The sequence below is a fragment of the Patagioenas fasciata genome, chromosome 18, assembly GCF_037038585.1.
Source record: "Patagioenas fasciata isolate bPatFas1 chromosome 18, bPatFas1.hap1, whole genome shotgun sequence".
Classification (NCBI taxonomy): Eukaryota; Metazoa; Chordata; class Aves; order Columbiformes; family Columbidae; genus Patagioenas; species Patagioenas fasciata.
In genome coordinates this window covers 4,647,085-5,166,667 of record NC_092537.1, presented here as the reverse complement: position 1 = coordinate 5,166,667, position 519,583 = coordinate 4,647,085, and the positions used below count along the sequence as shown (strand labels likewise).

At 49.8% G+C, this 519,583-nt stretch overlaps 29 protein-coding genes, 3 long non-coding RNA genes and 6 other non-coding genes across 70 annotated transcripts; 17 read left to right on the top strand and 21 right to left on the bottom strand.

Moving 5' to 3' along the window:
* The first annotated feature begins 1,636 nt into the window (after positions 1 to 1,636).
* On the top strand, positions 1,637 to 10,184 carry NHERF1 (NHERF family PDZ scaffold protein 1). Its single transcript, XM_065852640.2, has 6 exons — positions 1,637 to 2,082; positions 6,913 to 7,074; positions 7,830 to 7,983; positions 8,324 to 8,364; positions 8,895 to 8,993; positions 9,114 to 10,184. The coding sequence occupies exons 1-6, from the start codon at positions 1,696 to 1,698 to the stop codon at positions 9,276 to 9,278; spliced, it is 1,008 nt and encodes a 335-aa protein (XP_065708712.1). The 5' UTR covers positions 1,637 to 1,695; the 3' UTR covers positions 9,279 to 10,184.
* A 2,674-nt stretch (positions 10,185 to 12,858) lies between these two features.
* NAT9 (N-acetyltransferase 9) lies at positions 12,859 to 16,530 on the bottom strand. 5 transcript variants are annotated; one of them, XM_071816258.1, is made up of 7 exons: positions 16,471 to 16,530; positions 15,979 to 16,154; positions 15,120 to 15,310; positions 14,067 to 14,222; positions 13,784 to 13,843; positions 13,521 to 13,615; positions 12,859 to 13,439 (listed from the first exon to the last, which is right to left on the bottom strand). In XM_071816258.1, exons 2-7 carry the CDS (start codon positions 16,053 to 16,055, stop codon positions 13,293 to 13,295), a joined length of 726 nt encoding a protein of 241 aa, XP_071672359.1. In that variant the 5' UTR covers positions 16,056 to 16,154; positions 16,471 to 16,530; the 3' UTR covers positions 12,859 to 13,292. The 5 variants fall into 5 exon arrangements, with proteins under 5 accessions (XP_071672359.1, XP_071672360.1, XP_071672361.1 ...); XM_071816259.1 differs by lacking the exon at positions 16,471 to 16,530 and having other exon boundaries at positions 14,067 to 14,207; positions 15,979 to 16,463; XM_071816260.1 differs by lacking the exon at positions 16,471 to 16,530 and having other exon boundaries at positions 15,120 to 15,229; positions 15,979 to 16,463.
* An 81-nt stretch (positions 16,531 to 16,611) lies between these two features.
* Positions 16,612 to 60,553, top strand: TMEM104 (transmembrane protein 104). Of its 4 annotated transcripts, XM_065852590.2 has the most exons (11): positions 16,696 to 16,712; positions 17,293 to 17,427; positions 18,195 to 18,320; positions 20,273 to 20,394; positions 22,354 to 22,435; positions 23,363 to 23,465; positions 23,874 to 23,954; positions 28,019 to 28,118; positions 28,891 to 28,999; positions 44,873 to 44,966; positions 56,973 to 60,553. In XM_065852590.2, exons 3-11 carry the CDS (start codon positions 18,276 to 18,278, stop codon positions 57,731 to 57,733), a joined length of 1,497 nt encoding a protein of 498 aa, XP_065708662.1. In that variant the 5' UTR covers positions 16,696 to 16,712; positions 17,293 to 17,427; positions 18,195 to 18,275; the 3' UTR covers positions 57,734 to 60,553. The 4 variants fall into 4 exon arrangements, with proteins under 4 accessions (XP_065708664.1, XP_065708661.1, XP_065708662.1 ...); XM_065852592.2 differs by lacking the exon at positions 17,293 to 17,427 and having other exon boundaries at positions 16,612 to 16,712; positions 28,894 to 28,999; XM_065852589.2 differs by lacking the exon at positions 17,293 to 17,427 and having other exon boundaries at positions 16,612 to 16,712.
* A 2,718-nt stretch (positions 60,554 to 63,271) lies between these two features.
* On the bottom strand, positions 63,272 to 78,009 carry GRIN2C (glutamate ionotropic receptor NMDA type subunit 2C). Its single transcript, XM_065852436.2, has 13 exons — positions 77,887 to 78,009; positions 73,484 to 73,907; positions 71,395 to 71,990; positions 70,653 to 70,767; positions 69,857 to 70,068; positions 69,567 to 69,732; positions 68,840 to 68,993; positions 67,467 to 67,592; positions 67,159 to 67,388; positions 66,811 to 66,971; positions 66,085 to 66,272; positions 65,312 to 65,544; positions 63,272 to 64,956 (listed from the first exon to the last, which is right to left on the bottom strand). The coding sequence occupies exons 2-13, from the start codon at positions 73,889 to 73,891 to the stop codon at positions 63,571 to 63,573; spliced, it is 3,975 nt and encodes a 1,324-aa protein (XP_065708508.2). The 5' UTR covers positions 73,892 to 73,907; positions 77,887 to 78,009; the 3' UTR covers positions 63,272 to 63,570.
* A 6,595-nt stretch (positions 78,010 to 84,604) lies between these two features.
* FDXR (ferredoxin reductase) lies at positions 84,605 to 93,965 on the bottom strand. 3 transcript variants are annotated; one of them, XM_065852635.2, is made up of 12 exons: positions 93,889 to 93,965; positions 93,276 to 93,373; positions 91,609 to 91,704; positions 90,944 to 91,066; positions 90,278 to 90,391; positions 89,669 to 89,770; positions 89,144 to 89,251; positions 88,874 to 88,958; positions 87,744 to 87,943; positions 86,947 to 87,118; positions 85,912 to 86,085; positions 84,605 to 85,213 (listed from the first exon to the last, which is right to left on the bottom strand). In XM_065852635.2, the coding sequence occupies exons 1-12, from the start codon at positions 93,932 to 93,934 to the stop codon at positions 85,083 to 85,085; spliced, it is 1,449 nt and encodes a 482-aa protein (XP_065708707.1). In that variant the 5' UTR covers positions 93,935 to 93,965; the 3' UTR covers positions 84,605 to 85,082. The 3 variants fall into 3 exon arrangements, with proteins under 3 accessions (XP_065708707.1, XP_065708708.1, XP_071672564.1); XM_065852636.2 differs by lacking the exon at positions 93,889 to 93,965 and adding an exon at positions 93,463 to 93,493; XM_071816463.1 differs by lacking the exon at positions 90,944 to 91,066.
* Positions 93,966 to 94,522: 557 nt separating this feature from the next.
* On the bottom strand, positions 94,523 to 101,108 carry FADS6 (fatty acid desaturase 6). The gene is made up of 7 exons (XM_065852637.2): positions 101,029 to 101,108; positions 100,488 to 100,816; positions 99,536 to 99,702; positions 98,907 to 99,087; positions 97,916 to 98,103; positions 97,127 to 97,306; positions 94,523 to 96,140 (listed from the first exon to the last, which is right to left on the bottom strand). Exons 2-7 carry the CDS (start codon positions 100,810 to 100,812, stop codon positions 95,991 to 95,993), a joined length of 1,191 nt encoding a protein of 396 aa, XP_065708709.1. The 5' UTR covers positions 100,813 to 100,816; positions 101,029 to 101,108; the 3' UTR covers positions 94,523 to 95,990.
* A 16,159-nt stretch (positions 101,109 to 117,267) lies between these two features.
* On the bottom strand, positions 117,268 to 127,160 carry USH1G (USH1 protein network component sans). 2 transcript variants are annotated; one of them, XM_071816464.1, is made up of 3 exons: positions 126,852 to 127,160; positions 118,408 to 119,649; positions 117,268 to 117,691 (listed from the first exon to the last, which is right to left on the bottom strand). In XM_071816464.1, exons 1-3 carry the CDS (start codon positions 127,013 to 127,015, stop codon positions 117,688 to 117,690), a joined length of 1,410 nt encoding a protein of 469 aa, XP_071672565.1. In that variant the 5' UTR covers positions 127,016 to 127,160; the 3' UTR covers positions 117,268 to 117,687. The 2 variants fall into 2 exon arrangements, with proteins under 2 accessions (XP_071672565.1, XP_065708703.1); XM_065852631.2 differs by having other exon boundaries at positions 117,268 to 119,649.
* Positions 127,161 to 130,707: 3,547 nt separating this feature from the next.
* Positions 130,708 to 135,433, top strand: OTOP2 (otopetrin 2). 2 transcript variants are annotated; one of them, XM_065852607.1, is made up of 6 exons: positions 130,708 to 131,113; positions 131,652 to 131,788; positions 132,424 to 132,482; positions 133,148 to 133,281; positions 133,727 to 134,613; positions 135,263 to 135,433. In XM_065852607.1, exons 1-6 carry the CDS (start codon positions 130,708 to 130,710, stop codon positions 135,431 to 135,433), a joined length of 1,794 nt encoding a protein of 597 aa, XP_065708679.1. The 2 variants fall into 2 exon arrangements, with proteins under 2 accessions (XP_065708679.1, XP_071672670.1); XM_071816569.1 differs by having other exon boundaries at positions 130,753 to 131,113; positions 133,148 to 133,321; positions 133,740 to 134,613.
* Positions 135,434 to 143,014: 7,581 nt separating this feature from the next.
* Positions 143,015 to 148,773, top strand: OTOP3 (otopetrin 3). Its single transcript, XM_065852565.1, has 6 exons — positions 143,015 to 143,405; positions 144,519 to 144,655; positions 145,402 to 145,460; positions 146,145 to 146,263; positions 146,914 to 147,845; positions 148,603 to 148,773. Exons 1-6 carry the CDS (start codon positions 143,015 to 143,017, stop codon positions 148,771 to 148,773), a joined length of 1,809 nt encoding a protein of 602 aa, XP_065708637.1.
* Positions 148,774 to 151,071: 2,298 nt separating this feature from the next.
* HID1 (HID1 domain containing) lies at positions 151,072 to 178,040 on the bottom strand. Its single transcript, XM_065852562.2, has 19 exons — positions 177,855 to 178,040; positions 170,133 to 170,282; positions 167,641 to 167,811; positions 166,218 to 166,331; positions 163,953 to 164,059; positions 163,374 to 163,490; positions 162,419 to 162,641; positions 161,967 to 162,023; positions 161,730 to 161,870; positions 161,244 to 161,334; positions 160,425 to 160,576; positions 159,762 to 159,840; positions 158,945 to 159,109; positions 157,567 to 157,794; positions 156,936 to 157,069; positions 154,527 to 154,607; positions 154,021 to 154,112; positions 153,536 to 153,694; positions 151,072 to 153,072 (listed from the first exon to the last, which is right to left on the bottom strand). The coding sequence occupies exons 1-19, from the start codon at positions 177,918 to 177,920 to the stop codon at positions 153,009 to 153,011; spliced, it is 2,391 nt and encodes a 796-aa protein (XP_065708634.1). The 5' UTR covers positions 177,921 to 178,040; the 3' UTR covers positions 151,072 to 153,008.
* A 2,940-nt stretch (positions 178,041 to 180,980) lies between these two features.
* CDR2L (cerebellar degeneration related protein 2 like) lies at positions 180,981 to 199,617 on the top strand. Its single transcript, XM_065852654.2, has 5 exons — positions 180,981 to 181,444; positions 192,653 to 192,765; positions 194,029 to 194,177; positions 195,103 to 195,267; positions 196,865 to 199,617. The coding sequence occupies exons 1-5, from the start codon at positions 181,366 to 181,368 to the stop codon at positions 197,748 to 197,750; spliced, it is 1,392 nt and encodes a 463-aa protein (XP_065708726.1). The 5' UTR covers positions 180,981 to 181,365; the 3' UTR covers positions 197,751 to 199,617.
* A 3,147-nt stretch (positions 199,618 to 202,764) lies between these two features.
* On the top strand, positions 202,765 to 204,946 carry MRPL58 (mitochondrial ribosomal protein L58). The gene is made up of 6 exons (XM_065852490.2): positions 202,765 to 202,946; positions 203,283 to 203,319; positions 203,413 to 203,472; positions 204,017 to 204,099; positions 204,207 to 204,376; positions 204,711 to 204,946. Exons 1-6 carry the CDS (start codon positions 202,791 to 202,793, stop codon positions 204,793 to 204,795), a joined length of 591 nt encoding a protein of 196 aa, XP_065708562.1. The 5' UTR covers positions 202,765 to 202,790; the 3' UTR covers positions 204,796 to 204,946.
* Positions 204,947 to 205,474: 528 nt separating this feature from the next.
* Positions 205,475 to 205,547, top strand: TRNAR-UCU (transfer RNA arginine (anticodon UCU)). Its single transcript has one exon. It is a non-coding gene; the product is annotated as a tRNA-Arg (tRNA).
* Positions 205,548 to 206,088: 541 nt separating this feature from the next.
* TRNAR-CCU (transfer RNA arginine (anticodon CCU)) lies at positions 206,089 to 206,161 on the bottom strand. The gene has a single exon. It is a non-coding gene; the product is annotated as a tRNA-Arg (tRNA).
* Positions 206,162 to 206,544: 383 nt separating this feature from the next.
* Positions 206,545 to 206,617, top strand: TRNAR-CCU (transfer RNA arginine (anticodon CCU)). Its single transcript has one exon. It is a non-coding gene; the product is annotated as a tRNA-Arg (tRNA).
* A 502-nt stretch (positions 206,618 to 207,119) lies between these two features.
* Positions 207,120 to 207,192, bottom strand: TRNAR-UCG (transfer RNA arginine (anticodon UCG)). Its single transcript has one exon. It is a non-coding gene; the product is annotated as a tRNA-Arg (tRNA).
* Positions 207,193 to 210,542: 3,350 nt separating this feature from the next.
* Positions 210,543 to 210,615, bottom strand: TRNAR-CCU (transfer RNA arginine (anticodon CCU)). Its single transcript has one exon. It is a non-coding gene; the product is annotated as a tRNA-Arg (tRNA).
* Positions 210,616 to 210,890: 275 nt separating this feature from the next.
* TRNAR-UCG (transfer RNA arginine (anticodon UCG)) lies at positions 210,891 to 210,963 on the bottom strand. The gene has a single exon. It is a non-coding gene; the product is annotated as a tRNA-Arg (tRNA).
* Positions 210,964 to 212,498: 1,535 nt separating this feature from the next.
* LOC139829357 (uncharacterized) lies at positions 212,499 to 213,376 on the top strand. The gene is made up of 3 exons (XR_011741810.1): positions 212,499 to 212,632; positions 213,127 to 213,171; positions 213,267 to 213,376. It is a non-coding gene; the product is annotated as an uncharacterized lncRNA (long non-coding RNA).
* Positions 213,377 to 213,986: 610 nt separating this feature from the next.
* Positions 213,987 to 215,971, top strand: LOC139829385 (5-hydroxytryptamine receptor 3A-like). The gene is made up of 5 exons (XM_071816708.1): positions 213,987 to 214,113; positions 214,773 to 214,933; positions 215,061 to 215,271; positions 215,499 to 215,618; positions 215,736 to 215,971. Exons 1-5 carry the CDS (start codon positions 213,987 to 213,989, stop codon positions 215,969 to 215,971), a joined length of 855 nt encoding a protein of 284 aa, XP_071672809.1.
* A 921-nt stretch (positions 215,972 to 216,892) lies between these two features.
* ATP5PD (ATP synthase peripheral stalk subunit d) lies at positions 216,893 to 309,519 on the bottom strand. 2 transcript variants are annotated; one of them, XM_071816276.1, is made up of 6 exons: positions 309,510 to 309,519; positions 219,574 to 219,698; positions 218,507 to 218,603; positions 217,582 to 217,653; positions 217,219 to 217,281; positions 216,893 to 217,096 (listed from the first exon to the last, which is right to left on the bottom strand). In XM_071816276.1, exons 2-6 carry the CDS (start codon positions 219,693 to 219,695, stop codon positions 216,965 to 216,967), a joined length of 486 nt encoding a protein of 161 aa, XP_071672377.1. In that variant the 5' UTR covers positions 219,696 to 219,698; positions 309,510 to 309,519; the 3' UTR covers positions 216,893 to 216,964. The 2 variants fall into 2 exon arrangements, with proteins under 2 accessions (XP_071672377.1, XP_065708507.1); XM_065852435.2 differs by lacking the exon at positions 309,510 to 309,519 and adding an exon at positions 219,940 to 220,040 and having other exon boundaries at positions 219,574 to 219,696.
* On the top strand, positions 220,098 to 230,134 carry KCTD2 (potassium channel tetramerization domain containing 2). The gene is made up of 6 exons (XM_065852322.2): positions 220,098 to 220,424; positions 221,895 to 222,003; positions 223,193 to 223,284; positions 223,978 to 224,073; positions 226,092 to 226,217; positions 226,793 to 230,134. The coding sequence occupies exons 1-6, from the start codon at positions 220,137 to 220,139 to the stop codon at positions 226,820 to 226,822; spliced, it is 741 nt and encodes a 246-aa protein (XP_065708394.1). The 5' UTR covers positions 220,098 to 220,136; the 3' UTR covers positions 226,823 to 230,134.
* SLC16A5 (solute carrier family 16 member 5) lies at positions 237,794 to 250,733 on the top strand. Of its 3 annotated transcripts, none has more exons than XM_071816647.1 (4): positions 237,794 to 238,293; positions 242,875 to 243,018; positions 244,010 to 244,876; positions 246,407 to 250,733. In XM_071816647.1, exons 2-4 carry the CDS (start codon positions 242,925 to 242,927, stop codon positions 246,646 to 246,648), a joined length of 1,203 nt encoding a protein of 400 aa, XP_071672748.1. In that variant the 5' UTR covers positions 237,794 to 238,293; positions 242,875 to 242,924; the 3' UTR covers positions 246,649 to 250,733. The 3 variants fall into 3 exon arrangements, with proteins under 3 accessions (XP_071672748.1, XP_065708777.1, XP_065708776.1); XM_065852705.2 differs by lacking the exons at positions 237,794 to 238,293; positions 246,407 to 250,733 and adding exons at positions 238,302 to 239,016; positions 246,173 to 246,394; XM_065852704.2 differs by lacking the exon at positions 237,794 to 238,293 and adding an exon at positions 238,303 to 239,016.
* On the bottom strand, positions 241,461 to 244,621 carry LOC139829375 (uncharacterized). Its single transcript, XR_011741835.1, has 2 exons — positions 244,004 to 244,621; positions 241,461 to 243,616 (listed from the first exon to the last, which is right to left on the bottom strand). It is a non-coding gene; the product is annotated as an uncharacterized lncRNA (long non-coding RNA).
* On the top strand, positions 252,161 to 254,468 carry ARMC7 (armadillo repeat containing 7). The gene is made up of 3 exons (XM_065852698.2): positions 252,161 to 252,292; positions 252,373 to 252,516; positions 253,436 to 254,468. The coding sequence occupies exons 1-3, from the start codon at positions 252,226 to 252,228 to the stop codon at positions 253,771 to 253,773; spliced, it is 549 nt and encodes a 182-aa protein (XP_065708770.1). The 5' UTR covers positions 252,161 to 252,225; the 3' UTR covers positions 253,774 to 254,468.
* NT5C (5', 3'-nucleotidase, cytosolic) lies at positions 252,736 to 260,142 on the bottom strand. The gene is made up of 6 exons (XM_065852697.2): positions 259,326 to 260,142; positions 256,022 to 256,122; positions 255,879 to 255,939; positions 255,295 to 255,409; positions 255,058 to 255,211; positions 252,736 to 253,336 (listed from the first exon to the last, which is right to left on the bottom strand). The coding sequence occupies exons 1-5, from the start codon at positions 259,590 to 259,592 to the stop codon at positions 255,069 to 255,071; spliced, it is 687 nt and encodes a 228-aa protein (XP_065708769.1). The 5' UTR covers positions 259,593 to 260,142; the 3' UTR covers positions 252,736 to 253,336; positions 255,058 to 255,068.
* JPT1 (Jupiter microtubule associated homolog 1) lies at positions 260,457 to 271,020 on the bottom strand. Of its 2 annotated transcripts, XM_071816648.1 has the most exons (6): positions 270,821 to 271,020; positions 267,591 to 267,733; positions 266,906 to 267,006; positions 265,015 to 265,042; positions 264,588 to 264,626; positions 260,457 to 261,430 (listed from the first exon to the last, which is right to left on the bottom strand). In XM_071816648.1, exons 1-6 carry the CDS (start codon positions 270,874 to 270,876, stop codon positions 261,282 to 261,284), a joined length of 516 nt encoding a protein of 171 aa, XP_071672749.1. In that variant the 5' UTR covers positions 270,877 to 271,020; the 3' UTR covers positions 260,457 to 261,281. The 2 variants fall into 2 exon arrangements, with proteins under 2 accessions (XP_071672749.1, XP_065708337.1); XM_065852265.2 differs by lacking the exon at positions 264,588 to 264,626.
* Positions 277,993 to 285,183, bottom strand: SUMO2 (small ubiquitin like modifier 2). The gene is made up of 4 exons (XM_065852463.2): positions 285,022 to 285,183; positions 283,355 to 283,486; positions 280,205 to 280,276; positions 277,993 to 278,662 (listed from the first exon to the last, which is right to left on the bottom strand). The coding sequence occupies exons 1-4, from the start codon at positions 285,040 to 285,042 to the stop codon at positions 278,600 to 278,602; spliced, it is 288 nt and encodes a 95-aa protein (XP_065708535.1). The 5' UTR covers positions 285,043 to 285,183; the 3' UTR covers positions 277,993 to 278,599.
* Positions 290,819 to 302,695, top strand: NUP85 (nucleoporin 85). Its single transcript, XM_065852584.2, has 18 exons — positions 290,819 to 291,006; positions 291,078 to 291,240; positions 291,805 to 291,875; positions 292,375 to 292,418; positions 293,205 to 293,274; positions 293,862 to 293,983; positions 294,339 to 294,473; positions 295,015 to 295,137; positions 295,502 to 295,633; positions 296,034 to 296,140; positions 296,422 to 296,505; positions 297,115 to 297,180; positions 297,640 to 297,791; positions 297,870 to 297,987; positions 299,291 to 299,391; positions 301,092 to 301,243; positions 301,832 to 301,918; positions 302,504 to 302,695. Exons 1-18 carry the CDS (start codon positions 290,880 to 290,882, stop codon positions 302,603 to 302,605), a joined length of 1,956 nt encoding a protein of 651 aa, XP_065708656.1. The 5' UTR covers positions 290,819 to 290,879; the 3' UTR covers positions 302,606 to 302,695.
* On the bottom strand, positions 301,091 to 322,761 carry GGA3 (golgi associated, gamma adaptin ear containing, ARF binding protein 3). Of its 4 annotated transcripts, XM_071816272.1 has the most exons (18): positions 322,622 to 322,639; positions 322,012 to 322,237; positions 317,229 to 317,313; positions 316,427 to 316,502; positions 315,888 to 315,986; positions 315,089 to 315,212; positions 314,038 to 314,141; positions 313,404 to 313,484; positions 312,300 to 312,437; positions 311,518 to 311,599; positions 310,915 to 311,031; positions 309,697 to 309,948; positions 309,001 to 309,068; positions 308,269 to 308,591; positions 307,470 to 307,735; positions 307,118 to 307,287; positions 306,442 to 306,552; positions 301,091 to 305,292 (listed from the first exon to the last, which is right to left on the bottom strand). In XM_071816272.1, exons 5-18 carry the CDS (start codon positions 315,969 to 315,971, stop codon positions 305,182 to 305,184), a joined length of 2,031 nt encoding a protein of 676 aa, XP_071672373.1. In that variant the 5' UTR covers positions 315,972 to 315,986; positions 316,427 to 316,502; positions 317,229 to 317,313; positions 322,012 to 322,237; positions 322,622 to 322,639; the 3' UTR covers positions 301,091 to 305,181. The 4 variants fall into 4 exon arrangements, with proteins under 4 accessions (XP_071672373.1, XP_065708192.1, XP_071672375.1 ...); XM_065852120.2 differs by lacking the exon at positions 322,012 to 322,237 and having other exon boundaries at positions 322,622 to 322,761; XM_071816274.1 differs by lacking the exons at positions 322,012 to 322,237; positions 322,622 to 322,639 and adding an exon at positions 320,339 to 320,503.
* Positions 322,757 to 326,417, top strand: MRPS7 (mitochondrial ribosomal protein S7). Its single transcript, XM_065852121.2, has 5 exons — positions 322,757 to 322,858; positions 323,624 to 323,815; positions 324,115 to 324,178; positions 324,704 to 324,871; positions 325,666 to 326,417. The coding sequence occupies exons 1-5, from the start codon at positions 322,803 to 322,805 to the stop codon at positions 325,885 to 325,887; spliced, it is 702 nt and encodes a 233-aa protein (XP_065708193.1). The 5' UTR covers positions 322,757 to 322,802; the 3' UTR covers positions 325,888 to 326,417.
* Positions 326,418 to 326,608: 191 nt separating this feature from the next.
* On the bottom strand, positions 326,609 to 332,415 carry MIF4GD (MIF4G domain containing). 3 transcript variants are annotated; one of them, XM_065852123.2, is made up of 6 exons: positions 332,223 to 332,415; positions 330,036 to 330,172; positions 329,161 to 329,270; positions 328,834 to 328,989; positions 328,085 to 328,177; positions 326,609 to 327,535 (listed from the first exon to the last, which is right to left on the bottom strand). In XM_065852123.2, exons 2-6 carry the CDS (start codon positions 330,115 to 330,117, stop codon positions 327,308 to 327,310), a joined length of 669 nt encoding a protein of 222 aa, XP_065708195.1. In that variant the 5' UTR covers positions 330,118 to 330,172; positions 332,223 to 332,415; the 3' UTR covers positions 326,609 to 327,307. The 3 variants fall into 3 exon arrangements, with proteins under 3 accessions (XP_065708195.1, XP_065708196.1, XP_071672376.1); XM_065852124.2 differs by lacking the exon at positions 332,223 to 332,415 and adding an exon at positions 331,694 to 331,975; XM_071816275.1 differs by lacking the exon at positions 332,223 to 332,415 and adding an exon at positions 331,030 to 331,633.
* A 1,054-nt stretch (positions 332,416 to 333,469) lies between these two features.
* On the bottom strand, positions 333,470 to 341,358 carry SLC25A19 (solute carrier family 25 member 19). The gene is made up of 7 exons (XM_065852669.2): positions 341,253 to 341,358; positions 340,925 to 341,072; positions 340,278 to 340,433; positions 339,365 to 339,535; positions 338,237 to 338,420; positions 336,963 to 337,093; positions 333,470 to 335,712 (listed from the first exon to the last, which is right to left on the bottom strand). Exons 2-7 carry the CDS (start codon positions 341,048 to 341,050, stop codon positions 335,512 to 335,514), a joined length of 969 nt encoding a protein of 322 aa, XP_065708741.1. The 5' UTR covers positions 341,051 to 341,072; positions 341,253 to 341,358; the 3' UTR covers positions 333,470 to 335,511.
* A 1,812-nt stretch (positions 341,359 to 343,170) lies between these two features.
* GRB2 (growth factor receptor bound protein 2) lies at positions 343,171 to 389,485 on the bottom strand. Its single transcript, XM_065852309.2, has 6 exons — positions 389,329 to 389,485; positions 384,209 to 384,424; positions 352,770 to 352,867; positions 348,177 to 348,299; positions 346,839 to 347,007; positions 343,171 to 345,464 (listed from the first exon to the last, which is right to left on the bottom strand). Exons 2-6 carry the CDS (start codon positions 384,284 to 384,286, stop codon positions 345,279 to 345,281), a joined length of 654 nt encoding a protein of 217 aa, XP_065708381.1. The 5' UTR covers positions 384,287 to 384,424; positions 389,329 to 389,485; the 3' UTR covers positions 343,171 to 345,278.
* An 8,061-nt stretch (positions 389,486 to 397,546) lies between these two features.
* TMEM94 (transmembrane protein 94) lies at positions 397,547 to 442,958 on the top strand. 4 transcript variants are annotated; one of them, XM_065852509.2, is made up of 32 exons: positions 397,549 to 397,700; positions 402,982 to 403,108; positions 412,693 to 412,812; positions 413,440 to 413,567; positions 414,169 to 414,305; positions 414,973 to 415,169; positions 415,871 to 416,022; positions 416,629 to 416,731; positions 417,044 to 417,130; positions 417,617 to 417,733; positions 421,419 to 421,475; positions 423,324 to 423,428; positions 424,029 to 424,193; positions 424,442 to 424,651; positions 424,820 to 425,135; positions 425,865 to 426,038; positions 428,902 to 429,004; positions 430,209 to 430,426; positions 431,378 to 431,559; positions 431,756 to 431,894; positions 432,513 to 432,628; positions 433,505 to 433,604; positions 435,033 to 435,141; positions 435,667 to 435,856; positions 436,411 to 436,488; positions 436,722 to 436,807; positions 437,353 to 437,434; positions 437,754 to 437,908; positions 438,233 to 438,327; positions 439,471 to 439,564; positions 439,817 to 439,987; positions 440,785 to 442,958. In XM_065852509.2, exons 2-32 carry the CDS (start codon positions 403,085 to 403,087, stop codon positions 440,855 to 440,857), a joined length of 4,083 nt encoding a protein of 1,360 aa, XP_065708581.1. In that variant the 5' UTR covers positions 397,549 to 397,700; positions 402,982 to 403,084; the 3' UTR covers positions 440,858 to 442,958. The 4 variants fall into 4 exon arrangements, with proteins under 4 accessions (XP_071672553.1, XP_065708581.1, XP_065708582.1 ...); XM_065852510.2 differs by lacking the exon at positions 421,419 to 421,475; XM_071816453.1 differs by lacking the exons at positions 397,549 to 397,700; positions 402,982 to 403,108 and adding an exon at positions 407,761 to 407,878.
* On the bottom strand, positions 397,784 to 399,490 carry LOC139829345 (uncharacterized). Its single transcript, XR_011741791.1, has 3 exons — positions 399,252 to 399,490; positions 398,263 to 398,389; positions 397,784 to 397,956 (listed from the first exon to the last, which is right to left on the bottom strand). It is a non-coding gene; the product is annotated as an uncharacterized lncRNA (long non-coding RNA).
* Positions 442,959 to 443,758: 800 nt separating the features above from the next.
* Positions 443,759 to 481,304, bottom strand: CASKIN2 (CASK interacting protein 2). 9 transcript variants are annotated; one of them, XM_071816447.1, is made up of 21 exons: positions 477,311 to 477,586; positions 474,414 to 475,098; positions 456,429 to 456,480; positions 454,411 to 454,508; positions 454,185 to 454,330; positions 453,973 to 454,068; positions 452,998 to 453,128; positions 452,667 to 452,775; positions 452,417 to 452,525; positions 452,013 to 452,098; positions 451,814 to 451,931; positions 451,407 to 451,568; positions 450,872 to 450,996; positions 450,341 to 450,422; positions 450,140 to 450,234; positions 449,814 to 449,924; positions 449,599 to 449,700; positions 449,223 to 449,361; positions 446,775 to 448,925; positions 446,327 to 446,645; positions 443,759 to 446,125 (listed from the first exon to the last, which is right to left on the bottom strand). In XM_071816447.1, exons 2-21 carry the CDS (start codon positions 474,505 to 474,507, stop codon positions 446,029 to 446,031), a joined length of 4,422 nt encoding a protein of 1,473 aa, XP_071672548.1. In that variant the 5' UTR covers positions 474,508 to 475,098; positions 477,311 to 477,586; the 3' UTR covers positions 443,759 to 446,028. The 9 variants fall into 9 exon arrangements, with proteins under 9 accessions (XP_071672548.1, XP_071672547.1, XP_071672546.1 ...); XM_071816446.1 differs by having other exon boundaries at positions 452,013 to 452,107; positions 477,311 to 477,585; XM_071816445.1 differs by lacking the exon at positions 477,311 to 477,586 and adding an exon at positions 481,282 to 481,304 and having other exon boundaries at positions 446,327 to 448,925; positions 452,013 to 452,107.
* An 8,486-nt stretch (positions 481,305 to 489,790) lies between these two features.
* MCHR1 (melanin concentrating hormone receptor 1) lies at positions 489,791 to 494,746 on the top strand. Of its 2 annotated transcripts, none has more exons than XM_071816517.1 (2): positions 489,791 to 490,010; positions 493,520 to 494,746. In XM_071816517.1, exons 1-2 carry the CDS (start codon positions 489,953 to 489,955, stop codon positions 494,563 to 494,565), a joined length of 1,104 nt encoding a protein of 367 aa, XP_071672618.1. In that variant the 5' UTR covers positions 489,791 to 489,952; the 3' UTR covers positions 494,566 to 494,746. The 2 variants fall into 2 exon arrangements, with proteins under 2 accessions (XP_071672618.1, XP_065708704.1); XM_065852632.2 differs by having other exon boundaries at positions 493,517 to 494,746.
* The last annotated feature ends 24,837 nt before the right edge of the window (positions 494,747 to 519,583 follow it).

The window sequence follows — 519,583 nt, the reverse complement described above, 5'->3', positions numbered from 1 at the left end:
AGCTCTGGCTGTTTCCTTTGTTGCTGCTTTTCTTCCTTATCGCGGTCCCATGCTCAAACCAGCTCTCTTGAAGCTGGGTTTTGTTTCCTGACTTAGGGCAGCGTTCTCAAAAAGTGTCCCCCCCCAAACATGCAGGCTCGCGGGGCTGTGTGGCTCGCAACCCCCTTGCCAAGAGAAGGGCTGTGTTGCATTGATGCCTCAGACGATGGACCCCCCAGTCCTGGGGCCATACACCGACACACTTGCCCTGGTTTTCTTCTCTGCAGGCATTTGCTGCTGGCCGCTGTGGGATTCTTCTCCAACGCCTTTCTCAGGGCTGAGCGGCCGTGGGCGAATGCTCAGCCAAGTGGAGGAAACAAATGAGCCCACCCTCTGCTCCCAGCTCGGCCCCGCAGAGCTGGAGCGTGGCCACCCCCAGCACATGGGGTTTCTCAGCCACAGATGTCCCTGCAGCAGGGTGGAGAACTGCCCTGGAGGGATGTGTCCTGCAGTGTCCTGCTGCTGTCACCTTGCTCGCCTGGCTGAGGCACAGTTAGACGTGATCCTGGCTGTCCCAGGACCTTTGATCAGCCTGAACTTCAGCCCTGAAGCCTGGCAGCGAGAAACACTGATGGTACTTCCATGCCACTCTCCCTAGAACAATCCCAGGGGCCAACTCTGCCCAGCAGTGTCAGGTCTGCCAAGGTACTGGAGCAGCCCACGCTTGCTGCTGCCTTTCTTTGCCCTGGTTGACCCAAAACCTCAGAATCTCACACTCTCTTAACCCCCTGCAGCCACTTCTGCTTCCCAGGCAGTGAGCAAGCCGGGACCGGGTCAGAGCAAATCCCCGCGGGGTTTCCCCCATCTCCCTACTCTCAGCTCCTCAGGCCCCAGGGTGCTGAGTAGGGCTGAGGGGTTATTCAGAGGAACGGAGCTGCCCCCTCATTTCCCGTCGCACAGCGGGGTACCACGGAGCGTGGCCTCCCGTGCCGCTTTCCCACACAGTTTCAGTTTAAGGTTTTTATTTTACTTTTGAAGCTCCGAGCATCCCTCCAGTGCCGGGGCCGGCAGAGAGAGCGGCGTTCGGGGACCGGGCGAGAGGACAGGGAGATCGGCCCCCGAGAGGCTGATGTGTGCCGGTCTCAGACGTGCTCCCGGCAGAGGAGGGAGCGCCTCGCTGGTCCCCAGCCACCGCCGGGGCAGCGTGCGGTGACCCCAGGGGCGGGCAGATCCGATCCTCGGGTGGGGGCTCAGCGGGGGGCGGGTGTGGGGCCGGCGGGGAGAGGCGAAGGTGGTCCTGGGAGAGCGATTCAGCCCCACAAAGGAGCGACCCGGACCCGGGGAGCGCAGAGACCCGCTGCCGGCGGTCAGCCCCGGCGCACTATGTCCAGAACGGGGCGAAGAAAGATTTGCATAAACCCCGCCCGTATAATATTTGCATAACCACGCCTCATATGCGCGCATGACCCCGCCCATTATCGCCTTATTAGGCCTGCCTCGCCACGCCCCAGTATATTTGCATAACCACGCCTCCTCTGTTTGCATGGCCCCACCCCATCGATATCCTTATTTGGTCAGTTTCACCCCGCCCCGCTCTCCGATTGGCGGTCGGCCGTCCCGTGCCCCGCCCCTGTATATAAAATGTCGGGCGGGAGGGTGGCCGCGCAGAGGCGCTCGACGCGAACGGCGGGACCGGGTGGCGGAGGCTTTCCCGCCATGAGCAGCAGCGGGGGCCCCGCGCCGCGGCTGTGCCGCCTGGAGCGGGGGCCGGACGGCTACGGCTTCCACCTGCACGGCGAGAAGGGCAAACCGGGCCAGTTCATCCGGCTGGTGGAGGCGGGCTCACCGGCCGAGCGCTCGGGGCTGCGGGCCGGGGACCGGCTGCTGGAGGTGGATGGCGAGAACGTGGAGCGGGAGAGCCATCAGCAGGTGGTGGAGCGCATCCGCGCCGCCGCCGGGGCCGTCAGCCTCCTCGTCGTGGAGTCGGTGACCGACGAGCAGCTGCAGAAGCGGGGCGGGTCGGTTACCGAGCCCCCCGTGAGCGGCGGACAGGCAGCCCCGGAGCCGACGGAGCCGCGGGAGCCCAGTGGCGGCGGACAGCGGGTAAATGGGCGGCCTGGGGGTGGTGGTGCCAAGGAGGGGTTTCGGGCGATGAGAAGTTTTCTGGGAGAAGAGGTGGTGTCTGGGGAGCAGAGGGGTGTCGGGACCTCCCGGCGCTGGCCCCGGTCATCGCCTTCCAGCCGAGCGGGCGAGAGCAGTCGCCGCCGCGTCTGCCCCGGTCTCCCCGGGGCGCCTTGTGTGGTTTCGCTCTCGGTTCTGTTTCAATCGTGTCTCCGCAGTGACACCGGGCCCCGCCTCCTTTTTTATTTTAATGTGGTTTTTTTGCTTAACGTTTTTCTCTAGCAGTCGTGTTGGGTGGTGAGCGGGGGCAGGCGGGTGGATGGGGCTGTTTGGACCTGTAACCGAGCAGCTCGTCGTGTCCCGGAGCCCTTTGGCCCCTCCTTATGCTGCGAGGCCGGTAAAACGGGGTGAGAAAAGCAACAGGGAGGGAGGGCGGTGGTGAGCTAAGACATGCAGGTGAGCCCCTGCCCGAAATACCTGCTTCAAAATACACCAAAATAACTGTGGCAGGGGGTATTTGGCGGGGGAGGGGGCTGTGACTGAGCGTTGGTGGCAGTCACTTGTGCCTTGAGTGTGTCTGGTCTCTGCCATCGAGCAGAGATGATGGAGCCCTTTCCAGGCTGGGGGAGACTGATCCCATCCGTGGGTCCCCGTGCACAGACACTTACTAATTCAGGAATGTCGGCCTTACGCAGCATGTGGGAGTTAGCAGTTGCACAAACAAAGTGATGTAGAAAGGTGAGGAATTGAGAAATAGTTGACCTTTCCTGCCTGGAGCTGTTCCTAAGAGACGCTCTGGGCTGCTGAAGATAATACTGCTTTTTATTTACTCAGCAAAAACATATGTTTGTTGTGACCACAGAGATGCGGATGGTCTTCCTGGGAAGCAGGTTCCTGGTGTCCTCAACGTGGGGGACCTTCTGGGGAGCTATTGTGACCAGCTCCCAAAGACCAGCTGTGCCGGGTTGGTGCTATGGGGCTTTCCCGGTGCTGGTGCTGAGCCACAGGCAGACTTTGCCTCACTGAGCTGTTGTCACGCAGGGTTTTGCTGAGGATCAGGTGTTTTTTTATTGTGTGTCCTGTTGGACTTTACCCCGGTGCCGGGTGCTCGTTGCCCTCGGTTGGGCTGATACACTGCAGGGCAGAGGTCTCATCCCTCCCTGGCTAAAGCACCTCCTGGATGTGCTTGTTCACGTGGGAACAACCAGGCTCTGCCCCTGTCACTGTCCCCCATAGCATCCCTTGTCCCCTGGGTCTGGTCCTGTGCCAGGCTGTGATGCTGCCCTGTGCAGGGGGTTGTGCCTGCCCTCCCGTATGTCACAGTGACAGTGGTCCCTCAGGGCCAGCGAGACTGTCTGTGCTGTGCTTTCCTCTCCAAGATCTCTCCATGAGCTGGGAAAAATAAAAGGGACATGGCTAATGTAGCTTGAGTGAGTCCCCTGCCAAGCTGGGGGGGCTGAGGATATGCAGTCCCCAGTGGAATCAGGGCCCTGACACGCTGCAGGGTGGCTGCCTGCTCACAGGAGCTTGTCGGTCACGATGCAGAGGGCCTGGGAAGCTGGAGATGCCATGGGGTTTTGGAGGGGCAGCCCAAGCTGGAGATGTCCTGCAGTCTCAGGGGGCAGGTACAGGGCACAGCCCGTGCAGAGCTACCGCAGGCGGTTTCTCTCTGTGCGGGAGCAGGAAGTGGGTGGCACTGTGGGTGAGATGGGGTGACATTGCCACAGATGGTTTCTCAACAGGTAGCAGGAAATCTTGCAGCTGGGGCAGGGCCTGGTGCTCAGGGCAGGAGAGCCAAGGCGAGCGGGTTTGGAGACATTGCCCTGGCCAGACACCTGCTGCCCAGGATGGGCAGATGCCGGGCAGGATGCTGGGCCAAGCTGGAGCAGGCAGACTGGGATTTCTCTCTGGTGAACAGGGAACACACTGGCGTGCCTGTTCTCTGGCTGCTGGCAGGCAGCCGGTGCCTGCAATCCTGTCCCTCCACAGCCCCCAGCAGCCCCGTCCCAGCCCCATGGTTGGTGGGATTCCCCTGAGATCGCTGCAGAGGAGAGTGGCAGGTTTGCATGTGTCAGAGTTCTGTTTGCTTTATTGGGCTGGACTTGCCTTTATTTGCTTAACGAGCCTGGAGACGCTGCTGGGAGAGTTGGCTGGCAGCACCTGCACCCTTTTTGGATCTGAACAAGGGCTTGATGTCTCCTACCTTTCAGTCAACCTCTCTGCAAACCCTGCTGGGTCCTGCATGGTTGGGACCCCCCTGTGCCAGTGGGCTCAGACACCCCCATGGCTCCTAGTGCTGGGCATGGGCTGAGCAGGTTTTTAGGGGGTCATCATGGGCTCCCTTCTCATTCCTGTAAAACCCTCAGAGTACAAACAGCCCTGATGCTGGAGCGGAGGTTTTGAGCCTCCCTGGAGGCACCTGGGGAGCTGATCCCCGCACCCCTCTACTGCAGCACTGAGCCAGCAAGGTGACAGTTTCACACCCCAAGGCCAGCCCCGTTTCCGGGGGCCCTGTGCCGCGGGCACTGTCCCCAGTGTGACAGCTCGTCCTCCCCCCGCCTGAGTTTCCGGAGGCTTCAGCTGCTGGGGAGTGTCTTGAGAAAGTTCGGTGCAAACCGCAAGGCAGCACTGGCAGCTGCCAGCCCAGCACCCTGGCACGGACTGGGGCTGCTTTCACCAGGACAAGGCTTTTGCTGCCAGCCCCAGGCTTTCCTCTTGCAAATTTAGTGCTAAATAAGAACCGTTCCTGGCAGTAATGCTCATTTCTCCTTGTAAAACCTGGGTGAGCCTCCCAGGGTTGCGTTTTGGGGTGTAACAGGCAGTAGATTTCCCCCATTTTGGAGCACTGCAGTGGGGGTAGCTGGTGTCTAATTAGGAAATGAATTAAATTTCCTCTCAAGGCAGCTGCATGAAAAGCAACTCCAGTCAAAAGGGACGTGACGGGGATGCTGCAAGGAGGCTGCTTTGCATCCCCTTTGTATGAAGCCCAAATGTGTGCGCCAGATTTCGGGACCCGTGTGAATTTGCTGGCCTGGGCGTCCCCAGAGCCGTTGTGTTTCTCTTTGAGTAAGCAGGCATGCTGACGCCCATGGGCTTGTTGCTGCTTGTAGGGCTGCAGGGAGTTTCCTGGTGCTTGGGGCTTCAAAAGCTGCCCTGAAGTTGCTGTTGTGGGGCTGGGAGTAGGGGAGCAGGTCCTGGCATGCTGTGCATTTGGGGTCCCCATATCCCTGGGGCTGCTAGTCCTGCTGGGTGGCTGAAGGTGCTGGGGAGGGGTGGTCCAGCATGTTCTTGGAAGGAGAAGGGTCTGGAGATGCCCCAAGCTCTCTTCCAGAGCAGAAACAGGGACATGATGCTGCTGAGCTCCTCATCCCAGGTGGGCATCTCTGCCAGCACACTTGGGTGCAGTGGAGAGGGATGCCCATGCTGGGGGATGAGTCCAGCTTCCCCCACCACCCTCCCCGCCGGAGATTGTAATTGCTCGTTAGGAGGCTCTCCCAGCTAATCCGTGCCCCAGCGTGGCAGCAGGGCTGCTGGTATTGCAGGAGAGGATGCAAAAGCTTATAGAAATTAGGGGCATTTCTGTTCTCCTGCAGTGTGGGGCTTCTCCACAACCCAGGTGTTGACTTCGAGCCCTTTCACCTCAGGTCCTTCTGGCGGGGGGACTTTGGGGATGGCGGGATGCTCTGCTATGGGGTACTCACCCCAGAGACGGGCAGGATACAGTTGCTGGGGGTTTGGATGCATTCAGATTTTTCCCTCCGGGAGGCAGGACAGTGGCTGCCTGCTGGCAGGAGGGCTTTGGGGAGGGCGAAGGTGGGCTGGGACACTGGGCGGGGGGAGCTGCCAGCCGCTGGCGGGGGGATGATGGGGGGCCAGGTCACGGCTTGGCCAGGCTGCCCTGGCAGCGAGTGCTCCTGCCTTCACCAGCTGCCTTTGAGGGCTTGGTGCCATGACCTGTCCCCCTGTGCTGATGTGTCTGTCTGTCCTGCAAGGCTATCCCCTTTCCCCCCACCCAAATTGATGGCCCCAGTTTCTCAGGGAGCCCGGGCTGCTGGGGCTTTGTTGGTACGGGTAGGGGCAAAGTCCTCCCTCCTCCTCCTCGCCTGGGAGCGCTGCCAGCACTGCCAGCCGGGTGCTCCCTGCGGCTTTGTCCCGAGCTATCGGTGTGGAGCAACCCCGCGGCGCTGCCAAGGGCAGCGGGAGCGCAGGGCAGGGACCCAGGGAGGTGCTGCCTTCCTCCCGGCTCCACCAGAGCCTGCTTTTTGGGCTTGTCGTGGGTCTTCCCTGTCCCCACCCTCGCTAGGGACTGCTGCTGGGGCCAGGCACTGTGCTGGCAACTGGTGTGGGTGCTTTGGTGTACGGGTTCCATGGTTCCATGTCGGGGTTTGCCATGGAGGGGGGGTGCACCTTGCAAGGGGGTGACGGGGGGGATCTGCACTGGCGGCTGAGATTTCTCCAGTAGCAAAGGCTTCCTGGGTGGGATGGGCTGGGGGGGCTTCCCAGGAGCCTGTGCTCTATTTCCTCCTCAGCTTTCACATTGCAGTTGCAATTGTGATCCCAAAAGGAAGAGCATGGTCTGGGGACATACATAGTAACATGTTTTGCTGCAATTAGCATGCCCTGCACCTTATTAATTACCTAGAGCATGGGTTCATTGGGCATTTTGTGTGCCAGCTTGAGGTGTCTGTGGGTGCAAGTGGCCACCCAAGGATCATGTCCCAGCCACCCATGCAGGCATCTGGTGGTCCTGGTGCTGTCCCTGGTTGGTGGGGGGGTCTGGGAGCAGCTTTCCCATGGCTGTCCCCATTGCAGGAGGAGCTGCGGCCCCGGCTGTGCCACATGAAGAAGGGTCCCAATGGCTTCGGCTTCAACCTGCACAGTGACAAGAACCGTCCGGGACAGTACGTGCGCGCTGTCGACCCCGACTCACCGGCCGAGGCAGCGGGGCTGGCCCCCCAGGACCGCATCATCGAGGTATGCAGGGGCAGGGGGTTTCTCTCTGGAAAGCTCGGTGCTCCCTTGCATCCCGGTGCCCAGGAGGGAGGTGCTGTTTGCATGGTGTCCCCAGTGCCAGCGGTGACTCACGGTGCAGCTGCCCGACCCCAGCGATCCCCACCCAGGGGTGCGAGTGGGTGTTGGGGAGCAGCACTCACAGGTCTGGTGCTGAGCGCTGTGGATTTACGTGGGTTAGGTGGCAATAGTGCTGTCCCCTGCCCAGAGCAGGAGTGTCCCCAGGGTGGGGCAGGCTGAGGACAAGGTGCATGGTGGCCCCAAGCCTTGTTGCCGGCTGTGACTGGGGTGGGGACAGAGCTTGTGCCAGGTGGGGTGGTGACCCATGAGGGCAATGACCGGCTGAACACCAACCCCGCTGCTCTCCAGGGCGTGCAGCTGCTGCCTCTTGTGGGGTGAAGCTTTTGGATCTCTGGGGACTGTGCCTTGTCCATCCTGCCCATGTCCTGCACCAGCCCCAAGTCCATGCCCTGCCGGGTGCTCCCTGGCAGCTTTGCCCGTACAATCCCGTGCTAATCACTCAGAGGAAAATCTGCTTTTAATGAGGTTTTGCTGACTTCACCACTAATCTCTGCGAGGCTCCAGATACATGCGGGGGGCTGTGGGGTGGCCGTGCTGAGGCTGTGGCTGGTACCAAGGCTGGTAGCCGGCCCCTCCGTGGAGCTCCTGAGGCATGGGTGTCCCCTGGCCCCAGCAGTGACACGGTGCCATGCCTGCAGGTGAATGGCGTGTGCATGGAGGGCAAGCAGCATGCTGACGTGGTGGCCGCCATCAAGGCGGGCGGTGACGAGACCAGGCTGCTGGTGGTGGATGTCCTCACGGATGAGTTCTTCAAGAAGTGCAAGGTGGTGCCCTCAGAGAAGCACCTGACAGGTGGGCTGGGGCAGTGCTGTGGAGAGAGGTCTTTGTGTCACCTCTGCTGGCTCCATGTCACTTTGTCCCCAAACCAGGGGGTGCTGGGGAGTCCCTGAGAGGAGGTGGAGGTCTTGTCACCCCGGGGATGAGCAGAGTCACCTGGCTTTGGAGTGTGGTGCCCAGCATTATCCCCCCGTGCTGCAGGGCTGGCTGTGAGGGATGGGTTACAAAATTCGGGACCTGGGCAGTGCTGGGTGAGCACTGGCTACATGCAGCCCTTGCTGGGCACTGCTGTCCCCAGTGGTGAGGGGACAGAGCAAACACATCCTCACTCAGCACCCGTGTCCTCGCCCTGCAGGTCCTTTGCCAGAACCAGTTGCCAATGGTGATATAGGGAAGGTAAGAGAAGCCTCATCTTGCTTTTAATCCCAACTATGCCAGTCTTGGGTGGGGGGACACCCTGCCCATTTAAGTGTCCCCTCTGCCCATGGGTGGCTGATGCCACCAAGGACCCCGATGCTTCCAGGCTGCCACACAAGAACAGGTGCCACTGAGATGGGGACCAGGAGCTGGTGCCTCCCAGGATGGGGATTGCCTGTGGGGCTGAGGGTCATGGGAGTGGCTGCGATGCCTCCCTTCCTCCTCCTCCATCCTCATGACGCTGCAGGGCGGGAGTCTTTGTGCTGCGGGGAGGCAGCATCCAGCCCTGCAGCCACCCTCCTCCTCCTCCTCCTGCTAAAGCCAGGGCCGTCAGGTGGGGGTTTAATCCTGCCACACTGAGGTATTTATAAGCCTGGAGCCCACAGGGGATTATGTGTGGGGAGGGCGGATTTCTTGGCCCCCCCCGGGTGGGACTCGCAGCTCCGTGGTCTGTTCCCAAACCCCAGGGCTGGAGCTGCCCTGCTCACACCTGCTCCGTGTTACCCCAGGAAAACGGTGGAGAGCCGCGGTCCAACTCGGTGTCCGAGAGCCCGTCCAGCCCCGGACCACTGGCTGTGTCCCCCAACTCCAGTGAGACGCACAGCGAGGTAGGACTGGGGGTACCGGGGAGGTGGTGGCTGGGAAGCGGGATCTGGCGCTGAGCGCCCCCACTGTGGGGCTGTGCTGGGGGTGGCACGGTGGCGCTGACGCAGCCTCTCACCCCCCAGCCTGACGCGCAGGAGGGTGACAAACGTCATTCAGCACCTGGCTCCCTCCTGGACCTGGACATCCCGCTGGCGGTGGCCAAGGAGCGAGCGCACCAGAAGCGCACCAGCAAGCGGGCACCCCAGATGGACTGGAGCAAGAAAAACGAACTGTTCAGCAACCTGTGAAGGGCCCAGGGTGGGGGGTGAGGGTCTGATGTGGCCCCCCCAACTTCACATCCACCTCTCCCCCATCCTCCTCTTCCCCACCACGGGCTCCTGGCAGGGATGTGGGGCTGCTCCCCTGACCCAAGGGACAGGGCTTGGTGGGCAGTGAGCATCCCCACAGTGGGGTCCTGGGCACTGATTTTAGGTTAGAGAGAGTGGGGGGTGGTGCTGGGGAGCTGCCCTCTCCTGTGGGCCCATCCCTGGGATGCTCCTCTCCTCCTGCCCACCCCTATAGGCACAAGCAGGGGTTTAAGGGGGACCAGGGATTTGGGGTGGTCTGATGCCCAACACTTCTGATCCTTCCTGCTCCTTGATTATTCTTCAGCCCCAAACCTCATCTCCATTTGAGCCCCCCCAAATTGCCCTTTAACAGCAAAACCTGAGGCTTTTAGTGACTTTTAGCAAACCCCACCTACCTACCCACCACAATTCCTCTCTGGGGTGTTCGATCTCCACAAGCTCCGTCCACGATGGCCCTGTCCCCTCACCCCTGGGTGCAAGGAGGGGGACATGGGTGCCCAGCATGGCAGGGAGCCCCCAGCACCCTGTCCCCAGGGCTGTTTTGGGAGAGGTGAAGGTGTCCGGAGCCAGTGCAGCAAGCAATAATTATCTCCTTTGCATCTGCTCCTGGAGACAGAGCTGATCAGGGTTTGAATCCAACACTGTTTAATTTAAAGGCTTCTCAATAGACTCTGGGTTTTATTTTCCAAAATAAGTTTTCCAATCACACTGTTTATTTTTTTTTTAAATGTATTTCGTGGAAATTCTTCCTGTGGATGTTTTGTTTCTGTGTTTTGCGATCGGGTGTTGTTGTACTGTCCAGCTCAAGAGAAATTCTGTTTACTGGAATAAACCTTCCTGACTTCAGGTCTCCGGTTTAAGGCTAAATCCTTCCAAATCCTGAGGATGTATGGGGGCTTGTTGGGGGCTCATTGTGCAGCCAGGGCTGGAGGAAGAGGTAGGTCATGTTACCAGAGACAAGGCACAGTGGGGCTGGTTTGAGTGCCCCTGAGCAGCCAGTGGAGCCAGGCTGGGGTGGTCGGGAAGGGACCAGCTGGTCCCAGTGCAGGTTAATGCCTCGGTGTGATTAAATGGCTCTAATCCCCTGGGGAGCGCGAGGGGTGATGTGAAGCTCTAATCTGGGTCTGCTGGTCTGGTTGGGGGGCAGCAGTTCTGCTCGGGGAGCCCAAATCTGCCCCCGGGCCCTCTGGAGGGTTTGGGGTGAGCCTGAGCCCCAGGGCTGCATCCTGGACTGGGGGAGGCAGGGGGGGCAATGGGGCAAGGGTTTACTGTCCCTCTAAAATGATGGGTCTCAGCCCTGTCTGGGGAGCAAAGCAGGGCAGAGAGGAGTTTTGGTGTGGGGTTGGGGATGGTGCTGTGCTGGAAGGGGCTGGGACCACAGCATGGGGGCTGGGATGTCCCCAGGTCTCTGTCACACTGCCCAGGGCTATTTTTAAGCCCAAGTGGGGCAGTTTTTACATGGCCAAGCTCAGCCCCACTGCCGCAGTGGTGAGTGTGGGACATGCTGTGCCAGGGGGGCTCAGTGGGGCTGGGCTGGTGGCACCACACTGCAGCAGGGACAGTCGGATGGTGGCTTCCTGGGGACAAAGCGGGGCTGTGCTCTCTGGCACTTCGCTTCCTCTCCTGCCGCACACCTGTGTTTCACACTCTGAGCCTCCAGACAAGCTCCTCCACCTGAGCAGACGAGTGGCTGCAGCTCAAAGGATGCCCAGGTAACAAAGTGCCACCAGATCTGCGGGGGGTGTGCTGGCTGTCACTCCCCCCTGCAAGCTGGGGGAGCCCATTTCAACCTGCCTTGTCCTCCTGAGTTGTGTCCTCTGCGGTGGTGCTGCTGAGCACAGGTGAGCCCGTCTCCTCCTGTCCCACCCTCTCCCCTTGGGACAAGCAGCGTGTCCCCGCCCAGGACAAGGAGCAATGCTGTGGGCTGGGGCTGCCCACAAAGGGCAGGAGTGGGGGCACCCAGCAGCATTTTTGCCTCTTTGCCTGAACAAGCAGACTGGGGACTGGCTCCCCCGCCAGGACCCCCCCAACCTGGGGAGGCCCATAGCTCCAGGACAGACCCAACTTTGTTTTGGGTTGCCAGGGCAAAGGCTTTTCCCAGCTGCCCAAGGAGGCGGGGGAGCGCGCTGGCGTTGCCTGGAGAGCAGGGATGCCAAGCGGGGTGCTCGTCAGCTCCGCAGCAACCGCCCGGGCATGGGGAGCTGCAGCAGCAGCGTTTTACTGTGCCCCCCGCTCCAGCCCAGCAGCAAAAGCTGAAGGAAAAGACTTTTCCCACCTTGGTCACTTTTTATGGGTGCAAATCCCACCCCAGCGATGTCCTGCTGGCAGAGGGATGAAACGCTCCGCGGCAGGAGCACAGAGCCAGCAGTTCACCCCCAAGTTCAGCAAATCCCATTTTGGGGGGCAGAATCCATTCCTGCCTGCAGCAGGTGACAAGGAACATGAGTAATCCCAGCTGGAAGCAGAGCCACTCTTCACTTCATTACTACACAAAGCTCTTGCTACAACTATTTCCACACTAAACACTTGTTTAAAATACCGCGATACACTCTTCCCACGCTTGGTTTTAATATTAGCCGCAGGAACGATGTAATTAAATTAACTAAAATTGGAAAACTAAAACCCCCAGGCCCTAAAAATACAGACATAGCAACACTAAAAATTCCACAGTCTCCAATAAAAACATCCCTGGGCAAGTCTAAAAGCTATTACCTGATACTTTGTAATTGGAACAAATAATTTCTGGTCCAGAATTAGCCGCTATGGCTGCTATTACAGTGGCAAAACACACAGGAGCATCAGTTATCCTCTTTACCTTCTGTCCCCTCCCCTCAGCGAGCTTCCCTGCTGTGCAGAGCAGGAAAGGTCCGTCTCAATAACTGCGCTGAGAGGTCTGTCCACCGGGAGTCAGGCAAGTGCCTCTTCTCCAGTAACAGATCTCAAATACATCACCGCAGAGGCTGGCTGGCCAACTCCTGCCCTACATATATCCACCCCCAATAAGAGAGGTTTTTTCCCACATTTATCTTACTGGAGGGCAGTGAACAGAGCCACTGGGCTCGTCAGAGCAAGTCCTGAGCTCCCTGAAGAAGGGGGATGGCTATTGTTTTTCTTTCAGCTATGTTCTCCTGACTCTCATCCTGGGAAAATGAAGTGCAACATCCCTCCACTGATGGCCTCAGGTTTCCAGGTCCAAAGCTTTCCCCAAAACTCAGCAAGGTTTTGTCTCTGCAGCTGCTAGTGCTCCCCGTTACGCCATCAAGGTGACAAGGCTCTGCTCTAGCCTTGGTCAGCTGATATCAGTAATTTTCCTTCTGTTAATTTGCCCTTTGGTTGTGCTTGCCCACCTCTGGGTCTCTCGCTTTCAGGACCCAGTAGTGTCCCCCTGCAATCCACCACACCCCAAAAAATAGGGTTTGAAGAGTCTCTGCTGTCCTTCACAACTTCCAACCACCCTTTCACCAGCCAAAACAAGTAGCCAAGCCCTGCTGCTCCCAGACAGCTCTAGGGAAACCTCAGATTTTTGTAATTATCTTTTTTTATTCAGGAGAAAACAGACTGAGCTACTGCTGCACTGAGACTCTCTCTGTCAAACAGATGAATCCTGCTCAACGGGCAGTGGAAGAAAAAACAGTGGGTGCTGCCTGTCCAGAAACTGGTGGCACCAGGAATCAATTAACTGCTGGCAATTTCAGGCTCTGCTGGAGCAGCACGTGAAGGTTCTAGTCATTCCTCGTCAAGCCTGTGTATTTGTGGCTCTTCTCCAGGTCCAAATTTCAGGCAGTAATTCCTGGCTGGTGCAACAAGGTGCAAAGTTGACGAGATGACAAAGTAACTGAAGGAGAAGGACCAAACAGTCAAGTGCAGCCTTGGCTCACTGGTGTCCCCCACAGCCAGACCTCGTGGCGGTGTTCATCTCCTCCCTGGATGCCAGACCTATGTCTGGCTGTGCTGTCAGGTCTCCAATGTCCCAGCTGGCAGCTTTGGTTCCACGTAGCTCTTCTCTTCCACATGGTTTGTCTGCTCCAGAAGCCACTGTCTCTCCTGGTCACCGACATCCAGTCTCAGCGTCACCTCTTGGAAAACACTGTTCACAGCAACCTGTATTGTACAGAGGAAAAACAGCTCAGTCCTGGTCACAGGGTAAATGCTGCTCCTGTTCTCTGGGGGCTGTTATCGTACCTCCTTAAAATGAAGCTTTTTGAACATGCAGATACTGGTTTCATTTTCCTGACCAATCTTAGCTTCAAATTTGGTGATCCCCAGGTTTCTCACTCCTGCAAAAGAAACCAGAAAGATAAACATTTCTAAACCTGCTTGGCTGCCACATCTATGGAAACACAGGACTCCAGTCTCTGGAGCAGATGGATCCCCTACTACCCTTGTGTCATCACTGGGAATACTTGCTTCGAGATCACATCCCCCTTGCACGGAGCCACCCTTACCGTAGGACATCATCATCAGTGTTGCCTCCTTGCCAAACCCTCTGCCGCGGTAGCTGGGCTCTGAAAGAGAGAGACACACAAGTCAGCATCCAGTTCCGAGAGACAAATCAGCCACACTGGGTACTTTTCAGAAAGGACAGTGACCCAGACCAGCAAACGATGCCAATCAGGACTGAACAGCCATAGTACAGCAAGGAGAATAAAAAGCTGCTGTACGTAACATCTGTCTGCAGCTGGTTTTAGCCACAGTGACAGATGCCCAAGCTCGGAAGCAGAACGCGACCTGCAATCATAATTTCGATCTCGCCCAAGGTGGGATCCTCAGCATCGGTGAGGAAGAGGTTGACGTCCCCCACCATGCAGTCCTCATCCGCACGCTCCTGCCCAGCCCACCGCGCAGTGTCCAGCACGATGAAGGTGCACTCTGGGGAAAACAAAACTGTAGCAGCATTTTCAGGGCACATGGAGAATTATTCACAAGTTACAGAAGGATGAAATTAAAAGCATGCAGTGGATAGAGGAACAGGAGTTTCCACATGTTAACAGCGAGGAATAGTTAATAACTTGGGCTCCCACACCAAGTGTTCCTGTTCCCAGCCCTACAAATAAGAAATATTCAGAAAAAAAAAAACATTGTGAGCGTGACATAGACACCCAGACTACGAACAGCTCATTTAGAGAGCAGGAAAACATCTACCCTACAACTGAGGTCTCCCTGTCTTGTCTCACCCTTCAGCAAGTTTGGGCAAATAATTGTTTGGTGCAAAAGAGACTGAGACCTAGTGATTCACCTAGTCCACATTATTTTTGTTTTTAGTAAGGCTTTTAACGCCAGCTATGACAAATGTTCCAGGCCAAGGTCTTCGCCAGCCTCAGTATTTTGCAGCTCGCTATATTCCTACCAGGCTTTTATGGGCAGTGATTCATGACCTGTAGGAGAGCCAGGGAACCAATTCAGTCAACACACCTCAGCCAGGTAATTATAAAGTAATTTGATTTCTCAAGGAAAAATACAACCCCCTTCCAACTTCTTAGGATGATCAGGCCTGGGGAGTGTTGACTGTGCTGCAACAGCTCAGCAGATAACATTGCAGGAAGTAAACCATTGTGATCTTTGATAAACAGCATAAAAAGGGCACCAACAGCCCTGGACATTTTCTGCTTCCCTGAGCATATTGCAGCTATAAAGAGAAAGCCAGTTTGAAGCTCTCACATCTCTGTTTCAGCAAGAACCACTAACCAGGCACTCTCAGCCCATTGTGGGTCCTTTACAGGACAGAAGGAACCTGTTCACCCCTCCCACCCACCCTTGGAAAATATTTAGGATCCTCCTCACTGTCCGCGTCGTCCCGCCAGCTGCGCTGCATCTCGTACTCCTGCTCCAGGCTGAGTGGTTCCGAGGCCGTCAGGCGCTGCAGCTCCTCTGACTGCATCCACTCGTGGTACCTGACAATGGCACCCGCAACCAGGTCACTGCCTGAGCTGCAGCATCGCGGGCTGATTTCTGCAAGCGCTCCAGGGATCAGGCTGTCAGAAAACAGTCCGGGAAACACTAGCCTGGAATTCATAGCAACTTAAAGAGTATCCACAAGTTTCTTTCCCTTATCTAACACAGGAATTCATGTCCTTCATGGAAATTCAGGAAGTTTGTCCATCCTGTGGCTTTATCTGAAGAGCACCCGAGGCAAACTTGATGCTTTTAAAACTACTCAGCATTGAGTTCCAGTGCATTTCATCCCGACTGAGATGGATACAGCATCTCCTGGATGTTGACAAGAAGACTAATACTGGTATCTTTATGCTGAGGCTACAAATGTCCAGGCTAGCACTTTACAAACTGCCTGCACGCCTGCCTCTAATTTATCAAACATTCATCTGGCTTTACACCTTGAAGTTTTGCTCTTCCACTGTCATTAGGGAAAGACATCAGCGAACAAGAGCACTGCTGGTGGTTCACTCACAGCCAGGTGTTTCCCTGGGTACACAGATGTTCTCTCTGTCACCAGACCTGGCCAGGAGCCAGGCAAAGAGAGGGCAAAATCAGCGGCTTTTCTGCAAGTGCTCTTTCTGCTGTGCAGCTCCCAGGGGAAGAGAAGCCCTGCAGTGCTCCGGCCAGTGCTGTTTCTCAATACCACACTCCCTTTGAAAAGTGAAATCAGACTGCCCAGGAGTTTCAAAGGACAGAAGCCACGTACCGGGGCACATGTGCAGATGTGTACGGCACCAGGGTCACCCTCTGTCCTTGCAGCACCGTGTTCTGATTAATCTTCATGGTCTCTGCGCTCAGAGAGACCCAACACCCAACTCCGTGTGTCCAGCGACGCCGACGGATGGGCCGGAGCCCTTCTGGAGCCAGTGATGGCCACTCTCACTGTGAGGATAGACCACAGCTGACACCAGGCCCCCACACAGAACCTTCTCGCACTCCCCTGTTCCCCTCTTAACCCAGGGCAGGGCTGCATCGGTGCCCCAGAGCCCTGGGGATCTGCCCTCACAGGAGCCGCTTCACGACCCACGTGGCGGTGGAGACGCCCTGCGCCGACGCACCGCGGGGCGATCCGGGTACTGAGGGGAGATCGGGCCGCGGGGAACCCCAAGGACTGAGGGGAGCCCCAAGACCTGAGGGAAGGGGCCCAAGGGAGCCCCGGGGCCTGAGGGGAGATCCGGGAGCGAAAGGACCCGCCTACCTGCCGCGTCGCCCTCAGCGCATGCGCTAAACCACACCCACCGCCCCGCCCATCTCCCCGCCCCTAACACCTCCGGCAACCAATCGCGCTCGGCGTCTTCACTCCCACCCCCGCACCGCCCCCTTAGAGGAACCGGTCACGTGCGCGGAAGAGGCTCCACCCCCCCACCCTCGGCGAGCGGCGCATGCGCCATGAGCGGCCCAGCGATGAGGGAGAGGGCGGGGCCGCGGCGCGAGCCGCCGGTGAGGGAACGGGTCCGGGAGGGAGAGAGTCCGGGAGGCCGTGGGGGGGGGGGTGTAGACCGGGGTGAGGCCGGGGGGGGCGGCCCCGGTGCGGAGCGGCGGGGAGCTGGAGCGGGGGGAGAGGCCGCGGGCGGCTCTTGGCGGTTTCTGTGGGGCGGGACGTGGCAGGGCCGTGGGGCTCTGGGGCTCTGGAGGCCTCGGGGGGTCCGGGCCGCGTCCCGCGCTCTGTCAGTGTCGCTGCCTCCCCTTGGTCTGGTGAGCCTGGCTGCTGAGGCGAGGGCTGTTAGAAAATACGATGTTTGGCCTCTTTTTGAAAGACTGAGGGAGCTGGGGGTCTTTAGTTTAGAGAAGAGGAGACCGAGGGGTGACCTCATTGATGTTTATAAATATGTAAAGGGTGAGTGTCACAGGATAGAGCCAGGCTCTTCTCGGTGACAACCAGTGATAAGACAAGGGATAATGGGTACAAACTGGAACACAGGAGGTTCCACTTAAATTTGAGAAGAAACTTCTTCCTGGTGAGGGTGGCAGAGCCTGGCCCAGGCTGCCCAGGGACGTTGTGGAGTCTCCTTCTGTGCAGACATTCAAACCCGCCTGGACACCTTCCTGTGGAACCTCAGCTGGGTGTTCCTGCTCCATGGGGGGATTACACTGGATGAGCTTTCCAGGTCCCTTCCAATCCCTGACATTCTGCGATTCTTCTGAGGCTGCTCTGGTGAGCACAGTGAGTGGTGCTGCCCGACTGGTTTGTGTCACCCTTAGTGTGTCAGAGCTTACAAACCCTTTGGGTTTTTAGTAGTGAGGTTTGTGCTGATGGTTTGTCCCAGTTGATGTGGCTCAGGCGGAGCATCTCTTGGGCTGTGAGGGATTTGTTAAAGCTCTTAAACAATTCAGCTACACCCAATTATTTATTGACTCTGAAACCCCACAGAAAAAGTTCAGTCTCCCTCTCCCCTGTAGTTTCCTAAGACAATGTGAACTTCCCCAATTACTTCTGCTTTGGAAACCGCAGTATGTGTAGCGATACTTATTCATAGGGCCCATATTTTCATTTGTCTGCTTATTTCTTTGAGCTTTTGAGGGGAAACTGCAGGCTGGTTTATTCCTGCTTTGGTTTGTGGGAGGCACGTGCTGTCTTAAGAGCAGTGGCTGTGTATGTGAGATCACCCTTAAGGGAGCGTTTCTTCATCTTGAGGTTTTAGTCTCCGAAACGGCCCCTTCTGGCTGTTTGGGGAAGGTGAAGGTTGGCCTTCACGTGCTGTGAAAGGGCTGGGCCTTTTGGTTACTTTTAATGGGTGCAAGAACTTTTTTGTGCGAATATTGGACCAAGTGTTGCTGCTGAGTGGGGTAAATCTGTCCAAAGGGCAAGATCTTGCTGAAATCCTCTTTTGTTCAGATGTCAGAAGACTGATGTATAAAAGCTGACTCGTGAGTTCCTCCTCTTTCCGACAAAGCTAACACAACTTTATGATGTTTCCCTAGGTTAAAGACAACAGAATTTGAAAACACCCTCCCAAAAACACGCTCCTTGCTTTGCTCTGAGCCCCCCCCACCATTGTCAGTATGGCTGGTGGCATTACGGATACCGGAGAGCTCTACTCTCCCTACGTAAGTACCGCTGTTTGTGGGTTTGATCAGGAGTCTTTTCAAAATCATCTTCTCTCAACATTGTGTTTTAATTTCCTGCTACCCCGCAGACATAGCTTCAGTGTTTCAAGATGTGATGGAGGTCAAAGGAAACTTAAAAATGTTTAGTACTTGTAGGGCTTTTTTTGTACATCACAGATCCCTTTATGCACTGCACAGGGATGATGTTTGGTTAAGGTGTAGTTCTAAAAGCGTTAAAAATAGTTCCATGCCCCATGCCAGCTCTTGTGTCCTTCTGCCCACTTTCCTTATATTTTATTAATGTTTTCATCAACCCAAATTGTCACATGAAGCTAGCATAAACGGAGCATCTGTGACATGGAAACTATCCTGCTTTGCTTCTCTTTTTTTCACTTTATGTAATGTTTTTCTCTGAATTTCTTAGTTTACTTATTTGTAATTGTTGTACTAATTTGTTTGAAACCACTTCACTTAAAACCGGTAATCAAGGTGTTTCTTCCTTGTAATGTGGTGTCCTGTGAAACTGCAGAGCCAATTACGGTTTTACCATGTTACTGGAAATACTGGTTTTCATAGCCACAAGTGTTCATTTAGCATCAGCTTTTATAAACAGTGCTTTGCATACACATTTTTGTCTGAAGTGAGCTCAGCAGTAAATATAGAACCGGTCCTGAAATCTGGTGTTGGCTTTCAAGTGCTTTAAAACTTTCATCCCTGTGTTAATGAACTGGATCTTAGGCTGCAGAAATAGGTCACAACTAGAAAATAGAGAACAAGGCAGTAACTAGGATGTCTGGACCCTAAAGGACTATTGTTACCTGCCCTTATGTTGTTGTGTAAGTGTTGCATGAATTTCCTAGAGTCTAATCTCCAAGGCTAGAGCTCTCTTCTCATTCCCTGAAGATGTCTAGCCACACAGAATACACCCACACTGTTCTCATCTCACTCCACTTGACCAAAGTCAAAGAAAACCACCTGAGGTGTTTTTTCAAGAGTCCTTCACTGAGAGTGAGTCACAGCCCTGGGCACTTGAGCTGTGCTTGGGGAATGACAGCTCTGCATGAAAAGAACTTTCCTGCATACTGCAATGGTTGATTTATTTTTTTTTTTCCATCCTTCTGGGAGACCCATCAAAAGATGAATTTGCTGCGCCCGTGTCAGTGAATGTAGAGCAGGAGCGTTTGCAGCGCCTCTGGGGAATAGTTCTCCTGATATCAGTTGCTCCACACTCAGAAAAGTGTACTCAAACACAGTTCTTTACTGGCTGTCCTCTGGAGAGAGACTGACATATATTAAAAAACATACTTTGGGGCAATTTTTGATCTTGAATTCAGCTAAATTTATAGTCTGGAGGGGTCCTGTCCAGGTGCACAGTTACCTTTTTGGGCAGAAAAATGCTCATTGGAGAGAGAATAATCCTTTCCCTTCTAGAAGTAAAAACCCTTCTTCAGAATGTGTTTAGCTGCTTGCTGATAAAATGCCAAGGAGGCTTTGAATTAGAGTTCTCTTTGGATATTTCTGGCTTGACTAAGAATAAGGGAGAACAAGGGATTCTGAAGTTATGTACGTAGTCATAACTCCTTAGGTTCAGGTCAGAAAATGAGGAGAGACCCCAACCCACAGTGCAGACCCTTCTGGTGGAAGACAGTGGATTTGCAAACAAACAAACAAGCAAAAAGCTCACATGCTTCTAGAAGTTAGAAAGACAAAAAAAAAAAAAAACACATTAGAAACATGGAGGGGAATATCAGTTTCTCCAGAAATGTGCTGACACTCACTTTTTTCTCTTTGGTTATCAATCCCCTCCTATATTTATTTCTAGCATGGGCTTGCTCCCACCCTACTTGCGCGAAGGTTGCTTTCTCCAGTTAAATCAGTGTGTGTGTGAGGTGTCTTGGGCGATCTCTGGCCCAGCTGCAAACTCTCACGCTGGATTTTGTGTCCGATTGCAGGTTGGTCTGGTTTACATGTTCAACCTCATCGTGGGGACAGGAGCCCTCACCATGCCGAAGGCCTTTGCGACGGCCGGGTGGCTCGTCAGCCTCGTCCTCCTCATGTTCCTGGGGTTTATGAGGTAGGATGTGAGAATGAGCCTGAGGGGAACAGGGGGTTCAGTTGAGGGCAGCTGGAAGGACAGTGTGAACGCTTTTGCTGCTTTTCTGTGTGATCCTTCCCCTCTGCTGCTCAAGCGTTGGTCTCTGTGCCTGTATTGTCTGTGGGCCTCGTTTGGAGGGCTGCATTTTCTGACCAGCAGTGGTACAATCCTACATCCCATCTGACTGATGGGGAAAACTTTTTCTGCAGTACACAGTCTCCTGGGACCTTTCTCCCAGCTTCCTTTTTGGACACCATCCTCCCTGTGGGTGTATCTCACGCTTGCCTCTGCCATGGATCCATTTCCCAACCACAAACCGGGTCCCAGGTGACAGAGGGTCATTTCTCTGTGCTCTGATCTGCAGATGTGATGCCGACCTGTTGTGTTAGTTTTCTTTTGGCTTCTGGCAATTCTCTGGGCAGCTTCAAGAGTGTCAGGAAAACAAATTACTGTATGGCTGCGCCCATCTAATTCCCCCACATACCTTTGCTGCTCAAGACCTTGGAGCTGGTTGCATGATTTTCCTGCTGGCTCACCATGAGCTGCTGCCCAGCCGTCTGCCTGCTGGAGCAGCAGGTGGAGCTGAAGGCTGTTGATACAGCACTGATGTCTCAGGAGTTATTAATAGATTTACTGTTTTCTGATGGGCTGCGAATGCCTGCTTGCTTCTCGTTTGGTTTTGAAAGAAAATAAAACAAGATCCCCTTCTGCCATTAGTAAGAATGGAATTTAGACGTTCCTGTCTTGTCGGTAACCAGCTCTGTCTGGGATTTGGAGTCGGTGCTTTTTGGATGTGTTAGGGGCTGCTCTATAGAGGTGCTGTACAGTCAGTACTGGCTATAGTAATGTTTATGAGTTCCCCACCTCAAAGCTGTGTGCTGCAAAGGCTTTATAAAATATAAACTGTGGGAGCTGCAGTAACTGGGAGCTTTGGAAGCAATTCCTTTTAGATCCATTAGTCTAAAAGTGTAAATTCAGTGTATGAAACCAAACACCAGCAAACAATCCTTCAAGGTCAGCAATAGAGCACAGACCTCCAAACCTGCGTACCAAAACTGCACCAGATTAAACTGAGAAAAGGCAGCTCAGAGGTCTGTGTGTCTCTGGAAGTGTGTGTCCCTGTTGCTTTTGTTCCAGTGTTTATCCTCGTGCCTGCTGGGGACCCTGCGGTGCAAGAAGGGTCCAGGTGGAAGTTGCCACATGGGCCTCAGGACAGGGCTGCTTTGTTTTGTTCTTGCAAAACTAATACCTCGTTTGAGCTTGATAAGTGAGTCCAGTTCCTGAAGCAGTGAGAAACCACTTTAAAGACCTAAATAGAATTGATTTGAGGTGGTGGGGTTTTTAAATTATTTTTTATTATAGTTCTGTTTGTAGCTGGAATAATGCTATTCCTTCCATCAGTGGCTCTTGCCGTCTTCCTGGACAGCTTTTCCCTGGCCTCCAGCTGAGTGTATTTGCATGCATGTGTGATCTGCACCTGGGTCTTGTATCGCTGCTTTGCTTCTGATGCCATTTGTAAGTTTTATTTTTTTTTTAAGGGACCACAATACCTTTGCTACAGCTCCTAATAGATAAACTTCACAATAGACCTGCATTAGTCCTAGGCCATAAAAAGAGGAAGAAAGCTTTGTAACAAGGTTGTCTTCCCTTCTTCAGCTGGCATTAGGAAGGTGCCTTCCAGATACCTAAAGTTTCTTCTTATATCTGAAGGCATGTTATGTTTTACTGCATTGTGTGGTCTGCTTGAACACCTTAGTCTCAACGACAAAAGGGAGCAGCAAACTGACATGAAACTTAACCAAAAAGACAGCGTGTGTGGGGAGCTGGTGAGAGGGTTGTTTTGGTTTGTTTGCTACTGCAAACAGATGGGAATAATTCTCCATATCTGTCCAGTGACAGTTCTTGACTGTTATTGATATCTATTGAATTTGTTTCTAGCTATATGACTACAACCTTTGTGGTGGAAGCCATGGCTGCTGCAAATGCCCAGCTGCGATGGAAGAGGATGGAAAAACGCAAGGTTTGTGTGTGGTTTAATTTTCCATTTTCTTTTTTATCCCGTAGGACTTGCCTGAGATTCCTCTGCATCATTGCCTTGCCTCGTTAGTAACTCTAAAGGAATAAATTCCTACTGTACTTACCTTTGCCATATAAAATATGGCTATTAGTTCCCTGCAGGGTTGCTCATTAAAGACAGGATTTTCTGCTCCTGCTTTGAAAAATCTCTTGTGCTGTTCACATTTCTTACTGATTGCGCTCTCCTTGCCCAGAAGCACTGCTCAATGAATGTGGAGAGGTGGCAGCCAATATACTGGTGCTGTTTGGAGTGTGCTGAGGTCTATAAATCCTTGCTGATCTCAGGTCATTTAACTGGGACAGGCTGGAATGTCCTTGCTGCCACTCAGGCTGTATCCCAGGGAGTGGACAGCTCTGAAGTATGTCCTTGCTGTAAAATTTACTTGTGGCTTTTTGGATCCTGGCTTTAGTGGCTTTTCTGGATCACTGCAAGGCATAATTGTTTGCACTGATTTAGATCCCTGCCTGTAAGTGGGTTGGAGCTGGGAGCTAGACCTGTCTGCTCTGACTAGCTAAGACTATATATGTTTGGATTTTTTTTTTTTTCCTACCAGTTCTGCAACTCTGCAGATCTGCTGGAAGTTTCTAACCTCCTTGTGCCACGTATTACTACACAAATTGGACACTGTAGCTGTGTGCGTGACTTACTAAGACAACAGAACCTGTCGCTTGGTTCAGCCTGTTCTGGTCGTGCCCTTTTCTGCTCTCCACAGCATCCCAATCCTGGCCCACAGGTTCCCTGCAAATGCATCTGTTTGTACATCCTGCCCATCCCTGTTTGGGACCTTCCTTTGAGAATGTGAGACGATGACACTAGTGGTGCTACAGCCTGTAGCAGACATCTCAGCAGTGCTCTGGTCTGTTCTTCCAGGAGGATGATGAGGATGAGGATTCTTCCTCTGGCGTATCTGACAGTGACGTTCTCCTCCAAGATGGCTACGAGCGAGCAGAGACACGACCCATCCTGTCAGTTCGTAAGTACCCAGTTCATGCTTTTGCTGTATCCGAGACCTCTTCTGTGCAGTGTCCCAGTGGGCTCCTGCAAGTGGAGCAGGACTCTTCTGTCCATTTTACCCTCAAATCCACATGCTCACATCCCAAAGTCCTCAGCACTTGTGAGATAAGACTCATTGAGAATTCAATTCACCACCAGAGTTTGATAAAGATCTTTTCCTTCTAGGTCACTAAGATGAGAACATCTTACTTTGAAAACACTTTTAAACTTAATTCAGCTGAGTAATTGGACCAGTGACTCTGCAGCTGTGGAGTTGTACATACTGTCCTTCAAGCTGTCGATAGAGCTTCTTGAATCTTTTCAGATAGTCTGGCCTCTGGGTTTACTGGAATGACTGATTGTAATGCTGCTTGTTCTCAACTTGCAGAGAGACGTGGCTCACCCAATATCTTTGAAATCACTGAGAGGGTGGAAATGGGCCAGATGGCTTCCATGTTCTTCAATAAAGGTGAGTCACATTTTCAAAAGACCCTTCAGGTCCTCCTGTGTGTTGTGTGTTTGGCATTTCTTTAAGTTTGTGTGCTTCTTATTGTGTATTTGATCCTGAGTTTGTGATTCCAGCCAAAGTAGAGTATTTATGGACCCAGTTTCTTGAGGCAGGGAAGTATAAGTTGGTACCTTTTCTGACTGTCCTTTATGTAACTCTAAACTGCATCTGTCCTGTGTGATCTCCACTGTCTAAAGCAGCAGGGCCCACCTGTAGTGTTCACTAGTTCCGTCTTGCTTGTAGCATTTGATGTTTGGGCTTCCCTGAACCCCGTAAGTATGAGTCTGAAGGAGACAGACTTCTGGGGAGAGCTTTTCAAGATTGTGTATGTTTGGGGAGTCACCAAGAGAGCTGCTGGGACATGAACTGCTGAACTGTTGTGCGTATGATAGACAGATGTCTTTTTGCTTTTAAATGTCACTTGTATGCCAGGAAACAAACTTGTAACCACACTGCAATAAAGCCATATCCATTGCTGCATGCAATAGAAGTGCAAACTACTATGTTAGGTATTCTGGAACTTGTAAAACAGCACATTTGAAATGCTATGCAGAGCCAGAAAATCATCAGATACCATGGCTGTGCAGTTTTGAGCCTGTCAGGCCCCATTTCTTGTGTAAAGTGACATTTTCTCTTGTTCGCTGGCCACCTTACAGAGATGCAATGGGCTGGTTTTTTCCACTACATTACATCAGCTTTATGCCAGCGTAAGACTGTTGCTTCTGAAGGACAGCTGGGCTTAAGGAGTGAAAATTCTTTGAACTATATTATTGCTAATTTTAAAGTCCAATTGAAAAAAACTTTTTCATTTCCCTGCGTGCCTCTTCTGGACCTTTGTAGATTTAAATCACTTAGGACTATCAAAACAACCCACCTTGGAGCAGACTGGCACTTTCCTAGTTGGAGAAGAGGTGGGTGACTTGAGGATGGGTTGGAGACCCATAGACATCTTGTTCCTAGCAGTAGGTTGCTCTGACTCTGGGCAAGTTTTCTTGCTTGTAAAGAAACACTGAACACCTCCCTGTCTCTCAGTCATCTTCTGGAGGGTAATATTTGGGGAGTGCTTAGAGACCAAGCACCATCTAGCAGGGCTTAGCAGTGTTGCTGAAGATTTGGCTGTAGAGGGGGATCACAGGAAGCAGAGTGCTCCCACAAACAAACTCCAGAAGGCCCATTATTTGCATGTGCTTCATAGGGGGAGACTGTAATGACCCCCCAAAGCCAGCCTGGCGCTGGGCAGTTGCCTTCCAGACCTCTCTGCCTTGCTGTGGGCTGCTGCTTGGGCAGTAGAGGGTGCTGGAAATACACGTCCTCTCTCCTGTTGGGCACTGATGGACACTTGGAGGCGAAGTGATATAAACGGCTTAACGTTGTAAATCTTAATCCCTCTTCTTAATGTTGCTTTAGCCAGTGTTATCTGATTTCTGTGTTAGGGATCCCCCCTGGGACCTACTCAACCCAATGCAAAGGACTGAATCTTTGCTGGAAATGCTGCAGATCGTAGCTTGAAACAACTTGTGACTTCCAGATGAGATGAGGTACAGACAGTGAAGGCTCTGGAGCAGCTGGAACGCTTTTGCTGCTTTCCCTTCCTCTGTGCTCAGCACTGAGGCTCCATCCCTGTGCTGTTGAATTGTGGCTCAGAGACACCCTCTGGTCTGCTGAGCAGTTGGGGAGAAGAGATAAGTACCTCCCTCTGCAGATCCTGGCTGAGGTGTTTCCTTCTCAAGGCCTTTCGTAAGGGCAGTGACCAGTTGCTACTGCCTGATGCCGAGAAACTGGGCCACGCTTGGGGAGTCTGGGCTCCAAGCACCAAACTCTGCAGTGTCACATCTGGCAAATGTCTGGGTGGGTTTTTGCTCACGGTGTACAAAGCCCAGATCCAAACGCAAAGTGTCTGAGGACTCTACAGCCTCCAGAGGGAAGGCTGGTGAAAGCTTTGCAAGAGAGCTCGAAGCCTCTGATTTCTAGCGAGTTCTCTGCTCCTTTCTCTTGACTGATTTTTATTTTCAACAATCTGACAGGAGTTGAATCTGCAGTCCTGGGAGGTAAGCTGGGGATAAATCTCAATTTCAGACTGCCTGCTTTCTTAAAGCGAGCTGGCTTAGGTTTGGGCTGTGAAGGGCCTGTGTGCTCTTTCAAAAGAGCTGGCTCTGAAGAACTACTTTTTTTTTCTTTTTTAATTTGCAGTGTTGGGTGCTTTCTTCTGGGACCAAGCAGTCGTTTATTGCAATAATGGATTCTAGGCACATCTATCATGCTGTTTCCCCACGGGAAGACATTGATTTTTTATTTTTTTTTCCCCGTTTTGAGTCCAGTAATGGAAGTATTGATCAGGGAGGGTCAGCAGCAGTTTATAAGAGCTGATGCTGAAGTCTTCCTTTAGCATCAGTTGATGCTAAAGGTGAGGAGGAGTTTGGGAGAGGAGTGACACCTGGACTGCCCACCCACAGATGGAGAAGTTGGGACTGGAACTGGGTTATAGCATGTGCTGGTGGGTACCTGGTGTGCTGCTGGGGTTCAGCTGCTTGTGTCAGCCTTATTTTGGGGGGGGGGTGCGCAGCGCAGCTGGGGCCTGAGATCACCAAAACAGAATCTGTCTAGTCCTCTGCTTAGTGTGCCTTGCAGCTTCTGTCCTCTGTCAGATATTTGTTGCAGTCCTCAGAGCTTTTTAATGGGGAATTGAAGAAAGCTGGTAGATAGCTTGTTGCCATCTTCAGAACAATGCAGAGACTCATTAACTGTGAAGCCATCTTAAATCTTTGGCAGAGGAAGAAAACAAGGGGGGGAACTATACGAAATGATCTGACAGTTTCTGTAAGATCACCCATTTGTCTGTTTAGACAGAGCAGGAACAACTCTACTGTACGAGCTCAGTTTGCCGCGTCACAGAAGCAGGAAGTTTTCTTGCTGCTTTCCCAATACAGCTCTTTTTTAGCAATGTTTTACGCTAAGTAGGCTCAGCACATTCAATAATTTATTTAAACAAAGGCAAATACCTATTAATGTTTCCTGACATCTGGAGATCCAGGGCTAGTATGGTGTGCAAACACTGTAGAAATATTAGTCCTCATTCCTGCAGTAATGCTGTCCTTGTTTGATAGTTGGCTGGGAGAGGTTAATTGATTTGCCCAAACCGCATTAGGATTAAGCATCAGGTGGCATCGCAACTTGAAAGTGTGGACAGGTTCCTTGTGCTGTTTTCCTTCAGTGTTAGCTTCCTAAATGAAACAAATCTGAGGCTTTTTTTGTAGCTCACTTGTCTCTGAACTAAAACATGTTCCAGTTTGTTTTTCCGTAGTGAGATTTATACTGACTTATCTGGAAGAAAAGAATCATGGGGTCTCATCAAGATTTCTTTAACCCTGCTGATTTTAGCCCTTCACAGCGGTGTCTTATTGTACCCCAGTAAAGCTGTTCTTCTGTGCACCCAATTAAATTGTGTAAAACTTTTGTGGTCTTTTTTTTTAATCTCATGGCTGAAGGCAAGGGAAGCTTTAAAAAAAAAAAAAAACAAAAAAACAAAACAAAACAAAAAACCCAGGAACCCAAGAAAACAGTATGGGGCAGGAACAGCATAGACTGTGGCAGTGAGGTGTTAAGAGGGCTGTGGAAATGGTTTTAAAGCTTTGCAGGTTGGAACTTTGGCTCAGCTTGCTAATGGTGAGGAATCTCCCAAAACGGCTCTGGTCAGCCCTGTGGACCCTGAGCTCTGCGAGGCCAAATCCCCCACGAGAAGGTCCCGCAGGTTTGCAAGCAGAGGGTTTGTGATTGGCAGAGGACTAAAGGCATCTTTTCGTTTCACTGTTTGTCAAGCTGTGCTCACAGCAAGTCTGTCAGCACCAGGTACCTGTTTGCCTGTGGCTGCTGCTGTGACCTTTGCGTGGAGTTTGCTGCAGAAAGAAGTAAACTACGGAGGCAAATGATGATTTAAGACTTTGAAAAAGCTTTGTGTGTTTGAAGTGCAGAGTTCAAGAGTCCCTGTGTGCTCTGCTATCCCTGTACAATATTTCCTTTTCCTGCAGTGGGTGTCAACCTCTTCTATTTCTGCATAATAATCTACCTCTACGGAGACCTGGCCATCTATGCTGCAGCTGTACCCGTCTCTCTCATGCAAGTGACCTGGTGAGTGTGTGTCCCGCTGCGGGGTTGCGTGCTAACAGAGGAGAGAGCAGGCTTGGGGATTTGATGGGGTGATAAGTCTGACTGGGATCAGCTGCACTTTGTGAAGAACAGAGCTGAGAAATGACTCAAGGACAGCGCATTGCTTGTGGGTGGGAAGGTGAAGTTGTTTTGTATTCATGACCTGAGTGCCTGCCTGAAAAGCAACTGACCTGATTTCAGAGGAGTCCTCAGGTGTCAAGTACTTCCAGCTTCAGCACTTGCACACCTGGGACTTGTTGCTCAATAGTTTGATTGCAATATTCTGTACAATATTTCAGCCTTTCTGTCTCTGTGGATAAGAGCTGAGAGGAGTGATGCTTACCCAGCCTGTGACCAGCGAGTGGTGACCTTACATGGACTTAACTCTGAACTGAGACCAATTCCTTTCTCAAAGAAAGAGATAATGGGAGAGATTGGTTTGATCATCTCTGGGCTGGACTGGATTTGGACTCATGTCTTGGAAACGGAAAACCTATATGGCCTAAACTTGTGAACTTAATGACCAAACTTGTAAATTACTGCAGGCAATTAAAGAATTTGCCTTTAAATGTATGGTGCTCAGTGACTTGCTCTGTTACACCATCCAGAAGATAAAAGGGGGAAAGGTTTTCAGGGAGGGAGAGGAGGAATGGAGACTTCGAGTCTCTGATCATTCTCCTTTCTTCAGTGCAGGAGAGGGGGAAACATCCACTAGGAGTTAATTACAATCTTTTGTTTCTCCCTCCTTTCCCAGCAGTGCCATTGGCAACCATTCGTGCAATGTTGGAGATGGCACAAAGTACAACGATACGGACAAGTGCTGGGGGCCAATTCGACGTATCGATGCTTACAGACTGTACCTGGTGAGTTTCTGAGACTGGGACGACCGTTATTTCCATTCAGACTTTGCTTCTCGTGGATAGGGATTTTTTTTCCTATAGAGATAATGTGGTTCAAGTGAACAACAGAGATGGGAAACTTTTGGTTCAGTCTGACATATTTGGCCAAATACCCCCTGTCTATTCTTAGTGACGTGGCTATGTTTTAATTTGGTTGCCATCAGAAAGATCCTTATGATTTTGAGTTTAAGTAAAGTTCTGTTCGGTTTTTTTATTGCTTAAGCAGGTGATATGTCTGTGCCAAAGGGTGGGGTTTTTTTTCCAGTGGCTGGCTAAGTAATTCTTGGTTTAAGGTAATTGTTGTCAATATACCTGAGTATATTAAGCTCTCGTGAGTGCATTCTTCATGTGAATAGAACTATTTATGCTGCAGGAGAATCTGCTTTTTGAGAGATGATGGAAACAGCCCACTTAAACAACATCCAGTGCTGTATGCTGCTTCAGTAATAGCTTTCTGTCTGGTTTAGGATTGTCTATTGCATCTATTACTGTGCTGTGGTTCTGCTCTGAAACCAAGGTTTTTCCCAAAGGATGATAAACGCTGCTTCTCTTGAGCTTGGGGAGAGCTGAGCGCTTGTACCTGGAGACAGCTGTCAGTAGGGCAAAATGAGAAGAGTTATGCAAGTGCTGCATGGTGTGGCTTCTGTTAAGGGTCTCAGTGAGGATTTTAAGAAAAAGAGAGTGAAGGTGGCTGTGTGTGTGCAAAGAAATCCAGGGTAAAGACTATTTGAAGCAATTTTGCCGTAGTACATTTTGGACCTGCAGTGTATCCCATCCCTGAGTGCGCTTGTTCCAGCGTTATTGCAAAAGTAAGAGCTGGGCCTCAGCAATATTAGTGAATGTCAAAGCCTAGTTAATTATTTAAGAGAAATATTATTGCTTTATTAAATTGTGTTTTGGTACGTTTCTTTAAAACTTCCAGAAGATTGAAGATTTCCTTCCTGAATTTCAATAACTCTCCCTGACCCAGCAGAAGGAGCTAGTCAGAAAGGCAGACGTGCATTAATTACTGCCTGCATCTCTCAGATATTATGTCTATAATTCATGAAGATAATTGTAGTTAGGACTTGAAAAATTAAAAAAATTAAGACTGTGTAAGCATTAGACTTGCCGTCTGTGTACATAACTCTCAGAGGAGCTTTTCCCTCTGCTTTTCTCCTCTTGTGGATTTGGAGAATAAATATCTGCAAAGTCTTTGGTGGTGGTTAATCCCAGCTCAGTAATTGAGATGATGGTTTCAGAGCTTTTCTCTGCTCCCCCATAAAAGTAGAGAAGGATTGTTTGTGGGAGAATGTACCAGTCCGTAGTGGGTTACTGGAGAGGGACGGTTCCCACAGTCACTAATTTCAGGAGGCTGCTGTGTGTCCAAGTTGTAGATTTCTGTTAAGGTCTCTCTAATGTTTCTTACTGGATGAACACGGGAGTAAACTGGGACTGGTTCTACCTCCAGCTCTGCTGGTCCCACTCCCTGCTTGACCCGTGTGGTTTTATTCTCCAGAGAACAAAGGTGATGATGACTTCCCTAGAGAAGAATAAGAAATGTAGTAATTTATAAAACATTCAGACCACAGTACTGACACTGTCTTCAAGTTTGGAAGTGACTGTGCTGGTTAATATTTTATGTGGACAGCTAGTGACCAGTGGTTAGAGCTCTTAAACTTTCTGAGCGAAAGATGCAGATGGGAGGGCCAGGGGAGTAAGTTGCTTGACTTCAAGCAAAAAAATTTAATAGCAAAACACTGTAATTATCTCTACAAATTTTGTTCAAGCTTCTTGAGTCTTGAACGTGCAAGAAAAGCTTAAAAGCTGAAGGGAAAAAGGCAACATGAAAGTGAGGGGGGATGAGATGCATCCAGAGCATAGCGATTCTCTTGATCCCGGGGGATCATACCCATAGTGAACGTGCTTTGTTTTCATGACTTATTCTTCTTTTGGATTCTTGCTTGTTGGAATAATTCAGGTTCCACGTTTCAGTGGACAAACAAGGTCTCTTTTCGCAGGCTAGGTTCCCCTGTGGCAAGGGGACAGATGGACACCGCGATCCCAGAAGAAAGCAGCTGAGTTTTTGGATCAGCCTTTTTGTCCTAGATGCCTGCCTCTAGTTTTCTCTTCTCATCTTAGTACTGTATTTAGGTTTAAGTGACTTTTAGGAGCAAGATGGGTGGTTTTCACTGGAACGTCTTGCCTGTTCCAGTGAAGCAGGTCTCTGGATGTAGTGTTGCATTTCTTACTCTGTGCATGACCCCACAGAAAGCCTTTTTTTGGACTACCAGGAGAAATAATCTATTTGAGATTTTCTGGGAAGATGGTGCCAATGGGAGCTCTCTTGTGCCAAGTACAGCCAGTCTGCCAAAGATCTGTGCTGCCTTCCTCCTGTCGACTCTTTTCTCTCCCAATGCTGTGTCGTCTTTTCAACAAAAAACATTTCAGACATTGACTTTTTGAGCTGGAGGTGGAGAAGGGAATAATGACTGATGTAAAAATCCTGTTTCACGGTTTATTGTCCAAAAAGGCCTCTGGAAGCTGTTTCTGCTCTGATCACTGTGAATGGAAGCTGAAAACTAAGTACATAATGAGAATATTTAGACAGATTAAATTCTTCTCTTGAGACTTGCTTGTCTGTGCAGCATCTTTATTGCTACTCCAGAATTTCACACCTAAGTGTGACTGCAGAGTCTTCAGAGACCACTAGGCCCCCATTAACCTTTGTCTGAACAAATGGTTATCTCACTTCTTGTTTGTAAATAGCCTTGGAAAATACAGACTTGCAAAACAAATGAGTGAAGGCAAATACAGGAAATACTGAAATAGACTTTTGCTCCTGTCCCATCACTTGCTGCTGATATTTGCCTCCTCTTTGGGACCGTAGGAGTCCAGGGAGGTTTAAAAGACGAGCTTTACTGTTCATTGCTCTGAGGGCAAGGCCACGCAGGACACATCGGCTGGAGGAAAGGCAAGCGTCAGATGGCCCAGCGACCTTGTTGAAAGCAAGCACTGATTACAGTTAAAGCAGATCGATGGCTTTCTATCTTTGCTTCAGATCCGTCACCAGGCTGTCATGAAGTGACTCCCAAGTCCCTGGGCTATCTTGATGGCAAGGCTAAGGACAGGGTCGACTTCTTTCCGTGCTGAATTCTCACGTCAATGCAGTTATTTTATCATGTTTTCTCTAAGGTCAGCTGGACGTCTGCTGTGCAGGCTGCAGGCAAGGGGCAGTGGATTTAAGTTTTGATCTTTCATAACACTTTCATGTCTTTCCGTTCCAGTGATGCAGGAATGGGACATGATAGTCCCTGTTTCTAGAAAGCAGATACTGAGGTAAATAAGAGATTAAATCCTGGGGATCAGCAGCCATGCGGAGTGTCTGATCCAAAATGCATTCGCGACCTGGCAAACAGCACTTGTCTTCTGCACCAGGGCAGCGTTGTAGCTAAAACCTCTCGTCTCTTCCCAACCCTCCTCTTCTGGCAGTTTGGGGCACAGTGTGTTCCCATGGTGGAGAGGAAATGGCTTAAATTCTCAGGAGGAGCCGAACACCTTTCAGAAGAGGCACTGGCACAGGTACTCCTGGTAGCCTGGCTCGGTAGCGCGTCAAAGCTACCAGGTGCATCTGTTCTGTCTGCGTCTCTGTTGGTTTTTTAGCTGATTGGGAAAGGGACGCGGCATCCGCTTGTGCCGGTTCACAGATGCTGCAGTATCGCAGGCAGCCCAGCGGGTGCGGGCCGGGCGAAGAGGGGAGCGCAGATGGTTTAATGGAGATTATCCCAGTTGGAAACGTGCTTGTGCAGTGAATAAAATGAGCGGACTTGCAAGCGCTTGCCGTCCCTCTTCAGGAGGGGACAATGTCACCCCAGCCCGACGCTCTGATCAGAATACCCAGCGACTGGAAGGACTGCGGCCACGGGAGGCTGCGCAGGGGGGTGAGTGGGTGGTATGAGGACACGTACGATTGCTTGGTGCCAGCAGAACTTAATCGGCAAAATGCGAAGGCTGAACTGATAAGCGTTGATGTAGATCCTGTCTGCCTAGGCGCGGTGCTGCCTTCCTGGCCCTTCCCAGCTCCGAGCTGGAGCACCAGGTTTGTGCCGCTGGTAGTACATGCTCTGCTTCCCTCTGCGACATTCCTCCTTCCCAGTCTGCTCGGGGTACAGGTACCTCTGATTTTGGTTGTCAATAAGGATCTTTCCAGATAAATTTCCCTGCACTGGGGCAGTTTTATCAGCCTGTTCAGCGCATGAGGCTCTTGTAGCCTCTCTCTCTGTGGCTCCAGCTCAGGGTTGCCTTCTGGCCTCCCTAGGCTTTCTTTGTGGTTTTTGTTTTGTTTTGTTTTATTCTTTACCTCCCGACAGTGATAATCAGGGGAGCTCTCTTGGTGGTACTTGAACATCCATCCATGCTCAATTTAAGCTGTCTCTTGCCAACTACGTGCTGGAGAATCAGAGCTGTAGTGGTGCTGCAAGCAGAGCGCATCTTCCGAGGACACCTGGGTTTGCTTTTCCTCTGCCGTGCAGCAGCCTCCGGTAATAAATGGGTCACAGCTGCTGTCCACTGGATATTTTTTCTTACAGGCCTCAGTGTCTAGAGACTTAGAGAGCCAATGGTGGGGAAGGTGGCTGCTCCAGTGGCAGGTGTCTGGAGCAGGGAGGGCTGATTTCCCAGCACATCAATCAAGAAGGTTTGGGGTGCTTGCTCTGGGCTCCCAGGATGAGCTGGGGAGAGGAAGGAAAGCTGGTGGAAGTTTAACGTGCTGGTGTGAAGCCGTTGTCTTATTTAAATACATTGCTTAAAATGAAGTGTTGTTGTGTTGCAGGTTACCCCAGCTTACACTAAAGATGCAGCAGGACTGGGGCACTATTAGCATGTACCTTGTGTATCTTGTAAGAAGTTATTCATGGTAAGACCTTCTTGCCAAAGGTACTGCATTATATTCCCTACCACAAATGCTCCAATGCATTTTATGGTGATATTGATAAGGAAGTAGAAACAAATGTACAAAAACCGCAGCTGCTACTGCTGTGTATAGATCCAGTTCTGAAAGTCTTCAAAACAGGGAGAAGCCTCTTGAGGATCCAGAGTATTGTGCCATTTCTGTATGTACAGAAACCTGAGGGTTTGAGCTATTGTTATGGCAGGAGAGGAATTAGCGCTGCGTTAAGCATAAATATCAGTAGCTTTAACTGTTTGTTACAGGTGCCTCTGAAATACAGCTTTGCTTGGCTAAGAGCCCAGTCTCAGGGGCTGATTGGAGTCTTCTCATGCTTCTCATCAGCTTCCAAAAAGTAAGGTCAGTTAAGTTGCCGCTTTACTCTGAAGTGGTTGAAGGAGGACAGGAGCCAAGTCTGTTTAAAATAAATGGTGCCTGCATGTGGGATGGGAAGGCAATTCTCAGCTTTGCTATTGTGAAACTAATAAGGTTGAAATTGGCACAAGGCCTTGTTAATATGTCATAAATCCTGCTTCCTTCATCCTGGTCCATTCATCTTCTGTGGGCTTGTCAATAAATTCTTTCAATTGCTCACTCGTCATAAGCCTGTGACAGAGTAACTGGCTCTTTTAGCGTTTTCCACACCCCTTGTGTTTCCTAATGCAAGGGGAACTTCAGATAATAATGGGCCTTGGGAATAAGAGGTTTTTCCTGACCTGGCAGGAGGAGAGGCAGAAGTAGCGTGGTATTGTGAAAGTGGAATATAAACTTGTTGTAGTGGTGACCTAAGAGCTGGAGTTCACCTTCTGATGTGTGATTTTTTTTTTCTTGCTTTCCTTGTAACTGGTTTCATTTTGAATAAAAGAAACATCAACCAGAAGACAAGGCTCCCTGCAGCCAGGGCTGGGTGGGAGAGCGAGCTTTTGGTACAATAGTGAAGCAACTGCAAGACCACGGATTGCAGCAACTAAGTTTAAAGGATTAGCTTGTCTCTTTTCACAGGAAAATCAATAGTGCAGGGGACTGGAATGTGTTTTCTGCACAGATCTGTCTGTTCACTTCACAACGAGAAGTGGTTTTTTTCCTTAAGAGGAGCTTGGCTTGTGCTGTCACTTGGACACTGAGCTTTTCCAGAGGGCCAGTCCTTCTCCCCTGCCACCTCCAGTGGGCTGGCAAGGGCTGTGCGGAAGAGCTGCTGTTCTGCTGGTTGTACATCTGGCCAGATGTGTTCCAGCTGCTAACAGCCATTAAGAGAAGCAAAAGGAGGCTGGTGTGATGGGCAGAGGCCGTCGGTCTGCTCAGATGCACTTGGCTTCCCCATAGAAGAGTGTCCTGCATATTTTAGAGCTTGGTTTGGCTTATGTGATGATGGATGGTGGGCACGAACCGCGGAAGCAAGCCAGCTCAACAAATTGGGCAGAGGAGTTGTTCTAGATATATCCCTCTTTGGTTTTGTGCACTTCCTGCAGTTCTGAATGCACCAACGCTGTTTATTTGGCTCAAACTACAGCCCCTGCTGCCCAGCAGAGCCACCCCAGTATGGCAGAGAGGCTGCTCCTTTTCCTAAATAAAACCGTGCTTTGGAGTGAACTCACCTGGGCAGCCAAGCACTGAAGCTGACACTGTTCTCTCTTGATATTGGGGCCTGATCTCTGCCGAACAGGACAGGTGTCAGAACCGACATCTCTGGTCACCCATACACTATACAAGTTGCAAAGGTTTAAAAAGGGCCTTTTAAAATCCATTTCTCAGACTAGACTGTTCCAGCAGACTCACAGATCTTTCATTTTTGGAACACTTTTGTAGGGATAGAAGTAATAAATGCATTTCCCCTGCGCAGTGTTATTTTGTGACAGCATCCCAGAAACCAGAATTGGAGAAGACTTGTTAAGTCAGCTAAGCACTCCCCTGGGAGATGCAATACCAACCTATTTCTCAACTGCATATTTTCCAGTAATTTGTCCGGTGCTTTAACACCAGTTTTGTTTTTAAACAGAGGTCTGACCTTGCTACCTGCCTGATTCGCATCAGCGTTTTCATTGGGTAAGACAGCAGCCTTGATCTCTCCTCCCTTGAAATTATCATTAATTCCTTAATATACAGGTAGAAAGCACCAGGGCTGCAGAACCGTGCAGTTATGCCACACTGAACACTACCTGAGGCTGTGGAAGGAAGAGGTCTGGACACACTGGTATCTCTTTAAACTCCTAAATAAGTCTGCAACTTCTTAACGCCCTCCTAAATTGCACTTTATGTCTGGGTGAGATCACTCATGCTCTTGTCCAAAAATGTGGATTTTTTTGGACTACATCAGCAAATCCCACACGTGGCTCATGCTTCTGTAAGCAGGGCTATAAATACAAATAATGCAGCTGGGATTTATCTTGTAAGTTGGAGTCAGTGTAATGCTCTCAGGCAGAGCTGATCTCCCTGTTGCACCAGTTTGGTGTCCAGGAGGAGGCTGGGAACAAGCAGATTCCCCACTAGACCCAAGCAACGGGGCTTTATCCCTTACTTTTGTGCTGCTGCATTACAAAGTGCGGGACATTTCCTTTCCCTCTGGGCAACTCCTGCCTGACACAGTGGAGGGAATGATGCTGGAATCGCATCCTTCAGGCAGCTGAAAAATCATGTGAAACTCAACTGAGAAGTTTGTAGGGGAAAAATAAAGACTTGGTGGTAGTGGCAGACAAGGGGTTAGTGGCTGCCAGGAACACTTATCCTTGCTGGACCCAAGTACCTCCTGCCCCTGGCAGTTTGCAGCTTGACATGTTTGCAGGGCCCTTGATGCATCCACGTCTCCCTCGTTTTATGCCGTCTCACCCCAGGGCTTTTATAGTCAATAGAAATATTGTTGGAGTTGCCAATATCCTGCCAGGAGAGGCTATGAATATGCAGGAATTTGAGGCAGTGTCTGTGTATAACCATTATGCCTTCACACTTTCTTGGAAGGAACTCATTAATCTCTCGTACCATGCTAATAAATTAGGGAGGTAGGGGATGACTCCTCAAGGTTACCCGGTGTCAGGAGGGAGGTCAGAGCAAGCTGGTAGGGAAGGTACAGCCAGACCTGGCTCTGCAGCTCCTCTGCTGTCCTTCCAAATCTCTCAAACCAACCGTTCAGCTCTCCTGCATCCATCCACTTTGCTGCTTCCCTCCTGCTTGTTCAGATGCAATTAGGAGATGCAGAATAAGGGGGAGCCAAGGGTCAAGGAGGCGGTAAAGTGATTACAAGATGCTGCAAATGGCTGTGCCATAAATACTCCAATGATGAAAAATTAGATGCCAGTCACCTCAGGGTTATTGCTGGCCTCCATCTTTCTCTTGTTGTGAAAAATGATAATGGAAATGTATTTACCCCGGAGAGTGCAAGCTTTCCACTGGCTGCAATCCTGCACACCCCAGGCGTGCCAGGGACTGCAATCCTTGCACCGAATGACTTTCTGAAAACATTTTGTACATGGATTTCTTCACTTTAAGAGGAGGAAGAGCTGGTTTTCCAAGGTGTTCTTTCCAAAGTGGAAAGTTCCTGGTGCTCAGAGGTGGATTGGCTCCAGAAACAACTGTGGCCCTGCGTCAGGGTGGGAAGAGGAGAGCAGCACGCACAGTGCTGCCTTGGCATCCGTGTGCTGCTTCTACCTTGGCCTCCCAGCACGTGGTGGCTGCTCAGTTGGTGGCTGGTCCTTGATGCGCTGGGTGACCAACAAGATCAGAGCTTGCAAGGACATCATCTGGGACAAGTACACTGGTTTGCTGGGTGGGCAGTCAAAAGCAAGCTGCCATAAGCTAGTGATGGACTAGAACCTTTGAAAATCCCTAGATCATACTCAGATTCACTAAACAAAGTAGCTTTGGGGGCGCAGGCGCTTCTTTCCATCTCTTGCAGATTTTCCATTTGGAAGAAGCGCTGAGAGCGCTGTGGCACAGGAGCTGTGAGTGGCAGCGGCTCCATGGGTGCGGGTGGGGGAAACGCCACTTGCTTTGCTGGTGAAAACCATCCTGGCAGCAGCTGAGGTGCAGGTTCTGGGGAGATGGCTTCTCCCTGCCTCAGGGTACTGGGAGAGAGGTGGGTGAGGGCTCCATGGTGCCAGCGACATGCTGCATGTGAGTTATGACTCTAACCCTCTGCCAGGTGTCCCGAGAGCGGCAGGTTAATCACCAGAGCTGCTGTGGCAGCAGATGCCTCTGTGCTCCAAGTGTAACTGCCCTTGTTTCTTTATCTATAAATATTCCTTATGAGATGTCTGGTAGTTGCATCCTTCGTCCGTTGTGACTTCCTGACTCTACAGGGGATCTGGAGGTTAAAATCCCTCTTGCCTCACAACTTCTTTGAGCAATTCTTGTTCTGTTGCTGGTTTATCTCTTTTTAACCAACTTTAAGAGCTTCGTTATCGCTTGTCTGCTGATAACTTGCTGCCTATCAGCACATCCCCTGCTGCAGCCCTGCCTCCAGCCTTGAGAAGCTGTGGATCTTCAGCTTTATTTATTTCTTTTTCCAGCTCTCTAAACAGCTCCTTTCTGAACAATCAGACTCCTTTCATGTATTTATATTTGTACTGTCCACTGCAAGGGGTAAAGCTTTACCAACAAATGCTTGGATTGCCGCCCTCACTCATGTGCCATCTGGCTCTCTCTAGCTTGAGATATGAGCTCATGCTGGAGAGAAATGTGGCCTCATCACCCTAGTGAAGGGGAGGAGAGGTGGCAGAGAGGACACCGTGTTGCGCTCAAGACCCCATCCCCTTGATGGACTTTTAGCTGAAAAACACTGAGGCCCTGGCATGAGCAACTGGAGCCCATTGCAGGATCATGTAGCAGTTGCCATGACTCAAAGTGGGTGCAGAGGAGCTACCAGAGGCTGCAGGTGAGTGTTGGTGAAGCTGCAGGTAGCTCTGAAATGTTATAAAGCTCTGCCTGCTTTATCCAGGAGTCCCAGACAGGAGTAGGGAAAGCAGCTTGCATTTAATATTTCTCTTTTAAGTCAGCCCTAAAAATTCTCTGAGGATGCAAATAGGAGCACCAGTTTGTAAGACACTGCTCTTCTGAAGATGATAGGTCTGGTTCAAGCTTCCAGCCAGGGATAAAACCTCTGACCCGTGTCAGTGCTGGTAAATCAAGTTCTGGTTATCTCCTAGATGTCTCTTTAGACATGCTCTAGAGGAGAGTACCTGCGGTGGGAACAGGTCAGCCAGTCCCTGCCTTGCTTAACATCTTGTTTGTTTGCCGTACTTGCACAGTCTGGTTTTGTTGTATTGTTTTGTCTGTCCCTTCTAGCGCTCATCTGGGTTGTGAAATAGCTCTGAGCTCAGGGACGTCTTGCAGAAGCAGAGCGGGTGTCAGAATTGCCACTCCTGACAGCGTGTATGAAATGTCTGCTTTTTCCTGCCGTCCTCAAGGAGACTTTCCTTGTGACTGAGCACTGAATCAAGCAAAGCTTCCTCTGGGAGGTGCTTGTGCAGAGCTTGTGTTGTCCTGCCGGTATCATGTTTTGCTGTGGGAATGCTCCGTACCCCTGTATAAAACACTCAACTCTCAGCTTTCCAGCCAAGGTGGCAAAGTCTGCGAAGAAGAGCGATCCATGTTGTTAAACCAGTAACTTTCTTTTAAAATGTCAAGCTTATTCCCCATTAGAGCAGGGTTATTTGCTGTCCTGTCTTGCGGGGGAGAGGTACTGTTGCTCAACAGTTGTGAAATCAAATGATCATCAATATTGCAGAGGTGGAGTTGATATTGTCCTGAAATGAACTTTGTGTGGGATGTTGGCATTTCTATCCAGGGGAAGCAAGAGCCGCTAAGGAAGGATTTGGTTTGGGGTGAGTTCTGATTCTGAATGAGGGTGAGTAAAGCTGGGAGGAGGAGAAAAGGAAAGGGAAGGGTAGATGTGGCTTAAGCCCAAAGGGAGATAGTTAAGTAGAGAGCACTACAACATCTCTTTACCATCTTCATATTAAAACTGAGGGATGCTTTGCCCCACATCTGAGACTTATTGATTTTGCATTGGTATGATAGCCCTGTGCCACACAAATGCATTTATCCAAAAACTCTCCAATTCTTTTTGCTGTGCTCCTGGTGTATTTGCTGCATTTAACAAGGTTAATCCTCACTTTGATCAGGTAAATACCCTGCTTCTGCTCAACCTGTCTGAAAGTTTCCAGTCTCTGAATCAGCAAGAAACAGTAGCTACTGTTTTTAATTCACTACTCAGCAAGCACCGAAGACTGATGCAATTCTTACAGATGAGTTTGTGGAGCATGAAAACAAGCGAGTTGTGATGACAGTTAGGGATGAAGCTGGTTTTCGGATGGTCCTCTTGCAAATGTATGCAGGCACTGGCTGTAATGCTGTAACAACTGCATCTAATACATGAATCAGCTGCATTTGGGATGCTAATTGCGCTTCCTGAGCTGTATTGGCTTTTTCTGTGAACACCGCATGCTGGGAAGCAGATGAAAGCTATTGAACTGTACTGGTTGAGAGTGATATATGGACCCTTCAGGTCAGTAAAGAACCTGTACAGTCAATAGAGTCCTCAAACCGGCTTAAAGCATTTTTATATGGTCTGAGAGACTCTTGGCATCAGCTGGCCACCACTGAGCGGGTGAGAGCTCTCCTGGGGGTCCTCTTGGCTGAAACTAAGCTGATAAAACCAGCCAGATGTCCTATTAACGCTTCGTCATACTTTTTCTTTTGTCAGATAAGCCAATAAACAAGGTTATGTAACCGAGTTTTAACATAAGAGCTTTAATAAAATATACTTTTAGAAATATATAAATATATATAGAAATACATCACAGGCAACGGTAAGCCCCAGCTAGCTTCCCCTGTGGCGAGAAGACTCAAGTTGACCAGCCTACTTTTCACTTTGAAATACTAAAAGCTGACAGGTACTGAGGCTGGGGAAGTGGCGTTTGCTGAGTAGCTGGCTAAGGGGAGCTCCCAGACCTTGGTGCTTGTGCTGTTGTGGGTTGGCTGGGTGGGAGGGATGGGTCTGAAGACCCTCCCAGGGGCAGAGCAAACTGGTGTGCTGCTGGTAACCCCTGCTGGGCAGGGTGGGATTTGGGGTAACAACTGCTGTTCTTTCCTCTACACTCACTGGCTTCAAATTTTCTGGCCGGAAACATCAGTAAAAGCAAGAAAAATTTTGGTTTTATTGGGCCATTCTCGTGATGGGTCTTTGTGCTTTTTTTCAGCATGAGAAAGGAAGGAAAAGTAAAGAATTTTGCATTTCTTCCATTTATTTGCTGTGTGGGGGCTCTGCAGCAAGCCTGGAGACTTGTCTGGCCTTTCCCATTTAATGGAGGAGCTTGGAGAGAAATTAGGGAACCGCTCTTAACAGCCGGTGTGTGCAAAAACACGGTAAAGGTTTCTCTCTGCCATCCCGTGAATATAAACAGCATTTGATAGATCTGATGCTCCTTCTTAGCCAAAGGGAGGATTTCTTTACCTTGCTTAAGTTTAACAATAAATCAGCCATGTACCCCTGCTTGTTTCTAATGGAAAACCACTTCATTAGTAGAAAAATCTTTAATCAAAGTAGACTACGCTCGTTCTGCCTTGAGTTAATTTGCTGAAGCTTAGGAAGAGAATGATAAACTCCTTGAAGTCATCTCAGCTAGCTCAAGAGGTGAACTGGAAAACCTGGGAGAGCTTTTTGATGTGCCAGAACTCTGCATATTTGATTTCTCGCAGGGCTGACTTGTGCAGTTCTCAGTGTGGGTTTTGGATTGTTTGAATAGCACGTGTAATGAAGCACTTTGTAAATTATATCCCTCTGGGGGAGACTTGAGCTTGCAGAACATCAGGTGGAAAGTTTGGGTATATGTCTGAGGTGCTTATTTGGGCTTACTTTTTCCTTAGGGAGAAGTTATGAAACTAATTAACTTAATGGGTCGGAAGAGCATTTAGGTGTCTGGCACAGTGAGGTAGAGAAAGTAGAGATCCTCCTTCTAAGCATCATGGCCTCTTCCCATCCTTTTGAGGATGTGTTTTTAAATAGGCTTCCTGGTCTTGGGATTCTTCTGAGGGTCAATGATGAGTTTAGCTCTAATCCAGGGACTTGCCCATTGTGTCTTGATTATTGGGAAGGAACAGATCCCTCTTTCCCGGCCTGTGCTCCATCCCAGAGCTGTACACAATTTCACTTTGAAGTGATGTTAATCTGACTGTTTCATGTCCTTTTCTGCCCTACCTTTCTCCTCTCAAGCAGTCCGGTGTGTGATGTGTCTTCCCTTCCTAAAAGTGGTTGGCACAAATCTCTTCATAACAGGGCAGCCTCATCTCATCGCAGGCCTTAGTATCGTTTGTATTGATCTGTGGATATCCATCGTGGTTTGCTAATAGGCGTCAAGTGGAAAAGGTAATACATTTCTATTGCATTTGAATTCATCTCTCACTTTATTCTTTTGGACCAGCTCCAGGATCTTGTTAAGAACAGAAGACACTGATCATTTTAAAGGACGGGAGGGGAATCCAACTCTTCAGGCACGATGACTTGTGTCTCTTCCCCATGAGTAGTCAGGCTCACAGAGGGCAGAGTTGAAGGAGTTGCTCAATGGATTGTTTAAGATGCTGGAGAACAACTGCAGACAGTGGAGTGTTAACATCCAGCAGAATTCCAGAAGTTCGGGAGCATGTGGGACACCAAGACACCCAGCACCTAATGACACTTTTGATGCTTTTCAGCAGCAGAGCCCCAAATCCACCTTAACATGGTCCTTTCCTCAGTGCTTAAGACAAATCCAGGTTTTGGACCCAGCTGCTTCGGTGCTCAGCGATCTTGCGTCAGTCCTTGCCACGGTTTGAGGTGCTGTTTTGCCAATTGGTTCCGGTGCATTCTAATTTGCAGAAGACACCTGTTCCTTAATTACCACCATCCTTCGTCCGTCTCTCTTTGTTTCCGCTCTTTCTGACGCATGAGCTGTTAACGCGATTTGAAGGGATGTTGTGTTGTGCAGTGTTTGTGTTGGGAGGGGAGGATCAAAGATATTAGTCACAAACTTGTGAATAATTTCCTGTAAGAGACTTGGTGTCTACTTGATTCGCTGTGGGTCCTTAACCTACGTCTCTTTAGACTAAAGTTTATTTAGTCCTTGGGGGTTTGTGCACTATCCTAGGACAGAGTGGCGATCTGCAGAGGGCAGAGAGTAGAGTTAAACTCTTGATTAGAAGAAAGGAACAAGAGGGAGAAGAGTAAAAAGTACTTGTAACCGGCTGGTTTGCTTCTGTGCTAAAGCTGAAAGTGTCTCAACTATTAAGGCTGGTTTAGTTCTTAATTTTGCTGGTTATGCCTGTGTTGTATTCTGTGTGGTTTCAGTGTTTCCTCCAAGGATCCTCAATTGCTTCACACATCTGAATTCTGTGCACGCTGTATTTTTTTTTTTCAAGCAGAAAAACAAGCCTTGGTGTAAATGATGGCCGTAGGTCAGAACATGTCTTGACCGAGCGACGTGTGAAACCAAGGGTTCTCTCCTCCGGTCCCCTTCTGGGTTTACTTTGGTCGTTCGAGAATACTTGTGATGCAAGGCATTTCCAATTTGCCTTGCAGATATTCTGAAGCTGTCTCAAAAAGGGTTTCTTGGGGTTGTACTAGTCTTAAAATAGCTTGGGTTCTGTTCTGTCACTGACTCTGTAGGGGTCGACAGGGACCTTGAGGCTCCGCAGCCTGCCCTTTTGAGTCCCAGTTCTTCCCTTCTGGTGACACCTTTCTTCGGAACTGCTTTAAGAAGTCAAGGAAAAGAGCAATGTGTAAATATTAATGTTGAGTATTTGTCTTTAAAATCCCTTTGGGTTACTCAACAAATCTGCACAGTGTGTACTGTGGCTCTATAGATTCTGCTTCCTTACAGCTTTTGGAGCTGCTGATACATCGCTAGCCCGTGCCACCCCATGGATGACAGGCAGGACTCTCTCCTGGAACACCCATTTTTGTCTCCTTGTTGCAAGTAGCTTCTCTCAGTTCATGTTCAGACCTCAGTCAAGGTCTGTCGTCTTCCTGCAGTGAAGCCTTTTCGGTCTGGACCAGGTAGATCTCAGAGGAGATGGTGCTACCCGGGACACAGCTGCTCTGGCCATGGGCTGGCAGCACGGTTGCCCTGTGTGCTGTAGGAGGGTGCTAGAAGAAACCGGTATGGGAAGCTGTGTAGTCCTAATTTCCAGCTTTATTTGTTACATTTTGCAGCCCAGCTGAAAAAGATGCAACAGATTGGTACTGCAGCATACCCAGTTTAGTTCACCAAGAAACCCTGGTCTCAGTACACATCTAAGAGGGCAGTGAAGAAAGATCTCACTTACAGTGTCTTTAATTTCCACACTGAAATAAGTTTGTTCTTGTGAGTGTCTTTTTTATTTTCCTCACTTTGCACAGGTTTTCAGCTTCCAAGGCAACAGTTAACACTATAAGCTCCCTGCTGTGAAACAAGCAACTGAAATCATTGGAAAAACCGTTCCGGGCAGACCTGGCTTTATCGCCGTGCAGCCTGGGACGCCCCAAGCTGCTCTGTCAACAGTAATGCAAGCAGACTGGTCATGGCTATTGCTATCCACACCTAAACTGAGCGTGTACCCGGACAAAGAGGCCACAATTTAATATTTAATGTTCCATAAGGCTGCACTGAGAGCTTTTACTGAAATGTGTCGGGAAAGGCGTGCTGTACTGGTGATAGCGAGCGGCTGAGAGCCAGGAGGATCCTGTGCTCTCCTGCTGCCCGAGGCATGTTCTCTGATACCGAGCAGCTTGCTTGACCCTCCGTGTCTCAGCCAACCTAGATGCAAAATTAAGCAACAGAGAAAGCTCTGTGACAAACAGACGTGTCTGGAGGTGAACTTTCAAGGCGAGCTTTGCTTTACTGATAAATTCATCTTACTAGCGGGATTTCTGCGTTTTAACCTAATGTGTATTTTCGTTGTCCTTCCAGGCAGCGTTCACTCTCCTCCTGGGTCCTTTCACCTTCTTCAATGTGCAGAAAACCAAGTATCTTCAAATCATGACGTCCCTCATGAGGTGGATAGGTGAGTCTTGGCCACCTTTTTACCACAGATGGAAGCTGAGTCACACTACCAATGCGTCTTTTTGGCGAGTTATTCCTGTTTGGAAGCAAGTGCTTGTCAAAACAACCTCTTTGAGGAAGATTATCTAAGCCTGATAAATATTTGAGGAAAAGGATTTTTGTTCTAGGCTGAAACTTCTGATTAAAACAAAACAAATTGTCCTTGATCAGACATGAGCTGGTAGATGAATTTTTAATCTGGTTTGTGTGCGAGGCAGAAGTAATTTGGAAAAGTCTCCTGTGTGGGGGGTAAGCGTGATACCCACCAGTCACTGTTCAGCAATAAGTTGCTCATTCTCTCAGCATGTGTTCAACAGACATTGAACTATCTTTGTTTTGATCTGAGAACAAAAGGCACTTCTGTCACACTTTCCACCCTTAGTTTTATCATCTGTTTGCATTTTTTCCCCCAAGTCTTCCTTTAGCGTAGGATGTGCTGCACTGGAAACCCCCAAACCAACGTGTGGTGGTGTTGGGAAGCTCCGCTCTCATGAGTGCTCTCCAGAATCTTACTGCCAAGCACTTCTGGGAGGACAGATGATTCCCTTAAGGGAAATAAGAGATCGTGACTTTTTTTTTTGCGGTGCCTTTCTCATCCAAAGCTTTAGCTGCCTCACATCTGAGTTGCATGTGTACATGCCCTTAAGGGCTGAGAGCATTGTGTGTGTTACAGAGGCTTATGTCGAGGTTTGTCTCGTTTTGTGTGACCTGGACAGAGTAACGGATATTCAGGGCTAAAAGGGAGGGTGTTACAGCACCAGCAGCATTTCTGCAGGTTAACCATCTCCCAGTTCATGGGTCTAGACCATTTAAGCACAGAATTAGCTCTGTTTGTATCTATCACTGACCTGGAACAGGAAGAAAAGCTGATTTTCAGACTATTTCCCATGACACACACACACTTGACCTGACTTTGGTTGGGTATTGACCCTGTTGTGTGAGTTCAGAGGCCTGTGATCCTGTTGGGAAGTGGCTGGCAGTCACTGCAGAGGAGCAGAGATCCTCTCTTCTGGAGAACATCTGAGATGGGGTTAAGCAGTTGTCACCCAGCAAAATGAGGTTGGATTTTAAACCCTCAAGTCTCAGATGCTGAACAGCTGGAGTTAATGAATTCTGACCTTGGATGGTGTGAAAATCCCAAGTGTCTGTTTTTCCCTTTTGTTGTCTGAGCACATAAAAGGTTTGAAAGCCCCCATGTTCTTCAGAGAAAGAGGCTATCTCATTAAGGGATATTAAATAAAGTTTTAGTGTGGGTTTTTTCTTTTTTTAAAAGAGTAATCTCTGCTCAGCTCACTGGCCTGTTTCCAATCACCCTGCCTCCTCTTTCCTGGTAAAGACATCAGTCAGATCTCATCTTATCTGTGTGACAACCTGACGCCTGCTTGATCTGCCGTTGGTTTCCCTATAGCCGGCTCCTTCCAGTTTGAGGATTGCTAAACCTTGGCATAAAGGCAAAACTGTTTCTCTTTTTCATCACTTGATGGAGAGGGACAAAGGCAGTGTTTGGAGAAGTGTAGAGGAAATTCATGCTTTAGCCTGATTGATTCCTGCGTCAGCACGCCAGGGAACAGCCGCCCCAGATAATGATATTTAATGACCCTGACAGCACCTCAGTGGCTACTCAGAGCAACGGATTCCGTATGTGTACAATGAGGGATAGATTTATTAGGAAAGACGATTTATCACCTAGGCATGTGATGCAGGGAGCAGAGAAAAGCTCTTGCTGCAGATTCCAAGATGAGGATGGATCCCATACTGCTGAGATTTATCAAGCTGGCTTCTCCCATGTCCTCACATCACCACTGTCCCCTCCTCCAAAAGCAGGGCTGCGAGTTAGACACGGATTGATCTTTTGTTGGTGCTTAGAGAGCTTAGATCCTACAGAATGGTCTTGGCGAGTGTTTTGTGGTCTCCTGAACTCGTCCTGCCTGAATGCCAATGGCCAGATGTGGGCTCTCTGTCCTGCTATAATCTGTGCCTTTTCTTCATCTTCCTTGAGTTGTTTTTAGCCATGTCAAGGTGGTTCTCCTTCTGCCGAGCACTCAGAGCTGAACACTGGAGCTGCCAGCCTGTTCGTGCTGGGTAAAAGCCTCCCACATGGACAGTGGCTTATTCAGCTTACCTGTGCCTGCTATGGGTGGGAAGTTGACCCATCCTTTGCATCACGATTTGAAAAAAACGAGCCTACTTGATAAGCGGGGAGGTCAGTACAGGCTTTGCAACGTGCCTACTGCAGGACTCACCATAACAGCCTTTTCCCCAGCCAGGTGAAAAGCCCCCGGATTTCGGAGCTGGTGTAAAGCTGCACTGCCCCAGGTGTACTGGCAATTCAGATGACAGTGGCTGAGAGGATGGTTCTTGGCAGCGGGGAGAGCTCACTGTGTGTGAAGGTCATTTCTGCCCGTGTTTTTAACAGTGTCAACCTTGCCTTTGAAAGTTGCTTTCCCTCTTTCTCCTGATCTAAGTGATAATCAAATGTCACTCGCCTCTTTCCAGAGCCTCGTGCTCATCGCAAGAAGCACATCAGCTAACAAAGCCTACGGCCATCTCTTTCCACACCTCATGGACAAGAAAAATTTCATTCTGTCTCTGAAAAATTCAGCTTTAAACTCTGAGATGTGAACTAGAAATTAAAAACGGGCGAGTTCGAAGAACATGATGGTACAGCAGGGATCAGCCCTTCATCTGGTTGTTTTTTACCTCCCAGGGTAAAGGTGCCAGGACTGGCACCTCTGAAGTCTCTAAAATGAGCAAGTTGAAGAAGGAGCTTGCAAGCCCAACTGCTGCACGGCTGGAGAGCCCAGACAGATGGGCTCTGCTTATCTGGGCCTGCGGAGCATGGAGAGCTCATCTGGAAACACAGCCGACATGGCGAGGTGTCTTCCTGTCAGGACTGGTAGGAGCACAGAGGGTGGATCTGTGTCTCCAGGTGCAGTGGATGGCACCGAGAGGTCTTCCAGAGCCACCAAGCCTTCTGCAGAGTCACAGCATACACACTCAGCTGCAGAACTGCTTGCTGTCTCGCTTGGGCGAGTGCCAGCGGTTAAATTCAGTGCAGCAGTTGGCGCTCAGTCTGCCAGGTTATCTGTGCTTAGAGATCTCTGCTCTCTGGTGGGTGTGTAAGGGTTTGCCCACACAAGCTCTCACCCCTTTCCCAACTGTAAGAGCTCTTCAGCCTGCTTTGTCAGCCCTCTCCTTCATTTGTCCAAACTGCCTTGGGAGACAGAGCAGAGGCGCCCTGATGGGTGCTACAGGGTGCCTGTCGTCTGTGCCCTTTCACCAGAGAAAGGGAAAATCACTTATTTCAAATCCTGGTAATGGTCCTTAAGGTGAAGCTTTGATTGGAGTTAGGGCTAAAAACCTTGTTGACTCGCCCAGCTCTTGAGTGAGGATACTGGGAGCAGAGACAGGGCCCAGATGGGGTGCCCAGGTAAGGACCTCAGCAGGGTGAATCGTGCCCTCAGGATGGGGAGGGTACCTTCCCCAAACTGGAACTCCTTCCTGACTTCCATGTAAGCCTCGCAAGTGTGGGGCTGTTGTTAGCCCAAGTCCTTTACCGATTTTGGAGCTTGCCTCCAGGTCTCTTATAAGGTTCTTGGAACAGTGCATCTCCAACTAAGCCATCAAGAAATTAGAGCTGTTGGTATTTTCAATTCTGCTGTTTGGACTTCAGGCTCTTTTTTTCCTGGAGGGTTTAAATCTGTGGTGGTGATGGATTACTCCCTAAAGAAACTTGAATATATAGCTGTTTGTTTGTTTGTTTTTTCCATCCTTTCTCCAATCCTGATCAAGTGGGTGGTGTTGGGGGTGAGCTGAGCTGCTGGAGGGCTCAGCACAGCAAAAGAGACTGAGCCGGGCAAGTCTGGTGCACTTCTCAAAGCAGAGGGGACACAGCTCACTTGGGCACAGCCCTACCTCTTTATTACTGGATAATATTGGATAATAACTGTCTAGCAGCATCATGGGAAAGGATATGGATTAGGAAGGATAACAAAAGGACAGGGCTTGGTGCAGCTCAGCTGCAAACATTGGGCTATTGTGTATTAAGCAGCTAACCCAATTAACTGCAGCCTGTTGCAGCCCAAGATACCCGGCTCTGTAGGTGAGGACTGTTGGCTTTAAAGACATGGGTAGCATGATTATCACTGCTCTTATTGAATAGTCTCTGGCAAATGCTCCCAGACAGCTCCCACGTGGGACATTTTCTCTATGTGCTGCTCCTGATGCTGTATTGTAGTTATTAGAAAGTATTGTATTTTAATAAAGAGACATTTTATAGAGGAATAAACTTCTCAGTTTGGTTGCCGCAGGCTCAGTTTTCTCGCCCTGTAGTACAGGCAGATCATACCATGTCGATTCAAGTTACTGCAGCCCTCGAGATGGATCACTCCCAGCCCTGCCCAAACTGCGATCTCACAATTATATACCCAGAAATAAAATCTTGCCCCTGGTCACTAAGAAGGAGGGAAAAAAATGACAAAAATAGCCAAGAAGTATGTGTTTGAGCTCTTTTTTTTCTCTCCCCCTTTCCCTTCTGTCCCATCCTCTTCCAAGGTATATGGTAGAAGGCTTCTAGGAAAGGGCTCTCCAGAGCACACGGCTGGGGCTGACTTCCCTTAGCTCTTCATTTCTCTGATACTTCTGCTCCCTCTACCAGAATCCTGCTCTTTACAGGACCCCTCAGCACTTCTCTGCAGAGAACTGGTCTCAGACCATCTCACTACTAGTAATAATTGTGTATATATATATAAAATAAGTGATACTCAGTTGAACTGCTCTCACCAACCGGTGACCGATACCCAACCCATCTCACAGTGAACAAGCTGCTGCTTGCACCTGTAGCTGGAAAGTTGAAAAAGTCCTTGGTCTCCGTGGCAACAGCCAAAATATCAGTGAAGTTCTTGCGTTCTTTTCAGATCAGCTCAAGAACACAGTCCAGCTGCTGGAAAGAAAACGTTAACTCTATCCCAGGGAAAAAGCAGTGTTATCAGATTATTCTCACTGTAAATCCAAAATAAGAGACCTTGCTAGCTACTGAAAAGAAAAGTCGAACTACTATGAAGAAAAATTAACTTGGTTTCAGCAGAACCGGCACATCCTGTGTTTCCAGTCTCCTGCAGAGAGGTTTGTCTGCCTGTGTTGACAGTCCTCAAGGTGGCCTCTTTTCTGCATGAAAAATGGAGCTTTCTGCAAACAGCTTAAGGAGGGACCAGTTCAATCTCTGCCCCTTTCCTTTCACGGTGTACAGGAATGACAAGGAATAGGGACTGGGCTGTAAATCAGGACGCTGTTGCATGTTCCTTCTGACAAGCTTCTTCGCCGAAGTTACTTCATATTCTTGCATCCGTTTTGGAGCAGAGAAAACTGCGCCAGAGCCCAGGGTAAATAATTCACTACGAGAAGTGAATATATTTATGAAGAGTTAGTTAAAAGGCTGTGCTTCTGTCGTGCCTGCTTTCAGAGCTGTCGGCTGAGGAGCTCATTTCGGTAGAGTTTGTGGGGCGCAGTGGGGTGAAGCGGTGCCTGCGTGAGTGAAAGAGCCTTGTTAGCTTCAGATGCAGATGGAGAGTGACGTGCGGCGCTGGACGAGACCACTGAGATCCTGCCTGAGGAGCTGACGTTCCTGAAAAGAACACTTCATCCAGGCAGCAGGAGACGAACTGATGGGTCTGAGCGCTGGAGAAAGGGACATGAAAATGTAAGGACACGTTCAGCCCTGCAAAATGGTCTGGGTGATGGTGCCCACACAGGTTTTTAGAGCGAGTGTGTGGCGTGGAAAGCTGCTGTCTGTTCAGTGTGCGTTGTTGGAGGAAGATGATAAAAACTGCCCAAAGCAGGATGGGGAAGGTGTAGCTGAGGCTATAGAGCACCTGGATTTCATGGGACCGGGTGCTGTGCACACAGTGCTTTCCAAAGCATGCACAGGCTCACAGTGACACCAAAGTGTGAGTTATTCCCTTCTCACAGAAGAGTAAATTCTTATATGGAGAGAGAAGTGACTGTCAAAGCCAATAGACCAAGTAAACAGCAGAGCTCAGAGCTGAGCCCCGGCTGCAGAGGCTTCATGGTGCTCCTGCCAAAGGTGGCTGGAGGAGAGAGGACAATAAACTGCGCGGGTAATTTTCCACCACAAGCAAACAAGCCTCGCTGGCTGCTCTTTCCTTCCCATATGTCGAGATAAAGCATCCGTTATAAGCACCAGAGCACAGAGCCGTTTATCTCTCTGTGAACTGTTACTGGTGTGCAGATGCCTGGAGCCCAGCTGACGGGGATGAGATGGGGCAACCACCGCAGGGGAGGCTACTTGTAAATCTTGGTTATCACACAACAAACCCTGCCCCAGGTGGTGAAGGAGCGGGCTCTACCTGGCCCGGGGCAGCAGGAACTCATCAAACCTGGGAAAGAGTGTGGCTAAGAGGCTTTTTCTCACCTTCCTGATAAGCTGTATCACACTTACATGATCTTAATGTGCCCAACATGTGGCCGCAATTCCCCAGCTGTATGAGCAACAGTCTCCTGCCGTGTAGACCCAGCCTTAGGCTTTGGGACAGGGACATAACACTGTCCCTACGTTCCATTAGAGGAGCCACACTGATGTCCCACAACTTTAGCTCATACCTTTCTTCTGGGAAGTAATTTCCCTCCTCCTTCTGACATCTCTCTCCAGAGAATTGCTGTCTTCTATGAACATATCCATCTTGCTTCCTCACAGTCTCTGCAGTCATAAATCCTTCATCTTCCTATAGACGATGTTTTAGGCTCTGTCATTGCCATGTCTGATCCTTAACTACCCCACCTCCCACATCTGATGGAGCAAATTTGGTTTTCATGTTACCTCTTTACAGTCATTTCATATAGAAACCTCCTCCGAAGGCTGGAGAAATTTATTCACTTGCTGCTCTGGAATTTACAGAGAGCTGGAGGTCTTGAACAAGTGACAAGATTATAGCTTGTGCAGGAGAAACTGGGTAAATGAGTTTTAAATTTAAGAATCAATATCTTAATTTCAGATACTTTGTTCTGCCAGCAATGGTGAACTCCAGCCGTGCTTTAATACTTCAAATGCCACAGCATCCGTAATGCCTGGCAGTTCCAGAGTTGCAGTGGACCCTTAAACTTGCCCAAAACACGGACAGAAGGCACTTGGCTCTGGGCAGGGGCACCAGCATCCTAGAAGGACATGAGTAGTGAAGTAACCAATGCAAGTGGTGAGTAGGGATGCAGAAAGTAGGACTGTCCTGAGATGATGCTGTTCTGCTCCGGGTATACAGAGCAGATGCTCTTGTTTTTATGCCCCCTCTCCTGAAAGAGATCTGCTCTTCTGTTCAGGAGTTGTCTGCTGTGTGTCGACGTGATGGAGGATCAGGATCAAGGTTAAGGTGGGGAGAGATCTTCCTCCTTCCAAAGAGAGTGGGCTCAGGATGCTCATGAAAACATCCTCCTCTTGGAATCCATCATGCCACCTAATGTATGAAATGGGAAGCAAGTGGCATTGCCTTGTGAAAGGGTGATTCATTATCATTATTTCCTGGCATATTGATTCTCCACTTCGACAAGAAAGCTCTGTCACGCCGTCAGCCGGCGGTGACGGATGGCCCTGCCGCAAATGTGACAGCAGCACGACGCTGCTTCGACAAATGGATGGGATAGGGGGGCAACCAGGCGTGGGCTGCTAAGGGGACAGTGGGGTGTCACTGTTCCCCAGGATCCCTGGGAGGGAGAGCAGGTGGGTATGGTGATCATCTCATCGGGCTCTCCTGGAGGGAGGAGAATGAGAGCAGGGCAGAGGTGGAAAAGATGTGACTCGAGCTGTGGTGAACAGGTGTGCGAGATCGTTCTTCTTCTGATTTTACCTTTCTGAGTCTTCACATGCAGGTGGTTGTCGTGTAACTTTGTTTTGTTTTTTCCCCAATAAGTTTTTTGCTCATCGCTGGTCTGTGGCTGTCTGCCCCCATGCTTTCTAGGGCTGTTAAAACCATCCTGGTTTTAACTGGAACAAATGGTTTGAAGGTCAACCACCTGTCTCCCAGCATGGCTCAGTTCAGGGTCTCCATTATTATCCATGTGCCGATAGAGACAGACGTGGGGCACCAGGTAGAACCCACTAAAACCAGAGTGTCTTGCCAGGGGTGCAAGGGAGGGTTAAACCAGAAACTCATTCTGAGCATCAGTTCTTCCAGGAGCCTACCATGATGGGAGGAGGACATATTTCAGTCTTGCACTTCTTTTTTTCTGCAGTAGCTTTTCTACAGAGAGATGAAGCTCCTGTACAAAACAGCATTTTTCATTTACAAAGGTGTTTACTCTGACTCTGCAAAACAATCCTTAAACTTAGAATGGCTAAATTATCTTCTCTGCAGCTCTGTTATGCTTCTATCAAAGCTCACAAAAACATATTTTTTAATATCCCCAGACTCCCATATTTTCCCAGAGTGCTCTTATTTGGATGCGTGCTCATCCATATTCATCCTTCCTCCTGCAAGAGCCACGGCAGAGCTGCCCTGTCTCTGAACCAACATCTGAGTCGAGCAGGACAGACTGGAGGGGTCTGGAGGGGAGGCAATTGGGCAGTGGTGGTGAGGTTCATCTCAGCTTTTCCTTTACAGCATACCCCTTTTGTTGCCCCCACAGCTTCACTTACATCCTTCAGTAAAAAGGATGCTCAGACCTCCAGAGGACAGAAAATGAGAAGTGTCCTCTGTGCCTTGCTGGCTGCAAAGCATCTGTGGTGTGTTTGGAGAGGGTCTGACACTGGTCGAAGTTCAGGACAAGCAAAACCCTCCGTTGCTTTTTAGGCACTTGTATGAAACAAAGGTTTAAAATAAAGTTTTCATGTCACCTACTAACAATCCACGGTGGCATCGCTGTCCACACCGCATTGTGGCTCCGGGAGCTGTTGGTGATGGTGTGTGAAGGTGTTTCATCCCAGGAGCATGTTGCTTGTGTCCTGTGTCCTGCATATAAAGAAAAAGATTAAGGCTTTATTTATGGACCCGTGTTTGACTTTGTGGGGGTCATTGTGGTGAATGAATGTTGTTGAGCAGTTCATGTGGCAGCTGTAGGTGACTTGGCAGTAGTGCGGTGGGACTGTGACTTCAGCCTCCCGAGGTGGAGGAGGGTGAGAGCAGGAGCTCTGTGTGTGCCGGGGGATCCTGTGCTGCCTCTTGTCTGCCTGTCAGTCACAGGCTGTCATCTCCTTCTCATCTCAATTTATCACCCAGTGTAACTAGGTTTCAGAGTTTCATTCGGGGCTTGCCTTCTCCCAGGGACAGGCAGATCAATCTGGTTTGCGAAGGTTTTAGCTCTCCGCTTCCAGGAGTGAGAGAAAACACAACCCTTGAGGCAGGGCTGCTGTTGGCTTCTCTGGGGCTGGGGATGTTTCCAGTTTGCTCAGCACCTCCTCTCCCAAGGATCGAGCATCTGCAGAGCTCCAGTGCTGGGGCAGGAGGAGCACAGCTTGCTTTGGTGGGAGCAGAACCAGTTCAGATCTTGGTGTTGGATCGTCACTCCTTGTCACTTTAATACATTTAATTTCTGAAAGTATTATTGAAGGAAGAAGAAAGGTTTTGAGTTCTAGCTGCTTAAACCAAAGAGTTCTACATCCATCATTTAGGGCATCCACAGGAATTCTGTTCCTTCAGTGCTCCCCACCAGAAAGGCACATGCCAGAGCAGAGAAGGCTCATGTGTGTGTAACTGGAGAGATGCTCTGAGGTTGGGGTACCAGCCTGGGGGTTCCCCTGAACAGGAGCACCTGTTAGCACTGGTTATGACAGCAGAGTTTTGAGCCAGTGGTGAGGGTGGGTTGAGGGATGGAAATAGTTCAATCTGAGCAGAGCAGGTAGAGATTTACTTTTGTGTGCTGGGGAAGAGGTGTGAGAATTCTGCAGCTATGCCTCACCCAGGACCAGCTCAGGATTTGGCTTCAGAGTCAGCTCACCTCTCCTGAGCGAAAGGGAAAGACAGATCTCAGCGTGTTTCTAGTGCTGCCTCACCTGGTTTGGCTTGTTGCTTTGGTCACCTTCTCTTCCTTGTAGCCTGTGCAGCTGATGTCACATCACCTGGAACACAGCTCTCTTGGGACATCTTGCTCCAGCACATACAGCTGGCAAACATCTCCTCTCCGGGAAGCAACCGGGAGGCACAACAACTGTTCCCGTGTTCACAGAGCCCCTCGCTTGCTGGCGTGAGTGGTGGCGAGGGGAATCGCCCACCCCCAGAGCAATGAGCTGTTGCTTTCCGTAGCCCTCTGTGACTGCTCTTGGGGAAGTAAACACAGCCCAAAGTGGCCTGGCCCTGATGCTGTGGAGGAACAGATCTGCTGTCACCAGTGTGGTGTTGGTGGAAAGCTGTTAGACCTGCCCTGGTGCTGGGAAGCACTGGGAAGTGAGACATTTCCTGCGGCAGCATGAGATGAAACGCGGCATGAGGCTCGGTCAGGACTCAGCACAGAACTGGTGTTGCCACAGGAAGAAAAGGAGAATTGCTGTGAGAGGAGAAACTGCGTTTCATAGAATCACAGAACCATTTTGCTTGGAAGAGACCCTCAAGATCATTGAGTCCAACCATTAACTCGAGGTTTCAGAGCGTGCTGGGGGTGCGCAAGGGGCAATTCAGGTTAATCTGGTCTCGCTGGGGACAGCAGAGACACTGTTCCTAACTGGTCTGTAACTGTCTCTCCCAGTCCCTGGCAGGGTTTCCCATCTCCAGCCGCCTGTGCCAGCACTGGGCACAGAGCAGCCAGTGTCCTTGTCACCCCACCGCGAGCCTGTCCTTGTCACCCCACCACCAGCTGCCCGGCTCACAGCACCGGTGGCTTGGCCGCCGAACTGCGCGCTGCTCCGTTTAATTCTTCTGTATATACATATATATATTTATGGCATTCAAAGTTGTCCATAGTAGTAGCATCAGCATTTTGTTCCTTTTCTTCATTGCCTGATAATTCACAGCTCTGCTCCGATGCCTCACACCGGTACAGGAGACAGCTCTGTGCGAGCCACAGTGGCTCATCCATTGCCAGCACCAGACTGTAAATCTTGCCGCTTGCTGCCCTGCCAGGCAGGTTTTTTTCCCCTGCTCCTTGTTAACTACAGCAGCTGATGATCGTCTTTCCCAGGTTGATGTGATTTCTGTGACACCAGAATTAGTTTTCTGCCCGTTTTATGTGCCATGCTAGGAATAACAGTCTAGCAGTAACTGCTTCTGGCTTGGATTTCCACCAGCAGAGTAAATACGGGCATTAGCCCAATCTCCTCGATTCATTTTTGTCCGTAGCACATTGCTTTTTGTGATAAGCTTTGTAAAATGGTGTTAGGCTTTTCCCTGACATAAGTGAAGGGTAGAGAGCCGACTTTGTGCCTAGAAGTGATGAATTTTAATAGCAATCTTTCAGTGCTGCCTTAGTCCCTTCCAGACTGGCTTCTCCACCCTGGGATTAGATGCAGACAGCCTGTTCCTCCTGCCCAGGAAATGGCTGGCTGGTTCTTGCTCCATCGTGCTTGACAGATCACAGGGACAGGAAAGCTCGGCAGTAGCTGCTGCTCCCCTGCATCTGCCTGTGCACATCGGTGAGGTCTTGGAGATATTAGTCCAGTTGCAAATGTGTAGGAATATTCCTAGGGTTGAGTCTGCAGCCAGGTTTAATCTTTTGTTTCTGTAGAGGTCAAAGCTCAAACATCTCTAAGACATTTTTAAATGATATTTAGCCCAGGTGTGTAGCAGCAGCATGCCTGGACTGAGGGATGAAGGACCCAGAGCAGCAGGAAGGAGGCTGGAGGGAGCCTGTTCCCTTATCTTCTGACTGAAAGCAAGTCGTGATTAATTCCTGTGCACCTTGCCTTTGATGTACGGCTTTCTCTGGTGATAACGAGATGCTGCTGTAGGGCAGGAGAGAGCTGGTGCCGATGGGAGGAGGGTCAAGGGGGACACAGACCTGGGCTAGACCTGAAACCTTCTCTCTCTCTCTCCAGCTTTCATCCTCATGATTATTCTGGCCCTCATCCGCATCAGCCGAGGCCAAGCTGAAGGTCACCCATCCATGGCCCAGCTGTCGGGCATCCGCAATCTCTTCGGGGTGTGTGTCTACTCCTTCATGTGCCAGCACTCCCTGCCGTCCCTCATCACACCCATCTCCAAGAAGAAGCATGTCAACAAGCTCGTGCTGCTCGATTACATCCTGATCCTGGCCTTCTACAGCCTCCTGTCCTTCACCGCCATTTACTGCTTCCGCAACGACACCCTCATGGACATGTACACGCTCAACTTCACCAACTGTGAGATCATCAACGTTGCCTTCATTCGTTATTTTCTGGGCCTCTTCCCCGTCTTCACCATCAGCACCAACTTCCCCATCATCGCAGTGACCCTGCGCAACAACTGGAAGACCCTTTTCCACAGGGAAGGGGGCACATACCCGTGGGTGGTGGACAGGATTGTCTTCCCAGCCATCACACTGGTTCCCCCAGTGCTGGTGGCTTTCTGCACCCATGATCTGGAGTCCTTGGTGGGGATCACGGGCGCTTACGCTGGGAACGGGATCCAGTATCTCATTCCGGCGTTCCTGGCATACTGCAGTCGCAAGGACACCCAGCTGGTCTTCGGCAGCGGGACAGTCAACAAGCACCTCTCCCCGTTCCGACACACCTTCTGGATTGTGTTTGTGCTCATATGGGGCTTTTCTTGCTTTGTGTTTGTGACTGCGAACATTGTGCTGAGCGAGTCGAAACTCTGATGCAGGGGTGGCAGCACGTTCCCCCCCCGTGCTCCAGAGACTCCAGCATTTCAGCTCCCCCTCTGCAACTGTGGAGGGGGAGAGGCAAGTGAAGGGAAGGTTCCAGGCCATTGGCTTGGTGGCACAGGTCAGACCTGGACACGGACTTTCTTCACTCCAATTTGGGTGTGGATGGAGTGGATTCAGCCTTGTCACAATCTCTCAGACCTGCTACACGAAGCCACAGGGCTGAGCCCGTGGCAGCCTGCACGGTTCATCAGTGTCCAGGCATTTCTGCCTTCAGCTCTGTTGGAGCATCACTCCCTCCATCGCTGCCCGGCTCTCTGTGTGCTGCAGGTCTCGGCACGCAGGAGAGCAGACAGCCTTGGCCGCTCACTGCGCTCATCTGCTAGATGTCCCTTTTCCCAAAGGCTGGGAAGTGCTGTGTAGAATCCAGCAGGAGTTTGGGAGAACCGAGTCTCTTCTTTCTGCTGAGACCTCTTCAAACCAACCTCCTGTGCCAGCTGAGGGAAGAAATTAGGGTGGCAGTAGATCTAATTCAGAAGGAAATAATTCTGTGCTCTGTTACATTTTATTTTTCTAGAGGCATTAACCTGTTTGTGCACCATGGATTGCCTGGGATCTGGGATCTTTTGCTTAGAGCTGGATTTCTCCAGCCCAGCAGTGTACAGTCACACTTCTCACCCTGTTCTCCTGTGCTGTGGCAGCTCAGACGGACAGAGCGATGCAGGGATGCAGCTCTTTGCCTCTGGAAGTGAAACCGCAGCCTTTGCATCCCTTTTCTCCTGCCTGCGGCTGGCAGAGCCCTTCTCCCTTCTCCCCTTTGCATGGGGCTGGGACAACTCACCAGACCCTGGCTCCAGGATTTGAGGTGCTAATTACCAGTCCTGCCACGCGTGAGGCCTGCGGGAGCTCTGGCCGTGCACACTGATGCATTTCCAGCCTCCTGCGCTGGGTAATTAGCCTTGAAACGAGGTGGGTGTTAACGCCGGGCACTGGGCTGGTGCCAGGAGGCAGCGGCAGCACCTGGGCTCAGCCCTGCCCGCGGGAGAGCAAAAACTGGAACCAGGCTTGGATCCCCCCTCTCCTCTTTCTGCACAGGGTTAAGGTGGGCTTTGGGCTGACCCTGCCCAGCTTATCTGAGAATTGGGCTGCCCATTACCTGAGGCAGCCTGTGCTCGAGGTGGGTCTCTGTTTTTGAGGCTCTTGGTGGTCACCATAATCCCACATGGTGACAAACAGTTCTGGGTCCTGAGCTCTGAGGCCTTTGGGCAAAGATCAGGCGAGTTTTCCTAACAAAAGGAAGAACTTTTTAAAGTTTTCACCTGAACTATTTAAAACCCCTTATTAAAGCAGGTTCAAAGGCAGGTGCATGTCACTTGTGTTAGATCCTCTTGCCCTCTGCACTTGCTGCAGTATTAAGTGTCACCGCTCGCTAACGCAAGCTTTGAACTGCAGCTCTCTTTAATCAAGCTCTGTTTTCAAGTAGGACTTTCTAGTTTCCATATGACCTGAAGTGCTGCTCCTGGGGGAATATGCAAGTACCTGGAGCTGTATAAAAACACTTCATGGCTTTTGAAGCAAAACGCTGCACCTCTCAAGCCTGAACACCACCGTGTCCTTGCCAAGCTGCTTGAGAGGATCCGGGGGGGCTGTTTGTCTCCTTTGCAGCTTGATCCTAAGCAGGCATTGGCAGCCCTGAGTTTAAACATCCCCAAGTGCTCCGGGAAGCTGAGGTGACATCTTCATTGCCAAATTAACAAGGTATTTTACAGGTAGCGGGCACTGGTGTCTCATTTAGGAAGAGACAGGTTGGAGGGCAAGTTGCTGGGGCAGCTGGGCTGGGATGTTTTGCAAGGCAGTGGGGAGCTGGGCAGAGCCAAAGGGAGGCATTTAATGCTGATGAAATGAGCTGTGGGGAAGCTGGAGAGGCTGCAGGGGCTGCTCACTGCACAGGTGAATGGGGGGGGTTTGTGGAGGCGCCCGAGGCCTTTCGACTGCTGCCTGCCCTGCAGCCTCGGTCCCTTCAAGTGCCCATTTCAACCTCTCGCCTTTGCATTTCATTGCCAGCTGGAGAAACGGGGCTGTTCCCTGCTGTTTCATCCTCAATCCTCCCTTCCCCTCTCAGGGCCTGGTCTCCCTCCCCTCCTGCCCCCATTTCATACCTGCCTTCCCTGGGGTGGGAGCCAGCCTGGCACCCGCTTTCCTGCCGTCTCTGACATTTCAAGATGTGCCTTCTCCTCCCTGCCCCAGGCGCCCAGCTCTCCTCCTCGGCATGGGCCTTGCCTGGAAGAACTGCATGGATGCAGGTTTTGGATGCAGGTTTTGGATGCGGTGGCACGTTGGTGGCTCATATCCTGACCGCAGCCTTTGCCGTGGTACCTTACAGAGAAGAACTCTGGTCCCCAAGGAGCCACAAGCACTTTCTTAAATAAATAACCACAAATTCCCAGACACCCGCTGTCCTTGCACAGCAGCCAAACAAATCAATCCGAGGGATCGGGGTGATTAACGGAAAGAAGCTCGACAGCAGAGAGATCATTTTTCATATAAAACATGAATAGCAATGCCTTAAAAATTACTGGAGAACTCGGGGAGGGGACAGCTCGGTGGAGCTGGGGGATACTGGGTGACCCTGGCAACGGGGCAGGAGCTCCCTCTGCTCACCCATCTCAAATGAGTCTATTTTTATTCGGCTGTTATCAACACTAACAATTCATTATTACAGATTCTCACGTGCTGCTTGTCCTGACTGTAATTAGTTTTCAAAAAATGGGATTAAAAAAAAAAATGAAACACAACAATAAAATGCACATTATACATCTGCTTTAGTCTGGCTGCTTTTTCCACCCCTTTCCTCCTCTCGTGCCTGCCCCAAGCAGCTATTCCTGGAGGGGATGGGGTGAGTGATGGGGCTGCGGGCCAAGGAGAAATGACAAGCGGAGAGGCTAATGGAGACCCTCACCTCTCCTCTGCTCCCCTCCTGCAACTCAGTGGTGGCTGCAAACTCAATTAAAACATCTGTACTTTCCCCTTCTCAATTACGGCTTCTTACACTTAAACCCAAACAAATTGAATCGCTCCAACTGCCTCGGGCTGCGAAGGCAGTTTCTGCCAGCAAATTTATTATCACCATAAAGCGCAGCTTGATTTATGTTAAAATATTAAAACAGATCTTTATGATGGAAATAAACACTTTCTGCTGTGATTCTCTCAACGGACCTCACAAGCAGCGGAGGATTTCGGGGCTAGGGCTGTAAATCTGAGACCAAACTGATGTCGGGGATGAGTTCGCTCTTTCGCAGCACTTCAAAGAGCAACGGCCAGGGAAGGAAAAGCGGGTTTTGGCAAGGCTTGGACATCACCGAGGAGCGGTGTGTCACTTAGGCGGGGTTTAGCTGTTTGGGCAGCTGGGCCCTGACCCTGGGGAGCTGTCAGCAGCTTGGCCCCAATGCCAAGAGATCGGGGCAGTGACAACGTGTGCCATGGTGATGCTGGAGCTGGGGGTGGGTGCCGGGGATGCCGTTGTCTGGGTGTCCCCCCAGCAGGGCTGAGCTCGGGAGGTGTGTGTCCAGCCCTGAGCCAGCCGTATTTCGCTTTGCACATAACCGGCAGACTGCAGTGTCCCAGAGCGGCACGGGTGCCAGAGCCGGCTGAATTAAAAAGTGATTGATTAGACTGTTTCACCAAAAAGAAATAACATCTCTTAGCGGCTGTTAAGCACTAAACTACCCAACCCCGGCTTTGCAAAGCCTGGTCAGAGGATGCTTCCCGGCTGCTGTTTCCCTGCAGGTTTGTCCAGGTGCACCCCGGGGTGAGGGGATGCTGCAGGAGCTGCTCAGCCCTTGGTCCTGGGGTCACGCAGCTGCCACCTGCTCTGTGCTGCTCCTTCCCCTGTGCCCCATTTTGTCTCCCATCCCACCACCCTCCAGGTTAGCGCCCGGCAGAAAACTGGTGCTCTTCCATCCCAATTAGCATATAAAGATGATTATGCAAATGCCATCACCATGGCAGGGACCTGGGTGCCCTGGCTGACACCTGTTGCCGGGGCCACCTCCCCTGTGAGCCTCCCACACCACGTCCCCATCCCTCGCTGCCCTCAGCCTCCTGCAGCAACGTCCTTCAATAAAACATGAAGCAGATCCAGTCGGGCTCTGCTGAGTCACTGGGGACATCACTAATTAATTTTAAATGTGGCTTGGGGATTTTTTTTATTTCTTTTTTTTTCCCCCTTTTCTGCTCCTTTCTGTGCCCCAATTCCAGCTCAGGCTCAGCCCCAACCCCAAAGGTGACACCTGTGTGTTCTGGCTGCCTTGGGCCAGAAAGCCGCAATTTGGGACAAAGCTCCTGAGGGCACTTTGGAGCCACCTGGGAACCAGCCTGTCACCCCTGGGAGCATCGGGGACAGCTGGCTGGGTAAATGGGTGCCACCACCTGGGGCAGCCCAGCAAGTACCCGCTTGCCTTTAACCAGGCTTATTTATTTATGGCCTTTATTTATACACCAGCACCTCCCTCCTTCGCCAGGAGGCTCCGAAGGGGCTGCCAAAGCAATTAAGAGACAATTGCGATGACAAGTAAGTAAAGGGAATTAAAGCGCTGGTACTGTGTGTGAGGGTGGATCGGCTGGAGAATGGACTGCGACTGGATGGATTTAACCCCACACAGACCGGTGAATGGATTGATGGACAGACAGACACTGTCAATGCTTTTGACCCTGGGCCACACATGTCCAGGCCCTTTTTGACTCACCTGGGGCTTTGCAGCCATCCCCGGGGCAGGGCTGGGTGTCCCAGAGCAGCCGCTGCCGTTGTCCCCTCACTGTCACCGGCCCTGACTGCTCCGTGGCTGCCAGTAACCCCAGCGGCTGCTTTTAAATAGGAAAATTAAAATGGAGCTTTGGAGCTGCTTCCTGGGGGACATTCATCCAAGCGGGTGATGCTGAAGTACCCGGTAAAGCCATGGCTGCTGCCCTGGGACCCCCTGGCCTCGGCTCCTGCTCCCCAAATTCCCTCTCCCCTGCCCGGTGCTGCCTGTGACCCGCACCCCTGCCCGCCTGGCAGGGAGGGCTGTGTTGGACCTGTACATCAAGAGAAGAATGAAACCCAGCTCATCTGTCGCACCTGATTTATGGCTCCGTCATCCCTGGGAAGGCAGGAGGAATTTTTTCCCCATGTCACCCCCTGCAGTTTCACCTTCCTGTTGCTTCGCAGCCACAGGAGCATCACTCTCTGACCCAAGCTCATGGCCACCTGTGCCCAGCACCTCAAATCCCAAACACGAGTGCAGTACCTCCAGCTTCAGTGCTCAGCTCCAGCCTCAGCACAGGCTGATGGCTCTTAACTAATTATCCCTCAGCGCAGCTTAATGAGTCACCATTTTCCTTTCCTCAGCTGCTGCGGGTGGGACAAGCCAGTGCCAGGGCTAAGCAGTGAAAGGACATGATCAGGGAGGGGGTGACAGGACCACGCGCATCCCTGTGACAGGGGGCAAAGCCATCGCCAGCGGATGGAAGACGGATCCCCCAAAGCCAGTTGAAAATGTCTCTTTAATGACCTGGACATGGCATTTTAAGTCCCTCAAATGAAGCCAAAATGCAACGGCAACACAGCAGCAATGAGTTCAGTGTCCTTGAGGTCCAGGCCAGCCCTGCCTGTGGAGACAGCCCATGCTCGCCCCGGCCCCCGCCATGCTCCTCCGGCCCCCCCAAAGCGCACGGGACCCGCCGAGCCGCTTGGAGCATCCCGCTGCTGGCAGGACGGGACCCCGGGAGGCTGGAGCCCGGCCGGGAGCCGCTGGCAGGCAGAGGGGTGCAGACACCCCCTCCGCACCCCCCCATCACACCTCCGACTCCAGGCTGGACACCCGCCGCCAGGACCCGCCGGCGCAGGGACTCGTCACCCCGCGGGCCACCAGCGGGTCCCTCCTCTCCGTCCCCGCCGCCCGCAGCAAGGCTGGTTCCCCCCGCCTCCCACAGTCTCTGCAGCCGCTGTCCCAGTGCCCAGTCACCCGGCCACAGCCCGCTGGCACCCCAGGGTGCAGCCTTGGTGGCGGGGACCCCCGTGAGAGGTGCCCCAGGTAGAGGGGCAGGTTGGGGTACGAGTCCATGCAAGCATATGGTGGCATGGTGCTGGTGCCACGGGGGTTTTGCCGACAAGCCTCCCGGTATGACGGTAGCCTGGCCACGGGCGAGCGTGGTGCCAGCCGGCCAGCAGCCTGGGGACAGCGGGGACCGCAGCCGTGACCGGCCTCGGCTTCGGGGAAGAGGTCGGGCACATCGGCACGAGCCGGGGGGTGGGCAGCACCACAGCGTCGCAGCCACCCAGGACGCTGCTTGTCACCCTGCTCCCCCGGTGCCCTCGCCCGCCGGTTCGGCTTCTCCCGCTCCATCACTGCAGCCTCTGGCCGGGCTGGCTCATCCCCGGCTCTGCAAGTCCTGGTGGTTTTGGGGAAGGCGCCACGCGGGCAGGATGGCGGCAGGAAGAGGCTGCCCACCTCCCGCCTCTTCTCTGCTGCCGAGAGCAGCCGGGGCAGCATTCCCGAGCCACCATGTCCCCCATCCCCCTGGAGGAGGGGGGAGTTTTGCAGCTGGTCCCCTCGCCCCATCGGCCACTTGTGCTCCCTGTAGATGTCCGGTGGCGGGAGGTCTCTGGGGGACGTGGGGGGCGGGAGAGGAGCCCCAATATGGTTCCCCATCAGTACTTGCTCCTCAAAATCCCCTCCCGGAGAGGTCTTCACCAGGAGGTGGGGAAAACGCGGGACAGCTTCATCCCCTGCACAGCCACCCCGAAACTTCAGAGGGTGCAGGAGGCGCGGGACGTGCTGGTTCGCCCCTCTCCACTTCTCCTCCCCAGGCAGCCGGGAGTCCACGGGGATGGGCTGGGGCAGCGGCAGCCCCAGGGAACCCTTGGCTCTCCCCAGCCTCTCGGGGGGGTCCCGGCTGGAGGAGGGGGCCCGGTGGGCACCAGTGCTGTTCTGTACCACCAGCTGGGGTGTCCTGAGGGAGAAGGTGGTCTGGAGGCGCTCGCTGCGGTTGCTCCAGTCCTCGATGGTGCGGGTGGCTTGCTCCAGCGACCCCCCCACGCTGGCTGTTGTCACCATCTCCTTGGCCGTCTGCAGCATCTTCAGCACGTTGGCTTGGGCCGAGCTGGCGGTGACGTCGGGAGTGGGCGCTCGCCTGGGGCTGGCCAGGGTCTGCACCCCGCTGAAGCAGCTGTAGATGCCCTGTGGAGAGAAGCGGGGGGCCCACCATCAGCAGGGGCACTGGGGCCCTGCACCCATGAACCTGCCCTGCCGAGCCAAGATGTTGCTGCTGAGATGTCTTGATAGTACCGATCCCCTTCCCAGCACTGCCAGGGTAGGTGACAGCACCCTACATCACTCCTTTCCCCAGGGATGCTCATTCCCAGGGCCGAGCCCTTTCCCCAAAACCTGCCTTTTCCCCCCATCCACATCAGCAGGAACATCTCCTGTCCCCTCCCATGCATGTCAAAGGGATGATGACCCACCAAGCCGTGCCCATCCCCATGATGCCATGGGAAGACATTTGGGTCCCTTGAGAGCCCGCAGCATCACTCACCCTGCTGATGGCCAGGAGAAAGTCAAGCTTGTGGGACTTGGGGACAGAGTGACGCAGCTTCCAGTAGACGAGGTGCTCCCAGGCGAAGACCAGCAGGCTCAGCCCCATGGCCACCAGCAGCATGTAGAAAACCCCGGCCATGTTGTCAATGTCCAGCTTGCTGCTCATCACCTCGTTCTTCTCGTTCTGGCAGATCCCTGACAGCCAAACCGTCTCCAGCTTCTGGGTCTCACCTGGGGTCAGACATGCACAGTGGTGAATGGGGGTGAAAATGTCCCCTCCAGGCTTCATGTCCCCAAGCACAGTCCCTGTCCATCCCCACATCACTGTGGCTGGAGAAGGAGAAAGCCACCCCCAAGTCTCTGGGGCTGTTATCATCTAGTCCTTGCTTCTGCCCTTGGCTAAGTGTCCCACCTGTCACTTGTTCTTCTCCAGGGACCTCTCCTGGCTCTGTCCCCCACCCATGTTCCAGCCAGCCGTGCTCACTATCCCCTCCCCAGGCTTCTCCTCCTGACCCTCACATTTTGTGCACGGCCAGCTCCAGGATTTTACAGCCTGCAGGAAGAGGAGGGACCCCAGAAGGAATGAGCCCCTCAACACCAGATGCTGCTGGATTTAATGTCCCCTGAAAGGAGCTGGTGCAGAAGCCCCTTGGTGACATCTTGCAAGGAGCTGTGGAGACAGCACAGGCTCTGGGGACCAGAGCCCCGCTCCCCAGGTTAATTTTCAGGAGATGGGGACAGTGTTGACGAGAAGCTCACTCAGGCACCCACCGTCCCCCAGGAACTGGAGCAGGGCCAGGTCGATGGCCCGTTTCCAACGCGAGTCCTTCTGCAGGGCGATGCCGTAGCCCGTGGTGGCAAACACCTTCCCACTGCCAATGGTCACCAGCTTGCAGCCCTCGTCCTTGCCCGCCATGTAGTTGAGCACGGCAGCGTCGTAGATAAAGGCGTCCAGTTTCCTGCCCCACCGATAAGAAGGGTAAGGAGGGGGCTGGTAGCCCACTTTTCTGGGGGGGTTTACCCTTTCTGGGGGAGCCGTACCCTTTTCAGATTGCTGTAGCTCATCTAGAGGGGGTTGTGTCCTCTTTGGGGGTCTCTGTCCCATCTTGGAGAGCCATAACCCCATTTGGAAGGGTAGTACCCAATGTGGGGGGCTGTATCCCCTGTGGCAGGAGCTATATGAAGCTGTACCCCATCTACCGGGGGTTGTACTCTGTTTGGGGGGACCTGTACCCCAGGTGGGGAAGCTGCACAGAGCCGTATCCCATCTGTGAGAGCCATACCCAGCCTGGGAGCCCACATCTCATTTGAGGGGGGCTGTACCCCACTTGAGGAAGCCCTACCCCACCTGGGAGGCACCATACCCCACCCTGGGGAGCCACAGCTCATCTGGGGACCCTCTATCCCAGATCTGTACCCCAGATCTGGCAGCCATACCCCACTGGGGGAGACATAGCCCATTTGGGGGGAACTGTACTCCATTTGGGGGAGCCGTACCCCATTTTGAGGCTGGTGAGAGCATCCTCCACGGAGCGCTGGTTGTACTTCACCATGTGGGTGTGCATGTCGGGGTAGTTGCTGCGGATGTTCCTCTCAGTGCTGCCGTTGGGGACAGTGCCAAAGCGGAACGGGGGGTACTGCTCCTGCGGCTTCTGAAACTGCAAGGGGGACCCCCAGGGAGCAGCGTCACTCCGCATCCATGTCCCTGCCATGTCCCCCCTGCCCACAGCCGGCCCTCCATCCACCCACCCATGCCCACCCAGCTGGCAGTGACACCTGGGGACTTTTCCCCATCCAAAAATCCTCATCATTTTCCAGGGATCCCAGCCCAATTGCCAGCCCTACCTTCCTGTCGCTCAGCCCCGACACGGTGTCGATGTACTGCTCCTGGATCATGAAGGCGGCCAGGTTGGCAGTGTAGCTGGCGAGGAAGATGACAGCGAAGAAGGCCCAGATGAGCACCATGATCTTGCTGGTGGTGCCCTTGGGGTTCTCGATGGGCACCGAGTTGTTGAAGACCAGAGCCCACAGCAGCCACACCGACTTGCCGATGGTAAAGGTGGGACCTCCCGGCCCTGCAGGGACAGAGGGGACAGTTGTCAGCCTGGTTGGAGACGTGTGTCTCCCTCCCAGCTCCTGCCTCCCCCACTCACTCTTGCCGCTGGTGAGGTTCTGGTTGTAGCCGACGGGGCTGAAATACTCAAACACGAAGACGGTGACAGCCACCACGGTGAGGCACATCACGAACATCATGACCCACACGGCTGGGCTGTAGGGCTCTGCAAGGTGAGAGGGATCTCGTCAGCACCCCAGGACACCCCACAGCCCCCCCAGGGACTCCCAGGACCCCTCCCCAATGGACGGGGCTCATCCTCCTCCTGGAGAGGAGACAGGGGCTGGCAGCAGATCCACAGGGAATTGGGATGGAAGTGGGATGCTGAGGGACAGGGGAACACAGCGCACTTCCCCGCCTCAACAACATGAGGTTTTCATCAGCATCAGATGCTAATGATGTGCTGCCCATAAGCAGGAGGGTTTCCCATGGGGTCACGGCTTGTTCCCCGTGATGGCTCTGGCCAGAGGATCATGGATCATGCCTGCACCAGGCACAGGACCAGCCCCCCGCCCCGCTCAGCCCCTGGAGAGACCCCAGGAGCTGGGGGTGCGCGCAATCCCCGCCTGCCTGGGATGCACTGGGACGGGGCGGTGGGAGCGTGGGGACACAGTCAAGCCCTCACCACATGGCTGACAAGGTCCATTTGTCAGCGCATCCTTGTGTGCCAGGGAGGAGCGGCCTCCCCTGATGAGGTTGCGGCTCATTAGCACAGGAGGCTGCGACGGGGAGGGGGGGCCATGGACCCCAGCCCTGCCCAAGCAGGGCGAGATGCTCCGTGTGTCCCCGGGGCTGGTCAAGGTGACCCTGGCTGCAGGGGGGATCGAGCCCCACGGTGTGGGGGCACAGGAGTGGGGACACATGGCCAGACTGGTGATGTCCTGTGCCCCATGGAATCCCTGGCACCCCCCACCCTCTCCCTCCCTGAGTGGGACATCACTGTGTCCTTGCCGAGAGCCTCCAGCCCTGCCTGCATTTCCTAACGACCTTGGCCAATCTCTTCCCAGGCTTCAGCTTGGCTTTTTAAAAAACTCATTAAAACTTTTAGCACAGGCCATTTCCTACACCCGGCTTAACCACAGGTGTTGGTGATGGCAGCAGAGAGAAGGGGTCCCCAGAGCAGAGCTCAGAGCTTGCAAACCCCCACCTTGTTGCCCCACACCCCCACCCTCCCTCCTCCCCATGAGGAATGAAGAGAAGGAAACTATGGATCCCCATCTCCAGCTCTGTAATAAAAGGATTATTCAGGCAAGAAGGAGGAAGCCCCAAAGCTGGCAGCTTAATCTCCTTCTCTTATGACTTAGGCTTTTTTTTCCTTAAAAGTTATTAAAACCGTACAATATTTCTAATTTGCATTTGCCAGAAGTGTGGGATGAGTCTGCAGACAGACAGACAGAGGGACGGACAGCTCACCCAGGAAGGCGGAGGGGGAGACGGTGCCGTTGCTCCTGGCCACCATGACGCTGATGCCCGTCTCCACGAAGGGCACGGAGAAGTCCACGATCTCGGAGCGCTCCTCGTTGATGGTGAGGGAGCCGATGGCCATGTCCGCACGCTTGTAGTACACCTGGGGAAGGGGCAGATGGTCCTGGATGGGCAGAGGGACCCAGACACCACCTTCCCCAGGCATTTCCTCATCTCCAGCAATTTACAGAATCATAGAATCACAAAATGGTTTGGGTTGAAGGGACCTGCAAAGCTCATCCAGTGCCACCCCTGCCATGAGCAGGGACATCTTCACCAGCTCAGGTTGCTCAGAGCCCCGTCCAGCCTGGCCTGGGATGTCTCCAGGGATGGGACATCCACCACCTCTCTGGGCAACCTGGGCCAGGCTCTCACCACCTTCAGTGTAAAAAAATTCCTCCCTATGTCTAGTCTGAATCTCCCCTCCAACCCTAACTTTTGTCTTTCTTAAAAAAATATTAGCTTCTTAAATGATCAGTGACACAAACACCACCAGCTGCAGTGTCATCAGTGTTGAGCTGACTCCCTCGCTCATTTCTCCTCCACCAAGCACCGTGATTTACAGTGACACTGCTCCTCATGCTGAGCTGTCCCCTGCCTGGGGACAAGTCCCACTGCAGACACCTCGATCACATTTCATCAGGGAAGCCCCAGGCCATGCCGTGCTCACCCCTACCTCACCAATCATGCCGTTCCAGACCCCACGGACAATCTTGCCATGTTTGCCGTTGGTCACCAGGTAAAGGTCATAAGAGAACTTCACTGTCTTGGCCAGCTTCTTCAGGATGTCGATGCAGAAGCCCTTGCAGCACAGCTTGGTGTAGGGATCCACAAGACCATCACTACTGAAACCACAGCAGGAAAAAATGAGTTGGACCAACCAAAGATGCTCTGAGCTACCCCAACACTTCTGGGACACTACGTGCCCAGGGACTGGTGGCCAAAATTGCCGAGCTCCATCCTCACCTCTGCGAGGAGTTGGTCTGCTTGCGGCAGGGCACGGTGTTGCGCACGCAGACCCCGGTGCTGGGGTCCGTGTTCTCCACGATGACGAAGGGTCTCTCCTCCAGCGTGGCCACCGTCAGGTGGCGGTTATCGGCCACGGGCTGCAGGAAGGAGCCGTAGCGGGGCCATACCGGGTACTTCATGTGGATGATGCCTTTCTCCCACTTGCCCACCTGTCCCCAAGGGAAAGCGCATTGTCACCCTGGTGACGGGCGTTGGGGGTCACATGGGGTGCTGTGTCCATCCTCCCCACACCTTCTTTTCTGCCAGAGCATCATGGAGCTTAGCCATGGTGAGACTCATCTCAGCATCCCTTTCCCCACGCACCCACTGACTGTGGGGTGAGGTGTTTCCTCCTGGTGCCAAGCACAGGACTTGGGTGAGCACAAACGTGGCCAAACTTCACCCAAAATACTTTTAAACTAGACAAAAACCCTCCATGCAGCTTGTTTCAGGTCCAGGTGTTTGGCTGCTGTTCTCCAGAGGTGGGCAGCTATGTTTTTTCTCTTTTGGAACTTTTCAGCCAAATTGCAGGGAAGAAACAACAACAACAAAAAAAAGAGTTCTTGCAGAGCTTTGGTGCCCAACATTGCTGCAAAGCCCCACTATGCCACCATGGTTACTTATGGTACCAGTCATGGGTTTGGCAAGGGACAAGCTGCCCCAGGGTGGGACCCCAGCCTGTGCATGACCCCAGGCCCACCCCTCCCAGCCACCCCCCAGAGCGTGCCCATCCCAGGGGGTCTGGGGGTCCTACCATCTCCCAGAGCCGGTGCTGGTTGAGCGAGATCACCACCATGGTGGGCCTGACCAGGTAGCCACCTTCATTGAAGGAGAAGTCCCTGTGCTCCCACGTCACGTTGAGGAGGTGCCTGGTGGGACACAGTGTCTGTGAGACCCTGGCTGTGCAGCCCAGTCCTCTACAGCCCTCCTCCTCCTCCTCCAGCTCCAGCCGAGCTGCCACAGGTCCCATGGAGAGACGTGGAGCTGAGAGCTGGGGACCAGGTTTAGCCCCTACGCAAGGGGCAGTGGGAGCTGGAGAAAGCCCCACCAGCAAGGAGCGCTGCAAGGCTGAGGGTGCACGTTCTGCCCCAGCAGCCCTGAGGTGTCACGTCTGCACCACCAAGCAGAGCTGTGAACCCCTCCAACACCCCTGTGGGTCCTGGCTCGCAGAGAAGCCCAGGGAAAGGCAAGGGCTGCTCTGGGGCGATGTTCCAGGAGAAACCCAGCCAAGAGGCATAGAATCATAGAATAAAGTCATAGAAGGGTTGGGGTTGGAAGGGACCTTCCCAGATCATCCAGTCCAAGCCCTGCCACAAGCAGGGACATGCTCGCCCAGATTAGGTTGCTCAGAGCCTCGTCCAGCCTGGCCTGGGATGTCTCCTCCATGGACCACCAGCTGTAGCCCACATCATCCTCCCTACCCACCAGCTCCACCCTCCTCCTTCCCTACCCCTTCTCTCTCCATTTCCCCATCCCAGTGGGTCCCCAGGTCTCGCCTGTAGAAGCTGGTGTTGGTGGCGGTGGTCCCAGCAGGGGTCCAGCAGTCCCGTCCCACCTCTGGGAGGTAGCCGTGGGCCCGGAAGAAGCTGGCCGCCCCCATGGCAATGATGGCCACCCCATCCCGCACCTTCTGCCGCAGGCTCAGCTTCCAGCTCTCTGTCACGACGCTGATGAGGCCAACAGGGAAGGAGGTGGGTGGTACCTCCATGTTGCCCACCGTCAGGCTGGGCACGATCCAGACGTAGCCTGGCCCCACGAGTCCAGCTTGCTCCGCCATGGCGAAGAGGTACTCGGCCTCCTCTCGTGAGCAGTAGACGATGAGGACCTGGGCATCGATCTGCCGCAGGAGCCGCTGTGTCCTGGAGCTGCTCCGCTCCTGGCTCATCTCAAAGGTGAGCACCTCCTGCAGCTCCCAGCCAAAGTAGCTGGCGTCCGTGAAGGACCTGATGACGTCCAGGAAGATGTTGTAGCCCGGGTAGAGGCTGGTGATGACAGCAAACGAGCCCCAGTCGTATTCCTCCAACACCTTGAAGATCACCTGGATTTGCTGCTCGATGGAGACGCCCAGCTGCAGGAAAGCCGAGCCAGGCTCCTGTGGGAGGAGAAAAGGTCAGGGGCTGCTCCGGCATCTGTGCAAGCCACCTTGAATTTGCCATCATGAAGGGTTGGAGGGAGCCATGAACTGGTGAGGTCCATGGGCTGGAGACACCCAAAATGGGACTGATCCACTGATGGTCTCCAAGAAACCTCCTTCCATGCAAAGGATCAAGCCCTGTGGCCTCTCCTCCATTTCTCTGCTTGTTGACCAAGAATTCATCTATCCTCCAAAGTGAACCAACAAGTTCTCCTTAAAAATATAGGAGAAGGAGGGAACAAGGGCTCTGCCAGGAGGGTAAATCCCATCCCAGCTCCAACTCACTACCTGCTGCCGGAGCCTGTGCAGCTCCTTCCCTCCCGCCCCACCTCCCCGGCCATCTGGCCTCTCATTAACAAACCTTAATTGATCTGATTCTGTCTTAAATGATTCAGCGAATGGCATTTGCAGAAGGTCGTGTGCAGGCAGCAGGGTTTTTTACCACCCACGCCCCCTCCACCCCCAGAGAAGTGTCTTTTTTTCAACGAGGTAGGTGATCCGCATGGGGAGCTGAGCCCCGGGAGTCCTGGCCAGGGAGTGGGAGCTGCCGGGGACCTCAGACCCATGGGAGGAGGAGGAGGATAAGGAGGTTGAGCCTTCAGACAGGTCCCACTCACCACCCCTTACCCACATCGCGCAGCAGCTCAGGGTGGTCCAGAAGCACTGGTGGGTGCAGGCAGAGCTGCCGAGGTGCCATCCAGGGGCATAAACCCCAAAACCTCTGGGCAAACAGAGCATGAAGCCAGTGCCCAAGGAGCATCAGGGTCTCCACCCTGGGGGTTGCTGCCATGGGAAGTAGCCAGTGCCAGGACTCCCCCGGTGTCCAGGCTGGGCAGTGTGAGAGGAGCAGCCAGGAGATACTTCAAATCTCCTCCCCGGGGAATACAGGACCCTCACCGCAGCCCGTTTTGCCACCTGCCCAGCACCCTCCAGCCCGGCTCCATCTCCCTCCGCTGCCAGTGCCTCCCAGCAAGCAGGTGACAGCGACAGCATCTGATGCCAGCAAAGAGCAGAGAAGCCAAAACCCCTATTTCGGCCCATGTTGTACATGAGGTTGCTGTCACAGCTGAGTGAGGCTTCTCTGTGTTGGCTGCCCAGCCATTTCAGGGCTCAATTGGACCCCAGGGGTGGGCAGGGAGGAGGATGGGGACATGCCAGCCCTGACACTGCCCTGGCAGCCCATGGTGGGCACAGCCAGGAGGGGATGGGAAACAGGACACCAGGGAAGGTCCCTTCACAGGGCTCTGAAGTCCTCTCCCATGTCCCATCAACAGCATCCCCTCCTCAAAGTCTCACGTCCCACCACCCTGGTCAGCCACGCTGCCACAGCCACTGCCTGTTCACAGCAGCTCCTCTGCCCTCCAGCATTTCTCATCCCGTATCTACACCTCTCTGGCAATCCCACATTCCCCTCACCCCCTACAAGAAAAAAACCCCAGCAAATGACTCACCTTGGGGGTCAGGACCACAGCAGACCCCCCACTGATGCTGATGACGGGGACCTGGGTCTGGGAGGAGATGAAGTCCAGGATCTGTGCCACGGCCTCCGTGCCGACGTTATCCTCGAAGACGATGCCGTGGATCTTGTGGCTGGCGAGGATGTCGCAGATCTGGGTGAGGAGGGTGCTGGGGTTGGTGTTGTTGACGATGACGGTGATGGGGTGGATCTCCAGGGGCATGTCCAAGAAGCTCTGGGGGCTCAGGCGGGTGCGGATGTGCAGGGGGTAGGATGTGCCCCCAAACACCACGGCCACGTTGACCACCGGCTCCTCGGGGCCCGGCAGCAGGAGGTCCGTGAAGGCAGCCGAGCAGCCCAGCACCATCGACAGTAGCAGAGCGTGCGCCGGCGCTCTGCCCATGTCCACCGCCGCGTCCCTGCCAGACGGGACACAGCCCCTCGCATCCAGCCGCCTGCCAGGACTGCCGGCCCCACTCGCCCCAGCCCTCCCCACCACCCTGGGCCACTAGTAGGGGCAGTTGACCCCAGGGAGAGAGGGGGACACTTGTCCTTTGGAGGTTCGATGTGGTGGAGGGGTCACCACCCACCCCAGCGCCATGTCCTTTGTCCCCACTCCCACCAACCACTAACTTCTTCCAACCAGTGCCTCCTTCCCACCATCGCCCATCCCAGTACCCCCAGCCCCATCCCAGTATCACTGTCCCCCTCCCGTCCCTCTCCCTCCTCCAAAAGCCATCGCTACTCTGATGCTCCGCATCACCCCTTCAGACAGGGACGGAGACAGCAGTGAGAGGTGACAGGAGGAGCTGACAACTCCCCGGTGCCTCTTTCCACAGCTGACAGCCACCCGCAACATTTAGAGGCTTTGTCCTTCAGGGAGTTCAGCTCTGCAACCCCCATGTTGGGATTCTGCAAGCCACACAGTCACCGGAGCAGCCAGCCCCCTGCCTGTGTCCCTGCCCCAGCCCCCTCACTGTCGCTTCCCATATCCCAACCAAAGCACCTGCCTGGCCCCTTAATCCCAAATTTCTCACCCTGGCACCGCCCTTAAGCTTTCCCCCTTCCTTATCCCCTGCACTGGATGTCCTCCCCGCTGGTATCACCCACCCAGCTGGGACACCCACCACGCCGCATCTCTGCCAGCTGCATCTCTAAACCAGGCTCTAGCAGGGCGGGGTTTGGGCACCTCCCCACTGCCAGGTTCCCAATTCCCCACTGACTGTGGGTCCCCAGCCCACAGCAGGCAAGTGACCGTCCCTGGCGGGATACATGTCCCTGCCCATGGTGATGCAAACCTGTGCTGGAGCTCAACCCCTCCTCAGAAGCCCCCAGAAAAACCAACCCTTGGCAAGATCTGTGGCCAGGGGCATCCAAGCTCTTCTGCACCCTGTTGTCCCCAGGTCCCCTGGTGCCACGCCAGGCAGCAGGGAGGGAGACAAGCTGCCCTCTGCAGTGGCACCGGCCACACGCTGGTGTCACTCCATGCAGCAAGATGCCAGCTGGTGCTTGGAAACATCACTTGCAATTAAAAGCTGCTGGTGCTTAACGCATCCTCGGCACGGCCGGAGGAGCCTCTTGCTGAGGCCTGGGTGATTTTGGGGTCTGGGCTGCCCTGGGGCCCCAACACCCTCCATGCCGCAGTGATGGAGAACCCCTCGGCATGCTGCAAAAGCACTGTGTGAACTCAAATGCAGGAAATAAACCCAGCGACTGCCTGGCCAGGCACCCTGCAAGAGCTGCAGTGTGCAGATTTGGGCTGTCCCCTCCAGAGAGATGGGTGACACGAGCCACACCTCCCCCTCCATCACCCACAGCTGGTGGATGGCTCAGGCAGGCACCGACACTCACTGGGCAGCATCTCACTCAGCCAGATGGGTTTCCGCAGGGGATCATCCACCCCCAGCACCCGCCATCACCCAGGGGGTTCACCCTTCCCGGTTGTATCCCCCCCACTATCCCGCATCGCAGCCGGCCAGGCTGCAGGAGCCACGAGGCCACGTTGATGGCCACAGCCTTGGCTGGAGAGGGCGGCGGGTGAGTCACACCGCGCTGGCACGGTCCCACGCTCCGGCACGGCCAGCCCAGCGACGGGGCGGCCCGCACCACCGCTCCTCGCTGCGAATTCCCAAGTATTTTTAGTCCCGTGATAAATAATTCATCGGGAATCCGGCATCAGCTACCCGAGCAGAGAGGAAGGGGAGCAACACGCCACCCAAAACAAACAGAGCCGCTTCTCCCAGCAGCTCTGCCTGTCTGAGCCCTCCTCAAGGACGTTTAAATATACTCCAGGCCCTCATGGTGACTGATCGGGTTTGCTCACAACAGCCCTGGCACCTCACCCATCCCAGGCCCTCATCCTCCTCTTCCTCAACCCTGTGCTCAGGAGCCCCTTCTACCACTGAGCAACCCAAGCATGGACCAGCAAAGCCCTCCAGAAACACCAAGTGCTGCATCCAAAGGGGCTGCTCTGCTCCCAGCTGCAACTGGGACAAGGTTTGCACAAATGGTTTCTCACTGGACCGAGCCGCAGGTGAAAAGCATCCCTGTCAGAGCGCAATGGCGATGGCAGAGCGAGGAGGTGGCCGTGGGCACGTCACAGCTGAAACCACCATGAAACAACCGTTCCATCCTTCTTGGGAATGGGGTGACACTGGTTCGAGCCCTTGGTGGCCGCAGAGGAGGATGGAGGGGTCTGAGTCAGCAAGCCCGCGGCTGGCAGGGGTTTCAGACACGGATGGGAGCCAGGGCTGCTCCAAAATGGCCGGATTTGGGATACCAAGAGTATCTAGCTCCTCCATCCCCACCGGCTCTGTGTACTTCCAGTCTGTTTTTTCCTAGGGGTGAGCTAGAGGGCTGAGGGAAAACGTGGGATTTTGGGGGGGAAGACAAATTGCAGCAGACTGATGGAGGTAGAGGAGAATCAAGCCTGTCCCTGCGCTACTGCCGGAGCTGGGGCTGCTCTGGCACTCGGCACAGCGCAGAAAACCTCGCATGGACTTTGGAAAGGACTTTTCGGCCCCTCGTAGCAAGCACTGCAGAACCGTTCCCTTGGGAAAAGGCCTTCCCAAAAGGGAGGTTTTCTGGCTGGGTAAAGGGCTGGTGCCCGGGCTGGAGGAGAAGGTGGCCCTGGCCAGGAGTCCCGGCAGGGCAGTGCCACCTCCCAGCAGCCTCCCCGGGGACCAGAGGACACCCATGAATCTGCTCAGTGGTTTTGGCACTTATTTTCTGTTGCTTCAGGGCAGTTCTGAGCCAGTTAACTCTTTTCCTAGGTGCAGCTTCACCTGATAAACCAAACACTTGCAGAACCCTTCTGCTAAATGCACCGATCAAACCCTTATCTCCCTCCATCTCCTAAAACATCATTTTAATGCAACAGGGAAAGTTTTCTCCTAATTTTAAACCTCCTTTTTGTCCTCCCTCCTCTGCTCCAGGAGGAAGAGAGCTCATGCAGATATTTTGACCTCGGGAAAGGGAGAAATAAAATCTCAAAATGAAAAATATCTCTTGAGAAAGAGAAACCTTATCCTCCCCAAAAAGTCTCTGTGCCTGAAACCACAGGGAAGGCACAACCTGTGCCAGGGGAGGGGGAACCGCAACTGATGGATGGAAAGGACAGAGCAAACCCGAACCTGGTGGGAGTCATGCACAGAGGACGGGGGGCACCGGGGAGGGCACCAGGTTGTGCCAGAGCTTGTCATTACCAGGATGGGGGACACCCCTATGGAGCAAGGAGACAGACCCCCCTAAAAAGGAGAGAAAGCAGCAAAACCTCCCCAAAGTCAGCTCGCTATCATCCCTGTCTGCATGCGAGGGGGATGACTCGGGAGGGAGAAGTGCTGGCAGCCCCTGGCAAGCATCGTCTCCTTTCAACCTTCATCTGCCATCACCTAGTATCACCCTCCTCTTCCTCATCGCCCTCCTCTTCCTCACCCATGCCTCCGACAGCAACAGTTGCGGGCTGGGGGTTGCGGACCAGGTCTACGGTGAGGGCCCCACGCACACAAGCACCAAAACGCAGCTTAAAAAGGTCGAACGTGGATTAACCAAAAATAAACGCCAAGTGTCCTGCCTGCAGCTGGGTTACGCAAGGTGGTGGTGGGGACACAGGGATGGTGGCACCCAGGGAGGTCTCCTCTCTTTTTTCCTGCCTCCCACTCCCTCAGAAAACCCCCCAGCAAAACGCCCCGAATTAAGGCTCTTTCCCATCACCTACCTGGGACAGGGAGCAGGAGCTCTCGGAGATGGGGATGCTGGGGCAGAGGGAAACGGCCAGGGCAACCCCGCTATCGCAAAAACCCCCCACACACCCCATCCCTAAAAGTTCCTGGCGCCGATGCCAGGGAGGCGGCAGAGCCCGTCGGGATCCCGGTTGCCCCCAGCCCGCCCGGTACTTACGGGACCGCCGCTGCTCGGTGCCTACATGCCCGGCGGGGCTGCGCGTCCCACCGGGGGCTCGTCTCTTCCCAGCCCGCTCCTCCTCCTCCGGGGCAGCCCCCGGGGGGAGCAGGATCGGTCCCCGCCGCCGCGGCTGGCGGAGGGGTCCAGCGGCCGCTGTCGGTCCCGGCTCGTCCTTGGAGGCGGCGGCGGCTCCTCTGCAGCGGCGGCTGGAGGCAGGGACGGGAGCGGAGGAAGGAGGGAGCGGAGCGGGTGTGCACGGGGGGGGCCCGGTGGCAGCAGGTGTCTCGGTGACCGCCGGGCCCCAGCAGCCATCTCCAACCCCCCCGGGACCGGGACCGGAGGGGCTGCCCGAGCGGGACGGCCGGGAGGAGCCAGCGGTGTGGGGGAGGCTGCGGGGATGGATGCCCGGGGCGGGGGGGACACGGGAGCGGTGGAAGGACAGGACGTGTGTCCTCCCGCCTCGCCGCAACTTCGGGGCTGGCCGCCAGCCCCGGGGAAGGGGGGGCGGAGGCGGGCAGCCCTCCCCCGCCGAAACCTGCCCGCCTCCCCTTGCACCCGGGGCCGGCCCCAGCGCTGGGGAGGGCGGGGGGCAAGACCCCCTCCCCCCCTTCCTTCCTTCTCCTTCCCGAGGTGGGAAAACTCACCGCAAAATGGCACAGACACCCACAACTCCCCGGGCTCTACCCACCCCACAGCCCTGGGAAGAGCTGGAGGGGTGCAAAGGGCTGCGGTTGGACTCATCGTCTCTCCCCTTGCCCCCCCATTTCCAAATACCTTCCAGCCCTTTGCTAACTGAACTGCCGGGGACAGGCCAGCAGCCCACCCCTGGTGCCACCCAGCTGATGCAAGGCAGTGCCAGGGTCCCCATAAATCACGGGGAGCGGGGGGGTGACACAGAGAGCAAAGCCCCCGCAGGCAGCAGCATCCTCCAGCTGTCACCAGGACCAGTATTAAAACATCAGCTGATCCCGCAGCACTGGTTTAGAGCAAGCCGAGGGGGCAGGGGAAGGAGGGGGATACAGCAAATGAAGCGGGGAGACGGTGAGGGACCCTGCCAGGGTCCCCTTGTCCCCAGCTGAGTGCCCAGTCTGCCCCAAAACCATCCTGTGCTCTGCAGCAGTCAGACTGCAGGACCACAGCTCCCAGCGGAGCCTGGAGCCCAATTCAGGCTCTGCCATGGGGGGCAGCTGCTCCAAAACCTCCCTGCGCTTTGGCTCAGAGCCACCGAAATGCCAGCATCACCCCCCCAGAGCATCTGCCTGCCTCTGCCGGTGCAGGGTGCCAGCAGCACCTGTCCCCAGGCACTGCCCTCCTGCCTTCCCCAGGTGCAGATGCCTGACTTGGGGACACGACCACCCAAAAGCAAGTCATTTTGGGCTGGCGGGTGGCTGCCACCCAACCTGGCACCGCAGGCACCTGCAACGGCATCAGCGGCACTTCCCTGTGGCTGCTGGGGCCTGGAAAGGGTTCCAGAGAGGTTTCAACCTGCCCCAAACGCTGCTGCCCACGGTTAACCATGAGCTGCCTGGTGCAGGACCTCCCTACACTGTCCATATCCCCAAGGCAGCCTGGCCACCAGCTGTGGATGCCCTTAGGGTACCTCGGGGTTGCAAGAGATGACAAAAATGAAAGGGAAAATGCGTTTTGAGCTTTATTTTAATCCCTGTAAAAGCAGCACCCGCTCTCTGTGGGAGAGTTTGGCCAAAACTCTGAGGCTGCTGCAATGCAGGGACTTGGGGTGATGGGAGACATGAGACCTTGCATCCCTCTCTCACTTACCCGCTGGCCACATCCTGCTCCCCCAGTCTCAGGCAACCCCTCCTGCCAGATTCTGGCAGCACTGCCTCTCTTTTGCCCAAGGAGAGGAGATTTAAGGGTTAGCAACAGGTCCTGGATGCCTTAAAACCCTTTCCCAGGACAACAAACTGGTGGCTTTGGGGCTTAACATTGCAAGCAGCAGCTGCGTTTAACCCTTTCTGTTGCTTTCATGGTGAGGTGTGATGGGTCTGGGGGACCAGCTTTCTGGGGACCTGGTCCCTCAGAGGTGGCACAGAATCCCTGAGCTGCTCACAGGCCCTTTGTGCCCCCCTCAGCAGCTCAAGGGTCTCATTTACCTGCCCTGGGACCAGCTGCTCACCAGGCTGATCCCTCAGAGGGTCTCAGCTCACATCTATTTCAGCCCCAGTGATGTTTCACAGGGAAAATGTTTCCCAGAAGAGCTGCCTAGCCCAGGTGGGATGACGAGGGTAGCAGCAATCCCCCCATCCGGGGCAATACCCAGCACCCCAAACTCACCTGTGACCCTCCACCATCTCCATCCCATGGGACATTTTACCCCCATCACAGCCCAAACCCTCACGTGGGACAGACAGACAGATCAGAGCTTGGCACAGAGCTGAGCACAACTGGAGGGTGTCTGCGGTGAGGACAAGGATCGGTGCCACCATGCCACTAAAAGCAGTTTATGGGAGCTGTTCTGCAATCCTCAAAATACCTTATTTGTGCATTTAAATAACAAAAATCCTTTTAACATTCCAAAAAAGGGCCCTGATGGCTGTAAACGTTCTGGTGGGAACAAAAGCTCCAGGACAAAGACCACAACCCTGGAAGGTGCAGCTGGACTTTTCCTCCTGGTTGGAAACCACTGACTTCCCCAGCCCCTCTGTGTCACCCTCACAGGGATGCTGTGCCCTCAGTGCCACCTTCATGGGGACACTGTGTCCTCTTTACCGTATTTTCTGTGCTGGATGGGGGTAACATGGGCACAAAGCTGCACCTCCACCCATCCCAGTCCTGCCTGTCACCTGCCAGCCCAGAAGTTTGGCCAAAAATTAAGGCCTGAGCCCAGATGCTCCTACTCCTGGGCACCCACCTCGCCCCATTCTTCTGGGTCTTATTTAAGAAGGTTTGGCTCCCAGGGCCACCACCCCAAGGCACTGTCCCCACACCCCCTGTCTGCTCCCTCCCAAAAGGCATTCAGGGCTTCAGTGCTTAAATAACCACACAGAGCTGGCTGCTGCCTTGGATCCCAGCAGCCCCAAAGGCAATCGAGGCAGAAAGCAAAGCAAGGAGAAAGGTGGGAGAGAGGCCATGGGGACAGTGCCGTGCCTGGCGCGACATGGATCCAGCACAGCTCTGCTCCACTACCACCGCATCCTACCCTCACAGTATTCAAAGGAGCTAAAATAAACAGGGACAGTTTCATCCCCACAGGGATAATTCCTCCCCTCCCAGGTGGCGTGTGCCTGCGGGGCTGCCCCAGAGGTTGGGGATGAGGCAGCCCAAGTCAGCAGGTTGGAAATGGAAATTTCTCAGGAAGGGAGAAAATCGCTTCTTTTTGGGGCGTAACCAGCCCTTGCCTTCTGACAACTTCATTTGCTGCTGTCGTGTCCCTAAATAACTCCTCCAAGCAGCTGCTGGGAGTTTATACATCTCCTTCACCTCTGCTCCCCTCCCGGCTTTGAGAAATGGGCTCGTGCAGCACTGATTTCCTAAAGGAACTCGCCCCAAACGGACGGAAAAACTCTGGCCCTGTGTAGCTGCTGCAGGACCCCGACACCACTGCCAGCCCTGGCACAGCTCCCCAACCATGGGCAAAGCTTTGGGGGTGCAGAGCCCTGGGAAGGTTGGGTGTCTTAATGCTGGGAGTGGAAACCATGAGCCTCCGGTGGGTCTGGAGCCAAGGATGCACCTGGGGTCCTTTTGGAGAAGGGGTGATGTACCAGGAGGGAAGCAGTTTCCTGGGTGCAGCGGGGGTGGAAACCCACTCCAGTGACCCCTCAGCTTGGTACCCCAACCTGGTCACCATCCCTGCCTGGGGCTGGAGAGAAGAACACATGAGGTAGGAGAAGATGTGCCCAGGAGAGCAAGCAGCGAGGGGAGGGTACACACAGGGACCGGTGCTTGTGCTCAGCCAAAGTGCTGAGGTCAGCAGTTTCCAGAGCCATCTGTTCCCCCCGGCACAGTCCGACTCACCCCGGCTCCCGGTGCCGCAATTCATGCGGCAAGGGGCTGGAGATGGGGTAACGCTGGACACCGCCTCTGCGGCCACGCAAACACGAGGGATGGGGCTGGAAAATTATTTATTAGCCACGCTGCTGAAATGCTTTTTCAACTGTTTTATTTTCCGGTCGCGTGAGGCGGCGGTTGAGCGGCAGCGCAGCCCCTCGCTGCTGGGCCAGAGACCTGACTCAAGCTGGTTCTTCCTTTATTCCACAGCACAGGCAACCTCCTGCTTCACGGGCTCTAAGTGTCGGTTTGAAAAGGCCAAGTTCAGCAAGCAGCCTCTTAGCAAGCCAGTAAGAACCTCCGCACTTATCTCCTGGGTGTAATTGTTAAATGCAGCTTTGACAGACGTTTTTGGGGTGTCTCGGACCTGCTTCTTCCCCGTGTCACTCCAAGCTGCCCATGCAAGGCAGCAGCCCCAGGGCAGAGAACAGCTCTGCAGAGCAGAGAAACTGAGGCAAGCAGCACAAAGCAGCGGAAGGTTGCAAATACACAGCTGAAGAGCGTTTACCACACACACTGATGGTCTCGCTCTCTGCTCCATATCCACCCTGGCTGCCTTGGAGACCAGCACCCGAAACATCAAGAACGTGGGGTGCAGGAGGATCCACGCAGTCCTGAGGCGAAACCTCACCAGCTGCTGATCTCCACCAGCTTTGTGCAGCCTCATTAGTGCTGAGCTGAGCCAGAACTCATCAGAGCCGAGAGGTCCATGTTAAGAGCTGCCAGCCACGACTTTCAGCTTTTCAGGCCGGCAGACGGGTGTCATTCACACCATCGCGCGCCTGGCTCCTCACCAGCTGCAGAAAATGGCTTTGGAGAGCAGAGGGCAAGGGGGGTGCTGCCCAGAGACGCTGCCCCCTCGTCCCACCAGGACGGGGACACACCGGGAACAAACATCCACACGGCTAATGGTGCCTAAAAGCAGCACCTGAATGTAAACGGTGAGCCTGCGCAGGCCCCCCAGCCTGCTTGGTCACCCCCCCAGCCCCACTCGGCCCCTTTGCTCCCCGTTACCGGCCTCCCAGCGCCACCTAACGACACAGCGACCGGGGACAAGGACCTTCCCGGGGAAGCTGGATGCATCCTGGTCCCAGGAGAGAAGGATGGAGAACAGGGACAGGGAGGCAGCCGGACACCCGCTGGGGCTCGGGGATGCAGGTGGCAAAGGGGAGCTGGAGGTCTTGAATAAGGATTTACAGAATCGTAACGATCCTTCTTCTGCTCATGAGGCTCGGTTCTCCATCCCTGCCCTTTGCTAACCTTGATCATCCCACAGCTTCCCCGCAGCCCAGAATTAACCCCATGGCCTTGGCCAAAGTCAGGGTTGGGCAAGGACACAGCTCAGCAAAGCAAGACGTTCCCGTTAAAGTGTTATTTCAGCCCCAAAACTACCCTGAAGCATCACCAGTTCAGGAACAGCCGTTTGCCGTGCTCAGTGCAAGCACCGTGGCCTTATCGCAGCTACAAAAGCTCCCTGACATCAACATTCACGGCGACGTGGAAGAAAACCCTGGGGACAAGCCAGCTTGTCTCTTTCCAATACTTGCAGATTCGATGCAACCACAACCACCCCTTCACCATCACATTTCTGGCTGGGTGATCTACCAACACGGCTGCTCCCCACCCTCAGTGCAACCCCCTCGCCTCCACACCCCCCTTCCCAATGCACTTTATTCGCCTTCGAACCCGGAGCTGATGTAATCTCCTGCTCAAGAGTTCAGCAGTAAAACCGCATCAGCCGCCAGACGTAACGAGAGCCCCATCACACAAGCAGCTGTTCAACAAAAGCTTTATTGCTCGTTTGCGTACGAGCTCCCAGTATTGCATTTCCTGAGTTCCTTAATGAGCTTGCAAATGAGATTTAAATAGAAAAGAGAAAAAAAAATATTTAAAAAGGAAAAAAAGGGAGAGAAGCCACAGATCTCCCTTGCCTGAGGTCAGAGCAACGATGGGGTGGGAGCACAGTGCACAGCGGGCATGTCCTCTGCAATGGGAGAGGGCTCGGCGGTTGAGAGTGGACCTAAAATAAGCCCTGGCTGGATTTATCCTCTGCTTCCATCACGGTGCCTGATCTGTTTCTGACACACAGTCACCAGCAACTGCCACTGTCACCACTTACACAGGTCAGAGAGGGGCAGTTGTGACCCTGCGGGGAGCACAGCAGGTTGGGGACAGCATGGGTGGCAGGACGGCCAGGGGAGGGCACCGCGCTGACGTGGCCCCTGAGCTATGGATAAAGAGGAGATTACGGCTCACAGCTTGTAATCTGGCTTAAAACCTGTCACCACAGTCAATTTGGACTAAGAGAAGCATTTAATAAGCTTCAAAACACACACGCCAAAAAAAACCCAACAAACCCAAATCAACAAATAACCCACCAGTGAATGAAGAGAAAGGGCTCGAGGCATCGCTTGCACCAGCCAGCACTGGTAGGTACCAACCAACACAGGATCCCTCCTGATCCGGAACAAGGCAATTACACACTCATTATCCCAATCCACCCCATGAGCCAGGGCCCCGGCTCTGCCGGGGCTGAACTGCGGGAGGTGGAAAAGCAAATTAATGCCCTTGACTGTTTGTTTAGAGCTCACAACCAATGGGGAGCGAACGGTCCCTCCCGAGGAGCTGCCCTGCCACAGGACACGGCGCAGGAGCCGCAGGGGCTCCCAGCTTAAGGCAGTCACAGACAAAGAATCCAGGTCCAATCTGGCTTTCCTGTAAGGATTTATTAAAAAAAATAAAAATTAAAAGAGGCCTGCTCAGGCACGATGACAAGGTAACAAAGCCATTCAACGTGAGGTTTAAAGGGGAGGCAGCCAGACACGAGGAAGCTTCTCTCCGTGACTTGCCATAGGGAAGGTGCCCAGCCAGGTCTCCTGCCAGGGACACATCGCACCTCATCTGTGCCACCAACTCATTAAATGCTCGGCCAATTCATTAATGCTCAAAGGACCCGAATGACAGAACTGCCCCAGGGGCAGCAGCCAGCTGCAGAGACACAGGACCAGCCGGCAGCCTCAGGTATTTTGAAACACGCACTTCAGGAACGCAGAGTTCATGCTTACAAGTGCCACACGCCTCCCGGAGTGACCACCAGCCCCGGGAACAAGCCTTGTGCTCCCAGGCCATCTGTAACCCGCTGGTGTGACCAGCCGGACCAGCGCCACGTTCCCATTGCTGCTGCTTTAGTGACCGATCAGCCGCAGCATCTCCTGAGGATCCACGATCTTCTCCCGGGGTTTGCCAGCAGCTTTGCCTCTCGCCACTTCGGCAGCATCAATTTTCTCCCAGTCGGAGAAGGAAACGGGACGGACCCCTGGGGTGACAGCGAGAGACAGGAGGGAGAAGTTAACCGAGTAAAAAGGAGTTCTGCCTCACCCCCCCATTAGCAGGGACCCGCCAAGCGAGCAAAGCCTGCCCTTTCCTCACATGGCGTGAGACTTCACCCTGGCAAAGGAATAATAATGATTTTTAGCACCACGAGGAGAGGGATGGCAGGATCAATCAGACCTTCGCAAGCTGTAACAACAGTGAGCACGGTCTCACCTTAGGGGACAAAACGTTTCCAGTTTCCTCTTAAACCTCAGACAGTTAACGAGGCAAAACACACACACTTTAATTGAATGCCTTTAAACACAGCAACGGCAAATTACTCTCTTGGGCGTTTTAATCTTTCTCCCAACTCGCCTGGACGGATTGCTAGGAAATGCACTCCAGAGCAATAGCTGGCTGTCAGGGCAGCTGACAGTGACATTTTACCCAAGGTCTGTGCTGCTTTTCGCAGCCCTTCCCAGAAAGGGGTCATCAACCTCAGCAATGGCACAAGTTCAAGGGAAGTCAAGTCCTGCTCTCCCTGGACTTTGGAGCAAATAAACAGCAGCACAACACATTTCTGTGGCTCAGCCTCTGCTGCCAAAAGTGGCTCACAGGACTTGCTGCCCCAGGACACCCCGATCCAGGAGGAATTCGGCTCCATCACACCCTGATGCCAGCTGTTCAGCCCCCCGCACTCACCTCGGCTGTGCAGGATGCTCTCCACAGCCCCAAAGCCTTCTCTGGAGGTGGCCACGTCCAGCACACCCGCCTGGAGATCCTCTAACACGGACTGGGCAGTGTCGAAGCTGTCATTCATGGTGGTGATGATGACGCCGGTGGGTCCCCTCTTCACCCACCCGCTGCAGTACAGACCTGCGCGGAGCAGCCAGGCTGGGTCCGGCACGGGGACACAGACCCTCCCAGCTGCCCGTCCTCACCCTGTCCCCAGGTGTCACATCAATGGTTGGACTCCGTGATCCTGAGGGTCTCTTCCAAACAAAATGATTCTGTGATCAAGCTGCGGGCATGGCCCTTCAACGCTGCTGTCGCAGGAATGTGGGTACCTGCAGCCCAGCACTAAGCAGCCGTATGGGTTGTGTTGCTTCAGGAACAGATTCCAAGGCCCAGTAAAACCAGACTGGGCAAAACCAGACACCCCTGATGTGAGCTGGGGACAGGCCAGGTCCTAACACCCAGCAGAGGCAGCTTCTTTCCTCAGTTTCCATTCTCTGAGGTGCACAACCACCTTAGAATCATAGAATCGTTTTGGTTGGAAGAGACCCTCAAGTCCAACCGTTACCCCACCCCTGACACCACCCCATGTCCCTGAGAACCTCATCTCCACATCTGTTCAATCCCTCCAGGGATGGTGACTCCACCACTGCCCTGGGCAGCCTGTTCCAATGCCCAACAACTCTTTCCGGGAAGAAATTGTTCCCAAGATCCAATCTAAACCTCCCCTGGCACAACTTGAGGCCGTTTCTTCTGCTCCTGGCGCTTGTTCCTTGGGAGCAGAGCCCAACCCCCCCTGGTTCCAAGCTCCTTTCAGGCAGTTCAGAGATCAGAAGGTCTCCCCTCAGCTCCTGTTCTCCAGCTGAACCCCCCAGGTCCCTCAGCCACTCCCATCACACTTGTGCTCCAGATCCTTCACCAGCTTGTACCCGTGCCCTTGGTGAACAGAATTTCCCACCCCAAAACACCCAGCCCACCACGTGTTTCCCTGTGGACACAGACCTGGGACACCCTCTACTCTGCCCGAGCTGTTGGGGATAACACCGCGCTGGGTGTCAAAGGGCACGGTCGGGTCCAGGGGCAGGCTCCGGTAGCCAATGCTGCTGAGCACCAGCCCACACTCCAGCTCCTCCACGTCTCCTGTGGGGACGGCTTTGGCAGAGTCACCTGAGCCCTGGGAGAGGGAGGAAGAGGCTGGTGACCACCAGACAGTCACTAGATCATAGAATCACAGAATGTCCTGTGTTGGAAGGGACCCACAAGGATCATCGAGTCCAACTCCTGTCTCTGCACAGGACAACCCCACAGTTCACACCGTGTGTTTGAGGATGTTATCCTGTCTTTTCTTGATCACTGTCAGGCTTGGGGCCGTGACACCTCCCTGGGAAGCCTGTTCCAGTGTCCAGCACCCTCTGGGTGAAAACTTTTCCAACTGTTTAACCTAAACCTCCACAGCACATCTTCCTGTCATTCCCTCAGGTCCCATCACTGGTTGGCAGATACAAGAGCTCAGCGCCTGCCCCTTCTCCCCTTGTGAGGAAGCCATAGACTATGATGAGATGAAAAGCAGCAGCCTCCTTCTGTCCCCTTTGGCAAATCCCTGACTCCTGGGTATCTGCTGAAAGCCTTTCTGCAGCAGCAGCAGCACTCCCTTTAGATAGGGAAATGCTCTTGTTGGTGGGACCAGATTCTCCAAGAGCCTGCCCGCAGCCACCCCAACCAGCTACGGAACGGCCAGGTGTCTATGAAGAGATCCCCAAGGGCTGCTCCATCCCAGCCCCCCAGGAGCCCGTCCGTACCTCCAGGCGGGTCAGGGCCAGGCGGACGCCCCTCGCCCGCCTCCCATCAGCAGCGGGCAGCACTGCCTGGGGGCTGCGCTGGAACTTCAGCCCCCACTCCCGGGGGGCTCCTGCCTGCACCTCCACTGCCTTCTCCTCACGCTTCTCCAGGGCTGTTTTGATCATCAGCTCAGTCAGTCGCTTCCTGGGCCTGGGGGCATCTAGGAAGAAAGTGAGAGCTTCAGGACAGGAACTGCAACAAAAGCCCCTTGGGACATGGAGCTGAGGCCACGTCAAGGTGGTTTCAGTGGTCCATGAGCATCTGTTTGGAGTCTGTCATGCAGACCAGACTCCAAAGACTTTGAGATGACAAACTGCAAGTCAAAGTGACCAGGAAAGCTCTTGAGGCTTGAGGCCAGTGGGACACACAAATCAAAGCCTGTGGTTTTGCTGTCTTGCTGGTGCTCGGAGGCAGCAGCCTGTGGAGAAGAGCAAGTCTCTGGACACCCTTGAACTCAGTGTTTTCTTTTTAGCTCTGCAGGAAGCTCTTTAATCAACAGCCTTGGGATCTCTCCTGCAAGGTTCTCCCAGCCCTCCCAAACCTCCTGCCTTCATCACTCTGTGCGTAAGCATCACTCCCCAGCAGCAAAGTGAGACAAACAGAGAAATAGGCTGTTCCCTTGCCTTGGTGGCCTCCTAGGATGAGCCACATCATGGTCACCTGGGTTTCAAACATTGTGCATTAAGCACAGGGCAAGAGCACGTCTCTCATGTACATTCTGAGCATCTCCAGATCATTCTTGGATGCTCGTCTGTCAAGGTGAGTCCCTGTCCAGAGGAGCATAGAATCATAGAATCATTTTGTTTGGAAGAGACCCTCAAAATCATTGAGTCCAACTGTTAGTCCAATGCTGGCACTACCCCATGTCCCTGAGAACCTCATCTCTGTGTCTGTTCAACCCCTCCAGGGATGGTGACTCCACCACTGCCCTGGACAGCCTGTTCCAATGCCCGACAACCCTTTCTGAGAAGAAATTTCTCCTAATATCCAATCTGAACCTCCCCGGTACAATTTGAGGCTGTTTCATCCTTTCACTTGTACATGAGAGAAGAGATGAACCCACTCCCCATGCTTGGCACAGTCCCATCACCTTTCACAGCATTTTCCAGGCCTGTGAAGTCTGCAGGGTTCAGAACAGGTCTGGTACCGGGCAGGTTTATCATCTCCCGCAGCTCCTGGGAATTGCAGGCAGGAAGATGTTACCTCCAGCACAGAGAGGTCACCAACAGCCCCAGGACTGAAACCAGCACATGGGTGCAGGACAGGGGACGACTGGGTTCCCCACCCACCCCCAAACCACCTCTCCCCACCAGGGACTGGGGCTCAGCGCTGAGAAACACAGATGCACCCCCAGCCTTACCTTGATGGTGAAAGCAACTTGGAGAGGTCCCCTCCTGCCCACCAGCCAGACGCGCTTCACCTTGCTGCAGGCCAGAGCTGCCAAGGAACCCTCAGTGATGTCTGTTTGCTGCAAGACAGACGAGACAGTGGGTCAAAGGCACATTTGGGGGACCTGGGGGGAAGGCACAGCCTCTGAAGGTGACAAATGTGCAGAAAAGCAGGCTGGGTACACGGAGACCCTGGGTGAGGATGGAAAACACGTCACCTCCCTTTGCACAGAGCTGTTTGCACAGCTGGTCCCTCAGCACTGAATGAACAGGGTGTTTCAAAAAGATGGATCCAATTCCAGAGATATTGTGACTTTTGGACCCCTCCTATGGGCTGTGAATCCACAGGGTGCACCCAAGAGGCAACAGCCTCCCCTGGGGAAAGATCCCAATGACAGGAGAACCTGAGGTTTTGCCGAGATGGGGGGAAACCAGCACCCACCCAGCAGGGAGGGGGTTTGGGTCCCTTCGCGGTGCGGAATATCGCTGTGCCTCACCCTGAGGAGATGCAGCGGGGACAGGAGGATCCGGGCAATGTCCAGCGCCACGTTGCCATGACCCAGGATCAGTGCTGTCTCACAGCTCAGGTCAGGCTTCAGCTGTGGGGAAAGACCCATCCAGGAGCAAATCCACCTGGACTCCGTGATGTCCACCCCCTTGGACCTGCTCCCACCACCCAAATTCCCTTCTAACCCTCTTTTCCTCAAAAAGAGGTGGTGTGGACAGGAAAACTCCACATCAGCAAGACATGGCAACACAGCCACTCTGGGTATCCCAGCTGATCCCTCTCACCCTCTTCCCATGACGGCATCTCTGGGACCAGGGTCTAGTTCAGCCAAAAAAACCTCCTCAGGCCAAAGCAGACCATCATCAGCCTCCAAGTTCCCATCTGGCCTGGCCAAAACGTGCTGCCAACCCACGGAGCCAGCTAATCCGCTCTCACTGATGTGCAAATTGTTCACATTTCTACTGTCTAAGAAGGATTTAATGTGGTGTCTGCTAATCTTTTCCAATTGCTGGGCCTTTCAGGACTTAATCTGGAGCTGAATGCTTGTGTTGGGATGCAGGATGGGGAGGAAGAGCAGGGAAAGCATCGCTGTACTCACGTCCCGGTTCTCGGGCAGCCCGTTGTACCAGCCCACGAAGGCTCTGGCTGAATAAACACCGGAGAGGTTCTCCCCTGGGATCCCCAGAACCCGGTTATCTTCAGCGCCGTAACTCTGAGGAGGGAGCAGACACAGTCAGAGATGTCACTGTGCGCAGGGTGTGATACCAAAGCACAAATCTCCCCTTCCAGCTGCTGCCAAGGACCCTGCATGGCTGACAACCCTTCCCAAGGGATGGGATACCCAACACAGGGGCTAAACACAGCCTGAGCACCAGGATTTCACCCAGCCCATTCACCTGGGCTCCAGAGCCAAACGGGACCTCTTTGGGCCAAGGCAGAGCAGTAGCTGAGGGCTGAACAGGAGGGACACATCCCTGTCAGGCTGAAATTGGGATTTACCATCACAAGGAAGAGGCTCTTCAACCATCACCCCTTCCAGCAGGGTTTCGGAGACCTGAATTTGAAGCACATGCTCCCTGCAAGGCTTTGGACAAGACTCATAGCATCTGAGCTGTCCCGAGACTGGGGAGAGTTTACCACAGCAATAAAGCACCCAGAAACACCAAATCCAAACCCTCATCCCGAAATCCCAGAGGGAAATAACCCCAAAGACTTCCCCTGTGATTTCTGGGGGGCTGGGGCAGCCCCAAGGCGCGGTACCCACCAGCACCACGGCGTGGTAAGCCTGCCGCAGCTCGGCCACCGTCACGTCCCTCCCCACCGTGACGTTCCCGTAGTAGGCGCAGCGCTCCGAGCGCGCCGTCTGCGTGAAGGAGTTGATCACGTTCTGCCGAGATCAAAGACACGCCGGGGAGTTACGTCCCAGCCCCAGCCGGGGACAAGGCTGCTGATGGCAGGAGGTCCCCGTCCCTGTCCACCCCTCAGCCTTGAAATGCCTCTCCCCCTCTCTGGGTCAGTTATTCTGAGATTCTTATCTAACAGACACAAATAATTCACCAGGAGATAAGTGCAGCTGCCACTTGGCACTCTTTCCACCACCCTTTGCGGAAAGGAAGATCCCTCTTTTGCACCCACCCAGTGACAACGGGACCCTCCCAACACCTTCAGATCCTCTGAGTAAACCCCCTTGTAGGAGAAAATTCCTTCCCAAAGGTGAGGCTGGACAGGGAGCCCCATCAAACCATCAGATGTCTCATATCACTCAGCTGTGGCCTTGCTGGATGTCAGCAGGGACAAGAAGGAGACTTGGACTTCTCCAGTGTCACAGCCCCGCACCTCAGCAAGCCTTGAGGCACCACAAAGAACACCGACTCCCTGCCCTGCACCCGCCACCATCATGTTCACCCACAGAGCTGAGCCAGCACTGACCTTCACTTCGGGGTGGTCTGGGGCCACCCCAAACCGGACAAGCCCAAAGGGAACAGGCAGCTTCTCGTAGATGTCGACGTGGGCTCCGCCATGGTGCTGTGAGAGAAGGATGTCACATGTAGGGGACGAGGACAGAGGGGCCATATGAGCCCAGCAGCTCTGGAGGGACATGCAAGCTCGTGGGCTGCTGGGGAAGGACGAGGCGGGAGGGGGTGCACCAAGAGAGGACAAGAGGAAATGGCCTCAAGTTGCACCAGAGGAGGTTGAGGTTGGATCTTGGGAACAATTTTTTCCTGGAAAGAGTTGTCGGGCATTGGAACAGGCTGCCCAGGGCAACGGTGGCAGACTTTATGATCTTGAGGGTCTCTTCCAACCAAAATTATCCTGAGTTTTTATAAGATCCTGAAGTCAGAAACGTCCTGTTCCAGACTCTTCCACATTCAAGGTGATGCTGGACCTGCTACTGCCAGCTCAGAATGCAAAGTTGAGCAGAGAACATGACCCCAGCCACCACCAAGTACATCTCATGGGTGGCTCCATCCTCCTACCCACCTGCAGCCCCTCTTCCACACTAACCCAGTGGCTCTCAGGTACACGGGGGGCTGACAAAAGAGCCCCCACTCTGGGTGCTGCTGGCACCACCAGGCCGTCTACCAGCCCCCAGCAGAGATGTCCACGTCCTGAGATCCCCCTGAGCTGAGTCACCTCAGGGTCACAGCTTTAGCCAGATGTTTCACTACAAGGCTTTTATCATCGTGTATTTTGAGTCAGCCTCTTCCCGAAGATTAAGCAGCCCTAAAATTTGTCCCTGAGGCTTAGTAACAGCTATTTTCCAACACGTATCGGAGACAACACAGCATGATTTAATGACGAGGTTAAGCCGCTGCATCTCTGGTGGGTGTCAGCAGCCCGGTTCTGCGCCTGGGGCTCACTTCCCAACAGAAGTGTGACCACCAAAGCATTAATGTTCACAGACGCCGGGCAAAGGGCCACCCGCCTGCTTTAGAATCGCAGAATGTCCTGAGTGGGAAAGGACCCACAAGGATCATCAAGTCCAGCCCCCTCCCTGCACAGGACAACCCCAAAATTCACACCGTGTGTCTGAGGACATTGTTCAGTCTCTCTTGAACGCTGTTGGGCTTGGGGTCGTGACACCTCCCTGGGGAGCCTGTTCCGTGTCCAGCACCTCTGGGTGAAGCACCTTTTCCTCATGTCCAACCTGAACCTTCCATGGCACATCTTCCTGCCCTTCCCTCAGGTCTCATCATCGGTCAGAGAAGAGAAGGGATTAGCACCTTTAATTCCCCTTGGGGAGGAGGGAACAGGGGACCAGGTGCTGCACATTCCCTTTAGCGCACAGTTACTGTCACTCTTATGAGGTGACACCAGCGAGGCAGATTCTGCTGCTTAATTCTAGAAAAATCACTTGGGCTGAACTTGTTGGTTCAGCTTGGGTGGCCCCGGGGAGGGCAGGGACAGGAGCAGCTGTGCCCACCCCTGGAGAAGGGATCAGGAGTACTTTGGAGGAGTCTTCGCTTCCCCAAGTAGCCCCTGACACCACACACCTGGTTGGAGTGGGGCCAGGAGCCCCCAAAACCACTTCCCACCCCAGTCGGAGCCAGCCGGGGCGGTCCCTGCCCTCACCCGCGCTCAAATCCCCCCGGTACCTTGAGGATGTGCTGAGCCGTGTAGAAGCCGGCGGGGCCGCTGCCCACCACACAGAGCCGGGGCAGCGGGGCGGCCGAGGACAGCCAGCGCCGGACACCTGCGGGGGACAAGGACACGGGGGACGCGATGCCACACGGGTCGCTGACCCCACTCCCGGCCACGGCCCGTCCCGCCCGCCTCACCCACCGCGCGGGGCGCGTCCCCCCGCACCGGCCATGGCGCACGGCGCTCGGCGGGCACGGCCGGGGTTATGTACCCACCGGCGGCGCGGCCCCCGGGGCGGGTCGGGGCGGAAACGCCGAGCCCGTGGCCTTGAGCTTGCGGCTGGGCCGGTGGGTGGCTGACGGCACCGGAACCGAGACACCGGGGGGTGCGGAGACCCCGCACTCCCGCTCCAGAGCACCGGGAACGGCTCCGGAGCTGAAGAACGAACCTGCCGGGCACGGATCCCGCAGCCGCTCGGACGCACGACCCCGATTCTTCCCGCCCCGGCTCCCCCCGCAGCCCCGGTACTCGGGGACACGTGTTCCGCCCCCCAGCGCCGGTTGACCCCGTGACGCCTCCAGACCCCGCCCCTCACGGCCCGTGACGCCGCCAGGCCCCGCCCCTTACCGCCCGTGACGCCGGCGCCCCTCCAGCACGTGCCGCCCGGTCCCATCCCGGTCGCCGCCGCCGCTGCCCCGCCCCTTCTCCCCGCCGACCAATGGCGAGGCGGGAGAGCGTCGCCCCGCCCCCACGCCGGTAACCAATGGCAGCATGCCGTTGCTCCCACACATGTCCGGAAACGAGCGGTACCATAGAGAGGTAGGAAAGGCAAGGCCGTCTCGCGGCCACCCGCGCCGCCGCTCTCTATGGCGAGGCCTCCGCGGTACACTACCTGCCCCCCGCATCGGCTCCATCCCTGCGGCTGCTAATTGCGTGCGCCCCTTTATTGCTAACACTAATTAACTGCGAGGGTCTTCCGGTGGAAGCCGAAGCTCAGACTGATTTTAACCAGCCCCTTGCACAGCTGTCCGCTTGTCACCGGGAGAAACCCACAGCATCCCCTCAGTAAAGGATGAACCAGATAAACACTACTGCCAGGCGCTCAACCCTTTCCCTGCTTTATTTCCCCTTTAATCATTCGACTGATTTCAAATGCAACTACTCACATCCCCCATGTAGGAGCACCCCCTCTTGCTTCAGCCCCCATGCAATGCACCAGGCAGGGAAATCATCTCAGTTTAATGGCTGTACAAATGCCAAAGCATGCAGACGAGAGCTAAAGGGGCTTTTTAAAAGCAATTAAGACCGAGAGGAGTTTACAGCTAGAAGCTGATTTTAATCAGGGTCATAAAACCCACATGCTTTCTCACACAGCCTTGAAAATTGGTTCATGGCTTTCTGCGAAGGCACGCTGAGAACAGCAGCTGGCCCTGTGCCTCCATCTACACCTGCTCCTCCAGGCTGTTCGTGGCGAGGACCAGGATTCCCAACGGCTTTAAATCCTGTACTTGTGCTCTGAGTCCTCAGCCTCAGCACAACACAGCCATTGCCATCCCCTTGCCTGCAGAGACGAGGCTGGAGGTGCAGTTCCAAAAATCAGCATTGACATCTACCCCAAAAAAAGAGCTGATTTAAAATCTGGGGCATCACTCCAGGCAGGGATCTTGGGGGTACTGAGCACAGGGCAAAAGAAATCTCCCTTTTCCCCATTAACATGTATCTGCCACTTCTGACGGGGAATAATCCACATATTTCCCAAATCACAAGTTGTGTGGTGCTGGCTGATTACCTATGAACACTTGCCTTTAGATGGCACTGTGTTAAACAACATCCGTGAACTCCAGCTGTGGAAAGGGCTGATGTTACCACCATCATTCAAACATTTTGGGACTGATCTCTTTGCAGCAGAGGAGGAGAACGAGCATTTTGTGCTCACCCTGCTCCCTCTGTGTGGAGACACGCGAGGCTGAGATAACTCTGAACCGAAAGCACCATCACTGCACGCTCACCCCTCGCTCACTGGAGCCAGGAGCATCATTAGTTTGGCACATTTAACATAATTTAGCTCCGATGCTCAATTAAGAAACTAGTTATGGGGGTGGAAGGGCAGCTCTGGGGAGGGTCTGTCACCCCCAAGCCCTGGGTGAAATAGGGTCTTTCCCTCAGCCCCACCTCAGGCATCACAAGATACCAGTAACAAAACCCAGCAATAAAGACAATGCACTTCACCATTTTAAGGCTGAATTTGCCAAATCATTGTTCCTAGAAGGGACCGATTTATCCCAAAGTCAGGCAAAGTGCAGGCAGCAGTGACACAGCCCGTTCCCCACCATCCACCCCTTCCCTGAGCCCCCAGCCACACATTTACAGACCTATCCCGGTGGCTCTCAGCTGGGAACTGGCTCAGGATGCGCTGGACACGGTGCCACATCCCCAGCCGCATCCCCCCGGTCCTGCTGCACCAATCAGGGGAATTCCTCTCCCCAGGTGTGAAAGCAGAGTGGATAAAACTAAGCCCTGGCTGTGAACAACAGGGGGAAATCCCCCTTTTTTTCTGTCCCCAGTATTGTACCACCCAGCTCTCCTCCCACAGTGGCTCTGTGCATCATTATGCATCCAAATGCAAGACATCAGGGAGAGACGTTTCCTGCGTGGTGGCTTTATAGAGGTGTGTGTCCGTGAAGTCCCCATCCTGTTAAAACCATCCCGCAAGTCCTGGGGCCCCCTCCTCACTGAATGCCCACCAGCTCCGTGATGGGGGGAGCGTGGACCATCAGCTCCTCGTATCTGCGGAGGAAGAGCCGGAGCCGGGAGGTGTAGGTGTCCTCGTTGTACGGCAACTTCTTCTGCTTCAGGTACTGGGAGACGACAGGTTTGATCTGCAAAGGCAACAGCAGAGTCATCTCCTTGTGGGACACCCAGGTATTTGTACAAGGTTTCCAGCCTGAGATCACAGCAAGGTGCTCAGAAAACCCATCCCATGTGCTCAAAATGGGGCTGGAGACAGCAGCACCAGCTGTAGCATCTTTACCATGAAAATTAAGAGGAAGATGGTTTCCAGTTGCAGCAACACAGGGAGTTCACCCTAGTAGAACTGCAGATTAGGAGAGACGCCCTAATGAGGTTTAATGAGGGCCAGCTATGCCTGCTCATCACTTGCACCCATAGTTATCCCCACGTGTCCCCACAGCCGGCTTGGTGACAGGGCTGGGATGCTGCCACCAGCTTAATTACCCCCTTCATTCCCCGCAAAACACCTTTGCAGTTGCTGGTCCTGCTGGCCCTGTGAGCTCAGGCAAAGGGCACGACTTGAAACCCTCTCTGGTGCTCCCGCTCCCCCTTTGCTATTTCTTAATTATTCCCCTGACTTGAGACTGAAAATAAGTGTACAGCATTAAAGAAGTAGAGATCCATCACTGAAGGGCAGCACATGGATCTGCTTTGGGATCCCCTTGAGCCACAGCAGTGCTTGGAATCCACGTTTGGAACACACCCCACACCTCAGAGCAACAAGTACAGGCATGACCAAAATTACAGGAGGTTTGCCTGGACGCCGGCTGAAATTTGTACCAGACTGGGCGGCGCTGGAGATGCTTTCCCAAGGAAAGCATCAGGAGGATCCCAGACCGCCAAGTGGCTTCTATGGGCTGGAATTGGGGCTGGGAAAGGAGCAGGGAGTGGAAATGGAGGAAAAAGAGGAATGAGGGTGGAGGGAGGTGGGCTGCGAAGCAGCCAGAGCGCTCTAGCACAGGGAAAACAGCACAGAGAGGCTCAGCCCAAGGAAGGGGCTTGCAGTGCGATGATGGATGGTCTTGTCCCTATGTCACCTTCCAACGCGCTTCTCTGCCCTGTGGGGCGGTCTCACCTTGAGGCACATGTTGTCAGAGAGGCTGGGGAAGAGGTGATGCTCCACATGGCAGCTGATGAGTGAGTGGCCGAAGGACCAGTCGAGCAGGGCGTTGCGGGGCAGGTTGAGGACACCCAGGCTCATCAGGTGGATCCGCTTGGGTTTCCGATCGGCCGCGAACATGGGGAGGCCGATGTGCTGCGGGAGAGGCAGGTGGGGACCCTGCGGCACCCACCACCTCCCCAGGTCCTTCCCAGCAGAGCAAACCACGGCTCTGGCCACCCAAGGGCATGAAGGTGACAGCCAGGCTGAGCCACGTTTGGGGATCTGGCTGCCAACCTGATGTAGCTGAAGATGTCCCTGCTTATGGCAGGGTGTTGGAATAGAGGAGCTTTGAAGGTCCCTTCCAACCCAAACTGTTCTATGATTCTATGATCCCTGAAGTCTCTCCATCCCTGGTTTGTCTGTCGATGGAGCCACAGAGCAGCACTCAGGCCCTGTCCCCCCAACCCACCCACACTTGGTGCCACCGGCCTGTCACCGTCTCAGGACCTGCAAGCCACCACAGAGGACATCACCTCTCCAACCCTTCATACCCATCTGCCCTGACGTTCTCCCAGGGCCACCACTGTCCACCTCAGCACAACCCTCCCTGTGACATTGGCACAAGGGAGATGAAAACTGAGGCTGCTCGTCTTGAGCTGACACCAGCTCCAACCAGCAGCCTCAGGGCTGTGTCATCTGTGCTGGGTGGTGGTTGGCCTGTTCCCAGTACTACTGTGACATCTCAGAGCTTCAAGTCTCTACCTGGAATATGTTGACATGGATGTAAGGATGGGCCAGGAGGGAGCGGGTGAGCAGCATGCAGAGCAGGGCGGACCACGGCGACTGGAAGCCTGAGACGTGGAGCAGCAGCCAGTAATGGCAGTATAGACCCAGAAACATGCAGCAGAGGGTCCGGAGAGCTGCTTTCCACTCCACGTTCCTCAACAAATCTATGTGAGGAAGAAGAGATAGCACTTGGGAGAGGTGCCGGTGCTTCCCCACCACTGCTGCTTCTACAGCCCACCCCATGTGATTCCATCCCATCCTTCACCTCCCTTTCTCCATCTTCCAGGTTGGCCCAAGTCTCCCAGCCCTGCTGACCTGCTGGGTTTTGGCTTTGGGGCCCAGAGCCCCCCAGTGGCAGCAGCCTGTGGGCTGCAGTCCTGTCAGCAGGTCCAGCTGAGCATTGTCACACAGGGATTTGGCTGCATCTTCATTTCTTAAGACTCACCAAGGCATTGTCTGCACCTTTGGCGTTGCGCAGAGCTGTTGTTCAGGCTGGGCTTCCTCAGCATCTTACCGTTTTCTCAGCTCTTGTCCCTGATCTTTTCCTCGCACCATTATTTCCCCTGAGCCACCGCTTTGCCAGCCCGAGCTCATTGTGTCCCAGTCCCCACACCGCCACCCCATACACAGTCAAACACTCCCTGTGTGATGCTCTGACCACCTACATGTGATGGTGAATGCTGCTACACCCAAGGGTCTGAATTAAAGGAGAGCAAATTTGGGGCACTCCAGGCTCATGATGGCTTTTGTCAGAACTTTCAACACCCAACACAGGAAAATATGAAAAATGTGAAGTGTTTTCCAAGCACCACCAGGAAGGAGAGATGCAGCAGATGCATGTACATCATTGCCTGCCTTTGCTGCAGCCCTGGTGTAGCTGATTGGGATGCCTCCAAACAAAGCAGGACCCTTTGGTGGGGTGAGACCTGGACAGGAACCAGCTCACCATACCCAGCACCACACCTACCCAGTGCAACCAGAGGGGTTAGGATGGGCACTGCAAGAGGCGCAATGAACATATAGACGTAGCGGTTCAGGAAAGGAATCTTCCAGGTGCTGGAGTCCCCCAGGCCGATGACATTGGTGTAGCCATGGTGGATCTTCACGTGGTTGTAGGTGGCTTGCTCGACCGTGAAAGCTGAGCAGAGCTGGGAGGGAAGAGAAAGGAGAGGCAATGGCATAAGCAGCAGCACCGGAGTTGGGCTCTGCCTGGCTTGGACTCACAGGAAAGGCACCCACAGGAGGTGTTCTGCACCCAGAAAGCAGCACCCAGGGGAGATGTTGGATCCATCTTGTTGTCAGGTGGTTATTTCTGAATCACAGAATGGTTTGGGTTGAAGGGACCTTCCCAGCTCATCCCATGCCACCCCTGCCATGAGCAGGGACATCTTCACCAGCTCAGGTTGCTCAGAGCCCCATCCAGCCTGGCCTGGGATGTCTCCAGGGATGGGGCATCCACCACTTCTCTGGGCAACCTGGGGCAGCGTTTCACCACCCTCATTGTAAATAATTTCTTCTTCAAGGGCTTGGGGTGCTGGCAAGGTACTGATGAGGCTTTTAGGGGAGCTGCAACCCAAACCCCACTGTCCTGCTCACCTCAATGAAGAAGACAGCCCACACTTTGCCCCAGGACTTGGACTCGGTCAAGGCGTTGTGGCTGGCCAGGTGGCTGCCCTTCACAGTCAGGGTGTGATGCACCACACCAAGAGTGAGGACACCCGCCAGGAAAGGGATGGCCTGGGCTGACCGCAGGCACAGGAACCCTGTGGACAAACCAGACGGGCAGGAGCTCGGCCACCCACACATGCTGCAGCCCTCTGAGCCAGACTTGACATGTTGCTACACCCAAACATGCCAGACGCTGCCCTAAACCTGTTTTTTCAGACACAATTGCAGGTATTTAAACTGTCGGAGCCAGAGAGCTTCCCTCCTGCACAGCTGAATGAGACATGGTCCCCATGGAGCTGAAGGTTTGGCCACATTCAGCTGCGATGGCGCTGGGCACTGCTGGTACCAGGTTCCCACCTGCAGCTCCAGCTGCGATCCCACTGTGGACAAATACGACCCTGCCAGGATTTCAGCATCCCCAGGAGTTCAAAAGCGAGAGGAGGTACTAGCTGCAGCTTTCCAAACACATTGCCAGAGCCTCGTGCTCAACCGTGTCCCCCCTCCACCTGCCGCGAACAGGGGCATTGTCACCAAAACCACCAGGATTTCCCTGCCCCATGGCAGGACACGGATGGGGCACATCAGTCCCTGTCCTGCTCTGTGTTCGTCTGCCCAGGCACTGTCCCCTCACCCCATGTGCCATCATTGCCTCATCCCAGGCTGTACCCTGGGTGTCACTGTCACCCACTACAGGTTTCCAGAGGGGTCAGGGTGCCCCATGGCATGGGATGAAGGGGTTATTGCAGCTTTGTTACGGGCTTAATAAGCTGCTAATAGGCTTCCAGCACAAAGCTCCAGCACTGCAAAAGCCACGAGGAGACAGTGGGACCCCCCAAAACCCCCTTGGCTGCGGTTTGTGGGGGGAGCTGTGCCGAGTTACCTGCCGGGAGCAGGAGGAAGCTGCCGGCGAGGATGCTGATGTCCACGCCGTGTCGCTCCCACCAGCTGCTGCTCCTCACCACCTTCTGCACCAGCTCTGAGAGCTCGGCCATCAGGGCTTCCTCCTGCTGCCGTGGGGCTCCCCCGGGGGTCACGTCCCCATCACCCAGCGCTGGCCCCGGCTCCCAGCCCTTTGCTGTCACCTCCATCCTGCTGCAATCAGGCGCTGGGACGTCCCCTGTCCCCTCAGGCTGTGGGGTACCGCTGACCTTGCCATCGACCTGCTGTCCCCTCTGCCTCACCGGGTCTCTATCCTCCAGCGGCATCTCCCTGCAGAGCAAAGGCCACGCAAGTGACATCCCCAGCACAGGGAAGCACCCCCAGCCCCAGGTGAAGGACACGGGAAGGGCAGCGTTGGAAAGGCAAAAAAAAAAAAAACAACCAATAAAAAACCCGAGAAGAACGCAGCCAGCGGGGACACCAGCAAAGCCACCCAGCCTCCCACTCTGGGGTCACCCCGGCCACCGCAGCCCCCTACTCACGCCGGCGCGGCAGCTCTCCCGGCGGTGGCCGTGCCGGGGCGGCCGGGCAGACCGTGCGGCACCGCACACCGGGGCCGAGCAGCCGGGATTTGGAGAAGGGAGGAGCAGGGGAGGACAGGGAGGAGGGCGAATGCAGATTAAGCGATGGCAATAATCCGCCTCTGCGACCCATGGCGGGGCGGTGGGGTAGGCGCTCGGGGGCAGAGAAGGAGGGAAGGAGCAGAAAAACGATGGAGAAAGGCGGTGGAAACGCTGGAAGAGAAGGAGCTGAGCGCCAGAAATAGCCCTGAGAAACCCAAGCGGAGCATCGAGGACGGGGATAAGGTTTCGCTTCTGCCGGGGAGCGGGAGCAAACGCTGCCCAGTCTCCGGGAAAGCGGTTTTGGGGAGGAAAACAGCGTGTTTCGCAGCAAGGAGTGGGGCTGCGGGAAGGAGGGGGCAGTGCATGGATGCGCAGTGACCTGAGCCTGAATACACTGCTGCTGCTCAGCACCCTCTTCTGTGCTGGCGGGGGACACCCGCCGGGAACCAGGTCACCCCAAAGATGTGCCCAGCAGCCATGGCACCCAGCACTAGCGCTTACAGGGTCCCTCTTCTCTTCTGGGCTGTTTTCAAGAGTTTTGTAACAACACCCTCCCTTTTCCATCACTGCTTTCTGAACTAATCACCCGCAGGACAGGCACCCCAAAAGCTTTGGGGATGCCTGTGCACAGACCGAGATCCATTTCTTTATGGAAGGCGGCTAAAAACATGCCACTTCTCACTGGGATGCTAGATTTCTTCTTGTTTTGTTATTTCTCCTAAAAAAATACCCCTGAATCAGCTCAGTTGAAAGGTACTGATCCACCAAAGCTTCGATGGACACTGACATTTAGCAAAGCCATGGATAAGGCAGGTTTGCTACACCCATCTCGGGGATACCCGAGCCCCAAACTGGGACAGGCTCGATGCCTCCAGTAACAGCACAGCCCTGCGGTGACCTGCAGGGAGCAAACCTCGCACCCAAGTTGCACCAAGTCCCGGGAGAAAAAATTAATAACAATAATAAAATATAATAAGGGAATAATAGAATAAATAATGAAATAAAAATAAAGATACTAAAAATAATAAAAATAAACAAATCACACCTACTGCAAAACGGGCAGAGCTGAGGGTGTGTGAGAGACCTGCTGAAGTTTCAGTCGTGCTGTAAGAGCTTGCATTACAAAAGATCATTTCCAGAGCGAGGGACACCAAGGAATTAAAGCAACGTATGAAGCCCAGTGAGCTGCAGGGCTGGCAGGTGGGTGATTCAGCCCGATATGCAGCACAGATCTCATCACCCGCTCATTAGCAAGGGAAACCTGCGGCCAGGAGAGCACCCATGGGTGCTGCTGGGCCAGGGGGAGGAGGGTGTCAGACCCGAAGGGTGCATGTGGTGGGACTGCTGGGTTCCGCTCCTGGATGACGCCTTCCTCACCTTCCTCACACCCAGGACAACACAGCAAGGGAAGGTGACAAAGCCCTGCTCCGAGGGTGCCGTTTGGTAGGTCCAAAGGTGACCGGTGGTGGATCTGCCATTACACAAGAGCAGAACAGGGCAGGACTGGTCACGTGGCAGCGGAGAAGGTGGGGATCAGTCCCACGTCCAGGACCAACACAAGCCATCAGGATCCCACCGCAGTCACTGTGTGGCATTGTTCGGTCCCACTCTCAGGGATCACCTGGGAGAAGAGAAGGAATAGCAGAAAGAAAACCACATGGGAGAGGCCGAGTTCTGGCTTCTGAAAAAAGTGTCAAACCCAAAAGAGCCTCTTACTTCAAGTTGAGGGTCACGATGCCCACGAATGAGGAGCAGCTGTGAGGAGTCTGTAGCCCTAAATCTTCTTCCTTGCTGCCTTGGAGAGCTCCATTTTAAAAATAAACTTTAAAACCCCAATTTACATCTGATTTTCCACCACGTGCAGGCCAAGCCATGCAATCCTACTGACCCCACAGAGATTTTAGGGATGAAAGCAAATGCTGACTTGGCCCTTGCACCGTAGACGCAAACACCTCCAATTTAGCAGGAAAAACACATTAAAGACTCACAAATCCTTTGGCACAGCATGGCAGCTGGAGGGGATCAGCATAATCCCCACAACAGCGAGCTCTTGCTGGCAGCTGCCGACCCCAGAGCAGCAACAAGGTCCGGCAGACAGACCCCACTGGTTCCACCAGCTCCCAGGATCAGGCACCCACCACAGCCCCAAATCCAGGAGCTGTTTGCAAAAGTTGCAGTATTTGCACCCCAGGGCTGTGGTGGGGGGCAGAGCCCACTTAGCAGCCCCTCCATCCCTATGGTTGCCCTGCAGACCCTCCTCTTCCTCCAGGGAGGAAGGAGCAGGCTGCAGGAACTGACAAGAAGGCACCATCAACACCCCCAGCCGCTCTTCCCCTAGCATCAATGGGACTGCAGAGATTCGCTTTTTTTAAGCCTTGGGTTTGGGTGGGCTTTCCCCTCCTCTCTTTCACACCAAGCACATTTGAGTAATTAACGAGGGACTAATTACTGCCATCCCCTCCCCAGCAGAGAAAGCTTAAGCCGCATCCTCTTTTCCTCTTGGGGTCTGGCAGAGCCACAGGGCCCTCAAGAAGAAGAAAATTATAATTTGTGGGGTTTGACACCCCAACCCTCTCCCTGAGGCTGAGGGCTGAGCGAGGAGCTCCATCTGCAGGCAAAGCCCTGTCTCTGTCACCCCCAAAGCAGCTCCGTCCCCCCTCATTCAGGTCCTGGCACAAGCGGGTTTGGCACATCCCGGGCTCTGCAGCCAAGCAGCTCCTACAGCTGCTGCCAAGGAGGAGCTCAGCACCCACACCCACCCATCCCGGGGTGCCACATGGTGCACCCCAAACCTTCCATCCCTGGGGCTGTGAGTGCAGGACAAGCTTGGGAGCCTCGGGGCTGGCACCAGAGGGAGTTGGAGCTCTGTGCCATGGCTGCTCTCACTGTCATTTTGCAAAAACCCCGGGGTGCTCAATCCCTGGGGGCTGGTGGGCTCCCAAAAGGTAAGGCCCAGGTTGATCAGTGCACCAGGGCAAAGAGCTCTTGGTGGGTGCTGTGGGTGGCACAGCCACCGAACCCCATCCCACCGAGTGCAAAGTTCCTTCCCAGGGACCCAGACCCTGGACACAGTCACAGCACCTCCTCAGGGTTCCCGTCACTGCGGTGCCAGGCTGGGATGGGGCTGGCAGGGACGGCAAGATGCCAGATCAGTCTGGGGCTGCTCGGTAGCCGGGACGTGGCAAGGCCATGCTTTTAACCTTGAATAAATACCACCCTGGGACGCCTTGCTGTTTGCAGGGCACAAACGACCACTTTGGGTGATGGAAAACTTCCCGCTCATGTTCAGCAACTCCGGGAAGAAACAGGATCCCAGGGCCGGCTAATCTGGCTGATCTGTTTGCACCAGCTGGCATGGTACACACCGGATGGCGGCGAGACAGGGCAGGCAAAGCCACGCTGCCCTGTCCTGGGTCATGCACGGGCTACTGGGGGGCACCACAGATGGAAACTGGTGGTCTCATCCAGGCTCTGTGTTGGCCTGATGCTGCCCAGGTACCTCAGGAGGAAAGCAGCTGAAAGGCATAGCCCCACAAAGGGCATTGCCCAGCCAGAAAGGGGGTGCAAGCCCAATGCCCCAATGTCACCTTTGCATTGCTGCCATATCTTCTTTGTCCCTGTTTGACCCACGGATGAGCTCTGGGGAGGTCACACGTGGGGAATTGCTCTGCAAAACCTCAACGATGTTCAACCCGGGGTGAGAAGAGGTGGGATTTACCTGCCGGCAGCAGCTGGGTATGGAGATGTCACCTGAGCTCCTCAGTGCTGCGGCCACATGGCATAGCAGGACCTGAGCCCTCCCAGCTCTGAGGTTGGGACAGTGGCCCTGCAGGTCCTTTCCAGGCCGGTGCAGTGCAGGGACAGGACCACGAGCATCCCCGCTTGCAGAGTAGGGCTGGACCCTGGCACAGCATCTGCACCACGGGACTGCCTGTGCAGAACAGGAGGATCTTCCTCACACGGGATCAGACACGTGCCTGATATCGGCTGTGCCGTGGAGGGGAATGCAACTGCTTTCCTTCTCCTCAGCAGCCATCTGCAGACATGAGAACCCCAAATCTCAGGAACAAACCCCGGGTGTAAGTCCAGGCTGCAGGGTTGGGTGAGACCCACAGCAGTAAGTGCAGGAGGTTTATTCAAAACCAATTGCATATGAGAATCAAATGTAGCACAAAACTCATCCCTGAGTCCTCAGATATCCCTTCCCAGGGCTTGAAATAACAGCACCAAAACGCATTCCTGCCCACGAGCACCCCATCTGCCCCCAGGGACTCACTGAGTATCCACCACAAGCCATTTTGGCCACCCCCACCAGAAAATCCTGATACCTACCCAGCCTGCGTTTTCAGTTTTATATATCAGCAGTGAATAAAACAGTTGTCATCTTCCCCCTGCTCCAGCCCAGCTTAATTTCCAAAGCCTGGCTGGAGGTGTCAACTAATCACAGACTTCCTCCACTTAGCAGCTCTGGCAGAAGGTAATCACTGGTTTGGGTGCATCTGCTCTTGCCCCGACCGAAACTGCTTGCCCCCACCCCTTGGTCCCTGGCGTCACCGCCTGGCCAGGTGTTACCTAATGCGGGCACACAGCAGGGATGCTGCAGGCTCTGTTTCACTTTGCTTCCAAAATGCCAAGCCTGCCACTGGCAGTGATATTAAATGATGGCTGAGCCCTCTTGCCCGTTGACCTGGGAGCTCTTTTGTGACCTTGGAGGCCTGCAGGGTCCCGGACTGATGACAGTGGGCCCTAAGAGGGAACGGGCATTGGTCCAGCACCGGTCATCAGGCAGCAATCAGAACGATGCTCCTGGGTACAACACTGCACCTCCACTTCTCAAAAAAGAAATACGATTCTCCTTGTAACCACAGCACTGACCAACCCCAGATCCCGCTCCTGCTCTCTGGTGCCCTTCCAGTCCCCAGGCCACCGGTAGCAGCCACACACGTGTCCCCACAGGCAGGCACCCAGCCTGGCAGCTCCTGGCAGCCGCCTACACGAAACTTTTACCGCTCGGCACAAGCTGGGTAACTCCAAGATCTACTACTTGCCCTCTCTAGTAAAGATGGATGTTTCCAGCCTCCTCAGCACATGGAGGGAGGACGAGGACCCCAGTGAGGTTGTGCCGGGGATGTCACTACCCAGCACTTCCTAAACAAGGACCATTTGCTGGGGCAGCTCAGCACCGCTGGCCACAGCTGCTTTTCGGGACCAGGTGTCCCTGCCAGTTCCCCCCACCAGCTTCATGGGCCAAGAAGGGAAAGGGGTTGGGAAGGAAGGTAGCTCTTGGGGCCAAGACCTTCCTGACTTCTCCCCCAGGAGTATTTGGGCACACTCTGTTGAGGTCATTGCTTTTACCCAGTATGAGAAACCAGAGCTAAACTGGATGCAGACCAGTAACTGCGTCTTGGCTCCATTGGTGCTCTTTGTGGGATCAGGCGATGTTGAATTCACAGAAACCAGGGATTTCTGCAACACAGAAAGCTCCCTACTCAATAGGAAGCCTATGCACAGCTTTAATCAGCAAAAGGAGGGGGCTGCATGATGCTACCCCTACACATGAGATGGGCATTGCCCTCCGCCGGGCACAGGACCTGGCACAGTGAGTCGGTGCCACCCTGGGTGCAAACAGGAATGGGTGCTGCAGTCCTGGGCAGGTGCCTGATCACGCTCCGCTCCAGCCAGGGGCAAAGCGAGGGCAGCCGGGGCTGTGACGCATCTGCCGTGCCCGGGAGGCAGCGCCTGGACAGGAGCGAGCTGCCTGGCCAGGCTGGGAAGCCAAAGCGCTGTGTCATTCCTTCGGGCTGGAAATTTGGTCCGGAGCCAAAAGGCTGTCTGATTCCAGCCAGAGTCCAAGAATTCACCCCCACCTCCCCAGGTTTCGCACACCCGTAACCTATTCCCTGTTTTCAGCCGCTGCGGGGATGCAATGGCCAAGCCAAGGGGCTGGGGAGGGGGTTTGCCCTCCTGGTTCCATCTGACAAAGACAGGCTCCATCTCCCTGTCAGGCCTGGGTACACATCCAGCCAATACCCCACGTGTCCCCTCTGTCCCCGTGCTGCCAGGCCTGAGCAAGGGTGACTGAGTTTTGGAGGCCGAACTGCCCCGAGCCCACCTCCCTAGGGAAATGCGCACCCTTCCCGGTGGGCACGGGCAGCCCACCAGAGCCCTGCCGAACCTGCCGCTGCACTGAGGGCAGTTTTTGTTTCTTCTTCAAGGTGAGAGCCCAGATGCTCCCTGCCAGCCAGAGGGATAACTCACACACTGCCTGGCAGCGATTTCATCAGCACGGCCGGACCCATAAAACCAGTTAGCTTGGAAAAACAGGGACTCTTCTAATGATACCTTTGGAGCTCTGGATCCCAGTCCACCAAGGGAATATCTGCAGGAGTCCGGAGGAGGTTGCGGGTCAGCTCTGGCTGGCACACGGCTGCATCCCCAGCCCTGCCAGCAGCACCAGATGAAGGAGCCGTCCTCCATCCCCAGTGGCCAAAAAATGGCATGCTGCAACCTCCTAGGAAAACACAAACACCAGGAAAGCTGCTAATCCTGCAACCAGTTTTGCCACAAAAGCAAGATCTCCCCAGCCCTTTTCCTCCAGCTTTCTCCCTCCCACCATGAGCCATTGCAGGCAAATCCAAGGTGCTGCTCCTTAATCCTAGCCCAGGGAAGTAGGAGCCACCCTGACTCATGAAACCTCACCAGTGCACTTTATTACTGATTTCGGCAAGGCTCCACTGGCTTCGGGATCAGTGGCAGCCAGAGTTCACCGGTGGGAGGACAAAGCGGGGCAAACCAAAAGAGGGAAGAGACCCATGAAAAAAAATTAAGGTTTAGAATAGAAACCAGATTAGGGCTAAACTGTGGGAGGTAGGATCTGTCACAGCATCAGAGTGGGTTGCCGCTGCCAGCCCAGGGGACATAAGGGTCTCTGAGCCATCCTCAGCACCCTCACCAAGTCCACAGGGTTGCCAGTCCTCCAGTTTTGGGAGTCACTCCAATTTTGGGAATCTCCCAGGGGGAGAGGGGCTGCAGGGATGAGCCTGGGTGCAAAATGAAGAAGAGCTCAGCCCTAAAAATGTCCCTTCATCCTGCAAGGGCTCTTTTGGTCCATCACGTGGCCAGTGCTTGGGACTGCTCCTCCGGAGGGTCATTGCTGCCCCAGGAGAGCCGTGTCAGGGGCAGCCGGACAGAGACTCAGCAGGAACATGGACTCAGCAGTTCTACATAAAAAGTAGGGTTTCTTTCCTTTCTTCCTGAATGGGAAAAGAACAATCAACAATGAGCCAAGCTTGGCGCAAGGCGAGATAAGACTGATCTCTTGCGGAGGCAGGACGAGCGTCATTGGGCACTTGGCACAGCCCAGAGAGTTATCCCAAAACGCGCAGAGGGTTCACGAGGTGCCACCAGCACCACCCCAGCACCCACCAGCACAGGGAGCCCATGGGTGGCCAGATCTCTGGCAAAAGCAGGAGCCGTCCCATGGCCACGTCCCCGGCTGGGACACAGCCAGCCAGTGCCAGGCAGGGTTACGGCAGGGAGCTGATAGCGGGATTTACGGAGCGAGGCCGGAGGCGGTTCTGGGAATAGTTCCGCTGCCCGGTGTGAGCCTGTTTACCCAGCAAGATGTCGCCTTCCGGCGCATGGCACAGGTGATGCCCCCGGAAAACCAGGTGATTTTCTGGGAGAAGGGGTGACTAAGAGTCGTGTTTTGTTGGAAAAAGGGGTGAAACCAACCTCCTTGGAGCTGATAGGAAGTCTCCTTGGAGCACCCATGATTCAGACTGTACATGGACTGATGGCTTTGCTCAGCCCACGGACCACTTGTCACTCAGGATTTCACTCCACCTGCTCCAGACAGGAGAAAACCCGGACAAAACCATGTCAGCTGTGTCAAGAAACACCCTCACAACCTCCGCTTTCCCCAAACTGCAGGTCTTCCTTTCTCATAGTGAAAAGTTCTGTGGCCAACAAAATTACTCCTACTGAAGACAAGTCCACAACGATATCATGAGTGGGTTCCCATGCCCATCCCCTGCCCCACTGAAGCACTGGGCACATTGTTCTCAGCCCCTTGGGAAGGCTCTGCTGGTGGGGAGGACATCTGAGGAGAGATGGCAAGCGCTGCCAGATCCTGCTCTTTTACTTGCCTGAAAATCTGTGGGGAAAAACAGTGGAAAAAGTTGCTTTTGTTTAGCTTTCAGTCCCAACACGGCCTTATCCTGCTGTCAGGGCTGGAACAGCTCTTGGGTGGTGAGAGCGGGAGCTTACGGTTCCCTTCAGAGAGGAATGTGCCCATCCCATGTCACCCTCGTGTCTGCAGGATGCCCGAGGACCTGCTCATCCCCACCGCCATGGAAAGCCATCACCTTGTGCAGGGTCAAACCAGCCCCAGCTCGGGGACAGCGTCCCTGGCCACGGGGTTGGTGCTTCCTGGGGAAAGGTGGCCGGAGCACGTGGCGTTGCTGCCTGTGGAGCTGAGCGCAGCCCCGGGCGGGTGAGTAACACCTTCGTCCAGCTGCCTCGAATGCCGGGGGTTGATCCATCACCCGGTGCCGGCAGGCAAGGAGGTGTGCTGCTCCGCTGGAACACAGGGGCCCCACTCAGCACCTCCAAAATGCCTCCCGGGGAAGGTCAGGGAGCTCCTCCCTGCTCCTGTGAATGGGACTGACCCTGCTCAGCATCACAACCCTTTGCTCTTCTGTGCCCTCTCCTACCCACTCCATACAAGTGCTCCCCCTGCCCTCCTCCTGCCATGGCCCCCGACCCACCAGCCGGGAACCTGCTGCCCTCCACCCTAACCACAGCTCTTGGACACATGGGTACCTCCAGACCATCTTCACCCCTTCTCCAGGTTGGCTTTTATCCCTCTATGGGTGCTGCCCAGCCCTGCCATGTTCCTCCAGGAAGGCCAAGTGCCCCTCGTGGGTACCACTGCCAGCCGGGGCTTTTGTGAGGGACGTCCATCGCGGGGCGGGGGACTGGGCCATCCTCATTCCTGCAGGCGTTATCCCGTTGTCACAGACACGGCACCCTGCCCGCACAGGATTGTATAACCTCTTACATCAGGCAGCACTGGGCTGAGGCCAAACGGCTCCTGCTTCTCTCCCTGCCTGTGCTGGCCCAGCTCCACAGCCGGTCCTGGGCCCCCAAGCTCTGGGGTCCCACTCCTCAGGGATTCCCATACTCACTGGGTGCCCCATGGGCCCATCCGCCCAGCAGCCTTCCCATGGGGACACCAGCAGGTGCTGTCACCTGGTCCCTGTCATGCTGTGACCCAAGGACACTCATCCTCCGCCTCAAGACCCTTTGGGACGCAGTCCTGCTTCACACAGGGCAGCCTTTGCTGTTGTCTGTGAAAGCAACAAACATTGAAAAACAGATGGGTTTATGCTTCTTCCAGGGAAGAAGGGGCTAAATACAGCTAAGGCTGCTTGCTGGCTGGCAGCAGGGACAAGCCCAGCACAGCCCGACTGGTGCCCCAAAAGCCTCCACCTCCCCAGCCGCCCCTGGCCTGCTTTCCAAACCCAGCCGACCGGGTTTCGAGGTGCTGGAGGGGTGCCAAAGCACCAGGGCAGCAGGGTGAAGGCATTCCCGGGCAGGACACTGTGCCAAGAAGAGCACGCGCCGCTCATCTCCCCTTCTCAGCCCCCAAAACACGAGGAAAACCCCTGGGGAGATGTTGTCTGTGGGTAAAACCAACGGCCAGCTCATGGCTGCCTGTCAGTGCCCTCAAGGGCTGTGCAGCACCTGCAAAACCCACAGCCAGGGTCTGCACAGCCCTGGGCGCGGATGGCCAAGCCCACGCGCCGCTGTCGAGCACCCACTGTGGCCCCTCAGGCATAACCCGCGGGTTGCAAAGTGCTGCAGGGCTCGCTTTGGTGCTGGGTGCTCTTATGTAAGGAAGCGGGAGAGCGGCTGAGGATGAGCCCAGCTTTATAGGTCAGAAAATGGAGGTGCGGGGCAGTCAAGGGATTGGGCTGGGGCAGCCGTGAGTCAGTGGCAAAGGAGGGACCGGCTCGGCGGAGGCTTTATTAGCTGATGAGGGGTGGAGCAAAGCTCCACAGACAGGCGAGGAGCCACAGCATCAACCCAGCAGGGTCCCGCTGTCCCACACGACGTGTCCCCCAGCACCCCGACCCACCGGCGATGCAGCTCCAGCCCCACTCCTCCTCCTCCTCGCTGTGCCCCTGAGGGGAGGCTGAGCCACTTGTCCCCCTCCGCAGCCCCAAACTCGCCCGCAGCGCAGCCAGGACGGCGGTGATGGAGCAAGGTCAGTGAAACTGGTTTCTCCTCCTTGGTCCCTGGAGCAGGCGGGCTGGGGAGCTCAGACGTGTTGACAGCGGCTCTCGTTAGCTCGGTTAATGAGCGAGGCCAAGGGCTGGACCCTCTGCTCTGGAGGTAGCGGCTGGGATGGGGCTATGGTCACCCTGTGCATCTCCCCATCCCTCCCTGGGCAGACAGCCCCGTTGCTCAGCTCAGTCTTCCCTGGCCCCACGGGAGTCCCATGCCCCAGGAGGTGAGCTCCCAAATGCCAAGGGGGCTGGGGCAGCTGAAATAATGTGTGTTTGCACGGCAATTCTGCTGTGTTGGCGACCCAGAGGTGTTTGGGGGCAGCAGCCCAGGGTGCTAGCCTGATGGCCAAGCAGTTGATCAAAGCTCAAGGGTTGTTTGTGGCTGTGGAGAAGCACCAAGCTGGGGGGTTGTCAAAGCCAGGGGAAGAGGCAGCATCCAGGCCAGGTGCCAGGATCCTTCCTCTGCCCTGTTCAGGCCTTTCACCACCTCGTTGGAGCTCCTTGCACTGCCCACAGTCGATAGCACCACACAGCCAGGATGGGGAAATGCAGAGGGCGGCCACCCATCCCGTACGTGGGTGCATTTCCAAAATGCAGCCAGAGAACACGAGGCAACCTCCCGAGGGGTGAGCATGGGCAAAGGTCCCCACTTTCAGTGCTGAATTTTGCTGTGACGTGGCCATGCCAAGCCAAGCTCTGCCGCTTCCCATTGGTGGGACAATGGGTCAGGAACAGTGTGATGTTGTAGCAGCCAGATCTGTGCCCAGCACCTTCCCAGAGAAATCCATCCCCACCAGGGCTTAAATGCTTGTGTAGGACTTACTGCCTGGGTTTAGGTAGTTTCTGAGCAGATGACCCCTTGCAGCCCTGTGCTTGCTGCTCCCGATGTGGTCCTGTGGTGGGTCGGGTGGTCCAGCCTTCACACGAGTGTCTCCTCCAGTGACAGATGCTCCTGGTCCCACCAGGACCTTTGGGGTTGTGTGGTTCTGCTGGCTTTGGAGAGTGCTGTTGAGTTGGAACTCAATGTCCTGCAGCAGGAAAACAGAGTCATTGCCAAAGCAGGTCCTCAAAAGTTAAAGCTCAGAAAAACATCAGGGGACAGGAGCCGCAGGAAGGCTGTCCCTGTCACTGGGGCCGCACAGGGCTGCTTGGTGCCCTCACCCCAGCACAGGGCCAGCTCCATCGCTGGCATCGGAGTCAAGGTCTCCTGAAACACAGTTCCTGGTAGCTTTGGCATCCCCAGCAGCAGATCCTGTCCCCACCGCTGGCTTCAGGGTCACACCAGGGTGAGCCAGGAGCCTGGTGTCACAACGCACAGGGGTGTTTGGCAGCTGGGGACAAAGATCAGGCAGAGCCTGTGCTTGATGCGCAGTTATCCCCAGCCACACTGTCAGTGCTCAGTGGGATGAATCCAGACCAACACCTTGAACCTGACCACAGCCACATCTTTACCCCAACCAAAGGACCCCCAGCCTGAAGTCCCCAGCTATTTGCCTTTAAATCCCTCCCTCTCTCTATGCTGTTGGTACAGGAGCTTGGGAGAAGACATCTGGCTTTTCCAGCTCCAGGTGACTCCATAGTTCCCCCATTGGCCCCCAGCTCACCCAGTCCGAGTTCTGAGAGACCCTGGAGTTTCTCATAGTGGGAGCATTTCCTTACATGCTTCTGCAGAACCAGCTCCATACCCCTGCAGAGGCTGGAAAAGGTTATTGCAGCCACAACCCCACAATTACAGAGTAAACCTGCACTCTGACCCTGCACGGAGCCCCATGGGAGGTGCTGCCCTGCTCCTGACCCTCGTTCAGCAACAGTCAGGGAGTTTAGCTCAACACCCAGGAGGGAGCATCTCCCTACCCTGCACCTAGAGCAAAGAGCCTGCCTGCTCTAGGCCAGAGGCAGATGGGTCCAGGGCACCAGCGATGTCCCAGACTTTGTTCCTCGCCAGGGATGCTCAGTGTCATCTGTGGGTGCATCCCTGTGCTCCTCCAGCCACTCTGGCTGAGAGCAAGCCAAGGTGATGGGTACCAGGATGACGGGTACCAGGGACCTCACTCTGACCCCAGACATTTGGTGGCAGCATCCAGAGCATTGCATGATATTTTGCTAACATTTATGAATTGCACAGGGCAGACTTAGAAAATAATTCACCCTAAAGCCAGTATTAAAAGAAAACACTCCACTTCTTGCACTTCCTCAGCCCACTCTTGCTCAGGGAGGACATTCTGAGCCATGTCCATGTTGCTGCCTTTTGGGGCACTTTGACTTTGGGAACTGCCGCGGAGGGTCCTGAAAGCTGTTGCAAAGCCCCAGCAAGGTGCAGCACCCAACCCTGGCTGTATCAGCACCACATCCAGCCCTGCACTCGGCTGCCGGGGGCAAAGCCGGGGCGTGCCGCGGGTGTTCTGCATGGAACTCCTTCCCCTCGCCTCCATCTTCCTGCAGCCACGTGTTACTCAGCCGCTCTGCCAGGAAGTGAATCCCTGGTGGGATGGGCAGGAAATAGTTAAGCAAGTGACGTGCAATGGCCCATGCTGGCCTGGCAGGTCCCAGACCCCAGCATCACCCTCCAGTGTGGGCACCATGACTGTCAGCAGCTGTCTCCAGCTGTGAGGCTGGAGGAGCATCAGGTAGAGCTGAGGACCAGGTGCTCCAGCCCATGGAACATGCCTTCCCATGGTCCTCTCTGCCCGTAGGACCTACCTGGTGCCCTGAGCCATGCCCTTTCTTGGTTCCCATGCCAGCCCTACATGGCATGGATGAGAACACGTGCTGTGCAAGGGGAACAGCTGATAACCCCGGTGCTGCAGCAGCCTGGGGGAAGGAGCCATGTCCCCTAGGCTGGCCACGGTCCCCAGCAGCCAAGCAGGGATGCTGCAACACTCACTTGGTGCCTGCAAGCCCTCATCTCTAACACCACTGCTGCACACCCTCGGTGATCCCCCAAAAACCTCCCTTGCCTTCTCCCTCCTCCAGAGCATGGTCTGGGGGCCCAGCCAGCTCCTAAGGACAGGGAGATGAGAGCATCTGAGTGACAGTGAGTGCCAACACATCCCTTTTGCAGCTGCCACACAAGGATAAGGGCAGGGCCTGTGAATTGGCATCACTGTCGCAAGCGATGCTTGTCCACTTGAGGAGCCAGGGCTGTCCAGCTCAAGGATGGGGTATCCATGCTGTCACCAGACCACTGGCATGGCCCCTTGGCCCCACTCTACCCCCTATCTGTCACCTCCTCCACCACTCGGGACAGGGAAATACATGTGCAAGGTGAACCCAGGGGACTGGTCTTGCAGGGAAGCCCAATTTAACACAGGTACAGGGCAGTCTGGTGTTGATGACGTGGGGCACTAAGGGACAGCTGTCCCCAGTGTCACAAGATTCCTGCCAGGGTGATGCTCCATGCGCCGGCACGGTGCTGGTGGGACCCACACCAAGTCCCATTGCCAGCAGAGGTGAAGGTCAGTGTTTTCTTGCTGGCAGCACTGGGTCAGGGAAACCTGCTGCCTGGCTGGGTTTCTGTTTGGGAGGGTATTTAAGAGTGTTCTCCAGGGTGTGCCAGCCCCAGCCTCCACCCTGCTTTCACAAGCGCCTCTCCGAAAGGAGCTTGTTGTTCTCAGCCACTGAGCAGATGCAATTAGCACCAGCAAGGTTCCCCCACAGAGGCTGAGGACCCAGGGACACCCACATCCCCTCCACATGCCCAGGACAGGCAGACTCTGGCTCCATCATGAGCCTGGTAGGATGCAGCAGCCCAGACAGCCAAGGGGAACTGGAAACCAGGAGGCATCTCATGAGCCAAGGGGTTTGAACACCCTGTCCTGCAAGGGCTGCATCCCCACACTTTGTGGGAGACAACCTGGTTGGAATCAAGGGCCAAACCCAAAGCCAAGCAACACATAGGAGCCAAAGAGGGTGCTGGCATCTCTGACAGCCACCTCTGTGCCCACAGACTGTGCTCCTCACCCCACGTGGGGCAGCCATGGGCATGAGTCCACCTCCTGGGCTCTGCAACACTGCATTGGTGCTACAGCTCAGCTTTGGTCTCTTGTTGTGGTCATGGAAGTGACCATGTTGGTCTTAGGGCTTGGCAATCCAAGAGGGGTTTCTGGGCTTGGTCTTATGTGTGTGGGGCCATGTCTCATGGTGTTTGGGTACTGTCATGTCACCAAAACTTTTCACCGGCTTTTTAGAGGAAAGACAAGTTGGGAGAAGGGTTCTCTGTCAGCATCAGCCCAACATCAGCAACTGCTTGGGTGCTTCTAAACAAAAAAGCAAAGTGTTGGTTCATGGTGGGCAGCTGGTGCTCTGCCAGTTATCCAGAGGAAGGGCAGAGGGCTTGGCTGAAATCACACGTGTGCACAGGGAAGGGGATGAATTCAGCCACTGTAACCTCACCTGAAAACTGGCCTTGAGTTATGGGTCCTGCTCACAGCCAGGACTTGGCGTCCATCCCTGCGTCCCTGCATCCTCGCAGCCCCCTGGGCAGCAGATCCCATCCTTCTCTCCCAGGCCCGGTCCCAGCAGAGGGAGCTGTGACATTAGCACGCTGTGACATTAGTGAGCCCAGCCACCGCTGTCCCGGCTGGGACGGCAGCCCCGGCCTTTGGAGAGGGACCAAAGACAACAGTTCTGGGGCCCCGGAGTCGCGCAGCCTTCTCAGAGAGCTCGCTGATTCAGCACATCTGATTGCTCACCCTTTTCCCTGGAAATCAAGCCAAGAGTTATGCGGAACTTGTACATTCAAATATAAATGCAATTTTAGCGAGGGAAAAAAAAAATACCAACATCATACACACACTTTAAAAAGTCCTTCTCAGTCTGCATCCATGCAGAGAGATCCTGGCCCTGTGGTGCAGCGGGGCTGTTCAGCTGATGCTGGAGAATCTGTTTGAAGGGAATGGAGACCCAAACCACTCCTGTTGAGGCTTCAGCCCCTTGGGGAGCAGCAGGACAGAGCCACCTCGCAAAGACTTAATTCTTGCTTGCAGAGAGTTTTTATCCTCCCCTACGCACACACACAAAGAGGGCACAAACAGGCAGGCAGGAGCGCAGTTTCACACCAAACAAATCCTCAACCTCCAAACAGGAAAAACACCCCCCCAAGTCTGTGCTCCAGACCCCAGCCAGAGCATGTGCAGACTGCCAGGACCCACCGTGCTCAGGTCATTCCTTATCATTTGCATCCCTGAGATAAGGCTGGGTAAGCAATACCAGTAACACCACATGGCGTTTCTCTGATCTGGCGGTTTGCATCACAGCCTGGATGGGCACATTGCCAGCACCCCATGGCAAGGGGCTGGTGGCTCTCCCCTGTTAGGGTACATCACTGCAAAATCAGGGGAGGGTGCAAGCCCCAGAAACACCCCACAAACACCCAGGAGCTGCCTGTAGATCGTGTATATGAAATATTGCAGTGGAGCTGAGGGCTCAGAATGCGTGTGAGAAGGTCAGCGGGAGATGTGATGAGTCTGTGGAAAACAACTAATGCTCTGGTTTGGAGCTGGGCTGTGTTTGACGCATCAGGGGTGCTCGAAGCCAACTCTGTGCTGCAGCCTGGTGCTGTGCTCGGTCCAGGGAAGCTCCTGGAGATGAGGATCCAGGCCCTTCACACACAAACGGCTTCATTTTGGATCATCACGCTCAAGACAGTGCAGGCTGGATTCACAGACGTGTCTGGAGCCTGCTGGCAAAAGTCAGGGCTGGCACATTTCAAACTAAACAGCCTCAAACCACAGCAATCAAAACTCTCTTCCAAAAACACAGCACCAAACACCACACCAAAGCAGCCTAGAACCAGGAGAGAGGCCAGGACTCCCCATTCCCCTGCTCCTCCAGCCCAAATCCCAAATCAACCACTTGGCTCAAGAAAGAATGGGTGTAATTATTTATTTTGGGTCCCTTTGAAAATCCCATCACAAGTATCCTTCTGTTCATGGCTTTGTGTGGTCCCTCAGCCCGCGACAGCAGTGTGTCCTCTCCCGCTGGGCAGCACTCTTGTTCCTCCAGCGAGCAGGTGGCTGTTGTCCCTTCAAGGCTGGCATGCTGGAGCTGCCCGTCCCATCTCAGCAGCCGTCCCTGCGCACGAGTTACCACCCGGAGCATCGCACAGAGACGGAGCGGAGCGAGGGGGCAGGAGGACAGTCTGGAGGGACCAGGGGGGATGGCTGGAGCTTTCAGCTGCCCCAGGAAGAGTCTCTGGCTTGTGTTTTCTGGCAACTTAGAACTGTGTTTTTTTTCTCTCAATCATTACAAAAAAAAAAAGTATAAATAAAATAAAATGCTGCTGCTGCTATCTGCAAAGGGAGAGAAAAATCTATCAGCACCCTGAGAACCCAAGACTGAGCTGTACCGAAATCCTGTAAAACCAGCAAGAACATAGATATACCTGAAGGCTGAGAAGCCCGAACAATACATTAGATCAGGGTGTCAGCGGATGTGACAGCAGGGACACCCACAGCGGGGCCTTCCCTTCACCTCTATGGCAGACACGTGGTCTTTCAGACCAACCCACCCCTGGAAACACCGTGAAACAGCAATGACTCCAACCCAGATACGCAATCTCCAAAGGTCTGAGTAAGATCCCAAGCACCTGGGGAAGGATTCCCAGTCCCACAGGGCACTGCCCTCAGCCTTCTCCCGCTGGGAATTGCGGTTCGTTTCCTAACACCTTGAAAAGGTGAAGAGTCAAGACAAGCCCAAGTGTGGTTGAGAATCCCAGCTACAGAGACTCAGAAGAACCAGCCCGCAGCGCGGTGTGCACCCGTACAGGTTATGAAACAAAGCAAAGGCTCCACATCCTGCCCAGCCACACTGGGGCTGCTGAGTAATGAACTAACGTTATTGCCACCTCTCCAAACTCTCATTGTTTCCACACGAGCAGGAATTTGCTCACACAGAAGCACCGAGGTTACCTGGACTCCTACTCTTCCAAGTGGGTTGAAACCTTACGTTATCCACATCTCCACCTGCTGAAGAGTTTAGTTGCTCAGAGGCCACATCTCTTACTTACAGTTCAGTGTCTACAATGACATCTGGCTTCTCCAGTGTTTGCCGCCGCCTCTGGATGGCATCCACGATCTTCTTCCTGGGGCCCAACGGGATATTGATGCTCTTCAGGTCATTATCTGAACACAGCATGAGGGCCTCCAAGTCAATCTTTTCCTTCTTCAAGATGGAGATGAACTCAAACATGTGCAGCGAAGCCAGAAAAGTCTCCAAGGGACTGGTGTCTGGTTCATCATCATCATCCAAGCCCAGCTCCACCTCGTCCCAGGGCAGCTCCTCCGCGTTCCTCTCCTGCAGGCTGTTGGCACTGCCAATGCTGTCGTTGAGACTTGGCGAGCGCTGCAGGCGGCTCCGCAGTTTGACACCTACCCCGTCCGTGTTGTCTTCACCCAGCGCGCCAGCGTCCTCCCGGCCGATCCCAAAAAGCCCACTGCTGACATAGTTGCGGCGGAACACCATAGTGCCCAGCCCAGGGCGGTTGAACAAGGAGTCATGGCCAGAGTCAGTGCTGACTTCTGAGTGGGCCGAGTCCATGTGCAAGCCTGGGTCGCTTATGGCACGGGAGACAGTGTCTTCATCTGTGAGGAACATGTCTCTGATGTTACGCCGAGTCCACTCCTTGGGGCTGGCGTATGTGCCCTGCTTCACAAACATGACGTCGTTCCCCAGCTGGAGACCAGATAGGGACCGCACACTTTTCCTCCCATCCTCGTAGATCTTGAATGTCCCATCCACCTGCTTCTTCTTCTCTAGCTTCTTCTGTATTTTTGTCTTTCCCTTGGCTGTGCCATGGATGGTGGCTTGTGAGTATGGCAGGGAAGTCACCATAGACATGTGTTGGAACTTCTTGCTTAAGGTGCTACTCGAATAGCTAGAGAAGCTCATGGTGTCTGAATTATCCGACATCTCCTTTCTGTACCGTTTCTCCATCCTTTCATGGTGTTTCTTCTGCAGCTTCACACAGTCCTTAATCCTCCGCTCCGCATCCCGAAAGGCCTTGTCCTTCAGTTTGCTCACCAGCTTGGGGTTGAGGCTGCTCTGCTTGGCAGCGATGGAGTCCAGGTAACGCACACACTCCATGTGTCCCTTCATGGCTGCCATGTCCAGCGGCGTGTGGTAGTCGTTGTCCAGGCACCAGATGTTGGCCCCAAAAGAGATAAGGAAGGAAAGGCAGTTCAGGTGGCCGTTGGCTGCTGCCAGGTGGAGCGGGGTGTTCCCCCAAATGTCACATTTGTCCGGATCGCCCCTAAACAGCAAGAAAAGTGGTTAGCATGCAGGTATGGCTAGCATACTGAGACACTCCCAGTTGTGAATGGTGCAAATGAGCACCATGAACTGTTGCCTCCTCAAAATATGAAGCCCCCACAGCTTAATTTTAAGAGGGTCTTCTGGAGGGGTGTGCCAATGACACAGAGCCAAGCGCCTGACATGCAAGTCTGTGGTAATTTCCATTACTTTAATTTAGCTTTGAGGAGAGTTTTTGGAGAGGGGTAAGCCAGATTCTGAATAGCCCAGGAGTGAGACATGGGGCTGATTCCAGCTCAGACCTTTAACTTGTTATAAAATTCCAAATCTAAAACATCCAAAGAAAATTCTAGTTATATTCTATATTCAAATCTTGCCTCCATCCAGATTCTGTGGAGAGACATTCCAAAATATCTCTCTATACACCACATCCTGTGTAGGACACCATGGGGTCCCACCATGAGGGTACCTACCAAGTGACCATCCTCAGCACTGGTTCTGAAACCCACCACCTGCCAAAACCTCCACACCGTTCTGAAACCTTCCCACCCTTACTGGCGCCTGGGGAAATTCAGGGCACAAGAGGGCACGTTGCCAGTAGAGAATAAGAGCAAAGTTGTTAGCATTGGCCTCAGGATTGGGGTTTTGTGGGGTTTTTTTGCTGTACTGCACTTGGTTTCGATTGCACGGCTTGAAGCGCGTTGGTATTAGCACATCCTGAGACTCCAGTTTCAGAGAAAGTGGAGATTAGGTTTCTGTGCTCCTCAAGAGCTGGACACTCTACTAATGCCACCAGCATCTCTTCCCACACTGTGCCGGACCCTGCCCCAGCAAGCTGCTGATGGGACACAAACACGTCCCCACATCTCCTGCGTCTCGTGGCAGGAGGGACACAAACCTGGGACTGAAGGGGATGCTTATCTTGATATTCCTCTGTATTTGTGGTCTGCTGAAACAAGAGATAGTTCACACCCCAGCTGGCAGCAGCCTTCGCCTGAGCGCCAGCGCTAATGATATGCAGCCAGCAGCAATATCTGTCAGCAATGCCTCTCTCTGCATACACAAAAGTCAAAGCCTTTTATTAAGGCTGGGCAGCTCCCCCACCCTCCAGAGCAGTTCCCCACGGGCAGCAGGGTTCTGGCTCAGCAAAGCTCCTGCCTTTTTCCACATCACCCTTTCAACGAGTGCCAGAGGAACCCAGCACTGTCCTCTGCCATGGAGATCCAGCTCCAAGCCCAGGTGTCCAGGGATGTGTTGGGAAGAGGGCTCAACAAACACAATCATTGGGTCGATTCCTCTAGGCTTCCAAGAGAATGAGCCTTGGTGATACCAGGAGTCTGGAGAGCAAGTGCACACTGGAGACCTTCAATTCTTTACTCTTCACTGCTGTAGGGCCTGTGCTGACAAGAGCTGGGAGCAGCAGAACCCAGAACTGTCTCCCAAACCCCACATGCTTTGTGTTTGCCTCACTTGAAAGAGTCTGAAAACTTCTTCAGAGAAAGACCTTGCAGATCACAGGAGCTGAGGGACTTCTTTCCCCTGCCAGCATCCCATCTTCATCGCTTCTGCCCATGCATGAGACCCAGTTACAGCCCCACCCAGCACATTCACCCTCCCATATGGAGGGCCACCTGCACGCTGTGACAACTAGTTTGCAATCCTCAGGCTTTGCTGATATCTCAGCTATGTAATACCGAAGGGAAATTATTCTGCAACAGGCAGAAGTGGTAAAGACAGTGTCCAGAGCCTGAGCATCCTGGTTGTATTCCCTGAGAGCTGCTATGAGCTGCGCTCAGCTTTCCCCATGTGGGAGCACCAGCAGCTGCCCTCCACAACATATTTATTTTCACAAAACTTATAGGAATTTGGTAACTACAACTTTCAGCCTGCTGGCAAAATCACCAAGAGTCAAGACATTCAAACTGTGTAAGACCCACAACCCCTGCAGGACTTTGTATCCAGACTCTTGACATCCCCCATAGCAGCAGAGAAAGGGTTCAGAGATGGGTGCTGGGAGGAGAAGGGCAGGAGATGACAGGGCTGAGGAGCCACGAAGCCAGCAGAAGGACAGGGGGAGCACCCAGTTCTTTGGCAATGCTACATTTCCAGGAGTGGTAACTCCCCAGCCCTCGCCTCTACCCTCATAGTGACATGTCCAGTCAGGGAAATTCATGGGGAGGATAAATATTTGATGAATAGCAAGAAAAGAGTAAATTATTGATGGAGCTGGATTAAAGAGCCAGTGAAACTGGAACCGCTGGGGCTGGCGGTGGGACTCCAGCGCGTGAAGGTTTGTTGGTTTGTTTACGTGTGCTCTGAACGGACACATGTGTGCCCGACCTGTGCAGATGAGCCCAGGGATCATGAGGGCCCCCCCATGCATGTGGGCTCACAATGTGAACAGTGACTTAGCAGTCAACTCGCTAGAAAGAATCTTGCTCCCCAAGCCAAGTGTACGGATGCTCGATCCACAAAGTCCATCCCAGAGCCCATTCTCATCTCTGTCTGGTTCAGGTCATGAAGGGCAAAGCCATGGAGGTCTTGAGAATGTTCTTGAGAAGACCTTGAGAAGGTCTACTTTCCTCAGAGAGTGAGGGGAGAGAGCATCAAAACCAGCTTTCCCTGGACATTTCCACAGTCTAAAAACAAGAGTATTAGGGCAAAATTAAACCTCTAGGTCTCTTTGCCCTATAAATGTCTGCCACAGGCACTAAAAATGCACCAGAAGAAATGAAGAAGGGCAACTTGCAAAGCAGAGGTGTTTGATCCAGCACAGATAATAAACATGAGGCCCTGCCTCTGGCCAGTGTCTGTCCCAGCAAAACTTCACCTGCAGGGCACTGCACACCAGGACATGCTGACTGCAGGGTCCACTAAGTGGGAACGTATTTTAATAACAGGTGTGAAATGCAGCACTTCTTACCTTCAAAGCGTTTTGAAGTGCTGAGTCAACTCCTGTAATAATCATTATTAAAAACGCTGAGCCCCTTAGGTGGACGTGTGCATCTCCTGAGTCATTGCGTTTGCGCCGCGATGTGCACACTCACTCCCTTCCTGCCGGTTTTTCCCCCTCCACTTCTCCCATGGGATCCCAATTAGCCCGGGAATCCGGCAGCACTTACGTATGTCCTTTCCCGGCTGCACGTGGGAAGTTCCTCTGACGGCAACCGGCTGGCTCAGCCCCGGCTCATGGGTGTGCAGGAAGGATCTGACCCTCAGACCAGGAGCCAGCTGGGTGCAGAGTATCTCTGGCTCCCATAAAATGGTTTTGGATACAGAAAGAAGGGAAAAATAACTTATGGCTTGAGGAAGAAACCCACCAGCTTCAGCAGAGCCAGTCAGGGCAACGTGCCTGCTCATTGCAGGGGGGGTGGACTAGATGACCTTTGAAGGTCCTTTCCAACCTAAACTATTCTATGATGATGACTCAAGCAAAGCCTAGAAATAAGCAGAAAAGATGAGGTTTTGGGAGCCAGAGCAGAGCCATGGCTCCTGCCTCCAGGTGGTGGTAGGTCAAGGATTCGGCTTTTCTCCAACAAGTTCAGATCCCCCAAAGTCCAGCCCAGGTGCTGACGGTGAGGTTCATCTTAGGGCTCTCTGCCTCTTGTACCAGCAGAAAGCTGGGACACCACTTATCGTTACTGGTGACCATCACTGCGGCTCCTCACTCCACCATGCCCAGACCTCACATTGACTCCCGGCAGCCGGCTCAGGTGCCTGAAGCTGTGACACCAGCTCCACCCTGCTCCTTCCCCTTCCCGGCAGGTCACCACCCAGGACAAGGTCCTCCCCACTCCTGGCACCCATGTGGCCACCAGCCCACGGTGTGCAGAGGATGCACATCACCTTCACGTGCTTTGCTGTGACCTTCAGTGCAGCCCTGCTGCGGCCAGGGCAACGCGACCCCCTCGAGCAGCCTGGCTGATGTCAGGAGCCACCTCGTGCCCTCCAGCCCACTACTGAGCCACTCGCATCCCTCTGCCATCAACATCCGAAGCATCCGTGAGCCCCATTTTTGTAATAAGGGAAACTGAGGCACATCTCTGCCAAAAACCACCGTGTGACAAAGCTAACCGTGGACCTGCCTAGCAGAAGGACACATCCTCAGCTCTCCTGGGGTCCATTCCAAGGCAAGACAGTCCTGGCTGTCCCCAGCTGAGGCCCCCAGACCCACGGTTGACTGGAGCTGGCCTGATGACTGCCACAGTTCATAAAAAGCCATGCTGAAGAATTACCGCCTCTGAAAAGCTGCAATGCTAAATGCCAGTCAGTCTGCCTTTTCCCAGCCATCACGTTAATTGAGTTTGCTTCCCCCGCTGGAGCCCAGCCAGAAGGAAGAAAAAGGCTTTTTGTGTTGCAAAGAAGACGGATGAGCCACCACTCGTCCCTCCATCCCAAACCCTCTGTCCATCTCCATGCATAGGTGGCATGGAGCCACAGACACATGGACAGAGCCATAAACCTGCTTCGTTACCCCTTCAGTGTGGGGTGAGACAACAAACTTTCCTCAAGGATCCACCAATGGATTTATTAGACTTTCTTTTCCTCTCTACGTTTCAGCCCTATACCACCATCTGCGGAACGTGCTGGCATGTGAATGAGGCTCCTTCAGCAACAACAAAGCCCAGATAATCCTAAATATCCACCAGCCCGGCCTGCAGAAGGGCACGGCAATCAGAGCTGTGATTTTTGCCCCCAGCAGCCCTCTCCCACAGCCCTGCTCTCTCAGGGTCCCTCTAGCATCACTGGGACATTTATTTTCCAGCACTCAACCTCCCGGCTTGCCCGGGCACAGGTACCACTGCTCAGCGCTGATGAGGAGGATTTGGTGTTTCTTGCTCCCCCATCACCCCTGTGCCTCAGCACCCCCTGCAGCCCCATTGGAGGCTGACCAACCCCCTCAGACCCCAAATCTTGCTCCCACCCCATCCTTGCAGCCTTGGCATCCCCCAGGGAACAGGGCTCTCTGTGCCAAAGGAGGAAATTTTTTTACAGCAGAGACCAGAGAGAAACGCCCTGATATTTTGGGACACTCAGGAGTCCTCCCCTCTTACCTCCCAATTGTTATAGTGCAGGTGCAATAGTAACACATCCAACACAGAATTAAGTTTCATATCTGACCAATACCGCTGCACATCATCCTAAGCACTCGCAGAAAATGACAGTCTGCCCACAGGTTCTCCTGCAGGATGTCCCCTCTCTGCCACCTGTGTCCCCAGGCCAGAGCTTTCCTGCCTCTCGCAGGCCCAACACCATCCCAGGGAGCAGAGGTGTGTTTGCCCCTGCACCAAGTTGAGCTGTGAGGCAAAGGGGCTTCACTCATCTCTATGTGGTCCTGAGCAAGGATCTGACACACAGAGATGAATGCAGGGATGTAAACGCATCCTCCAGCCCCGCAGACACACGCTTTGCTCCACCATCCATCATGTAAAGGGCACTGGGCTTTTAACCAGGCTATTTTCCCCGGCAGGAATAAATGTATACCAGGCTGTTAATTAAACAGCAGTCAAGCTGTGCTTGGACATGATTGGGACCACAAGAACCTTTTAATTCAATGCGAATTTACAAAAGGGGCCACTCCGGAAAAGCAGCCCTTGGGCGTTGTGGAGAGGCAGAAACTGCTGGCATGGGTGTCCTGTGATGGAGGCGGGCAATATAGGGAGATATAATGATAGAAAGAGATATAGAGTCAGTCTGAAAGGCACATGCCCTGGAAGAACACCCCTCCAGAAAGGCTTCGCCCTGTTCCTCCAGGGCAAGGGCCTTTCAGATTGAATTTGTGGCTGTTAAAGGGTCTTTGGAACCATTTCTAACTCACGCATCTTAAGGTGCACTGCTCAGAGCGGTTTCTTGCTCTCTCCCCTCCAGACTCTGAAATCATCTTTTCCTGCGCACACCCCTATTGCATCAGGACTTAAAGTGTCTCTGTCCACAGTGTTTCTGAGCCCAGGATCTGAATAGAAAATGCTTTACAAGGGAAGGGCAGCGATGTGTGTGGGAGCTCTGCCTGCAAACCAGGGCCAGGGGAGCTGACTGAAGGTTTTGTACAAGCAAACCAGAGCATCCAAAAAAGCTGAGAGCCCAGGAACAGGCTCAGCAGAGGCAACCGATGGGCTGTGAGAGCTGTAAATGCAACCCAGGGTAGATGCAGAAAATCTCTTTTGGGGAGCTGGTGGTCCCATCAAGCCCTGACCCAATGTGCAGCAGCAAAGCCCTTCCAAGGAGGCACGATGTACATCCAGGCTGCCAACCCCAGCACTATTCCTCAGTATTAGAAATAAATCAAAATCAGTGGCAATACCCCTATCTCAGCACAAGGCAGAGGCCACCCCACCTTGGATGAGGTGCTCAGGGAAGTAACCAGAGTGGGAAGGAAGCACTGGGCTGTGCTCCCTTGGGAGGCTGGTAAGAACAGGAGCAGATTTGCCTTAGCACAGACCTTGTTGTGCGGTTCCCCCAACACCACGATGTAGATCACTCCAGCCTGACCAGTCCCTTCAATCCCACTGTCCTCTCTTCACCACATCCCCACTTACAGAGCCAGAGACCCTCCAGTTCGGCATCCCAGGGTGAGGGACCAGGAGAGACACATCAGCATTGAGCAGCCCCCACTGGGGAGACTGAGCTTAAAGAAATCTGTTCTTGGAGAACCTGCAGCTGAATTTCCTGGGCTCCAGGTGCACAACAGGCTGTCCAGGGGTCACATATTCAAATCTCGCTTTGGGTAAAACATGTAAGTGTCACTTGCTGCCGGCTGGCATTGCACACACCCCTGCGTGAGCACTCCTTGGGACAGAAGGAGCAGTTATTCTCTCTTTTAAAGGGGCTATTTTTCATGGCAGTGATGTGGTGTGGCAGCTTCTCAGCTCTGCCTGTCTTTCCAGGACCTGACTCAGAACTACAAAGCTCTTCCAGGGGGTCCTAGCCCCACGTGGGGGCTGCATGCAGGATTTGGGGCAGAAGGGGTTGCAGGCTCAGAGAAACTGGGAATACACAGAGCTGCGATCAGGAGCATTGAATCAGACTCAAAGCACCACAGGGAGAGAAAAATACCAGCAGGGAGGACATAGGGGGTGGTGTTCTGGACAGAAGCCATCGTTTTGTGGGGCACCTGCACTCACACTGACCTGCGAGCAGAGAAGGGGGAAGAGGGAGTCCCAGCCGCTTCCCCGAGCCCAGCACCATGCGTTCCCCAACACTCACCCTCTGCTGACGATGAGGCGCAGGGCGTCCAGGTTGCCGTGGTAGGCAGCCCATAGCGTGGGGGTCATGCCATCCTCGTCCGGCGAGTTCAGATCCTTCTTAGTGGCTTCCTTCAGGAGGTCCAGGTACCCATCCCGGGCTGCTCGGTGGTACTGGTCGTTCATGGTGCGGAACGGTCCCCGGGCGAGTGCATGGGTGCCCAGGGGGGCTCAGAGGACTGACATGGGGAAGGGGGAGCTGCCAGGAGGACCCCTGCACGGCGCCGCCGTACCCAGACACCTGAGAAGTCGTGGCCGGGAGGCAGGAGCTCCTGCGAGCCCAGCCAGGCTCTTCAGCGCTTCCCCTGGGTCCTAAGCATCCTCGCAACAAACGCTTCGCGCACCAGCTCCACGGCACATCAAAAGCTCCAATTAAGCAGCATCGCTGCGCCGGGCTCAGCCAAGCGCTGAGGGCACAGGGTCACGCAGTGACAGCTCGCTGGGTCTACATGTCCCCCAAGGGGAGGCAAGAAGGCTGAACTTTCAAAGCAAGCCCAGGGGTGTTCACAACTCAGCTTTTCCTAGTTAAATATATATAGATATCTATGTATATATAGATATCGATCTCCCTAGTGTCACTAGGAAGACAACAGCAGACCCAGTCACCATCTCCGTTCCCTCCACTACCCTGCTTCTGCCCCCAGGATTCTGCTTTCTAGGGAAACACACAACAAACTGTGCAACAGGCATCTGTGATAACCCAAAGTAAGTCATACAGGCTAGAAAAATTACCTTCCTCACCCCTTCTCCCTCTTTGGAGACCAAAAAAACCCCAAACTAAATACATTCCAGTCTGTGGCTCAGTACTTCTACTACAATATAAATAAGAAATGATGTGGTTTGAGGCAGATACAGGTAACATACAACATACTGCTGGATCCATCTTCACATGCTTTGCTGTGCAAGAATAGGGAGGGAAGAATCAAAGGGAATTGGCCACTAACATCTTCAAAACAGACCCAAAAGAGGTGATCGTACACATAATAAGCATTTAATCTTCAGGACTCCTCGCCTAAGAGTATTAAGGATGTCAAATTTTTTAAAGGTTTCAAAAAGTTATTGGAAAAGTTTCTGTTTTCCAGCAAGCATTGGAAACAGCTGTCAGAATTCCAGGGGATCTAGATGATACGCATATGTTTTAAGTTTAAATAGTTCTGTGAAGAGCAGGGAGTTGGACTTGGTGGTCCTTATGAGTCCCTTCTGACTTGAGATATTCTGTTCTATGATGTGCACAAAGAACAGTGCCTGACCTCCAGTGTTTTTTCTGCTGACACAGAATTTCTGGCTGTGTGAGCCCTTGGGGAGCTGGATGGCCCCAGGCGACGCCTCCAGCGCGGGATTCCTGGGCCCTGGGCACCCTCTGCCGTCGGGAGGGATGGAGCCGAGCCTGGACATGAGCCAAAGCTCACGGCTGTTGCTTATTTTTGTAAGCAAAACAACGTCCCAAGGCAGCAGGGTGGCCCCAGCGCTCTCCCAGGTGCACCCATGCAAGCTGCGGTGATTAACCCCTGGGTGACCGACACTGAGTCACCATCCCAGCTGCCTGGGGACACCTGTAAGTGCCCCAGAAGGAGGGTCTGGTCCCTCTGCTCCTCCCCCAGTTTGCTGACATCGGCAGATTCATACTCACCTGCTCAGGCCCCCTGGGCAAGTCTTGACAGGATGTATAATACTAAACATCGAGGTATTTGGCACTGGGATCCTTCAAGGTGAAAAGCAGCATCATAACATCTGCAATACACTACCAAGGTTATTTGATGATTCTTGTTTTATTACTAATTAAGCTTGTTATGCTGTATGGTGGCTCCCAGGAGCATTGCCCAAGGCAGTAAAGGCTTTTTCCTCTGTTGCTGGCTGTTAAGGACAAAAGAGAGAAGATAAACCCATGCATTTAACCCAGGGCGATCCTGAATCTCTGACCTCTGCAAAACACCACAATTACCAGCTCAGAGGGGTCTGGGCCTCCCTTGGGAAATGCGACAGACTGAGCAGAGATCAACCCCTCAGCCCAAAGCGGATCCCCACGGCTCAGCAGAGCCAGCACTGCTGGTGGCAGCCAGCTGGTGGCAGCAGGGGACAGACCCTGGGCTGCAGAGTCCATCCTGAGCTCTGCATCATCATCCCACGTACTTCAGGCTGATGCTGTCCTGTGGGACAGTGCTGTAAGAGTGAGCACAGGTGTGAGCAGGCAGGAATGGGATGGAGAAACACGCAGCAAACTGCCCCAGCGCTGTGCTTGTCCTGGAGAAGGCGAGCGGCAGGGACTTCTCCAAAAGAGGCATCCTCGTGAACGAGTAAAACTTGTCCCCATCCACCCAGAACTGCCCTGGATCCCGCTGTCTCCCCTCACCGAAGTATAACAGCTGGGGTAAAATGGATCTTGAGCAAAAGCTCTTCTCTTGCCTTGGCAAATGCTTAAATCCCACCACGGTTTGTAACACGACTTCCTTCTCTTTGGAAGGAGAGAAGTTAAGCTCCTGAGGGCCAGAGAAAGGTGATCCCACCCTGAAAAGTTAAAGGCAGTGCATCAGCAAAGGGGAACACAGACTCCAGGCCCCAAATCCTGCCCTGCCCTAGTGCTAAACCTCCCTCATTGTTGCCACCATTGCTAGGAAAATATTGAGCTGCCCAGGGCACTGAATAGATACAAGTACAAATTTCTTCCTTTTCCTCGAAAACATTCCAGCTTATTGGTACAGGGTGAGGCACAATATTTATTGTGTTCAGTTAAGCAGAAAGCCAAGCCTAACATAATCAGCAAGGATAAGTTCATCACCTAAACCATCTTCTTTCAAGGGAAAAGATCTCATGTGTGTAGGGAGAGGGGTTTGATGGGGTGACTTTGCTCTGTGGTGACTGTGACCCTACGACCGAGTAGTTCGTGCCACACTTAGCAGTGTTGTCAATGCATGCCCTCACCGGGTAAATAACCCTTATCTCCTCATCTCTCTCCTGCTTCCCCAAAATCAGCTATTACACAAAATGGATCACACGAGTTTCTCTGAGAAGTCCATAAAGCGCTGCTGTCAGCTCCAGGCATGGTGTAAATCACAGAGGCATCCCAACGGGTATAAATTCTCCAGCTGATCAGCTGCAGCAAGAGAGAAATTTCTCTGACAGCCTGGCAAGAGCGGATATTTGGATCCCAGGCAGCAAACAGGTTGGTGAAATAGCTTTGTTTGAGCAGTTACTGTACTTTGTTTCAGGCTTTTCATTAAGAATCAATGCAGTCCCAAGCTTGGCACAGGGCAGGGGCTTTAGAAGGAATGACAGCGGAAACAGCTCACATCCTTCTTGCCAAGACTCATGTAAGTGATGATGTGATGATGTTCCAGAGTCTCCCAGGGCTTTCTTACCTTTCAGTGGCCTGTTTCTTAGCCAGGACGCATGACGTTTTCTCAGAATGTTTAGTGGCTGACATTTAGAAATCAAACCACACTGGCCGTTTGCCCCAGGATATTTGATCCTGTGAGTGTTTTGCTGGTGCTTTTCCCATATCTTTCATCAATAAACACCTAAACGTTGTGTGGCAAATTAGGCACGCTTTGTTAAACTGACGTGGGATCTCCCCAAGCAAAAGCATCTTAAGCAAGAACACAGCCTTCAGGGAACCGGGAAGAGAAGGGCTGAGAGGGAGTTCATCCCTCTTTCTGCGCTCCTTGTCTCAGCCTTCCCCGTTCCTCTGATCTGTCCTCTCCTCCCCATCACACGTCCTGCTTTGGTCCAGCCCTGGACTCTTCCAAATGAAGCACTGCCCTCTCATTCATGAGGCTCTTCTCCCAACAGCATCAACCCTCAGCTAAGGCGTTAGCTGAACCATGACCGACGAGCCTGTGCGGAAGGACAGCGAGATCAGACGCCTCAGCTCCAGCATGGGCTGTGGACACAAGGATGACAAAGCCAGCCTGGCCTCCAGTCAGATTGCGTCTTTCAGCCCCCAGCCTCATCGCCCCCCCTCCGCTCCTGCCTCCAAGGAGGTGTGGAAGAAAGGTGGCCGCATGTTCTCCATCCTGCTGGCCGTGCACTTAGCCCTGCTGGCCTGCACGCTGGTGAGCAGCGGGGCTTTCGAGAAGATCGCCGTGCACGATTATGATGTCTTCTTCCTACTGACCGTCCTGATGCTGATAGTCATCACGTGGATCATCTTCTACCTCGCCAACACCTCCCGCTACCCAGACGCCATCCCCTGCAGAGACTCCCACGCTGGGCCCATCTGGCTGAGAGGTAGGAGATCTCGGGGGACAGGGCTGGAGGTGAGATGTGGGGTAGACAGTTCACGTGGGCACCAGTTATTGCAAAAACGGAGACAGCAACCACCTGGGGCAGAGTCTCCTCCTATGCTGGGCACAGCACCATGCCCTGCTTGACACGGTTTGATTGAAAATCCCTCCCTGACAAAATTATTCATGGAATAGTTTTGGGTTGGAAGGGACCTGCAAAGTTCATCCAGTCCCATCCCTGCCATGAACAGGGACCAGAGCCCCATCCAGCCTGGCCTGGGATGTCTCCAGGGATGGGGCATCCACCACCTCTCTGGGCAAGCTGGGCCAGTATCTTACCACCCTCAGTGTAAAAAATTTCTTCCTCATGTTTAAGTCTATTGTATGATTCTGTTGGTACCAAGATAATTTGGAATTTTAGGAGAGGAAAAATGGAGGTAGAAGCAAAGCCTCTCTACAGCAATAGTTCCTCTTCTTCCCCTCATCTATCTGCACTATGTGCACACACCTGTCCAACCACAGGTATTTTGGTTTCTCAACAGGAGGCCTGATCCTATTTGCCATTTTCAGCCTTGTCATGGACGTGTTCAAAATAGGATATTACTCGAGCTTCTACAGCTGCCTGTCGGCAATCAAAATAATCTACCCCATTGTGCAAGCAATATTCGTGGTCGTCCAGGTGAGATGGTTGTGCTCTGTTTTGGGGAGGGGTAGAGAGACAGAGCCAGCAGGTGAAGGAGCTCTGATCTCATGGACACAGTTCAACTCAGCAACAGGGTTACCTTGCCCCCACCCAGCCCCACAAATATCTTCTCCCTGAAACTACAACTTCCAGCTGTAGCAACTCATTTTAAGGCATCGATTTAAACTTGTTCCCACCCTGTGACATTTTGGCCTATGCTAGGGTGGCTTGTTACAAATTCTAAGCAGCTCTCACCCAGCCAGGTCTCCTTTCCCATGAAGACCAGAAAGGGAGAAGGACAGACAAGGCAGGGACTGACTTGCAGTTTGAGGTCCCTACACAGAGGATCACTTGCTCTGGGACAATACCAAAGAGGGAAGAGGCTAAAAAGGGAGAACTTGGATGGGAACAGGGGCTGGGCACGGGTAGAGGAATTGCAGTGGGACAGGGCAGGAGGAGCAAAGAACCAACAGAACCACATCCAGCAAATGGCCAGGATTATGGGCAGGCTGGGCCCAGATAGACTCAAGCGAAAGATGCTCCAGCTTGCTCTCTGCTGAGCAGGGAGATCCCTACTTCAGAATTATGTGATTTACTTTCTTGGAAATAATTTATCTTCTTGCCACTGCCAGACATACTTCCTGTGGATGTCTGCCAAAGACTGCGTCCATGTCCACCTGAACGTCACCAGGTGAGCGCTGCTGCTCTTCCAGTCTCACTGGTCCAGCAGAGCTGGACCACTGCAAAACTGCTGCCTTCCCTCACACAGCGAGGGTGCAGGGGGATAACCACATCTCCCTTAGTGCTGGCCCAAACTGAACCTGCTGAGCCTCCAGACAGCTTTAGATCCCAGCTCAAGCCGTTGAAGTTTATGATCTATGTATCTAGCAGGTTTGGCATTCAATTCAAGAATACAAGCATTACTCAAAGCCAATTAGTGTTAAACAAATAATTAGCATTAAATAAAATTATTCATAGCTGACTTTGACTTCCCTGGGGAAGATAATGATGCAGGGGACAAGCTTCAGGCTAAAATAACATCTTGTCCACTTTTGCAAGGCTGGATCTATGGGAGACCAACCCAGACCTATTCATTTATTCACTATTGAGAAGCTCTTCCAAAACCACAAGAGGAATCAGGCCTTGCTCATTCTCGTGAGCATGGACAAAAACCAGTAAGATAGTGAAGGCAGCAAAGCAGGGGTCAGGATTTCTAGGCTCAACCACCAGAGTCCTTGCACCACTTCAGGCAGCTCCCACAGTCCCTGTGAGCACACGCACACCCCTAACATGGATCAGAGCAACACAGCCCAGAGCCATTGCTTTAATCTCATGAATCTTCTCCTCTTTCTGCAGGTGCGGCCTGATGCTGACACTGACTACAAACTTAGCAGTGTGGATGTCGGCTGTGACAGATGAGTCCGTTCACAAAGCGCATTCAAAGTTCAGGAAAAACGTGACAGAAGAACTTTTCAGATGGCTCCTGAAAGGTAATCTGCCCTCTTGTGAAGCCATCTGGTCCGGGGGGGAGCCCGAGAGGTAGAAATTATTCTGCAAGTCAGGATTTAACCCTTTTCAGAAGGGCTATCTAGAGCTGCAGGTTCCTTTAGCAGAGCTGGTATGATAAAAGCTAGGTTTTAATGTTCATTTTGTAACCTGTCAAAAGGAGTCAAAAAGGTGGAAGGGCCTGTACAAATAGGATGGAAATGAAGAAGAAAAGGAAAAAAGAGATATTTAACTTGTCACTTCTTCAGAAAGAACACAAGCACCAGAAAGCTGAGGTTGAAGTGTCCTTGTTTTCGAAGTGGTCACATATTCTTCTGTCCTTGGTCTTGTTTTTCACTGACCTTAAGTACCCACTTCTTCAGGGCTGCTAAGAATTGCTGGCTCCTTGTTTTGATGCCACTGCATTTACATGTTTCTGTCTTGTTTTAGTGGGAATGAGAAGTAGCTCAGCCGATGAGTGCAACTGCAACAGCCAAATCTGCCAGGTCTTCAATAATGGCTACTTTTGGCTGTACCCCTTTAACATTGAGTACAGTCTCTTTGCCTCTGCCATGGTCTATGTCATGTGGAAGAACGTCGGACGCTTCATAGACCACCATTCCCACCACATTCACCGCCTGAAGTTCAGGCTCTTCCAAAGGACCTTTTTTGTAGGCATCGTGTTGGGCCTCATCATTTTGGTGAGTGGTTTGGGAGTCCTTATTCTTTATGAGGTGCAGATAAATTCCAGCACTGAATCCAGCAAGAAGAGCCAAGCACTCTCCATGTACTACATCTTCAACATTGTTTGCCTGGGCCTGATGTCTCTTGTCTGCATTGGTGGCTCTGTCATCTACCGGTTTGACAAGAGAGACATGGATCGGCACAAGAACCCAACCAGAACCTTGGATGTAGCCCTGCTGATGGGTTCAGCCTTGGGGCAATACGCTATTTCTTACTACTCCATTGTGGCTATCGTAGCCAGCACACCAAGGGACGCTGTCAGTGCGCTCAACCTCACCTATGCCCTCCTAATGATTGCCCAGCACACCTTCCAAAACATCTTCATTATCGAAGGCCTTCATCGGCAACCCCCCAAGGAAGACCACAGGCGTGATTCTCACCAGAAGGATCTCTATGGACTCACCTTTGCCAACATCAACGCAGTGTCCCTCCGCGTGCCCGACAGCGGCAGCACCCTGGGCTCCACCACTGCCTCTGGAGCTGAAGGCATCCATCCTTCTGACTTCATAAGGTCCCTCACTGCCCCCAAGATGAACTGGAGGAGGAAGCTCTTACGGGAGATCTCCATGTTCCTCCTGCTGAGCAATATCATAGTGAGTACATGCAAAAAGAAGAGTTTGCCAGGGTGGGGGAGAGGGAAGCAAGAAAAATTTGGCAGTGTTGGGTTAACAGTTGGACTTGATGATCTTAAAGGTCTTTTCCAACCTAAATGATTCTATGATAAGAAACACAGGATTACATCTGCACCTCCAAAGAAGCCAAGCACATTATGTCTCTAGAGAACCCCCAAATCCCCAACTAGTCAGTCACATCATGTCCTCAAACTGATTTGACACATAAGCTCACCAAGAAGAGCTGAGAACCCCCCTGCAGATACACAAGCTGGTTGGGCTTCTGAGCTCAGCGTGCACAACCGAGCCTGGGGAGACCAGACTGCTGCCAGCTCAGCCCTACTCACGTGTCCTCCACCCAAAGAACCCAAACAGGCCAGGTTCACACTAACACACAACGTGATCGAGCTCTAGTGCTTCAGCACTTGCTCCAAGCCCGTTTCTGAGAATGAATCAGGGCTGAGGGTACAACACCAGATCATACTTGATCTCAGCGTAAACACAAGCTCCTGGCAGAGGTCCCATGCTCAGAAGGTCGCCCTTTTCCCATCTCTCAGCAGCTGTGATTGCAGGCGCTGGCTGTACCCGCACCTTTCTCACTGCAGCGTTACTCTCCCTTTTCCTCAAACAGCTCTGGATCATGCCAGCATTTGGTGCCCGGCCCCAGTTTGACAACGACACGGAACTGAACTTCTACGGCGATTCCATGTGGCCGGCCATCGTGGACATCTGCCTGCCCTTTGGTATCTTCTACCGAATGCACGCAGTGGCCAGTTTGCTGGAGGTCTACATCATGTCCTAAAGAACTCTCTCTCAATAGGAAGATAAGATCCTCCTCAACCCATCCATCTTTTTCCTACCCCAGGGCTGAGAGACTGCCCAGATGTCCTGAGGGGTCCCTGGCACTGCCTGAATCACGTCCCCTTGCAGTGCTCGGGTATTTATGAACTGCTGGTGATGATCGTCCAAACATAGTCCAGATTTTATTTTTGCTACTCGTGTGTGGATGTGCATGTGTGTGTCTGAAGTTCTTAAAGCTTAAAAGAAAGAAGATAAAAAAAAAGAAGAAGGTGTCCAGAGTAGGATCATGGTAATTACCCTTGATTCAGGTGAGACTCACCTTTCCTTCCCAAAAGCCTGTTCACCCCGTGCCATGACATCCTGTCCAGTGGGTGCCCAGCATGCTTGGACGGTCTGTGCCCATCTGTGTGCAGAGATATGGTGGGCGCGAGGGGCTAACGCAGGCGTGGAAGGCAATGAAAGGGAAACCACTTCATCTTCTGGTATGGCCAGTCGGAAATCACTCCCCTGCAGAGATGTGAAAAACAAAACCAGCAGCCACCAAAGGCTTTGGGAAACGTTTTAGTCTTTCCTCTCTGTATTGCTCAGTTCTACTGGCCACACTGACCCTGGCCTGCACCAGACCCCGCTGTTTCCCTTGCTCGCCAGGGAGGTGTCACTGCAGCCTCCTCCTCCAGAGGAACAGGTTGTCCCCATGGGGAGCTGTGCACATGCTCCTCGCAGCCCTGGCACAGGATGCCTCCAAGCACTTTTTTTCCCCACAGTTTTCCTGAATCAGTGCTAAAGAGCCATAAAGATTGCACGGGCAATACAGTCTGGGGAATGATGAAGAGATTTATTTTAATCTTTTTTTCTTTTTTTAAGAATGATTTTTTTAAAAAAAATATGAAAATTTTTGTATGCAAAATTATTTATTGATTTCTCTAACCCTGAACTGCTGAAGGGACTTTCTGTGCCCTGCGACACAGAAATCAACCCAATGCCACAGCCCATTTGACGTCCCACGCCCTGAAGGGATGTTTGTGCTGCACCCCACAGCCGGTGTGGGCTCTGAGGCTGTGAGCACAGCCCCGGCACCCAGCACCCCATACATGGGGGTCCCAAAACAGGCTCCTGGGTGCCTGAAGCTCTCCATGAACCACAGTATGGTTGAGGGGGCTTTCAGAGCAGGACTCCTGGGCTGCAGAAGGTAGAAATGGGCCCTTCTTCTGCATCCTGAGTCCAAGGGGAGCCTCAGAAATCTCACCCCATCTGGGGGGGTGTGCATGCCAAAATTGCACAGCTGAGCTTCGTCTGTACCCTGAGACAAATAACTGTTCCAATAAAGGGTTTGTTGTTTCATTGGGTTTATCGTTCCAATAAAAAACACTGTCGAGGTGACAGAAGTCATCAAGCCTTCTCCTACAGACATACATCAAAGAAAAAAAATTTAAAAAAAAATAAAAATGAAAATCACAATACTCGAAACGGAGTGATGCGATTTCCAGCCAATGGCCCAGACTGCCAGCCCAGAATCACAGGCTGGTTGGGGTTGAAGGGACCTCTGCAGATCACCGACTCCAATGCACCTGCCAGAGCAGGTTCAGCAGCACAGGACGCACAGGAAAGAGCCCAGGCTCACGCATGTTGGTCCATCTTCCTCCCCCAAAACCAGAAGGACCAGCGCCTCTGGCTGGTCTACACCAGCCTGTTTGCCAGTGCCTTTCTCTGGGCCAAGTAGAAAGTGGGGTAAACCCTTGTTTCCCCTGTCCCCAAGGACCACGCTGATCCAGCCCCTCCAAGACGGGTCGAATCTTCCCAGGAGCCTCTCCCAGCCCCACCGACCCAGCCAAGGCCTGCCTCGATTATCCCCATTGATCTGGTAAAGATGCAATCTCTCCCTAGAAACCTTGCCTTTCACAAAACAAAAGCCTTATTAATTTGAACTGCAGGAACCACAGATTAAGTCAGAAAAAGCGACGTAAACGGTGCACAGACGTCAGCCTTACGTACACTTCTAGACATTGTTTCAGCCCAAGCTGCTGAGCTTGGACAGGGGCAGAAAGTGATTTTAATCACCTGGTCTGTTCCTGGGGGGTACGCTGGGTTTTCCTCCCACGCACTCCTGCGCGGTCCCAGGTCCCCAGGGCTGGCTGCATCCAGTCAAGGCAGAGCTCAAACAGCTCTTCTGTTCTGGACAGAGACCATTTCTGGGGCTAAATAAACTCACCATGGGTTCAAGGAGAAGCCCACGATAGCACAAGCAGCACCAATACAGGCAATAATCCCAAATCAACCTCTCTGGGGTGGTGGGGCAGCAAGAACCACAATGTCCAACCATGAGACATCACATCAGCACCAAAACATTCTGGAGACAGCACGAGCTCTTCAAGGGCCCCTTGTGAATCGGTGGTACCTGCCACACATCCCACAGCCCAGATTAACTGGGGAACATCTCTCCCTGATGGAGAGTTTTATGGGAGTTCACATTACCCAAACACAGAATACCTGAGGAACGTGAAGGGGTCCTGCAAGTCAAGAGACACTTGGTCCTTTGTACACACGTCTGCATGCTGGATCCTGCAGAAAATCACTGCTGCTAGCTCCATCTTCCACACCGAGAAGAAGGGAAACGGAGGCACGGGGGCTGTGTGAACAGAAAGCCTGTATCAAAGCAGAGAATGAGGCTGAGCCCTGAGGCCACCGGCAGAGTCCTGCTGACTGATCCTGCCATTGCATCAGTTATGGAGCAGAGATCAGATCTGCATCAGGGGACAGGAGAACAACGTGCCTCAGGGTGACTGTTTAAATGGCAGCTGTTGCAAATGAACAGCTACAGGAAAGCAAAGGGCCGCCCCGAGGCACTCATGTCTTGCCAGGGGCATCGAGTTTTGCTGGCTTTGGTCTAAAAGCCGCCTTGGCCTGCCGGGGTGCTGAGGACTCTGCAGGGGTTTGGTGGGAGCACTGAAACCCACCGATAAAAACCACTCATCGGGAGATGCCGAGGTGAAGAGCCCAGCTCTGGGCAAGCTCAGGGAGCACCAGCCCTGCAAATCAAGGCTTGAGCCACTGCACAAGTGCCAAAAAGGTCCCAATCCAGACCCCAGCCCAAGGCACGTGATGCCAGAGCCAGTGAGCGAGAGCAGCAGGAAGGGGAAGAGTCAAAGAGCAGGAGATGAGATAACACTGCTCAGAAAAACACAGTGAAGTCCACAGCCAAGGCCAGACCCGAGTCACCATCGCACCGCTACCAGGGTTCCGCATCCCTTCCTGTGCTTCTTAATCATCTGTTATTTGAGGGCGAGTTTTGTTTTATTAGAGAAAAAACAATAAAAGTAGCACCTTTTATCTGCCTGATTTGCTCTGAGGTGTGTCAGGGACAGGGAAAGAAGCCAAGTTAATTATTACCTGTCACTGCAGCAGCTGGAAAGTGGATGCATTGAGGAGGTCACAAGGCTGGAGATGAGGGATGGGTTTGCAGCACAAGGCGCAGCCTGTGAGCAGGACCAGCTCCGGACTGCGCTGGGGCCAGGGCAGGAGCTGCTGGTGGAGGAGGCGCTTCCCAGGGACCCAGGCAGTGGTCCCATCCCTGGAGACATCCCAGGCCAGGCTGGACGGCGCTCTGAGCAACCTGAGCTGGTGAAGATGTCCCTGCTCATGGCAGGGGTGGCACTGGATGAGCTTTGAAGGTCCCTTCAACCCAAACCGTTCTGTGATTCTAAGGAGCAACTCAACGCTGGCAGGAGGTCAGAGGAACCTGTGCCAAGGGCCAGCATGGAAAATTATAACAATACTTCACGAGTGGAGCCAACACGTACCCATGGAGCCCACCCGCTCCCTGCAGCAAGGGGAAGGATCGGGGTGCCGGGGCACAGCTGACCCTTGCTCACGTTGGACGAGGCTGCTCTCTGAAGTCACCTCAAAATCTGCTCAGTCACCGGCCCACGGGAGACGTCACCGATGCAGTTATCGGTGGCGAAGAAGGGTGTGGGCCAGCCGAGGAGTCGCAGGGCATTCCTCCGGCAGCCTTTGCGCAAATACAGCAGCCAGGCACAAACCTCTTTCCTCCCTGGGTCCTGTTTACAGATCCGCTTGGCCCAGCCTGGGTGTTATTACTGCTAAGTGCACAGATAACACCATCAATATGCACACTGCTGATAGCAGAGGGGCAAACAGCGCTCCCAACGCTCAGCAGCTTTTGCTCAGGTCCTAAGTAAAGGCAGCTCCTCAGGGCAGAGCAGGACAGTGATTTGTGTGATTGATCCAATTAGTTCAACTCATCCGTCTCTGCCCCTTCTCCTGCATGTTTGCTTATTTAATGACTTGAATCTATTGACACAAGTTTAACCACGTTAAACAGCTGCTCTTCTTCAGCATTAAGGCAAAATTATGGGGATTAACCAGTCTCCCAGGGCTTTACAACTCCTCTGGGTTCAATCCCAGCTCCAAAGCCAGGAGAGGGCAAGTCAGGCCAGGAAGGATGCCTCATCTTTGCAGCCCAGATGCACAGTCCCATCGGCAAAACCACTGGGGCACGGCAGGCCGCAGATATTTATTTCAGACCCATCTTTAAAGGGAAAACCTCTAGTTTCACTCAAACTTATTTACCTCAAGATACATTCAGACTCCAGGCTTCCATCTCTCAGTTTTGCGGTCATTGAATTTAGAACCACATGCACCAAAAAATAGCCAGCTTTGTTAACATCTCATATGTAAACCACTGGCTTTGTCCAATGAAGACACTGTCAAACAGCTTTGGGAGATGCCTGTTGCCCCTAAACTCTAGAATGAGGTCCAGAGAAGAGCCAGGAACCCCAAGGAGATCCTGATTGCACCCAGGGGATCCCAGAGCACCACAGTGAGGTGCAGGGACACGATCCTCCAAGCAGGCTGGAGACGTTGATGCTTTGGGAGAAGGCAGAACGAATCTAGCCATGGGAACTGATGGAAACCTGCCCAGATCAAAGCATCCGGGCTCCCCGACAGCAGCACAAGGGTTTGGTCAGACATTAAACATGACCGTTTTGCTGGCAGACGGTAAGTTCGGTGGCTGCACTGACACACACCGGGCATTCTCGCCTGGGAGCAATGGGCCCCTTTCACTCTTGTTTTCCGTCCTTTTCGTCACATCCCCACGCATGATAACCTGTGCTCCCCCACCCACTGCTACCCCATATCAGCTTCTTGGGAAGTGTTTCATAGGTCTGAGCTCCCAGCTCACCTGTTTGCCAGCGGCAAGAAGCGCAGGGCTTGGGGGTTCATCCCGGGACACGCAGGCAGCTCCGCTCCTTCCATGGACAGGTCCAGCCCCTCCTCATGGACCCTCTGTGCTCACCAGCTCAGCCAGGAATGCCAAATCCCCATTGCCACCCACGAAACCAAGGAGATCAGCCCAGCAGAGAGTCCTAAGACAGAAAGCAGTTTGCCCTGAAATGGGAAATGGAACAGGGAAGGCGCAGCTTGGAGCGAGAGCATCCCTGACCCCGCACTGCTGCGCCTGCGGGGTTTGCACATGAGGGTCCGGCTCTAAAATCGGCATTAACAGGTCACAGCTATCACCGCCGACAGAAACAACCTTTCTGCCACAAGTGCATCAAATTAGCATCATCCCTGCACTTGGGCTGAACTGTGACTTTTGCCTTTAGGGTCAGTTTGGGTATCTGCACCCTGGATAAAGGCACAAAGTAATGGCCCACTCGAGGAAAATAAAAGTCTTAGCGTGTGCCTGAAAACAAGGGAGTGGGGAACTCAAGTGGATTTTAGTCAAAACAGTGTGGCTAAGCACTCCCAGCACAAGCCTGTGCCAGGAGATTAGCTCTAGACTCACCTGGGCCATGGCACAAATTAGTCACCGCAGCTTGTGGTTTTACCAGTTGGCACATCCTGTGCCGAGGCCATTGACATGGGGCAACCCAGCAGGTGTATAAAGGAGCTGATCCCCATTGGCTGCCCTTGGCAGAGCCGAGAGCTTCTCACCGAGTAATTAATGCAATGACAATAATAGACCCAAAGTAAACAAGGTGGAAGGGAAGGAAAAAAAAAAAGAAATCAATGGGCCGAGAGCAGAGGCCACATTCACATTCAGTGGGGAGCAGTCCTGGCGGCTCGTGCTGTTGGGAAGACTCACATGCATCCTGGTGACGCTCTGGCGAGGGGTTTGAACATCGGCTGTGACCGGAGCTGTGTCGGCAGCTGCTCCCACGCGCCGGGCAGCAGGAGACCAGGGAGGTAAGAGCCGGGGCTCGGGGTCCGGGGTTTGGGGTCCAGGGGTGTGAGCAGCCTGGGCTGGGCACTCAGGTACCCCTGGTGCAGCCTGGACGCGTTTACATCTGATCCTGCTGATTTTACGGCCGCTCCCCTCCCTGCCCCGAGCCCAAAGCGGAGGAGTTACGGTCCTGGGAGATGGGAGGGTATTTGCTCCTGCACTATCAAGTTAGGAGAGTTTTGGAGCCAAATAGGGAAGATTTTAGGATCAATCTCTATTAAGAGAAGTGCACTGAATCGCCAGAGACCAAAGGGAGACTGAGCACCTCAGTGCACGTGCAAAGGAAGAGGGAAGCACTAAAATTTCAACCCTTTCTCAGACAATTTCTCCCCTGAAACAACTACAAATAACTCCCCCAACCTCAAAGATATCTCAGGGCTCTTCTTTCACTCCAGCCACCCCCCATCACAGCCACAGCCACTCTCTGAAGTGAAAACACTTTTCCAGGTACTGAATCTACAGAGCGGCTGATATCTCCTGATTGCTGCACACGAGCAAGATTTCTCTCTCATGGGCAACATGGTTCTACCAAGATTTTTCCAAAAGCTGGACAGAAAAGCCCCCAGGCTCTCTCTGTCTATTGGGTCAATCCTTCAAACTCCTCTGCATCACTATGCTCCTGGCTCTGTGCTTTTTCCTCTTTGCTACAAGTAGAAAAAGAAAGAAAAACAGGTTTTACCTTAGTCCCAATCTCAGCCCGCCTGGGTGGGAGGTTGGATCTTCTCCCAGCAGCTTGGATCAAAACCTACAGACCCTCTTTTAATTCTCTCTATCTCTGCTACCATTTGTACGACCACACAAGGAACGTGGTGCAACTCTCACAGCTCCAAAACACACAGAAGCGGTTGGACCCATCAACCAAAATCAAGCAGCTTTGAATTCCAGAGCAGATCTGAGCTTGCTCTGTATTTCCACCTAACCCTTGCAGCAAAGGGACCGGAGGGAGCCCGAATCCAGGGCTGTGCGCAGAGGACGCGTGAAAGGTGAGGGTGGGAATGGTTTGGACCCAACAGCTCCCAGTTCTGGTGGGGTCAGGCAGAGACTTCAGATCCCCATTTGAACACAGGTGTCGCTGGACAGGTTTTGGCAGAAGGGCCTTTTCCCAGTGCCCCACAACGACTCTGCCCAACGGGAGTTTTTTTAATGCCTCATCTGGGCTAAACAGTAATCTCTTTTCCTCCACATCCAGCTGTCAGAGCGGGAAGAGGAAGCCACAGAGGGAGGTCACCCCACAAGCGGCTTTTACAGCAGAGAACATTTCAGCGCATCCTCAAAGACCTTTTTACTTTTAACCTCCCTTTTGTTCAATGCACCAGGTGACCCCTGGCTTGACAAGCCATGTCAGGCAACAGAGCCCCGAGACAGAAGCCCTGCCACCACTGCAGGCGCAGGTCGGCCTCGGCCCCACCGGGCATCTCCATGATCCACTACGAGAAGTCCTGGCTCTACCGTCACTGCTCCTCGGTGCAGCAGGGGGACAGGCAGGCTCAGAAAGCCGGGCAGCTCTTCTCTGGGCTGCTGGCCATGAACGTGGTGTTTCTGGGCAGCGCCTTCATCAGCAGCATGATCTTCAACCACGAGGCCATCACGCTGGCGGACGTCTGGGTCTTGCTCTCCATCCTCAAGGTGTTATGTGTGTGCTGGATCATCTACTACCTGCTGGGCACCCGCCGGCGGCTGCACGCCGTGGTGTACCGGGACTCCCACGCTGGGCCCATCTGGATTCGGGGTAAGTTCTTCTTTTATTTATCATCTTGTGCTTTTCCCAGTGCTTGATAGAGAAGATTAAAATAAAAAATCTTTCCTCAATAGTGGAAGAGCAGATGTAGGTAAACTGTAGTTAGGCTGTAGGAGATGTGTAGGTTGCAGTTAGATTATAATTAGATGTACAGGAGATTCCCAGTGCCCTCCCAGTTTGCAGGGTGAGGCTGAGGGAAATCAGAGGCACAGTGGAGGCCACAAAGGAGAACCACAGCAAGCTGGAAAATCTTGAACGTGGCTTCCCTTGAGCCCTCAGTGCAACCTCCCCCTGCGGTCCCTTCACAAAGCACAACCCAGGCATCTCCCAGCATGGTTGGAGAGACGTCAGGAAGGTTCTAGGCATGGCCACTTTGCAAAGTGAGAGGACAACGACTGTGTTTACCCTCCAAGGGCGTCAGTGGCCCCAGGCCACCCTCATCCCTGTTTAACGTCACAACTGTCCTGTTCCCAGGGGAAGATACCCGGCCAGTGAGTCACATCCCAGTGACACGAAAGTTTTCCTGGGAGACTTCCCATCCGCAGTTGCCCCACTTGGTGAAACGGCGCTTCCCCGAGTGGCCCTGCCACTGGTCTCTTATGGAGTTCCTAATTAGCATGTGGTCTCATTAACTGAGCACAAAGAATTAAACGGAAGAAAGCTGCAAAGTGCCCGAGCACCTAGAGCTGCAGAAAGGTGTCAAAGGTGAAATGAAAAACAATTTGAGGGTCTCAGCTGCTGCAGGTTGGTGCTGCCAAAAGCCCCAGCAGATCTGCATTCAACTCAGGTTTTCTCCACAAGGCAGAAACCATCACCTGCCATTAGCTTACCTCTGTCATTCCACATTGCACAGAAAACGCCCAAAATCCTCTTCCCACAAGAAAACACCTGCTATTGTGTCAATACCTTAAACCAGCCAAAGCACCCAGGTTGAGGAATCAGGCTCCCCTTTGTCCCCTTCTCTCAAAATTGTGACACTTCCAAACGGAAAGGGCTCCAACTCCACTCAAATCCAACAGCGCCAGGTCCACAGTCCCCAGCCAGACCCAGATGCTCCACAAACGCGCCTTTGTTTATTTACTGGTGCTTTTGCTGTTTGCCCAGGGTCAGTGCTGCTGTTCGGCAGTTTGAGCATCCTCCTGAACGTGTTTCAGATCAGCTACAGCGCGATTCTCATCGAGTGCAAATCCGGAGTGGATATTGTGTTTCCCAGTATTGAAATTGTTTTTATCTGTGCCCAGGTACTATATTTTATCCCTCTGGAAATTTGCTCGTTCTCTCCATCCCATTCCTGGGACCCCAAGGGTGGTAGGGTGGGAATTTGGGAGACTTGGGAAAGTGGGTGCACGTGAGGCATTCTCACGAGCACTAATGGCATTAAAGCATCACACGTCATTTCAAATACCACCCACACTCCTCATGTGCCAGATTGAGAAACAAAGTAGTAAGATTTAGAAAGAAATCATTCTAGCAATAACTGACATAGTGTAGGATCCAGATGGTTTTGTTTTGAAGCACTGAAGTAGGGAGAGAGAGAATTTCAGATTTTACCAGAGAGGTGCTTGTGCACCAGTCTGAGTCCCAGCATCTCTATTTGCTAAGGCATATCCCCACCAAAATCCCACAAGAACATTTCACACGATTTCCAACTTGTTACTCTGACAGCAACTCTCTCCTTTCCAGACCCAGAGCCATATTCAAAATGTAAATAGCCCCCCTCACTACAGCAAGTACCCCCATAAATACACATATAAGGCAGAGAAAAGCAGATGTAGAGCTCCCACGGCGTCAGGCACAGGTGCACACATGCCGTGGCCTCGCGGGGATGCCGGCACACGCCTCGGCCCGAGATGCAGGCGCACGCACGCCCCTGCACGCCGGCGGCTTTGCTCCCACTCACACCCGTGCTGCTCACCCGCCTGTCCCTCCGCACGGCGCAGGCTGCCAGCGCCACCGGGCTCACGTCCTTATCGCTATCCATTCGCAGGCTTTTTTTCTGTGGCATCACTCGAAGGACTGCATTCAAGTCCAGCACAACTTGACCAGGTATGAAGAGGGGGTAAAAGCTGCCCTCTGCTCTAAAGAAACTCTTCCTTGCTGTCTGCTTGTGATCTCCCTTATTCCCGCTAGGATAGTCTTCACCTGATCTCACACAGACTCTATGTTGTGCATCACAAGAACCAAGCTATGACTTGACCAGACCCATCCTCCTCCTTGGTCTCACCAGCTCCTTCCTCTTTCCACTACAAAGCTCGTTGCTCCCTCCTAACCCAAATACCTTCCCCCCGCACGGCTCAGGGAACGATCCTGTGCCTGGAGGATGAGGTGGGTTCACCTCTCTGTTTCTATCACTGTGAGATGTCTCAGCCTTCCCTCCCTCAATTGCACACAGACCTGGGCTGGTCTGAGCTCTTCGTCATAGGATTTAGTTTTTACGTGGTCTTGCAAGGAGCAGGGAGTTGGACTTGATGATGCTTATGTGTCCCTTCCAACTTGAGATATTCCATGATTCTGCAACCAATAAGCCTGCCCTGCTCCTTTGCAAACAGCCAAATGGGAACACGTTCAGTCATATCTGTGTGTGCAAAGTCACACACTGATGCCCCTGCGCACATACGCACTGTGTTTGCACACACCGTGTGTGGGTCAGCAAAGAGGGCAGGTGGACGCATAGGTTGTAAACGATCTCCACAATCAACGTACTGGAGAAGTGTCCTTCTCTTCTCCCAGGTGTGGGCTGATGCTCACCATAGCCACCAACCTCCTGCTCTGGCTCTCGGCCGTCACCAACGACACCATCCACATGGAGATCGAGTCTCAGCTGCGCGAGGTGGAGCAGCGATTCACAGGCAAGGCTCCTGTTTCACATCTCTTTGGGTGAGGCTAACATAGATGATCTCTGGGGAGAAAACAATTCTTGATCTCCACAATTCAGATATCACAACCAATTCTCCCAAATACTGTGATTTCCCTGTTATTGGAGGTTGTCTTGAGAAAATGGGCTGCAAGGGGAGAACACCTTCACATGCAAGGGGAGGACTTGACATGAAACCTTGGAACTGAGGGCTAGAAAAGGAAAAGCCCACCATAAATTAGTGTTCTTGCTCACATTTACCTGTCAACTGCAAGCAAAAGATTGTCAGACTAGAAGAGACTTGCAGAATTGCTGTGCTTTACTTTCTGAGGATACAGAAAAACAAAATACAGGTGAACTGATATTCCAAGGGTAGAGATAGAGGAGGCTTCACTGTGAAGGAAGGGGTGCCCCCTCATCCAGCACCTATGGTGTTGATCAGGAGTCTAAGTATTTGGGAAAAGACATTTGCTAAACCCTGTTGCTCAGAATCCTTGAGGACTGAGTGGCAATCACTTCCTACTGATCATAGTTTTTGCGATACACAGACAGATGTTGTGCCTGCACACAAGAAACTCCCAAAGATACCCACGAAATCCAGGCCATCTCCCTCGTAATTGTTGCTTTCCTCTTCTCATGTTCCAGGCAACCAGACTAGTTCGTGCACATGCCCAAACAAAACCATCTGCAAAGTCTTCCAGAAGGGCTACATCCTGCTCTACCCCTTCAACACCGAGTACTGCCTCATCTGCTGCTCCATGCTCTATGTTATATGGAAGAACGTGGGGAGACGCCTCAGCCACCCCCACATCCCTCACGTCAAGCCCAATTTCAGGCTCCAGGGGGTGGTCTTTGGGCCACTGCTGGGCGCCACTTCTGTCGTCATCGGGATCTGTGTCTTCATGATCTACCAGATCCAGGCCACCGGCTCAGTCCCCAACATCCAGGCCTTCGTGATGTATTATTCCTACTATATTGTGCTCCTGCCTGTAATGAGCGTGAGCGCAGTGATTGGGACGGTCATCCACGCATTGGAAAAAAAGGAGCTGGACACACTGAAGAACCCAACCCGCAGCCTGGATGTGATCCTGCTGATGGGAGCGGCCCTCGGCCAAATTGGCATGTGCTACTTCTCCATCGTTGCCATTGTGGCCACTAACGCCAGGGACCTGTTGAACAGTCTCATCCTGTCCTATTCTGTCCTTCTCATCCTTCAGAACATCACCCAAAACGTCTTCATCATTGATGGGCTTCACCGGCAGCCTGTCACAGCAGCAGCCGAGGCCAGACACAACGGACGCACCGGGCAGCGTGGGTCGGCTTCGGAGCTACCTGAAGAAGCAGAAACCACGGCAAGCAGCAGACAGGAACACACACAGACCTCTCCCGACAAAGCGGAGGAGGTTAAAGAAGAGCGGCCTCAGGAAGGCCACAGCCAGAGACGCGTGAGCGTGCTGGAGCTGGGGCAGGAGATCCGGAAAGTTTCGCTGTCCTATATACATAACTACTCTCACCTGAGTTGGAAAAGAAGAGTTTTAAGAGAGATCTCATTCTTCTTGGTTTTGTGCAACATCATAGTAAGTATTGTTCTCTCTGCCACATGGCAGTTTGGTTGAGTCATTGAGACCTGTGATACACACGTGCTTTTTCCTTTCTCTTGGGTCACTATGCCAGACAAGACATCTTTGCCCACCAAGGTTCAACCTACTGGCAGGGCAAGTCAAGACTGTTTCTTCTGTTAATATCCAAAAAAAAAAAAAAAAAAATCGCATAATTATAAGGTCACCCTTTTAACCTAAGAGTCAAATACAGCTACATTTCCTGAGCACAGGAAGGAGACAGCTAATAAATCCTCATGCGCCAAAATTTTAGCCTCTGAAAAAGTTATCAAATTCATTAAGGGTGTTTCATAAGAAAGGTGGAGAAGCAGGAGGCACCAGCACTGAGTCTTTGTAAACATGAGTCTCCAGGATTGAAACTCACCCAATAAAGCACACTGTGCTCTGGGATCTTGAATTGACATTGATTTGCAGCACAGCCTTAATCCAGTAAAGACAAACTGGCCAAGGAACCAGTGAAATTCTGTAGAAAGATGAAAGTGGCTGGGGCACAACGGGGCCATCATTAGGTTTCCAGGAATTTCATGGGGTTTGACTTAAAACAAGGAGTCACCAGTCTAAATGGAGGATTTTCCTTCTCTTCCCTGGCAGTGAGACTCCTGTGATATTCTTGCAATATTCCTACAACCACTTGAGCCAGTGCAGAGATTGAAGCACAGGTAGGAGACAGCTTGTCATCCTCTGACTTTCCTCTGTTTTCCTTACCCCTCTTCAGCTCTGGGTCATGCCCACCTTTGGGGCTCACCCCGTCTTCGAGAACGGACTAGAAAAGTCGTTTTACGGCTACTCCACCTGGTTTGCCATCGTGAACTTCGGCCTCCCGCTGAGCGTGTTCTACCGAATGCACTCCGTCGGGGGACTCGTGGAGATCTACGTCACAGCCTGAACCAAACCGACTCCCCACCCCACAGCCTGGGGTGAAATGATGCTGAACAAAGACGCAGTAAGCAGCAGACATGCACATGGAAGCTTTTAAGCTTTTTCCCTCTGGCTTCTGCTTTGACTTCTCCTTGCACAACATCTCTGTGAGTTTCAGAAGAAAAGGAGGTTGCTTTATATTATCATTTTTTTCTCCATAGAGAGTAGACTTAAAGCCCTTTAACAGGCGCACTGCTCCAAGGAAACATGCACACTGGTACTTCTCTACCAGCGATCTACCAGTGGATGCTGTGTGGTAGCCAGTGGGACTTTACTATCTCCTATTGAAATCTTCCAGATAAAAGAATACAAGAGCAGCCTTCAACAAAAGCAATTAAAAAAATAGAGGACCTACACTCCACAGAAGTTTAAACACTCACAGTCCAGGACCACCAGCCCCAGCACCGCTCACCATCCCACCATCCTGCAGCACGGAAGAGACCGATCGGCACCAGCTGCTCCAGAAGCTCCCACACCCATTCAGAAACAAACCAAATGTAGACTTTTTTATGTGTAATTTTCAATAATATATTGGTAGTTGCTCTAATGGTCAGAAGAAGGACTACTTCTGTTTGTTCCTGGTGCTGACATCTGGCACGTGAACTTGTGTGAGTGCTGTAAAACCCCAGAGCGCCAGGCTCCTGCAGCTCTCAGGACTGAGGAGCAGGACAGGCCTTCAGCCCTGCACCCGGCTCAGTGCATCTTTTCTCACTATTGAAAAACAGAAGCTATAACGTTACTTTGCCTTGCTAAGAATAAACACTATTTCTCCTCACAGAGCCTCAGGTGAGCAGCACTCAAGAAGTACTCTGGCTGATCTCTACTTGACCTGACTCACGTGGGATGTTCTCACCAGCGTGTAACAGCAAAGGTCCCAACGTTGCAGACAGAGCTGGTTCAAAAAAAGAGCTCCTGCCCCATCTGCTGTGAACCCCTCCCCACCCCAGCACTGGGATCCTCACCACTGCTCTGTACACACACAAACATTTTGCAAGGCGCACCGAGCACCAGGGAACAGGTGCAGAGCGTGGTGCCTGCCCAGAAACCATCAGTACCTGTTCCGTAGGAGACGCTTTGTGAGCACATGGGGAGAAAGGGGGCTTGTGACTGTGGGTCCCAAATAGAGAGCCTGATGAATGGAAATAAAGAGATTTAATTTTCATGTGTTATCTTGTGAAATCTCCAGGCTCGCTCTGCTCTCAAAGTCAACTGACACTGACTTACACCACTCTTGTGTCCAGAGGTTAGGAGATTTAAGGGCAGGACTTGTTTTCTAATCAATCAATTTTTTGCTATCAAAATCTTTCATAACTCTTAACCGAGGCCAAAGTAGCATAGTACAAAAGGCATCTAATTATTGCTTCTGTTCCTCTATTATTCCAATCCCAGAAATGGCGTGGGCTTGGGATCAGAGCCTATTTATGGTGTTTCTTTCTGATCCCCTAAAAAAATAAATTTAAAAATAATAATTAAAAAAAAAAAATCAAACTCCCCCAGGCCAGTAACAGTGACGAGAGGTAGAAACTCCTGACCACACACATCCCACTGCCTTCATGATTCAGCTTTCAGGCAATGACAGCACATTTATGTGAAACTAAAAGTGAGAATGATTGCACGAGCATGAACTTTGCCCAGTAAGTGTTTTTACTTAGGCCTGTGTCAACAAAAATATGTCATGAGAAATAACAGCTGGATAAATTAGGCTCCAATAAAGTTAATAATTATTCTCATTTCACAGTTTGTACCAAGGGATCTACGGGAGATCCATGCCAAGGTCCAGCCCTTTCAAATGATGAACAGGATCTCAAACCTTCTTCCTAATTATTGCCAGCCTGGGGAGAAGCAATGATGTACTTCACGGGTGAACCCATGGCCTGGATTTTATCTGTGGTGTAACAGATAAAACACTGTTCAAGTTACTGAGCTGCCACTGAGCAGGTGACTTTCGAAGTCTCCCATTAAGCTATAAATACCAAGTCCCGTACATACTGCACACGTGTGGACTGAAGAAGTAGTCATCTTGTGATTCTTGCTGGTGAGCAGGATGGATGTCTCATGTCCTAAGCACAGAAACAGTCAAAACCACACAATTCAAGCTCATTTTCCAGAGTCCAATCTTCATTTTTGATTACAAAAAATAACCACACACTGCAGAGGAAGCCAGCACTCAGTCTCCTAGTAGCACAAATCAACCCAGCATAATACAAACAAGATTATAAACCTCTCGGGGCGGGAGGGGGGGGGGGGGGCAAAAATGAGCAACGAATTGCATGTTTCAGATAATCTTTATCTTTCTCTCTGTAAGTAAGCAAATAGTTTACAGTGCAAGTTGATTTCCACAGAACAAGGATCAGACTCCAAACACCAAGAAACAAACAAAAAGGTTTCCAGAGGAACTCACAAAGAAACAAAGCAGAAAAGAGAGGACAGAAGAGATCATGAGAACCAGCAGATCTGTGGGAGGGAAGAGGCAAGTGCATGGGACATGGGATGCCCCACTCCAGCTGAGGTGCAAGTGCCATACAATCAGAGGCTGGCCCCACCAAATCACATTCTTATAGATGAGAGAGACTGCAGGTAGAACAGAGACCTCACCCTGTTCACATCTGAACAGAGACGGGGTCAGGATGGGAGTCATGCCAGGGGGCAAAGTGGGTTGGAGACGGGGAGGGAGGTTGGGAGGGGATGATTGCAGCAGGTGGGGGACTAACCTCTCTCTACTTCATACATTTCTTATCCTTCAGAAAACCATTCAGGCTATATTTCAGCTTTCTACTGGCCTGGGACTCCAGTCCAGTTTCAGTGTCCAAAGGAGGACAACCCCGACTACAACCCAGCAGTACCCTCGAGCAGCGCTCTTGCTAGGAGAGCATGGTCCTGTTGCCATCACTCCAGCCTCAAAACTTCAGGGACTCTAACATTTCACTGTCTAAAAGACCACACAGGTCTAAGCTGCCTCTCCCAGCAGAAAAAAACATTTGACTCAAACCCCAGGATGTCTCCACCTACCCATGTGCAAGCCCACGCTGCTGAACCGAGCCAGCAGCAGTTGGTCTCCCACCAGTTCTGGTTCTGGCTTCCCAGACTCCGCACACTTGGGACCCAATACATTCAAGATCTGTTAACATGATCACTAGTAAAATGCCCTGAAGAAGTGAAACTTGTCTCAGTGCTCTCCACTCCCTAGTGACATGGAGATGCTTTTCCTCCTACAGCTTCCAAATTCCTCCTACAACTTCCCTGAGTGCCTCCCTCAACCCTCTGCCTCAGACAGTAGTGTGCAAAAGACCCTTCCACTCCCTGCATTGCATCAGCTTGCCAGGCAAAGATGGAAGGATGTGGTCCCCCCTCAAACCCAGGTGACATTGTCCTTTCAGTCAACGGGAGAAGACTAAAAGCATTTAACAATCACGTCTCTTGTCCTCACCCTCGCTGAGCCAGTCCCTTCCTCCCTGCATGCTCACACGGATTAAGTGGGGCTTTCCAAAGTGACACACACCCCATTGCAACAGCCCAGCACAAAGGCTGCTGGACCTGGAAGCCAAGGAAACACTTCTCAGGCCACACCAGGGCACTGGCTACTACAGAACTTCTTCAGCAGCTTTAGGAAAGGAGTAGAGATTCAGAACAAAGTCTTCCTTCAGCAACTTCTCCTTTCATTTGGTGGGGAAAGGCTTCCCTACCAATAGGCAACTGAGACGCCAGGGAGATGCCTGCAGCCAGAAGGGATGCCTGGAAACTTATGGAGCCACAAAAATGTAACAGCAGTTTCCAAAGCCCATCTCCTGCAGGAATAGCAGCTTCTCCCTTGCACCCAATTTACAGCTATAGTCTTTTTTCAATTAAATACTGACTCTGATCAGAGCAAGGACAGGGTCGTATTGGTTTCCACATCACATCCAGGAGCAAAAGAGTAACAGAAGAGCTAAGAAAGGTCTGATTTCTAGTGCAACCACAACAACGGGCAATCCCTTAGATATCTTTCACTCAAGGTTCGTGGTGAAGGGTGAGGGAAGAGAAGTGAGCTGGGGGGCGGGATGTCCAAGCAGGTCCCAATTAAAGCTTTAAATGACAGGGAGGTAAATGAAGTGATTGTCCTTTTGGTCTCCCAGCTGGATGTGAAATGCAGGAATAGCTGTGATGAAGGAGCACACAGCAGTCCTTGGATCCAGTGTATTTCTCATAGTAGAGGCAAGTGCTCTCTTAGACCCGTTGAATTTCAAACAGCTTCACGTCTGTGTCATACCAGATCGGGGGATCCACATTCCTGAGAGAGAAAGACAAGAGCCACTTAACTCTGTGGCCAGGCATGTGGATCAAATCTCACAGCCCACATTACAGGAGCTGACTGCACAGAATGCCTTCAACTTTGCAAAAGAGAAAATCACTGGTTGAGAGACAATGCACCTTGAAGGGATGACAGTATCTACCACAACGCACAAAGCCAAAGCTTTGCATGAAATCTCTGCACAATCCCCCTCTAGGCAGCTCTTCCATTCCCTGCTGCTGTCAGTTCCCAAAAAGCAGTACTCCCAGGACAACTTTCTTCACCTCCCCTGCTCAAAGAAAGTTTGGAGCAACTGACTCACTCTAGTGTCTCCCAGGGCAACGTCATCTTTCTCTCCTGTAAATATGACACAATCCAGAGCTGGCCAAGTACATGCAATTCTTTCTACAGGTGCCCCAAAAGTTTGGAAAAGACCAAGTTAGACTTCACCCGGCTGGTTTACCTCAAATAAATAACTCCCCACATGTAGGTCCGGAACCACATGGCAGTGCCCGAGTTCGCCTGGTACTTGCGGATGAGGATGGGGTGAGGGACAGGGAGCAGCCCCACCAGCGTGCCATGCTGCAAGAACTTGAGGATCTCCGATTCATCAGTGAGACCCCTGCAAAGAGACAGATCAGGAACACCCTTAGCATGTCCCACAGACACCCCCAAAACTGCTGCAGCACAAATTATCAGTCCAAACACACACAGAGCTGGCAACTGCGGCCACCAAGAGCACACTCTTCTCCACTGATAAGGAGAGTTGAGAAGGGATCAGACAAAACAAGAAGCTCAACAAGCAAAATAATGTCTGGTCTGCTGAGACCGTGAAGCTTTCAATTACACTTTACAAGGTTTCACCCAGAGACCCTCCAAACTCAAATTGCCAACCTCACAGGGCTCGGTACACACCGCACAGCCCTTTCTCTCCAAAAATATACTTACTTGTCAATGCAGATCTTCTCCACCTGAGGAACCAGCACCTGTAAGAGCCGCATGATTGTCTGCAGGGGAAGCTTTGACTTCCAAGACATCACCTGTAAGGAGGAAAGCCCACCGGGAAATCAGTGCACTGCGTTGGTAGTTTTTCTGCAATTACGTCCATTATCTCTACAACAAATGAGGTTTACAAAAATCACAAAGGACGTGGATGAACTGACTGCACAACAGGAATACAATAAACCCTGGAATTAGCACTAGAATTATGAGCCACTCAGTGAAACTAGCAGGACACTGGTTTAAAATAGGTAAAATAAAACATTTCACAGATGGCAGTAAACTTCTGGAGCTTTGGCCACAACTCAAAGACATTCCCCATGAAGAAATGCTCCTCTGGGGGAGTCTGCTGGCATGGGAAGGCAGGGGGGCAGTGGTGTGTGTGTGTGTCCGTATGTGGCATTTCTGACATAAATTTTCCTCATTATTTATTCCCTCTGTCCAGATTCTCTCACCCAGTCAGGAGTTGGAGTCCACTGTCCACTGGAGGATGCACTAGAGAGACGCCTTCGATCCCGACGGGGATGTGATGCCTCCTATCAGTAAATATTATTTTAAAACAAAACAAACAAAAATCACACTGAGGAGCAGCTCAAGCCAGCTGGTGGATGCAGAGAGGTAATGACCCATGATTATGTTTCCTGGACTGCTGGAAGAAGAAAAGCTTTCTTCTCCATGTTCTCAGCCAAGATCTCATTTAATGACAACATTAATGTTGTCATTAAGGTTGTCATTAAGACACCTTGCAGAACATGGGCCTTCATCTGGTACCATGGAAGGCCAGAAAGGGTAATATTGGAGCTGGGATATACGAGAATTCTGTTTATTCCAGTTTATTCAAAGCCTAAACAACATTATTTTGCAATGTTTGCAGCTACAACCTTATTGTTTAGCCTGTTCAGCTTCAGTGCCATGTCCTCATCAAGCTTCTAAAAATAAAATCCATAAAAACATAAAAATGTCCAATTTCCTTCACATGACCCCACCCTCTTCCTCTTTCCTCCGCGCTCTCCCACAGCCCTCGCCCCCTCACAGCTGCCACCCGAATGCTGGCAGCCAGCTGACAGGTTTAAGAGAGGTAAGATGGAATTACACCGAAATGCGAAGGCTGTTGAACATTTCATGAGACACTTTTGAAATGGTTATGACCGATAAGGGGAAAACATTACAATAGATAAAGGAAGGAAGTTAAATCAGTCATAAGGGTGGGTAGCCTAAAATCTATCCAGTATCTCTTAGTAATTTATGTTAACTCAGTAGGCTGGAACCAGGTTGGAGCACAGAAAAAAGAATGTTCAGATAGTCTGAAACCTCACAATCCCTGGAGACTGGACAGTGTGGGCCCCAGATTGCGCTGGCAGTGAGGATTCTCCTGTAGCATATCCCACACCCACTGCTTTACTGCCCGCCACCTGCCGTCTGCTGTCTGGCCCCCACCCCACAAACATTCAGACGTGCTGGAGCCAGGTAGGAAAGCTAATGGGCAACTCTCTGAGACCAAAGGCCCACATGTGCACACAGACAAGCAGAGAGGATCAGGACATAAGAGTAAAAGATAGGAGTCTTCAGCCTGCTTCACCAGATTGCGATGCTTTTGCAAACATCCCCCACTTGGACCCCAATTCTGCAGCCCTGTCTCAGCTGAAAGCATGTTGAGAGCAAAACAGGCTGAAAAACTCTCGTAGCACCACCACAGCCCACAGCAACCCATGATACACCTCCTGCCCAGTTTGCTGCACACCTGGTGAGAGCTGGTCTGTCAGTTTGGCCATTCCAGAAAAAAACTAAGAGAAGAAAAGCTGGGAAAGTTACGTGTTTCACCATGGGGCAGCCATGCCTCCCTGTGCAACCGGATGCGATGTTCTCACTGCAGTGAAACGGTTCAGTGGACAGTGAACGTGCAGGCAGAGCGAGAAGCAGCATTTGGTGTATAAATGTGGCCTTGCTGAAGGAGGAGAAGACGTGCAGGACAGCCCTAGTAATACAGGGTGTTTCAAAAAGAGGGACCCAATTTGAAATTACTATATCTCTGCAACTGCGAACCACCTACAGTGAAACTCTTAGCACTTGAAAGGGCAGGTAACTCCTTACATTTTATGGTAAACCGTTTGTAAGTCTTTTGTGCAATTGTAACATATTGTGATCCTGAAGTATACTCCTTTGAAATTTGGTCCATCTTTGTGAAACACCCTGTACATTTCCTATAAGACAGCCTAGAGGTTTTCGACACTGGACAGGCAAGGAGACAGAGTGAGTAGTTAACAGAGAGCACTAAAAGACTGCTCCACTGAAACTGGAAGATTGCCTGTTATAGCTCTTGATGGAGACAACCAGCAACAGTCAGAATGCTTGTGCTGCCACCAGGACCTGGGAGGCCAGCACAGCCTCGATTCACAGATGGTAAAGCCTTTGTCTTGTCCCCATGACCAACAGCCACCACTTTGGGGGCAGCACCTCAGGCAAGCCCTCACGGGAACACGTTGTTCACTACACCAGCCGGCCAGAACGCTCTGGTAGAGCTCTCCATCCCAGAAAGGAGAGGAAAAAGCAGCCGTCAGCACCTGAGTCAAAAGCCTCTGAATCAGGAACACATCCCTTTGCAATTACGCACTTGCTGGTCTATCAGTGGCTTTCAAGGTGGAGAAAGCTCACTCCTCTGGTGTTCCAGCTCTTGTGTCACTACCACAAACATGAAACACCCAAGATGACGCAACAGTCCTCCTGAACCACGGTGTTTTCCAACACAGTGTGTATGCATATTTCCTCTACTATGATGCCTTTCAGAGGGCAAATTAAAATCTCCAATTTTAGTTCATTTCAAACCAAGACCTAGACCTTCCCCACACAGCAGTGCCTGGTCTTACCCTGCTCCAGGGCTCCCCGTCACCCACAGCTGAGAGGGGGTTACCCTCTGGTGAAGGCTGTGAAGACTCGGGCTCCAGTGAACGCATGGTCCCATCCTCCGACACCTGTGACTTCTCCGTGAGCTTGTCAATGCCTGTGTTCAAAAGAGAAAAAGCTCAGAAACATAAGTGAATTAAATACGTTTAAAAGTGGGGGATTCTTCTCTGTCCTACCACACACAGACACCCTACATTTCTGCTGACATCTGAAAAGCTCTCCTTTCAACGGAAGCAAGATCTATCCTTAATTTCACTGCCCCAAAGGAGTTCATTTGTTGCTACAAAAATGCTCCCTGATGTATGAGGAACAGAGGTTCACACTGATATAGTTAAACTCAGACAAAAGGTCAAGATTAGGACAAACTGGCCACGTGGACACTAAGTCTGAGAGGAAAGAAACTCAAAGCAGTTTACTTTGACTTGTTTGTGATCAGCCTGGGCAAACTGATGTGAAACTCAGGCTGAAAGGCAGCAAGTCATTCACAGATGTAAACTCTTAATCTCTCCCACACCCAGTGAAAGGGTGAGTCCACACCATATCTCACAGAGAAAACAAACTTCTCGCCTGTTACAAAGGTAAACTAAAGCTCACCTGGAGTAGCCACCAGACTCGTCTTCAGCGTCCCTGGTTCAGCAGGGGCAGCAGGACGTGACCCTTCCATGGAGACCCCGTCCTGGGAATTGGTGCGAGAAATAGGCTCAGGAGTTTTCTTCTTGCGCTGCAGACCCTTCTGGATGGACTGCGAGTCTGTGGGTAAGTTGGCCAGCTGGTGAAACACATTCCGCTTGCGGATAACAGCATAGACCAAATTGGAGTTCCCTGGGAATCGCACCAATGAAATGAGCAGAGAAGTAAGACTCAAAGAGCTCTGTCAATACAGCCCAGTTCACTGCCTACATGAAGCGTGATTGTGGAGACCCTGCAAGCTCAGAGAACCATCCTTCCACCTACAAAGGCAACGGCACAAGGAAGAAAGAGCAGAGCTAGAGATCCTCTTATCCATTACAAAACAGTACAGGAAATACAGTGAAATCCTTCCTAGGCTGGAAGGCTGACAAGAAATGGCTTAGAGACTGACATTCAAACAACTGAAATGAAAAAGGGTAGTTTAAAGCACATATTAACACCTATTTTTGAAGAAAAGGTTGTTAGCCAATATTTGAAATTTCTCCATCTTCAAAAGAGCTCACAAAACAGAACAGGGACATTTCATTTGAGGAGAAACAGGCTTGAAATAGCAAAGCCCAAAGTCCAGAACTCTTCCTGTTTGCAAGATGGCAGAGAACAGAATTAAACCATCTCCTAAAATAAAACACAAATCACAGCCACAAAAGGCTGGTTTAGGATCTAGTAGCCATCACTTGCAAGATTTCCATTCAGGAAGCAGAACAGCCACTCCTCATTTGCAGTTTCAAAGCAAAACATTACATTTTTGAGCAGGTTAAGGGATCTCGCTCTATTATTTCCTTAAAGTAAAAGGCATAAGGGAATTCCTGGAAAGGCGGCAAGTGCCAGAATTTTGTTCAGATGGGGCTGTTTGGTCTTCGGCTCCAGTGACCTGCCAGAGCAGAACTGAGAGGCACTTTTGAATGTTTAAGGGGATGGAAGTTGTTTTAGCCCCTCATCTACATCGCTGAGCAACACGAGCAGTTTCACAGCAGCATCCAGCCACTCACAACTTACACTCACCCTCCCTTCTTCTTCCTCTCTACCCATCTCATCTTCTGGTCTGCAGGATGCTGAGGTTATGCTGATAATTAATTGCCATCTCGTTTTGCTCTAACCCAATCTGTCTGGGCCAGAACCCCACACTGATTATCAACTAACCCAACTTCTCAATTTTAGCCCAGTCTCCATATAGCTGGTTTCTACACTTGTCCCATTCTCTCATTTGTTTGGACTTTCTCTGAGCTTCCATCTCACATTCTCTCACACTAAACTAGTGCAAACCCAGCAGTCAGTCTCTTACCATCAAACTGGTACTGAATGATGTTGTTGAAAACTTCCAGCAAGAAGAAAACAAGATGGTGGTTCTGGACAGCAGAGAACAGGAACCAGGTGGTGGAAAAAGCCTCCAGGAGATGCAGTAACTTGTTAGCAGCCACCATGGAGAGAGACTTCAGGTATGGAGATACTGTGGAAGGCGAGAAAATGAAAAATGGAGAAAGAACCAAGGTGTATTTATTCACAAAAATACACCGTTAAAAAAATGTGGCTCTTACTACCCTCCCACCCCGCATTCGGGGAAAGTCTCAGGGAATAGCTGAGTCAAACAGGGTTCCACAGAACATTTAAAAGTACAAAATAAGTTAAACACAGCTATTGCACAGTAAAAGCAGGCATTTCTGCTTCTAGAGGGTCTGGTGTAGTTTTATACTAGTAACACCATCTCTGGCGTGCCTCTTGAAAAACTTACCCGACTGGAGCCACCTGGACACTCACTAAACCCAAGGGAAGCCACTGCCACAGTGAGGAGGTGGCACTCCCTGCTGGGGAGGGACAGCACTGCCACCATGCTCTCCACACCTCCCGTCAAACACCCTTCAGCCACCCCAGAGGGGCTCCAGGGGCTGCTGCCCCAGGCTGTGCCCCATCCCAGTGAGCCCAGGCAATGACCCTGCAGCAGGTCTGATCTGCAGCTGCCACTTCCAGCACGGACCAGAACAGGTCCCAGTTTCCAGCAGCCGTTGGTGACACTGGTCAGTGTTACGGGGCACAGGGAAAGGGGTAGAGCAGCCAGAGCTGTCCCCTCTGCGGGCTGTGGTTTCACACCAGACAGTGCTTACCATTCACAACGATGGTGAGCAGGCAGTCAAAGAGAGGCTGCAGCCGCTGATGCCCGCTGGTTATGATCTTGTGAAAGACCTATAGTAGGGAAGGAGGTCTTGAGCAAGGTAGTACCGTACTGAAAGCACCTTCTCAACCAAAACCAGCACCACCCCCACACTAATCGCTTTCTGACACCATTCCTTCCTAGGCAGGGCCCTGCACGCTCCACAATTACACAGGCGTGGAAGGCTGCTCTCGCTGAAGACTTGTGCTCCAGGACTACAAGCTTTCATTTACAAGGAATCCTCTGGGGACGTGATTAGGGCTCTAGAACACCACAAACAGAAACTGACTGTCAGCTGTTCCAAAACGCACCAGCAGCCTGAGACAAAAATAAACCACCAGGAAGTAAGAAACATCTTCACCTCCAGTGGATTTTGATTCTGAACCCTAACGAGAGCTGAAATGCCACAGAACTAATCATTTCATATTTGATTTTTAGTGCAAACTTCTAACTCAGCTGTTTGTCCTATTTTCTTAACTATACCCTCAGACATGGAAAGATGCAACTGCCTCACAACCAGTTCAGGGATGGAAATCTAGAAAGGATGAGTACATTGCAAGAGGAAGGACAGTTATTTGTGTCAGGAGACACAGAAAACTGCTGGAGCTGTACTCACTATGATGAGCAGATCTGCATGTGTCCCTGTGAACACAGGGATGTCCATAGGCACTCGTACAGAATACGGCTTGTTCAGTCGAACCCCAAAGTTACGCTCCCCACTGAGAAGCAGGAGGATAAAGACCCCAATGTGCATCAAACCCACTCGTGCTGCAGAAAAACAACAACACACCAACAAACAAAAAAAAACCCACATCAGAGTTAGGACAGTAGACTCCTGAATAGAGAAGGGCAGTGAGGAGAGAGGAAAAACACTGTGGGGTTGAAAGAAATACTGTCCAGACCAGACTACTCTGGTAAGGGACATCCCACACAGAGCTCCCTCCGTTACCAGTACCACCATCCTTCCCAAGCCCATCTGTGAGGTCAGTACAACATTAAGTCTTGGACAGATCATTATTTTCTTCGTTATGTTCTTGATGTAAACCCATCATCATATGAGGAAAGGTCTGATTTCCTCTTTCTGCTACCCAGTGATGGACTTATGCCTGATTTACACCCAAAGCAAGAGCAGATTGCTCATCTTTTCTTCTTCATAGGACCAGGGACATAGTTTTTGACAAAAGGACTCAAAACAAATCAACACATGGTAAGGATTTCCCTTTTGTATGTTGTGGTATAGACTGTGTCCTGTTTCTAGTCTGTTACTACCATGAACACCCCGCCAGCTGAACCACTCTACTCCACACCAGCAGAAGATTAAGAACAAGCACTTGAGATGCTAAATCATATCAGTGGTAGGAAGGAAGCACCTAAAAACATTCTAGCTCAACTGTCAAGCACAGATGATCCCAAATATTGGAAATAACTGACTTACACTGGTCTGCTCTGGCATCATTGAGAAAATACAAAATCGGGACAAGGATGTCCAGAACATCACTGCTCTTCAGCACAAAGAAGAGGAATTTCTGGAAGAAAGGGGAGGATTTCAGAAAATCAAAAGTGTGTTTCGTTTTCTGCATCATCCACAGCCAGGTAGCCTCAAACTAATTAGTCTCTCAAGAACATTGGAAAGGCTGGTGTATGCACTAGTTCTTCAACTCCAGTGATATTTGTAGATACGCTCCTGCATTTACCTCATGTGTTGACCTTCAGGAGCTGCAGCCTCTCTCACAAGCTCTCTCTGGAGCCAGACCCCCCCAAACCCACCCAGCAGGGAGTAGTGCTGGTGACCAGAGCACTGCAGGGTCACTGCCAACCACCCATCCACAGTTCTTCACCAAGGCTCAGTCCAGCCAGAGCCACAATAGGCTCTGGGCAACAGGTAAGTTGTGGCAAAGCTCAATAAGAAGTAGATCCACACCTTGTTGAAGTCACAGAGTTTCCAGAAGAGGACGAGGAGTTCCTGATGGAATTGGATCTTCTTGGCAGAGTTTGGCAGGTAGGTCTGGACCAGCGGGTTGGATAACAAGCGGGCCACTCCTTTCAGGATGAACTGGAAATCCTGCCAACAGACCAAGAAAGAGATTGCGGTGGGCCCAGGGATAATGCAATCAGCATGAAATCAGACAGGAAATAACTCAGGATAGGAGCACGTTACCTCCTCTCGGTGTATTCTTGACAGGTAATTCACAAACAGATTGTCTGGTCCAGGAGGCTACATCAAAGACAAGGAGTGAAACATTTACTGGCAGCAAGGTTTACTCAGGAAGTCAAAGTGTAACCACTGGCTCTAGGGGCTAATGTCTCTCATTTCGGGTTTCCTCCCTGAATGACACAGCTCTAAATTCTAGGAGACAGGGCACCTCAGGGAACAGTAAAGTCAGGGCGTTTAAGTTATATGCTGCTGATTCAAGTCAGTGATCAAAACCTGGTGGTTTGGTCATCTACAGCTGTTTAGGGACCTACGGGAGAGAAGCAGAACTGGGCCAGAGACCCCAGACTGCAAGGAGAGGGGCGGTGCTGGGCCCTACAGGTCAACATCCAGTGCAAGCTGGTGTAAGAGGACCGCAGAGCTCAGGAGAGCAGACAACAGATCCCAGGGTCACTCACATCCACATCATCCATGGCTGTGCCAGTGGTTGTGCCATCCACAGTGGGACTGGAACTGGTGGAGCTGTCATAGTCCAAAGTGACAATCAGCACCTGGGCAGCCTCCTCCACCAAGGGCTCACGGTAATCGGAGAAAAGCAGGTGGTTGTAAGGAATTCCATAACCCACTGGGTCGTAGGCACAGACGACGTTCAGGAGTGAGGTGAAGAGTGGGAGCGCATGTCTGGGGAGGAAAAAACATTCTTAGAGCACAGAAGCTGGAAGCAAAAAGCGCTGCTTTGGGAAGGGACAGGCATCTCGCTCCCCAGTTTGTGCTGATGACAAAACAGTCATCTCCTCTAAGCTATGACAGTGGCTCATGGCTGAGCAACTCAGGGACAAGAGCTGACACTCCAGCTCCCAGCTGGTCTCCTGGACCACAGCTGAGAGGGAAGGGGAGGTGACAAAAGTCATGTGGCCTCCAAGAGGAATTCTGTGCAGCAATGTCAAAAGAGGACGAAACCTCAAAGCTCTCTAGACTCTGAAAAGACACAAACACCTGCCTTCAGCCCAGATTGTGCTCCCCCAGGTGAGCAACTGTCACCTGGGGAGTTGCAAGACCCAGAGGAGACAATGTCACTAGAGGGCAGCATTCACCTGCCACCACGAACTGCCCACTGCAGCACCACATCACCATCCCCACGGGGGAACAGGATCTGCCATTTCCCACAGGACAGGGATGAGGCCCGTATCAAACTCCAGGGAGCACCACACTCAGTCCCTCCTTTACCTGCTGAGGAACAATTCTCACTAAGCAGAGGCGCTAATAGGGTGTACGTAAGACAAGGACAAAGAAAAACGACAACAGCCCCTAGATGTTGGAGATGTGAAGTCCTGTGTTTGCTCATTACCAACCCACTCCATGAAAGCGATCTGAAGGTGTTTCTCCCTGTGGCACCCCATCCTTCACTCTCACCTGTTCTCTGTAGAGCAGAAGAACTGCACCCAGGGGTTGGCGTTGCTGCTGTCCGAAGAGGGAGGCAGATACATGGCCTCAGAGAAACAGGTCAGTAGCAGCTTAAGCAGCTCTGTCCTGAAAGAAGAGAAGAAGCCAAGGCCTGGAGCTACTCAGGAGCAGAGAAAGCACAATCACTTACCACAACACCACATAAGAAAGGCTCAGTCCCATCTAGAAGTCCTCCCCACAGAGAGCTAAGCCCATTTCATTTTATAAACAATTCCACTGTCACAAAACTCAACAGAATTGCTGCCTTATGAAAATTAAATATAGTACAGAGCTCTGTGGCACTTTCAAAGCAGTAATGTTTTGCCGGTTCCTATTGCAGGCACTCTGACTCCCATATCATACTACAAAAAGCTATTCAAGGGGTCAGCTGTTTTGTCTGTGTTGCCAGTCTTGTTGGCTCAGAAAGGAGCAGGTAGAAAGCCCCTTGGGAATTACAGATACCCAAGGAGGCAAAGAGATCCCAACTCCTCCAAATCCTCCTCTCCTGAGCCCAGTTTCCTTCCATTCTGCCTTTGCAGAGCCTCTTACCTATTCAAGTCATGGATGTAGTTTGGCTGCGGAGAGTGAGCAAAGCCCACTCCTGCCTCCCAGATGTACTCACAGCTGTCGATGGAGTGGATATCTTCTGCTGTGTCCTGTGGGGAGAAATAATGAGGCTGGACCACAGAGGGCAAAGGCAAGACTTGACAGCACTAGTTGGTATCCAAGGCAGTTCAGCCACCCTGTTCAGCAACAGCAAAAAAATTAATGACCAGGAGCAAGGGCCCAGATGAATACGTTTGCATCAAGTGCACTTGACACGCTTAAGCTGTCTCTTTTCTGCAGTTTAATTAAGTGAATTCTACCACATGCTTTCCTTCCCTCTCTGCATTTGGGGAAAGCAGATCAGAGGACTGCTTCTAATTGCTCTGCATTCCCCTTGCACAACCTCCCTCCCACAAAGGCGCTGATCTCAGGACAGCAGGGCTTGAGGGCAACCAAGATGCACTTACCACCCCAACCATGACTCCCACAAAACCAGCACGTTGGCAGCAGCTCCGGCTGACACAGAAGCAACTGCAGCTTCCTCCACAGTCTGGGCTTCTGCCGCCTTGCTATTCATTTCCTACAGATAGGCCAGAGCTCACCTGCTCTCACGTTTCTCACCAAGCTGCTCAGAACAGCTCTTGCTGAGAAGTGGAGTGCCCAAGACCTCCCTCCACAAGCAAATCTTGAATATCTCCTGTCAGGCACAGGCTTCATGGGAAGAAATGCAATTACATCTGCAAAACTGCTCCTACTGCGTGCGACTAAACAGGAACGTGAGGGGGAGACAGCATTTTACCAGCCATCATTACAGCAGCTGCTCAGGTCTAAAAAAGAAGGGGTTGATGTCTTCAAAGAGCTCAGCCTTTGCAAGGAAGTGACAAAACATAGATATGCAGGCACCGTGCCTGACAGAGGGATCCCCAGTTTCTAGCCATAATTTCAGGGCTGACTTCAACAGGAGGGCAAACAGCAAAGGAGTATGGGTCACTCATGGGAATCCTCTGCCCATTCCCTCGCTTACTCTTTCTCTTAATTCTGCTTCAGCAACTTATCCACCATCACCTGCATCTCTATGGCCACGTGTTTTACTGCCATGAGCATGAAGTGGTTGCACCCATCTCTGCTTTTAACCCGCAGTCAGAGCAGATCCAGAGAGGGAAGACAGCTGGGCAAAGACCGCAGAGGCTGCAGGCAGCAGACAGGCAGCTAACAGCGAGGAACATAAAGCATCCATGATCCCATTATCTAATTCAACTTGTCCAGAGCCCTGGAAAGCCAAGCTGGCTGCTGCCAAGGAACGAAACACAGGTCAGAGGGGTTCTCCCAAGAAAGAAAAATGTTGTCATTTGGATTTGTGCAATCCACCCCAAGTGACAGCACAAGTCCATCTCTTTCAGCCACACTGCCACTTACTCTTGGCACATATGCACATGACTCTGATCCAGCCTCACCCCTCCATCCCCAAGCGACAGATTTTAACCCTGTTTCTACCACTCAGAAACTCCAAGCAAGAAATTTAGTACTCAGATTTATCAGGGAATTTTGCAGCTATCAAATACACAGTGGTTTAGCATGTTCATTTTTAATTTACTTCATAGTTATACCAAAAAGGAAGGTTGCCCAATATTGTTTATAGACTGGACCTGCAAGAAACACAGAGTCATTGGTGGGGTGAGAAAAAGAAAGAGGGAGGGAGATACACCAGAATTTGTCCTTAGCACACCTGGTAAGGAGACCCCTGCTTCAGGGAACTCCTCTGAAGTAAAGACAGTCACCATAAGGATCAGAACACATTTGTCTTTGCTGCAATGATCCAACGAGGTACAGGAGGTAGAAAGACACAACAGATGCCATTTACTCATTCAGACCACAGCACCTGCGATCAGGCAAACAGCTGCTTCCTGCCCCACACTGCACCAAATTTCCAGTTGAAGAACAAGGTGCTAAAGGTCTCTGCTCCACTAGCAACAACAGAAGAGCAGATGTTTTCCAGCACAACCACCTTTTCCTGAGGGGGAAGCTGTAGTGCAGGGCTAAGTGCCAGCCACTCCAGCCAATACTCACCCAGCTGCCTCAAAGCATCTATTTTAGAAGGCACATACACCACATGGTGAACCCAAAATGTCGATCAACAGTAGTCACTGTGGGTTCAAGCTCAGCCACTCTGTATTTTCCTGTCTGCAGGGAGCTGCTGGGGTTTTCCAGGGTACCCCCCACCATGCAGCTGATCTACCTCTATGCAGATAACCTCATGATTCAACTTACCACTGTGCTCCTCCGGTGGCTCTGCACAGTGAAATCAGGACAGAAGAGCAGATCAGCGACAGCCAGGAGCAACGACTCAGCCAGTGGCCTGGCATTTTCATCATCTTCATCTGCCTAAAAGCGAGACACATGAAAGAGTATTGTCAGCACAGGGTTAGCAAAGAGCACACAGTAACACTAGTATAACACTGCAAGAGAAGACACACTCGCCAAGAACACACAGGGAGGTAAGAAGTCACCAAAGAACAAGAGGGAGAAACACATGAAACTCAGCCAGGAATGAAAATCCCCGCTGGAATGCGATGACTAAACAGGAACAAGCTCTTTAACGACATCAAATGGAGCAGACAAAGGCCTAGAGTTGTTGGGGAAATGAAGAGTAGCACAGGACCTTGCCACATGGAGATGTTTGACCTACTGAAGACAAAAGGAAAGGGAACCATTGACAGAGATGAAGGGTTTACAGTCATGAAGGAGGGGGATTTGGATGGTACACAGAGAGTGCAATAGGAAGAAGCCAGCCAGCAGAAACAAGGTGTAAAACCTCTCAAAGTCCTGCACGGGCTGCCCAGAACTGGAGGTGACAGAACCAGCTGCATGCAGCAGAGTAAGCATGACAGCAGAGGGGATTATGCAGCGTTCAAAGCAATCACCCGAATCACACATGGCTACTCCTCTGCAGCCGTTGCCACGGGAAACCCTGCCAGATCCTGCCTGTCAAGGAGTATCCTGGATGGGAGGCCTGCCCCACCACACACTGTTGCTGGAGGGAAAGGCAGGGAGCAGGAATGGCAGCAGCTTATCTACCTCAGCCAGGCCTCTATCAGCCTGCGCACAACACACGGCTCTTCAATCACAGCAGGCAGCTAACAGAGATAATGGCCTGTGTGGCTGACGCCTGCCTCGGTGACAGCAGGAACGCTACCATCAAACAGATCCCGAATGTGAGGAGAGACCCAGAGAGGATGGATGGAGCAAGCACAGCAAAGACGCTTTTACTTGAGCTCACAGCCAGAGATGAAATGACGAGCATTAGGGTACAAGGGGATTTCGTTTCCAAGAATGATCTTTGCTAGCATCACCTCGGCAGCCAGAGACAGTCCCTGCAGGCTCTGGATACCACCACATCCAAAGCAGGTGACACAAAAAACAATAGATCTGTACACAACAGAGACTCCCTTATGGGAGGAATGCACCCATGGTCCATGAGCTCTGTCATCCATCGTTGCATCACGAAGCAGGTGAAAGATAATCGCTCGGACATTTACTAATGGCCCAGGAATACCATCACCTTCCCCTTGAGTTCCCAGGGAGAAATCAGCCTTCAGACAGCAAAGCTGTTGCCCCTAGATTAGATGTGGCTCCAGCTTCCCTAACATCCCCTTCACCTTCTAGAAAGAAGAATAAATGCCAAGAGACAGACCCCTCCTCGGCCAGCCCCAGGGACAGTTGACCAGAAGAAACCTCTCCAGTCCGGATCCTCGAAGATGTAAGGCAGGATACGGGTGAGGAGCCGGCAGCAGTTCAAGACTATTTGCCTCTCCTTCTCTGTGTGGCAGCCGCTCTCTGCTCCCTGCACCAGCTTCTCCACAGCCTGAAGGAAACAAAACCAAGGCAGGTAGTGTTAACCTGGACACAAATTTGCAAGAGCTGGTCAGCTCTGTCCTGCTAGTGACACACACACATACAGTTATAAGCAGCTCTGGGAGCCCCTCTTCTCTGAGCTAAACGGTACCTGCACTGTTGCTGTTTGAAACACTGCAGAAATAGGGTTAACAATCCCAAACAGACCTTCTTGCATTTCTACTGTCCCATTGCAAGAGACCTCACGTGTCAGGGGCTAATCCACACAGCGCACATGTCGTGCCACGTGAGAGAGCCAGCCACAGCAGCCGCAGTAGGCTCCTTCCAGCGCTGCTCCATCACACCACACGCTGCAAAGAGCGGATTAGATTAATCAGCCGCATCAAGCACGCGAGATCCAGGCAGAACCACGGCAGCAGTGCTGTGCTGCACGGTGAGAGGCGCTGGCAGGGGAAGATTGCACAGAAACAAAGTCTGACAGGTCTGTATGTGCTGTTGCCATTACAGCAGGGAACTCTCCTGACTCAGGAGGTGGGAGCTGAGCAGCTGTCTGTGACTATGAAGTGTCTGGATTCAGCCTCTGGCAGAGTCTGTCGAGGTCCTGCTGCAGAGGATGGTGGTAGCCCAGGTTTCCCCCACTCACCCTGTGAACAGGGCTACTGCTTGCAAAATTGCTGCTGGGTTGAATCTCTGCAGCTCATTCGATCACTACTGAAACTGCCAATGAAGACAGACACTGGATTTTTCAGAATAGCATGTGGGTCTTGCCAGGCAGCAACCACAGCCTCAGGAGGCAGTGGCAGGAGGTTTTACCCACAGATAGAAAAAGGCAGCTCCTCCCGCCAGCAGCTGTACCCACTTGCCCTATTCCCTGATCCCAAGGGGAAACAGAGGGGGAATGAAAGGCAAAACATTTACCAAGGATTCACCTTGCTCTTGCTGCTTGAGGTCATGTGTCCCTGTTCATTTTCATAGTAGACTGGGTCACTGACTCTGCCAGCCTGCGTCATTGCCTTAATGGGTATTTAAATGATGTTTGTGTAGTCTCAGTCTGTCCACATACGATGACTGAGCTTCACTATTTTTTCAGGCACATTCATGGCCCTGTAGAGTCTGAGTCTCCAGTCACGACTGCAGATGACATTCCAGTCATGCTGTCATGCTCTCCATGAACACACAGCATTGTTAAGCCCAGTGGTACGTGGCACCTGGCGCAGGTCAAGGCCATCAGCCTGGGGAAAGCACTGCAGGAGTCTGCAGGCTCCTCTGACCCTGATATTCCAAGACTTAAAGCCTCTGGATAAACAGTCCTGCGGTCACCAGGTCTCCCTATCTTGTTTCCAGCAGAGAGAACAGCCCGTATTTCAGTCTCGGTTTAGGGGGAACAAGGACACAGAGAGGTTACGTGGTCAGTACAGGTTTGCCTAACTGCTTATTGCCAGAAGCCAGGACACAGCACTAGGCAAGAACCATTCCACTCTTCCTCATTTTTGTATTCTTTCTAAAGCATCCACTACAGGCATCTGTGTGAGGCACAATTCCCAGTCAGAGGTACCTTCAATATGATTCAGTGGGTCTCATTCATATTTTGTAGAGCAGGAAAGAAAAACAGGATGGCAACAACCATGTAAGACCGGGAAAAATGCCATTCCAAATGTTTCCAGCACTGCAAATTCAAGGCTACTCTTTGCATGGCTCCAATCAGGAGCATTATTAACACCTGCACTTTCCCAGGCAGAATAAGTCTCAGGCTGTTGCTCACCAGTCTGACAATTTGCTGAACCTGGCAGGGTAGGAAATACGAGTCAACGCCCCTTGTGTTTCACACAAATACTTGGCAACACCAGAAGCAGCATCAGGGAGGTCCTGATGTCACAGTAGAAGGAAGAAAAGTCTTAAAATCTCTCTTAAACTTGGTCCAACCACTTTTACAGTGACAAACTCCACAACTCTCTGGGATATATGACCTTGAAGCCAGGCTGATGCACAGTGAGGAGCAATTAGATGCAGACAGAATTGGATGCTTCAGCCTTGCCACAAACATGCAGCCTTGGTACAAAGTCTCCTAAGCAGGAAGCACTTTTTACAGCAGATAAGACCCAAGAGGACTGAGGGGGACAAGAAGAAAAAGGCTCCAAAGTGAGCAAATGCTAAAACCAAGAGAGGAAAGGCTGTGAGTTACCATCACGAGGAGACAGGGACAAGCATGAACATCATGTCGTACAAAGAAATAACATGGTACCTGTCTCCTGTTGGGAGCCACAGTGGTATTGACCCAGAGACACCCCCCTACTAGCACAGCACCAAGGAGTAGGACAGCACCAACCTTACCTTATAACACAAAGTTGCCAAGTTTGAAGGCGATTCTTCTCTCACTGCTCGGATCTCTGCAGCTGGTACAAGGGCAAAGACATCCTGCACTGAGGTGGCTGTGTCTGCCCAGAACTGGTCCCAAAAAGCATCATCTGTTGCCTCCACAGGCTGCAGAGAGACAAACATGGTTACAGATGCAGAACCACCATTCTATGAGGTCCAAACATGAGCAATTATGCCTGGTTTGGGGAGGAGACCAGACACAGAAGAGGTTCAACAAAACGTAGTGGCATTGGGTTTGTACCTCCTTCTCCTCTTTGTCGCTAGAGCTCGGGTCGATTTGATGTCAGCAAGAGCATGAGCAGCAAGACACTTAAGTAACCAACTGCATCAGGCTGGGACTCCCCAAGTCCTTCATGGAGTCACAACATACATGAGACCTCCTGCCTGTCTGCAACCCAGGGCCTGCATTACAAGATCTTCACTAACGCGCGTGGGCCAGGCTGCTCTCACATGCTGTCACCTTCAGAGCAAGCTAAGGATGCCCTGAGAATGCACTGGAATTGCTTCTATTGCAACCAAAGTCTTGAGGAAGCAATGATGGACACCTCACATCAGGGCACAAACACACCCACAGAACTGACAGACCCACTTCAAAGCACTTACGGATGCAACAGAATTGATTTTTCTAAATCAAATATTTATAGGGAACTGGACTCAGTGCAGCTGGTCACTGCCAAGGCTTTGTTCTTAAAAAGCACTAAGTGTGCAGTTCACAGAGGAAGATGGAAGGAGGAAACTGATATACCAAAAAAAGCAATCCATTTCAGACCTGTAGTCCGAGAAACCTGCTTCCACTAGCCTGGGAACTCACCTCTTCCCATTACATTTTCTGGCTCTGCAGGTGCAGACAACCTCCCCTATTGCCAGAACTGTTGTTCCCTTTTCACAACAAGAGAACAAGTATTCTCAAGCCCACCCAGAAATCCCACTGCAAGGAACACTGCCCACGGGCAGGGTGTGTTTGCCAGGCTGCAGCTGGGCAGACAGCTCTGGACAGCTGTAGAGTCCCACTGTTATCTCCCCCAGCTTCTTCCTGATAGCGGAGCATCTAGTTAGAAATCAAAACAACGATGACAATGTGGGTGTCAGGTTATATGTGGCTGAACAAAGCAGACTGGACCTTGCTTTGCCCTTATGGTTTTGTAAAGCCCGAGAGCAGCACTGGCCATTCAAGGTGAAGCAGATGCCTGGACACACAGGGCCAGTGGTGTTTCACAGAAGCACAACCATGACCTGCCGCTCCCTAAAAGGTGGAAATGCCAGCGCTGTTTGCTGAACATGAAGGCATCTCCATTACACAACTTCTTAGATATTCACAGCCTGGGAGCTCTGAATAATCAGGAAAGACTTAACTTTTCTGCCAGTCTAAAACTGAGCACAGCTCTTCCCATGTAAATACTAATAATCGCCAAGAGATAGGCATCGCCCAAACAGGGCCAGGAGCGCTCATGCAGCCCAAGAATCCAGCTACGTAAATATATGCCTCTTTATGCCAAGCAGTGTGAAAGAGATGGATCCAGGATTTCAGTCGGGACAGGAAAAGGGAAGCATTTTCCACGAGTTTCCCCAGCCATGCCAAGGCACGGTAACACACTCAGCAGGTCAGAGGAGCCATCTGCTCAGGGTGAGAGGAACCTGCTGCCTGCAACAGCTCCACAGCAAAGAGCAGCTCCCGCTCACCACGATAACCAGCGCCGTGGGTGCGTCTGCTGTGTCAGACGGGAAAGGGGTACAAATATAAATGTGCGTTTAAATTTAAAAATTCCCACCCACTCCCAGCTCTGCTGTAGGAGGCAGAAACTTGCCCAGCTCTGTGCCATTTCTAAACACAGCCAAGATGCAACCCAGGGGAGAACAGCTCATTCATGGGTCTGAGACGAAGAAGCGCTGCATTTCCCCCTTTGCTGTCATCTCCAGAACTAACAGCCACAGTCTCTGGGCAGGTGATGTGTCAGCACCACCCAAAGGCGGAAAAGTGAGAGTCCCCAAACTGGTACAGCAGGTTCCTGCCCTGTGGCTCTCTTCCTTATCGCTCCCGTGCCACTTGCCGCGGAGGCTGCTTCATGTTTGCCTGGGTCCTTCCAGCCACACAATGAATCAGCTCGTGACTCTCCGGTCTTTAAAAACAAAACCCACACGTGTTAAGGCACCTTCTTAAACTCTTGCTCTAGTGCTGAAAGATTCTTCGTTTTATCACCTGGCCACCAAAGCAAGTTCCCACCAAACCCCTTTCCAAGGAAAGGGTAACATTTTCCAAACAGTTGAAGACCATAGCTCCTCAGAGGGGATCCATAGGAACAGCCAAGTGCTCACAGCTTGACTTTCAGCCTTCTGAGTGTGCAAAGGAGCTGGGCTCTTTGTAACGCTTAAATGGAAGCAAAGCTGTTTCGCAAATCTGATCTGTAATTACACTTTTCAAAAAGAGCCAAGTACTTGGAAATCAGATCTATGTAATGCATGAACCATCCCACACTTCCTACACCCCCTTTCAAACCATGTACCACAGCCGCGTGTGTAATTGCCACACGTAACTCCTGGCTGGCTGCCACAGCCGCTCCCCCCAACAACAGGGAGCAGCAATTGCTGCTAATTGGAGATCATGCATAAATAATGGGCTTCACTCTCATCTATAAGGAGCAGAAAACCATTTCCCACCAGTAGACATAGATCCCTTCACCTCCTGCTAGCCTGAGGCCTCCTCAGAGGTGGAACGCAGCCACTGTTTTGCAGATGGTAACACAACCGCCAAGATAGATTGAAGAACATGGTGTTTGACTAGAATTACATGGCGGCAAGAAGCACAGCAGCGATTGCCTAGGCTGCAACGTTGGATGCTGCAGCCACACAAATGTCACGGCTGCCATCTTGGCAAGCAGATTACGCTAAAACAGCATTTCTTTTCATTTTTAATAGCTGCAGCCTGTCAGCTCCTCATCCAACAGATGGTATCCCATGTACAACCCTGGGACACGGATTCTCTACCGAGTCACTCACATCCCCGCAGCAACCCCTCTTTTAATTAACAGTCTGGCATCACAAAGCCACTCGATTCACAGAATATTCATCTCCTTGATGGAATATTACTGGATGTTTTTAAGCTGATTGTACTCTGCACGCAGCATCTCTGGGGATCTCAATATCCATCTCCTCATGCTGAGCTCACCCAACAGCCTGTATCTAACACACAGAGAAGGGAAATACAGAGACCTAAAACAGTCTTGTTCACTGGCGATGGACCTCTTCATTTGGAAACATCAAAATTTAGTTACACGTGCTGGCAATGCACAATGTCCAGTAACAAATCCCCCAGCACTGCAGCAAGCCTCAACAGGGTTTTAACCAGGAGGGCTCACGAGGAGCCGAATCCTGACGAGGAGCTGAATACTCACCAGGAGCTGGGGCCACTTCAGAGCCTCCAGATCAGCACAGACGTGTTGGAGAGCAACAGAAGCTCCTAACCCCCCCCATACTCCACCACAGAGGCTGCTGAAGCGGCAGAGAGATGCCGCTGCCTGAACCAAGCTCTCCACATCAAAGGGAAGAGATGGCTGTAGCACAGAGTGGTTGCTGAGAACACAGCAGGCAGAGATGAGGCGATGTGACATCTCAGAGAGGGCAAGGAGAGGGACTTTTTGCCTTCAGTTCACCTGGGCAAGGTGTGAAGACCTCCCACCTGCACACCGGTCACACAAAGGCAGAACCAGTTGTACTGGACACCTCTAGTCTTTATTTCCCAACAGTTATAAATGTTGGATTTCAGGTTCTGTAAAGCACCCCACACACAGAAAAGGAAGACACTTGGTTTGCAAGCACCTTGCCAGTTACTGCACAGAGAATCACAGCCCTGACCAGGCAATTCCCAGGCAAATGGGACACGTCACAGGAAACAAGAACACACAGCGGAGGTGACCGTGTCCTATAAACAGGAAAAGGTCCCGAGGCACAGCCTCCCCCAGCCGCTACTGTCCTCAGCCTGACACCAGAACCACCTCCACTTCTCTTTTGGATACGACCCTCCACAAACTCGGGCAGGGTGAGTGTTTGTACCCTCCTCCCAGCCAGGACCTCTCTGATGACGTCTTCACATTGAATGCCCATTCCCATCAATTCCTTCAACAGGTCCCTACCAGGAGACGGTCCTTAAACCAATCCTGAGGTTGCTGCAAACCACCACCAGAGAATCAAGGGAGCGAGCAGCCACCAGGCCTGCTGCATTCTCCTTTTGTTCTTTGCCAACGAGCATTCATCCCTCCAGCCAAGGCAGTGAGGCATTTAGGGCAGGGACTCTCCTTTTTCTGTGACTCAACAGCAGTGCAGGTTCCTTGTCCCTCGCCAGGGTTTCTAGGCAGTGCTACACAAGCTCAGGTAACACACAACAGCAGCGTGCTCCTTCCCACCCCAAACAAGGCAAAACTGTGCAGTGTAATGACCACAGGGCCATTCATGCAGCACTTGATTGAGCTCCAGAAGACCAGGCAACCCTGCAGAGCCAGCAGATTAGTTGGAGGCAATTCATGCACCTTTGTACCACCTGTTTGTGAGCCCTCGTGCAAAAGGAAAATCTGAAGACAGATTTTTCAAGACATTAATAATGAGCAAGATTTTATCTCTGGACAGGAGCTCCACATGGATTTCAGAGCAGAAGTCAATTTTTCTACAGGATCTTTGTGGTCAGCAGCACAGAATCAAGGAAAGGCTCCACCACCAGTTCTCTGCTCCCACAGCAAAGAAAACTAGAAAACGGAATTTGTGGAAGTCTGGCAGGTAAAGCCTAGGACAAAAGTCAGCTGGGTGAAGTGTTAGTTACAGCTTCACTTTTAAGACAACTTCGCTTTTCATCAACCTAAGAGAGCTCAATACTTAGATACCATCACAAACAAGCTACCAGAAACCAATCATTCTTTAAGCACAAGATGCACTTTTAAGAGCCTCAAATTAACAGCCTGTTGTACTATTGCATTTCCACATCAGGGATAGAGAAAGGACTGGAGTTTGTTTCTAGTGTTTGATCCTCCCCATCCCATTAAAAGCAGACGCGTAGCTGGCACCAAAATCTAACAAGCTGGTTCACAAGATCAAAATTTCTTATCTTCCAGGTGCTTGCAGGAGCCATTTAATCACCAACTGGCTGAGAAAGGAACACGTTTCTCCAGCAATGATGACTCCCAGCTCCAGTTCCCTGTTCTGCCACGGACCAGTTGCCACACTCACATTCTATGTTTCCCTTCACCTGTTCAGTAGGCAGTATTTTTATGGGCAATTCGGGAGGGCTCACATGTTTTCTACAAAAAAAGCACACCTGGTTTATTATTAAAAGGATTGGCCCCATCAGTTTAGAGGCATGCAGTGTAATGTAATACACATGTACCATATAAAGATCCTAAAGCCCATTTCTCCATGTGTGCTTATAAATATACATCTGTAGCATAAGCTAATTCTTTCTTTCTGGTACATGCCCTTTTTGAATCACTCAGAAACAATTTTTCTTTTTTAATGCTCTTATACCTTCAGAGTTTCTCTTTGGCAATTCAAAAATCAATTAAATCAATTTCATTTGTGTCCCAGTCTTGGTTTGACTTTCAAGTTCTGGGTTTCACGTGTGCAAAAATGCACAAGCATTTGAGTGTTAAGTTGCTTACTGTTTTTTTTTCCACTGTTCACACTCATTTTTCAATTAATGAAAACCTGGAGACTATAAGGACTAATTTTTAAGAAAAATCTAACTTCAGTGCCAACTCTGAGCCTTCACCAGTGAGTGAACAGCCCTTTCTGCTCAACCACTTCCTTCCATCAGAGCCTTGGGAAACACCGCATGGTGCATTATTAACCTCACGGTTTCATGTTACTGGTGATTTGACGAAACATCTATTTGTCCAGCTACCTAATGTCAAAAGAGACGCGTGTAGAAAAGGAGACACGGTGCTGAGAAAGCGAAGCGTATTTTGAGCTAATAGCTTTGAAGTGGGGATTTGACTCCATTATTGCAGGTGGGTTTTGAACGCAGGGTCTCACAGAGCAGGAGGCTGCAGGGAGGTCGCTGCTGGTCCGAGGTGCCAGGAGATCCCAGTCACGCACCGTGCACAAGCAAACATCGGTGCCCTTCTGCGGTATGTAAATATGGGAGCGCCAACACCCCACCCTTTTTCCACATGGCAGTTAGTCTCACCTACACCACGTAGATGCGAAATGAATCCAGCCAAGAATGAAGCTTTTTCGTTTATTCAGGGCCCCGGTGAACCTTCTTTCACTGCACACGTCGATGAACCAGGGGAGGGGAGCGCTCTCTTCTTGGCTGGGGATACGAAGGATTGCCTCATACAGGATTTTCTTTGTGAAGAGCAGACTGAGGAGATCCCTATAGCTAACAAAGGCACTGAGAAACTTTGCTTAATTTTATTTTTTCCCCAATCTCGCTTTATAAGCACGTTTCCCAGTAGAGGAAGAACTGTCCAAACGTGAAGATGCTCTAAACTATTTGGCATCCAGAAGAGACTTTGGAAGAATCCCTTCAAAACATTAATTCATCCACTTCTGGTTCTGTCCAGGGATGTTGTGGAACATCTGCACCTGGAAGCTTTTAAAAGCATGTTCACAAAGGCCATTCCTGAACAATGCAGACAGAACCAATACTGAAAGCACAAACAGGATTTCTCAAACGCTCTTCCAGCCTTACTTTCTATGATTCATTTCCCACTGCTCATCTTCATCTCTTGAGTCTTCACAGATTTTTTCCCATTAATTTTTAGCCCTTTGCATCCATGCCTTTTTCTCCTGAATACATTCCCCATCACTAAAGATCTTCCTGCCATCATCCCCAGGTTTTCTTAGCAGCTGTTATTACCTCACCACTGAAGGCGGTTCAGAACAGCAGTTCTGCATCGTAGCTCAGAAGAACCCAAGACGCAATTTCTCAATAGAGCTAAATCCCTCTGCTCCTTCGACAGAAGGGCAGTCTCCTAATTTCCTGATGGGCTCCCAATTTAAGACAAGAACTAAACCAGCTCCCAGGACATGAGCAACATCTGCCAGACCTCCAGCAACCACCCTCCCTATACACTTCACTCCTTTTCTTTAGCCCACAGAAATAAAGTGGGCTGAATATATAAATGTACATATATAGAGAGAAAAGGGGGCATTGCCAAACCTCGTGGTGATGTAAACCCGCAGCTGAACACGCAAGGAGCTGTGGACATCCCTTACAGCAGCAACAGCTCTGTCTGGCAACGCTGTTTAGCAAAGCTCAAGATGTCAGAGGCAGCAAACGCCAAGGCCGTGACACAGACCGGGAACTGCCCCGGGAACCGGCCGGAGCCCCGAGGCTGAGCTCGGCCCCGCCGCCTTTCCCTCCGGAACGCGTCAGGCCCCGGAGACCAGCGACATGGCAGACGGGATCACATCCCCCTCGGTTCCCCCGCCTCAGGGCAAGGCCGCACCGCGGGAGCCTGGAGCGGAGACAGAGCCCCGGGCCGAGCTGTCACCTGCACCCCGAGCCTGGCCGCCCCCTTTCCTCAGCACCGGGGGTGTCTCGGAGAGGGAGAAGGACCTGTCAGCCCTCCCCAGCAACCTCCGAGCATCCCCGGCCACCTCACGGCCGGGGGAGGCCGCGCCTCAGGGCGGGCGGTTCCCGACATGGCGCCCCCCCGCACCTCACCCACCGCCCGACATGGCGGCCCTCACCTGGGTCTTGGTGGTGAGCTGGATCACCGCCTTCCTGAAGTTGAGCTTCGAGTCGGCGCTGCCCATGGTGCGGTCCGGCTCGGCGGTGCTGCCAGGGCAGGGCCGGTCTGTCCCTCACGCCGCCGATCCCGCCGCCCCTCCTCGGGCCACGGCTGCCGCCATCCCCCTTCCCCACGCCGGCAGCTCCCCCTGCCTCCCTCCCCGCTGTCAAACCCGGCCTCGCAGGTCCCGGCCCTCCCTCCCGTCCTCCCGCAGCCCTTCCTCCGCCCACGGTGGCGGCTGCTCCTCCTCCGGCCCCGCCGCCCGCCCTCCAGCAGGCAGCTTTCTCCTCCTCCCTTCCCATCTCCGGCTGCCATCCCTTCCCCACCTCATCCACTCCCTCCCACGCTTAGCTCCCCGTGGACCCTGCACCCTCCCTCGCCTCCCTTCTCCGCGGGGGCCCATGGCAGAGCCCCGTTCCACCCTCCTCCTCCAGCCCTTCATCACTCTCCCTTCTGGCCCAGACTCCCTTCACCTTCTGCGCCTTCCCCAACAGCTCCCTTCTCCTCTTCTTCCCTGGTCTCTGCCTTCTCCTCCCCATCCGCTTCCTCTGCCCCCATCTCACCCCCTTCTCATCCCATTCTTGCCCCATCTTTCTCACCGCCCATCTCGCCCCCATCTCCCCCTTTCCTGCCCCATTTCTCCCACAGCCCTTGTCCCCCAAAGCCCCTTTGCTCAGCTGCTCTCAGGCACAAGCCCCACAACAGCTCCATGAAGCCACCACTGGAGACCCCAGCCCACATAGTGGGATGTGCAGGGGGGCCCTGGGAGAACAGGCGACTCCGGCTCCTCCATAGTCCTGAGTCAAAAGGGGCTGGGAGCAAGCAGGCTCCTAACAAATACCCTGTGCAAGCACCTTATAACAAGCTCGTTGCATGTGGTGGCCCATTAACCCTAATGAAATTATATCCACCTGCAAGGAGAAGATGTTCTACAACCCCAGGGACTGGGAATTCAGGATTTGTCCCTCACTGAACACCTCAAAGCAGCTGTTTGAGGCGATTCAGCGCTGCCTTTGAAGCGATTGTCTCAGTTTTCTGCACTGAGCAGCTCTATGAACTGCAAGCAGGTCTCTTTGGTGTCACTGAGTTACATTTCACAGGCTCAGCTCCACAAACCTCCTTTCTTCAGAGGAAGTGAGGTAATTCTAGTCGTTTTAGGGAAAGAAAGCGATGTGCTAACTCCCCAGCTGGGGCAGACTGTGGGAATTCTCATTTGTTGCCATATAACCTGTACAGAAATCAGCGATGTTTGACTGTATCGAGTGACAGGTCAGATCTGAGACATTCTCGTAAAAACCTATAGGAAAAAAAAATATGTTCACAAAATCACGTCACTTGGCTTTTGCTGCCAAGCAGCCTAGAGCTTTGCATCCAGGCACTCAGAATCACTACACTATACAGATAAATGTTAATTTGCTGTTACAAACAGAATACTTTTCACAGTTAGTAGAATAGTTCAGTTACAAGAAACATGCAATAACCACCTAGTCCAACTGCCTGATGATTTTAGGGCTGACCAAAAGCTAAAGCATTTTACTAAAGGCATTGTCCAAATGCTTCTTCAACACTGACAGGCATGAGAAAATTAAGATTCTCCCATTTTTATCTAGGGGCCATTCAGAGATCACTTTCTCCCAGGCACACCAAAAGTGCTTGATTATCTCTGCTGAGTTAAAATGCCAGGTTAAAAGAGACTCCTCAATCCTCATCTGCAACTGTATTAAGGCAGAAGACTTTCCAGGCGGTCACTGAATTTTGGGATCATGTAGCTGTGTATAGAGAGGTCTGTGAGGAGAGAAGGGGAGAGGAATCATCTACAATTTCTCTCTTATTTTCTGCTTTATCTCCCTGCTCTGCTGCTGTACAGAGAGCTGAGTACATCACCCTCTCTTTAATCATCCGGGGGCTCTCAGCTGCCTGTCACTGCTGGACTGGGCAGAGTTTTCTGACACAGATCCCATCTTTTCTGGATGCACAGTCTGCTGCTCTTGCGTAAACATCTCATATTGCCTTTTCTGTAGGTGTCAGTGCAAGGTAATGCAATAAAATATAAACCCAGGGAGTTCCATCACACAGAAGGCAAAAAAAAAAAAATCATCTAAACGCACTGTCACATGAATTAATTTGGATCTTAGAGTCTCTGATGGATTCCAGGGCTGACAAGGACAAATAAACCCCCTTGGACCGAACTCCACACTAGCAAGTAGGAGAAAGACCACCTTCGCTGACCCTTATTCCCTTAAACTGAAAAGCAAGTACCAAAATCCCAAGTCTTTTCTGAACTTACTTGTATGTAACAGACACATCTCCCCCTCCGAGCTCTACAAATTCTCATTTCCCTCAATTTTAAGCTCCTTTCACCCTTCAGAAAAACACAGGAGTTTGTCCTTAAAAATAAGAGAGAAATGTGCATCAGAAGCACTGTTTTCTCATTGGGGTGCAAACCAGGGAGAACATAGAGCACAGGTGTCTAACTCATTTCCACCAGGAGCCACATCAGCCTCGCGGTTGCCTTCAAAGGGCCAAATGCAATTTGAAGACTGTATAAATGTAGGAGTAGCTACACTTACACAGTCCTAAAAGAGCATTTGGCCCTTTGAAAGCAACTGTGAGGCTGATGTGGCCCCTGGTGAAAATGAATTTGACACCCCTGACGTAGAGGAAGAACTAGCGAAGACACAACGCTAAGGTGATGTTCTGGGGGTGTCTGTATGGGTGTCCTCTTTCACAGCCCCAGCTAGGCAGCTTGGAAACACCCCCGCCTTGAAGACCAACCCATCCAAACCCACCCAGGCAAAAAAGGCACCAACATCCCCACCGAAGGGTCCTGAGACTCGCTCAAAGTCACGGTGAACCTCCTGGCAAGGCCAGGTCACCCTTCTCATCCTGAGCAATGCTGGAGGGAGCCCTGTTTCTGCCTCACCTCCCCGGGGGTGTAGGGACACGGTTGTGGGGACTGCGGGGCAGTACCCCCCACCCTGCTGACCCCACACCCCGCTCTCGGCAGCCCCGCTCTGCGCTGGGCGGAGAGGAGAGGAGGAGGAGATGAAGGAGGAGGCCGGTCTCGCCTCGCCCTTCCCTCTCGCCGGGTTTCCTTGCAGCATTTCCATGCTAGAGGTCTCCACCGAGCTGCGGAGCGAGGCTGTGCCTGCGCCGGGCCCTTCTTCCTTCCTTTGTGCATCCCCCAGCCCGGCTGCAGCCGTGTCCCCCCGCGCCGGCCGCCACGTCCCCGCTTCACCGCCCCTTCCCGGAGTCTCCCCAGGGCCTGAAGGCAGGAGAAAGCCGCCCCCCCGGGTTGGCAGAGCTAGGGCAGCGGCGAAGCGCTGGGTGCCACGTCGTGACATCCCCCCCGCCCCGTTCCCGGGGCACCGAGGCCGCATCCCCGCCCGCATCCCCGCATCCATCCCCGCTCCGCGTTCCCGGGTCCCCTTTGGCGGATGCTGCGCGTCTCCCCGGGCCGCTGGTGCTAAATGCTGAACGCCGACAGGATGGAGGAGTTTCAGAGCGAGGAAGAGGAGCCCTGGTACGACCAGCAGGACCTGGAGCAGGGTAAGGATGGGGACACCCGGGGATGGCGGGCCAGGGGGATGTGGGGGCAGAAAAGGCGCAAATTCTGGGTAGAGGAGAGCAAGATACCTTCTCTGAAGGTTCAAATTTGCTTGGCAAAGCCGGTGCCTCGTCCTGCAGTGGCATCTCCGTGGAAATCTCTGCTTTGCTGCTTCAAGCCACTGTCCTGGCCATGAAAGTTTAAACCCGATGGATAGAGACAGGGAGCCCAGATCTGTCCTGAGCACCAGGAGCTAAAACATTTCCAGTGTTACATCCACAAGGAAGCCGGTTCCCCAAAAAACTTGCTGTGGGCAGAATGAAAGATGGGTGGTTATGACATTGCTTTCATCTCAGAGCAGTTGCAGGCAGAGTTAGCAGACACACTAGTTAGTAATTAATACATTGGAAATAATGTGTGGCTAAGCCGAGGACATTGAAAGTGTCTCTCAAAAGCTTTTGCTGTCCAAGCCCAAATCCAAAGGGACCTTCAGCTTCTAAGTCACCTAGTTACTTCTTGAGATTTCTCCCATCAGCCATAAAAGCAGGAGAAATTGAGAAGGAGAAAAAAAAATCAAGGCCAAGTTTCAAACAGCAAAAACAGCCTTGCTAGAGGATAAACATTCACTTGTGTAGTTTGTTTTGAAGTAACTGTACCTACTTTTGTACTAGTTCTATGTAATGTCTATCCTAAGGCTGGACAGTTGATAGCTGTGGGAATTTGGGGCTTCTTTTAAAAATAAAAAAATAAGATTTACTTATCTTAGTATTTTGAATCCACACACAACAATAAATAAATGGAAGAAGTCCTGATTCGGGCCAGTGGCCCAGGAATGAACTGAACTGATTTGTCAATGCATAGTGAAAAAAATCATTCCTAACTAAACACAGTACCCGTCTGACACGTTGCACTATAGGTAAGGCAGTTATATATTTGCTTTCACCAGCTGACTGTCAGCAGGGACGTGTGGTCCAGCTGCAGTGCCTCTGCCCACCAAAGCTCCAGTACGTTATGTCATGATTTAAAGTTTACACAACTTCAGCTGCAGGGCAGAGGCCCAGCAAGGAATGACAACCAGCTCCCCAGGGATTGTTGCAGCTGGTTTTTAACCCCAATTTTTCAGTTAATAGGAAGTATCAACAGCGGGATAGTGGGCACTGTTCTCCGGAACAACGCTCAGATTAAGCCAGAGCAGAGTACGGAGATGGAGCTGAATAAACAGTGCAGCCTTTGACTACTCAGAAATTCACATTTCTGGGTGACGTCTTCCCATGGCTCACAAGGCACTTGGGCACTGCTCCAGGGGCAGGATGCAGGCTGAGGAACAGCAGAACTACAGATGAATATAGGGAGCGTTGAACAACGTGGGACCGATTGGTTTTTAGCCCATCGCTGTCCCTGATGTCAGGTTCATGAGTCAGCACTGGCACCGTACAACTGGCTCACAACAATAAAAACACCTTCCCACTGCAGGCCAGGTTCCCAGCTCTGTCCTGACTGTGTAAATGCAGAATAACCACCTGGAAATGATGGATTGATGCCGGGGATAGACTCCACCTTTGAGCACATACAGGACTGGAGGGAAACACAGACCCAAAACAAAGCCCAGCTGCGGGGCTTGCAGTCTCCTGTACAAACAGGGGGCTGCACAGGCTTGCACAATCTCAGAAGGAGAAATGGGGAAGGCTTTAACTAAAATCACCCAACTGGAAAGGTCCTACGGGGTAATTACAACCATAATTAATTTGGATGGTTCACAAAGCATCACGAAGGACAGTGCGAGACCTTGTCCACGTACTCTGTGCCTGTGCATTACAGCCAGAGCAGTATCTAAAGGTCTTTGGAGATGGAACAGCCGTGAAGCTGTTGGTTTGGAAATGGGGGGGGTGGAAGATGTCCAGCATAGCATGATTACGAGGCGGTCGTGGGCCAGAATTACTAAGAGGATTGGCATGCCAACAGCCCGGGGTCCGCAGAAGCCCACGCCTGGCAGCAGCGCCAGGGAGGCAGAGGACAAAAGCACGGGCTTAAAGCCTGTTCCTGAGGAGCGAGGGGAAGCATCCTAAGCTAGGAGAGTGAAGAAGGTTCTTCTGTGAACCAGTTGGTTCCTGGGCCTTTATTGTCATTTCACAGCGTCAAATATTTATTACATTTACATCCAAAACTGTTTGCTAAGCAACGGATGGCTTAACCGGGAGCTCTGTGATGATTATGTTAATTAACCATTTTAGCACCACAGCGCAAATCATACCTCTGAGCACCTGTTACGTTCTTCCCCATCCTCTACAGAGCTTTGCCTTACTGAAGTAACTAATTTTTCAATAAAATAAACCCCAATTGCTCTTTTTTCCCCCTGAAGTGGCCACTGCATTGACCACCTGCCTTGGAGGTAGCAAGATCTGGTCCCCAGCCTCAAGGCCCCTCCGGCCTCGTGCAAATGAAGCTGGTGCCTTTCAGATTCCTCTCCCTGCTCCCCGGCGTGCCATAAGCCTGCGTGGTTCAAGGCATTGTACCAAAACGCCTTAGCACATTGCAGCAGAGTCTCAATTCCCAGCCAGGAGACTTAATGGCAAGGAAACAGTAGTGGCGTCCTCTGAGGTGTTTTCATTCTTATGATGTTTCCTCCGGGAAGGCTTCCCGATTTGAAGAAAGTGATAAAAATGGAGCTTAGATTACTTGGTAGCGTGGCTTTGCTTATTGCCAGGATTTCTAAGCGTGAATAGCTGTCAGCACTGCTTTGCTCAGCCACAGGCTTCCATGGGCTGGGGAGTCTGTGCCTCTGAGCGTTAAAACTAGAATATGGTGATGGTGAACCTTCCTCCAGCCATTGGGAACTGATGATGTGCCTAGAGTTGCATCATACCCTGTGCACAGGGTGTACGTGCAGCCAGATCCCAAGAGAATGAATGAGCTAAAATTAGAGATTCTGAGCTGAGGATAAGTGGGGACACCTCTTCTGTTCATCAGAAGCATTTGTGTTCAGGACGGCTGCGTGCCAACTCAGTCGCATCTGGATCGCAACAGAGGGGAGACCAGACCCAGCAGCTCCCTCTGCCAGCCACTTCCAGCCTTCATCTCCCCAGCAGCAATCTCCCGAGTCCTCCTCGTAGTCACCCCACTGCGTCCCCTGATCTCCCTGGCCCCCTGCCAGCACTCAGGTCCAAGCCAAAGAGCAGAGCTCAGCCCAAGAGGAGGGCTCCCAAAGCCACCTTTGCGGTCCCTGGAGCCTCAATACAGCCGAAGTGCTGGGGCGATTCCTCCCACGTAAATAAAATGGTTTCATACTGCTCCAAGTTAGCCAGCAAGACCAGAAATAATACCAAAAACAATACATCAACTCATTGCCACAGCGAGACTGATGGCCCTCTCCACCTGGGCAACCACAGCAACTTTTGGGCCAAACCATCTGCAATGCAGGCTTAGGACTTGACAGCTATAACCTCTAAAGGTCTCCAGATTTAAGGATCTTATTTTAATTCCTCTTCCTCATGCCAAGCACCTGATTGCTTGCATGCTAAGAAGGAAAATGACACAAGGTGCTGAGCTTGCACCACTCCCAACTCATCCGCGTAAAGACACGGGGTCACCAGCGCTCCGGCGATCGGCTCCTGACATTGGGATGAGCCCAGGGGATCAGTGCCAGCACCTGAACCTGCCCATTTTCTGCATCACCCAGCCTGTGTGGGGTGGTCCATAGCGCTGCAGTTCACCCTCAGCTTGCCCAAAGGACTCGTAGTGGGGAGCAGGTGGCACCCCAAATTCTATCCCTCGTGATGCTGTTAACCCAGCGGTCCAGCTCAGGGGACAAGCCAGGCAGCTTTCCTGTCCTCCAGGAGCACAGCAGTTAATTCAGCATCCTTCCTTCCCAGCAGCAAGCCAGAAGGACGGACGGGGTTTTGCCTGCAGTAGCTGAGCCAGTTACTTATTTAGTGGTGCGGTACAGCAGGTACCTTGTGGAAGTGGAAAGTTTTCAGTGATTAATTGCTGAGCTGCTTGGGAATGACAAGGGGGACTAGAAAAGTCACAAGAGACAAGGAAATGAGATGACAGTCAGGTTAGTCTGAGGAAGGGATGAGAGCCTCCAATCTGGGGAGGGAAAAAGGAGAATACATATAGATGTATTTTCCTAGAATAAAAATTCCCCTGTTACGTGAAGACAGGAAGAAAATGGAGTATGAAAGAGCCCCACACAGCAACTTCCAGGATCTCTGTCCTGTTCTCTCATAGGAATTCCTTCCTACATCTGAACCCCAGGCACATCCTTCCAGCTGTGTGAGGGACCAGAATTAGAGGAACTGCTGGAAAGAAAATAAGAGGCAAAGGGGAGGGGGGAAAAAAAAGAAAATAAAAGAAAGAAATCAGATTTCCAAATCTCCCCTCCTGAAACAATCAGCTAACAGTAGCATTTCTCCTTGGTAAGGCCACGTGTGAAGGATTTACGGTCCGAGCCCTGAAGGACGTTCCTCCCACAGCAGCCTAGGGACCGGCAGCCGAGGCAGCGGCTACAAACACCCCATACGCAGTGGTTGTCCCCCACCATTTTCCAGTCCTCGTTCTTTCCTCCTGTACCAGGCAGCTCTGGCGGGTGACAGGGTGGATGCACTGACTCAGTGTGACAGTCAGGAGACACTTGGAGCTGTGACAGCACCCAGGTCCGATCCTGCTCCTGCTAACAGCGGTGCCAGTGCTAATGCACGACTCACTCGCTCCCACACATCTCTGCTAAAAGGCCTTTCCCAGAGCAAAACAGTGGTATATTGCATCATTATGGCTTCCAAAGCTTCTGCTTAACCTGCTCAAAAACACATACGTGGGCCAAGCATTTAGGAAAATATCTCAGATACAAAATACCCCGGAGGAATGAGACCAGATGTTACACAACTGCCGGTCTTCGCACAGCTGGGAATTTTAATGTAACAAACAGTTGTAAACTGTCTCTCCAAACCCTTAGAGTTCTTTTAATGGTTTAAACAGCCTGTTCCTCTGCGGCCTTCTGGGAAGTCACTCTGGTTTATCCCATGCGCAGCTGCCCTGGCACTGCTCATTTACCTTCTCTCCTCCCTACAGATCTCAGTCCTTCGAGCTGGCAATGTCCAGCTCCATGCTGACCTCTTCCAGTTACACAGCTGCAGCCATGGCAGGACATTATCGTGCTGCCTTCCAAGTTATCTTGGCCTGCAAGAAGGTTTGCAGGTTTTGGTGTTGCTGGAGAGGGTGCTCGTCATCCTTGCCTGTCCTGGGTCAGTTACAGCCTCCTATCCCCAAAACACACCGAGGAGATGAGATTGCCACATGGCATCAATCCACGTATCTGTGTCTTTGGCTTTAAAGGAGTAAAAGCCTCTGTTCATGGTTCTCTGCATCTGAACGTAATTAATTAGTTGGAGCTTTGCTGCCTGGAGGAGGGGTGCATGCAGGAAAACACTGGCTGCCTTTCTCCCTGATCTTCCCTCACTTCTTCTCCCCAACAGCTCTGCTTTTCGGTATTTATTTAGGACACTTTGAGATGCAGGTGCACTATCAGAGCCTCTGAGCCACCAATCACCGGGCTCTTTGAAACCATTTTAGCCTACAAGGCAAACATGGGCACCAAGGTTCTTTAGATAAGAGAACAGCAGGGAAAGATGCAGATGGGGCCCAGCCACGGTCTAATAACATACTCTGCGTTATCATGCTCTAACAACTTGGCAAAATGCACATCGATTGCTGTGGGCATGGCGATGGGACTGCTCTGTGTGTGTTCGTACAGACACGGCGTATAAGCAGAGGTAACCATCCTTGGTTTTGAATGTTAATAGAAAGGGGAGGCTTTGGGGCACAGAATGACAGAGGGCAGAAAGAAAAAGATGAGCATCAATTAAATAAATAATAACAAAAAAGCCTGATGAGCATCTGAGAAGCATAAAAAAAAGAATTGCTGAAAGAAAGGAAATACCAATTAGGACTGAAAAATGTAGAAAGCAAGGAAGGGAGCAGCAGGGGCCGAAGGAGGTCCCAGCAGCACAGCCTGGGAGAGACAGCGCATCCCTGAGCCCCTCGTCCTGCCTGGGGTGGGGGATCCATCCAGAGGGAGCAGGACGGGTCGCTGCCCTAATTCCCTCTCGGGGTTTTCCACTCATTGGTGCTGCCACTGTTGCTCAGGGGACTAGAGACAGGAGGGAGGGAGCTGCTCTCATTGTGCTGTGCTTGCCTCTCCCCTCTGCAAACCGCATCTCTGCCACCAGCCGAGCTCCCCCCAGCAGGGAAGCTTGCGAAGCCGAAGGCAGCCCAGGGGTACGTAACAGATTACGCAAGAGAATGAAAAGGAAAAAAAAAGCAGGAAATCCAGCAAATCTCATTAAGCTAACAGAAATACCCGTGTGCCCAGCATCAGCCCAGCCTGGCTAAAGCCACAGTTTGAAGCGAGGAGGGGAAGAAGGTGGATGCTGCTGCACTGCCTTTGTGTTACACCAAAACCTACAAAACAGCAGGCGCAAAGTTGAATTGGGTAGGAAAGTCTGAGTTATACCAGCATAAAAGGGATGGAGCATCCAGCTCTCAGCAGTAGCTCTGACTGGACAAGAGTCACCTGTGGAATGGGCATGTTGAAAGGGCTTTTCCAGGTGATGCTGTGAGATGGCACTTGCTTCTCTGCACCCCAGCACGTTCCATTGCAAAGGCTTATAAGGGCTAAGGACACCAATTGCCTCCATCACCTGTCATGGAGCAGCAGTAAGTGATACACAAAAGCTGATCTTCATTGTAATACACCCAGACAGCACAATCCCTTGCAACTAAGAAGAAAAATAAATGAGCAGCAAGTACACTCTACCCTGGGGTAAACCAGCACAACATCATTTATTTAGATTCTGAAAGGAATAATTGCACCTACCCTTGACTCTAAGTACCCGTGTGTAATGGAGCAGACAGCAAATGCAATTAAATTAAACGTCAACAGCATTAAACATCAGTTCTTAACTCTCAACCTACCCTATCCATCAGCTAACAAGCACCCTGAACTCCTCTGGAGCCCCCACACCAGAGCTCTGCTGGCTGCTCCTGCTCTTCAGCAGGTGAATTCAGCGTTTGCAGTGGTAGGAGGGGACCAGAGCAGCCCTTTCTGCAACCCCAGACATGTAGGAAGGGCCAAGTAATTCCTTAATAGATGCTTAGCTGAAAAGCACCTGCAAAAACATGCACCATAAACCCCTGCTTTTTAGTTCTATGAGCCAAAAGACTTCTAACATCCCCCTCCAAGCCTGCCTGCTTTGTGGGGTGGGAACAGGGTTGGGTTATTTAAAGGCGAGGAGCACAGCAAAGCATCCCCCAAACTGTGCTCAGGGCAGCGGGCACGTTCTCTCACAGCCCAGACACGTGAATCCCTTGATGCAAGAGAGACGATGGGAAAAGGCCCAAAGCAGCTGCTCCAGATGGTGGCTTCCTCCAGAAAGCCGTGTTTTCATGGACCATCTGAATAGCTACGGGATCAGCCAAAACCTCACCATCTCACCAGGCTTATGCTCCCCTAAAGCCACAACCGAGAGATGTTGGGGGAGAAAACCCTACAGGGAACAGGCTGTGGCAAAGATGCAAACAGCTGCAGACCAGCACTGGGAAGGCAGAAATGGCTCCGAACTCTCTTCATGCTGCTGCAAAGGCTGGGGAAGCCCTCAGCTCCACAGCAGCCCCATGCAGCGCACATCTGCCTGTGCCAGCATCGCCACGGGCTGCTGCAGCGCGGGGACATCCTGCGGTTTGGTCCTCAGCCTCTTTTAGTCAAAGACAACGTGCTACAGCTTCTGGATCAGGATTTTGGGGTTTTTTTCCAAAACATCCTCAGTGACACAGAGCTAGTAGAATTATCGCTGGGCTGCTGATGATGATCTTCGCAGCTCCAGCACAGCTGCCTCCTGGATGTGCTGCCCTGCCGTGCTCCTCGGTACTGAGCACTGCTACGATTCAACTCCTGCTCCCTTCCTACCAAATGATCTTTTTCTCCTTCCCCTCCCTCCTTGCTCAGGCACCTTTCCCACAGAAGCTTGCAGGGAAACGCAGCCTCCATCCCTCCCTCCGCTTCACTCTGGAGGCACAGCTCTTTGTTTGGGGACGCGGGGTGTCCCCATGGTTTGTGTTAATTAGAAGGGTCACATCAACACTTAACGATACTGAGAGCCAGGAGGCACAGAGCTGGTGCTGCCCAGGACAATTTGCATCCATAGTCCTCTCCCACATCGGATTTGGGCAACACCAATCCCTCATTTTTGAGGTTGAATGCTGGCCGTTTCACAGCGGTGCCTTCAGCACAGGCACTGGAGGGATGGGGCACATTGAGCCGGCACACAGCACGGTCCGCTCCCCACCACTTCAATTCTCTGCGTCAAGAGGGGAGGGGCAAGGGAGGCATCAGCATATCTGCTAAATTAGGGCAAGTCGTACAGCACTGGCTGGCTGATCTGGCAGTGCAGAAGCAAAGAGGAATATAAAAAAAATTGTGGGGAAACCAGTGCTATGCAGGGAGAATCACCCAATTCCTAAACAGTTCTTTTTTTGCCCCCAACTTGCTGAAATTTCACATTCAGCCCCAGGTTTCCAAGGTCTCAAAGGAGAGGAGTTCTGTGCTCCCCCAGCCTATGCAGAGCCACAATTAGTGCAAAAAAGATAAAGAGAATCTGGTCTAAAGACAACATTAAAGCACATAGCATCCCTTCCCTCCCCACAGTCCCACAGCCTGGGGGCAACCAACAGGTGGGGATGAGGAGGGATGAGACAGGATTAAGAGGATGCTTTGGCTGGCAGGCGAAGAGTGAGTGTGTGCGTGTGACGATGGCTGAGGCTGTTAGAAGACACTAAAAGAACCAGCTCCCCCGTGTCCTTCAAGCCCGGAGTCTCCCAGGCCCTTACGCTCAAAATGGAACCAAAGAATCAATTTCCTCCTCAGAGCTCAGCCCCGTTCTTTCCTTTCTCCCACCGTCCCCAAACGCCGCCCATTTCCCCCATTAAATTATTGCTGACAGAGCCCTTTAAATTACAATGCAGGATCTTGCGCTGCCTAATCCACTTAACTCAACCCCAGCTGATTAAATTGAATGCCATATGGTGGGGGAGCACTGGTGTAATCCCCAGGGACGGGGACACACTTGACTCATTACCTGGAGCACAGCACAGAGCCTTCTCGCTACTCATCTCTGGGCTGAGACCCCGCTTGCTACAAGGGATGCCGGTCTCCAGCAACACCATTGGCTTCGGCAAGGTGACGGTGCCATTAAATACAGCCCCAAGCAGCTTAAAGGCACAAATTGTCCTCCATTTCTGCTGGCGTCTGGCTGTCCCCAGATCCCCAGCTGGTGCAGCAAACACTCAGTCTCCCAAGGGAACTTTGGAAATTGGATAAATTTGGTGATTTAAATTTAAAAAAAAATATAAAACATACATATATATATACGCATATATATATAGGTGGGGGAGTGTTGTCCATGGGGAAATGTGCCAATATCTTAATTGCACCGATAGCTGGGATTGCAGCCCTCAGACCAGGTCACTGTGCAACGATTAGGATTATAGTTAAAACGGTCACAGCCTAGAATAACATCCTGCAATGCAAACCACAGCTGGAGAGCACATTCCCATGGCAAAAGGGAGGTTTGAGGACACACTGAGCAGCTGTTGGCTGGACCACATCTGGGGAACCAGCACCACTGGAGCTGCATGGAAAGAAATACAGCCATCACCCAAACTAATAACACATCAGCACCTCACACAGCGCAGTGTTTTCCATCAGCAAAGCCCCATCCCACGCATTAACAGCACTCAGCCCCGTGAGCACTCGTGTCCCAGAGGTCAGTGTGAGCTCGTTTTGTGATGTGGCATTTGAAGTGTGAGAGGTGAGTGATTTTCCCAGGCTCAGAATACATCCTAGATGTCCTGACTCCCCTTCTTCTTGTCCTAGTGACCGAGTACCTCTTTGTCCCAATCAACTGCATGGCCAAATAAACCACTGGCAGAAATGACAGCTGCTCCCAGTCCTGGCAGAGCCTTTGCAAAGCACATCATTAGCTGCAGACTAGAGAGGAGCGTTATGATGGGCTGAGAAAATGCCAGGGCAGGAGACCCAGGTCCCCTCACATGCTGCAGGATCCTCAGTCCTTAATTATCTCAAACTGCATGATAACCATACCAGAGAGACAAAGAGCAATAACACACACCAGGATCTCTTTCCTTACCTTTTAAAAGGTTTAAGGTCAGATTTTTCAGTCTGCCACCATAAGAAACTCACCTCTAAAAGCACCAGGAAAAATAGAAACGCACATGCTCACAAGAGGCCAGGCTTTAAGCAGATAAGCAATTCCTGTGAAAACAAAGGGATGTTATCAGAGCCAGCTGTGCCCCCCCCAAGGCCCACAAACAGCATCACCTGAGGCACTAAAACTTTGGCCAATATAGGATTCCCAGGGTCATGGGGCTTTTTCTTTACCCAGAAGCAGCAAACCCAGTGTTTGAAGCCAACCACGCTGTCAACACCTATAGTTCACTCCTCCTGAAGTCCAACTATTTTGGTAGCTTCCTTAGAGGCAGCAAAGAGTGAACACAAAGCGGTTCATCCTCACCATGGAGCTGCCCCAAGGAAAGCACCACAGCCCTGGCCAAGGCAGCGCTGCCAGGGGGGTGGGTTGAATTCGGGAGATGTTTCCAGCCCCCTCGGGCCACGTGTGGGTTTATTACTGCTGTCAGTCTGTTAGTGGGTGATGGATGGAGGCTGACAGGGAAGGCAAGGCACTCCCTTCGTTAGAGATAATAATATAATTTACAGAGCCCCGCAGGGCTTTGCCAACCCTCGCTCTCATTCTGAGGGATGCTGAGCCGCTCAGCCCTGCAGGTCTCAGTGGTGGGGGATGGAGGTGCTGAGCACCTACCATGGCCACACCTGGGGTCTGATCCTGCCTATACAGTGTGTAAATGCGGTGCAGGAGGGTTACACACCAGCCAGGCACCAAATCCTTGCACAGAAGAGCTGCAGATGTCCCAGGCTCGGCCTCCCCTTGCTCCTGCAGCCCAGCAGGACAAAAGAGGCCAAATCCTGTACGTCCCATAAGCACACATCCATCCCCAAACCTGCCAATAAAGCCAGCGCCGTGCAAAATGTGCCACCGTGTTTGGTGCGGTGGCATTCGGGGACCCCACCGCACCCACCGAGCCGCGGGAACTGCAGCAGCTTTGTCCCGTCTGCTTTTCAGACTTGCACTTGGCCGCGGAGCTGGGGAAGACGCTGCTGGAGCGCAACAAAGAGCTGGAGGACTCCCTGCAGCAGATGTACGCCACCAACGAGGAGCAAGTGCAGGAAATCGAGGTAGGGACACAATGGGGATGGGAGCTGTTCAGCCACCGCTGTCACCTAAGGGTGATGGTGAGGAAGGGATGGTTCCACCAATGCCAACAGCTCAGATCCCGGGGAAAGGAAGGGATGCGCCTTGGGGATGGGAGTTAAAACCCACCCCAGCCCTGGAGAGAATCCTCTTTCCCCACTAAGTGGGATTTTCCCCCTTCTTGCATCCCCACTCCCTGCCCAGATGTGCACACCAGATTTTGGCACCAGGTTGCATCTGGAGCACGTTTGGCCTTTCCCTGCCCATCCGCCAGCCTTCACACTCGCTCCTCTCTGCTCTGCTGCTGCTTTCCTTGATTCCAGTTATTCATAATCACGTTTGTTCCCAGCTGGCCCCTCGGCACCCCCGTAACACAGCCCCCTTTGTTACAGGCATAAAATAGCTCTTTCTCCACGAGCTGCAACCTAAATCACTGTTTCAAACATCCTGTGGGGTCAGGGCAGTATTTCTAAGAGCCCAAAGAACTGAGCTTAGAGGCCATAAACCCACTGTGCCGGGAGGGTTTTCATCCACTAAAAAACTTCTAGGGATCTGTGAATTAAGAAAAGAATATTGGAAACGGCTTGATTTAAAAGGATGTGGGGCAGAGCAGCATGTGATGGCAGCAGGGATCTGGCAGCTGATGTCCAAGGATGCTGGTGGGTGTATTTATCTGTCCTTCAGGAGCACGTCCACCGTGGATTTGGGATCTGGTCCCAGGTGAGGGTGAGCACCTGAGCAGGTGCCCTTCTCGCAGTCTTTGCAGGATAAAATCCTGCAATGACAGATTCGCAGAAAGGGATCAGCAAGCACTCAGAAACCATGAGTCTCCTCACATTTCACAGGCTCAGAGTTTTAGCCTGAATTCCCAAGGAAAAACAGCTTCTGCAATCGATCTGTCAGACAATCCAGTAACCAACTGGCCAATTTCAGTGAGCTTTGGTGGAGGGTCACGGTCCCAGGGATATCAGCTTTCTTTGGGTACTGGGAATAAAAAAAGCAGCTGAATAGAGAGAGATTGAGGTTTGTGCCTTTCACAGAGGGCACGGGAAGTTCAATCGTATTTTAGACACAAAAGTATTTACAGTGGGCAGGGCTCTGGATATTTCAGCTGTTGGAAGAGGCTTCAATCAGGTCAAGGATAAATCAGCCAGAAAACACAATATCAGAGGAAGCAAAGGCTGTAGGAATTCCTGCCTGTGAAACAGCCTGGATTTTGGATTTATGTTTTGTCTTTTTTTCTGCAGTACCTGACCAAGCAACTAGAGATGTTGCGGCAGATGAACGAACAGCATGCGAAAGTCTACGAGCAGCTGGACCTAACAGCACGGGACCTGGAGCTTGCGAACCAGAAGCTGGTGCTGGAAAGCAAGACATCCCAGCAGAAAATACAGTGGTACGGCCTCCCCTCCTCCCACCGCAGCCATGCTGGACCCAGCAGACCTTCATTTCGTCTCTCCCCGGCCCCAAAGCGCAGCCTGTCTTTGCTATTTAAGCCATTCTCTTATCACTCGAGGTTTTGCAGCTATTTACAACACAAGCTGGTTAGCAGAGGTCAGCCACGGCACAGACACCCCTGGGACCAGGGCTGGATAAAGAAGGGTCTGGAGCTGCCATAAGAGGCACGGCAGCCTCTTCTCCTCCTCCCCAGTTGTGTTTCCTTGAATAAGAGGCACATAATCAGATCAGGGAGGTCCCCAGCACACAGCAGAAACACCAGGCACAGATCCAGCATTCAGCAAAACCCTGGCCAGTCCATGCTGAAACAACAATTTGTCAATAACTATTTCTTTCCTAAAACAGGCTCACGATCAAGGTCGTCCCTGGCAAGAACAGGCTCAGCCACGTCCTTGCAATGCAGCATCTTCTGCAAACAACTGTGCAGAGAAGGAGCTGTGGAGCAGAGGGTTTTACAAACTGTATTCACAGCCAGAACAAAACTAAATCTGTGCCCAGTGTCCCTGTGTTTATCTCTACAAGTAAAACAAGAGGAAGGGAGTAAATCGTTCACCTGCTTGTTTTGAGTGCAGAGATATGTCCCAGAGGTGAACGTTTTAGCCATCTGATTTGAGGACAAGGGGTCTGAAATTAGTATAATCCCTTGCCACAGCTCAAATCCCCCACCCTTTTCTACATTTTAAGAGTGATCGTGTGGAGAAAGTCCAACCACTGCCATGAAAAGCAAGTGCTGTCACACTCCCAGGGCACACGCTGGAAACTGGAAGCACCTTACATAGACTGGATTTCTTTATAGGGAAAGCACACTTTTCTAGGACCGGTGGTGCCTGACTCCTCACCCGTGCCCCCTCCTCTCTCTGCAGCTTGACGGAAACGATCGAGGGGCTGCAGAACCAAGTGGAGGAGCTGCAGAAGCAGGTGGAGGAAATGCGGAGCTTGGAGCAGCTCCGCATCCGGCGGGAGAAGAGGGAGCGACGCCGAACCATCCACACCTTCCCCTGCCTTAAGGAGCTGTGCTCCAGCCCCAGGTACCGAGCTTTGCCTTTAGCAACCCCTCCAAGCTTCTTCCCACCTCCTCTGCCCGGGGGTCAGCTGCTCTGGGGGTGCACAAAACCCCACATACACCTCTATAGAGATCGAGGCTCTACCTCAGAGCCTGAAACTCAGTGCTGGCGGTGAAGGGAGGACTTAGAATCGTCAAATAGTTTGGGCTGAAGGGACCTTCACAGCTCATCCAGTGCCCACCCCTGCCATCAGCAGGGACATCTTCACCAGCTCAGGTTGCTCAGAGCCCCGTCCAGCCTGGCCTGGGATGTCTCCAGGGATGGGGCATCCACCACTGCTCTGGCCACCCTGGGCCAGTGTTTTGCCACTCTCACTGTAAAAAATATCTTCCTCATGTCCAGCCTGGATCTCATCTCCCAGCACAAGACCAGCATCTCTGGCCCACTGAAACTAGTTGAGATGCAGCATTTTTCCCTGTATCCCCCAGAGCACCAGTCACACACCAAGATGCTCCATTTGCTGCCAAGTGCTGTACAAACACCTCCAGCACTATTGCACACTTGATCCTCCTTAAAACCCAGCCACTGTGTTAATTCACTGACCTCAGGAGGACATTTCTTGCTCAGCTCTGTCCATAATAGAGGCTTCTTTAAATAGATAAGCAATCGATAAACTTTTTTACTGAAAGTATACCCTGCCAGAGGATATGAACAAAAGACACTTTTACTGCAGCAGCAAGGGGGATGTTATGAGGGCATAATCCAACCCCTAGCAAAATCCATTTAACGTCTCGGTGACTTTTCCCCCCAGTCCCCACAGTCCCACTCCCCAGTGCCTGGGGTCCTCGGTTGGGTTTGCAGCTCTGCAGTTGGCTCCGAAGGTCAGGCTGCCCTTCCGTAACTGGGAAGTCTGTTCAATACCCCCGCCCAGCCATGCCTCCCAGGGGAGGCCACGGTGGTGGCTCTTTTCCAATCTGCTCTAACCAGATAGGATGCCACGGGCACTTCAGACTGATTTCCCAACAGCAGCGTGAGGGAAGGGGGAAGTGCCTGTTGTGGCGTCCCAGGCAGTGAAGAAGGGGCAATGCTGTCAAAACTCTCTGCCTGCCTCCCTTGCTGCAGAAATCTCCCACTCAGGAGCACCTCCCAGCCACAAGGACATGGGATAGCAGAGCCTCTACTGCTGGTTTTTGGCTGGATGGGGTTTGGGGTTGTTGGCAGATGCAGTGAGGAGTTGGTGAACTCCTAAGCCTTCTACTGTCAGCTCAGACTGGTAGGCCTTGAACATCCACCCTTGCCTCCCGACAACATTGGTGGCTTGTCCATTGACCAGATGAGCCTTTTACATCTTAGGGTTTAATTTGCCTTCTGTCTTTCATCACTGCTATCAAATGACACAGCAGGTTCTCTGGGACAGAAACCAGCCTCTGTGTCCAGAAGAGCCACAGCCACATGTTCTGGTCTCCTGACACATGGGAGGAGACACGTCTCACTCCATGAGCTGAGGTTACCTCCTTTCTGGGCATCACTGGAATTAGTTACATGACAATAAGACACAATCGGAGTGCTGCATGGCCTGTCACTTGGTCAGACTCTCTCAAGAGTCTTCCTTCCCTTTCAGGTATGAGGATGCATTCCAGGTCCACAGCTCTTCCACGGAGTTCAACCAGAAGCCACTGGAGAGGGAGAATGAGCGTCTCCAAGCCATGGTGAACTCCCTGAGGTCCCAAGTCAACCAGGAGAAGCAGCGGAAGGAGCGGGTTGAGCGAGAGTACACCTCTGTCATCCAGGAGTACTCGGACCTCGAGCAGCGGGTGTGCGAGATGGAGAATTGCAAACTGCGCATCAAGGAGCTGGAAGCCGAGCTCCTGGAGCTGCAACAGATGAAGCAAGTCAAGAAGTATTTGCTCAGCAGAGAAGACAACTTGTCCGAGGCCCTCCTTGAGCCATTGAATAACGCCCCAGAAGCCGACTACATTGACCTTTCTGAGGAGGAGGGAGGAAAAAGTCACGGGCCATCAATGACACCTTCCCCAAACCACCCTGTCCGTAAGAGCTGCAGTGACACGGCCCTCAACGCCATCGTGACCAAGGATGCCGTGAGCCGCCACGAGGGCAATTACACGCTGCACGCAAACAACGTGCGCAAACGGGGCATGTCCATCCTGAGGGAGGTGGACGAGCAGTATCACGCCTTGCTGGAGAAGTATGAAGAGCTCCTGAGCAAATGCCGGCAGCACAAGGACAGCGTGCGTCACACGGGCGTCCAAACGTCCCGGCCCATCTCCCGCGACAGCTCCTTCAGAGACTTCCGAGGAGAGGGGCATGAGCTGGAAGAGCGGAAAACCATGGAGAAGACCATCAGCAAACACGTGGAGGCGGTGGACAAGCGGCTGGAGCAGAGCCAGCCTGAGTACAAGGCTCTTTTTAAGGAGATCTTTTCCCGCATCCAGAAAACAAAAGCGGACATCAATGCCACAAAGGTGAAAAACAAGAGCAGCAAATGAGCCTTGCCTCTCTGCAAACTCCCACGTGCAATCGCAACCACCAAGTCTGCTCCTCAGCCCCAGGAAACGCCACATGGCCCCACTGCTTTGAAGGTTCAAGAGGTCTACAAGCAAGAAAACGTCATGGAGACTCAACTCTTTTTAAGCTTGAGCTCCGGACAACTCGTTGGGACAATTGTACATTGTAGTTAGAGGATTTCACAAACTGTCTGACGGATCTCCGCATGAGTTGCTGCCGCTGCCAGACATCACAACAGCAACGTAAACCGCACCACGGAAGAAGAAAACTGAACACCTCCTCCACCCTTTTCAGCTTGTCTTACAGCCCGATTATCTGCAAGCAAAAGCCTGGATGTCCTCAGGCATCCCGCCACAGCTGGAGCTCGGCGTTTCAAAGTAAAACAATAAGCCATCAGAACTGCAGCGGCTGCTCCAGTACACCAGCCCAAACTTCCACTTTGGTTTTATGGCTAAGAACCTATGCTTGCACCTAAGAGACACCTTCTCCTCCCCCACAGGGCAGTATGTTCTTGCTATTTAAGCCATTCTCTTACCAGTCAGGTTTTTCAGCTATTTACAATGCAAACTCATTGCAACTGGAAAAACTTGAAGAGAAACGTAAAACTGATTGTTCCATCTTCATCAGTGTCGCTTAGTATTTCAGTCCATCCTCTCCAGACTTTGTAGGCATACGGGATTTCCTCACTTTAAATCTGCCCCAGTATTTCAGCCCAGGTGAAGCGCTGTGCCTGGCAGGAACTCGATCACCAGGGCTTTCCCATAAGCCAGATGAGAAGTGCTATTATAGTATCAGAGAGAGATTTTTCATCTCATGGTCTGGGTACCAGCCTTCTGTGCTGTGCTCTTCAAGAGCTTCTCATTGCCTCATCGTAGCAAACTCCTCAAATACAGCTTGTCTGGGCTTGCAGAACTACGAAGGACTTGCGCACAAGTAGAAGGATAAAGCATCACACTCATACGGTAGCGTTCATCACACGTTGCCCTCCACTTTTTGCTCTGAACATCCCCCCAGCTGAGAGGACAGATTTCAGCCTTCTACTGAAAATCATCTTTCTTGACTGAGAAACCATCTCCAAAGGTTGTCTCCTCTCAGTTCACTCCCCAGCACTGAAGTCTCCTCGCTTTTGCTTCCACAGACATGCAAACACCCAGCCAAAAGGCCACTGCAGTCTCAGGAATCACCGGTTTCCATTTTTCATGAACTAGATGTTGACTGTGTATGGTCAGACACGTTTTAGGCAGAGAAGCAGCATTTCATTACAGCTTAGGCAACACCCTGAGCGCTGAGCCACAAGAAACAAGCAGTTCAGTGTAAGCTACCTATTCTGTACCCGCCTGGAGACCAACTTCAGGCCAGATTTGGATTCTAATTTCACCAGCTTACATCCCAAAATCTTGGGGAAATGGTTGGGATTTTTGCCGCATTGAGATAAATAAATGAGAATGTGGCTTTGGAGGGGAAAGACTGTTAAAATGTAATTATCCTCCAAGCCTTGACATTACAAGGAGCTACCTTTCTTTCACTTGCCGTGGAATTAATGCAAAGATACCCCCCAAAATAGCCTCTTTTGTTAAGCTGAGCACCACGCAGGTAAGTTGGCAGGAGTGCAATGCCCAAGCCATCCCCGCTCCAGGGGTCTCCTCAAACCACCCACCACCGGCTGCTCTGCTCCCCCACGCTCCGCATCTCCAGGTGCCCCACAGCCCCAGACCCACGGAACGTGAGGAGGAGCCACCCGCACGACTGTGGCTACCAGCTCTGTAACACTATGGAGAACCTTCATGCCTTATTTATTTATAACGGAAAGCAGTTGTCTAATAAAATAAAATAAATAAAAATGAACAACAGCAACAAAAGCATCGTGGTTGATTTTCTCGGAGCATTCACCACTCGTTATTTCCACAATTGTAGTAGGGGACAGCCGGAGCAATGTGGGTTTAATTCAGATGATATTTACTCACCTGGTTCCTGCGGAGGTGTGGGAAGGGATCACCTTCACCTTCCCTGTGTGAAACAGCATCGCAGTTATGTGTACAGCAGATTAAATATACTTTCAAATGCTTTATTCGCTTCTCGAATAAAAAGGAACACCGGTATTCTCAAAACTGAGACTTTCTTTACAGCTCTTTTTACTTTTAAGAAGAGCAGAATAGTTATTTCTTTGATTTTCATGTACGATTTGGGTCAAGGAAATGCTTCAGGCTCCTCTGCAGAAAGCAGAATTTGCCGAACTATATTGCTGCATTATTTATATAACATACATTTTATGCACTTGGACTACTAACATTTGCCACACGATAAAAAGCCTTCTTTTGTCAGCTCTGAAGTCTGTAAAGACGCACAGTTTCTAAGTTTGTGATTCAAATGCTAATTTTGTTTTGGTCTTTCTTGAAAACCACACATCCAAAAATGATTGATGTTAAGTAACACGATATTAGTATTTGGCTGAACAAAGGAACAGCTGCTGTACATCAGCAGTTTGTTCAGCAAAGTGCCGAGGGCATTTTTTCGGCATCCAAAAATATTAATGGCCACATATATATGTATATATATATATACATCCTGATGACTGTGTGAGTCAGAGTCACTTGATTTTTTCTGAAGTGAGGCTTTAAGTGATCAAAGGAGGAAAAAGTAAGCATCTTTTGGCCTTTTATCCCACCTTCTATTGAAACTTTTCAAATTGCTTTGAAATTCGAAGGAAAACTCCACAACTCCATTAAGGGGTAAGAAGGGAGTATTAGGCAACCACACTGCTCATCACACAAAGTGGTCTGATGGGGAGCAGCAGCTATTTGATAGCACACCCCATGTGTGCAGAAAGCTGCATGCAATTAGAACAGATGAGAAAAGGTACAATATAATATGAAATAATTATTTCAGAATTTGGCAAAACCAGAGACCCCGTTCAGCTCACACTATTAAGATCAATGAGGGCACAGCTTGTCAAGAATTCCGTTTTATGCTGAATTTGACAAGTGCATTTCCATCAGATCTAGTCTGGCTTCTTAGTTTACCACCAGTTCGAATAACCCTTCAGAAAAGGCCCCATCACCACAAATAAGGATGGACCACTCGAAGCACAAATTCAAGGGGTTTACAGAGCTCAGACTCTCGTCGGGAAGGAGATTTCCTAATTCAGCCATCTTCCCTCCCCTGCGGGAGCTGAGACCTTCTGGAAGGTCCTGCAAAGTCCTGACTCACTCCTACCTCAGTGGCTCGTGCCCTCAGTGTCACCAGGAGTGACCATCTCCTTGGCCACATCAGCTTTTCCATCGTATTTCAGGGACAGCTGCTGACAGCTCCTGCTCACCACTGACCACCATCACCAACCAGGCTCAGCTTGGTTTCTAAGCCAGCACCAGAACCGAGGTTGTTCACATCTCCAGCTTAAATGTCAAAAGCTCAGCTCTCCCTGTGTCACGCCAAAGTCAGACCTTGTCATTTTAAGCCTTGCCTGCCAGGGAGAGCTGTTTCCAACCACCCAAGCAGAGATCATCCTGCTCTTTGAACACCTGCACCTATCGACGCAGTGTGGGAATGAAGCAAAAGCCAGAGAAAAGTCCTTTTAGATGGGCCTGGCTTCAATGGTGTGACCTTCAGGCTCCATTCCCAGCCCCTCTGTGCCCTGTTCAACGACACCGACCTTGGCGTGTGTTACCAGCACAGGAACAACGTGAACACATTTGAAAACTGTTGGTAGAATGAGTCATCCCACTTTGGATATTCTACCCATCCCTCTGGCCACAAATCACAAACATTTACCTGCTCCCTATTAGAAATTAAGGTCACCAGATGGCACGGTTTGATTCTGACAGTTCTGGGTTTTTTCCCTGATTTCAGCCGAGTTTGGATGGGGGAAGCAGAGCAGAAGAACCCCAGGACACAGAGGGTTTTTAAAAACAAAGCGTGGAGCCCTCCTTGGTCCCCAAGCACTGCTCAGCACAGTCAGGACCAACCAACCATCAATATTGAGGACCTGCACCTTTCCTAAGGACTGAATTTCCCCAATTTTGCATCCAGAAGGGACCCAGCTCAGGTCCTCAATTACACGGTGTCTTTTATATCACCTTTGAAATGCTCGTTTTGACTTCACCCACAGTTTTAAACAAAAGATCATCAGCTCCTGTCAAAACACCCAAGCAAATGACAGCCCCATCCCTGCCTGTGCATTTTCCTGCTGCCAGAAATAGCAATCCCTGCCCCTCTCGAGCACGCACCCTCTTGTCAAGCTGACCTGACAGCTCCAACAGAGTAAGAGCTGGAGGATTTCTGTAAGTGCTTTACTCCCCTGCATCCTCCATCCACCTCAGCATCTCTCCTACAGACCTGCAAACACGTGTGTGCTGCTGTATCAGCATTAAAAATACGAATTATATGTATATATAACTTTTTAGCACTCCTGAGCAGATTAAAATCTGAAAGCTGAAGCATGCCAGGCACAGAAACTAGACAGTACATTAAAAACGCTGGATTTATTTTCACTTTTGCCACTCAGCTCCAAAGGTGCAGGTGTGAGCACGCTGCCCCGCACCACTGCCTGCACTGTGAACAGCTGGAAATGACCCATCAACCCACCCCACAGAGCTCCCCACGGAGCCCATTTACCCCCCAGACCCCCCATACCTCCATATGCCCCCCAGACCCCCTAATATCCCAATATACCCCCCAGATCCCCTATATCCCCATATACCCTCCAGGCCCCCTATATCCCCATACACCCCCAGACCCCCTATACCCCCATATACCCCCCAGACCCCTTATATCCCCATATACTCCCCAGACCCTCCATACCCCCATTTACCCCTCAGACGCCCTATACGGCGCCCACAGACACACACGCCCCCCCCCCAGACCTCGCAGACACCACGCACCCCATAGATCCCATGCATCACCACACAGCCTATATACCCCCATAACAGCGCTCCCCGGCCCCACAGCCCCCCCGCCCCGGAACGCCCCGCTCGGTCGCCGTTTCCGTGGGGACTGGGCGGCGCAAGCGCACGGCGGGAGCCAAGATGGCGGCGCACACGCTGCGGGGGTTGTGCCGGTCGCGGCCAGGACTTCTCGCCGCCCGGTTCTCGCAGCGCGCCGCCGCCGGGACCGAGTACCGGAGCGCCTACAGCCTGGACAAGCTGTACCCGCCGCAGCAGGACGGCGCCGCCAGCGCTCCGGTGAGTGGGGCGGGGGGCAAGAAGACCAGCGAGGGGCGTGGCTTAGTCGCTGAGTGACAGCGGGTGGGCGGGGTTTATATAAAAGGGCAGTGCCAGCGGGCGCGGGCGGGGCTTAACACGAGGGGCTGTCAATGCGGGTGGGCGGGGCTGATTGAAAAGGGCAGGGGCATATTTGATGGGCGGGGCTTAGCATGATTGGTGCCGTCGTCGGTGGGCGGGGCCCGGCAGAAGGGGCGGGGCCAGGCAGCCACAGGCCCCCGGGACGGGTCCGACCCCCCGGGAGCGATCGTGCCGGTGGCCCGGCCCCTGACACCGTCATCCCACCGTGTGTTCCAGGAGGAGACGCAGCCAAACACCCTCGACATCCCCCTGGGTGAGTCTCCCCCAAAACCAGACCTGGGTTAGACCCAGGACTAGGGAGCCTGCGCTTAATGCACAGAGCTAAACCCGGAGCCTTCTCTTGCAGCTCATCTGAGCGTGTCCTACAGCCGCAGCAGCGGCCCCGGGGGCCAGCACGTCAATAAAGGTGAGGAACAGACTTGGAAGGAAGAAATCCCGACCTTTAAGCTGTTTCTTTATACAGGGTGTTTCAAAAAGATGGGCCCAATTTCAGGGTTACAGTGATTTCAAATTGGGTCCATCTTTCTGAAATAGTGGGAGACTGAAGTTAAAGAGCACCTCTGGGTGCCCCAGTGCTAATTTTTCATTGTCATTACCTTGTGTTTTAATAAAACTAAGCCTTCACAGCGCTCAAGACCAGTGGTGCTATATTGGATTCTCCTAGAAACCCCTTCCTGGGATCGTTGCTGCCACACATCAACGCGCCACTTCTGTCTAATCAGTTCTGAAATCAAACACACAACCAGCCAACTGGATTCTGAAACTTCACAGTGCAATAAGTTCTCAGCTTAATTCAAATAAACTAAGAATACTTCCTGTCCTGCCACTGCCATTAAAAATAAGGCAGTTAGTGACTGGTAATAGCAATAAATCTTGTAATGTCTAGAAAGGCAAATACTATGATTGAGTCTCCATAAAAATTTATAATTTGTCCTTGTTTTCCCTCCCAGTGAACACCAAGGCAGAAGTTCGGTTCCACCTGGCGTCAGCAGACTGGATTCCAGAGGCTACCAGAGAAAAAATGGCATTGATGGTAACTGCCCTCCCTCTTCCAGCCACAGCTTGAATTCCACATTTTCAGGCAGAACATGACACGTGTAACAAGGTTTCAGTGACCACATCATGGTTTCCCCTCCTTAGCACAGGAATAAGATAAACCGAGCTGGGGAGCTGATCGTGAACTCTGAAGAGAGTCGCTACCAAATGAGGAATCTGGCGATTTGTCTAGAAAAAATCCGAACCATGGTCACGGAGGCCACTGAGAAACCCAAGGTGGTGTCTAAGGAGACTACACAGAAACTCATAGAGAGGTATCTGCATTGAAAAAGCCTTTAATTGATATGAATTCAGATTATCATGTTCCATTATTTAGTTTTCAGCCTCCTTAAACAATCTTCTCCATGCTCATTTGGATTTTCTTTTAAATATATATATATATATATATATATATATATATATATATATATCTGTCTCACTGGTCCATTAGATCTTAACTGCTCTCCTGTGTAACATCCCAAGAACAAGGACTGTTTGTTCTGTCTGCAGATATTTGTCATCTCATTGAATCTACATTATTACTGTGCTCAAAGTTGAATATTTAAATGTTTTCTTGGTACACTAAAGGACCGTTTCATTTTGGTTTAGGGTGGAAAAAATGAACCGTGAACGACTACGACAGAAGAAGATACACTCAACTATAAAACAGAGCAGGAAGGCAGATTTTGACTGAACAGCAGAGATTGAAGCCCATGACATACCGTTTCTTTACAGGAATGGTGTCGGCAGCTGGAGATGACGCTCAACTCAAACTATATTGAATAAAAATGGTCTAAAAATGTAAATAAAAGTATTTATCATCTCCTTTTGAACCTCATGATAAACTGTGACAGCCTGTCAATCATTGTGCAGGAAAATTATTGTTCAAGTTTGAAACTAAAAATTCAGATTTGTCAGCTACTTTTAAAATTCTTCATCCTCTTCACCCAGTCATCTGCTCCGTGAGAGCACCCTCTGCTGCTGAACACACAAACAGCAGCAGATTTGGGGGGAAATAGTGGGAAAAGGCAGTCTAACTGCATAGCTAAGCAGTAAATGGTGTGTTTACTACTTCAATTAAATTATTTTCTCAAATTTTAGTTTCCTAACCGAAAAAAGCGCATGTCATTTTGTTAAATTAACCTCAGACTGTGGCAGGAATTTGGCAGGAGGCCGTTGCTCCCTGTTCGGAAGCCGCTCTGTGAGTACGGGAGGAACACCGAAAATCTTCAGGCTGAGTCTTCGAGGCTTCGGGAGTCGCCGATCAGGAGACCCTGTTCAAACAGGTGTGATGTCGATTTCATCAATGCCAGTTCGGTTCGCTCAGGGATCTCAAAAATACCAAAATGACACTTTTTTCATCTATTCATATGGCCCCAGTGGCCTAATGGATAAGGCACTGGCCTTCTAAGTCAGGGATTGTGGGTTCGAGTCCCACCTGGGGTGAGGAGAGGGGGTTCTGTTTTAGGCAGAAATTCAAAATAAGACTTGAAAGTGCCCTCGACTGGGGCTTATCTGTGGCACAGCAGGGTGTGTGGGGCACTCACAGCCTGCTCCCCTTGGGAAGGGCTCACAAGTAGGGTGTTGTCACTGCTTCGAATGTTATTTCTGACCCTCATAATCATCACATGAACATCAGCTGGGGCAGTGACAGCCTCAGCTGAGACCTCTGCCTAGGAGACACCCCCCCTCCCACCCCTCCACATTAATCACCTACTGCTCAGTCCTCCCTCCTCAGATTTTACAATAAAATTTGCAACGTTTTGCTTAAATCTTCGGAACCAGCACTGGACACCAGGATTTGGAGGAACTGCTCATTTAAGAGACAATAAAAACGTGTTCCGAAACTCTATGCCAACCTTGTGCACCTCAGGATGCCCAAGAAGGGGACAGGACGGGTGTGCGCTGAGGGTACCCCACAGAGGGGTGAATCAAGCTCCCTCAAGCCGGGGAACCCCAGGACCTGACACTGGGGGTGGAAAAGAGTCACCCCAGATGGGACTCGAACCCACAATCCCTGGCTTAGGAGGCCAGTGCCTTATCCATTAGGCCACTGGGGCTTCATACGTACGCATTCTTAGTGCCGTCACTTAACTCTCTGATGGCCGGAGGGGAGCGCAGCTGCCACACGTGGGAACGAGGGCGTCCCACACAGCTCACGGGGAACTGATTGTCCCCAGAACAGGCGGCACCGACCCGGCCACCGCCCAGCGCAGCCCCGGTTCTGTGCGCAGCCCTGAAGCGCCGGCGCGGGGGGCAAACAGATATGGGGGGGCTGAGGACCCCTCACCCCTCTGTCCCGCCGCGGCGAGCGGGAGGTGCCGGTGCCCGCCGCCGGTTCTCGGTGCCATCAACCGCCGCCCCAAGCAGCGGCGCCGTTTGCCCCGGAACCCGTGGCGGGGGGGGGCGCGGGGCAGAGGTGGGGGGACACAGATTTTGCGCCGCCCCAGTGGCCTAATGGACAAGGCACTGGCCTCCTAAGCCAGGGATGGTGGGTTCGAGTCCCACCTGGGGTAGCAGCCGCCTTTTCCCCCACTCCGGTTCTCTGCAACAGTGCCCTGCAGGGAGAGTGACGCGGGATCCCTCAACCTTACACACACAAACCCCTGTGCCCCACCTCAGCCCAAGAGTAGCTCACCAGGCGCTCTCTGCAGCAGCAAAAGGCCCCAGCCTTGGCCACTCCTGCCCTTTTATCTCCCCCCGGTGATGAGACCCAGCTCGGGATCAGCCCCACACCAGCTCCAGGGCTGGGCTCCAGTTGGCCTCTACCCCAGGACAGGGCTCCCTGGGCGGCTGCCCCACCGTGGGGACATAAATCCTCCCAGGAGATCCCTGGGGATTTTCAGGGCAGATCCCACCCTAAAGCTGCCTGCCACATTCCCTCAAGCTTTGCCCCCTGCAGCCATGAGGGGCTGATGGCCCCAAGGATGCTCTCACCCCATGGGTTATCGACTGCCGTTCCCCCACGCTGGTGGTGATGGAAATTAAATGAATCAAGTATCTCCCGTAGCTCTAAAACAACCACGAAGGGACTCGAACCCTCAATCTTCTGATCCGAAGTCAGACGCCTTATCCATTAGGCCACGTGGTCCCCCATAACTTTGTTTTGGGGACAGTGACACACACCGGGGAGGGTCCCATGGGTGGCCCTGACACCCCCTGTGCATCACCCACGTTCCCATCTCTCAAGGCCGGGGATGGAGGGAAGAAGGATGGGGACAGCCAGGGCCCTGGAGACACCTCATCCTGTCCCGTGACAGCGTTTGGTGTGATGGTCACAGTGCCAATGAGCCAGTGACAAGCACCTGCTGTAACATAGCACCACTATAGCATAATGGTGTGACACAAAGAGAAACACCACAAGCCTCGTTAAGCCCCTGTCCATCATCAATAACACCCGCTGCGTTCTCTGCCCAATGCAGCTCGGCTTCTCCCCAAAATATGCAGTTCTCACCTAATCCTAAGAAAAGACTTCAGCCTTCTATTGGCTGAGACTTAACGCTGCAGAGGCAGGAGAGGAGAGAAACAGCAGGAACAAAACCTGATGCTGTGCAAGCAAGGCCATTGCTGATGGACGTCCCTCAGACCAAGCAATTAACCCACCCAGGCCCCTCGCGATGCTGCCACCAGGACACCCCAGCAGGAGTGCATGTACAGCATCTCCGCGAGATGTGAAGAAAATATTGCCCGAAAGATGCCAAGTGATGAATCTCCCCCTCCACCCCCCAAAAAAACCCCCACCTGATGCCATCCAGAGTTGTAAGAAGGATGCAAAAGTGCTCTGGCCATGCTTTCAACCACAGCACTGAAGCTGGTCACACAAAGAGGTGGAAGTCGACTGGTCCCAGGTGACACCAGGTGACACAACCCCTTTAGCTGGATGGGGCAGGGTTTGCTGCGCAGTGCAGGGACCTGCAGCTCGGCTGCCTGGGGCTGCCAGCGGCCCGGCAACCGGGGCTTCGATGGGTTTGCTCCTTTCCAGACAGCAGAGTCATTTCTTCCCACACCTAACAGAGAAAAAGTACTTAGAAAGAAACTTCACTTTAGGTTTTACCGGTGTGATATCACTCTGACCGCAGCTTCCTTTTAAAATCCATTAATTCGATAGCAAAAGACCCTCCGAGCAGCTTGTTAATGCAACAAACCTGAGAGGGCATCACACCAAATTCATTTACATGGAGGGCTCTGGTCCCAGGGCAGCACAGCCAAACTGCATAACCCCCAGCCACCAGTCGAGATGTGGTTTCTGGCAGAGGAGTAAAGCTTTCTTCCCATTAGAGCTTGTCCTGTTCCGGGAAGAGGTTTGCATGACACCTGCAGGGTCGTCACCCCCCCAGCACCAGTTGGCTTTTTATTGGGGGTCAGATGAAGCTGATGATACAGGGAGCAGCCAAAGGGGCTGAAAATGCAGCTGGAATTCCCTGTTCAGCCCTGACCCGATACAGACCCATCTCTGCACAGAGAAGGCTAAAACACCAATTTTAACTGCTCTGCTTTTGCACCTTCTGGGACACTTTGAAAGGTCCCCATGCTCCAGGTGGATGGGGCAGAGCCTGTGGTGTGTGCACGCTCTCCTCCAAAAACGGTCCTTTCATTAACACCCCTCCAAAAATCATCATTTCATTAACAGGTTGCAAGGCAAAAGCTGGCGGCTGTTCCCTCAGTGACAGCCTCACCTGAGCACTCGGCATGCAGGACCATGCAACCAGCTGGATAAACCATCTGCCTTTGCACCTAAGCCTGGGGTGGTTTGTATCACAGTATGTTTGGGATTGGAAGGGACCTCAAAAGATCATCCAGTCCAATCCCCCTGCTGGAGCAGGAACGCCTAGGTGAGGTCGCACAGGAATGTGTCCAGGCGGGCTTTGAATGTCTCCAGGGAAGGAGACTCCACAACCTCCCTGGGCAGCCTGGGCCAGGCTCTGTTACCCTCACTGAGAAGAAGTTCTTTCTCAAATTTAAGTGGAACCTCTTGTGTTCCAGCTTGATCCCATTGCCCCTTGTCCTATCATTGTTTGCCACTGAGAAGAGCCTGACTCCATCCTCGTGGCACTCACCCTTTATATATTTATAAACATTAATAAGATCACCCCTCAGTCTCCTCTTCTCCAAACTAAAGAGCCCCAGCTCCCTCAGCCTTTCTTCATAAGGGAGATGCTCCACTCCCTTAATCATCTTTGTTGCCCTACGCTGGACCCTCTCCAGCAGTTCCCTGTCCTTCTGGAACTGAGGGGCCCAGAACTGGACACAATATTCCAGATGGGGTCTCACCAGGGCGGAGTAGAGGGGAAGGAGGACCTCTCTCGATCTACTGACCACCCCCCTTGTAATACACCCAAGGATGCCATTGGCCTTCCTGGCCACAAGGGCACAGTGTTGGCTCATGGTCATCCTGTTGTCCACCAGGACCCCCAGGTCCCTTTCCCCTACACTGCTCTCTAATAGGTCATTCCCCAACCTATACTGCAACTTGGGATTGTTCCTGCCCAGATGCAGGACTCTACACTTTCCCTTGTTAAATTCCATCAGGTTATCCCCCGCCCAACTCTCCAGCCTGTCCAGGTCTCTGAATGGCAGCACAGCCTTCTGGCGTGTCAGCCACTCCTCCCAGCTTGGTGTCATCAGCAAACTTGCCGATAGTACACTCAATTCCCTCGTCTAAATCATTAATGAATATATTGAATAATATTGGCCCCAATACTGACCCCTGAGGCACTCCACTAGATACTGGCCTCCAACTGGACTCCGCACCATTGACCACCACTCTCTGGCTTCTCTCTTTAAGCCAGTTTGCAACCCACCTCACTACTCTATTGTCTAGACCACACCTCCTCAATTTAGCTGTGAGGATGCTGTGAGGGACTGTGTCAAAGGCTTTACTGAAGTCAAGGTAGACCACATCCACCGCTCTGCCATCATCCATCCACCTTGTTACATTCTCATAAAAGGCTGTGAGGTTGGTCAAGCATGACTTACCCTTGGTAAAGCCATGCTGACTGCCCCTAATGACCCTCTTATCCCTGATGTGCCTTGAGATGACACCAAGGATAAGCTGTTCCATTACTTTCCCAGGGACAGAGGTGAGGCTGACCGGTCTATAATTACCCGGGTCCTCCTTCTTGCCCTTTTTAAAGACTGGAGTGACATTTGCTTTCCTCCAATCCTCGGGCACCTCTCCCGTTCCCCAAGACTTGGCAAAAATGATGGATAGCGGTCTAGCAATGACCTCAGCCAGCTCCTTGTTTCTTCCTTTTCTCATCGGGGCTACACTGGGACTGCTGGCCAGGAGCAGAGAACCACATCATCCCAACAGCATCATGCACAGACCATGCACAGCCCGTGTACAGTAGGAGAAGGTCCAGCAGCGCTGCGCGGGGCTGCTGGCACTAAAACGGGGAGAAAGAGCAAAGAAACAGGGCGGGCAAGTGGTAAAAGTGTACCCACCCCAGATGGGACTCGAACCCACAATCCCTGGCTTAGGAGGCCAGTGCCTTATCCATTAGGCCACTGGGGCTGCGCGAATCGCGCGTCCCGGCCCGCGAGAACGGCCCGCGCCACGCGACCTCGCTCTGCGGGGGCGCGAACGTGACCCCGCGCGTGACCCTGTGGGACACCCTCCCCGGGGCTCCAGGGGAAGCGGCGGCGGCGGGGGCGGCGGTACCGGGAACGGCGGGAACGGGACCGACTCGCGGGTCGGTTTCTTCATCCGTCCACCCGCCCGTAAGGGGAAGAGGCGCGACGCGGGAACAGCTGGAGCGGGCTTAAAAATGGGGGTGAAAAAAACAGACCCGACCACGAAGGGACTCGAACCCTCAATCTTCTGATCCGAAGTCAGACGCCTTATCCATTAGGCCACGCGGTCGCGCATGCTGCAGCCCCCCAGCGATGATGCCAACCCCCAGCGTCACCCCCGGTCCCGCCGGTCCCCCCGGAGCCCCCGCAGGTGGCACGGCCCGGGATGGCCCAGCTGCTCCCCGGTTCGCGGGGGCTCGGCCGTGGGACGTGCCGGCTGCCACCGCCGCGCTGGGGCCGCGGGACTGTCCTGCAGCCAGGGTCTTGCTGGGGGGCGGCAGCAGCAGGTGCTGCAGTGTGGGCGCTTGCTGGGTATCCCAGTCATCCCATCATAGAGTCGTTGTGGCTGGAAGAGACCCTCAAGACCAAGGAGTCCAACCATTAACCCAACGCTGCACGTCCCCCTCTAACCCATGTCCCCAAGAACCTCATCTCTGCATCTGTTCAACCCTCCAGGGATGGTGACTCCACCACTGCCCTGGGCAGCCTGTTCCAATGCCTGACAGCCCTTTACGGGAATAAACTGTTCCTAACATCCAATCTAAGCCTCCCCTGGTGCAACTTGAGGCAGTTACCTCTCGTCCTGTTGCTTGTTAGGTGGGAGCAGAGACCAACCCCCTCCATGGAACAACCTCTTTTCAAGTAGTTGTAGAGAGTGAGGAGATGAGTGAGAGGAAAGTGGCTGCAGGAAAGACAGATGGAGATGTAAAAGGAAAAAAAAAGTCTCTGAGCGTTCCATCTTAACCATGAGGACTTGCAGAAGAACCTCGAGAGCATGGGAGACCAGCAAGGAGGGAGAAACAGAAGATCAGTGGGGGTGTGAAAGGCTGGGTGCTTTGGGGAATGAGGACGTACCCCAGCACCCGCAGCCTGGCCGCGGTGGAGCAGGACGGGCTGCAGGGAGAGCGGCTTCTCCTCCGCCTCCCCCGCCTCACTCTAATTCCCACTCCATTTCAGTGGGGTTGCCGCAGACTCTCAGGCCTGTAAATGAGGCAAGATTTGCTTCTGAGTGGCTCTGGCTCCTCAGCTTTTCTTTATGGAGATGGAGCCTTTCTTTTCCTCTCCCTCAAATTGCTGGATTTTTTTTTTAATGATCTTATTTTTCCTTTACCACAACTAAAGGCTGCTCCCAAGAGCCAGCTGAGTGCATCAAACCATTAGCAAGTTCTTCCTTCCAAGGCAAATAAATACATAAAAAATCTAGCTTCTGCTTACAAAATATCCATCCCTCATTAATATCAAATGGACTGCCACATAACAAATGACGCGTCCTGGAACTGTTCATAAGACACACAGGACCGTTTGCCTCCTTATTTGGAAGGAGAAGACAATGCAGGGAGCTTTTATAGCCATCCTCACCTTTTCTCTTGGGACAGGTAAGCTCAAGAGGGATATAAAAGCCATGAGGAGTTCTGTTCTCATGTGTGTGGGAAGAGATTTGCCTGTTAATAATGTTTTCCATATCCACAGCTCCATATTCTTTCTCTTTAGGTACAACTCTCTCTCACAGGTTGAGATCTTACCTCGTCCCGTCCTGATTCAAGTGGATATATATATACACATATATATCTTTTTCTCTAGCAGGGGCTGCTCCAAGGTATGTCTGCACCTACTACGATGTGGTTGAGCACCTGAACATCTCTCACAGCAAGCTGCACACACACATCCTGCCCAAGGCAAACCTGGAGGAGCCCATGGAAGTGACGATGGATTTTCTCCTGGTGGCTATTCTCTCTGTGGTAAGGACCCAAACCTCCTTTATATAGAAAACTGGGCGATTGCTACATCAGGGTCTGAGCCTTCTGCCAGGCAGGGCTGGGCCAGCGAGGCCACGGGGATGAGAACCCACTTCTTCAGGTTTCTGCTGGTTTAAAGCATTTTGGGACGATATGGAGCCTTTTCTCCCACCTACTTCCAGGGAAAAGCTCCAAGGCAGGTTCAGACAAACAACCACTTTATCGCAGGCTCTGAAAACAACCCTGTGGGGCACCTGAACTCAGCTGTGCGTTTGCAAGCCACTGGTATGCAAATGTCAGCAATAATCTATCTTTTTTCACATTACTGGGACCATATGCTCCCACCTTTCAGCTGCAGGACCAAGATCCTTGAGCTCTCCTGAGCTGAGCTTCTGCCGTCCGTGCTGTCCATGGCAAGAGCAACAGGGGAAAGCTGGGCTCTGCATTGAATATACCTTTAAAAAATACGCTAAATATCTTCCATTTTGTCTCTCCAGGTGGAAAAGCTCCAGACGGTCAGTTTTTACTTCGTGTTGGACCTGGTAGGTCCCTCGAGAGCGTTTCTCTCCTGTTGTGCCCAGCACGACGGATGGTGCTGAGCCCAGCACTCATTTCTCTCTGCACCTTCTTTCCCCAGAGGTGGAAAAACCCTTTTGCGACCTGGGACCCGCAGGATTTCTGCAACATTTCCAAAGTCATTCTGCCCATGGATATGTATTGGTCTCCCCCCATCTTCATTTTAGAGCGGTAGGTTCCCTGTTTGTTTTTATCCACTGGCTTAAGAGAAATATAACGGATGCCAACTGTTGGTATTATTATAGGAAATGGGATCAACTTCTATGGTTAAAAGTGGTTGGCATGAGCTCTCTGCAACCAAGAACCTTGTAATATAGATTAACAACAACCGCAGTTTAAACAAAACGCTCTGTAATGCTGTGACATCTCCAGAAACATCCCATATGGGCTGTAGTTAGAGATTAGGAAGCAGCAGAGATCAGCAATGATGTGGAATGAAATAACCATGAGCAATTTGTTGTGGGACACAGGACGGTGGGTCTGGCAGAGGGATGGGCACGGGGGGAAAGGCAGCTCGGCAGAGCCAGACGAGCCCCTGCCCCAGGGAAGGAGGATGGAGTTATGTTAGGGGGTGCAGAGCTACTCCAGCCTCAGCCCAGCTGTGAGGTTTCCCCTCCTTGCTGCTGCATCCTGGGGCTGGGTGATGGCACAAACCCCCGAAAGGGATGCTGACAGCCCTGGCTTTTGGGGGACTGAGGGACATCCTGGCGCTCGGTCACTCTCCCCTTCTGTTTCCTCCAGAGTGAACGGACAAAACTCCCATTTGGATTATGTGACCGTCATGCACAACGGCGCATTTATCTCCTCCCAGACCTTCCAGGTCACCTTAACCTGCAGCTTGATGATCCTCAAGTTTCCCTTCGACACCCAGATGTGCAACGTGAGCATAGCTTCGTATCTCCACCCAGGTACAGGAAGATCACCACAATTTCCAAAAGGAGGAATAGATCAGACAGATCTGACTCCTGGGTTCCTTTGGCAGCACCACGTGCTCACACTGGGTTGGGGTCACATAAAATGAGGGAAAGCAAGCTCAAACACTGTCATTCTGGTTTGGCTTGTTTCCCAGCAAAATCTCCAGACATTCTGTGGCACTCAGGACTGGTGTCTACACACCAAAAGACTGGGAGGCTTCCTGCAACAAGGCTGCTTGTCTGCATAAAATTTTGCAGGACTGCTTTTCTTTAAAAAGCCTGAAAGCCATGGAGATGCAAGGGAATTAAAGACAGTTTCAGGGATCCAAAGTGCAGTCAGGGTTCATCCCAACGGGAAGGGTGGAAAAACAAGCAGAGGCGACATGAAACCTCCAGCTCCCACCCACAAAGCACAACTGCCCCAGTTCACCAGAGATTTCCCTTGTGATTCCTGTTCCCAGAGGTCCAGCCAAGTCTCTTCACCAAAGTCCTTTTTAAATTATCTCAGATGGGCTAGGAAAGCCCAGCAGTGACAGCAATGTTGCCTCTCCCCATCTGCACACACCCTTGGCAGGGAGGGAACGGGAGAGGAAATAACTGACCTCTAGTAAATACCTACATTCTGCAACTTCTCCCCTCTCCTGCCCAAGCAGTAACAGACCTTGTCATGAGGACGAGGCGGACAGCAGAGGAAATCACGAAATACAGCCAGAGTTTCTTCCTGACTGATGGAGAATGGAAGTTCACCAACATGAGCATCCTTGAACACACAGAGGTGCTGGATGATGGAGAATTTTCTGTGGTCACCTACATGGTACGGCAGTACTTTTACGTTATATTACGCTGATTTGCCACGTACACACAAAAAGATAATTTCAAGTATTTTCCCAGTACAGTAAGTCCTCTCCTGCTGACGTAAATTTTGTCATCTTCTTCACCAGATCTCCATGGACAGACGCCCCATTCTGTATGTTTTGAACCTGATCCTCCCGACGTGCGCCCTGTACCTGCTGGACATGGCTGTGCTGTTCGGCCCCAGCTCTCTTGAGGAGAAAATCAGTTTCCAGATTACCATCATCCTCGGCAGCTCCATGTTAGCCGTGATCCTCAACAACATCCTCCCGACCTCCTCCAACAAACCACCCGTAATAGGTACCCATTTCATTGAATAAAAATTGATTTTTACACAGGTACCAACCTAAGGAAGGTCTTTGGGTGCCTATGGACACATTTCTGAGCACCGATGTAATGAATGGATAAGATTTATCAGCTCACTGAAGTCAGAAATATCCCCCCTCCAGACAGCTGAACACTGACAGGATTACCTTCAAGAAAATAATGCAAATTATCAGGGCTTTCTTTGTTTTCTTGTTCCACAGTTGTGTTCTTCTTGGGCACCTTCCTGCTCATGATCATGGCCGTGTTGGACACCTTCTTCCTCTTGCACCAGCAGCACAAATCCCTGCGCTTCAACAAGACTCTCGGGAGCTTCCAGCAAGGTAAAGCCACCCACAACCTCTGGAACGAGGGTTTGGTGCGTTCTACTGCAGGTTCCTTCCAGGGAGGGTGGGTTTGCTCAGGTCACACACCAGCCCCACTGTGACATGTTTTTGCAGAGGTGCTGGTGACAAGATCCATCAACAAGCTGCCCATGGAACGTCCCACCAAAGAAGGCGCCCAACGGCTGAACCTTCCCAAGAAGGACAAGGAAAAAGGGCGACCAGGCAACCCTCAGAGGCACCCGCCGGAGCACGACCCGTTCCTGCTGGTTCTGGAGAAGGTGCTTCTCTACACTCACTTCTTCCTGTCCCTGGTGTTTTTTGCTATTATTTGTATTAAATGGAGCAGCTAGAGGCCAGCTCTGCTCGTTCAGTCGCTCTCTACTCTATTGCTTCTCACCCTTCCACTGTCATTTTTCTCCTGCTTGATACATAGAGCTGTGGTGAAGTTGCCTACGTAAAATTTAAAAAAGAAACCCACAAGGCACAAGATCTGCATGCTTAGTGCTTTGTACTCTAGTTCAGTAGAACTATGTATGTTCTCAAAGTATTCTCTGGGTTAGCGAGGTATTTTAATAAAATAATTGTGAAATCTGGGGATGACGCCTTCACTCTGTCTCTAATTCTTACCCCAAACATGAGCAACAGAAAAGGCAGTTAATGCCCTCCTCTTACGGAGATGTTTCCATTCTGAGGAAAGATGGTGTAAGAATTCCAGCTCAGATAATTAAACAATGCAAGTCTGAAGTGTTTGTACTATTGTTTCTGTGAGTTTCAGTGAGATCCATATTGTTCAGAAACCCAGGACAGAAAGAATAACAAGATCATCAGGATTAACACAGTGATACTTGTGATGTTTAAAATATATATATATATCTATCTATTATGCATCTCAACACATCTACACTCCAAATCTTTTTGCAATTGGCTGCACCTAAACCATTGCAACCAGCCTAGAAACCAGCCCCAGATCTCTGCCCGTAGAACTGCTGAGACTTGTCTCCCATGGGATCGCAGATCACGACTAAACACACTTCAGTATCTCCAAAGGCTTCAGCTTCTGCAGTGGCAAAAGAACCACATTTCCTGCTCCGGGTGGTTGCAAAGATGAACAGACAGACTGTTTGCATTACAGAAGACACAACAGGACCTGGTTTGCTACAAAAACAAGGTGGAAAAGACAAAATGCAGAAAACTGGACTGTTTGCACATTACTGTATTGTTCCATATGTCCCAAAACCATGCAACCTCACGTCTAAGATCTAAGCCAGGGACAGGAGGGAAAACACTTTATTTAAAAGACCATTGAGTCTGACAGTCGTTAGACAAACTGCCTCCAGACAAGTTTACAGATCAGCAATCGGTTTGTGGGGCCAGAACGGGTATTTCTCCTTGTCCAGTTTGGTTTCGGGGAAGGCTTCGTTCAAGTCTTCAAACGTCATCTGTTCAAAGGGAATCATGCTTTTGAGCTTCTGGAGCTGGAAGTGGGAGCAGAAACAAACACGTTACATGGCACTTGTCAGCAAGAAGGAGCTGGTGCTTCCTGGCACAGGCCAGGCTGGCTTAAAGAGAATATTCAACAGGCTAAGTCTGGACTTACATGTTGCTCGTACTGGGCAATCCGAGCCTTGGACGCCTGCACGTACTCAGCGGTGCTCTTGGACTGTGGGAAAACAGAGCACATGGTGAAGACTTTTAAGACAATGACATAGAGTGAACCTGTAACCCCACGCTTTAAGTTGGCATTAAAATTCATCGTCATTACAGTAGATAAGTGGACACAATCTTGCTCAAATCCCAGCCAGCCAAACCCTTCAAAGTGCAGAGATCCTATCGCTTAGCCAAAAACAGAGACACATACGAGGGCCAGAGCCTGTGCAGAATATCCCTTCCCTCTCACCCCATCCCATCCTCGCACAAGTCAGAGACAACCTCGGTGTGAGGGAACAGTTTAAACACTTACAGCTTCCTGCTCTTGGGCATCGATTTTGGCAGTTTGTGTATCCACTGGCTCAGGAACCTTTAGTGCACTGAACTGTAAATCACAAGAGAAAAATTTGACATGGTTTGCTTGGCTGAAATAATCCTTCACACCAAGGTCACCCTCCCTGGCAGCAGGAGAACGTTCCCTCCTTCCCTCCTGGGATACACTCATAACCGTCTAAGTTAACGAGCTTTCTAAAACTGGTCGCTGCAGCTTGACTGTGTCCTTCACAAGAAGGCCTGCTCACCTGTGAGCTGAAAGCACCCTGTTCCGCACTGCTTAACACCCACGACACGTAACACTACACACGTTCATCACAGTGCTGCAGAGAGCAAAGCACAGCGCTCTGAGGAAGCAATGACATCTAATACCAAAGATTTAGCATATCACAGACTTATTCCCCCAAGGCAAAGCTCCCAGATACATCTGAGGTCAGTGGCTCCTCCCAGCCCTGGGAGGCCAGTTTTCCTGGTGCCAGTGACAACACGTGCCCTGCAGCAAAAGCCTCGCTTGTCAGCTCCTGCTTGCAAAGAGGACGACAACCCCTGCAGGGATGCGTGAGCTGGACACGGTTCACAGGGCACAGAGCCACACACCACCCCCTTCTGTGAGTCAGAGAAACGCTTTGAACGTTTGCTTCAGGAGAGGCGCTGCCCAAATACGCTCCCACAACCAATATAATTTATTAAGTTCTCTTTCACCAGCTTTCTCACTGTACAGTGCCACATGTTTCCACCTGAAAGACGGAAAGTGCTGAAGTGACCTCGGGGTTGGTGACACTGCAGGGTGTAAATCTGGGGCACCTGCCAGCCAAAACCAGCCTCCTCTGCCAGTTCTGGTGTGTTCCTCTCACATCAGAGACATTCTCCTTTTAAACCTCCAGAGAGCTAACACAGACACTGACCTTCTTCTCAAACTCATCCACCATGCCGGATTTAGCAACAGCACTCTTGTAGTAAGCCCAGTCGATGGTCGGGGGTTTCTCTGGCAGAGCAGCCAACCTGGAGAGGCAGAGGACACCAGTAACAACCATCGCCAGGAGCAACCCTGCGCTGTCACTTGCTCTCTGCCATGGTTACTTTCCAGAGTGTCAACAGAACCATGTAAATTTAGTCTAAATATCTTCAGGTCCACCATTAACAAGCAGCAATGAACCATTTCTGCAAACCCCTCTGCCCTTGGAACAGTTGTCTATATGGACAAGCAGAGCTCAGCCCGCAGCCCCGCTCCACGTTAAACTGCTGCAGAGCAGACCTGTGAAGAAGGGTCGTGCAGTTTGCACAATGCTGAGCTAGAGGTAATCCGCAATATTGACTGCAAACTGGAACTCAGGAGGTTCCACTTAAATATGAGAAGAAACTTCTTCATGGTGAGGGTGGCAGAGCCTGGCCCAGGCTGCCCAGGGAGGTTGTGGAGTCTCCTTCTGTGCAGACATTCAAACCCGCCTGGACGCCTTCCTGTGGAACCTCAGCTGGGTGTTCCTGCTCTGGCGGGGGGGACTGGACTGGATGAGCTTTTGAGGGCCCTTCCAATCTGTGATTCTGTGGCTGCAACAGCCAACGTTTGTATCAAGCAGCAGGTGCTGAAGGATTTGAGAAGACTCATGAGTTTGTGCAGCATTTAAGTCCTTCCTGTGCCGGTTCTGCTGCCAGGACCCGTGTGAGCTCAGCTCCGACAAGGTGAGGCCGGGGGGACTGGGACAGGCAGGACCTGGGGTGGTGACCGCCCCTCCTCGGGCCACATTCCAAAGTGAACTGCTTTCACAGAGCTGCTTTTTTACATAGCAGTTATTGTTTTACTCTGGGGAGGATTAAATAAAGAAGATTTGCGAAGGAAAAGCCACCAGCTGTCTCGAAGGTGACCTGCTTCAGTGCCCGTCAGGACACTCCTGTGCGACCAGTGCTACCGACACCTGCCCAGGGCAGCACCGCAAAGCCGAATGGTTCAGCTGCGGGTTGGACGGACACTCACCGGGCGGACAGCGCGTCGCTGCGGGTCTTCAGGGCGTTGAACATGGCCCGCTGGTTGGGGGGCACCCTCTCGGCGAAGGCCGCCCAGTCGATGGCCTTGAGGGCAGCTCTGCGGCCCGCCATGCTGCCGGGAGAGACACAGCGGGGTGAGGCTGGGGGAGGCGGGGTACACAGGGCCCGGGACCGCGGGGCTGGGGAGACTCGGGGTGGGGGGGCGGTTCGGGGCTGGGGACACGGGGATCGCCGGCACCGAGCGGGGCACAGGGCCCGGCCCCGCCGCGGCCTCACACCCCCTCCCCCAGCCCGTTCTCTCCCTCAACCCCACAGTCCCGGGTCCCCCTCCCCGGTTCTCCGGCCCCGCTCTCACCTTCACTGACCGACACCGCCACAGCCCCGGAAGTCCCGCCCCCGACACCACCGCCCAATCAGAGCGCAGCCACACCGGAAGGTGTCACTCTCCACCTTCCCCGTGACCTCCGCCGCTGTCCTGGAAGCGCTTTCTGCGCCGGAAGCGGCGGCGTTGCGGGCGGCGATGGCGGCGCGGGGGCGCTGAGTGGCTCCGCCATGGCCGAGCTGGCGGCAGCGGACGGGCCGCCGCGGGGCCGCACACCCAGCCCGGGCCCCGGGGGAGCGCCGGGGCCGCCCAGCCCCCGCGCGGCCGGAGCGGCGGCGGGAGCCGGTGGGGCTCAGTCCTCGCCGGGCGCGGCCCGGCCGCCCGCGGCCTCCAAGTGGGTTCGTCTGAACGTGGGCGGCACGTACTTCGTGAGCACCCGGCAGACTCTGTGCCGGGAGCCCAAGTCCTTCCTGTGCCGGCTCTGCTGCCAGGACGGGCCCGAGCTCGGCTCCGACAAGGTGAGGCCCGGGGGGACCGGGACCGGCGGGACCCGGGCGGTGACCGCCCCTCCTCGGGCCGCCTGAGCCCCCGCGGCAGCCGCTGTCACCGGGGGGCAGCGCCCCGACTTGCTGCACGGGTGCCACCGCAGCTCACGATGTCCCCGGGGCCAGCAGCCCCTGTCCTCGTGGTGTGGATGGGCCGAGCTCCACGGCAGCCCCACTCCCACCAGCCCCAGGGACACACGTGGCTCTGACCCACACCAGCTCCATGTCCCTCGTGTCACACGGCTCCCGTTACATCCCCGGGAGCGGGGCTGAGAGGCTGTAACCTCCCGGGTCCTTTCCACCTCCTGCCGTGATGCGGCTCCTCAGGGAGCAAACCGGCCCCTTCCCCAGCCCCTTCCTGCAGCAGGGAGGGAACAGGGAGAAAACTTTGTGAGAAATGGGAAGTTTAATGATTTCTCACCCTAAGCATGTGTATATATATATATATATATAGTATAAAATATTCATAGGAAAAAAATATATATAATATCTATATAGAATAGAAATTATATATATAATATTTCACCTTGCCCTCAGAAAAGACCACAGAGCACATTCCATACATGGGTGGATAGTTTTGCAGTATATATTAAGGATTTTGCAAACAGTTATTCTTGCAATCATGGGTTTTCTTTAGGTACCACTGCACAGTGTTCTAAATATTTTGTGGGTAGGTCAGACTCAGATTATTCAGGTCTCTTGCCGCTTTGTTCAGAGTTTAATCAAAAGATAAAACCTGGTTGTGATCAGAACAGCATGCACCAGCATCAGCAGGTAGAGGAGATGACATTTCAAAGGGCTTTTATCACAGTTTTTATTACTTTGGAGCAGATTGATTGGAAGGACAGGTGTGGCTTTAAAGTAATTTAAGGGAGTGATATGACAGACTAAAGCACAAGCTTCGTCAGCACTTCAAAGCTGCCTCAAGAGATGCTTTGGTTGTGAATCGTTGGTTATTTAATGACAATAGTTATTTGATTGCTAGACATGGCTGGTGCGCTGCAATGTGCATTTTCAGCAGTAGGAAGAAACAAAGAGCTACTGTAGTTATTATGTGCTGTCAGCTAGAACTGGAGGCCCAATTTGCCTCCAGAGTCTCCCAGTTAAAGTAGGCTGGAAAACAAATTTAGACAGAACACAACTGCCTGCTTTTGGTTTTTATTGCAGAGGAAAAAACACTAATCCCTGCTTTCCTCTCTAGGTATATGAACTCTCTTCCTAGAAGGGTTTAACTGGCGGCATCTGCAGCATTTGTAGCTGAGTTCAGATACTGAAAAGAAAAAATAAGTTGTTGGTTTAGATGTGGAGTCGTTATACCTTTCATAGCCAAATTAATCCAGGTTCTCAAGGAGAAACTGCTCAATATATTGTTTTCAACTGGAATGATGTTTTTTCCTGCTACTGCTTAACCATCCCTGCTTCATTCCCATGCACACTCATCAGGATGAGACCGGGGCGTATCTGATCGATAGAGACCCCACGTATTTTGGTCCAATACTGAACTACCTCCGACACGGGAAGCTCATCATAAACAAGGAGCTGGCAGAAGAAGGTAAGGAGGATCTGCAAATGCTGTTAGAGAGCTGTATCTGAGAGAATCACAGAATCATTTTGGTTGGAAGAGACCCTCAAGATCAATGAGTCGACAGTTAACCCAACATCAGCACTACCCCTTGTCCCTGAGAACCTCATCTCTGTGTCTGTTCACCCCTCCAAGGATGGTGACTCCACCACTGCCCAACAGCCCTTTACGGGAAGAAATTGCCCAACATCCAATCTAAACCTCCCCTGGCACAACTTGAGGCTGTTTCCTCTCATCGTGTTGCTTGTTCTTTGGGAGCAGAGCCCGACCCCCCTGGCTCCCAGCTCCTTTCAGGCAGTTCAGAAATCAGGTCTCCCTTCAGCTCCTGTTCTCCAGCTGAACCCCCCAGGTCCCTCAGCTGCTCCCATCACACTTGTGCTCCAGCCCCTCACCAGCTCCGTTCCCTTCTCTCAACTCGCTCCAGCACCTCAAAGGCTTTCTTGTCATGAGGAGCCCAAAACTGACCCCAAGATCTGAGGTTTGGCCTCCCCAGAGCCCAGCACAAGGGGACAATCACTTCGTCCTGCTGGCCACAGCAGTGCTGGTACAAGCCAGGGTGCTGGTAGACAAAAACCTGCCTGAGCACACAGGGCTCCTGGCATTGCGATGTGTAAGGGGGTGAGCAAGCTGCATTTCCCAGCAGAGTTGTTAGTACCATTAGTTTCTCAGAAGGCTGCTCATTAACAGGGATTAAATCATTAGATTCTGTATCTTCCAGGAAGCAGCGGCCTGGGGCTCACACAGAACCTGGCACAGATCTGATCAGCTCAAAGGTTTCTGGCATAGGAAAAGATCTATTAGCACATTTCCACAGAGAGCAGTTCTCTACAAGCAGGCAGCTTTGGTGACTTTCCCCTAATAGAGCTGTGCAAATAAAATAGAGATTATGCCACAAGGTTTCTGATTAATCCCAGGGAAAATAGAATAATATTCCTTAGAGAACATCTAAGTCCCAGAAGGGAAGGACAGCTCATTGGTCATTTTCTTCCAGCCTGAGAACATGAGATCAGTGGCACAGTCTATTCAGAATTCATGGATTTTCTCACATCTGGGCTAGATTTGGAGTCAGGAGCAGCTGTTGCATCCCTGTAGCAGAATCATCTTCATTCTACCCTGTACAAAGTGATGGAATTTCTCTCTGCTTTGGTTCCTTTCCTAGGAGTACTGGAAGAAGCCGAGTTTTACAACATTGCATCTCTTGTGCGGCTGGTGAAGGAGCGGATACGGGATAATGAGAACAGAACCTCCCAGGTAATGCCCAGGAACTTTTGCGTTATGAAGTCAGTTGTTTTCTGTAGTGTAGCAGAAGGACATGTGGCTGTAAATGCTTCAAGTAGCAGGTTTTTTGTTTAGTGGTCTTTAACAGATGCAATCAGTGCTTTTAGGTAGATCCAAGGCACTGCTAGGAACCAGTATCCATTGTGGTTCTGTAAGTACGAACCACTGAGTCATCTTGTTAGCACTGCAGGGAAACAACAAACAGTTAAACAAGAGGGGCCAGGAGAAAACTGGGTCGTTATAAAGCAAAACATACTGCTTTGGTGTGTAAAGAATAGTTCAAATTCTAAACCATTTTCTTCCCTTTAGATCTGTCTCTGTGGTGTTTTTTCCCATTGCTGCTCAGATGATTTTAACACACTCAGCAGATTCAATTTCAGAAGAAAAATGTTTTCAAAAAGCATTGAATAGGTTTGAAAGCCAAAGTAGTTTTGCTTTCACTGGCCCTCAGACACCTGGAAGGCTGTGAAGAGACGCGTGCCAGGTGTGTGTACCCGCTTTGGAATCATTTGGCTGATCAGAAGGATGAAACCTCAGAAAGACGGTGGGGCCCAGACATTCTCAAATAACAAAATGACCGAGCAGGAGAGGCTTATTAATTAATTTCCTAGCTTGATACTAGTATAACAATTACTAAACTCACACATATTTTTCTTCACACATTAGGGACCTGTGAAGCACGTGTACAGAGTCCTGCAGTGCCAAGAGGAGGAGCTCACACAGATGGTGTCAACGATGTCCGACGGGTGGAAATTTGAGCAGGTACCATTACCAAAAACCAGCAGAGTCTGTTTGAAAGCTGCGCATGGAATCAGCAGTTTGCTGTTTAATTGCACTTCACGCTGCTCTTCTGAATAACCACTCTGAGCTGAGCAGCAGTCAGCTGATATAGAATAACTGACAGGGAAAGGCAAAATCCACTCAAACTGCCAAGAGAGATTTAATTTTCTCTCAGGACTTCTTGTACTCTTGTCAAATCCCAGAACAATTCTTCCTTTCTCCTGCATTTCATCACATATTCCAGGCTCCACTACAACAGTTTTATCCAGGAAAATTTTCAGAGCCATGAAAAAAAACGCACAGCACAATTTTTCTGCAAGCTCAAAGCCACAACTCCTGCATTTGCTAAAGAGGCGCTGAGTGACATGAGAAATCCACTTCCTGCAGATGCCTTTGTAACGCAGCCAGTTTCAGGGCTCGGTGTCACTGAAGCTGCATGTGGCATCAGTTCCAGATTTGGTTTCTGGAACCAAACGCAGTCCTCTTATTTAGGAGGATAGAGACCTGGAAACCAGCTGCCCTGCCTGTTAATGCTATATTAAGAAAGTGCAGAGTAGGCTCAGGATTACAGCTCTGCCATCCTCCCAGTTAGTCCAGCTCCAGTGCAAGGGGATGTTGTGGGAGATGTGCTGACACGAAATGAGGCACTGGATTAGCAGCAGCACTTGGCGTCACTTCTTCATAATATCTGTTCTGTAATGCCTGAAATCTCCTATGGCATAGTGGAGAGGCAGCAAAAACTCTTGCCCACTCTGAGCTGGCAGCAAAATCTTGTGACCAAGAGCCAGTAGCAGCTTTATGGAAACACAGTTCTCCAACACACAGGTGTTGCTGTCCAAAAATTTACTTAACAGACATCATCTTTCACACATGCACATAAACACCCTCAAAATTCAAAGGCGGTAGGCAGCGCCCTGTACAGGAACCTGCACCCTCGCCTCTTTCCTAGTCCTGTTTTTCAAATCTGTAACAATAGGGTCAGGATACTGGTTACAAGGAGGTGCTGGTGTGTTCCCTGCCTGTTCCCTCCCTCTGCCATCCACAACTTTTGTACAAACCACCGAGATCCCCCCCAGCCTCAGCACAAACATCAAAACCTATTTAAAACAGTATGGGAGGTGAGTCAGTACGACACCCCCCACATCTTCCTGCAGCTGCACTCTAACTGTACAGATAATTGTCTGTCTAGGAAGGCTGTTGACTGCATCTGTCTCATACATAAATACAGAGGTCTCTCTTCTAAAGTTCTTTAAGACACAGAAGTCAGGGTGCACGCTGCGTATTAAAGTTTCCTATATATACACAGATGATAAGATTCACATTGCTTTCTTCAGGTTACTTAGATTTATTATCTGGAAAGCAGAACTGAGTTGTAAATGACAAATTGGCTCTGCACTCCAGGATGTCCTTTTAATGTAATAATGATAAATGAGACAGATGGGATTTCTTGGATCAAGTCCAGACCCTCATCACAACAGTAGCAGAATATAATCCCATTTATACAGATATCCAACTCCATCTTGACAGCATCTGCATAAAGAATGGTGCCAGTCTGCCACATGTCCCCCAGTTAATTTAACATCTGTCTGTGGTAAAGAATTGCCTTTCCAGTTCTTACACATCAAAGTCACAAGGCAAGTTGAGAGCCGAGTTCAGTGTAGTCCGGCCCAGGCAGTCTGCATTGCCTGCCCCCTATCCGAATTAGCTGGATATTGGGAAATCTGATGTGTTTTCTGCCCTCAGTAACTGGAAAATGTTGTGTTCAGCATTACAGCTTCAGGCTGGAATTTCTCCTTGGGGCTCCAGGTGCCAGTAGAGAGCTCTGGAGTCGGTGTCCCTGCCTCACACACACAGGAAAGCCTGTGACACAGGAGGCTGCAGGGAGACACTTTGCATCCAGAACGGGTCTCCCAGCACAGTCATAACTCACACAGCACTGTAGGAATGAAGAGGAACTCCAGACTAACTGATAGTTCGCTTGGCTGTCTCCTGTCACGCAGCTGATCAGCATTGGATCTTCCTATAACTACGGAAATGAAGACCAGGCAGAATTCCTCTGCGTTGTGTCCAGGGAGCTCAACAATTCTACCAATGGCATCGTCAAGGAGCCCAGCGAGAAGGCAAAGGTAAGCTGTCTGCTCAGGTCTGTTGGCTTGAATTTCCCCATGCAAAGAAAATGCCCTTACACCAGCAGATCCATCATTGCAGCAGCAGTTCTGCGTACCAGCTTTCCTCTTGCCTCCTGTATACATCATCTTCCCCTCTTGGAAGATCTCATGTTATGCAGGACAAGAGCTGAGGCTCTTTCTGTGTTTCAAATGAAGACAAAAAAAAAAAAATGGAGGAAAGAGATAGACTTGGATAAGGAGGACAGCATAGCAAGGACCTTGGAGGTTGGTCACATTTTGTGCTTGAAGGGACAAGCTTTTTTTTTTCCTTCTTTCCACTCTGCTTTTTCCCCAGGGTAGCAACAAAAGGCAACGTTCTTAACTCTTGGCAAGCAGCTAAGCAGGGTTTCTAGAGAAGGGGTTCAGTCAGCTTTAACCAGCCTGTAATTTGTTGTGGTAGCATAAAAGCCAGAAGCTACTCTGACCTGAGACCATCTTTCCTTTTTCTGTTAAAAAAACAACAAGGACTCTGAACACAAACTTTTGCAGCTAAACTTGTCCAAGGTATTTATAGAAGCTCTTCTCTTTTTCAGATTCTTCAAGAGCGAGGATCCCGGATGTAATCCAAGTGTCCACTTCGTTCAAACTCCCAGATGTCAAAGGACAGTCGGGCTGGGCAGAGCATCTCTCCACAGTGCAACCGTGCCCTTGTACAGTAACCAAGCTAATGCAAAGCAAAGCCGAGCCTGTCCTGCCAACGGCGAGTAATTCTGGTCACAAGCAAAGGCTTCCCTCTGACCCTCGAAACCAAGGAAGGAAAAGGCTCTTGCAGTTGGATAGTTCTTTCTGCAAGTATTTGTTTTGTTTTTTTGGCCAGCACTGTATTGAATTTTCCCAGATTCCCAGTCGGAACCTTTGCAAAGGTCACGAAGGTCCACAGGAATCAGTCCCACTTTCCACAGGTGGGAATCTCTGGATTTGAGCTGTGCCATTTCTTGCACTCACATCTGCCACCAGAAGAAGTGCAGGGACCTTGTGGTGCCCCCCAGATCAGAACAGGGCTTTAAAAGGAGGAACAAAACAACCACTCGTAAAAAAAAAAAAAAAAACAACCACAAACCTTTTCCATTTTTGCTTCGTATTTATTCCTTGTTCAATTTCTAAGAGCTGAGCTTAGATACTAAAGGGCGAGGAGTTGTGTGTACGTCTAACACAGGTCTTGCTGTTAACACCGTTACATACAGGCTCCTGGTGTTTTCCAAAGCCTGTTACTCCACACGCATCAACAGAGAGACCTGTGCTCACCCAGAATAGCAACAGAGCGATCGTTCTGTCCCTGACACTTCCCTCCTGAAGAGTGGTGACATCTCCCCCTCCAGATCCCTGCCACGGCCGTACCTGAGCCTGGTGTAAAGTCTCAAGGTTGGGGACTCGTTGCTGCCAAGTTCAGCTTTGCCTTGTTTGTCTCCAGCAGCGCGGGCTCTGTCTCCTCCCCTCCCACCAAGGGGACACTTCAGGCAGAATTTCTTTTGTACTGTAGCAAGCAGGTAGGTTTGTTTGAACCCCCAAGATCCTTTGCAGAGGAGATCCCTGATTTACGTGCAGTGATTTATCTGCAGCCCCCTCATGTCCCATGATCACCTCAAATGGCAGAGGGACATCACAGAGTTGGGGTGGAGGGGGTTGGTGAAAAGTTGCCAAACTGGTGTAATGTTTCTTGTCCAAAGTGATGTGTCAATTTCTGTGACTTTTCTTTTTTTTTGGAATGCCTTGGATGGATGTGCAAAATGTTTGTTTGTGCCTCTCTTGGATTCTAATCTTAGCCAAACCGCAGTCGCTGGTTCCGCTCTGTTCATCTGTGCCATCCCTAACCACGGGCGTGTCCCTCCTAGTCTGGTAAATGGAATTTCTTAGGAATTTGCTGCATGTTTTTTCCCCTTTTCATCCTGGCTTTGTTCTTTGTAGCCCACATGTCCAGGCACCTGGGTCTTTTTTTGAGTCAAGTCCCAAACCTGACATTCAACGCAAAGCTTCAGAGATGCTGGAATTCACAGACATTAATGAGCTCAGAGCAGATATTTCTCAATAAGGGACCAGAAAATTCCTCACCTGGACTGAGGAGTTGGGCTCCTTTCTGGACGACTTCAGCTACCTGGAGTCTCCTTGAAGTTTTGAGACAGAATTAGGCAGGTTTCCCATCTTATCCCTTGTTGCTGACAGGGCCTTGCACTAGCAGAACATTACCGACGGTCCAACAACCGGCTCAGCAAACAAGATGCTGAGCGACACGACGCCCCTGCACTCTGCCTCTGCTCGCTGCTGTAGGGACTGTCGCCTGTCCTCTCCCACCCTGCTTTGCCAACGTATCTCCTCCGGTGGAGGCTTCGCCTCATTCTCAAGAGAGACTGGTTAATTATCTGCGCTAGTTTAATCTTGGTAGCAACGGACCGTGCCAAATGTCTTTGGATTCACGTTGTGTTGGTTCAGGCTGTTGAAACGCAGCTGGCTCGCCGTCCCGCCGAAGAACGCAGCTCTTCTGCCTCCTTCAATCTTTTCTGTTACAGTGTGGTGAGATGGTTTTGGTGTGATTAGACCGTACTCCCTGGCTGGGCCTCAATAACACTGTGATGTGTGTAGATCTCTCTCCTCTATCTTGTAGCCTCGGTCGTTGTCCATCTGTGCACACAGCTAAGAAATCCAGAAGCGCATGTACACAAGTTAGCAGCATAAGAAGCCCTTCAACACTCTCATCTGTCTTCTTTCCCTTGCTCAGGGGAGGGAGTTTCTGGGAACTGGTCAAGAAATAGCAAACTAAAGGCAAGAGGAAGTGTTTGAGCTGCTGTTGTCACACGGATGCCAGCGAGCACCTCGCTGTTCAGACCATGGAGCTCACAGCAACACCAGGTGCAAAGGGCAGTTTTCTGTCGGTACAGCTCGAGTAGATAAAGACGATACCTCGTTGCTTTTCTGTATCACCAAAAAATGCCATATGTGGTGCAGCCCACCGGAGGATTGCCTGATGCAAGAGCGATGCCATCACTCCCCCCCAAGCCACAGAGAGCCTAAAAATTACCATCGCCGGTTGAGCGGAGCAGCTATTTAACTCACACGTGCAAGAAAGACTTGTCAGAGTTGCATCTTGGTTTTCCTCTCCGCGCTGCAACAAGGACGTGCCAGGAGATCGAAGACTCTTTGGGTTTGATTGCAAGGTCTTCAACAGAACAAGCTTATGGTGGAAAACCAGTCACAGGTACTGGACGCTGGATTCTTGGGCGATGTTTAGGACCAGGCGTGCACCCCATCCAGAGCAGGTACATTCCCGGGGAGGATTTCTCCTTTCCTGACTTTACCCTGAGACCAAGGGCTGGTCTCAGCATTATGCACCAGTCGTGTCCCTTCTGTGCTCAAGACAGGGCTTTTCCTTCCATTGCCTTTCACTCAGTCACAACTACGTCAAAAGTAGCGCTGAATTAGGATGAAATTTGTCCCATTCACTCTAAAAAAAAAAAGGTATTGAGCAGGGCTGGATTACTGCATACCCAAGGGCGCTTGTGCCTCTTGGGAAGGTTCGCTTTAAAGCGTTAATCCAGGGGATGGAGAGCAGGACACTTTAGGTTTGGGGTTTTTTTTAAACTTTCCCAGTGGCCTAAGTTGTTCCATTATGGCAAGACTGGAAATAACTTCTTAAAGTGTCTTTGTTTCTGCACATTTTTAAGAAAATCACTGGATTTTTCTCAGGGGTGACTGAGTGGCCGAGGCAAGGGGGACACAGCTCGCTGCGGGCGGTGGGACGGAGCAGCTCCCCGGTCCTGCCGCTGGGCCGGGGGCTCCTCCCCTCGGGTTTGCCTGCGAACCCAGAGGTTTTGTACAGTTTGTCACATCTCAGTGCCCTTTGCTACTGTTTCTCTTTGTTTATTAAATGTGTTTGAATAACAGTTGAGATGCTGTGATTTATTTTTTTTCCAATAAAGATTGTGAAATGGGTTTGAGAAGTTTGAGCAAAGCCTGCAGCTTTCTCTGCATCTGTTTGCCACCTTAGCACACAAACACTGCATTACGGGGAAAGAAAGGTGAAAACTGGGCACCTGCTTCTGGCTCCAGTTCATTTATAACAACGATTTGCCAAGAGGAGAATATGTAATTAGATTTTGGACTCCTTCTAGGTTAGTAACAGAGAAACAGGCAAAGTGAGGCCTGTTTCTAATTTTCTATTATACAAAAGAATCCAAACGTCTACATTTAACTTTACGGTTTCCACTAACAGACACAAACAAGTAGAAAGTTAATACAGGTATTAAACGTGAATAGCTAAGAAAGGAAAGGGATTTTTGTCCACTTCTATCTGCTAAACCCCACTCGCCTCTGGGCCAGCACATGGCAGAGAGCTCTGACTGGGGCAGCTTTGCCCCTTTGCCACAAAAGGCCCCACTGAACGTCAACAGGAGCTTGCAAACAGCTTTCCACACGAGACCGAAGGTACGAGGTTTTGCCACCACCAAGACAAATGGAACCAACATGAGGAAAATAATTGGAGTGTCTTACAGCTGCGTTCCCCCTGTGTTCTGAACCTGCAACTGCCAGGCAGCTGTGGGCCCAGAAACCCTGGAGGGAGTTTTATTTTGAATAGTTGCTCTGTTATGTCCCCTCGAAAAGCTGCCAGCCTTCCTAGTGTTTGTGTCTTTAGCAAGACCAGTTGCTTAGCAGAGATTTAGGTTCTTTCCTGTTTACAGAGCATCGCAACTCAGCTGGAAACGCAGAGGTACCGGCAGATGGATGAGCAGCAGGGAGGTGAAGAGGCAAACCAGATATTCAGGCTTTGGTGATGCTGAAAGGTGGATAATACTGACAGCTCAGGGGAAGAGCAAAGACATGAGCGAACAATGGAAAAATTTAGATGAATTTGGTTGTACTTTGGACTACAAGCAGCTGGTGACCACTGTGCCTGCCTGCCCCTCATCCGTGCGGCGACAGGAGCCTCGAAGCCCCCAAGCAGGGAGGGGGTTGGCACGTCCCCAAACCAGGGTCAACACCAACACAATGAGATTTTCTCCCCTCCATGGGGTCACATGGGAAGCTCCTGGGCATGGGGGCGGCAGGAACCACAGCCAGGTCACCATGTAACGTGGGTTGATTTAAGACAGTACTTTTAAAACCTCCTTGACGCATCCCCGTGCCAGACCTGACTGCAGGTCTGGGCTGCCGGTGAACTTGCCCAAAGCAAAGCCAGGCTCAAGCGCCGGCGGCATCTTGGGCAGAGATGGAAACCACAGGGCTGGCACTGCCAACAGCAAATGCATATTCCATCACGTTCACAAGGCAGGACTTGTCAGCAGAAAGTCAAATTCGAGCCAGCATTTCAGACCTGCAGCCATAACCTCCCTGCCCTCCCACTTTAGGACTGTCCTAAAAGGCCACATAGGCTGGAAAGCCTTTGTGCAGGACCCTTCAGCAGCTCCAGGTCTGCCAGGCAGGTGGTTCCTCTTAACACACATCACTCCACAGAAGACACAAGCATCATTCAGTGGTTTCTGCAGAAACCACAACCTGGAGTCACCAGGCCCTTGTACCATCCCTTGCTCTCCCATCCAAGGCTGTGCCACCTGCTTAACTCCTCTGAGAAATAAACTCTCGCTCGGTGACGCTGAGGCATTGCCGATTTGCTGCAGCAAGAAGCAGAGAGTGCTTAGGGTTCATTTTTAACATTCTGGTTGTGTCTCTTACCAAGAAGGTTCTGCTGTCACCGGAGCCAGCCCAAAGCTCAGCCCTTCCTCCTGCCAAAACCCAGCCTGCCCTAAACCTGTTGCAGCAGGAGAAGGGAAAAAGGGGGGTAGTTCGCAGCAGGAGTGGCCTCAGCAGAGGGTTCAGGCTCTGGCTCCTGGCTGGGTTTGTCACAGCTCCCCAGGCTGCCCCAAAAAGATGCGGGTACCCACTGGAGGCTCCTCCCCAGGGACAAGCAGCTGCCATGGGTGAGGGGCTCTGTCACCACCAAGGCAGCACAAAAACACCCGAGGAACTCACTACCTGCCCAGGGCAGCGTTTGGACCTTCCTACCCCCAAAGCCACTGGGGGAAATAAACTCCCCAGGTGGCTTTGCCAGGTGCTTGAGTTGAAGATGAGTAACAGAGCATCACTGAGATTTTCCAATAGCCACAACATCAATAAGCGGGACGCACACACAAGCTGTGGCAGAGGGACTTTAAAACCCCTTTATTAGCCTCTTTTTTGGCATTGCGAAGGGAATAACAAGGACAGTCCCACATCCCTGCTCTGGAAGGAAAAGCTCAGGCTCCCGCCAGGGCTGAGCCCGCGTGGCCACCGCGCCATGCCCGGGGGCCACCCAGCTCCCCAAGGCTGGGCCACCTCGCCACAACCCCCCCATTAGTCACCCAGCCGGCAGCTCGGCTTCTCCCTGCCAGTTTTACCTGGAGCACAAATCATTTGTTTTCCTGGCCTGCCCGCTCATGTCTGCGCACAAAGAGGAAACCCAGATTGACTCTAAAGACAGGAAAGGGCTTTAGCAGCACCGAGGCACCGCTCAGCATCCGACTGCTTGGCCTGGGGCTCCAGCGCAAAGAGATGGAAACTGCTGCTGCGTTTCTTGTCTCCGCACACGTCTGGGAGGGTAAAACCCAGAGGTCTGGACACAACCGTAAGTCCGTCTTGCACAACAGCTATGCTCCTCTGCTCTGCCTCAGGCAGTCACATAAAGACGAAGGTCAGTTCGTCACTCACCCACCCACGCTCACCCAGAACAAAGTAATCAAGCCAGATCTACTTGCAGACAGAAAGCCTGCAGATATTTTCACCCCAGCTTACTAACTTGTTTGGGAAACAAGGACCTTCGCCATGTCCTTCCACCTAGATCTGGTTTTGGGGCGGTCGCTGAAGGTTTAACCCAACTTTTATATGGGCAAATTGTCCCCGTGTGGCCTCTGCATTCCAGGGCTGGAGAAACATGTTGGTTTCTCCAAACCAGAGTAAGGAAGGAACAGCAATTCTCTAGCAATTGCCTTCAGATTGTGGTATAGCAGATGAGCAAAGGCATGGATATTTGACCCTCGGGCAATATTCCCTATTAGAGGCCTCTATCCCTGCCAGGGGTTCCCCAGACTCCAACAGTTGGGGCCTGAAGCAAAACCATCATCAGTCTGAAGTGTGAGGAGTCAAGTTCCATGGGTCCTACACAGCTCCTCGGTGAGCTGAGAGCTCAGCTGGTCCGTGCGTGACCATGAAAATCACTAGGAGAGGTGAGCACCTTCCAGCCGGGGTTCAGCTCAGGGCAGGCTGGGCAGCGGGTCCCGCGGCACCGCCAGGAAAACACACACCAGTGACCACAATTAATTCAAATGACAGTGGCTAAACATGAGGAAAACTGGTTTTGGGCAACCAAGCAAAGAGCCAGGCCCTTAACGCAGGAACTGAGTTCAACAGGTCTCAGAAAAGCAGGCAGATTAGTCACTAAAAGGCTAGGAAATAGCTAACGAACAGTCATCCTCATCCTAATATTGCAGTGGGCTTTCATCTAAAATTTGAATGCAGAGAAACGTGCAATAAGAAGGGGATGGTCATACTTGCCAAACCAAAGGGGTTTTGCCCATGATATAAAGGCTCAAGGCCACATTCTGCTGTTTGCACACACACCCCTGACAACACAACCCCAACGCACACAGCGACCTGCACTTCCCCAGGGGATGAAGAGCCTTTCCTTTTCCAGGGACCCCAAGGCTGATGCCTCTGTGTGGGCAGGAAGAGCCCACGTGTCAGCACTAAGGCGTTGGATCTCCTCTCCCACCCTCTTGTGGCTTCCAGACATCACCTGCACCTTCCTCGGAGCATCTGTCCTTGCACAGGAAACCCGAGCAGGACCTGGCCGGGATGGCAGAGCAACTGCTGAGAGCAGCACAGCCAAACCTGCTGCTCCAGGCCAGTTGGAGCCCAAAAACCTGCTGGTTTCCTAAAAAATCCCACACTCCACAAGTCTGGCTGCACACCTTCAATCCCCCACAACCATCTCCAAGGATCCAGCAGGAAAACACTTCTCTTAATCCTTCTCCCACTAAATTTCTTATTCCTCGTTTATAAAAGCTAAGGTAAATGACAGCTAAGAGCTTAATAGACAGGATTTGTTAGAGGGAAACCCCCCCAACCAGTGCTCAGGGTCCCCAGATGTCAACCCATGGGCTGCGGCAGTATCAGACTCACACCCACAGCCAGTTGCCCCATCGTCATCCACCAGCAAGAGTTTTGCCGCAACTAATGATAAGGTAACTCAATTTATTCCAAAGACCCACTTTTCAGGGCCCACCACCCTCCTCACCTTCACAAAACACAGGAAATTGATAGAAGAAAAACACCAGCAGCTCCCAGACACCCTCGGCAACCTCAGCCAGGGCAAAGAGCAGGGACAAGCCACATCTTGCTGGATTCCTGCGAACCGCTGGGAGCTGCCGGGGCACGTCCTGGCGCCCGCTGCCTCCTCACCCCCATTTCCCACCCCGCGTTATCCCCAGTACTGGCTGATGGTCATTAAACCTGGTCCCAAAAGTGGGATTTTTCACCTGGTGCTACTGCCACGTTATAGTGATTAACGAGCCAAGCAGATCCAAAGTCAACCTAGAAGAGCAGAAAACAGTGGCGAGACATTAAAAACCAAGCTAGGCAAGGAGCCAGGCTTAAACGCAGCTGGGGAACAAAAAGGGTGGAGGGGGTGTGGGAGGAGGCTCCAGATGAGGCTAGTTAGGCTAATTAAGACTGATTAGCACAGGCAGGACCCTGCTGCCCTTTGCAGGGGGAGGCTGTGGGAGTGATGCTATGGGAACTGCTTGGAAAACTCATGTTAAACCAACTCTTCCCCCATCCTTAGCATGGTCCTGTGTTTGCAGAGCCAGCAGAGCTGGTCCATAGGGGTTCTGCCAGGGTTGTTCAGATCCTGCCTCAGTCTCAGGCCAGGAATCGGTTTTCAGGTGCTCTGAGAGCTCAGATTCCACCGGCTCTGTCTGGGTTCAAGGGAAGGATCAGAGCAGGAGTTTAATTTGGGAGTGAAACAGCTCCCTGCCCTGAACCACTGCGCGATCCCACAGCTGAAACGGCACTTCGTTTCCTTCACTTTTAAAAGAACAAAGCAAAACCATCAAACCCCCAAAACAAACAACTATCCCCTGACTTCCTCTGCACGATTCAATCTGTCAGACGATTTGCTGATGTGGACCTCTGGGACAAATCCAACCAGTCTTTCGCAAAAGCCATTTGCAGGTCCTAAGGCATTTGCACTTTTGTTTCCAGGCACATGGTCTGTCCCAAATCTGTTGCTGAGGCTCCTGAGCTCGGCCTGGCTTGCAGAGCCCTGAGTGTCCCCACCGAGGACACAGGCAACCGGGGGACTCGCAGCCACCTCTGCCATGCCCCAGGTGCCCTCCTGTCCCTTAAGGGCTGCAAGTGGCTGCTGACAAGGGACATCCCGCAGACACGAGCCTGTAGCTTTGGTCCAGGCTGCACCACTTGGGCCAACAATTTAATAGGAGCTAGATCTGGATTCTCTGCTGTCAGCTTACCAGGTGACCTTGCGAAAGTCAGCCGGGGTATAACACAACCTACCTGGGAGAGGACAGCAAAGCCAGCCAAGATCTCAGGATGAGAAGGTATTTAAAAAGTCACTTATAAAGGTATTTATCAAGAGAAGTGCTTGGCTTTCCTACCCCCAACAGAAACAGAGTGACTCAAAAGAAAAAGAGTTTACCACCGCGCTTGGTTTGCAGTAAACATCTCCCTCTGTGCGCGCAGCCTGTTTGACACGTCCATAAAAAGCGTGTCCAGCACACACCAGTGCCGGGCTGGGGCGGCAGGAGGGAGGATGCTGCAGCAGGATGCAGAGACCTGATGTCCCACGAGCAAGAAACTTCCTTCTTCGTTTCCACTCCTGCTCCCAGGCCACAGGCATCACCCGGGCTCTCAACATCCCCCCAAGCCCCACTGCTGGAGCAGCGGCTCCGCAGGCTAAATATCAAGCTGTTCCTAGGAGGTGAGCTACAGAAACACCCTGTGTATCTCGGAATAAAGGGCTGCCTGACCTTGCAGCCTCATCCAGCAGCTGCTCGTCCCACATCACAGCTGGGGGAAACTGAGGCACGGAGAAAGCCATGAGGATCAGGGTGTGAGCACTCCTGGTCTGCTGCTACAAACAACTACCAGGGCTGCTCTGTCACAGCTGGGGAATCCAAGAGGCCTGGAACGCTGGTGTCTTGGGGGCTGCTGGAACGAGAAGACACAATATTCAGATCTGAACAAAGGAGAATTAGCTCATCGAGGCAGACAGAGACCAGCAGAGAGCAGCTGGAAAGAAACTCTGAAACCAGCAGCTTGTTCCCCCTTGTCCCACCCAGGACACCCATCCCCCACGGGCATTGCCTGGGCTGGCAGCAGGAAGCACAGGTTGACCACTCCCGACAAAAGCCGCTGTTTGCAGGTGTGGCTGTTGCCGTGAACTTCAGTCCTGTTCCCAGCACTGTCAGCATGAGACCATCACATCCGTGTGAAATCTGCCCATGTTCCACCTATGTCCCCAGTCACTTGTGTTCGCTGCTCAACACCAGGTCACCCCAGCACATTGAGCATATGTGGCACCATCCATCCTGTCTGCTTACCACGGGAAGGTTTCTTTTTTCTTTTTAGCAAGGTTTTTGCTCCACTCTTGCTGTTCGGTGCAGCCAGCGCTGGAACAAACTCGTTCTGTTACCTTCACGCAGGCAGGAGGCAGCGAGGAACCGTGTGCTGCTTGGCAGAACATCCCCAGGTCCTCACAGCGACAGTGCCGGGGTACGAGGTGTCCTGCAGACAGAGGGTGGATGAGGGTCCTCCCCAGAGAGCAGGGACACGGAGAGATCACTGAATCACAGCATCACAGAGTGTCAGGGGTTGGAAGGGACCTCAGGCTCATCCAGTGCAATCCCCCCATGGAGCAGGAGCACCCAGCTGAGGTTCCACAGGAAGGTGTCCAGGCGGGTTTGAATGTCTGCAGAGAAGGAGACTCCACAACCTCCCTGGGCAGCCTGGTTCAGGCTCTGGCACCCTCACCATGAAGAAGTTTCTTCTCATATTTAAGTGGAACCTCCTGTGTTTCAGTTTGTACCCATTGCCCCTTGTCCTACCATTGGTTGTCACCAAGAAGAGAAATGTAAGATGTGAGAGGAGCCAGAAATCTGCCGCTGGACAAACCCAAGCATTGGCCGGGGCGGCTGGGAACGGCGCGGAGCTGTGCTCCTGCCTCTTTTTGCAGGTTTGCTGTTGCCGGGGAGAGGGTTTTAGGCTGTCACCCAGCTAATTCACACCAGGGAGACAAGCACTTGAATTAGTTGCATTATCTGTGCCCAGCTGAAGTGGACAAAGAACCAAAGCGTGCTGAGCATCACCGCCACAATTTGCATCTCAGAGCCCCTTCCCACGGGCCCCCTCTCCTCCCGGTCTTTTTTTTTCCCCTCTGTTCTTTTCGTGTGTGTTTTGGCGGCGATCCAGCCAGCACAAGAGCCCTGTTTACAGGAGTGATGCTGAGGTTAATGTTGCAAAAGACTTCATCAAAGCTTTTAGTCGGTGCTGCAGCAGAAGCGCCTCACCGGGGATGAGCCGCCGCAGCCCGCGCTCGCTGCCCTTTGTTCGGCCGATTCCAGTCTCAGTCCGAGGCACAGAACTCACTTTCTGAATGTGCCGCCATGGCGAATTTGAAATAACGAGCGAGATCTAACTATGATTCATTTTTAAAGCTGCACACAAAACTCCATTGTAGCTACTGTTCTAGGGAAAAAAAAAAAGCACTATTTGAGTGTTAAATAAATACTGCATTGCGCAGCAACCTCAGGGGAACTTTTTTGAGCTCATCCAGCTGCCAAAAAGATTTTTTCAAAATGCATGTTTATTCACGTGGAGAGGACAGGAAATGCTATCGCTGTGTGTTTCATGCTGCCGGTCTATAAAGAAACCGAAACTGGGATGTCTCAGAAGAAGCTCTAGATCCAAACAGAGGTAAAGCAAAAGCCTCTCTGCAACCACCAGATCCTTTAATTAACAGCTTTAACAGCACTTTTTCAGCACCAGCACTTTGTAGGTAGGTGCAGTTTTCCTATCAGGTTCACGCCGAGCTCTGCTGCAATGTGCAAGCTCTATGTGTTTCTATTTTTCTTGGCATTTGCAGCGTTTTTTCTTTTCAGCACGAGGGCTGAGTGACCTTAGCAATTGCCAGCAAGGGGACTCCATCTGATGAAAGCAGGTGAAAGGGAAAATACGGGCGGGAACTCGGTAAAGCCAAGTCATACCTCCAGGAGGTGTGGTCCTGCTCCCTACCTGGCCGTGGTCACACGACTTGTGAAATATAAAAAGGGGAAAGGCTGTTGTTTCTCAAGCAATCTGTTGCCAAGGATCCCGCAGAGAGAAGGAAGGGAGGTGCTAGAAGAAATGCAGAGCAAGAACTCTGGAGTGTCAGCTGCAAAAGGTGCCTGTGAGCCTCGGGAACACCGTCAGCTCTTCTCTGGAGCTGCCCCGGCTGGGGTGAGGGTTGCGTGGTAGCTGCGCTCCCTTCCTCAGCAGGCTTAGGAGGAGAAAGGAGCCACCATGTCCCCAGGAGGAGCAGCCGGACATGGAGCTGCCAAGCCCCAGGACCAGGGATGGGCTTGGATGGTCCTGCTGGCCACCGTGCTGCTGCAGGGGTTGACGCTGGGCTACCCCCCGTGCATCGGGGTCTTCTTCACCGACCTCCAGCGCGAGTTCCAGGCCAGCAACAGCGAGACGTCGTGGTTCCCGTCCATCATGGTGGCCGTGCTGCATGGAGGTGGTAAGTGACGCCGCAGGGAACGTCCCCCACCACCTCCTGTGGTTGTGTCGCTATGAGGGGCCGTGATAAAGGCACTTTTGGCATTTCGTTAAGGGAGATGGTGGAAGGGACAGGGAGCTGGTCAGCAGTGCAGAGCATAGAATAATTTTGGTTGGAAGAGAACCTTAAGATCATCAAGTCCAACCATAACCTCATTCTAGCACTAAACCATGTCCTTAAGAACCTCATCTACGTGTCTATTAAACCCCTCCAGGGATGGTGGCTCCACCAGTCCCCTGGGGTTCCAGCATCTCCAAGCCACTTGCGTCACACAGTCCAAAGCTGAGTGTCCACAGACATCACGCTCCCTTTTGCCACAACCAAGAGACAGCCAAGACCCCTGGTCAAAGGAGGTGAATCCCTTTCTCTGCTCAACTTCTCCAGACCAGCAAAAACTTAAACCAGAGCATCTCTTTCAATAAGCTGCCAGTGCTTTCTTGATTCATCTTTTGTCCATGAGAGCGCATCTCATTCCGTGTGCCACGTGACAACTGTGTTCTTCACGGCTGAAAAACGGCAAAAGCCAAACTCCTCCAGGCTGCGAGCTGGGGCAGAGCATTAAAAGCAAGTCCTTGGTGGTGGCACAGAGCGCACACCCAAGTGGGCATTGGGGTGGATATGAGCACAGCTGGATTAGTGCAGAACGTAGGTCAGGCAGCACCTCCAGGAGACAGGAGATGGAAAGAGGGCTGCGCTTTACAGATAGCAGAGAGAATCACAGGTTTACTCCCCAAAGAAAAAGTGGGAGCTGCACAGGACAGGGTCCCCAGCTGGATATTTCCGCAGCAGCTCAAGGGCTTCCCAATAAGCAGCCCTGGTGTCGCGGCTGACCCCTCCACATCCAACTCCTGTGTTCATTTGATAAACAGACAACACAGAACCCACCAGGCCAAGAAAAGCAAAGTATCCAGTGACACCCGTGTGTTTGGGCTGCTCCCCGAGTTCATACCTGCCCCTTCCAAAAGAAAAAAGTAAATAAAGCAAAGGCCTGACCCATGCTGATGTGAAGGCTGCGGCAGGTTCCATCCCCTGGCTGATGGCCACCAGAGATGGGAGAGAAGAGCTTGCACCTTAGCAGAAGCAGTTTGGTCCAGAATTGCAAGGTGTGGATGGAGAGAGAGACCTCGGGGGAAGTAATGAGGGGAGGAATTATCATTGCGGCTCCGTAGAAATGAGGCAGTGTCCTTGGGGCTTGGAATTTGGAAGCGGGAATGAGCCAAGCGGGACCTGCTGGCTCTGGGACATGGTCGAAGGAGCAGCTCAGTCCCAACACGCTCAGGAAAGACAAGTCTGGCAGTACCTGCGAGATAATACCAATTATCCTATCTTGAATGAAGTAATTGTTTCGTAGGAGGCTGAGAACCACAGTAAAAGGTAATATAAAGACAGCCAATAAACAGATCCAAAAGTTATAAATTAGGCAAGGAAAGAATAGCCTCATGTTAATTATATTCACTAATAGAAGACATCAGGGCATAACCAGCAAATTAACAAGAGTTGTTACTCTGCCTGCCAGTCACATGTCCTATTGGAGGCTGCTACTGTGGAAAAGCACCTGTAACATGGACATAAATCAGAAAAAGTAGCAAAAGGAAACAAAAAACCCACCTCCCTCTCAGGCCAAGCATGTATGGCTTTTGCTGCAACTTCTGATCTCCTTTGCCATGAGCCAGGCTCTCTTTGATTCGGGTTCTCCGGTTACATCCATCACCTCCGCGCTTAAACCCTTTCCAGCACTGCGTTCTGCTGTATCACCTGTGTCTCTTAAACGTGCTGCTCTCTTTTTTCTCTCTTTTCTTTTTAATTCCGAGGAGCCGAAGGGGAAATATACATATATTTATCGCAAAATTGCTAACCAGGAGTGGGGATGGAGCGAGCAGCCCATGCTCAGAGTGGTGCTGGGCAGGAGAGGCAATGGCAGCTCCGTGGGGCAAAGGGAAGGGCACCGTGCAAACAATGGCTCATAACTTGTTAAGCCAAACATATCTCATTACCCACACTGTGCTCCCAGGTAGAAGCGATTAACGATTATTTCGTTATAAGAATCACTCAAGAATTCTCGGGATCCCGTGGCCGTCTCCAAGATGGGAAATGCAAGAGTTCAGGCTCTGACAGGTTCTTACTCCAGATATTTTTGCAGAGGCAAGCAAGAAATAATATTTGAAACCTAGAAAGCAAGTTAACAGGAACAAATAATTAAAAACCCTTACAATTTTTATAGCTAATATCATTTTGGAGTGTTCTATTCATGACTTCTGGCTACTTGAGTTGGTTAAACAGAAGTACCATCCTTAATGTCTTCAGCAGGAGGAAAATAAACCAGTTCCCAGCTTGCTGGACACTTTTTCAAAGGCCAGTTGGAGTCTGAGGTGAAAATCTCCCAAGCAGATCAAAATACAGACAGCTGCAGTCTAAATTTTAATAATGTTCCACTGTTCACTTGACTATCTGGATTTTATTTCAAACCCAGGCGTTGATTTAGGTCACAAATGTGCCACGGGTTATTTTTCCCTACACTGATTGACTCCCAATCCTGAACTTTACAGTCATTTCACATCTGCTTGTATCACCTTGAGTGTTCAGAGAGGATAACAAATAAAAAACCTGGAAAATGTTGAGGAACCTCAGAGGAATGAGAAGAGAAACTGCACCTTCCCATCCTGTCTGCCAGGGTGTGCAGAGAGAAGCGCGTTTCCCACTGATGGTCTGCAGGTCTGAACTCATCTTTTCCTACCCCAAAAAGAAGGATGCTACATGGCATTAAAAACCGGTAATTTAACTCAACTTCATCAAATACACCAAAAGTCTATGAAAATCAAAGAATTAACTGACCTTAAATACACCCCTCCGTGCCTATTCGTTGCATTTTCTGATGAAATAACATAACTCTTCCCCAGTAAAGCCGTGCCAGCAATGTATGTACACAATAAACCCAGGTTATGTACACAATTTGATCCAGGATTTTGTCCATTAGAAGCACCCAGGTCTCGCTCCTGTTTGTCACGGGGCTGTGCCGGTGGGAACTGGGACGTGCTCGTGTCCATGGGTCCCATTGGAAGCGGACACAGATAAACCCACCCGGCCCTGCAGGACACACATGTGCAGAGAGCTGTGCTGACAAGAACATACTGTTCTTTTCCAGGGAATACAACTTTCAGCAGCAGCAGGACTCCCCAAACTGCACCTGGGATGCTGCTCCCCGCCGCTGAGATCGCTTCCCATGCAGCCACTTTCAAATAATCCTCCCTAGCAACGTCTATTTTCCTCCCATTCTTGACATATTTCAGAGTCAATCTGCCTTCTCCCGCAAGGTGTTTCACCCAGGTAGCGGGAAACCAAGGGCAGTTCAGGAGATTTTGCAGCAGAATATTTGAAAAACACAGTAAAATAACAGCAGAAATACGCAAACAGGAATATCACCCCGCTTAGCATCTCTTATTCAGAGGCATAGAAATACAAGTACTCTGCTTTTTCAAATCATTACCAGAATTTACATCGTGTGAGAACAGAACTAGACTTGAAGGTCCTACTTCCATTTAATTTCCAAGAGTTTTGACTAAAATCCATCGCAGGGAAGCTCAGGAATCCTACTCGATGGCCAAGATCCAGGCAGACCGCAGGAGCCTCAGCCAACAAGCTGACTGTGCACTTGGGGGGATCTCGGAATGTATTATCTATTCCTGGCTTCCCTCCTGCATCGAGCTGCTGGGACAACCCTCAGGGTCTCCAGACTAAATCATCTGATAACTGCAGCAGTCCAGCAGGTATAAAGTATTGTTTTCCTCCCTAACCGCTTCCCTTTGGCTTCTTTGCCTGCAGGGCCCCTCTGCAGCATCTTGGTGAAGCGCTTTGGCTGCCGGTTCGTGGTGATGCTGGGGGGGCTGCTCAGCGGCGTGGGGATGGTGTCCAGCTCCTTCTGCCGGTCCATCGGCCAGCTCTACCTGACAGCCGGCTTCATCACCGGTACGTACGGAAAAACAGCAGGGAAAACAGCTGCTGTGCTGGACTCGAGAGGCGGGAAATGGCGAGAGCCCCGACTAAGCGCTCACGTTTTTCCATTCGTCTGTGGAATGGGATAAATTAAAAGCCCCAGAGCGACGCAGGAATCCTGTAGCAGATGGACTTGCCCTTCACAGCCCTTTAACACACCTCATCCCGTCGAGCTCGCTGGAAAGTGCTTCTGTCTGGAAAAAGCGACAGGTCTCCAGAGGGCAAAATGGAGGGCAAGGATGTCTGGTCTTTTTAGTAGCTTCTCAGCCTTTTGTCTCCGAATAAGGGAGGTTGTTTTTTTTTCAATCTTGGAACATAACGCGTTGGCACAACATCCTTCTCGAGTTCCCTGGGCTTGTATTTCAGCACTCCCAATCTGGGCAAATGTGGAGATATCTTTTTCTAACAAAATAACTTATTAGTTTTGAACAGAAGTAACAGATGGGAACTTTTCCTTTCCAAATATTTATCCTGCGTGACTGTTGTTCAACTCCTGCTCTTTAATTAATTTCTCCAGCCAGCTTACTTTGGGATCAGTCCTGTTGGATCTTGCAAGCTGAAGCTGCGTCCACTGCATAGAGAGAAAAACAATAAGTAATTCCCTGAGCCTTGATGAGAGTGTCAGGCAAACAGCACAGCTTGCTGCATGCGGGTTATAATAAAACCCAAGTTTTTAATGAACAATTCCATAACAACTGTAGGAATGGCAGCGAGCCCCAGACAACTGTCAGCTTAGATCAGTATATTTAGTATAGCAAAGAAAACAAGTAGTTTAATTTATGCACCCCTTGTGTGGGGTTTCTGATTATTAATTACTTGAGGTTGTGCAGCCTGGCAGGTGAGGAGATGCCTCAGTAGCAGGTGAAGTCACCTGTGGGTACACCCTGGATTTGGGCTCTTTTCCCCCTTTACGACAACGCAAAGGGATCACACGCTGTCATTTTCTCTTTTTCCTCACCTTTAGGTCTGGGCTCGTGTTTCAGCTTCCAGGCAGGAGTGACCATGCTGGGCTACTACTTTGTGCGGTGGCGGACACTGGCCAACGCCATCGCATCCATGGGCGTCTCTCTGGGGTTCACGCTGTGGCCGCTGCTTTCTCAGTACTTGCTGGATGAGATGGGCTGGAGGAACACGTTCCTGATCTTCGGAGGAATCCTGTTGAACTGTTGTGTTTGTGGAGCCATCATGAGACCGGTCCAGCTTGCGTCAGGGGCACCACCACAGTCACCCAAGCCTGCAGAGGAGCTGGGGAGAACAGCAGAAGGGGCACAACTGTCCAACGGAGCATCTTCTCCCCACCCCGAGCTCCGGCAGCAGAGCAGAAGGACCGTGTGCTTACAGATGCTGCAGAAGTACCTGGCTTTTGACATCTTCTGCCAAAACAAAGGTTACCAGATTTACACTGTTGGAGTGACCTGGATGATGATGGGGTTTGCGTTACCCCACATCTACCTCGTGCCTTACGCCATCCAGAACGGGGTGGAGGAACGCAGGGCGGCCCTCCTCATCTCCATCATTGGGTTCATCAACATCTTCATCCGCCCTTTGACAGGGCTCCTTTCAGGACACAGCATCTTCACCAGGAGACGCATCTACCTGTTCAGCCTGGCCGTGCTCCTCTGCGGGCTGAGCAACTTCATTTGCGTCATTTCGGCCGAGTTCAGCGTCCTCATCGTCTACTGCATCATCCTCAGCATCGCCATGAGCGGCATCGGGGCGCTGCTCTTCCAGGTGCTGATGGACGTGGTGGAGATGGACAGGTTCTCAAGTGCTCTAGGGCTCTTCACCATCCTGGAGAGCATCACCCTCCTCATCGGACCCCCGCTCACAGGTAACAGAAGCTATTAAAGCAGGCTGGGGAAAAAAATAAATCGGTTGTGTGACAAGTATTTGGGAGTATAAAGAAGAGAAATGAGGGAGTTTCCAAACCCATGCAGACAGGTGAGTTATGCAAAGGGAGCAATAAAACAGGGAAAGATGGAAAGGAACGATCAGCCCCTTCCCACAGCTGAAGGAGGGTCATTTCTGCAGCTGTCCGAGTGTCACCACAGCAGCGGGTGACAAAGTGACCCACTTGGCAGGCAGCTCTGGCAGGCGTGGGAGTGAGGAGAGCTTTGTTCCTGCAAGTGGCAAAGACACAGAGAGGAATTACTGTGGTAGGATCTTGCTGTCTGTGAACCATTTCACTGCTTTGCTAGTTTGCTTTGTTTTCTCTACGGAGTCTCGAGGATTTGCAAACATCCCATTAGACAAATTAACTGTAATCAGAATTATTACCAGCTCTACATTATTCAAAAGCTTGATAGTAAAAGCTTCTGTTCACTCTTCTTTCTGAGTTCTAGAGCGTGTTCACTTTTCTCGGGAGACAAGCAAGGAGGTAGATATGGCCCCCCGTGAAATCAATTATTCACTGATTTCACAGCTCGCTGCAAATGCCACTAAGTGACCTGCCCGAGCCGCACCTGCTCCTGCAGCACAGCAGAACTTCTGCTCTAAGAATGGGGTGACAACACGCCCCGTATTTCATGGTATTCCCTGGCATTAGTGCGTGAGTCCCTCTTCTCGAAGTGCAAAAAGCAGTCTTGTCTCGCCCAACTCACAGGAGTGGCCGATGGGTGAAACAACGTTCAGTACAACCAGCTCCATTTCTATTTGTAGTCCTAAAATCTGCTAAAGAAAAGTGCACTATGAAAAGAAACATCCCCAGTCTTTACTGGAGAATACAAGCAAACAAACATTATTCTGGTATTACCACATAAATAAGAAGCTTATAGAGAAGGTATCATATATTTGGCCTGAGTATTGTCTTTCCATCTCTAACATTAGTGTTAAATTACTTGTTTGATATGCCATGTTTTATATTGAGGCAACTTAGTCATAATGCTTGCTGTGCCGTGTGTTTTCCTCCCCCTGATTACACACTATTAGAGGCAGGTTTTCAGTTTAGAGAACCAAACATGTTGCTTTTTGAGAGATTTCTCTATTTATTTGTTCTGTTCTCTGGTCTGGGGTGTAACAAGGTCACTCATTCCAAAATCCATTGACTGACAGTGGCACGGGGGGTTCTGCCAAGTAAACAAAATGAATCAGCACATTGGGAAAAAGTTACAATTCCCTTTCTTTACAGATTTTTCTGTTTATTGAGAAATACTTTATACAGAAGCAGAAACATCACCTGAGCAGTGACTACAGAAAAAACCAACCCCTAGAATCTAGAGAAGAGAACTTACCTCATCTATGAACGCTTATCTTTTGTATATGGCAGTTTGCTGAATGATTTAAGTTTAATACTTATGTAAACATCACCCATTTGCTGTTAGCGTGCGTGTTCCCTTCGACTAAGCTGTGGCTTCTACTTCAGGTCTCCTGGTGGACATCACCAGCGATTTCCGCTACATCTTCTACACCTCCAGTTTCTTCCTGATATCAGCCGCGTTGTTCATGGGGCTCAGCTTCTGCGCCCTGCAAAAAAAACCCAAATTGAAAGACGCTCCCAAAGTACCTTTGGATAATCCCTCCAAATGCCAATACAATGAAATACCAACGGAACCGCGGGCTGAGAGTCAATCCCCTCCAGCAGTCGTGCACATCACGAGCATATGAGAAGAAAGAAAAGAAGCACAAAAAGAGGAACATGAACCATTAGGTGGCCTGTACAAAGCTGCACAAGGGCCAGCGCTGATGGCAGAAGAGAAAACAAGCATCTGCTTTCTAAAACTGGTGTCAGCGCCGCATTTCCATTCCGTGAGGCTGTGTCGGACTCCACGGGAGTGATCCGGATCTTAGGCTGAGCCCAGAGCCCAGCACCAGCCAAAGAGCCGGAGGACTAAGAGAACCAACCACGCTTTCCCAAAGCAAACCATGGAACAACAGCCACGGAACCAGCACCGAGAGACAAAACCTGTGTCGGTTCCATCGGGTTAACTCGGTGCCTTTAAGAAATCACTGGAATTTCACGTGCACATTTTGGTTGGTAGCACTGGACATATTAATGGCCATGCACAACGGTAATTCTTCCACAATTCTTCTGCCTCTTCTGAACATGTGATTTTGGTGCAGATTTGTATGAAGTCTCCTGGTTGCTTCCCATGTTGGGGGTTTTGTGTTATTATTTTCCACCTCCCTAAATATTATTTGGAGGCTGCTGCATGCAGAACTCAGCCAAGTCTCTAGTAAGATCAAATATTTTCTCCTACAAGGCATATACATATATATATACACATATATATTATATATATATATATATACACACACATATATATATATATATATATATACACGAGTTCTTCATGTCAAGGACATTTTCAAAACCTCACAGGTTCAACTCCAAAGCATCAAAAGAAAAAAGAAAATTATCAAATTTTAGAGTGCCTCCTTTGTATAACTAGTGATATCTCAAGTGCTTCTTGATATATCACAAAACAGGATTCATGGCTTGTGTAAATTCTTTCCAGCATTAACTGGGACACACTTTCTTTTCTTGGGGGCTTTGGGTGGGCAGGGAAGGTGTTACTAGACCTGAGAGTAACTGTATGCAGCCCTATACAGGGTCAAATTCAAAGTTCCCCCTTGTGTGAATGAATTTAGCTCTTTAGTCTTAGATTCTCAGACTTACACTGGCATTCTTATTATAGAGAAGTTTGCACAAGCACAACTTATAAATAAATATGTGGGGGGGAAAAAATACACAGAGAAGAGTCAATGTTATTGACTCATATCTGTAGAGCCGTGACCATAAGTTGCTTTTCTTGCTGCACTCCGGTAGTCGCACTCGTAGGTACTGAGAGCTGCAGCAACCTCCAGCACCAGCTCCGGCTGCAAACCGCTTATGTGCTGTATCGCTCCTGATCTGAGAGAAGCAGAGACTCACAACGCGCTGGAGATGGAGATGACTCAGCCGTCAGAAAGACAGAAGCACAAAGCGGGAGCGAAATGGAAGCAGCGACATTACCCCACGCAGCCGCAGCGCTTATCTCGAGAACCGTTGCACCCAATTCCTGGCTACAAAACCACAGTTTTCGTTAGTTGTGGGCTCCCCGCACAAAACCAACCAAGAAAACCCAAACTTGGTGAAACTACCAGAAAGCTTCATGTCTTCAGACACAATAATGGCTTCGCAGCGGGTTTGACATGGAGCAGCCCCTCGGAGGGCTCCGGCTCCCACCCCTCGGCAGGGTCTGTATCCCTGTATTTCAGTGCTGCTCCAGGATTACAGAATCAGTCGCGTCTGCATTTCCTCATCAAACATATAGTTAAACAAGATGGCTATGGGGGGGGCATACATATCTAATCTCTTATCACAGGTGTTTATGAACCTGTGCAATGCTTACATGGTCCATAACTATGAAGCAAACAGGGACTGGTGCTTCTCAGCTTTCCAAAATAATCACTGCTGTGTGCTCCTATGAAAAAGATGAGGCTTTCCCCTTCTCGAAAGAGAAAAAAAGGACAAGGGATCAAGCCCCAAACCTCTCCTAGGTATTGCAAATAAACCAGCTAAGCAGCTGAACAAATTGCCATTTTGTTTTCTGTATGTAATTCTTACCTTTTAATGTTGTTCACCTTTCTACATTCCCTTCCTGTTTTCTTACAGAAATACAGGGTCCTGTTGTCCCAAATCCTCCCACCAATACAAACATCATGGGCAAAACAGGCAAGATATGGTGTAAGCTACAACCCATCAGAATTTATCACTGCTCTTTGATACCCCCAGACTCAGGACCAGGGCACCGGGACTCATGTACAGAGATGTTTGTGGGAAGAAAAACACTGAATTCACAAATCCATTGTTTTCAATGTTTCTCATCTTGTTGACTAAAACCTTCCTAGCAGCCTTACAGAATCTAAACTGCCCGAAAACAGCGTTATCTCCCCCGCTTCCTTTCCACGGACCCTTCAGAAGTGACCCACGAGGCTGGAAAGAAACGTCAGAGGGAGGAGAGGTAACATTTTAGGCTGTGTTTCCACAGGGAATTAAGATGTTTGAGCCCCCATAATAGCAAAAACTACCACCCCCTTCCTATTCCACAGCTCTCCTATCTCTCTTTCAACCTGAACTCCAAGTTGCCTTGAGCAGGAGCTTTGTAAAGCCCAGCTGAAGGGACTGTGTGTACCAAGCCTGCTACAGTATAATAAATATCCTCCCCGAGCTATTGGACAGAGCAGTAACACTCAGTCCTTAAGAATCCTGAGGCCTAGAAGAAAAATAAAGCAATAAAAGTTCTTTTCATTAGTCTAAGGTCATTGCATTACACAAGGCGACCACAGCTTAATTACCACCACCCCTTCGCCCATGAAGCAGGTTTTTTTAACAACTACAGACAGTAAATTAACCCTGGCTTTAACTATGGACAAACACCAACACCTCAGCCAGGTTACAAATCTCCAAGAAGGAGCAGAGCAAGTAAAAAATGCCAGAAATCAATGTTCATCACTCCCCTCGTCCCCACTTGGCCCTTTGTGCTCCCTTTATCATTCAAAGTATCATTAACCTCGCAAGATAAGCATTTTTGCAACAAGCACCTTTCCTTACTGCAATGGAACATTCACCAGGAAGTTCACGCTGAAATATTGCAAGATCGTGATCCTTAAAAAAGAAATAGCCTTAGATACCCTGCCAATGTAATTCTTGGAAAAGTTTAATAAAAACCCGAAGAAAGGTCACAGTAAACTTCTACAATCCCAAACAGCTCAGGAGTGCAAAATCACTTAAAATAAGAGTTTGGCGTTCTGTTTGCAGGCCTGGCAAGGTCTACAAGAAAAGAAAGGTAACTACCAAAGAGGAAAATTCATGGAATTGTAACTTTGGCGTGATATCAATGCCACCAGACCGGCCCCTGGAGCTGCGAATACCCCGGCTGGACCGGCCCATTCTGTGCTAACTGTTCTGGCAACCAGCAAGTGCTTGGAGCATTCAGACAATTAAACAATACAGCAAATAGTGGGTGAGCAAACAGCCTGAGCAAGAGGGTTAAATACCCCAGGCAACTCTGCCTCCTTGCCAAGGGATCTGGACGATCAGGACAAGCTCACCACATTAAGCCAGCTCAAAGACAACAAGCACAGAGCTGGTAACAAAATGGGTTGTGTAGGCAGCGCTGGCATGGTCTGCAACTCTAGAAAACCTCTGAGTGCACAACCAGAGGGGGATTGTGAGCAAACTCTGCTCCAGCAGGCAGCTCCAACACGGCAAATTCAGCGTGAAATGTTTTGCACATCTCTGAACCTGCTGTGGTTAAACTCGAGGCAAGACGAGCACTGGAAGGGGCACGGCTGGCGGGGCCAGGAGGACACGTCCAGGGGTTTGTCTTGGTGACACCGGACGGTGTGACCTGCAGATGAAACTCGGCCAGCAGACACCAGCCGTTCCAAACACTGTGCCGGGGGACAAAGGCCTTTCTGTGCATGCAAAATCACACCGACTGACCACAGACCTATTGCTTACGAACAGAAGCAATCACAATTTTCTTCTTTAAATACTGTTTTTCAGCCCTATTTAGTCAATCCCAACATCCTTAATCGCCTCTCTCTGTGTTGACCAGCTCTGTTTGCTTTCTCCCATTAGTCACTGACTTTCTGTGTAATGACAGATGTGGCTCTAGTGTGTCAACACTCACCACTCACAAAGGCACACGTTAAAAGAGATTTGTTAATACACACTCTAAAAATAAACATTCTACTATAGAAGAGGCCCGTAGCACCTTTGTTGTTCATTTTCATACACATGTATACACATCGTCTCCAGATGATAATTATGATACGAGATGCAGTTGCTACCGCAGTTGCTTACACTTTGATACCAGGTAGAAATAAATAAATACCTCCACTTCCACATGCCGTCCTCCCACACCACCGCAATGTTAAAAGATTTAGCATCACAGTATTCGGAGCAGCTTCTTTGCTCATCCTGCTGTTCAATGTGGTCACCGCACCCGGCTGCGTGGTAGGAGAGACCCTGTTTCCCCCTCAAAAAAGACAGTCTTATATTAATTTTTGCTCCAAAATGTATTACTTTTTTACACGTATATATGCCTGGACACTATTTAAATTGACTTTTTAAATGAACTACAAGTAGGGCTTATTTTTGGAGTCAGGCTTATACTTCAAGCGATCTGAAAAATCATGCTAAGGCTTATTTTCAGGGTAGGGCTTATTTTTGGGGAAATGGGATTATCAGCCCAACGCTTGTCGCTGATGTCCTGGGCAGATCGGTCCACGTTCAACTTGCTTTATATGAAAATCAGCTACATTTGTGATAATACAAACGGCAACACTGATTCGCAACCTGTTCCCCCGTCTATAGAATTTATGGGCATTTAATTGCTTCAATAAAAGCAATGCAAATTTCTGCAGAGTTCACCGCAGTTTATGAGGTTTATGGACATTTACATTATACATTTACCTGACGTGAACCGCATCTGAAGCCACTTGCAGCACTTTTAACCACAATGGTTTCACTGGAACCGCTCTGGTCCGGAATCTGTAATTGCTCAGCTTTGTTTTTAGGCCATTGTACGATCTGGGTGGAATTACCTGTTCGCCGATTCCTTCCTCCTTGGCTTCTCTTCCCCCACAGATCATTTATCTTACCTTACGTGTATTGTCCCCTCACTTTACCTTTTCCCTCAGCTTCTAAACTTTTTGCCTTTTTATAAAACGCAAAAAAAATTATCTTTTTCCGTTGTTCTTTAGCCCACGAGTTCTAATTCCGTATAAAAACGAAACCTTTATACCCTCCAGTGTCTCTCCCTATCGCCCCAAATTGAGCAGGAAAAAAATCCACAGGTACACGAAGATTTTTGTGAGTAAAAGGCTTGCTCTGACAAGGAGCTAAGCGTTTAAACACCAAAGCTTTGCCACACACCAACACACAGACCGGAGCACATCATTTATTTGTTCATCTATCGTTTATTTAATTGGTAACAGGTTACGCAGTTCACAGGGAAGCAAACACCCCACCGCAAACCCGGCAGCGCCGGAGCCGCCGCCATCCCACGCCCACAAGATGGCGGCCGCCGCCCCTTCCCGCCGCCACTCCCACAAGATGGCGGCCACCGCCCCTTCCCGCCGCGTCACGCCCCCAAGATGGCGGCGGCGGGGCCGTTTGTGAGGAGGGGAGAGGTGATTGCGGGGGGTTTCACAGGGAGGCGGGCGTTAAGTGGCTGAGCTGGGGGTACCGGGATGGAGCTGGGGCGGCTGGAGTACCTGCAGGCGCTCGTCACCGAGTTCCAGGCGACAGACAGCTCAGGTAACACTCAGGCACCGCTGCTGGCTAATTCTCCCCACGTCGAGCGTGTTTCCTCATTTCCTGATGTTTCTCCGTTGCAGAGGCCAAGGAGCAGGTACTGGCCAACCTGGCCAACTTCGCCTACGACCCCAAAAACTACGAGTACCTGCGGCAGCTGCAGGTGCTGGATCTGTTCCTCGACATGCTCACCGAGGAGAGCGAGACCCTCGTGGAGTTCGCCATGGGTAAGGGCCACACCTCAGCACCCTCGGACAGGGCTGACATTTTGAATTATTTGGTGGTTAATCTTCCCACCTGAGAGGCAGGTAGGTTGTGCCACAAGAACAGATCCACGCGATGCTGATGAGGCCTCATTTTGTGGAAAATATGGGAAATGGGGTGAGAGGCAGGAGGCAGGTGTCTCCCCTTCATCCCAGTAGAGCTGCTGTGCTTAAAAACGATGCTTTCTGGAAAGGATTTATTATTAAAGACTGTAAATAAACACTAGATGAATGACTTTAACAAAACCTCTCCTATAGAAGAGCACTTATTAATACATTAATTGTTGCCCTGTACAGGTCCAATGTTATCATTCTAGTGTTGACAACCAGTCTTCTTAATACTTGAAATTTTTCAGATAGTCCTCTGAGGAAATGCCTTATGGTGATTCCCCATGGTCTGAACATGAGCTAAGGGGTCAGATCCTAATTGTGACTCATTCCATGAGATTATAATAAATACATTTTTAAGCTTTGTGGCTGAGATACAGCAGGGTATGGCTGCATCTTAAAAGCCTCAAGTACAAACATTTTTTGCATCTTGACTGGTACTGTTGTCTCTGTTCTTCTAGAACACCTGCAATAAATGGCTGTTTCCAGCCTCTGTTAGGGTTAAGTGATTCTGGAATTCTTCATTGTTATGTCCAGCAGGACAGTGCCCTCTAATGACATACAGGAGGAGGAATGTTCTGGTGGAAAAACCTCTGGAAAGAATCAAGAAAACATTGCCCAGGAAGCCATGAAGAATTTTCCATCCAAATGTCACAGGCAATCTGGATGCTTATTTCTGTATTAGAAAAAAAAAAGGGGGGATCAGGAGTGAAAGATGAGGGTGTGAAGAGAAGTTTGTCTTGCACGTCTCAGACATTTTCTTTTGCTGTTTCAGGCGGTCTTTGTAACCTGTGCCTGGACAGAGCTAACAAAGACTACATCTTGGAAGCAAATGGGGTAGAGCCCATCATCAACTGCCTGTCCAGCTCCAACGAGGAGACGGTCATGTCGGCAGTCACGACACTGATGTACCTGACGACGCCGCAGTCGCGCCAGCAGACCACGGCCCTGCCCGTGGTGGAGTGCATGCTGCGCTTCTCCCTCTCCGCGAGCAGAAGGCTCAGCAACCTGGCAACCGTCTTCCTGGAGGATTACTGCACGCCACGGCAAGTGGAGGAGGCCAGGAACCTGAGCAAGCACACGGCGGTGGGGATTCCTCTCCCCAAGGACTGAAGTCGTCAGAGCAGCGCAGAGCTGTCGGGAGGGAGATTCCCTCTTTTCCCAGGCCTCCACGTTCTGCTCGGCAGGTCAAGAGTGCGTCAAGAACAACATTAAAGAGGGAAAGTGGTCATTCCAGCACTGGATTTTAGGTTAATAGAGGACGGTACAGCACTACCACGTCAAGCATGCAGCTAAAACTGCAGGCAAATATTTAAAATAAAAGAGGTCATGGCTGTTGGAGGGCAGGTTGCCAAGTGCAGCCCAGCACCCAGTTTGCACAAATAACCTTTCACAGCAATTAGGGTTTTTTTCTACTTGAGTTATTGGGCAGCTTATATCCCCTCCAGCTCCTGGCTGCTTTTAGTGCAGTTCTCATCTTCCCTATCAACTCAAATGATTTTGCAATGTCACATAAGCTTTACTGCTCTTGCAGAAGAAGGAAGGTGTTACCCTGCCCTGGCAGTTTGCAGTCTTGCTGCATTCCCTTTGGTACTAAATATGTCATCCTATCATCACGGCATAGGCACCCGGCTAGTAAATCACTACATAGGGCAGGTTGTGGCTGTCCTATAAATCAGAAAGCGCAAAGCTTTTCTTTCATTACCACTGGTGAGAAAGGTGAAAATTTTAAAAAAGAGCTCGTGACACTGCGGTTCACGAGAACGGCTGCCTTGTAAAACCTTCTCTTAATAAAACATTAACTTAAATGCTGTGTAAACAGTTTTGTGTAAGCTCATAAATATTTCTCCACAGCACTTGCAGCCCAGCCTTTGCTCGCTCTTACTCATGCATGGGGGCAGAAATTGAAGCCAGCCTGGTCTCCTTTCATTATCAGCCAACGATGCAAAAAGCAACCCCAAAGCCAGGGTGGCTAAATACATCACATTTAAATGGGTTTGGCTGCTGAGCACAGAGCTCCCTGACAGACACCCACGCGCTGCGTCTGCTCGAGTTTCAGAGCTTTACTTCTTCCTCTTCTTTTTTCTCTCCCCTTCAACCCCAGTCAGCCCAAAACAAACAGGAGCGAGGTTAGAAACACACAAAACCAACCCACAACTGCTTGCATTTTATCATTTCACCAACAGCAAACATCCCAAATGACTCTACAGAGATTAACTGACTGAATGCAGAGCAAACTTCCAGAAAGCTGCAGAGGAGTCAGCTCTGCCGCGTGTCACCGGCAGCTCATTTCTTATAACCGACCCCTGCCCGGCTGAGGGAGCCCCGGGAAGGGGTTTCCCTGCCAAGATGAGCTGGTTGTTCCCCAGCAGTGGGAACAGCACAGCGTCCTGTCACCTTTTTCTGCGTTACTGCCTGCGTTTGCTCTCCAGGATGCCCCTCCAGTCGTCGGCCCAGGAGAGCAGCCGCCGGCGCGGCGCCTGCAGCTGGAGGTGCCGGTTGTGGCAGCAGGTGAACAGGATGTGCTCCCAGCTCGGGTTCTGCTCCGCGCCTGGGGAGGGAAGGAGGAAAGCTGGGGTCAGCCGGGGGCCTTCCTCCCCAGCTAACAGCGAGCGCTGCAAAGGCTTCTCAGACCTCTAATGGTATCCTTGTCGTCAAACAGCAAGTCAGCAGATACGACGGTTTTATCCCGGGTTAGTATAATCCGCTCCACAAACTCAGGTCCCAAATGTTTCTCTACCCACTTGTACTGCAAAGGCAAGAAAGAAGAGAAAGTTCTGCTGTGCTCGCTGTGCACGTTGCTCAAGTCAATACAGCAATTTTTCTCCCATAAACCTCCATCTGTGCCTACAAATCCCCGCCGCTGAGACTGGCTGTGGCCCAGGACGCTGATTTAACCTGTGCCGTCAGTCAGCGCCGCGTTCGCCGTGCCTCGTCGCTGTCAGTTTGCGAGCGGCGCTGGCTGCTCGCCCAGAACACGTGGAGTGTGCTCATCTAAGTCATTGCAGTGATTAAAGTCCCCGCTCCGTTCTTGTGTCCGTGGCAAACGGGGTTAATTCCAAGGCTACAGCCTCCTCCTAACTCAGCATTGGCCTCGTTCAGAACATCTCAGGCTCCGTATTTAGACAGAATCTTTATAAATGAATGACTTTGTCGTGGGTGGTAAGAAATACCTTGCAAAAACAGCATTAAAACCAGTAAAATAAATTCTCACCCACCTTTTCCACGATGCAGTGCTCGTATTTCCGGAGAGGACTCGTGCAAATAAAGACTTCGGTGCTGGAAAGAAACAGCTTTCATTAGCAGTTGGGAAAGCGCATAAGACAATGGAAAAGGGCTGTAGAGTGCAAAGTGTCCTTACTCCTGCATGTGGATCATCTCCTGCATGGCTTCCAGGGCTCCTGGAATTGGATCCAACCCTAGAAAGAAGCCAGGCGACTCGTAGACACTGGCTACCTTATCCTGCAAAAGACAGGAACGTTAGCAACACCCGGGCTTTGATCCCAGCTCCCTGCATGACAAGTTGTCCCGTTACCCACCGGTAAGAACCAGCAAAGGGTTCAGAGAGCGCTGTGGTTTAACCCCAAGCAAACCCCAAGCAGGGGAGAGAATTGAAAGGGGAGAAGCTTGTGGATTGAGAGAAAAAGTTTAATAAAATATCAAAATACTAACAAATAAATATTAGCAATAATAATATGAATACTAAATCTATCAAATATAAAGTGATACTCAATGCAATTCCTCACAAACTCCATCTACGCCAGAGAGGAGAGCACCCTGGTTCCAAAGAGGTGATCCCAGGCAGAGAGCAAAAAAAGACCAAAATAAGGCAGAAAGGCCCAGAGGCCAACTGCAAAATGGCAAAACCGCTAAAGACCGAACTAACGGAACTCACGAATGAAACTCAATCAGAATGGAACTGAAACAGCTTAAATTTCATTCTCAGGCAGAGAGGTTAAGCTTCCATTATCTCTTCTACCCTAAGACATATAAATCTTACCTTCCTCGGGTCACACAGGGAAGTTCAGAGGTGCCGAGCTGGCATTTCTCCGCAAGCAATGAAGCTGTACATTGCTGTGCACTGAACAATTTGGAAAACTTAGCTCTTGGTCAGTGTTCATCAAAGGCAAGCTTTGCTTAGCAACTGTACAAGATTGCTTTACAGCCCAGCTGATGGTCTCCTTGCTCGATATCATCAGCAGAACATCAATGTAAAAACTATTTTGATTAAGCAGCAATGAGGAGGAGTCGGCACTAAACAAGTCTCCTGGATCACATCGTAATTGACAAATGCTCATAAATCAACAGCCAGAAATTTGGAAGCGCTGCCTGATTTCACATGCAAATCAGAAGAGGTGAAGGAGTCCAGATCAGACCTGCCCAGATCTCCGTTCCCGTGCAAAGCCTCACTGATCCCAGCAACAACTCCCTGGAGCTCTTCCCAAGGAGACTGAATTACAGAACCAGGGTTTGTGTCTGAAAGCCCTTTTAGCCGGCAGCAAGACAGCAGAAGCTGGCAGGTTTCCATGTCACAAAACAGTCTGGCTTTACTGGAAAAAGATACTGATGACTTGCAAAAGCAAAAGCCATTTGTCCAAAAAAACCCAACAAACTTGCTAGAAAAAGAAAGCAAACCAATTTTCTTTCCTCATTCTCATCCCATCGTTGCTGAACATTTCTAATTTCCACTAGCAACAACTTAGATTCAAAACTGGAATAATTACATCTATCCCTAAGCTTTCCCATTTGCAATCCTTAAAGTAATTCTAGAAATTCTTGCCACCACTGGAGATGTTGAATCCTCCTTTGAAACTGGGGCCGGGTAACACATCCTGAACTCTTGGGAGACAAATCCCCATCAGCAAAATTGCTGGGCACCAGATGGACAAATACAGTAAAGAAAGTCTTGCGTGAAATACTTTGTAAATGAAATGGTTTTTCGGTGTGAAATTAATTATCAACTTACAATCAAAAAATAAAGCAAAGTAATGATTTGAGTTTCAAGAGGCACCTGCTGAGCACTAACAAACATCGACACTTAGTAAGAGGCCAATGCAGAAATTATCAGTGTCCGGGCTGCTGGTTCCTGGAGCAGCTTTTCCTGCAGCTGGGGACGAGGAGAAACCTCCTCCTGCGGGAATTCTGCATCCCAGACACCCTGTACCGCCCCGGCAGAACTAACACAGTCTCTATTTTTAACCAGCTGTGCTATTTACATAAAACTTGAAGGAGCTTCCAAATTTTAAAGCCTTATTGTTCTGCCAAATGCACCTAAAACAGCCCAGAGATCCAGAGGTTACTGGAGGAGACAGACACACAACACGACGACATAAACCTAATTTCCTTAGGAATCCATGCTAATAACGAACAGTAAGATAAGAGATTTCTGCCGCTGCCGACCTGGGTGGGACTGCAAGCAGTTATCTGGTTCATTCACTGACACACCTAAGGAACAGGATGAGCATGAACCAAATTAGGGAATGGGAATGCCAGAAATAGAACAGAACACAACTTTCAGGACAGAGCAGACCCACTAAATAAGAACAAATAAAAGCTATGACCCCTTAAATTACCTGCAATTCTTTTTGTCCCAGTACACCTAAATGAAATTCACTTAAAGGATACTCACTTAAGCAATAAATCATGGTCATTTATATAAAATGATAACCAAATAATGCGTATTGCCTATAAGTTATGAGCTCTAGGAAGTTTTGAGCATCAATAGTCATAGAGGTCGGTCAGTTTGGAGCCTGTGGAAATGCTGCCCAGATGCAGCTCTCTCGTCCACCACGCTGCTGCAGACACCTGTACCTCAGGAGGGAACTGAATGCGAGTTCTCATTAATCTTGAAATTAACAATGAACTTCTCAGGGGAAGCACAGGGCCCAGCCTGGATCAGCATCCGCTCCGCTTTCTGACAGAGTGCTCGGCTGTCCTGCGGCAACCAGAAGGAAGCGGGAAGTCTGGATTCACCGTATTTCTAATTTTGCCTTGTAAAAGTCGCTGATATTCATTCAGCTATTAGCAAACATTAAAAATAGCAACAATTTGCACAGATGCAGGGTGTACCACCAGCTCACCTACCGTGCACTTTGCTTGTCAGAGCATGCAGAGTGAATTATATAGACACGGCATTTTATTAGCTGCACAAACCCCATATATAACATTTATATTTCTTATCCTGCGACAGAGCTACATTAACACCTGCAGGGAGCTTCAGGGTTAAGTTATCACCACTGCTGCACGCCAAGCTCAGGAGTAGCTAAAGAATAAGCTGAAGATGGCTGAGCCAACAAATTTTTTCCAGCTGTTTTTATGATAGAATCACTCAACGCCAATTCCTGCACACACACCTCTGCATAAAGGGCCAGCAATCCCAAGAAAGTCACTAATTATTATATTAATACACAAATTAACGCTGGTTGCACGAATCAAAACTTTGTAGCACACCATTAAAAAATAAAAATTGGGGGAAATAAATAAATAAATAAAACAGGAAAATCCCGCCAAGCCTTCCCTCTGCTTGGGAAGTCAGTCGATGTGGTTTCCATCGCTCACAGCAGCGTACAAGGGGGGAGGGAGGAAGTTTTGTCAACAAGTCACAACCTCCCCACTTTCCAGTCCCGCCACAGCGCTCCCCGCCGGCTGCGAACCCCCCTGCTCACCCCCAGGTCCTCCCGCAGGCGGCCGTACTGCTCCCGCACCGAGAAGCCGCTGCGCGCCGCCAGCTCCACCCGCGGCTCCCCGGGGAAGCGGGAGCAGAAGCCCCGCAGCACGGCGGCCTCGAAGTCGGCCAGGACGCCGTCCATGTCCACCAGCACCCGCAGCGGGCTGCCCGCCCTGCCCGCACCGCTGCCCGTGCTGCTACCTGCGCCCGGCAGCTCCATCACACACGCGGGAGCGGGGCGGACCCGTGCAGCACCGATATGCATGAGCGTGGGCGGCGCTCACTGCTCGGTGGGGATCCCGTCGTCACCCGACACACCACCAGCAACTGGGCTTACTGGGAAAGGGTGTGAGATGAGGTAGAGCTGCTTCATGCTCCCAGGCGCCTTGAGTGAACGGTGGCTGCGGCTGCCGCGCTCCAAGGCAAAGAGAAGGGCGGTGGGAAGGCAGCTTCACTCGGCCAAAGTCTCAGCAACCATAAATTAACAAGTTCTGCAGGTTCTGGGGCTTGCAAAGGAAATATAGTTTTATTATTTTCCTCCTCCCAGGCCATTTCCATGCAGCAGCCTCACGGCAATTCCTATCAGCTCTAAGGAACACTGTTGCCAGACGTAGGAGAGGAGGAACATGGTAGAGCAAATCTGGTTTTATAGATTAAGCACCTAAGGCCAAAGCTTCCCCAAAACTTATCTGGAAAACTGGGGTGTTTTTAGCCACCGGTTCTTCCAGGAGAAGGGTGGAAAGGCCACAGGCTTTCCAGCAGACACACCAGTTCTGCACAAACCATGCAGCAGATCCTCTGCAGGACAGCAAAACTTCACAGTTTGGTCTCCCACCCCCTCCCTTGTTAGGGTTTATATATATGTGTGTGTGAAAATAAACTTTGATTTCCTCAATTTTCTTGAGAGAAAACCACATTTAGGATAAAACAGATTATATATATCAAAGCATATTCTAAATTTCACTTTCTTCAGAAGATGGCAGGTGATGGTGACCTCAAGTCAGGTATAAACTCTCCTGCTCCGCTGCGTTCCAGCTCTGTGAGAACAGGGCAGGTTGGCTGAGACAAAGACAACTGCGAGCAAAGCAAACCCAAACCCGTGAAATAAAACCCACACAGGAAACACTGCTTCAAAATTTCTATATTATTTACTTTTAAGCAACAGTCCAGCTTTGTGAAATTACAACACACACTTTAAAGGATGAGATTTTCACCTCATGGTCAAGCACCAGCATGATCATGCACAGCATTGAGTCAGTTGTAAAAAAATGCCCTGTAATTGTTATTTATTTATATGATCCACTCCACCCTTACTGAATAAAGTCTCAATAAATCCCCTCCTAGCATTAGGCCAGGCGGCTCTGGTCATCAGCCCTCTATTTGGCACATACCCTGCTCCATAGTAGTCCAGTATCAGGATTTATTTTGTTTTAAAGGCAGCATGGTGTACACTAACCACTTTATGATTTATATGGCACAGCAGGGCTCAAGGCATTTACCACATGCAGTCAATGAAGCCTTTTAGATCCCCAAATCCCACATGTGGAGGAAGGGACTGTTCTTGCTGATTGTTTGCTGGCCAGTTTAACTGGGATTCTAGACCCTTGTAAAGCTAAGGGGTTCTAAAAAAAGAACAACCAACCAAAGTCTCAGTACAAAAACCCTCTAAGCACACTTTGAACCAATCTACTCTCCTCTGAATGACATTACTATACTTCATAAAGCTTTCCCTCAAGTCTATCACTAGAAAACACTCATGTCACTTCCAGTAGATCTGGGGGAAACACAGGACAGAAGTGGAAAAAAACCCTTGATCTCAAAAAAAAGATGGAGTACATAAAGTGCTTCTTTAATGAAAGAAATTCGAGATGTACAGTCAGGCTCAAGTTGTGCAGTTCACAAGCATGGGGGAAAGAAACAGACACGAGTTCAGAACAGTCAGGAAGGAAAAGGTTTAACCGAGGACTAGGCTGGACTTGCCACCGGGTGGATTTCTCCTGGACGGTGCAGGTGCTGGTGCTACTGGGCTGGGAACAGGTGCAGCAGGCAGGGATTTTTCTTCATTCTGACCTGGGGTAGCTTCTACATCAGCCTCAGTGTTTTCTAGAAGAAAAGAAGCTTTTAAAGTGTTTGAAGTGGACGATGAAAGCCAGATGTTTCGCTGGCTCAGACAGAAGCTCAGCTCCTGTCCGTTCTCCCCAGGCAGGCCAGACTGCAGCCCTCAGAAGTGTTTTTCAGATGAACTCTGATCCCTTGTGCAGCTCAGTTGCAGGCACTCGGGAGCCCCATTCACTCAGCTGCTATTAGGGGACTCCAGCAATTTATTTTTAATGTTAATGACAAGCAGCTTAAGTCTGGTACACATTATTAGTCAGCATATGACTACGACAATTTAAACTCAAGTCTGAGCAGGTGCCGGAAACCAAATCACAGAAGCACTAGCGCTTGTAAGCAAGAACTCAGATTTAAACTACATTTCCAATTTCATAACTAGAGGGAAAAGGATCTGACAGACACTTCTGAGGCTCCACAGAGAAGACTTTGGGAACAGCCATGCATGGGTAGGCTCCGATTGTGCATTCCCGGGAAGGCACATGACAGTTTAATCTATTTTAAATACTTCTGAAGTGAAGACAGGACACACAAGGAATTCTTCACAGGAAGCACTTTAGATACTGTAGCAAATAATTACGTATGTCTTCCTCCACTACAACCTTCCGCTCTTTCCATTTCAAGGACCATATACAAGATTCAAGATGTTTCTCATTCTCTCCCTGATGATATTCAACATTTTTCTGGCACCTCCAAACCTTTCAGACAACTTTCAGTAATAAGACTCAAGGCAGATTTTGGAAGTTAATTGCTGTGTAGAGCTGAACAAGACTTGCATGGTTTAGGTGTCAGGGTTTTTTTTTCCCCCAGATGCATTATGTTGTACTTACATAAAGATTATTCTGCCACCTTTTTACCTGCCTATTTTGTTCGAGTCCTTCGACAGATTTTCTCACCATCAGCACATTTGGCTACTTGAAAGAGCTAATATCACCAACAAAATTGGAAACTTCACCGTTCATTACTTTTTCCAGGTCACGGATGAGGGTATTGAATAGAAGTAGTCACAGCATCACTTACCATGGCTCATTTTTTCCAACCTGAAAAGCAATCACTAAACCCTACCCTTTTGCCTCCTATTCTTCAGCCAGCTTCCTATGCACAGGAGCAGCTTTGCTCCAGTCCTGTGGCAATGCATTTATTTTTTTAAAATAAACTTTGATACAGAATTTTATCAGAAACACTGAAAACCCAACCATGTCCACTGAACCCCCTGTATCCATGCTTATAACAATCTCAAAGAACTCCAGCAGCTTCGTACAGTCTCCATGCAATCAGAAATAATCCGTAATAGATTCATCAACCCCCAGGCACATCCGAACAAAAGTTACTACAAAGTTTGAAGCTTGAAGTTTCTGCAGCTCGTTGTACCAGCGCCTCCTTACTCAGCACGTTGAGAACCGCGGCCGTGCCCACTGTTCGGACCGCGCTGAATGCTCCATTGTCTGAGCCCCAGTGCTGCACAGTGCTCAGGGCCATGATCTGGCCACCAAACACCTTCCTTTGGGGAAGTTTCTACAGCATTTAGATGCTCATGTAGCCAGCTGATACACACATTAGAAATTCCCAAATAATCAAGGTATACATAAATTTGCTAACCTAATAACTAAAGTGGTAAATGCAACAGGATCAGATCAAATGTTGAAGTCTTCCCTTGATCAGAAAGGGTATAGTCTCTGAAATCATTTTCAACTGAGTATACTGCAAATCATTGGAGACTTGGATGCACAGAAAGGAACTACAGCTTCCAAACGGGACACGAGAACACTGCTGCAAAAGGAACAAGTTTGCTTCCCCTAGACAGCCATGGTTAAATAAATAAGTATACCCCAACTAACCCTGACTTGGGTTTTTATAATCAGTTACATACAGAAAATCATTTCCAAATTCAAAAGAATAAACATTTAAGAATCTAGTTATGCTGTGCACTTGTAAGCAGATGGTTTTTACTGGGAGGTGTATTCACATTCAGCCCTTTTCAAGTCCCACAACATTGAGTACAAAAGCACATGTGGGGTGTTCAGCAGCTCATGTCTGCCACCTCACACAGCAGGAAGATCTAGTGCAGCGGGGACACGGCCAGCTCAGTACAACTCCATGCTCCATTAAGCTCTGATACCCCAAAGCTATCAACAGTAGAAAGTAATTTAATGATTTGTCAAGATTCTCAGGTATCTCTCACAGACACCAGTTCCAGGAAGCGTTAACTTTCTACTCCCTGAGTACCATCAGTGGAAACTTAACATTCAAATATTTGCCTGTCATTTCTATTTCAGCTTGACCATCTCCAAAAATTTAGTTCAGTCATGGCCACAACAGTAAACAACCCCAGTTATCTTCCAGTAACGCTTCGTTTTTTTAAACCAACTCCCAGTACACATTTACTTGGTATCTGATAAGAACTTCCTTCGCTACCAGAAACAAACCAAAAGCCAACAAATCTGACATCTGTGAAAACGGGAACTTGTTCTAAGTCAGGAACATCATTTTGTACTTTTCAGGCAGCCCTGTTTCTGCTTCCTCCCATCCCATCTCTTGCTGCCGGCTCTCAGCCGAGCCCATGCTGAGCTGGTTTAAACAAGTACCAGGGGAAGCAGCAGAGCCCTTAGATCCGTTTACTTGTGTTATCAAACCACATCCTCCTACTCAAGGCATAAACTGCAAATGCCTACAGCGCTAATTAAGATCAGACAGGCATGGGAAAGAAATACTGAATAAGCCTGTATAGTTTGATTAGAAGCAACCTGCTAAAGAAACGAGACTTATTTTTGGAACAGATACAAGTTAGAGGTAGTTAAAAACATTCTGGAAAAACTCTCACCCTCCCAGCAGAAGTCTTTTCAGGCCATGGAACTGCTAATGGCTTCAGTGATCTCCCACAACTCTCAGGTGTTGAAAGCAGCACTTAGAAAGCACCCAGTCAACATACACATTCCTCTCATCAGGAAGGAAGCTATTCTGAAGGGGAATCTCACAAAGGAGAGATTTCCAGCCTCAGAGCTAGAAAAAACACTTCAAGGTTAGCATGCATGTTGCTGGAGGAAATGCCTCTGTTTACATCAAATTTGCAGTATGCAGATGAACTTCCTTGGCAAAAAATCAGCATTTAAAAAGCGACAGGAACTTAAAAGCGAGTTAATGCAGACACCTGTGGATGCAGTAGCTGGATTTGATTTTTCTGCGTTTGCTGTAGGAGAAGACAATAGGAAAGAAGTAAATAGCTAAACTAAAATCAAGTTGACTGTACTATTTAATTATAAGCTACCGTAACAGCAGTAGAGTCTTTCAATCACTGTATCCACCTTGCCTTCTAGTACTTAAATCTTGACACCAAGTGCTGCTAGCAAAATAAATGATGACTGTTCTCATTTTTAACCTGATGACTAAAAGGCTATTTCATGCCATATCTACATTTCCACCGAAGAAGTCAGGTCACATTACTGATTTGATGCATTTAAGGGACAATCCCAAGCTCTCTCCTAATACACAGTCATTTACAGATCCTACATCATCTTCCATTTCAAGAACCCAACTGCAAAACGCTTTTACCAGAATAGTCTGAAGGAGTTACTCACCAGAAGTTTCACCACCACCATCTCCTCCCTAGAAGAGAGAGAAACACATTATGTCTCACACTTCCCTATGTATTTTCCCCCTCCATCAAATGGGTACCCAACACTCCACATATGACCATGGCAGTTGGGCACAACACTCCATCCAGGAACACTTCGAGTGGCAAACCCAACAAAGCACTTTTAGACCAGTAATGGGCTCTTAGGGCAGATTCCAGAGGGCTGTGGTGGGTTCTCATACGTATTTCTGCAGACTAATATTGTGTGTTTGTAAGCACAAATTCTTATGGAGTGACTAATTAATTTCATCAACTGTTTATTTACCTAATGTACTTCTAAAAGTTTAAACAGACAGATGCTACTGAAGGAATCCTGATGACATGTAACATGCGGCATATTTGTTATTCCTGCACTGTGAAAGAGGCGGGTGGGCAAGACCACTTTATCACATCCTACATCAGGCAGCACTGGCAGTAATCAGAACACTGTCAGTGCTGAGCAGTAGTGACAAGAAAGCTGTGCTGTGAACAATTACCAATATTTCAGTGTCCCCTCCTTTCTACCAAGCCACTCTTTCCAACACAAAACATTTATCTGTTAGCAAGGCCAAGCGCATTTGTTCTATCCAGGATATTTAACTGCACTTGCAAAACACAGATCAGGTTTTGTTTCAATGCTGCTGATAAAGTTTCCTTCACTACATAAACAGCTAAACATTCTTTTCATACTGAATCTGTTCACAGGCTGCAACTTGACACAAAGATATAGAAAGTCTTCCAGCAGCAGCCAAGGCTCCTCAATGGCATGAAGTTTTATCAACTTTCATAGATTTTACATTGTTAATTATATAGTGAAAGTGCAGTCATCAGGATATAAATGCACAGAAACTCACACAAATATATCACCTAGAATCTCAGGCTGGGCTACAGTACACTAGCTCCTCCTCTTGCTGTTTGCAGCTCTAACTACTGCATAAAATTTAAGTATTCCCCATTGGAAGAATCTGTTTGCAAAGTTAAGAACCACAGTATTTAACACAATTAAGTAGAAAACAGAATTAGAGTAAGCAGTTTTCTGTGGTAGCAGCTATAAATTTAATCTCGCTTATATATGCTAAATTGGAACAAAACATTTTCTGTGAAGAACAGTTTTGTGGCTTGAAACGCCTAATAATAACAAAAATGGGTTGTGATGATTGATGACAATTACAAAAATAAAGCTTGCTGTTCATATCACATGAGGCAGAAGATCAACGATTTACCTACCCAGTTCTTTTCAGAAAACCTAAAGCTGGAGAGCTTTAAAGAAAAAGGTTTCTCTTTTTCCCACTAGAATTTATTTATGAAAGTGAAGTCTACCCCAGGTTCCTCTTTTTCAAAGTTCAGAGGAATTACTACCCTTCACCCTGTTTTTAAGTGTAATCATACATCTAGCAAACTCCACATTAACACTACAAACCATGCTCCATATTGCTTCCAAGAAACAGAAATAAAACAAGCATTTGTGCTACTGGGGTAAGTAACTTGTTGGGATGTGAAACCAAGTCCTTTGTGAGATCCACATAGTTTGTTGTAGGTAAGGATTTTGTAAAATCTGTTAAAACACACAATTGCACACATGGCTGAATGTAGATTTCACACCACTTCATTACTGTCTCATCAATAAGAAGAGTTAAGAGCTCTAGGAAGCGGTGCTTTTAGAAAAATCCAGCCCTTCATCAACATGCTCTAAGACTATCACATGGGAAAGGGAACCCTCAGGAAAGAACAGATTTGAGAATGAGGTTTCAAATCGTACAATGCTTACAACTGTGGGAATATGGGTGATAAAGCAGCCACACATAGAGTGTGAATCGTCCCATTATCTGGCTCTTCATAATAGTTAATGGACTGACCTTGGGATCTACAAAGTCTCCACAGTTTGCATCAGCTGAGTTTCTTCTTTGTGGTCCAGACGATTCGCAGCCGTCTCTGATTTCACCTGGTTTCTTAGTCCCTACAAGCAGAGGTTGATTCTAATCAGGTTGCAAGACAAACTTACTGGAAAAGCAAATCATAAACAGGGATTTGGGGGAGTTTGGCTGTTTTGGTTTGGGGTTTTTTTTTTGGGCTGTGTGTGGTGGCACCTTTTTTTGTTCGGGTTTGGTTTTTGGTTTTGTTTTTTAATCAAAGCTTTACCATTCTAAGAAATCCTGGTCTTTCAGATAAAAACTCACAAGTTACTGTCTTACAACAGCTTCTCATGCAGCTGAGGGCGTCATTGAAACAGATGGAAACAAGGGTCACAAGGCCATCTACACTGGCACTCCTCCACAGAAATGGAAGCTTAATTCCAGCTGCGAGTACAACACAAAGCTAAACTTTCTTGGAATTATCCATACCAATCAATGCTGCTACAAATACTAAGACACAAGTTTGCCTTACTCTGGCTCGATTAACTTGGAGAAATAGCATCCAAAATACAATTCTCTTAGCTATCTGCTTGCAACACATCCAAGACCAGCAGCTGCAGGCTGATGTTATAGAAAAAATGCATTAACGCATGTCAGCAGATCTGGAAACAGAGCACTACATTCTTACCCGATGATTTAGCCCAGGAAGGTGGGTTTTCTTCAGGAGTTCCAAAGATGCTGGATGCCATTTTGTTCCTTCGCACAGGTTGTTCTTTTGGTTCATCAAAACCCAAGGAAAAGTTGGACCCGCCACCAGGAGGACGCAGCACTCTGCGAAGAAAGAGAAAGAGCTTTACAACCTCGCATATACCACTACTAAGCTGCGTTCCAGGATATAAAACAAGACTAATAAGCCCAGAGATCATTGTTGGCTCTTGCAATGGGCAGTCACACAACATAAACTCTGTCCAAACGGAAACTATGCAAGATGACTGTATTATACATTGACTTTTAACAAACGGCACAGACTGTCATGTCTTTGGCACATAATTTGAACTAGACACATAAGCCGCCTGCCAGCGCTCAGTCCAGGCACTGTATCTCCCCTTCAGCGACACTTACAAAAATAAAATGCTCCTGCTCTCTACTTGTGCCCTGGCTTCACTCGGTGTCAACAAGAGCTGTTGCTACCAGTCTTCAGTCTGAGTCACAAAATAAAATGATGTGGAGATGTCAAATTTCAGCTTTTTTAAGAGAACCCTGTGAAGGTGAACATTCATCTTCAAACTAGGAACACAACAAAGACTAAAGTTTGGCATATAAGCCAAAGTACCAGTTGCATCACTGATGATGAGGGCTGCAGCCTTTATCTAGATTTGCTTCAGTGAAAAGACGCTCAAGCCTGCAGCATGGTACTGAACTGGGCTTAAAAGATGCAATGAAATGGTTTTAAGTTAGACTGTTATTAGGAGACACACACATACAAAGCTCCAGATGCATAACCTGAATCTAACAATCTTCCATTAGACAGACACAAAAGACACCTGCCTGGTACTTCATAAGCTATATCATAATCTGCTTTCCAACTTGCAGAAATCAGCCAAACGTAACAGCAGCAAAATAAATCTCAAAACGTAAATTCCTTCAGATCTTATTTTCTTAAGTGTGAGATCTTTTCAAGGCTGATGTGTTAGCTGGAGAAACCCAACAAAAGCTAGGAGAGTAAAAATGGTCATACGAGAACTGCAACAACACCCAGAAAGATGCAAGTACACCCACACAACTGGGTTTTCAAGACATCCAGTGCTCTGAAGACCAAAACAAGCTCGGAAAGGTGCATACTTTATCTGCTTTTCAAATAATTTAATAAATTAGAGTTTCACAACAGAAAACAGTGCAGTTTGTTAAACGCACCAACCTAGGGATCCAACACAAAGAACACATCTGATTTTATAATGTCATCACCATCAGCAATAGCATCGAGATCTTTGGAGACTTTGTGCCTGTTACATTCCAGATGCCACACAGAACTCCAGTCTACAGAGCTCAAACAACAGCAAGAAAAATTCACAAAGGTGTTTGGCATGGATATTTAGTGTTACTTAACTAGCATACTACTTTTCCTTACAAAATTCTTCTCCAAAGTTCTAATTACTAATACGCAGCTGCTAATGGGAGGATCCCAGTAGATTGTATAATATGTCTTAAGAATCCAAGGACATTTTTATGACTTGCTTTGACTCCTTTCTGAATTAAGAGATATGGTACAATGGTCTCTAATAATTTCATTATCTTTTTTCTCAGAGGAAACATCCTGGAATAGAAGGTTTGTTTTCTTAGTTACATCTGTTGCACTTGCTAATCTGAAGAACACTCTGTTCAAAGGAACACTTGCTCCCACATCTTAGATCACCTTTATTTTACCAGAGCAGTGAAACTAGTACTCCAGTTTCCACTGACAGTCTTAATGAAATTAACAGATGAGGTAACTGAAGGAAAAAAAACACCACTCAAACTGTTAAAATTCCCTCTTGTCAACCTTAGCCAGAGGTTGACAGATTTTATTAGAGGCCTCTCACAGCCCCAAGATGATGTAACATGGTCATCAAAGCCACATTTAACACTTCAAGCAATGAATTCTCTTAAAATCGCACCCAATACCCAGTGATGCATACTGAAAATTCAGCCACAGCTCCATCCAGGAAGCACTCCTGCAAATGGTTGGGGTTTTGGGTTTTTTTTTGTTGTTGTTGTTTGGGTGTTGTGGGTTTTTTTGCTTTATTTGAAAACGCACCTCGAAAAGCCAAATGCAAGCAGGAAGGATCTGCTTTGTCAGGCCCAAACCTTACACAAAAAGGACATGATAGCTTGAAAGAAAAAAACCGACACGATCCTCTCCACGCTAGTTGTTACTCCTGCAGAAACGTGGGTGCCCGACAAAGTGCCGTGGTGCATCTCTCCCAGACGTACCTGCCAAGTTTTCTTTGTTCCGAGACAGGCTGCGCCTTCCTCCCCCCTCCACCCTTCCCAGCCCCGTTCGCCCCCCGGGAGCGCGGCCGAGGCCCCGCCGCAGGGTCGGAGCCGGGGGAAGGGCCGCCCCCGCCGGGCACCGAACCGGTCACGCCGGGCAGGGCGAGGGGCCGGCGGCCGCCGAGCGCAGCGGCGTGCAGGACCCGACCTGCCAGCGGAGAACAGCCCGGCCAGACCCGCGGGCTCCCGGCGGAGCGGGCAGGTGGGGAGGCCGGGGAGAGCAGACAATAGAGCCGGCTCGGCCCCACCCAGAACGCGGCAGCCCCCGGCGCTGCTCCGCCGGGCCAAGGGCTAAAGGCGGTGTGAGCAGCCGCGGGGAGGGAAAGGTGGCGGGGAGAGGAGGGCAACAGGGGTGCGGTGCCCCCCCCTCCCCACCCGCGATGTGGCTGCGTGGCCGCGTAGCGAGTCGCCTCCCTTCTTTGTTCGGAGGAGGCAGGGACGCACACGCACACCCGAGCAGCCCGGGGTGGGTCTCGCCAGCTCCCACCCCTGCAGCTCCCACGCCCCCCTCCCCCAGGCAGCTGCGGCAGGGCACGGCCACGGCCTGGCCCCCCCCGGCCGCCCCCTCAGCACCGCTCCCCGCCAGCAGCACAGCTGACGAGCCCACAGCCAGCCCGCTGCCCCCGGGTGGGTGCGGCCGCAACCGCCACCTCCTGCCGACCTGCCCGGCAAACGGCGAACACCAACCACACAACCGGCCGGCGCCCGCGGCTTCACCCTGGCACCGCGCCTCGCGTCCCGCCACCCCACCCTCAGAGCCGCTCCGGGCAGCCCCGGCCAGGTCCCCGGGCCCTGAGGCGAGGGGGAGTGACAGCCCCACCGCGAACGCCCTCAGCGCCACCATCCTGATGGTCCCAACGGCCCCCGAGCCGCCGCTCCCCGCCGGACCTGGAGCTGTTCCTGCCACTGGGGTCCATGCCCGAAAAGGTGGTTGTGGTGGTCATGGCGGCAGGGAAGGAGGAGGTGGTCGAAGGGGAAAGGGCTCCGTTGAAAGGCCAACGGGGAGTGACGGTCCCGGGATCGGAGCTTCCTCTCCCTCCCTGCCTCTCCCTGCTGCTGCCGGTGACAACTGCGGCCACCGCCCGCACCGGCCGCACCTTTTATAGCCACTTTAAGGGCCGCCCCCTAGCGGCTCTCTCATTGGATGGTTTAAACCCAACCCTGCGTTTCTATTCGACAGCATCCTGCCACTCTGCCCTTTGGCCCGCCTCACCGTCTATTCTGAGGCGCCGTAAAAGCTTATTGGTGGAGCAATACGTCTGCTCTGCGGTGATTTGCTGCACCGAGGTGGCGGCGCCCTTTGTTGGTGATTGGCGGGAGGCCTGCCGCTCATATCCGATAAGCTGTGATTGGCTTAGTCACACATGAGGAGAGACAAAAGTCTCGGTGCGGTTTCCCTTGTGAGGGGCTGAGACCCCGCGGGACTGTAGGACCCCCTGTGAGGGGAATCCGGGCGAGACGGCAGGCCCCACCGCCCCACCGCCCCACCCATCGTCCTTCCTCGACAAACACCCCTTCATGGCATCCATGTGCCCCATAACACCTCTATGGACATCACCTCAAGTACCATGAAACCCCCAAGCACCCCACTTGGCCATGCCTGAGGCCCAACTCCCTCACACTTATTGCCATGGTGGGAGGTGGCCTAGCCCACACCTGCCTTGAAGTTGCCTCAGAACATGTCATGGCGCAACTCCAAAATACAGGGTTGAACAATAAATAGGCACGGGAGGTGTTTGCACAAGGCCACTGCGATGTTAGAGGCTCCAACGAGGACAGAGAAACATCCCATGGCCTGCAGAGACACACGGGCTGCAGCAGCAGGGATAGTGTGAAACACCTCAGAGCAGAACAATAAAATAACCTGCAATATCAGACAGTTTTGGAGCAGTGGATTATTCCATGCAAGGACCAGAACATCTACAGCAGGTGGAGAACAACACCCAGCGACACTGCTCACCCGTGTCTTAAGACCACAAGGCTGAAACTCGTGCTGTGTGTGCCAGCAAAACACTCATACAGCACAATTTAAATTACTAAATGCTGGCTGTTAACCTACCAAATCCACTTTTGATTTGGTGACTGGGAGCTTCCTGAACTCCCTGCAACTTTCAGACACACTGATGCTTCCCCAATCACCATGACTTTCACTGCAAACGCTATTTTAATTAGTACTTGCACAAAAGAGAGAAAGAGAAAACAAGACCTCTGTTTCATCCATCCCTCCCAGTTTGCACTAATAACAGCCCTTACCACCTCCAAAACACTTTTTCTCTAGAAAAATGTTTCTTTTTGGTCTGCAAAATGTGAGCTTTGTTTGTGCTGCTTCACTTTATGTACAACATGAGGTCAAGTGTTAGAATTATCACCAGCCTCAACACTAGCACAGCTCAGGAAAGAGCCGAACTGCTGAAACTACATAAACAGGCCCACAGTATTTTAGATTTTCTAACCTAGGATCTCTTAAAAATTGTTTAAATATAAGCCCCAACCACTATTTAGGTCCCCAGGGAATCCTCTGTTGCATCACATCTTTCTAGAGGTAGATTAAAGGGAAATTTTAAGTAACATGACACAGTTGTATTCATTCTGTTATCCCGTAGGCCTGGGCATTAAGAAGTCAAATGATACCTATTTGCACACAGGTAAGTGTCTGCTCTCGCGGGAGCTTTCAAAAGTATTTTGTCATCTAAATGCTCTTTATTCAAACCCACAGGATTTGACTCTTAAATCTGCACCCCTGAGACATATGGAGCCATTTTAAAGACAAGATGAAGAAAAACCTGTTCCCTCTGACAAAGCTAGTTTTAACATGCAGCTTTTAAATTCTAAATCTTCCATATTTCCAAGAGACCCCACTGGTCTCCCAGAAAGTCCTGAATGCAAGGTAATCTTTAAATAAAAGCTGCTTTGCTGCTTATTTACCCATAACATGATGAAGTGGTTTATGAAGACAGCTACAGAAACTGGGCTTACGATCCTTCCCAGGACGATGACATCTGACCACAACAATTCTCAACAGCTGTTTGAAAAACTCAAGACACCAAGCAATTCCACCTGTTGCTGAAATTCATCCAGCAACGAATGCAAAAAGCATCTGGAAGTCTGAACAAGACTGCAGGAAATGCAAGGGTTAGGCAAGGAGAGATACCATTGGTTTGAGAAAGGCCTCAGCTTGGTCATCCTCCTGTGACCAAGGGTTTCTTCTTCACGCCAGTCTCTGCTACTTATGGCAGTCACAAAGCACGTTGTTTATTCCAAGCACATCATACATAAAAGAGGTTTTGACTCAGTCTTGTCTTCTTCCCCTAATTCATTCACAGCTGAAGGTAAAAAGCAGCAGCTAATAAATAATCCTTGTTACAGCTGGATTTGCTGCTGTCAAAGACTTTGGCCTGTGAAGGAATGCATGGTGGAAGTTCGGTGGAAGTCTGGAATCCTACAGATTCACCTGTTTGTCCTACCGAGCAGATGCTGTATGTTGTGAGAGTTGGGAAAGTTGCTTTGGTGCCTCTCTGCACCTTCAGGGGAAGTTCCCATTTGGGAAGAAGGTTTGAATCATGATGTCCAGACTCAAAGCTGCAGAGATGTAGCTCTGAACAAGATGAAAAGCAGAGTGGTCAATTTATGCTGCTGTTCTCTGGGCATGCAGCATCATCAGCATACTCCAAAACATTGCTTCTTGGTGGAAAAAAAAGCCAAGCATCACTGAAAGGGAAAGTCACTGTCCTGACAGAGTCCTCATCAAGCTTCTTTCATTCCACTTTTCTTGTCCAAGTTTGCTTAAACTGTTTTCTTAATCAAGCGATTCTTGCAGGGCATCACATGTGCTTTAATGAGATCTACAACTGCATGCCAAAAGGGCATCTAAGCCACCAAAACCACCACAAAATTAATCGCAGCGTCCCTTGTGTCCACGTCCCCTGGAGAATATTCCTTTCCAAAGAAGAAACAATTGTTTACTATTTATTTGGTCTTCCACAACCTTGCTCTTTTCCCGGTGCTCCAAAGTCATCCTCATATCAGGACTAATTGTTAAAATCTACAACTCTTCCCACAGTCCCCATTCCCACTGCAGGTCCTTGCCAACTCGTGCACTTCTGTCATCTTTCTACCGACTCTCAACGTTTCCAGGATCTCTGCTGAGAGCCACCCGCTTCATGGCAGCACCACCAGCCCCACCTCATCCCTTCCACGTGAACTGAAATTCCTCAGGGATAGAGAAAAACTCCTCCTAAGGGCACTAAAACCACTTCATAAACCAGCAGGTCCTCCCAGCATCTCCATGGCAGAGCATGGCCACGGTGCTAGTGAAGAAACCAGGAAACCTCTGTCATTAAGCATCTTGAAAGCCAATCAAAAACTGCAAACAGGGTTCAAAATCCAGCCTTCCATCTCCCATTTCTCCTACACCCTAACCACCAGGGAGAAGTGCTGTACCACCAATTCATTCTGACACTAAGTACAAAACAGCAAAATCAATTAAGAGGATTAAATTATTCACTATCCGAACACATTCAGTTTGGCAACCGGTTAAGAGTCAGAATTAACAACCCTCAATAATCCAGAAAATGAAATATATTAGATTACAGTGATAATGTAATTAAGAATAGTTTGAGTTATTTAAATGCTTTTAGATTGACTCGTTAGTCCACAACAGTCCACGCCAGCTGATAACAAGCTTACTGAGAAGTGGCCACAATCTAAAACTCTAATAAGAATATTTCAATGTATTGTTCACTTTCAATTTAATAGATGATGATCAAGGAAGCATCTAGTTTTTCATTTTTAGCTTTGAAAACAAAATTGCTATTCCTTAGAAATTAAATTCTTTCCAACTGGCTGAAGCATAGAAAGTATTCTTTCTGTCAGCCAGTCATGTTATACCTTTTCATTAATGTTGCAGTAACAGTCACAATAGAACCAGGATCCAACACACAAACAACAGCACTTATGTTACAGTCTGACTCAGAAGTAATGAAGGTCCTAGAAAAGAATATTATTGTGAGAAAATAATCTGGTTTTGGCTATAACCTTTGCAGAGATGCTGTATCCGTTTTGATATTGCAGTTATCTCGCAGCAGCAATTATCTTTGCACTACTTTAGGGATTTTTCTTTTGTTGAGAACACCTCCATAAGCCTGTACAACAATCTCTCATGTTTCCACTTGGAGTATTTCCTTACACTCTTGGCAGTTTTGCATATTCCATTTCCGAACAGCTTTGCACTCCAAGAGCCCCTTTTGAACCAGCACCTCAGGCCGCTTAAGATTGATCTCCCAAGAGCACTATTAAATGGGCATTACCCCCATTGTGCAGATAAATGAAGGCATTGATTTTCAGGTGTTAACTAAAGGTCCCACCAAAACCAGCTGCGCTTTCAATCTCTCATTATCCCCCCCATGCAGGAATACAAATGCCTAACTTTCAGTGCCTGATACACACAATTTTGGGTACTACTTTCTTCCACAGCTGAAACTGTTTGAGGGACGGAAGCCCCAGCACAAGCTACAGGCAAGGTCTCATCCACAAGAACTCGCTAGAGCATTGTATGCAATTACGACTTACTCCATTCGTTTTCATTTAAAACCACGAGAGGAATATTAACTAAATTGCACGGCAATCACTTTAGAATACATTATTTGAAAATTGTAGGTAATACTACAATTTGCCCAGGCTCCTGAAGGATCCCAGCTGTTTTAATAAACATCAAAAACTTACCTCCCACCTAGTGTGACAAGACCTTTCTGCCCAGTTCTCCTTTGTCCTCCGACACGTGAACTTCTAGTGGTCCTTTAGGCTACCAGCATAAACATGAGAACCGTTACAAATCAATCCAGGCCAAACAGCTGAGTGAACTCCAAATAATTTGATCCAAATCATTTATATCCCTGTATTTCAGACCATTTCTGAACCATGGCCCCAGCAGCAGCTTTCTTAGTGAAGCTGTAGTGACAGCAAAACCACTCAGGTCCCAGCAAACAGGAATCAACAGGTAAATTCTCGAAGCAAGAGGAGCTGTACTGACAAGCAACAGGTTCTGTCATAATGGAAGCTATTAATATCAATATTTGAAAGACCATGCAAGAAGTTTAAAAAAATTTAAAAAACAAGTCATTTCTGTGTTGCTGCATACACAAATATGGATCAGAATGTGCCAGCCCAGTTAACAGTTCGCAAGGCTAACAGAAATTAAATGTTTGAGGCTCCTGAGGAACTAAGCCACTCGGGTTCTTGGAGAGTTCCTTGATTTTTATTTAATCGAGGAAACACCTCTCGGAAAAGGCCATTTCGTCGGGTTTTGATTGTAGGCACCATCTCACATAAACACCATTCAGCACCGTTAGAGCAATTATTTCAGAAATATGAGGAGCACACTCAGGTGAGAGAAATGGAGAAATTTAGGTGAATCCTGCACAGAAGTTCCTGATGGATGAAGTAAGCACTCTACTTAATTCAGGAGATTAACGCATTGTTTCCCAAAGCCTGCCCTTCAGTACCTGTCACCTGTCTTACATTGCCTCAGGAAAGAAAAAATAGTAGGCAAAACAAAGCAGGGAGTTTTGAACTTCAGAGTCCTAAGCTGGGCTGAAAAACAAACAAAACATATTTAAGGAGACCTCACCCTTTCTTCAGAAACTAAAGCAAGTCCAAACATCTTTTTTGGCCAAACAAGATAAAGACAACTTTCTCCTGGGGGAAGTGTTGGCATGACACCAAGTTGAAAGAATTTTATACGCTGTTATCAGAAGTCTGGCCAGGTGCAAAGCCAGAGGTTCTAAAGCCAAAGAGGAACATATTCCATGGCAAACCTGTGAAAGGTGTTGAAATATACTTCCCCCACACCCTTTATTTCAAGGAAGTTTTTTCCAGGCCTTTGGGGGTTTGGATATGAAAACACTTGTTCACACGAGGGAATTCCAACCTTGCAATATACCACAGAAGTCTACAAGATATATACCAGAATCAGAAATAATCTGCTTAGCAGTAGAATTCCCTGGAATTAAAGCAATGGCATATGACAGATTACATTCTTCAGCTACAGAGACTAAAGCAACTGCAAAAATAACTATTGTTTTTCTTCTATCTCCATTAGATGTAAGTATCAAAGATGATAAAATTGTGACTCAAGTCAAACAGATCATTGTTCATCAACTAAACGCACAGACCCATGATTTCGCCACAAAGTTACAGAATTTGCAGATCCAGCAGGCACAGGCATAATAACCACTTCTTGAATGAACCATTACAAAGCTACCATCAAAAAGCAAGCTCTGCTAACAAGTTAATATCTAAAAGAGCCATAACTTAGTGCAAACACTATGAAATATTAGAACATTCCCAGGACATCATGACGAGAATGCTGTTGAATAGACAGATTTATCATGAGGTATAAAGACAGATATATGATCTTTCATGGATTTCACTGCAACCTCTAAACTTCCCCATGAGAAAACTCAAGAGCTTTGTGGAGAAGACTCATTGTCAACAGCTCCCTGCAGTGCCTGGAGCAGGAACACCATAAGGGTAAAGCAGAGCTCGGAGTCTATGCCACCATAGCTAAATACACCCAAAACCACAACTCGTTTATTTTTGCTTTACATTTCCAAGCATCTCCCATTGGATACCATGGTAAAATGAATGGTTAACAAAATCATTTGCTCTTTTAAGCTTAATGTTCACATCAGAAATAATTCAAATACAGTTTTAAACACACTGCTCTAACAATATTCATGTTTCTACTAAAGACTGACACAAAGAGCTCAACCCAACGGGATAAGTAGTCCAGTATTTTGCAGTTTGCCTAATCAAACTTCTTTGGCTTAGCCAAGCGTGCATATACGCACAAAAATAGACAAAACTGACTTCTATTTCCAGTTCAACTACTGACTGAGAGGTCTCAAGGCAGCCTTTCATTTTCCAGCAGTCTTCTGACTGTAAAAGGGGGATTATGCTTACTTACCACACAGAAAGTTGAGAATTGAGAAGCATAAAGTGCTGCAGAGAAAGAAATACAAGTTCTGAGTACTATTACTCCACAGAAAAATAAAGAAAACTGGTTATTTTAAACAAGAAGTTTATTTAAACAACAAGACGCTTTACTTGAAGGGAAAACTATCTAGGATTTTTTTTTTAAGAGTAATTTATCCCTACTTAGACAGAGATTGCTCTACATGTAACAGCTACGTACAAAAAAGTTATAAAATTGTCCTTGGTTTTACAATGATAAAAGAAAAACATTGAAATTATCCAATCAAACAAGGTATGCAAGGTTTTTGTTTTTAAACAGTGAGAGCAAAATAACTTACTGGAATATAAAGATAAAAGTAGAAGGAGCATGCCACTAACGGAGAAAGGGGCATTTTCACAGAACCAGTTTGTTTTCCCACCCCGTCTCCATTAAATGTTGATCAAAACATACCATTGGCCATTTAGTTAAAAAAAATATGCATTATGTCTGTGCACATACACCAGTTACTTTATGTACAATAGAAGGAATAGGAAAAAAATCAGAGAGAGAAGAGAGAAAACTATACTGCAGTAGTCGGGATGTGGCTGAACCAAGTCTCGTCTCATTTTTCTAATTGCGGATGTGTCGCCTGCAGGAGCACAGTTCTGGACTGGAAAGTAGCGGCGTTCTTTTTGTGTGTGTTTGTTTTTTGTTTTTTAGTAAACTCCTCCTGTTTGCTGCTGGAACACATCAATTGTATCTTCATCCTCCATTTCCAACTACAGCAGAAAAGAGAAAAAGACTTTCAGCTCTTTTCAAATATCTGCTACAGGCTGGGTTTTCTTACATTTCCTATCTTCATGTTTATTTTTTACACAGTTTAACCAGCCCAGCCCCACTCCCTTCTGTCATCATCACTTTGGACATTTAACCTGCTTCACCATAACTCAAAAGCAAAGACATTTCATGGAAAACAACAAAAAAAAGCCAGTTGATAGCTGTTGTCCTAGAATAAATTCCAGTATGTAACTTCAGGGTGCATTGTATGACTCCTATGGAAAAGATGAGCATTCATACTTTTTGCCATTGCTGCTTCTTTCTCCTATTTACTTCCTCAGTTTACCTTAGAACACTGCCACAATTCCACTTTGCTGCTGTTGTTCAAATGTGCAAATGGCTTCAGCTACGGCACTAAAGAAAGCAGACTATAATTAAGGCCCCTGGCCCAACCAGGCAGCAAAACTGAGCATCAGCAAGCACAAAAAAAATTTAAAACACTTTATATAGTCAACAATATAACAAACTGCCAGTGAGGAACAGCAATAATTTATTAATATAAACCTCTTTTTTACTCTAAGTTTTACAGTTTATATTCCTGGGATGTTAATGTGACCTACTGTCAAAATCTGTACCAAGACTGAAGGAGTTGCTAAAACTAATTTAAGTTATATTTCTAAACAGTCTCAATTTCTACTCCAGGAAACCAAACTGGTCTATGGCATTTACCACAGCTATAAATAGACTGATCCTCAGCTTCGGTATAACACGGATGGAGAGAAAAGCACCCTGTTGCCTCAATTATCAGTATTCCAAGGTAAAAAGCTGCATAGATCGTGGCCATAAGAGGCACACTGTAGAGAAACTGCTTAGAAAACACAAATCTACTATAAAACTTCTGAAAACAAGAGTCCCTTATTTTGTAACAAGTGGTTCTGAAAAGCATATAAAACTGTATCACTTGGAAAGGCTGATTAAACACAGCTCCATGGAGCTACAGAGAAATACTCAAGAGTCGCAGTGAACCATTCTTGGAATGGCCTTTGTTTTACCCAGTTACAGACAACCCAGACCTCACAGTATTCACTGATTTTATGCCGATGAAACGCAGTTTCAAATTACAAATAACAGAAAATTAGTATTACAAATGTAAGCTTGCAAACAGGATATCTGAAAACATCCTGAAAATCTCTTATCAAAAAATAAGGCATTACTTCAGAAAAAAACTCACTTCTTAACTTACCAATTCTTATTTCAGAGCTGGGAATCAATAAAGTGACAGTTTTACAAGACTCACCACCTGTACACTGCGCTTTATTTTCTTATTACTACAGTAATACAGACTTATTATTCAAAACACTAAAAAAGTCTTAAGATTCCCTTTCTAGTAATGCTAAATTAGTTATACCAAAATAACGGTTAAAAAAACCACCAAGTTTTACCACTATCAGATACAATTACACCAGTATTATATATGAAACAGAAGCATAAATTCCTGCAGCAAATTTCCAATAGAGTTCTCTAGTCTTGCTTCTGTCCTTTACCTGTGCAGGTGTGTCTGTTTCATTAATTGGCTGCCCATCGAACCGGAATCTGATTTGCCTCATTGACAACCCCTGGACAAAGAGAAGTAACACAAAGTGAAGTAAGTCTGGTGTAAAAGTACTCACTCGTTTTCTCTTGAACTTGTCACTGGAATTACAGCACGATCATTACAAGCCACCATTCATAATGCACAATATAGTTTTCCTACTCCCCTCATGCCCTGACTTCAAGGCGTTTCACTACAAATCCTTAGAATCTGTTCTGTATTAAAAACAGCATTGTGTCCAATAACTAAGAGAAGCAACAGTGCCCCCACTGACTGTACGTTAAAATAAAGCAATTCCTAGTACACAAGTCTCACCCCAAAGGCCAGGATTTTCATAGTGCTTCTAAATAATTCACTTAAAAATTAAATGCAACACTTTGGGTAACAAATGTTAGAGATACTTAATGCTCCTTTTTCATCTTCCCCAAAAGCAAACGTATTCCAAAATATTTTCTACAGAAATGCAACCACCATCTATTAATCTGCAGCAGCAGAGTTGGCAATAGCAACTTTTTTGACCTTGAATTCCTATTAACAAGAAATCAACAGATCAAAGTTTATCCATGCACAGCTGGAACTTAAAAAAAAAAAAACCAACCACAAAACAAAACCTTCTGCTTCCAGAAACTACTGAACAGTATTTCAAACCAGCATTTCTACCACACAAGAGTAATTTTGCTGACTTCTCTGATCCCCCAGAAGACTTTTCTCATTCTCACTTGTGCCAACAGATTCAAAAAGATAACTAAATAGCAACAATCCCTTCTATTCATAACACAAGCTCCAAGTGCACAAGTTTTCAAAGGTATTCTAGAGCAAAGGAAGATGAATGAAGACCAAGGATACAACCAGAACTAAGAACCTTGGTATCTATTTCTTTCCCAGTTCTATCTACTCTACTATCTCTACAGAAGAACTAAAAATGCAAGAAGTCTGGTTGGTTTTGGAGGAAATCCAATGGATTGCATGGAGCTGCGCTGGCACTCGGAGTTAGAAAAGCCACCTGCGCTTCGCCATGCAAGAGCAGATACAACACACAAAAGAAAACTTGCTAGTTATTTTTGAAAAGATGATTTTAATAAAGAATATGAGTAAACATTTTGGTCAAGATTTTATAGTTCACAGCAAAATGCCTTCTCTGGTGTGACTAAGATTGTACAGCGCTCGCTCAGAACATCATCCCATTTAAGAAAACCATGTGGCCGAGTGTCAAAGCAGCAACACATTTTTGCACGGCAACATTTGGTTTGAACCGTTTTCTCAGGCATTTTGTTTCTTAAAATATATATTTCCTACTCCAAAAGTGTTGGGTTTTTGCAGGTTCTTGACAACTTTGTGAGCTGAGTAAACGACAGCTGAAAACATACTTAAAAATTGTACCTTGGGGAGATCAGTATCTACAAAAAATTAAGTATATCCCATGGATGATTTTTTCCCACTTAAAATAATCACAAATAGTCTTCATCATCTAAACATACCATTCAAGGTATAGTTCCTTCCATTTTAGATCTACTACATGAAATACATGATTTTCATTCTTTAAAGCTCCTGAATTCTCTACTCTACACAGCTTCCACCTTTCCAAAATTAAATCTGAAGTCCACAGAGTAAGGATTTTAAGACTGAGTGTGCCAAGGTAGGAACACAAACAAAATCTAACTTTTAGAGACACACAGAACAAATGCTTTCAACCAAAGTCTGAGAAGTAAGCACCTAAAAAATAAAATGTAAAGATAAGTCCATCTCCACAGAAATATCCTTTGGATAACTACTGGCTTAAAACCAAAATCAGGAAAAAAAAAATGTCTCCTATTCTAAAGATTTCTTTTTTCTCTCCAATTGACACTTTGGGGTTTTTGTTGGTTTGGGTTCTGTTTTGTTTTTTAAAGTAGATTAGAAATTTCGGTGAAAAGTTTTAAAATCTTTCTTTTGTTTGCATCCAAGTATCTGAAGAACAAATGGTGCTTCTAAAACCATCCTTCCCAGGACTTTACAAACAATTAACCAACCCTCAAACTCCCCAAAAGACATATATAACTGCACTTTACTGTTGGAAAAAGCAATACACAGTGATTTTCATAATATAACATGAGCTTGTATGACAGAGGTAGGAAAAATGAGCTCACAAGGACATATTAGCAAGAGCTGATTTTCCCTCTGTTTATTTTTATCACTATCCTGTTGCAGCAAAGGGTAAACTGAAGAGCTTTTGCCACTCTGTATTTGAATTAGTTTGTTTTGCTTGGTGGCGAAATAGTTACCTCACCGTTTTATACTTATTTTACTGTATTTTATCGTATCGCTGAATTTTTGTTATTAAAAAACAAACCTTCCCCAATTCCAAACCCTTTTGTAGAGATGGAACTTTTTAAGGCACACATTCATTGAAAAATCATGGACACTAGGGACAAAGTTTTCCTAATCAAAAGCTTCAGAAGAAAGTGATAAATGGAGCTACTCCTACACAGGCCTTTTCTAAACTTGCAATAGCTGCCTCCAACTTACTAGCCCAGCTGCAGTTGCCACTACACTAGCAGAATGTATTTTTTTTTTGTCCCTCAGAGGGTTAATTTGACAACAAGGCCACAAGAGAAAAAACAAAGGTCCTAATTAAATGTATAAATTTCTCAAGCTAGACATTAGACACCTTCACACCCTGAAATACTCTTTGATATTCTCTCTTCTCAATGCAACAGTACTAAGCTAATAAACCAGAAGTCTACGACCAGACCAAGAAGTTACTCAGAGTTATAAAAATACCTCTGATTATCACTCAACTATCATAGAGTTCATATCCGGGTTCCTAAAGCACCCCTTCCATACTGATATTTTTGAGCAGTGGAGTAACAGCCACCTCCCAACAGCCTACACCTATAATGCAGATTTCACAAAGATAACAACAGATCTTTATTTCACCCATTTCCTGTCACAACCCTGCTAGTCCACCCTATAACAGACCCTACGAACAATACACTTAATGCAACACAATTACTTTCTGTTAAGTGTTTATCATTTGGCATATTTACATAGTTTTCAGACTTTACTGTGTTAATCTATCTCTCTGGAGATCACCTCTCACCTGATGATCATACAAGAACCATACCTGTCGTTCACAATAGGCTTTCATTAGTTTACTAAGTGGTGTGTGCCTCTTAATCTTAAACTGCACCACAGACCCATCTTGCCCTGCCACCTTCAGATTAATGTGGTCATTGTTTTCAGTCTTCACTCCTTCCTGTTGAGGAAATAAAAGAAAAAGAAAAAAAAAAAACAACAAAAAAAAACCGCTTTTGTAAAAGGTATGAAACAAGAAGTTAGCATTTTACCAATGTGCAACAGGTCATCAAAAAGGAGGAAGTAAAGATATTGTAGGTATTTATCAGCTTAAAACTTTGAATTAGAAAATAAAGGTCAGTACTTTTTATTTGAAAATCAAAAACCCCAAACCCTTCTCATCAGTTGTCATTCTTGAGATTCGTTACCCTGCAAAGTAACAATGAAGACTTACTAAGGCCGCTGATTTACAACAAATTTTAAAAAATATATATCAAGGGCACAATAATATGCAACATCACAGTTCCAAAGGAATAGATTTATTCAGGTAATAAGTACGATCTCAACCACCAGCAAGCCTCTTTCTTACTACATCTCAAACTTTTTCATCTCAGTCGAGATACTTGTGAAGAAAAACTTCAAGACACTTTAAATGACTGCATCTGAGAAGGTGACAAAATCTGAATAAGAACCAAGCCTTCTCCTTCAGAAAACGTTTAAGCAAAACCCCTCCTGAACAAGCAGTCCGATCCCCGTGCTCCCATCAGGAGCAGAAATCCCGACCACCCAACTTTGCGTCGCTCATTGCGATCCCGAGTTCCGACCGGCGGGGCACAGCGAGGATCCCCCAGCGCAGGGGCAGCGTTTGCATCTTTGTTTTCTGCGGGAGGAGCTGGGGGGGTCGGGCCGGGTGCGGGTCCCGCCATGTGACACATCCCGCACCCGCCTGCTCGGTATTTTCAAGCATCCTCAAACTCAGTTTAAAAATACGGGGAGAGGAAGGGGGGAGAAAAGAAGAAAAAAAATCGGCAGCAGCGCGGCGTTCGCTGGTTGTGTGTTTTGGGTTTGGTTGGTATTTGTTGGTTATTTTTTCGCTGTGGTTTTTAATTCCCGCTGTTCATAAGAAGCTCCACGCGTCTCCCCTCCGCCCGCAGGAGCACCCCCGGGGCGGCCCCTCCCGCGGCCGGGCCGAGAGGCAGCACAAAGGGGCCGGGAGCGCTGCCCGCCCCGGAAAGGCCCCGTGTGGGAAGGGGCTGGCGAGGGCCCCAGCGCACGGCCGGGGCCGAGCGGGGATGCTGCGGCCCGGCCAGCCCGGAGCCACCGCCGGCCGCGCAGGGGAGGCCGGATCCGGCCCCGCGAGGAGGAGGAGGAGGAAGGCTACGGCAGCAACCGCCTCCAGACCTGCCTCTCTCCCTGAGGAGGGCGGGAAGGGAGCCCGGATTCGCCCCCCTCCTTTTCCCCGCCGCCCTCCCCGGGGATCCTCCACCCGCCCGCCCCGGGAGGCAGCGGCCCCGGTCCCCCCTCCCCCGGCGGGGCGGGAAGGCGCCGCGGCCCTGGGTGCGCAGGAAAATGGCGCGCAAAGCCGGCGCGGCGGAGCGCAGGCTGTGGGCTGGCCGGGCCGGGGCCGGGCCTCCCGTCGCCGCAGCCCGAGGGGCGAAGTGAAGCGGCGGGAGCGAGGGAAGGGAGGCGAAGGGGGCGGGAGGGCGCCTGCCTCACCTTGGGCTTCTCGTCGGCCATGGCGAGTGAGCGATGTCCGGGCCGCTCCGAGCACCTCACAAAGGGGGGGAAGAACCGACCGAGCGCGGCGGAGAAGAGAGGAGAGAGAGAGAGAGGGGAAGGCGGGGGGGGGAAGGGAGCGCGCACGCACTGCCGCGGGGCCGCGCCTTGCCCCCGTGCGTGCGCGCGCCCGCCCCGTCCGCCGGGCTCTCCTCCGCCCCCCCTCCGGCGCGGCCCCGCCGCCCATTGGGCCTCGCCGGACGGGAGGGGGCGGGGACAGGGCGGGTGGGGGAGGGAGGGAGCGCGCGCGCGCCCCGGCCGTTACATAACGCGGCGGCGGGAGGCGGAGCGTGCGCGCGCCCAGGCTGCTGTCCCGCGCTGCGTGCGCGCGCCTCCCCCCGCCCCGCCCGGCGGGCGCAGCGGGCCCTGCCGTGCGGCGGGCATTGTCCTCCTCAAAATGGCCGCCGGGCCGCGGCGCCCCGCGCCCCTCCCCCCACACCGCCCGGGAACGGGCCTCGGCCGCCCACCCCCGCCTGCCGCCTTCGCGCCTCCTCAGGGGCCCCTCAGTGCCCCTGCGGCACCTCCGCTGGCCGACCTCACTGCTGGGGCTGCTGCGCTGTCCCCACCGGCACCTTCACCTGACGCTCCCCCGTGGATGACCCCTCCATCTCGTCCTCCTCAGACCTGACGCGTTTTTTCCCATTTTATGGCCCTCTCTGCCTTTCGGGTGACACTGAAACAGGCACGCACGGCACTTCCCGAGCCCCTGGCTTTCCTCCCAGGGAAGGTGAGGCCCGAAGTGTTCCTGCTCTGGCAGGGGGACTGGAGTAGATGATCTTTTGAGGTCCCTTCCAATCCCTGACATTCTGTGAAGCGATGTGTGGTGTCTGCAGAGGCAACCGAGACCCGCTGTGCCTCTGCTGTGTGAAAAACATCTTTAATACAATGAAAACTGCAGTCAAGGTTTACTTCCATCCTTCTGCAAGCTAAGGACATGATGAAGCACCTCAAAAATTGTAATATGCAAGTGAGAGGATATACTACTAATAATGTGATTCCCTCAAGTTCCTGCCAATGCAGGGGAGGAGGAAATTTTCAATAACTCCAGTGATTCCACTAAACAAGTTCCCACAAAACAGTTTCTGAGCCTTTTTTCTACACCCGCCGCCGCCATTTGTCAACTGTTTCTCTACAGCACCGAGGTGGGAAAGAAACACCACAAAAATGGCTCTTGTAAATTCTTCAGGGATGGATTTACCGTGTGGTCAGTGTGCCCTGGATCATGAGGCAGAGGTGGCCGTTTGGTCACACACCCTGTTCCTGGCGTGACAAAACCCAGGCCTGCCCGTAACGTACCTCCCGCACCATTTCAGAGAAGTTACAAGACGCGATCCTGTCCACAATAAACTGCACAAGTAGTGAAATATCAACTGAAGACAAACTTTAACTTACAAGTAAATACAGAGTTCATGCTCGCTTCTCTCTGTGGGTTCTGATCCCACTCCTCTGCCTTTTGTCAAGTTACTTCACATTTCAGTACCTCCCTTCTGTGTGCAGGCTCATAGGGGCTTTTTTTGTTTTATTGGAATTGTCTAGAAACTGAAGAAGATGACAGAAAGCTGAACCTTTACCTGAGTCCACAGCTAAGAAAATAACACAGCCCAACGCTACCTGTGAAACGGAGAAATAACAGCAGAGTCAATTATACTGTTAAGCAGCATTCTTTATTTTATCAGCACTGGGGATCATCCTCCATAAGTGCTCCAGCAACTCTTGCGTTGCTTATATTCACATAATTATTACATATGCATTACAATTTCTGAAAATTTTGACATAAGTCTATACTAAGAAATAATTGATTATTTTAGTTATAATTGTTTAGTTACTTATATCTATTAATTATTAGTTAAATATAAACTAAGCACTCTGCTTCTAAACAATGTATCCCTTAATCTTCTGTCTCCCTCTTGTCCAGATCTAAAACTTGAAAAATATCTCCTCGTTTTGCAGGTAGTCAAGAAAGCTTTTATCATGTCAATTGGTTAATGATGGGTACATCTTTTGCAACTTAATCACAGTGTACGTTAATTTGGCAGCTTCTCTTCACCTGAGGCAGTGAAGATGGCCTGTACAGGCAGCTGAGCTTCCACAAAACAGGTAGTGAAGTCTTTTACCATCTCCCTGTAGACTAGGCTTCCATGTATCATAAAATTTCCCTGCTCCAGTAATCTGGAAGATCAAATGTCATCTAAAATTTCATAGAATGCTTTAGTATTTTACTCCTTCTCAAAGGTCTTTATGAATCAGTTCTGGAAAAATCAGAGGCACTGGAAGAGCTCGGTCTGGTCTGACCCAGGAAAGCAACTGAGATGGTGCTTTAAATTGCGACTGCGGTTCAAACTGATACTGCTTTGAGATGTACTTTCCAATCCTATCTGTGTCATTTTCTTTGATTTATCATCAAAAGACTGCTCCAATCAGTCTATCCTGCCTGTTTTCCCTGCATTGAATTATTCGTTATTATCCTTCTATTTATTTAAGCTATTGGGAGGCAAGAAGCACCTGTGGCTAGAGAAAACAATGTGCTTCTGTCCAAATCCCTCTAGCACAGTCTCATGGGGTATCTCTCCTACGATCTCTCTTCACCTTATATTTCAGCTCTGAAGAGCAATGGGCAAAGCCATTTGGACCTTCTCAAGTCCATGATCACCATGAAGCAGCAAGACTATACATGAAAAAAAGGAAATAAAGCATATTTAAACCCACACTATTCTTCCTACTTTCATGCACAGCTCTTTTAAGCAAAGCTCAAAACACACAGGGCACTTCACAGAACAAAAGACCAGTGCATTTCCCAAAAGACCTTAAGTTCTATTTTTAGAAATGATGCAACATCACAGAGAAGCCACCCACTGTGAGGAATGGTGTCACAAGACTGATGTTGCTCGATTTGTCCTGTTTTTCTTTGCTCTCCACCTCTTCCTCCTCCCTTTTTGAAAATCCCTGTGTTGCAGGGCCAGGAGGAGGATTTCTTTGGGAGGTGGGATCAAACTGGTCAAGGCCTGAGGGCAGCATGAAAGCACTGAATGCAGGAATGGCATTAAGTGAGACATACCTTGAGGCCAGCATCACAAACAGAACAAATCTGCTTAAAAGGAGACAGGAAAATACACTAGATTTTATGATAACATATAGGATTTCATTACCACCACAGAAGTGCTCAAAAAACCTGAAAACTTTCAGTTGTATCACCAGTGGTCTCACACGGATTCCCCATCAGAGCAGGTTTCTACAAACCTCTTACTTACATGACTTTTCTTCTAATGTAGCCACAGAGGAAACTCACATTACACAGGAGATCCAGTGGAGCTAACAATAAAGAGGGCTAAAAACCTCAAAAATAACTGGCTAGAGCGAGCAGCAGGGGACAAGCCACACGGGGAACTACAAAGGACGCAGACCTGCGGGGTCCAGGCAGCAGCAGAGGGGGCAAAGGCAAAGCTTTGTGTCCCTCTGAGCTCCTCCCCTCCAATGCACCGAGTTCAGGGAAGTGAATGGGGAAGGATCACAGTGAGAATTCCAGAGAAATTCCATCTCTGTGGAAAGAAAAAAAATCCACGTGTTCTTTCCTGAAATATTTCCATGCCTTGCTTCACTCTTGTACAGCAGGTTTATTAGGAAGAAATGTGACATGTCTAGATCTTGCAGAGCTCTTGGGCTTAATTTCTCCACCCTCTTCTGAAGAGGGCAGGGACTACAAGTGTTCATGTTCCCTTTCACACTGAGATTTTAAGACATTAAGATTTTTAGGACATTAAGACAGCACAAATGTGTGCTACTGCACATTAACAAGCATAACCCTACAAAAGCTACTCCAACCCCTCCAAAACTGTTACTTTGCAGTTAGTTCAATGCAGGAATAGAAAGCAAACAGTTATTTGAAGGTGTAAGCAAGCGAGTAGGGTTGAATCTGCTTACTCAACCTGCACTCTGAAGGTCTGAGTAGCTTATTCAGGGTTTGCTCTTCATTAATACTAGTGTAGCACCAGGAACAGAAAATACCTTTTGCCTGAGGCACTGCCTGTTCGGTACCTTCCCTGTTCATGATGCTGACCTGTCCCTCTGCTCACAAGTCATGAAACAGCTTCTAAACCTCCTATTTTCCAATTGAGTAATTTCCCACCTCATCAGGACTTGATTTTTTTCCCCTTCCCCTTACAATTACTCTTACAATATAGGATAAAACTGATTAATCTTAAGTTTCTCAAGCAGGTTTCTGCAGAGTTATTTTAAGTTGTTCTACCCTGCAACAAGCCATTCCTCCTGACTGACCTGAATAGGCGCCACTTCCTTTTCTCAGCACGATCAGTGTCACAACATGCTCTTACCAAAGATAACTGCCAGCTTTATTTTTATTGGAAATGATGGATGCAGTAGCAAATGAAGTAAAAAAAGGCAATTTAGCAGTGGAGTGTTGCAGCATTTGTCATAGGAGGACAGCGAATGATTTAAGCTATCTTGGAAAAATTAATTCTTAGTGAGCGTCTTCAAAAAGTCTGAGAGGGACTGGCTGCTTCTGGCTGTGAGCTCAGCAAGACAACATTGCTAAGATTTTTCGTATATCCCTGAGCGAGTTTGTGACGGATAGGCAAAAAGTGAGGGACATGCGGAGATGGGAAGGACAGCAGAATGGAAGGAACAGAGCAGCATGTGGTTAGTTCTATCACACCAACTTACTAACGGATACTGAAGTCCAACCCACAAGATACTCAAGTCCAACCAATAAGTACGTGAGCTCCCAGTTCACAGACAGGTGATCAGGAAGTCTCCAGTGATCTCCCCAGGCAAACTGCCCATCTCTGGGGGTATTAACCCCCATCCTGATCCCTGCCAGGCAAAGGAGGGGAAACGTCTCATGACCCTGAGTAAGCGAATAATGCATACGTGCACAGCAGAGCTCTCCCTGACACCTGTTAGTTTTTCTCCCCGACCTGCTGCGATGGATCTAATGCTTCATCACGCGTCCTTCTCCAACCAGTGGGCAACCCACGGGAGTCATGACACACAGCATGTCATTAGTCAGCTTTATCAAAGAGCTTCTGCATCTCTACAGAATGTCACCTTCAACAACCTGGAGGCTCATCTATCTTCAAGTGTTTGCAGTGCGTAAAGAAATAAGAGAAAGTGGTTATTACAAGGCAATCGAGTCAATGAAGTGAACACAACGACAACGTTGACTGAACAACTACATCACCGCGTGCCCAGAGCCAGCACCGCTTCCACGCGGCACTTAAACCGCCGACACAAGAAAATGAAGCAGATGGAGCAGCCGCCGTCCTCCCGCTCCTCCCCACCGGAGGCCAAGACGAGGTTCAGCGGGGCAGCAACACACCAGCCCCGGAGGCCTCGGGGGAGCTCCCCGCCCCTCGCCCCCGCTCAGAGACCCCCGAAGAGCACCTGCCCTCCCGCCTGACAGGGCTCCGGAGGCGCTGTCCGGCCCCTCAGCCGCGCTTGGCCTCAGGGAAGCGCCCGCGGCAGCTGCGGGCGAGAGCGGAGCGGGGCCCGGCCCCCCCCGGCCCGCCCCGCCGCCCCACTCCCGCCCCGCCGGGGGCCTTCGGAGCCGCCGGCGCTCCCGCGGAGAGGGGCCGGCGCCTGCCCGGAACCGGCGGAGACCCGCCTGGCACCCTCCCCCGGCCCCGGGACGGCGCCTCAGCTGGTGCCGGCAGCGCGGCGGGGGAGCGCCGGAGCGCTGCGGGACTCCGGGGCGACGCAGGCAGCGGCGCGGGCAGCACAGGCAGCGGCGCGGGCAGCCGCGGCGGGGCCTCCCCGTGCGGCGGGAACGGAGCGCGGCCGCCGCCATGGAGGAGCTGGACGCGGAGCCGCCGCTACTGGTGGTGCCGGGAGCGGACCCGTCCGCCAGGCAGCTGTGCTTCGCATGGGGCCCCGCGGAGGCACTGGTGTGTGAGACCCTGTTCGGCCGCAGAGGTGGGTGCCGGGCCGGGGTCGGGCCGGGCCGGGCGCTCGGGCCCGGGGAGCTGACGGGGGGTGTGTTGCAGGCACCGGGGACGGAGGGCCGAGCTCCTCCCGCCTCTTCGTGGTCCGCAAGGATCAGGACATCTACATCCAGACCCTGCGGAAACTCTTCAACGAGTCACACGGGATCTTCATCGGGCTGCAGCGGAGCGAGGAGGAGCTGGCGGGGAAGTCCAGGAAAGCACAGTGAGTGGGGCACAGAACCGCAGAACCGTTGAGGTTGGAAAAGGCCATTAAGATTATTGAGTCCAACCCTTAACCCAGCACTGCCAAGTCCACCGCTAAACCATGTCCCTAAGCACCACATCTACACGTTTTAGATACCTCCAGGGATGGTGACTCCACCACTTCCCAGTGCCTGTTCCAATGCCTGACAGCCCATTCAGTGAGATGGGGTGCGGGAGGGTGGGAAACACCCAATATCACTGCTCCTTCTCCAGCTGGGCAAATGCTGTTGACCTCATAAATCCAGACTGCTTAGAGCTGCTGGGAGCGGGAGCAGCAGCGTGGAAAAAATTACAGTTTCAGGGTAATTTTACAAAACAAGGCTTTGGTCTTTCCAGTAACCATGCTGACCAGCACCTTTGCGCATGTATGCAGCCACTGTGCACAGCCTCATTGACACCCGCTACATCCACCCAAGGACTGGGAGCGTCCACTGCTGCAGAGAAACCTGTGAGATTTCAGTGGACAGTGGGCATGAGACTAAAACTCAAACAGCTCTGACCATGGCCTTTTTGTGTTTGGCAGATTGGTTCAAGTGAGTAAAAACTACCGATCAGTGATAAGAGCCTGTATGGAGGACATGCACCAGGCAGCTAGTAAGTTAGTTTGTTCTCTTACTGAAATAAAAAGAAATGCTATATGTGATTTTAAAAATACCATTTCAATTGTAAGCTATTACAGCTACTGTAAAATAGCATGTGTAGATTTCAGTCATTATCAAGACTCCATTTCCATCCCCAAGATTTCCAAGTTGGTTTGTAAATCTGGTTGGAGATTTTTTTTTATATTTTTTTATATCTTGGGTTGCAGTTTTATGGCAAACTGAGTCCAAATTAACAGCTTGCTTCCTCCCTTCAAAGTGTGAGATTTTACTCTTTCCTTCCCTCCTTGCCTTGTAGCCATACCCAGGTTTGTACAATATTTATTTTTAAAAGTTGCAAATAAAATTTTATATAGAAGTTAGTTTTGCTGTGTATTCCTCTAGGTCTGTGCTTGACGAGCGATCAGGTATTGTCATATGTACTTATGAGCCCAGAAAGGGCTGTGAAATAAGGTAAATATGTTGCTTTTTGACTTTCCTTATTCTTCCTTCAGTTTCAGCCCGGGACCCCGCTCTGCACAGCCAGTATAGCACTCAGGTAACCTGCAGTCGTGTCACGTAGTCGCAACTCAACACGAATCACTGGCTGGTAAATTCACCAAGGCCAACACCAGATTTAGTTCTGGCTTAGTATATTGGATGCAGTTCATAGCCAAGAATACATAGGAATGAATACTTAGCTCCATTATTTCTATAACAATAAAAAGACGCCCAATGTCTGGATTCACTGCCATTTCTTAAACACATATTTAGTGTTAGAAGTGTGGTGTTTTCTTGCCGTCTGCAAGCCAGCTGTGAGCCGGTACTCACCTTTCTGAAACTTCACTTCTCAAACGCTCAGGTTGCAACAAACCGCATCAGAGCCTTGTAGCGAGCTCGAGATGTTCACCAGGAACTGTCAGACGCTGGGAGTGTTATGGGAAGAGCAGAGCGCTCGCAGGAGTTTTGTCCTGTTTGCTGCACTGATGTTGCTTAACTGGCCTTTCTCTCTCCCTTACTTTGCTGTCTGTAATGTTGTGTCTCAGGAGCACAAAAAGGCTGAAAAGAACACTTCCCATACTGTTTTGTAGTTCCCACTGATGACAGATTATCATCACATTTCACTATACAAACAGCTTTCTTATTTTCTGAGCTGAATGTGTGTAGACAGGTTGAGGTCTTTCTTTTCATTTGTGTCTCTGAAATGTCCATATGACATTTCTCTGTCTGTAAGAGCTGATCTTAACTGAACAATTGCTATGGGCAGCAGATACCTTTGTGTGGTTAAAAAAAAACCCTAACTGGAATAATTGCTAAATCTGAAATGTGGCCCTGCTTTCTTCAGGTGTCTATTCTCTCTGCAATGGAGCTGATCTGGAACCTGTGTGAGATTCTGTTTGTTGAAGCAGCTGCTGGTGAGCAGTGAACTATCCTGATGTTTAGATGGAAGGGGTTTTGTTTCCTTATTTGTTTGTTTAAAACGTGTGTAGCAGCTATTGTGTCATATCCTAATATGTTTTAGAGATATGACAAGTGTCAATAAGCCTTTTAATACCTCTTCTGGCTTAGTAAATTGTCTTCATATTATGTCAAGCTATCCAATTTGCCTTCTACTTTTTCCCATCATGACAATTAAATTGTCTCTTTTGCAGAAGGGTAGTGAAGAAAAGGGATGTCAAAAGTTTTTGCCTATTTGACTTTCAAGCATAAACACATCTTTAAGCATCAAGTATGCTGATACCAACTAACAATTTTATGCATTCTCTGATGCAATTCCTTTAATTTCAGGATGCCATTTCTGAAGTCAGTTTGTTTACACCAGCATTTTAAAGAAGTACATCATTTTTTAAGGAAATCACATTATGCAGACAAACATGTTACTTGCAGATAGAAATCTAATTAGTAAACCTCATCTAACGACTGTCAAACAAAGTTTGGAGCACGTAAAATAACAGTTTGGGAACAAATGGGGGAACTAACAGAATATCTTCTCTGTGTAAAGCTGGTCCCCTTCTGCTTCGCCTCCTTGACTGGGTTCGACTTCATGTCTGTGATGTGGACAACATGGTCCGGGAAGTTCTGAGCAGTGAAAATCCATCGAAACACGAGCTCTTCTGGAATGTGGTGAGTATCGTCACCTGTAAGATTCTTAAAAAGAATTCATGCCTGTGTGTTCTGCCTTCCTCCTCCCCACTTGACACTGGACTACATCTCAGGAGCTGATACCGAGGACACGGCTTCTGTCTGCCTGCGTAGGTTTTAAGATAAAACCATTCTGACGATCATCCTACCCCTCATTCGCGTCCTGATCTGTTCATTCTCCATAGAAGTCAAGAATTACGCCGTGGATTTGAATCGGGAGGGCCTACAGTTTAAGCATTGTAACTCCACTTGCCGAAATCGCAAGTCTAAGTTCCCCTCTGATGCTCCTCCTTGCAGCCTTGCGCAGTGTGGTGCTCACACACGGGTGTTTTTGCAGGTGGATGTCTTTGTGCTGCAAGGCCGAATGGACGAAGCACGGCACCTGCTCTCCAAGGAAGCCAGTGCCAATCCCACGTCCATGAACATGTACAGAATCTTGGATGACCTGATGAAGAAGATGCCTGTGCCCAGTGTATGTACAAAGTGGATTTCTTTCTTGCAGTTCCACTGGGAAAAGAGAACTGCCTCTGATGTGGTTCCTACAACATCACAATTTGTTCACAATCAAAACATCTCAGTCTTAACCCTTTCCAGTAATAATATTTATGTTCTTGAATTGCCCAAAAGTCCCAACCATTCAGATAAAAGCCTGCTAGGTGACAAACCAACGCAGTTAGAAAGATAATGTTTGCAGCAGGATATGTTATCTGGTTGTCTGAAACAGACACTGCTGAGAACTATTCTCTTTCTGAAGACTTTACCAGCAAAGTTTTCCCCTGTTTTAGTGATCTCCTTGTGGAGGAAAAATTGTGGCTGCATCACGGTAATCTCCCATAGTCTCTTCTTTGCCTTATTTAGGTGGGTAAAATAAGACACTGTAGAACGAGGAAAAACTTGATGGCAACCCCCTGTTTGGCTTTTTAGCATGAATGACTGTGAGTCCAGCCCAAATGCTCATTGTGATTTGACTTGGTGTTTCCTTTATTTTATGTGTCATCGTCGTCTCTGTTCAGCTCAGCAACACTCAGACACTGACTGAGATGGAGCTGAAATGGCAGCACTGGCATGAAGAATGTCAACGGTACCTACAGGATGGAACTTTTGCTTCCAATTCCCACATGGAATCCATCTGCAAGGTGTGTTTTTGCTGGGAAGGAAAGAATCTGTGGACAAGTATTGGATCCATCTTTGTGTATTTCAGAAGCCCTGTGTGGCCATAAGTAATATTCTTGATGATCTGTTATTTAAATCGGGAGATTTCAACCAGTCTTCTGTATCGTGTTCCGTTTTGCAACAGTCCCCACAAGCCTGGGCAGATTGTTTTCATGGCCAAGGCCATAAGGCTGGGTAGGAAACTGGGCTCTAGGAAGGATCTTTGTTATTTCATTTTGATTAAATTCTCAACTTTGCAAAATGGGAGTAAAGCCCATGAAGAGTTGATGGTGCAGTAGTGTACATTGCTGAATTTGCAGAATTACTCCTATGTTGTTCTCCTGTTAGATCCTGGTGGGAGATGAGGATGCCATACTGGAGAAGAAGGAACTCTTGACTACTTGGTACCACTTTCTGGTTACTCGACTCCTGTATTCCCATCCAACCGTGAAGCCAATGGAACTGCGGTTTTATGCACAGGCATGCAATGGAATTATTTTTATATTTTCTGCTGTTTCACACAAACAAGGGTTACCGTACCTGAAGAAAAAACTTTGTGAGGGTTGATATCTTACAGTAACTACGTAAGATGCTTCCTAGAATTCGTAAGTGGACTGGGAGACTGATATAGTGGACAAATAATCATTGAACACCAACTCTCGTCAGTGTCTAATGTTACCAGTCTTGTTCCTAAAAATTGTTTTCCCAGATTCCTTATGCTAAAATAAGGAAAAATTCTTTTTTGTTAATGTGTTCAGTCTCTATGACGTATTATTTCCCATAAAATAACCTAGAGTATGCTGCTAAATCCAAATTAATGTCTTCCTTTTACCATCTCACAACTTCTGCTTTTATCATGTCTTGTAATCTTATTCCACAGTCTAGTATGGACCTGTTCCTGGGAGGAGAAAGCAGCCCTGAGCCTCTAGACACAATTTTAATGGCAGCCTTTGAATTTGAGATGCATCAAGTGATCAAGGAATGCAGGTTGAGTTTTAAGGTTTTTACTTCTATGTGCACTCACTGCAATAGTATTTGGGGTAGAGGATATGGGTACAGGCCACCCCATCACCCTTTCAAAGAATTCAGCGAGAACACATGAAGCAGGCAGCAATTAAAAGTGTTCCATTAGGTCCGGGGCATTGCAACCAGACGTTTTACTGTAATAGAGCTTCTGTATAGATAAGAAACGCCTGTGGAAAACCTGACACATTCCTTGGCAGCAGTAGGCTTAGATTTTTTCTTTCTTTTGCTTGCTTCAAATACAGCATCGCCCTGAGCAACTGGTGGTTTGTGGCTCATCTGACTGACCTCCTGGATCACTGCAAACTCCTGCAGTCTCACAATCTCTAGTGAGTATTTGTGCTGATCATTCAAGTATGACAGAAACAGCACGTGGATTTTGGTTAAAAAGGAGCATTTTGGGCATATACAGAAGGAGAATAAAGTTGCTGCATGTGCCTCTGAAGTTACGGGCAACCCAGATGCTCTAACAAGCAGCAGCAGTTGCTCATCTCATGCACTTGACATGCTATTCAACCGTGCCTCAGTACAGTGTTAGGATTTTTTAAAAATATAATTTTATCTGAAATATAATCAAGGGCCCAAATGTTTGTGATTATTGGAAATGGTGAGAAACTCATCTAAAAAGAGTTTCCATACTTATGCATTGAATAAATTTAAGTTTGAGCAATTGATTTTTGCTATCTGAATGTCCTTCAAGTTTTAGTTTCTTAAAGCACTTCCTCTAAGTTATATTTGCTAAGTGCTGTAAATATTTGGCAGGTCTCCCCAAAGAGAAAGCTGACCTGCATGCTTAGGCCTGAGGTACAAAGCTTATTACGACAGCCCATGAGAAAACACACTGCATAAATTAAAAGTACTTGTGAAATAAAGTCAGCAGTGTTTTTCCAATGAGGTACAACTAATAACACCTGGTTCTTTTCTCTTTTCCACCCCAGTTTTGGTTCAAACATGCGTGAATTCCTCCTGCTAGAGTATGCCTCAGGACTCTTCTCCCATCACAGGTAACAACTTTTTTTACTCAGAGGATAGACTGACATCAAGGCAGCCCAAGCAAATTCATGTTAATGAAGTAAAAAGGCAAAACTTACAGAAGCTAGCGTTAGGATTTCAGCATCCTTGAGGGATCGTACAACCCTGGCCTGTTCCCTTTCCTGCATTACAGGCACGAGCTGTCTGTTAGAACCCACCAAGCGTGTTGGCCAGGGCAGCATTGCTCCTGCCACTGGGGCTTTTTTTGGTACAGAGCAACTTGTACCAAAGCACCTGTGAGGTGCAGGTATTCCCAATGTGTATAACAGGCAGCTGGTATTTCATAGAAAGTAAAAGCCTTTTTAGGTCTGAATACCAAGTTAATCAGAGCTGTTATTAATGCAGACTCAGATTCTCTTTGTGGCTTTACTGTTGTGCCTATTTAAGATTTATATCACTGGAATGCCTGATGATTTTTTTGCCTCTCTCAGCCTGTGGCAGCTGGGGGTAGATTACTTTGACCACTGTCCAGAATACGGCAGGGTGTATTTGGAGCTTCACATTGAGCGGATACCCCTCAACACCGAACAGAAGGCCCTCAAAGTGCTGAGGATCTGCGAGCAGAGACAGATGCACGAACAAGGTGATTGATTCTTAAATCTCACTGTTTCGTACCGATACAAGTGGAACTGCTGAAACTAATTCTGTGTTTTCTCCTAAGTTCGTAGCATCTGCAAAATCATGGCCATGAAAGCTCTGCGGAATAACCGCTTGGGCTCTGCCCTGTCGTGGAGCATCAGAGCTAAAGATGCAGCTTTTGCTACGCTCATATCTGACCGGTGAGTCTGAGCTGAAGCTCTGGGATGGCGGCTGCTGCATGGGGTGGAAGGGGTGGGAGAGGCAGCAGCTCCACCGTGGCCCAGAGAAGGGGAATTATCTTTCCCTCAGACCAAGTACCTGCTTCTGGACTAGAAAAAGGCATCCATGGGTACTCTCATATGCAATACCCTGTTTCTTTTGTACACTGTTTCACTTCATGAAATCCAGAAATCAAACAGACTGGCCTTATCTCACAGTCCAATCCTCTTAGACCTTGCTTTGATAAACCTTTATTTTGGCAATATCTCTGGCAATATCACTGCCCTTTCATTTGCTCCAATGTGGCTGTCTGATGGAACCAGGAAACTGGTTTGGGTGGAGGATAATCCCCTTCTGTGCTTTATTCAGATTATTTTTAATCAGTCTGGTTCACCATACAGTCTCCAAACAAGTCAGTGGGAGCCACTTAAGCCACCATTTCTGCAAAAGAACCTCAAACCACAATTATACATAAAAAAGAGTAAAGTTTCATCATGTCCCTGGTTTCGCATAAACTTGTCACAATATCTGACCTTGCAGGGGTGGAAAGGTTGTTACAAAATTGAAGATGCTAACGCTTAGCTTAGGCCTAGACAAAAGCTATGGCAACTCTCTTTATGCTTTTCAATCTCTAGCAACCCAGGTCATGTATTTTTCTGCTAATTGGAAATAGGCAGGTACGAATTGCTTTGCATAGAGTATAATTTTGAAATGACACTCTGGGTAGGTGGCCAGGCAATTCTCTGGCCTCAGCAGTGAAAAAAAGGGAGTAGGAAGACATTGCTGCTGGTTTGTGGTGGTTTGGGGTTTATTTGTTCTTTGGGGGAGTGGGAATCATCTTTTCTTCAGCAGAAGGTGCGAGAAAGCCATCGCAGGAAGCAGCTCTGAAAACAGCATAATGAAGGCTGTGACAAAAGAGATGAAAAGCTTTTAGAATTGTTTTTGTTCCTGCTGCTTATCAACCTTTTTACACAGCAGAAAAATAGAACATTTGCTATGATCTATGAGTGTTATTTATGCATCCACCAGCCTCAGCTTCCTGTGCGCCTTCCTTCGTTTACTCCTTTTAAAGAACAGATCTCAACTACCACAAAACCTAGAAAAATGAAACACACTACACCAGTTCATTGGCCGCTCCCAGGAAATGTCTTCTGAAACCCTTACGCCAGGTTAAGATGGAACTCTGTTGTATAGTAAAGTTTTCTGGGAGGGGATTAGGAGATACAAAATAATGTGGACAGTGTTCTCCCCTCCAAGCTGTCACTGTGTTTTATTTTCCCCTAGATTCCTGAAGGACTATTGTGAAAGGGGATCCTTCTCTGACTTGGACCTCATTGATAATTTGGGACCATCCATGCTGCTCAGTGACCGGCTGACATTTCTTGGTAAGAAGTGTCTCCAGTTTTCATTCTGGTCTGTTATTTAGAACGCAGTTAACTCTGTGGAATTGTCTGGATTTGTCTCTTCCTCTGTCTGGCTGTGACCTGTTTGAGTGATGAGGGGAAGGCAAATGATGGGAGGTGATTTGGGATGCAGCCTGCTCGCATTTCCACCTGCACTCACAGTAGGGATCTGTTCTGTGCTGCTTTGAGCAGGGTGGCCTCGAATTCTGGCACTTGCAGGCTTCCCCTTGCTTAGTCTTTTTCCAGACTGTGTCATTACCTGGAGAGACTTTGAAATACTAACTAACACAGTCTGGAAGACCTTTGGGGGCTTCTTTAAATGAATAAACCACTGGTTTAAATTATTTTGACAATGTGATAATTTTACTAACTTCTCCAAAATGCCAGCATCTTTGGTTCCATGTGCCAGTTCCAAGCTCACTCAAACAAAAGATCTCTGACCCTGGCACCAGAGCGATGGTGCCAAGCAGCAGCTGAGGCCTCTTGCTCGTTCCCTTTCCACACCACAGCTTCCTTTGGCTGGCACGAGCGTGCGCTTTGCTCACCTGCCCGCAGCTGCTCTGTGCCCTTTGATTAACGGACCAAAAGGAAATGGAGCTACAATGTGCCTGTGGCAGTTACTGAGCCCAATTATTGTGGCCGAAATCTAAGAGGAATTTGGAATAGCAGGTGCAGTTAGACTGACTCCCTTCTGGCTGACAGCAGCATGACACGGAGGGTTTATCCTGAGTTTGATCTGTTCCCTTTTGGGTCAAGCTTGCAAAACTGGAACTATTTCCTTCATTTAAACCTTATCCTAAATTAAGCCTAGAAGCTGACTGTGACTTACCCAATTGGGAATCCCTCAGATCCCTGTATGCCCAGTGTCACCCTTGCATCAGCCTCAAAGATCTGTAGTTCAATTGTGTAATTGTGTTTATAGAGAAATTAACCTCCCTTTCTGTTTTTTATAAAAAAATCCTGAAAGGCCTGAAAATGTTTCTGCTTCTTTTTTTTTTCCTTTTGAGGTTTTAAAAACATCAGGTGTACTTTTCCTGGATGGTTTTCATGTCTCTATCTTGAGCTCAAGCATTAGTCAAAGTTGAATCTGAATGGGACTCATTACTTCCAGTATTTTGACAGTTTAGTGGATACAAACAAAGCCACAAGAAAAAGAAATCACTTTCATCCTCAGCCAGTTCTCATGTGCTGGATATTGACCAAACTAATTCTTAGCAAAAGCAGAACTTTCCACATTAACAAAGATCTCAGTTTCCATTTAAGCCATCAGGAGACAATGAAGCCTTTCAGACCTCCTGATACTCTGCCATATCGAGAAGAACATTCACCCCCTCACCTCCTGTCCCCATTTTTTGCAGACACCACCAGTCTCTCTAAGCCTCTCGTGCTGTTGCTCACGCTGCAAACGCTCAGCACACCAGACAGTATCCACTAGTGAACAGGCTGGTTCAAACAAACCTTACATCAAACAGTAGCGGGTTTTTTGGCTGCATTTTCAGCACTTTAACCTTTCATCATGCCCAAGATTCCCATTCCCTCAGACGCAGCTCCTTTGGAGCCTCCTGTCATTTGGGGTGAGTTCAGGCACAGGCTTCGCGGGAGCAAAGGGACCTCCCGCCATCCCGTCCCCCAGGTCTGACAGACACTGACGCCTTTTACCCTTCACCAACACCCGTGTGCAGGGAAGTACCGAGAGTTCCACCGGCTGTACGGGGAGAAGCGGTTCTCGGAAGCTGCCCGCTTGCTTCTGATGCTGATGACGGCTCGCATCGCTCCCCGCTCCTTCTGGATGACGCTGCTGACAGACGCCCTTCCCCTGCTGGAGCAGAAAGAGGTGAGCAGCCGGTGACGTGCGACAAAGCCCCCCACACCCTCCCCTTTCCTCCTGACAAGGTATCTCAAAGTGGTGACCCCCACTTTGGACCTCCAGGCTAAGACTTGAAGAACTGTTCACGGCAGTTCTGGACCGGCACAGCCACCCAAATGTCCTGTCTGTGGGCGCACAAAGGACCCAGGAGAGGACAATCAACTCTAAACTTGGTTTCCTGGAATACCTGTGTGCTGATAATTTAAATGCACACTGAATCCAGTTCCTTCTGGTACTTGAAGATTTTTCTAGCGTGCGTCCTTCTTCTAAACTCAGTTTTTTGCTTTTAAGATCCATCAAGAACGCAGCAGTTCAGTATTAATAATGACAGACCCATGTGCTCTGAGCTCACAGCTGACCCCGCTTTGTGCAGGAGGTGGCACTAGAGACCTCCCAAAATCACTTAGAGCCTGAAGGATCCTCTGATCCTGGGATGTAAAGGGTCAGAGTGGATCAGTGGGAGCGTGAAAGCATTCTCTGCCTCTCAGTTATCTTCTCAGACTCTCTGATGTCCTTAAACTTGATCATTTTCAGTAAATACTTTCATTTCTACAGGTGATATTTTCAGCAGAGCAGACTTATGAGTTGATGCGATGCCTGGAAGACCTGACCGCAGGGAAGTCGGATAAGCAGAAATTCCAGGTAGCTCGTGTTTTGAGGACAGCGGGATAATGAACTGGTGGGGCTGTGTAGAGGGGCGGGGAAAGCAACCTCTAAATTTATATTCTAGGGTGGCGGGGTCAGAAAAGAGGGAGAGCCCGAGCTACTGAGGCTTTTTGAAGGCCAAATGGGGCATCATCCAGAGATATTTCAGTGTACGCAAACCCAGTAGAAGAGAACTCCTCACCGTCCTGCTGACTGGGACTGGACTGTGATGCTTTTCCAAGATAAATAATTGCAAGTTACATGGGCAATTAAAAGCTGAGGAGCTGCCACTAAACAGCTCCAGCTCTGAAACGTTCGAGGCATGGAACAGGGAGCCATTTGCTCCCCATGCAAACCTCTGCAGCTGCCAAAAGAAGAAAAGGCTTGGCAGTGCTGTCTTGCATTGAGCTAAAAAGTAGGAAATGTAGCTTTTCCTCTTGTCAGGAGGTCCCTGTACAGGTAATTACACAGGTGCTCTCCCTCCTAAGGACCTGCGTCCTCGCTTCCCAAACCCAGAGAGAGAACCTGCTGCCAGGCCGTTCCTGTGTGCAGCAGCCTGACCCAAACTCTGCTCGCTTCCAGGAGGAGGATGTCGAGACGATGAAAGTGGAGATGCTGAGACTGGCTCTTGCACGAAATCTCGCTCGAGTCATCATCAAAGAAGGCACGTTGGAAGGATCCTGAAGATGGCTGGATGTGATTTTACTCTTCCTCTGTGGCTCGCTGTACATAAACCTGCCTGCTTTTTTTCGAATAAATGTCTTCTTTTGCTTATTGCTTGGGGAATTGTTCTTGTCTTCCATAAACGTAACTTCAAAAAAATGTAAATATAACTTTGAAGAAGGAGCTGCATAAAAACGTTAAGGTTGCTTGTTCCAACATGGTCTGGCAGCCCCCTCCCTGGTAATGTAAACCTCATTACCAACGGCAGCAGTACCGTGGCTTTTTCAGTTGCTTTGGCTCTAATACCCAGAACTGAAATTAAGCCCAGCTTTAAACCACTGTGGTTTTAGAAAAGAGTAACTTCTCCATTTCTGCTTAGTTCGGACGGTGTAGAGACGATGGGTTGAGTTTGAGGGCCATCCACAGAGCAAAGTAGGGAAAACGATTTATTGAACATGCAGCAGAACAAATGCATTTGAGATGTAGATACAGTTACGGCTGTTCGGTATGAAGCAGGAACCTCACCCTACAGACAAGGAACATTCATAGTTTAATTTCCGAAGCTTTTAACAACGCGTTTCCACGCAGCGAGACTACAGCACCTCTCCGTTTGGCTGTACAGCGCGGGCAGCGCGCTGCCGTTAACACTGAGAACAAAGCCGTCCTGCAGAAAGCACGCGTGCTCTTCTGCCTTCCTCAAAGTCACAGTGAGATTCACACGTAGGCATCTAAAGCAGCGAAACCCCTTCCTCAGGACACGCTGCCGTGACCCAAGCACCGTCCCCACGCCTACTGCATCTAAAGTGCCGGCAAGAACACATCTGAGGCAGAAAGAACTCTCTCTGTGTCCCCTATCCTAGTCCATCAATTTAAAAGCACTTTAATGATCCAAACAACTTACCCATCCCTCTCACCTGCCTTCTACATCGGGCAGCTGACCAGGCCGGGCTGTTCATGAGCTTCAGGTCAAGCATTTACAGCAAGTTCCTTGGCCAAGCTTTCATTGCACCTTCAGGCCTTCTACAACCGCGGGACCTCAGGCCTTGGAATCCACCCAATTTTTCACCTCTAGTGATTTTTTACTTCGCAACACAGTAAATTCAGCTACAAATAACTCCAAGCTGCATTTGCGGTAATGGGTTTTACAGCCGCCATTAATTCCAGCAGCATGTTCTCTGGAGTCTCCCTACGACAGGCAGGGTCTGCTGTACGGATTTTCTCAGTGCTTTAGCAGCTGCTCCCACTCACAGTGTGGTAAGAGCTGCTGCTTGACAGCACTGTTAGAGAAGCTGAGCTTAGTGCCCGAAGTCCTGCTCTGTGCTTTTGTCAAAGGATGTTAAAAACCCCAGGTTAATTTAAAATAGCCTGTCTCAAAGCTAGCTGAGGCACTGCTTGAGATGGGGAGTGGGGAGGGAGAAGGAAGGGGCTGCTGGAATCAAGTTTTGGTGATTTAAATGTAAGTTTCTGTGCGACAGCAGCTGGAGGGGTCAGCGCAGAACTGCCCTCCCGCTTGTGCAGACGGTCACGCTGAGCCACTGAACAGAGGGCACAGGTAAACAGCACTAAACCCAGCACATGCGTTGTCACAGCCCAGCGCAGCTTCTTCCCTTTCCCTGTCCGCTTGTTTCTAGTTAGACATCCTGTAGCTCTATTATTTACATCTTGGATGTCATCATCTCAATAAAACACTGTATTCAACTATAACAATACTGCCTGCGTGAGGGGACACGAGGGTCATCACTCCTTATCCCTGGATTCGGTCACTGGACCCCATTAGTGATTGTAAAGACGTCTCTGCGCTCCGGCTGCTGTCCTCCACCAACACTGACCGCTCCTTCCCAGCCCCGCTCACCTCCTCACCACACATTTCCTCTATCGAATGCAATGAAGGCAGAAAAATAACCAGTGTAACCATTTGCATACAAAACTCAGCCCCAGCTGCCCCAAACGGATACAACACGGAGGCAGCAAGCAGCATCGAATAAATAAACCAACTAAAGATACAGCAGTGTCGCACAGCACAGAGTGAGGGGCTGCTCACGTTGGCCATTGGGAGGGGAAGGGATGGAGCTAAGTGCCAGCTCAGTGTAAAAAAAACCACAAGCGTTCCCTCGTTATTGCTCAACATGCTTAGCGGGTCCGTCTGGTGCTGGGGAGGGGCGCTGCAGGGAGGGCTCTGCGCCGAGGAAGCTCATGGCAGCATCATCGCCCCCCCAGCCTGTCGGCATCTCTGGACAGCAGCGCAGGAACAGGCCAACTAAACCCCCTCCTGCTGACAGGTCTCCCCTCAAAATACAATAACTTCAAGTTTAATAGAGTGGAAGATAGAACCAGATTCGCCCGGAGGTCAAGATAAAAGCAGCCAGCGCTGCCTGCAACCAGCTGCCACGCAGTTCACGCTTGGCATAAATGTCCCAGGACCCCTTCGATGTGGGGAAAACATTCTGGACTAAAGCTACAAGCGGAGTGGTCAGGACATGTAAACAAAGCTGAACGTCACCAGTGGATAGCACGTGTGTCCCTCCCCACGTCACATTCATTCCAGTCCCGTGGGATGCTCCCCTGGTCCTGTCACAGTCTCTGGCAGTGTCCCAAGGTCATAGATGCCCCCACTGCTCTACTGGGGGGAACTGATCCACTTCGCCAACCTCTGTGCTGGGCTGGTCTCCCAGGGTGAAGGTCAATCTGTACCGCAGCCTCACCTTCTCCTGCGGGAAAGACAAAACCCAAGAGCAACGTGAGAGCAGCTCCTGAACACAACACTTCACTGTGACAGCTCTGCAGAGAGCACAACGCTCCTGTTGCACACAACCTTCCTGTTGCACACAACCTTGGCCACCTTCCCCTTGCTAATCTCAGCTATTTAGCAAATCTGAGTTATTTACCTTACAGTTTTTATACCACAAAAGCTTTATTGCTTAGCAGGGAACAGCAGGAGAAAAGCAGGGATAACCTGTGATAACAGCACCCACCGCTCAGCTGCTCTCGGGTGAGCCTGAAGAACAGTGCTGGAATAGTTCAACATGCTCAAAATTAAATCCCTCATCATGGGAAGGAAGATAGAGCAGTTCCTGCTCCGCAAAATTCCTCGTGAAAGAGGCAGGAGCTGGGGCCCGTCCTCCACTGGGGGATCGCCATGCACCTCGCAAAGGTTTTCAAGAATCCAGCAAAGCCCTCTGACATTTATCCTTTTGGATCTCAAACCTTTCAGCTGACACTTCAGGGACCCTTTTGCTGTAATTCTCAAGTGACATATAGATTTGTCAAATAATTAGAAACTACTTCAGCTTTGAGGTTTACAGAGCAGGCTACTTAAATGAGTAAATACAGCAAGAAAAAAACGCTACTCAGAAAATAAAGAGTTAACCACGTTGTTTCCCTGGTCACAGGTACATCCTCAAAGAATAACAGAACAGACACGATCTGACGTTTGTCTGTTGGTTCATGTCTGTCAGGCTACAGCCTGGACACAGCAATAGTATTTCTACAGCAGCAGCTACTTTGACATCAATCTAATGATCAGCAAAGCCAGGCTCTTCCAGCGCACAAGTGCCCGACACAGCTCTGAGCGCCACCCTTTAAGCTGAGCCTTAGCTGACCGCTGCCCTTTTGCTGAAGGAAGCACACAGGTCCTGCTCAAACTGTTCCTTGCTGATAAAAGTCTGCTGGGGAACAGACCATGCACAGCCTCCCTCTGGCCCTGAACTGAAAATGGTGTGCAGCAACCAGCTCTGGAGGGCAAATCAGGAATGAACAGCTGCATCTGATCAGATGTTTGGTCCACCCACCCCCCGGATAATTCAGCTTACATCAAACCTGCCTGACCAGGACACGGTGAATCCCGCTGCCCCTCTCACCTTGGTAGGATTTGCCAGAAGCATGACCTGGGTGATGGCGGCGGGCGGCTGGATGGGACTGAACGGGGACAGCTCCGTGCCAGAGGGTGGTTGTAACTTCACTTTCATGGACTGGGAATGAAAAAGAAAGCAGAACCTCAGGGATTACCTCCCACCTTGAGGACAATGAAAGATGCACACACAGGCTGGGGAAATAACAGTGCACGTCCAGGCTGAAGAGAACCAACCCACATGTGAGGATGAGGAAACAAGAGCCAGCCCAGCTTGTGCACCATGACAGGAACAAGTACCAGCACTGCTCAGGTGAACCCCAACAGCACCTTCACACCCAAGTGCTCATGTCAGAGGTTTTCATGTGAGCACCTTCACGATGGCAGGCAGATCGCAGCTGAGATTGAGCCAGTTTTCAAAACACAAACCGGCCATCCAAAATTATCTAGGTGCAGTAAGACCAGAATGGAACATATTTTTCAGATTTAGGACGTCTTTTAGAAATTCTGATTCCCAAAGGCCTCAAGGGTGGCTCTGTCCGTGTGACAATCCTGTCATTGTGCTACCCGAGCCACCTTCACAAACAGACACAGCTGCATTGATCTTAGATAGTAAGAAAAATAGAACACTAACTGCTTGAATGCACAGTTTCATGTCGCCATGGGTCTGCGCCACACGGCCCTACCTTGGGCACAGCAGCCTGCAGCATGATGTTCTTCACGGGAAGCGGCGCCGTGTTCAGCATCGAGACCACCACGACCAGCACGTCCGAGCGTCCCGGCGGGCACTCCCTGGCGAAGTGCAGGAGGATCCGGAAGCCGTTCTTGTCATAGGCTGTCACCGGGAGGGCACTGCCTGCCGCAGAGAAGCAGAGAGGGACGCACGTTTAGGTCGCAGAAGACGATCTGTGGCAGACCTGGGCAATGTGACTGTTCGGCTGGGACATCTCATCCTTTCTCTTTACTTCATACGCTTTGTCAAGAAGCTTTGCTTTTAAAAAACGTTCAGAGAAAGGTGGAAAAGCCTGAGATACTTACTGGGTTTAATGGATTCCAAGGGAACATGGACATTGGCCAAAGAAATGTCAGGTGCTTTCATGGGGCTGCCTTGCTGCTGGAATGATGCCGGCTGGAACAGAGGACTCCCTGAGCCAGCACTGCAGCTGCTGGGGAACGGAACAGGAGGGGCTCCGGGGACAGCGGCTGGCAGCCCTGCAGCTGCTATTAACGGGGCAGAGCTGACGGAGGTCGGCAAAGAAGCCCCAGGGAACACCGAGGGTGTCACCACGCCTTGGGCGGCAGTCCTGGAAGAGAGAGACAGAAAAACATGGGAAGTTGAGCTGAAAGCAAAGCAGGTGTTTCACCACAAACCCAGAGGTAACAGTGGATCACCAGGACAAAGCAGCAGCCTGGAGCCAGGTGGGAGCCCCGACTCAGTGTGGTCTCATGTAAGACAAGCTACAAGGGATGAGCTGGTGGGAGGATCAGCCTTCCAAGCCCAAGTCAAGAAGAAATCAGAGTCCTGCCTTGGCAGAGGTGGGCAAGGGCCTCTGTACCTTCATAGCCTGTTCAGCTTCACACCGCATGTTCGCATCAGGCAACAGTGCAGCTGTTGTACTTTACCTCATAGTGCCTGCCTTTCCTTACCCAGCAGTGCCCACCTTTCCCTCCCAGAGGTAGGACCCTCCTATTAGTTTGTAAACTGAAACTCTCTGAGAAGAAAAGTCACACATTTCCACCAAACCAGAAAGTTGAAAGCCTGCCTCTGAGCCCGACACTGCAGCGAGCCTGGCTTTCTATCTGCAGAGACAAAGTAAAGTCCAAGACTTTCAGTTACCCTTTGGCTTCTTCAAGGAGTTGTCCCAATGCATCCATCTTATGCGACACGTTGGTGCCCACAGATGAGCTGAAGTATCCAGGAGCAGCTGGAATAGTCTTAGGAGGCCCCACGGGGGCAGCTGGGCCAGCAGAGAACACAAACGGTGCTGAGCTTGGTGCTGGGATGCTGGGAGCAGCCTGAGAGGCTGGGAAAGCAGAGGGCAGCGTCGCTGACGTTCCACATGTGGTCTGCGATGTGTGATGGAGAAGAGGGTTTCCTACAGGGTTGCAAGCAACAGTCACCATCTTCGGATTAAAGAAATCCAGGTCCAACTGATCGTTCTGAAAGAGAGGACAAGGAGATGCTGTTGCTCACTGCTACCCCCGCTGCAGAGGTGGCACTGTTACAGAGGGAGAGAGATTTACCGCAAAAACAGGTGCTGGGAGGCAAGCAGCAAAGTCTGTGGCCTATGTCAGGGCTACATCTGATCTGTAATTTAAGCAAAGGAAGCGCTAACATCACAGGGGACAGATGGGAAACTGAGAAAGCCAGGTTCAGGGATATCTCCTATGTTCAGATGCAGCTATCCCAGATCCTAGGACTAAACCAGATTCCTCCTCAGGAACAGCAGCCCCTCTGCCTAAATACGTGATCACACCTTTTCCAAGGTGACAGAGCTTGTCCCAAGACCTTTCACAAGGACGTTCCCTCCCACCCTCCCTCCCCTTCCCCTGAGACCCTCCTTTGTACCTCAAACATGCTCCACTGGTTGTTGTCTGATGTGTCCTTCACTGCTGTAGGGGCTGGGTCATTCAGACCTGAAAAGAAGAACAGCAAGTAGGTGAGTGGAGCAGACAATGAGTCAGTGTCAGCCCCTGGCAGTTGTGTTGGTACCATCAAACTACTCGATTCAGCTCTGCCAGAGCCCAAGAACCTGATGAAAGACCGAAATGGGCTGCAAATCTATGCTGAGGAAAAGAGACAGACAAAACCAGGAGGGGACAGACACCCCTGCACACAGCTCATCTAACCCTTCCTGATTTACAGTGTCTTCTGCTGTTCATGTCTGGGCTCCACAGACAGGCCTTCTGCAGCTTCCTATACACAATGCCTCAAAGGCACTTTGCTCTTTAGCACAGCTGCAAAGCTTGGGGTGAAACCGGTACCAAACTGCAGCCACAGAGATCAGACTGCGCTTAAACTCAAGTGTTACTCCACTTGGAGCCTGCTCTGGGAAGATCAGAGTTTTTAATACTGGGTCACTGACCAGGTCTTATATTCAGGATGACACAAGGCAGCGTCTCCTGGACTTCTCTAGCAACCAAAGGCACCTGCTGCTCCTCTTAGGCACGCCACACGCGCAGCCAGCCCTCACGCTGAAGGCAGAAAGCCGTCTTTGTTAGGCGCGGATTGAGCAGCCCCTTCCTGGGCCCCTTGGTGTCCTACCTAAGCACAGGAGCTCCTCATCCAGCAAGGAGAGGGAGTTGGCCGCGCTGCTCTGCGGAGCGGGCGCAGGTTCCCCGTGGCTGGAGGAGCCGCCGCGCGTCTGCGGGGGCGGCGGGAGGATGGGGATTTCGGCTGGGGCCAGCGAGGGGGCTGGCGGCAGGGCGGCGGGGGGCACCGGAGGTGGCGGGGTGCTGGTGACGTCCAGTCCAGCGAGGTCGATGAGGGTGTTGAGATTATTTGTGGAGTTACTCCCTGCAGCGGACAGGAGAAGAGCACTACTAGGAGAGAAGGCAAAAGGCTCAGAGCGAACCCAACGTACAGAAGAAATTATCAGAGAGATGGTTTAGATAACACAGATCCTCATTTAATCGCAGCTTATGGCTCTGTATAAGAAAGCTCACACACTTTCCACCCAGCCAAGTGCTGTCCACGGGCTACTTAAATCAATCCAGATACTTTGGAAATTTCTATCTGAAAAGCAACATGTGCTCCACCCACTGCTCTTTCCCCAGGGCTTCTTGTAGCACAATTCATAGTTTTTTCTAAACCTTTTGAGCTCAGAGGAGGCTTCGGGAGATCCTACAGAATTACAACAAACAAAGGCTACCACAGAGCTGAGGAAAATTCATACTGATCTAGAATTCCCTTCATATTTAGGACAGTCTTGTCTCAATAAGATGTTGTCAGGCTGCATTATGCATCCCCCTGCTGCTCTCCACACAAAAATGTGTGATTCCCAAATGGTAATTCTGTCACAACACACGTGTCCAGAGCTTTCGGTGGTGAAGCTGAAGCGTCAAGTGCGCAACTGGCCTCAAATCACAAATGGAATTGCTGGCAAAGCCAGGATCCCTGGCCAGGCTCCCACTCTCCTGCTATTGTCCTTTTGATAAAATCATCCTCTTACATGTCACCATTAAGAATCAGGACAAATATGGAGAGGAAAATGCATGAGATCTTCAGCCGCACAGACTGTTCAGATGCAGGGTTGCTACTGATGGTGTCAAAGGTTTCAATAATATGGAACAAGCAATGGAAAATGCAAGGCTGCAGCACTGTTGCTCATGTCCAGAATTGTTTATGAACTGCTTAGGAGCTGTCCTGTCCCCTTCTGATTCACAAACTGTTGGCCACAAGAACCGATGAATAGCCTACTTCACCACAATTAAAAGGAAACCCCATCCAAAAGACTTAGAATTGCAGGATTTAAGAACTCACCTTCCACTACTGACACCCCAGGGAGATCCACCTCACCATTGATCGCTTGCCCCTCTATTATTTTTTTATAGGAATTTATCACACGGGATAAGTTGTCACTGGCCTGCAGAATATCCCCTACATGCAAGAGAGACAAAAACGACTCCAAGACTTTAGTCACTTTGCTCCCACTAATGCTGAGAGTACTCAGTTATCAACTAAATCATCAGCAAGAAAAAAAAACACAATAATTTGGCTGCGAGCTCCATTACTCTCTGTCTTTGCCACAGTTGAGCAATCCCAGCCTTCCCAGGCCCGAGCACATTATGGTAACAACGTAAAAATGAGCCTAAGGTTTTGTTCCCCACAGCAACTCCTTTTCCCTTCCGAAGCAGCAGCTGCCCCCATTATCACCCCCTGCCTCCCCAACCACCAGCTCTACTGTCACCTCATTGCCTGAATTTAAATGATAAGCATAAAGAAGCAAAGATCTTGTCTTGTATCTGCTTGCTCAAAGTGCACCCAGTGCAAAGAGGCGTCTTTACAGCAGCCGCCCCGTTGCTGAACCCTCGCAGTCACCGCTCACAAAAGCCATTAAAAAAGAAGCAGCGTAGCTTCGTTTACCCAAACTGCTGTCGTTATCCTCTGTCTCACTGGCCAGCTTGAATAATGTCCGTCTTTTGGTTTCACACCTTTCATAGAGCTCCTAGGAAGGCAGATTAGGACAAAGGGTTTAATCAGCAAGGAGCCCGAGGAAGAGCAGAATTGTGCTTCAATGATTACGCTTCAGTTGTGCTGCAACCGCTACTCAGAGTCTGTGACCACACAGAACAGTGGCAAGAAGAAAATGTTTCACACAAACCAACCAGTTTCTTGATCTTCCAAGCATCCATTTCAGGAGTTTGTTGTTAAACACAAGTAGGTTTAACTTTTTCAAATAGATAAGGTGTAATTCTTCAAGGCCTATCCAACCGTCCCTGCTGTCTATATTGATTTTACTTTACTGATGTTCTCCCAACCTTTAACACTAGCTGGAACTCTTCCTTCAAAGGGGAGGGCATATTTTCTGCCCCATTCAGCCTTTAATTTATCCATCCACAGTGCAGGGAGGGACAATTATTACTTGCAATCAGCGCGTCCTAATAGGAGCAAGAATTACAAACTGCAGTCTTGATTCTGCCACACTGCAGTTTGGAGAAGAGCTGCACCTCACCTCCAGCACATGCAAAACCGAGCTACTACTACCCAACTGTCCTTGTAATTATCTATTCCTCAGGTGAAAGGTGTTAAAAACATGGTTATTTTCTTGCCACTGCTTTCCATTTTACTGCACTGTTTGTAATTCCCTGCAAAACTCAAGTCTGTAAGAAGAAAGGACTGAGTGGGAAGGAGCAGCTCAGACCCACCTTCATGAGCTCCCTGTCGGCCTCTGACGAGTCCTCTTTGCTGTAATGAACCAACATCTCGTTCAGCAGCTTCACGTTGTTATTCACTTCCTCCAGCGTGTGCATGCGTTTGGTCACTTTTTGAATCCGAGCCTCATCCTTCAGGGTGTAAAACACAGACATGGAAAGTGAGCTTTCCTGTACAGGTCCCCAGTGTCACACCAGCAGGTGTGATCTGTAAAGCACATCAAGCAATGTCTATTTAAGGTTAAGCTAAGGGGAAAAAAAAGTCCCCATTGATGTGAAGCTTTGCTTATTTGTCTTTTCACCACCATTCCGAAACGTCAGAAACCCCCACATTTCCAAAGAGTCTCATTAAATAGATTTTAATGTATAATTATACCACTAAAAAGACAAGCGTTCAAAACAGTATGTTCCCAAAAGTTCCTTTTTGACCTTTTCACAAGATTTTTTTTTTTTGGTCACTTGATGACCTTTTATAAAAGGTGTATTTGAAGCAAAACATTTACTAGGAACCACAAGCACTCTCTGGTAGAAAATGTCCACCCATCTCTGATTTGAGAGTCCAGCTAAAGATGTAGAGAGTCTGCCCTGGGGACAAGAGGAGCTTGAGTGGAAACATTTCAGTAACCTATATATCCTTTCTGGTCTAGAAGCTATCCTTTTTCTTGCGTTTGTTTTGGCCAGAAACACTAGGAGTCATTTCCTGGACTCCAGGGGTGGATCCATCCCAGCCCTACAAGCAGGAACTGCAGACATTTTTGTGATACAAACATCTCCCAGTTGTGAGCTGGAGGCAAAATTTCAACACATTCCTATCACAGAGCCCTACCCAGCCATCAGATGCCCCCCCCCTTCTATGCTGGTAACCACGGGGATGAGATGCAAGTTAGCGATGCCGTGTGTTTTAAAAAATAATAAAAGGCTGGATGTCACTGACAATCAGTCTCATTCAGTCCCCACAACTTAACTAAGGCATGCACTAATGTAATGTACTCAAAAGCCCAGGTGCTGCCATTCACGTGATCCCAAAGCTCTCCGTCATCTTGGAGTCAAATTGGATGAACTGTACGGAGCAGACCCAATCCCACAGGAACTTCTTACCTCTTTTACCATGGATTTTATAAGCTTGTTGGCCTCTTGTAAATCATCTGGGTTTTTGCTTTTCAGTAGTTTGGCTAGAAGCTGTAAGATGAGAAGAGGATATTCAGGAAACAAACGAAGACCCTTTGGCAAAGGGAAGCAGCGAGAGGAATCTAAGTAAACAATTGAGGGGAAAAGAGATCCAGGCCACTATTACAAACCTTATGCTGCTATTGTAGTTACAGCGACTCCAGGAGGAGTCATTTATGGTTTATTATTTTATGTGAGTTGCTGCATTCTTGCTTCTACATAGGGCACATCAATGAAATCCCAGAGACTTCTGACACTAGATAATTATTCCTCCCATACATCATTTTTGGCCTTGTGTGTGAAACATTCTGTGCCTTCTAGTTCCAGAGTAGGACGACGCTTTAACCAGGAATACTCTCATAATGGTAACACAGAAAAAGCCTTAGTTGTAACTTTAGGTTAGGTAGGTGGGCAAAGCAGTCGTATTCAAACCAATGAGTCCTGTGAAAGTACACACCACATCCCCCAAAATAAAAGCTGAATTAATAAACTTTCTTCCCCTGTTTTCCATGTGCATTAAGTAATCACTTTTCATTAATGATTATGATACAAGTCTTCGCTATACCTTGGACTTCTCCTCATCATCAAACACAGGATTTTTGGGACGCGGCGGTGGAGAAGGAATCAGGGTTCTGTCCGCAGGAATCACAGGATCAAACATAACGATCCCTGAAAGCAGAAAGGGAACCCACAGGGGTTTGCACACTCAGCCACACCAGGCAGTGCACCCAGTTACTCTCAGGTTGCGATCAATCTGTCCAGTGACAGCTGCACACTGTCCTAATGAACAACAGGGGATGAAGATCACCGGGCATGCTAGCTGGAAAACTAAAAAGTTTGATTTGGTAAAGGCCAAAACCCCAGCAACTGTGTTGCCGTGTCCATACTGCTCCTCTAATAGCTCAGTATAACCAACAGCTCTCTGCTATTCATCTTTCCCCCTTTCAGCTGTTGAACCACTAAGTGAAGCTTCAGACGACCCGGTTTTGTGCAAACTCCAGGGCACGACATTTGCTTGTGTAAATGAGGGGAGCAGGAACGCAGGCAGCAGTGCAGAACGGGGTGATGAGCAGACTCCCAACCACGAATGGGGAAAGCGCTGAGCTTCCCGCTTGTTCTGCTGTCAAATCCCTGGATTTGTGCTCTACTTCAAGAGCTTTCCTGGAACGCGTTTTTCTTGTGTTGACGCTGCATGTTTCTCAGCTGAACTTTTTCCACTGTTCCTACACAAGAAATTCGTATTGGTTGAACTAAATGTACAATTGTAAAGCAATCCAGCTGAGAGAACACAAAAGGCTACATGGAGGTTCTTACTATGCTTTAAATTAGGCTTGTTCAAATCATGTAATAACTAGTTCCATAAAGACTCAAAAATGCACTGCAAACAAACAAATGAAAAAGTATTTGTGAGGTGTTTAACTAACGTAGTTGAAAAGGCAACCTAACACAGCCCAAGGCATTTAAATACAACATGAAGCTTTTCAGGGAATTTCTGCCTTATTCTGCCTCCTCTCAGAGCTTGCCTTGACCCCATGTAAATAGAAGCTGTACATTTGTGACTCTCCTGTTTAAAGGACAGGCTGGAGAGAACGTGCAAACAGCAGCTGACTTCCCACCTTGTCGCTTCAGCATGTAGTAGGCATCCTTGATTTTGGATTCTTCCGGCAGCGCCACTGTCCAGCTATACAGCAATTCAATGACTTTGGTCTTCACCTTCTCCGAGACTCGGTCTCCCAAGTACTACGAGTGGAAGTAAGATGTGAATTTTCCACATTCCTCATTTCTTTTTAAGAATACAGCCCAAGCCCAGAGAATGGGAGTTCAGTGACACACACTAAAAAGCCTGGATTACTGAATTCTAAGATGATCTAAGATACATCTTATTAAGATGAAAAAATGCTCCTCTAATGCATTTGAGGTAACAGTGAACAGAAGCTTTGTGATTATCTACAGCAAAAGAAACAGCAGCTATCCTGTTGTTTTCAGGATTTCGTTATGCAAAAATTACAGCAATACAGATACCACCCCCTCCACCGTCTTAAGGGAAAGAATTTTGGATGAGTTTGCTGCATCAACCATGCCTTGGGGTGCCTTTGTCTATTTTCACCATGTTAAACTGATCCTGGGTGTCGAGGGACTTCACCAGGCACTCTTGACACAGCAAGTTGGCAGCAGAGCGAGGATTAGAACTCTATCTAGGGTGTGTTGCCAAGTCTCTTGTTTTAACCTCTGCATCACACCTCTCATCCAGCGGTGCTGGGGTTTTGGTTTTTAAAAAGCCCCAAACCTTTGCTAACAAATGGGTTTGAATACAGGCTAATAAATGCAATGAGCACTGCAAACATTTTGGATGTTGCCTGTAGCTTATGGAAGCCAAACAAAAAGTAAATACAGCAGTAAGGCTCAGGAACTGACCTTTGGAGACACAACTTTTATTAACTCGTTTAAAAAGCGAAACTTCCCTACTTCGTTATGAAATCTTCTCCCACAGTTCTTCATGCAAGCTTCCAGCACCTGCATTCAAGTAACAGAAACAGGGGCTGAAATGAACAGGAAAACCCTGCAGTGACAGCACAGCCACATTCCGTGTCCAGGGGAACTGCAGGACCCACGTCAGCAAGACAGGGATTCCTGCTTTGCGATACAGGCACGAATCTCCCGTCTTTAGGGGTGACAGATCGAGACAGGCTGGTCTTCTGCCCTCAGCCACGTACACCTGGGTCAGTTATCTCACCATGAGTCTCATAACAATGGAAGATAACAAACAAAAGCAGAGGAAACTAAACCAAAGAGCAATCTGTACTCCCTCCTACTGCCCACCCCCAGCAGAGGGGAATCAGAGCATTTAGCCCCAGCTAACGCCACCGACACACACTGTGCCCCCCTTATCCTCCACACAGATGACGCCAAACGGTGCATAACTGGGTTTAAGAGAAGGGGTAAGGACTACCTACTGTCAGGGCTTGGACTGCCTCCCATTCCTGTGGCGACTGGATTTTGTGAGCCAGGAGCCTCACAGCAATCTGTGGCCTGAAACAAAGCAGATCCCAGTTACAAACAGAGCAGGCGAACATGCTGAAAGATATTCAGACTTTCACAAATTCCACTGTTTTAAACAAGATGCCTTTCACGTAATGGAAAGGAAATGCCATTTAGCACTTTTCGTCTTCCCATCAGCTAACAAGAAACGTTCAGAGCATCTTTGTGAGCCTGGGTGTTTGCACACGTGGAAGGGAGGGAGGGCTGGCAGTCTGAGCCAGCAATTCCACATTCCTGCTTGGGAGGGGCCAAGCAACTCCCAGTACAGTCCCCAGCCCAGGAAATCACTTCATTTCTCTCGCATTAGTTTCCTTTTTCCAGAAGAAATACTTCTTCCTTAGCTCACAGGAATGCTGTGACCCAGGAGGTTTCCTCCGTTAAGCCTTGAGAAGATTCAAAGACATGAAGACCCATCACGCACAAAGAGTCACGACCCCATTTTACAGACTGATTTGGGCTAGATGAGAACCCTGCAGCTGCAAAAGCTGACGTTAGAGGCAGAGCCAGAACTCCCCTTTTCCTAGCGCTCTGTGTATGAGCCATGCTACCCCTCCCAAAAGAGAAACCACACTTTGCAGCATCTCATTTCTTTTGCGCACCGATCTTCCTTGCAGTATCAGTATACATAAAATAAAACATGAAAGTTTGATGATCAAACGATATACTTTAAACTGTGAATATTAACTTCTTAGGTTTAGGGCAGTTTGGAACACCCACCCTTCAAGTTCTTTGTTGATCTGGTCGCAGAATCCAATGATGTATTCCCAGTCTTCTTGCCTGTTAGATGGGTTAGTGGCTTTATCTTTGATAAGAGAAAGAGAACATATTACCAATCAAGCAAAAAAACCCAACAAAACCAACAAAACCCAAACAGTTTAAAAGGTCCTGCATTTGACGTCTGTTGCCAACTACAGCAAAAGGAGAAAGAAGTTCACACACGATATGTCTGCTCAGGGAAAAGGGTGAGTCCAAGTGGAGACATCCAAATATCCAGCAAGAATCACTGCTTTCCAAAAAAATAGATGCCAAATCTCAAGTAGTTAGAAACACACTATTTCCATACTTCAAACGAGAGTACAAGATAAAGTATTTGAGCTCATGCAGCTCCCCTCTGCCTGAAATGCTCTCTTTCTATTTGACCATAACCTTAAATTCCTTAAAGGCTAAACCCTCACACTTCCTACATAGGAAATTATTTTGTATTCCCTGGGAGTTTCGTAGAGTAAGAGCTGGAACATCAGTTGTTTAATATAAGCCATTTAGCACTAACACTTGCTATTAGAGTGCCAGCTGACTTGTTAGATGCCTTAGCATTTCTCCTAGGAATGATGAGCTGAAATTTATTATTATACATTGAGATGTTCTCACAAGTAATAAACACCACAGCATGTACCTGATCAGGAATTCAAATCCTAGATGCTCAAACTGAGAGACGGATGCTCTCCTGACTGGGCTATTTCAGGCTCCTGAACGATGCTCCCTCGGGTACCGGGGCCTTGCTTATTGTACTGATTGCAGAACAGCGAGCCCATCAGCATCTTTTTTTGTTACGAATGCATCTTCTCCATGTATTCTACTTCACTCTGATGGAGCACTGAGCTTACAACAGAGAAGATTCCTGCTTTAACCTAATTTTCTAGCCAAGATGACCAGACAGGATGATTTTTCTTTCTTGTAAGGGAAGAAAGAATGCACTGTAGGTATATAAGGGCTAGCACTTAAGAAGCCTTCCTTAAAATTTTAATACCACAGAGATACAGAAAATATTGTTTAGCCAGATAGTACAGAGCAGGGGATGAAGGACGGGAAAAACAGCAGCACGCATCCCTGCACTGTCATCATAGAGGGAAGCTTAACGAAGTAAACACACACTGCACTACAAAGGGACATTTTTTATCATCATTAAAACATATCCTGTTACCTTTTCCCAGGTAGATAAAAACAGCTGTCAAGCAGCTACTCTGAAACCTCACTTCCACAGGGCACCTCCATCCTCCTACTGTGGCAGCCCTGCAAGGTTTGCTTGTATTTTCCTCCCGGAGGAAGGATAATTGTAAATGGATTGCACCTGCAGAGGTGACTCTGTGCCCGCTGCTGATTTTCATGGGACCCGAGGTAAGCAAAAGGCAGCAGCCAGGGAGGGACTCACCGTAGGTTCACATCTTGTTGCACAAGCTGAACTACCAAAGCTATTGCTTGAACTCAGGAGATTCAAGGCAGGCTAAGCTTAAAACGCAGACAGTGCAGAGCCAAGCGACTGTTCAAAACACATGTGGCACTTAAACCTTATTACCACACTCGCAACTGCTGAACAGCCTGGAAGCATCACGGAACTGTGGACTTACAACAGTCTAAAGCCTTTTCACTCAAGGCAAATGGCATCGTGCACGGTTCGGTGCTCCAAAGCACCTCTGTGGGCCCACATGAAAGAAATTGAGTTCCTGGCTGGAGTTAATGGAATTTATTTTATAAATAAAGGAAGAGCACAAACAAGTAAGGACAATCAAACTAAATGAACTCTTTGCTGGCTGCACATCCTAAAATTAAGAAAGAGATCTAGTACTAAAAGGAAAACGTAACCAACGTTTCTGTGTTCCAAATGTTAATTTGAAGCTGTTCTGAACATCTCCAGAGATTTCTTGGAACGACACTGGATTGTTTCACACTCTCAGATTAAAGTTCAGATTCATCTATGTTTTCTCACCTACAGCTCTCACATAAAGACAGTAAAGCCTCAGGAGGGGAGAGAGATTACTGAAGGGAAGTTATGTTCCACATGACGAACCTCCTTATTTCTAACATTCATAAAATATCCACGTGAAAGCCCAGTTCATACAAGCTAATAAGCCTGAGCAGCAGCCCTGCCCTGGCTCTGGAGATGGATGTGTTTGTGTGACACAACACAATGGTGTATACACTGACTTACAAGCAATCTCAGTTACAGCCACAGAACATCATCCAGCTCATCCCAGGTGAGCTAAACTACCTTGCTTTTAACCTTTTCAATACAACCCTTCATGAAGCTGCATCACGCCTATGAAGGTATAACCTAAAGTCCTCTATTTTTATGCAGGATGCTTAAAATGTGGGTAGGGAGCTCCTTGCAGTGCCTTATAAATATGCTTCAGTCCTTACATGAAAGCATTTATTACAGCTTGGTGCGTTGGAATATCAAATCCTTGGCTCCTCTGTTGAAACTGCCCACTTGATACTGGTTATAAAGTTTGTTTTCGGAGATGCTTGTCGACCGGGTCCCACCCTGAAAATCCCATTTCATGTTGGCAACTGAGTGAATCTGAATTAAAAACCTGGGAATGAAAGTCTTGGCACTACCGCAGTCGTGTCACCGTCTCTGCTTCGGCTTTCGGGCACCGCTGCGCTTTGCACGTGTGAAGTCGCTTCACACTTGACCTGAGTGTCAGGGCCATTGAGCCTGTAGTTGTTCTGCTAAACCCCGAAACGCTAATGAGTCAATATACAGATGCATCATTAGATATGAAACAAAGGTGTTTATTTCCTCTGTGGAGAAATGGCGTTGGAATGCAGAGAACCACAGACCATTAATTGACTGGTAATGAATGCTCATATTTTCCTGGGTTTACTTCTCTATCAGAATGACACAAAAGCCACCAAAACCCAACAAAGGGTTTCCCTGGGTCAGGCTTAGCATATGAATTGGAAATCTCCAGCCCAAACATGTTGAAGTCTAACAGTGGGACTCTGCTTGTATCTCCAGGAGGAGAAGCAGAATGCTGACCCATGACAATACAACCAAAAAATAAATTAAGACAATCATGATATTTTATCCATCTGCATTTATCACATACCTGAACACTGCCTAAGCCTGACATGAGCGTGATACAATGAGCTTCCTTTCGGATGCAGGAGAACGGGCAGTGCTAAAATCAAAGGATCCAGCTGTGTTTGTACAACTGACGTTATTTTGTAACCTCCTATTTCAGTTGAGTACAGAAGAGCCGCTGGTAGGGAGAGGACTGAAAGGATCACTTCTCATCCCAGCTGCTTGCAATAAGGCAGGAGACATGCAGATGCTCCATCATCCCTGGCCGAGGTGCAGATCCTGCTGCAGTATCAGGACATGAGGATTACGTTACTTCATGGGTCTATGACTCCACCTGATGACAGAGACAGGGCAGCACAGAGGCTGCAAACCACCGGGACAGGAGAAAATCATTGGCAAGAAGACATTTGCATCTTCCCGTGACTGGGAAGTTGGCTGAGCGATTCTGGCCCTTCCCTCCGGTGAGGGCACAGCGGGGAGAGACCCTCAAGGTTTGCGCAGCACAGCTCTGTGATGGTTACAGATCTCAGGAGGCCTGGGGAAAGCACTCGGATGCACCAGCCCTTGCACTGCCCCAGTGCACACGAAATGCTCTGTGCTCCCCGGCCAGGGCAGCAGCGACACAACCACGCAGCACCGGTCACCCCAGCAGTGACCTGGCGCAAACCCATCCCCTTCAATGAGACAGCAACACTAACGCTGGGAAAAACACGTCCCCCTCTGCAATCGGGCTCGCCGCAATATTTCTTACCGTGAGCAAGGCCTTTGCAACACCACCCTTTGGCATTTGTTCTGCGGTGCAGAATAACCTCCCGCCCGGCCAAGGAGACCTCTCTTTGCTCCCACAATTAATAAATAACCCCACAAAACAAACAGCTTGGAAGCCTTCCAGGCAATACAACCTAAAATATCCTTCCTACTAGAGATATTTTCACACATAAACTGAACTGGGTGAGTCAGTTCTCCTCAGAGGAAGATTAAAAGGAAGGGATGTGGGTGTTTCTTCATGTGTCTCACTGGCTACAATAAAAGATATTGACAAACTGTGGGAGTTCAGAGGAGGAGCAAAACCGGTGAGAAGACAGAAGGGATTGATCTAAAATGAGACGAGCTGAAGACACCGTTTAGCCAGTAACTCCTATAACAGATGATGATGCCATGTATGTGTATGAATTTTATATAAAAATATCAAGCAAGAAAAGGAATTATTTAATCTTGTTTATGGAAGGATAACTCCAAAAGGGTAAGAGGTTTTATAGTCTAAGGTATTCAGGGTAACAACCATCTTCTGCCATTTGCCCAGTACCCAACTACTTATGAACTTCACTCACTGCTGTAATCAGACAGGTAAGTATTAAAAAAAGAAGATAAGTATTAAAAAAAGAAGAAAATCTAGGCAACAAGCTAGTGATGTGCAGGATAGTCTCCCAGGGACAGAAGCTGGAGCCCCGTGCATGGAATATATGAAAACCAATTACTGGTATGACTGATTCATTCAACAATCATCTCCCAGTGTGCTGAGTTGGGATCCCACAGCGCCAGGTTCTGCACAACCAACATCCCCGGGGCCGGCCGACCCACGGACAGCACGGACAGACACACCACGGGGAGACACGGCAACGGCTGCGGATGAACGAGCCGTGGGGTTTGCTCTTCCCTGGCTCTAACGCTCAACGTTCTGTGATAAAAATACTTTACCTGGATAAAGGATTTTTGGATATTGCAGTCTGTCTGGCACGGCCACCCGTCACTGCTGCTGGGCGTGAAGCAGAACTCGTCTGCTCCAAAAGCACGGTTGTGTAACACATTAACACCTTTTATTTGGGAAACCCCTACAGGTCCCATCCTCACAAACAGCACTGAGGCGCTGACCAAAACGCGGACGCGGGAAGAAGATAAAGCAGGGACGGACAGGTACCGTGAGCTTGCATGGTAAAAAAAATAATAAATTAAAAAAAAACAGCAAAAAGCAAAAGCCTTGCAGGTGCTGAGCAAGGTGAGCTACAAACCTCCCAGCCAAGGAGCACACTGAGGAGTGACAGCCCAAACCGCCGCTGTGCCCACAACCGCAGCTCTGCGGTGACTCGTGGCGACCCCGGGGCGGTCTCAGCCCCGCGAACGGGGGTCCCTGGCCCGGGGAACCGTCCCCAGGGAGCTCACACACCCCCCACCCTCCCCTGAACGGCACCGCCGCGGCCCCGGCCGCCTCAGAGACCCCCCTCGCTCAGGTGAGCGGAGGCGATGGGAAGGGGCCGGGGCTGGGGGGACCGGGTCGAAGGGATCGGAGCCGGGGCCGGCGGGTACTCACTCAGCCACGACTCCAGGCTCTCCCCTTCCGCCTCCGCCATGTTGCCGGCCCGGCCCGAGGCCCCGCCCCGGCCGCGCGAGAGCCGAGCGAAGGGGCGAGGCAGGGGTAAGGACCGCCCCTCCCCAGGTCCCGCCCCCTCCCCGCCTGGCCACTCCCCTTTCCGCCCCGTCCCCGGCGGAAGATGGCGGCGCCCAGCGCGGCGGGGCTGGCCCGGCGGTTGCGGGCCTGGCTGCCCCGGTGAGCGGGGCTTTGGGGGGACCTGCAGCGGAGACACCCGGAGCAAGCGCGAGGGGCGTTCCCCGGGCCGGGTTCGCTGTTCCCTGGGCCGGCGCGTGTGTCCATAGGGGGTTGTTGGGCCCTGAGCGGGGCCTGGTGTGTGGGTGCAGGTGGGGCCTGGCAGGGCAGGGCAGGACACCCCTGCCCCTGGGTGCAGTCCGGTTTGTGTGGGAAAATATCTCTAGGAGGAAGGATATTTTAGGTTGTATCGCCGGAAAAGCTTCCTGACTCTTTGTTTTATGGGGTTATTTAGTAATTGTGGGAATTAGGAGGTTGCACTTAAATACGAGAAGCTTCTTCCCAGTGAGGGTGCCAGAGCCTGGCCCAGGCTGCCGAGGGCGGTTGTGGAGTCTCCTTCTCTGCAGACATTCAAACCCGCCTGGACACCTTCCTGTGGAACCTCCGCTGGGTGTTCCTGCTCCGGTGTGGGGATTGCACTGGATGAGCTTTCCAGGTCCCTTCCTGGCCGGGGAGCACAGAGTGTTTTGTGTGCCAGGGGAAGCTGTGCAGGTCAGGAATGCAGAGCACAAAGAGCCTTCTAGTTCTGCAGCAAATCTCTGTGCCCTGTCGTTGATCTGTGCCCTGGCTGTGCCGCAGCGATCGGGAGGATGGCAGAGATGCCTCTCAAGTCAAACGTCCCGAGATGGGTTCACATCCTCCACGTCCCCGTCACAGTGTGGTGCGTGCATCAGCTCACAGCTCCCATCCTCCTTGTGTTCTTTGCAGGCTGACGCAGGTGAGGTGGAGCCGCTACAATCCCAGTTACTTAGAGCCAGAAGTGAACAAGGAATTGTATCAGAAACCTTTGGAGGAGCTGTCTGAGGAGGAGAAGGAAAAAATGGAGCTTAAGGCTGTTCGACCCATAAAAGCTGCTCCCCCCACTCTCTCCAGCTCTGTGTTCAGTGACCCGATGATCAGGTCAGAGAAAGCATCATGTCCTCTGTTACAGCTGGGTCCCACGGAGCCAAAATGCTTGGGAGCTGTGCTGTCCTCCTCGCTTACTGTGCTGCACGTTGCTTTGTTACTGCACAATCCCTTTATTCGGGTTAATCTTTTTCCCACAAAGCCAGTCCATTGACTGACAGCGATTAGAGATAATTTCAGCAGATCTGGCAGCACCCAGACTTAACCATGGGAACAACACAAGGGGGGGGCTTATTTCTGTGGGTGATAAAATCAGAATTTAAGTCAGATCACATTTGGCTTTGTGTTTACAGTAAATTCACCAATATGATGATGAAGAATGGAAATAAAGTGCTGGCCAGAAGCCTCATGTCTCAGGTGAGAACTTGTTTCTTCTCAGTATTATGTTAAAACAATACAAAATAGAAGGCTGGGACATCAAGCCCACTGGAATTAGGAATTAACCAGAACTTGGGTCATCTCTACAGTCCTAACACATTTCCCTCTGCACACGTGATATCTCTCACCGTTATCTCCCTGACCAGATGTACATTTTGTACAAGCCCCAACCTCATTCACTTCACAGACCAAGTGGTGATAGCTTAGTGGAGAACGTTCAGCATCTCTTGGTGCTTATATGGAATCATAGAATCATTTAGGTTGAAAAAGACCACTCCATTTTGTCCCTTCCCTCCTCAGCCTCCTTGCCTCAAATGCAATGTTCAGTGAAGAGCTGGAAGAGGGTGAAGTAAAACTTAAGAGAATCCCTGACTGGCCTGTTGCCTACAGGGCTAGAAAACCAGCTGCAGGCTCAAGTGGAAATGCAGCGCTTGTAAAAGCGATGTAATTTCATGGAGTGGGATAATCCACCTGCTCTGCATGTCTCCTTGTCTTTGTCCCAAGACTCTAGAGACCATTAAGAGGAAGCAGCTGGAGAAGTACCACAAAGCTCCAGAAGATGAGAAGGAGGCAATTGAATGCAACCCTTACGTCATTTTCCACCAGGCTCTGAAGAACTGCCAGCCCATCATCGGGCTCAGCAGCATCACCAGAGGAGGCAAAACCTACCAGGTGAAAAGGGGGGGCTGGGAGCACATCTGGCCAGGAGAGAATTCGCTAGGGAAGCAGATGCGCTGGTTTCACCCCTTCAGCTCAGGCTTTCCTCTCCTTGGAAAGAGCCACTTTGCAATCTGGGTTAAAACGGCTCCTAAAAAACTGTCCAAGATCATGCCCCAGCCTGTGAGTGTGGTAATTCCTTCTCAGCATTGGTAAGGAGTATTCAGCAAATGTTGTCCAAGGAGACAGAGATCAGTGGTGGGCAGCAAAGGAACTGGCAGTGCCAGGATTCCCAGACCTACCCTCTCTGCTGCATCATGTTGCTGGGGTAGAGGTCCCAAAGCCCTGAGGAGGGTCAGCGTAGCACAAAAAGTCAACTAGATACAGTGAGGTGTTGGAAACACGAGCAGAACTTGTCTCTAAGTATGGGCTCTGCAACACTCGAGAGAGCCTGATGGAGAACGGAGATGCAGAGGCACAGCTGCATCAGTCAGTGCAGGGGATTGGGGACCATCTGCCACCCCTGCGAGCACAAACCAGCCAGGGTCCAGTTCCCAAACAGGCCACAAGTCCTCACAAAGGCCTAGGGCTGATTAGAATTTCCATTTTGGTAGAAATAGACAGTTTCTATGGACAGGGGAGGTGAATTGGCACAGATCAGCTGTTGGGAGCTGGTCTTGCTGCAGAGAGCAGCGTGCTGCCACGGTGTAAACCTGCACGTGTCCAGCTGGGCCTGTGTGACCGCTGGAGAAGAGCCGGTTCCTGCACCCTCACGGTGCCATAACTGTTGCGGTTTGACCCTTTCCCAGGTCCCGGTCCCTCTGAAGGACAATCGGAAGCGTTTCCTGGCCATGAAGTGGTTAATCACCGAGTGCAGGGAGAACAAGAATCGTAGGACACTGATGCCCGAGAAGCTCTCCCAGGAGCTGCTCCAGGCCTTCAACAACGAAGGGCCCGTCATCAAGAAGAAGCACGTGCTGCACAAGATGGCAGAGGCCAACCGGGCTTATGCCCACTTTCGCTGGTGGTAGGGACAGCACCGGGGCCGCAATGCCACCAGCCCAGGGCCGCAATGCCACCAGCCCAGGGCCACCTGCCGGGGAGAGGCCGGGGAGAAAGGGGGAAGATCCCTTCCAGGCAGCTTCTGAACTAAACTGGGAAAGCTCCTCCGATCCGCACAAAGTTCATTTCCCTTATGCTTGTTTGGATGGGGGAAGGGGAATCGGAAAGCGTTACCGACCCCTGCACGGATACTCCAGTTATTTCATAATCACCTTCCTGTGAAGAGAAGCCTCAGATGTTTTTCTTAGAGCAATGCTATACAAAATAATCTTCCACTTACCTGTATCCTGGGGAAAGTCCTGTATCAGCAATGTTTTTGGCTGCACAGCTAAAAGCAGAGCTGAATATTTTCCCCAACACCATAACCAGCCTTAGTGTCATTGGTACAAAAGGCAATAAAAGGCTTTTTTTGATTTTTGGTTCTGGCCATCGGCAGCATTGTCTGGACAGATTTCACGGGAATGTTAACAGAAAAAAATAAAACCAGTTTTATGGGGAAGGTTTCTTGATTCCAAATCTTCGTTGCTTGAATCTCACGGTGCTTTTGCCAGCTACCCTGGTTGTGTGAAGCTGTGTGGACACCCTGCATCGACGACAAAGTGGTTATCACAGCCTTAAGGCTTCAGTCAGGACAACTTCTAAGTATTGTCCATAGCTCAGAAGCTGCATAGAGAGAAGGCAGGAGCCATGTTAGTGGAAAACTTTTATTAGAAAAAAATCCTTCAATAGACTATTTTGTTTCCTTTCTTCCTCTCCCATTCTTATAAGAAGCATACCATAGTTGAAAGTCGCTACATTCTGAAAAAACATGATGGTAATTGTATAAAACTTACAAAACCTGTTCCTAGCTACATGTGCTCAGGGCCCTGTCCTGCTGCAGGTGTTGGTGGCTGGTGACCCGTGGGGGAGGCTGTTGCATGCAGGTGCAGCCACGGAGCTGGAAAGAGTTTGGGAAAAACAGCACTTGGTCGAGCTGTTGGTGAGGCCACAGCGTTTTCTGTGACTTGTCCTGGAGAACCAGGTACAACCTGAGCTGTGAAAGATTTCCCGAAATGCTCCCAGCCTAAAATGTGCTTGCCTGAATGCACATCTCAAATGCTGGTTTGAGTGAGAAGCCTTCCTTGCCCTTTGCTGGCAGCAGCCCAGTATTAGACTAAATCAGTGGAAGAACTTGCTGGGTTAAACGTGCCCTGCCCGTCCCGCTGCTCCAGCGCTCCAGAGTCAGGCTGGCCCCAGGTGCAGCCGGACAGCGACATGTCCAGAGGCTCCAGCCAGTGTAAATCCTATTTACAGGAAGTGCTAGAAAAACATCATGAAAATAAATTCAAACTTGGTGTGAAGCTTGCTGGTGAAAGTGCTGGGGACATCTCTCCACCTCTGCCGTAGAGGTTAATCCATCACTTCGCTGTAATAGTATTTCTGGGCAGCGTCCGTCATCTTCCAGTCGGCAGCTCGGAACTCGATGATCTCCAGCAGCAGGAGCTGGGACAGGGAGCTGAGTCCCTCCTGCAGGAGGAAGCCATCTCGGAGGAGGGAGAAGAGCTCGTCCATGCGCTGGGAGTTCATCTTCTCCAGCTGCTCGCCGATGCGGTGGAGCTGTAGGACCAGGCAGTCCACCTTCAGAAGGAAGAGAAGATGACTGAGGACAAAGGGACGGGAAGGTTTGGCACGTCTCTGTGGAGGTGCCCATCAGTAACTTATGGCCCAACTCATCCTGTTCCCTCTGTTCTAATTTTCCAACAGGTGAGGGAGATTCAGGATGGACATGAGGAATAAAGTTTTGATGCTGAGGGCGGTGAGAGCCTGGCCCAGGTTGGCCAGAGAGGTGGTGGATGAACCATCCCTGGAGACATCCCAGGCCAGGCTGGACGGGGCTCTGAGCAACCTGAGCTGGTGAAGATGTCCCTGCTCATGGCAGGGGTGGCACTGGGGGAGTTTTGAAGGTCCCTTCAACCCAAACTATTCTATGATTCTACAACGGTTCTGCTTCCTGTAAGTCGCTGTGATCCAGGAGGCAGGAGAGGCTGGGTCTGTTCTAGTAAGAGCACTGGAAAAGCACATCCTGAACTCCTCTGCCTCTCAGACAAAATTGCCAAAGAAATGCACCCGCAATAGGTAGAAAAACATTAAATTTCTGCAGGATGCCCACGAGGAGATGGCACTGACCTCTTCCTCCTTCCGCAGGCTGTCGGGCTGGGCCAGCCGGAACAGACAGTCGTAAACAGGGTTCACCAGAGCCATCATGGGCATGTTGTTCACCTGTAAGGACCAGAAGCCACCATCAGCTTGGAGCCAAAAAGGGCTTCAAGTTACTCCCTTGCTGCTTTTCAAAGATGGGAGCAGAATTTTGTTGCGCTGCCAAATGCTGGATTGGTGGGATTTATGTAGGATACCAGACGTTTGAGTCTCAGGAGCCAGAGAAGCTGAACAAATGATGTAAAAAACACCTATTTTTAAATGTACGGAGGTAATCACGGAAATACACTTGTTGCAAGAGCATTTTTCCTCTACTTGCATCATTTTTACATCTACTCCAAGCAGGCATCCAAGTACACACACTGCAGCAAAGGCTTGCAGACAAACTCCATCAGTACGTGGGCTAGAAATCATATGAGCACCCACAGGTCCCCCTTGGGACCTCACAGGAACTAAATCTGGGACATTTGGGAGCAGGCAAATCAGGGGATTTCAAACACCAGGTACAAAATGAGGAAGCTCAGACTTTGGGACGGTTCCCAGAGATGGTTCTGCCTCTCCAAGCCTCTTCACTTGCCTGTTGGTAGCACCAGCAGCATCCTCGTGCTGAGAACCGGCTCTGGGGCTCCGTACAACACCCACCCAACACCCTGCGGACCCCCAGGCCCTCTGGCACCCTGAGGCAGCAGCAGGTGGGTGCTCCTGCTCCGGCTCCTTACCCTCAGGTAGTCGAAGATGTTGCAGATGAAGGTGACGTAGCAGATCCAGGCCTGGAGCGAGCGGGTGCGCAGCTCCTCCCTGTCCTTGTACTCCTGCTGCAGCCGGTTCAGCAGGCTCCTCCGGAAGATGCTCTGGCCGACTTGTTTGCTCTCTGCCTATGAGCCCAAAAAAACAGGGTGGAGGGATGAAATGGGGGCAAGTGGCAGAAGAGGAGAAGCTGGTGGAGGAGTCAGAGCGCAGGGCTGGGGCGAGGCCGCTCCTGGCCCAGCCTCGGGACAACCTGCACAGTTTAAGTGTTTCGCTGTCACGACACGAGGAGCTCTCACCTGGATGATGGTGTAGCAGATGCGTCCTGCCTCCTTGCTGAACACGCAGTCTTTGAGGGACTGGTCCACGATAATATTGGCCACTTTCTCCAGGTCCACGTTGCTAGGGTCTGCAGAGAGGAGAAACACGGTCAGGACCCAGCACCCTTTTGTGCCCTGCTTGCTTTGGGGTACCCGGAAAACAACTGAGGTTGGCACAGGGCCTGGTACAACCACATTACATGGTGCAAAACCTCATGTTTGCTCCCACATCCCCCTCTCACACTCCAGCTGTTTTGGAGATATCATCTCCAATGGAGCACAGTCCTCCCAGGCTGGAGATGGGAAAGCGATCACGATGGGAAAGCGATGGAGAAAAACAGGTAATATGAGAAGCAAGAAGTTGATCTGAATCTGGAATCCCAGCACCTCTTTTAAGTTGGGTTAGCGAGAGCCAGATGTGCAAACTCCTGCTGGGTTTTGAATAGAGATGTGACAGGTGAGCAGGAGTCTGGGGGTGTGGGAGGACAAGACGGCCCCACAGCGGGAGGGACAGGGAGCAGGAACTGGGCACTGGAGAGGGGTGAGAGATGCTCAGAGCAGGAGAAGAGGCTACCCCAAAATCAGGGAAAAGCACAAGGACAAGAACCAGGAGCTGAGTTTGAACGACTGCACCATTAAACACTGGGGAGAAGGCGAGAGGGGGTAAGAAGGGGCAGGGAGCAAAGACTTTCCTGTAGAAGATTCACCAGCAGCAGCCAGTCATGGATCAACAGCGTTTATGGAACAGCTTTTCTATACTTAGCAACTGCTGCCCCTTAAAGGGGCCCAAGCATCCAGCCTCATTTACCAGCCAAGCTGCGTGTGGCACAGGAACCGGTAAAAAGCCTGCTGACCTTTGAGGGCTGTCTTGAGCAGCTTCTGAGTCTCGCTGTCGAACGACTGTATTTTATACTCTTCTTTGCCTGTTTCCCCCATAACTGGCTTCCTCCAGGGGCAAGAGTCAGGGCAACGGATGGGCTAGTGACAGTCCCTGGGGAAAGAGCACACAGAGATTAGCTGGACAGGGAGGGCGGACCTTCACTGGCCATTTGGCAAATCCCACCTAGCGCTGGAGCACAGGCTGCTCTCCTGACAGCCCCAAGGAAACTCCTCTGTTAATTAGGACACCCACTCCAGTCCTAGATCCAAGCAAAGCTTCACTCCCACATCGCTTTAAGCCTTGTTTCCTACCAGCCTATGAACAGGACTCCATCTTCAGAGCATTTTTCTAATAGGAAAAATGTATTTCAGTGTGTTGATCTGCAGGTTCAAAGTGGACAGGGCACCAAGGCAGCCCCTAAATATACCCATCTCACCACAGGTGACTTCCCTGCGGCTGTATCACAGGGAAACACACGCAGGAGCACCCTGTGCAGCTTCTTCCTTGTGCCTTTGAAACACCCATTCAGCTGGTTTCACACAAAAGCCTGGGAAGAATCAACCCCGCACCCGAGCGTCCTGGGCACGCTCTCCCCATGGTGCGCTGGAGCCAGGCTCCCTCAGCTCCCACCAGACACAACAAGCTCTGCAGCCAAATCCCCAACAGCAACAGCTCCCGGCTCAGCCCCCTGCAGTCAAGCAGAGCTCGCTGCAGCACCGACAGCGCTCCCAAATAGTCTCTAGATTAATTGTCTTCTGCTTTGTGATACAGCGAAGACAGCAACACGGTACACATGGCACAGAGAAGAAGGGATCTGTTTGATACGCACATGAGATGATCTGCTGGACGCAAAATGCCGGGCTGGCCAGACCCACAGCACAAACAGAAGGCAGTCGGCCAAATGAGTTTTGCCAGCTTGTCGAAATTCCTGGGCCATTACTCACCCGTCTCTGCAAACAGGTCCCTACCCGGATTAAAGCCGGAGAGCCCGTTGCCATTTAGAGGCAGGGGACAGGTATCGCGGGCAGCCCGACCCCTCGGACACTCCACTCGCCATGAAGCTGTGGCACAACAGGTAATAGTTCAGGGCAGAGAGAGGAGCTTGCTGGTGGGTAGAGCCTGACCCTACCCGCCCTGTGAGGCCCAGAGCAGACCCTGCCCCTCAGAGTGACAGTCTGCTCATGCAGCCGAAGCTCTCACCCACACAGGGTTACCTGCCCATCCTTCCCAGATGGATTCACAAGCAGCTGGGTGCGCTCCGTGCCGTGTCTGGTCGGCAAACACCTTCCTGTCCGACCTCCCTGCCTTCTGCACCGTCTCCCTCCCTCTGCATCCACACTCACACCATTCTGCACTGCTCGCGGAACGGCCTGAGCTCACCGGCAGCCCCGCGTCCCACCGGCAGCATCACCGCGCAGCAGGAACCCGGCGAGAGCTCAGCACCACACACGGCGAAGCAGAAAGCACCCGAGCCTGTCTGGCAGCGTCTGTGCCGCCACCGCCCAGCGCCTCTCCCTGAGCATCCTTCCCCCCGGCTCCCCGGGGACCAGCACGGCCGCTTTGATCTGCTGTGCCAAATAACCCTGCCCAGAGCAAACCGCAGCAAGAGAGGCAAAACCAGCCCAGCCGCACCTGCGCCAGAGATCCTGCTGCCAGGACCACCTTTCCTGAAGGGCTGGTGGCAGCGGGTGACACTGGGCACAGCATCACGTGTGGGTACCAACGACTCTTCTGCAAGCGGTCCCCACGACACGAGCTGTCCCGGGGAGTGACATGGTTGGGGTAAGTGTCCTTGGTGTGCCGGTGACCAGCCAGCCCGTGTGCCAGGGTCACACCTGATGGGACAGGCTGGACGTGCCCCGGCCACCGCCAGAAGAGGGAGAAGGGCCCCAACTCTCCTCTGCCACCCCTGAGCATTCCCAGGGGCAGCCCCAGCCACCCGGGACCCCGTTCCAGCCCCAACGAGCCGCAGGTGGCACCCCCAGCGCCGAGACTCCCCCTGCCCGGGGCACCGGAGCCCCGCGGGAGCCCCCGCAGCCGCCTCGCCCGAGCCCCGCGGGCAGCACACGCCGAAGGGCCCCGGGACGGCGGATCCCAGGGCAAGTAGCACCGCCGGTGTCCGCGGGCAGGGCAGGGGGAGCCGGGCGCAGCCCCCACCGACCTGCCGGCCGCCCCCGCTGTGTCCTCTGGCCGCCGGGGCATCTCCGGAGCGTCCCGGGCCCCGCCGGCCCGGCCCCGCTCCCTCCCGGCACGGCCCAGGTTTCCTCTTAGGTCATTTCCTCGCCCGAGCCGGGGGAGGGCCGGGCCGGCCGGGCGGGAGAGCGGCGGCAGCGCCACCGCCTGCGAGCAGCCGGCCACGGCGGGGAGGGGCCCGGCTGCCCCGCCCGGGAAATCCCGCTCCCCCGACACGGCCTCCCCGCTCGGCCGCCTGCGCCCCGGGCACGGCGGCTGCTCCGCTCCGCCCGCCGGGGGAGGCGGCGCTGAACCCCCGCCCCGGTGTCCCCCCCGGGGCTCCCCCTCCGAGCACCGGCCGGGAGCCGCACCGATCTGCGGTGAAAACCGCGGTTATCCCGCGCTGCCCTCCAGGCCAGGGCGCGCTGTAGCCGAGCGGCACAAAACCCAGGGAAAAAATACACCAGGAGAGGGGACACGCACCAAACCAAGTCACTGCAACAAGAGCAGAGTGGGGTACAACAAACCGCTCGTTTTGTTCTCTGAACTCCCAACCATTCACTGGGCAAACCCCTCAGGGAGCATTTTGGGGCCAGCAGAGCAGCCAGGCTGCTGAAACCAGAGAACAGTCTCAGGAAACGCACAACGAGCCATTCGGGAACACTTTCTGCGGCGCTGTGTGGCCCAGCTAAAGCCAAACAAAGCCTGAACCCATCCGCAGTGGGTGCGTGGCTCAGGACCAGCCGTGGGGCCTCTGATGGTCCCTCTGGGGCACAGCAGTGGGACCCCGGGGGCTGCACAAACCCCCTTGGCTGACCCCCCTTGGTACGGTGCTCAACAGCGATACCCAAAGCATCACCCCAGCCCTGTCCGATGGTGACGAGCGCCCAGGAGCCAGCGACGGAATGGGAAAACCAGATGGCTCCTGCGGCCTCTGGGCTCTGATTATCGTCCCTTTTGGGAAGCAAGAGGGCAACAGCGGCCCTGCGGGGTCCAACCAAGTGCACACACTAGGAGAAAAGGAATAAAAAAACCCTACAGCCAGACAGGAGCATAACAAAATATTTAATGTACCTTTTGTCAAAGGTAGGCACGTGTTGTGCGCATCGTGCTCGGATGCTTTCAGACAACAGCAGCTGCAAAAGATCCACGCAGGCACCACAGCAGAATGCCACAGAGAATTCCAGTTCTACATGACAAAACTTAAACCCAAATGAAATACATCTATTCCAAGACTGACTGTAAAACATTAATTTATTAATTTATGTTCAAAACTGATGAGCATCCTGAGAACAGGACTGTCCTAGAAACTCATGAGCCAGCCGGTGCTACGGGAAACAGTTTGTTCTTCACAGAACTTGTGCGACAACGTTCCCCCGTGCGAGGCCGGCTAAGAGCCATGGTGGATCCCTTCACCACCACAGTGCAACTCGTCTTCAACGCTCTGCCTGCTAAAGTGCTTTTGGACATTCTGATGGCAAAAGGCACTAGAAGAAAACCAGCGCAACTGCTGAGCAGCCTGTGAGGTGAATTTCACGCAGCGCAAGTCCCCGCTGATAGGATTACATCAGAGTGGAATCCCAGTCATTCCAACGGGGAAACTCCAGTGAGATCTTCCAAGATCTCAGACCACAGCAGACATAAAGTTATTTGGCATGGGCTTGCAAGGAATCTCTCCAGATACCTCAGTCACCAGTGAAACAGCTGCTCTTTAAAAACAGCCTCTCACAATAGCTCAGGATAAGTGAGCAACGCTGATATGCTCAAAATCACCAGGATAACTTACGTCAACAGAATGGAACTGGTCACGCTGGAATTCAGCCAGGCCATTTGGGATTAACACCCTGCATATTGCAAAAGAGCCACAAAAAGTTCTGCATTAAGAGGATGAACCATCCAACCATCCTCTAAATAACTGCAGCGCTTTGCCCTCTCCACTACTCGCCCGATGACAAACGCGCTTTTGAATCACAGAGGCTTGTCCTCAGAACTCTGCCTTCCACACCCTGCTCAGCTTGGAAAAACAGGATAAAAGAGGAGGAATAAAGTATTTTTCCTTCTTTTCCTTGTTACATAAATCAGAGATGCGCTGGTTTTTTTAACCATTCACAAAGCCTTTGAAACTCCAGAAAAACGCTTATCCAGCTCTAATTCAATCAGCCTGTTCCTGTCAAACACCACGCTAAGCCAACCAATTCTAATTTGATGTTTAGTCCTCTCACTTCAGCTAATCTTGTCAAAACATTTTCATTTGTTAGCACCACTGTAGGACTGAGGTTCAGAAATGTAGAGGCCACTACAGAAATACTTGCTAGAAACATTCAAAAGTGGTATTAAAAAAAAGAAAAAGACATTTACTTGTTTCCACAGGACTTTTCCTTCATCATTCCAACTTAGACTAAATATTTCTAAAACTCTATACAGCATTTGTTTACTCACTACATTGAAACAAAGAAAAACAAAGAACCCTGAAGTAAGAACTGGTTTGTGCGTTGAATCCTCTTAGAGCGGCGCTTTTAATCTCCAGGTCTACTTGTAAAAAGCGTGACTAAGGCAATGCAAAACCCTAAGAGATGTATGGCAAGACATGCAGGAAGAGAAATGGGCACTTTGGATACAATCAAGCTCATCACAGCTGGAGAAAGAGAAAGTTTGGGTCAGCATGATCTGCTAGAAGATTCTGTGTTTAAGGCAGCTGAGAACACACAGCCAGCGAGTGGTAATCAAGAAGAAGCAGCGAAGTAAAGGAAAATGGAGGTTCTGTGCACACTGACGAGGTTTTAAGTGACTTCACAACAGCAGGACACAGCTACCTGTGCAACACCAAGAAAATTATATGGTGGGAACAGCTGGTCACAGAGCAAGGAACTAAAGCTGTGCAGATGCAGAGGTACAAAGTGACTTTATGTTGGTTAAGCAGCAGGAGCTACACCAGGATCCCTCTGTGACCCCAGGCGAGCACAGGAATTCACCCACTTTATCAGGTGCCTTTTCAGATCACTCTGCTAGGTAGTTGTCTGCTTGGTTCCCCCCTCTCCCCACTAAATGTCTGTTGATATGAGAGGAGACAGAGAAAAGAAGCGCTCCGTTGAACAGCTTCCAGCAGAGCAGTTCAGCGTCTTCGGCTGAACCGCAGTTGCCTTCTCCTTCTGCTCGGTCTCAGGAGGTGATTTCCGACAGGCTGGTGGACCTCTGACATTTCCAACGTGCTCATGATGGCAAAGCCATCAGTTTTCCCTCCTCCAGGAGAACACCAGGTAGGCAAATACTCGCCTCTTTCAGCCTTCCTTCCTTGTAATGCTGCCGGTGTTCTTCAGGGTGCACAGCAGACTGCAGAACAGCTCGTACCAGAAGAAGACCAGGCCAGTGGAGACTGCAGCCTTCAGCAAGCTGGGCGAGAGGCCCTTGAAGAACCCATCCAGGCCCTCCTCTCGCAGGATCTGCCTTACGCAGTCCAGGAGACCCCTGTACATCCGTACCTGGGGGAGAAATGGTGAAAAGGTTAAACAAGACAAATCCAGGACAGCTTACCTGGAAAAGAACACAGAGAACCTCAAACTACCACAGAAACATAATCTAGACATGCAGCCTGGAGGTGCCTTTCTGGCTATTATTATAACTACCTGAAAGTTTCAGAGTCAGCTTGTAAAGTGGGGTAGAGGAAAAACACATATTTTGCATCAGCAATTGCTTATGTAGATCATTCTAATTGAATGGCTGTAAAATCTTTATGCTACAACAACATGTACTACTTATGGTGCAAGTCTGTGAGGCAATTATTTCAGATTGTGCTGCTACTGTTCTGCATCCCCTTCCCTCTCTAAGGAGGGACAACGTTTCAGTTTCCTGACTGAAAGAAAACAGAGCTAAAGCAGTCAGAAGTCTCTAAATTAGCTGTCTGCATGTCATCCTGTCCCACCGCCAAAGTTCAACATCTTGTGACACATCAGCGCTAAGAACAAATTCTGTGCCTCACTGAAAGAGGAAAAGCATCCAATGCAATGAGTTAAGACTTCAAATTCCTAACCCAGGAGTTTCTTGAGGTACAGACTGATTTGCTTCTCGGAGCCAAAGAATTTGAAAGAAAAAAGGAAATTAAGAAAATTTCCACATTTCATGGAAAAAAAGAGATAGCTCCTTGAAAAATCTATATTTGCCTTAGAGTGTATTTTGAGGTGGTAAGGACGGTGCTAAGGAACACTGGAAGTATTTAATTTGCTTTGAATTTCAGGATGTTCTGGTACAGAAGACACATGCTGAACACTTGGTGCCATTCCTTGTATCAAAATATTAATTGCAGAAAAGGATCCTGACAGCCAGGCAAGCCCAGCACAAAGCTGGTGTCATCCTCTGCTGGTCCTGAATCAGAAATACTAAGCTGCAACTAAAAAAGTAAATGGAAATGCCTTTGCCTGCCTAACTCACTCCCAGCTTCAAGACAGCCAGCCTGATGGAGATGGATGAGAAGGCAGAGCACAGGTATGTTGGACAATGCCATAAAATTAACCCAGTATATAAAATTAACCCAGTATATTCATGCAGCTATTCCCATTATTAAGTGACACCAATGCTCAGCTTCCAGAAATTCCCCAGGAGCTCCCAACTCAAATACAAACGCCGCAGGTACCACTGGTGAATCATCATTGCATCCTGGTGCAGCGGCCTGGCTCTGGATTGTCTCGATGCAAATCCATCCTCATGCAAATCAGTCAATTCCCCCATTTCTCACCTGCCCAAAGGCTGCCCGGGCACGCTCAAAGCCACCCACTTGCAGTCGTTTTTTGAACAGGTCGAAAGGGTAGGTGAGGGTTTTGCTGATGATTCCAGCGCAGCTGCCACAAACAAGGTTTTTAACATTGCCTGAGAAGCAGAAAGGAGAGAGGATATAGGGGAGGAAAAGGAGAATTAGCAGAGAGTTCTGATTAAAGATCATGAGAGCCAAGTTAAAAATCACTTTTCACAAAATATAAGGCCAAAAAAGGCTCTTTAAAGTTACATCACCTCTTCTACATAGCGTGGGCCACAGAACCTCAATCTATATTTTCTACATCAGGCCCGCAATGTCTGTTGGAGCCAGAGCGTAACACCTCATCTTGGTTCATTACACTGATTTGCGCTTTTGCTTTGCACAAAAAAAACTTCAGAGAAACTGCCACAAGTGGATCGAAAAGTTTTCATGCCCCAGTAAAAGCCTGGTCACTGGAAATCTTGCACTCTGGATTGCTCAAACTGACTTATTCTGGACTGGAATAAGCCACAAACTGACACTGCCTGATGATTTCAGAGGCTTGTGGGAAAGGAGTTTTGCGTTATTAGACTTTTTCCTGACAAACATGAGTTACCAGCACAAAACCATCATCAGCCTCTGCCATCTAAAAATAAATACACAGACATGATATTGAAAATTCTAGTTCCTCTCTTGAAGAAATTCCTTCGAGGAACAAAAATACACTGATGCTGCACATACGCTCACTCAGGGAGGCACTAGAACTAGAAATGTCAAGGTGATAGGTTGCATCAGGATGAGGTTCTCTTAAAACAGAACTGGAAATCAACATAAGAATATCAAATCAAGAGCTTGGCAGTTTTAAATTAGGTGAAATGAATCTTCTTCTGTAACAGCTGTGCTGGAATCCACAGGCAGGTTTCCTGAGGAAATCCAAGAGTTCTGTCCCCACAGCACTAATGAAACAGAGAAGGATTACGCCAGCACCCTCTTCCCACAGTATGAGTAACGTGACACAGCTCCAGAAAGAGTTCCCTGGCCTGTGACACTTCACTTTCCCATCCGTCCATGTTTCCATCACGGTTATTCCATAACAGGAGCTGTTTGTAAACTTCCCTGTGCAGGGGTAAGAATGAGAGATGGGAAACTGAGATGCTTTTCAGATGTTGCATCAAAAGAGTGATAGGACAGAAAACTGAGCTTATGTCAGTCCCCCAAACTAATATTCATCCTCTCTTTGTCTCCAGATCGCAGACATCACTGTCCCAAGTGCCTACCTCCTTTCTTTCCTTCAGCTGGAACCGCCCATTCGGAAAACTGTTGCAGGATGTTGTAGAAGGAGAACTGGAGCCCGGCATACGGGAAGATAGCAATGATAGTGGGAGTCAAACCTCTATAGAAAGTGCGAGGCCCTTCTGTCTGGTACATGGTCACCACTGCGTGGCGAAGGTTGCGATAGATCTAGACAATAAAGAGAGGATGACTTTCCAGTGAAACTGGCTTAAAACCAAGAAACCAAAGGTCAGGTTATTTCCCAGTAAGGAGGACAGGCATTTCCCACTGCCCAAAACACAAATGACTGATTTTCAGCACAAAGCGATGAACAAAGTGATTTTGCATGTCTTCACACAGTATCCTCAGCTAATCCCTTGTGACTTATAAGTAAGATGACAACCTAACCCTACCTGAGCCACAAGACACTAACTGAACGAATGATTGTTAGCTCTGGGCTGATGCTTTATCCCACATCCCAGCTGTGCTTCTGAGGGGAAAAAACAAGGTCCAGAGCTGAGAGCTGTGGCCTCCGATCTCTTGCATCATGGATATTTGTTTTTCTCTTAACAGCTTTGCTTGCTCCTGCAGCAGAAATCATATAATATATACCGTGATTCTACTGTAGGCTAAGTCAAAACCCAGAAATGGCTCTGATACAAACCCATATGAGTCTAGTTATTACAGATCTAATTAGCATGGAGACCTTTCCTATTTATTGCATACATAGGAAAACGAAACACAGGTGAAAGGTGACTGGTTTCGAATAGCTGCCCCATCATTATCTAAACATGATTCTATGCAAGTGGAAAGTGTCAAACACACAATGTTCAACACTGGGAAGTGCGTTCTATCAACGGCCAAAAGCCGAAATGAAAATTGAATTATCCTGTTAAGGACAGTCTCTCCCTTCTGGATCACCTACCAGGAGCCAAACACAATCAGGAGCAGTAAAACATAATTACAAAAGCTGTGTCAACAGCACAGGGGATAACTTGGCAAGAGTGCAAACATTGCCCAATAACAGCACGTGCCCCTTTATGCTAACCCACCGAGGGTTATGTACTTTTCAAACCTCAGACACATGTGAAATGTGCTAATGCAGTGAATGGGAATTCCAAACTAAGCCGTACCTTAGGCTCACCCTGAGCAGCAAAGCGGGTGCGTAGCGTGTCAACGGGCTGAACTGCAACAGTGGCTGTGCAAGCCGCCAGTCCACCGCAGACGAAGTGCACAAAGGAATCGCGGGCATTGTATGAGGTGACGTTGTGCACCAGTTTCGTCAAGCTCTCAAATGCCATGAACTTACGGGAACAAACATACACAGGTCAGGGAGACAATCCTTATCACTGACACGGATCTCCCGCTCCCCTTGTTTCACGGAAACAGCTCCACCCACCACTTTCTGTCCTTCAAAAGCCCTCCCTGGCTTGCAACTTGCTGGAGCATGTGCTCAAAGAGTATCTTGTAAAAATCACTGAGCAGGCCTGGAAATGCTTGGGATATTCTGAGCTCTTGACACTTCTGCTAAATCTTGCATTTAGAATTGTGGACAAACTCATTTTAATGCTCTATGTGTCCTAAAGAGTATTTGCTATATTACAGATATACTATCCATTACTCTTTCAACCATTGCTCATAAAACATGTTAATATTTAAAAATTCAGCATAACAATACTGGGTAAAACACTATAATCAGCTTTAATGATTCTTTTACTAACAAGCTGTTAGGGTGAAAGCATGAACCAAAGCAAAGAACCACACAGACTTCAAACATAAACAGCTAAGCCAAGTGTAAGGAACAAATAGGGCTTGTCTGTGACACCACACACAGACAGAACTCAGTTTGCTCCAGCTGGCCACTCAGGAATGTTAACTTAGGAATTATGCATCAACATTATACACATCTTCGAGACTGGAGCTGGCTTGTATCAGTACAATGTAAACCTGGACCTTCCTGCATCTGCCCACACAGCCATTCTGAAGAGAAGCAAAACAGAGTCCTGTGTACATATGCTGGGCCCAGATCACATCTGGTCACCTTACCTGAACAGCTCCGTAGCCAACAGAAAGGAACTGAGCAGGAACATGGCCCTTCCAGAAGGCTCCCAACCCCTCCTCCTGGAAGATGCGCTGCACAGCTTGCGAGATGCCGTGATACTTGGCCCCCGGGGTTTTGGAGGAGAGCTGCTCGATCTGAAGCTGGAGGAAAACAGAGAAAATATTCTGAGTTCCATGTCACACTTCAACAAGGTTCAAGTGTTCAATTCAGGAGTTCATAACCCTGTCAGCCAACCAATACCAAGAGATGACATTCTGCCTTCGCACAGAATCGCATCTAGAACTGACTGGGATGTTAGTTACATAGGGCTCTAAAAGAATAAAAACAGGCACACAACACAAAGGTAATCAGGGATGATGGTGAAATTCAGCTAGATAGCGGTAATCATTCAGAAAAGCAGAGAAAGCAAACAAGCGATGAAAAGCACAAGGTCCCATTCAAAGACGCAGGTTATATATAGAGAACAGGGGACACAAGACAGCTCTGCCACCTCGCATATCCAATGCAGGGCTGACAGGCGGATTCAGCGCTCGCCGGTTGCACAAGTGACCTGTTCACCCAGGACAAGCCACCTCCGCTCTCCAACAGGCTCTGCCACCCCCTGCCCCTGAGCACGCCGTGAGGAACGTACCTGGAAGCGGATCTTGATGACATCCAAGGGGCTGATAAGGACCCGAGTGACCAAGCCAGATGCTGATCCCGCTACAGCCGCTTCCACCGTGGAGACGCACTTGGCCTCGGGGTCATAGCCGACCATGCCTGCCTGGGGTCCCTGCGGCCTGCCCGGGACAGGGCGCCCCAGTCAGCGCTCCCAGGCACACCACGGGCCACACGCAGCCCCCCATCCCCACGCATCCCCTCAGCCCCAGCGCCTCACTGCCCCCTCCATTTCCCAGCTCACGGCCCCCACAACAACCCCCGCTCCCCATGGGCCCCGCGGCCCAGCCCGTGGCAGGCACCGGAGGGGGATCCGGAGCCAGAGCCCGTGCGCAGCCGGCGGTTGGCGGCCACGGCCCGTTCGCAGCCGCGGGCCGCGCCGGGATCGCCTCACCCGCCCGCCGGCGGCTCCCGCCGCACTGCGCCTGCGCGCCGCGGGGGGCGCTGGGAAATGTAGTCCCTGGCCCCGCCCCGCGGGCCCCGGGCGGAGCGGGATCGGGCCCCGGGCGGAGCGGGATCGGGCCCGGGATCGGGCCCGCGCTCCTGCAGGCAGCACAGCGGGATCAATCACTCAGAACCCATCGGCGCTCTGCGCCTTACGGGCAACACTGAAATTCGAATTACGGACCAACTAATAGCACCTGGTGACTGATTCTGTAAAGAGCTTCAGGCTCATTTTTGTGTCCTGAGGCAGCACTTCCAAACCTGTGCAGAACTGACCATCGGTATGAGTGATTTTGGATACCACTGTTTATATACTTAAAATCCCCTCCACAAAAGTTCGTCTTGCATTGTCCCTTCTCCCAGAGAACTCGTGATTTGGAATTAATAAGCGCAAGAGGTTGTTGACAGTAAAGCCTATAAAATTTATCACCAGTAATCAGCAGATTTTAAAGGTGGATAATTTGAGCTTCAGAAGCTCAACAGTAACTTACCTGAGTGCCAGACCTGCTTTATTAATCCGTTTTGTTATTCATACTTAAAAAACGCAGAAGTGCCATAAATGAATGCTAGTGGAAGACTTGGGCTGACGGATTTTAAACCAGGGGCCAGTAAGTCAAAATTTGACCAGCACTCTGCACTCCCGCTGCTGCTCTGGTGGGTGACTGTAAAATACAAGGGATTTTGGCTTTTTCTGCCACCAGCTTTGCTGACCCATGTGCCAAAGCTGGTCACTGGGAAAGGAAAACCCCCATAAAGAAATGATTCGCTGGTTATTCTTCCACTGTGATCTTGATGTTACACTATCACAATAGCAACAAGCATTTCTCTTCTCTCTATGAAGTACAAGGAAAATAAGATGGTTTTTTTCTAAACTTCTCAGCAGATACCCAAGGTATGAACAGCACACAACTCTGAGCACATGTTCGGTTGTACCATCACAAAAAAGCCACTGCAAACCATTTCTATATTGACTTAACTTCCACAAATGCAAAACAGGGAACTCATCATGGGGATATCCAGGCACTTCTGAGCAACCGCAAACTCCTTGACTACATCTGTATTTGAGCATAATAACTAACAGCAACTGTTAAAAATAACAACCCAAACCCTCATGTGGGCTTTCTCCTATTGTGTGTATAAAACACACAGGCATTTTCTGAACATGGGCTGGGGAGCAGCTGCAGAGCCAGCAGAGCGGTGAGCTGCAGAGCTGCCCACACACCTTGTTCCAGTTCCACTTCTTCAGGCCACAAGAACGCAAACAAGGGCTCCCACGCCAGCCCGGGCAGCTGCTGCGCTCACACACGTCCCACGCGCCTTCCCCGCCGTCCTTCAGCAAGACGCTCCAGACAGAACCGTGTTCCGCAATCCCTTACTGGCTCCTCACGACAGCACAGCCCATGCCACGGGGGCACTGAAGCTGTTTGGTAAAAAGCTTAGAAAAAAAAAAGCTTTCTTATAAGAAATATTGAAGTACCACCCTCCCTCTCAGCTGACAGACATGGGGTCGCCAGTCCTGGAAGTGACACTGTCATTCCTTCCCTCCCTCTTCACTATCACACATGCAAAGTGACACAGCTGTCCGGTGACCTGAGCTTGAAAGAGTAAAGAGTTTGTCCAGGAATGCAGAAATGGAACTAAACCCTAAAGAATCTGAGCACCTCAGGCCAAAGCAAACCTTACAGCGTCTCCCTTCAGTAGCCGTTAATATCCTATACATTAGGTCAATCAGTTATATTTTGGTCAGTTAACTGAAATAACAGACAGATGCTCAAGTGAAGAATTCAATGTATATTTATTATTCACAGTTAATTACTATCTACCAAATGCTGCTGCAGAGTTAAAGGATTAAGTACATAGGCCTTTTTTATTTAAACACTGATTTTTTTTTTTTAATATATATATACACACACAAGACATATGTCTGCAAGGCTGCATGATATACACCAATTCCAAAATAAGGAAACAATCAAATGGTCCAGGTGTAGAATGCCATAGATTCCTTTTCCAATCACTTTACAAAGAAGAAAGAAAGTGAGTGACAGCTAGCAAGGAGAGGGGGAGAAAGTAATACTCTACAGGATAGCTCTCTCTTTCATCTGCTGGAAAATCAAAGTGTAAGGCAGAGTCCGTCTCAGGAATAAAACATTTGTAATGCTTAGTACAAAAAAAGGCACCCTCCAACAGCAGATTGCCCGAGCTCAGGCAGGGCGGGAGGAGATCTCCGCTGCAGTTTTTGGATTCGTTGGTGGGGTGAAGGGATCCAGCCAAACGGCCATTGAAAGGAAAAAGAACGCAACTGAAGATTGGCACAGAGAGCGGTGCGGCTGGATTGCTTTCCTTTCCGTCCGATTTAATGTCACACTGCTCTGGTGGAGGAGCAAGCGGCCACACAAAATGGCGTTACGGTGCGGGGTGGGGGTTACAGTCATCACACAGCCTGCTGTGAACGGGGAGCGGGGCAGGGTCTACGGCAACAGGAACACTGACCTGAGGAGGGAAGAGAACTGGAGAACAGTGATGCCAACCCCACGTTCCAAGAGCAACACGACTGCAAATATTCCCTATCCAGGCCAAAGAGCCAGGCTGATTACATGCATCATGTAGAAACATTCACTAATAGCATAAAGTTGTAGTTTGTTTTTTTTTTCAAGCACTATTTCTTGAGGTTTCTCTGCATTATAAAGTTTTCCATCAAAGGAATGTACATTTTACAGGACATCTCAGGGCTATTATTTCTCAAATTCCACCCTTAACCCGCCCCTCCCCAAAATATTCGTCCTCGTTTTCCCTGGTTATAACTTCCCCCTTTCTCTTACTTCTTTGAGGTTGCAGCTCCCACCTGTGAGCAGCCTAAGCTGCCACTTGCATGCCTTGATTTTATTTTCCTTGGAATAAGGAAAGTTGAACTGTAAGACAAATCTGAAGATTAAAGCTCCATCTGTGTTCGTAGTTTTTTCTCAAATGTCCATTGATAAAACCACCCTCCTTTACACCCTTCCCCTAAAAGTATTTATTTACACATAGGCAGGAAAAAAAAGCCTCTGAAAAGCTCTGGACTGTCCTTTTAACTTAAAAAATAATAAAAAAGAAATGAAGGGAAAGGCACTATGGAAAAAAATGCAGAATGTGCTCAACCGTACACCTTTAAGAAACAACAAAAAAGCTGTCAGCACAGCATTACCAGACTTCAGTTGCACGTTGGTGTTTCTCAAAGCAGCTCTGTGACTCAAAAGAAACAAGAAACAAAAGAAAAAGAAACAAAAAGCCACACAACTCTTCTCCCTTCCCCTGCTTGGAAGCTGCTGAGCCTCAGAACAAAGTGCCAAAGGAGAAGAGACAATAAAAATCAGATTAACACCTCATCTTTCCCAGGCAAGAAGAGCTGAATGGTGAAGGCAAAAGCAGAGACTGATGATTTTTGCTTTGTTTTTAAAGGCAGGACTGTGGATTTGGTTCTTCTCTCATGTCCCTTCATGTCAAATGAAGACCGTTTGCAGAGAGAGAAAATACCAGCAGAGTTTCTCCCTTTTCCTTTAACTGCACGGCTAGGACTTTATATGGCATTAAAACTTCATGCACTGATGGACAGAGGAGGAGGGGGAAACAAGAAGAGTGAATGAAAGGGGGTAACCCAGGAGCAGCTGAGGAAAACTGTTATTTTCTTTTTTTCTCTCTCTTTTTTGTTTTTAAGATAAGTTTTGGTGTGTAAGTTGAACTCTTCCCCCCCCCCCCAGCCCTGAAGTTCCATACTGAGTGAAGGAGGATCACCTCACGGTGAAAGGTGACTCAGGTTTTATCGCCGTGTGATTTTAGGTCACTGGCTGCAGTTAGGCTCTGTATGTGTATTTACTGTTTCTTTAAATAATCTCTAATATTTATCTCTAGATGTTCCGGTTCACTGGGGTCACATAGTTGCGTGGAAACATGCCCGTCTGTCCGTGGCAGGCTCCCTTCCACCAGTTGGGGTCAGAATTGTCAAGGACTTGGATAAAGTCTCCGCGGCGGAAACCCAGCTCTCCTTCCTCCTGGGGATCGAAATCAAACAGGGCCTGAACGTACGTTGGTTGCTGGAAAGGGAAAGAAAAGGATACACAAAGTGAGAATCAGCAGCAGCACTTGAGTCACCTGCTCCCTCAGGCAGGAGCTTAACTTACAGCAGATTTTAACAATAAACATGCAGGCTGTTTCATTTCCCTGCAAGCCAGCTTCCAACAACTGTAACAAGATGTTTGAAAAGGAAAGCATCATCTATACACCTTAAAAAGAGTCAAGTTTCTGTGAAAGAGCTCAAACAAAGATAGGAGATGACTCAGATGTTTTCCTAGTATTTTCCAGTCTTCATGACCTACTGTAAATCTGTACTCTACTGCAATACAATGGTCTTTTTGCTTATTCATCCTGTTTTCACCAGCTGACAACATGAATATTAAACTAACCCACCTAACACTGTGATACACAAAGCTGCCCATAGCAACTGGATGTTGGCATTTTACTCTTTTTCCTTAAAACTCACCAGTACCAAGAAATTCTGTCACAGAGGATTTTGCCTGGTCAGTAAATACTTCAATTCTTATGGAAAAGCTAATGGTTCATTTAAAATGCATCTGCACTCTTAAAATGTGAGGTTAGGAAGGTCTCTTCATGCTCGTTATTTTCAGCCAGCTGTTTTCTCATCCTCTGTTTATCACTGACCCAAAAGCACGGCCAGATGTTAATTCAGACAAACTGTGGCAAAGGGTTCCTGTGGCACCCGGAGAACTGTGCGAGTTCCACACCCCTTGGCCTCAAGCTAGAACTAGAATGCTGCACATAGAGGCAAAGGATTTATCCAAAATCGACAAGAGGTCCAGTTACATGCAATGTAACATTTTGATTGCCCTGGGAAATGGAACAAAACAAAGAGCTAGATATACACAAGCTGCTCTGCTGGCACTTAGCGGTAGTTTTTGGATTCTCTGAACGCTGGCTGGATTCAAAGCAGCCGGCTAGAGATGTTCCATGTGCTACTGCCTGTAACTATCTCTGCAGTAAAGAGCAGCACCCAATTTCACTGGCTACAGAGGAGTGCAGATCTGGCTGTAAACCAGTACAACTGTCCTTTCTCACCGTGTCCTAAACCAGGAGTAAACCCATTTTTAAATCACAGGAATCAGCTGATCTTCCTGCAACAGTATTCAGAAACATTAAGACAAGACAAATGTTCAAGCAGCAACACTTTGCCAGAACTGAAGGGGAACGAGGGAATTCGTAGGTCGGCTTTGCACAGACATCCAGCTTATTTCCCTGTATAATCCTGGCTGTGGGTTCTAACGATGCACTTCTACAGGCAAGAAAAATGTCAGTCAGCTTCTTTCCACCCTTATTCATTTAATCTAAGATGCAATCCCACTTCAGGCTGTGTCTGCAATAGTCCGAACAGCCTACCAGGACACTCCTCTTACCTGTGGCACCTGTTCAATGTCCCGGAGAAATATTTGCTGGTTCCTGGAGACAGATGTGGATCTGTGATAATCTACCAGCTCGTTCAAAGAATTGAACTTCACCACCCAGAGGAAATACTTGCCAGCCCCATCTCTAAGCACCTTGAAGTGCTGCACATCATTTCCAAACCTGGGAGGAAGGAGTGAAGAACACAGAAAAAGCACATTATTAATTGCTGAGTATTCTTCCTTTGGTATCATCAGCATGGAGTTTGGAATAAGAAAGTCCTTCAGGGCACAGTGAAAACTGTCAACAACACTGGTAATACAGATAGTAAGAAGATGTCTGAAAACCACTCATCAATTGTATTTTAGAGAAATCAGCCATCAGAAAGACAGAATTCAAATACTGAAATTTATTTTGAAAAATAGCATTTTACTCTGAATAAAGAGGAGCTCCAAAGAGTCCAACAGGATTTTCCAGGTGAATGGCACATCAATATTTTTCTGTCAGTGTAAACCACTGAAAACAGGAGACAACTGCCCCACGCTTGCCACACGCAGCTTCTCTATTTTGGCTGAAAACGTAGACAATACCTTGGCTAAAAAAAACAACGTGAAACCACTTGTGAGCCTCTGCTGTCCCTTCCCCAGCCTGAGAGCTCCTCACCATTCCACATCCTGCACATCCCTGTTCAGAAAATACTTCCTTAAATTAAACAAACAGGGAAAAAAATCAGCTGAGACGTTACCAGCAGATGGCAACACTGAGCTAACAGGCAGAGCCACGCTATCCTAACTTTGTTTCTTAAAGGAATGCACTGTCTAGAATTTCTTCCATTCATATCTAGTATTGCAGCTTGGACAATTGTATCCAAGACAGAAATATAAACATCTCAAAATCAGTGGCTTTAATCTGATTTGTTGGCGTGACTCAGTGCTGCTGTACAGGAGGACAAAAATTTGGTTATAGACCAAAGATGACCAGGAAAAAAGAAAACCCTGCTGAGACAGATCAGTGGGCAAAGAGGAATGAAGGAGAATGGGCTAAAACACGTATACACTCGGCACTTTGGGGCTGCAAGGAGGAGGAATGAGATCCAAAGACAAGCCAGCAGTGCCCACGACTACACGAGCCAGAGAGCAACATGCCAGCAGGTCAGCCCTGGAGGCTCGTTATAAACCAGAGCATATCTATCTGTTCTATTAGAATGAGAATAAGTATCGCTGGAAGAACAGGAATGCTATAGGGCATCTGGAGGACTATTCCTGCTCTTCAGCATTGACAATCAACTGTCCTCTACCCAAAGGAGCAGCAGATGGCCTGATCCCCACTCGGGATCGCTGGGCATTACTCACTTGACGGAGAGGGAGAAGTCCCCCGGAGCGCTCTCGCTCTCCCTGATGAGGAAGGCACCGTCGTGTCTCTGTTTGCCTAACATCTCTTCAGCCTTCGCTCGGGGAATCTTTCCAAAAAACCACCTGTGGAGGGAGGGAGGAAAACAATACGGAAAGTTAAGAATTGCACTCCTTTCCTGGAAGAGACAGATTCACATAGAGATTAAATGATTCCTAACAGAAATAACTCCACTGCACCTCACTGTCACTCAAGCACAGGCTCTGAACTATGTGGTTTTTCACAAGGTTTCATCCTGGATATAACGCAATCATAACTTGATGAGCAGGAACTTGCAATCACCCCATTTCACCCAATTTAGCAAAGCAGAGATGTGGTACGAGAGAAATCCTCAAGTTACAGGATTTGTTTTCAGAGGTGAAAAAAAAACCTGTTCAAAATTTAATGCATTATTCACATTGTTTCGCACTCTATTTTATCTGCAGTTCAGCACACAAAACATCACAACGAGAACCTACTGTACACGACTGCTTCACAGCAAAGTCCTGCCTTGTGAGACTAAGACAGCTATGCCAGGAACTGGCTACAACCTTGGTCAAAGTTAACATGTCAGCTATGGTCTGCGCTGATATCTTAGTAATCAGGCCTCATAACCTAAAATCACACAGATTAAATGCCTAGCTCAAGCAAGAAACTCAGGTCCCTTCCTTTGTCACTAAGGAATAAAATCTCATGTCGCTACATGCAAAGGTTTAATTGTCCAAACTGTAGGATGCTTTAACTCTGAGACAAAGTCCTGCACTAGTGGTTGGTCACTCCTGAACTGCCCTACGATACAGCAGTTTTTATTTAATTATTATCCAAAGATAATCAGTCTCCTTTATTACTTACAATCAGCCTCCTTTATTACTTATGCCTCCTAAGGAGAAGCCACCCATGCCTTGGTCATGATTTGCAGCGCAAACAATATAAAAAACTTCACCTATTACAGATTAAGCACAGAAACATCACTATTTTAGGGGGTAGGAATGTTAAAAATGGAAAAAAAAAGTATTTGCAAAATACAAGGGAAACACTAGGAGTTCATTCACAGGTTTCTCTTCAGAAACATTACAGCTGTAGAAACAAGATCCTGTCTACGGATTGACCCATCCTGCACAAATGGAAAGTGCATTTTGTATCAAATCTGATTTCTAGTCTCTTTTAGATGAGTTGGTAAGACACGACTCTTTCAGCAGAGAGAACGAGGAGTTTCACTCAGCTGGTTGTTCCTGCAGCCCCATCTTCCCAGCCCTACCAGAGCGCTGCGGTCAAGGGCAGGTATCGCGTGTCAGCCGGTGCGGGTGCCAGCAGCCGAGTTACATGCAGACCAAGCAAGAAAAGTTCCCTCAAGGTCTCTCTGCTTCACTGCAGAGCAGTGCTGAGCTGGGCATGCGATCCGGTTCTAGCAAAGATGCTGATAAAACTTGTTTCAGTGTCCTGTTTTGTCGCTTTCTCCTCCAGCCAGGACAATCCAGCAGCTTTCGCAGGAGCAGTCACATGAAAGAGCTGCACCATCAAGCCACATCTGAAATACTTGACAACTGCACAGAAGCAAAAGCCGCAGGCTGACCAGCTCCTGGACACCACGGATGAACCCACCTCAGGCAACGGATCGTCAGCACCGACGGACAGACCCCGGTCATGGGATTCTCACCCACATTTACATCTGCGTTTCCAGACTGCTCCAAGATTAAAGGCAAACATGGGCCGAGTGGCGGGTCACATGGCGTGGGAAAAGCAGAACCATCTTCACAACCAAAAGAGTAGAGCTTTCAGTTCCGAGGAACAGATCACAGAGGACAGGAGCACGAAGCACAGCCTACAACCACGCAGATGACTGACCTTAGCAGAGAGTGTTTAACAACAAGAGCTCCAGTCACAGAGTTCACTTTCTAAGGGAAGGTTTTGGTGCAGCAAAAAGGCAGAAGCTGCAGAGCCCTCCCCTGAAACAGAGCTGTTCTTAAGAGAAGTCGAAGCTTTCATGAAGTAACAAAGTCCCCAGATCTTCCTCACTACAAAGCAGCTACCTCTAGAGGTCAAAGAGGACTGATAACTTGATTACCACATTCTCCAGTTACTGGAAGCCCTCGTTCCTCTCGCTGGCTGTCTTCCGTATCTGAAAGAGCTCAACAGAACATCTATAATCCTTCCTGAAGCCTCGCAAGTATACTCTACTTTCCCCCTAAATTTTACTGTATCACTACAAGTAGAAGTGTACAATTCTATTAAAGGAATTAACACTTCCAAAGTAACAATATCAAATTCTTAAGAGTTTTCTGCCAGCTGTATCTAAGCCACTTTACCTTCAATAGGAAGACTAAAAACCTTCTACAGTTCTTGAACTCCCTTGCAGTTTTATGGCTTCACTATCACTTTAGCCAAAGGAGCTTGAATTCTAAATATATAAAAAGATGAAAAGCCCACAGATACAAGAAACAAGGAAGGTTATTTTGAAAGACTACTGTCTACCTAAGAACACGTTTGTAAAGCATCAGATGCGTTGCGCACATATGAATCTCTGCTACTGAGTGACTGAAAAAATTAACAAAAATCACAGCATGTCCAAGACAGCAAGGCCAAAGAAACCGACCACAACATTCCCACAGCTTCCCTGCTGAAGCGCCAGGCTTGATAACCCTTGTCTACAACCAGTTCTGCAATGTAGGTGAAACCCACCCAGCCAGCACTGCAAAAGCAAACCCGGGCACTGCTGCTGATGCTGCACAGCCAGAGGGAGACGCGCCGATGGCACAACAAGAAGTTCACATCGCGTTCAGGCTCATTTCAGTTGCCAGTTTTGGCTTTACTTTGCACAACCCATTAGCTTGGCCCATTTCCTCCGCATAAGTCACGATATTGTGAAGTGAGACTTCTGCAGGATCTTCGAGGAAAGCTGATCACCAACACAAACGCTTGAGATCGCGCACTGTAAGCTGGATCCAGGCTTTTTTGCAAAGAGCAAATTCTTCCCCTGCCCCTTACAGAGAGAGGCCGGTCCTGCCGCCCGCGCTGCGGTGCCTGCACAGGAAGCCTCCCTGCCCAGAGCTTCCTGCAGCTCTTCAACCGGTATCGCCTGTGTCTGCTCACATCTTCGCTTTCTTAACTCATGTGGCAATGTGGATTAACCCTTCAGAACCCAGCTGACTCGGCTGGTGAGCAAGAGGCACCACATTTTCCTTTCAGCTTCATTTACTAGTGGCTACAAAGCAAACGGTAAGATTTGCAAAATACAAGAAAGAAGAAACACTGCATTTAAGACTAGTTCTGGGGCTGGAGCATTTAAGTCTCAGATCCTAGGACAGGATTTAAAGATATTTTCAGTCGCTTTCTTTCAAAATCCTCTTGAAAAGCTCCAGCGCCACTTTCCCACAAGATTTGTTACTAGTCTGAGAAAAGGAACATTCTTTCTCATACGTGACCAGCTGCCTGCAATTTGCTTTTTGTGTGACCTGTATGACTACTTAGAGTGCTCTGCATTACAGTTAAGCAAACATTATGCTATAAAAACTTTTGCATAATTTCCCAGGGTTGTTAATGCACTAGTTAAGACTCTCGGCATTGCTGACACATGGAGCTAACTCCATCCAGCTGCCATCAGCAGTTCAAACATCTTAAGAAAAGGTCAAATTAACTATGCTTAAAAACTGCTACCAAATTCACCCACTTGCAGGCTCACATATTGTTCATTCCTTTAGATGTCAAAAACTGACAGCTCCACCTCTCTAAAACAAAATGCCATAGATGGTTACAGAACAAATTGATCATTATCACTACAGGAGACATCACCACAGTATAATTTAAATGCCTCCAAAACTTGTGAGAAGAAGTGTAATGATTCAAATCGATGACAGAGAGAAACTACAAAGTACGTTTATGATCCCCGGTGGACTGGCACAATCAGGGTAAACCAGACACCTTACAGGTAGACAAGGGTTTAAACAATTTCAGAATTTACTTGTGCATCCTTGCTTTACTTCCCACTTGCTGTGGCAACAACAACCAGCTGTTGGCCTGTTTTGAGAGGAAGGTGTTGGACCAGATGACTGCTCGAGGTCCTGATCGACCTAAACAATCCTGTGATGTGACAGACATACTAAGAGTTCAGCTCCAACTATCCTTAAACATCTTTCTGGTGAGTTGTGAATGCTACAATTCTTTTACTCTTACCCATGGTGCTAAGTACAATAGAGAATCATCACAAGACCACAGTCATTCTTTTTCTTGGGGCAGTGGTGCTGACAACTCTTTAGTAGAGAGTTTTGTGCTGGTTTATGCCTGCTACCCCCAGATCAGTCTGTCTGACCCACGGCAAGATACCAGAGCAACCAGAAGAAAAGCTTCCAAAACCACCCTGCTGTATGGCGAGCTGTGAAATGAGTTACAGGGAACACTGCAGCCAGAACACTGCTCAGTAACCATCCTCTATCCACTCAGACACGCTGGTAGGTCTGCTAAGGTACACTTTGCAAAGTATTCCACAGAAAACCTTCCTTCTGTTGAAGAGGATGCACAGAAGTAAGATCAAGCGAGCCTATCGCCAGAGCTCTACTTACGGATGTGGTTTCATTTCTATGTAGTTCTTGGGAATGAAGCCGTCTTTTCCATTGAGTTCTGCCTTGTACCAATTCTGATCGCATTCTTCATTCAAAACCTGAAGGAAGCAAACAAAAAAGAAGTTTATTACATTTCAAGACACAGTAAAACTGAGGCAGGTATGAGCTTATTCTTCCTATTGGTGTTTCAAAGGCTGTTTTTGTAGGATGAACCTACAAAAAATGGTACTAGGCATCCTGCTCCACTGCGTCTCCTGAACGTTCAGAACTGTGGTGAACAAAAAGCTGAATGAGTAATTTAAAATAGCCAAAGGATTTTAGTGCCAAACCCCCATGTTTTAGTAAGAAAGTCACTCTAAGTCCACAGGTACTTTTAACAACATAATCCTTGGCACAGATCTCAGTCTAGTCGGCTGTCATCACCAAAATATTCTGTCAAAAACCTACAAGCCAAGAAACTCTGATTCTTTATCACTTCTAATGATCACTTTTTCCTGAATTCAGCTGACAAACCTGATGCTTTCAGCACAAACGCGATTTCATCCAGTTCTTCTGCATTTGCACCGGTTGCACACTGGGTATGGTAAAGATTCTAGACAACATCTATATTATAGAGAGTTTTACCAAAAACCTCCCTCATGACAACATTAGCGCAGGCCCAGATACAACCACCAGCTTCAGCTGGTTTTGCCAATACAAGTTAAAACCAGATTAAATTAGACTGCAGGAACAGCAACTTGCCTGTTGAGCATGGTAATAAAGTTACACACACACAAGCAGCAAATACAGATGAACAAAGTCTCTCTTTTTTTTTAAAGAAATACTTTCCTTTCTATAACTTTCGGATGAAATGAAAGATCAGGAGTCACAAGAGAGGAGCCACATGAAGAGGTAGCTTAAAGAAGCACAAACTGCTACTTCAAAGCATACTTGCGGGTGTTTTATTTTTCATTGAATTTCTGTCAACTGGAACAGGGCAATAGACAGGCCTGGTAGTCTGACTGCAAGTCATCTATTGAGTAAAGTATACGTTCTGTAAATAAAGCCATGATGTAGTTTGCAACTACCCCTTCTCAAAGAGATTCTATTTGGTTTTGGAAGTAAACCTCACATAGAACCTGCTCCCTTTTAAAATTAAGTGCTACAACACTTTCTTCCCAGCACTTTCTTCTCAGTTTTCTGAGGCTCTGGCTTAATTTTGTGACAATGGCCAACAAAAAGCTGGACCTGAGTTTTAAAACAAAAACAAGAAAGGAAGATACACTTAAAGCCTCAAGTCACAAAGTATCACATGATTAAGCATGGCCTGAATGCAGAAAAATGAGGAAACGCAAAGAGAAAGACAACATGAACGCAGATGCAGAGATCACGCAGTACATACACATGCGGTCATGATGAAGATATCCACCAAAAAGAAAATTCTTCATAAGCAATTGTTGCCATATCCAACTTTTGCTATCTCGCTATGTTTCTTTCTTGGAAGGGTGACGACAGGAAATAAAAAAAGGAAAGAATCTGCAGGTACAGGCCTTAACATTCTTACAGCTGATGGGAGTTCCTCAGAAAATTAAACTCTAAAGATCAATTTTTGCTGTCTTTCAAAAATACTTAACACATCAACACGCTAATCTGCCCCATTGAGGAATTCTGCATGTAAAAGAGAAAAACCTCAAGGCTTACCGAAATGAAATCCGGTAAAGCAAAAAGAGAACAGAATCTGAACCTTCGCAGTGAATCAGGGTGGCTGTTCCTGAATGTCCGAGTGCTGAGGCTGGCAGGATGGACAGCCCAGGTGCCACTGCTTCCATCGAGGAACCAGCACGGGAACAGAGCCACATCCACACACTTCAGGCGAGCAAAGATACGCATCTTTACCGCCCAGTCCGGGATATAAAGAAACTTTAATGCTTAAAAGATGCTAAGCACTTTTATATGACTAAAAATATTCAACCTATCTTTTGTGCAGCTGCTACTTTGAGCTTCCATTTCTCTATTTCCAAGCACTGTTTTAGCACATGTTACAGCCCAGCCTATAGCGAGGACAATCTGCCCGCAGGTCAGGAGCAGTTCAAGTGTGCCTGTTGTACAGCTGGGAGGTAAAAGCTCACACACAGAGAGCAAACGCACATCAGCTGGTGTCTGCTGAATTGCCTTTAGCACAAAACCGATGCACATCTCAGAACCCCTATGCTGACTGAGAGGCAGCGTCCGGGGCAGAAACCAGTTCCACTCCAGAATATGAAATACCGGCAGATGACACCGGCAGGCAGCTCTGGGATGCTGAGCAGGGCAGATGGAGATTAAAAACATCTGTAAAAAAGTGAATTGCAGAGAGATGAGTGGGAGAGAAGGTACAGGTTGAAGTCCAGATTACAGCTCAGTCATGCAAGGATTTTGGCACATACCAGGAACTTTGGTTGTTTTATACCCCAGCTGCCATCACTAGTCATTATACAATACAATAGAACACAAATACGACACACTTCTATGTGATTTCTAATAAGCCATATCTTATGCAATAGTATGCATTCCTTTAGCAAAGGTAGCACAGATCCAACCTTTGTTACGACTGTGTACTACAAACCCACTTCATTACCACCAGAGAGCAGTTAAGGGATATTGTAGTCTTCTCTTTTCCCAAGAATAAATAATTGGTAAACTGTAGCTTCATATGAAGGCCATTACCACATATTTGTGCTTTTGGCAGTTGGCATTCAAAATTATCAGAAATTCCTACGCCCAAATGTTAACCATTTTAATGAGTTTTAGCTTGCTCTGTAGATACAATAATAGATTTGGAGCAGCCAAATCACACAGCACTTGGGGTACTCATCCATGCTTGGCCTGAAGCCAAATGCCAGTGAGGGAGCATTGCTGAAATATGCATTAAGCTTTGTGACCAAAAAAAAAGAAAAGCTGGATAAAAGGCACAGTAAGGTGAACTGCTTCCACATCTGCATGTACAACCTGTCCAGGGGACCTCTGCTGCAATAAGAACCCTCCACAGCTCCTCCCTTCATCGCCTTTGTTTGCTCGAAGGACTTTTTCCTGCTTCACACCCAGCCTGACGTATCTTCAGAGCCCTTGTCCTTTCTAGGATCATTTTAACGAGCTGTCACAGCTCCATTCACACCCTGGCTGACAGCCAAACCCTCCATGCCCTACATTACATACCAGAGGAGCTTATACACACACAGACACCCTGTGAGCACCCGCGTGCCCCTTTCCAGGTCTTCCAAAGGCAACAGAACACACCGTTTTCTTTACAATGCTCCATGTTCACATATCGGTTTAGGAGTCGTCACCTCCACAATATACTACCTCCAAACCCGTTTTTTCTGACGGTGTCTCAAACAGACACTGCTGGAGCTGCTCTCACGCTTAGTCCAGCAAAAATGACTTGTACTGAAGTACCTTAAATTCAGGATGGTTTTGCGGTCACTCGCACGAGGTTGGAATTCTGGTGGCTGCTACGAAGCTATGTAGCTATTATTATGGCAAGTGCAGAATAGTTATGTAAAATTTCAGCCTTCAAAAAAACCCCATATGCCACTGACATTCATTACTGACATACAATTAAAACATCAACTGGGAACCCACATAAAAAAACCTCTGCACGAGGGTATCTGGTTTAGATGTTTACACCTGACATTGCTCTCTTTTATTTCAGATCATAAACCCACTGAAAGGAAAGAACTGACTTCATGTCATCAAACCATTTTGCTGCAAAACATTTTAAGAAAAGCATTGAGTAAATCCATCTATCCCATACCTCCAACTGGTCCCCAAGACAGTTTCCAGATAATAATTAAGATCATAATTTATCATCTGGATACTTGAAAAAATAAAAAACAGCGCCATGCCTCTAAGAAAAATAGAGATTCTTAACTGAACTATGGTAAGATTTCCCCAAAGGTATAAAATTTAGTCTAAGCACTGCATATATCACTGGCTTTTGCTTTGAGAATTTCCCCAAGGATCAATAAATACAGATAAATTAAGCAACAAAAAGAAAATTAAGATTCACTGCTCCAAATTGAGAGCGCCTCGAGAGCCCGCGAAAAACCTAAAAGGCACAAATTATCCCAATAACTGTTAAAAACTGCTGCTCTTTCTATAGGTCCAAACATAGAGCGTTCCTTTGCAGCCAGTCCCCATGTCTGCTATAGATCTCATCATGTCTATGCCACAGTGACTTTTGCTTTCACACTGGGGCATCTGTGCAGGAGGAGGAAGAAGGAAGGATATTTTTAGCTGCTCCATTTGAACACATTCTGCCATGTGATGTCCTCAGCCTGCAGCCCTGTCCTACAGCCACCGCCTCCAGTGCTGTGTTTCCTAGGCTGATAACAAATCTCTTATCAACAAAAGCCCATCTGTTCCCATGGAAATGGAGAAGAGGTACAACAAGGCAGTCACCAAGTTGTAGCTGAACTAAAGGTAAGGTCTCAAATGTGCATGAGAATTTAGCCAAAAACATCAAAGTTTGGGGGTATGGAGAGACAAAACCCAATAAGCTTGTTCAGGAGGGCTCTGAGTTTTGGGACTCTAGCAGCGCTGAAACAGAAGGTAACACAACTGCTCAACTACAACTCATCAGCCACCAATGGTGTTTTCCTCTGTGACAAAGTTGTACTGACACTACCACAAAGAAAACAATGCAGTATATTAAAAATACTCCCAAAGTCTCAGGAATCCAAGGAAAGCGCTCACAACACTCAAACTAGGGCAGGAATTAAACTTTTAAAAGTGAACAAATGATTCAAGGGGTAGCAATGCTGCAAGTGAACACTGAAGCCTGGAAATGACTCGTCCCAGGGTGGAACGGTGGTTGGGAGGACGGTTCTCACTCTCCACAGAGGTGCTTTAACATATCTTTTCAGAGAAAAAAGGGCTCCTTTCTCCTCCAAGAAGAGAGGTACAAACCAGCTACGTCCCAAGCAAGCGCCCACTGCTTCAATGGAAGTTACGCCTGGATTCAATGCAGCCCAGCACGCAGCATTTTCCTTCCTCACAAGCTTCTCTGGTAACCTGTGGCTCCTAAATCCCCTCGACAAGCAAATCCTCCTCACTCTGCCTGCAAAGTGCCATCAACGAGGTGGTTGTACAGAGGAAAGGGCATCTTAAGGAAACCCAGGGTAATCTGCACCTCAAAACGGCATCGTAATTCAGGTCAAGCCAAATCGGAATTATTTTCTTGGTTTATTCACCATGGCACAGGTAATTTTAACTTCAAACATTCAATGCAAAAAGATACATTAGACAATTCAGGTGACTAGTTCAAGAACACATAACTGCTAAAATAGTTTAGGCTTTTCCTTATATTCAATTTATCAGAATCACACATAGGAAATGCAAAATACCCACAGTTTTCAGATCAAAATCTAAAGTACCATGTTTGGTCGCGCTTTAAGATTGTAAATACTTGCTCTCTAGGCGGATACAAAAAGCTGTGAAAACACTTAACAACCACTACGCAAGTGTTGCTGAAAACAGCCAGAGAAAGCTTGTTTTATAACTGCACTCAACTACCAAGTGTTGTAATTCACTAGCTAAATAATGCATGTAGATTGTAATATAATGCAGTGTGTTATGGATACAGGTTTTCACTCTCGCCCTCACTTCAATTCTCCTTATCACTACAGAAACATTTCTTCCACCCTTATATTTTTAAAGGCACAAAATGAGCACAAAACTCAATAATGAAGATATTCAGAAAGTCTTCCCACCACACAAAGTACCTTGAAGGAGCCTGGAAACCAGTCCAGAGTAAAATATAAGACAAAGTTGAGAGACAACAAAGGAAAAGCGACAATGAAAGTTGCAGGAGACAGTCACTTTGGGACCTAAGCTTCTCTTTCCAAACTGTAACTAACGTTGCCCTCCAAGTCTATGGCACAAATCTACTGTCACTGGAGTTTTGTTCCATATAACCTTTAATAGGTAAATCCAGTATTCCCCTAAACTTCAGAAAGGGTTGATGGAGAAAAAGAGCTGGTAAGATTACAGGAAAGGACGTTACTTTTAACTACATGAGATAAGGTCAAGTTGCAATTCCAATTCCATGCAATATTTCACCACGCAGAACTCCAGATAGAGCTACAGTGCTCAAAAAATCCACAGTAGCACCAGCTGGCAAGTACAGTAAAGTATGTTGTAACAAAGCAAAGTCCAAAGACAGGAATGTAGCCAGGAATTAGCATTCAGGCTTTCTCTTCAAAACCGCTTTTCAAAAACATTTTTTGGTATATAACACAAGAATACTTGAGGCAACTTGAAGCCAGCTGAGGTACAACCAAGTCTGGCCACAAGGACAGAACTCAGCACAGACTAACCCACCCTGCCGCTCTTGCCTTGCAAGTCTGGGACTACTATTTCCCCTCTGGCAAAAGCCTTCAATGATGAAGGATTATTTACTTGTTAAGATAATTGGGCAAAGAGAGAGACAAGTTAAAAAAATCTAGACAACAATTCTCTTTTCCTATGGCTCTCCTATTTTGGTTTGGGAAGGAAAAAACAAACAACAATAAAATCCAAAACAAAACCAAACACCCCCTCCCCCACCCCGAACATAACAAAAACCCCCAAATCGAACACCACCAAAACCAAACTCCATATAGTATTTTAAAGTGTATTGTAGTGGTCTCTGAAATGTCTAATATAGATCCTGGAAGGAGTCAATAAAGCTCAAGGAACTTTGCCACAGGTCTCCTCTTCAATGAGGTTTCCTTCTGTGTAGGACGTTTCCAGTAGCACAAGCACACAGAGGTAAAATGAGAACTGAGCAGTTCTGCCCTCACTGCGTGTGAAGGATGGCGAGACATGAGCCTCAGCCATTACTGAGTTGTCTTCAAGTGAGTCCTCCCACTATTACCACTTGTATAAAAGTGAACTTACAGATACCACAAATCACATATTTTCAAGAAGGTGGTTAATGTAATAATCTCCATTATAGAATGATGGCCTGCAGTAAAAATCAGTACTGGTGATTTAACAACTCAAACAAAAATAGCTTTTCAGAGCTGGCAGTAGCTGCAGCCAGTGTTCTGATTGGGTTTCCCTCATCTAAAAGACACACAAGTGTTTGGGCAACAGCAGGGACTCTCAGAGGTGAGATTCATTTTACATTCAGCAACTTTTATGGTGCTCACGTGAACATGTAAAGATGAATGCGCTGTCTCCTTTTAGTGCTTGATCAAAAAAAGAAACAGATTGTTATCACAGGCTAAGCTTCACAGCTTGGCTTGCACAGAGAGAGCAGAATGCTGTGGGATTCGCAAGAACGGTTTCTTAAAAAGAGGAAGGGGAGTGTTGTTTTTCCCTCGCGGTCCAAGGGTTAGTTTACAGTGACTAGAGACCAGGACCAGCCACCTTTTATAACTGGCTGCAGTGCTCAGGATGTTATCACGGAAACAGAAGACAAAACATCCTTCCTTAACCTCCAAGCCGCTCCACATGGAACTGGGAAGCACTGAAGAGCAAAGCATTTTGTGAGTTTGCTGTTGTGCACTGTGGATTAGTTTACTCAGGTACCAGAGGGGACGGTAATTTGCTTGCTAATAAGTGTCTGTCCCCATTGAGTATTTATTTAAAAAGTAAGCAGATTAGCGCTGTTTAATTTAGGTTTAAGCAGGGTCCCAAAAGAAGAACCATCAGTGAAGCACAAAATGAACAACAGGTCGAGCTCTGAATCCTGGGGAGCTCTCTGCCACCCTCCCCTCGGGTTTACTGAGGAAAGAAAACAGCCTTGAATACTGAGTACAAACCTGCTCTGTTTGGGAAAGGTTCAAAATCCAAAACCACACCCCAAAATAACCCAAATGCATATATGCACATCTGTACCTAAAGAACAGAGTATACATTGACATAAGCATCTAAATAAACCCTCAATTTTGAGAAAAAAAAAATTAAAAGAACTACTTTTCCCTAGTGGTCAGAGAGTAAGGTGTCCTGTTTCTATTCCTGTATTTGCTGCTAATGCAAACGCTACAAATTTCAGGCCATCTGAAAAGAGGGGTTGTTTCCAGCTTTCCCTTCAGGTTTAGTAACATGGGTACCGAGCATAAAGCACATCTGTTATATACTCTGGACTATTTATCCAAGTACAACCAGCTACAACTTTTCAGGCCTTCAATGAATCGTAAAGCTTTTGTAAGAGCTCTTGGCACAAGCTCTGAGGGATGAAGGTCGAAAGTCACACTACCAGAAAATAATAATAATAAAAAGCTATCAAGCATTCTGATGAGAGTATTTCAGAGTCGCTTTCAAGCTTAACAGAGAAACAGTGCAGAATTATCAGCAGTGGTCTTGTGGCAGTTTGCAAGCATATAAAAATCACATATTTCTCACACAACTTCCCTCATCATGACGGCTCCGTTGTAAAACAATTACCTGATGCTGTGTATCAAACAGAAAAACTGAAACAGGTAATGAAGAACAAGCAACCATACCCTGTGCTTGTCATTCCAGCTGTGGTTGCCCTTTAGTTTTACAATACAAATGAAGCTGGTCGCATACAGTAAAAGTGAAAATACCCTGGGGAAATACACCTGCATGACAGTCCATTAATCAGACTAGATTCATAGCTCATGAAATCCATTCTTAACCTGCTTTGCATAACAATTTTACCTGAATATCATACAGTTCCTATGTCTATTGGCATGTGCCCTAACCTCTCTCACTAAAATGCACTGCCAGAGAATGTATTTCTCAACATCTCTGGGGAGGGAGATACACCCGATTCTCAGAGACCGGGATGATTCCTCTAGGACCAGAAGGCAGAATTCCTTGTTAGTGTCCCACATGTTGCCTTTAAACACCCTGTAGCAGTCACACACTCAAACACTCGGTAGAGGACATGGAAGGGCTTGCCTTTCATTGAAGAACACGACATTACAACAGGAATAACCAGCCTTGAATCACCTCATGCTTGATACCCCAAACTTCTACAAACATAAAATCCTCAAGACTCCTTTACTAAGTAATAAAGGAATGCCAAAATTAAGACAGTCATGCTTTCTATTCCAAATGGAGAATGCACACCATTCCCTCTGCTGCATCTCATTGCCCAAGAAATGACAAAGTCCAACACTCCACTCCTGTACGTGCGTTAATTACTGCTTTTCCCAGCACACAAACTCAAGCAATTTACCTATCGCTTTTAACCAGAGGGGAACAGTTGTTTGTGGAGTGACACTGAGCAACTGCTCCATTTAAGAGGTTCTCCATTACAACCATTCTAATGCTTGTACACAACAGAGTTGCTATGATGTACATAAGTAATAGCAGGTTAAAGTCTAAAAGGATGTGTTAAGGAAGACAAACTGCTTATGAGCAGCTGCACACACAAACCTTCAAAGAAGGTGACTGCAGCCACCGAAGCTGAATATTGCTGGGTACACTTGGCATCCTGCTGAAATACCACACCGGGTAAGGCAGCTCCACCCTGGGGCTGGAAAAGCTGGGCAGGAGGGAAGACAATTACTACTGGAACAACCTGGACTTATTCAGCGTTTGATCGGAAATGTAGGGTATGTGACCAGAGAGTAGTTTACAGTAGTCTTGTGGACTCCAAGCTACAGCGCTACCCGGCCAAGGCCTCACAAGCACCGAGTGGAAGAACTTCTTTCCATGCTGTAAGGCGTGACTGCCCTGTCTGTACATCTCATTACGAGTTTTGCTTGACACTACTTTGATTTCAACTGGTTTTCCACTGTAATATTTGGGGTATTTTCAGAGGAACTGATACCTTGCTAGTTATTCCCCCTCCTGTACTGGTGCAGTTGATTATTTCTGTCTACGTGTACAACAGCCCAGCAATCCTTGAACACCTTCCTGTTTTCATAATATATTTCCTCAAACCATCAAGATAGTTTTAAATTGTATCTTCAGCACGCAGAAGCCCAACTCAACTAATCATCACCACAAATATCATAGGCACGTTGCATTTAATCACCCAGTTCATTAACACAATATTACCATGCCGAAGATAATATCGCGGAAAGACATCCAGAGCCTTCAAGTGCAACCATGAACCACTGCTACCTGAGCTTGACTGTGGTTTTCTAAATATCTCTGTGATCCTGACTATTTGGTGATAAGACAGACAGATCCCAATGTTAACTGTCAGTAACAAAACGAGTCAGAAGGAAAAAATTTAAAGGTTGACTGAAACCACTACCAGAACCCAACTACGTTTCAGTGGGCAATACATTTAGAAACACTGTCTGCTACAATTTAAAGTACACTAAGAAAATATACAACCCATAAATTCCCTAAAGAGAAATTTCTAAAGTGTTCAAAACATAGACTTTCTTTTTTTTTTAATTTAAAAGAAAGCAAATTAACTTGATCTGCAGCTGCTCTGTTACTTTTCAGTGAAAAAGCTATTGCAACCACACGAGCAGAAGACTCAACATGCTTCCAAAGATCGAGGCAAGACTATTAGCAACATTATGGGTGGGGGGGAAGGCTTTCAGTGTAATTAGCATATATTTACAATATTTTTTCCTTTAAATGCATGGTTTTGTTTAAACTTTATTACAGTATTTATTATGCATTCATTTTACAGTGCAGACAAGCTAAAAGAGCAATAAAAACCTTAGCTTTGTTTCATCTGGTTTTAAACTTCAAAGGTTTTAGGATTCTACCAGCATAGATTCTTGCACTTAATATTGATTGCTTAATATATTACAGCATTGTAAATTTTACAGAATGTGAAACAGTCATACTCAGCTCTTTAAGATATCAGGAATAGTATCTGACAACTAATTATCTATGACCTAAGTTCCCATGGTCAATTACACCTGATATGACATGTTAAAAAAAAATGTGAAAACCTATGCAAGACTTTAGTTATTCTGATATTACTGAACTCTTGTGCGTTTCAAGTCTCTTATTGATGGTCCTCAAAAACCATAGTTGTCAAGTAACACCTTGAAAGGTGGAACACTTACTCAACTGCACATAGAACTATGGGCTAAAATCCAGATGACTTCATCCTGCATCCAGGATGTTTGCAGGCATCTCAAAAGCCAGCAATGAAATTGTTAATACATTTTGACCTCAGAATTAACAATCTTACTAGTTAATTCATTCTTCTGAGCATGGATTCCTACCCAGCTACAGACCCAGAGGTTGCACTACGGGTTTGCAGGGGCCGGGTGTTGGGCAGCAGCGCTGAGCTGGTTTGTGCGGCCGCAGCCTCCCCCGTGCTCCGTGCAGTGGGAACTGATCTGACTGCAGAAAGGTGCAGGGATGTGGGGTATTTTTCACCTGTCTCAGTTCACTGGTTGACTACACAGATACTTACAGCAAGTGCAGGGTTCAGCTCTGGAACTGGAGCGAGCGGCTGAGGAGACGGGAAGGAAAGGACCAGGGCAGGACCGTGTGAGCAGGCGCTGCTGTGAAGGAAACACCCTTCGCTCCCATTTCCAAAGGCCTGCTCCACAATTGCAACACCAGAACTTAGATATGTAAGAATTATTAGTTCCATGTGCTTTAAGTTTTATCTAGGCAGAGTGAAACTGAGCACGAGGTGGACAAGAGTTCAAGGAGCCCACAGATGGTCCTGCAAAGGGGCGGGAAGACCCCAGACCCTACTAGGAAGAGAAATGGGGAAGCAGGAGAGAGGGACTCAGCTGAGGTATTTGTGTCTTAATTTGGGCATTAAGACAGCTTTTTTCCAAGCGGTACAGAAATGGAAGGCAGGACCTTCAATGGATAAGAAGGAAAGAAAAGATACCTTAAGGTTAGCCAGCCAGGTTGAGCTATGCCTCATACTTATCCTGGGAAGAGGCAACTGAAGATTTTTGCAGCATAGACAGAGAAAACACAGACTTCACGCATGAGACAGCTTTCAAGTTCAAGAACACTCACCAGAAATACTGGTGGGGCAATCAAGTTCTTGTTTCTGCTCCATACTTTCAACAGTGACAGCTGTTGGTCCTTCCAACAAGTTTAATTCTTTATGGGTTACATCACTGATATACATAGCAAAAGCCATCCCTTACATCCAACTGCACATTGCGAAACCACCCACAAGAGCAGGACTCTATGACCAGATGTCTAAAAATTACATACTAATACCAGTGCACAAAACTCAAACCTACTAGACACAGGATGTCAAGCAGGTGTTAACTGCAATATCCCTTCTGTAGCAATTAAACAATCAATATTTACTAATTTCTTACACATCTAAGACACACATGTACTTTTCTGGCAGTCCCATAGAGCATTCAAATTTGCATTTGAAAGCACAGAAGGAAAAGCCCAATTTCGTTCCACCACCTTGACACAGCCGCCCAAATGTCACCCCTGTTCACTTCAGAGCCGGGCGCAAAGCCTGATGACTTTGGCCAGTGAAGCTGAACTCTGACGTCTCCTGTTAGCACCAAAAAGGGTTTACAGCCTTAGTGGTCTAACAATCCCACCACTATGTATTTGAACTGTATTTTCCCCAACTTTTAAGTGCATCTGTAACTCCTCACCCAGGCGTTTCAATCGCCATCCTACTGAAAGTGAAGTTAATGGTGTTGAAATCTCATTTGAGGATGAAAAATGAAAATTGCTTTTTAGAAGTCTGCATGGGATTTTGTGAACAATCGCTGCAAAGCACCATCAGTGCTCTGGATAGGATCTGAGAATCCCTCCACAAACAACTGTCAGTCCATGCAAAGAAGCTGTATTTCCTGCTCTTGTCAGGATGGGCAATAGCAGTTTTCTCTGCACCTTTGGGAAAGCATAATTTAGCTTTGGCCATAAAATTTACCAGGCATACTGATGGAGAACAAAATGATATGAATGCCTGTGGGACAGAAGACAGACCTTTATTACGCAGACTTCACACACTGGCAAAATGGAATGACTAAGTAATGATAATTTGACCTGAAAATAGAACTGAAATTCTGCAGAAAGTCCCTCTACTTTTCTACGTTATGAAAATTCAGCCTCCAATCTCAATGCTGAGCCTTTCTGAGGTAAAGCTTACTACAGTTGCCGTAGATCAACAGATATTATCAATTACAGACTTGCCTCATCAATGCAGGGCTTCTACAACCATGTTTGCTAGAATTTTACACTGGAGTCTTATGGTTCTGGTTTATAGAGACAACCCTTTACTCAGACCAACTGCAATCCATCCTCTGCTTTGTCACGAATGAGGTTCAGGGGAAGACAAAGAAAAGTTTTGCATGTGATACAATAAGGGTTCACTGTGTTCATTTGAATTACCATCCTGCTAAAACAGAAAAGATGTGACTCATGTCAAGTGTCCAAGTCACCAAATCCTCAACATCTTTATTTTTCCTTCCACCCTTTACAGCTCCTCACCGAAGTTATTACTGGGGGAGTGTCCCAGCAAAGCCCTTACATCACCAGCTATTCCCCCTTCCTCCTCCACTACCCCAAATGGAACAGGCATGCTATCACTAAGCCAGCTCATGCAATTCTTCATTCTTTGTAATTTCCTACCTCTCATTTGAAAAAACAAATACTTCACTGTTATCTAAAAATATATTAAAACACTGCCAACAACTCAGCACTCAAAGCAAAACAACCATCACCACCCAGTGTGAACGCACAATAGAAGCAGCATTTTTCGGTAAGGCAAATTTTTGAGAACAGCAAGAAAAATAATTGAAGTTACAAAAAGAAAGGGCTGCTCTATAATCGTCGAGAGAGCACTCGCTGCTCTGCCATCATGAGATTCAGCCAAATGTATGGCCCGAGGGCTGGAATGAAGCAGCAAAAGCGTTGGGCAGCAACAACAGCCTGGGGTACACGGATCCAACTCCCACACCAAAGCTGGTCTCCCCCAGTGCAGCCAGCACAAACACTTGAAAACCAAATCAAAGCCAACCTCGGCTAAAACCAACAACAATAACCCTCTCCACTGCTGCTTCTCTTCCCTGGTCAGCTCAGAGTGCAACACTACAAACATCTGCGTTACCATGAGAGCGACAGGCAAAACAGAATATCCTGCTTGTAAAAGCCAAGGCACGTCCCCAAGGCAGGGATTCCACGAGTGAAGTTTGTGACAGTGACGTTAAGCTTCTCCCAGTACTTCCTTCCCTCCAGCCATTCATTCTCACCCCTGCACTTGCCATCCCCACCCTGCGCTGGCCCAAGTGTATCAGAAGTCAGTCAAGACCAAACAGGGCAAAGAAAAAACCACATCATTTGCAAGGGTTCCATTTTCCCCAGTTTGTCCAGTGCCAGTGGAGCTCACTCACTTATGTGAATTGTATATAGTCAGGGTGCAGGAATTAGGAACTAGAGAAAAAAGCTCCATTGATCCCTGTACTACAAAACAATGAAGCTTATTTAAGAGTTATACACTCAAAGTACTCTAGGCACCTAGGGCAGCAACTTAAGCCATGTTCCTGCATTGCGTGCTCCTCTATAGGCAAAACCAGGTACAACAATACTTATAATTCCACAAAAAGGTCCAGTTTAGATGACCTACAAAAAAGACAGAAGGAAAAGACACTTGCTTCCTTCTATCCCAGCTTTGTCTGATGTACTAACACATATTTTCCCCTTCCTTTCCAATCTTCTTCCCTGCCCTCCAAATGCAACTTCAGGATGGGAACTGGCAAACACAGCCTGATATTCAAAGATGCCCAGTAGAACAGTCCAAACAATATCCAAATGCTTTAAAAAAAGAGTTCCCTGCAGTATCAAATCTGGAAGCCCATCAGTGTAGTACAAATCTCAAAATATCCTTTGAATTCATTAGAACAGGAGTTACAATAAAATACAGATCACATAAAGACATTTACAGACCTGAAGGAGCACTAACACTGATTTCATAACTGGTGCCTGAAACTGCAGAAAGGACAGAGCTTCTTCCACAAGTAGAAGACAAAGACCTTTTGGAATCCTCAAATTCCACCTGGTGTTTGCTTTAGTGTTCTCAGCAGAACATATCAGCCCAGTGCAGAAGAAAGTCCCTTCACCACGAACTAGCAAGTGAAACCCTTGGCAATCATCAAATTGACCTCCCAGTTCCAATAGCTACGTTGTGCCATAGACACTGGAAAGGCAGAGAATTTGGTGCTCCAGTTCAGTCATCCCTTCTTCATTTAAAACACACAGCTATGTATTCCCCAGCATCTTGCATTAACTTCTGTGTACTCGTAACGAGATGGGGAGACAATCCATTAAGTTTTATATTTTTGTCTGTCAAACATTGGTACAAAAGTCTGGAAAATCTCATTTCTTTACAGAAAAGCTAGAAAAAACAAAACAAAACACAACTGACCTATCATGAACTAAGGACCTCCAGAATGTACTCTTAGATTCCCCAAAGTATTAAACTGAAAATGGATTTCTGAATAACTGTCACTGTTGTTATATACAGGGTGAATTTCATCCTTTGTAACTCAAGTGAGTTGATTTACTCATCATTTTACATAGTCTCTTTAGACAAAAAAACCACAACAACTAAGTGTATTACTCTGACTAGGAAAGTCTTCAAGAGAGGATGACAGAAACACTTAATTCGAAGTTTGCAGAACATGCTTAAACTCCCTTTTCACTAAATTTTTTGTAACTGTTGAAGAAAGGGTTAAGACCAGGACATTCTCAAACCTAGAGACTCAGTGTAATGAGATCAGAATAATAAGATTACCATAATCTGCCTCACACACGTAGTTAGGATCAGCCCAAATCTCTTCATTTTGAGACAGATGGAAAAAGCATGAAATCAGAGATAACAGGAGGCCAATTTCCTAGAATAGGCAGCTTTTCAAGGTTCCCCATAGCTGTAAGTCAATATTTTGCTAGATTTGTACCTATTTAACCAATTCTCATATAACATATTGGAAGGGAGAATCAGGCATCTCCAAATCCATACTACACAAACAATAGGAAAAAGCAATACATCAATGTAATTTTAATATGTTGCAGAATATTACAGACTAACTTAGAGACTAAATTACTGAGACTCTGAACAATACCATTCCCAGATGCTTTAATTGAAAACACAGTAAGGAAAGAACCAACCATTTAAAAAACAAAGATCTGAAAACTGCACGATTAGAGGCTGCTTACTGATTTTTACTATAAGGTGGATAAACACTGTTAAGATGACAATTTGCACCTGCGACCAGCTTGACACAAAGCGGTCACAGGAAGGGACAGTTTTAGTCCTGGCTTAAGGCAGTGTATTAAAGAGATGCAGCATGAAATGACCCCTTAATTCTCCTGTTCTGCAGAACATTAATATTGTTGGGGGGAGAGGGGAAGCATGAAATAGCTTCAGATACACAACACCACTGAGATTTTGGTGGCCACTGTCCAGCTACCCCAGTGGAACCTGGCTAAGAATCAGCAATAGGGAAAATTAGGGGAAAGAAAAAACAAGCATGTTATATTTTAACACTAAATAGGATCAGGAAGATGCCTTGAGATTAAATAACACTGTTAAGGGAAACAGAGGTAAGCAAGAAATCACCCAAGGAATTAAAAGCACACTGGTAGCTAAAAGATAAATGGAAAAATATTTTTCAAGCAGCTAAACGCTCTGTTTCCCAGAAAAAAAAAAAAAAGAAAAGCCCTATCCTGTAGGTCAGCAAAAGCCTCAGGCGCTCTAAATCAAAGCCTGCAACATGAGACCTCTGAGGTTCAATGTGAAGTTGAGCGGTATTGTACACTGGCTACGCAAAGGCCCGAGAAAGGGGAGGAATAAAACAAGAGAGAGAAAAAGAAAAAACACACCAAAAGATCCAACCTCTGACCAAGCAGGTTCACTTGTTGGTTCAGACTAATTACCCTCCTAACTCTGAGCACATTAGCAGTTTGCATGCATCTGCACTTAGCCAGTAATTTTACATCATGTCTTAATTCAGCCCACAAAAAGCCTGTTCACACTCTCACAGCCCTCGTGATTTTGTAACGTTATATACACATAGCCACAATTAGTAAATTGGTTGGTATCCATACAAAGCTCTTTCTATTGCCCCAACCCTGTGTGTATATATGCATCATCTGCCGCCTGGGCTCTTATCTTTGCATTTAAAATGTTAAATTTAACTCTCAATTGTGGTAAAGACATGCAGATCCGCAAAAAAGCACTTATAAGTAATTTCATTTTGGGATGGTTCACTGATGAAAGGTAGAAGAGGAGACCTGATCGCGTCAGTTCCACAGGGCTGGTCAGACAGTCCCGTCCACATAAAAAGAACAGCAAAACCAACCATCGTGTTCACTTGAGCCTCCTGGCAGGGATGGTTTTTTGCTCCCTATCAGGATCTTAACTCATTTAAATGTAAACAAAGCCTTGCTTAAAACATGACACCTCAATAACTAGACTGTAAGTTCAGTCATAAATGACTATTGACTAACATAAAGATAAATTAGTTCAGCTTATCGTTCCCTGTACAAAATCAAGGTAATTTCAGCGCATAAAACCAACATCATTTTGGCTTAGTACCATGTAAGAGCTCCCTTTTCCAGAGTATAAAAATCACCATACAATAACAGATTTGTCAGTTGCGGAGTGACAGCTGTCATCTAGCATATTTTCAATGGATACAGTTTATTTAGCCTGTTTTTACTGACTAAATGTCCAGCAACATTTCAAACCGGAGAGGAATGTACAGATACTGGGTCTGGCCGATCTTCAGACAGCGAGAATATTGAAAAGAGACGGGAACTCTTCTTGTCTTCCAGTAACTGCAAAGCCGCTCAGACTTCCTCTCTAGCGGGACACGCGCACACCAGAGGAAGACACTTGCAAATGGTTTCTGATCAGAACGCTGAATATCGTCTGACTCATTCTTGTCGTTTGCATAATGCAAAACACACCGAGAGATCTTGCAAAACTGATGAGCTCCTACCAAACCAAAGGCAGTTTGCACAATTGGCTCTACAATATTATATTCACTTAGAAACATTTCACATGTCTCCAACCTCGTAAAACAGAACCAAACAAGAAGAAATGAGATGCAGCTTTATTGTACAACATTACATTAGCACCAAATGATTTTCCTGCCCATGTAACCTTAAATGAGGGAGAAAGAGAGGATGATAAAGAAGCCCTTTAATGGAAAAAAGATTTTAGGGGACTTGCTTTTAAAGGCCTGAGATGGCACATGGACATTTTCATGTGCCCATGTTTCCAAAAAACCAAAACCAAACCAAACAAAACCCACAAAAAAACCAACAAAAAAACCACCACCAAAATAACCCACCAAACAAAAAATATCAACCAACCTGGTTGGTTTAAAACAACAAAACCCCACCAGGATTACGTTGATGCCACAAAAATAACCTGGAGCTCCAAGGCAGTTCAGTTCGAGCCACCTCTGATGGCTGTTATGGGATATAACAGAGATTTCATTGAGCAACTTGGGTCATTTCCACCTGCTCAGGTCTGCTAAGAGAAAGAGATTTCAAAGGACAGACAGACTAGAAGACTCTTACCAGCCAAAGACATCAGGTACACTCCAACTCAGACTTCTGGTCATTCAGGAAGCAAACTCAGTTTTTAAAGAAGTCAACAAAACAAATAAGTTATGTTAAAAAAAAAATCCCGTGGGAAAATAAATGGATTTCAGTAGATTTTGCAGCTAAATAACCTTTGTAAAAATATATTTAATTACAATTCTAGTTCACAGGTTGTTTTGAGAAATGTTTCTAAGAATTTCAAAAGCCAAGAAAAACAAATTGCACCAACTGGTTACGCTCGGTTATCTTTCTAAATCTACAAAATGACTGAAACGACTTGTTTCAGATACAACCCCTCCGTTTCTTTCCAGGTTTCCACAGCTCTTGCACCATGAGGGAAACAACTTGTACGTCAATATTCTTAATATCGTACCCTCAGTGATTTCATTAGGAAGACTTGGGCAATACACTTCACGATCAGCCCCAGCTTTTACACAAGGGGTGCCCGAAATCCCAGCCTTTTTGGCACAAAGTTCCCCCAGCCGCTCGTCCTTTAGCGGACGTGAACCCCAGCAGGACAAATGCACCAAACTCTATAAAAACACAAAGTAGGGTTGGTGTGTGGACCTCTCGTGCTGATCTTTAATTCATGATAACTTTAAGAAGAAATGCATGATTGTTTTCAGTCTGCTGTGGAATAATGACTGATTATATCCCAGAAATCTTTTAATGATGTTTAAGTTTAGCCTATTTTTGGGTCACAACGGGCTCTAGTTAAAAGTGTTGATTCACTCCAACACTAATCCATTTTTCTTTCTTCTCCAAACTCATTATTAGATTATGCTTTAATTTCTGGAGAATCAGTAGCATACAGAGTAACACACCCACAATCCTGTACTCACAAAGTTGGAATAACAAAATTCAGAGTTACAATGGCCTTGATTTAACCATAAAAAGCTCAACAATTTCTGGCAAAACAGGAAAGAATAGCTTTTCAAAAAGAAAAGAAAAACACACACCCCACTAGAGCCTGTGAAAATACGCACCCCTCGGTACACTGGAAAAAGAGGACGCTTTGATAACTGATGATGAGTTGGAGAGAAGGACATCTGAACCAGACACAAGGACTTAGATGTGGAAGAATAAGGATCGTTCCTTTAAAACCGAGAAAGCCATCAGAACTAAATGGCCCACAGCTAACCCAGATGGAACGCCAGAAGCCATCGTGAATGTAAAAAAGGGGAAAGATACCAACAACCTTCTCTTTTGAAAAAGGAGGAAAGACAGCCACCATGCAGTTCAGGACACGCAGGCCAGAGAGCTGCCTGACAGTATGTAAAATAGACTGATTTCAGTGTCAAAACAGTGTTGATTTCTGATTTAAGCTGGGAAAGTGCAAGGTTCAGGAACTCCAAAGCAAGTTTAGCTTGCATTCTACCTTAGAAACAGTCCAAAGCCACAGCTGGGGGGGGTCACTTAAAGCAATCATCTGAATCATGCACTGTAGGGGAGAGGGGAGGAGGAATGAGGAGTATTACAAAAAAGGCAACATCTGCACGTCAAAGCGATGCTTTAAAAAATTCCCCTTTTGTTATGAAGTTCCTCTTTCACTTCAGGGCTAATAAAATAGCATTAGTTCATGTCCAATTCTCTCCATAAAAGGAAAATAAAACATTTACACGGAATTTGCACACATCAAGTGAGAGTAGAACTTTGTATATATGAGACTGAGCCTACAATAGTCATTATAGCTCACTATCGTGTGGACTGGGGAAAGAAACACCCAGATACTCAGGGTTAGCTAGAAAATCAGTATACCAATACAGGAATAGTTTTTAAATTTAAAAAGATACACTACCTATGATATTTCAGAGGAACACAGAAGTATAAAACTGATAAGCAAGTATCAGTAAGTGCTATTATTTTATTTCCTTTTTTCTCTCTTTTTTTAAATGTAACATACTATCAGGAACACCAGTGATCTCCACAAGAAAAGTCTATTGCTGCTTTCTTGGCTTATGGGCAGAAAAGAAAATCAAAGAGTGTCCTTAGATGAATAATGCAGAAATGCAGATATTAAATGCCAAAAGCAGTAACTTGCTTCAGAATCCTAAAGACAGCTGAGGCACCAAATTCTTTATGGAAAAGATCAGAGATAACTAAAACCATCTCCTAATTAGTGTCTCAAATTAGAAGAACTGTTCCAGGTCAAGAACAAATTAAAACAAGAATAGAACTCGTTATGGCTCCATTGCAATAACCTGGAAGGGATATCATAATGCAGGTCACTGACACCCTAGGGTATATTATTTGACCACAGACTAATTTTAAACTCTCAAGTACATTATAGTAGCACAATATCTCCATTGTAAGCCTCAGTAAAAGCTAAGGCACTAAAACTCTCCCTTACTGGGAGATTCCAATCAGGAGATCAATGCCTCGACCACAAAAAGCTCCCCCAGGGCCCTGAACAGGGGTCACTCATTGCTACACAACAAAATGGGATTTTTAGACCATGCGTTGGCACGGACGCATTCAAAAACTTGCCCAAAAACGGAGTTCTGGGAAGACCTCAGTATGTGGATGCCATCTCAATAACACACTCACAAACCAGGATCAGGCCTTATCTAAAGATACTAAACTCATATCTTGCACCATGACAGATGCCAGTTGGTCCCAGCTGCTCTGCAGCAATATTGCTCATACGCGGCCATAAAACCGTGGAAATAGAGCTACCCAATTAAGTTGACTTTCAAGCAGCTGTTTGGAAGCTGGGCTCTTCTGGCACAGCTATAAAAGCAAAAAGCAGTCTTCACCTCAGACCTTCATTAAATCAGTGGATCAGTGGCAAGAGAGAACAAAAATACAACTCCTTATAAAAGACTGATGAATCACTAATTGAGATAAAGCAGAATCCATTATAAAGGTATAATAAACTTAATATCATCTGTGGCAATGAACAGTAAGTAAGAGAAAGCTGACTAATACAGGTACTAGGGCTGTGTAAGAGGTCAGCGCAAAATGTCTCTGACAGTGCTGAAAGCCCTTGCCAGACCCATGCACCCCCTGCACTGTTACTTGTTCCCCACATTAGGACACCAGAGCCAGCTCCACTCGTTTGGATGATGCTCTCTGCTCCCAATTAGTAAATTAGGAGTTCTGGGGACCGTGACTGAGGGAACACAGGTGGTTTTGCAGGAGTCTGATTAGGTATGGCCAGACTTCTCATTTTGGACTGCAATCCTGAACAAAAATGGCTAAGTCCAGTTAGATGCAAAGCAAACTAAGAAAATGGTATAACCATATTTGCTTTGTGAGGACTTTAAATCAGGGAGCCCCAAAGGGACTGGAGCTTTGGAAGCTCAGACGCTGTCACAGATCACAAACCTGCTGCTCACAGGAGTCACCCGTGGGTGCATTTCAGTAGCTGATCAGACTGTAGAGCAGCTGTTTTATCAACATATTGCCTTATGTTTAATAACTACAGCTTTTTGGAAAGCTAAAAATATTTTTTTTTTTCTTCTCAACAAATAAGCTTTACTGGGAACTTATTACTCATAATGCAAATAGCATCAACAGTGTCTCTAATCTTACTGCAGCATCACACACATGTTTGTAATCCAAACAGAGGCAGGTGGAATGAAACACAAGCTTTTCAAGCAAAAGAAAGCTCACCAAAGTTTACAGAAACGTCAGAAGTCTCTTTTTACCTAGGCTCTTCCTTTTTCACATTACCTAAATAAACTGAGTAAAGGTAACAGCTTGCAAGATTTCCAGACACAACAAGCTGCAAAGGAAGGAGAGGAAGCCAGGAAAGCTGGGTCAACTATAAACATTTTGGTTATCACTATTTTTTGTGACCCTGTAAAGAGAGTTGTTACTTTCCATCCAGGTCTTCCCAGGTAGGGTCACAACGGTCTTCATCTACCCACCCTGGCAGGGAGCAAGTTACACTCTTCACCTAAATGGAACCTAAACGGCAATTTTCAGGGAAAAACAAAATAAAACAAAAAACCAAGAAGGAACGTATCACTTCTTGCTAAGCAGTAAGGAAGTGTCAAAACAGCTTGATGCTGGAAGAAGGTTTGAGCGCCCTGGTATAAACGGTCAAAGACAAATCTACATATTAATTCTTGACAAACTATAGTTTCATTAGAGGCAGGGCAGAGGTGTTGGTGCTAAATATATTTTAAGAAATAAGGACAGAAGTGAAGGCAAGGAGGAAGGACAAGTTGCTTCTGCTTCCTCTATTCCAGCGGTCAGAAAAGAGCTCGAGCTGCCAGTCCTGGCTTTATCACCTTCAGGGCTAAGGATACGTTCTTGAAAAAGTATTCTTCAAGGACAAGCAAAACAGTACAAAGTTAAGTTGTGGAATATACGCACAAATCTTCCTGATAGCGCCTCAACGAGGCACATTTGTCAAGCTGATGTTCGTCTCACCAAAATTCAAGTATTGCCTGATGGCAACATTGTGGAAAAACAACATTTTAAATGCCAAATTTCACCTTTAAAGGTTTTCATTGGACCTGTCTCTGTTACAGTTGCTACTTCTTCCTCATTTTCCTCCTCGCATTTGTTTCTGTCCTTCCTCTGCAACTGCAAGACACTTGGAGCACTTGTTTGCCTTCCCTACCTCCCAAAAAAAAGTTTGGCAGTTTTCCTTGATGAGTTATGAGGAATTTGGGAATTTTCCATGACGAGTTATGCCCTCAGGAATAGTAAAGATTAGAGCACAAGACCTGAGCTACACAGGAGCTCATGGAAACACCTCTTTAGTATAAGTGGCAGATTTTGCAGAGGAATTAGCAAAGATGCAGACTTCTGCAGCCTGAAATCCTTCCTAGTATTCTGAAATTAATTCACTTCAACCTGGAATCTAAGCATAACTCTTTCCAAGCAGACTGTAATCCACTGTTAACAGCACTAAGTAAAATCCAGATCAAATGGTTACAATATCACTTCTACATTTATGCTAAAGCAGCATAGGTAACAAAAAGAATACTCCAAATTTGACAGCACATATGGATTTACAATGGAAAAAACTACTCAAGCTCAGCAAGAGTTGCGTGGTTTAAAATTTTGTGCCAATTTCTCCCAAAGCAGAGGGCTGAGTAGCTGAGACCACGAGTCTTCTGCACCACAGGGCTGCTGTGATTAGTGGAACCTGCTGGCTCATACATAACTCATGAAGAATTCCCCCCTTTCCTCCCAAGGGAAACAATTCTGCATAACAGCAGCACTTTTTTTTTTCCTTCCATATGCAAACCTGTAGAGTTTTATAATACAAGTTAGAGCAAGAAGTAGGTTGGCTCAATGCAGAAAGCATGAATTCCAGAGACAAATTATTTAAATAAGAGGTTTTAGAGACTAACAGTATAATTACAGTTCAGCTGAGCTTTAGAAAAATGCTTTCTGCTGTCTGCACTGGAGCCAACACGCAGCTCATGACGAGTGTGCACGCTGACACGAACGCATCCAAAGGAGCTAAATTCAGCAGGTACAAACAGAATAAATCTACTCCGTTAAGTATTCTCTCTCTATATTTTATTTATAAAGGTCAGTAGTGTTTCAACATCACAATTATAAACTAATTACTCTACAGAGGCTGCCAATCTACTTCCTAGACAAAAATAGCTATCCTAATTTCTGCCTTATTCCAGTCACCATCCTGACTTGCCCCCTAGGATCAAAACCCAACAGATGTGATGAATATTCAATAACGGGACTCTCTATCTGTTTGCACAACATCAAACAACTGGAGACAAAAGGATCCAAGATCAGGTATAGAAACACGAGTAAGCAATCATTCCTTAAGGGGAAAAAAAAAAGCCTCTTAGGATCTTCAAAATATTTGAGACATTTTTAAAACAGGCTTTTATTTAGTATCTGCAGAAAAACACTTTTAGTAAAGAGAGAAAGACAGGCCAAGGAAAACCATGAATGCAACTATTTAAAATGCAGATTTCAGACGCATCTAGTAACTAATTGGGGTATTGTAGAGTAGCATCTGGGTTTCAGGAATATAACAAATATCCTAAAAATAATTATCATGAGCAGTTCTGGAGACTGTCAGTTCACTTTTTGGTCCATCAGAACTCAGCCATATAACCCCATGTGTTTAGCACATGTCACCATGAAAAAAACCACATTCTTAAGTTTGTTAAACCAATTCTCACTTAAGTTGTCAGATGGTGGCACCAATCATGCACATAAGACATGGGAACAAGTTCAGGCTCCACCACAGACAATCTGCTTCACAACCATTTTTCTGTTCCATTTGCACAGCTACTCTTATGAGGTGTTGATGACTTCAAAGTTGAAGATGTGCCACTCATGAGCAGTGCTTTAAATACTCAGCAACAGGGCATGAGCCTAGAACACGACAAAGTGCAGCCTGAAGCTTGACAGATTGAGATCAACAATGCTGCTGCTCCATCTAAAAAGATATTGACATTTGAGGGAAAGAACAACTTTATACAGCATTCCCCACAGTGTAGATAATGAAAAAAAAAATCATAAAGTATTCATAGAAGGATTTGGGTTGGAAGGGACCTTAAAGATCACCTAGTCCAACCCCTCTTCCACCTGACCAGGTTGTTAAAGCCCCGTCCAACCCAGCTGTGAACACTTCAGGGATGGGACACCCACAGTGTCTCTGGGCAGCCTGTTCCAGTGTCTCACCACCCTCACAGGGAACAATTTCTTCCTTATATCTAATCTAAATCCATCCTCTATCAGTTTAAAGCCCTCATCCCGTATCCTATAACTCCATGCCCCTGTAAAAAGTTCCCCTCCAGCCTTCCTGTAGGTGCCCTTTAGGTACTGGAAGGCCACAACAAGGTGTCTGTGGAGCCTTGTCCAGGTTGAACCCCAACTCCCTCGGCATGTCCTCATAGTGGAAGGTGCTCCAGCCCTCTGAACATCTTTGTGCCCTCCTCTGGACTTGCTCCAACAGGTCCATGTCCCTCTCACTTTAGGGGCCCCAGAGCTGACTGTGGGACTCCGGGGGGGGTCTCACCAGAGCAGAGGGGCAGAATCACCCCCCTCGACCCACTGGTCACACAGCTTGTGATACAGCCCAGGACACAGCTGGCTTTCTGGGCTGCAAGTGCACATTGCTGGGTCATGTTGAGCTTCTCATCAACCTGTTCTCCAATTCCTGTTTTCCTTCCCAAGGCCCAAAGCATCTAAACCCCACATTTTTATTTCCTTCTGTATATTCTAGTCACTGATGTTTACCCAACTTGGGAGATAACGTTCACTGTCACTGCAGGGCCAGCAAAGGAAATGAAAGAGCAAGAACTGCTGTGGGATAAAGCTGCAGATAACAACTGGTATATCAAACTATAGCAGTATCAGTTTGCTGATCTGCGTAGAAATGCAGAATGCATACAAGTCACCTACTCATTTGCATTTTGAATTTAACAGAATTTTCAGAGTGAACTGGAAACGATAGAGATCAAAGGCAGCTTTCCTAACAAAATGCTAAATAAAGCAAGCAAAGCATTAAAACAAAACATGAGACCTAGTGCCTGTTTTCACTAGTGCCCCAGTGAAACGACACTTTTGTGCTGCCAGTAAATAAAAGCAAAACCAAATCACATTGGTTGCAGTTTGACACACATGTTGAGCAAAGCAGATAAATAATTCAGCAAGCCAAAATTTTGATTTGCTGATATGTCCATGCTAACGCTTTTCAGAAGTCTGTCAGAGCAGTCACACCAAAGCTGGACCTCGCAGAGAATCTCCAACAATAGCACTTCCATTAAACCAGCAAAAGGCAGCTAGAGCTTCAAATCAGCATAATTTCCCCTGGCTATAAGAGGATGCAATACATGTTAAGTCAATATAATAAAATTAGCTGAGCTGACCATGAGTTTTAATCAGTGTCTTGTTTGACATTCAAAACTCCAGCAGGCTTCAGGTAGCACACAGCTCACATGAGCTAAATTCTTCTCCAATTTCAGTGGTGAGTTTAAAGAATCACCACAAATAGCTACTAAATACAAGGATGCCATTTTTAAGGAAGAATGTGTTTACTCCTTGCTTGCAAAGACTGCTTTACACCTTCAATCTGGAGTATTCCATACTTATATCTTCTGCACACAGACACCTTCAGCAATGCAGTCTTGCTCTAAAAAGGTTTGAGCTTTGTTTATAAATACAGAACATGAGTGTTTGCTTTTTTGGGGACATGAGCCTTGAAGAAATTAGGCAGTTCCTTCCCCCAAATACCTAGAGAAGTTGGCTAATAAAACACATCCGACCTTCAGATTACTATCATACATAAGATGAACAATATTGGAGAAGTTTGTACTATTAATAAAAACATAGGCATTGAACAGTTGGGTAGATCAGCAGAACGCAACCTCTTACAGCTGCATCTCTTTGTAACACAGATCTCCAACTGCCGGGATGTCAAATCAACTACATTCAAGGTAACTGTATTTGTCTTTATGAGTCTTTGTAATTTGCACACAGCTTTGTCTTCTTAGACTGCAATATTGATCACGTATTGATGACAAATATCTTCATTCAGGGCTGCCAGGCAAGGAACATGACCTAACCACACCTTTACACATCGACCATCACATACCACACAGCTGCCACTCACAGCTAAGTCACAGAATAACATAGGTTGGAAGGGGCTCTGGAAGTCACCTAAGCCACCCCCCTGTGCTCAACTCAAGTCTAATTAGATCAGATTGCTCAGGAACCTGTCTGGGCACCTCCAAGGATGGGAATTCCACAGCTTCTATGGACAATCTGTTCTAGTATTTAACCTACTTCACCATGAAGCACACAGTACTTGCAATTTGCCTGAATCACTAATTCAGAAAACCGTTTCTCGTATTAAAGTCAGCAAGACCGAGTCCAGCCCCTTACCAAAAATGGGGAAAGATGATGGGAGGGAGAAAAATAATGAGAGCGAAGACAATTTCACCCAAAATAGAGGAAAAGTCTTTGCACTACTCTTCAGTGAGCCACAAACTCCCATTCCCTAGCCCGGACGCCACAACAAAAGAGTCAGTGCAGGTGAGGTCAAACACAAGGGATGAAGAAGAAGGGAGCCATGCTCCCCTTGTTTGTCTTACTCCTCCCTCTATTCAGAACTGTTCCCCTGTATCCAGACACAGAAAAATGGTTTTCATGCAGGAACTGAAAATGCTGTCTCAGCATCAACTGTTTGCAAACACTCAATCCTCTTAAAGGCGGACAGAAAGAAAATGAGTTTGGTGACACGCGGTCACGTGAACAGAACCTGAGGTGACCGTTGAGTTATGTTCAGAGGAGGAATAAAAAAATCTTGACTTTGCTGAACAAAATTGTCAAATGACCAAATTTCTACCAAGGAATTCCATATTTTAGCATATAGAGAAGATGGTTCCTCTATTTAAAACACCACCTGAATAATTTTACTCATAAAAACAATCTGTAAGTGACCCTGAATTAATTATGCTGACAGCTACTGGGAAAAGGAACTTATTCAGTTCTTCAGAAGATCACGTCCAGCTATGCCCCAACCCTACGACACAAGGAGAAAGAAGAAATGGAGTAGTGGTCTACACTTCAAAAACAAACCCACAATTCTAACATTCAATATATTAATCAATATTTATTAACCATGCAGAAACAGTTATCAGAGCACCATGGTATTAACTGCACACTTCAGATTAGGTGTAGGAGGAAGACGGAAAATAAATTACGATGACATGAGAGAAAGAATGACGATTTTTCTTCCCTCCTCCCAGTCCTGCTCCCGCCAAACCACCAGCAAATATTAGCACACTTTAGGTCTGGACACTTGCCAGTTAGCACAAAGGGCAACAAACCAGAAGCTGCTAGAAATACAATAGTTTTTGGGGACATAAAACCTGAAATACAAATACAGACAGAGACTGAAGTTAGCTACTCCCAGCTTCAAGAAATACAGCAAGTAAAAGTGGAAAAGACTGAAAAAAGCATCATGACAACTGTCAACTGTTCAAAGTGAAAAATGGTAAATCAAAATTTCAAGTAGGAATCCCTCAGCTTCCTATTTTTACTTTTTAAAATAACAGGACAGGCTACCTTCACGCCCCCAGGATGACACCAGTCACCAGCAAGCTTTTGTGAAGCAACCACCAGTACCTGAAAAGAACGGTGATCTCGAGAGCTGCAGCACTGTATTGTGATCAGAAGACACAGAAGGAAGCTGCAACCTTTCCTTTTGCTCAAAAAAGCTTGGCAAGTAGTATTTAGCGTATTCAAAAAGTTTAAAGAAAGCTGTCAGTTTGGAGGGCAATACCACCCACTGCTGTAGAACCACTAGACAGAAGGGCAAGCGGATCCAACATACTGTCCAGGTTACAAAAATCATAGAAGCAGCTTTTACCATCCAGCACCCACAAAAGAAAAGGCCGAGCACTTTTTCCTCTTCACTCAGCTGTTTTACAATTGCAAGCCAAAGGTCAACTATCTTCACTCACTTCTGGAAACCAGCCACAAGATTACTAACAACCAGCTTAATGGCTCCAGTTCAAATGCTATTCAATCAAGTCCCGAATCTGTGGGTATGCGGCAGTAATGGCACCATGACATCATAGGCAAGTTATCTGCTGGAATCGGAAGGAGTCAGACAGTTTGCATCTCTGCCTTCTCTCCCCACAAAGAGAAACATGAACTTTTAAGGAGTGAGAATTAAAGCATTATAGATTTTGTTCTTTGTGTGGGCATGGCGTAACATTTCTCTCTGAAACAATCCTTTGCCATCATCATATATGGCATCAAACTAATTTGACTTTCCAGAGACACATAATAGCAGGATTTAAAGAAGCCTTCACTACACATCAAGTTATGTGTGCGCCTCAGCAAGGGATATCGAAGGAGTGAAGCATGCAGGTACATTCAACGTGTTACAAATTTGTTTCTCACTGACCTGATTACTACGACAGATCACATGAAGCACACAAATGGGATGCCCTGAGATTTCTCAGCCATGAGCAAAGTACTAACAAAACTGATGTGGCATGTTTGATGGAAATTAATTTGCACAACCTGAAACACATCTGAAGCGAACCAGACTTTCAAAATGACAACGTGCCACAGAAGGCTGTCAGTTCAAGTAAAGTGAACTGTAACAATTCTAGTTGTTGTTGGCTTATTTGTCTGAAATTTGCCAGCTTTAACAGTGAACCTTACCACGCGGCAATGAACTCGTCTCAATTATGTGCTGAAGAAGGATTCTTGAAGCTCTTGGAGTTTCCACTAACTTTAGTGATCTCAAGCAATTTACTATTTCTATGCCTCAGTTTACTCATCTATGAAGTAAATATATAAAATCTGCAAACATTTTCAGAACATGAGCTGAAAAGAGATATTGTTCATCAGCACTTTGAAGAAGTGCTCATCCCAGGTTTTGTGTAGAGTAGGAAAATCCCTCTCTGTATTCTAGGAAAAATACAATTATGAATAGAGTGGAACAGCACAGACACCATCATGTTTCTGCTATTGTGACAACATTTGTATCTATGGGATGACATCAAGAACATCTTATTATCAGCCACTGCACACAGCTGTAAGAGCTTCAGAACAGAGTAAACTATTGAAAGTCTAAATAAAGTTATTTTTCCTTCAATTCCTAGAGAAGAAAAGATTTTTAAACACCTGCAAATTTTATAAGATATTTTTTCAGGTACTTCAACAAACTTCTATACCAAATGCAGTGAAAATAACTAAGAATATACTTTAAAATAAACTATATTTCATTATACTTCATTTTTCCTTCCTGTTCCACATTTTCTACAAGCTTACTTCAGTTATGCTCTACTTCAAATACTGAGGGCAGCCAGTAGTAACCCAAAATAGGGGGATGCAGTTCAGGTTAAGAAAAATAAATGCCACACAATATTACTGCACTTTTAACAAAGTCACAGTATAGAAATATCAGCTATAAAAGTCACATATTAAATTTACACATAGAGGTTGCTTTCTCCAATTTATCTTAAACCAGTAGTTTAAACCAAGCCATTCCTCGGCAAAAATTTTGAGCAGATGAGTAATCCCACTGAGGTCTGCAGGACTTGATTTGTCAGCATACACAAAGCTACAGCCTTGCATCTGCAAGGATAGGCACCTCTCAAAACGGTTTCCACTCAAAGCATTTTACAAAGAAGCAACTTAAAATGCTTTAATAGTAAATACATCACCCTAGCAAGGTAAAACCCATCTTATACTTCAATGGAGAAATACTGGCTCTGAGTGAAACTCCATTAAAACATTCCACAATATGGTTCATACTACTTGGAAGTGACCAAGCTTAGAGCTATGCTTCACTAAGGTCAAATCACTAAGGATTTTTATATTTTATTCCTTCCCAAAATAAAATTTTGGGCTTATTCTGTGTATCCGGTTTTAAAAACTCAAATATTTTTCAAATTCCCTTAATATAGCAAAGATGAAGCCTAAAAAGCCTTTGATATATTGAAAGAACCACAGACCAAAATTCCTCTAATGCACTCCAACACCCACTTACATCTGCACAGAACCATTAAATATTCAGCCACAAGCTTATCATTTGAGTTCATCAGGACTGAAGATAAAACTAAGCACCAATATTTGACAGCCTGATGCTAAAAGATTATCTGCTGAGAAATAATCTAATCACTGTTCTTTGTTATTGGAATCCTTGGCAGCAAGCAAAAGAAAGGAATACAAAATTGATCTTGATTACTTTAAGGGATTTCCTCTCGTAGAAGGGAATTCAGTGTAACGATTATCTTGTACTTCTGCTTATTTGCCACCATGTTTACGACTAAGTTTTCAAATATTCCAATCTCAGAAGAAAGACTTCAGGATGCATATTTAATACAGAAATGAAACAGTCTCTCCTGATCTTAAAGGGGTCAGACTGGGATTGAGGAAATCTTGAGGAACCCTATGAAAAGGAGATGGCGTTCGCTGGGGACTCAAAAGAGGGTCAGGTCTGACGGACAGGAAGAGACTCCCGAGAGAAGCTGAAAAGCCCAGGGGGAAAAGAGGGAGTTCCCGAGCCCTTCCCCTCCGCTTACCTTAAGGATATCCCCCCGTTTGAAGCTCAGCTCGTCATCCGCGGTGGCTTTGAAGTCGTACTTGGCGATGGCTTCCATGCTGGGGCTGCCGCGCACGGCGGTGCGGGCGCTGGGAAGGAAGCGCTTCCCCGAAGCCTCCGCTCCTCCCGCGGCCCGGCTCCCTCCGAGACGCCGGCCCCGGCTCTCACATACAGGGAGCCCGGGGGACGATCCGCCCTAGGGGAGGGGGAGGAGGAGGAAGAGACGGGCCATTAGGGGAAGTGGCACGGATCGATGGCCGGGGCCGCGCCCAGAGCCGCTCCCTCCGCCCGGCGCGGCGCGGCCGCCGCTTCCTCCCGCCGCCGCTCGCCCAGGCCCGGCTCGCCCGAGTGACACGTCCCGTGGCCAATGGCCGCCCGGGGGCGGGAGGCGGCACCGCAAGGGGAGCCGCCGGTCCCGCGGGGCTGGCAGGACCCGCCGCCGGCACCGCTTCCTCGGACCAGCCCCGGGGCGGGAGGTCCGGTCCGCCCCCCACCCGGGAAGCCTCATCCCATCACCCCCCCTCCCCGCCCGGGAAGCCTCTTCCCGCTCCTCACACCGTTCATTCCAGCGAGAGGACACGGCGGGACAGCCCTGCCAGGGCTGGGCATCCCGGCGCAGGGAACACAAAATCAAACCCCACGATGGGGATCGGCGGCTGGGAAAGACCGTTCTGGAGATGCAGCTTACACCGATACATCTATTCTCTTCCCGTTCATACAGCTTATATCAATTTAAATGCAGTAAGTAAGACAAAGCAGAGAACACTTCTGTGGGTCATCTATAAGGGGACTTTCTTGGAATTGAAATGCCTATCAAAAAGTGCCCTAAAATAATATATAGAGAGAAGTTTGGCCTCACTCTAGGGTAAAAGCAACCATCCTCAAATTCCAGCATTCTGAGCAGCAGAACATATTAAAAAAAAAAAATCTTCATAAGCACAGCATGAAAATCAGCAAGTTTGAGTATCTCTTATGGGCCCAGAGAAGAAATGACACCAAACCTGACAAGGCACATATAGACACTCTGAAACCATTGAAAAGGCTTATATCTCGATCTCAGGTTATAATAGGGAGGATTTAATCTAACTCCAGCTACATCTGATAGCAGAGAAGACAAAAGATCAGAAAAAAAAGTCAAGTAAGATAAAGTAAGATAGACTGTAAATTAAAAACCACCATGAGCACCCTTTTGAGAACCAGCAGAGAGCTAGTACTTGTCAATGACAATTCAAGACAGCAGAGATGTGACAAACAGCAGCAAACCCACGCACCTGCTAATTCAGTCTCTGTGGTTATGGCCCAGAAAGAGCCCTCCTATATGCAAAGGCAGCAGATGGCAACAGTATTTTCTCATTTCGCAGAAAAACCTGCCTTACATAAATGCAGTTCAGCAATTAACGTGCTTCTATTCCACAAGCCCCATGTTTGTCCAACCTTCAGCTCTCCATAAAGAATAATAGAGCTCAAGGCAAACACCAGAACTAAGGTTTCTATCCCAGGAAACTGGCAGAATGAGAAGAGGTATTTGCAGGGTTTACCTTGATCAATGGACAGGGCTCAGGGTTTTCTTTGGTGCTCCTACACCATTACTGAAATGTCAGCAAGACTGACACAGCTGTCAGCAGCCACGACAATCACACAGAACCTGCCTGTGCTACTGGGAAGGAACATACTGGATCCAAGCTTTGGCCCACACACATAATTAGAACCAAAAAGCTTATAACCTTAGCAACATTTTGATGAACCTAAAATACTAAACTTCAGTTTCAATGCTGATAAAAAAAACCAAAAGCATCTGTCTTTCTGATGTCAGTCGTCTGCACTGTGCTAGCATGCTCAAAGAACAACAATTTTGCTTTGCCAGGAACACTTTCCCCTTGCCATCCCCTATTGTGTTTGGTTCATTATCTCCTCATCTTTCTAACCTCTTTTTTTTTTTAACTGATGGTATTTATAATTTTCTGCAATATTAAAGAACAACGTGAATTACTGAGTATGAAGCAATGGAAAATGCACATATTTGTTCAAGCATGCTGTCTACATGCCCTGTATGTTTCAGGGTAAACATCACCAGTTTCTGTTCCTTCTTAAAGGATAAATATCACTGGCAAAAACCTGGTGTTTCAAACAGCTACATTTGAAGATGTGTAGCATTTTATGGGCATGCTTGAAAAGCTAAAGTTCCAAACCTAAGAATGTAGCAGCAAGTTGCAAAACTTAAAGGATACACTACAGGATCATGACACCATTAAAGAAAGAAGTTACTGCCAATTGGTGTTTATCCTTTTGTGGAACACAAGTACTGCTACCTAGTACTACATTAGCATCTAAGAAGTATTTTTTAACTGAAGGAGTTAATATCCAGCTTTCATAGATAAATTAACGCAGCATTCCCAAGACCTATACTGGCATTTTCCTGAGCTTAGCAATAGCACAATGTTGGGAAATCTTCCAGCACAATTCAAGATGAAAGAGATTCATCACACAATTTTCTTTAAACGTGCATTCATATTACTACCACCATGATATAGTCAGCATTTAAAGTGATGTTTCAAGGTAACAATACTAACAACAGCTGCAGCGTTGAACAAAACTTTAACCATCATGACTTTAGGTAAAAGCGTAGCTGAAGTTCAGGCACAAGTTACACGTAAATTAGGGAAAAGCTCTGAAAATATTAAACCCAGATACTTACACAGCAAATGCCAGAAAAGGTAAACTTAGAACATCAGTTCCCTTAAAGTCATTCAGAAAGCATTTGCTGCTCACTAATCTTATTTAATAAGTTCTTACAGTCAGCCACATAATTATTAAAATACAAACAAACCCACTGCACAACAAGGGCAAAAATAAACTCACTGGGGAAGCGGCTTGTGCTGGGTCCCTGGCCACCAAGAGCACAGCTCTAGGTGTTTGCTTTAGGCAGAGAACAGCAAAACAGGACACGCTGCAAATCCTAGTGTACCCCAGCTTCACAGACTTCAAATGGAGTAATAATTCAACAGACAAAATATGAATGCAATAAATACACTTCACAAGAATTATAATATGATCTTACTAGATAAGTGACTAAGATTTCTCAAGAATATCAATGTTTTTCATCTCTTGCCTTACTGTGATTTGGGGCGAGATAGTTCTCTTGCTCTTAAAAGATCGGGGCAAGGTGAGAGGCAGCAAAAGCAGCAGATGCAGCTAACAGTAAATTTGTATTAGCAATACAGAGCTGCAGTTCAGGACGGAATACAAGTAATTATGAATACAAACCTCCCTGCTGTAGCCAACAGGAAACAATTCTCACGTCTTTTTCAATAGATATTTAAAAGAACACAGAGGCAAAAGTAGGGTTTTTTATACTGCTCTTACAAACTGCATTTTTTTCTAGCAAGTGAGAGCTTTCTCATTGTACTCTTTCCACTGTTTTACTGTTCTTCTGGAAAGTTACACAGGCAGGAACAGGGGAACAGACAGTTTGGAAAAGTCAAAGTGAGGGAAGAAAGAAAATACATTCAGTGGAAGATTTTGCAAAGAATCAGATCCTAAGCTTCATCAGCTCTTATAGGACAAACTATTACTAAGGGTGGTGGAAAGAAAAACGTGCAGATACATCATGTGGAAGACATGCAGAAATGTTAAGTGTCAGGCTCTAGACAAAAGAACAGAAAGAAAAAATCATAAGAGCAGAGTACTCATTCAAATTAGCCAAATAAGGAAGTATAACATAATAAACTAGTGAGGTAAAATATAAATTTCATTGTCAACATATAAAAGCCAGAACATTCAGGGTCATAAATGATCCTCATGATCTACTAGCTTAGTATGTTTCGACTTCCTTAAGCATATCTTGTCAGAGGACAAGTCAAAATACCATTCAGGAAACTAAGCTACAGTACAAAGCACAGACAATATTTATCAGATCAAATCATTTTATCGGTAGTAGGAAACTGCACCTCTGACAAAAATTTATTTATTGCTACTTTTGTTGTTGTTATTTTAAACTGTATAAAGCAGTTTTAAAGAGTACAAGCTTGCCTGGTATTATGAGATATTTAAAACATTACATGACCTGATCAGCATAAGACATGATAATAATTGAAAGGCCTTTTATTGGAACAAACTCTCAATATCTAAAGTTTGCCCAGAAAATTATTACCAACAACACTGCGTCTGAACAAGATCAACAATTTGTGGCATCCAAATTTTGGCCCTTAACCAAAGGCATTTCATAATTTTTAAAACAAGGAATGAACTTCCCTAAACACTATATTCATCTATGAATTGCTCCCCCAGTTATTAACTGTGCTACAGAATATTTTTCTCTTCAGGTTATAAAGGAGATGTCTGAGTCAGATGTTGTGGGAGTTAACAAGACTGCATCCTTGTCTTCTACAGATCATTTGAAAGTATATTGGCAAGTTAAACCTTATACCACAAAACCAACAATGAATCTCAAGCAGGAAGTTCAGAAGAGAAAGAAAAGGCTGGAAGAAAAACGTCTCTATCATAGCAACTCACATCTGAAGCAAGACCCAAAGGTCTTTGGAGAAAGAAAGATATGGCTGTTGACCTGCCCACAGGGTATTCACAACCTTTTAACCTTTAGAAGCGGCCTGAAGTTACAGAACTCTTCCGGGGTATATTGAAAATAAGCCCCCAGAACTACCAGCAGCCAACGCTCCACAGACGGACGGCAAAGCGGGAAGCGGCCCACGACTGACACCCGCCCGGGGGACCGAAGCACGGAGAGCGGTCCCTGACAGTGAATGTCGCCTCTCCAGCCCAGGACCTCACCGCACCCCCCCCGCGGCCCGGGAAGGCCGGGACCCGCCGGGTGCAGCCCCACAGCCCGGGGTGCAGGGTCTGCGCGGAGGCGGCTCCCGCGGAGCACACCGAGGACAGGCGGAACACGCCAGGGGCCCAGGCCGCGGCACTAAGGGCCGCCCTCCGCCGGGGCTCAGCGTGTTCCCCGCATCCCGGCAAGGCCCGCGGTGAGCAGGGGAGCCGGGCCCCACCGGGAAGGGCCTTCCCCGCGCCACACCACGGCGGGTGCTGGAGGTCTCCGCGCCCCCACGGCCGCTCTCCATACACACCCCCGAAACTCACCGCGCAGCGCTGGGGGGCGCCGCCCTGCCCGAGGGTCCTCGCCGCCTGCCCAGCCCCACGCGGCCCGTCCCGGCCGCCCCTCCAGCGCCGCCTCGGCTGCCGTTCCTGCCCCAGCCCGCGGCGCCCCCCCCCGCCCGCCGCCTGCTCGGCCACCGCCGTTCCCGCAGCAACTCTCGCGAGAACCGCCCTGTCAGGCGCCCTCCACCGCCCCGCCCCGCCCACCGCGAGAGAAGCGCCTGCGCGCTCCCCTGGCCGGGCGGAGTGCCGAGGGAGGCGCAGAGCTGGGGCTGCTCCGCCCGCGGCCGCCGAGCAGCTGCCCCGGGGGTGGAACACCCCGGGCACCGAGCGGGGAGGAGAGGGGAGAGGCCGCAGCCTTGGCACCGAGCGCTCCCGAACATCGCAGCAGCACGGGCCGAGCAATATTGAATCTATATTAATGCCCCGGGAGAGGCAGCCATGAGTACTGGCTCACAGAATCAATTTCAGTTGGAAGAGACCCTCAGGACCCCTAGCCTAATTCTAGCACTAAACCATGTCCTTAAGAACCTCATCTAAAAACGCCTTTTAAACCCCTCCAGGGATGGTGACTCCACCACTGCCCTGGGCAGCCTGTTCCAATGTCTGACAACCCTTTCCAGGAAGAATTTTTTCCTAATACCCAATCTAAACCTCCCCTGGCACAACTTGAGGCCATTTCCTCTTGTCCAATCGCTTGCTACTTGGGAGAAGAGACCAACACCCTCCATGCTCCAACCTCCTTTCAGGTAGTTGCAGACAGTGATAAGGTCTCCCCTCAGCCTCCTTTCTCCAGGCTAAACAGCCCCAGCTGCCTCAACTGCTCCTCATCAGACTTGTGCTCCAGGCTGCTGGAGGTGAAACCACTCGGGGTTTGTGCAAAGTGTTTGCCTAATTTATTTGTGCCTCTGCTTGTCTGTAAGACAAGGCAGTTTGTCACATCATGGAGAAATTAATTTAGAAGCTACCTGTAACTACAAGGGAAAACTCCAGGCCAGTGCTTAAGCTGAGCTTGTCCAGGCACTGAGGGGTGTGGAACCACTCGCTGAACTCTGAGAGCAAAGAATACACCTGGTAAAGCCTTTACTCAACAATTACCATCCCTTCTGAGCACTCAGAAAGGCACCCGTGCTGTAGGCAAAACAAACAAACAGTGTGAAAACACACTGCAATTAAAATATGCACAGAGGGCAAAATTTGGGTCACACAGGCAACTAATTCCAGGGTTTAATTATATGGCCCTCCTAACATTCTTTTAGCTTGAAAAGACCCTAATGACAATGTACAGTAAAACAGTTGCTTAGGTAAATATCAGGCCTTGATTCCTTGATAAAGGCACTGAATAAAAAAAAGCTTTTCTCTGGCTCTGGAGAGCTAGTTTTGAACTAGAGGCTTTCTACAACTGCACTGCTCCCCAGAAAGGATGAGCCAGCTCTAGGGGTTACTTCTGGTTGGTTGGTTGTCCTTTTTTGTTTGTTTGTTTGGGGTCTTTTGTTGTATTTTTGATAGGTTGCTCCTTAGTTTTTCCCCCTGCTGGGACAGGGAATGTGGGGTCTATGCACAGCAGGCACCACAGCACCAAGAAAAAAGCTGCAGAGTTCACAGGCTCATGTAAATTCAGGATTATTTTGGACCAAGCTTGGGATCAAGACTGCATCTAACCTGGGTATAGATAATTGATGTTTTGTTTTATGACATAGATGCATATTTTCAGCCTCGAATTAAACACACTTTTTTTTTTTAAATAAACCACTCACTGTTTGCACTCTGCAGGGGGAGCGTCATGGTTTCATCCATACCAAGATTAGAATAACATCAGAATATATACTGCTACCTCACACAATCTGCTTTACAAACTATGTTCTGCAAACATTGCCTGCTAACATTCTCATTCTAAATGCTTAAGCAGCTTGATAAAGATTCCCGAGAGGTTATTTTTGGACAAAATTTCTGGTTTAAACCCTTAGCAAGATCATTTTACGCTCCTAATAGCATTGTACTTAAAGGCTTTTAACTTATTCCCAGATTTGGGTGTTGAGGGAAGGTGTGAATTCTCCCCATATTTCATTCAAAAATTGGAAAGGGTGGAGAAAAACAGCTATAGGAGTTAAGGATGTTACAAATGTTTCAGACGTTCTTCCTGAGGATGCAGAAGTGATTCATCTAGGATGACACAAAGTGATGAAATCGGAGCTAGATTCCCAAATTCCTCAAGTCCTCCGTTCTTGTTCTTAAAACAGGGTTACAGAATCTCTGGTTTCATGTATGACCTCAAAACGAGGATTAAGAAGTTCTTAGTAAGCCCTCTATAAGTTAAATAACATCTTCTCAGAAAAGTTATAGCAACTACTTTTAGCTGGACTTGAAAAGCCAGCTATGCTAACAGCTGCCAGTTGAATGATTGCTACTTTAAGAGGTTGCAGCTGCCCGACTTTAAAAGGGCAGTCCTAGAAAAATCAAACAAGCAACACATTTTAGGAATAGCCAGGATCAAAGTGTTATATGAAAGATATTCCTGATAAAGGAGTTGCTGAGCTCTACTTGCTTGCAAACCAATTAATGGAGAATGTTCCCCCAGCTTGCAAACAAGTTAATACTTCAGAAAAATACACAAGTTACTGTGCAAATACAGTGCAGCTTCACTACAGCAAAAGCTGAAATCCTGGCATAGCTGTAAGCAAGGGTGAAAAAGGCAACTGAGACATTGTTTTGCTAGAGGATCTATTTCAGAGTGGGTTTTTTTTGTAGTCTAGGAATAGCTCAAGTTTTCTATGACAGTTTCTGGTGATAAAATATAATCTAAGATTAGCTCTGAGTGTTTTAAGAAGTACTAAGGGTAAGAAAAATCTTGGTGTCTGACATTTCTTTTGGATGCCTTTTTAAACTACTCAGAGCACTCTGGGGAAACAAATATATGGTTTTTTGCTATTAACACAACAAAGGAATATTTGTTAAAAAGTGTGTTTTTGTGTAAGCAGCCACTCAAGTTTTAAAATTGCTACTTTGATTATACATATTAATACTGTGTTACTGAATAAAGACAATAGTTACTGATGACATTAAGTTTAACATTAGTGGAAATGTTACTAAAAACAAACTCTAGTGATAATACAGGCTTTATCTTGACACAGTCTTTAAACTATGCTCCATTAATGTCAGTGTCCTTGCAATGGAATTTAATTATTGTGGAAACTTTTACATTATTAGGACTCAGAACTCCTACTGTATGTCATCTAAAGACTGACATTTTCTAGTGTTTTGTCACAGCAAATGCATGAACTTAGTGTACATTGTCATAACATAACTGCTTCTCCAGATGAGCGACTCTGGCATGTATTAAGAAACACAATGTACATGTTCCTAATTTTTGTCACCATCTTAGTGCTACTGTCTGCAGTAAAAGTACTTCCTTGTAGGGCTGATGCAAGAAGCTAAATGCTAACCAAGAAGATATTCTAAACTGTTTCTTTTCATTCAGAGAAATAAAGAAGTGACCTCTCGCTCCCACTTGCTGAGAGCATCAACACATGCAACTTCAAAGGTGGTTTTGAAAACTAAGCGTCAGAGCTTAAATTGGAGCCCAGGGGCCTCTGCCTCAAACAAAAGAGCAACTGGGAACTATTGGGAGAGCTATTGAACTTAGAGAGGGTTCATAGTCAGAAAATATTTGCTCTAGCTTTGATTCATATCTGTTCTCTCCACTGGCAAACACAAGTTAAAAGCTTGTGAACTGACACAGTAATGAAAGAAGGAGCTAGTGTGGTCTCTATGTTTGGTGTGCATTGTGAGCAAATTCATCTATAGCAGAATCTTTCTGGTGATGGCACAAGACACAAAGAGCCCAGAAAGCAATTGTATCTCAGGTAAAGAAGCTGCAACAAGAAAAATCGAAGCCGGAGTGGAAAACAAAAGCAATCCTTAATTTGTAGATGTTAACTTGATGCAAAGTTGCATAAGGCCAAATTATTTAAGGCTTCTCATCAATCCAGAGGAAAAATCTAACATCCGAATACTTTTGATACTGTCAGTATCGAAGATAAAATGGGGTGGGTGTAATTCCCTTGAGCATGAATAGGAACCACTTGGTGTTTGCTGGAATCTGACATCACATGCCAGGAACCTCTGGCCTTGAGCAAGTCCCTGCTCCATCAGCACTGCTGTTGCACACGCAGATCGCCTGCATGAAAAACTTCTGAAATGTAAGCAATTTCTTTACAATGATGGGGCTTACCCACAGACAGAAGCTTTCTTGTTAGAGCCCCCCAAAGATGTCTTCATCCTTTCTGTAGTCCTCACATTTGTTCCTAACCCTACTCTCTTCAGAGGTGAGAATCTGCAATCACAATTAACTAGAACGCACAATTTCCTATTTAAGGAACTTTGTGTCTGTTGCAACGATTTCTTTTAAATGGCATCTGGCACAATGATTGTAATAAAATACATTGCTACTGTGCATCTTTCTCCCTCTGGTGCATTTCCTGATTTCAAAGAACTGTAGTGATCTATTTTTTTTTTTTTTTAAGCAAAGCCTTGACTGGCTCAACACCTCTGAAAATGCTCAAAAGTTGTGCTCAAAAACAATGCTCAAAAAATGTGATTCCGCATTACATAGCTGGAATTCACAGAGCATAACACCATGCATTATCACAGCTGTGTATAGGCAGCCTGATGCACAAGCCAAGAGAAAAAGGTCCCTCCCATAGAAAACAATTCAGACAATCTGCTATGGAGAATGTAGAGTAGATGTAGGTAACTCAAGATAGCCCCAATCAATTTTCTTGCAAGCTGGGAAGTTAGTGCCCTAGCACTGTTCTGACAGCTGTAGGGGAACTGATCTGCTATATACCTCTGTCTGAGATGAGCAGGAGTAAAGTGGGTGCGGCAAATAGGGGAATGCCAGGAATGTAGGCACAGTAAACAGGGAATGCTGGGAATGGGGCTGTTGATATTTGTTGCATGAACATCACCTTCTGGCCTTTTTCTTCTCACATCAACCCATGTTGGCCTCAGTGTAATAATCAAGCCAGTGACATTAGCCATAAAATCCACAACTAGATTTAAACATCTAGTAAATTAAGCAGTAAGCCTGTCTTGGAGCAGAAGTTGCTTCACCAAACATACCTGATGCAACAAAAGAGCAATGAGCATGACGTGCTCTAAGAAGATGCTAAATACCTTAAGAAAACCTAGCATCTAGGTGCTAGTCTTAAAGTCAGGCCACATAGAACAGACCTGCAGATACTACTTACAGACAGAAAAGGCAACGAGTCCCCTTCATTCATAATTAAGAATTACAATAGTCACCAAACCAGCTTGGCCCATTGATGGACTCTACAAGGCTTAACTGGTGTTACTAAAGTTTCTCTAAACCTTAGTTCAAGATCTAGGTTTCCAGCCTCAGTAAAGGATTTCCCCACATGCCTGTAACCGAAACACTGTGGGACAGCACCAATTAGAGAATCAGACAGCAAAACTAAAGAAAAAACCTGTCCAAATTTATTTACCATGTCTATTCTTTTGAGAGCAGGATAATTAATGGCTTGTACAACCACCTTGCTGTACACTGACTATGTAGTTTCATTTTAGTTTGTAGCTTTGTGTGATAGAGGCAACAATATCAAAGGGTTAATAGGTCTATGCACATTCACTTGACATAAATATCCATATTCTGCAAATGGGGAAATGGGCATAGAGGGCTTGCCCAAAACCATACAGTAAACCAACACCACAATATTCAACAGCATTAGGAACAGCTCTTAACTCCTGAGCCTTGCTGTAACCATCAGCCAGCTTCCATTGCTCAGAAACCCTCCTGATCTGGCTTTCTCACATGCATATTGAAATGTTATCACAACTGTCTGCTTCTGTGAATCTGTCCAAGTGCAGTAAATAAGTGTTGGTGCTTGTGACCCAGACAGAACAGCTGATGCGCCAAAACAGCTTCACAATTTTACCAATTACAGATCTCAAGGACACTTGTGAAGGAGCTTAATCACCATGTGAGACAAACAGGGACAGTTCTGACTTTCATAGACCAGGAGACAAGAAAAGTTAGCCTAATTTCAAAACTAGCAGAATAAAAGTCCAAAACAAAACCACCCATGAGTCTTACAGTAAAGCTGAATGAACCAGGAATAATGTAACAAAAGCAGATTCTCTTCTGTACCACATGTGTTTCTATGGTCACGAAGAGAAGAAAGGACAAGATTGTTATAAAAATGATAGGAATGTTAGGAAATGCTGCTCTACCTGGGAACTGTAACAGCCATTGCTGACATCAAGAAATTAAACAATAAAGTGAGTTGGCTGGGGTCACCCAGAGCTGCTTAAGCTCTGAAAGAAATCTGTAAAAGGGAACCAGATCCAACTACAGTGTGCCATCTCCCTTTCTTTAGTACAAAAGGCTTTCTGCTTTCTTCTCACTCCCAATTCAGTCATCTGCCATTTTCAGGACAGCTTGGAATTGTCAGTTCAATTACCTTTCAGTTCAGAGAAAAACAAAGCAGATACTGTTTATTACTAAAAGGCAGAATCTCTTCTGAGGAATGTATCATCTCATTTTTTAATTAAACATTGAATTATGTGTATATCCCTTATTTATTGAACAAGACACAGGACTTATAAGATAATATCATTCAGCTAAAATGAAATACTGTCTTCCTTTCAGCTTTGGTAGAAGTGTTGGCTAACTCAACTACTACTTTTAATTAAGACTCGGCTTTTCTATCCATTCACAGGGAATCAGTGTCAGAGGAAAAATAATCCAGACTCTGGATCTCTGTTGAAGATGTATCTTTACTCTGACCTTTTATTTAAAACCTTATAGTAATTAAGTGGGTTTTACTGGGGGTGGAACAATCTAAAGAGGAACTAACAAGGTGCTCATGCAGCACTAAGCACAACTCATGACGTTTTTACAGTACCAGTAACACATTTATACTCTTCCTTGTACTGTCTCTCAATTACACCATAGAATTCCACAGAGCTGCCATTTTATTTCCTTCTAAGACCTTCAAAACCACTTAAGAGTGTCACTCAAGTGTATTAGAGTTGTGGGGAGTTTTTTTGTTAACCAATTCTAGGGAATTGTACTGGACGAGCAGCTCAGGAAAAACAGTTCTGTGGCCTTTGTTCTCCCCACTCAAATCTAGATTCCATTCAAAAGAGCTGAAATCACACTTGTAGAACTCCTGCACTCCGTATGTATGCAGACACTGTGGAAGCAGACTGTCACAAAGGAGTATGAAGTACACTCCCAAAATTCTACATTCACATTCAAAACTGCATCAGCAGGGAAAGCAGCGCAGAGCTCAAGTTCTTTGTACCATTTATCACCGTAAAATTTCAAACAACTGCACCAGGCTTTGGCATCTGTAGTTTGGCACACCAGTTTTGTTAAAAAAAAAAAGTCTCACATGGGAACTGTTGCATCACAGCCTGGGATAATATAAGCTCTACAATGAACTACAGGAACAGGAAAGGAATTAAAACTAAGAGATGTACATCTTCTCTATTTAGCCAGTCCACTGTGAATTAAGAACACAAATCTCTGTACACAGAGGCACAGAAGTGTGCCATCTCTGCCTCACACCTCCGATTTCCTTTCCAGACTGCAGTGGCTTAGATTTCTCGTTAGATTACCGGCTTGGTACGTTCGGGTGCTTGTTCTTGCCACGGCTTCCTGTGCTTCTGGTACCCAGCCTGTGCAATCGCCTCACAGCTCCTCAGAGACGTCCAGTCAGTTGGTTACTCTACAGCAAAAGCAGCTTTTCGGAGGGAGATCTGCAGGTGTCACCCTCCTCTTGCAGAGGCACAGCCCTGGCAAAGGGACACCCCTAGTCCCTCACCCTCGCTTAACCGGGGCACCCAGTTTGGCCTGCTATTGCCAAGGGGCTGGAGCCTTAGGCCACAGGCCGCTCTTGGTCTCTCTCCACACCCCCGCGCATTCCCTTAACCCCCAAGTCACTTCACTGCCCCTCAGCACAGTCTCTCCGACGGCACCTCGGCAGCCGCAGGGTGATCACCGCTCCGCCGCCCGCCCCCTCGGGGCTGAGCTGCCGCTCCTCAGGGCGCCCAGCCCGCTCGAACTTCCCTCAGGGTCAGCCCCGACCTGCCGCCAGGGCGGATGCTCAGCTTCGCGCGCCACCCCGGCCAAGCCAATCACCGCGCGGCGTACGGGTGGCCGCGCGGGATTCCACCAACCAGACACGGGCTTCTTGAGGCCGCCCCGAAGCGCCACCGCGGGTCCCCAGCGTCGTGGCGTCCCGCTTGCCAGTGACCCTGATGGCGGCCCCGGCGGCGCGGGGGAAGGCCCGGCGGCCGAGAGGCTCCCCCGCCCAGATTGCCCGGCGCGGCTGGTGAGTACTGGCCGAGCGGCGGCGGGGCGCGGCCGGGCTCCGTCCCGTCGGGGAGCAGGGCCGGGCGGGCCCGCCGCTCCCTCTGCGGTGTCCCCGTCTCGGCCGGGGGCTGCTTGCCATGGCGGGGGAGGCCCGAGGCAGAGCCGCGGTGGTCCCGCCGCGCTGCCCTCCCTCCGTCCCTCGGGCCGGGATCCCGCGCAGCGCCGTTCCCCTCAGACACTCTCCGCTGGCACCTCGCCAGAGCGTTACCTAGCGGCTTAGGAGGGAAAATAAACTAGGAAAAGACCCGAAAAAAAGGCGCTGCCACACGCGTTAGCGGCTCAGCGCGCCCGGCGGGGCTTCTCCCCCAGCCCGGGACAGGCTCCGCAGCCCCCGCCGGGCACCGGGCGAGGGAGGCCGGGCCGGGCCCCCGGCAGCGCAGAGCAAAACCGGCAGCTCCAGCTTTGTACCCCGCAAGAAGGTTTGTAGGGATGGTCCCAAATTCTGACAAAAGCGCCCCAAGTGTGTCTGGACCCCTTGCAGGCTTGGATAGCAGCCCCGGCTCAGCCCCTCCCGCTCCTACCTCGTCGCAGTCTCTTGATCAGCGGTTCACTTCATTGCACCTCAGACCGCCACTTGTTCCATTTACAAAAGCTGGGATCCGTGTTCTTGGATTACACTACTGCTGTTTTTGCTTTGGCAGCTTTCTCCTGTCAGGATAACACAGGCCATTATTGATAAGAAAAGGTCTGAAAATCACAGTTAAGGAGCCCATTACATAAAGCACAAGAAGTTTGTCTTAGATGATACTATCTACCCAAGAGATAGCTGGAGAGGAACGGAAAACCTGCAGACAGGAACAGATAGTGTTTTAGTTACACATTTAAGGCTCACTAAGTTTCCACAGGAGGACATCTCGTGCCACAAGACTTCAAGTTAGGCTTATCAGTCTTAAAAATTACCAACATAGCAGATGAGCCTAAGCACCCATCCATCTTCCTGAGACAACTACCAAGTAGTACCTATTTTCACATTTTCTGATAAAAGGAAACTGCAATGGTATGCTTGTTCAAAATGCTATTATTTCTCCCAGCAGTCGTAAAGTTCCTAGTTGAACAGACAGCTCATACACAATGAGACAGAATAGTACAGCAGTGCACGATCTCCATTAAACACTTTGGGTTCCTTAGAAACTCAAGTTTTATACGAACTGTTACTTAACAGCTGCTGTACTGCATTAAACTACAGTGCTTGCTCAAATATAGCAAAATTTGAATAACCTAGCAAGCAAACTAGATTTTTTCTAAGAAGCCTGCATAATACAGACACATATAAATAGCTACACTGTGCTAGTTTTATGCACTACGTAGAATAGCGCTTCATATTTCTTGGTTGTGTTTAACTCAAGCACATCAAAACACTTCACATAATATTCTTCTTAACTGCGTCCTTTTCAATAAACATATTACCAACATTTTTTTATCTGATGAGAGGATTAAGATATTAGTGCTGTTAGCTTAGGTCACAAAACAAATCAATGTTGCTACTGCAAGTGGCACCAAGAAAACAAACCTCCTTCCTCTAATCTCCGTATTACAGCTCATAACTGTTTAAGTCGCTGGATCTTTGAGGCCACCCTGGTTTCTGTTGGAGTCCTACCCAGCCTCGCTGCTGGAGGTCACACCAAACACTGCAGAGACCACACTGCTCCAGGCAGAAAGGCAGCCCTGAGGATGGTGATGGGTTGTGAAGGTTTATATATATCCTGCAGCTGGGTGGGACTGGCCAGGAGCAGGGCCAGGGGCTGTGCGGATTGGCCAAAAGTCAAGTCTATCTACAGGGCTGGCGAAAAAGAGAGTCCTGGGAGGGCTTGGGCAGCGTTGTCCTGCCCCCAGGCCTGCAAAGAGTGGGGTTTGCTGTGGGTTAGTTGGGCTTTTAACACCTGTGATAATGTATGGGATGGTTTGTACACCAAATAGGGCACTTTGGATCTCTGTCCAGAATACTTTTGAGTGAATAGTGGAGAGAAGTTCTTCAGGAGCTGCAGAGAGCTCTTGTGTTTTCCTTTCACAGTACAGTGAGTCAGCTCATGGCCCTAGACACAGTCATACAAATGTTCATCATAAAGCTTCCACGAAGCTTGTGAGAATACCAAAACACACAATCTACTGAACTGATCTGCGCCTTTTCCACAGAAGGGCTGTGCTTTACTTTGGATGGATGTATAAGCTTGATCTTTTTAATGGTGTTCAGGTGCTGGGTCTGCTTGTGGGAACTCCCAGAAAACACCTTCCCATCAGCGTGACATCTGTTCAAGATCTCCAAATGGCGACGCTGGTGTAAGAGTGTTTTTGCCTAGATTTACTATAAACTACTATTCAGATAACGCCCTTGTTTATAAACTGAAGGGAAAAAGCTGCACTTTTATCCGAGTCAGTGTACGTCAGCAAAAATTGATTTGCTAGAGGCTCCTATAAATAGCACTGACTTTTAAATTTTATTTTAGACTGTGGTCTTCTAGCATTTTAGGATTTTTTTTTTAATGGAGGTAGTTATACAATCCTGATTATCATAATAAGCAGTATAATGATGATAAATGACAGCTATCACTTTTGCAGTTAATTCTTCCATACACTTGCTGTAAAGTGTTTCAGTTGTCATTTAAGGCATCGTGCCACAAAACACATGATGTCTCATCGCTCTGCAGAAGCTGGAAGGATGCTTCAAGCTTTCAGAATTCTACCTTTTATTGCATTTTTTCACCCTGATCCAGACTGAATACATGCTGTGTTTTCTGTGGCAGGCCTAGAGGTCCTAAAGCAGAAAAGATCAAACAATCCTTTAATTCTCAAACACTACTTATTTATTTATTAACCAAGAAATGAAAAATGAACATGGCAAAAATCTTTCAGATTTACTGTACCTTAATTTGAAATAGCATTAGCCCTTGCGAAAACAGTAAGGCAGACTAAAGTAGTTTGATCATTCTTTCTGTCGTATTTGTCCATTGCTTCTCAACTCACCAGAACAAATTTAAAACAAAAATAAATGTGTTCCTTCAGTTGTGTAGCATCTTGTTCTACCAATCTTAATCTTGCAAGTAAGTCGGTGGTTTGACAAATGCATCAAAGCAATTTCCTACTCCCCTTCTCCCTCCTTGTTGCTCAGCTTTCATTTTAAACCAGCACTGTCCTTTGAAATAAGTCTAATGTGCAAGTCCTGTGCTGAAGAAAGAAAGGAATCAGAGATATTTTTATCTGGAAAACTCACAGCAAGTAAAGTTTAAACAAAAACTAATTTCACCCCCAAAATGCACATTTGTCAGTTGGAAGACAAACCTGTAAGTTCATTTCAAGGTAGAATAGATATCTCTAATTCGTGTCATTAGCAAGAGAAACGGGGCCTGTGTGAAATACACTCCAGATTCCTCATGGCTGTGCACAAATGAGATACTTGGCCACTGCTGAGTTGGTAACACTTAACACATACACAACACTCATTCAGAAGATCTCACTCACTTTACAGACACTAATAAGCTTACTTCACAGTTTCTTTCTGAAGCAGATATGCTTATCTCTATCTATAATGTAGTGTTCAATAACCCTAGGCAAAGAATGTTTATCTGGCCTGAATTTTGACAGCTTTTTCCACAAGCAGGTACTGAAGCCAAGCAGTGTGGCTGCCAGCTCCCTTGCTTTAATTATTCTGTGCTCAGTGAGTCTCAAAGCAATTCACAGTGTCACTTGATGCACCTTTGGAAGCCTAAATATCAGCAAATGTGCCCATGTTGCAAATTAACAGGCAGACATCAGCTACTTGTGAGTAAGAACACCGTATGGTTCTGCTGATATCAAAACAATCAGCCCTAATCGAAGCCATTTTCTCCAAGGCAGCCGCTTTTTTGGTTATTATCTGTTCCCCAGTGTTTCTATTCTTGGTGACAGATCAGGCTTCTGTTCTTGAGGAATTCACTTTTGGCAGCAAGTAATGTTCAGACTCCCCATAGTTTTTCACAGACTGATCTGTGTTGGGAATTTTCAATAAATAGCATGAAAGCATCAGTGATTGAACACTTTAGGGAAACAGTATCATTAGGTTGATTTATTTTTCTCCCTGAACACTTGCAGCTTCAGAAACACATTTTTCTTTCCAGGTGTCTATAGGTTGTGTAGTTACCTGATCTTTCTGTTTCGCTAGTTGTTTTATAAGTTCTGTAGGTAATGTATCATGCTGTGTTGTTGGTTAATAAATTTCATCACTGGTACCTCATACTGATGTTGCAAGGTTTGGTAAGTTGGTGTGCTTTGAAATCCTTAGATTTCAAAGGAGGATTTGAAAGCGCAGTGTTTATTACCTATATAAATACGCTGACTGCATAGGACAGTGTTATTCGAGAAATTATTAAGTATAGGTAAGTTTGAATGGGCCCTTGTAAAGCTCTGCTTCTGCTTCTCAAAAGGATGTTTCAGACACTCGTTGATACTCTGATCAAGCTGCAAGACTTACTCTGTGCTCAGGGCGCTTCCAAACAGAAACAAGTTTGAGGTGATGGGAAAGTATTTTTCAGATTTGAAAAGGTCTGGGTCTCAGGTACACACAGGAATCCCAGCACTGAACTTGTTCATTCTTATAGATACAAAATGAAGATATTCTAAATGTGCATTGCAGAACCCTCCACATAGCTATCGGGTATCTATTGGCTGAGGTTGGCATTCTGGATTTTCAGAAAGTTACCTTGCTGTTAGTGCTAAAAATAAAGAAATAAAAAAGGGCCTAGTTCCCTTGTCATCTGGAATTGTTTTTATGACTTCTGGCCTGCTTCAAGGTGGTCAGATACATGCTCAGACCAGCAGCGTTGCATTGTCGGAGAATGGATATGTCGTTCAGCAAATGGAAGAATCATTACTGCAGGCGCCACTGGAGATTAGCTGGACAAAGCTTCTGGGAGATAAGAACAGCAAGACAAACAGCCGTGGGTGACAGCCTGCTCCAACACCTGGTGGAATCCAGAGTATTGTCAGCTTTTTTTGGAGGCGTGCCCAAAAGTGCATCAGGGCTGCAATAATACTCTGAGCTTCAGGGAACTTAAGTCATGTGCTGCTGCCAGTTTTGGGGGGGACTTAAGCTTATGCGATCAGTTCTGAGTAAAGGGACGATTCATGTACTATCAGAAGCACTTTCAGCTCCCCAGTTCTCCTTTGAAAGATTGATCCTGTCATTTGAGATTTGTGAATTTAATCACTTTCTTGTCGTAAAGGGAGTGATGTGGGGAGACTGACTGCTTCCATTTGTGTTTCCACAGATGGTGATGTGATCAGTGTAGCCCAGCTCGTCTCTCCCTAGCACCCGTTCTCCCCTGAGGAGCAGTCCCCTGTTGCTGGACATGCGTATAGAACCGCATAGCCATGGACCTCAAGGAGAAGTGTCAGGTAGGTTTCATGAAAAGGATCATGCCCAACTTACATCTTGAGTGCTTTTAGTTGTCTCTCACTATTTTGGATCAAGACTCGCCATTTGGCATTATTATGTGATGGTATCATCCATGGTTAGTATCGAAGTTGAAAGTTCTGTCACCTGCGCGTTCTAGGTGGTTGTATCAGTAGGTAAGTCCTTTGCAGGCTGGGACTGAGGCACCATCGTGGAACAATGCAGGTGAAGGACACGCTGTCACATACACTGTGTCTTTCCTGAGCTTCAGGGTAGGGCTTCAATCCCCTGGCTTTATTTGAGAGACTGAGTTCACTGAGAAGATCTTTTAAATAAACTAAGGTGATCAAATCATCCAAGTCCAGTTTTACTGATGATAAGTGTATGTATTTCTTGGGCAATTGCATGTCTTTTCTAGAGAGTGCTGCAGGATAGTAGTTCTAGATCTGGTTTAGAAAGTGCCAGATAAGTCTAGATATTGTATGGAGGGGCAATCTGTATCTTGCTCTTTTGACATGCCTTGAGCTTCAAAGAAAAAAGAAGAGAGGGAGATCATCATAAACAGCTGCTATAGAAGCTAAAAAGACATATCTGCTGTGGCTGACAGGAGACTGCAAACTTGGCACGTGTTACTACCTCCCAAAAGTGAAGTGATTTTGATCACTTCAATGTGCAGTTTGCTGGTCACTTCTGTTTCAGCAGCTGCCTGAGTGTTAAATGTACCTATCACTCAAAAAAGTGAACTGGTCCCAATTCTGGATCTCAATCAGAAATGGGACAGGTAGTTCAGGACTAGTGGAGAACATTATACATGCCAAGCTCTCATCTGGCCCTGGTAAGAGAACATTGTTGGCTTTCCTTTTTGGTGTTCCTCTCTCCACCATCCTGGAAGCTTTGTCTGCCAAATCACGTTTGCTGTCTCTGTTATTCTGCGCATCCCTTTCTTGCTGTTTTGTTTACAGCGTTTCCAGTATCAAGAAGTGCTTTTGTTCATTCGTGCAAAGTACCTGTTAGTTAATCACCTGGACTCAGAGCTGCTCTAAAAGATTACTACAGCAGTGTAAGTGACTTAAAAAGCACTGAGTTTTCCACATCAACTCTTGCACTTGCCTACTAGATTTCTTATTTGCTGGGTTTTTGGTCCGGGGTTTGTTCATGCCTGAACCTCTCGCCTCTGGTATGCTCGGAAGGCGTGTCTGAGCTATGTTGGTTTATATCAAATTGCTGTATTGCTAGGAGGTAACATTCCAATGAGGATAATTATCTATTTATTCTCTTGTTAATGACATCATGGGCTAATCTGGTATTGATCATTTTAAGAGATGATGCAATTACCATTCTGTGCAGGGGTGTGTTCTGTGTAGGATCTGCGAGTGCCTGCTCTGGCACTGCTGCAGCCATGGCAGAGCACAGTGAGGACACTTTCACTGTAGGTCACTATCTTTGGTTCATCTCTTTCCCAGATGACATTCTTCATTGTACAACTCAGGAAGAGCGTATCAAATTGCTGGACAGGCAGCAGCGTTGATAATATTGTAACAGACCTTTAAAAGGCCTGTTAGGAAAGTGTCCTGCACAAGGAGACTACAGGGGGAACCATGGTGTTCTGGAGTCTTAGTGTCTCTTGATTTAGTCAAGTTTTTTCTCCCTCCTTTTCGAATGGGGATTAAAAGTGAAGGCAAGAGATCTTCACGCTTTTTTCAATAAGAATTTAAAAAACATTGATATGTACAGCTGCATTTTACAACTTTGTTTGGATTCTGAGGAAAGCCGATGGTTTTATTCTTGTTAGCAGTATACCATTTGGTGTTAAGGAGTTTTCTCCTATTTTATTTCAATACTGCAGATCCTTGTTTCATCCCCTTTAAAGTGGAATCCATCTTCCTTTCCAAAGTTAAGAACTTGGACACATATATGCTGATAAGGGAACAAATTAACCTGGCATGTAACCTCAGTAGTAAATTGATGTGCTAGGTTTATTTTAAAATGCTACAAATACAATGAACCCATGTGAAAACATCAGTCTCAAAACTAGTTGAAAGCAATCTCTTTGCTCTAATATATGTGTGTGATGGAGAGCTGGCGCTCCCGGAACAGAAGATGTGCTCTGAGTACTGCTGCAGCACAGCCATGTGTCACTCAGGAGATGAGAGCCTGTCCTCTGGCTCCAGTCAGCTAATACAGTTTCCTTGTCAGAAATGGCTGAGGATCAGAGTTTGTCAGGTGTAACGCAGGCTGCCTTCCAGTTTTTGCCAGAAGCCAGACACTGCAGAGAAAGGCAGAGAGTATTTTAGGAGCAGTGCCAAAACCTTAAATTAAATGTGCTGATATCTTGTTCTTTCCCCACTTCTCCTGACTTTTTAATTTTCTGTGTATTTCTGAAGTGAATTTAGTACTTGTGAAAGGTGCCAGAATCCCTGCTCCAGGACCCACTCAGCACATACGAAGACAGACAGCAGCATTGATTGCCACAGCACAGCATTAGGCTTGTGAGTTTGAGTTACTTTAGACGTAGGCTGCATTTGCAGCAACACCATCTATTAAAAATGATTGACATCGTCCATTCTGCACTTACCAATAACAACTGAGCTGTGTTATCCCCGGGTAATTGCCGTGCTGTGGATACAGCACCGTGCCTCCTGCTCAGAGCCCAGCTCTGTGTTCGGGGAGCGCGTGCTGCACCCCACAAGGCTCCAGCCACAGCATTGCTGGTCCTGAGCTGTCGTGTTCCAGGGCGCCTGACGAGAGCTGCACTGAAGAGCAGCCCAAGTCCTTTGCCTCTTCTCGTCTTGCCAATAACTATTTTTATTCCTGCTGTTCTCTAAAACCTCAGCTCTTCTTCCAAGGGCTTTTCACAAACTGATCCTTTTTCCATGGGCATCTCTCATCTATGCTGCAGTTTTTGTGTGGATCTCAGTCCCTGCCTTTATACTCAGCCTTTTATATCCAGTCACAGTTTTGTTTTCAGAACTCAAGTTTACAGCTTCTGCTCTGTCATTCTGTTACTTAATGTACAAATGCATGTCAGATGCAATTTATGATACCAGCTGATGTCAGAAGGAAGCTACATGGTAGAAATTACTGCCCTACACTAAACATTTCAGAGCAAAGTCTCTCAACAGTGGGGGTAAACAAGAAGCAGCAATTTGATCCATTTCCATTTGTGTTCATGACTCAAGCTGGAGTTTTTGAGCTGGAAGAAAGTTGTGTTGGAACCTCTTGTCTGCATGAAGCACAAGGGTTATTCCTGGTATTGCACTGTCACCAGCCAGTTGTTTTATTCATATTCATTTGAGCCTCTTGAAGGTGCAGAGTCATGGGACACAGATCAGCAAGGACTACGATAAGAGGGGGTGTTAAATGTATGTTGTGTGAGGGTTTGTCCATTCTTACCCCATGTTGTTGTTGATCCTTTCTTTTTTCTCCTTTTTTCTTTGTGTTGAAGTGAGTAGGTGAGTAGTTTCTTAGCAGGAAAAGAGGAAGGAAGGAAAATTGTGCCATTAGGACATTTTGTTCCTCTGTGTGGTTTAAAATTGTTGTCTAGGAAACAAAATGCCCTACAGAAGGATGAAGGATGTCTTGCCTTTCTCCCCCTGCTTTCTCCTGGAGTTACATTAAATGCACTGTCTGCTTCCCTTCAGCTTTGGCTTTAAGAGCTTTGTGAGATTAAATACCGATGTGTGACTCAGTGTCAACACAGAGGTGATAACTAGACCCTGCATTTGGTTTGTTGTAAGTATCAAGACCTCTTAATTGCTTCAGTTCTGGCTTTAGACACAGAATATGGGCTGTGCCTGTTTCAGGAAGGAAGGGCAGTGAAGAGCTTGGCCAGGGAGGGTTGGTGAGTCCTGACACCTCTACGTGGTCTTCAAAGCTACATAATGTGCGGAGACTGGAAACCCTTCCTGTGCCCATCTCTTCCATTCTGCACTGGCCAGCTGTAATCCTTGGCAAGCTATTGATGTGAATCTTGGCTGGAATGAAAATAATTGGTTTAGGGATTGCTCTGCAAACTGGGAAGCCCCAGACAGAATTAGGACAGCACTGAAATAGGAGCTATATAAAAACCCACTTATAAATGTGCTTCCCTCTAACAATGAGAAGGCAGCATTCCTGTAAAAGATGAGAGTGAGAGTGAAGGCTGTGCTGGTTTTGTGGAGTCATTTGGAAGTCTCCTAGATTTATGTAGGGGAGTTAGGATTCCTGGGGCTCTGTGTCTCAATTTAGTCTTTTTCCTTGCCTGTTCAGGTGTTCCTTCCCCTGTAGTATATTTTATAGCACTTTGTCCTGTCTAATTTGCCATCTGCCTTTCCACAGACCCCTGTCTGTCAGCACCAACCCTTACAGTGCATGCATATGCATCTCTACAGGCAGGGAACCCAGGGACTGTGGCTGTGTCCGCTCCATCTGATGAATGGACCCTTCTTACAGACATCTGGTGCTATCCTGGGCAAACTTTCTTCTCTCTCTGCCGTTTTTTCCCCTTTTCTATCCCTCATCCCCCCACCCCCATCCACCGCCTCCTTGCTGGATCTGCAGCGTGACTGGAAACAGGCTGAATTAATCAGCAGGCTGGTGCTTCACTCTGCTGCTTCTGTCTCATTCTCTGCAGCGCTGGGCTCTGCACAGTCTTGCTCTCTCTCCCTCTTTGCTCTCTCATTTTCGGAGGGCAGCAGCACTGCAAGTTGCTGGGCAAGTGGCGCAGGAATTTAGCCCGGATGCTCTTCAAGCAAGCGGATCTCTGGATCCCCCACCAAGGCAAATGCCGCAAAGTAAGTTTCTTTGCCTTAACATTTAAATTCAAAATGGCTTTCCCTCTCTCCCTCCCCAACCTGCATCTTGCCTGATGTGATGGTGCGTGAAGAGCTTTGAGGTTTTAGGGAAAGAGGTTATGGCAGGACATTAAATGGTGAATGATGAGTTTAGCTAGGGAACGGCTTAGTGTCGGAGGTAATGGGGAAAAAAGCTCTTTTTTAAACTGCAGATTTAACCCTAGAACCAACAGGAGGGGGCAAAAATGATTTTAGGTGCTGACTCCTGCTTTACTGCCCCTCTGCTTCATGACTTACATTTGTCTGTTTCTTCTATGGGCTTTGATCTGTAGCTGTTGAACCTCCTTATCCCTTCGAAACATCTCGCTGTGCACCTGCTCAGCTGTATCAGAGTTTTAGTCCCCAAAGTCTTCGGTTAAAAAAAGGAAACTAATGGAGGGAACGAAATATGTGCTGAAGTTGTGTGGATTTCTGGGCATTGCTGGCCTCTTGGAGGGAATTAGCATCCTCTGGAGTGAGCTTTGCACTGGCATAAAGCAGTGTGCTGTGTGTTGAAGCCAGAATAAATATGGACCTCTAACTGCTCCCTGAACTTGGAGGAATACTGTAACTGGATAAATTACAGTAATTAAAGCTTGATAATTGCGTAGTACAGGTGAACTTCAAAGCACTGCATAAACATAGCCTCATTGTGCCAGCAGCCTGGTGGGGCAGGTAACCATGGCTGGGGATTTGCTGCTGCAAACAGGACCGAAGAGACCGGCTGGGGAATGTACAAATCAAAACTGGGGTGTGACCTGGGGAGCGGTCGCCTCTTTCTCTGCCGTTCAGCTGCTGCTTGCTGAGGGAGAAGTAAAGCGCTGGGCTTGCATTACCCATATGGAAAGGTTGATCACACCTGTTGGCATCTTACTCTGTGCTTTATGAAGGGCGTTATACTTGAATGTCATTGTGTGGATTAAAATGTTCGCACCAAAGTGCAGTGGTGATTCAGACAGCTAATCTGCGTTGCTTTGGCCAGGTCTCTTGGAGATCTGTGTGCCCACAGCCGCGTCTCTTTGCAGTGTAAGTCTGCAGGCCTTGTTAGTGATGAGCTGTAGGGAGCCTCAAAACCAGCATCCACACTGCGGCCCCCACAGGCACCCAGTTACCAAACGGGGGGGGCTCTTTTGTCCAAGGGCCGGGGGAGGTCTGGGCTGCCTTTGGTGCTGATGCTACAGATGGAGGAAGGAGACAGCTCTTGACTGTTGCTCTGTCCATTAACTTGGGCACTGCTGTGCTGAACACTTTCCTTGTTTCTTTTGATTGGAGACCACCAGCAGCTAAACTGTGGCTGCCAAGCTCACGTCAGGTGGCATTTAACCCAAGTTTAATAGCTGCGTTCATTGTGCCTTCTGGTACCTTTCCCAGCATGTCCAGTTTTAAAGGCAGTGGTCCCCAAGAGCCGTGATCTGCTTGATGGAGCTGCCTGAATCGTGCAGGTATCGACACATATTTCTTTTTTTTCCTGTGATTTCCAGTAGCATTCAGGTGGGTTGGTAAATATTTCATCTTTCCAATGCCTACAGCTGGTCAGGAGTTGGTAGTCCCATTATGGAGATGAGAAACTAAGGTGCAGAGGAGCATCTGGTTTTCACAATGCCATGCAAAAACCTGTTGCACTGTGTGCTTTTCTTTAACAGCCGTCTTGCAGATTACAACTCTTGAGGGCTGCGGTGTCATCTGCAAGGCAGAGGGTTGCAATCATCCCGTGCTTACCTGGCTTCCATCATTGAGGCTGGGATTGCCAGCGTTCAGCTTCAAAGGAGCCACAAGTGCACTTAGAGGCTCCTGTGCTCTCCAGACAAAGGAGGAAGCCACTGCTCATTTTCTTCTTAGGACTTTTTCCCTTTGGGCATCTGCAAAAACGAAAGTGTAGCCTCTTACAACGCCTCCTGGTACCCATCAGGGGTTTGATTTCACTGTGACCTGGAATTCACTGTGTGTTTCTTCTTTTTTATATTTTTCAGAGGAAACCCTATGCTGAGGCAGCTGGGTGGGAAGGTGTCTCGCTGTTTTTTGTTTTGACCTGAAAATTAATGGATTACTCTTTGAATGCAACTTTCCAAAACAAAGATGTGAATGTTGACATTTTTGTTAATGACCTGACACCCCTGGTGAAGGGCTTCATCACCCTGGCGTGCTCATCTCCTGTTTTGTGGCAGGAAGAGCTCTTGCAGCTGATGAAAGGTTGGAAAGATCCCTCTGGGACAGCTTCAGAGCACCTAGGTTTGCCTATAGAAAGGCTTTCTTCAGGGTGTTTGAAAAACGCCTCATTAGCAGTTGATGGCTTTACAGGACAGCTCTTGTTGTGAAAACCTACAGCTGCCCCTCGCCAGGAGCTCAGGGTGGCTCTTCTTGCATGTCCCTTTCATTCCTTGCTTCCCAGCGCTTTCCCTTGGTGCTCGCCAGCAGCAGGTTATCTCAGTCACCGCAGGCAGCCTCTCGCTCGCATTATTGCAGCGTTTGCCAGGCTGGCTCTGCCCGCTTTGCCGAGTGCTCCATGTTTCAAATGTCAGGATGGGTGTTGAACAATCCCTGCCCTCCCTGCCACACTCTGCACTTGTTCTTGCTCACCCGCTACAGCAACCTCCTCTGTGGCTGCCTTCCCTTGACTGATACTACAGAAAAACAGTAACTCCTGTGTAAAGACTGGAGCAGGTGTGTGAGTATTTCAGGAGCCTTTTTGATTACCTCTGGATTTGCTGCCTTTTTCTGCTCGCTGCCTGCTGTGATGTGGCAGTTTCTGTTTCCAGGCAGCGTGTGTTGGCAGGTGTTGGCATTAAGTGAAGCTTTCCTCTCATTTCTTCTCTAGCTTTTGATGTATCCATTGGAACCAGCTGGGTGTCTAAGCGGACTTTGCTTTTCAAAGTCCTTCTTATTATTGCTGCCTTTCATTCTGTGTCTTATTTATCTGTCTGCTTTCCCCATGTTGGAGAGGATGAGTGCTTTGTGGGCGCTTTGCCGTGCTCCAGACATGCAGCACTCGGAGAGAGAAACCTTATTGTGTCTCTTGCTCCGTGTCACTCGCGGACACCCCTGTTTGCAGCACTCTCGTGGTGCAGGAGCATTTCTGTTGCCAGTGACACTGCCCAGCATCTTCTCCTCTGGGAGTCTTTGAGAGGCTCCTATGTTTAGTCCTGTGCTGATGTTACCTGGGCTGCTTCCAAGAGCAGCACAGAACTGCTTCCTCTATTCCTAAAACTGACACAGAGTGAAAACTACAGCAGGATTATTTTTAGTTCTGTAAAAGTGCAGCTAAAGCAGCATTGCTAGATTCTGCTTGGCCAGAATTTAGTGTTTCAAATAGTCCCTGACAGGTGGGGAGTGCGTGTGGTAGATGATAAAGAACGGCTATCTGCTGTTCCTTGATGCTAACATTACAGTTTTGGATTGGACCATCAGTGCAAATGAGTCTGAAGCCCAAGATTAGATTCCGGTAAATGTTCATCATGAAACCACTCGGTTAAGGAACAGGAAGAAAAGTGCAGATATTAGCAGAGCTGCGCTTGCAGAGCTGCTGTGTGCAGGCAGCTCCTGGAGCAGAGCTGCTGCAGTTTGAGACCACGGTGGATTTGGCTGAGCTGGGAAGAGCTTCTGGCTGCAACAGCAGGAACAGCTGCAGGTCCTGCCCGAGCTGGGTTTACTGGGACGTGTCACGCTAGTGGGGACCGGAGGGGGAAGCTTCCTGCCTGCTTTGTGCTCAGTCGTTCTGTGCTCTGTAAACAGTACAATACACCTGAGCATTTCTAACGCGCAGGATATCCTATGCGCTGTATGCCCTCGTGGGGTTTGCATTTAAACATGAAATGCAAGTGAGAACTTTTATTGAACAGTTCCCTGATATCTTCTGTAGCCCTCTCATGGACACCTGCCCGTGTTTCCTTGTTGATTCAGTGATCTGGTACCCATAGTGTCTTGCAGCAGTTTCTGTGATTCGAAAGAAAGGCAAGTGCTTGTGTTCTTGCCCCAGAAATGTATTTACCCCGCTCCCCTGTTATCAGTGTCTTACGGCAGTGTTTTCCAGATCGCTTGCTCTTGGGTTGCGTCCTTCAGGCTGCTGCCTCTTTGCTGACTGGACATGGTGTGCTCCCTTCAAGGCCAAATGCCTCCCTCATATGTTCATACAATTCAGCACTTGAAACTCTAGTGCTTTCTCTTGTAAAAGGGAGAGTGGATGCTGGAGACACATCTCCTCCTGAGCTGATCCATGGCCTAGCACTTAACTCTGAGGGTTTCTGTGGCAGAGCAGCCACAAAGGCAGGGCTCACACCCAAAAATTTGTAACGAGCAGCTGTGGAAACCAGACCCGTCTTGTTTAGAATTGCAGATATTCTACTGTTCTATTGTTGTTATTACTGTTAGAAAGATCTGTCCTGTGTCATTAAAGTTCTACCATACCTGTGTTCTGTTCTCTACAAGCTGACACCAGTTCAAGCCTGTGTAACCTTGGAGCTGAGCAGCCTCCCTTTGTATTGTCCCTGGCCTCTGCTGATTAGAATCTTGTTTCACATAAATGACTTGGTATTGTGCTTTGATAAAGTATTTATCCGGCGCAGTCAGGACCGGTTTGTTTACCTGATATTATCTAGGTGCTCTAATTCCAGCCAGAAGTCCAAAGTTCACAGGAGGGAAGATGATTGCAGGGAAATGGAGAATCAGACCAGCGATGATGAGTGCAGGGCATTCACGGTAGGGTGCTCAGTCAGGCACCAGGAAAAAGCCTGAAAAGGACATAGGAAAGCTCTAAACAGTTTGTTCTTCTGGCACCTCAGGATGAGATGACCTCGAGTTTGGGCCTTACCACAAAGAAAGCCCTCACGATCCTGAGAGACCAGTTGTCAGCACTGCTGGAGGGGCATCAGAAGGAACGGAAAAAAGTGACTTCATGGAAGGTGAGGCACCAAATGGCAGAAGGTTGGGCACTTAGTCTCCCTTTCTCAAAGTAAAGCTGAAGATTAAGCAAAAATTGGCTGCATTCCCTCCCAGACTGCTGTGGCAGAGTGTCTGGGTGTAGAACTGCTGAAGTCCTTGGAAACAAAGGAATCTACCTAAAGGTGCATTTCTCTCAGCACTTCTCTCCAGGATGCTCTGCAGGAGCTTAGCTTCACCTGTGAAGGATCTGGGTGGAGATGAATCTGTGAAGCTCAACAGTCTCCCCTTGTCCACCATATTTGCCTGGCCTGTGTGTTGAATACAAAGTGCTACTGTTTATGCACAGTACTTAAAAGAGTTCCTTGCTTGGCTAGTGACAATGGGGCAGCCTGGCACGGAAGCCTTTTCATTCTTGCAAGCAAGGGTAAAGCAGAGAGTGTTTGCCCAGACTCGCCAGCTGAGCAACTGTTAGTGCTGTAGCATTCGCATCACTGATCTGGAGAGCTCTGTATAATTTTCAGGGGTTTTACAAAATTGTGCTCCTCCTGGAGCATCAACTGCTGCCCTCACCCTTTCTCACTCTGCTTTTTCAAACGTCTGGCTCTGTATTTCCTGAATGCTGACTGTCTGCTGCTCTCCTTTCGTAGGAGGTGTGGAGGAGCAGTTTTCTGTACCATGGTAACCGTTGCTCCTGTTTCCACTGGCCTGGTGCATCTCTGATGCTTCTGGCAGTGCTGTTGCTGCTGTGCTGCTACGGGAGCCAGCCCCAGGGAAGGTAAGCAGAACACCCTGTGCTGGTTAACTGGAGCAAGGTGGTAGTTTTACATTGTCTCGACACTATGCGTGGCTGACATAACTGCTGTCCCTCATTCTGTTTAGACATCTAGACATTAGCATACCCACAATGGTAATTCTCTCCCTGTCAGTCCCTTTCACAAAATTTCAGCCAACTTAATTCTGCTTCTGATAGACCCCTAGAATATCCTGTGGAGAGACCGAGACTTTTTCTCTACAGCATTCGTAGATCTTGAAAAGTCCTTACGCATTTTCACAGTTAGGAAGGATTTTGAAACTGGAGAAGTTAGTGGCTCATAGGAGAAGTTACTGCGCTGTCAAATGCACCATAGTATGCCTTGACTGTATTTGCAAGGGTTCTTTCTAAGTGAGATGGGTCTTTTCGGAATTCTCTGGTGGCATTATTATAAAGAAGTGTGATCGTAGCTCCCTGCTTTTCATTTTTAGCCCTAAGTCTGTGGGATGTAGGAATAAACAACCGAGCAGGTGTGCATTTATTTCTGTGGGTGTCTGGCAGTGTATTCTGCTCATTTACTCAAACCTCACACACTTTCTGCTGTCTTCTATTTTGCTGTGCAAAGCCAAGGTGCTGAGATAGTTAATGCACTGGCGCTGTTCCTCCTTCTCCTCTTGGATCTCTTCATGATCGGGCGTCAAGAGAGGCTGAAGTGCAGAGAGGTGGAGAGGAGACTTCAAACAATCATTGATAAGATAAATGGTGAGGTCTCATTCATTTGTCTCTCATTTGCATTTGTGTTTTCCTCCCATTGGATTTTTCTCCAAACTTGATCACACACGTTACTAATTGAGCTTACTAGCCTTCTCCTGCATCACACAGAAACAGGCTGTGAGAATTATGTCCTACTCATGCCTGCCCTGTAGAATAGTTATTTTGAGCTGTCATGCAGCCATGTGCTTCCAATCTGTGTGTTTTCAGGTAGGCGTCTGTTATGTCTGTGCTTTGGAGTCATTTGAATCCTCAGTATCTTACAAAAATATCTGCCTTGCAGCAGATGATGAGAGAAGAATACGTGGGGTTGTACCACAACATAGAACAGAAGGAAATAAATTGCTGTGCGTGAGCATCGTCTCAGCAGGGGCTTTTGAACCTGAGGAGGCAGTTCATTTCAATGCGGCAGCTTTAAGGACAGCCTTTAGCTTTTCCATTGTACAAGTCTGTATTTAAGGTTATAAAATGACTAATAGTCGTTAATACTGGGTGGAGAGGCGGGGGGGAAAGCCATCAAGGGGAGAGAGATGATGAAAGGTCATGGGAATGGACTGAGCTTAGCACTGGAGGACCTGTAGCCACTAGAGGATGTAAACTGATGTATGATTTGCTTTTCTAGCATAGTTATCACTTCTTTCACACTGTGTGCTTTCAGATACACTTGGCAAAGAGGTGAAATGGCCAGACTCCATGTACCCCGACCTTCACATGCCTTATGCCCCATCCTGGTCCCTTCACTGGGCCTACAGGGATGGTCATCTTGTCAACCTGCCTGTGAACCTGTTAGTAGAAGGAGATGTCATCGCTTTGAGGCCAGGCCAGGAGTCATTTGCTTCTCTGAGAGGGATTAAGGTAACTTGCTTCTCTTATTTCCCTGGCCTGTCACACTATATTTCCTGGGTTTTCTTGCTAATACTTGTAATTCCCAGTGTACAGATTATTGGAGTGTTTGATTTCTTCTGACCTTGAAAATAATTTGAAATTCCAGTTTAGTCAAGGACAGACTGCATCTTCTCTATGAATTCCCAAACGCGATAGACAGCAGACACTAATGTGGTTCCAAAGCAACAGGTCAAGGGGGAATTGTAACGTGCTGCTAAATATAAGTGGACTGAATCTCTCCAGCAAGGTGCTATGACGTACAAAACCCCTACTTTGTCCTGGTTTTTATGTGGAGAAGTGTCTGCTATGACCTTCTCCTTACTACTGATTTGTTATAAAAGATGATAATATAAAATACCTGGGGTAGAAGTAAATTAACAAATCGATTACAAGATCTATGCAAGGATTTTGCCGCTTGCAGAAGACTGGAAAAAGCTTAAAGCTTGAAATGTATCCTTGTTGGGTTTTTTCATAACTCACTCCAAATGCCAGTTTTCATAACATAACCGAATGTGCTTGAACATGAGCATTTCATTTTAGCTAGTTCAGCTTGGTGACAAACAGGTTTTGTGTCACTTGCAGTGAGAGGGACTAAACCTCCAGTCCCTCACAGCAGGATTCCACCGAGGCCCTGACCATGCAGCCTTTGGGCTCTCTGACTTTTTTTCTAGGACGATGAGCACATCGTTCTGGAGCCAGGAGATCTGTTTCCACCTTTCTCACCTCCGCCCTCCCCCAGGGGAGAAGTGAAGAAGGGACCTCAGAACCCTCAGCTGTATCGTCTCTTCCGTGTCTTGAAGACCCCAATAATTGATAATGTCAGGTGGGTTAAATACACGGCACAATGCCAGCACAGCTTGTCCCTGTCCTTGTTGCTCCCTTGTGTCGGCAAAGAATGAGACTTACCAGCTCTGGACAGGAATTTTCAAATATGCTGTGTCTTTTCTATTACCTGGGAATGCTCCAAGTCTCTTAACTGTCTGTCTTCTAGTGTCCTCCTTAACTGGTAGGTGAGGCTAATATAACCACGTATATGCTAAGTATTACTGTTCAGCTCATTGCTTTCCAACCAATTTGAACAATACAGGGAGGTCACAGTTTTAATGTGTTTGATGATATGACACCCTTTGGTCAACTGGAGGTACAGATTTCTGAATGTCCTGTTGGAGTTTCAGTACACATCAGGGCAGTGGAGACTTCTTGTTAAGAGGGTGAGGAGACCTGGGGAGCTTGTCCAACAGCACTGCACATTTACCATGGCAAGTACAACACTGCCATTGTAGAACTTGGATTCTCTTTTGGAGGTTGCCCCTCATAACACAGAGTGAACAGAGTGTTCTGATCAGGTCTACTAGGAGGTTTGTATTTGAGGAAGGTGCAGCGTTAGGGTCTTGGTTGCCAAAATTTCAAGCTATTTTCCATTTTTTAGGTGGTGTCTGGAAATGGCTTTGTCACGTCCTGTGACAGCCCTGGATAATGAGAGATTCACCGTACAGTCAGTGATGCTGAAATACGCAGTCCCTGTTGTACTGGTAGGTCTCGTTTCAAGCCTTTGTTGTTGAATATAGCCATGTTTTGTCAATAAAGGTGAAGAATTTGCAGCCATCAACAGGAAATTGTGGCCAGGCCCTCACTTGTGCAGCTGACTCTGTGTGTGCCTGGGGTGGTTCAGAAAGCAAAAATGTTGAGCCATGTAGCAGTGAGAGTGGAGGGAGGAACCGCAGCAGCAGCCCAAGTATATCTTCCAGACTTTCCCAAGGCTGAGAATGTTAAAAGTCAGTGAAAACTCCTTCCCTGCAAGTACTAGTAGTTAGGCAACAAAGTTGTCTTTGTTTAAATTGCAGGCTGGCTTCCTGATCACCAATGCTGTGCGCTTCATTTTCAAAGCTCCTGGAATTGCTTCTTGGCAGTACAGTCTTCTTCAGCTACAGGTAAAGGAGAGCTTTGAGCTCCACTCCTGCTCCTCCCAGAGCATCATCAAGACGGATTTGCTCCCTATGCAACCTGCTTCATCCTGTGATAGGGTCCTATAGCATGCTGGATCCAGGAGCTCTCAGCAGAGCATGACAACAACTCTACCCTGGCCATTCCTCCTAGACTGCCCTTACATTGTTTGCTCTCTCTCACCATGGATGTATATATGTGTATGTGTGTATATATAGTATCCCTTGCCTTTAAACTTGTCAGAGTTTATGCCACATTCAGCAGGAAAACCAGCTACAGGTTGGTGTGACTTATTCTTGGCCTCCCTCATTACAAACCCTAAGGGTGTGTTTGTCTCCCATCCTGTGCTTCTCCCTGTGTTGCCCCGCAGTCTCCTACCCATCCTCTCACTGTGGTGGAAAAGAGGTCACATGGGAGCTCTGACTTCTTGTTGTCTCTGTGCTTGCTGTTGATCACAATTACTTTTTTTTCAGGTGAATGGTGTCCTACCCATCCTTCCATTGCTCTTTCCTGTCCTGTGGGTTCTTGCTACAGCCTTTGGAGAAGCCAGAGTCTTGGCCCAGATGAGCAAGGCCTCATCCACCTCACTGGTAGGTATCTCTTCACATCAAACCATTGAGGAGATGAGGGCAGGAGATGTGAAGGGCTCTGTGAAGTGAGCTCAGTGAATTCAGCAGATGCGTCCACATTGGATCTTTGATTTCCTCAGGTATGCCCTCTCCCTGGATTCACAGTGTGGCTTCTTCTTGAACAGATGTTTTATTTTCTTCAACCTGTCTACAGATACCCCAAGGTGATAGGAAGCTCCTGTGATTCCATTAATCTCTTCAAGGCATGTGCTTTCTATCAGCTAAATATAATCCGTCCAAGGGGTCAAGCTGGAGATAAATGCCCTGTGGTGGCCATAACTAGGAACATTTAGCTGCTGAGAAGGAATGGGATACACAAGATCCTCTGCAATCCCCTGTTTTAATGTGTGGGCTGAACAGCCCTTTCCTGAGGCTCTGGGTCTTTGCTTGCAGGCATGGCCTCTGCAGTGGGTCTGGGAGTATGAGGAATTTCTGGCGGTTGTGCTGGTTTGGGGAGTGGAGTTTGGTAGTCTGATGGGTGTGTGATCCTGAACAGGATGTGCTGATGGGTGTTTCTTGTTCTCTCCTGGTAGCGGCGTTGGTGAGATGCACTGTGCTATATTTGTCTTCTGTGCTCGCTTCTGTTATGCCCATAGTGGAACAGTTTCTCCTTCTTGCCCTTCCTTGGCCTCTGTGGCTTTGGGTCTGTGTTTTCTACTTTCTCCTTATAGGTTGTACATGACTACGCTGCCTGTGTCCTGATAGGGAGGACCCATGTTACCTACCTCAGTCGCGTTTGCACGTTTACCGTCTCTTTGCAGTGTTTTCTCCAATTCACCTTTCCCACCCATTCTCAACACCACTTGGATTCTGTCTTTGTGACCTTCCTCTTTCCTTTCCCACCTTTCTGTTTGGCTGGGAAAAGCCAGAGCTTCTTGGCTTTCCTGCTTTATTGTCCTCAACATACCCACTCATACTTGCACCTTCCTTCTGTTCTTTCCTGTCTTCTCCTTTTTCATGTCCAGGCAACTCACTCTGTCCAGCCAGCTCTTTCTGTGACCCCTCACACATGATTCTCCATCCTTGCCGCTGCAGAACAGCCGTTGTGACGTGTCATTCTCCCCCTTGACTAGGGCAGCCTTCTCTTGGCCTCTCTATTTCCCTTCTTCCTTCTCTCTGTTCAAAATGTAGCAGGTAAGACCTTCTTCCTCCCCAGTCACTTGGCCCATGTGACACTCTTCTCCCCTTCTGTCCCATCCCATTATGTTCAAGCTGTTTGATTCCCAGTTTTTCAAGGCTGTAGGTGACCCTTGTGACTCGTTAGTCAGACATCCTGCACGACACAAACCAGTGGCCCCCAAAATGAGCCCCTGCCTCATGTGGCAGTTGGACTACAGCAGCATTCCCTTTTGAAAGGAATTTGATGTTGGTTTGAGAACATTTCTACTGCCTTTGATAGGTTCCTTCAGTAATTATTGACTTCACTGCTAGAAATGGGCATTCTGCGTTGGTGAGAATTTTTGTACTATTTGATTTCCAACCCTTGGAACATTTACGTCTTTTGTCTCTTAGATTTAAGAGCATGTCAATCAAATTTCTGGTCTCTTGTAGCTACTGACATTCCCTTTTACCATCTCTTTGGTTAAGTGAACAGTTTAAGCACTTTGGGTCGCTATAAGCATATTTTCCAACAGGCTAAACTTTCTCTTGGCTTTCCTTTTAGCTTTGTCCAGTGTTTCAGGATCACTGCAGAATTATGAATCTCCAAAACCCACAAAATATTCCAGTAACAGTTGTACTTGTGCTGAATTTCAGAATAATGTGGACTTTCTACTCTATGTTCCCTTGTTAGTGCAAAAAAGGATCAGATTAGATCTTTTAACCACTGCTTTAAATGCCCGTGCTTTGTTCAGCCGATAATCTACAGAGTTACTGCTTTCTAAGATAGACTCCTCATCCTGTAAGTCCAACCTTCATTGTTGCTCTTAGGATGCAACCTGACTTTTGTGCCTGTTGGTGTGCATGGTTTTGCTTATTTACCAAGCAATTAATTTTGTTCTGTAACAGTGGTCTGTTCTCTTTATTGCTGGACCCTGCCTCAAACTTTGTGTAGTTTACAGTCTCTACTGATAATGTTGTTTTGTTTGTTTTAAATTTTCTTTCAGCCTATTAACAAAATACCCAGAATTTGTCCCTGCTTGAGCCCGTAACACGTCCTATTGTAAATAATTCCTCAGTTTCTGTTCTAATATACTTAATATGGGGCCTATTTCCCTGGTACTACTCTGTTTTTTGTTAGAAAACTAATTAAGTGTTTTATATCAAGTCAAAGTACAAAGTGGTCTGCATCAAAAGTATGACTTTTATCAGTGAAATTTGTAATTTTGTCAAAAAAGATATCACAATAGTTTGAGATTAATTACTCCTATACTTGTGGTGTTTGGCACTGGTTGTATTATTCCACTTCTTTTAATTGAGTCTCACGTTCGCTGCTCTGTTATTCTGTCTGAAATCAAAGTCTGTCTGGAGTCCTGTGGTAACTTGGTTTGTTCTCTTCACCCTTTTTAGGCACTGGCACCACATGAGCTTCTTTGCATTGCACTGAGGCTTAATCCATGGTTCAAGCCTTGTGCAGAATCAGCAGTAACAGTCAGAAAGCTGTCCAGACTTGCTAATTTAAACATATTTACTTTTAGTAGCCAGTGTTAGAATGGAAAATATTTCCAAGTTATCATATGGTATGATTATATCACTGAATAAAGAATAGCAATATTTATTTAACATGTTTGCCTTGCCTGCTCTATCATTTGGAATTTCACTGTCTTCAACAAGCAGTGCACGGGTTTTGATTGCCTACTGGTGTACTTTGTCTTTATTTGTCTGTTAATTTTTACTTCTATTTTCACTTCCACTCTAAACTGTGGAGTTGTGAATTTTTGCTTTTAAAAATTGTAACAAACTGTCGTTAAACAATTCCTAATTATTCTTCATAGTTCTCAGTTTAAATTATTTCTGACTTTTCTTGGCTTTTTTCAGCTTTGTTAAACTGATCCTCTTTAAAGTGACGAATGTATGCATTATTATTTGGGCTGTCATTTTATTTACGTACAAACGTAATCGCCATATTTGCTTATGCATATACTTAAATTTAAACTGTTTTTCAAAATGACATCTGCTGTGGAATTTGTGCCGGATTTCTCGGTGCAATTCCAAGGGCCCAACGGCAGTGCCCCTGCTGGAATTTCTTTTCATTTCCTACCCACATCACCTCATTCCTCCGTGTCCGCTGTGTTCCGGGCACCTGCTTTTCCAACCACCCCTCCAGCTCCCTTCTGTTTTTAAGTTATATGGGTCAGTGAAAAGATCAGTCAATCCCAGCTCTTTCTGTCTAAAAATAACCATCCAGAAAGAGCCTCCACTGGGTCTGATTGCGATTATTTTCTCTGTAGACACTTGGGTAATGACCGTGTGTTCTTCTGTGATGTACAGCACTGAGCACTTTGACTGTGCTTCACGAGTAGATAAAAATATAGTCCATTAAAGACTTAATTGCTTTGATGAATTATTGGTCTGCCCTGGTGCAGCAATTCCCACAGAGCAAGACTCCTGCTTTCTTCTCTCTGAAGTCCCAGTATTTAGGGAAGGATGTTCCTCACGGCACATTTCTGAGCACAATTATAGTAACTGGTCTCTTCTCTTGCTGCAGCTTGCTAAGTTTTCAGAGGACACTCTCAGCAGCTACACAGAGATGGTATCTTCTCAGGTACTATTATTATGAATTGTTTTCTTCCATCTTCACTGCAGAACTTCATTATATCCTTTCCCTTCCTCTCTGGTTTCCTGCTTGTTCCTAGACCCTTTTTATGTGTCTCAGTTGTCCATTGTCACGCATTAGCTGCTTGAATTTGCTATGCATGCAGGTTGCATGTCCTTCCCCTATACCTTCCCACCTAAACGCTGCTCTGCTGACCGGAGATCGAGGTGACTTTGATACCGAGCCCAGTTGTGCTTTTCTGAGTCCTGCAAGTGGTTTGAAATCAACTCTTTCTGCTCTGAAGAAAGTAACTCTTTCAAGTCCTCCTGTTCCAGGGGTAAAATAAACTTTTTATGCCGTGTGTTGGAAAGAAGGGAAGTATTTTGAAGTATTTTGCTTGTACCAGAAAAACCTCCTTCAAGCCAAAACTGAAGAGCGGAGGGGATGGCGGTCAGCACCAAGACCACACACAGCGAGGGGATCATGGGATGTTCAGGCTTTTTAAAAGTCTGATCCTGTTTCATAGGCTCCTTAACAACCTTAAGCACATTACTATTGCTTCCGAAGATGGGGCAAATAAACATTCAGAAGACCTTTTTCTGGGGGAGGAGCTGCATCTGGCCGCTCTATAAATTGCATCATCCAGATTAAACAAGTGGGTAGAGGAAAGACACTTTTCTGTCTGATTGGACATTAAGATTCCCCGTGCCTTAAGAAGGCAGATGGACTTCGGGAGTGATTAAAAATCCCTGGATATTACAAGAATCAATATCTCCTTGCTCCCAGCCACACAGAGGAGTGCACGTGGATTCACACACAATTTCCTTTGCTGAATATTTTGTATTTCTGTGCTAGTTCATCATTTAGCTGACACGTTTTTCAGTTGTCAAATGAGAGTGATTTGAGCTGACCTTTCTCATTGAGAACATCTGCTTCTTTCCTTTTGTACTTATGTAACATTTTTGCTTATGAGAAACTGGTTTAAATAAGAGCTTTTTTCGTTCTGGTAATAGCTCATGCTCTTTTTTTTTGCATTTGAGCTTATAGCTGTACTAACCCTTAGGACCTAAGGAACCTGATCTCAGGAACTTTGAGGGAAGTGCTCCGCAGTGACAGCATTTCAGAACAATAGCTAAAAAGCAGTAAAATAACACTGTGATGCAAACCTGGATTTGCTGGATTTAGGAGTGAACAGAGAAAAACATACAGCTCTGCTGCTCAGATTGGTTGCTGCCATCCAGACTCCCTCTGAAGGATTTTCGTGTGGAAGATAAAGGGCACCAACTTGACATTTGAGTTTTGCAAAATACTCCCTTCTTTCAGTTTATTACCATGTTGATTACAATTGATTTATAATGATGGAGTAGGCAGGGCACCTTGGCTTTATTTCCAACATTGTCACTGCCTCGGTCAGTAACCTTGGGCAAGTCACCACAGTGACTCTGTTTGCCAAGTCTGCAGGGTGGTAATTGTCATCTTAAGGCCTCAAACTCTATGATGCAGGGGGGTGAGAGTCACTGGAGGAACAAATACTAAGAGGTAACAACTGATTTCACCCCAAATGAAATGACTTCAGAATTCCTTCCTGTATTTTTGGATAGACAAAGGTAGTTTCAGTGTATTCTCAATTCAGCGATCTGTTAGCAAGCCCTGGAAGGGGGAAGAAATGCCTTTCCCTTGAGAACACGAACACCGTATCAGTTATCAGGTTCCCACAGAGACCAGTGTTTATTTTACAGTGTACCACTGTGTTGAACCTGAAAGCAGGTAATGTCACACTCCCTTTCTTCCTTCCCTCCCTTCGGCTTTCACCGAATGCGTCTTTAATTGGCTGATGTCCTCTGCTTCCCTCCGCAGGAAATGATACGCTGTATCTGGAGCCACTTCCTCTGTGTTTTAAAAGGCAAATCCCCAACGCTGAGCTTCACTTCCAGCTTGCTCCACAGTCTGGGATCTGTCACTGTGAGTATTGCTGGGCTGTCAGAAGGAAGAGCCCTAAGTGGATGCTTTATTTTCATTGCTCATGTTGTCCTTCCCTGAGCACAGACTGTTAGCAGTCAGTTCCCTTTGCTGGGACTGGAAACCCTTCTGGCAACTTTGTAGAAGAGTTTAAAACTATCCTGTCTTGTCCAAGCAGCATATTTAGACGCAAAACCAAAGGTTAGCGATTACTCTGGCATCTAACAGGGTGTCTCTATTTTCCATCTCTGGTTCTGGTCCCATAACCCTCTTGTCTCCTGTTCAAGAACCAGCTGGTTCTGATCCTGATAAGGTACTAGCTGGTGAAACAGGTTCAGTAGTTGCTTTCTTTCCATGGTCTTCATGCTTAGTTTTGCAATATCCTGAGATAAAACTGGTGTTAAACAACCCATCAGTCCTGCTAGAGCAAGGAATCCTTGGATTTCTTAGCGAATTATTAGGTGCAGTTTCTTAAGGAAGAAGGTTGGTGAAGGAGAGACTTATCTATCCTCCCATGTGTTTGTTAAACTTGTGACATTTATAACACTGAGACATGTTTTCACTGAGATTTTGCTTTCTTGGGGTTGTTGTGGGATGCTCTAGGTGCTCTGCTGTGTAGACAAGCAGGGGATTCTTTCCTGGCCAAACCCCAGCCCAGAGACAGTTCTGTTCTTCAGTGGGAAAGTGGAACCACCTCACGATAGCCATGAGGATCTGACTGATGAGCTCTCTACACGGTCTTTCTGCCATCCTGAGATGGAAGATGAGGTGAGGAATATGTAATAGATAATGTACGTGTTGGCTGTAATCATAGTTTGACTGACACACACATTGTTGTATTATAGAGGAAGCCCTCGGCTTGTAGAGAAGTCCTGTGCCATAATTCTTTGCTTAAAAGATAAACCAGCAGCAAGAGCGAGATCCTCTTCTACAGGAGTCCAAAAGCAGCAGGTGAATCAGTAGTGGCTCCTGTTCAGCACTGAGTCACCGCTGGTCATTTGGTTCGTTTCTTGCAGCCCCATGAAAGAGACGCTTTGCTCTCTGGCCCCCTGGCAGACACAGTCCACATGACAAATGAGCAGGAGAGGAACAACTGGTCTAGTGACGCTCCAAAGGTTCCCGACGCCCATGCCCACCGAAAGCCAAACAGCAGAAGCAAACATCCCTCTGGGTCCAATGTAAGCTTCAGCAAGGACACAGAGGGTGGAGAGGAGGAACATGCTCAGGTAAGACACACAGAAGGGGCACACAAGTAGCCTTCTGTGGAGCTATGAGACAGACTTTAACCCATAGAGTCTCCCCTTTTGGGAGTTTAATTGGGAATTCCCTGTGGGATTCTAGGCACAAGCTGTATCCATTGTAACCAACCAGAATTTTCCTGTCTTTTGGACCAGGTTGTTGCTGACAGCGAAGTGTTGGCTTGTGAGGCTGAAGACTTTGTGTGTGACTACCACCTGGAGATGCTTAGCCTGTCCCAAGACCAGCAAAACCCCTCCTGCATCCAGTTTGATGACTCCAACTGGCAGATGCACTTGAATTCCCTCAAGCCTCTGGGCCTGAACGTGCTGCTCAATCTCTGCAACGCCAGCGTGACAGAGCGTCTGTGCCGCTTCTCTGACCACCTCTGCAACATTGCCCTCCAGGAAACTCACAACGCCGTGCTGCCTGTCCACGTGCCCTGGGGCCTCTGTGAGCTTGCCAGGCTAATAGGTAAGGGAAATTGGATGAGCAGACGCAGAGAAATCAGAGTTGTCAATAGACGCTTAATCCTTAGAGAGCACAAGAAAAATATTTCCCCAGTCCTGGTTGCTGAGAAGGTGGAATTGCAGAGCTGACTCTGTTGTTGTTCGGTTGCCAAAAGAGTCTATTAAAGAGTTTACTTTTGGCAAGTTCTGACATTGCAGACACTCTCAAAGAACAAACGTCATGAAGGATATTCCCAGCCAGCCCTGGCTAGGCTTGGTATTCTTCTGGCTTGAGTCTGCCGGTCTCATCAGGAGACAAAGAATACCTGCTAATGGACAGATAGCTGCCCTGTCTTACCATGATATTTTATGAGAAGTTTGGGTATAAATGATGTGAGGTACCTCAGCTCATCTTATAGATGAGAAAACCAAAGCACAGAAGTTTGAGGTAACACTAAGATTAAAATCTGGAAGCTCTTGACCTCACTTCTGTGCCTGTCTGTCAATGGCACAGTTCCTCTCTTCAGTGAACCAGAAAGCTGTAATTTCTAATAACATCTCATCCTTCTGAATGTTTTTCATCATAGATCTTGAGCCATCTTGGTGCAGATGCACAGTGAGCACGGCTCAGCTGCCTGTTGCTGGGGAGATGACGAAATGAGCACAGGCAAACTGGATGGCATGGAAGCAGGAGAGAGGACCTTTCTTTTGCTTTGGTTAGAGCCTGATTTTTCTCCTTATGTTCATATTTTAGGTTTCACACCAGGTGCTAAAGATCTTTTCAAGCAGGAGAACTATTTGGCCTTGTACCGCTTGCCAAGTGATGAGATGGTTAAGGAAACAATCCTGGGGAAGCTTTCATCAATCACCAAGAGGAGACCACCCCTGAGCCACATGATTAACCTGTTCGTGAAGGACACCACGACCAGTAAGGCTGCCCCTTCCTTTGGACATCCACTTGAGATGCTCATCCTTCTGATAACCCAAATCATAATCATTATCTTCATGGATTGTCTAGTGTATTATGTTGCATAGTCTATTTCTGTATTGTGGACTAATAAGAAATCACAGAAATCCCATGCAATCTTGTGACCATGAATACAACACCTGAAGCCATGCAGATTTTTCCACTCCTCCTACTTTTTCCTGTTCTGATACGGACGGGCTAGGATGGAAAGGACGTACAGCTGGGCACCACGAGGTCTTAAAGCACCTCAGCGAGATTTAACAGCTTGCCTGTCAGAGCTCTTAGTCTCTTCATAATACCTTAAATTGACTGAACTTGGCTCTCTGGAGTTGACATATGTTCAATATTGAATCTGAAATATGATGATTATTGTACTGGCCAGAGATTTACCAGGTAAACTGTCTTCTCTTGCCCAATTCTTCTTGAACGTCTATCTTAATCTGGGCAGGAGCTTTTTCGTTTGCCCTGATGGCTGCTATCTTGCCTTTGTGAGCAATAATTTTTCTGATGCTGAGATTCTTAGTGTAGGAAAAAACATTTAACATTGCCTCATTTCAACTCCTTATCCTCATTTTTAAACGGTTTAGTTTAGAGGCCGGAGCTCAGACGAATACTTGTGTGACCTGGATTATGCTGTCTGGAGTAAATTCTAAGAGGAATTTGGCCAGTGGGATTAGTTAACCATTGGAACACTTCTTACGTGACATTCTTGTCCCTTGAAACGTGTACAACCAGAAATAATGGACTATGCAGATAGTATTGGTTGAAATCAAATGGCTCTGTTTATGCAGTAGAGTCAGACAATATGATCATAACTAACCTCTCTGGACACATTGTCAATAAATCTTTGAATCCACCCACTCCCATGATGAGCTGAAGTCAAAAGGCGACACATAATAAATTCTACAGCTGTAGCAGAAATAGGAGGTGCCTTCTCTCCACGTTCCCTTGCTCTTCCATTGAAATGCGTGTCTCACCATCTGGCAGCGTTCATCCCAAATCCATAGTAACCATATGGAAATGAGGAGCTCACCGGCATCTTCAGCAGATTAAAATGGCTTGATACCACCTCTGTCTTCCCTTGCTACAGCTGCACTCTCACATTCCTTGTACTCTGTCTTGGCTGTAGCGACTTGGTTCTTCCTAAGGAGCAGTCATGAATGCCTGGCTATATTCATTTCCTATTCATTAGTTTTCTCCCTTATGCCAGAGAAATCCTGCTCTTCAAGTTCATGATTTAGGAAGGGAAGAGGCTGCGGTCACTTAACTGGCAATGACAGCTGACTGAACTCCTTCCAGTTTGCAGTGCGTGCTGTCACTGTCATTTACCCCTCAGAGGACTGTTGTGTGGGATGCTGACGGTATGAATGGGAAATTAATTGCAATTGCTGTCAGGTATGAACATAGGGCTCTGTGTGTGGTCATCTGCAAGCTCTTGCTGTGTCCAGGCCATAGGTTTTGCATGAAACATCTCGTTCCCTCTTTCCTAGCAGGGACTATCTGAGCATAGGAGCAAGATGGGAAGGATTAGGTGTTTATACAATAGTATAACCAAAGCTCTGCACAAGTACTCCTTTGTGTCCCTGAAACAGGCTTCTTCTTTGCACACAGCTCCTATTTGTCTTGGAGGTTTGTTATGCTGATAAACTTGGCGTGTGATGACTATTTATAGCAGAAAGCAGAGAGCTGCTGTGTTTTGGAAAGTCCTCCAGTGTTCCTGAAGGTCCCTGCCTGGTCTGCCTGAGTGGGTATTCTTGGCTCTTGATTTCCCCAGCTAGTGTGAGCATTTGCAGTCAGCAACAATGCCTGCAAGAAGCCTTTGGGCTCATTTTTCTTGGCAGTGATGTTTTTTTCATTAGATCAGCTTTGAAGCTGTTGGGGGCAAAGTCACAGAGCAGCTGGAGGAGGGAACCTAGACAGAGAAGCCTACGTGCGCGCAATGGTAACGTCCCAGTGCTAATGAAAGGGGGCAGGCAGCGTGCAGGGGGAGGCAGCCCTGTGTCCTTTAGCTTGTGTCCTGTGCCTGGGACGTGCATCAGACAAGTGACATCGCACGCCCTTGGGAAACACTTCTTAACACCCCTTTCTACAAGAGGGAATGTGAGATTTTTAGGTCTGTATTAAAGAGAAAAGTGGAGGGGGCGTGAAACAGAGCAAGCTGTGGTATGCATTGATTTTTCAGTTCTTCCCTGATCACAACGTGATTTACATTTTCAGAGTCTATTATGTTGAACTTTTGACCCATCCTGATTTAATGCATTTTCAGGACCCTTCGTAAAACAGGCTGCTATCTAATGAGTCACACTGTTAGATTATCTTCTGCTACTCGAGTGGAAGGTATTCAAGAATAGCTCTTACCTTTCAGATCCACATCTGGCCTTAAATTGAATGCACTTTCCAGGGCAAGCAGACTTTGATCCCTGTAGGTTCATCACCGGTGCTTGTACTCTCATGAGAAGAGGCATACAGGAATATTCCTTCTTCTGCTCTGTTGGATACAGGAACAAGATATTATCCCACCTTTTGTAGGAGCAGAATTGTTACACAGTGTAAGGGGAGAATAGGAACTGACTACATAGCTCACATTTTATCACAGCCTTGTTTGAACTCTCAGGCAAATAGCAGGTGAATACATATCATCCAGTCTTGAATAATTTCTTAATGGACACTAAAGACTTTCAACAGAGGAAAGGGGATATGTGGAGTGCAGCAAGGTGGTTTGTGGGAACATTTGCTTTTAACAAATACGGGAGCAGTGGATATGACATCCCTTTCCTGGGGCCCTGTCTGTGCGATGCTGACTCTTTGTTCTCCTACACTTCAGGCACTGAGCAGATGTTTTCTCATGGGACAGCTGACATCATCCTCGAGGCCTGCACAGATTTTTGGGACGGTACTGATATCTACCCCCTCTCTGGCTCTGACAGGTGGGCAGCTTTGTCATTTGGTGCATTTAGAAGCTGCAGATAAATTGCAGAGGAAACTTGGCCACTCTGTTAAAATTGCCTTTACTTATGCTTGTTAAGCTATTTAATAGAAACTTCAAGTAGTTCATGAACATAAGACATCTCTGCTTATAATATTTGTTATCATTATAGCAAAGTAAAAGATTAAATAGCAACAAGCAATTGCTGGACTGCAAGACTAAGTGACTTCTTACTCTATCATCTGTTAACATGTCAGCCTCTTATGAGTGGACTCTGCACACACTGTAGGACAGTGAATTATAATAAGGCCAGATGTTGGTGGCAGAGAATTTGTTGTCGTTGTTTAAGACAAATGCCTTGTCTTATATGAAACGCAAAGTGATCAATTCTGCTTGCTGTTGACAGCTTCAAACCAGTCCGCCACAACACATCACACCCTTTTAGTCCTGCTGCAGTATCTGACAGTGTCTGTTGCATTTCCATCTACAGGCTGAATTTCTGTTCCTGCTAGTAGAGCAGGCCAGTAATGTTCAGTTTCATTGCCTGGCAGCACATTGTTATTCAAAGTCTGCCCTACCCTCAGATGTAAGAAACATCCCGCTGCTCCTTTCTAGAATATTTGTAATCTTAGAAACCAATGAAAAATCCCATGTATAGTCTAATTTGTTACCTTTGTGAGTTCAGTGTGGAGAACGAACTTCGCACTATTCCAGCGACTGAATATTGACTAAATGGAGACTTCACATACGTCTCCTGGGACCCAAACTTAGAAAGGCAATAGGAGAAAAGTCTGTTACAGAGCTGTCAGTTCCTTCCTTGGTGTTTATCTCCCTGCAGGTAAATTGCCTCTGATGAATTAAGCTTCTGTTGTCGTGCAGTGAACTTCCTTGGAGACATCTGGCAGCCATATAGAGCATATTATATTAATAAGTGTATTCAAAGAGTACTGTGTTCATACTCATCAATCTCTCTGATGGGCGAACAGAAACACTCACCACTGCCCCTGTTGGAATCTGTGGTTTTGGTGCCACGTAGTGCCTTCAGCTTAGAGAAAGAAACAATAAGGAAAGGCTTTTCGGAGTGTCTGACTGTTTCTCATGGAACACATTTTCCCAAATAGCCAACTGTCGATTTCTACATTGAACTACAGTGTATTTTTGGAGCATTTCCACTAACTCTGTTTTTTCTGGTCTCTTCCGTATAGGAAGAAGGTGTTAGATTTCTACCAGCGCGCCTGCCTCTCAGGATACTGCTCGGCCTTTGCGTACAAGCCAATGCATTGTGCCTTGTCCTCCCAGCTCAATGGCAAGTGCATAGAACTGGTGCAGGTCCCTGGGCAGAGCGCGATCTTCACATGCTGTGATCTCCCCGGAACCACCCCCATCAAACAGAGCAGTCGGAGGAATAGCTGGAGCTCAGATGGTACGTGTTTTCTGCGTGGTCTATACTCAGATCTGCTGCTGGGCCAGGTGCTTGCTTTGTGATCAGTCTAGAGCTGTAAGAACATTGCTATTCAAAGTAGCAGATGGAAACTGAGAACTAAGGAGTTCTGAAGTAGATGCATTTCCAGAGGAAGTAGCAGCTGGTAGGTATGTTTCTAGTTAAGTTATTGAAGCTTGCAGATAAATTCTTGTACTTGCTGTGCTGAGGAACTGACGAGGCGAATTGTGCATCTCCTCCAGAACAGCAATGAAAACTGAGAAATAAGCACATGCCATAATGTAACTCCAGGAGGCTCTTTTGGAAAACCAGTCTTAATCTTTCCACCTTGGTTTCTCATTCTGTAAAATGTGAACAATGGGCTTTCCAAAAGCTGGGTGGCAGTTGTGACTGAGTGTTTTCAGTCCCACCTGTGGCAACTGTGTGAAGTGTTTCATTGTTTTCTTCCTTGCGTTGCATCCAGCTCCCCTTCACCACAGGCCGATGGTGAAGCAAACCTGTCACAGAGCCTTTGCAGGCTCTTTGGGAGTGTCTGCAATGTTGCTGGAGGGAACATGATCCAGTTGCTTTGCATCAGCCCCTCGTATTCTGATGCCACTCTGCCTCAGCTAGACTCACCATGTTGTTTAAGCACAAAATGACATGTTTAAAATGCACATGTGAACATTAGGCAGCAGACATCTTCCACCTTTCTGCTCAGTTCCTTGTGGCTGATCCCTGTCTTCTGTTTTGTCTTTTTCTTTTCCATACAATTTGTATCCTTGGTCACGTATGTGGGTGTCCTGAAACTGTTTCTGTGATTGGGTATGCTGGGACAAATGGATATCTCCTAATCTTTCCTTCTGCATGTCTGTATCTGCATGTTTCTGGGTATCTGATGCACATGTGACCCCTGTGTCTCAATGTGACTGCGTGTTGTTTGCATGCCTGAAGAAGGGATTGGGGAAGTGATGGAGAAAGAAGACTGTATCCAGGCTCTGAGCGGACAGATCTTCATGGGAATGGTCTCATCTCAGTATCAGGCCCGTCTCGACATTGTCCGCCTCATTGATGGATTGGTCAATGCCTGCATTCGTTTTGTCTACTTCTCACTGGAAGATGAGCTCAAAAGCAAGGTAAGCTGTCTTTGCTGAACCCCCTGAACCTGCATGTCCCCTGGTTGTCTGGAGAGTTTGGCTCCAGTGCAATCTAAGGTTAATCTGATTCAGCTCACTAATGGGTTCAGAAGATACCTACACTCCAATACAGCCTTGGTCTGAAACACTCTGGCCTGCACAGCTACACCGAAATCTTCTGTCTGCTCTCCTACAGGTATTTGCTGAGAAGATGGGTCTTGAGACTGGCTGGAATTGCCACATATCTTTAACGCCCAACGGTGATGTGCCTGGCTCAGAGATCCCTCCCTCTAGCCCCAGCCACGCTGGCTCTCTGCACGATGACCTACATCAGGGTGAGAGAACTGTGCCTACGCCACTTTGAATGCCACATGTTTCCTGAATGGTTCTTTTAAACCCCTTCATAGGTTCCTGTGTCCTCACCAGACACCTCATCCTTCAGAGCTCTGAGCACAAAACTGGATGGGCCTGAGGTGTGTGTGTATGTGAGTGCCATACACATATAGCCTTTCTACCCAGTCACTAACACAGTTTTTGGAAACAAACATCCTTCTCTGCACCAGCTGCCAGGATTTTGCAACTGCTCATTAGTGCTTTTGGGTCTTGCTGGGGCCCTGGTGGAGCCACTGAGAGTCTCTTACCTGTGTGTTACTCTTTTCTCTGACTTCAGATGGGATTTCTTGACTCTCTTCTTCCCCTAGAAGAAAAAAAGAGAGCAGAACAGATAAACTATCGTGTCTCAAAACAGCAGAGACTGGGCTCACAAATCTACCTCTGAGCAGATTAGTCATCTGAAAACACTGCATTTTAGATGACTGAGTGGGATCCAAGTGTTGCGAACCTAGAAAATCAGGCCTCACGTTTCCTGGCTTCTGCAGTGCCACGTGACTATACCATGTGGGTGGCAGAGGCAGGTTTGTGTTTATTGTTTATGCTGTTTCTCTCTGCTCCAGTTTCTCGAGATGATGTGGAGGGGCTTCTGCTGATGGAAGAGGAAGGGCACTCGGATCTCATCAGCTTTCAGCCAACAGACAGCGATATCCCCAGTTTCCTGGAGGACTGTAACAGGGTGAGGCCACCTCTCCCTATACACCTTGTGCTGTTGTCATGGTCAGCACTATCAACTCATTACTCCCAGAGGGAATTCCTCTTTGAAGCCGACTGACTGACTGGTTTGCTTTGGGACTCCCCATTCCCCCTCAGCCCCTTCCAGCTGGGACTCTAGAGCTCAGCAAGTTTGGGATTCCCTCATATAATCATTTTTGCTGAACATTTCTTTTCTCTGGAGTTTAGGAATAGAAATGATCACATGTGGGGTGGTCTTGAGAGCCACATCTGTGCTGGGCAGGGAGTGGGAATGTGAGACAGAAGGAACTTTTTCTCTCTTCCACATATAAGCTATAGCTGGTGCTGCCCAGTACTCAGAGTGCAGGACAAGCTCTTCCTGCCTCATAAGGAACTCAGACACACTCAGCAAAGGTTACAGGAATATCAAAGAGAAATGCAGATTTAAACAAAACAAACAAATCCACAAAACGCCAAAACAAGAACAACTATTAGGCCTGTTTATAGAAGGAAGAACCCTCCCCTTGCTGTGTATTGGTGTGACTGCAATTGAAATAGCAGATCTAGGTGCTGGGAGACAGCACATATTCTCTATGTTCTGCACACAGTCCTTAGAAATTCTCGAGCACAGTTTTATCATGCTGATCTTACACACCCTGAGGGTGAGCACAGACAGCTTGGCGTGTCAGTGTAGAACTTCAACAGAAGACGTTCTACAGCGGCTTGGGAAAGCCACTTTCTGTCTTCAAGGATGTCAATTTGTGTCCAGTCTTGAAGGTGCATAATTCTGGGAATCATCATTCTCATTTCGACAGTTCCCACTGAAATGCCCCTCCCTCACACACACACTCCTGCTTAGTCTTTTCTTTCTCTTTTTCAGGCCAAACTCCCACGGGGGATCCACCAGGTGAGACCTCACCTGCAGAACATAGACAATGTGCCTTTGCTGGTGCCCCTCTTCACAGACTGCACTCCAGAGAGTAAGTGGCACACAGCCCTGCTCTGTCCTGCTCCTCCCCATTAACACCCTCCTCATCCACTTGCTCTGGCTCATCTGGGTGTGGACATGGGTAAAGGGAAGAGGATTCCGTCCGGAAATCTAGAAGGGCATTTTGATATTCTTGTTGCTGTTGCTACCTGTGGGAAGCCAAGTGTTAGTTTTGTTTTAATGCAGCTGTTCCCTAGCTACAGGATTGGATTAAGAACCACTCCTTTCAATTTGCATTCAGAAGAGACACAAAAACAAACATAAAAAATGCTACTGCCTTTTATTAAATAAGCATTATCAGTGTGCTAGGAGACTTTGATCTCTGCTTGCAACTCTCACTGTCTTATATAACTGAGAAATCACTTCCCAGAAGCATTTTCCTCTGGCAGCTGCTATTAACACCTTCTGCTGCTTTGCAGAGTTTTTGATTGCAGAGACCAGGAAGGACAAGATTTCCTTATCTCTCTGAGAGATACGATTTTATTTAAGAAAGGGGCTGAGTGTTCAGCTGGCTAATACCTGTCTAGTCTACATTTTGTACCTCTGGGCACAGTTTACAGAGTGCCATTGAGAACCAGTCACAGCTCATTCCGCCCAGACATTCAGTGCCCAGTAGATTTTCTCTCCCTTTTTGACAGAAGTGACAGTTCCTCACTTCATCTGACCCCTCGCTGTGCTGCAGGTCCAGGTGCACCAACCGTTTAGATAAGTTGCTTACACAGGAATCTGCAGAGAGTGGGTTTGGATTTTCTTTTTTGCCTGGAGCATTCTAGAAAATACATATACACACAGAACACTGTGCACAGAGCTACAGAAGAAAAATCTGATCAAACAGCAGCTTTGATTTAGAGGCCCTGGGAGGATGTTGATAAAAAGATTGATGGAGGCTGGTGGGAGTGCAGGAACAGGGGCTGGTTCTGAGCATGGCCAAACATGGCACTGCTTTTGGAGTGGTTTATTATATTCCCTCTGTTCCTTTAGACTTAGAACAGTAGTGATGTGCTGCTGAGTAGAATTTAAAATATTTAAGATTTGAATTATTTAGGTTTATTTAATTTTTGCTCTTATCTAACAAGGCCATTTGATGCTGAAGCCATCTGTGTTATGTACCCAGGCTATATATACAGCTCTGGTTGGAAAAAGGTGTGCTAGAGGTGCAGATCTCTGGGTCACAGTTCTGTGAATCACAATTCAATTCCTACAGGAGACAGGGATCCAGGGCACTTGGACTGCAATTAATTAGCTATCTAGTTGTGTACTTTGACTTTGGATCTCACCAGACATGACTGATGAATATCAGTTGGGGTGACTTTAAAAGATCTAATTGCTTGTTATCTAGACTGGAAAGGGTGTGTGACACATTTATCTTTGTGTGCATAATGAGATAACACACTGTGTTTTTCCTTCTGTCCCTTCGCAGCCATGTGTGAGATGATCAAGATCATGCAGGAGTATGGGGAGGTGACTTGTTGTCTGGGAAGCTCTGCCAACCTGCGGAACAGCTGCCTCTTCCTGCAGAGTGATATCAGGTGGGGCAGGATCCAGTCCTCCAGCTTAGTGAGTGCTCAGCCACGGGTCACACCAGACCTGTGGCTCGTGCAGGGGGATGCTCACAATTGCTTTGTCCATTATTAGCTGTATTTGTCTCCATATGGGACATTTGAGTGGTATTGGATGGGTTGATTAGTTAGATCTCTTGACAGACAGTGATATTTCTCTCCATCTTTGAGAGGAAGCCATTACTCTTGCATGCTGAACTATTGTGCACCAACTGGCATTACAAATGCTTCTTATTGAGTAAAACAGTGGAAGGGCCCCTCTGAATCAACCAATTTGTTGACATTGAGCAACAAACCCAAATATGTTTGTTATTCTCTGGGAGCAGCTGCAAGTCTAGGGATGTTGATCCTAAACTCATGTCACAGCTCAGGACTTCTCTACCAGCAAGGCAGACAGAGGTGGCACAGCACAACTTTACAAGCTGGGCTGCAGTGAACTGTAGTTTCTCCTCTGGGATGAAGACTTTCACTAACGCTGCTGTGTTGTCCTTGCAGTATAGCACTGGACCCTCTCTACCCATCTCGCTGCTCCTGGGAGACTTTTGGCTACACCACCAGCACCACCATGACACACATCTCTGATGAGCTCACCCCGCTGCAGCTCTCAGGGCAGCTCAACAGCCTCCCTTGCTCCATGTCCTTCCGCCAAGAGGAGAGTACCAGCATCATCAGGCTGATAGAGCAGGTAAGCCAGGCCTATCCCCTCTCTAGTACTCACCCCACTGCCTGCAGCTCACAAAGAGCAAAGCCAGGAGCTGATGTGAACATGCATATCGAGTTGCCTACAGTAAGCTACCAGAATTAGCTTTTCTCATGTCTCCTGTCCTTTTGTGCAGGAAGCACAACAGCAATGCCGTTCCTGCCTGGCCCTGCTGGTCCAAGGTGTAGGGGATGGTTTGGGAATGGTGCCTTGTGGCAACCGAACATGAATATTGTTCAACTGGATAAAGTATAAACTTGCACAGATCCCTAGCTAGACAACAATACAGCACTAAGGAGAAGTGTTACCCCAGAAAAGCCAAGAGGTTTAAACAAACATAGCTCTTGGCTAAACTCTGCCTTCACAGCCTCTGCATCTAGACAGGATACCTTCCCCTTTTGCTTACAGTGTGTCCGGATCCTCTCCCCTCCCACTTCCCCTGCAGGCCACATGTTCTGCCCCTGCCTGCCAATAATTGCTCTTGGCCGATAACTGCTCCCATCACAGTGAAGGCTCTGAGGGCTTGTGCTTCCTTCCAGGCCAGGCATGCAACGTATGGGATCCGCAAGTGTTTCCTCTTCCTGCTGCAGTGCCAGCTGACCTTGGTTGTCATTCAGGTGAGTCCTGGCCTGCCTGGGGACAGCATTTAGCTCAGAGGACAGGAGTGCTAGCATGGATGTGGGTGGCTGCAGTGGGGCAGTCTCACAGGAGAGGAAGGTGGCCTTCAGTTGGGTTCACACAGCTTCGTTACCAGCTCATCCCAGTGTTTTAGGAGAGGATGGCAGCGTCTTAAATATCTAGATTATCCCAGCACTGCTCATGCTCTTCTCTCTGGATTGTTCCTGTCCAGTTCCTCTCCTGCCTGGTGCAGCTGCCCCCCATCCTCAGCACCACAGACATTGTGTGGCTCTCCTGTTTCTGCTACCCACTGCTCAGGTGAGTCTATGAGACAGGGTGGAATCTCCTGCCTCCCACCCACAGGATGTACAGACCAGTCCCCCAGCCTCACTGTGTCCATGATAAAAAGAAAGCTGACATCAGCCACAGCATGCTAAGGCAGCTGGAAGGATTACTGCAAGCACCTGCTTTAGCAAGATGCTTGGGAACACAAATAGGAGCATTTGCGTACAGCTGTGTTAGTCCTGCATGCGAACTGCTGGTTTTTTGTGGCTTGAACCTCCAACAGAAAAATCATCTTCTAATCCTGATAATGTTGCACTGTCTGGAGTGTGATGGACAACCTGGAGCATCAGGCAGAGGCCAGGGTACCATGGGTGGAGGTCACCTCTCTCCCTGTCTGCACCTGTCGTGAATGACACCTTTTACAGCATATGCTTAAGGCAGTAACCAGATAAATGCCCATGCTCCAGACAGTCCAAGGAGGTTATTTGAGTTCAAGTGTTTAACAAAAAACTGAAAAAAAAAATAGTTCTGGTACCTGAACTTGCTACTGAGAGATTAACTTACTTACCTTTCTGCAGCATCTCACTCCTGGGGAAGCCTCCCCACAGCTCCATCATGACCATGGCAACAGGAAAAAACTTGACTGCCATTCCTAAGAAGGTAAGTGACCCATCAGATCAAAATTGTTCATGTATTTTTCTCTGCTGCTTTGTCCCAGCATTAGCACATAGCTGAGGCCCTGTGTCTTCCCAGCTGCCTTGGTAAACTGACTCATGGCATGAGCTGTGTGATCCAAAAGCCTGTCTTGGACAGGAAGGGAATCCCTAGTACCAGCACACCCAGCGGGCAGATCGTCAGTGCAGCATCTCATCTGTACCACAGCTTGTCTTTTGCAGCCACTGGTTCCTGATGGTTCATGTGAGGGAGGCTGGGCCAGTGATAGGCCCATGTCATCCCCACACCTCTCCCTTCTTCACAGACTCAGCATTATTTCCTGTTCTGCTTCCTGCTGAAATTCAGCCTGACCATCTGCTCCTGTCTCATCTGCTTTGGGTTCACGCTGCACGAGTCCTGCAAAGAGGTGAATGCTACCAGCCTCAATCTCACAGCCTGCTCCTCCATCATGCTGCACAGGTGAGGAACTGAGCCTGGCAAACACCCTGTTCACCCCACAGGGCCTGTGACTCTTGCCCTTCCCAGGCAGGGCTGATTCCCCTCTAACAACCGTCAGAGTCTTGCATGATCCAGCTATAACAGCAATACAGCAGGCTGGGTGCTCTCACTATAGCATTGACAATTGCACCTTTGGGGCACTTGCTCACTGTTGCCCCTGGGGACAGCCTGACTCCAAGCTGACACTTCGTTCTCTCAGCTATCAGAGAACATGGCCCTAGTGGGAACAGGCCAGACCATAAGTCCTCACTGGTGACTTCTCTCCTGTGTCTTCTCATTTACTAGCAATGCTGATGGGGCTCCTGACTGGTTTGGGACATTTTCCAATGCTCTTCTTGTAGCCCAGAAGCTCACAGCTGGCCTGATTGTTTTACACACAGGTAAGTCCCTGTTCCCAGATCTCCCCTTCCCCACTCTGGGCAAAAGCTTGCATCCTTTGCCTCTTTCTTTGCCCCCTATGCCAGAGCACAAACTCCATGGTCAAAGCAGACAGTGCAGTAGCCTATCAGCCCCTTATCTTACTAAACATTACCCTAACTGATGAAAGGCAGCACATTCAGAACTGATTCTTCAGCTTTTACCAACCTGGTTAAGTGTTGATTCCTTTCCAGTCTCCCCAGGAGAGCAGCATCCCTCTTTACCTTCTTGCAGCATCCTGCAGCTCTCCAAAAGTATTCTGTGCCTCCAAAGTCCTTATATGCCTGCTGCCATTTTGTGAAGCACCCCTTTTCCTTCCCCCAAATAGCACTGGTGCAGCTGTGACTCTCTTGGAGCTGGAAGCCTTTTTAAACCCTCTGGAGGGAGGGGGAGCCAGCTCCTGGCTGACCCTCATCACCTGCATGCAATTGCCTGGCAGAGCAGGTCCAGCTGCTCTCTTTCCACCATGTCATGGACTGCTGTGCCTTGATGCCAGGCAAAATATCACATGTTGAGATGTGGGGGGTGTCCAGACCAACAGAAATGCTTTTTGATTTGACAGGCAGCTCTGCTTTGGAGAGAGGTGCTGTGCATTATTGATTTGTGTCCTTCAGACCGCTGAGGTTAGGCAGGGCTGCTCTGCCTGGCGGGTGGGAAATGCAGTTTTGAAGAGCCCAAGTGAAATCTGAGCAAATGCTGTGTCCTGTGCAGACAGCTCTGGGTCTTTGGCTAAATAGCTTTCTCCAGGTTGGAGTTTGCCACTGGTGCAGGCCTGCAGTGACCCAGAGGAAAGGGCATTCCCCATCTCCCTGCTACCTAGTCCTGGTCCTTTGCCTGCTCTGGTTTAGTGTGCCAGGCTGCAAACCACCCCTGGGGCCCCCACAGTGAGTAATGCTGTGCTGTATTACTACTGCCTTCCTCACACCTTGCATATCTGGGGACTCGGTGTGGCTGTGAAGTCTGGGTCTACAAGGATCTCGGATTAAAGGTTGGTTTCGGGGATGTAAACCCCATATCCCTTTGGAGTAACAGCGGTCAGTGTATATTGTAGAGCGTTCTATTTGTGTGTGATGCTAGATAACCCCCTCTTCCATCTGTCCCCTTAGTGTTCATATCCATCACCCACGTCCATCGCACCAAGCCGTTGTGGAAGAAGAGCCCCCTCTCCAACCGGTGGTGGACACTCACTGTGGCTGTTGTGTGAGTATCCCCAGCCCTGGTGAGGCAATTCCACAGCGCTGGAGGAAGGAGGGCTCTAGACCTGCTTCCAGCACCAGTTTGCTGGTGCTGAGGAACATGATAGGACATGGCAGTTGTTCTCCACTGCTAAACTGGTGAAGGGTCTCTGTTGTGAACTCAGGAGTGTTACATCTGGGCCTGAACCCTGATCTGCAGATCCTGGGGAAGCTTGTTGGCTCCACTGAGATTTGCTGTGTCTGTTTATGATCTTAGGTTGCTGGGGCAAGTGGCACAGACTGTGCTGGACCTGAAACTCTGGGAAAACCTCAATTCTTCATTGACCTTTAACCACGTGTCCATCTCTCCAGTCTCATGGCTCCTGGGTTTTCTTTCCTTGGTCCTTGTGGTTATCATCAATGAGATTGTCAAGCTGCACGAAATCAGGTACGGGGTAGAGAAAGGGCCAGAGCCTCACTCCAGCCTGGCTTTGAGCTGCAGAAAAATGGTGCTTAGGGAACAGGGTGGAGAATAAAAAGGAAAAGATGATTGCATTGTGTAAATCACCTGGCTGTGGTGTGCAAGCTCACGTTCCACCTCTCAGAGAGGAAGCACAGGGCAGGAAAGAGGGTCAGGGCAGTGATTGGGAGCAGGAAGGGAGGCCAAAATTTCGTTATCTCAAACCAATGAGAGGGAGACAGCCAAGGTCTATGAAATACCAGTATGGAGTTGGAGAGGGCTGTTCTCTCCATCTCATCCCGTGAGGACAGAGAGGCATTGAATCACAGTGGAGGAAGTACGTCTTCACACAGTGCCTGGACTGTGGGCCTCATTTTCATGGGAAGTGGCTGAAGCCAAGAATTAATAGCAGGCAAACTGACTGGCTGTTCTTTGTAGCACAGGGAGCAGCCGGAGCTGGGAGTTAACGCTAATGAGCATTGATTCAGGAAAGGGGTTGGTGAGGAAAAGCAGCAGGGATTACAGGGAACCTCGATGGGTACACAGCCGCTGTCTCTGTTCATGGGAAGCGCTTCTGGACCTTTTTCTGCTGTGTCTGATGGCCTTGGAGGTCACACTTGGCTGGATGGGGTAGAACTGAGACCATGGGTTTCTCTGAATTGGATTCCCCTCCCAGTGTACCACAGGGCTCAGGCCAGGGCTTCCCTGCTTTTTGGAGCTGCGCAGCCTTGTTTGCCTTTCACCCCTCCACTTGCTGACTCTCTTCTCTCTTCTGCCTTCTCCAGGGTCCGGGTCCGTTACCAAAAGCGACAGAAGTTGCAGTTTGAAACAAAGCTGGGAATGAATTCACCATTTTAAACCCTCCCAGCTCAAGTTCCCTGGAGCCAGGGCCACAGAGCCGAACGCTGCACTGGGAGAGTGGTTGCACCAACGCCTCGGGGAGTTTTCCCTCACACATGCAAGCCAGGCAGTCTCCTTGCAAAACTCCATCAGCACCTTCCAGGGTGCTGCAGGCAGGGCGCTGCTGTCGGGATCCCCCAGCAGGTATGCAGCCCCTCCCCAGCCTGCTTGGGTGCTCTCAAGAGAGTCTGCAAGCTCTGGAGGCTGTTCAGGCTGCTCTTCCTTTATTTATTTGTTACTAAAGGTTTTTGTTAGGATAATGGTGATGCTGAAATGAAGTGACTCTTTCCCTCTGTGTGAGCAGATGGGTTTGCTGGACCTGACAGGAGAATCCAGGGCCAGCAGGGGAGACACGGGGCTTCTGAAACAAGAGATTTAAACCCATTTTGTTTTTCCATCTCTGCACATTCTCCTGGATGATGCATATGTGTGCCTGCCCTCACCTACCTCCCTGTGTCCTGGGGGGAAGGAGCCATCTCTCCTGGGTGCCAGGCCAAGGCTGGACCAGACCTGCCCTCTAGCGTTGTTGCTTCCACCATATGCCACCTGTTTAGAGCTTCAAGAGAAGAGGGATGAGACAGGGTTTTAAGAAAAGCTGTCCGCATTTGACCCGAGGGATCTGGTGCAGAGGGAGGGCAGCTCTGCCTGCTGGGAGTCAGCATGGCTCAGCTTCCTCCAGCCCTGTTGAACCAGCTCTTATCTGCTTTGACAACCCCCAAAGAGGTTTATAACTGTCCTCCTTTTTGTGATTCGAATTGCTGTTCTGCTTCAGTAAAATGCCTGTTTGAGAGGGACACAGCTAGAGATAAACCCTGAGACCTGCCTGTCCTGCTGTGGAGGGATGGGGATGTCTGTCCAGGCGGGATATCTGTGTCTTGCAGCTGTGACTAACACAGAGCTGGACAACGGCTCCTTCCCCAGCTCTGGGATTGTGCTGCATCCAGTACTTGCTCTCCAAGGCACAGGGAAACCCCCCTCATCATATCTTTCTGTGACGGTGTTTGGAAGTCTCTCCCCTCCATGCTGCTGCTCTCACGTCCGTTCCCTGTTTTTCTGGAGGTCTCATCTTCGTTTGGGTGGGGGACGCCTTCCCCTGAGGGCTGCTGCAAACTGTGATTTGTCCCAGTGCGGCACACGTGCTCTTGAGCTTTGAACAGACCCCTGCTGCACTGGGAACACTGGTGCCGCTGTGGGCTGACAGTCAGGGGTCACACAGGAGCACACGGGCTTGGATATCGGAATATTTGCAGCTCCTGGAGATCTTGACTCCCTTCCTAGTTCTAAAAACTGGCCAAAGCAGGTAAATCCTGGCACTGTTTTTGCTCCCAATATTAACACACTACAATATAGGGCTCTTACTTCCCCTTTGGCCCCCGAGACTAACAAAGGGGTGCTGGTCCTTCCCTGGCAGGCAGGGAGCTGGTTGGGACCCTCAGCTCTGCCCTGCTGCTCCACCTCGTCTTCCTTGCGTTTCAGCAGAACCGGAGCACGCACGGTCTGTGTGTCTGAGCAATACCCTGCTCCTGCTGTGGCTCTGGCAGGAGAGCAAAGCAGGGGCAGCTCACAGGGGGTTCTAATCTCTGCTGTGGCCGAGCTGAGCTGAAGCCAGAGGCAGCACCGAGCTGCTCGCAGCTCTTCCTGCAGAGAAACCTTCCCCCAGCCCTCAGCTCTTGCCAGTAACTGTGGTAGGTGACAAAAGGCAGCAGATACCGGGGCTTCCTGCTGGTTGCACCTCCCTCTAGAGGAGGCACCTCCAAGGTTTCCTTCTCCAGGCGATCACAAATCGTTATTTTCCTGCACCCTCCTTCCCCTGCTAAGCTTGGAGGGAGCCGAGGCGAATGAATGAGCCTTTGGGATGGTGTTGCCAATGCCACCCTTCCCTTGGCCACTGAGGTGTCCAAGGGTCAGCATGCACGGCTTCAGAGAGAAATTTCCTACATCGAGATGTTTTTAAATGGTGTATATTTTATATTAAATTTTTTGGGATGTATGTAAAAAATATTTGATTTGTATTAAAACTTGTAAATTGTATTAAAAAAAAAAAAAAAAAGGAAACAAACCCAGACCCACATGCATCCAGTGTATGAATGGCAATAAATTATTGTCTTGGATAACACACCCAGTGAGAGCAGGAGAGCGTTTGCACCCAGCAAAGAGAGGAGGTAAAATTGTGTGTTGTAGGGTCCAAGTTACCCATTGTAGGGGAGTTACCTGGCTCACCTGTTGTAGGGACACAGCCTGAGAGCTTGATACTCCTGGGACCTGGATCCTGGCACTTTTTCCTACTTTCTGCTCCGCTTTGGGCAAATCTGTCCAGCTCTGCCTGCCTCTTCCTACAGAACAACAGTCCGGTTCCCTCGCGGTCTCCCGGACCCAGGCGCAGCAAGGTGGTTGCTCAGACACTGCTCCGGCCCCGGCAGGTGTGACAGTGTGAAACCCGCTGGGGGAGAACGCGGGGCTGAGCTGGGACGGGCACCGCGGCGCTGGAGAGCAGCAGCGTGGCAAGGTGAGGAGGCCTGCGCTTCTTGTTCTGAGCAAAGCAGGAGCTGGTGTCACCGTGGCTGCGCTCTGGTCACCGAGGAGGATGGAGAAGCACTAGCAGGACATCTGTTCCCTGATGGCGATGGCCAGGCAAATACTGTTTGTTCCGACTCTTACACCACATTACTACCGTGGTGGTAAAACTCAAACTGAACATTAACCCCGCTGGAGGTGACAGCAGGACTCTTACCAGGGCAGATTATCTGAGGAAACCCTGATCTTAAGCACTCAAGGGGCAGGACAAAGCTGATCCTCCATGAACTTAGAGCAGGAGACAAGCTTGTACGATTTGACACGAAGGACACAACTAGCCAAAACTATCAAAAGGGTAAAATATGCCCCACTGTTTAATAGAATTTAGTCTTAATGGATGTTAGTGGCAAACAAAACACATGATTAACACAAACAGAGCAGATGGTTTAAAATCTGTTGTCAGTCTGGTGATTACACGGGCTATTTTTTCCCCTCACTGTCTTGCTGCATGGAGCAGGTGCAGCCGGGGTCAGTTAGTCCCAGTTGCAGTGTTCATAACTTACACTCCGTACAGTAGCTTCAAAATAGAGATCTAGACCTTAAAAAATAGGCATTCTTCTGCAAAATCAAATGTTAAATTCCCTTATTGACAACGAGAGCAGCGTGGTGCTGCCCCCAGGTGGCTCAGACAGCGACAGCTCCACCCCAGTGTCCTCATCCCTGACCCTACAGTACAAGACTTACAGTTCTGGTTAGTAAATATATATATAATAAATCACATTTAAAATATATACATTGGCGTTTTAAAAAAAAAAAACATTTACAGTTTATCAACATTGGAAAAAAATAATTGAGCTTGTCCCAGGTTGACTCATGAGAGTAAAAAAAAAATCAGTTTTAAAAGGTTTCTGCAAACCTTTTGATAAAGTGCCACTGGTTGTAGCTATTTAAAAACAATCGGGTCCACGACGTAGCACTTGCCTGTCAGACATGGTCACTTAAATACAAATGTGATAGATAAATCAGAGCAACCAACTAGTCGGGAGAGAGGGGTCTTAACCACCTCGAACTGACCTGAAGTCCCAGCCAATGATATGATTTCTTTTTTTCAGGGTTTTTTAATGTTTTTCAGCCCAAAAGCCAGGCTGGTAGCTCACAGGGGCTGCAGAGTCCGATCCCATCGCAAACTCCCAAAAGGGCTGGGAAACAACCACCTCTTCGGCCACCTTCTCCCTCTCCAGTTTGCATTGGTGATTTTTTTAAAAGGGGGGAATATGTGGATTTTTTTTTTTCCCTTTGTTTGGAATTTTGGTAGCAAATGGCACTTGAGCACAATCTTCGGTTCCCTTCTGGTGCTCTGATGCTTTCATGTGCTTGGCATGCCGAGCGCAAGCCAAGTTCGGGGCTCTTAGACATATTTAGACATGCACTACTGAACAGATCCTGCTAGAGACATCTGTCTTGGAGCTATGCAGCCGTTCCTACCGCTTGGATGAGACGAGCGATCGCTGCCGTTCCCGGCCACGGGGCTGTGACGGCGCGGGAGCCGCTGCCGAGCTGCATTCCCCGGTGCGCACGGGGTCACCGCTCCCGCGGGGCTGCACAGAAACATCTCACAGATTCCCAAACGCTGCTACTGTTCAACAACCCTCACGGCGCAGTTTGTGCCAGCAGCTCCCCGCAGGGAGCGCGACTGGGAAAACGGACCATTTTCTCCCCCAAAAATGGGGTGGGGTGGGGGGGAAGCGCTAACTATGCTGCTACCTCACCCTGGCAGCAGCGGGGTGGAGGTTTGCGTCGCATGGTGTCGGCAGAGGGCAGCCTGCGTTTAGCAGCACGATCCAGGCGGACTGGCACAAACGCAGGGGCCTTCGGCGCTGCCGTCACCATCCTCAGGGCCCTGGGAAGGGGCAGGGAGACCTCCGTGTCCAGCAGAGCGTCCGCTGCTCCGCAGGCTGTGCCAGCCCCGTCTCGAGGGGCTCGCGGGTCCCACCGGAGGGATTTCCATCCACTTGGATTACACGCTGCCCTGACGCTGACGCATTTGGAAAAGCAACAAATAAAGCAGGAAGGTTCCTTCTCGCTCTGCAAGCTGCCAAATTGCAACAAGCCCTGTCTTCTTTTAGCTGCTGTCAGGCCTTGCTGGGGCTGGGATCTGCTCAGTAAATAGCCAGCTCGGTGGCGGCTGCCTGGGGAGGTCTCTCTTTAGACACATTGTTGGCAGGGGATAAATAATGAGAGGCAGGACTCAGCAATGCAGCGGGGAAGGAGAAAGGTCCCTTGTGGAGGCTCCTTGGCTCTGTGCAAGGATGTGAGGGCTTCTCCGAGGCTTCCAGGACCACGTGTGCAGCCCCTCTGGGCTCTCCTCCTGCTGCCAGTCCGGTGGGAAAGGCCTGACCCCCTTGGAAACCGGCCCGCGGCCACGTCGGCACGTGTGGCACGGAGCTGGGTGGGCGAGGAGGGGCGGCTGCATTCCCAGCCATGGCGCAGAGTGCTGGGATGGAGGTGGCCGGGGAGACCCGAAGGCACCGCTCAGTGCTGGGTCCGCTCTCCCCCCAGTCTGGAGGGCACTGGCGGAGCAGCCGGAGGTGAGGAGGGGAAGGAGGGAGCAAGTCTCAGTCCAGCATCGCGTCCAGCTGGTCGGCCAGGTCATCAAACATGTTGCTGATGTCTTCCAGGATGTTCTTGGCTGAGTGCACGGCCCTGGGGTGGCTGGGGAGGAAAGGGACAGAGTCAGAACATCGCTCAGCAGCCTCGGGTGCTGATGGGGTGGGGTTGGCCAGGCTGGACACAACCCTCCTGGTGTGACCCGGTGTGGCACAGGTGTGTGCCCGCGCACAGCCCTCCACCTGCCCTTGCCAGGGCCTTCCCAATTCCAACCCCAGCGTTTCTCTTGCCCCAGTGCTTTCTCACCTCTCCGCCTCCTCCGCCGTGATCTTCTTCTCGGCCGCCTGCAGCGTGGCGGCCAGGGTGGAGTTGGTCTGTTCCAGCCGCTGCTGGGCCAGCGTGGCCCCCGGGGCAGCTGCCAAAGGCTTCGTTGACGCTTTGCTGCCCATGTCCAGCGTCAGCGAGCTGGGACCGGCCAGGGACCCGATCACATCTGGCATGGCCTCGGTGGCCGCCCAGGGAGCAACGGTGTGGCGGGAGGGCTGCAGGACCTGCTGGTAGATTGTCTTGGGCCCGGAGAAGACAAGCTTGGTGGATGCCACAGAGGTGTGCTTGGCGGGGACGTCTGTGAAGGAAGGGGACTCGTGGCACACGGTGGCACACGTCCTCCTCACCTCCCGTACCGACCCAGCCGGGCAGGAGGGAGCCTCAGGCTCCACCGCTGCCTTGGGGACACCCCCAAAAGCCCCCGTACCTGGCGCAGGTGTCCTCACCACGGTGGTGCTGAGCAGCTCCACAGGGCTGGGGGCTTTGGTGGGGCTCGGTGCCTTCTTGATCCCCTTCTCCAGCGACAAGATGCTTTTCTCTATCTCAGCAATCCTGAACTCCATGCTGTCATCGTCAAATGCATCCCCGGCCAGCCCGGCCCGTGGCACCGGTGCCGGCACAGCGGGGCCCACGATGCTCACCGCTTGTGCCTGTGCGTACTGGGGCGCGGGGCTGGCCCCCCCCTCGGCCTGCCCCGCCATGCTGAACGCCTTCAGCACCGCCTGCAGCGGCTCCCGCTCCTTGAAGCGGGGCCGGCGCTTCACCGTGTCCGACTCGGTGAGGTTGAACTCCAGCACAGGCGGCTCCTTGGCGGCAGCGGGCACCGCTGGCTCCTTCCCCGCAGAGCAGGGGGGCTCTGCCGGCTGGGAACCGGGTTCTGTGTCCATCGCAGCCACGTCAGCCTTGGGGTGCCCAGCGGGCTTTGGCCGCTGTTTGATGGTTAAGTTGCCTTCTTCTGCAAAGGGGATGCACTCGCTGGAGCTGTTCTGGGAGGATGAGGAGGAGACCTCTGGCTTGGCCTCCTCCTCTGTGTCCGAGCAGGCGTCCTCCCGCCCACCCTGCGCAGCCTCCGTCATGGGAGCGCTGGGCTCGCTGAGTGTCCGTCTCCGTGGCTTGCTGCTCTCAAAAGGGTCCCTGCTGGTGTCAGAAAGCGTGGTGCTGCTGGCATCATATCCTTTGTCAGACTCATCACCCATGTCTGCCCTGGAGAGACGGTCCTGAGCCACGTGCAGCGGTTTTGGAGCCAGGAGGGGCTTAGGTGGACTTGCCCCTGATGTCCCCTCCAGTGCAGCTGCCAAGCTCTTCACTGTCCTGCCACAAACAGCATCACCAGGTCCAGCACCCACGTCAGCCACGTCCTGGGGGGCTGCGGGCTGCTGCCGGGGGTCAGGGGGCTGATCGCCGTCCGCCTCGGCAGCGAGGGCGCTGGACACGGAGCTGAGGCGCTTGGGCGGTGGTGGCGGAGGGCCCTTGCGCTTGGCCCGGATGGCGAAGGACTGGCTGCGGGTCACCTTGGTGTCCGTCTGCAGACAGGCCCGTGGCATCTGGCTGCGGCCCGGCCGCCGCGTCAGGGTGGCGTAGGAGCCCAGGGTGCTGGTGGGCGCCCCCTCCTCCTCCTCGTGCTCCCCGTCCGACAGCGCGTAGCGGTTCAGGCTGTGCGATCGCTTCTTGTACTTGAAGCCTTCGCCCCCGTTGTGCTGCTCCCCGGCCGTGGGCTGCGGCATGGCGGGCGGCTCTGTGGGGCCGCACTGGCTGTGCAGGTAGGAGAAGGCTTTTTGGGCCGATGTCTGCAGGCTGCTCTTCTGCCCAGGGGAGATGGAGGGATAGGGGTGCGCCAGGGTCTTGGGCTGCTCCGCTCCCAGGTGGGCAGGGGCTGTAGGGGATTTCAAGGAGACGTGTGGGTACATGAAGACGTATGGGGCCGTCGCCTTGCTGGGGGTCTGGGGAGAGGTACAGGGGGTGACCGTCGGTGTCCCGGCACTTTTCTGAGCCACCGGCCGGGCGTGCTGATCTGTGCCCTCGGGCAGGTTCCTCTCCTTGAGAGGGCTGCCCCCGCCGTTGGCGTAGCCATTCAAGCCATTCAGCCCCTCAGGGGAGACGAGCTTCCCGTAGGGCTCAGGGCTGGGCCCTGCGGGCAGGCTGGCCGGGCTCTCCTTGCTGCGGGGCGGCGCACAGGACTGGCCGCTGCTGCTGCTGCTCTCCCCGCTGCCCAGGCTCTCCTGCGAGGGGCTGGAGAGGCGCCGGGACAGCACGTTGTCCTGCGAGTGCCCCGAGCCCCGGGACCGCACTCCGATGCTCTCCTGGCTCCGTGACATCCCCTGGCTGCTCTTGATGCCGAGTGTCTCGTGGCAGCTGTTGGACATGGCCGTCTGGAGCTCGTAGCTGAGCTCGCTGTCCTGGAAGGTCGTCATTTTGGGGGTGTGTGGGGACTGGCATTCCCCGTTCTCCAAAGACTCGATGGTGACAATGTCCAGGGCACCAGGGACTTTGCGTCTTGCCAGAGTTGCTTCGGCTTGGTTGAGGCTTTTGCGGAGGTCCCTGAGCTTCTTGACAGCCAACATGATCTTCTTCTGGTGACCTGCAGGAAGGTTTCAACAGGAAAGGGGCATTAGGTCGGCTCCAGCCCCCAAAGCCTTTGTGTGACGGTCATGGTCATGTCACGAACAGGGGCAAAGGCCCCCATGTTATCCAAACCCTGCCTACAGCAGGAGAAAAACTACGCCTGGCGTCCACCTGGCCCAGCCCGCCACAAACCACCCTTCCTGTGTGCTCAGGACGTGCCTGCACCTCCCAGACAAAGGGAGGTCAGGGTGTGGTGACCTGAGTGAGGAACTCAGCTACATTGGGCCACCCCAGCATGGTGGCATGGACTCACCCAGCTTGTTGATGCCGATCTCTTGCAGATCCTCCCATGTCAGGTCCGTCACGATGGTGATGGAGTCGTAGCCGTTGTTCACCAGCTTTTTGTGGTACTGGGGCAACCCAATGGCACTGAGCCAGTCCATCAGGTCAGCCTGTGAAGAACATGAAGATGCTGTCGTGAGCAGCAAGGGATGGGCAGCACCTTCAACCTTTCTCTGGCCAAGAGACGGCATTTTTGGGCTCTCTCTGACCGCATGAACAGAGGCTGTTGCAGCACGTATTTACCTACAGACTCTGCCCCTGTCCTGCCCTGGGTTAATAATACAGGTCAGAGAAAAGACCTGGGCAAAAGAGGGTGCTGGACCAGAGCCCCGGTGCCAGGGACTCACCGGGATGTAGTTGGGCAGCCACTCGGCGATGCTGAGCTGCCCGATCTCGGTGGAGATCTTTTTCCTGTGGCCTGGCTTGGTCACACCGATGGCCGTCAGATCCTAACGCGAAGAGCATGGCTGTGGTCAGCAGCAGCACGGGGAGCACGTGGCACAGGGTACCCGCTGCCGGCAGCTTCGGGGGTGCTGGCCGTGGGGTGAAGGACCGTCCTTACCTCCGGGGTCATGCGGCTGATGGTGGGGACGTCGTAGCCGGCGTTGAGGAAGTTGGCAGTGTACGACTCCAGCTGGAACTCGCTCAGCCAGTTGTAAATCGCTTCTGCGTCCTGGGGAGTGGACAGGGCAAAGAGCAGCCCGTGACGGGGGCTGCAGGGGCTGGAAGGACCTGGCTGCTCCAGGCAAGGTGACAGGATCTCTTTGGGCAATCCCACCCACCCCCAATGTGCTCAAGACCCAGTCCCCTGTGTCCCCAGGGCAGTGAGAGCTGGGCTGAGAGCCCCAAACATGGCTCTCCCACCAGGTCCCCAGTTAACCCAGTTACCTTTCCCTCTAGGAGCTGCTCAGGCCGCAAGAACTGGTGGGAGAAGACCCTGTCTCCAGGGGGGCAGCTGCCGGGGGTCTGGTGGCCCTGTGGCCCTGGCAGAGAGAAGAACCGTCACGGGGGCACTTGAGCAGGAAGAATCCCCTAGGGCTGGTGGGGACAGCTGTCCCCAAGGCCCCATGGAGTTGTGACATCCCTCACCTGCCGTGGAGGTCAACTGCCCATTGCGCGGCTCCGATCCCAAAAGGTGTTGCTGGAGGTCGTCACGGGTGGAAGGCAGCGGCTGGGGAGAGGAGGAGTGAGCGGAGGGACCCCCGCTCTGGGGACGAGCCCTGTGACACCCCCAGGAGCAGAGTGGGGTCCCCGTGCTGGGCACAGCTTCACCCACTGACAGGCTGGCCACCAGCAAGAGATCTGGGCAGGATTTGGCCCAGGGCTCTTTTTCTCCTCTCAGATGACACAGGACACAGTGGAGATGTTGTGTCATGCCAACCACAGCCTCCAACTCCACTCAAAAAGGCCAGTTGTGCTATGGGGGGCAACTGGGGACACCCCAGGAGCATCCCCTTGCTGAGTCCTGGCAGCAAATAGGTGTTTGGTGGAGGATGCTCAGCTCCTGCAGCCCCCTCTTTGAGAGGAGGTGCAGGGGGTGACAGGGAGGTGCTGGGGCTCCATCTCCAGCCCGGGGCAGATCTGGGGAGCAGCTCGGGGGGAGTGGGCGCTGGTGCCTACCCTGACGTTCTCGATGAGGATGCTGGTGCTCTGCCCGTTGGTGCCCTCGGTGCTCTGGCCGCTGCCAGCGCTGCGGATGCTGCCAATGCTGCCTTCGCTGCCCACACTGTTCCTGTCTCCTGCTGCTAGGGACAGGCAGGGGGACATCAGCTGTGCCCCAGGGTTGACACAGGGCACAGAAGTCCCCGGCAGGGACCTGTGCACCAACACAGCAATGCCAGTAAAAACCAGTCTCCCACATAATCCCTCCAGCCACAGACGACACATCACTCCCTCCCGCCTCCTGGCATGCACAGCACAGACAGGGTGACAGGGGCTGGCAAGGGATGCATGAAGGGGACATGGGGACATGGCCTGGCCAAGGACACAAGGAGGGAAGGGGCTGCTCTATGGGCTCCGCTAAACTCCCTTTCCCTGCAGATGCTCCCTCTTGTGTGGCTGTTTCCCTGCCAGGAGGTGGAAGGAGAGCCTCCCCCATGTCCTCTGGCACAGGCAGGGCTGGGGACCCTTCTCCCTCCCCAGCTGCACCCCTGACCTGAGCTGTCAGGGCCTGGGGCCGTCCGGGTTAGGGTGAGGTGGCCATAGGGCGCTGGGACGCTCGGGGCTGCCTGGTGAGGACACTCGTCTGGGAGGAGCTGCGGCCCGACAGGGGAACCCTGGCGCTGGTGCGCGGGTGCCACACGGGGGACAACCATGCCTGCATTCAAAGACAAAACACACGTGGTCAGAGCTCGTGCAGGACGCAGGGCCAGGGTGGGGGAAGCTCAGCCTCAAGCCCCAAACTGTCATCCCACCAAGGGCACAACCTCCTGTACCCAACTTGGGTCCTTCTCCCCACTCGCTAGCCAGGGCTGCAGGGACCTGTGCTACAGGAGGTGCTGGGAAGGTTGGGATGGTTTCACACAGGGGACTGTCCCCGGTGTGCCCAGGACAGCCACGGACCTGTCCGCTTGCTGATGACTTCGGCGATGGAGGGGGGAAAGTACCCGACCCGATCGGTGCCTTTCTGAGCATCGTGGATGTGCCCCTTCCACCGCCCGTCTGGGTGCTGCTCCAGGACCTGCCATGGGGACAAGAGGGACGGGGTTGGTGCCGGGGGCTGTGGTGGGGCAGGGGGACGGGGAGCAGGGAGCAGCCTCACCGTGATGACATCTCCTGCCCGGACATTGAGAGCAGTCGGATCATGTAGGTTCCAAAAATCTTTCAAAGCTCGGACCTTCAGGATTCCTGATGCCTCTGAAGACAAGGGATGGAGGGAAGAAAGAAGGTGCGAGAGCGCAGGGAAGAAAGAAAGGAGTTTGGGGAAGGCAGAAGGAGAAAACAAGAGCGAGGAAAGGGGAGAAGAGAACATTAACACTACAGGAAGGACTTGATCCCTGGACATTACCCACACAGAGCACGGGGGCATGTCTAAGTCTGATGGGACTGGGATGCTGATGCTCACAGAGGCTGGTTTAGGCTGTTCAGGAGCACTGGGAGCCCCGGGCAGATCCCAGGGGGAAGACGCCCCTCTCAGCACCCGGCCATGCACCAACCCCCCCTCACCTCTCAGCAGCTGCTTGATGTCCTTGCTGGCATGCGAGGTGGTGAACTGGTTCACGATGTCCAGCGCCGTCTGGTTGTAGGTGTTCCTGATGTTCACGTCAACGCCACCCTGCCCAGGAAGGGACATGATCAGGACCAAACCCCACAGCTGCCACCAGACCCAAAGGGATGGAGGGACCGAGGGGAAGGGGGTGATGTCTGAGCCCCAAGAGCTTGTCCCCCCGTGCAGCCCTGTCCCCACCGCACTCACCTCCAGCAGCAACCGCACAACCTCAGTTTTGCCATAGAGCGCGGCCTCGTGCAAGGCCGTGCCCGTCTTGGTCTGCTTGTTGATCTCGATCCCAGCCTTGAGCAGCTGCCTGGTAGGACGGAGAGAGAGGCATCAACGAGAGGATATGGACATCAGGGCCAGGTGATCAGCTGCTTTGTGATGGGAAGGGGAAAAACCCCTTGCACTGCTGAGGCTCTGGGGACACGGGACCCAAGCCTGCAGCAGGGAGGTAGGTTTGGGAGGAAGCAGGACTGAAGCCACAATGGGTTTTTTGGGGATGGGGCAGTGTCCTGGGCTGGCGGGGGGTTACCTGATGATCTCCTTGTGCCCGTTCTTGGCTGCCAGGTGCAGCGGGGTGGTGTAGTTGGGGTCAGTCGCGTCCTTGGACTGTCCCTCCAGGAGGGCGACGCACAGATGGCTGTTGAGCAGCAGCTGGGCCACCTGCACAGGGCTTGGGGGTGAGCGGGGGGTGCAGGGACCCCCACCCGCACCCTCCCAATGAGGCGCTCACCCTCGGGACCAGCCCTCTGCTCCCCATCCCGCCACCCCAATCCATCCACAGCCTCAGGGCTTGGCCGGAGCTTGGAGGGGCCGCACTGTTGCGAGGGGCCATAAAAGGTCACAATAGCCAGAAATAGTCTTTTCATAATCAAAATTTTCAGACCAAATCTCCAGTCTCTCCAAGCCCAGAGTGACTCTCAGCATCTCAGGGCAGCCCAGACATACAGAGGAGTTATTTTTACTGCCCTGTTTATAGCTGCAGACATTATAGATACTCCAAAAATGGGAATAACCCCCTGGTCCCCTCCTCAGTGGGGCACGGGACAGTCTGGCTGGCCACGTTCCAGCCCAGCAGTGTGGTGCTGGCTGGTCCGGGGTCTCCAGAGCATGGGGTGGCCCTGTCCCCGCTAGCCGTGCCAGGGACCTTGAGTAGCCGAGTGGGGCCGGGCGCTCAGGGCTTGCGGGGATTAGCCAGCTCAGCCTCGCTGTGCTTAAACGGGAGCAAAGCCAGGGTGAGCGGGGGAAGGCTGTGGGAACCAGGAGCGAGGACTCCTGGCTTCTCTCCCAGCCCAATGCTGCCCTGCCGCGAGGTTGAGAGCAAATCCTGCAGCTCCTGGGTTCAGGATCCACAGGAGGAGGCAGGTGTTGCCTGCTGGGCTCACAGGCTCGTGCTGGAGGGAGAATGGATGGAGCTGGACCCAGCGCTTTGCTCCTGGAGGAGCCACCAGCTCCAGAGCCAGCCCTGGAGAAGCACCCAGTGCAGGGCAGAGCCCACTGCACTCACCTTCAGCCGCCCGAACTCACAGGCCAGGTCCAGGGGGGTTTTCTTCGCCTTGTTGATGAGGCAGGGGTTGGACTGGTGCTGAAGCAGCATCTCCGACTGCAGGGGAGCAACGTGGTACATGGGGCTCAGCATCATCCCGCGCTCCCACCTTCCTTCTGCACACCCCAGAGAGTCCCGGGGTGGCGTGTGGGTGTCTCTGGGCTCTCACTTACCACCTCGTAGTGGCCGTACTGCGCCGAGAGGTGCAGCGGGATCTGCCCGTCCAGCGAGGCCATGTTGACGGAGGCGGCAGCGCGCAGCAGCACCCGCACCGGCTCCACACGTCCCTGCCAGGCCGCATAGTGCAGGGGACGCATCCCTGCAGGGAAACGGGGCTCAGCAGGGCTGAGTGCAGCCCCCGGCCTCACTCAGAGGGCCGTGGTGGGGGTCACCCCTTACCGTTGCTGTCCTTGATGTCAACGGTGGCCTGGGCTTCCAGCAGCAACGAGATGAGGTCCAGGCTGCCACCCAGGGCTGCGTGGTGCAGCGCTGAGAACCTGGGACACAAGGAAAGGGTCAGTCCACCCCCCGTCCCCAGTGCGCTGTCCCTACAGCCCCCACCTGCATAGGGACAAAGGTTGAGGGCTGGGACAGTCACCAGCTGCTCACAAACACATCCCTCCTGACTCCCAGTGCCTCAGTTTGCCCACAGCAAAGCAGAGATAAATCCCTCTGTGCTGTGCATGTCCCAGGGCTCAGTGATAGACACAGGGATGTGGTCCCTGAGACCCCAGCGAGAAGCGTCCCTCAGCCCTGCCCTGCGCAGGGACCAGCTGCTGGGATGCAGAGGAGCATCTCGCCGCTCTGCAGTGCAGTCAGGCAGCCCGAGGCCGTGCTGCTCACACCACCCAGCAATTGCACCGGCCCTGCGGCGACTCCTGGCTTCTCCGCCTGCCACCCCCCCCGTGCCAGCAGAGATGCCGGGAGCCCACGGCACAGTGTGGGAGCTGTGGGTAATGAAAGAGCCCTGTGTCTCGGGGCTGTGAAAGGGGCCTGTCTGCCCAGTGCTCCCCCCGTGCTGCCACGGCCCAGGGAGGGGTCCCTGTGCCGCCAAGGATTGGGCTGTGTGCCGCTCTGAGGGGCACGGGGGTCTCCAGATGGTGCCCACCCAGGGCTCCGATGGGCTTGGTGGTGTCCCAGCCCCGTGCCAGGGACACAACCTGGCTGGCATGGCTCTTCTCCCAACCTGCAGTCCCAGGGCACCACCAAATCCCTGCACGGCACCTCTGGGCATCGCAGGAGGGACCCTAACCCCAGCAGAGAGGGCTGCTCCCTCCTTCAGTGCATCCACCATGTCTCTGAGTCCATGCCCAAACCTCTGTCTCAAAGTGAGAATGCGAGGCGTACAAAATCCCCCCAAGACAACCCTGCGGGGTCCCTGTGCCCGTCCCAGCATTTCTGCACCGCGAGTAAGGTGCTGCCTCGCCGAGGTGGCTGCAGCAGCACAGTTCACCTGTGTGGGTACACACCGCTCCCCATGCACAGCTCCCACCTCCCCACCATCCCCTTCCCCTGCCCCAGCGAACCCCAATGTGCCGCCTGGCTGCTAACATCCCAAATGTTAACATGGCCCTGTGAGGGGGAACAGATGCTTTATCCCCGTTCCCATCAGCAGCCCTCCTGGAGCTGCCCAAGCACAAGCCCTATGCCTTATCAGAATCAGATCGTTGCTTCTATTATGACATTTTTTTTCTATTAAGCTCCATCTGCACAGTATTATTTTAAGACAGAGCCATCCTGCACATTTTCAACCCCCCACTGGCCTGTTAGGACTTATCACAGACACCTCCTCCTACAGAGTCCTCGGAAAGAAAACATGTAAAAATTAGGTACAACAACAGTACATAAAACAATGCTAATAACTCACAGGTCAGAGTTAATTCAATAAGAATAACGTGCTTATTTATTTTATGGGCCTTTGTGGTTTCTTTAACTCTCAGTACCCAGCTCATTAAGTGCTTGGATTTTGGAAGTGATGAGCTGCACAAATATGCTGTGGTCACTTGACAACCTCATCTCTTCTTTTACTAACCCCCACCCAAAATAAGGGATTTTGTTCTTGGGATGTTAAACAGACACAAGCACGTGCAGACGCCGTGGCTGGCTGGGTGCTCAGGGCTTTACCCATCACACAGGACACGCTGTGCTCCCTTTTCACCTCCAGCCCCATGGATGGGGATGTAGAAAAGCTTTACAAAGGAGGATCAAGCGCAACCCTCAGCTCAGACCCAGGCAGGCACTGGTTCTGCCTCTGCAGGGCTTGTCCTGCTTTTGGGACGCTGTTGTGCTCTCTGGGGCTCAGCAGCTGTCCTCAAAAGCTTTGCGACACCCTGAGCTACAGAACCGACTGGATATTGGGGAAAACAACCCACCCGCACCGGCAGCAGCACCCAGCATCCTGCCCGGGGATCACTCACCCGTCTGCATCCTGGTAGTTCACGTTCAGGCGCTTGGCAGCTCCCAGGAGCTCTGCGGAGAGGAGGTGAAGGTCAGGACGGGAGGCAGAACCCACACCACCCTGCGTGAACCCCATCCCATGGCCACACCGACCTCCCAGCGTGCAGAACAGCGCCTGGCCCATCCCGGCGGCCTCTCCTCTTCCTCTCCTCTCCGTCCACCTTCACCTACATGAACCCTCCACGGGCTGACCCAGCTCCAGCTCAGACCCCCTCCTCTCTCCGTCACTCCTGCCCCATCTTTTCAAGCCCCCGGGACGGGCCAGACCCCGCAGCTCCTGTCACCCCAGCTCAGCGGGACGGCGCTTCCCTCCTCTTTATAGGCAGCAACACCCCAAAACTGCTGAGTGGGGCTGTTTTGCCCCCCACTCGCTCGCTGTGCCCATTGCTGCCGCCAAGACCTGGCCCACAGACCACATGGCTGACATTTTTACAGCGAGGGCAGAGGCTGAGACCTCCGGCCGTGAATTGAAGGATTGTGCCACCTCGGATATCCCCGTCCCCTTGTCCATCCCTCCCTCCCTTTCGGGGACCACTGAGCGGTGGAGGACGCTCACCCCACCCTCGGCACAGCCTCACGCACGCCCCCCAGCTCCTCGCTCCTTCCCGCAATTAATTTGAATGAATTCCTTCCTCCCACACAGAAAGGACGTTTTATTCTCCACCGAGGGGCTGAGAGCGGATTAACATCTCTGGAATTCATCCGCCAAGTCAAAGGGAAAGAAAGAGGAAGGTATGCGGGGAGGGGGGGGTGGGCAAGCAAGAAATGCCGCCGCTCCTCCTCTGCCTTTCCAGGCAGCCCCATCGCTGAGCCGGGGAGGATTAAATGCTTTGAAAAGTTTCTGTGCTGTTTCCTACGGAAAAATCCAAGTCTGAGAGCTGGGCTTGGGGCGCAGGGAGAGCTCCTGCTCTGCCAAGGTCTGAGCCCACTGCACAAGCAGATCCCACGCAAAGCCACGCTCTGCTGCGCAGCCCCTCTGCCTGAAAGCGAAGCTGAAGAGAGGACCAGCTCATTCATCATGCAAACGGATAATTAAAGGAAACCAAGGAACGGTGCGTTCGTTCCTGCAATTTACAGTGTTTTGTAAACAGCCTAATCAACGCAAAAAGGGGTTGGAGTGGCTGCTGGTGAAGCACTCGTGACTGGTCACCACGGCTGAGGAGATGGGGATGGGATCCCCCTAATTACCTCTTCCAGGAGCTGTTTGTTTTCAGAGCAGCAGCGAGCAGCTCCGCCAACCCAAAAGCCCTTCCCAAATGAAGTGGCTCCCAAAGCCACCGCTCAGCAGAGCTCCCACTTCTCCCTTCCAGGCCCATGTCACCCAAGAGCCCAGGATCTGGGGTCTCCACCAAGGACAAGCCACTTCCCTCAGCCCCACCAGCCAGGAAAAAATGACATTTCACTTGTAAATCGGCCACTTCTGATCCCAGCCACGGACTGACCACAACCACCAAGCCCCATGGTGCCTGTTTCACAGAACCAGGATCGCGCTTGGGGCGCACGGCAGAGCCAGGAACGGGGTCGGCTGAGGTGGGCAGAGGCCTCATCCTGCCCCTCTGAGCATCTCGGGATGGATCCTGTGAGCAGGGAGCAAGAAGGGCTGGGCAGCATTTGCTGCTGGGGAATTTCCAAAGGACGCAATCGAGATAAAATTAAAACTAAGCTAAGGGATCCACTAAGCTGTAGGCAATGCTGTGAAACCATCACCTCCCACTCCTTGAGTGATCCCCCAGCCCCCCTGCATTTTAATTAGGGATTCTAAATAGGTATTTTTAAAGGATGCTCTGGGTGGTGGGAACTGAAGGCCAATGTGGCGTTGCTTTCATCAGTGGCAGCTGAAAATTGCCATGGGGAAGAGTGGGGAGGAAGAGGAGGAGGAAGAAAAGGGTCTTCACCCACAGCAGGAGGGGCAGAGCCTGAACCGTGGGAGCCGGGCAGGCAATGCTGGGAAGAGAAGGGCTGGATGGAGATGCCCACTGAGCAAAAGCAAAGAGGTAGAAACATCCCACAGCTCCCGGGGGCTGCTCCTGGAGCTGAGCAAGGCCCAGTGTTTGAGGAGGGAGAGCTCACCCAGGCTGGCCAGCAGGGTCCAGTAAGCAGGGCTGGGATGCAGTGGGTGTCCCAGGACATGTCGGGTGTCCCTGCCCGCTCCCCGGCCCCAGGAGGCAGCTGTCAGCATCTGCATGGCAAAATGCCTCTGTCTTTGCTTCTCTCTCAAGCAACATTCCTCAAATTAGTTCCCCACTCCAGCAACCCAGCAAGGTCGGGTCACGGGGCCAGACCATGCAGACACGGTGTGGGCAGCTGGGAAAGCAGCAGGTCCCAAAAAGTGGAGCTGGGAGCAGCATCATCCCTTTTAGGGCTCTTCCCAAATGTGAAAGCAATGATGCTCACATCCACCTCTGGCAAGAAGGGAAAGAATTCATCCCTGGCTTGTAGCTGGGCAAATCGCTGCTTGGAGAGCTGGAGGGTTTGTGGCCAGGCTGGAAGGTAAAGCGTGGGTCGGAAACAGGCCAGACACCCTGGCACACCGGGCACAACAGCATGGGCAAAGAGAAGGGCAGAGGGATGAAGGGGAGAATGGAGGCGGGACAGGCAGCTGGGACCGCTTTGCCATGGTGCTGGGATGGGGTGGCCGGACCCTTCCCAGCCACATTGTCACCTCCTGTGGGTTTGCACAGGGGCAGGAGCACCCGTGTGCTGATCCCCACTCCCCGCTGGGAGCACACTCACATCCCAGGAAGATGAACCCAGAAAAACATGGACCTGGAGCTGAAACGCGAGGAGCCTCAAAGTGACGATTTCCAGGCAAAAACTTGGTTTTATGCACACCAAGGGTTAACTCTGGCCACGAGCCCCCCCTTGCTCAGCCCTGCTCCCCAACACAGCCCCTCCGAGGGGTCCTGCCGGGCCCCCACCCCGCTCTGCCCCCCCAGCGCGTTCGCCGGCGCCTGCCCGGGCAGGACGGGGCTCGCAGCGCAGGGCCGGGCTGAGCGAGGCCTCGAGGGAGCCGGCGAGCTTCTGTGCGGCGTCAGGCTGCCAAGCGGCAGGCGGGAAGCACCTCCGGAGCGCTCCGGAAAATTGCTTACAAATGTCGGGCCCGCCTGCTCTGCTGGCCGGGGCAGAGGCAGCGCGGCCCCCGCTCGCCGGACGGGAACCAGACCTTCATCCGCAGCATGTTCTGGCTCCAGCCAGGGTAAAAGTGACAGTTCTCAGCCTTCGGGCCTCTCGCTGGTGTGGGGGGCCAGGTTGGTGGAGCCCCACATGGCGCATTTCCAACCAGTTCCCCCGACAAAGCAGCCCCCTCCAGCGTGCCTCAGTTTCCCCATGGGGCCAGGCTGCAACTGGACAGTGGGGATGCCAGGCCGGGCTGGGCTCCCCGAGGGATGCAGGGGGCTCCTGGTGAGCAGCCGGCCAGGGCGGGCGCCTCACCCATGCTGCTGGCAGCCGGCCCAGCACGAACCCATATTTACCCCCCTGGGGCGCTCACCCAGCACCGGCTGTGCCGGCTGTGTGGAGCCAGGCGTGCCCTCGCCTGGCCGGGCTGGCAGCCCCTGTGCCAGCACGCTGGGCACCCTGCGTCACCCTGTGCCCTTCACCAGACACATCGTCCCCATGGGGACACCCTTGAGCTTCACTCGAGGGCTGGGAGATGAACAGAATCTGGAGCGCTGAACCGCTTGCTGGGAAGGAGCGATGCACACTCACCTGGGTTTGGCAGGGGAAGGAAATGTCTGAACATCCCGTGTCCCCCCCAAAGCGCCACTTGGAGACTCCTGCCCTGGCTGTCACACAGAGTCAGGCTCCAGAAGGCAGTACTTTCGCTGTGACCTCCCCCAGTTTTGTCCACCCAGTGTGGCCACAGCAAAGCTCCACCACTGTGAGCCTTTGTGTGGGACAGACACATCTAGAACTGGAGACCCACCTCCTTGCCAGTGACACTTTGAAAACATACACCTTCCTGCTGGTCCTGTGTGACAGACCCTCATCCCTTCCCCTCGCCCTGAGAAATCACATCCCCACACCATGAGCCTCCCTGCACAGCAGGTCTGAGCATCCCTGTATCACAAACATCCCTGTACTGCCAGGCATGAGCATCCCTCAACACCCAGCCTGAGCATCCCTGCACAACCAGCATCTCTGAGCATCTCAGCCACAAGCACCCCTGTACTACCAGCCATGAGCACCCCTGCTCTGCTGGCCATGGGTACCCCACACACAGGGATGCTCTATGGGCACTACAGGAACACCATCCTGCTAGCACAGGCAGCAGGAGAAGGACCATGTGCTCTGCACACAGCAAATACAAGCACATACCCTCTTGGGAAAATAAAATCCACCTGGGGACTCTCACCATTAAGCCAATAAACCAGCTGGAGGAGCTAATCAGCTGTGATTCAGCAGAGCACCAGCCCTCTCCGATGGTGGTGGCAGCTCATTGGAGGTGGAAGGAGGTGGCAGCTTCACCCCATCTGCCCTGCCTGTCCTTGACCTGAGCCGACAGCATGGGGTGGCCCTGCCTACAGATTCAGTGGGTTCATGTCGGGGCTCAAGAGAGACTCGATATCTCGCCCTAAATCAAGAACCAAAAGAGGTGACATCCATCCCTCTCCTGCAGGAATCACCCTTCCCCATCACCCCTCCATCCACAGGCACGTCCGCTGCGGCCACCCACACCAGGCTCCTCCCGGCAAACCGGCTGCTTCAGCCTCAGTTTCCCAATAGGTTCAGAAGAGATTCACCTGCTTCGATAGGGAAGGAGCTTGGCCACAGAGACATTAAGAAATTCAACCGAAGTTGCCCAGCAAGCTTAGGACAGAGGTTGGGTGAGAGCCAAGGGCTCCTGACCCCGGCTGCCTGCCGTAGCCACCTGCCCGCACCCCAAACACCGAGCCCAGCGCTGTGCCCAGCTCCTGGGCAGGCAGGGGATCCCCTGTTTGCCCTGTCATTATGGTGGGTGAATTCAGCTGCTAGGGTGCTGCCACCTGGGATACCCGGCAGAGTACCCATCCCTGTGTCCAAATGCCACGGGTGTCCAAGTGCCACGGGCACTTTCCTGCCCACAAATGGCCCATGCTGGGGTTTGAGGCTCCGCAGCACCCCTGCAAACAGCCTCCCCACCAACGCTGACAAACAGGTCCTCTGCCACGCCAGGCACCGTGGCGTGGGTTCGACTGGGCCAAAGCCACTGGGTGAACTGGCAGGGATGGGGAGGCTGCAATCAGGGAAGCAGATTCCCATCAACACAGGGCAAACAGAGAGCACGACAGAGCATGGAGCCCCTTTTCTCTCCCTACACCAGCATCTGTCAGCTCCTTCAGAATAATTGGTGTCTTCATCCCTTAAGAAACTCACTGAACCCAGGTGGAGACGCACAGGACCTGGCCAGGGCCCTGCCTGCTTTGACACTGCACAAACCCTGCTCCTGGTTCTGGCAACATATGCAGCTACCTGCTGGGAGCTGAACTCCCTGTGGATCCTTGCAGCATCCCGAGGGCTGGACACAACATTCCAGCACTGCAAGCATCACCTTGCCAAAACACAGACTGCTTGTCTCTAACCTCAGCAGCCTCCACCATTTACCCCTGGCTTGAGCCCCAAATCTTAGGGTTTACAGCCACACAGAGCCCAAGTTGTCCCCACCACCAACTGTCTCTGCTGCTGGCCTGTCTGAGCCTCCTGTGGCAGCTCTGTCTCCCTCCCCATCAGTGCTTTCTCCTTCTCTAAGCTCTCCCATCCTGCAACATGTTCAGATATGATGATGGCAAAGGCAGGCGATGGCAAAGGCAGAGGAGTGTGAGAGGTCTAAGCCATCTGTCCTCCTCCCTGGGCTGGACAAACACGACAGGTAAAGGAGGGTTTGGGAACATGGCAGCAAGACCATGGAGTCAATTTGGAGCCTTTTTCCCAGGGAAAATCCGACAATTAAGTTTTTTAAAGAGCAGCAGGAGGCAGCAGGGACATCATCCCTGTGCAGCACAGACATCGATCGCTCACCCCCAGTTCAGCCACCCCAGGACCCTGAGCCAGACCCCCAATTTCCCCCCACCGCTTCCCCAAAAGCAAAGCAGGAAAAAACAGGCAGCTTTTTCAAAGCAAAGGCTCCTAGAACAATGAAAGGAAAAGCCAAGTCGGAAACCCCATCCCCAGCCGTGCAGCTGGGAAGAAGGTGCAGTTCTCGCCTCTTGTCCCCAGGTTTAGCAAGGGGGAAACAGCATCACAGGATTCCTTTGGGGCTAGATTCAACCCTTGCAAAAGCCAAACGTGTGCTCCTGCTCCAAGATTCAGGCTCCCAGAAGGATCTCAGCTGTGTGGTGGGATGAATGGTGCTCACTCTCTTCCCTGCAATAATTTGGGGGTTCGCACTGGCTTTCTACTCCAAACAGATGCGACCCAGCCCAGCTCCCTCAGCAACACCCCTTCCCCATAGAACCAAAATTGCATCCCCCAGCCCTGGCCAGGATGGAAGCAGCTGGGAAAGGCTTTGGGTGGGGAAAGCCAGGCGGCTCCTTCAGAGATACGAGGGCTCCTTTCCCAGCTGGCCGGGGAAACGCGTTACCGGGAGGTGAAGTCACCGTCCCTGCTGGGACCTGGCTATTCCGCTCTCCAGGATATGAACTCAGAGGAGCTGTATTTGCCCAGGGAAGAGGTGGAGCCTTTTCCATTTCCCCCATCCTTCCGAAAGGACAGGACACCTCCTGAGCGGGAAGAGATGGGGCGATAGCGGCGTGGGCCGGCGGCCAAGCTGAGCTCTACCCGAGCCCACAGTGCGTCGCCGGGCACACTGCGGGGCCAAGAGCCACCCACGGGCTGCAGGACATGGGGACCAGCAGAGCATCTGGTCCAGCATTAACAATGCACCTTGGCTCCCATTCCATACTGGTTCCAACTGGTTCCTCTAGGAGCCAGGGGAGGGACAGCACATCCAGTGCCCCCAGGTACCCAAGACACCCTGACTTAGAAACACCCACAGCGTTCTCATTAATGTGACACCAAGCAACTAGTGCATTAATATAATCTGTGGAGGGTGCTCAACAGATTGACAAGAGCAGAAATAACACAAAAGGGACTTAGGGAGATTAGGACAACAAACCCAGGCAGATTCAACCTGGGAAAATTACAGGCTGTGGCATCTGGGCAAAAATAATCTGACCAGCAGACGGTCAATGGGAGGAAGAAAGAGGGGAAGCAGGATGTGGGGAGACGGCGAGAGCAGTGTGAGCACGGGCATGGAGGGAGCTGCCAGTGAGGAAAATAACCTTGGCAGCCCTGTCGCTTCCCGGGGTACCATCTTCCACCGTGCCCAGGGCTGTGAACATGATAAGGGCTCACAGGGAACAGGAGAGGCTTGTGGGGACGTGAGAGGTGAGCGGCAGGAGCTGGCAGCCAAAGGGCTTGCCTCGCACGGGAAGATTAGGGCAGGTCAGTAAGTCTGGATTTGCTGAGCAACAGTTAATTAGGGAGGGTGAGCAGGGACGCAACAACCCACCTACACCTGGAGGGTTTTGACGCTCAAGAGGAGCACGTAGCTACTCATTTTATGGTTCCAACAACGAGCCCTAGATAAAAAGTAGAGCAGCCAAGAGCAGCCAGCAAAACCCTGCAAGCTCGAGGGAGTGAAACAAGGATCCAGCCCTGTGCTGTAGCTTGGGTGGATGCAGCAAATCGCAGCTCCCAGGGGCGGCGGAGCAAGGCTGGGTCCAGGGTACGGGGCTGCCATGGCCCTACAGCATTCTGTCCCCATCACCGCCAGCCTGGTACCCACACGACAGCCAGTATCTGGGAGCTGCTCCGGCCAGTGGAGCTCATACCTGAAGCACATGATGACGCGATTGCTGGAAATCCTGCGACATCCTGCCCCTTTGGCCCCAGGGAAGCTGTTGTGCGCCTGGAGTTGGCTATCCCCACCCTGGATGCTCTAATCTAGGCAAGGCACACACAGGATGGGAAGGGAGGCACCGGGAGGTCACCCAGAGGGTCGATGGTTCAAGTGCTGTCACTCCTTCCTGAGGCCCCAGCAGCCGGGAACTGAATTATCTCGAAAGCCCCCTCCTCCGCCACCAGCCCGCGGGTGATCAACCATCGGCAGCCAAGAACTAACCTCAAACCGCTGCTGGCGGCTGCGCAGCCAGGGTCTGGAGTCTCACGCGGTTAAAAATACCTTGCAGATGCCTTTCCTCAACTCTGACCCTGTGAGCCGGTGCTGCCGCCAGCCCCGCTCAGGGACGAGCCAGCAGGGTCCCTGGGACACGCAGCCTGATCACCGTGGGGATGGGGGCAGACGCTGCCCAGAGACTGGGTTTTCCCCGCTGCGAACCAAGCATTCCTGCTACTGGGGGGCTGCTGCCTATACCCTCTATTTCCAAACCCAAACAAGAGGCTCTTTGCTTCCTAGAGCTGTCTTCCAGCAAACAATGCATGGACTATCCAGCTCCATCTGAATCTCAACCTGGATCCGAGTAGCTTGAGTAAATTTTTTCCTTCCCTCCTGGACAGACCTGACACGTGGTCTCTGGCTCCTGGTCATCCCAAGGGAGGCTGGACAGGTGACGTGCGGAGCTCATTCCCACCAATGCCACATCACTGCAGCCATTCGTGGCATCTACGATGGGAAAGAGCAACAGCATCTCACCTGGCAGCGGCTGCTCAGTGCTCCCAAGCCGTGAGAGATCCCCCTCCAAATCCCCTCTCCAGTGACATCAAGGGTGCAGAGGGCACCCGTCTCTCTCATCCCCTGCACGAGGCTGTGAGCGGGACAGCCCGTCCGCTCCACGCTGCCACCGGCGGGCAGGGCAGTGTGACAGGTCTGTCCCCATCTGGTATGGGTCCAGCTCCCGCCAGCCTGGGACAAGCAGCCTGAGATAAACCCGCCGCTGCTCTCTCCTGTCCCTGCCAAGGCCGGGGAGGGCAGCGCGGCTCTGCCTGTGCCCAGCGCGAGGGCTCTTTGCCAGCCAGGTCAGACTCTCTTGGCTTGCTGGGCAATCCCGCAAGGTGGGAGAAGCCATCGCCAAAATCTGCAGAGCATCTGGCCGATCGCACTTTTCTTGCACCATGACTGGAGTGGGATGTTTTCACCCAGCTGCGGCAGCAAAGGATTCCCCCAGGACCCTGGTCTGCAGCGGGACCCCATCCGTGGGGAACAGGAGAGGGACACGATAGCTCCATGACCATGATGCCCTGTGCCACCCTGCCTGTCCCCAGGGGGCAGCAGAAATCACCGATAAACACCCTTAGCAGCCAGTGATGCTGTACATCCCCGAAGCAGCATCTCCCATCCCTGTGGTGGAAGCAAGAACTCGCACCAGGACTCCATGCCTGTCTCTCTACCCCCATGGCGGCCTCGGCAGCTACTGAGTTATTTTGGGCACCACGTTCCTGCCCCCCTCCCCTTGACCCAGCTGTTCCAGGGCTGGGAGGGAGGGCAGTGGGTTCCTCCCATCACCCAGCCCGTGCACCGAAGCCAGACGACAGCTGCTCAGGGACCAGTTGGGGACAAGGGCAACACAGAGCAGCCCTGTCCCCCCACATACTGCGAGCAGGACAAGGGCTGATTTACTGCAAGGTCAAAGGCATCAGAATACAACTGTGATGGATAAAGCGGGGTTGGGTCTGAGGACCCCCACTCCACAGGCTGTGCTCTGGTCAGCAGTTTCCCACGTGGGGATGGGGAAGGGAGTTGCGGGCAGCACCTCTGAACCCCTCATGAGCACCTCAGCACCAGAGGTAAACTGAGGCAGGGGCAGCATCCCTGGCCCCTCATCAAACCAAGATTGTGTCCCCCTCCATGCCACCTCGGCGCTCCCCACACCCCAGCCCAGCGGAGCAGTGGTGGGACACAAGCCAAGGCCTGCCCGCTCCCTGGACCCCTGCCGGCAACGCGATCTGTTTACACCTTTCCAGCGCAGCGGGTGCGTGTCAGGAACGGCCCTGGCAAGCCCGAGTTGGCGGTGGAGACGGGACGTGGGAGCCGAGCACAGAAACCCCCGCCTGCCGCCTCGCAGCATCCCGGGGCGGTGGTGGGAAGAATGAGGGGTGTTCACAGGGTTCCCCTCCCTCGGCTCCTTTTCCTAGGCAAAGGCACCCCTTCTTGCACCGTGCCACCCATGGCACCCCTGGCCAGGGAATCACAGTGGGTTGCCTCATCTCCAGGCCCTGCTGGCAAACAGCTTTCCAAGCCGTGCCAACGCTGCTGAGAAAGCGAACCAGCCCTGGACGCCGTGTGTCCTGTCTCCGCCGACGAGGCGCCAGCTTTGCAAGCACATGGTCAGGCACGTGTGAGGGCTCACGGTACTGATGGGCACATGCTGGTCCCTGTCCCACTGCCCAGGTTGTCCCCAGGTGGGGCTGAGCGGAAGCACCCACCTACACTGCTCCCAGAAGATGTTTATCCAGGACAATGCTCATGGGTGACACCAGCACCTGGTTCAAATTTGGTCTGGTAAAGCCACAGGCATTTGCAGCAGGCTGCAGCGGGACAGAGTCATGACTTTGGGGGCTCAGAGCCGGACCCCGCCATGTCCCCACCAGGTTTGCGGTGGAGGGAATGGAGAAGCAGCTCCAGGGTGTCCACGTGCAGCCCAGCATGTGCTGCTAAATATAACCAGTGGGACAGATGCTCTGAGACACAGAGCCTGTGCCCCAGCACCGCCGAGGGGGAAGCTGAGGATTCCCTCAAGGTTTGAGCAGCCCTCGGGGTTTGGCCACAGAGCAGGGTCAGAGCCAGCTCTTCTCTCTGTGTGGGAGCCTCCTTCCCTGCAAGGAGGAGCATTTTCCCCCTTTTTAACCCATAAGGATTACAGAGTGCTCATTCAAGGAAGCCAGGAGGGCTCATGCAGCCCTTCCCACCCCTGTCAGCCCAACAAAACCAAACTCGAGTGGTTTAGGCTGACCAGAGCAGCCCAGAGCAATCCTCACTGCTGTGGCTGTGCGCCAGTCCCCACACTGCTGGCTGGGCTCACCGTGCACCCATGTCCCCCCATGGACAATGATTAGCTGCCAGGAAGGACTCTGGTCCCTTTTGGTAACTGTGCTCACATGGCCTTGCTGTGGCAGGGACACATACAAAGAGGTCCCCAAGGGGACGCACAGGCTGTGAGTTGAGTGTCCTGCCCAGGGAGAGAGGACACCCAAGTGCGGTTCCGAATCCACAGTCTCCCTATTGCTACTTGTACCTAATTTGGCTCCAGCTGGAAAACCCCTTTCAGGTTTATCCCTGCCCAGCCTGGTAGAGAAACAAGCCGATGCCCCAAGGTGGGGGGAGCAAGGGCTGAGAGCCAGCCAGACCCTGGAACTGATGCTCCAAGGGGACAAAAGGCACCTACAAAGCAGGTGGGAGAGCCCAAGGCAGCCTTGCTGCTGGTGGCACCTCCATGCCAGGCAACTGACATCCTCGCCACGTTCACTGACTCCCTACACAGACAGACAGGGCACCTCACCCAACCGGCTGTGCCTGCGGCCGTGGGCAGAGTTACAAAACCCTGGGAGTTTTCAGCCCTCGTGGCACAGCCAACATGGGCTCCAGCTCCTGGGATGGCACTCGGGGGAGGTCGGTGCCGGGGTCCAGGCACAACGGCACTGCCAGGTGCTGCCGGCTCTTGGCACAGCCTTGGCTGGAGCCTGGCGATGGAGCGGTGCTGGCGCTGGCAGGGCTTGGTGGAAGCGCAGCCGGACGTGTTGCACCAGGCCTGGGATGCTGCAGGAGCTGCGTACCTGCTGTACACGCAGGTTTTCCCTGCTCCCTTATCTCGCCATCGAAGCTGCGCTCGGTTGCAGCTCCAGCCGTTCTCTCCAGAGCTGCAAAGGGCTCAGGGTGCGCGTGCACCCACCCAGGTACAGGCTGCCACAGCCCCGGGCATCCCATACAGCACAGGATGGGTGATGACACCCGGACCTTTCCCGGAAGGGTAAAGATCATCCCAGCAGAGCCATTTCCAAGCAGTCTGGGCATCTCCAGACAGGTCTGTGACTCATCAGGACACCTCAGCATGGCCCAGGAGATGTTACAGCCCCAAGGTTCAAGCAGGTCCCTCCCTCTCCATCCCAGGCACAATTTTTCAGGGAAGCCAGGGTGGGATTTGGGGGAAGTTCGGGTAGTTGCAGCTCCTCCCCGCATCCCCCCCGCTTGCTAAAGCAGCCTGAGAAAGGTGGTTTATCGTTATTTAGTTTCTGCCCCTTTTCGTACTCCTTCGCCGGAGTTTTTGCCAGCGGCAGGCCTCGGGTCTGGCGGGGGGCCAGGCCAGCCGAGGCGCTTTTAAAAACAAAGCAGGGCGCGTGCATGCACACACACACGCACGGCACCCAGCCCCTCTTTTAACTCTTGCCGGGGCGATGCCGCATGGAAGATGGTTTCCAGCCGGCCAGGAGCGTGCTACCACATGCTCCAGACTGACTGGAAACCATCTTCTGCGGGGGGATGCTGCTGAGATCCAATAATTCGCTCCCTGCTTCCCAGGGCAACCTTCTTGCGGCACAAGGATCCCAATAGAGAGGTGGCAGGAGTGACGCTGGTGATGCTGTCATGGTCTATGGGGACCTGCTTGTCCTAGACAGGGATGATGCTGCAACCCCTTTGTAGGTTGTAGCTGAGATCTTCAGAGCCAGCAGCCCTGTGGGGGAATGAGGATGAGGAAGAGCACGATGATGTTCTCACCTAAAAGCAGCTCCTCTCTCACATGGTAGAAAACCAGGCAGTGCAGGCAGTGCGCACGCAGCATCCCCAAATCCATGGGGCCGACTGGCTTTTTGTACAGGTCGCTGCCACTCAGAAAACCTTCATCCACCAGCTCCCTCCTGCCTGCAACCAGCCCCATGCCCCCAGCACATCTCTGGCCCCAGCTAGAGGACAGGATACCTGTGCCAGCAGTGTCTTTGTCACATCCCCTCCTCCCTGCCCGAGTGCAGCCCTGGGGAGCACCGTTCCCATTACAGCACCCATGTGCCACCGGCAACCGAGCACACACCGTCCCACGGCTCGGGGCTGCCCTCCATGTCTGCCTCCGAGCTGTCGGCATCTGAATTGTCCCGCGTTTCTGGGTCAGGCAGCCAAAACGGCCTCTGCAGCCATCAGGAAGGGGGAGCTGAGCCCCCTGGCCTGGGCTGAGTCACTGGGAAGTACCCAAAGGATGGAAATCCCGCCCTGCCCCAAGGCTCAGCGTCCCACCTGCAACACCAGGGATCTCCTGCGAGATGGGCAAGATGCTGCCCAGGCACCCCCAAGGGAAGGCAGCATGACCCAGGGCAGCCCCGCCAGAGCACATGCTCATCCTCTTCCCCATAATTGGCCCTTTTTTCCCCCACTCTTTTATCCAGGCAGGGAAAAGGCAGGAGGTGGCCCAGGTTGATGGCAAGGAGCCACGGGCTGCCCTTCCGAAGAGTTTTTAAAGGATGAAGACAAATATAGACCGAGGACAGGAATCAATGCAGACCTGTGAGATGGGGTTCAGAGGGGCATGGGGCTGGGTGGCCTGAGGAGGCCATGCCCACTGTGGTAGGTGATGCCCAGCATCACCTCCTCCATCTCCCTGCACAACACTGTTTGCTTGTGCCTTATCTCCTGCACTCAGCACGGTGACGTTTTCCCCGGCTCTGGGCACACGGGTGGCAGCAGGGCCCCTTTCCAAACACAACACCCACTAGAAACCGGCTCTGAAAAGCAACCACCCATTCACTCCTTTTGCCGCCACTGCCTGCACAGGACTCTTCCTTCCTGGGGAGAGAGGCGAAACAAAAGGGGCTAAACCCAGCCACGAGCTGGGACAACCGGGATGCAGGTGGGAAAACACACCAAACAAACACCAGGCTGCTGAAGGAGCCCCCGTTCCCAGGGATCCCAGAGCCATGGGAGGAAGAAGGAAGGATGGACCCCCCCGTGCCGTGCAGCTGCAGCCCCACCGCCATCCATCTCCACAGCCATCGCGCTCACCGTGCCTCTGAAGCCTCTTTACCCCCACTCCCGCCCCCCCACCGCAGGCTGGTTCACAAGCAGGTTTCAGCAGGCTGCGGGGTCCCCGGCACGGGGCCATCGCCAGCCGGGCTCCCCGGGCACGGCGCCTCGCCCCGCTCCTGGCTCGGTCTCGGCGGAAGAAGGAGTTTTGCCCGTTTCGGCAGAGTTTCTCGGCGTCTCTCCGCAGGCGTGCCCACAGCCTTTCCAAGCCGGCGTGTGGCTGCGGAGCCGGTCCAGCCCGTCAGACCTACAGCGCGCGGGGAGAGGGGGAGGACACGGCCGAGAACACTTGGGAACTCGTCATCAAAACTTGAGCTTCAAGGGACGTGGCCAGGGCCACACTTGGGCTCGGTGACAGAACCAGGTCCAGCCTCCTGCACCGCCTGGGGCAGGACCGGAGCGGGCAGGGTGCCCAGACATCCCTCACCGCTGCCAGCAGGGAAAGCCATGGGGTGCAACGGAACCCGAAACGATCAGGATCCTGCCCAAGGCCAGTCCTGGCTCTTCCCTCAGCCAGACCATGCAGAACAACCAGAGCACCCCAGGGCTTGGGACAAACCTCCCTCAGGAGCAGCAGCAAAAAGGACAATGCCCCTTGGTGAAAGGGCAGGCTGGGCTTCCTGGCCAGCACAAAGGTACATCCAACATCATTGCAAAATAACCCCCAAACTGTGAAAAGAAGCAACTTCTTCTCAAAAAAACTATGGACTTGCTGATGCCGAGAGAAGGAAAAAGCCTGGCAGGACACAAAGGCAGGGCAGATGTTTCTGCAGAGGACAGGACGCTGAGAGCTGGTAGCAAAGGCTAACAAATCACAGGAGAGATATTAAACCTCGCGCTTCGGGACTTAAGCTGATATAGCTACTAGGGATTAGGAGGAAATTTAAGGGAGAGGGAGGGAGTTATCCCACATCTGCCTGCTGCTGTCTCGTAGCATGCAGAGCAGCATCATCCCCCGCCTGCCCAGTCACACAGGTGACAGCAGCATCCAAAGGCCAGTGCCACTCTTGGGAAAACCTTGCTGTGCTTTATGCTGCCAGGACACGGCAACGAGGGGCATCAATCGAGGTAAAGCCAGGAGCCCCTACAAGCTTTACTAATGTTTAACAACTTGCTCAGTTACAGACACAGCTGATCCCAGGTACCTACCCCTGTCCTTGATATATCTAAAGTCTGGGAAGCCCCAAAATAGGTAGTGAAGCGGGGTAAATCACAGGTGAAACAGGGCAAGCGGATGGCCGAAGCCAGCCAGACCTCCCCAAGGCAGCAGCTGAACCCCGGCAGGGTTTTGCTCCCTGTCCTTGAGAGTTTAACGCCAGTTTGCTCAGCTGCCGCCCTTTCTTTGCACTTCGCACACGTTTAAACAAAAACCATCAACCACTCCCTCAAGGAAGGCAAACAGCGCGTCCAGCTCCCAGCGCCTTCCACAGCTCTTCCAGCCCCCGGTTATCGCGGGGACATCACACCCACCCCGGCATCACCCCGCCATCCTGTGCCCCTTAGCCCTGCACATCCAGGGACGGGGACACCCAAACCTTGCCAGGCACCATCCAGCTTCTAGGAGCCATCACCTCTTCCCAGGGACACAAGCCCTGGCTGGGGGGGCTCTGCCTCTTGCCTCCCCCGGGAGCCCCAGCCCCTCGGTGCTGCAGCAGCCGCCCCGGCCAACTGGCGCATTGTTGGTGAGCGCGGCCAGCTCGGGGACGTGATTGATCGGTCAGGGAGAAAGGCCAAAGCCGTGACAGGTCGTTTAACAATTTCAATTAAACTCCGCAGCACTCTGACGCGGAGGGGAGGGGGAGAAAGAGAAGGAAATTAAAAAGCGGGACATTTCTATTGCTGCTCCCTGGCTGCAGAAGTGACCACAGTGTTGTTCTGACATCCCCTTCCCACAGGCAGGACATCGGCCCTCGCCTGTCCTTCCCGTCCTGCTCCTGCCCCCAAAACTCTCTCCCTGCCCGCCTCACCACCTTATAATAATAGGTGCTGTGACCCACTTGTACAGCAGCACTTGTGCGGGGAGGAGGGCTGTGCACAGTGAATATTAAACAACATGTCCCTAAAGTTCCCGCTGCCGGGACTGGCGCTTGATTTTTGCTTACGTGCAGTGACTTTTTTAGGCACAGGAAGCCCCGGAGGGCTGATCACAGCGACCGAGCTCCCAATCCACTGAGACAGCAGAAGGACTCTTAGAGGGATTTAAAAAAAAAATAATAATAATCAGCATCTCAGTCTGTCATATGGAAAAGGCGCTTTAATGAGCGGCAAACGCAGCAAACGCTCAGCTCACATGGCATCGGGGAAAGGATGGAGAAGGGACCATAAGGGATGGAGAACAGTGATGTCCTCCAGGCAGGGGACAAGCCCGGAGCATCAGGCAAGCCCCCTGCAATGGGTCCAACACGGGAGCCCCACCAGGGGGCTTGCAGCAGTGGGCTTGCAATGGTCTGGGCTTTTTGCTCCCCCACCTTATAGAATAATAAAATAAGCATAGGGAGGTGCTGACGCTGCTGCAGCGGGGGAGTCAAACACACGCATTCACGTGGTGCCCCATGGCTGGAGGGAGGGGAAGACGCCAGAGAGAAAACACAGACAGGGTTGAACTGGGAGAGCTACTGGAGGAAACAAGCATACGGTCACCCCTCCGGGTGCATGGGGGGATGCAGAGACACGGTCACCCCAGCCTGCCCACGCTGCCTGGCCTTGGGACACCAGCTCGGGGGAACGGGGCTGCGTCAGCCGGTGGAACACTCAGGGCTGACATTATTTATCGCCTTGGGGGTGTCCTTCAACCCACCCGTGCAGGCAAACCACTCTCTCCAGCTCAGGGACCCCGTACAGGCACAGTCCTTGAGCTGCACACAGAGGCAATGGCACCCAGTCCCGTCACCCAGGGAGGGGGAACCAGGCACTCCCGTTTCGGGGAGGAGGTGGCCCCAAGCCCTCCTGCAGGTCTGGCAGTCGGGATTTGCAAAGTTTTGGCCCCAGTCAAAGCTTTCCAGTAGCTGACCCCCTTCTCACATTTTTAATCCTCAGTCTAACGCATGTTTCTCAGCACCAGCCTATCTACCCTGACCTGCTCCCAAGAAGCCTTAAAACTACTTCTCCTGCCTGAGCTTCCCCTTTCCCTCCCAAGGACAATTTTTTCCCCTCCAGCTTTCCCACACACCCCCACAAGACCCCCCAAGATGTGTAGCCTTGGCAGGGGGGGTCTCAGACTCCCCAGTCTTCCCCTGCCCAGAGTGGCTCCCGCAGCCCAGGCAGGCGCTGTGCACCTTCCCCCGGCCACGCACTGCACTGAGCACCCTTTTATTTACTTTTCCCAGTTTCCTTCTCTTGGTAGGTCATGAGAAGCGACCAGGAGCTCGGCTCTCTCCAACGGCACAGCAGCACTGGCCATAATCTGCTCCTCCACCTTCCCACCCTCCCCATCTCCTCCAGACGCTGTGCGGTGCCTGCAGGACCATGGTGCCCCCGGGCACCCCCATGAGCCCGACGTTCACTCCAAGCCATGCTTGCCGCTGACCTTTCTGAGAGCACACGCAAGTAAACAGCCCTGCTGAAGGGTTAAACATTACCAGACTGAAATTCAAGGCTTGACGATTGGTTCCAGTTGACCGGCTCGGATGATAATTTTTCACAAGATAAATACGGCCGGGAACGAGCAGCAATTGCTAAAACCCTTTGTAGCAGCATCCCCCCACCGCTGCCATTTCCCCTTGCTGTCCCCACTCAGTGGCCCACGCTTCAGGGCCCCTGGCCCGGAGCCCGCGGGGAACCCGAGCCCTGCTGGGAGGATCTCTTACAGCCCGGTCATTCATCCGCACAGGCCACACTCACGCTCCCGCCTCCGGCCTCGGCGTAACTCGCACTGGGGTTCAGAGCCAGCACTTGCACCCCAGCTTGGATGGCACCGAGCCCATGGCCAGGACGCGAGCTCCAGGACAGGCAGCAGCGCCCGGTGGGGCAGAGGGAGCCCGCGGCTCTGCACCCAGGTACTCACTGCTCTTGGACGCCTTGATCTTGGCCACCAGTTTCTGCACACTGGGTATGTCCCCGTTCTTCACGGCCTGGATCAGCTCCTGCTCTCGCCCCATCACGGACAGGTGGGAGCGGCAGCGCAGAAGGCAGAGACCCTCAGATCCCAGTTGTTTATAAAGCCATGGGAATAAACCTGTAATTTCTCAAAACACACTTTGATGGGAGATGAAATCCAGCAAGAACGATGCTTTACAATCCCACAAGACATAAAATCCAGAAGGAAGAAGTCTTTCTGTTAAGGGTAGAAGTCCCTTTCTGTGTCGGGAGGAGCAAGACCCGGATGGGGTTTGGTTGGAGAACATGTGATTGATTAAAAGGAGAAATAGTTCAGCACTTAGGGACAGGCTCCCGGCAGCACCGGGGCTCAGTGAGACAAAGCCGGGCAGCTCGGGCCGGTGCAGTTGGCATCGAGGTGTCCTCAGCCTCTCGCAGCTCTCCCGGAGTCAGAGGTGTCGTGCTTTGCTCCCCTCGCCAGGCTCTGCTGCGCTGATGAGTCCCTAATTCTTCCCAAAGGGATTACAGGCTCTTCACCATCTGGAAGTTATAGATCCTCCCTCTCTGGTGCTCATTAGCCCCTTCGTTTCGGCATTCCTCTTGGCGACAGCACTGCAGCCACGCTGGGGAGCCCCGGCACGGCAGCCCAGGACCTGCAGAGGGGAAGAGCAGAGTCAGCCCTCAAAAGCCATTTACCTCCCAGCTCCGTCGCGACAGCTTTTGTATCTGCGCCGAACAACGAATACTTTGACTATATTTAGTCCTGGCGGGACTTGGCTCATCCTCACGTTAAACAGAGAGGGAAGAACCTGCAGAGGAAACCTCCCAAGCGTGCTGTCAGAGGGTGCCTGAGGAGCAGGATGAGGACACAGCTCCTTCTCTGGCCCCTTCCATAAAGGCATCACACAGAGTTTGGGACACCACAGTGTCTCTTCCTCTCCTTTCCCAGTAGCAGCACCCAACGGACAGAGCTGGGGAGGTTTAGCCAAAGTCCTCTGAAGCCCATGGCAGTGGATCAGCCTGCCCAGCACCCTTCCCTTCCCAGGCAGGGGTAAACTCTCACCCTCCAAATTACCTGGGAATGCTCAGTGCACTGGGACTCAAGACACTCTAACTATTACATGAAATCTCTCTGGCCCAGGTGAGGAGTTTGGTGTAACTCAGCAGCACAACCACACTCAGGAGAACAAGACCAAACCCAAGTCTCAGGTGGATGGGGTACCCCGGGGAGGCCACAGGGTCCCATGGCAGCGGTTCACATCTCCCAGTCTGTGCTCTCCTGCTGCACCCAGGCTGCCCAAACTGGGTGGCGAGAAAAATCCCTGCTGGTTCAGGGCCATGCGTCTGGCAGGCTGCTCCGATGCCCAGGGAGGAGCGTGCGTGCAGGAGGGCAGGGAGCACACACCGTGCCAGCCGAGAGGCTGGCACCAGATCACCCCTCAACTCCCCCTGTGTCAATCTGGGCCAGATCAGAACCAGTTCTGGTTCCCCCAGCCACTGCTCAGGCATGCCGCCTCCTTTCCCAGAGCGCTCGCCCTCAGCCTTTTATATAATAGCGGGTGTTGCTTCCTCTGAGCAATCGAGGTCACTGTTTTGAGGATGGAAACCACAGGGGAGAGAAGGCAACAGCAGGAGGAGGGGTCCTGCCTGGGTCGGGGGGTTGCAAAAGCAGAAGGGGCATCCCACGGCACTGCATTGCTCAGCCCACCCACCATAAAGCTGGAAGCTGCGACCGCCCATGAACACCGACCCCCCATGGGGTCCCCACACTGCCGCCCTCCCTGGGGTGCAGTGGGATTGAGGGCAGCCAGAGAGGCCATGCTCCGGTGCTGGCTTAGCTCCTGGACCGAGGGGATGCTGAGATTCCCACACCAACCTGGGGGGGTCTCCCCCAACCAGTTCACAGTTCATTCAGCTGAGCCCCTCAGCACCGGGGCTGCTTGGGGTTGGTAGCAGGCACCGAAGGGAGGTCAGCTGTCACCCCGCTGCGTCCTGAGGCACCCACATCAGTTTATCTACATTACAACAAAGTTTCAGCCACTTGACTCAGTCTAACCCCTTTCCGCAAACAAATCCCCTCCTGAAACCTCCTGCGTTGCACCATCTTCAAAATTGCTTTATTTCATTTAACCCTGTACACTGCATCCAACTTCATGCTGCTCTTCAAAAGTGCTAACAAAAAGTGAGCGTGAGGGCGCTGAGATTATTTACTCGTTTTAAAAAGTCCACACGGCCTCACTTAGAAAACAGCGCCGTGCTGCTGCCTTCCTCTCCTGGAGCACATGAGGCTCCGTGATTAACTCAGAGGTACTAAGAGCTCCAAATACCAATCTCCACCTCTGCAGCCTCTCAGGAGAGGAGCAGCAGCGAATGTAAAACTCGAGAAACGCACAAAGCTGGAAAAGCAACAGCAAACAACCCTCCCACCCGAGCAGAGCTCCAGGAATCCACCTGGAGAATCAAAGTATCCCAAACATCCCCGCAGCCAACACCAGCACCGGGAAACAGGAGGGAGAGGAGGAAAAACAAAACAAAACACAACAAAAACAAACCAATTACGTAAGTAGAGAAGGAAAGATGCGAAAAGGCAACAGGCACCAGGAGTGGGTCCCGAAGGGGCGGGCAGGGAAAGTCGCCTCCCTCGGGAGGCCCCCGGGAAGCCCCGCGCTGCCCGCCGGGCCGGCAGCGGCGGGGGCACCGCTCGCGTCTCCCCTCCCCGTCCCGGGACCCCCATGGGCCGGGCTGGGCCGCTCCCTCCTTCGGGGAGAGCTCGGGGGGATTTTTGCCCCCACCGAGACGACTTGTTCCGCTGCTTCTGCGAGCGGCCCGAGCCGGGCGGGGTCAGCAGCCGGCGGCCCCACTCACCTGGCGGTGCTCCCAGCCCGCCCGGCCGCGCCGCACCGGGGCGAACCGAACCGAGCCGGACCGGACCGTGCCGTGCGGTCCCGTTCCGGACCGAGGCGCACCGAGAAGTACAGAGCAGTGCAGAGCCCAGCCGAGCGGCAGCTTGCCGAGCCGTATGGAGCAGGACCGGCACCGAGAACGGACCGGAGCGAGCAGCGCGGTCCCGGCTGCCCGGCTCGCAGGTCGGCGCGGCGCTCGGCAAAGTCCCGCTCGGGCTGGCCCCGTCCCGGCAGGAAATCCCTCCCCGGCCCGGCCTGATTGGAAAAGCCCGGCGGGTTGTGCAGGCTGGGCAGGGCCGGGGCTGCTGTCACTCAACGTGATGCGCCGGCAGATTTGGGCAGGGCCGCGGGAGCCCGCCGCACCGGCACCGCTGCCGCCCCGCACCGGCCGGGGATGCCCCTGGGGCTCCCGGGCAAGCGGCTCGGTTCGAACGGGGCCGGGCAGGAGAGCCAACGCAGCCCGGGACCGGCTCCGGGGGGCGGCACCGATGTAGCGGGTGATTCCCTCGCCTCGGCACCGACCCCGCTGGTCCGGTACCGACATCGGCGGGAGATCCCCCATCCTCAACCCGGGACTGACCCAGCGCTTCTGGACTAGCCCCGGGGGCCAATCCCCCACCTTCAGCCTCAGAACAACCCAGCCAGCCCTTTGCCACCTCCACCACCAACCACCCTGGCAGAGGAGTGCACAGGCTGCTGACCCAGCACCCCCAGAACCAAAATCCACTGATACCCAGCTACCCAAGCCACAAATTAATCCTACTCTCACAAAGCTCTAAAACCACCCAAAATCACCCATTTCTGCCAGTCCTCAACAGAAACACCAGAGCCAACCACTCCCCCAAGCACAGTTTTCTTAAAACAAGAGATTGCCTAATAAAGCTGGACAGCTTTCATTGCATGATACCACTGGATTATCATCAACTAATCAGATTAAAAACACACGGAAGCTTTGATTTTATTTCCTAAGTGCCCAGCCCATAGCTCCCTGGGGGAGCTGCAAAGATCTGGTACCTCTCCAAACCAGGCCTAGAGACATTTCACCAAATGATGTGCTCATGAGCAATCTCACATAAGGGGGGTCCTCGGCAAGGAGGAGGAACTGACGTTTCAAGACACACCCTGTCTTTTCAGTTTGGGAATAAAGAGATTATTATGCACATCTAATTATAAATGTCAACATTTTACGGCTGCTATGTTGAAGCGTGAAGCTGTAAGTAGCCATGCTAGGAAGGGCTGTGAAGTGAAAGGTCTTGTTATTCCTCTTGTGAGTTTTGCCAGAGCTTGTAAAGCACAGTGACATTTATAATAATCCCTTGAATTTATGTAGCACCTTTTGTCCTTTTAAGGATCTTAATTAAGATTTGCAGCTCCCTGTGCACAGACTAAACCCACTTTGCAAAAGAGAAGGACCTGCTTTGTACAAAACTTGTGTCCTGTTTCAGATAGGAGTAAGATCTTCTCTATCCCAACAACTTCCAGCAGCACATAGTTACAACTCAGCAAGGGCATGCTGCACTGATACTCCCACCCCAAAGTAATAGTGGTACGGTTACACTCATGTAGTTAAAGCTGGGTAACTTAAGCTTGAATCTCTGGTGTCACACAAGCCTTTTGAACTGAGGGTGCCACTGGAGGGTTTACACCAGATATCCACAATTTGAACTGAGGGTGCCACTGGAGGGTTTACACCAGATATCCACAATTTGAACCATTTCCTACCACATATCTCACAGCTTTCCATCAACTCTCAGATGTCGAACAGCTAGTGGATGATCCCAGCACAAAGACCTGCCAGCAGCTCCCGCCATGGCCACCTTGCAGAACCAACAGACCCACCGCGACATTTACTCCCCTGTGTCCAAAGAGCAGGTGCTGAGAGCATCGATTGAGTTTCCATTGCGCAGAAAACCCTTTAACATTTTGCCGCCTCTCTGCACTGGGATGAAATGTTTGCAGTCTAGGGGTTTTTTGGGGTGCAGGCACCCTTGGGTGGCTGGCCTTGTCCTCAGCCCCTGCAGAAGGGTACCCAAGGCAGCACAAATTCACGTTCCCCACTTTGTGTGCAGGGCCTCGGTGCTCCCACCTGGGTCGGGCTGATAGGTCCGGTGGGCCCTGCTCCTACTTGCAGCTCTTCAAGTCGATGTTGCCATCTAGAGGCCCCTACTACAACGATCGTCTCCTTGTGAATTTTTTATTTATTTATAATTCAAGGCAGTATATCAAAGCGGCTTTTTGGGGCTAGGGGCTGAGGGGGAGGAGCAGATTAGTTGCTCCTACAGTTGATGTGGTTTTGACTCAAAATGTCTCTATGCAACACTTTGCCAGCTCTCCCCAGCCCATGTCTTTGCCTGTCTGATGCCCACAGCTCATCCCAGCACCACAGCAGCTGTGCAAACCCTTCCTCTCTTCTCTAAGATTATTTTAAGGATGGGGTAAAGACCTCCAAGTGATGCATTTTCTGCCAGGGAGGGAAGCGGCCCCACTGGCGGGAGCATCCACACCGCAGCATCCACAACCAGCACTGGTTCCAGGTGAGGCTGTGACAGACACGGCTCCAAGATCTAACAGTGCAAGACTCCCACTCCTGAGTCTCACCCATGAGAGCCAAACTTGGAAAATCACAGATATCTCACCCCGACCGAGCCAGGATGAGGTCTGCTAAGGCCCATACCAGACATCCAAAACATTTGAAGTATGTTATGAACCAGCTGGTTGGAGATACATTTGTCCCTTCTCAGCTGTGGCTCAGGCTCCTCCTTTTGCTGCTGTTTAAAACCGCAGGGAACATGCCCAGCTTGACTCAAAGCCTTGCTGCTGCAACCCCCAGGCTGCCTCTTGCACCCAGGCAAAAAAAAGCAGGTTACTGCCCAGATATAAAGCCACCCCCAGGAACCCTTCCCGCAGCTCCTGGCATTCATTCCCGTAGCTCCTGGCCTCGCTGAGCACTGAAAGGTGAAGAGTGTCCCACTGCTGGGCTTTGGTCCTGTCTGTAAGCATCCCAGCAAGTCTTAGTCTCATTCCCAGTGCCCAGCAGTCACATCCCACCCCCAGGGACCCCTTCCTGCACAGGCAGCCACCTTGTCCCACATTACATCCAGGACAGACATTTCCCACCTGGCTCAGCACTCCACCTCGCTGGCTGCAATATCAAGGGCAAAGCTAGAGAAGGACAGGGGACCTGCACACACAAGGTGTTTATGTGTGCATTTACTCCATTGCCTTTTATAAACCCTCTTGGCAATAGCTGCTACTGGAGGAAGTCCAAGGAGAAAAATTATGGGGATTGATGCAGAGGGAGATGCACTGCCTACAAGGAAGAGAAGGATGCTGTAGGATGCTCTCAGGCTCTGGCAGAGAAGTGTTTGGGCTGGTTTGGCCTCAGACACCTCCAGCCCCACCCCACAAACAGCACAGCCACTGCCCGCAGCCATCATTGCCAGGAGGGCTTCGATGCCCAGACACATCCCAGCCCCAGGCCAGAACCTGGACACTGCTCCATGTCTAAGTGCCCTGCGAAGCTGAATATCAGCCACAGCATGCAAAGCAGTAGTGATTGCCCTAGCAGAGGTAGTGGTAGACAGCAATGTAAACCGCACTTAAAGTCAGCTCTCTAGCAGGTAACGGGGATTTGGAGGTGATTTAGAAAGCTCTGCTCAGCTACAGTCTTTTACAGCAAAGAAATCCCCCTCACACACACCACCTCAGGTAACCAGCCCTCGGTTACATCACTCTGGAGTTCAGCTCTAAGTTCCCTCAAAAATCAGCTCCGCAGCCTCAGCTCAAACATGCACGAGCTGAGAGTTACAGCCCACACCAGCCTCTGCTCCGGCACAGCAAACCCCACGCACGATCCCCTCCCCTGGATCCGCGTGGGAACCCGGACAGGAGCCGCCTTCCCACGTGCCAGCGCTCGGCTCCCACCAGACTCACCTCTCCGGCACACGTGTGCTGCTGCCCGCACCGTCCTCCCGACCGACCGCCTTCCTCCTCCTCCGCCAGCCTCCCTGTGCTGACAGCCACCTCTTTCTGGTCCTGTGCCTTTCTTTTCTCTCCATCTCCTTTGCTCAGTCCCTCACTCAGGAAATTAAAGATAATCCCCTTTTTTTTTGCTGCCGGATTCCCTGTTTAACATTCGCTGCGTGTGCTTGCACCGATTCAAAATGGGATTAGACTTTCTGTTGCTTTGATGTCAGTTGGGCTTTGCACTTAAAGCAGAGGGAGAAAAGAAAATGTCTGTTAATAAACCTCTTGGGTTCTGCCCATCCACTTGCACCCGTCCTGGAAATGAAGGTCCGGCACGTTTACCTTCCAGAATCAACCTGAAGGAATACACTGACCCATGACCACAGTTCCCTGCGCTGGGTGTTATACTCTGGAAACTCCCCATTTTCACCCTGACTCCGTTATCATCCAGAAGCCTGGAGGCTGAACGGCTCCCATCAGGAGGAAGGCGTCATTAATCATCAGGAAACCACAACTCGTTGGCCGTCAGTGAACATTATAACCTCCAGCTGCCGCACGGCAGGGAGCATGTGGGCCACCGGCATCGCTTCAATAGAGATCAGTGCTTGGGGTTGCCCACCGGGAATACCCCAAGCCACTCATTTCTAAGAGAGAAGCAGGTGTTATGGGATGGCTAAGATGGAAATCCATACCCTGCTCCCTGTGGTGTGACATCCGTGCTACAGCACATCCATGAATTGGCCGGTTCCCTCTGCTTCCCTGGGCCTGAGCACAGGTGGCCAGGTCTTCTCTAGGTAACAAGCAGACCTGAGAGCTGCGGAACTGGAGATGTTCAGATGCATCTGAAACTATCTCAGCAGCTTCTACAGGTTATTTTGGGAAAGTGGCTCCAGGGTTGAACACAGTCCAGCCACGGACAGGACCCCCGTCCCAGCCCAGTTCCCAGATGGTGGCACAGCAGGGACATAACTAAGAGTGAAAAGCAGGGACATAACTAAGCTCTCACCAGGATCTGGCAGCTGTAAACCCTCTGTCACCCGCGTCACACCACTGCACTGCAGCCACAGCTGGCACCGCCACAGCAGACATCCTCCAGGATTGCCCAGGGACTGGGGGAGCACCTCTGCCAAGAGCACGGTGTCTAATCCATTTTGCCCAGTGTGCACACACAGACTTGATTAATGCCTGCAATGAGCTCCATCCATCATCGGGGAGTAAAGGAGATTAACTCCGCAGCACGCCTGCCTTGCGCTGATCCCATTCTCCAGGCCTCCTGATTAATGGCGGGGCCGCCTTATCTGTCAGGCCAGGAAACACGAATATCCGGGTTGAGTGGGATGAAGAGAAGCTGCGGATGGGGCACTGCCACGGCATGCTCTGCCATCAGGGAGATGCCCCATTGCTCCCCCAGCCCCCCTGCTGCCCCACTCCTTCCTTTCCAAGATGGCAGCGATGGCCGGAGAAAAAGCAGCTACTGGAGCACTGATGCATCCCCACAGGAATGCAACGCCAAGAACCAAAATCTGGGGTTCTATTTCCCCTTGATGGTCAACAAGGAAGATGTCACTCCCCATCCATGGAGGGAATTTGGATGAGCCAATTTGGAGGCCTAGAATAACCCAGGCAAATCCTGCCCGGGGCTGCGTGCAAGGCTGTGGCCGACCAGCACTGCAGGGGCGGCCGCTCGGCCAGGCTCTTTCCCGAGAGAACACGCGTGTAAAGTGGATGCAGGGAATTAGCGGTGCCATCTGGACCGGCTCCAGCTCCTGCCCCTGGCTTGCCACTGATGCTTCATTAACAGCTCCCTCCTTTCAGCTCCCATCTCCTTGGCTTCTGCCGCAATCAGCTGGGCTGGAGTTTTGTTGTCCTGGGTTTTTTCCAAGTGGAAATTATTTCTCATTTCTTTTAACAATCAGGACACAGAGAAAGAGACAGGAGAGGAAGGAATTTCCAGGAGATGAAAGGACAGGATTAAGGACACGGCTTTTACTTCGTTATCCCTCTAGTGTGGCTAAGAAATTCCTTTCAGGAGAAGGCTTTAATTAACTATGTTTTTCTGACAGGAAAGAAACCTGGATCTAGAGATAGGTCTGTTTTCTTGGGTCTGCTGACAACCCTGGCTGCAGCCTCAGCAGTCCAGATTAATACACGCAGAGGCGCTTTTATACAAAACTTTGCACAAGACATTTCGATTTGCTTTACAAACGCACTGGCTGCACCCCAGTCTGAAAAATGAAGCATAGAGGGAAAAAACAAAGCAAACAAACAACCCACACCCAAGAAACCCCCCCCAAAAACACCCACAAAACCAAGCACGAGCAAGGCTACTGTGCATGGTGCTGGTGGGAAGAGGATCTGAGTGCACTGAACCACAGGGCTCTGGTGGCTTGAGATGTGGGAAGAAGCCTTTGCACAGAGGGATTACCCAGGGCAGGAGGCAGTAGAAATATCTCCATTGCCTTCTAGACAGACAGCCCTTGTCACACAGCAGAAGAAAAGTCAGGGAGAGGGGAAAGAGGCCCAGCAGCAAACTGGGACATTTAGAAAGCATCACACTGCTGTATCTGCATTCTCTACCGCCACAAAACCCTCCAGGAACTGAGTCAATCAAAAATAACATTTTGAGCTGATTTTTATCCAGATGAACTCTCTTCAAATATTTTAAGGCGACCAGCAAACCAGCCAACTTCTGGCTTGTTTAACCCTTCTCCTGAAACCTGCATTGAGTCTGAAAGAAAGCACAATCTCAGGAAATACCTTGTTCTGTGAGCTTGACCTACAACACCGGACATGGTACCAGGTCTGCCTGTCCCCAGCACCACCCAAGTCCCCTCCCTGTACCCTGAATCTGTCCTGACCTGCTTAGTCTTTCTGCAACTTGACTTTCTGTGGACACAAAAGACCAAAAACCCACACAGGTTTGCAGAGGAAGCCTCATCCCCATCTTACACAACAACAAAAACTTCTGCCAGGGAAACATCTCACCTGATCCCTGTAAGAATCACATTTGCCTTTTTTAGAGCCATGTTAAACGGGGAGCTCACACCAAACCCACATCTTGCTCCTCTCCCGTCTCTCCAACTAATGAACTCCCAGCTGATAACAAATACTGACTGCTGTTGCTGAAATGTCTGGCTGCTCTTAGCCTTTAACAGCCCAAGGGGCTCAGCAGTTTGCCAATTATTGTTTTCATAAATGAGCATCATTTTACTTTCGCATCATAATTTTAAAAGGTTCCCACCTCTCCCAGTGCCCTCAGCCGCTGCCTCCAACCCCGGCAGACGTCTCACTCCCAGCAGCAGCACATGGCACATATGGCTCATTTGCCAGGGGAGAAGCAGAGAGGAAAGAAACATCTGGCTGCTCCAGCGACCCGACTGCTGCAGAGAGCAGAGCTTGTCCTGGGGGTGCAGGTTCATGTCGGGAGGGTTTCCCATCCCGTGCTATCACCGCTATCATCCCCTCTCTCAACACAAGAATTCAGTCTCACTTGTGATTTAATTGCTTATTCATTTTACAGGTTTTGTACTTCTCCACGTCTTCTCCAACCTAAGAATTTCCTGGGAGATGCTGTTTCAAACACTTTAAGGGACTTCGGGAAGATTCAATGTACTCCAGTTCAAAACTCAGCTATTACTGCTTTCCTCCCTTCTGCCCCGGCTCAGAGTCAGGATTGCAGTCTCTTGTTATAAAACACCAGCTCTTTTTTATTAGTTCTGTCACAAATCCTCGCTCTTGGATTTGCAATTTCATGTGACAGCCCTTTCCAGACACTGAGTAGAGTTTATCTCGTCTTCCTGACTTGAACCTCTCAGGATTTTTAGTTTTTCTTCATCTCAGATCTGTAATTTCCATTTCCAAGCTCAACACTAGCATTCTCATTGACAAGAGTGGCGGAGTGCTCATTCTGGGTTGGGCAGACATCTCTTCTTGGTCATCAACACCCCTGCATCAATCCTCCTGCTCTGTCTCCTCTCAAGCCCCGTGCACAAACTACAGATCTGAGCCAAAACTTTTTTTGGACTCTGGAGGAATTCAGGTTAGAGCTGCCTCCTCCTTGCGCTAATGCCTGTTCTTGTGAAAGGGAAGCATGGTGGCTCACACCGTACCCCGCGGCAGGGTTTGCCTCCCTGGGGGCTCCTGGCTGTTTCTATTGGATGCCCAGAGCTGCCGGCAGCTTTTTGTCTCTACTGATGGGATCTGCCCCTTCCACCCAGCGCACACCCACATCCCTGACCTCAGCACATGGGCAGCGGATGGCCCTGGAGCTCACTGGCTTCTCAGCTTCCCCATCACAGGGCAAGTCCTGCTTGGTCTCTTCTTGTTATTTTTGGCTGTGCTTTTGTCTCTGGGATCCTCTAATCTTTAGCAATGAAAACAAAGCTGCTGCAGCCCTGGCCTTTGGCTCGCTGTAAGCAACCAGGATGGGCAGGGGCCAAAGACTAAAACCTCAAATTAGCAGCGTGGGACTGGAAAGAGCCAAGACTGACCAGGCAGCTCAGACCTGTCATTTCAAGGGCAGGAATCCTGCGGGAAGAGAGGAGATGGTCATCTGGTTTCAGATAAACACCAAGTTTGTGCTAATTAATTAGAAATCCAGTGTGGATAACAAGAGGGTTTAGAAGGTGGTTTATTTAAGTATTCCTGTAAAGCCACGTGTGAGTTTATCAAGCAGCTGAGAAAGCGAATTCACCCTGCTGTGTCCATTAGAGATGCACATGTACAAGAGAAAGCGAAGTAGCTCTGTAGCACTGATTGGAACTGAATCAGGCATCAAGACATGACAGCAACTTCTCTCCAGACAGCCAGGCCATGTATGCAGCACACATTTAGATGAATGGCAGCACCACCCGAGTCACCATCAGGTTGCCTTGATGAAGCTATTCCTTCAAACTTTTGGTGTCTCTGTGTTGTGTGGGGTTTTCTTTTGTTTGTTTGGTTTTTAATCATACAATTCCATATAGCACACATCCCTCTGTGAGGATACAAACAGTTATGCTGGGATAATCAATGCAGGAAGATGGATCAGATGGTACCTAAGACAGCACTGTTGTAGAGAGAATTACTGTACATTTTTTTACCTCAAGCTCAGCCTGTGGCTTTAGGAAAAATATTTAACTTTACCATGACATTTTCTTTCCCTGTAGATGAGAAGTGATAACAAAGACTCATTTTCCAGGATCACAGGAGGCAAAACAGATCAGTAGTTAGAAACTTCTTCACCAATCTTGCCTGAAAAGGGATAAGTGAGACTGATGTGCAGCTACCAGACAGACACAACAATATTCGAGTACTCAGTCAGTATGGAGGGTTGATGCGCCATGTCTAACACATTCTGAATGAAATCATCCCTACCCCTAAGGCCACTGCAAAGGTGAAACTTCACCCATTAGACCATTCGATCAATATAAATAAAGAGCTAAGCAATAAAAATGCAAAGGCTTGTTCTATAAGTCATAAGGAGACTGGCGAGTTAGAGGATTTGCAGCTTGGCTTTTTAGTGGAGGCTCCTTTCTCCAGAGTGTAAATCAGAGTAGTAGCTAGACGCTAAATAAATATTTAACAAATGAGAAAGTCTCCATTTAATGAGAAAGTATTTGGTGAAACGAGCTGGGGAAATGGTTTCGGTAGCGCGGTAGGAGAAGCTGGCAGCCTGTTCTGCCCCACGGGATGATGTGGTTCTACTTGTGTTGCGTAAGACAGGATCTCCAGCTGGGACAGATGCAAGAAATATAACTCATTAGTGAAATGCAAGAGCCTTTCAGGGTTAAACCACTGATAGACCAGCCAGATTCATTCCCTAGTCGCAGAATATGCCTAGCAGCAGCCTTGGAAGATTACTATCTTTCTTCATAACAGTGATGTTGCAGACAGGATGGTCTCAGGGTACTGATGATGCCAAGTTTGTAGGAAAAAGTAATTTTTTTTCTTTTATGTTCAAGGACTGAACTCAATTTCCACACCTTTAGCTACATCATTAGGCTGTCGAGATGACAGTTCCTTTCTTAAATGTTAATTAATGTATCTCTCTTTTAAGATGTGTTTTCAAGAGGTTAGTGCCTCAATCTTCCTTGTAATTACATGGAGTGTTAGTACAAGTCCTCAGCTACACCCCAAGGTCCCTTGAGAGTTCGGTCCTGCTGCAGTTTCCAGTAGATGAGCACTCACAGAACCAGTCCTTCAGAGAGCTGCTGACTTCAAGTGTTCAGCCAGATAATAAGCAGATTACCGTGCCTTCTCCTCCTGGTGACTGTGAGCTCTACGCACAGGCTGCACGTCACCAGTTGCTGTGGTTAATACTCCTCTCCTTCCCTCAATCCCTTCAAATTGGTGGGGCCGGTTCTATAAACACAAGCCCCTCTTTGGGGCAAGAACTTCCATAGATTATTGATACAGCAAAAAGAGAGAAGCAAACCTCATCAAATTCTGAATATAAAAGCCCAATAATAAAACAGTCACATAGCCATGCTGGTGAAGTGAATCTCACACGCTGAGGACGGTTTTGTCACCGCAGCGGTGACATGTGTGCAGCAGGGATGGGGCGGCCGTGGTTTATCATGCCCCCACAGCTGAGAAGAAGGAATTGCAGCTTCCTCAGATGCAAGGCGGTTTCTAAGTGAACAGCAATATTTGAGATTGCAAACTAAAAATAATGCTGTGCTTTGGAAGCTGCTAAATTTAAATGCCAGGTTCTTTCTTTGAAAGCTATAAGATAACTAGTTCCTCTCCAGGGAGAGTGAGTAGGAGCTTGTCTACTCAGTGACAATGTTTGCAGTAGCAGCTGCCCACCAGTTTCCCATGCAAACGCTCATAGTCTGTACTTCAAGACTGGATTAAGCAAAATTACACAAGGGCATTCACTGCAGAGGACAGCACCCTGTTCACAATAGCTCTCCTGCCTTAGCTCCATCACATCCACACACAAACCATGGCGTGTTTTGCAGTAGTAAGCCCATATAAATGAGCACTAAGTTTCACCCAAGAAGAGAGAAAAGAAGAAAAGTCTTTTAAGAAAATATTGAGTGAGAAACACCATTTCTTCTCAAGATGTGCAGGTTCAAAACTGCCTTATATACCATAGATATTCATTAGGGAAAACCTCTTGGGCAAATCAGTGAGGCGACTCCAGATAGTCAGCGTAAGTCTCATAGTAGAACAGCATGTCTCCAGATCCCAAGAGCTACAATGCCTGGGTGAAATATGCTCCAGAATCCTGTCTACTGCTGGTCCACTAGAGGACAACCTAATAATGATGAACTCCTTTGGCTTATATAGGAAAAGGTCCATACTGAAAATACTGCTGCCACATCTGGTTTACAGCCCATGTTGGGACTGCTGGTGGTACGTGTGCCAAGCCTCATTTTTAATGGTACATATTATTTCTAGCTCTTATTTATGTAGCCTTATGAAGCTCCAAAAAATGGTCCCTACAGCTGATACCAGCCTTTGAAACTACAGAGAAAGAGAAAGAAGCAAGGGAGATTTCCAGACAGACATTTAGTTTTACAAAGCAAACCCTATCCCGCACACCACCCTCAACCACAGGGAAAAAGGCTCCGTTGCTGCTGGGTTTCTTTCAGATTTCTGACATGATATCACACTTTTTCAGTGCAGGAAATGCTCAGAGGTACAGAATGATCCTTTCACCCTGGTAATGTGATTTATCAAACCATAATGGAGGAACTCAACTCATGCATAAATAAGTGGACAGGAAGCAAAACAAAATCATCACCTCAAAGCCACAAAAAAAAGAGCAGACTATTACTCTAGCAAGGCACAGAAAAAGGGCACAGCGGTTTCCTCATAAACCAACAGTATTTTTAAGGCCAAAAAATAGAACACAAAGTCTGAGCTAGCAATTGAGGTAATTTCTGGAGCTAGGCAGCAAATGATCTGCGGCAAGAAGTAGAATAGCAGAAAACAGCAGAGAATTATTACAACAGAAATGTCTCAGGTTGGAATTAGTGTTAGAGGCATCAGAGGGTCAAAGCAACAGAGTTTTCAGTGGGTAACCTGGGGCCTTGACATTCCCCAGCCCCACTAGTGGGGATGTGCCTGTGACTCAGAGATGAAAACTGTGTCTCTGCGAGAGAGAAAGACACACAATAAAGGCAGGAGATCAGAGCTACTTTAAAGACAAAATTTGCTATTCCTCTCCTACTGACGATAGCAAGAGCAGGCTGGCTGTAATTGGAAGGGCACAGATCCTAGCCATCCCTTCGTGGGCGGCAAGTGATGTGAAGGGGTGCTCACCGCAGCCCGACCGAGACGCTGCCCAGCCCCCGACCGGGAGGTGCCCCCTCACCACGGCGGGAGGGCAGCTCCCCAGCTCCGGCATTCCCTCCCACCCGACGGCGGTGGAGGGATGCTCTCAAACGACGCGGCTGGCAGAGTCAGCTGCTCTTTGATGTCAGTACCTGCTCCAGGCTCGGCGGGGCGGGAGTGGGCGAGCGGAGCGCAGCGTAGCCGAGCCGCAGCCTCTGCTCCCCGGCTGCAGGACGGCTCCTGCCTCCCACACTCTGCCCGGCCCCCATCCGCCCTGCCGGGGTAAAGGAAGCCCCCCCATCCCATCGCCGCCGCAGATCTACCGAGAGAACTTGCCCAGTTTTCTCCATCCCTGGCACCGGGACTCACGGCCATGGCCCCCGCTAACTCCTCCCGTAACTTCTCCGCGCCGGAGGCTCGGAACGGCTCAGGTGAGCAGGGGCTGCGCGGGGCAAACGCGCACCTGTCCGGCGGGCGGGTGGCGCTGGGGCCGGACCGGGGGTGCGGGGAGCTTTGCGGGGGACAGGCCGGCTACACATGACTCTTGCGCTGCTCTACAGTGCTGAGCCCGGCGGGGCTGAGGGGCCGGCCGGGACCCTATTAAGTGGGTGAGGATGAGAGAAGGGGCACAGAAACCCCACACACACATCCCCGGGGTGCCAACCAGGGTGAGCCGCCTTCAGCACCCGAGGGCGGACAGCTCCGGGCCCGAGCGGGCGGACGGGACTGACCCCCGGGGGCTGGGGAGGGGCCCCGGGCCCAAGCCCACCCTCCCGGGACACCACACAGCATCAAGATGAAGCCCCGGTATAAACCACCCCTGGCTCCAGTGGCTTGAAGCGATTCATCATCGCCTTTTGGTTGAGAGGCAGTAATAACTCCAACAGCCTGTTGGTCTTACTAGCCCAGCTGAACAGATTGAGGGACAAGAAACAGAGAACGCAAGACACCAATAGAGAGGGAAGCAGAAATCCTCAGTAGTCTATTTTCTCTATGTTACTGTTGTTCTCAAACCCCAAAGGTTTAGGGTCAGGCAGGCTAGTTCTCAATGGTGCAAGTAGGTGAAACTCTTCAACAGAAGATGTTTTATCTTTGTCCTTTAACTACCTCTCCACTAACACATCTTTTGTAACTGAAAGTGTACTTTATGTGCTTCCTTCTGAAATACAGTCAAGAAGTAGTTTTTTATATATCTGGGCACGGCTGAGGACAACAATCACCTTAGGAAAAAAAAACAGAGGCCAGTCGTCATTCAGTTCACACAGTGCAGTCCCACTTGGGGACTTTTAGAAAGAGTATCAGGGCAGCCACAGATCTACAGGCAAGGACAAATCAATGCCTGAAGCAGCTGTTTCAGTAAACAAAATACAGACATTTGGACATGCACAGAAGCAGCACTGAAAATGCAGATTCAACCATATCTCAAGATGATAACTTTCGAGTAGTTGATAGTCATGGACTTTTGACACCAGCCTATAATACACATACGGACTGTAGCTTCACACTAGCTTCCAGCTAGTAACACTTGGAAGTCCTGTTTGGACAAATACCCACAGGAGGAAAGATGCTACAGCACTAGACAGCCTGCCTTTCACACAAAGCCTTTGGGCTTGCACATATTCTGCTTTAAGGCCAGCTGAGCTCATTACAAATGTTACAGGATCACCCTGAGCACTGTATTGATTATACCATAGGAAAAAGACATTTTGTCCCAGTTTCCAGCTAACCAAGTGACATTTATGTTTCACTCATACAATCCATTTCCACAACATTCATAATAAAATTTGGGGTTAAAAGAGAGGAGAGCAGAACTCATAATGGCTACATGCAGAACAGAATGACTACAGTAGTTTTCTTCCGATTTCTAGTCTGCAGTTTCCAAGAATTGAGGAGGTGTGAGATCTGTTTGGATGTTCAGGGGATGCACAGGCTGAATGCTGAAGATTAACTATTAGGTCTCAATAGGATGCTGATGACTGTGTTATCTACCAAAAGCCATGTAACTTGGGGCATTTGCTTTTATTAATGAGCAGCCAGGAGGAAAAGGGACTATTTAAACCATCACGAACAGCCTGGTCCAAGCTTTTTTGTCTTACCAACCAAGCCTGGCCTTCACTTTCAGGCCCCTGCTAGTCCTCCGGTGCCTCATTGGCTGCTTTCTGTTGTCTGCATAGAGGTTTTCAGATAAAATGGTGTGGCATACTGGATTCTGACCTTGGCCTTGCTTATGCCTAAGCTGGCTACTTCCTAGTGCCAGAAGGACTGAGGCAGTGGTAGGTCGTCATGTCCCACTTCTAACAACACTGAAATATTACACACAGTTGTTCTTGTACACACTTTTCCAGCCACAGGCCAGGCCAGTGGTGCAGCCTCAGTTATCCTGCCAACCCAGTCAAGCTGCTCTGTCACACTAGAGTAAATCTGGAGAAGCTTGCGCTCAAAAATTCTGGAGGTCAAAGTCAGCAAATACCACCTCAGCAAACAGACACCACTTTGGCAGAGACAGCACCTTATGAGTATCTGTTATTTCATCTCATTGTCAAGATTTCCCTAGGTTCTGTTGGAGGAGACTTCGCCACTTCTCCTGCAGGTGTAGGCTGCTAAGGAGATGGAATAGCACAGCCACTGAAAGCACTTCCAACAAACACCACATTGAATCATCTGCAATTCAACTAAAGACACATGCAGTTTAGGCTTCAGAGCTGTCACACCTGTCTTTGAAACAGCCACACAAATAACTCACACAAAGCCTTCCTCTAGGAAAATCAAAGTCCCATAGGAGAGGAGTAATGAGATTTGCCTCAGCTGTGATTTCAGACTCCATCACACACCACACACGGCAGTCTTGCAGAACAGAGAGCACCACAACAGCGCATCAGACACCACCGTCTGTGCCCAAGAGCAGAAATCCCTGTTGCTTGGCACTTTATGGCTTGGAAATGTAATTTTAAACCCAGATTAAGGACAAGGCAAATATGAATTAGATTATGTTTGGGCCTCCCCCCACAAAAAGCAACAATCAAGCATCAGTGTTGATGAGCTAAGTGTTATCAGGCAAGAATTTTGCCCTGGAAATCCCCCTACATCCAGAACTCTGAGACAGCAGCTTTAGGCCATGTTTTTCTCCTTGTACAAGTAGGACATTCCCTGCAGAAGAGCAACTCTGAAACAAATTCCCAAATCCCTGTCTGGCCACACACCTGGATTTCCTTTGAGAAAATAAACTAGAGAAAGGGAGAGGGCATGGAAAGAACATGGAAAGGAATGTGTGCTCTGGCCTAATCCTGACAACAGAGCTAGGACACAGCCAGGGTACAGTACCACATCTCACAGTAAGAGATAGCATTAGTTAGATAAGATAGATAAGCATTAGTTATCTGTCTGCAAGGCCAATGAACTGTGTCTCATACTCTACAACCGATAAAACCAACCAACAGATGAGCTGAAGCTTTCTGACAACAGCTTGAGCATTGACTATATCTGGATTTCAGCACCCACATAGAGGCTTCACTTCTTCCATGTGCAAAGCACCAGCTGCCTCACCCATTCCTCTCAAAAACGGCTGAACACCCAGCATTCCCCAGAATAAAAGTTATTATCAACTTTGTCAGACACCGGTGAGTACAGAGGCACACCAGTCTGATGTTAGTCACCCAAAAAAGTGCTGGGGAGTTTCAGAGCAGGACAAAAGTACATCAGAGGAGCTGAGGAAAGATGCCTGCACATGGCCAGATTTGGATGGCGTGCTGCACACACTGAGTGGCAGAGAAGGAAGTGTCAAAACCCCAGCTAAGCCTCTCCAAGTGCTGCAGGGGGTCTTAAACATCATTCCAAGCTACATCTTTGAGGGGGATCCAGCTGCAGGACAGGGCAGGCACACAGAGATGTAAAGGAGTTGCCTCTGGGTTGCACTCACTGCTTTGGTTTGTTTTGGCAGCAGCAGAGAAGCCAGCACCATACACCAACGTGATCATGCCCAGTCTCTTCAGCATCATCTGTTTCTTGGGCATTGTGGGGAACCTCATTGTCATCTACACTATCATCAAGAAGAAGAAGCTGAGATGCAAACAGACTGTGCCTGATATTTTCATCTTCAACCTCTCCATTGTGGATCTCCTCTTCCTCTTGGGTATGCCTTTTCTCATCCACCAGCTCCTAGGCAATGGCTCATGGTACTTTGGAGCTCCCTTATGCACTATCATCACCGCCCTGGACACAAACAGCCAGATCACCAGCACCAACATCCTTACAGTGATGACACTGGACCGTTACCTGGCAACTGTCTACCCTCTAAAATCTACCTATGTCCGGACCCCATGTGTTGCAGCTCTAGTTATCTGCTTGGTGTGGCTCCTCTCCTTCCTGACCATCATTCCCGTGTGGATGTACGCAGGTCTTATGCCTCTGGAGGATGGGACCGTCCGCTGTGCTCTCTTGCTTCCCAACCCAGAGACTGATATCTACTGGTTCACTCTCTATCAGTTCATGCTGGCATTTGCTGTGCCATTGATTGTGATCTGTGTGGTCTATTTTAAGATCCTCCAGCACATGGCCACCACTGTGGTCCCATTGCCCCAAAGGAGCCTCCGAGTACGTACAAAGAAAGTCACCCGCATGGCAGTTGCCATCTGCTCTGCCTTTTTCATTTGCTGGGCTCCCTTCTACATCCTCCAGCTGGTTCACCTCGGCATTGACACACCATCCATGGCCTTCTTTTATGCCTACAACTTTGCCATTAGCTTGGGCTATGCCAACAGTTGCCTCAACCCCTTCCTCTACATCGCCCTCAGCGAGACCTTCAAACGCCAGTTCCTAGTGGCCATCCGCCCCGCAAAAGAGCCATGTCGCAACAGCAGCTCTGTCAACAACAACAGCATGACAGAAGCCAGCGTATGTCTGAAACTAGCACCGGAATCCACCCAGCAGACTCAGTTTCTGGATGACTTTTCCCCACGTTCACTGCCCGTGACTGTGGCTGTTCACTAGGGCACTCCGAAGCGACCACAGCAGAAAGCCTTCAGGTCTGTAAGTTCATGGAGAAGCAGCAGCTTCAGGCAACTCTTGATGAAGCATGTGAACTACAGCTTCCACCTGCAGGAGTCCAGGTGCCTCCCTTTTTCATTGCAGGGCTCTGCTCCTACACTGCCCCTGGCTTGTGAGGTGCTGCATACTGCTGCTTCTTTCCACTCCTGCACAGGAGGACTTTGTCACACAAGACACTGGACCCCCAAAGGGGATGGATGGAAAAGAGAGAAGAAACAGAAAGAGGATTTCAAGGGGGAACATTCACCCTGGAAGAGTAAAACCTCCAACAACAGCACTGCCAAGTGATTCCCCGCCTCTTGGTCTGACCAGGATTGCCAAGCAGCATGCCAATACAGAGCTTCTTCATTCAAAACTTGACCATTTGAAACACAATGTCATATACTACTTTTTGGTAAGAAATATGACCCGAAAACTTTGCTTCTAGGATGTGAGCACAACCATCAACCAGCAGAGAGAGATCTTGGGGCCAGAAGTCTCACCTAGGTCTGCCACTTGGCCTTTTGGTCCAGCCACATCCACCTCCAGTGGGCTGCATTGTTTGGCAACCAAGGTCTTTTCAAGAACTGGCTAATTTTGATGCTAATCCTAAACATTTCAAGCAAAATCAGGCAGATAACAATTGCGCTGCTTCAAGGGACTGCAAACAGTTCTCAAAACTACTGCTGCTAACACCAGCTTTGTGGCTTTTCATGCCAATGAGCCAATTTTTGCACTGCTAGCTCCTCATGCTGCTCTTGTGCCTCACAGTCTGCATGGCCATCAGGCAACCCCAGGAAGAGGGTTTTAAACACCACTAAAAACCACAATGTGCATAGATCTGTGGAGCGAGAAGATGTGAAAAGGCAGCTCAGGGGAAGCGGAGTTGCTTATGCAGCTTCCTCAGAATAACAAATGCTTTACAAAGTTAAAAAGAAGGAAAATTAAATGTCTGGTTTGTAAATGCGGCTTTAACAGTCACAGATTAGGAAACAACTTTGCTCATTACATAATGACAGCACGGATCAGCTAAATGCGGGGGATTACACTGATAGCCTGCCCAGGGGACCGTGCAGGCATTGTTCAACGTTATGTCAAACATGAAGAAACTGGTTACTGTAGATGGGTTTAATATAAGGAAGAATTAAAAACATCAGACAGCACAAAATTTGTTACCACGCTTATGGTTTCATGCCAGCAGCCACCCACAGTACACCCAGAACAGAAATTCACCCTCACACAGCAAAACTGTCCCACCTACACAGGAATACCAAAGACACACACACACACACTCACAGCTGCACCCAGCACACCCCCACGCACGCTCACGGTGGTTTTAGGCACAGCCAACACTTCAGTCTTCACCCTGCAGAGAACACGCAGCCATTCACTCACCTCCAGCGATCAGAGCAGGCCAGTGCTCTCTTCCAGCAACATCAGACACAGCGCATTGCTTTTTGAGTCACTGAACAACCCACATAGCGGGGTCTCTCTGTATTTTCATTCCGGGCTCTGTCAACCTGCACCCACCGCAGCAGCACATCCACACCGTGACCGTACGGTATAAATTTTTCACCCCTGGGCAATAAAGCCAGACAGATAAAAGTGGAGCTCTCAAGCTTTATGACATTTTAACTGCTAGGAATTTTCACCTGTGCTGGTTTTCACGGAGCTGCTTTGCTCTTTGGTCAGTACTTTCCCCGAAGTGCTCAGGAGCAAAGGTCGAGGACAATGTGTGCTGTGCCAAGCCAGACTTGCTCTCGGGACAGGGGAAGATATTGTGTTCCCTTTCTCCCATAAGGAAGTTAAGGGGAGGACTGGTATGCTTCTCTGTGAAAGGAGGTGGTGATGGTTGGGCGTGCTGTTGGGGTTATTTTTCTCCTCTAATACCAGCAATGAGGAAAGTGAAAGCAGACTGGATTGTCAGGGCTCTCAGAGGGCAGCACACTGAAGATATTATCTCATTTACAGTAAAGGTGTTTATGGTCGAACACTAGTCTGCTCCAGTCTTAGGTGAATCAGCCTGATGCAATGTGGCCAAGGCACGTCCTAAAAACCGCGGGGGCACCGTGGGCTAAACAAGACGGGTGGTCAGCACCAGCTGCTGCAACGCTGAAAAGGGTCTTTGTGGGATAGACACTTTCCAGTTCTCATCACGCTGCAGTCAAGGCACAGTACACAACCATCTTGCCAGCCTAAAGTCCTTTTAGATCACGTTTATGTGAAGGGGAAAGCCATGCTAGAGAGACCTGCTCCAAGCATTGGGGACAAGGCTTCTCATTTAGCCGGTGGCCCAGCAGAGGCACCTGGCCCTTCCCACCACCCTGCAAGGGCTCACGGTTTCCACTCCCTCCTGTTCCTCCTGCCTGTCCCTGAGGGGTTTCCTAGTTCAGATGTCCCAATGCTGGATGTGGGGCCCCATTTCTTTCCATACATACCCATAAAAGCTCTGGTAAATACACCTTGGGAAGACAAGGGTGCGGATGCCTGGGGATGTGCTGGGAGACTGGAAAAAGAGTTACAGACAAAGGAAACTAGCAAAGAACACAGGCAGCTTTTTCCATCTTCCCTAAATCACACCAAAGCACAGAGCAAGATGAACAAAAGCCTCTCCTTTGAACACAAACCTTTTGATCAAACATCAGAGGTGTCCCTCTACATAAGGGATAAGGTAAGGACTTCCAATAGCTCTACAGTCTCTGTGCACCTTGGTGTGACCTATTCCAAACACCCTACTCCTTTTCCCCTATATTTCAGAGCCAGTTTTGTTAAGTCAGAGTCTGTTAACGTTCTGGTTTGTGTTCAGTTTTACCTCTTTGTCTATTCAGCTCTTTGTATTCATTATGCGATTCTCCCGCACCCCCATCTCAGTGCCTCAGTTATTGATTGCAGACCCTCAATAAAAGATATTGGGAATAAAAGGTATCGCTAAGTAGAAAAGAACACAGCTACTCAGGCAGAGACAGGCAGCTGAAGAGCTGCGAGGCCCATCTGAAAGGTGCGATGAGAAGAGCACGGAGATAATGTGGTGTTTCCCTGCAGCCCTGCCTCCCATACACAGCCTGCTGTCCCTCTCGCTTGAGAGAAACTAAGGGGAATCCAGCTGAAAAACCTGGGGGAAAAGCACTCCCAAAACCAAAGGGTGAAAGAAACTATTCCATCTAGTTGTTCAGAACAGCAGCTTGCCACACTGGATGAGACAAATTTCCTCGGCTCCTTTTGCCAGCGCTTTTCCTGTGTGTTCATGAGCTGCCTTGTCAGGCAGCAGGGAGACAGATGGGTTCACTCTCCACCCCCTCCTTGTCCTTAGAGGTGCGACTGAAGCCACACGTCACAGCTCTGCTCTCGACAAACTCCCACAAAGGGCAGATGGTCCAGTCACTCACTCCTGCTTTCCCAGCTAGCGACAGACCCTGCTTGGCTGCTCACTGCAGAGTTCAGCCCCTGGCTCACCCTTCTCAGCTACTTTCCCACTCTACAGATCCCCACATCCACTCCTGCTCTCTCCGCAGACACAGCTTTGCCAAGCCAGCACAAGGGACAAGCTGGAGCTGAGGTCCCCAAAGCCCTGCCGAGTGACAGGCTGGTGGCATCCTTCCCCAGACAGCCTTGGCCACCTGAAGTTCTCTCCCAGTTAAACCTGCCCAGGAGCAAACTGCAGCCGTGATGGAGAACAAGCACAAGGCTGGCTGCTGCTGGGTGGGGAGGAGGGAAAGGTGGGGTGACTCACTGGCCCCTGGGACACAGCCAGAACCTGACTAATCACGTTTCATCAATCCTCCTGGGCTGCTAATTGAACTCATTTTATTCAGCATACTCACTGGTGGGAGAGAAGCCACGCGGCAGGTACAGATACATTCCCAGCCCACTCACTCTGCATTAGTCCTCCTGCCAGATGCAGGGACCACACCGCGATGCCCTTTCTCACTCGCCTCCCATTAGCAAAACACCACAGTTAAACCCTCCCACCCCCCCGCAGCCTTTCCACCAGCTCCATCCCTGCTGTGGGGCTGGGGAGGCGGCAGAACACAGGAAAGCGTCACCCACAGCAGAGCACTCAAAGGGGAGGGATGCTTCACCTACAGCCCCCATCTCCGGGAGCCCTTCGGTGCCTCAAAGTGTATTTTGAAGCTGTGTTTACAGGGCAGCATTTGAACAGGGAACTCACTGCACCACCGGAGGGAAAACCGCTGTTAAGAGATGTAGACCCTGGTTGCAGGAGGGCACAACAGATCTTACCTTCTCTTAGAGCTTTTGTGCCCTACCCCAGTTAAACACAGACATACACAGGTTTTGGTTTAGGTCTTAAACCTTGCTCCTTCCACCTAAAACTAAGTTAACAGATGAGTCAGCCCTTCCCTCCAACCTGTGCTCTTCTGTCCCCTGCAGGTTTCCACTCAGGGTAGGCAGGCTTAGAGTTGGTAACATCATTTTAATTATTCTGCCATTCAGTTATTATTAAGCTGCCTGTCTGAAGGAGCTCTTACAATTATCTTCCTACACATGCTGCTGGAAGCACAACAGCTTGGAGATACCAGGCTGCAATTCCCTGCTCCACCAGACACTTCAGAGGAGAAATCCTTATGCAGCCACAGCAAGGAGAAGACTCCTGCCTTGCCCAGGAGCAGCACGCCACACACCCATACCCCACCACAGCCTCAGGAAACACTAACATTTTATATACGTTTTGGCACTTGATAGGGTTAAGCACATGGTGATTAAAATGGTGGTTGAAATTGTCATTTGACACACCAGAAGGCTGTGCTGCCATCCAGCGGGACCTGGACAGGCTGGAGAATTGGGCGGGGGATAACCTGATGGAATTTAACAAGGGAAAGTGTAGAGTCCTGCATCTGGGCAGGAACAATCCCAAGTTGCAGTATAGGTTGGGGCATGACCTATTAGAGAGCAGTGTAGGGGAAAGGGACCTGGGGGTCCTGGTGGACAACAGGATGACCATGAGCCAGCACTGTGCCCTTGGGTGTATTACAAGGGGGGTGGTCAGTAGATCGAGAGAGGTCCTCCTTCCCCTCTACTCCGCCCTGGTGAGACCACATCTGGAATATTGTGTCCAGTTCTGGGCCCCTCAGTTCAAGAAGGACAGGGAACTGCTGGAGAGGGTCCAGCGTAGGGCAACAAAGATGATTAAGGGAGTGGAGCATCTCCCTTATGAAGAAAGGCTGAGGGAGCTGGGGCTCTTTAGTTTGGAGAAGAGGAGACTGAGGGGTGACCTTATTAATGTTTATAAATATATAAAGGGTGAGTGCCACGAGGATGGAGTCAGGCTCTTCTCAGTGGCAAACAATGATAGGACAAGGGGCAATGGGATCAAGCTGGAACACAAGAGGTTCCACTTAAATTTGAGAAAGAACTTCTTCTCAGTGAGGGTAACAGAGCACTGGAACAGGCTACCCAGGGAGGTTGTAGAGTCTCCTTCCCTGGAGACATTCAAGGCCTGCCTGGACACCTTCCTGTGCGACCTCACCTAGGCGTTCCTGCTCCAGCAGGGGGATTGGACTGGATGATCTTTTGAGGTCCCTTCCAATCCCAAACATACTGTGATACTAGTGAGAGCTTCTCCAAGCTCTTATTGACTCATTCCACGAGGAGGTTGGTTCTTGGAGGTGCATCTTCTCCAGCAGCCAGGTCCCTCCCGCCAAGAACTGGAAGCAGGTTTTGAAAGGACTGTTCACATCAGTCCTCTGTCCCCTCTCCTGTCTGCTCATTAATTAAGACTTCAGATTTCAACTTCCACAAAGTGTTTTGGGAATTTAATTCCAGCCCCTTTGTTGTTGTTTGTGTTGCTTTGGTTTGGGTTGTTTGTTTGGTTTGTTTTTTAAAGCTCAAGTCATTACAACTTCCTAGATCATAATCCCCAATTTAGACGTCCAAGTGCTCTGGCAACATAAATTTGTCATTTTATCAACACAGAAATTACTTGAAAAGAGAAAAAGAGTAAAACGTCACCTCTTGGAGTTCAAACAAGTTGCCTGTCCTTTGCTTTTACTCAAGTCCAGACCCTTTTCCCCAGCCAACCACTGCCACTGCAGAAAGCACAGAAACATTTGCTCCCAGGCTGAGACGCGTTGTGCCAAGCCAAGCCACAGCCCCCGGCCAGCACTGACACCAGCTCTAGGTTTAAGAACACTGGCAGTTCAATGAGAATGAACCCGTTTGCTGGAATTAATATTCAGGCTTTTTGCAGCATGGGAAACATCAATTGTTCTGTGTGAAATAAATTGTGTGTCTTTCCTGGGGGGATTTTAATGAGACCTCCCCCTTCTTTTCCAGCTCTCAGGGTAAAAGAAAGAAAGCAAAACAACATTCCAGCATCTCCTCATCTACCTTGCATCATAATGGCCCAATCAGGGTAATTAGGATGTATCCTGTGTGCTCAGGGAGGCTTTACCCAGCAAATTCAGCCCGTTGTTCATTATGTTGCCACAGCATAGCTAATTACTCCTGGTTTTAGAGGGAAGGGGAGCAGACCAGCTCTGTGTGCAGCTGGGAAAAGGACTAGGCTGAGCACAGTCAAGTTTTGGCTTTAGCTCTAGTTCTACTCATCTCTTGGTTCACTGAAGGCTACAGGATGGGAAAAGAGGCTGGTCTGGGTGGGTAGTTCTTACAAGAACCATCATAAGGACCCACACACCCCAGAGATCCCCTTATCCTCAAACTCCTTTGGAGTAGAAGGGCAGCTCCTCTTCCTCTGCGGCTTCAGTGCCAACCCAGGTACATGTGAGTGCAGAAAACTGAGACCCCTCTGCAGAGACACCGGGCAGCCCCTTGGGGCAGGAAAGCGTCACACACCATCTTGGTGAGGGGCACAAACCGGAGCCTTTCCCAAGGCTGCTGGAAGCTGGATGGACACTTCTCCATCCCCCTCACCTTTCTACACTAGATTTTCCCAGGTGTGCATGCACATTCAGGCTGGCAGACCCTTCCAGACCCCTCTGCTGTCAGGTTTATCAAGACCCAGTGGGGATCCCATCACCCAGAGAGGTGCTCCAGGATCACCTGTAGCCCACTCCCCAGCCACTGGCCAACACGTGGGCCACTCACAGCCCACATGTCCACAGCACTGGCCTTATTTATCAGTTTTTCCTGTTCATGTGGCATCATGTCCAATCTCAGGCTTGCTAGGAATAGATTAGAGCTCAACTGTTGATACTCTGCTATTTTATCATCTCCAGATTTGGCTAAAGCACATAGCAGAACCACTGGTGTGCAGATGCAAGATGAGAAAGGACACCACTGTGGTCTCGATCAAGGCTGCACTGAGGTGGCCACATAGCTGCACAATGAGACTTGGCCCAGTTTACATCAGTGTCTGCTTATTCCTTCACAACAATTTCCAGACAGGCCTGGCAGGTAGACTCAGTCATTTGTTTTGTGGCTGTCTGCCTTTCTCCTTCTTGCTGCTTTAGTTTCCTCAAGCCTAGAGAAATTTCTACGACAGCAATAACTCCCAGCTCACACAGCCATGACAATTCACGAGTTATCATCTGTGCTTGGGGAGGAAAGGCTTGAAAGATTGAATGGGAAGGAGGTAATAAACCCCAATCTAAATGCAGAAGCTGCAACGTACACTGCTGGGGGGGCAGATGGGGCAGCTGTGGACTAGACACAAAGCGCTCTGCTGTGTTTCCATATCATATCTCCTTCTGCATACCCATAGTCTGACTCACCCCTAGAACAACAGTTAACCAGGGAACCTGCCTTGAGCAGCCAAACATGCCCCAGGACCAAACTGACCCTCCAAAGGGGTGGGAGTCCCGCTCAGCCCAGCATGCACGTTCAGACAGGTATTTGAACCCTTCAAAAACAGAACAGCACACTAAACATGGCACACACGCATCCAAGAAGTTAACACTTGCCAGGCAAACACAGGCACCGAACAGTCCATGATCACACAAGGAAACAGCCCAGTTGCCCAGGAAGCCTCAGATCCTTTGCTGCTCAGCCACAGGAGCAAGCCCAGAGTCTGCTCTCACTCACACTGCTGCCTCCACCGAAATTAATGACAGGGGATTAGAGAAAAGCCAAGCAAAACAAGGTCTGAGTCATGCCAAAAGCCTCTTCTGTGGCTGCCCAAGAGTGGAGTTTGACATCTCAGGGCTCTGATTTCACCAGTAAAACAAGCTGCCAAGAAGGAAAGCTGACATGTTGCTGTCCTCTAGTTGCTAGAGTCTAATAACTTCAAATGCTTTACAAATATTAATGACCCAAATCTCCGATGAGGGCTGGAGACAAGAGAATAACCATGATCATTTTATCTTTGGAAAGCGTAGGCTGTCATCTCAGATAAAAACATAATACTGCTGAGGAAAGAAACTGCTTATATTGACTCTGTCCTTTAATACAGGAAAGCAAATCAGAAAAGACTAGTAGGTGATTCAAGAAGAGACAAAGTTACCAGAGATGCTTGTCTGCAGCATTACAAGTGACAGAGAAAAGCTGCAGTTGTGATAAGCCTGCCCGCATCAGGGATCAGGCAGATCAGCTGAGCTTTGATAGAGACAGAACATAACCTCCATTTCTTTAATCTCCCCCAGATCACCTAATTGTACTAATTCTGGAAAGCGTGCTTATTCCAATAGCTGCAAAGTTGTCAGATACATCCCATGGGCTGGGAGAAATGACCCAGCAGCAAGAGTATCGCTGCAGATGAGTATGGGATGTGCTAAGTGACATGCAGCTGACTTACAGAATTACTAGCAGAAAACAAGCTTCTGCAACCAGTAACAAGCCACAATACATTAGATCTGTCAGGAGTGTTTTTCAGGAGTGTTTAATCTCTTAAAGAGGAGCCATCAATACTAATGAACTGCAATTGTGACAGCTCAGTGCAGAAGCTCAGATTTAAATTCTGTGCCTGACTGGCAAAGGGACTCAAACAATGCTGCGAGAACACTGGGTCTTCATAGGAATCCTGTGTTAGATGTTACACATAGGATGGAAAGCCTCAAAGACAGCACAAAGAGTGCACAAAGTTACTATCTATGCAGCAGTTCATATTTTGGAACGTATTTTCCATAAAAACACTGTGCAGAAACCAATTTATCTGCACACATATTCCCCAGAAAGCAGCCATCTCGGGACAGAAATAAATGTTCTTTTAACCAAAGGAAAGGACGAAGCAACAGGAGAAAACAAAAAATTGCAAAGGCTAAAACAGGTCTGGTCCTTGCAAAATCCAAATAGGGACTTTTGTGACTTGATGCTTTAACTCCCAGAAGGAAAACTGCTGTTGGAAAGTGGGAGCCACTCGGTGACCTGTGAGACATCTGCCTGCCCTTGGACACTGTCACACATAACGAGGACACAGCTGGTGGCAGTGGCTCTGCAAGCAGGTTATATTATCCCATCCTGCTGTTTCACATCACATCTGACACTTCTGTGCCAACGGCTGCATTTCAGGATGCATTAGTGTGACCAGCAAACACCTCGAGGAAAAATATGAGCGTTACTTGAGCTGTAGCTGGTTGGGAGAAAGAGTGAGGATGAGATTTGATTAGCAGATGCTATAGTGCTTTTGAAGCCTGCAGAATTGTTTTACGTGACGCATCTACAACACCCTCGGGCCCATGTTATGAGCATTAATAACTTACAGAGGGGGCAGAAATGAATTTATAAGCATGGAGTTATCTTCATTTCGACAGTTGGGGAAACTGGTGCTCATGGTGGTGGTGATATATTCCAGCCAGACTCATCAGATCCTGACCATTCCCAACTGCAAACACGCACTCCAGCTTAAAATGAGGTAAATTGTGTCACTTCAGCAGCTTTACCCTGGATGATAATGCAAGGTAAAAATATCTCCATAGTTTGGCATAAACTTCTTTTCTCCTTTTCACTCCTGACCTGACTTTTCCCCATTGGGCTTCTACTTAGAGGTTTCCTTTTAGATTGCTGGGAAAGGTTTCACCAGCCTCCAAAGTCAGGACACCATGATGATGAATGTGTCAATCAGACACAGCTGTTCAGTTTTCACCAAATAACTAAAAGCAAGACATCTTTCATCAGAAAGATCCACAACTGAGGGTGATGATACAGGCACTGGGAAGGGACAGAGATGCAAGGAAGCTCTAAGGACCTGGCCAAGAGACCAGTCAGTGCCATTTGTGCCACTTCGGAAAGGAAATAGTCAAGAGAAACCAGCAGCACCTCTGAGGGGCTTGTTTTAAGTTCCAGGGGGAGCAACAGGCACTAGAGACTCAGAGCCAGACAATTTCAGCACGGAGGGAAGAGCAGCCAAGGGGAAACAATCTTCTTGTTGTTTTATGAGGGGAAGAATTTGTGGGTTTAGCTCTTTTCAAACAAACCACCTCCAGAAGTTAGTTCCTGCTACTTTCTTCTGGGGAGGAAAATAAAGAAAAAAAATCAAAGTAGATTCCATGACTTTGAAAATGGAATTATTGAGCTGATTAAAACCAGGCGTGAGTTTTACAAAAATCTCTTGCAGTCTCCTTTGCCTCGTTAGCAGCTCTTTCAAGACAGTTGGTTTTGGCTGCTTATAAGACTGCTGTTTATGACGCTGGTTTTCAGCCAGCACAGGGGTTAAAATCTCCATTCACTGCCCGTTCAGGCTGCCCTGCCTGAGCACACCCCGGCCATGCTGGGGCCAAAACACTCTGTTCAGCAAAGTGAATAAAGCCACCAAAGTGTAAAGCAGCATCGAGCATCAGCAAGGGGCCATTAGCAACATAACCATCTTCCAGCCTACAAGGAAAGGTCTTCCCTGAGCCTGTGAGAGCTCCTAGTCTGCATGTTTCCATCTTCATGTCCTCCCTGATAAACACAAATATTTCAACTGGTCAGAATGAATCTGGTGCTCAGAGCCTCTGCTGAGATATTCCAGAAGTTGGGTGACTGAACTGAGCAAAGACTTCATTTTCAGTCCTGGGTGTTGAAAAGGTTCCCACCCTCATACATTTCTACCTGAAAGCAACTGCCAGGCTTTGCTGGGCTGAGCCCAAGGCAGCAGCCTGGTGAGCAGACCTGCATCTGCGCAAGGGGCAGCATTGTCCCCGAGCCCCGGCACAGCCACCAGTGCTGGCACACGCCTGGCCATGCCCCGGGTTCACACAGATCTGCTTCCACAACCATCTTCCAGGGTCAAACCGGGACACGTTTTTCAGCAAAACTTCCTTTTCTTCTGGGGGTTTATTATTGACGTTACTATGGTTCCCACCTTCAGCTCAGGCCTTAAAGTAAAGAGTGTCGCTGTGTGCAAATTAAGGAAATTTTCCAACTGCAGACCCGTAGCACAAAGGGACACTGGCTCTTTTTGTTCCTTGTTTTTATTTATTACATCTGTGCAGAGGGACAAGTTCTCATTATGCTACACAGTCCTCAAATCAGCAGCACTTACAGCACAACCAGTCAATAGACCCTTTTAAATTTAAAAGCTGAATGAATTTCAGCTGATTAAATGACTTGTACAGCTTTTTTCTCTACTGTACAATTAGTTTTAACAGTCAATACCCACATTTGATTTTCTGTGAAGTCAGAACAGACTTCAGTCTGTACTGTTGTATGGTAACAGATCCAGAACCCAGTGAATCGATACCTTTTGAATGGGTTTCCCTGCAGCTGTGCTCACGCCTTTATTTACCTTCTGCAAAATTCTGCATGAACTTACTTTACTTGGATAAGCCAAAGCATGAACTTATTCTTCTAAGTGTGTGCTTAAGAGCTATCCTTGCTGTTCATGCACAGTTGAGTCAATATAACAGGAGGATTAAACATCACGTATTATTATGAGCACAACTGCGCACACACGGGCCTGTCGCCTACTGGCACACAGTATTTAACAAACCAGAAATGCACGCTATACTGCTATAAACGCAGTGATTATTCAGATAGTCACAGATAGGGCGTCCACACAGGGGAGGCAGATCTGAATAGCTCCAGCACAATTATAACCCTGCCATTACGCTGGATAATTTCCTATCAGACATGCCAGACTCCCCCAGCACACAACACAGCCTTTGAGCCAAAGATGCATAAGCCAATTTACATGGAAAATTAGGAGGTGTCAAAAGAGGTAGAACTAGGCAGGTCTCAAGGATATTAATTCCTGCTCCCTTAGCCTTGAGCTTTCAACATATCATTAATTTAAAGATCGTTGATGTTAAGACTTTTGTCAATGCCATGAAGAGACAGAATACTTCACTTAGGCTGTGCTTGCATTGGGTGAACTCAAACCAGCTAAAAAAACAGCCCACATCTCCCTATTTTCCCCTCCTCTCAAGCTCCCTGCCCAAGGCTGTAGGCACCAAGGGCAGTGATGACTTTGTTCTGGATCACCCTTCCCTCCCTCCAAGCACTACCAGTTGTTAATCAAAGTTTGATACAAAGGGGTGTAGGGGGCAGCCAGCACCCCAACAATCTAGTCTACCATCTATGAATTTATGATACAGCTGCAATAAATTCACTCTGGGCCAACAAAGCAGCAGCCAATTAATTTGCAGCTGGGTGCAGTTACATCAATAACAAAGTGGGATTCAAACTAGTAGTGTCTGCTATGAGAAAATTAACTGTCCATTTCGGCAGAGTGGCACTCAGTAATGAGCTGATAGCCATATCTGGGAGTCATTAGAAGAGAAACTAGAGCTCCTTTTGAACGCTGTTGTCAAGTTTTAGCTCTCTCCAAAGCTAGGGCTTCCTACAAAGGCAGGGCAGGAAAGGCCATTTCCATCAGGTTTAGCAAATACACCAGTGAGATGCTGAGGTTTGGACATGTGGCTCTCCTGCTTTGCCCAAGCAGCAAAGGCTGGAAGCCTAGAGGGTCACTGTGTCTTATTGTGCATCTGACAGCAACTCCCATCCTGATCTCCAGTTCTGGCCGTTTGGGCATGACTGCAATATAAATACCTGACTTGCTCCAGTTAATGCCTGCAGTGCTGCAACACCAAGAATTCAGGAACATTAGACAGACTTGACACCATCTATAGCTCAATAACACAGGCAGCATCCTTCGTCCAAAGTTCTCCCGCAGGGTGTGTGAAACCAGCCTTTCAGCGCTACAAGGATTGACAGCAGCAAGTTCTCAGCTCTCCAGATACCTGGAGGGTGTCTGTGAGATGTGCTTGGGAGGTCTCTCCCACCCACCTACCACCTTATAAGCCACAAGTCACTTTGGTTTCTTATTCTTGACTTGTGGTGCTTGGTGTGATGAGGCTCTGACCCTCTGGCATTTTGAGTCTGCTGTAACAGGGTCAGCATCAGTAGTGTATGCACTGGTGGTGACAAATGTCTCCCCAGGATCATACATAGAATTCCCTCCATCTTAAGAGGGAAGCCAGCTCTCAAGGAAAGGGCAGCAGCAGATAAAAATCATACCAGACAGCTGGACCAGGACTACGACCACATCACCATGTGCATTGCTGCTGTAGGCAGTGCTGCTCCTAGTGCCTTCACACTGAATTCACACCCAGCCTTGTTAATAAGGCCTTTTGAGACAGGCCATGAAATTAAATAAAACACAAAGCTGATACTACCACATTGAAGACACTCCTCTTCCTCCCAGGAGCTTGAATGCATTTTAAATAAAAGCTAAGAGAACTGGTGAGGGGAAAGGATTGTATTTTCCCATTAGCATTTCCCTACTTCTCAAAAGAATCACCAAGCAACAGCTCCAGAAACTCATTTGTCTTATGAGTTAAAGTGGTGGAGGAGAAGCAACCAAGCAGCGCTGTTGCAAACCAGAGATGGCCTCAGCAGCCATTTCAGTCTTCCAGCTGAAATAGAGACCCTGCCCACCAGCAGCTGCATCTCCTCATCCAATTCTGACCCTACAAGGCCACAGCCAAGCTCTGACCTCTCCATAGAGACCCCAAACCCTGGAGCCCAGCCTGCCAAACCAGCTGCCCCTGCAGCAAGGCACTTTCTCCTCCCAAATATCTGCTTCTACCAGCAGCTTTTCCAAAAATATCTAAATTCACTTGGTGCCACAACTAAGGCTCAACCCTCCAGGTTCTTTATCCTTAAAAAGCTGCAAAACCAGAAAATTCTTCACATCTGAGCAGGGCCAGGTCATTCTACATTAAAGATGAGGCAGAGTTGGATTTGTGCAGTGGTTAACTGCTAAGGATTAATTAGCACACACTGAACCCAACCCAGGCCAGTCCCTAGATCACTGAGCAGCCACCCGAGAAGGAAGCGAGACATCTTTCAGCCACAAGCACCTGCTAAGACCTTTGTGGAAGGACACCCTTGACCTCACGTGGTTTAAAGGTTATAGCTCAGTTCAGTCTTCTCCCCTTACTCCAGCCGGGGGGCAACACTTCCCTCCAGCCGACTCACCTATGAATCACCAACCAGCCTCTTCATCTCACCCACCCAGCTCCAAACCTTGTGTACGAACAATTAGATCTATTGTCATGCTAAACAGCCTGCTGGGCCCCTGCATTCCCCCACAACTCCTCTATTCACCATCTGGCCTGCAGGGGAAGACATTTTTAGTGCACCCAGTTGTTTTTTTTTAAGTAATAAATGGAAATGGCACTTTTCTGGCTGATTTACCAGCGGTGGCCGCAGAGTGCGGGGCTGCGCAGTTGCCATGCAGCCTCTCACCAGCAGCGAGCAGGAGCACCGAGATGCAAAGCCCGAACGGATGAATCATGCGGAGCAGCGAGGCTTGGGGGTGGTTTTAGCCTCGGAGTTGTCAGAGCAATGCACAACTTCAGAGATGGCCCTCGCAGCCGAGCTCAGCCCAGGTCTGCGTGCTGTGTCCACCAGAAAGGACCCTGCTCCAGCTGCGAGCTGAGTGACAGCTGCTCACAGCAGCTCGGGGTTTACTCATTCAGGTCAAGCTGGAGACACTTTTGTCTGTGGAGAACTAAAGTGGCAAAAGGAAAAACCAGAGGTTTTGGACAAGGAAGAAGTCAGCAGTGCTTTTGCCAACAGCTGCTCACCACGCTGCAGACACCCCTTTGGGGGGATCACAGCAGCTCTGCCTCCACAGAGGGGTGAGGCTCCCACACCAGCACATCTCCCACAGTGATGGAGTTCAGGTTTCTGGAGGCCCTTGCTCTCCAGCACTGGCAAATCTTCCTCAAACCAGCAGGCAAAGTGATCCAGTTTTCTAAGCTCTCTGGGGGCTGAAGGCAATGGCAGAGGCAGTGAATTACTGCCAGCACTGGGTAACAGCATCCTCCATCCTAGAGGGTAAGCTACACCCTACAGAACAGCATTACTCCACTTCAATGGGAGTAAAAGAGCTCATCCAAAGCAAAACCAAAGCAAAGACTTCTAAGCTCACTTGGCAAGAATGAATTCACTGTATTGCCCTCCAGGAAGTGATATTAACTAAACCCTGTCAGTCACACATGAAACAATTTCTGCTTTGTAGGTTGTTCAAGAGCAGTTTTGTGAGCAGATGACATTTGAGATGGAGTATGTTTTAGTTCTTTTTGCCAAGGGAAAGATATCATTTGGTTTCCAGGACAAAGATATTTTTATTTCAAAAGACAGGTAAGCAGTTTCCAGAGCTCATTACTCTCACAAGCTTTTCTGACAGTAAATGTAGCTGGTGACTGTTCAAGATGAAAAAGAAGTACCTTGTACGAGACAGGGACAAGACATTCAAGGATCTGGTCAGCTTTGAATAAGACACTTCAGAAGACAGCAGCTACTTCCAGAGCACCTTAAACACTTGAGCAGCTCAACATCTCTGCAAATTGGGAAAATTATATTTTAAGGATCACTTAATGGGCTGCAGTAGCTAAATAGCTTGCTTGCATCCATCCTGGGAGGACTTATTCCATTCCACTTTCGTGGGGAAAAAAGATCAGTCTTCACTCACCCCCAGACAAATTAAGTTCCCCAAGCCTTCTCCCAGCATCCATACCAGCAGCCTGGCTCAGGATCTGCAGGAGGTCCCGTCCCCACCACAGACCAAGAGACCAGGCTCACACCCTGAACCAGCAAAGTTACAGGCAGGGCTTATGTTTCCCCAGTATAGGACAAGCTTAGGAGAAGAGACCAGCTGGAATGAGGCAGGAGACTGGGAGAGATGCCACTGCCATCTTCTCCTCCCAGACACCCAAGAAGTCAAAGGTCCCATGTCTGTGGGAGGGTTGCAGGCTCCTGGGTTTGGACCCTGACCCCTCTAGAGCTGCCAGGGCGCTCTGTGCGCTCACAGCCAGAAAAAGGGGTCAGTGTCCTGGCAGGCACATTTGCAATCACACAGACCCCCAGCCCAGCAGCCTCCCTGAGCACAGCCTGGCAGAAACGCTGCAGCAGTGGCTGTGCTGTGCAGCAGGAGCCACACGGTAGCTTTGCAACCTTAAAATTTAGCAAATCTCTTTGCTTTAATAATGTTCACTGGAAGCCAGAGCAGCACAGAGATATTAATACATCTTTAAAATGGATCCATCTGCCCCGGAAAATCCATCTGATCCCCTTTGTGGGGGAGGTGCAATACAAAAAAAGAGGGGTGTGTTCCCTGCTATTGTCCCTGCTCAGCACCAAGGCTGCAACTCCATTATAGATCTCCTCATCTGCACACAGGCAAATCTCAAGGAGAACAAATGATTTAAATGGACTGGCTTTTATTTCCAAAGAGGAGAAGAATTCCTGTTTGTTCTCGGGATTGTAATTTCCTCCCCATGCTGCAGAGGATACGAACAAATGAGCAGGGAATGAAAGGGATTAATGAATGAATGAGTGAGACCTGGGCTCCCAGCTGCAGGGGGAAGGGGGGAAGCAGCCACAAAGCGAGGGGCTGCCAGAGCACAAACCCGTACGGCTGGTGCTCAGCACTGCCCACAACAAGGGCTCCCGGGACCCTCCCTCCTCCCCGTTCAAATGGAGATGCATTAACAAGCAACCCTGAAAGGATTCTCTTAAGGGAAAAGAAAGCAAAGAGAGAAGTAATATGTATTTAAAGTTTAGCCCAACCACATGTTGCACAGAAAGGGCTGGTTTTGCAGAAATGCTGAACTCCTGGCTGCTCACACCACTCAGTTCCCAGCAGCTTTTGTTCTCCTTGAGAGCTGGACCCACACGATGCTTGTTTCCTCCCAAACTCCTAGAAGCTGCAGAAAACTAAAAAGGCATTTGGTATCTACTGCGGTATTTATACCAAGCATTGCTCATTTGAGGCCTCTTGGCTCTCCTGGATGGATCAGGGACACGTAGTCCTGTGGATGCTGCAAGACAAGCAAAAATTACGTCTTATTTTCCCCTTGTTTCCAAGCTATTTTAAGTGAAGTCCAGCATCAAAGTTTGGGATTAGGATAGTGTTCAGCCTGGAGATTGAGCTGGTCCGATCCACATGGTGGTTGATTCTCAGTGCTGGCAGATTCCAATAAGCTGCATCACTTCACCCTTTGCTCTCAATACTCCAAGAAATATCTTTGATTTGGCTTCCCAGCGCTTGAGAATGACAGGACATATGAAAGCTGCATGAAAACCATCAGCTTGTTTGGGTGGGAGAAACAAGCAACACCACCTTCTAAATCTAAAGAGTTAGCAGTTACCCATCATGCTGCTATAATGTATGGCTTAATTTAAAAGCAACCTTACTTTGCAGATTAATTATTATAGTCTCTGACTGGATGAGCTTGCAATAAATCACCTGGGTGTGAAATTGCACAGCAATTACCTAATTGTACCTTGAGCATGTAAATGTAGGTAGAGGTGTCACCTAATGGAGACTGATGTTGGGGAACTGCAGGATACAGCCAGCAGAAGGAAGTCACAGTGCAAATCAGGTCGGGGAAGGAGGTGGCAAATGAGAACAGAGATCAAAACATTTAGCACCATTCAAATCAGTTTTCAGGAGTAACATGCAAAACCAACGCAGGATTTTCAGGGACCTGCAAATGATGCTGGAAGTTGCTGGAATTCCTCACAGACAGAGCTGGGGTGGCAGATGGAGATGACCAACTGGCCAGGACAGCCCCAGCCTCGCTAGCTTGGAGGGCACTTTGTCACCCTCAGGTGCACCTGTGGGATGTCTGGGTGACCTGTCCCCCTGCACAGCACCAGCACTGGCACCCCACAACCTGCTGCCTTGGCCCCAGCTGCCAGCACAGCACTGGGGCTGCTTGGTCAGGCAGTCCAAGAGGCAGAGGAACAACCTCTCACTTTGCTGGAGGTGACCCCAAAATTGGCAAGTGGCATTGCCAAGGAAAGGTGGCACAGTCCTGCAGAGCTGGAGGGAGCCAGGATACAGTAAAGCACCTCTCAACACTAACAACACTTTTAGCCTCATAGGTGAAATTCAATTTGCCAGAGGAGCTGGGGTTTATTACAATGATGAAAGGACTAGGAACAAATGCAAACACTGTTGGATGGAAGCTGCGAACACTTCAGCATTATAAGCACATATCCAGGGCTCAAGTTAAGAGAAGTAGCTGAACCAGGCTGCAATCTACATCCAGGGTCAAGACCTTGATTAGACCCAGCAGGAGATGTGGATCCTTCTCTAATTCACAGCCGCCTCCTTCACCACAGGCTGCCCACAGGGTTGCCCAGCAACACAAGGACTGATATTGCCGATTTATCCAGAGCAAGACCTCGGGCTCCCAAGAGGAGATGCTCTTACCTGACACCATGCAAGTTGCATTTGCACTCAGCCATGGTGAGCTGTTGGGGAAAACCAGGAGCCCCCAGCACCCCCATCACTCACAGGGCTGGGACCCTGCCTGCATTGGATGCACCAAGCAAGAAGTAGCATACATACATTACATAAATATATACATATTTACATGGCATAGCTGCCTGCAGTCTCCCACTAACACATCCCAGCAAACAGGACCCTGGCATCAGCTCCAGTTGCTGAACTGAAGGTTGCAATAGGGCTAGATCCATCCAAAGTTGATGTTGTTATTTCTCAGTAAGCTCCTGGCAGGAGGCAGACCTTGCACACAAGCAGAGGAAGCACGAATCTGGGCCCATTTCTGCCAGCAGGTTCACAAACACAGAAACGCAACAGGATCCTTCTCCAGGATGAAAACAGGTCACCACTGAAGTCCTGCAAACATTGCAGCCCACAAATGTATTGTGCTCCTTCCCTTTACTCCAAATCACAGCTTTTTCAGCAGCAGCAGGCTCCCCGATGTACAGGGCACTCCCGGAACAGGGTCTGCTGCATCCATGGCCCCTACACCAAAGCATCAGGATTTGTCCAGAGCCCAGCAGCACTGCCCGACATCATCCAGGATCTCAGCTTCTTAACCCAAAGGGCCCTTTCCCAGCAAAAGCCCTAGCTGCAGCCCCATCTACTTCCCAATACTATATTAAAAATATATATATATGGCAAGCTTAAGTTAATATTTATGACTGATTACCTGCATTATCAGGAAATCAGCAATCCTGTTAGAGAGAGCTGAGATAAACTGTTCCTCCAGCCCCTAGAGAGCCCCACGAGCCATGCCTGGAAGGACAGAAGGCAGCAGGAAAAAGAATTCATTCTTCACTAGGAAAGAAAAGTTTCCTGAGGAATGAAAAGCTGACAAAAGCTGCTTTGCTATTGCAGAGCTCCCAGGGAAATGGGGCCAATTACAAAATCTGCCTGGGATTTAGCAAACAGCTGCTGGGAAACATGTCGATTTGAATGGAGAAAGAAATAAGTTTGGAGAATTACTAGCAGTGCAAGAGAGATTTCCATGCTCTGCACCCAGACTGTCTGTAGCACTTAATCCTTATCAACCTCTGGTTGCACAGCTGGAGCTGTGGGTCCATCAGCCTGGGGATGACAGTGACTGCCCAGGGCTCAAGCCCAACTCTCTGTCCTGCTCTGGGTAGTTCCAGCCTTATCTTACAACAGTGGAACCTTTGCCTCTTCCACCCATAACTCCACCCAAGCTCCTTTGTTCTTTAACACTACAGGCAGTGGAGAAATATGTTTTGGTTTTCACTTGTATGCATGTTTTGACATGTAGGATTGAGATGATCAGTCAACAGATCTTATGCCATACCAGCATGTTCTGATATTGAACCCATGAGGGGGCTCCAGTCTTGCAGCCCTGCCCCTGGACCCCCAACACCTCTCAGAGCTGTCTCCATTTGCCCTTAGGAAGTATTTAGCATTTGGGCTGACATATCCAGTTTATTTACTTGTTTGCCTGCTAGACAAAAAGCAAATAGTGATCCTTGGTGTCCCTAAGAGGCAGGGGCATCTCCAGGAGGTCTAGGTCTTCATTAGTCTCCAGACAGCTCTCCATCCACAGCAGAAGGGACAGGTTTCATTAAGAACAAGGTGAGCCATTCCCCCAGCAAGACAGCAGCTAACAAAGGAAATCACTCAAAGTCACCTCCGACACATACAACTTAATTAAACAAGGATTCTTCCTAAAAGGCACCATTAGATTTCTGGAGCCATGGGAGAACTGAGAGAAGCACAGAGCCGCCTGCCTGCAGCCCCCGGGGCTGCGTTAGCAGGTCACATTTCCAGTGCCAGAGAAAGACACTTCATTTTCTTGCAAATAGAGCTCATCAAGAGCAATTCTTCCCTGAAGGTTTCCCATCTCTAAAGTGGTGCCATAGCCCAATGCTACATCATCCCATTTGCACCCCTATATATACAGGGCTCAGATCTGGACTCCCTCCAGCCTTAGGGCTCCTGCGTCCTTCCTTGGAAAGCCATTGACTCCTTGCAGCTTGGAACAGTTCTGGTTGACCCCCACACCTTTCATCTCCAATTCATACAAGAAAACAGAAAAAACCCCAAACATATTTTGTCAGGTGCTCTGAGTCCAGTGCTCCATCTCTCTCTACACCACCAGACAGACTCATTGGCAGCTTTTCCATGTGCAGATATGTCATTTAAATGGAATTATGCCAGTAGCAGGGATCATGCTGTTCCTGTTCTGTAGTCATGCTTTGGAAATGGATGCAAACTTATTTAATATCAAATTCTTACTTTCCTCAGATCTGTCAGTACAGCTCCCTTGGCTTCAGTGCAGCTCAAGTGCTGGGTGCAGCTGAAAGCAGGATCTAGCATACAGCACTCCGGAGTTATTAGCAGTGCATGAATAATTCGGATACAATGCCCTTTTAATGCCAACAGCAGTGATAAAACTGCAAGAACAGAGCTGGTAGAAGTCTTTTTTCTGCTCACGTATGAGTGCAGTCTGGTTTCCACCTGCTGCCTCCAGCTAGCACAGCACTGGGGAAGGCAATGGCTGCTGCTGGTTCACCAAACGCACTCTGGACACTGGAATTTGTGGATGCTGCGGCCAAGGCGGGACCAAGACCCCACCTCACTGCATGGCTGGCTTCTCACAGCCAGTACCAAGAGGGTGGCCAGATGTCTGATGGTGACCAGGAGCCCCAGACCTCGGACTCTGCAGCGTCACAGTGCTGACAAGGGAGCTCACTGCCCACATCCCAGGGTGGGAAACACCTCCTCTTCCCATCTGAGCACTCCAATGACCATCACCTGCTCAGCCAAGCAAGGTGCTTGGTTTAGTCAGGATGCAAGATGAGCCCGGCCAATTCATGCCATCCCATCAGGAGACAAAACTCCCCCCTTGGGGTGGAAGTCATTAGCAGACAGCACAGTATTTCTAGCTTCAGTTGGCCTGATTTTATCCATCAGACACAAGGTCTCACTCTGCCTTTTTTTTTTTTTCTTCAAAATAAGCATTCTTTGCCATCTGGCAAAGTACTTAGAGTGTAACTAAGTCACCCAGTCCTTCGTTTGATAAGGACTAAGCAGATTGAGCTCTCGCATTTGCTCCCTCCAAGGGATTTCCTTCTACATGCCTTCCAAGTTTTCAGTATCCTTTTAAAAACCCCAATACCAAAGCCACATGGGCAATTCAAGAAGCTCTGGCCTTGCCACTGCACAAAGGGGCAAGATGTCACCTCCCTGCCCTTGCCCCCATCCTGTAACCATTCTTCCTTCCTACCTAGCAGGAAGAACCAGTGAGACAACCTGTGCCATCCTCCACCCCCTTAAAGGCTCCTACATTTCACCCCTTTGATAACTGTGCTGCACACCAGCAATACCAGCCAGCTGCAAGTGTCCTGTTCCAGTACTGCACAGTGCTAACAGAAGGATTTCTATATCCAGAGTTACCTTGGGATGTGTAGGTATAGTCAGGGGGCTTAACCTTGCCTGTTCCCACCCCAGGCCCCGCTATGCTCACAGGATTATTGCTAACTCACCATTGCAGATGGTTTCCAAGAAAGCTCATTCTCTCCTAACACTGGTTCCTGCATACAGGGCAGCTTGCTAGCAGCTATTTCAGAGACAGCTCAGGAAGAGGCATGAATTTCATCTCATTTTAGGAGTGCATCAAGGAAAACATAAAAGTAGTCCCTCTAGATGCATTAAGATAAAGTTACACCTGGCTTAGGTTGATGCTGTGCAGCCATTTCTGCTGGAAGAGCTTCTTGCTTAAATCTACACATCCCCACAGCTGCTGACAGCTCTCAGCAACAGCTGGAATGCTTGAAAGAAGCGAATCAGGCTTTCAGGAGAGAGGAGAAAAAACCCACCACACATTTCCTTTTGCTTCCATGGCATTGTCCTCTCTTTTCCAAGTATCTTATTCAGAGCATTATGCACAAAGATTACATCCCAGCCTGCCCCCCAAGTTCAGCTCGAGCACACCTTTTAGCTTTTAAAGCCTCATAGAGGGACAGGGAAAGACTTATAATGCCAGCACTCCCAACTAAAATGAATGAAAGCGTTGATGTAGCTGCACACCAACGGGAACATCTGCGGCAGAGCACAGCCCGGGTGTCTGGAGGTTTGCAGCGAGGGGCACAGCCTTGGCATCACCTCGTGCTTCCTGATGCACAGCAGCACACAAGCAAGGAAGCAGCTGCTGTAGGAGCCAAGAAGGAACTCCAGGATCAAATGAGGCTGCAGAGGGTCAGTTGCCATTGTGTCCTCTATCCCCCATTGCAGATACACCTCAAACTCTTTACTCCGATTAAAGACAAATACATAGGTAACTTTTCCTCCCGCAAGATATCTTACAGCTGCACCTTTCATGCTGAAGTTTCAGCTCTGGTGATTGAGGGGACCTGAAGCACCTCTTACAAGAGGCTTGGTGACTGCAATAAATAATCCCTGAGGAACAAGCGCTGCTCTTGCAGCTCAACTCAGAAGCACCAGCCAACTGCTATTGTGAAGTTCAGTGACCCCAGGATGACGGACAGCAGCAGCTTCAGGACAAACTGCTGCCCCAAAGCAGGCAGGAGCTCCCCAGCTGCCCCCCCAGCAAGCACAGGCAGTGTGGGAGCAGGCTACCAACTTATTTCAATTTTTAGCAACAAGTTTATGGGGGGAGAGAGGGACAGCAGCTTTGTTATTTGGAACAGACTTATAGGACAGTCTCTGCATGTGTGGCAGGAGCTGCGACATGCAATTCTCTTTGGGATGCCCCAGGGCTACTGCCCACACAGGGGGCTCCACCTCCCCCAAGCGCTCCATCTAGCACATCTGCTGGCAATATGGTTTTAGGTGACTAAAAAACACCTTTGCTAAGATGAAAATTACTCCATCCTCCAGCATAAAGCCTTGTTGAAGAGTAAAAGCATGTAACTGGCTTTACAGGCTGGCCCCAGACCCATAAGTGCCTGGCAGAAAGATAACAGCCCTCAGGTATTGAGTGTTTTTCTACTTAAAGAGCCCTTTAAGTGCAGAAATGTACCACTTTGAAAAATCTGCCTTTTTAGTGCAAATGGAATCCAATCACATAAAATACCATGTGCACATTTGAAAGAAAGCTCTCAGGTTATAAGTTTGAAACAAAAGGGAGTTGCAGCCTTGATGTGGGCTCTGAAAGTTGTGTACAACTTTGGATGCAAGAACCACTACTCAGTTGGGAAACGGCCTTAAGTCAAAGTCAAACCAGTGTGCAAGGGTGGTGAGAAGTCAGACCAAGTCTTCAACATCTGCTGAAGGTCCCCAAGGGACAGGGCTCATCCTGCATGTTCCCACAAGCAGCAGGACACTTGGGATCAAAGACCCTCTGGGCATCCTGTCAACCCCTCCAGGCTCTCAGCTTGGCCCCTGAAGCCAAATGATCAGCAAAGAGAGACCCTCAAAGGAGATAGATATTAAGGGGGGGCACAAGTGCCACACTGCTGCAAACCTCCTCCCGGCACTCAGGAGATGTTCAGGAGTGAGAGCTGGGTACAGCAGCAGGGAGCAGTGCAGAAACACAAGGGCTGGCAAGAAGATTGGCCTCAGACAAAGCAGTCAACAATGCAGAGAGGATGCTATTTGTTTGAAGACTCCTAGCACCTTCCTCCTCAAAACAGAGCATGCCAGTCTCTCCTACACATCCCACAGGCGCTTTGCCAGCTGCCATGGGCCACCTTTCAAGCAGCAGCCCAGTTTTCAAATAGCACAAAGTATAATCACAACCAACCTTCCTTCCCACTCCTCCCCACAGTGCCTGCTTTGTGCCAGCTGCTGGCTGGAGACTCACCCCTTCCCACCCCATCCTGTAACCATATTGGCAATTAGCTTCCCTCAAGATGAGAAGAAAGAAACACCCCTTTCAGCCTCGCATACAGAGAACAAACCACGTATTGTAGTGCTGTAAGTGAAGTTGTCTCGACCTGTCACCAGCAAGGTGCTGTAGACAGGACTTGGTGTTCACAGGGCTGATTTGTTTGCGGAGCTGTTGAAATATCTTCATTAATCTAATTTCTTGCTGTATCGCCTGAATCGAAATTAAGAGCCCAGAGCAGCAGATGTTGTTAATACTCCAACTCATCAACACAAAGACCTTCAAAATGCAAAACAGAAAAGTCTAGTGGTCTTGGGGGTTGCTGGTGCAGACACTGAGCAGCTCTCCACCTTCCCTTAGCACCTTAATCACCAAGTGCTCCCAGCCCCATTGCAGTTACGGACTCAGCCTCCCAAGCAGCACAGCACAGATGTTCATCCCATTTGGTTTAAAGCCTTGGGTGTGCAGAGCAGCTAAGGAACAGTCTGGAGCTTCATGAGCTAAAGAGACACTGCAGAGCAGACCATTAATCTCCCAGTTCCTTGCCTTAA

What these genes read in the sequence shown, in the direction of transcription:
- NHERF1 (XM_065852640.2), top strand. Translation starts at nt 1,696, where the DNA reads ATGAGCAGCAGCGGGGGCCCCGCGCCGCGGCTGTGCCGCCTGGAGCGG. An exon ending in CCAGTGGCGGCGGACAGCGG is followed by an intron (nt 2,083 to 6,912) that starts GTAAATGGGCGG and finishes TCCCCATTGCAG; the next exon opens with GAGGAGCTGCGGCCCCGGCT. An exon ending in CCAGTGAGACGCACAGCGAG is followed by an intron (nt 8,994 to 9,113) that starts GTAGGACTGGGG and finishes CTCACCCCCCAG; the next exon opens with CCTGACGCGCAGGAGGGTGA.
- NAT9 (XM_071816258.1), bottom strand. Translation starts at nt 16,055, where the DNA reads ATGAAGATTAATCAGAACACGGTGCTGCAAGGACAGAGGGTGACCCTG. An exon ending in ACATCTGCACATGTGCCCCG is followed by an intron (nt 15,311 to 15,978) that starts GTACGTGGCTTC and finishes GTTTTCTGACAG; the next exon opens with CCTGATCCCTGGAGCGCTTG. An exon ending in AAAAGCTTCATTTTAAGGAG is followed by an intron (nt 13,440 to 13,520) that starts GTACGATAACAG and finishes TGTACAATACAG; the next exon opens with GTTGCTGTGAACAGTGTTTT.
- TMEM104 (XM_065852589.2), top strand. Translation starts at nt 18,276, where the DNA reads ATGGCTGGTGGCATTACGGATACCGGAGAGCTCTACTCTCCCTAC. An exon ending in ATGTTCCTGGGGTTTATGAG is followed by an intron (nt 20,395 to 22,353) that starts GTAGGATGTGAG and finishes ATTTGTTTCTAG; the next exon opens with CTATATGACTACAACCTTTG. An exon ending in TCTCTCATGCAAGTGACCTG is followed by an intron (nt 28,119 to 28,890) that starts GTGAGTGTGTGT and finishes CTCCTTTCCCAG; the next exon opens with CAGTGCCATTGGCAACCATT.
- GRIN2C (XM_065852436.2), bottom strand. Translation starts at nt 73,891, where the DNA reads ATGGGCAGAGCGCCGGCGCACGCTCTGCTACTGTCGATGGTGCTGGGC. An exon ending in CAGACCAACTCCTCGCAGAG is followed by an intron (nt 69,733 to 69,856) that starts GTGAGGATGGAG and finishes TGGTTTCAGTAG; the next exon opens with TGATGGTCTTGTGGATCCCT. An exon ending in GGAACGGCATGATTGGTGAG is followed by an intron (nt 68,994 to 69,566) that starts GTAGGGGTGAGC and finishes CCCCTTCCCCAG; the next exon opens with GTGTACTACAAGCGTGCGGA.
- FDXR (XM_065852635.2), bottom strand. Translation starts at nt 93,934, where the DNA reads ATGGGACCGGGCGGCACGTGCTGGAGGGGCGCCGGCGTCACGGGCG. An exon ending in GGGCGCCGGCGTCACGGGCG is followed by an intron (nt 93,374 to 93,888) that starts GTAAGGGGCGGG and finishes TGTCCCCCGCAG; the next exon opens with GTGTCCGGCGCTGGCTGTCC. An exon ending in GAGCATCCTGCACAGCCGAG is followed by an intron (nt 85,214 to 85,911) that starts GTGAGTGCGGGG and finishes CTGTCACCCCAG; the next exon opens with GGGTCCGTCCCGTTTCCTTC.
- FADS6 (XM_065852637.2), bottom strand. Translation starts at nt 100,812, where the DNA reads ATGCCGCTGGAGGATAGAGACCCGGTGAGGCAGAGGGGACAGCAGGTC. An exon ending in CTTCCTCCTGCTCCCGGCAG is followed by an intron (nt 99,703 to 100,487) that starts GTAACTCGGCAC and finishes GTTTGTCCACAG; the next exon opens with GGTTCCTGTGCCTGCGGTCA. An exon ending in CTGACAACATGTGCCTCAAG is followed by an intron (nt 96,141 to 97,126) that starts GTGAGACCGCCC and finishes TTGCCTTTGCAG; the next exon opens with ATCAAACCTGTCGTCTCCCA.
- USH1G (XM_065852631.2), bottom strand. Translation starts at nt 127,015, where the DNA reads ATGAACGACCAGTACCACCGAGCAGCCCGGGATGGGTACCTGGACCTC. An exon ending in CGCCTCATCGTCAGCAGAGG is followed by an intron (nt 119,650 to 126,851) that starts GTGAGTGTTGGG and finishes CTTGCTGTTTAG; the next exon opens with GGGCGATCCGGACAAATGTG.
- OTOP2 (XM_065852607.1), top strand. Translation starts at nt 130,708, where the DNA reads ATGACCGACGAGCCTGTGCGGAAGGACAGCGAGATCAGACGCCTCAGC. An exon ending in CAATATTCGTGGTCGTCCAG is followed by an intron (nt 131,789 to 132,423) that starts GTGAGATGGTTG and finishes TGCCACTGCCAG; the next exon opens with ACATACTTCCTGTGGATGTC. An exon ending in GTCCACCTGAACGTCACCAG is followed by an intron (nt 132,483 to 133,147) that starts GTGAGCGCTGCT and finishes CTCTTTCTGCAG; the next exon opens with GTGCGGCCTGATGCTGACAC.
- OTOP3 (XM_065852565.1), top strand. Translation starts at nt 143,015, where the DNA reads ATGTCAGGCAACAGAGCCCCGAGACAGAAGCCCTGCCACCACTGCAGG. An exon ending in TGGGCCCATCTGGATTCGGG is followed by an intron (nt 143,406 to 144,518) that starts GTAAGTTCTTCT and finishes CTGTTTGCCCAG; the next exon opens with GGTCAGTGCTGCTGTTCGGC. An exon ending in GGTGGAGCAGCGATTCACAG is followed by an intron (nt 146,264 to 146,913) that starts GCAAGGCTCCTG and finishes CTCATGTTCCAG; the next exon opens with GCAACCAGACTAGTTCGTGC.
- HID1 (XM_065852562.2), bottom strand. Translation starts at nt 177,920, where the DNA reads ATGGGCAGCGCCGACTCGAAGCTCAACTTCAGGAAGGCGGTGATCCAG. An exon ending in CTGGGGCTGGCCGAGGAGGG is followed by an intron (nt 166,332 to 167,640) that starts GTCTGTCTCTTG and finishes TCTCGCTTTTAG; the next exon opens with GCAGATGAAGATGATGAAAA. An exon ending in GAGTCTGGTGGCTACTCCAG is followed by an intron (nt 157,070 to 157,566) that starts GTGAGCTTTAGT and finishes TTTTGAACACAG; the next exon opens with GCATTGACAAGCTCACGGAG.
- CDR2L (XM_065852654.2), top strand. Translation starts at nt 181,366, where the DNA reads ATGCTGAACGCCGACAGGATGGAGGAGTTTCAGAGCGAGGAAGAGGAG. An exon ending in AGCAAGTGCAGGAAATCGAG is followed by an intron (nt 192,766 to 194,028) that starts GTAGGGACACAA and finishes TTTTTTCTGCAG; the next exon opens with TACCTGACCAAGCAACTAGA. An exon ending in GAGCTGTGCTCCAGCCCCAG is followed by an intron (nt 195,268 to 196,864) that starts GTACCGAGCTTT and finishes CTTCCCTTTCAG; the next exon opens with GTATGAGGATGCATTCCAGG.
- MRPL58 (XM_065852490.2), top strand. Translation starts at nt 202,791, where the DNA reads ATGGCGGCGCACACGCTGCGGGGGTTGTGCCGGTCGCGGCCAGGACTT. An exon ending in CACCCTCGACATCCCCCTGG is followed by an intron (nt 203,320 to 203,412) that starts GTGAGTCTCCCC and finishes CTTCTCTTGCAG; the next exon opens with CTCATCTGAGCGTGTCCTAC. An exon ending in ACACAGAAACTCATAGAGAG is followed by an intron (nt 204,377 to 204,710) that starts GTATCTGCATTG and finishes ATTTTGGTTTAG; the next exon opens with GGTGGAAAAAATGAACCGTG.
- LOC139829385 (XM_071816708.1), top strand. Translation starts at nt 213,987, where the DNA reads ATGCACAACGGCGCATTTATCTCCTCCCAGACCTTCCAGGTCACCTTA. An exon ending in AGCTTCGTATCTCCACCCAG is followed by an intron (nt 214,114 to 214,772) that starts GTACAGGAAGAT and finishes CTGCCCAAGCAG; the next exon opens with TAACAGACCTTGTCATGAGG. An exon ending in TCTCGGGAGCTTCCAGCAAG is followed by an intron (nt 215,619 to 215,735) that starts GTAAAGCCACCC and finishes ATGTTTTTGCAG; the next exon opens with AGGTGCTGGTGACAAGATCC.
- ATP5PD (XM_071816276.1), bottom strand. Translation starts at nt 219,695, where the DNA reads ATGGCGGGCCGCAGAGCTGCCCTCAAGGCCATCGACTGGGCGGCCTTC. An exon ending in ATGCCCAAGAGCAGGAAGCT is followed by an intron (nt 217,282 to 217,581) that starts GTAAGTGTTTAA and finishes GTTTTCCCACAG; the next exon opens with TCCAAGAGCACCGCTGAGTA. An exon ending in TTGCCCAGTACGAGCAACAT is followed by an intron (nt 217,097 to 217,218) that starts GTAAGTCCAGAC and finishes TCCCACTTCCAG; the next exon opens with CTCCAGAAGCTCAAAAGCAT.
- KCTD2 (XM_065852322.2), top strand. Translation starts at nt 220,137, where the DNA reads ATGGCCGAGCTGGCGGCAGCGGACGGGCCGCCGCGGGGCCGCACACCC. An exon ending in CCGAGCTCGGCTCCGACAAG is followed by an intron (nt 220,425 to 221,894) that starts GTGAGGCCCGGG and finishes CACACTCATCAG; the next exon opens with GATGAGACCGGGGCGTATCT. An exon ending in ATGAGAACAGAACCTCCCAG is followed by an intron (nt 223,285 to 223,977) that starts GTAATGCCCAGG and finishes TTCACACATTAG; the next exon opens with GGACCTGTGAAGCACGTGTA.
- SLC16A5 (XM_065852704.2), top strand. Translation starts at nt 238,797, where the DNA reads ATGTCCCCAGGAGGAGCAGCCGGACATGGAGCTGCCAAGCCCCAGGAC. An exon ending in GGCCGTGCTGCATGGAGGTG is followed by an intron (nt 239,017 to 242,874) that starts GTAAGTGACGCC and finishes CTTTGCCTGCAG; the next exon opens with GGCCCCTCTGCAGCATCTTG. An exon ending in CATCGGACCCCCGCTCACAG is followed by an intron (nt 244,877 to 246,406) that starts GTAACAGAAGCT and finishes CTTCTACTTCAG; the next exon opens with GTCTCCTGGTGGACATCACC.
- ARMC7 (XM_065852698.2), top strand. Translation starts at nt 252,226, where the DNA reads ATGGAGCTGGGGCGGCTGGAGTACCTGCAGGCGCTCGTCACCGAGTTC. An exon ending in CCAGGCGACAGACAGCTCAG is followed by an intron (nt 252,293 to 252,372) that starts GTAACACTCAGG and finishes TCTCCGTTGCAG; the next exon opens with AGGCCAAGGAGCAGGTACTG. An exon ending in CCTCGTGGAGTTCGCCATGG is followed by an intron (nt 252,517 to 253,435) that starts GTAAGGGCCACA and finishes TTGCTGTTTCAG; the next exon opens with GCGGTCTTTGTAACCTGTGC.
- NT5C (XM_065852697.2), bottom strand. Translation starts at nt 259,592, where the DNA reads ATGCATATCGGTGCTGCACGGGTCCGCCCCGCTCCCGCGTGTGTGATG. An exon ending in GAGATGATCCACATGCAGGA is followed by an intron (nt 255,940 to 256,021) that starts GTAAGGACACTT and finishes GTTTCTTTCCAG; the next exon opens with CACCGAAGTCTTTATTTGCA. An exon ending in AGCACTGCATCGTGGAAAAG is followed by an intron (nt 255,410 to 255,878) that starts GTGGGTGAGAAT and finishes TTGCCTTTGCAG; the next exon opens with TACAAGTGGGTAGAGAAACA.
- JPT1 (XM_071816648.1), bottom strand. Translation starts at nt 270,876, where the DNA reads ATGACCACCACAACCACCTTTTCGGGCATGGACCCCAGTGGCAGGAAC. An exon ending in TTCCTGGGCTAAATCATCGG is followed by an intron (nt 267,007 to 267,590) that starts GTAAGAATGTAG and finishes CTCTGCTTGTAG; the next exon opens with GGACTAAGAAACCAGGTGAA. An exon ending in TCCAGCTACTGCATCCACAG is followed by an intron (nt 261,431 to 264,587) that starts GTGTCTGCATTA and finishes CTTTTCTTCTAG; the next exon opens with AAAACACTGAGGCTGATGTA.
- SUMO2 (XM_065852463.2), bottom strand. Translation starts at nt 285,042, where the DNA reads ATGGCCGACGAGAAGCCCAAG. An exon ending in AAGCCTATTGTGAACGACAG is followed by an intron (nt 280,277 to 283,354) that starts GTATGGTTCTTG and finishes CTCTTTGTCCAG; the next exon opens with GGGTTGTCAATGAGGCAAAT. An exon ending in AAACAGACACACCTGCACAG is followed by an intron (nt 278,663 to 280,204) that starts GTAAAGGACAGA and finishes TTTCTGCTGTAG; the next exon opens with TTGGAAATGGAGGATGAAGA.
- NUP85 (XM_065852584.2), top strand. Translation starts at nt 290,880, where the DNA reads ATGGAGGAGCTGGACGCGGAGCCGCCGCTACTGGTGGTGCCGGGAGCG. An exon ending in GGACATGCACCAGGCAGCTA is followed by an intron (nt 291,876 to 292,374) that starts GTAAGTTAGTTT and finishes TTCTTCCTTCAG; the next exon opens with TTTCAGCCCGGGACCCCGCT. An exon ending in ACAGCCAGTATAGCACTCAG is followed by an intron (nt 292,419 to 293,204) that starts GTAACCTGCAGT and finishes TGCTTTCTTCAG; the next exon opens with GTGTCTATTCTCTCTGCAAT.
- GGA3 (XM_065852120.2), bottom strand. Translation starts at nt 322,661, where the DNA reads ATGGCGGAGGCGGAAGGGGAGAGCCTGGAGTCGTGGCTGA. An exon ending in CTACATGCTGAAGCGACAAG is followed by an intron (nt 314,142 to 315,088) that starts GTGGGAAGTCAG and finishes TTCTGCTTTCAG; the next exon opens with GGATCGTTATGTTTGATCCT. An exon ending in TAAAATCCATGGTAAAAGAG is followed by an intron (nt 312,438 to 313,403) that starts GTAAGAAGTTCC and finishes TACACCCTGAAG; the next exon opens with GATGAGGCTCGGATTCAAAA.
- MRPS7 (XM_065852121.2), top strand. Translation starts at nt 322,803, where the DNA reads ATGGCGGCGCCCAGCGCGGCGGGGCTGGCCCGGCGGTTGCGGGCCTGG. An exon ending in TTGCGGGCCTGGCTGCCCCG is followed by an intron (nt 322,859 to 323,623) that starts GTGAGCGGGGCT and finishes TGTTCTTTGCAG; the next exon opens with GCTGACGCAGGTGAGGTGGA. An exon ending in TTCAGTGACCCGATGATCAG is followed by an intron (nt 323,816 to 324,114) that starts GTCAGAGAAAGC and finishes TTGTGTTTACAG; the next exon opens with TAAATTCACCAATATGATGA.
- MIF4GD (XM_065852123.2), bottom strand. Translation starts at nt 330,117, where the DNA reads ATGGGGGAAACAGGCAAAGAAGAGTATAAAATACAGTCGTTCGACAGC. An exon ending in TCTGCTACACCATCATCCAG is followed by an intron (nt 328,990 to 329,160) that starts GTGAGAGCTCCT and finishes TTGGGCTCATAG; the next exon opens with GCAGAGAGCAAACAAGTCGG. An exon ending in GCCTGCGGAAGGAGGAAGAG is followed by an intron (nt 327,536 to 328,084) that starts GTCAGTGCCATC and finishes TTCCTTCTGAAG; the next exon opens with GTGGACTGCCTGGTCCTACA.
- SLC25A19 (XM_065852669.2), bottom strand. Translation starts at nt 341,050, where the DNA reads ATGGTCGGCTATGACCCCGAGGCCAAGTGCGTCTCCACGGTGGAAGCG. An exon ending in TTGGCTACGGAGCTGTTCAG is followed by an intron (nt 339,536 to 340,277) that starts GTAAGGTGACCA and finishes TGTTCCCGTAAG; the next exon opens with TTCATGGCATTTGAGAGCTT. An exon ending in CTGCTCAGGGTGAGCCTAAG is followed by an intron (nt 338,421 to 339,364) that starts GTACGGCTTAGT and finishes TTTATTGTCTAG; the next exon opens with ATCTATCGCAACCTTCGCCA.
- GRB2 (XM_065852309.2), bottom strand. Translation starts at nt 384,286, where the DNA reads ATGGAAGCCATCGCCAAGTACGACTTCAAAGCCACCGCGGATGACGAG. An exon ending in ATAGAAATGAAACCACATCC is followed by an intron (nt 348,300 to 352,769) that starts GTAAGTAGAGCT and finishes CTCCCTCCACAG; the next exon opens with GTGGTTTTTTGGAAAGATTC. An exon ending in ACATTGAACAGGTGCCACAG is followed by an intron (nt 345,465 to 346,838) that starts GTAAGAGGAGTG and finishes TTCCCTTTCCAG; the next exon opens with CAACCAACGTACGTTCAGGC.
- TMEM94 (XM_071816453.1), top strand. Translation starts at nt 407,825, where the DNA reads ATGCTCTTCAAGCAAGCGGATCTCTGGATCCCCCACCAAGGCAAATGC. An exon ending in GAATAGCTGGAGCTCAGATG is followed by an intron (nt 430,427 to 431,377) that starts GTACGTGTTTTC and finishes GCATGCCTGAAG; the next exon opens with AAGGGATTGGGGAAGTGATG. An exon ending in TCATCAGGCTGATAGAGCAG is followed by an intron (nt 435,857 to 436,410) that starts GTAAGCCAGGCC and finishes GCTTCCTTCCAG; the next exon opens with GCCAGGCATGCAACGTATGG.
- CASKIN2 (XM_071816445.1), bottom strand. Translation starts at nt 474,507, where the DNA reads ATGGGGCGAGAGCAGGAGCTGATCCAGGCCGTGAAGAACGGGGACATA. An exon ending in AGTACGGCCACTACGAGGTG is followed by an intron (nt 454,069 to 454,184) that starts GTAAGTGAGAGC and finishes GCTCCCCTGCAG; the next exon opens with TCGGAGATGCTGCTTCAGCA. An exon ending in ACGGCGGAGGAGGCGGAGAG is followed by an intron (nt 446,126 to 446,326) that starts GTGAGAAAGCAC and finishes TTTCCTCCCCAG; the next exon opens with CCACCCCAGGGCCGTGCACT.
- MCHR1 (XM_065852632.2), top strand. Translation starts at nt 489,953, where the DNA reads ATGGCCCCCGCTAACTCCTCCCGTAACTTCTCCGCGCCGGAGGCTCGG. An exon ending in GGAGGCTCGGAACGGCTCAG is followed by an intron (nt 490,011 to 493,516) that starts GTGAGCAGGGGC and finishes TTGTTTTGGCAG; the next exon opens with CAGCAGAGAAGCCAGCACCA.